General features: G+C 40.7%; 2 protein-coding genes across 4 annotated transcripts; one reads left to right on the forward strand and one right to left on the reverse strand.

The window, feature by feature from the left end:
- The first annotated feature begins 5,213 nt into the window (after positions 1-5,213).
- On the forward strand, positions 5,214-461,663 carry PCSK5 (proprotein convertase subtilisin/kexin type 5). Of its 2 annotated transcripts, XM_082614749.1 has the most exons (37): positions 5,732-5,931; positions 42,632-42,736; positions 87,034-87,147; positions 127,868-128,011; positions 132,069-132,145; positions 166,123-166,211; positions 169,531-169,703; positions 191,625-191,837; positions 202,973-203,073; positions 246,544-246,647; positions 276,250-276,367; positions 278,265-278,453; positions 291,330-291,466; positions 298,297-298,440; positions 302,411-302,513; positions 304,053-304,246; positions 315,812-315,896; positions 319,992-320,089; positions 320,521-320,650; positions 321,302-321,417; positions 360,743-360,845; positions 366,993-367,129; positions 373,501-373,707; positions 374,046-374,114; positions 412,166-412,208; positions 416,071-416,207; positions 417,045-417,245; positions 425,767-425,850; positions 427,078-427,273; positions 435,844-436,061; positions 437,126-437,362; positions 440,311-440,541; positions 444,243-444,420; positions 449,629-449,846; positions 455,919-456,019; positions 457,660-457,846; positions 461,104-461,663. In XM_082614749.1, exons 1-37 carry the CDS (start codon positions 5,740-5,742, stop codon positions 461,553-461,555), a joined length of 5,625 nt encoding a protein of 1,874 aa, XP_082470875.1. In that variant the 5' UTR covers positions 5,732-5,739; the 3' UTR covers positions 461,556-461,663. The 2 variants fall into 2 exon arrangements, with proteins under 2 accessions (XP_082470874.1, XP_082470875.1); XM_082614748.1 differs by lacking the exons at positions 360,743-360,845; positions 366,993-367,129; positions 373,501-373,707; ... (12 more) ...; positions 457,660-457,846; positions 461,104-461,663 and adding an exon at positions 324,606-327,241 and having other exon boundaries at positions 5,214-5,931.
- Positions 461,664-485,920: 24,257 nt separating this feature from the next.
- Positions 485,921-492,597, reverse strand: RFK (riboflavin kinase). 2 transcript variants are annotated; one of them, XM_082615593.1, is made up of 5 exons: positions 491,388-492,597; positions 490,307-490,458; positions 489,460-489,506; positions 488,089-488,191; positions 487,206-487,316 (listed from the first exon to the last, which is right to left on the reverse strand). In XM_082615593.1, the coding sequence occupies exons 1-4, from the start codon at positions 491,467-491,469 to the stop codon at positions 488,089-488,091; spliced, it is 384 nt and encodes a 127-aa protein (XP_082471719.1). In that variant the 5' UTR covers positions 491,470-492,597; the 3' UTR covers positions 487,206-487,316. The 2 variants fall into 2 exon arrangements, with proteins under 2 accessions (XP_082471718.1, XP_082471719.1); XM_082615592.1 differs by lacking the exon at positions 489,460-489,506 and having other exon boundaries at positions 485,921-487,316; positions 491,388-491,876.
- Positions 492,598-556,054: the final 63,457 nt, after the last annotated feature.

Below are 556,054 nucleotides of genomic sequence, written 5' to 3' on the forward strand. Positions count from 1 at the left end.
TTGTTGTGTAGTAACTACATCCAGAATACACCATGGGAAGAATGAAGTTATGTCATGCACATGACATAATGATGAATGATCTAGGTATACAGTTTCTGGAAATGGTGAAATGTAGTAAGTGTAAAGGATGTACTCATATAAGGTATTTGCGAAATAATTCTGTTAATTCAGATAAACACGTAAAAAGTCATAGCAGATATGTTTTGAATTCCAGTATATCATTTGGCATTATCGAATTAGAGCTACACAACCTGAACTCAAAAATGTTTTAATTCCAAGGGTCCATTCAACGTAATCCAAGCAAGATCAGTTGAGTCAGTAGTTATTAAACCCCTGATTCTCTGAGAGGTTTAAAAGTAAAAGAGCCAATAAAACGTCTTGGAGAAAAGGGTCCAGAGGCATTACAAAAAGAGCAAGTCTTGACTCTTGGGGGAGGGCTGCTGCCATTGTCATAGGGTTCATTCCTTTTGGTGGGTAAAGCTCCAAGACCCAAGCCTATTGCTTTGATTTTTTTTCTCACCCCTCTCAACCTGCTTTTCCCTGAATTAGAGTGTAATTTAGGGAGAGGGGGAACATCACATCCATCAACCATATCCATCCTGATGGGTATACTGCTCTGGGATGAGGGATAGAAGCTAGAAGGTGACAGAGTTGGTGTCACTTCTTTCATATGTATATCTGAAGGAAGTCACCCACAACCTTTACACCTTGCTTCCAACTGGAAAGCTTTCTGAGACCCTGCTTGTCTTTGTAGGATTTAAATGTCCACAGGTGAGGGCCAATTATGCCAATCTTAGACAACTTCAAGCAGGTCGAAGGAGCAAAAGCTTCCCGAAATCTGCAAGATGTTAGTCACCTATTAGTGTCCCATTATTTAAATATTATACAAAAAGGTAATATCAAGCCCTGAATTAACCTTTTTCCTGGGCTCATATGTGTCATGGGTCATATTTTTAGATGGTGGTAGTTAAACATCTAAAGAAACTGAAATGCTAAGTCAGGTGTCCATTCTCCTGATTGAATTTATTAACCCAAGTTTGCAAATTAGATTAATGTTAATCCTAGGTTCATAGCACACCCTATTATCTTTGGTCCATGTATCCCTTCCTTCATTTTTTTTGTTTTTTTCTAAAAAATCAAATTTATTGATGTATAATTTATGTAAAAGTAAATGCATTCATTTTATAATTTGACAAGTTTTGACAAATATAACCACCACTACAATCAAGATATAGATTACTTTCTTTGCCTTAAATGTATTCTCTTGCAGTTAATCCCCAGAACTGTCAATCATTGATCTACTTTCTTTCTGTATAGTTCCTTCCTTCATTTTATTTCTATTATTCATCCATTTCTTAACTTATTTTTTCCATGATAGGATTAATGTCTTCCAAATTAGTTTTTTTTTAAACATGAAAGCCAATGTAATTTTTTTTTTTTAATTTTATGTTGGAGTATAGCTGATTTACAATGTTGTATTAGTTTCAGGTGTACAGCAAAGTGATTTAGTTATACATATTCATATATCTATTCTTTTTCAGATTCTTTTCCCATATAGGTTATTACAGAGTATTGGCCTCCATTTTCTTTTCTATTAAATGAAGAAGTTAGAGTCTATGATACCTAAGGTCTCTTTCAGCTCTGATGTTCTGTGAATGAGATTAAGGCCTGAAATGTGTTTGGCTCAGTGCCTGGCATAGAACTAGTTCTTAATAAACAGTAGTAATAACTACCATTTATTATTATTATCATTATTAAATTTGACAAATTTCCACTGCCGATTCTGAATTTGATATACTAGAATGGTGATTAGAATCCCCATAAATTTACTGACTCCCCTACTGGGCAGTGAAGTTTCTAGGGGCACTTTTCCCCCTTGGCAGCTCCAAACTTTCCATTACCAATTTATTGTTGATTCACAGAACCTCAGGTTGGAAGAGATCTTAAAGGTCATTTTCCAGCAAAGGATATAGCAGAGGAAGAAATGAGGTGTCTCAGAAGGCAAACTCTTCCCAGAATAATTCCCATTTGCCAAGTTTCAAGATGAGGTCTATGGAGTTCTTATTCACTTCTTGTACTAAACCACCTGGATTTCTGTTCATCTCATTTCACTGGATTTTTCTGTTAGAGCTGTGAGGGACCTTGGCAGAGAGGCCAAACACTAGTGGGGCCTCATTATCAAGTAATATGTTGCTAAGTATAAGGCAGAGGAAAACTTAAAACTGCCTAGTTTCCTGCCATATGGCATGTTACAGAGGGAGAGAGGAGGGTCAAATCGTGGGTGCTACTCTTAGCATACAAAAAGGAAGCATTTGGGGAAGACTTAGATTTTAGCTTTTCAGCTTCTTTTCCAATGTTAGTGATGGTTGTGCACGAATCATTACTATTCTGTCAGTTCCTTGTTCTTTTGGCTACTGAGGCATTGATAATAGGGCTGAGTGTGATAACCAACAAAGCTGAAGGTCATGAAAGAAGGTTTGTTTTTTGGTTTTTTTTTTTTTTGCTTCAGCTATTGATCCTTATTTGGAAGCTTCATTCTGGCCAACTGGCTCTAATCAAGGAAACTAATGAGTTCATTAAGGTAAATCTCAAAGCAGGAAGCAGGGTGTGCTTGTGCACCAGTGGGAGTAGTATTATTTAGGTTTAAGAATCCCACTCTTTGAGAAAACACACATAATTGAAGTGGAAGAGAACCGTGAAAGCGATGGACAACAAGATGAATGAATCCTAGGTTCTACATTCATATGTTTGATTTGACAGATGAATGGGGGCTCCAAATCTTTTTTATTTTTTTGAACAGAGCTAGGTTTTTCCCTTCTGAATAAGTATTCATCCAAATGGAAGAATACACCCTTTGAGTAAGCTAAATGCTGGCCCAGGGATTGGTTTACAAAGCAGAAAAGTGGTTTGCCCATTTCCTACCTGACTTTCCAATTCTCTCTCATGCTCGATGCAGTGTATGCTGTGTGTGTGTTACAAGCAGGGCATGCTCACAGAAGGCAAAAGTGTTAGTGGAAAGAAAAAGAGAGAGACACTCTGGAGAAAAAATATCAATGGGTAATTTGCCACTCTTAGGAAACAACCTCCAGGCCTCAGGAGACCTGGTGTGGTGATGCCCCTTCATTTCATTCAGAAGTTGAAGCCCAGAGGCAACATAGCTTTCAAAGAGAAACATTTTTGTGCTGCCTTTGCTGTCCTAAACAATAATGGCCCCAGAGTCACAGAGAAACCCACAGGCCATGATGCAAACTCGACTCATGAAGTAGTTTGTGTAGTCCTCACAGTGGCCACCCTCCTGTGGATCATTGGCAGACAGGCTCTCCCTCCAATCTGACAGCAGATGCCTTCAATTCTTCAATACGGCTGACTGGCATATATTGAGAATTGGATCTTGGCAGAGGTCCTCCCATCCCATGTGAAATCCATCAGCTTCTAGAGGAATAATCCAGTGTCCCTGTGAATAGATGCAGGTAGTCTGGGTGGTAATCAACAGTGACCTAATAGGTTGTAAACTTTCTAGGCTCCAGGTTGAAGAGGGAATGTGCAAAGGGACTAGCCAGTAGCAAGGCTGTACCAAAACTCTAAAGCCCAAAGCATAAGCATAGTACTTATGCTTTAATATCTACAAATAACAACAATAACAATAAACCACATTTAGAGTTATTCAGAGAGTCTGAATTCCACTAGTCCTTGGCGCCTCCCCATCTTTCCCCTCCTCCTCTTTCTCCAGTATCTAGCACAATGCCTGGCACATTCTAGGTGCTCAAAAGATATGTGTCCAACCAGTCAAATAAGTAAATGAGTAAAATACATGTCTTTCTGCAGGTGATTTAGTTCTTCTGATCTTCCACTTCTTCGTCAATAGTGTGGGAATAAAGTGATTTGGTGGGTTTGTTTTCAAGATTAAATAATAGGGCATACATTATATGATGTGTAAAATGCCATAAAATGATCATTTTATGAATTTAACTATGAATTTTATAAAATTTACATGCTTTGAGTCTGCAGCTATGGTTCAGCTGAGGGGATAAGGGAGAAAAGTAAAGCCCTAGGCAGATAAAGGAATCATTACCCAAAGCTATAGGTGTGATGGGTTAATTACCCTCAAATATATTTAACCAATGCCTAGGAAGAAAGAGAATGGGGGATGGGAAAAGGAGAGGGAAAAGGGGGGCCTGGGTTAGGGATAGAGTGAATACTTTTAAGGTCAATTGAATTATTTCCTAAGGGGTACATTTTCTATTCACAAGAAATGGTCCTGTGCCAGAAAAGGCGGGGAGGTTGTTCAGCAGAAGCGGGTTAATCCGTGCTCCCTCCTGCCTGCTGCAGTCACAGTGCAAGATACAGTAATGAAGGCGGCGCAGTCACACATTTATTTCATTCGAAATTCCTCTGTGGTCCTTTTTCTATCAAAGTCTCTCACTGTTACAGGGCCGTGCTTGAAAAAGTTGCAAAACTTCTCCCTTGGTGGAGAAAAAGAAGCCCTCATCAGACTCAGTGGAACGAATGAATGAAGTTATTTCCTTGGCCCCAACCACTCCATCCACTTTCATACCAAATATACACAGAAACATCTTTCCCCAGTTGCGCGACTGGAATTTTACTCTTCCGTGGCGTTGCCTTCTATTGGAAGCACGGATTTCGAAAGTCAGCAGGCAGCAGACTCGGCTTTGGAACCGCGGTGGCTGGCTTTTGCAAGAGTCGATGCGCCTTACGGTCCTGTGTGGTAGCTTCTCCCGGGAGCAGAATGTGTAAAATAAACAGTTGCTCAAAAGCGTGAAGAATTAACGAAGTGAAAATCTCGGGTTATTTGTTCGGCAATTGACACGCAAGTGACCTCCTTAAATACTTCGTTGTCTGAGGACGTTCAGAGCTAGGATGAATGAATCTTCGGGGCACTTGACTAGAACCAGCTTGTAAATCTCTTTAGTCTTTCGGGAAGTGGCGGTAAATTAATACAAATCCAGGAGGGAGGGGAGAGAAGGGGGTAAAACCTCCACACCGGGGCTCTCTTCCCAGCCCTTTGGAAAGACTCGTTTTTGCTGCTCAGGACCCTGGAAGCTACGGCCTGAAGAACCCGGCGGCGCTAGGACCTGGTTGGCGCCTGGCCGTGGCCGCTTTCGGGCGGGCGGAGGAGGGAGAAGAGGAGGGAGATGTGGGAAAGGAGGGGTGTCGAGCGGGGCGGGGGGGAGTCATTTATGCAGAGCGGGTGCTGCTGCCATTGCCACTTACACTCCCGGCGCGCCGCTCGGAGCCGGAGGGAGCGCGGGGAGAGAGCTAGCGAGCGCTCGGAACCTGGGCCAGCAGAGGGGGCGCCCCGCCGCTGCCTGCACCGCAGCCTCCGCCGCGCTCGGGGGCCCCTGGAGGAGCGAGGGCGAGTCGGAGAGTCCGGGAGCCGAGCCCGGCGAGACCCAGCTGCGGGAGGGCGCCCGCCCCACTCAGCCGCCCCACTCAGCCGCCTCCTGCGCCCGATCCGGGGAGCGCCGGCCGACCGCCCCGCGGGCCGGAGAGCTGGGAGCACAGGTCCCCGGAGCCCCAGGGATGGTCTAGGAGTCGGCGCGAGGCTCGCTGCTCTGCTCCCTGCCGGGGCTCGCCGCCTCCTGCCGATCGCCCAGGGCTGCGAGCCGCGGCGGCCGGGGGCTGCGAGCCGGGGCGGCCCAGGCCGGAGAAGTTAGTTGTGCGCGCAGCTGAGTGCGCGGAGCAAGCGAGCGAGCGAAGGAGCAGCGAAGCGCCGGGGCCATGGGCTGGGGGAGCCGCTGCTGCTGCCCGGGACGGCTGGACTTGCTGTGCGTGCTGGCGCTGCTCGGGGGCTGCCTGCTCCCCGTGTGCCGGACGCGCGTCTACACCAACCACTGGGCAGTCAAAATCGCCGGCGGCTTCCCGGAGGCCAACCGCATAGCCAGCAAGTACGGATTCATCAACCTAGGACAGGTAAGCACTGGCTGGTCGGGCTCTCGGCCCTGAAGCTGAGAGGGCAGGGGTGGGGGCTGGGGGGAGTCGCGCTGGTCCCCTCCTCGTCAATCCTCCTCCCCCTCTTCCAGATGTGCTCTTGCAGCTGTTGCCCTAACTCTTGAGCGATGCTCTCGCTCTCTCACACACACGCACACACACTCATTCGCTCCCCGAAGTTGCTGGGGTTTGTGTTTTGTTTGCTTGTTTCTTGCAAGTCACGAGGCATAGGTAGGGTCTCTGGAAGAATCGCGAATGTACATACTCTCCTGGGGGTTTCAGATCCGACCGGAACTTTTGCAGTGGAAAGTCGGGGACCAGTGGGCTCTTTGGGGGGTAGAGGGTAAGCGCGCCCCTGGTGCCGGCTCCCTGCGGTTTCTGAGAGCTGGTGTAAGGGGGAGGCGGGGAAGGGAAAGCCTTTCCTGCTCGGACCTGAATTTAGTCCAGAAAGAAGTTTCCTCTTCTAGCGGGGAGAGAACCGCTGGGACTGGAGCTAGACTGGAGGAGGGAGAGAAGAGGGGACTGGACCCGGCGTGAGCAAAGGTTTGAGGGGAGACCTCCCAGCTTCTTCGCCTCGCGAGCTGGATCCGCGTGGGGCTCCCAACTGGGGAGTCGGAGGGGGAGGTGGGAGAACTTCCGAGACCACTGACGGGGTTCTGCTTTGGAAAACGGCGAGTCTGCCCTCGCGGAGGCTCGGTGGGGCGAGAGTTGGGCGGGCAACGGGGCTCGGGGCTTTGGTGGGGTGCCGCTCGCGGGCTTTGAGCAGAGCTGCCCGTCTGGGGGACCGTGAATTGAGTGGTGTTACGGGGATGATTGGAAGCGCAACAGATTTGGAGATACCTCCACACGGTCTTGGCTTCCTCGCTCTCTTTCCTGCAAGAAATGGGGTGACAAAGGCTGTATAAGCCGGTCCCAGAAAGTGCACCCCCATCCTTACACCCCTCCCACTCGCTTCTCCCGGCCTGGCCCGAGGAGGGGGCCCTGGCCTGACCCTGGTGAGACTTTGCTGGGGGAGGGAGGCGAGGGTGATGGGGGCGCCCTCACAGCAGACGCGCTTGTGGGACTGCTGCGGCTGCACGCGCCCTGCCTGCCCTGGCAGGATGAGGGGAGAGGAGGGTGCTGGCTGGGGCCACTGGAGCAGGAGAGCACAGACGGTTTCTGACGCTGTCGAGCTCCATGTCCAGGAACACAAGTGCTCTAGCCCGGGGACTCTCGGCTGCCTGGGGACGCGGCACCGAGAGCAGGCAGATCTGCTGTTGCCGCATCTAGAAAGAGCACTGGGGGCATCGGGGGAGCGGGAGGTCTTGCTGCTCTTTGCGGGTCCAGAGGGAGGGCGTGTTGCGGAGAAGCCAACCTTGTGCAGGGCTGAGACCAGGGCAAGGGGCATCGTCTGTATCTCCTGTCCCCGAGACCAACACACACCAGGAAGGAAGGAAGGGACAGCCAGCCAGATTTTCTTGCCTGAGTGCCTGTCATCTTCAGGAGAGTTTCATTCTACTGGCTTGGTAGGATTCTACCTGCTTCTTTTTTTCCTCTAGAAGAAAACATTGAGTCTGTTCAAGTGTTTTTACACGAGCTTGAAGTTGGGTGCTGCATGTGACTGGAGAATGTAACAGGGAAGGCTAACAATAAAAGTAGTCATGTTAATAATCTTTCCAGATGCATCACTCAGGTTCAGCTAACACTGAGCATCTCTCATAAAACAGGCATATTTGGAAGAATAGTTCACTTATTTCATAATCCACGAAACGACCGTTTTTGGTGGATATTACTTCACATACAGCAACAGGGAACCTAATACTCTGGAGAAGTTGACCCGCACAGGGTCACCCAGCTAGACAGTGGTAAGGGCATGATTCAGACCTAGGACTGTCTGGTCCAGGCCTACTCATGCTTGTGAGGATGGGGGGAAGGAGGAAGTAAGTAAAATCTCCATTTCCCTGAATTCTGATTTAGTGGCTCAGTAGACTGGAAGCGAACATCCAGTCTTAATTCACAGATACTTAGTTCAAGCCGACCTGGACTTCTTGAACCTGAGAGCTTCAGGAATTACGAAAGCAGAAAGATCTGTATCAAAATAAACTCGTTAAATAGAATTTACACATTTCGGAGCCTGGCAGAGTGGGGGAGAAGAAATTGTCACAGAACCCACTTGTGAAGAAGCAAACATTGCAGTATCCTGCAACCCGGCCTGACTTTTTACAAAGGGCCTTCTAGTGAAGATCCATGGATTTTCATATAAAAAGTAATACTAAGAAAGTTTACATACAAATAACACCAAACATGATTTGTTGTGGGTTTTTACAATGCCAGTGAGGAAACTGAGGGCTTACAGAGGTGACAGAGAACCCCTTGAACTCATGCCCTAGCCAGTGTGAAAAGATCAGCTATTCTTACTGTGTAAAGCATTTCCTCTGTAGATCAAAGGAGCATAACCCTAAGCTAAGTCTTGCAGGTGGTAAATTGAGTTCACACATGCAATATCATTGCACTGTAAGAGCCATCCTTTTGTTATTCTTTCTTTCCATCAGTAAACCAGCTGTGGTTCAGTTGAGGGCAGTAATTTATTTGCAAATGTCTCTGGAATGTTCTCCTATTTTTACCCTTTCGGGCTTGTGTGGGGGGGTCCCACCTTATATGTCACAGATTGGAACTGAGACCTGTTATTGTTTCTAAAGTCATTTAATATCCTGGTAGTATTTTTGATATCTTTCTATATAATATTTGAGGTGAATAAGGCAGTGACTTTCCACCACAGTAAAGGTACGGTTTTGACTATCTATTCAGAGTTTCAGTATCATGTTTCGTATAGCATCTTAGCATTTAAAAGCCACCAGAGGTAAAATTTCTGGCCTGGAGATTTCTACAGAAAAGAATAGGCATGCCTCTCATGTTCACGAAAGATAGGATATGGAGAGTAACACAAGAGCGAGTAAGCAAGCAACAGGGAAAAAAGACATACTTGACTTCCTGGAAGGGAATAATAATGTTTTCTTGTCTTTGGTTATAGAGATAGTGCTTGTTTTGGTAGGTTTTCACATAATGTTTATATTTTGTGAATGGTTATGCCTCGAAATTCTGAAATTCTAGAAAGCGCTTCCTTTCTTCCCCTACAAGCCCTGACTCCAAGCCCTCTTAATATTTAGTTCGACCTCCGTACCCCGGGTGGCTGAGGGTAGGTGCGTCTGCCTGTGGGCCTGCACAGGGATGGAAGAACAGGCTTAGTTCTTCCTTCATTGTGTGCTCGGACCCTTTGAACTAGCGGTATAGTGGTTAGAGGGTAGAAAAGACATAAAGGAATCAGACCTGACATAATGTTAATTGTGAACCTTTGTTTTTTGGACAAAATCTACCAACCAGTAGGAATTAACTTCTGGTTATTTGAACCCGGGGAGAAGGTCCTCTGTAAAGGTTGTTTGCAGTATGCAACAGCTGTATTTATCCTTCTGTGAGGTGCTTAGAATCCTTGATTCCAAATTGAGATCACCCGGAGCAAAAACCCCTCCCCAAACCTTGTAACTTATCTGGAACAAGACTCCAGAAAGATAAAGCCAGCTGCAAGCAATACTGGGAAAAATGTTTTACCTGGTGTTGCCATTGACAGCATAGACTGGGAAGCTCTGCAGATGCCACTTGCAAGGTCCGGGAAAGCAGGAAAGTCACTGAACTTATTGGAGCCCCTGTTCCTTCATCTGTAAAAGGATAAATCTCTAGATAATAGAGGGAGTCGATTCTGTGTTGCCCAGCATATAGTTAAGCTTGCTGTGGAAGGTTTGTTGAATCTGAATCTGAACTAAGTGAGATTCAGACTTTATTTAGATATGGAGAATGGAAGACGTTTTTTTAATGGAAGATGCAACTCATTGAAAATACATTTTGGATGACCAAGTCAAAAGAGCTAAATCAGAGCTTTGTAGACAGGGAAACTGGTTTTCCACTTCAACTAACAATTTAGAATAGTTTAAAAATAGTTTCCCATTGGGTTCTAAGCAATTCTGGCTGATTTCCCATGGTGGTGCTCCCCTCCCTGGTTCATCTTTGTTGTGGTCCATTAAATAGTATAGGATAAGCTCAATGGAGATGGAAGAAAGGGACAAAAAATATCTGAAGACTGAATATTTTATAAAGCACCTTGCCTTGGTATATTCGGATAGATCATATTTGAATTCATATTTCATTTAATTCTGAATGTGGTTTTCATGAGGAAGGTTAGAAGAAGCATTTTCCAAATCAGCAGGAAGAGATGCTTTAGCAGGAAGAACCTTGTTCAGCAGTGCCCTGAAGGCCTCCCACTCTGCTGGCTAGTTTTGACCCGTGAGTAATGTGGGATGCTTGAAGTGCTGGTAAACAGTGGAGAGTGAGTTCTGGGTGCTCATGGATGGCATTAGAAATAGGGGATGGGGCTAGTCTGGTAGGTTGTGTGGGAGTGGACTGTCCTCCCCTAGTTATATCCTTAGGCATTTGTAAATGGATGTGGGAGTCCCAGGTTGAGCCTTGTGTGATGCATCTGCCTTTGCACCAGGCAGGAACCTCAGCTCTGACCTCCATGCCCAAGAACTTTAGCTTTGACCTCTGCTAGCCACTCTGACATGCGTAGTTCTCATGAGTGGGGTAACCATTCATGAGAAAAAGCAGTTCAGAGTGCTTGGCCTGATGATGGTGGGTCTGTTGCTTTAACCTCATAGACTAGGAATGGCTTGTATGTGGCCATTGGGATTTTCGGGGTCTGTTTGAAATGAAACACTGCATTTTTGTGGGCCCCAAGGCAGCTGAATTTGCCTTATTGCTATCTTTCATGAGTTTATATCCAGAGGTCCTAACTGTAAAGGTCAGCCAGAGAAGCAGGGTAGTGTGCTGGGAAAATGTCCAGCAATGTCTGACTCTTTGGTTTAGGGAGGGAGTCCTGACCCAGAAACATCCCCTGGGCAGGGAGGGGAATTTGTGTTGTCGGTTCAAGTTATGTGAAGCAGTGTCTGGGTTTTCCCCAAGGCTAAAGTATCTCCCGGCATCACTCTGGCTTCTGACTTTATCACTTGGCTAATTCAAGTTGGATTAAATGACAAAGAAGCTGACTTTGTCTTCATGGGTGGTAAAAATGAATGCTTATACACACTCATGCATGCTATAAGATACATATGTATGTATCTATGAATTTCTATGTTTATCAAAGTTAAATTTGCACATAGTTTAAAGTGAAATTACTCATGCAACATTCTCACTAGTTCAACAGATTACATCTCTCCATCTAAGTGTACCAAGAAGGAACAATCCATGCCAATAAACTCTTCAGTTTGGGTTAACCCTGGGAGGAAAAAGAGACCAGAAAGAAAACCAGACTGAGTCAGAAGGTTTGAGTGAAACTTCAAACCTTTCATTTATTTACCAACCTGACCCTCAGTGCCTGATTTTTCACATTGGGGACCTTAACACCTGCTCCATTCACCTCACAGGGTTGCTGTGTTACCAAGTGCCCTAATAATGAACGTGAATATATAAATAAAACAAGACATAGGAAGCATTATATGATCTATAAGGACTCCACGGAGATGCAAAGGCTGCTCAAAGGAAAAATAAGAGAATGCCAGGGTTCCTGGGGGTTTCTGTAGTGGAGCACTGGTGATTTTGTAAAATTTATTTATTTATTTATATTTTTGGCTGCGCGTGGACTTTCTCTAGTTGCGGTGAGCAGGGGCTACTCTTCGTTGCGGTGCACGGGCTTCTCATTGTGGTGGCTTCTCTTGTTGCGGAGCACGGGCTCTAGGCGCGCGGACTGCAGCAGTTGAGCCTCATGGGCTCTAGGGGGCAGGCTCAGTAGTTGTGGCTCACGGGCTTAGTTGCTCCGTGGCATGTGGGATCTTCGCGGACCAGGGCTCAAACCCATGTCCCCTGCATTGGCAGGCGGATTCTTAACTGCTGCGCCACCGGGGAAGCCCAGGGACCTAGGACATTTTTATCCATAACTACTGTTAAGCAAGACAAGTACTAATGGAGCCACCGGCAGTGCGGTATGGTTCAGTCCCGCCTGGGAGGAGTTCTCTGGTAGCCGTGTGCATAATGACCTGGAAGAGGCAGAGAGTCTATTGTGTTGGGAAAAGTTATTGTTAACAAACACGGAACCTGTGACAATGGAAAGAGGATAGATTTAGAAGCTCTTATACAGGTGGATTCAACATGGCTTGGTAACCAAATGCAAGTGGAGGTTGAGGAGAAGGGAGAAGGTGAAGAGAACAAAGTTTATAGCCTGGGGACCCGGAGAATGGGGACTTGTCTGTAGAATGAGGGCAGTCTGCTGGGAACAACATGGTAGGTTCAGCCTTAGTGTTGTTGGCAGGTAGAGAGTCATGCAGATGCAAATGTCCAGTAGGAAGAAGAGAACTTAGGGAAGGAAAGAAGTAAAGACTGGCACTCACCACCTCAGTATAAGTGAAACTGTGGAAGGGCATAAGATGCTAAGAAGTGAAACACAAAGAGAGAGAAGGGCTGGGAATACAACCTGAAGCTGGGAGTGTTGGAGATGAATGGTTCTCGAACACAAAGGGATACTGTCTTTGAAATGATAGACCACAGTGTCCCGGCTTTGAGAAAGATGGTAGGGCTAAAATAGAGCTAAAATACAACCTCCATGGAGAAGGCAAGGGATAAAGGGAGTAGATGAAGGGGGCAGGGAGGCCCTGAAGACACAGAGTCAGAGAGCCACAGAGCGTCGCACTAAAGAGAAGTGCTGTAGAGAGAATCTAGGAGGTGAGAACTGAAACATAGCTTAAAGAATTGGAGACAAGGAGGTTACCTGTGCTCTTAGCACCAATGCTCGATTGAGCAGTGAGGGGGAGTTTCATTGCACATCTGCCTGCCCACCTACGTTGTCTCCCTTCATCTCATCAATGTCCTGGAGTATTTAGGATCATAGGTCTAGAACCAAAAGGGTTTGAATCCTAATACTGCCGCTTCCTAGCCGGGATACCCTAGGCAAACATCTTAAGCTCTCTGTGCCTGAGTTTCTTCATGTGTGGAAAAGATCTAATAGTATTTTCCTCCTAGGCACATACTGCATACTCAATACATGTCAGTTATTATGTCTTGTTTTTTTTTTTCGACCAAGTTATGCTCAGTTTCTGTATACTGTTTTTACTTAACATTGTATTATGAGCCTTTTCCAATGTTACTAAATAATTTTAGGCAAATTTTAATGGCTGCATAATCGAAGGTGCCATACTATCTTGTAATTAGTGTGACCATAATCATATTTTGCCAGGGACAGCACTGGTTTATGCCTACAGTAAATCAGTTCACCTCCATTAAGAATTTTGTATATCCCTTTCACTTTTCAGACATGTCTGAGTTTGGCAGAGAAATGATATGGTCACCCTGATTGAATGTGTATTTGTGCGTGTGTGTGTGTGTGAGTGTGTAATTGCATATCTGTTCTTCCACTATCTGGGAAAGCAGGGCTGTGCCTCATTCTTATTTGTGTCCCCAGCACCTAGCCCAGTGGGTGGCGTAGGAGAAGCACAGTGAGCACTTGGGACAGGAAGCATAAAGGGTGCACCTAGAGAGGAATAGGTTTGGAAAGGAAGAGGGACATTGGTGCCTTGAGCCTAAAGAAGAATGAAGGTGAATGGAGATTTAGGGAGTTCACACTGGGGAGGAAAGGAGGTGAACATGTGTGGACAATGGTCTGGATCTCACTATCGGTTCTGAGGTGAAGGTCACCTGCAGAGAGAGGGGGAACTGGGTGAAATTGGTGGCCTGGTGCTCCAGTGCTCCTACCAGAAAATTCTGATAGGAATTAATGACCAAAGCCTAATGAGAAGAGTTGCCAAACAGCAATGGCAATAGCTGCTTGTGCATAGTTATTGCTCAGTAAGTAGTGGTTAAGTGAATGAGTGAGAAAATGAACCAATCTATATTGTTTTGTGCTTTTGTCACTAATGCTCAGGAACCTGAGATTAGATAAAGACAAAACAGGGAGTTAGAAAGTATCAGAGTGAGAGAGAAGGGAACAAGAGACTGTGGGAAGCTGGGGGTGATGGAGATGAATGGTTCTCGAACACAAAGGGATACTGTCTTTGAAATGATAGACCACAGTGTCCCGGCTTTGAGAAAGATGGTAGGGCTAAAATAGGACTGGGGAGCCAAAGGAATAGGGCAGGTATAAAGGTTCACAATAAAAATGGAAAGCCAGTTTGATAAGAGTGGTAGAAATGGAAAGATGGGAGCCATCCCAGAGGGTAGTTTTCTTTGTAAGCTCTACGTTAGAACTATTCTGCATGATGATAAGGCCCAAGGTGGGCTGACCAGATAGAGAACAGGTGAAGGCCAGTGGACTGGATGGGATCAAGAAACTGTGAGGCTGTGATATTGGCAGCGTTATCAGCTTGGATAAGATAAGGATTCCAAGTATTTTGTGCTGGTATACCCACTAGGCAGATAAACATGAAGTCTGCCCCATACTTCAATGCTCCTTGGATAAATTTAGGTATTATCTCTACTTTACACATCTGTGCACTATTATTTGCCCTGCAGGTCCTGTATCAACTTAAGGGATAAAGATAGATTCATGGGGGATTGCTTTCCAAATGAGCCTTCCCATATTTGATTTAAAAACTGAAGATTGCATTGAGCACTGAATATAGAGGAAAGAATGTAAACAGAGAATGTGAAGCCAGAAATAATATTTAAGGATGATTTAAAAATGGTATATATGATGTCACATTTTATGTTTGCCTCTATCTTAAGTCGTCATGTAGCCTACTTTCCACTATAATAAATAATTATACCTATAATTGATTCACGTCATAGCCCTTCACATATATTTTTTTATAGTATAATGGAGCTATGTTCTGAACATGTCTTTTATGTATTCTTAGTCTAACTTTACTGCCTTGTAAGAATATGGATATATTTTTAAATGTGTTTTTTAAATTATTTATAAATTGCTCTCTGTATATAATATGTAATATTTTTAGGTTGCTGTCTACAATACTAGATTAATCTTGTTTGCATTTATATGTGAATCTGATTGTTAGGTTAGGGTTAGCATCACAAAAGAAGCATGAAGTTTCTAGTTGAATCTTCTGTGCATTATCTAAGGGGTTAATTCTGTCCTGGGAAAATTACATTGTGGATACCCTGCCAGCATTGAAGCTGGTTAAGATTTATTAAAAGCAAGTCCTTCCCTGCTGCCTTTCCCAGTGTGTGTGTGTGTGTGTGTGTGTGTACACACACACACACACATATATATATATCATATATATTTGTACTAAGTACTTAGGGCTGATATTTTTGTAATAAGTACTTAAGGTCTGGTATTTTTCTACTCTGAGAAGCTCTTACAGCTGTAAAAATATACCAGTTCTCTCCATATCGATGTTCCCAGGCTTGTACCTTGTTTTCACTAGTTGAAGTTTCTCAACCATAATAAAACTGGGCAGTGCTCATGAGTTTGAATGCAGTGCAGGGAGGGAAGACAATTTCAGAGCCTTTAATCTTGTAAGCATATATCCGTAACTACAAGTTTAGAAGTTTACTGCTTACTCATCCTGGACCTATTCTAGTTGCATTTAACTATTTTTTTTTTTATTTTCTGTGTGTGTGTGGGACCCATTCATCAATTTCAGAGTTTTTCAAGAGAAAACTAAATTGTAGGCCACTTAAGATTTATTATAGCCTAGCTTCCAGCAAAACCTTTTTTCTTTATTTTTTTAACCTTGGGGCATCTTTCCATTTGTTTAGTGCTCATGAGCCAATTTACCAAATGCCGCATTCTTTGACTCATTGTAGGATGATGTCATTGCTTCTGGGCTAGTTCGGCAATGCTGAGAACCAGTAAACAAAACTCAAGGCTGAAAACAGGTGACTTGAATTCTCCTGTAGGTCCTGCCCTGCCACTAATTTGCCACATACTTATGAACTGGTCTTAGTTTTCTGTCTTAAAGGATTAGTTTTATTCATTGTTTTATTTTAAAAATAGTTATTGAAGGATACCATCAAGAAAGTCAAAAGACAACCCACAGAATGGGAGAAAATATTTGCAAATCACATCTGATGAGAGGCTTGTATCCAGAATATGTAAAGAACTCCTACACTCAATAATAAAAAGACAAATAACCCAATTAAAAATGGGCACAAAGGATCTGAATAGACATGTCTCCAAAGAAGATATACAAATGGCCAATAAGCACATGAAAAGTTGCTCAACGTCATTAGTCATCAGGGAAATGCAAATCAAAACCACAATGAGATACTAATTCACATCATATTCACTTAGATTGCTATAATCAGAAAGACAGATAATCACAAGTGTTGACAAGAATGTGGAGAGGGCTTCCCTGGTGGTGCAGTGGTTGAGAATCTGCCTGCCAATGCAGGGGACATGGGTTCGAGCCCTGGTCTGGGAAGATCCCACATGCCGCGGAGCAACTAGGCCCGTGAGCCACAACTACTGAGCCTGCGTGTCTGGAGCTTGTGCTCTGCAACAAGAGAGGCTGCGACAGTGAGGGCCCATGCACCACGATGAAGAGTGGCCCCCGCTCGCTGCAACTAGAGAAAGCCCACGCACAGAAATGAAGACCCAACACAGCCATAAATGAATGAATGAATGAATAAGTAAATAAATAAATAAATAAAAAGAATGTGGAGAAATTGGAACCCTCATATACTATTAGTGGAAATGCAAAGTGGTGCAACCACTGTTGGAAAACAGTCTGGCAATTCCTCAAAACATTAAACAAACATAGAGTTACCATATGACCCAGCAGTTCCACACCTAAGTATACAGTCAAGGGAAATGAGACGTTTGTTCACACAAAAACTTGCAGACAAAAGTTGATGGCAGCATTATTCATAGGAGCCAGAAAATGGAAACAACACAAGTGTGTATCAACTGATGAATGGATGAACAAAATATAGTGTATCCTTACAATGGAATATTGTTCTGCAATAAAAATGAATGAAGTACTGATACAGGCTACAACATGGATGAACCTTGAAAACACTTCACTGGCTGAGTGAAAGGAACCAGTCACAAAAGGTCATGCATGTATGATTCTGTTTATATGAAATGTCCAGAGTAGACAAATCTACAGAGACAAAAAGTAAATTAGTGGTTGCCTAGGGCTGAAAGGATTGGGGGGTGGGGAGAGGGGGGACTACTCCTGGGTATGGGGTTTCTTTCGGGGGTGATGAAAATGTTCTAAAGTGGGTTGTGATTTTTGCACAACTGTGTAACTATACTAAAAACATTTGAATAGTATACTTTAAATAAATATATGGTATGTGAACTTTATCTCAATGAAGCTGCTAAAAAATAGTTATTGAGTACCTGTTGTTTATCAGCCATTCTGTTAGACCCAGCCCTACTGTATCTGTCTTTAAATAAGGTATCTGCTCACATGGGGCTTATAGTGAGAGGAGCCAACCTATGAGGCAGCCATGAAGTGAATAAAATAATTTCAAATTATGATAAGTTGCTATTGGAAAGCAAAATACATTAGTAGAGTAAAAAGTGCCTGAGGGTGGGAGGACTCCTTCAGATAGGCTGGTTAGGGAAGCTCATTGAGGAGGGAACACTCGAGCAGAAATCTGAATGAGAAGGAGCCAACCACATGGAGGCCTGGGGTAGGGTGAGTTCCCTGCAGAGGAGACAGCTGGTGCAAAGGCCCCAGGGGAACAGAAACCAGTGGGTGTAAATGAAGTCTAGTCAACAGGGAAGAAGTGGTTGAGCTTGAGATTGAAGAGGGTGATCTTAAAGCTTAATTTTGGTGATGCCATTTACCTGTACAGAAGTCACCAGTAGCCCCCATTTGCCTCCTGTGTTTTTTATTTTTATTTATTTATTTATTTATTTTTTGCGGTATGCGGGCCTCTCACTGCTGTGGCCTCTCCCGTTGTGGAGCACAGGCTCCAGACGCGCGGGCTCAGCGGCCATGGCTCACGGGCCCAGCCGCTCCGCGGCATGCGGGATCTTCCCGGACCGGGGCACGAACCCGTGTCCCCTGCATCGGCAGGCGGACTCTCAACCACTGCGCCACCAGGGAAGCCCTATCACCATTTTTTTTTTTTTTTTTTTTTTTTTGCAGTATGCGGGCTTCTCACTGTTGTGGCCTCTCCCGTTGCGGAGCACAGGCTCCGGACGCGCAGGCCCAGCGGCCATGGCTCATGGGCCCAGCCTCTCCACGGCATGTGGGATCTTCCCGGACCGGGGCACGAACCCGTGTCCCCTGCATCGGCAGGCGGACTCTCAACCACTGTGCCAGCAGGGAAGCCCTGGCTTCTGTGTTTAAACAAACAGATTCCTTCTCTGGGCTTTTACAGTCCTCTATCTACTAGTCCTGAAATACTTTTTCCATCAACTTTCTTGCTCCGTCCCTTAACAAAGCCAAACTGGACTTCCCATTGTTCCCCAGATACTATACTCAATCCTTTCCTGTTTCTGTGCCAGTCTTTCCACCTGGAATATTCATCTGACCCCTTGCCCTTCTGGAAATTCTCTTCTTAAAGGCACATCTCAAATGTCACCTCCACTATACCTCACTCTGGAAATACAGGTAAAATACAGGTACAATCACTCTGATTTTTCAGTGCTTTGACTCCAATAGTACTTTGCCCAAAATCTCCCCAGGGAATTTAGTAAAGTTTTGTTTTTTCTTTTTTTCTCCTTGTAAGGGGCTTAATTATTATTCCACAGCGTGTAGCATGGTGTTTGGCTCTGTAAAGGTAATCACTGAATATTGGTCAAATCCTAAAGTATATTATAGTCCTGCAGTGTATATAAAATGAGAAACAAATCTGAACATTGGAGAAAAATTACAAAAAACTCTATTACCCAGTCAATAAGGAAGGCTAACAGTGCATAGTATATTCTATAGGGGAGTGTGGTAAAAAGGAGTGATCTAGGATTGATGAGTCATGTGTGTATGGATTCTAAAGTCCAGGGCTTCCTGGGAAATAGCCTAATCCTTATCTTTGAATGTTTCAGAACTTGGCATCGTCAGCAGGGTCATTCTTTCTGGCTTTGACTTCATGAGAATTCTTAGTGGGAGAGTCAGAGTACACAGTGTGACATCGTCCACCCCAAGAGCCAAGTGCCAGATCATCCTAGGACTGCGATGGTTTCTCCAGGGATCCCAGGGAACCCTGGGGGCTCTGCTGGCTATGCTCATCTCCCTGGAGGGGACAGTGCAAGTCTTGTATCTACTGGAGCAGTGGGAAGAACAGCACAGAGGGGCCCCCCAATGATGGAATTGGTCAGTAGTAAGAGAAGGTTTCAGATCACAGGCTAATTTTACCATCTGTGTGGAATGCATGGGAGTAGCAAAAATAAGCAGATTTGGTGCACACAACAGGTCCTAAAGCTCTGTATAATATAAGCTGTAGAATCTTGTGATGGCCCATGGCTGACCTACCTTGATCGACCATGGAAGGACTTACCTGGATTGGCCAATTTGAGGGGCCAAAGCGCTGAAGTTAAATCTGCACGAGAGGAGGAATTACAGGCTCCAGGACAAACAGACATAAATTAAGCCCTGCAGTTTAGTCCTTAAGGAGTGGCTTTAGAGATATCCTTGGAGATAGGAAATAAACTCAGAACAAATAGAGGAACTATCCATTGGGAGTTAACTCCACTTAATTATGAAAGGAATGCCCTCTTGGTTGGGTGACATGGCCAGAAGCTAGTCTCTCAATCGAGATGGGTCCCCCCATCTGACCTCGTCACTTTGATCAGTTCTAAGACTCAAATGACCAGTCCCCTCAGGCTCAGGAAGATAGAGGGAAAGGTGAGTTATATTTTCTGGGTCAGATGAAAGGGAGATGGGAAAGCTGAGTATTCTCTTGCTGTATACGATTCTAGAGTAGAGCTATTCTCTTCTCTGCATTGAGGTGGGTCTACTGTAGCTAAGCCCTTTGTTACTTCTTGTTTGGACTATTGCACTGGTCCTATCCTGTCCCACTGTCTTTCCCTTCAAAACATGCCACATAAGGGCTTCCCTGGTGGTGCAGTGGTTGGGAGTCCGCCTGCCGATGCAAGGGACATGGGTTCGTGTCCCGGTCCGGGAGGATCCCACATGCCGCGGAGCGGCTGGGCCCGTGAGCCATGGCTGCTGAGCCTGCGCGTCCGGAGCCTGTGCTCCGCAACGGGAGAGGCCACAATAGTGAGAGGCCCGCGTACCACAAAAACAAAAACAAAAAAAACATGCCACATAAGGCAGTTTAATCTTTTCAGAACCCACTGTGGTCAAAGAGACTTCTTCCTCTTCCTCCTCTTCTCCTCCCCCCTCTTCCCACTTGCCCCTCCCCTCCCCCTTCTGCCCTCCCCTTCCCCCTCCTTCCCCCCACCCCCACCCCGTCTATTCTGAATATCATTCAGCCTAAACCTTTTGCCATTCTTTGCACATGCACTGCTATGCCCTACTTTTCTGCCCCTGCTCGAGTTGCTCCCACTGCCTGGACATCCTCCTGTCCAGTTCTCACTCATTCAGCAAAGCCCTTCTCAGATGTCATTTCCTCAGATGAAATTGCCTGTGCCTAAAACCTCTTTTGTTTAGACTCTGGTACTTTATGGTACCTGGAAGAGTGTGCTCTGCCATTCAGATGCCCTCGGAAAAATATTCTGAAATGGATAAATGGCTGTGAATACGTGGAGGCCGGGAGGGAATAGAGACGGCAGCGTCGTTAATACCGTCCCCTGAATATTTTCAGTTCTCCTCACCGTGTGATAGGATTGTATTTCCCTATTTTGGGGTGTATTTCCTATTTGGTCATGTAACTTCTGTTGGCCAATGAAATGTGAGCAGAAGTGACACACGTCCCCTCTTTAACAGTCAGTGCATGATTTACTGTGCTCCCCATCTGCCCTACTTTGATCTGCCAAGCTCCAGGTGGTGGGTGCCCCATTGGCCTGGGTCCTTGCGGCCCATGATGAGCGGCGCTCCCAGCCAATGCACAATGGATGTGTAACATGAGCTAGAAACAAGCTTTTCTTGTTTTCAGTCACTGAGATTCATGGGTTCATTTGTTCCTACTGTGGAACCTTGCCTGTTCCCACTAATACAAAAGTTCAAGAGCTTTCTCCTTAGCCTTGCACACAGTATAGATGGAGATTGGTAATGGAAGAGGGAGAAAGATTATGTGATACTCTAGATAAGAATCCTGTGACTTAATAGGAAGACCGCATGGATCTCCAGTATACATTTTGCTCGTTATGCAAGTGATAATTACATGTGTTTAAAAAAATCAGAAGCCAGATATTAGGTATTTGCAAATGTGTGTATGGGATTCTGTTGCTTAGAGATTTGCACTTCCTAAAAGAAATCCTGAAGATCCCAGAGCTTAACTGCTCCGAGTTGCTTCTCTCCAGCCTTGCCAGCTCTCCAGAGGAGACTTGTTCCATGAGTTTAGATATACCTGTCCATGACTGGTAAGACTAGAGAAAATTGAGGGTTTGTTTCCTTTTCCAAGAAGACAGAAACTTACTGTATTACAGTTTGTCTTTTATTTTTTCCCATCAAATGAAAATAACATGTTAGCTTTGTACCTCAGTTAATTGTTTAATATCGAACTTGCTTTTTGCTTGCCAATTGCACTTGTTTGTGCCATTGCTAAGGACCACACTGTACTCTCAGATTACGACACCCACTGCTGCAGAATCCACTTAAATTTGCCGCCGCATTCCACAGGCCATCATGCCTTAGTTGTTAGTGAACTGGCTTCCCAAACATGTGGGTGTCTGTGTGCTTATTGATTTATGTGAGGTGGACACAGTGGGGAACATCTGAGATTTAAAATGTTATGGCCTGAATTTCCAACTCTTGACATGAATCCAAAGCAGCAGATTTTTCTTCTTTGGCAAGACAGAATTGAAGCAACATGCAGTGATTTGGTTCGCCGATTTGCAAGCTGTTAAAAATCGGAATAATTTAAAATGAGGAGTGTAAGTGCTGCATAATGTGAAAACTATTCTAAAGGTCACATGGCAATGCAGCCTTAGACAAGTTAAGCACCGTGAAACTAGAACTATTTTGAATAAATTTGAAACACTGCATGTGAATGAACATGTGGATTTTTTTTTTTTTTTTGCTAAAATATTCTGTTACCAAAGTAGTTGAAATCTTATTTAGTTCACCCTGAATCTGAAGAGACAAGGTTCTAATGAACCTGGGAGGTCCTGCTCCTACCTTTTAGTCTCTCAGTGATGGAGGCCATTTCTGGCCTTTATTTCTTTCACTCGTGGGTTTTTTTTTTTTTTTTCCTTTGTGGTCATCATTCTGTCCTTCAACATTCACTGCAAATATTTTAGACTATCTCCCCTATGCTAAGTACACTACTAAACCCTGGAGATGCAGTGGGGCACAAAAATCTCTACCTTCTTGGAAATTACAAGGGTCCCAGCTTGCTTCAAAACATATCACCCAAAACCCAGTGGCTTAAAATGACAATCATTATTTCTGTGAGGCTGTGAGTTGAATGTTAGGTTCTTCAGGCAACTGGTGGGTCACCTAGGGCCTAGCTGGTCTGGGATGGCTTCACTCATGTTCTTGTGGTTTCTGCTGGCTGCTAGCTTAGATTATGAGGGTAACTGGTCATGGGTCTCCCATCCTCCAGCAGGCTGGTTTGTGTTTCTTCCCTTAGCGACAAGAAGGTATCCCAGTAACCAGAGAGAGAAATTCTCACGTGCAAGCTCTTTTCATATGTTTGCTCGTGTCCGTATCCTAACATCCCAGAAGTCAAAGTAAGTCACATTACCAAGCCCAGCTTCAAGAAGCAGAGACATCTCTTCCTCCATAGGAAGAGATGCCAAGAATTTGTGGCCATATTTTTCAGTCTATCACAGGGAGACTGTTAATAAACAATTGAATAGAAAACAAAAAAGTATGTCAACTGGTGGTAAGTTCTGTGGACAGGAAGCAGGGAAGGGGGAATGTCTGGAAAATTTTTTTCAGTTGTAAACAGCATGGTGAGGGAAGTTTTCATGGAGGAGGTGACATGAGAAAAGATCTGAAGAAGGTGAGGTAAATGAATGAGCCTTCCAGATATCTGGAGGAGGCACATTCTAGTAGAGGAAGCAGCCAGTGTAAAGGCCCTGAACAGGAGAGAGCCTGATAGATTGAAGGAATGGTAAGAAGATGCTGAGCGAGCAAGTCAAGTAGCAGAGAGGTAATAGGGGTGGGTGGGAGAGGTGAGGGAGACTCAGTAGCTCAGTGCTTGTCACAATTTTTTTAATTGAAGTATACTTGATTTACAATGTTTCAGGTGTACAGCAAAGTGATTCAGTTATACACATGTGTGTTCTTTTTTGGATTCCTTTCCATTATCAGTTATTACAAGGTGTTGAATAAAATTCTTCGTGCTATACAGTAGGACCTTGTTGTTTATCTGTTTTATAGCTTCTCACATTTTAATGTGCATAAAGTCACTTGGGGATCCTGTTTAAATGTAGATGCTGATTTAGTTGATCAATGAGGCCAGAGGTTCTGTGGTTTTGACAAGCTCTCGGGCGATACTGTTACTGCTGCTGGTCCTGGGACCACACTTCAGCACAAGTCTGTGTAGGCTGTGCATAGTAAGGACTGGATTTTCTCTGAGGGAAGAGGAAGGCCATTAGACAGTTTTGAGCAGAGATGTGACCCTACACTGGGTGGAAATGTTGGAGAGGAACATGGTCTCAATTTAGCCTGCTGTGGCTTTAATCATCTGGACGTCCTGTCCTCTATAGGGCCATTTTCTTCTACTCTGTTGGTGAACATGAGAGAGACCTATCTCTGGACACCCCCTACCCGACCCTGCTCCCATACCAGATTCGTTCTAGGAGGAACTGGCTCTGTTTCATTGCAGTCACTCAGGTCCTGATTACTGGAGCTGTGCTTACTCAGCCTTTTCTATCCCCCAGCCTCAGTGACCCTGACTCAGTGGCCGTCAATCCCTGGCTCACATTCCAGTCACCCGGGAGCCTTTAAAGGTATCTTCAGTGATTCTGATTAATTGACCTTGTGTGGGGTCTGGGCATCAGTTGTCTTAAATATGCAGCCCGGGTTGACAGCAGCCACTGTGCTCAGTTCTTCCTCAACACCTGATAGGCTGGCTGTTTCCCCAGAGCTCAGAGCCTCTCTCTCCCCAAGGAAGCCACTCTCCCTCCACTCTGGTCTCAGCTTCTCTCTTTTCATTAACATCAAAACACAGGAATCATTAGCTCATTTTCAACTCTATTGCGCTTTGATGATTCCAGCCTCAGTACACAGATTTTGCTAAAGTACAGTCTATTTTCTTTTAGACTGGGGGCTGGTCTTTGGATAGCTACACATATATGAGTATTTGTTGATGTTGAAGGTCACAGATTTGTGCTTTTTTGTGTAATTTCTATTTAAAGGCCCTGGCCACGTAATAAATCTTTAAATGAGCTCCAGGCTCTTACTCAGGGGATGGAATACGGGGAGCATGGGCTGAAGATCATTTGGCTCCAGGTTTCATGTTTATGAAATATCTTCCAATTTGCTTATAGATGTAGTTTCATACCCCAGCCATATTGAAATACAATGTCTGTTTACTTTCATCTCATTTCTCATTACTACATTTCACTAGTTATAGTAAGTACACTAGGAATGAATATACATTGTGCATTCTGAAACTCTGGTGGACAGCATAGTTATATTTTTGTATAACACATAAACATTTAAATAAATACGCTACATACTTAAGCATTTCTTTATTTTATAATCCACCAGTTAGCTCAAAATATAGAAATGGGCTGGGGTCTTTCTCAACCTTTGACAGGTCTTTCTGAAACCCTATGTAACTCCTTAGGAAAGTGCTTTTTTTCCCTTTTTATCCAGTCTGTACGTATATAGGTCTTATTTGAAGGTCTTATTTGTTCTTTAATGCCTTTTTGTTTTCTAATCAGAGTAGGAAATAAAGAAAAATGAAAGGCAGTGCAAAATATTATCTGTAACTTTTGTCACAAATTCGCTGCATCATCATGTACCTGGAATGACTTGTCTATGCATCATTAACTTGTAACAGATTTAAACTAATTATTAACTCAACCAGATGGATTTACTCAAGTGTTATCATAAAGGGCTTTGTGATGGGAGAGTATGATCAAGTTCCATAAAACTTATTGCTTAAATCTTGCTGGATCCAGCATTCCATTAAGGCACTGCCTTGTACGTTATCACATCAGATTTGGTTATGACTTATTGTTGGAAAGAAAGGGTGTGCATGTGTATGTTTTAATTAATGGTAATTTGTTTGTTTTGAAAGACAAATGCCACTTTCAACAATCTGTGGCTTTGGAGGAGTCCTATAATATTGTCTCCTAAAATGTAAATGCCCCCGTTAGGAAGTGAGACCTGTTGGGTTTCAGGTTTGCTAGCAATTGTACCAACTAGCCCCTCATAAAGATGAAGAATCTGAGGCCTCAAAAGAAGAGGTATGGCTAGAGCAATGAACGGGCATTTAGCAGACCTGAGTTCTAGTACCTTCCAGCTCTGATTTTAAAGGTGACTCCTGAGAATTGTCTTACTAATAATATAGAGAAGCTTTTCTAGTCATCTTGATCCTTTATAGGAAGAACATATATTTCTTTAGTAAGTATTGCTAATAATTTTTGTATTTATCAGGGCCTGTGTCTCTTTAGGAGATATATGAATGGGGAAAATTTGTCAAAGGTGTTTGCATATTTAGGTATGTGGTGTACGAAAAAAAATCTCGATTTTGGAGGCAATATTTTTTTCCCTACTTCTGTGAAAATCTCACTTTTATACCCTTTTCATTAAACTACCTTGAAAAGAAATGTTAGATGTTTTTTCCTGGTTTTGGTACATCAAAAGGTCATTTTTATTGTGGTGGCTGTGTAGTAATGAGGTAAATGATTGATCTGATGACTAAAGCATGAATACCTTGGTTGGTCTCTTGAACTTGAGAGCTCTTTCCTGGGGAAGGTCACAAGGCTCATTTTGGGAAAGGTGGGTGTAGTGGTCACTTTTGCAAATAGGAATATGACCATATTATAATGGGGGTGCCTTTAGCCATGACTGTAACCTAAACTCAGCTTTCCTTGGCAGGTTTATTAAACTGTGTGATGAGGGGTAGGAAGTTAGGCAGTAACTAAAGTAACAGTATAGAGACATTTCAGAATATCTACTGCAGTCACTGTAAGAACTCAAATTAATATGATGCATTTGAAATGGGACTTGTGACTGCCCAAACCATTCTCCACCCTGGGTCTTTATCACTTTAGTTTATTGGGGCTTTAAACCTATTTCACAATTTAGTTACAGAATGTCGCCATATTTGAGCTAAGAGGGAGGAAAACTTATGAAGCCTTTTTTCCTACTAAATTGCCTGCCTCTATTTGAGTGATAAAAATGTAGCAGTCAGGCAATATCCAGTGTTTGGAGTATCAAAATAATTCATGGATTAATTTTTAGTCCTGTGGACACCTCAGATAGAAGATTAATATATATTAAATTCACTTACTTTTTCTTCATTTATCCAGATATGAGGTATTTGTCCAGATAAGTATATGTCTTCAGTTACTGCAAAATACTGTAAACATTGCAATGATTCTTTTGGTAAAACACTGTATTTGGTTTATCTTTTATGTCAACAGTAAGTACTTAGGAATGATAGAAGAGAAATACTTATAACTCAGTCCTGAGTACATTTTCTTAAACATCACTTCTAACTTTCTATTTTATGGATACAAACATTTACTTGGTAGGCATAATGGTTATTTAAACTCTCCTTTTGGGTTATTTGACATATATTTAAGATCAAGCAAGCTGCTGAGATAAAGGTCAGGGACTTTTTATGTTAAGAAAAAAAATTAAAAACTTCAGACAAGCTCAGGAATTGTTGAGGTAAAGGTATTAATCCTACAGTTAATCATGTTGGAGTTGAAACTTTAATAAGAGTTGAAAATATCACTCTAAGCACAAATTATGATTTTTTAAAGTCTATTTAGGATTTGTATCAAATAGTGAAACTAGCACTGAGCTTAGTGTCAGAAAAATCTTGTTTCTATTACTAGCTCATAGTATAAAGTTGGGTAAATTGCTGAATTTAGCTGGGCTTCAGTTTTATTATTTGGAAAATTAGGGTAATAATTCTTCACTTATTTCACAGTGTTCATTCATTCATTTATTCATTGTATAAATGCTTATTGGGTAGCCACTCTGTGCCAGGCACTGTGGTGGGTGCAGCCAATATACGAATATTTTAAAACTTAGAAAATAAACAGCTTGATCAGTTGGAGAGGAACTAGAGAAGGTCAGAGAAGATTTTTTCTGAGGAAGTGATATTTGAGTTAAGATCTAAAAGAGGAGAAGGAATTAGGCAATGGGAGATTGGAGAAGAAGGAATGCCAGGACAAATGGGACAGCAAGTGAAAAGGTCCTGAGGCTAGAAAGGAGGACAATGGGGTTGGATTGAGTGAAGGGGAGAGGTGTTAGAAGATGACAATATAGAAAGGTAAAAAGGAGCCAGATCTGGTAGCCCTTCTTGGGCCAAATTAACCATATTTTATTTTATTATAAAAATAACAGGAAGTAAATGGCCAGTTTTACAAAGGGGTATAACATTATCTTAATTACTCATAAAAAACAGTGTAAGAGGGCTTCCCTGGTGGCGCAGTGGTTGAGAGTCCGCCTGCTGATGCAGGGGACACGGGTTCGTGCCCCGGTCCAGGAGGATCCCACATGCCGCGGAGCAGCTGGGCCCGTGAGCCATGGCTGCTGAGCCTGCGCGTCTGGAGGCTGTGCTCCGCAACGGGAGAGGTCACAGCAGTGAGAGGCCCGTGTACTGCAAAAAACAAAACAAAACAAAACAAAAACAAAAACAGTGTAAGGGAAAGTACTTTAAAGGTGGAAATTAATATTGCTGTTACCTAGGATAAAACAAGACAAAAACATGTGGCCTGATGAGTTATTGATCCTGTTTACGAAATTGTAAAATTCTTAAAGTGGGCAATGGTGCTAAAACATGCAGACCATCCAAAACGCTGGCATTAGTTTTACACGTGTTTTGGGCCAAGTGTATGCATGGAGGTGAGGGGTAACAGATCTACCTTGGTGGTGTTTTGCTTAAACTGATGTTCAGATGTTGTTGCCTGTGAGTATTCACCCACAGAAGAACTGAACGTCAGCTGGGAACTGGCATCAGATTAAATATCTGCCCCTAGATGATTGAAAGTTTAGATGGTCCATTTGTGCAGAATTACAAATTTATAGCCCTTGGGTATCATGGACAGATAGTATCAATAAAGCAGGACTCCAAGAGGAGACATTGATAATTTAATGCAAATAAAGCCTTGTTTTATAAATTGAGCATATCTGCTGGTACAATTATGATGATATTTGGGAATTCTTTATTCATCTTCCCTGTGCTTGATGAACTCTCATTCAGATGGATGAAAATAGCATTTTTCTACTAAGACATCTGTTGAAATATCAAAACATTTTACTTGAAAAGAGGAAGAAAAACATGTTCTGATCTTTACGGCTTGAGGTATTTATTGAAAAGTTAGAAATCATTATTCATCCTTTACATGGAAAGAAAAAGCTAAGAAGATATAGTCCGCATACAGTAGAATATGGCAGGACCCAATGGTTATTGGGAGATGAATTTTGATTTTTAATAGTTACAATTATTAGTATGTATATCACCTGTGAAATTTTAGTTCTGAAACTTTACTCGCTTGGTTATGGAATGAACTGATCTATCACAGATAGCGACATCTCTCCTAGTACTGTGAACATTATAAATGTATTTAATTATCTCTTAGAATTGAGTTTGCATAAAATTCTACTTGAAATCCAATTTCATTTTAAATATAGATTGGGCTCAGAGCGTTTTAAAAGGGTAAAGCCTGTAATTAAAACCTTTTCTTACTATGTAGATTGTATGGGCGTATGGCGGGGTAGGTTTGTACTTCATCTTGACTGCATGGGTGGAGATGGACAGCAATGTGCTTGTGTCCTTTTTTGGATGTTTTTTTCATCAGCCATTCATGATGTCACTTCCTCATCTCTTGAACTTAGAGTTTGCTGAGCAGGGGAATGACTGGATTCTGATTCACGTTGGGGTGGAGCACGTGAATGTGCATTTCTGCTCCTGATGCCACTACTGCTGGTCTGATGCCTCTAATCCTGGTGCCACATTTCAAGAACTACCAATTTATATAGAGTTTTACTTACTTTCAAGGCAGTTATATTAGGTGTAGAGTTAACAGCACTTAGGAGACTGAGCCATTTATGCTTTCTCATCTTTGTTTCAAAATTACCAGCCATGGGCTTCCCTGGTGGCGCAGTGGTTGAGAGTCCGCCTGCCGATGCAGGGGACACGGGTTCGTGCCCCGATCCCGGAAGATCCCACATGCCGCGGAGCGGCTGGGCCCGCGAGCCATGGCCGCGGAGCCTGTGTGTCCGGAGCCTGTGCTCCGCAACGGGAGAGGCCACAGCAGTGAGAGGCCCGCGTACAGCAAAAAAAAAAAAAAAAAAAAAAAAAAAAAAAAAATTACCAGCCATATTTTCAGAGTTTACAGTAGCTTCAGGGCTTCCCTGGTGGCGCAGTGGGTGAGAGTCCGCCTGCCGATGCAGGAGACGCGGGTTCGTGCCCCGGTCCGGGAAAATCCCCCATGCCGTGGAGCGGCGGGGCCCGTGAGCCATGGCTACTGAGCCTGCCTGTCCGGAGCCTGTGCTCCGCAACGGGAGAGGCCACAACAGTGAGAGGCCCGCGTACCGCAAAAAAAGAAAATACAGTAGCTTCAAATGACTCCATCATTTAGCGTAATCAGTCATATTTTGTTGTGACTAAGGTGGTCACGTTCCTGGAAAGCAGGTCTGTACTAAAAAATGTTGCAAGACTTCATTCCTTTGATAAAAGGAAAGCTTTACATATTGTGAATGGTTCTCAGTGTTGCTGTTTGCACTGTGTAATTCCAAATGTTGAAGTGGTTGCTATGGATTTAGGGAAGCTCCTTAATCAAATAAAGCCAATTTGATAATATATGTTAATCCAAACAGCTTTTTTAACTTTTTGCTTTTCCATTTGCATCACCTTTCCAACTAACTCACTTTGATGACAGGGCTTTCCCCTATGGACATATTTTTTGGGATCAGGTTTATTTGAGGTATCATTTGCATACAGTAACATTCCCTGTATTTTTCTACAGGCTTTGATGAATGCATATAGTCATGTAAACACCTCCATAATAAAGATACAGAGCAATTCTGTCACCTCAGAAAAACTCCCTAGTGCTCCTTTGTAATCAGCCTCTTGCTTCACCCCCAATTCTTGGCAACTGCTAATGTATTTTCTGGTCTACTTGCCTCTTCCAGAATGTCATATTAGTGGAATATGCATTTATATATAACATTTTGAACCTGGTTTCTTTCCCTTGTTACAATGCATTTGAGATTCATCCCTAATTAATCAATCAATAATGTGTTTCTTTTAATTGATGAGTGGTATTCCATTGTATGGATTCACCGGTTTGTTTATTCATTCACCAGCTATAGGCCACTGGGTTGTTTCCAGTTTTTGGTGATTATGACTAAAGCCACTATAAACATTCATGTACAAGTTTTTGTATGGACACAAGTTCTTATTTTTCTTGGAGAAAATATTTAGGAGTGGGATTTCTGGGTCATATAGTAAATGAATGTTTAATTTTGTAAGAAACTGCCAAACGGTTTTCCAGGTATTTCCAACAACACTGTATGACCTTCGATTTACCTACATCCTCACCATCACTTGGTGTTGCTGTTTTTTTTTTCTTTTGTTTGATCTATTCTAATAGTTGTGTGTCTGTGACATCTTTAATACAAATGACCAATAGCTGCCTACAGTGGAAGCACCTCAAGAGCTATAAAAGTAAGACCCAACTTCATGTCTGCCTAGATGGAGAAATTCACACCTGGCTGGATACCTCACCCACCTGTCATCTGCCATTGTGCTACAGATGCTGTTGCTTATCCCCTGCTCTGGACCCTGTTTTTAAGTTCACTACCCTGCAAGTGTTAACACTGCCAGTCCCCAGGAAGGACCAAGATAGGGACAAAGGAACAAGGCATCTCTGAACAGCCATTAGAAAAGACACGGAGCTTCTCCATCTAATAAGGTTTTTAACTGAGGGTAACAAGGCCATCAACTGTCTTGAGCACACATAGTTTCTATCACATGTTCTTTTTTTTTTTTTTTAACATCCTTATTGGAGTGTAATTGCTTTACAATGGTGTGTTAGTTTCTGCTTTATAACAAAGTGAATCAGCTATACATATATCCCCATATCCCCTCCCTCTTGCGTCTCCCTCCCACCCTCCCTATCCCACCCCTCTAGGTGGTCACAAAGCACTGAGCTGATCTCCCTGGGCTATGTGGCTGCTTCCACTAGCTATCTATTTTACATTTGGTAGCTATCACATGTTCTTAATGCTCACAGCTTCCTACTCTCAGAAACTTCCTTTTTAAGAATAAAACGTGTCATTTAAAATTCTGTAGAGCTCAGACTAGCCTCTGTTTACCAGTATGATAAAATATTGGAAATTACTAATCTGGTTATACTAAATATATTTTTCTAAAAACTTTTTTTGGGGGAGAGATGGCTTTTGAAATAATTAAGGGGATGAATAAAAGCACATACCAGTTACATTAGTGCTGAAATCAAATTAATTAGCTATTTTCTCATTTAAATGTACTTTAATTAATTAGATAGGAATAATTGAATGGAGATTGCAGAATTCAGAGTAAATTGTTCTGTTTCTGCAGAATGAGATGGATGGATTAGAATAGTGGTTGTTCACCTGTACAATCACTTAGAATGCTTTTTAAAAGAAAATACTCATGCCCTGGCTTTTAACTCAGATCCTTATGTCAGAATCTCTGGGGTGGACATGGGGGGAAATGAACACTTAGTATTTTTTTTAGCCTCCATATTATTCTAATGTTTAGCAAGGGTTGAGAATCATTGAATCTAAAGAGAAAATTTACTGTTCCTGGAGTAATTGTAGAAATGTTGCCACCTATCAAAATAGGTACTATTTTGTGTTTGTTTCCATATAGTACGTGGAAATGCTTTCAAGTTGCAAAAGTGATCAGTAATGAAAAGAGTAATACAGATCTAAATATAGGCTGTGTGTGCTCTTTCTCGCTCAGCCTTTCTTAGACTCTTACTTCATGTGTGAGTGTGTGTGTGAGATGTGTGTCTTATAAGCAGGTGGAATAGTTTAAATATTAAACAATAATTTCTTGTAGTTTCTCCAGAAATTACTTACAGATGAGTTTTTAAAAGCTCTTGGAAAGAATAACTGACTATAAATAGCAGTAATAAATGTTTTTATCTGAGGAATATAGTACACGGATTATATTACATTAAGGATATAATTATTCATTTTGGATGAAAATGGATCAAAGAAAATAAAATGCCATTTAAAGTTCATTCTTAAATAACTGTTCCAAACATGTTATACGTTGAATGTTAAACCCCATCCTTATCTATAATAGACTAATAAGAAAAATTATTTCAGTTCTCTTGGGAGAAATATTCTGATTCAATAGGGAAAATGTAAATTTCAAACTTGCAGTTGACACAGTGGGGTTGTCAGAATCAAGTCAGAATGTTATCTGCGTCGTAGCAGGGTCTGTGTCTTGTTCACTCTGTCTCCAGTGTCTTTGGATCAGTGCTTGACATAGAGTATGCTCTCAGTAAATAAGTGAATGTCTTGGCAGGCTGTAAATGTATAGAGTAGGATATAGAAAATGACATTCAATATTCAACAGAAATGTAAATTTCTATCATTTACATTTAAGAAATTAAACTATAGACTGGAGGAGAACCAAATTAAAAAGGGCATCTGAGGATCTTTCAGTTGGCCAAGTTCATTCAGCTAAAAATACTTCAATTCTAAGCTACTTCTAATAGAAATACATTGCCCAGGGAGGTCATGGGATCATGACTCCATCCTGGCTCCACCATACCTAGAGATGAGCTGTGTTATGTTCTGGGTTCCAAGTTTTCTGGGAAGGCCTTATGGATCTGGCACGTCTAGGGGAAGCAACCTTGTGAAGGCTTGTCACATGAGAAAAAAAATGGAAAAACTCAGATATTCAGCCAAGAACAGGGAAGACCCAGTAGGGACGTGTTGGCTGTCTGGCATGCAGAAGAGGGATGACCCTTTTGGGTTGGCCTCACATGCTAGAACCAGGAATGAGGAGTGGATTTAGACTAATTATCTGGAAGAACTTCCTAACAGATGGACTGTCCCAGAAAATGCAGTGCTCTATGTTTAAAGGTTGAAGAATGGATTCCTGCATTCAGTGAGGAAAGGCAGATCAAAGTCCTGTTAAGGTCTTTTCCAACTCTGATATTCTCTGATTTGCTTCAAGGGAAACTTCCTGTCCTGTGTGAATAGCTGGGTAGGCTGTAGGTTTCTCACTTGAACTTGGGAAAATCTGGTGCTCCCTCTGTTTTTTTCTGTCTTACATTTTCTTGGTGAAATTGCTGTATCCGTTTCTTGCTTGCTTGGGATTTATAGTCAGGATGTTTTTAATCACCTGCTTTTTTTTTTTTTTGTGGTATGTGGGCCTCGCGCTGTTGTGGCCTCTCCCGTTGCGGAGCACAGGCTCTGGACACGCAGGCTCAGCGGCCATGGCTCACGGGTCCAGCTGCTCTGCGGCATGTGGGATCTTCCCGGACCGGGGCACGAACCCGTGTCCCCTGCATCGGCAGGCGGGCTCTCAACCACTGCGCCACCAGGGAAGCCCAATCACCTGCTTTTAAGATGAACTATTGGGACCTAGATTCTGCTATACTCTGCTGATCAGGTAGCTTTAGAATAAAATAATGAGGGCTCAGCTTGGTGAGGGCAAAGGAGTGGGATGGGGTGGGGATATTTGAGTGTGCATACTGAATTAAATGTGGTGATAGAAAACCCTTTGAATAAATTTTAAATAAAAAACAAAGTGCTATGACTAGAAAAAGCTTAGATTTTTGAAATCAGACTCAGACATTTCCTCACTTGGGCATGTTACTTAGCCTCTCCCAGGTTTGGACCATTTCCTTCTCCATAAAATTAGAATAATTCTCCTTCCTTTGCAGGGTTGTTGGAGAGATTGGAGATAATGTAGGAAAGCATCAGTAAGTGGTACCTGTTGCTATTAGTAGTATTAATTATACGTTGGCTTTGAATAAACAAGCTGCTTACTGGTTCTCTTTTGCTTGGCCAGTTGCTTTATCTTGCTTTTCAGTTTGTTTTGAGGATTAAGCAAGAGAATGCTAACAAAGTGCTGAGCAGAGTACTGGGCTGATACTAATCACTATTATTATACTGGTATAGCTACTTAGAAGTTGATAACTGAATACCCAGAGAGTCCTGAAAATTATGAAGAATAAACAGGCTCCAAATACAAATAGTCTAGTTTCGTTTCCTTTGCTTCTCATGGATGTCTACTGAGATACCAGTTCTACCTAGTATTAGTTTCCTCTTGCTGCCGTATGTAACAAATGATCACAAACTTAATGGCTTAAAACAACACAAAATTATTATCTTTCAGTTCTGGGGCCAGAAGTCCTAACCTAAAATGAAGGTGTCATCAGAGTTGCATTCCTTCCAGAGATCCTAGAGGAGCCTCATCTCCTTGCCTTTTCCAGCTTCTAGAAGCCACCAGAATTCCTTGGCTTGTGACCCCTTCCTCCATCTTCAGAGCCAGCAACATAGCATCTTCAAATCTGTCCCTCTCTTTTCCTTCTTTTTCTTTCTCCCTCTCCCTCTCCCCATCTCTGATCTCTGTTTCCATCTCTCTCTGTGCTTCTGCCATCACATCTCTCTGACTTTGCTCTTATAAGGACTCTTGTGATCTCATTGGGCCCACCCAGATGATCCAGGATAATCTCTCCATCTCAAAACCCTGAATTTAATCACAGCTGCAAAGTCCGTTTTGCCATATAGGGTGACATAATTACATGTTCCGAGGATCAGGATATGAACATTTTTAGGGGGCCGTTATTCAGCTGTCACATTCCTGCATATCTGAGAAAGTTGCTCTAAAATCATAGAGATTATACATCTTTCCTTGAGCATCCTGATGAAAAAAAAATGATTGTAGTTCTTTTGCTCTGAATTCATGTATTCTAATGTCATTCTCTGAAGAGCTGAGTGATTGACTTGAAACTAAAGTCTAAGGAAGACATTTTTCATGTCATTTGTGATGTTTCATGAAGTAACATCCAAGATGCTTGGTGCCAGGTATTGTACTTGTTAAGCTTAGAATGCCCCTTGAACTTCAAGGTGAAGGTGTGCCTTAAAGATAATTTCTCACCTAAAGAAGACACTAATGTAAGTTCCTTGGGGTCAGTGGTAGAACAGGAAACAGAGACCAAGTTCCTTGCCCCCCACAGAGGACAGGAATGGGCTTTCTCTCACTCTCAAAGATGCTTGTCAACACTTTCTCTTTTGGATCTACTCATAGTAGATAGAAATATCTCTAGAAAACATCCCCTCTGTGTACAACTCTTAGGAGCACAGTCTTCTGGGTAATTGTTTTAAATTCATGCTTAGAACCCTTTTATTTTAAACATCTTTTAGAGTAGTTGAGAACATATGCTCTGGAGTTAGGCTGCCCAGAATCAACCTGAGCTTGGCCCTTTGCTGTGTGGCCCTAGGCAAGTTCTTAAACTTTGTGAGCTTCTGCTTCCATGCATATAAAACGGAAATCATGATACCTACTTCATATGGTTGTGAGGACACAGTGCAATGATGCTGGGCACTTAGTTTGTACTTCATAAATATTAGCAATTCATCAGATTTCTGCAGTTAGTTGCCTTCTAATTTAATATTTAATAAATTCAACAGCCTTGTTATAAATATCCCTTTTGTTCAGTGATTCCAGTAGGTCATTGATTATGATGAAATAAGAGAGGGAAATACAAAGGCAGACTTTGGTGATTAGGTGGTTGTGGGTAGTAAATTCTTAATTTTCAGATATGTTTACATGTAATAATGTCATGCATTCATTCAACATTTATTAAGTATAAAGTATATGTTATATGTTAATGTTGTGTCACAGAAAGGGTTATAAAGAGATCTGCAAGAAGCCTTCCCTAAGGTTTAGAGACATGCTCACTGCTGCTTTGATTTCCTGAAGTTCAGGGACCATTCATTCATTCATTCTAACATTTATTGGGTATGCCTGGCACTGTTAATAGGAGCTAAGTCTAATTCAGCAGTGAATAAAACAAAAATTCCTGACCTATGGAGCTAACATTCTAGTAGGGGAAGACCAGCAATAAATGGGACAAATAAAGAGAATTTTTTGTGTAAGATTGGATGAGTATTGACAAATGTACATACCTGGGGTTGTTCTGATAAATACTAAACAAGTGACTGATCAGGGAAAAAAGAAGCCCTAATTTGTAGCCTTTGCCAATTTTTCCTGATGTGTTAAAAACTTCCATCATTGTTGATGTCAAGTCAGCAATGTGATGTCCCTGCAGAGGGTGTTGGGAAAAGATGCAGTTGGATCTGGCAAGCCTGCAATGAGCTGGTTCCAACATGCCGGATCACTTACCACTGATGGAATTACCACCACAGTCATGATATAGAACATTTCCTGAGAAAACCATAACTCAAAAAGAGACGTGTACCAAAATGTTCATTGCAGCTCTATTTACAATAGCCGGGAGATGGAAACAACCTAAGTGTCCATCATTGGATGAATGGATAAAGAAGATGTGGCACATATATACAATGGAATATTACTCGGCCATAAAAAGAAACGAAATTGAGCTATTTGTAATGAGGTGGATAGACCTAGAGTCTGTCATACAGAGTGAAGTAAGTCAGAAAGAGAAAGACAAATACTGTATGCTAACACATATATGTGGAATCTAAGGGAAAAAAATGTCATGAAGAACCTAGGGGTAAGACAGGAATAAAGACACAGACCTACTTGAGAATGGACTTGAGGATATGGGGAGGGGGAAGGGTAAGTTGTGACAAAGCGAGAGAGTGGCATGGACATATATACACTACCAAACGTAAGGTAGATAGCCAGTGGGAAGCAGCCGAATAGCACAGGGAGATCAGCTCGGTGCTTTGTGACCACCTGGAGGGGTGGGATAGGGAGGGTGGGAGGGAGGGAGACACAAGAGGGAAGGGATATGGGAACAGATGTATATGTATAACTGATTCACTTTGTTATAAAGCAGAAACTAATAAAAAAAATAGAACATTTCCCAAACTCAAAAGTTTCTCCAGGCTTTCCCCAAGGTTATCACTGATCTGTTTGCTGTCATGATAGAGTAACTGTCCTAGAACTTCTTACCAATGGAATCATATAGTGTATCCTCTTTGTGTCAGCATGCTGTTTTGACCTTCATCCATGTAGCTGCATTCATCAGAGTTTTGTTCCTTTTTATTGCTGGGCATTCCATTCTATAAATATACCACAATTGATTTATCCATTCACTTGTTGATAGACATTTGCATTATTTCCAGTTTGGGGCTATTATTAAGAAAGCTGCTATAAGCATTTGTGTATGAGTTTTGTTTGGAAATAGGTTTTCATTTCTCTTGGGTAAATACTGTAAATGAAATGGCTGGGTCATGAGGAGGATGTATGTTTCATAAGAAATTACCAAATGATTTTCCAAAGATGTTGAACCATTTTCTACTCCCGCTAGCAATGTATGAGAGTTCCGATGCTCCATAATCTCATTAAAAATGGGTATTGTCTACCTTTTAAATTTTAGCCGTTTTGGTATGTGTATAGTGCTATAATGATTTTAATTTGCATTTGAGCATCTTTTTACATGCTTATTGGCCATTTGTATATCTTTTGTGAAATGTCTGTTCAAACTTATGCCCATTAAAAAAATTTTATTTGTAGGCTGATAGTAAATAACTTTCCGAAAAGGAGTACAGAATTTGGGGAAATCTGTAAGTTGGACAGGGCAGGAGGGAAAACAAGGCAAACAAGCAGCCTGAGAGAGCTGACAGGTTCATTGAGGTGGCCACAGTGCTTTTATTCAATGAGTTAGATAAAGCAAGTAGACTAGTTCCTGGCACAGAATCAGTGTTGATATTATTATTATTAACTTTAAAATTATATTATTAAATAATATTAAATATTACTATTTATTTTAACAGCAAAGGGAAGCCACTCAAGGATTTGAAGCTGGCGTATGAACTATGACAGTCAAATGTACATTTATAACCTTATCCTGGCTACTGTATAGAAAGACTTGAGAGAGGAGATTGGGGTGAATGGCTGTGAGAAGCCAAGAAGCCAGTGTAGTCATCTAACAGGATGTTAGAGCAGACACCGTGGGTCATCTGTAGCCTCTGGCTCAGTGGTGCCTGTAGCCCATGACTCAAAAGGTACATACATACCTTTGAGGATCCCTAAGTTGTGCAAGGTTGTATATATATAAAGCTACTTTTTCAGAAAATCTCATCTGTCCAGTTTGGAATATTCAGGGGAGCCAACTACTGAATCCACTGCTTGGTCTGCTTTGGAAGGCATTCAGTATTGACTATTAAATAGCTTGGAATATTAATCAGGAGGGCCAAGTTTTCAGAAAAGGCCCCCAAAGCCACCCCACAGCATGGGCCTCCACCAGAGCTGCTGCTTCTGCCTCAGTGAGGAAGCTGAGGAAGGAGGAAGCTACCCTATGATGCCCCTGTAGTTCTTCTAAAATCTCTTACCAACTGACTGACAAAACAGGATGTGCAAATGAATGCCCAGAAAGCTAGCAACCAGGTACTAAGACCTTTAGCCACAGCCACCACTAAACACGTAAAAGCCTCCAAGAATGCCTCGCGATGCCACAGTCTGCCTTTGATTGGTAGAACCTTAATCACATTCAGAACCCTGGCTGCATCGAATTTAGCTCTGCAGTATAAGAAAGCTCACTAGAAGGACGTCGGAATGCGTCTTGTGAGCCCATCGACGGGATGCACCATGAAACTTAACTAAATTCACCCCGATGCTAGGCATTCAACAAAGATTTACATTTTACCACCTCACAATACCAGCTGTGTACATTTGGGCACTACCAGAGCCTCAATAGCCTCCTTTATCAAGTTGGAGGTAATAATATTTGTCTTCAGAAGCTCTTGGGGAGATGAAGTTAAATATATTAACATGCGGAAGAGCAGCAAGATGCTTGGGATGTGGCAGGCATTAGCCAATCAGTGAACACCATTCCATAACCCTATAGAGGAAACAGAATCCCTGAAAGATGGAGATTAAATAGAGTGTACTGCTAAAGAGATTTAATGGCCCAAATAGAAGTGGCCCTTGTATCAGTCCCATGGAATTGGGGGAGCATATTTGCCCCTGGAAAAGTAATTGGGATTTGTGTGTGTGCTATTTCACATGTTCATTTGTATTATTTTTTCATTTTTGGTTAGTTTAATTTAAAAAAATAATGCAGCCACACAAATAATGAAAAGAAAATCCCTCTTTTCCAGTTTGTCAAGTTTCCTTCTTGAACTATCCTGTGCATATAAGCACACATGTCATCTAGAGTCTTCCTTTTTTCTCCTACAAAAATTGGGTCATATTATATGCCTCTTTTGCACCTGTATTTATTTATTTCTTTATTTATCCACTACCTTGGAGACAATCCGTTTCAGTTCATATAGAACCAATCACCTATTGATGGCAGCTAGGTGTTTGCATTCTTTTGCTATTACAAAATTTGCTCTAACTAACATCCATTCTTTTACGTAAATGACTATACCTGTAGAATCAAGTTTAAGAAGTGGAAAGGCTAGGTCAAAGGTTAAGTACTATGTATAATTTTATTGATGTTGCCAAATGGCTCTGCAAACACTTGTGCCGTGGTACGCTCTTTACTGATCCTGTATGAGCTGTATTTGTGCCAACATCCTTGCCAACAGTGTATCATCAACCCTTTTGACTTTTGCCAGTGAAATAAGGGAAGTGAAATAAGGGAGGTGATACCAGGGCAGATTAAGAGGAATCCTGCCAAGAGACAGAGGTAAGGGATTAATTAGAGGATAGGAGGCAAGGGAAGGTAGGATTTAAATATAAATTTGGAAGGGAAACTCATAACCTTCTGCCACTTACTATGTGGTAGACAGTGACTTGACTAGGCAGTGTACCTGCTATTACATTCAATCCTTATAACCACACTAACCCATAAACATTATTATCCCCCGTTAGACTCTGACGCCCAGTCTCTGTCCACTGTACCTCCTGTGTCCGTATTTCACAGTTGAGGAAACCAAGGCCCAAAGAGGTTAAGTGATGTATCCAAAATCCCAGAGCAAGTTAAGTCAGGACAAGGGTTCCACTTTCCAGCTCCATGTACACTGCATTCGGCCAGCATTTTGGTGTGTACCACTGAAGCCACAAAGGATCTGAATATTTCTTCAGGGTGTATTTCATCCACAGTTTGAGTTTAATAGTTGAGTTGAATTCAGTCATTTCCTATAGTCGAAGAGGTTCCATAATAGTTGAGTGGACATGATCTTAAACATGCTGGCACTTTTCACGTCGATAAAAAGTTCTTCCTCAGAGATTCTCTGTTCCTTTCCACAAAAAACTACTGTATTTACTCAAGGAGCATTCTTTTTTTTTTTTTTTTTTGGTGGTACGCGGGCCTCTCAGTGTTGTGGCCTCTCCCGTTGCTGAGCACAGGCTCCGGACGCGCAGGCTCAGTGGCCATGGCTCACGGGCCCAGCCGCTCCGCGGCACGTGGGATCCTCCCAGACTGGGGCACGAGCCCGCGCATCCCCTGCATCGGCAGGCGGACTCTCAACCACTGCGCCACCAGGGAAGCCCCCAAGGAGCATTCTTGACAGAAACTACAGGAGGTGAAAACTCTAAGCTTCTTGGGATTTTAAGATTTCTGATAGAGGATTATGCAGCCCCTCCTGAATTCTACCCCTACTCCTCTGGAATTTTAAAGTTGGCCTGTAAAACCCTCCTTGAAACACCCTTGGAGACTGGGACTGGCACCTGTGCCCTCTTCCTCATTGTTTTCTACTGCTTCAGAGTCCAGAATCATTGAGATTAGAGGTATCAGCTAGGATTGCCTCATTTCCTACTTGTTTTCAGAGTCCAGGATCTCTTCTGTGTACATCTGGGCAGTTCCACTTGAATCAGAAATGGGAGACTTCAGACATTCAAATTTAATGAAGATAAGAAACAATCAATTAGAGCATGAAGTCCCAGTGAGGAGATGACTCTTAAATGGCACAGAAATTTGGTTGATCATCCTTATTGGAAGGGCGGGACGATGATTGAGAATGTGATGAAAAGATGGGAATAAAAAGTAAACCTTTTATCTGAAAAAGTTAAGCTGGGGCAATGACTTTTTTTGCTTTTATTTTTTTATTAATTAAGAAGGCCTAACTTTTTTTTTTTAGAAAGATTTTTTTTATTAGTTTCTGCTTTATAACAAAGTGAATCAGTTATACATATACATCTGTTCCCCCGTCCCTTCCCTCTTGCGTCTCCCTCCCTCCCACCCTCCCTATCTCACCCCTCCAGGCGGTCACAAAGCACTGAGCTGATAGAAGGCCTAACTTTTGAATTGTCCTAATTGGAAAACATCCTGATGGTGGTCATTCTTTTAGGGTAGAGCAATGGTGTTCTGGAGCAATAGCCCTAACTGTATTTGCCCAAAGCGAGTAAAGTGTCAGTGGTAAAGAATGGAATTTGAGAGCTGTAGTGAACTGAGAAATGAACTGGCTTGAAGTCCAATTTTATAGATAATGAAACTGAGACATAGTAAGTATATGCGATTTAGCTAAGAAGACACATCTGGTGACCGTCAGCCGAAACTAGAACCAAGCTCTCCTGCCTTAGCTCATTGTATGGTTTAATTTCCATTATGTGATCCACATTTTATAATCTGTTGAAAGAATATGATTGTTTGGAATTGTGTTAGTTTGTTTTCTTAGAATGGACAGGGATTTATTTTTACAGCTATCCTAAACAGACCTGTTTTTAACTAAAGAAAGGGGTACATAAACGAGAAAACTAATTTGTTAAAGAAATCGTTAAGATAGAGTCGATTGAACTATTGTCACACGGGAAGCTTAGCTGATAGGTAGGACGTGTGACCTTTGTTTTGTTTTAGAAATTGCCATTCATTCCACTTTTAGTTTTGCAACACATGAATAAGAGCTATGTATTTATACTGTCTACTGAAGTCAGGAAACAAACTAAGTAGTCTTTTCTTTGGGAATGATCAATTGCTTAGGACTTGTTTCAAACTAATGATATAAATAATCTAACAAGGTCTTTCATTGTACATTTCTCGGAGCAAACAAAATGCGATGTGTTTTTATAACCAGATAGCTATTTGATATTTTTTTCTCTTTCATACATTTGGATATAGATTGATATAGAATTATTTAAAATGCTGCATATAAATTAAACATTAAGAGGGAGATATGGAGAGCCCAAGCTGCCCCATTATAATCTTTAGTTCTACGGTCACTGCCTCAAGGACACTCCATTTCATATCACATGTCCTTCTTTTGAAAAGTGATCACCAAGGTTCAAGTAACATTTAAGCATGGCCAGCAACTGCATAATTTATGGACCTTTTCTTTTTTTTTTTTGCTTTTGTGTTCTTATTTTAATGAAAAACCAGGAAAACAGAAGACTTTTCATACGTTAACTCTCTTATATTCTTTCCCTCCTGACTTTGCAGATCGGGGCCCTGAAGGATTACTACCACTTCTATCACAGCAGGACGATTAAAAGGTCAGTTCTCTCAAGCAGAGGAACACACAGTTTCATTTCAATGGAACCAAAGGTAAGAAGAACCAGTTGGGTGGGGACCAAGAGGCAGAGCTTCTGCATTTTTCATTGGTAACATCACACTAGGAACTGGTGACCAGCACGAAAGCTTACATTTCAAGAGCTGTCATACTATCCTTTGGTCCAATATCTTTGCTTCCTCTTGAGACCAAAAATAGGCAGTGGCTTGATTTTTTTATCGAAGTGCCCTTATCATCCCAGTTGTAGAACAGCCCAGGGGTATCAGAAGTAGGAGTTGTCGTGGAGAAATGAGAAGGAGTGTATGTGGGGACAGATAGGGATGGATTCAGAAGTATTGAAGTCTTAAGAAGACCATACCATCTGCCTATTTGCATACAAATCTGAGGTTCTATCTGAGCTCTGTAGAGGGGTCTCTTCCAGAACCCTTAGGTCAGGCCTCAGGTCACCACGAATCCTTGTAGTTTCAATGGGCATTAATAGAGCCATGCCACTGGTGGCCCAGGGACTAGACCATGGCCTAGACCATGTCTGAGACAGGAGGGATTCTGAGCACAGAAGGGACAGAAGCTGGCTGTGCTCCTCCTGGAAGCTCAACAGGGATCTTTCTTACGCATTGTCTTGACCCAATCCTTTTGGGTTGTACAGAAAGCATACTTCTAGGAGAACCTAGCAGGAGATGTGTCATGTCTAGATTCTCCCAATCCATTCTGGAGAGGCAGGACAGCTTTGAAATGGGAGATAGGAAGCTGGAGGGTGTTAGGGACACACAGGCTAATAACTGGCAACTAAAACTCTGAGGATGAGATAACCCTCTGTCCTTATTAAGTTGGAGGAAGGGATTGACTCTGACAGAGAACTGCTTGGCCTCCCAGATGTGACGAGTAAAGAGGGAGAGGGGGCAGCACTACCAGCCTGCCGTGGTTCCTCTGTGGGTTCACTGTTTGTTATTTACTGATCAGGAAGGGTTGTCTTTTCCTCATTATGGTTTGGGTTTATCACATGAGCTCATTTTCAAATAAATTGGTCAACAAGTCTCTACCAGTGAGCATGGCAATCTCACCTAGAGATTCCTCGAAAATGATATTCCTTATTAAAGCAAAAAGGTCCCTATTTGAATTAATATGCAAATCAGGTTGACCATTTGGAGTCCTGTCCTCGGATATGTGCCACAGGTCTCCTTGTTTAATTTTTGTCTGGAATATTATCACACAGTGTTCATGATTGTGAAATTGTATCTTGGTGGTTAGAAAAAGCACATTTGTTGTAGGGCCCAATTTTCTGTGGATTATAGGAACATCCCCTGATACTTAACACTCTGGCAGCCTGTGGATTATATATATATTTTCCCTTTATCTCTATTCAGAATTAAATTTTACTGGAAAAGCAATCTGTTAGGATGTTCTTGAATTAGCGAAGTTTTCGAAGCAAAGTCACGTTTTTCATCTGTTAACTTTTTCCAAGCTTTCTTGAACTTTGGTAATTTAAAAGATTTTAATTTCAGACCTCATGTGCATAGTCCATGTGAATTTGAAAAACCGAGTACTAAGTGGTTTGAGAGGTAAGAACAGAATTGAATACAGAGCTATTTCAAGCCTTAACGTTCTTTTGGGGAAGATTGGCCTTCCATTCTTCTTATCTCAGTGCATCAAATAGCTCATGCAGGACCCAATGGAGACCTCAGACGCTGGGACACATAGTGCCTGGCATGTATGTCCTCCCCCACCCCGCCCAGAGGAACAGAGCCAGTTCAGGCCAGCCCCAGGGTACCTGCTCAGTTCCTCTTCCTCCTCCATATAAAGAATACCCTAGGGTAGGATTGTACCTTGCTTCTCACTCCTCATTCTGATGCCACCTGCCCCTCATTGCCACCCAGCTGTTTATACAGAAGGGCCACTGTTCTTCCAACTTTGCAGATTGGGGATTGCCTGCAGTTTCTTTCAGATATTTCTTAAAGTCCGATCATTCCTTCCATTGGCCATTGCTTGAGCCTCTAATATATGCCAGACCCTGTGTTAGGCTCTGGGGATTTGGGGATAGGGTGATGCCCTCAGGGAGCTCTCTGCAGCCTCCCACAGTAGCTTTCGGGGAAACACAAGACGTTATAATGCTTCTCAGCGTTAGGGATGGAAGAGCAAAGGAGATGGGGGTCTACTACATTCCTCCTCCTTCTCCAGCTCCCTCCGCGAAAAGCTCAGGCCGCCACTTAGGTTAAGTTTCCTTTTTAATTAAAACAACAACGACAACAACAAATGTTATTTACAGAGAGGCTGCAAAAACGTTATGAGGAATTCCTGTATTCACTTCCCAGATTCCCCTAACATTTACATTTTACATCTCGTCAAACTTACTTGGTCATTTTCTCTCTCTTCTCTCTATACACATGCATGCACATGCACACATAGCTATGTATATAAGTTTCTTCTTGAAAATTTGGGTGTGAATTGCAGACATGATGCCCCTTTAACTCTAAATACTCCACTGTGTATTTACCAAAACCAGGGACGTTCTGTCATATAACTGGGAGTACAATGGTTAACATTTTGGTAAAATCTGGATATTAACATTGACTCAATATTATAATCTAATCTACAGATTTTATTCAAATATTGCCAGTTGTCTCTTTTCTGGGCCAGGATCACATCAGTTGTCATATTTCCCAAATCCCCTTGGTATACTCTGTCATACTTTCATTTGCTTCCCTCCCCTCCCCTCCCCTCCCCTTCCCCTTCCCCTTCCCCTCCCCTTCCCCTTCCCCTCCCCTTCCCCTCCCCTCCCCTTCCCCTTCCCCTCCCCTTCCCTTCCCCTCCCCTTCCCCTCCCCTCCCCTTCCCCTCCCTTCCCCTTCCCCTCCCCTTCCCCTTCCCCTCCCCTCCCCTTCCCCTCCCTTCCCCTTCCCCTTCCCCTCCCCTCCCCTCCCCTCCCCTCCCCTTTCCCTTCCCCTCCCCTCCCCTCCCCTCCCCTTCCCCTCCCCTTCCCTTCCCCCTCCCCCTCCCCTCCCCTTCCCCTTCCCCTCCCCTTCCCTTTCCCCTTCCCCTTCCCTTTCCTTTTCTTTTCTTTCATGATCTAGAATTTTTTTGCAGAGGACTGGCCACTTATTTTGTAGAATCTCTCAAGTTGCGTTTGTCTGTTTCTTCATGATTAGCTGCAGGTTTGGCGGGAACACCAGAGAAGTGCCATGTCCTTCCCAGTGTATCAGATCAGGAGGCACATGACGTTGACATGTTTCATTGCTGATGATTTTAACTTTGGTCACTTGATGAAACCTGGTGTCTGCCAGGTTTCTTTACTTTAAAATACGATTTTCCCCCACCTAATCAATAAGCGTTTTGTGGGGAAAGATGTTGAGACTATGTAAATTTCTACAGGCTGACTTTTTGTTTTTCGCTCCCAGCAGATCTCATGGGGAGTATAAAGTATCCGCACAACTTGCTTTCTTAGTCAGGTCTCCTTTTCTTTAATCTTGGGTGTGTGTGTGTGGTGGGTGATTTGTGTGCCAGAGTGGAGGCACATTTGTGATCAGGGGGGACGGGCCATGTGAAATGGCTTGGTAGGAAACATTGGTGATGTGTGAAGTTATTTTTGTTCCTCATCTTCTCCAGAAAGGGAAAACACACATGGGTGAATTGCAGGGAATACACACACTCCACAGATCCTGGCTTTTACTTGCTGGAGTAAATTGCATGGCTCCTTCTTCCCCCTGCTATTGTTTTTACTTAGAGGGTTCTAAAGAAGGAAATGCAAAAGTAGCAACATTGTAAGAACAACCCTCCTGGTGCTAAGAAAATGCTGTGGTCAGTTGGGGCACATGAGCCCGGAGAACAAGAATAAACCGGATTCCCATATGTTAACCGTATGTTATGATTAGCTTTTAAATGACAGGGATCCACAGACTTCTAAGATAGCATCACTATACAGTAATAACACAGTTTGGCAAAATGTGTTGGTACCATATTACAGCAGTTAGAAGGGTGAGTCTTACAATGTTCTTGACTCACCAACTTCTCTCCAAGAGACCTAGGTTAAATTTGAGAAACGGCAGTCTTGAATTAACATTTTCAGAAGCCTCTCATTCATCTGCTTAGAAATCTTTGCCAGCCCTGTGGCATTTTGGTCAAAAAGGGCGGTATCTACAGGAGCTCTTTGGAATAAAAGTTCTTTACAGCTCTTTAACTGCCCATGCAGACATGGGCGGGGGTGGAGGAGATACTTTTCTTTCATTCTTCTTACCCAGAACAGAAAAATCAGAATCCTACATTTTCCATTAGAGTAGGCTTTCAAAAATAAAGAACATAAACTGCCCTTCATTTAGCCCTTGTGTCCTGTTCATGTGTAGTTTGATATACGGGCCCAACTTGTACCCGTGCCCGTGAGGTTTTATCTTGAAGATTCTGGCCTTTTAATCTCTTATCTTTTCCAGTCGTTTTTTCTGTCTTCAAAGATATTTAAAGATCAGTGTTTATCTAAATCTAGGATAGAATTACCTTCTGCTCTGGGCTCAGGGATGAGCAACTCTCCTGCCATGTTTTTTCCTGAAGTTCAATTTATCAACCCGCCTCATTGCGTGGATGTGTATGGCTGTGTATCTCAAATACGGAAAAGCTATTGATATAGTATTATTCATTGCAGAATCATAGGCTCCTTAGAATGAGCCTTCTCTCCTTCCTATCCAATGCTAACATACCCTCTGTCATACTCCTAAAAATATTATTTTCAGATCTGTTAAACATGCCCGATGACAGAGAGCTCAGTACTGGACAAGGCAAACATTTCTATAATTAAAGAGATTTCACATGTTGAGCTAAAATTTGCTTGTCTGTAACTTCTATCCATTGATTGGATCTACATCCACCTTCCAGACTTAGACATAGCAGCTCTTTAAATATTTGGAGCCCCTCTCTTAATCTCCTGGAGCAGCAATTGTCCCTCTGTCAGTGTGGCCCAGAATTAAGTTCAAGGCTTTAGCTCACAGAGAGATTGCTCATTTGTTACATTTATATGTAAGCCATTTCCTCTAAAGAGAATTTTAGAGCAGAGCATGCAAGCACTGTACAGTGACAGCTAAAGGGCTGTAGGAAAAGGACAGCAAGGCGGAAATGAAGTAATTGGAGGTAATTAGCAAGATCAGATAGAATCAAACCTGTGAAACAAGAAAGGGAAGTTCAAGTTCTTGACTAATCCCTGCTGGTACCTATTGTGTCCAGAATTTGATTTTCAGGCGATTAGAGTTTCTCTTTTTGCCTCAAGGGTGAAGACGATGTGATGGAGTAAAGTAAGGGTGCAGGGGTACTTCACTGTACATAAAGGTCATGTTCCCGAAAAGTTGTACAAATCTACTTCCTATCAGTCAAACCTCATTTCTCCATGGGTTCACTGTATAATTTCAGAATCAGTTTATCTTCACTGAGGATTGATACGTCATTTTTCTGTGGAGACAACCAGCACATTGGTTAACTTTTTTTTTTTTTTTTTTTTTTAACTCTGAGACAAACCATTTATAAGTTGTTTCCATACACCTGATCTGCCAGGGGATCTTTGGAGGTAAAGAAACTTTATTCAGGTAGAAATAGATGCTCAGGAGTGTCTGAGCTCCATCTTGCCTGGCTCCCATGCATGAATCACAGCCATGCCTTTCACTGACAAGATTCCTGGTGTCCTGGTGCAGCTTCAAAATTCATTCCACCCCGAGTACAAGTGCTTCCTGTTCTGGCCGCTGCTCCACTTCCTCTCACCCCACCTGCCCTCATTCCAGCTGGTGCTCCCGTGGACTGTTTTCTCTGGCAGTTCAATTTTCTGCTCTTTGGTTTTAACTGTGATAATAACTTCATGGTTTGACTTTCTTCTGTGAAGTGCAGTTTTATAACAACATTCCTGGGCTTGTGCTCGGCAGCCACGTGCACAGATCCTGGGTGTGTTGAGGTCGAACGAGAGGGGCTGTGTTCTCTGGGGCAGGAACCCGAGGCTGTGTGTTCTTAGCCTGTGTCATAACCGTGATTCTTACACATTTGCTTCTCAGCATCTCACCATTGAATGAAAGCAGTTACCATATAGCTTGAGAATGCCCTGAATTCTTCTGGAAGCAGCGTGGGCTTGGGTGTGATGATGAGCGGAGAGAACATGGATGCGATGGTCAAGGGGCATGTTGGGGGGCTGTCTTGTTCCGGATGACCCTCTTTTTTTTTTTTGCGGTATGCGGGCCTCTTACTGTTGTGGCCTCTCCTGTCGCGGAGCACAGGCTCCGGACGCGCAGGCTCAACGGCCATGGCTCACGGGCCCAGCCGCTCCGCGGCATGTGGGATCCTCCCGGACCGGGGCACGAACCCGTGTCCCCTGCATCGGCAGGCGGACTCCCAACCACTGCGCCACCAGGGAAGCCCCCGGGTGACCCTCTTTAACTACCTTTCACCAGTTATGAAGTGCAACCGCTATGGCAGATTCCTGTCTTTGCCTTTTGATAGCATTCCTGTGCCTTTGAAAACCCCACTAGAACGTGTAGACTCCTGGGAGAAGCATTTCAGGCATAAGTTTGCAACCTGTGATACAGGTATAATGGCAGGATGGCTAGGAGTGTAGGAGAGACGGAAAGAGTATGTGGGTGCAGATGCCACCGAGTTCTCCACCTTCCCTTCTTTTCTGTCTTGTTTTCAGATCTCCCAGATGTCTGGATGATCAGAAACCAGAGTCGGATTGTACACTGCTGGGTTATCTGATGGGAAAGTTTGGGTCATAACCCCAATTTTTTTAGCTACTTAGGAAAAGGGGCCAAATCTTTATTAGAGAGCACTTCGCAGCATTTCATTCTGGAAGGTTATAAACGCACACGTCCACAGTGGAGTGCAGATAAGAAGAATGAGTAAGATGGGCCAGACAGAAAATCCCTGGGCATAGGATAGAGCGTAGAGCCCTTGCTGTGTGTAAGGGAGCATCGGCAGCCCTGCGGCATCATGTTTGCATGCTGGCTCGTGGTTGCCAGCTGAGAAGAGCCGGCAAGTCTGCACTTTTACAGGACGTTTCCCAATTTAAAATGTTGGCCAATAATTCAGAAGTTTAAACGTATTCGTGTGGGCCAAGGAAAATGCATCCGAGGGGCATCCCAGTTTGTGACCCCTGAGATGGGCTGCATCGGGAAAAAGCGGGGGAGGCGTGAAAGGTGGGTGTTAGCACCTTCATAGCTTGGCCTCGGTCTTGCCCTCACCTGAACACTGGTTTCAGTCTGTCAGTCATGCTCTGCTGAGTGGCTCTAGTATGATTTTTCTCTGTGTCTTAGTCTCCAAACTGAAATGCAAAAATCTTTTAGGTGTAAATAATTGGCTCAGAGCACTCATGTTCTGAAGCAGACGCTGCTGCCGGTGAGGACGGGGGGTTGGGGGGAGCTCATTTTAGCTCCTCTTGTGCTTTTACCCAGTTTTCCACTGACAACAGTCTCAACAGGAAATGAAGCCTGGAGGAAATAGGATAAGTCAAAGAAAAGAACAACAAAAAGAAGCAAATAAAGTGATGACCATGTAAAAATAGGAAGAGGAATTAGATAGGGTGGGGGAAGGGTAGATTATGGATTTTGCCACTTTAGCCACGTGAAGGAAAGGTACAAATGTAAAATCTTTATTATTTTCTTAATTTATGTAGTATTTCTAAGGTGTCAGATTCTAAAGCAGCCGGTGCTACATCTAGAAAATGTAGGGTCATGACAACATTCTGAATTTCTAGTTAGGTCTGGTCTTAGTTCAGGTTGCTTATGACAGAATATCATAGACGAGGTGGCTTATAAACAGCACAAATTTATTTTTTCTAGTCCTAGAGGCTGGGAAGTCCAAGATCAAGGTGCTGGCAGATTCGGTGTCTGGTGAGAGCCCACTTCCTGGTTCATAGACAGTCGTCTTCTCACTGTAATCTCACCTGGCGGAAGAGGCAAGGGAGCTCTCTGGGGTCTCTTTTATAATGGCACTAATCCCATTTATAGGTGACCATTAGGTCACTCCACCCTTAGGTGAGTGACCTAATCACCTCCCAAAGGCCCCACCACTAAATGCCACCACGTTGAGTATTAGGTTTCAACATGTGAATTTTGCGGGAACACAAACATTCAGTCTGTAACAGGTCTTAAGGGAACTTTAGAGCCACAGGTTCTGTTGAACTCTTGGGCAAGTTAGGATATAATAAGTAAGTAATCCTAGGGAATAAGCAAAAACAGCAAAAACAAACGAAAGCCAGCAACAACAACAAAACCCAAAGCCATTTTAATTGTTTGAAGAGAAATCATACTGATTTACGTATTTACTTTAATGAATGCAAGAGTCAATAAGAGATCCAATTAAAACATCACCATTGAAAAGGCATGATTTGTTAAAAAGTGCTTGTGAATTTTGTTTCTGTGCTCAGTTCTACCAAATGTCAATCAATTCTAACAACATAAAAAGAGGCAATATGGTACAACAGAAAGAACCTTTGGGTCTTTGTTCCTGCTCGGATCTCTGTGGGGGGAGCACTTAACTCCTCTGTCCATCGATTTTCTCTCCTCATTTGAAGACGAGAGAAAATCCTCATTTCTCTCCTCATCACTGTTCATGCACATACTCAGGGAAGTACATGGTCTAATACGGTATAATGATTTGTACATAAGAAAGGATCAAAAGCATAGGTTAAATTCTTATAACAAAATAGTAAGTTCACCATTAAAATGATGTTATAAATCTATACATACTGATAAGGAAAGATCTCCAAAATAATATGTAAAGTAACAAAAAGCAGTATGAAAAGAACATATAAGATGTGTTCCTATTTATGTTTTACATTTAAAAACAAACAAACAAAAAGACCTGTGTGTATTTTTGTGTAGTTATATGCAGCGTAGGTTTGGAAGGAAACACAAACACATAAAAATAACTCTTAATAGTTACCTTTCCACATTGTATGACTTTTAAAAAACTGTTTATACTGAAACTGCTTTTGTTGAGATCAAGAATGATATCTGACATTTCAAATCTGGTGAGCTCATCTCTGTTCTCATCTGACTCTATCTTTCACTTAATATAGTGGTTGATCATTTGCTCCTTCTTGAAAAATGACTCTTTCAGTTTCTTGAGACCACATCTCCCAGTTTTCTCCTTGCCTCTCCTGCACCTTCTGTCTCTGTGGATGGTACTCTTCCACCTCACCTATAAATTTTGGAAAGCCCAGGGCTCCCCTTTATGCTGGTGTCCTTGCTTCTAATTTATATCTTCTTCTCTCACGTACCTGACATCTCCAATTAGATGTCTAGTAAGCATCTAAGCCATAATATGACATATGCGATGCTTTTCGTTTCTATCCATCAACCATGGTGCTCAAACCTTTTCCTTCCCAGTAAACGGTACCATAATTTATCTAGTTGCCCAAGCCAAAAGTAAAGCAATCTATTCTTGATTCTCTCCCTTTTCCTCATTTCCCCTCATGGAACCATTAAGAGATCCTGCTGGCTCCCCTGCTAAAATTTATCTTAAGGCTGTGGACCTGTGGGCTTTCCTCTCCTGCACTGCCACCAGCCTGGTTAATCTCACCGTTGTCTTTGACTTGGACTGCAGCAGTTGCCTCTACTTCCACTCTTGTTCGTCTGTAGTCATTCTCCCCAGAGAGTAAGCTTCTTAAGACATACAAAGATCAGGTCTTTCAAAGACTTTCCATGGACTTTGGAATAAAATCCAAATTTTTCTTAATGATCTTTAAGGACCATCATGACCTGGCCCCTTCTTACCTCCCTGAGCTAGGCTTTGAAATGCCTCCTTTTTGCTTATCACTCTCAGCCACATTGACCTCTTTCTATAAACATCAAACTCTTTCCCTTTGCCTGGAACATATTTCCTTTGGTCTTTGCATGATGGATATCTTCTCACCCTTCACATATCAAAGCAAATGTCACCTCCTTTGAAGGACTTTCGACAGTCATCCTTGCTAAAGTACACCCTTAATCTCATCTACCCAGCTTCTGTCTAGCTTTAACATGTTAGTTTCCTCTTTGATAACGTATCTGAATCCAAAACCATATTGTTTCTTTATTTGATTGTTATTGGATTTTCCCTTCCAGGATAAAACTCAGTAGGGGCAGGGGCCCCATCTTATTAACTGTGGTATTCCCTCAATCTGGAATAATATCTGGTACATAAAGACCATCAATAGAAGAATAAATGAATGAATAAATATTTAAAATTAATTTGTACAGGAAAATAAATGATAGAGGAAGTAATAAATCTAGGGACTGAATTTCTCTTAACTGCCTTAGAACTCAAATCATTTTATGATGACATACACAGTACTATCTCATTTTAGTGCAGACGTGGGGGAAGCCAGTTGGAGAGACTGTTTCATAAACTAAAAGAGGTATTGGCTGGACGTTGGATATTTGGATTCCGGTCTCAGCTTTGCTACTAGCTCAACCTGCTATTAGCAGGTCACTCCTCACTGGGCTTATTTCACTTATAAAATCATAGAGCAGGTGAGCTATTTTCTGACATTCATTCTGATCCATTAATTACCATCTTGAACCAGTGTCACTTGTGATTTTACTGTTGGTCCACATTGCCCATCAAATGTGCCCTTTTCATGTTCCCTGTTCTAATGTCTTTCCAGACTTCCTCCTTCTCTCTTTCTCCCCAATACTTAGAGTATTTCTTAGCACTTCAGCTCTTCCCCTGGACTCTGTTCTACCTAAAAGAGTGAATTTTGCAATTAGACTTGAGAATAACCTGGTTAGTCTTGAGACAGATATAGACTTTACCTATTCAGCGATGCACATGATAAATGAGGAACAAGTAACATTGCTTTTTTGTTTTCAGAGTACATGTCTCTCACTGACACAAGAGTATGATAACGAGAATGGTAATTATTATTACTGATGCTCATGAATTCCAGAAGGCAGTTCTGAACAGCAAAACATACTTAATACAAGTTCTTCTAAGGAATTTAATACTTTATGTGGTTTTTGGAGAAATGGATTACCTTCTAAAATGACAACAACACTAGAACAAATTTTTAAAAGCTTACCATGGAAATTAGAAATTAGAAATATATTGGGAGGGTGGTGGGTAGGAAGTAGGAAATAGAAGAAGCCAAGAATCAAGGGTGGACACAATTCATGAAAATTGCTGGTGGAATATAGATTCTTCTTTAATCCACTGGCAAAGCTAAGCAAGTGTTTTCAGGTTTGAGTTTTCAAGCTTAGGCTGTGATTCCCCCCTGACCCACACCCCCACTGAAAAAAAGGGCAAAACATGAGCAGAGTGAGCGGGTGAGGAACAGGACTGTGTCTTAGGGCAAATTTGCTAGGCCCCAGCTCAAGGTCAACCTTCGCTCTAGACAGAATGTTCCAATAATGTCCCTCAAGATATGGACACGCTTTTCAGACTTACTCTTTGCACCAGCAGGAAGCCCTTTTCAAATTCATCTATGCACGGAGAGAAAATGACAAAGATGGAGACTACTTGGAGGATTGGGAAAGAAATGGGGTCATTCCTCCATACCGGGAAAACTGAAGTCTCCCAGGAATGAGGTAGCGTGAGAGGGCTCTCTGGAGTTCAACCATTCATTCATTTGCTTTCTCCAGGGATAACTTTGAGAGCTAATTGTGTACAAGATACTGGTAGACCCCAGATCTTTTTCCCAGTGGAGCTTACCACCTAGTAAGCCTAAAGTGTAGGCCTGAAGCCAAAAAACCCAGTTCTCAGCATCAGTTTCTATCCCCAAATGCAATTCTGACATCACTGGAAAGCTGAGACGTTTGAAGGCATCAATTAATACCGTTTTAATAGCTTTTCACTAACACATCTCAATTTTTTATTTCTATTTAGGGCTGCCAGATAAAAGAATATATTTTTAATAAGAGCTTGTCCCAAATATTGTACGGGCCATACTTTTATTAAAATAATTTGTTTTTCACCTGAAATGCAAATTTAGCTGAGTGTCCTGTGTTATTATTTGGTATGTCTGACAACCCTAACTTATACGGAAATCATTTTGAGATTACGGTTAGGAAAAACACACTGATAACGAGACATTAGTACATGTAAATGCCGTAAGGCGCAGCTGAGGGTAAAGACTAACCAAAACCCCAGTCTCCCATGACCACAGTAAATCAGGAGATTTCCCATGTTCCCTATGTCATGAAGTGTTTCTAGAAAACATTATCACTATATAAGAACCTGCTTGGAGTAACCACTATTTATTTTACCATACATGTATGATGGGACATTAAGATTGGTTCTTCAGCTTATAGTGATATCTGTAACCCAGCCAGTAAAGTCCCCCAGCCCCCACCATGATGATTACTTCTTTGTTGTTTGGTAGAAAGACAATCTCTTTCAGCCCCTAGTAAAACATTTCATAAACTGTTCTTCTTGATTCCAAGAGATAAAGCCAGTTTTCTCTGAGGCTGAGCTCTGTATACCTGACCCTTAAACCTCTGTAACAGAGGGTGTGTGTGTGTGTGTGTGTGTGTGTGTGTGTGTGTGTGTGTGTGTGTGTGTGTGTGTCTGGTGGGGTAGAGGTCGCTGTAGCTAACCTGAGACCTGCCACAACAAGGGCATTGAAATGAAAGCATCTATTTATCAGCCTTCTGATCAGCTCTCAGCTTTCAGATTGTATGATTATAGGAAAGCAACACAGTGTGCAGATTTGTAGATTTTGGAGATTTTAAAGCAGTGTCATTGTAAGAGTGCCCCGTCACAGGAGAAAGTTCCAACTCCATAGACATAAGTTCTAACCAGCAGTTGTTATTAACTGATAGGAACAGGGTCAGAAGTCCAGCCTGGCACAGAACCTGAGACTGCTGAATTACCCCGAGAGGGCAAAGACTCCTGTGTGGCCCTAAACGAAGATTACATGATGAATCACTAGTACAGAGAGCTGGCCTTTTCCAATTCCATGATTCTCCAACTCCAACCTTAGGGGCATTGGAACAACATCATTGGGAATAAAATTTAGAGCATTTCCCCCTTTTGCACCAGTTCCAGCATCCTGTGTATGAGTTAATACAATGGTAGGGACTTAGGAAGCCATTCTGTAAGGGTCAGTTTTCTCTTATCATCAGTGGTAAATAAAGCCTATGTTCAGCCTTGTGTGTCTAATTCAAGTTTATAGTTGAGCAAACCCTGTGAAGTGACAGGCACAGCTCTCTGCATTTGTGGCATAATTTACAATTTGAATCTGATATGTTACATGACTAGGATACAATAGTCATGGGAAAAATGATGCCTCACAGCTTTGTAAGAGTTAATGGGATATGTTTTTATTATATCCTTTAAAATGCTCATTGTGTTATGTATATATTTTAATTCATTAGAATTGTTTTTTCCCCATTTCATTATGATTTTCAACATACAGCAAAATTAAAGAATTTAAAGTGACCACCACTATACTTACTGTCTAGAATCCATCATTAACATTTATATACTTTCTTTATCACATATTTATATACCCATCCATCTTTATTCATCTATTAGTCCATTTAATTTACATATCTGTGCATCTATCATTATTCATCCATTTATCCGTCTAATTTTTGATGTATTTCAAAATAAGTTGCAGACATCAGTCCATTCCCCTCCAAATACTTCAGCATGCATGTCATTAATATTTTTCTGTTTTTTTATGTAAAGTTTACATACAATGAAACTCACAAATGTTAAATGTATAGTCTTTGAGATTTGACAAATGCATACACATGTGTAACCTAAACCCCTTTCAAGATATAGATTGTTTCCATCACCCCCTGAGCCCCTTCCCAGTCACCTGTCTCCCCACCCAGAGACAATCACGGTTTAATTTTTTCCTACCATAAATTAATTTTGAAGGGTTGATTTTTAAAAATTAAGGTCTAATTTATAGAGTAAAATTTGTCCTTTACAGTGTACAGTTCTGTTAGTTTTGATAAATGTAGACAGTTACGTAACCCCCGCCACAATCAAGACATAGATCAGTTCCATCACCACCAGCAATTCTCCTGGGTCCTTTATAGTCATCCCCTTCCTCCACACCTAGCTTCTGGCAACCACTGATCTGTTTTCTGTCCCTATAGTTTTGCCTTTTCTAGAATGTCATATAAATGGTATAATATAGTATGTAGCCTTTTTGAGTCTGGATTCTTTCACCTAGTATAATGCATTTGAGATTTCATGCATGAGGTTGTGTGTATCAGTGGTTTGTTCCTTTTTATTGCTGAGTAGTATTCTATTGTGTGGATAGACCACAGTTTATCCATTCACTGGTTGAAGGACATTTGGATCATATCAGGTTTTGGCAATTATGAGTAAAGCTGCTATACACTGAACGGAATACATTTTTAAGTGTATTATGAGGTGGATTTGCCTGACCCAGGTTTTGGTGTTTATTTGTAAATTCCCACTCCACTATCAGACACAGGACAAATGCACAATCAGTAGTTGCTAGAAGTGTGAATTATACGATTTGGTAGAGAATTGTTTAGTTATTTCACTCCTATGAAATTTGCAGCAGAAATCCAAGTTGTCAGTATGCATTACATGACATTTTGCATTTTGACTTTGGGAACCTGAAAAAATATCATTAACTGTTTGAATTTCATAGTTTAAAATGTCTCACGGGTGATTTTTTCCAAGTGGATTTGGAGCATTTTTATGTCCTCGGCAGAACAAATATTCTGATTTTCTAGTCTCATTTCAGAAGCCAGTATGTATAATCCACCCTGATGCTCTGAGCACCAAGGGGGAAGATTTGATGGTGAAGAAGCAAGAAAAGTGAGACTGGGACAAAAGGATATGGGCAAGGGGAGGGCTCCACGTAGCAGTAACAACCACCAATAAATATTTCATTGGGCTGCTATGTGGCAGCGGTTACACCAGGTCAAGTTGCCTAACAGTAAGTCGGCTTGATGCAGGGTTTAGTGAGCTGAGAGACTGATGAGGCGATAAATTTCACCGTAGGATTGTGCTTTTGTTTTGGTCAGAGATCCAGTGCCAAATGTGAGAAGCTTCTGCCAGGTGCCTACTGGGATGAAACCTGCTCGTCTCTTCTTGCTTCCTGCATTTTCTGTGAAAGCAGAAACAATTTGGTCATTTTATTTACATGCATGTATGTGTGTGTGTGTGTGTGTGTGTGTGTATGCATTTATAATATAGTTGGAGATAGCAAACCAAAGTACTTGCTTTTTTCATTTACTCAGTATTCCATAGAAATGTATTGAGCAGCTATCAAATCCCCACACTTTTGAAACTTTGTCAGAATAATCAGAACTTAGTAAAAGAAAAAAGATTGCTATGCAGTTTTGTCATTATTATAAGAGTTAAGAGTAGAGATGAAATTTGACTTATTTGCCTCAGTGAAGTCTTATTGGGATGATAATCTTCCCTCCCTTCTCTGAGCTAAGAATCAAGAAGGAAACAGTCTTATAGAAAGCTTTGGATTTAGCACTGCATCAAAAGGTGCTAAATGGGTAAACTTTAAATAGGAATAAAAGGACATGAGGCCATCTAAATAGGTTAATATTTGGTAATTATGTGGCTAAACAGTACGTGGAAACAGAGAAAACCAAGTGATTTTGCAACATACTTGGAATTTTGTTTCTAGAAACAGGCATATTTCCCCCCACCATGTAGAGTTTGTAGATGATTTCTGAGAATGTCATCAGGGATACATTTTTCTTTATAGGTACATCATTGTTCAGATTAGGTTCATCAGTCGCTTTAACACTCAAGGAACATCAATAATCTGTCTTTGTGTTTGTAGACCTGGATGCTGCTTATGAATTTACAAGCATACAAGTTGGTTAATGACCCTCCCGGGAGAGAGGGGAAGCACATCCTTGACTAGCTCTCTCCCCCACTTCTGTTCAAGGAAGCTGATGTAGCACCAGGAAAACACTGTGGTACTTTATCCTTATTATAACGATAGCTCTGTTACAACGTTATTGAGTTACAGTGCCTTGGCTTCTTTCAAGATCAAATTTACTCATAATTGCAGCTGTTACAATGGCAATTTGTTACACTTAAAATGCTTGGCTCTCGGGAATGCCACTATTAAGGAGAGTGAAGAGGGAGTTTGGCTGCCAGGATCAAATGGATTTAGACTTGAGGAAAACCAAAGGGAAATAAATACACGCATACCCCATGGAAGCCTCCAACCACCAAAGCCAGCCGACAGACGGGGAGCATGGCCTGAAAAACTCCCCTGCTTTTTCACTCTAGGGCTTTCTCAACAGGAGACTGGGTCTATGCAACGCTTGCCAGGGAAAAAGGAAAATTATCAGAAAGCATGCTAATCCTTACTAGTGGCTGCCTACAGGTCTCTGAAATGCTGAACTATGAAACATCTTTCTTTTCTTGAATACATATCTTTCTCAAAAAATGTTTTCAGTTTGACACTAAATATTGACTGCATCCTAATGAAAACCTCCATTTTGTGGTTCACACTCAAAAAGGATAATTTGAAAGAAAAGCTAGTAGTTATCAAGCCTCTACTATATGTGGAAGCCCTGTGCTATGCAATTCATGAACGCTGTCATCCAATGCTTTTGACAAACTTTAAAAGAAGGTGCATTTCTTTCCAGGAGAAAGACTCAGAGAAGTTAGGTGGTTTTGTCAAAGCATATACTGTTTTCACTCCACCATGCTTACTCCTGCCTTTGACAAAGATATAAAGCAGGAGGGTAAAAAGTAGCAATTAAGAAAGATTAACATTACTTAGGCAGGGACTCCAAGGCAGGCTGAAAGATCAGCTTTCCCTTCTCCCGATTTCTTCAAATCCCCTCTCACCAACACACGTACTTTTAAGTCATTTTCAGTGATTTAAGTAATTTTAAATAGCTTAAAACACTTAGTTTGAAACGGTAGCCTCCAATTAATTCAATTATTACATACTTAATTGGAGCCAGGATACTACTGTTACATCTAAAGATAAGAAAAAAGTCTTCATCATAAATACTGATTGCCTGCTTATTATGGGTCAGGCCCTGTTGTAGGTGCTTTATATATACTATCTCAGTGTTTTGCAACCTTTTTTCTCATTATTGTCCTCCTAAGGAGAAAAATTAAATTAAAATTAACTTTATTAATTTGAATTTGAATTTAATTTAATTCTCTATAACAAGAAACATCAAACAGTAACGAATATGTCTTTGCCAGGCAGGGTTGTGCTTGGGCGCACCACCACCATTGTAATGTCTCAGATCACCCTCCAGTGATAGCATTCTTGGTGAGAATACATTCATGCTCTTGACGACCCTAAGAGTGAGGTCCTGTGATTAGTCTACCTATTTTACAGATGAGAAAACAAAGACCCTGAGAGGCTTCATAACTTGCTCAAGAAGCTAGTTTCCAGGCTGTACTGTCTTCACCACTGTACTCTGTTGCCTCTGTTTAGTCATTGATACCAGTGGATGCCTTTCTGCAAATACATTTTATGCCTCAAACAGTACTCTTCATTAGCAACATGGTCGAGTCTGTCCAAGTCTGTGGTGTTTGTTACCCCCTGGTTAATACACATTTGAATTCTGGCCTTGGCATACTTTGTAGTTCTCAGCGTGAGCCCTTTACTCTGTCCCCTGTCTCAACCCTTTACTCTTTTATCTTCTTTAATCCTTTTGATAACCTATGGGGTGAGTAGGTGTTATTAACCTCATTTTACAGAGAAGTCAGGGAGGAGCTGGGAGATTAGGAAACCTGCCCAGGGCCACGGGGCTGGTAAACTACTGACCTAGGCAAGCAGTCCAGACGGGTTATATTCCAAAGCCCATGCATGTCCTGGGTCACTTCCCAGATAATCTCCCATGGCAGCATAAACTCTGGGTGGGCTTCCAACATCTCATCATGCATTTGAAAATCTATTAATATCATTTAAATGGTTCTTTGAAATAATTCTACATTCATGGACAAAACAGAGTGAGTTAAATGTATCTTCTACCAAACCTAAGAGATTAATAGAAAGATTTGTACATAATTTAAGGTACAACCTAGACAGAAATATTGGAGTGATAGCTAGAAGGCACTGCTGCCTGAAGATCAATTAGAAAGGAAGATAAAATATCTTGGAACTTGGGCAGGATTATGAAATGGATGCAGTTTTTCCTTGGTGGCTTGCCTCTCACTGGAGTCTTCTCTCTCCCCTGTATCTTTACATCTTTTTGTTCTCAGCATCCTCAATATTCTCTTCCTCAGCAATTCTGAGACTGACTCTCAAAGCCTTAATTCACAACAAGTTACAAAAGATCAATTATAGCTTAAAGTATTATTCCTCCCCAGAGGATTTGTAATTTGGCAGAAATTGAAGCTTAGGGGATAAATGTTAAGGGTGACAGTTTCGACTCAGGGTGGAGAAATTCATAGGAGGGCTTTACTGAGCTCCTGGCATCCTCCCAGATGGCTGTTGTGTACAGACTCACCCATAGGCCTGTTTCTCAGGTTCTAAATCAAATTGGGCGTTGGTTTCATGGGATTTCCTATATATGCACCTTTTCCAAGATGTGAACTCCGTGCCCAGCTTCTCCTGGTGATTGTGTCTTGTTAGGAAACCAGATCTTGACTCAGTCCTGGCAGAAGGCTATGGGCCCAGTGATGAGTGAGATGGCTTCTCCCGGTGGCCATGTGGGTGGTCTCGCGTGCCTTAGTTTCTCCATCTGTTTTAGTGGAAAGGATCCTAACATTCTTGGAGATCCCAGAACGGAATGTGCTGTGTAAACACTAGGCAGTGTTGTTACAATAAATAGCAAATTAGTGACTCTAGTTTAAATTTCCTACACTTGATGACTTGTGGGTGTACCAAAGAATCAGAAATTGTCACTAGGAAAAAAAATCTTCCTCCTATTTTCTGACAAAAACAGAATTTTAGGATTTTGGCTACCATCTGCTGAAAAGTGCAGTTCTGCCTCTCCCCGTGGAAGGCTGGAACGGGGGCTGCAGTAGAGTCTGGCATCCTCCTAATTAGCTGGGTTGTTGAGTTCTGTCTCAAGGGTTCTAACCTGTGTCGCTAGCTTTTTGGTTTTCTAATTTTTACAAATCTTGTTTTTTTTTTAATTTAAAATATTCTATTTAAATACATTGCCATATTAAGATTGACATTTCTGTTAAGCAAGAAGAGATGAGAATATCTCTGTTGTAATAGTCTAGCTTGTTATGGAGACAAGCATGTACATATAGAGAGTGATGGCTTGGTGGTGGTTGAGTGCCTTGACTGTCTCTTTTAGGTGATTCTATTTTGAGAGATTCTGTTTCCATCTCACGTCCCCCCAAGGATCCAGAAGTAGGCAAACAGATCCTCTTCTCTCACCTGACAGTGATAGTTTATGAAACAGAGAAAAGAATATCGACTTCGTGCCCTGAATCCCAGATCTTAGATTTGTCCTGTGCAGTATGCCATCATTTATTAGGAATAATAATATCTGCCTTGTCTATCTAACTGGGTTGCTTCGAAGCCCCGATGACATTTGAAACTGCTTCGTAAACTCAAAAAGATTCTGTAAAAGTAACACATTAGTGATAGTAAGTGTAAGGTCGAAATTGGGGTAAACCTAGTTAACTTTCTATGATGCCTGGGTGAGAACAGGCCCCTGCATCAGACCCAGAATAAACTCAGCCTTTGACCCAGTTCAGGCTCGACTGTGGTCAGGACTTGACCTCTCTGTGCTCCTGTCCCAGTTAGAATAGAGTGGAGTTCAGGAGTGGAGAATGAAGCCAAGTTTATTAGGACATTCTACTCTGTGTATTTCACAGTGGTTTGTCCAGCCTGACTGTAAACAGCAGCTGGAAGACATTTTGCTTTCTGAGTTCCCATGTGTATCCATGGAGCTTGGAGTTCAGAGGAAAGGCTTGAGCTTTAGAGGCTAAAGAACAACTATGTTCAGGAAGCAGGCCACTACCTCTGTAAGATTCATGAACTTGAGACACTCTGGGACTCAGTTTATTCTGTGTGGCAGGGTTGCTTTAGAGATTAATTAAGATAATGCACATGGAATTTTCTTTCCATGGAAGACCCTGGGTCCTTGATTTGGAGTCAGAAAAACTATTTCTGTTTTTATCTTTCATTGACAGTGAACATTTGGGCAAACGATCTTAGTTCTATGAACAAAAGTTTCCTTCTGTATAAAATGGAAATTATAAGTAAGAACTCATAATGATATAAAGGTTACAGAGGTTGATTTATGCAAAAGACATGTTGTAAACTTGAAAGCAGTGTATTCATTCATTTATTCATTCAATCAACACTACACATCTACTTTGAATTCTTGCCCACAAGGAGTTAGCAATCTAGAGGTAGACAGACAGAGAAGGTGACAGTTACATCACAGTAGGGTTAGGCCTCTGATGGAAGTGTGCCCACAACATGGAGGGACATTGAGAAAAAAAGTGTACTTATTTGAGGAATCTGGAATATCTTCCCAGAGGAGGGGAGACCCTTAAACCAGCCATTATGGAATAGAAGTTGGCCTGTGGGCAAGAAAATTGACGTGGTACAAGGAGGTTCTAAAAAGACTGGTGAGACTTTCAGGCGTGGGAACGATGGTCCCTTCATTTTGGCTGGAGCTTAGGGGTGTGTGGGGGGGGGCAGGTAAGGTGGGGAGGTACAGAGGAAGAGTCTGATAAGGAGGTACCCTAGGAACCACGTCTTGAGGCACTGCTTATTCCATACCCAAGCATGTAGGCTTCAGCTTGCACGTGTTAGGGTGTCATATCCTACATGTGAAACTACAGAATACCATGTCCTTATTAAATGATGATGCTACTGAGCTACCATGAGCTGCACATGCAGTCTGACACTCCTCACCACCCCCCCTCCAAGATTAGAGAAGGATTTGCACTAATCCAGTGAGCTTCTTCCCTAAGCAGTCCACCACATCCCAGGCTCTGGGGCTCTGGCACAAGCAGAGATATTTGCCAGGTGAAGCTTAAGAACCCTTCTGAGAGTCAGCTCACCTTCGTCTCATCTGCAGCAATAAACATTCAAGTTGAAAGCATTTATTGGGCACCGCTGTGTGCAGGGCACAGCACTGTGCTAAGTACAGGGGAGAAATAAGGATGTGTAATGACAGTAGCTGCCTGTTGTCGAGCCCTCAGTGTGGGTCTGGCATGGTTGTAGGTGCCCTACTTGTGTTAACTCATTTAAATACTCCAAAGCCCTCTGGGATGGGTGTTTTAATCCCTATTCTTCCTAGCTCAGAACAAGCAGTTTTGCGTACACACCTAGCTTGTAGAGGAGCTGGGCTTTCAGAGTCGGGTGCCCAGGACCCGAGTCCATGCTCCAATGCCTACTCGTGGCATATGATGGAGACAGATGTGTACATGACTAAACGAATAGAAGGTGGAGACTTGAGAGTGAAGGAGATTGTAGGAAATAACATAGACAAGAGTTAGGGTCCTTCTTCAACTGTAAAATAAAAATAAAAGGTTTATTACAGGGTAAAATAAAAAATATAATAAAAATAAAAGGGACAAATCTTTCTTTTGCTTACATTTCTTAAATCCTAAGTCAGAAGAATCAGTCAGGGCAATTGTCAGATTCTAACAGGCTCACAAATTGAAGGGGAAATGAAAGAGTGGGGAGGAATGAGATTAGTTGCAAACAACCGGAGTTAAGGGAAACTCAACAGGCTAGACTTTGGAAGGAGTGAGAAGTCTGAGAAAGCTTTGTGGGCAGCTCATCATTGAAAGGAAGTGGGGGTGAGGGAAGCAAAGCCATAGAGAGAAACTGTCAGAGAAAAAACGAATTTTAATATTCAGGGAAAACAGAGGGCATGTGATCAGGGGGAAAAGACATGATCAAGGAAAGAGCAAAAGGAAATTTAAAACACCGAAGATTACAAATTTGATCTTGTTAGTATAAAGTTCAGTTTATTCTTTTTATTTATCACAGGGTTGCATTTATTTATTACTCCCCAAATCGTAAGTATGGACGAGAAGGGCAGAGGGGAGCATCAGGCATCCTCAGGATTCCCGCCATGCTCTGCTCACTAACATCCAACAGCTGTTTGCCAAGTGCCTGCTAGGAGCTCAGTTCTCTGTGAGGTTCCACAATGAATTCTGATCTTCCAGAGTTTTGAGAGTGAAGAGGGGTGCAGATGACGCCAGGACAACAGGCTTGAACTGCAATGGTCCTGTCCAACAGGGACATCTAGTCACCCTGTTCATGACGAATAGGGCTCTCTCCAGGCTCAACTTATTGACTGTCTTGTAAGGCAAACTGCAGCCTGTATGTAATCAGAATGAAAAGTGGGGTGGTAGAGTGCTGAAGGACTGGGTCAGGCAGCAAGTGCTGGAAGAAGGACAGCTTCTTGCTAATCTAACAGAGGAGCTGTGTGGCTTAGTTGTGGCCCTGATTCCACCAGTTACTGTCTCCCCCAACTGGATTGAGTCTTTGTGATTGAGCTGAGCCTGAAGTTCAGGCTTCCTGATTGCATCTGGTGCCTCTATGTAGCCTTATCTCCCATGCCTGGCACAAGATGGTAGGGCTGGTGTACTCCTACAGGGAAATGATTCAGGATTGTGCTGACTTGATACAAAGTGATTTAGCCTCCAGAGAAAATCCAAGAGATTTAAAGCCTTTCAATTGACTAGTGCCAACATTTTCTTTACAGTTAATTTAGCAACCAATGGATATTTTAGAATTCATTCTCTCATTGAATCATTTAAATGAGTCTCCAGTATAGCAGCCACCAGCCACAGGGGGCCATTGTGTATTTGGCACGTAAATTTACTTAATTTAATTAACTTTAAATTTTAAAACTTATCCTTGACCCAGTTATTAGACATCGTTGGTGTCTGATACAGTTTGGGTATGTGAATCTACTGTTTCAACTGTCAATTTTATGGAAGCTAAGTACAGATAGAGTATGATTGATGAAAATTTGGTATCTTAATTGAGATCTGCTGTAAGTGTAAAATACATACCTGATTTTAAAGACTTAGAACCAAAAAACTGAACATATCTCATTAATATATTGAAATATCTCATTAATAATTTCTATATTGCTTACATGATGAAATAATAACATTTTGGAGTACTGGCTTAAAGACTTATGAAAATTTATTTCACCTGTTTCTTTTTGCTTCTTTAATGGGTGGGGTCCCTAACAAATTTAAAATGATACACGTGCTTGCTTTCTCCTTTTATTGGGTAACACTGCTTCAGGTGTTGATTACCTGCAGTGTTTCCAGCTCTGAGCTCACCACAAACAACAGTCGTGGAGGCGGTGAGGTTCCTGCCCTGGTAGAGCATGCGGTTACTGTGGGGAGGATGGAAAATAAACAGATACACACAAATAATCGGCATGAATTCAGGTTGTGGTAAGTGCTGGGAAGCAGTTATGCAGGGTGATGCTGGAGTAATTGGGGCAGGGAGGCCCCATTTAGAGAGTGTGGTGGGGGAAGCCCTCCCAGAATACATGATTGAACTGAGACCTTGGAGGATGAGGAGTTGTGGGAGGGATCATAGAAGGTTTCTTGGAAGAGAAGGTTTTTGATCTGAGTTCTGAAGGGTGGGTAAACTGTGCTTCCCTTAGCTCATTCAGAAAGACTTCTTGGGCTACTGGGTCAAAAGGAGGATATAGAGAAAGCTCCTGTGGCTTGAGACCTGGCTTGGCAACTCGGAAGGCTCAGCTCCAGCTGAGCCAGGGGCCAGGCAATCGGCCAGCACATGAGGAAAGAGTCTGTTGGCAGATTCACCCTCCTGGAGCCAGCTGGATGTTCAAGGCTAGGAATGTGACAGGGTGGCCCTTCCATTAGAATCCAGACACTTTCGGTTTTGACAACTGGGTATTCACAGCAGAATACACAGTAGGTTTTAAAACCGTGGTGTGTGTGCCTGGCTCCATCGTTCCGCCTAAACTTGGAAAGGGACAGAACGCACTGGGATTGATAGTCATTGTCATCTGCTCCTGGAGGTCTCAGCAGAGATTTGAGAGTGGACTGAGAACCAGCATAACATGCCCCATCTGTAGAGAGTGGCTCTGTCAGTGGGTGTCATGGAACCAGGAAGACATCACCCCTGACTGGCTAGCACAGATTGAAATGGGACCAGTAAAAAAGTGATGAGTGGTGACAGAGTCCCAAATGGGCAACTTCAGGGACCCAGCCCTGGTCCTGTCTTGCTTCATAAGAAACTGTGTGTGTAATGGTTGATCGAGTGGGTTCTGGAGGCAGGTCTTGTCTGAGTCCTGCTTTGCCAATTACTAGCTGTGGGAACATGGCAGAAAACTAAACCTATCTGAGTCCCAGCTTCCTCATCCATGATAATGTCCTTTACACGATGCCAGCTGACCTCCTAGGACTGTTAGGGGGATTACACGATAAGATATATACACAGAGTCTCGCTCATAGAAAGTGCCCGATAAATTGTAGCTATTCTTATTATTGGCATCATGTTCGTTATTCCCTTTTTTCTTTCTTTTATTCTTTTGAAATACCATAGAAAAGCAAAGTTAAAAGATCAGCTTGGGCTATAGCTCACTGGTTAGTATTTTGGTGATACTTGATCTGATGCAATCAAGAGAGAGATCACTGCTAACATCGTTCTGGGGGAAAATAACATAATCTTGGCTCTTCTGGGCTGCAGACTTTGGCAAACCATGGAAATCACAGCTTTCCTCTGAAATTGCTCTCACATTTCCAGTTCCAACAATTTACAGTGAAAATCTAAGGAGCTTTTGTGTTTAAAATAAGCAGCTTGGAAGAAGAAGAATTACGGGGGAGGCATCTTCACCTGAATCATTTTGTTGGCAACAACTGCCCTGCAGCGTCCTGACATTTAGTTTTCGTTTGGTTCTTAGCCAACTTAGAGAGGTGTGGACTCGTGCCAGGCAAGGAAGAGCAGGTAGTGTCGGAGCATTTGTTTGAGTTCATTTTTACTCTTGGTTAAAGAATAATTGAATGATGGCTTATAGTGTAGTGGAAAAGCATGGACTTAGCTGTGGGTTTACATCCCAGCTCTGCATAGTCTCATGGGTAACATTGGGCTTTGCTTAGCTTTTTGAATATCAGTTTCTTTAGCTGGGAAATGGAGATAACATCCAACCTTTTGTTGAGAGGATTAGAGACCGTATGGATAGAGTACCTGGGACTGACAGTGTGGTACTTGGTGAGCAGAGCTGATGACACTGGCAGCTGCATTGCTCTCCTGTCTCAAGAGAGCACATTGACCTGTAACAGGGTAAAAGTCCTTTGGCCAGAATACAGACAAGTCGGTGTTCTGAGAGCTCCTTGTGTCTTGGTTTTTCTTTTTTGTTTCTTCTTTTTTTTTTTTTTGATATTTTTACCTCAAGACAGTGAATATTTATATTGCTTGACTAATATGTTTTAAAACTTTGAGTGTTCTCAGAACACTCTTCCTGGCATTATCTCAGCGTTCTTGAATATTTTACACACATCTTGGGTTAAAAGCAATGAAATAAAACTTGTGTTTAGAACACGGTTGTAAAAAATGCCAACAGTGGAATGAGTTATGGGGCGGTCAGCACAAGCCCACCAAAGACCGGTGGCCTTCACCAAGCCGTGCCTCCTTTGCACCTGGGATGTTTGTCCATTGTATTTGATGGTTACTAGGTGTGCGCCTGGGCATGTTTTACGTATGACTGAGGGAATAAAGCCCACAAATGCCAATGCATGACTAACAACAGCATAATTTCGGTTTGATGAACACCATTGTTAATTCATGCTTCATCTCAACTTCACATATTAATTAGGTCCTCACTGCATATCTGCTGTATATGTTTACAAGGCTATTTCCTTGTAGGCTCACATTTTAAATCCGGCAGTTCATTGTCAAAATTTAGAAAGCCACGTTTGTTTTTAACAGCACTTTTGTCTCTTCCTGCCCATGTCGGGGGTCATTATCCACGTTGGTTCAATTTCGCTTAAAAGCCAAGCATCAAATGTTAGACTGTGTAATGGTGGTCAAAGGGCAGGCCTCAGAGGAGGAAGACCTTTCTTATCACAAATAAACTGTAACCTCCCTTGGATTCAAGTTCGTTATTTGTAAAATGAAAGGTTTGAGCTAGATAATCTCTAAGATCTCTGCCCAAAAGGCAAAGAATCTGCGGCAGGACATGAGAGGCTGCTAACTAAAGTGTACCGTAGGCCTTGATCCCATGTTTATTGGTGACTTTTTTGGTGAGGCTATGTCCCCCTTTCTTAGGTGTATGAAACAAAAACTAATAGATGCAGAAAGCTAGTTTTTTGCTTTTTTAGTCCCTGATTCCAGAATAGGAGGGAATTCTTGGGAAGAACAACATCCTGAACTCTGGACCTGCCACATGAGGGCCACAGATTGCCAACAGTGATGGGATTTGTAGTTAGGAAGTAGAATCCAGCCTGTGAGCTGTGGAGGGCACATTAGAGAGAGACAGCGGAGGGTGGATGACAAGCACGGTATGGTGTGCAAGTATACAGATAAGGTCCCTGCCTGCAAGGCGGTTTGCCCTGTGATGCCATCTTGGCTGCTCTGGGTGCTAAGCCCCTGTATCAGCCAGTGCATCTAGAAGTTAGTCCCGGGTTAATGCTTTGGGTGCATACCAGCTTGTACTGAGGCAGGGCTGGAAAGGGCCCTGGAGGTAGTTCAGAGAAAGGAGAAATCTCTCCAGAAGTCCTGATGGAAGTCAGTTTCAGCAGATTGTTTACCGTCTGGGAACTGGCCAAAATGCCTATCAGAGATGGTTAGACTAGCGATTGGGAAACCAAAACTCTTGACAGTTTCATCCTATTCTAGAGGATGTGGGGTAGCTAGAAAGTGAACAAGGACATCATGGTTGTCACCTGCAGTGCTTCTCTTGACAAAAGTTTTTTAATAGCTACTTATAAACAGGACATTTATTGGGTACTCCACCCAGAAAGAGAGCAGCTTACCATCCCAACCTTGGGGGAATGTGCTCTTGAAAAATCTCTCTTCTTGCTATAGAGATAGTCCTGTTTTTAGTGGTTTTACCGACTTCAATTAAATTCAATTAATCGCAGGTGGACCTACCCATGTTTGGACCCCCAGTGTGTCCTCTTAACCTGTCAATAAACATATTTGACAGTTTGGCCCCAAGAGTGGTAAGGGTACTGGAAAGGAACGATTTTCACCAAACACCTACTACGTGCCCATCACTTTGGCTCACCACACACCAAGGTAACTGATAATTAGATAGGTCAAATCACTTGGGCAAGGTTACATAGTAAGTGTTGCTTTCTAGAATTAATCTAGAGCCATCTAGTTTTGTCTCTCCAATTTCTACACGACATATACTGTGAAACCATTCAGCCCTGCACGTTATATCTTTACATAAAGGAAAACTAGTTCTGCCTCTGCATGGCTTTTTGTTCTCTCCATGCAGGGCACAATCAGCTTCAGTGAACAGAGAGCCTCCAAGGGGAAGGAGGTAACCCATTTCCACTTGACTCTCACTGCAAATACAAGGTGACAGGTTTTAGCCAGGGCCCAAAAGGAACTATGACGTGCTTCAGATGTTCAGCTTTCACATCACCCCTTTGGCTGAGGGTTCCTGTTTTCTCTATCGTTGGCCCACTTCACAAGACACAGTGTAGCAGGAGGAACATGCCAAAGCTTTCCAGAGGTTGCAAGATAGTACATTTTAGAGCAAGAAGGGACCAGGGAGAATCCTATGTTGCTAAGACATATGCCCCTTGGTGTTGTAATAACTCCACCTCCTGGGCTGTAAGTAAGCTCCTGGAGGGCAGAGACCTGCCTGATCTTAATTGCCAGCAATTAACTAAATTGTCTCCCCTGCTCCAGGAAGTCAGAGGCCTGTTGGTGGATTCACTGATAAAACGCCAGTGCCTGGCACCTGATTGGTGCTCAATAAAAGGGTCTCCAATCAGGTTGATTTGAAAGCTTAGCAAGGACCACCTATATCAAACAAGTGTGAGGTCAGTCTCAGGAGCTAGGCCAGTTGAGGCAAGGCCTTGAACGCCAGTCCAAGTCTGTTACAAAGTTCTGCTCTATTCTTCGTGCGTTTACAGGCAAATTAATTCATTCAGCAAATACTTACAGCACCTCCTTTGTCAGCCAGGTAATCTGCCAAATGCCAGGGTCAGCGATATGGGAAGTACAATCTCTTCCTTCTAGGAAGGTAAGCTTTCATGGGGAAGCCTGACAAACCAGTAGTTCAAAGGCTTTTATTGTTGGTTTTTTTTTTTTTTTTTTTTTTTTTTTTTTGCGGTACGCAGGCCTCTCGCTGTTGTGGCCTCTCCTGTTGCGGAGCACAGGCTCCGGATGCGCAGGCTCAGCGGCCATGGCTCACGGACCCAGCTGCTCCGCGGCATGTGGGATCTTCCCGGACCGGGGCTCGAACCTGTGTCCCCTGCATCAGCAGGCGGACTCTCAACCACTGCGCCACCAGGGAAGCCCTCAAAGCCTTTTAATAATGGTTGTGGTAGAGATAAGCATAGGTTGCTCAGAATGCACCAGAGGAGGAAAGCAGGTGCCTTCACCAAGAGGGTGCTAGGACAAAAGAATTTACCTACTGATCTGGAAGAGTTTGGAGGATGAAAGAAATGAGGGCCAAACTTTATAGAAATCCAACCAGGGAATTATTAGGGATTTCAGTGAGAAACATGAGAAAATCAGCGTCTCAGGGTGATGGCTGTGGAAATGCTGAAGAGTAGTCAGCTCTGATCCATCAGTGGTGGGGACCATTTCATATGGTTTGTGGAATCTTTTTGTGACCTTCTGTATTGTGAACTTATTTAATTATTTATATTATCATAGAAATCATTATGTGCATACCTACTTCCTTTTCTAAACACGGCTTTGGTAAACTCTAAGACATATGTGTTCATTAGAATTGTTCTATGGAAGGTCCAGAAACTCACTTTAATGGAGAAACATCATGACTGCCCTTAGTGGAATTCTGTCATCAGCATAGCTTTCACTGGTTCCAGTCTTCCACCCCAGGCTACTGCTTATTACTCCACAAGAAAAAAAGAGCTGGAAAGTTTATTTGCACAAAACAAACAAACAAACAATGAGAAATCTTAATTCTCAGAGGTTAATGTAGGTTGCCCTAATGCTAGACAAAAAGCAGGTCTAAAAATTTTAGAGGTTCAGTGGAATTTTACTCACCACGTGGGATCTCAGAACCTTTGAGATTGTCTTTTCTGGTATGAAGCAAAATACTTTATTCAAGAGATGGCCTGGGCTCCCCTGGTGGCGCAGTGGTTGAGAGTCCACCGATGCAGGGGATGCGGGTTCGTGCCCCGGTCCGAGAGGATCCCACATGCTGCAGAGCGGCTGGGCCCGTGAGCCATGGCCGCTGAGCCTGCGTGTCCGGAGCCTGTGCTCCGCAACAGGAGAGGCCACAACAGTGAGAGGCCCACGTACTGAAAAAAAAAAAAAAAAAAAAAAGAGATGGCCTACTTTGGAGGGTGGGGAGGAGGGGATATTGATTGGCCTTACTTTTATCCACACCTCCTTGACCTTGGAGCAACTCTCTGAACCCCTGGGCTCAGCTCACTGCTCTGGCCTAACACCTTGAGCTTGTAGAGAGGGACATTGAAACCAAAGATGTAACAGGGCTGGACTGTACAGATGTCCTGATTTCCAGTCCAGTGTGCCTTTGTAAAACTTTGACCTTCAGTGTCACATTCTGGTCAATTGGGACTGAGCTCAGGCTTGCAGCTCTTGGGCTAATGAAAGCAGTAAACTCCTTGGTGGGCATAGTTGGGCATACCAACACATCGCCATGGCTGCATGGTGGGTAGTCTTGTGTCAGGAACTGTGCTAAGGATCTGTCATGAATCAGCTCCTTTAGTCTTCATATCCAATTGTCTGCCCCATGTGACATTCAGAGGTTAAGTAACTTGTCTGAGGTCAGTGGACACTCCAGCATTCTCAAACACAGGTTGCATGGACTCCAGAAACCCTGCTTTTAATCAGTAACCATCATGTCTTCCTTTGTCTCATCTTGTCAATTCAGTCTAATTCAAAGCATCTGGGTAACTAAGGGTTTGGTTACAATGAGTTAGTGTTTTGTTTTGTTAATTTGGGAGAGTTTTAGGCCTTGAACTTCCTAGGCTCTTAAATTACAAGTCAGAAGGTATCCTTGAGGGAAAAAGGATTTCTGTCATCACTGCCAAGGCTGTGCTGAGAATTCTTTTCCTGATTCAGATTTTTATTTTTCATTCATCAGACAATTCTCCTGTCATTTTCAGACTTAACTGAGTGTCTTAACCCATTTTAAAATGCTTCCAGCTGAGTAATTGAGCACCTCTGCAAAATTCCTTACATTGATGATAAAAGCTCCGGTGTTATGCCATTGTGTCCTACTTTCTTCCCTCCTTCCCTCACCTTTCACCCACTAGAGCTTCTAGTTAAGTGATCCGCTTTGACTAATCTCCAGGCATAGAAATGTTATAATGACACAAAGGGGGAGGAAAAAGATGTGCTCCCTCAACCCACTCCATCAGCTGAAGAGAGATTTCAGTAAGAAGCCACTGTGTTCTATGGAAAGAAACCCGGGCGTGGATTTACTTGATAAGGATTCTTGTTTCAGGTCCTTTACTATCCTCTGACTTGATCAAGTCACTTAACCTCCCCGTGCCACAGGCTCCCCACTGGTGAAAGGATGATCTTTTCATGGGACAGTTTGGTGGTGTTAAAGAAACAATAGGTAGATTTTATTTGGCACAAAACATGAAAAAAATCAGTTTTACTTTCAAAGGCATTAACTAGTGATTTCTTTACCCATTGGAAATCAAAGTACTGGAAAAAAACCCACAAGTTCCACCACCTATATGATTTATTCCTTGGCCAAGCAACAATGACTTCATTGATCTCTTTTGAGCCTAAATCCAGAAGCTCCTATCTGAAAATGACAGATCATTTCCCCTCTCTTTCCAGAGACTGAGAACTCCTGTCCTACTAGAGCTTGTTTTTTTGGCTTTCCCTAACGCATCTGGGACTGAAAAACAACTGGACTACCAATTATTCCTTTACTGAAAGAGTAGTTAATACAGTCATTCATTCTGTAAATCCTTACAGGGTGCTTGCTCCAGGCAAGGCACGGCATGGCTGCTCTGAGGGCTAGAGAGATGCTGCATTCATCCTCCTGAACCTTCACAAATTCTAGACATCATCTTCAAGCCTGTCATTTCCATTTTTCTGCTCTGCCTTCCCTCCCCTAGATTCTGAGCTGCTAAGTGTTATACTGAACCAAGTCTAAGAAGTGGACTCAGCAGGTGCTACAATTTTTTTTTTTTTTTTTTTTTTTTGCGGTACGCGGGCCTCTCACCGTTGTGGCCTCTCCTGCTGCGGAGCACAGGCTCCGGACGCGCAGGCCCAGCGGCCATGGCTCACGGGCCCAGCCTCTCTGCGGCATGTGGGATCCTCCTGGACCGGGGCACGAACCCACACCCCCTGCATCGGCAGGCGGACTCCCAACCACTGCGCCACCAGGGAAGCCCAGGTGCTACAATTTTGACGGCCCTTTCTCAAGTAGCCAAGACTCAGTAGGGTTGCCGGGAACTGTGGTCCAGGCCAAGCTCTCACTCCACTGCCGAGAGCCCGAATGTGCCAGAGTGGAACTCACTGGAGGAGGGAAAGTGATGCATTAGAATTGCTGACAGCCCCTGGGTGCAGTAAAGTTCATCACAATCCCATGAACATTGACACAACAGACTCCAGGGTAAGGCATCCAAAAGACACAGCAGGAAAGAAGGAAGCTTGAAGGGGGAGAGCTGTGGCTTCTGGGTCTCCCCGCTGAAAATGTGTCAGATTTGATGACAGTGCTGAAAATGTGCTTTCTCTTTCCTTCCCTGAGCCTCAGCCCCAGGGCTCCTGTAATTGACTGTGGTGGGTATGAGTTATGAGTTCAGGGAGAGGGAGGCCCAGTGGAGTGAGTTGGCACTCCTCGGCTGTGACACGGAGGCCGCCAGGAAGCTGGGAGCCAGAGCGCTGCCTGGCCTTCGCAGAGGGCAGGCGGAAGCTCCATCGGGCACGCTCACTCATCAGGCCCCGCTCCAGACTTTTATGTGCTCTGACCTGCAAGTTTGGTCAAGTACCACCTTGCTGGAAGCCTTGTCAGTGGTTTCGAGGTGAAGGAACAGCAGTGAAATTGAGAAAACATTTGGTTTGCCTCAGGCAACTGGATTTAGGTGAGAAAATGCCAGTCCCTTTCCCATTGGCCCAGGGATTTTGGACAGTATTATTCCGGGAGGCTGAAGGCATGCTTCTCCCCCATCCTGACCAAAGTAGCTGTTTGCTAAATTTTTCAGAGGGTGATGATGGTGTTTAAGAGCTGCCACAGTTCCAGTGTTTTTTTTGCAAAACACCCCTGCCATCTCTGCCAAGTGTAAGGTTAGAGTTCAGGAAAAAAGGGAAAGGAGTGGAAACCCAAGTCAGAGACCCTCTCCAAAGGCCCACCTTTCTCATTTCTCTCTGCCTTTTGGGGACCCAACACGAGATCTTCATCTAGACTTCTCCCCCCTGGTGAGTTCGTACTGCTTATTTACTGACTTACACATTGTGAGCTCATTTTGGGTTTAAAAATGTCAGGTAGCCTCAAAAAAACATAGAACACTTGTGCAGACTTCCCCTAAAGTTGCACATTTATCTTATAGCAACAGGAGGAAGAGAAGACATTGATTTTTAGCCCAACCCCATTTGATTCATAGTGCTGGAGCTTACTCACACAACAATTGGTAGTTTCTTGATTTCCAAGATTTGAGATCTTGACAATAAAGAGATTTACAGATGCTGGAAAGATTAAAAAACAGAAGCTATCAGAGTACTGAGAATGCCTTACGTTGAAAAAAGAATAAAATGGATGAAATTAAAACTTCGGGCACCCAATTCTGAATTTATATACTCACACCTCCCCCCTCAAATTTTTCCACTGTGATCAAAGTCATAGCAGTAGGGTCCATGGAAATTAGAAACAAAAGCTATTGCCATTTATATTTAAATAGCTTGGAGAATAAGACAATGCGTGCAGTGGAGCTGAATTAGTCACTAGAGAAGAGTGTTTCTCCCCATATGAGTATAACTTTTACAATCATTGCGCATGAGCCATGGATTAAGTGGTACATTCTATTAAGAAGTAAGATGCTGATACACTTTTGGTATTTAGCAGATCACCCCATGTCCTCTGCTTAGAGAAATAATGAGAATGACTGCCCTTTCCTTTGCCAGCATTTGCCTCTTTTTATATTAATCTCAGCTGAATTGAACAATTTCTCCACTCTGTGCAAAATAATGCTCATCTTTGTATTCACTTGATATACAACTTGAGGGCATCCAGTTTTTGCAAGTACAGATCTGGGAATATCTTGAATGATTTATTCACAGAGTTGCAGAATTGGTCAAAGAGAACCAAAATCTATTAAGTGATTAACACTTTGTTTTAAGGTAAAATTGTCATTTTTGCAGATATCTAAAACTTAAGCTGTATTAAGGGCAGAATGGGGTGTAACTTTAAATGCTCGGTGGATTTTATTAATTACCTTGCCTTGGCTTTCAAATTGCTTAGAGGATGGTTGTTCAAAAGACAAATACATGTAGAATGAAGTCATGCCACTGTGTTTTTAATGCAGCGATAATCTTGGTCCTAGAGTGAAGCTGGAGGGAATTCTGTGCCTTCCCAATTTAATCCCTGCCTTAAGATTGCATTTAATCAAAAGTGTGAATTTAACTCCAGGTGGCATTCAGACAGTAGAATTAGTTTAGGTACTTTAGAATTCCATTTCCTTTTAATACTTTTAAGCAATCAAAACTGTTTTTCGAATTTCCTCTCATTGCTTACATTAATTGTCCTAAAGTTTAAAATAGAAAAACCTGAAATCCAACTTTAAAAATGCAACATTTTTTGCCATTCATGTATCTAATGAGTTCACATCACTGCCTTTTCCTTCTGCCACTTCTATTCCATGTGCTGGGTGCATCTGTGTGCTTGCCTACACACACACACACACACACACTTTTTTTTTTTTTTTTTTTTAACAAAAATCAAATTCTATTTTACCCACTGGAAAGCATTTTGGCATGACTAGGAATAGGGAACTATTTTTTCCCCTAGAGGACAAATTAAATTTGTCTCAAAAGACAAATATATTACATTTGAAACAAATATAAAATGTGTCATGCCTTCAAGGGATTTTAAGAAAGTTTAGGAAGTGACACATCAATGGGAAAATGAACCTAAAATCTTTTGAGATTATCTTTACTGGAAAGATAAAGGGAAAGCAAAATATAGATATAAATATATATAAATATATGTATTGTTATCAAACATAGGGGAAAAAAACTGTTGCTTATGGGTATTATTACTAGTGGCCAGGATGTGCGAAGTCTTAAGTTTAAATGTTTGAAAATAAGTGTTCCTTAAAGAAATATGCCCTAAGATGTTTTTTCTTATCAGCTTGGCACCTTTTCCTGTTTTGCTTTGAGTTGGTTTCCAGTCATTTTCTTGTTCTTATATTCTACCTCTGTAGCTGCTTTTAAAATCCTACTTCTTCTGCCATATCCTTTGCTTACGGACTAGTTGTTGACCGTTTAAATATTGGAGATGCTCTTTGTTAGTCTGGGAGAATGCACCATTTAGCACTGTGGGATTCATTGGCTTTATTTAACCCTGGGCCCTTGTAGTTTATGAAAGACTGCTGATTTCTGTGTGAATATGCCAGGTTCTTGACCTGTGTCAACCACCACTTCATCTATGTTTATCCATTTTAATTGTAGACACTGTCTTTTGTTGCTTCTCAGACTTAGTTTGGGAAAGTGGAGGAAGTGGTTCCATCTCATAAGATAATCTGTACAGCAGTAGGTTTCAAGTCGAGGATCAAACCGAGACGGGTTCCATGATACATTAAAAGTGTAGAATTACATATAGAAAGAACCCATCCTATTCATTGCTAGTAAAGTAATAACTTGTGATATCATCTTTCTGTTGTTGAAATATGAAATATCCTATTATATTTGGTAGAATTAAGTATACACCCTTTTTAGCACCCTCTCCTGTTTAAAATTTCCTGCTATTTTTTTAATAAGTAGAAGACTTAAACATGCCTAACAGAAAATGTATTAATTCTATGTAAAAATATTGTCTAGCCCTCTATACCTATTTATTGAGGGCCTGTTGTCAAGCATTGCCCTTGATACTAGGAATACTAAAACCTAGCTTCTTTCTTTCAAGGAAGTGCCAAGAAACATGCAATTAGAATACAAGGTACTAAGTCCTGTAAGAGCCTGCATTTGCATAGCACAACATATTTTGAGCCTCACACCAAAAATGTCATTTTACAGGTGAGAATATAGATCATTAAGGCTTATGTGATTTGCTCAAAGTGGACAGGCTAGTAATTGGTGGCATTCTACCAAGAGCTCAGGTAGCACACTTTCCCACTTCATTATTCTGTACTGCCTATCTGTGACATAGTCTAGTCCAGCTCTACCCATGTATGAAGAGCACATGCTAAATATTTTTACATATAGCCCTAGAAGCAAGCCCTCCTTGCTTTTTGAATAAACCTAATTTAATGTTAAATTGTTTTGTAAAATTTGTCCAACACAGATATTATATCCTTTTTTGTGGAGTTGCAGAGGTGGTAATTGATATGTCTGAGATGGAAGGATTAAGTAACTTTGTCTTCTGATTAGTAATACAATGTTCCATACCTGCTGATACACTAAATAGCATTTTATGCCTTATCCTTTCCTTAGGCTTGAATGCTTCATACTTGGAATCCTTTCTATCCTAGAAGTCATTTTATAATTTCTTTGCTGTTTAGATGACATTGAAACTGTGATTTTTACTACATAATTGAAAGGACAGAATCTGTATCAAAGCTCCTTACTGGACCAGTTTATAGCGGCTAGCATCACACAAGTACCATTCCTAGATCTGGGCAGGAGGGTCTTCTGCCCAGGGCCTCATGCTTTAGAGGGCCTTGTTGAGCCTTTTTTTCAGCTGAGTTTGTCCCTACCAGCTGAGGAGTTGGTGGGGCCTTGGGGACATGCCCACCTTGAACCTGTGTGGCCTTCCAGACCATTTTCCTGGTACTCAGAAGCCCAGAATTAGTTGACCAGATGGCTGGGAACCAGCTTCCATGACTTGTGCGAGTCTCTTTCCTCATCCCTCCACAGGAGGGCGAAATGTACTACTGGTATACCTACCCCTAGGCCTTGAGGGATTGCTGTAGGCATCTATGGCCCATGGATGAGCTGTAGACCAAATTACAGACACACATTGTTTTAGGGCTTTTGCATTAGCTATTCACATTGCCTGTAATATTTTCCTTGAGACATTTATATGGCTGGTTTCTTAATATTCAGGATTCTATTAAAATATCACATCTTTCAAAGAGGACTTTCTTGACCACCTTACCTAAAATAGCCGCCTCCTCCATAATCACTCTCAACCACCTTACGTTGTTTACTTTTTGCACCATTTAACACTATGAAAATCGATTATATAATCTTTTATTTATTTACATGCTTATGGTCTAACTCCCAGTGGAATGGAAACTGCCTGAAGGCAGGAAATAGGTTATTTTGCTCACTGCCATTTTGTAGCATTCAGAACAGTGCCTGCCACATAGTAGGTACTTAATATAATATTTTTGGAGTGAATAGAGAAATGAAAGAAAAGACCTTGAGGGTGGGGAATAAATTTTACTGCTTTAACTAGATGTAACCATTCATTTTTCCCTTTCATACATCATCTTACCAGAAATGGGGAGGAAAAAAACTAGACAACAAATTAGGAAATTAAATTAGAAGTGTGCAAGTAATAGTGGAATAGTTTAAGGGAATAAATATAACTTTAATTCTCTAAAAGTAAGTAATACAGTCAGAACCATAATGCCATGAGCTTTTCATGAAACAAAATAGAACATGATTAAATTGATGACACATTTAAAAATATAGGGTTCTCTTGGAGAAAGCCAGCTAATTATAAAATTTTAGGGCAGTTATTCACTGTGGGCTGCATTGTCTTCTATTACCCTCTTCTAAACATATGTGCAGTATTTATTTCACAACTTTCTTCTCAATGACCTTTCAAAATTGTATGATTCCTCATATTCCTGACTAGATGATTCTTTAACATAAGCCTCTGATGTCTGCAGTCATTAAATAGGATTCAGTGTGCCTATCTCAAGGAAGTTAAGTGAAAATTCTCCTTCAAATAAACAATAATGCTTATTTTGTTCACAAGTAGCCCTCTGAAATAAGCAGAATTCAAACAATTATGGTTTTTTTCTTCAAAAAGAGTGATCAAATCAAATAACAATGTCAGTATTTAGTAACTCACTGATTACCAGTTAGTGAGCAAGAGTTAAAGACTATTATACGCTGAACGCATACTTTTACTAGATTCTCTGATTCTCTCAATGATTACCTCTGATTTCTTGATCAGAATTTTAGAAAACTTTTGGGATATGTTGGCTTCAGATTTTAAGGTTTGGAAGTAGCTTGTCAGTGCCAAATCGTATCCATCAATCCCTTACTTCCAAAGGAAAAAATGACATGGCTGGTATGTACTTAACTAGTACTTTTTGTTTGTTTGTTTTCAAAGTCAGAGAAGAAAACAGAGGGGAGAAATCTTTTCATGCTCCTTTCCCCCATTTTGTCAAAAAAGAATATGAAAGATGGAATCCCACATATTTTATTTGCTGGCGTCTGCTTCATCAAATCACGAAAGTAGTAATATATTTACTATGTTCCTTTCTAAATATTAATCTTGCATCTGCACAGAATGACTTAAGATCATCTGTCCACAGGAGCACCTATCTCACCTCTGTATTGTGTTTAACTCAAACTTTTCATTCCCAGTCACATCAGAGAGTAGACCACATACATCGACAAAAATTTCAGAGTCAGAAGAAAGAGAGTAGAGAGCATATTTAGTCTGTCTTCTGTCATTTTACAGATGAAGGAGGCCCACGAAGATTTTGCAAGGTCACACAGGTGGCTGGTGGCACATCTGAGATTATAAACCAAGTTCCCCAAATTCAACCACTTCTCTTGTTTATTTACCCACCTTTTCTCAATATTGGCCATGTTATAATATACTATAAAACCATCTAAGGTACTTTTTATATACTAGTTTTCTCATTATTGCTTTTAAAATATGTTGTAATTTAGGCATTTGGTCACATTTGATACCATTGGATTACATAATAGTAACCAATGGAACATGTTAAATTAAAGGAAATTTAAAATTGTTTGTATAGGTGACATACTCACATAGTTCAAAAGGAACAAGGTATTAAAGGGCCTACAGTAAAAGTTTTCCCTTGTATTCCTGCATCTCAATCACATGGTTATTCCCCCAGAAAGCAACCAGTGTTATCAGGGTTTTTTGTGTACAGTAGTTACCTCAGAGAGGTGCAAAAATTGTAGTATCTTTTATAGACTGTTTGTACCTTCCTTTTTTTTTTTTTTTTCATTTTAGGCTATATCATGGAGACTATTCTCTGTGAATACATAAAGCCCACTTCATTATCTTTTATGGTTGCATTGTGCTCCACTATATTGATATGTCGTTGTTTATTTAATTCCTATCAGTGTATATTCAGGTTGTTTATTACTTTCAGTTATTACTAGAAGTGCTTCAATAAATAACGTTGTATATTTACATGTGTTAATAAAAATGTAGGGTAGCAGAAAGTAACACAACGTTGTAAATCAACTATACTTAAATAAAATATTTTTTGAAAATGTAGGGTAAATCTCTAAAAGTAGAATGACTTATTTTAGGAATTTTGTAGGTAATGTCCAGTTACTGTCCATAGAGTTGTATAGATTTACATTCCCATCCCCATTATATGAGGATGACTATTTTATCATTCCTCCCTAGTAGTATGGCATCAATATTTAGAATGTTTATATCTGAAAGGTGAGATGTGAAAAGCTGTATCTTGGTGTGGTTTTAATTTGCTTTTTTTTATTTATATGCATGAGGTTAGGCATGTTTTTATATGTTTAAGAAACTTGATTTACCTGTTTGGAGATTATTGTACTCTTTTGCCTGTTTTCCTATCGAATTTTTCTCTTACTGATTGTAGGAACTCTTTTTTTTTTTTAATTTTAATTATTTATTTTTTTGGCTGCATTGGGTCTTCGTTGCTGCATGTGGGCTTTCTCTAGTTGTGGCGAGCAGGGGCTACTCTTCATTGCTGTGTGTGGGCTTCTCATTGTGGTGGCTTCTCTTGTTGCTGAGCACGGGCTCTAGGCACGTGGGCTTCAGTAGTTGCGGCCCACGGGCTCAGTAGTTGTGGCTTGTGGGCTCTAGAGCTCAGGCTCAGTAGTTGTGGCTCACGGGCTTAGTTGCTCCATGGCATGTGGGATCTTCCCGGACCAGGGCTCAAACCCATATCCCCTTGCATTGGCAGGTGGATTCTTAACCACTGTGCCACCAGAGAAGTCCCAGGAACTCTTTATATTTGAGGGAAAGAGCCTTTGTCCATGGTAGCAGCTATAAATGTTTCTCTAGTTTGTCTTTCACCTTGTTTATGAAGTAATTTTTGCCACGCCAAATTTATGTTTTCTGTAGTTGAATGTATCCATTTTTCCAAATCACTTTTGTGGTTTTTATTATACTTAGACAAGCATCATCCACTCTAAGGTTATTTTTCAAAATTTCCTATGTTTCTCATGGGACTTATATGGGTTTATTTGTTTACTTTTACTTTTAAATATGATTCATTTGGAACTGATCCTGATTAAGATGTGGGAATGGTTTTAATTTTATTTTTTTCCTGAGTTGGTTCGTGTTTCAACATCATTTATAAAGTAATCTGTTTTCCCTCATTGCTTTAGGATAGCAGCCGTATCATATACTATATTCTTACATATTTTCGGTCGGTTTCTTGACTTTCCATCCCATTCCATTGATATATCAATACCTGTAGACATTTGCTATCAGTATGTGTTTCAGTCATTAGCTTTAATGTATTTTAATATCTAAAGGGCTGATTTCTCCTCACTGTAGAGATACTACATATTTTTTAAATTTCAGTTTTATTGAGGCATAATTGACATATAAAACTGTAAAATATTTGAAGTGTACCTCACTGTGATTTGATATATTTGATCTATTGGAAGTATCCCCCCATCTAGTTAACACATCCATCACTTCACATGTTTATCTTTTTTTTTTTTTTTTTGGTGAGAACATTTAAGTTCTACTCTCATAGCAAATTTCAATTATACAATATAGTGTTATCAGCTATTGTCACCATGTTATTCATTAGATCCTCAGACCTTATTCGTCTTACAGCTGTAAGTTTGTACCTTTTACCAACTTCTCCCTATTTCCCCCACCGGCAGCCCCTGGCAGCCACTTTTTTACCTTTTTTTTATGAGTTTGACTTTTTTTTTTAGATTCTACATATAAGTGATACCATGCAGTATTTGTCTTTCTTGTGATAGATACCATAATTGGTTTTCTGTTTATATTTATATGATAACTTATATAATGTAGATTCATAGGCTAACATCCTCTTTTCTCTGATTGCTGACAAATTTCCTTCCCTGTGTGTATAGTGTCAGAAAGTTGGTAAATTCCAAAATCATGATATATGAGTTCAACTGAGACTGTGGGTAGGCTTCCCATAATCATCAATTAACGTGCTTTGCTTGACAAGTGAAACTGATGAAAGAGAACATGTTTAGACAAAGATTCTGAAGTGGCAAATGCCCACTGGTCATGTGGACCATGCAGGCAGGTGAGCTCTGTGAGTAGAGGGAGGGGCTGTCCTTAACACCCCATACCACACATGTGGTTTAACTAATGGAGGCTAGATTGATTTCAGATGTCTAAAGGTTTTTATACTCTGGCTTAAATGTAGATCCATAATATATAGGAAATAGAACTTTTAGAAGTTAAACCAGTGAGGGAAAGCACGCAGTTTTCCTTTTTTCCTGGGCTGACCATAGTTTTATGAAAATGAATTTCTAACTGGTTTTTCTTTGCACTGGGCTTCTTGGCAAGAAGTGAAATCTGTATAATGCATTACCTCTGAGCTCTTTTTTTTAAGGTCTCAAGGATAGACATATGGATAATGGTTTAAAAATATAAATATGCTCTTTCCAGTCATAGAAATCTTCAGACCCAATGGGTGCTTTTCCTGCTTTCCCAAAAATGTAGGGCTATAGACTCATACTCGTAAAGCACCAAAACAAAATGCATGGTATCTGACACTAAAAAAAACCAACTGTACTTTTCTTGAGTATTGCAGCCCTGTGATCAGACAGAGTGACTTATAGTCAAATGTAGATGCCAACTTGCTGTGCTCCCTTCTAGCCCTGTAACTAAGCATTTTTGTTTGGTAAAATTACAGAAGAGATGGTGTTTGGTGAGGTATTTTGTTCTATTTTAGTACCTATAGTTCATCTGGGAAAATGGCTGTCACTTGGTTTTCTCACATACTTATCCCATTTGTCCATTTGTGTGTGTGTGTGTGTGTGCGTGCGTGTGCATGCACACATGTAGGGAGAAGTACATACTTACAGTGTCATTGTAGAGACAGTTATCCACCCTACCCTACTGTAGACTTGTTCTGAGCTTGAGCCATCTCTTTATTGAGTCCACAAGAGATTTGACACCTTCTGATTTGTGAACACATATATGTTGGCAGTTCAGGATTTATGGAGGCTCTCTTAGGAAAGACCACTGCCAATATATAATTAGTTTGAAAATCATTTGGTCTAAACAGATCTGCAGCCTTCTTTTACCAAGTGTGCAAATATGAACTAGTTCCATCTTATTGGGATAAGTCTTAAGAGACAGTACTATAAGGACTGTAAATGTAATTTGCATAGTCAAAATTTTCATAAGTGGTCTAATTAGTATAGTGATAGATCCTGCATCACATGTCATTCATGAAGATAATGACATTTTTATGAAGTGGAGAATTGTAGAATAATTGCTAAATATTCCTTGATAAAATTAAGTCCATCAAAGGCAAAGATTATTCTTAGTCATCTTTATATTCCCGGTACAGTATCTGGTATTGAATAAGCACTTACTGCGTATTGAATGAATAAATGACTTTATGAAACTCATTTCTTAGAAAGATTGTTTGAAATAAAGAGATTAAAATGTTTTCTGGAAATAGACAAAATACATGCACGCTCATGCTTGCTGCTCCACTTTGATTGAGAAGGAAATTGATTTTGTTCTGTATTTTTAGAAACATGGTCACTTTAAAAATTACTCTCTTCATTTAAAAAAATTACACACAATTTTAATGCCCCATTAGTTTCAGTGTGATTTCTAAATAGCAGTCTCTTGGAGTAAAGAAAAAACAAGATCCTTATTAGCTTGCCTGACAGCTATTGTCCAATAGTTTAAAGAAATAACATGTAATACCTTTTATCCAGTGTGCACACGTGTGTGCATGTGTGTGTGATGTAGAATGATTCAGTGCCACTGAGTCACTTGGTCTAGATTAATTAAAGCAGGAACAGAAAACTTTCATTTTCCAGTATATTATTTTTCATTTATTGACTTTTCTCTGTACTGATAATTTTAAGTTACCTAGCAGAAAATGCACATATATGATGCTTAGCTGTGATCCAAATCATAAATAGATCTTATTTAGGAGGCTGTGTGATTCTGTTTGCCTTGTTAGTGATGTAAATAAGAATTCACTATTTAAATTCATCTTGCATACCAATCTTCTTGTTGAATAATATTTCCCAATATGAGAATCATAGAAATTTATTAGTTGGGCTTTGGCCTTAGTACCTTGTTTATAGCTATGCATTTTGAGCTTCTTAATTGGTCCTTTAGTATCCCTTCTCTTCCAGTAATCTTTGAAGTAGGCAAGAGAGGTTCTGAAATCTTTATTGAATGGATGGGTATGGAATCATAGATCATAGTAGTGGACCACAAAGTCTTCCTTCCCCCACCAGTTTTTAATTCCTTTGTGGAGAGTAGAGATACATGGTGGAAGGGAACATTTTAGAGTATTACAACTGAATTAGCTATGGCCAGAAGAAATCAAAAAAAGAGAATTTAGGAACAAATGGTAGAACGCCACCGGGCTGATACTGTATCTGAGATGCTCCGTTCAAAACGAAGCATGCTTATTCTTATATTGCCATAATGATTAACTGTTTTTAAAAGTACCCCCATTCATACCCATACCATTTAGGTTACAATTCTGTATGAAACTCAAAGTTCCCAGTTGCTTTTTAAAATCTAATTGTGGCTAAATGTTAAGACTTTCTCAAATGTACAGGGTTTGAATTTTGGAGCTGGCAGGGAACCTATGGCTCAGACAGTTGAGTGACTTCTCCAATTTTGTACCAGAGACAAGTCTAGGGTTTTGGTTTTCTGATTACCTGAATAGTGCTTTTTCCACCACTCTGTTGTAGACAGCCATTTTTTTAAAAAAAATTTGTGATCCTAGAGCATTTGATCCGAGGATAATTCTTTTAATTTGATGTGTAATCCAAAACCATTTAAAATTTTTGATATAAACTGTGGCCTGTGGGCCAAATCCAGCCTCCCACCTGTTTTTGTTTTTTTTTTTTTTTTGACATTTAGCCTAAAAGTACCTGCCATTTATTTTATTTATTTATTTTATTTTATTTTTTAAAGAAGATGTTGGGGGTAGGAGTTTATTAATTTTATTTTTATTTATTTTTGCTGTGTTGGGTCTTCGTTTCTGTGCAAGGGCTTTCTCTAGTTGTGGCAAGCGGGGGCCACTCTTCATCGCGGTGCGCGGGCCTCTCACTATTGAGGCCTCTCGTTGCGGAGCACAGGCTCCAGACGTGCAGGCTCAGTAGTTGTGGCTCACGGGCCCAGTTGCTCCGTGGAATGTGGGATCCTCCCAGACCAGGGCTCGAACCCGCGTCCCCTGCATTAGCAGGCAGACTCTCAACCACTGCGCCACCAGGGAAGCCCCCACCTGTTTTTATACATCAAGTTTTATTGGAACATAGTCACACCCATTTGTTTATGTGCTGTCTGTGGTGTTACAATGGCAGAATGAGTAGTTACAACAGAGATTGTATGACCTGCAAAGCCAAAGATATTTATTATCTGGACATTTAGAGAAGTTTTCTAGCCCTTAGTGTAAGGTCAGGATGAATAAATTAGCTTTAAAAAATAACACTATCAATTTGCAATAAATTGGGAATAAAATATGCTCTCTGAAAAAGCTAAAGGGGTGAGCATGTTGTTGAGAAATATGAATGATCTGTCATAAAAGACTACAAAGCCTACCTGCATTAAAGATAAAATAGAACCAGGTTTCTGGGGAATCTCTATGCTCTGGAGATTCTGGTTGCCAGAATGAAACCTGTGACTTAAACAGAGCTGACTCAAGATGGAAATGTCCCAGACTGTCATTTATGTTGTGCTAACCCTGATGGAACTTGAACACTCACCAAATGTCCTTCTTGGCAGGTGGAGTGGATCCAACAACAAGTGGTAAAAAAACGGACCAAGAGGGATTATGACTTGAGCCGCGCCCAGTCCACTTACTTCAATGATCCCAAGTGGCCAAGCATGTGGTATATGGTGAGTTTGCCTGGCCTGGGGCCATGGCGTTCTGTTCTGTGTTGTGCGGTGATTGTCTGTTAGGACTGGGAGGACACAGGAACAGTGACCAGGGACTTTTTCCTGTTTCAAGATGGAGATTGATGGCCTGTGATGTTTTCTGGATCTTTTTTGAACTTAGCTCTCTGGTTCTAAGGAGGAAGAAGGGAGTTTTGATTCTGAAGCTATTTCTGTTTGAGATCTTACTCTGTGTAGTAGCTTGGTAAGTTTGGGCGAGAAGATAGAAAAATATACTAAGGGCAGACACCCTGAGACCTAGCAATAGTTGTGTTCAGCTCTGGTACTCAGCTACCCCACCCTGAAACCAGCCTGGTTAATGGTACTGGGTCTTGGAAATCACTGAAATGACTTTGCAAGTAGGTAACAGATTCCTGACTTTAGTTGTCTAAGTGCACCTTCTCACTTTGGGTAACAATTTTTAAAACTAGACTAGGAAAAAAGCAGTTGAAAAGTATTTGACTTGTAGCTAGTTCATTGGTTCAAGCAAAAACTTTCAGTGAGGGAAATTTAACATATTGGGAAGAGTGATCTAGAAATTTACTTGATGTTGCCTCCTTTGAAAATATATTGACACTTCTCTAGTCTTAGGGTTTTATATTCATGATACCTGAGAAATTGATTAGAATATGTTACTTATTCTTAATCATGAAATTCATATGTTACCAATTTGCTCTATAATCTGCAAAAGACCTTAACTTTTCTCTTTTTTGAAAATCTTTATTGCAAATTGTTGCCAGAGTTATCTCCTCCAGTCTATCTTGTGTTTTGCACTCCCTGACCCTGCTTCTCTACAAATCCATTGCATTCCACATACTTGTCTGATGCTTTTCTGCCTCCCTGCATTTCATTCCTTCTGCCCAGAGTGGTCTTTTGCCCTTCCCCACATCCTCGGTTCAGGATTGTCCGTCCCTCAGACCCCACACCCAAGGCTGACTATTTCATATCTCCCATGTCCTCACGTGTCCGTGTTTGTTCTTCCTCTGCTCTCCTGGGCCCTCTATCTCTGCCACTCCTGGCATCCTTCCCTTGGCACTTTGTTTCATAGTTGTTGTATTTTTAAATCTGCTCTGTTACTTTGGGCAGGGGGTCACTTATATCCTCCCATCTGAGAATCTAACCTAGCACCTAGCAACACTAGGAATTTGTGTTTATTTGGACATGGGCGAATGTAGCTGGTGTTTCTCCCAGTTTCCCTTTTCTTAGTCTTACCTGGAAGTGGAAGGTTGTGGAAAGATTTTGGACCCCAAACAGAATTTTACACAGAAAACTCTTTCATGCATAAGGGGAAAAAAAGGAGCCATAAAGCTAAGTTCAAAGGGAGGTGGGACTCTAAACAGCATTTGACTAGAAATCACCTGAGGGGACAGTAAGACATTTGACAGCTTATTAGCTCCAAGACCAAGAAAGAGTGAACCACAAGGGAAGGCATTAGAGGGAGTGTGGGCAGGAGCTAAGGAGCTTTGTCTGTGCTGACAAGATGATAAGGATGTAATGGGATTAAGAGATAGGATGCAAGTAAAATCCCTCTACACCCCTGCTTATAAGGCTGGGGTGAGTGAGACCCTCTTTGCCTTACGTTTCTTTTTGCAAGAAAGAACCAAATTGCCGTCTGCATATGTCCCACTGGACAGTGGAAGTGTACAGCAGCTTTCCCCTACCCTCTCACCACTCCAGCAGGGCAGGTTGGGCTGTCGTAGGAGCCATGGCCAAGGTGATGCCAAAGGTTTCAGTGCTTATAGAGTGAGATACCCTCACTCCCAGGAACCACTGCCATTTCTTTGGAAATTCTCTTTTGATGTAAGAAAAGGTTGAGAGGGAAGAGCTTTTGTTTGGCCATTTAAAATATTGGATATTTTTCAACACATATTTGATGGTAATAATTTAAATAGGTAACATTCATCGAGTATTTGGCACATGCCAGGCAATGTGCTCATACTTTATTTGTGCTAATATTTTTCTAATGTAGTGTGAACAAAAGTGTGCATTAATATTGGCCCCGTGTTATAAGAGTGAGAAATCTGAGGCTCATCAAATTGAGGCCATTTGCCTAAGATCATCCAGCCTGAGAATGGTGGAGCAGAGATGCCAAACCAGGCAGATTGATGGGAGTCCAGGGGATTAAAGTGGCATTCTATCCCCATCCTTCTACTATTTACAAGCACCGTCATAAGGAAGACACTACTCCAGCCCTCCAGGAACTTCTAATCTATCCATGGAGAAATAGCTGAAATACAAGGCAGAATGGTGGGTGCCCTGTAGGATGGGCAAAGTATCTTGGGGACAACCAAAATACTTCAAAACTTCCTATTACATACATACTGTTCCCTTAATGAAAGGGGTGGGAAATAGGTTACACACCATATGTTTATCTGTCAGGAATGGTGACAGAATAGGAGTCAGAACTTCAAATCTGCAAACATGGATTCAAATCCCCATTATTTCACTTACTATGCCCACGATTGCATCAGTTAAACTCTCGTCAGCTGTAAAATAAGAGTATCTAGCTCTTACGTATGAGTTAGCTATTGCTGCATAATAAATTACAGAGCTTAGTTTTTAAGACAGTGATCTTCTGGGTTCTGTGGGTCAGGCATTCAGACAGGGCCCAGTGGTGACGACTTCTCTGATCTGTGATGTCTGGGGCTTCAGCTGGAAGACTCAAAGGTATGACTAGAGCTGGAGGGTCCACTTCTAAGGTGGCCTAGTCACGTGGCTGGTTCCTCTCCATGTGGGCCTCACCGTGGGGCTGCTGGAGTGTCCACTTGGCTCCATGGCTCCGTCTTCCCCCAGCGCAAGTGATTCAAGAGGTTGTGTCAAGAAGCGGTGACGTCTTTTATGATCTAAGCTCAGAAGTCGCAGTTACTTCTGTAATCTTCTCTTGGCCACATGTATGAACTCTGATTCAGTGTGTGAGGGAACTACATAAGCATGTGTGTACTACTAGGAGGGAAGGATGGTTGGGAAGCTTGTTACCATAATGAAATGAAATACTGCACAGAAAGCCTTTAGCACACTGCCTGACACTAGAAAACTCTCAGTAAATTATAATTGTTATTCTTCTTCTCTTTTTAATTACAATACATGCTGTTTTCTTTTTATCTGTTTTAATTGCTACTAGTTGAAGGGGGGTGTGACCACATGTGCAGTGGGCATCCTTCAGAGCGCTCTGGTGACATGTCAGTGACACAGCTGGGGAAGGTGCTGATTTTCTTCTTCCTTTTTCTGAGCCCTTGGCCCTGCTGCAGTGTTTCTGAGGGCTGCTTGGTGAGCCTCCATAGGGTCCTACCCTCAGCTCGTTAGCCTAGGCCTGGTCCTGTCAGTCTATATTTATCACAGGAGAACAGAGATTAAAGAATGGCATGAAGTGTGCCTGAGTGTCTCTTTTAATTAATTTAAAAGCTTTGCCCCTGTCACTCCTCCCCTTGGAAACCGGTATGTGAAACCATTATGTCTAGCCTTGAGGCTTGGGCAGTATATTCAAGGAAAGGTATATATACAAGAGTTTGTTATGGAGATGACGGCTGTCTAATTACTCCTCTGACCTGAAACACTGTGCTCAGGCTTCCAGGAGTTGGGAGGGTCTAGGCGTAGAAACAGAGCTCGCTTCTCATTGCACTGACAGACGCCAGCATCTCCTCTTTGTCGGCATGGTGGCAAGCACTGAGGATTTAGGAAAACATGATTCGTGCTTCCTAAGATCAGTAATGCAGGAGAGGAATACATAAGCGCCAATGAAAGTTTGCTGGGCCAGCAACTCCTCCCTAAACGTTTCTCCGAGATCATGTGCATACACCCAGCTCCATGGGCTTTGGGTTGTAATTTTTGCTTGTAGATTTGCTTCTTCCATTAAAATGTCCTGAGTAGTTTTTTTTGGTTTTGTTTGGTTTTTACATCTTTATTGGAGTGTAATTGCTTTACAATGGTGTGTTAGTTTCTGCTTTATAACAAAGTGAATCAGCTATACATATACATATGTTCCCATATCTCTTCCCTCTTGCGTCTCCCTCCCTCCCACCCTCCCTATCCCACCCCTCTAGGTGGTCACAAAGCACCGAGCTGATCTCCCTGTGCTATGTGGCTGCTTCCCACTAGCTATCTATTTTACGTTTGGTAGTAGTTTTTAATGGATATCCAAGCTTGGGTCCCACTATCAGAGATTGTTATTTTTGGTATAGAGGAGGGCTCAGGCAGTAGGATTTCATCAGAATTCCCTGGTGATTCTAGTATGCAGCCAGGAGTCCTGAGTTATTCACTGCCCGTGTCTGTGGTAAATGCTCAATAAATGCTAATCAAATAATAGATGAGTAAACTGGACATCTATGATCATGTAGAGAAAATAATTGCTCACGTTTATTGAGTCTTTGTCAAACATTTTGCCAGACTTTCACATGTATATTTTCTTATTGCCAATGTTCCAGTGAGCTGGGAACTATTATGGTCTTCATTTTACACGGAGGAATAAAGCAGAGACAAGTTAAGTAACTTGCCCAAAGTCACACTCTTTACCAGGGGCAGATCCTGGTGTTCAAATCCAGTCACTCTGACTCCAGAGGCTAGACTTCCAACTTCTGAGTCCCTGGACCTCATGCTAGCTGGCATCAGAATCACCTGGAGGAATTGCTGCCCACCCCTCTCACGCCCCCCAGCGGAGATTTGGGAATTTGCATTTCTAACAAGTTCCCAGTTGAGCTGATGCTGTTTGACTCTCAGGACTACTTTGAGATCTCCGTGCTCTATCATATTTTCAACAGGAGGTTTATGTGAACACAGCTGGCCTCCATCTTCCCATTATCAGTTGGAGGAAGAAGAGCTTTTTAAAAACTTATGAGACACTTTAAAGTGCACTTGGTTGATTTAATTTGTTCCTCTTGATCTTATACCTTTTTCTTACAAAATTTTCTATTTGAGAAGCTGGCAGCTTTAATATAAGAAGATATTTTCACTTTACTTGCACTGATTGAAAAATATCCTTGGTTTATATAGTCTTTCAAGATGTTCCACAGACAAAGGATATCTGATAGGAAAGGTTGTGAAGATTTGGCCAAGTCTTTGGGAACTCAGTGTAATAGACATGGTTTTAATGTACCCAGCTGGTATAATGGACAAGTTTGACCCCCTGAAGAAAATTCAGTTTGACTCTAGAGATAGCAAGGCTAAGTAAGATACCTCCTCAAGGGTCTAGGAATGCCAATTGAGCAAATTCAGGGAGTTAAATTTTTTTTAGTTGTTACAAAATATTTAAGACATACAAAAATTTGAAAGAATACCACAAATGCAGGTCCACCCACCCCCAATCTAAGGAATAGAACGTTATGTACACAGTTGAAGCCGTGTGAATCCTGTCCTAATAGTGTCCCTTCATCCCTTACAGAGTTATGGCAGATGCTGCATTTGAAATAGAGGGGGGGAGGGAGTTCCCCTTTGTTGGCAGAATGTTTCTCTTTGTGGGAGGGATTATTCAATTTATAGTAGATTTTATATTTTCTGAAGTCATCCTGAAACACATTCATACATGAAATTTGTACTCAGGCTCTTGACAAAGAGTCCCAAGAAGGCAAACTGGAAATGAAACTTGGAGGAAAATATAAGTTTAATAGAACAGCTCTTTTATTCCTTTAGTCATGTAAATATTTTATTGCCTTAGGAACGTGTTTTAGCATTGTACAGTATTTCTTGTCCAACTGTTAAGAACTAATACTGATTTTGGAGAAGCCATAGTAAAGAACTTAAAAAAATTTTTTTTCCTGCCTTATGGAAGGCAAGCTCAATTCCAAAGAGAAAAGCAAACAAGGCCTTGTGCAGTCTTGCTATTTGATTCTCAGACTGTAGAAGTGAGTATGACTAGTGAGTATTCTTGCTATTTGATTCTCAGACTGTAGTAGTGAGTATGACTAGTGAGTATTCTTAACACAGAATTTTTTGCAATAAATATTGGGTGGCCTACTTAATATGCATTTTTTAAAGCCAGGTTTTAACAAATGGGCTCACTTTTTTTTTTTAATAATGTCATAGTAATCATGACAACAGAACTTATTTATTTATTTATTAATTTATTTATTTTTGCTGTATTGGATCTTCACCTCTGTGCAAGGGCTTTCTCCAGTTGTGGCAAGTGGGAGCCGCTCTTCATCGCGGTGCGCGGGCCTCTCACCGTCGCGGCCTCTCTTGTTGTGGAGCACAGGCTCCAGACGCGCAGGCTCAGTAGTTGTGGCTCACGGGCCCAGTTGCTCCGTGGCATATGGGATCCTCCCAGACCAGGGCTCGAACCCGTGTCCCTTGCATTAGCAGGCAGATTCTCAACCACTGCGCCACCAGGGAAGCCCTGGGCTCACTTTTTGATGCACTACCTCAAATTTCATGGAAGCTCTCTGGGTGGTTTCTTTGAGGAAAAAAAGTCATATTTGTCGATCAGCAGAGTGAAAATTAGCTGAGTTCGGCTATGCGTGTGAGGTATATCTGCCAAAAACTATGAACTAGCTAGGATAGTAATTGTGAAAAATGATTGTAAGCCACATGGTTCTTTCTCAGCCAACTGGATGGTATTCAGTTCTCCAAGAGTGTGAGGCATTGCTGTTTCTGTGGTTGGCACACATTTTCCTAATGACTTATACTGTCATTTGACTCTAATAAAATCTGGTGGAGTTTGGGGCATTATTGTCCTGGCAGCTTGGAAATCATCCTTTTACAACACCCCATTTAGCTGTTTTAATTGAAAATGCAACATGGTGTAAATCTGCAACCATGTGGCCCGTCTTGACATAAGTAGGAGGGCTTCTGAGAAAGGACGGACTCCAGCCAGGCAGCAAGTGATTTCCTGGTAGGAACTACTGGGGGTTGAGATGTGGTTTTGGTGGATGCAGTGTTTGCTTCAAACTAGCTCTGTCCTGTGGAAAGGTATTTTAGCGCTCTCAACCTTAGCTCATCTGAAAAAATGAGGAATCTGGACCAGATGCTTTCTTGAGTTCATTCCTGCTTGAACCTCCTCTAGGTCCACATGGCAAGTTGAACTGGAGAGTACCACCAGTAGCCCCAGGTCTTGATTTCCAGCTCAGACCCACCCCGTGAGTTCTTGACCATTGTATCCCATGCTTTTGTTTCATTGCTACTTCAATCTTAGTGTGTCCCCTTGTTGGGGTCCCCAAGGACACCCCCAGATTTGGTGATTCACTAGGGGGAGTCACATGATTCAGCATAGAGTCATACAGATATGTTTTATTTCAGTGAAAGGATACAGTGTGGATACAGCAAGGATACAGCAAAATGAAAAGCCACATGGGGTGAAGTCCAGGGGAAACCAAGCTGAAGCTTCCAAGAGACTTCTCTCAGTGGAGTCACACAGAAAGCACTTAATTCCTCCAGCATGAATTGTGACAACAGATGTGAAATGTTGTCTACCAGGGAGTTCGTGAGGGACTTGGTGCTCAGGGTTTTTACTGGGGGTTGGTCGTGTAGGTTCCCAGTGCCTTCCATGTACCCGAATTCCATACTCTCAGAGGCGTTCAGCACAAACCTTATTGTCTGGGTAACCAGTGTAGACACAGTGAGACATACTTATGAAGAAATGGTGAGAACCCTCCCCAAACCCAAGTTCCCAGATGCCCGCCAAGTGTATCTGGGGAGTGAAACGCATGAGTGCCTGAGATGGAATAATGCTCCTCCTTTTTTAAAACTTTGTGTTCACTGAATGAATAAATTAACACCAAAGAAAAATACTCATAAGTGATAATTCCAAGAAAAAGCAAACCTGAATCCTAAGTGTAAGTCCATATTTGTTTTACAGCCTGGAAAATCCCAACTGAATGAAAGTTCCTATGAGGCAAATGTTCATTCATGTATGCATTCATTCATTCATTCATATTTAGCAGAGATTTATTTTTTCCCAGTACTTACAATGTCTTTGACACCAAGGATAAAGTAGTAACAGGTGCTTTCTTTTTATTTTATTTTATTTTATTTTATTGTTTTACATCTTTATTGGAGTATAATTGCTTTACAATGGTATGTTAGTTTCTGCCTCATAACAAAGTGAATCAGTTATACATATACATATGTCCCCATATGTCTTCCCTCTTGCGTCTCCCTCCCTCCCACCCTCCCTATCCCACCCCTCTAGGTGGTCACAAAGTACCGAGCTGATCTCCCTGTGCTATGCAAGCTGATCTCCCTGTGCTATGCGACTGCTTCCCACTAACTATCTATTTTACGTTTGGTACTGTATATAAGTCCATGCCACTCTCTCACTTTGTTCCAGCTTACCCTTCCCCCTCCCCGTGTGCTCAAGTCCATTCTCTGCATCTGCGTCTTTACTCCTATCCTGCCCCTAGGTTCTTCAAAATCACTTTTTTGTTTTTTTAGATTCCATATATATGTGTTAGCATACGGTATTTGTTTTTCTTTTTCTGATTTACTTCACTCTGTATGACAGTCTCTAGGTCCATCCACCTCACTACAAATAACTCAATTTTGTTTCTTTTTATGGCTGAGTAATACGCCATTGTATATATGTGCCACATCTTCTTTATCCATTCATCTGTTGATGGACACTTAGGTTGCTTCCATGTCCTGGCTATTGTAAATAGAGCTGCAATGAACATTGTGGTACATGACTCTTTTTGAATTATGGTTTTCTCAGGGTATATGCCCAGTAGCAGGATTGCTGGGTCGTATGGTAGTTCTAGTTTTAGTTTTTTAAGGAACCTCCATACTGTTCTCCATAGTGGCTGTATCAATTGACATTCCCTAAATGGTGCTTTCTTTAATGAAGAATAAGTGGAGCATTTTATGGGCAGAGGTTAGGGTAGTTATAGTCAGTTTGTCTGCTCAGTTGGTGGTAGTCCACTGAGGGTACCAATAGTAGAACCCTAATTGGAACTTGCTGACCAACTCACGATGATTGTGATGATTTCATGTGATTTCATTACCCCATGTGAGGTTTGTGATGGAAGTCAGTATATTAGATGTATTAAGTTAACCTATAATTAACTAGTCAAAGTGCTTCTAAAAGAGGCCAGTAAAAAATCACTCCAGATAATATTCATTCTTGCCTGGTGCAAATTATTACGACCTTTATTAATTTCCTTGAGCAAGACATAACTTATTCCATACTTCTTCTCAGCTTTACTTTCAAAGAGTAAAAGTAAGTCTGTATTCTGGCTCTTTGGGCCTGACTCTAACATGATGAAGGGTCTGTTAACATAAAGTTGTTTTCATCAAGATTTTAGTGCTTTTTCTTTAATAAGTAACACATTTTCTGCTGGAGAGCAGATAGCATTGACCATTGAACTCACTTAATTTGTGGTTGTCTTCTTAACATGTTGATTCAAGTTCTTTTATCAAAGTTTCTCTGAATTCCTCATTTCTTATTTACTTTTCACCCAGTATTGGGATTAGTTCTAGTGATCAAGGCACATTTTTGGTTGATTTTAACATATTTCTCTGCCCATGAGTAAGGTTCTCTTAGTAAGTACTCCATAAATGTTTATGGATATGAAGTGAGGAGAGAGTTGGTCATTGAGACCAAATTCACAGAACGGAATTTGGCTTTTCCTGAAAGGTGATGGTGTCTTCAAGTGTCCTGTGTTGAGAATTCAATTCTAAAGTTATCTGAGAGGAAGGTGTCTGGAATGTTGTTTTTTTCCTTAATTTTGGTTGGCAGTGAACTTGGCTGGGAAGTTAATGGAGTAAGAGAAATAATTCTTAGCAATCCAGTGATGAGAAGAATCAGAAAGAAGAAAATGCCTAAATTGCCCAGGGAGGAGAAAGTAATAATCATTCTCAAATAGAATACACATGCACTTCAATGTGATTTTTCCAGTTTCTCAAATGTTAAAAAAAAAAGAAAAAAATCCTTGGTAGACTATCTCAACCTTGGGTATGGGGTTCTAGGCTAGCGATAGGTAATCTAATGTGCAAATGGTATGGGCACCAAGAGCTGCTCCAAACCAGATGAAATCAAATTATACTGAGGCAAGTAGAATAAAACTATAAATTCCAGAAGTAGGATTTGATTACTTAATTGCATAGGTCAGAATCAAATTGGGTTCATAATGCAAAGATGGTATTCTTTATGGCAGATGATGTGGACAAAGTACAAAATGCATTTACTGATTATTCTTTCCTTGATTAAAAGGAGGAGAACCCGATAAGAAGCCTAATTTCTTCCTTTATGCTAGGAAAAAAAAAAAACCTAGTCAGTTTAGATGGTGTCTATTCAAATATTTGGTACAAAACTTACAGAATAATCTTAAAGACTACTTGGAAGAAACGTAGCTTTGTGGGGCTTTCTTTTCTGTTTTAGTTTTCTGGTGAGGTGAATTGCGTCTCTTGTAAAAAGGCTACCAGGATAGAAGTTCTGATCCAGACATACCAAATTAGCATGTCTGAAGCAAAGAAAATTATGCCCAGGTAGCGTAGGACTGTGTTCTCCTAATGATCTCTTTGCATGGTTTCCTGAAATTTAAATTATTGTCTTAAAAACTTGATGTTTGGGTTTGTTACCTAGTGATAGAGAAATCATCCTTATCTTTTAGTGAACTTAAAGAAATTCAGCAGGACTCTTAGCAGTAGTAGGTTAAACATAGCAGGTATACATATTTTTTAAATGTCATTCCTGTTCTGTAGAAATGTTTTATATGCCCATTCTCATTTTGCTTTCATGCCTGTGCTCTATAGCCCAGGCCCTTCTGCTTCACATCCATGAACTATCCAGAAAAACATGCTGTGTATGTTTCTGCAGTTAGTACCTTGAATGTGGTCTTTAAGAAGATACTGAAAAAAAAGAAAACCCTCAAAGACCACCAGATGGGATGGGCCTGAAAAATAACTTAATCGAAGCCCTCAGCTCATGCTCAATACCCACCCTGTATATTTTCAGTCATCAGAAATATACGCTACTCAGACAGCCCTTTCTTTCCATAATGAACAATTCAGCCCCAAAACACTTCCATGCAGTTCATCAGAAACTTGTATCCCTGTCACTCCACACACACCTGATGGTCTAGTTTCCAGGCTGTGTATCACATCTGATCCCTATTTCACCAGCTTTCACTACAAATATTACAGAAAAGCAGGACTAGAAACATTTATAGTTGTGGAAGTTTGTCCAAGAAAATGAAAGATTAAGGAGATCCGTAATGATCAAACCTGATACACTCTGGACAAGTAAAAGAAATGTGCAGTGAGCAAATCATTTAAACTAGTCATACACACTAATGAACACTGAATTAGTTCTATCCTCCCAGGACTTAAGAACTAGGAGTTACCATAGAATGCTCAATAAAAGCATTAATTCAATGTGTAACAGGAGGGAAAATGTAGGAAAGCAACAGGGAATGTAATTCCCACAGAAAAAAGTAAATTGATAATCATTTTATTTATTCAGCAACATGTATTGAACTCCTCTTCCGTATCAGGCATAATTCAACCTGCTGGGGATACCTTTGGGACAAAGTGATTTCAAAGGAGAGTGAGTAAGAGGTAACTGAAGTGCACAGAGCATCATGAGGCTCAGGAAAGGAGGTCACCCCACCCCAACAGAAATCTTGGTGTGGGTGAGCATCTTTGTCATGCAGGTTCCTTGGCAGAGTGAGTGAAGGCAGCTGTTGAGAAGCCCTCACCAGGGAGCCTTAAAGAAGAGATAGCTGGCTTGCCGCCTTAGCAAGGACAACGTGCAGTGTCTATGGACAAGGTGGTGGGTGGTCTGTAGGCGCTGGCTTGGCTTCCTCTTGGGTCCTGGTGTGCCTAGATGGCAACTGCCTCTCCCTGGATCATCTTGAAATCTGTCATGTCATGAGCTCTATGCTTTGTGCCCTTTGGGGCCTAACATTTTGATTATTATTTTTTTAATTTTGCCTGTAATGTTTTACCCCTGTGTTTTGTTGTGATAAATATGAAATCTATAGACAAATGGAAAGAATAGCAGGAACATATACACATTCCATTCACCTGGATTTAACCAAAAATTAATATTCTCTCTCTCTTTGCACACACACACCTTTTCCCCCTGAATTTTGAAAAGAAGTTGCAGACATGGTAAAAATACACCCCTAAATATTTCAGGATGCCTCTCCTAAGAATGGTATTTTTCTATATAACCAAGGTACCATTCTCACTTCTAAGAAAGTTAACAGTGATCTTATCCAATTTACTGTCCATATTCACATTTCCCCAATGGTCACAAAAATATTTTTAATAGATCTATGCCTTTTGATCCAGAACCTAGAATCATACATTGACATTATTTGTTCTATCCTTTTATCTCCTTTAATTTGGAAGAGTTGCCCTACTGGGGGTGGGGAGTGACGAGGAGTGGTCTTTCATGTTGTTGATTTTGATGAGTCCAGGTTGGTAGTTTGTAAAATAACTCACACTTTGTTATTTGAATGTTTGTTTGATGGTTTTTCAGGACTTTAGAGGGATAAAACATTTTTGGTGTGGAAACTACCCAGATGAGATGATACCTTTTTCAGTGATTCATATTAGGAGGTAGAATGTTACAAGTTTCATTTTTGGTGATGTTAAATTTATTTCTTTGGTTGGTTGAGGTATCTGCTAGATTTTTCCATTGTAAAGGTACATTTTAGTTCTCTAATAGGAAATTTGAGGGGTAATAGCTTGAGACTTGTGAATTACCTTGTTTCCTGTCAACTTTTCCCCAAGATTTTAGCACCTATTGATGATGTCCGCCTAAATTAATCATTAGATCAGTGGTCACAAGATGATGATTTTCTAATTCTGTAATCCCTTCTTCACTCCGCTTTTAATATCATTATGAGTTCATGTACTCTTTTAAAATGGAATGATTCATTACTGACATTATTTGTTTTTTGGTTCTTAAATTGTCCCAAGTTTGGTGAGTGGGTAACTTTTCAAGTTGACTGAAGAGTCCTTTTGAGAAGACCCCAATCAGTTTTTTAGTGCTTAGTGCTTTCTCCTTTATGACACAACAAAATGTTCACCTTGTATTCTCTCTGCCTCAGACCTAGAAATAGCCATTTCTCCAAGTAGATGGTTTCTTTTGTTGAGGAATGATACTTAAAAGTCAAGATTCTGGTGGTAAGGGTGTCCTTGGTTGTAGGCTCTTTTTCAGTGGACAGAGCTGAGGGATGTATATCTAGAATTCCTAGTGTTACCTTCAATTCTAATTCTAGAGCATGGCTGCTTCTTCTTCTTAGCCCATTTCATATTCCTCTCCCCTCCCCACCTCGGTGAGAACCATGGTTCTCATCAATATCAACAAATGTACTACTGCACACACAAAAACATATTGGAATTACTACAACAATACCACCGACAACCACAAACCTACTTATGTAGAATTCAAGATTTCTTTTTATTCTTAGACTATATCCCACTGAGGCAATACAGTCACACTACTTGAGTCAAAAGTTGCTTTAATAAATGTTTTTTTCCTCTATGATTATGTCATTATTTATATACAGTTAGATAGTTCTGTTCAGTTTTAGAGCTCCCTCCCCCATCATTATATGTTTAATCTTATTACTTTTATTTTGGAATACTTAAAACATATATATCAAAGTGAGATACAGAGAATACTATAAATGCATTTTTCCATTTTGCTTTTACCACTTAATATACCTGAAAATCACTCCATGTTATTTCATAGAGATCCTTATTCTTTTTTTACAGCTGTGTTATGGTAGACTTACCATAATTTACTTCACTAGACATTGATGAATGTGCAGTTAGGTTGTTTTCAATATTTTGCTTTTACAAATAACTCCACACTGAGTAGCCTTGTGCATACGTTTTTGTGTTGTTGGAGGTGTATTTTCAGAGTGAATTCCTAGCTGTGGGATTGCTCAGTCAAAAGGTAGATGCAAATATAGTTTTAATATTAGATCTTGCCTGATCCCCCTCAGTGGGGTCTAGGACAGTTTACATTCCCATCAGCCATGTTTGAGAGGACCTGCTCCCTTCACCTTGCCCTGTGGTCAGTTGCTGCATTTTGGCCAGTTTGATAGGTGAGAAACGGTATTTCTGTGCATTTTAGCTGATGTCAGAATCACAATGCCTGCTTTTACATCATTTGCATTACCACCATAACCCTTTATTCTTGGACATTTGAATTACTCTGTTTTAGGAGTTAGAGTCTGCCTTGTGAGCCAGTTTTAATGCATTTTTCTTTTAGTGGAGACTTTTGAGCTTACGTACATTTATAGATATGACCAAAAAGTCTCAACTCTGTCATATTATTGTCATATTGTCCTATTATGATAGATATGATTCGTACTGTGTTATTTTTACTGTGTTTTATTACGTGGTCTGTTTTTGCTCTTTTAAAATAATTTCTTTTGGCTTTGGGGAAGGTTTATATTATAATATATAATATAAAATATAATAAAATAAATATAAATAAAAAATATAAAATATATAAAATAATATTTTAGTGATTGTTCAAAATAACTTACATCTCAGTTTCTCTTTTCTCACTTAGGCTTCTGTATTTGGTTTATCAAGTGTAAACCATATCCTTTAACGCTTAAGTCTCTGACTATTCATTAGCTTCTTCTATTTTAACATTTCTACTTTTACTGCCCCCCATTTTAAGTTCATTATTCCTACTTTGTCAGAACACATAGCACGTACTTACTCTTCTTCCATCCCCTTTGCTTTTATTCTTAGATTTACTTAGATTTACTGATTTTATTCTTAGGTATATATTTAACTATATTTCACGCATACCCTCAGTTATTTTGCAAGTCAGACCTTGATTGGATAAAGCGCATCCTCTGCTAGACTACCTAGGATGGGATTGCAAGAGCCGTATTCCCTGAGTTCTTAACTGTATAACTGTATAGGCTTGGAACTTGAAGGATACCTTGGTGGTTGATTTTTCTTTGCTTGCAAGTAACTTTTTCTTCTTTTTTTTTTTTTTTTTATTTTTGATCTAGAGGCCCAGGAGATATTTTCCTTTAAAGCGTACTATTAAAAATTAGACAGTTATAAGCATATTAGATCTTCTTTGCCTATTTATTAGTTATTTGCTCTCGGATCCTTTTGACTTCTGCTTTGTTTTTGTTCTTTTCATACATTTATGTCTTTCCTCAGTGCTCCTGATTATATCTCCAGTTGAATCACTTCTCTCTTGGACACTTTGTAATTTTGTTTTTATTTCTAATATAATTTGGTCTTTGATTTATTTCCAAGATTTAGTCAACTCTAGTTTCACATCTTTCTGTTTTTTTCTGTCCATATATGTTTTACAGTGTTTTATTTGCGCTATAGTTTCATATCTGCAGATTCTATTTTAGTGTATTTCATTTCGATTCAGGTGTGGTGCTACAGTTTTGTTCTGTTGCAGGTGTTTGAGCAGAATTTCTATAAACTGGAATATTTTGATTCACTTTGTATTTTCTACCTGTAGAAACAATGAATGGGTGTTTGTCTACTGGTTTCCATTCACTTTGAAGTGTTGTATTTTCTTACACTGTTAGTAGCAGTTGTTTGTAGAAAGCTGTGGGAGTTTGGATGACTTGCTCATAAGTTCCATAGTTCAACAGTGTGCTCGTATTTTGGTACAGTAAAGTTTATTTATTTATTTTTTTAAATTTATTTATTTATTTATGGCTGTGTTGGGTCTTCGTTTCTGTGCGAGGGCTTTCTCTAGTTGCGGCAAGCGGGGGCCACTCTTCATCACAGTGTGCGGGCCTCTCACTATCGCGGCCTCTCTTGTTGCGGAGCACAGGCTCCAGAAGCGCAGGCTCAGTAATTGTGGCTCATGGGCCCAGTTGCTCCGCGGCATGTGGGATCTTCCCAGATCAGGGCTCGAACCCGTGTCCCTTGCATTGGCAGGCAGATTCTCAACCACTGCACCAACAGGGAAGCCCAGTTTATTTGTTTTGATCAGTGTTTTTGGAGGGCGTTGAAGGAGGGTAGTTTGTCTTCTGATTTTGTGATTCTATTTTAATTTTTTTTCTTTATTTCTATTTTTCATCTCTTTCTTATCTCTCTCTCCATGACTTCGTCAAGGAGTGCTCCTTCCAAGTTGCCCCTTCTCACCCAGAATCTCTGCTCCTTTGCACTATGTAGTTATTTTATCTGTTCTATCGCCACTGGGATTCTGCTCCCTCTTTACTTCTGCTCAGTCTCCACCTGACTTCTTTCTCTGGCGTCATCTCCAGAGCTGATTCTGCGGGATTAGAGTGTTTTTCTCCTATTAATGTGTAATTTGAGGTTTATATTCTTTTTCTCCTAGTTATGTAGATATGTGTTATCAATATTTTAATATTTTTTTCTATTTTGAGCTATATGTGTTTTTTGAAGAAATTGAAATTTAGGTGGTTTTCGATACTGTATTGGAACCAGGATTAGATACTTGATAATTAGATAGGAAGGACCACAGATGCTTGGAAAACTGTGTTCTAAAATATGTATGTAGTCCTGGTGTGTCTGTGGAAAGCTGCAACATTAGTGTTGAATTTAATTGTGTTAACATTACTGCTTTCATTAGTGAATGGAAAAAAAAATGTAACTTGAGTTACAATAGCAGTGTTCCAGTTTACCCTGAATATGCCATTATAAGAGTTACTATAAAGAGAGTTCAGCGACCATACCCTATAAATGAAGATGTGCCACTGTGTTTGTATAACTACTTTTCTGGAATTATTATTTTTCTCTAGCAGAAGGAATTCTGTAGGATGCTTTTAAAGCAAGTTGTTTGGTTAGATTCTTTAAAGGATTCAACATTTTTTATTAATAAGAAAAACATTTGCAATTACGCTTGCTAGTGTAGGATACAAATGACTTGGTTTTCTTGCTCATTATACTTCAGGCTCTGGAGAGAATCTCACCAGGTCGAAGAGGCAGTCTTCGCTGTAGGTTCCTTTATTGAGTAGCTAGCTAATCACATGTATTATGGAATCCTTCATCTTTTTGGAAGCATCTACACTTGCCACAGGAGAAGAAGCACTAGACATAGCATTGGCCTGTCCAAGCAAAATGTTTCATTGTCCTTTCCATCCATTTTATAGATTTTATACTTGTTTACATCTTCAAGCGGACAATGAAAGCAAAGATATCAGGGAGATTCAGACAATTATTTTTACTCAGTCTAGAAGGAGCAATATTAAAGCAGGCTTTTTAGTAGCTATCTGAGATTGATTTGGCTGGTTGTCGGAGGTGAGATTGTTTTTGCTTTGCAATATAGATTTATTTTTCTGTGGATGCTTCACAGTAATAGCATATTTCACATTCTTTATTGTTATGGATTTTTTGTCTTAGAAAATGTTTTGGTTTAAAATTTTTATTTGAAATGCGAAAATATTTTTTTTTTTTACTTTTTAAATTTTAAATGGCAATAGGTCTGGAATCTCAATTTTGCCCTAAGTTGCTTTTCTGAGGCTGGGATTTATTGCCTTATACCTATAAACATCTTTTTTCACAATGAAGTTTCTATGTTCATTGAATAAAAGTCTGCTTAATAGTAGTAAAATTGTAAAGAACTCAAGGTATAAGTTTAATAACACATTTCCTTTGTCATTGTCCAAGGTCTCTTCTTTATTTCCTTTATAATTATTACCATAATCTCTACCTATATTGTTTGTCTCATTTGTCTATTTATTATTTATCTACTCCAACTTGAATGTAAACTTTGTGAAGGCCAGACTAAGTGTTTTCTCATTCCCTGAGGTAGGCTCAAAATCTAGAAAGCATATAATTAGCATTGGAAAATTAAAAACAAACTAATAAAACATAAGTGAATGAATGAAATGTTTTGACGGTTAACAGATGTAGAGAAATGGTAATGGAAGTGATATTCCTCTAGCTATTGTGGGATAGAAATCATTATATAACAGATATATATTGGTCAGAAGGACTTGCAGATAACTCAACTGGGGCAAGTATGCATTAATAACTGAATCTTACACAGAAGGGTGAAAATTCTCCAGCTGTTCATGTGAATGAAGAAGCCATCTTAAACTTCCGTGTCAGTCAAGGCTTCAGATGCATCTAGCCCCAGTGGACATCTGACTGCAACTGCATGGGGGGCCCCAAGGGAGAACCACCCAGCTGAGCCCTGCCAACCCATAGAACTATGAGCCATAATAATAATTTCTTTTCAGATATTAAGTTTTGGGGTTGTTCATTTGTACTATATAGGAAAAAGAAAAAGTTGATAGTATAAACCACATTTATTGATACTAAGGAATTTCTTTTTCTAAGAAGACACTTATTTTTTGGTCCATTATAAATATCAGACCTCATCTTTGATTACATAAAAACATAAAGACTAGATTATACCTGAAGAATTCATGTCACCAGGAAAAAGGAAAGATTCATGTGTGTCCAAGTGGGCTATTGTGTTGACAGGAAAGCAAAAGTGAACTCACATTTTGTCTGGGACCCATCATGACCATGTGAGCTTTGTCCACCCTATCTCTTCTGATATGATCACTTAATTTTAAGAATAGGAATTTTGACACACTGATAGTATTATTCCCTCTTCTCAGAGTTTCTGTACCTCAATTATTACAGGTTTCTTATAGAACTAATGTATTTGAGGTAATGATGTATTAGAGGACATGGTGAAAACCCTTCAGAACTTTCAGGAGGTTGAGTCAGTAATCTCATATATCCAGAGAGAAACAAAGTTAAAATCTGAAAAGACTGTTTGAAATTCCATATCTCATTAATTTTTATATATCATTCCAACAGACTAACACACCTTTTTTGTCCTTTTAAGCATATCTACTTCAGTGTCCTTTTTTGAAACAAAAATTAGGGGAACCACTGTTAATATTTAAACCAAATTTATGCTGCTCTCTATGTTAACATTAAATACATTAAGTATGTTCTATTAGGAAAGTTCAAGTAGTTCTTGTTCTGGAAAGGGATGAACTATCTAATAGCTCTGAACATAGCTTGAATATGCACAGCTTCACTGTCATGTGGATTTGACCCTCTCTTCCTCTTCCATCCCCCTGTATCCTCTTCCTCCTACATATGTTTCATTTTTTGACCTGGTCTTGATTGAAAATATCCTTTGGGAGCATCTAATCTATGGGCGTTTGAGGAGTTGACTCAGGGAAGAGGAAGTGGCTTTTACTGTTCAGAAGTTCTGCAGGGTCCTGGAAAGGACCACATCCTTCAATAGAAATTTGAAAATAAAACTGAAATATAATAGGACTTGGAAGAAACCTGCATGTATTGTCTGTTTGCTTCTCTGTCCATTCATTCTTTGTTCATCCATCTATCCTTCTGTCCATTTGTCCATTCGTCCATCCACCCATCCATCTATTTAAGAGAAAATGATTGTGTGGTCAAAACCTGAATTGAAGGTTTGGGAAGATCTTATATAGGTTTATTCCTAGTTCTTCATTATTTTTCTAACTGTAAAATGGATTTTTTTCTCACCTAAAAAATAGTTGCCTCTACTATTATGTTCCATAAGAATATTGCCATTTATGAAATAATGTAAATGAAGAAACATGACATATTAGTAAGGGTATATTCACATATCTTCAAATGATATTCAGATTCTTCCTCCTTGACCTTAAATGTCTCTAATATAACAAAAAATTGTTTTCTGTCATTTTTTTCTCAAAATTTCTTCTGTGACTTTGAAAAAATAAAAATAGTGGAGCAACTGAGTTCTGAAGTCAGTTGGTTAGGCTTATCCAAACCATACTGCATCCTACTTATTTTAAAGAAAAGGAAAAGTTCTCCAATCTGAGCTCTTCTTCCTGAGATCTTGATGAAAAAAGAAGAGACAGGAGTTTCTGAGTCAGATTTATGCCTAAAGGAGACAAGAGAGTGAAGAGTTCTATGCAAGCAGAATTTTGTAAACAATGTAAGCAAAGAAGTTACATTTTAGAAAGGAATGAAGTTTGCTTCTTGCTAATGTTTGCATAATTATTAAATAATGCAGCTCAGTTGCTTCTCAAATTCATGTTCATGAGCTCCAATGTAGGAATTATTTCTTGGCTTTATAGGCACTTAAGGAAAAATTTCAATTGAGATCATCCCTAAACAAACACAACTTACTAATTTACTAATTGCACAATTTGGGCAAAGAATAGTATATTAGGAATAATTGGTGCTCGATTCATAGTCAGGAAAAGTCATTTGGTAACACGGAGTTTCTCCTCAACTCATGGAAGAATTTACTGCATGACCTACAAGGAAAGACAGTATTAAACTTGAGCCATTGACCGGATACCAGAGAAGAGTCAAGAAGTGTTTACTTCCATCATGCCCTGTATTGTTCCAAAGGAAACAGACCTGTACCCCTGAATTCCTCTCCAGCCAGGAGACATTTCCCACCAGGCCTGTAAGGGGATAATAGTTCATGTGTCACCGTGTTGCATCTCTTTTCACATCTTCTGCCAGGAATGTTGAGCATTATTAGCGGGTCGTTAGCATAACCAATACCCCTAAATGAATGTTCTTTTTCCTTATGTAATTATTTGGCCCCTGCACATTTCCTATGTTACTTCTTGAATCTTTTTGTTGGTAAAGCAGGTTCCCTATTATGAGCCATGAGCAGAAGGCAAAGATTTATAGATCTTATTTGAACCTTTTCTATTACCTGCATTTATGTCTTAACTATGTAAATTATCTTCTTCTGCATTTTATCTCAGAATTTACTTCTGCCTTCTCTCTTGAATAAATATCAATTCATTAACTGTTGAGTATTTTTACTATGAACTCTAGAGGTTATAAAGATGCATAATACAGACTTCATTATTAAAAGTGGCTTATAATTTCATTGAGATGATATGAGGGCTGGATGGGATGAGCAGGAAAACACTGGGCTTCCCACGAAGCGAATGAATTACAGGGATCTTAGAATTTGCTTTAGAATTGTGTGTTTGATACATTAAGTGTCCTTACTGCTCTTCCTCCTCAACTATACAGCCAATTCTTCTCTTTTTTTTTTTTTTTTTTTATGGTACGGGGCGTCTCACCGCTGTGGCCTCTCCCGCTGTGGAGCACAGGCTCCGGACGCACAGGCTCAGTGGCCATGGCTCACAGGCCCAGCCGCTCCGCGGCATGTGGGATCCTCCCGGATCGGGGCACGAACCCGTGTCCCCTACATCGACAGGCGGACTCCCAACCACTGCGCCACCAGGGAAGCCCTCTTCTTCTCTTCTTGATAAGCTATTTCACCTTGATTCGCTGATTTTTTTTTCCTGTCTTTCTGGTTTGACTTACTTCCCTCAGGCTTATAACCTCATACATTAGTTAACTTTTGCTGTGTAAAGATCATCCCCAAAATTTTGTGGTTTAAGACAACAGCTCTTTATTAGATTTATGATTCTGCATGTCCGAAATTTGGGCTGAACTCAGCTGGACAGTTCTCTGGTATCATGTTGGTTTGCGAATGCATCTGTGAGCCATTCTAGGTCAGCTGGGAGCTAGCTAGTCTAGTGTGGGTTTAGCCAGGACAGTTTTATGTGTTCCATGTGATCTCCCATCTTCTAGCAGGTTACCTTGGCTTGTTCACATGGCAGCCAGGAAGGATTATAATCGAAAGGGTGTGGGAAGTGTGGAAACGGGTCACTGTTACTTCTGCTACACTGTTTTGGCCAAAGCAAGTCACCAGGTCTGCCCAGAATCAAAGGGTGAAGAAAAACCTCCTTGCTTCATGGGAAGGATTACACGTGCCATAAGCACAGGGAGCTGTGGAGAATTGTAGCCATTTTTGCTCTCAGCCGCACGTGGTCATGACCTTGAATTTGCTACAACCATCAAATTTATACACTGTATGCTACCCTTAGGGATTTTTGAACTTCGGGACAACAAGTGGCACTAGACAGTGTATGTTCATTGCCAGATTGTGGAGCAACTCAGAGGCGAAGACGTTAGTGCTTTATAGATGAGAAGAAGATTTGAGGTGGGAAATAACAGCACGATGCCAAAATTTTAGGAAGAATTCACTTGTGGGTCTGGGCAGAAAGAAACTTTAGATCCACGTATCCAGTCGCTACAGGCAACTCCTGCTTGGATGTTATTTAAATTCCCATGTTTCTAAAACTGAGCTCAATATTTTCATTCTCCAGGCAGATTTTCTCCTCTTCCCGTGTTTCTTTTCTCAGTAAGTGACCCTATCCTCTGCTCTATAGTCCAAGCCAGATATTTGATGATTCTTGATTCCTCTCTCTTCTCTCACCATACCCAATCACTGTCATTATCAACAAATACGAAGAATGCCTGCTGTATATCAAATACTGTAGTTTCCATGGTCCCACTAATCTTGACCACTGTCATTGCTCAATCACTAGAGCTCTCTCCCAATTAATTGGTCTCCATGCTTTCCTTTATGTTCTAGAGGACCCACAATGACTTTTTAAAACCTAGTCTGTTCATTTAATTGGTATATAATTATTGAACTTGTATGTGTTAGTGTGAATACAGAAATAAATAAGGCAAAGTGATGGCCTTCACGGAGCTTACAGTCCAGCGTGGGAGACAAACAATAAAGGGACAAATTGATAGATAATATAGTAGTTATGAGTGCTATGAAGAAAAGGCAATCAGAGTCAAGGGTGGAGAATGACATAGAATGCTATTTCAGATAGGTTTACTAGGAAGAGCCTCTCTTAGGAGGTGATATTTGAGCATAAGAGAGGCAGCCATGTGGATACCCGAGGAAGAACATCCTCGTGTGGGAGAATAGCAAGTGTCAAGGCCTTGAGATGACAGTGGGTTGGGATGGGACAGGATAACGTGGTGGAGTACAGTGAGTGAAAGACGAAAGGGGTGGGGCAAGAGGTCAGGGAGATGGCGCCAAATCAGGTCATGAGCCCTTTGTAGGCCATGTAATGGACATGGGGTATTATTGAAAGTGTGAGGGAAAGTCATTGGGAATTATTGGGAATATTTATTGAGAATAACTCGGACATAGTTTACAATGATCACTTTTACTATTGTATGGAAAATAGACTGTAGAGGAATAAGAGATGATAGTAGCTTGAATTGGTTTGGGGCCGTGAAGATGGTGGGAAGAGGTCAGGCTCAAGAGCTGTTTGGAAGGATTCGCTGATGGGTGTTTATAGAGAAGGAGAGCAGCTATAGAAGCTCTGGTGTGGGGGAGACTGAGAACCCTGGGCATGAGCGGCTTTGTAGGGGTCAGAGCAGGTGGAGATCAAGTGTTTTTCTTGGGAATTAAGTTTGAGATGCACTTTTAGGCATCTAAACCATGCCAGTCCCTATCTTAAAACCCTTACATGATTTTTCATCAAATTATGATAAAGTTCAAAAAAAATTTTTTGAAAACATGGCTTATAGGAACATTTACAGTCTGGCCCCTGCCTATCTCTCCAGTCTCATCTCTTTCCATTTTTCTCATCTCCCCCACCTCTTGCATCTGTGTCCTCCAGCTGTACTGGATTTCTTTCAGTTCTTTTAACACTCCAGTCTCCCTTTGATTATTCCATACCCTTATCGAAAATAAACACATCCTCTTTATCCCCTGCTTGCCCTCTGGCTAGTCAACTCATATTTAGGAGCTTAGATGTCGTTTTCTCTCGGAAGTGCTCTCAGCCTTCCCACGCTTCCCCCTGACTGGGTTCCATGTTCCCACAGTACCCTGAGAACCCCTGTTATAATACTTGTGTTTTTGTAAAAAAAAATTTAAATAAAAATTCCTTGTTTGTCTGTCACACAGACTGGACTTCAAGGACTTGAGCATAGTGACATTGCTCTGGCCAGGATAATACCCAGAATATAGTAAGTGCTTGATAAAACTGTTTTAATTCCAGGAGGATAGATTGAAAGCCTAAACTAGGTTAGAAAGACTAAAAATAGTGGAGCAGAGCCAATGGCCTGAACTGCAAGGTGCTGTGAAAATTGAAGGGAACAGCAGAGAAGGATATGTGGTTTCAGACCCAGATTTCCAGAACCGGACTCAGTTTTTGAATCTGAGTAATTTAAGAATGGTTAGAACTGTGGCGCATGCAATGGACCATACATGTAAAGGTAAGCTTGATCTTATGTCTCAGAAATACCCAGTAAGTTTCAGAGACGGATTACCCTTTAGCAACATGGCTGGGTAATATAGCTGAAACCAATTCTGCAAACACTAAGACAAGACATGTAGAGATTCCTTAAAGGAAACAAGACTTTTTTGTTGGCTTATTGGTTTTACTTTGTTAAATGTTTTAGGACTGAAAGTTTCTAATTCAAAATGTGTTAAGGTTGGAAAGATTCAAAGAGGATCACAACATTTACAAATGAGAGAAATGTGGTCCACTAAACTAAATTCATAGATCATCCAGTTACCCTTTGGCTGCTCTGTGAAATTCCTTTTCTTTTAAAAGACTAATTTTTTAAAGAGAAACTTTAACTTCACAGCAAAATGGAGGGGAAGGTACAAAGATTTCCCGTATACCACCTACTCCAACACAGACACAGCCTCCTTCAGTATCAATATCTACCTCCAGAGTGGTCCATTTGTCACAGTTGATGAACCTACATTGACACATCATACACCCTAGATGTATAGTTTACATTAGGGTTCACTCTTACTGTTGTACCTTCTGTGGGTTTGGACACATATACAATGACATGTATTCATCATTCTAGTTTCATACAGAGCATTTCCACTGCCCTAAAAATTCTTTGTGCTTTGCCTGTTTATCCCCGATCCTCAATCCCTGGCAACCACTTATCTTTTTACTTTCTCCATAGTTTTGCCTTTTCCAGAATGTCATATAGTTGGAATCATACAGTTCTTAGCCTTTTCAGATTGGCTTTTTTACTTAGTCATATGCATTTAAGGTTCCTCCATGTCTTTTCCTGGCTTGTTAGAGCATTGCTTTTTAGTACTGAATAATATTTCATTTTCTGTGGCACCACAGTTTATTTATCCACCTACTGAAGGGCATCTTGATTGCTTCCAAGTTTCGGCAGTTATGAATAAAGCTGCTATAGATATCCCTTTGCAGGATTTTGTGTGGACATAAATTTGCAGCTCCTTTGGGTAAATGCCAAGGAGCACAATTGATGGATTGTATGGTTAAGAGTATTGTTTAGTTTTGTAAGAAACTGCCAAGCAATCTTCCAAAGTGACTGTACCATTTTTTTTTATTCCCACCAGCAATGAATGAGAGTTCCTGTTGCTTCACATCCTCACCAACATTTGGTGGTGTCAGTGTTTTGGATTTTGGCCATTCTAGTAGGTGTTTAAATCTACATTTCTCTGCTGACACATGATTTGGAACATCTTTTCATATGCTTATTTACCTTCTGTATATCATCTTCTTCAGTGAGGTGTCTGTTAAGGTCACTGGCCCTTTTTTTTTTTTTTTTTTTTTTGCGGTACGCGGGCCTCTCACTGTTGTGGCCTCTCCCGTTGCAGAGCACAGGCTCCGGACGCGCAGGCTCAGCGGCCATGGCTCACGGTCCCAGCTGCTCCGCAGCACGTGGGATCCTCCCAGACTGGGGCACGAACCCGTGTCCCCTGCATCGGCAGGCGGACTCTCAACCACTGTGCCACCAGGGAAGCCCTGGCCCATTTTTTAATTGGGTTATTTTCTTATTGTTGAGTTTAAGAGTACTTTGTACATTTTGGATAACATTCCTTTATCTTTTGCAAATATTTTCTCCCATTCTGTGGCTTGTCCTCTCATTCTCTTGACATTGTCTTTCACAGAGCAGAAGTTTTAAATTTTAATGAAGTCTAGCTTTTCAGTTACTTCTTTCATGCATTATGTCTTCATTGTCGTATTTAAAAAGTCATCACCATATGCAAGATCATCTAGGTTTTCTCCTATGTTATCTTCTAGAAGTTTTTTTTAGTGTTGCATTTTATATTTAGGTCCATGAGCTATTTTGAGCTAATTCTTGTGGAAGGTGGAAGGTCTATGTCCAGATTCTTTTTTTTTTTGCATGTGGATGTCCACTTGCTACAGCACCATTTGTTGAAGGGACTATCTTAGGTCCATTATATTGCCTTTGCTTCTTTGTCAAAGATCTGTTGGCTTTACTGCCTCAATTTTTTGATGCTCAGCTATGAATAGAATTTTAGGAACTGGATTTATTTTCATTATCCTCTATTTGAGCATATTTTGTACAACAGCCTTTCTTCTAATATTTTCTATTTTCTGATGTTTATTTGGTATTAAGTGGGACATCCTTAAAGTTTTGTAAGTGAGAAATGATCTTCTGTCAAAATTATATTATGGTAGATGTGATCCATGATTCTAACAAAGTTGGAATGCTGGTATAAATACATAGGATTAAAACATGGTGATTCGGGCCTCCCTGGTGGCGCAGTGGTTGAGAGTCCGCCTGCCGATGCAAGGGATACGGGTTCGTGCCCCGGTCTGGGAGGATCCCATATGCCGCGGAGCGGCTGGGCCTGTGAGCCATGGCCGCTGAGCCTGTGCGTCCGGAGCCTGTGCTCCGCAACGGGAGAGGCCACAACAGTGAGAGGCCCGCGTACAGCAAAAAAAAAAAAAAAAAAAAAAAAAAAAAAAAACATGGTGATTCATAGGAGGTCATTTGACCGATGTGCCAGAAAATAATTGGACACTGTTCTCTTCTCCTACACCCCATCCCTGATCTCCAACCACCAGCTGAGTCCCCCAGCCACAAATGTAAAATATTCAAATCATCCTAGCTATCCTTACAAGGATGAATTGCCCTTTCAAGTTTGCCCAACCTATCTCTCCAGATAATGAAGAGAATCATCATCTCATTATTTTGTAGTAATCTATTTCTCCTTTTTTTTTTTTTTTGTAAACCAAGGTCATCTTCTGTAAACTATTAGGAACACTGATGCCTCCTATGAATGTGGAGGCATCCATTTGTTACATATTTTATCTTCTTCAACCTTCATAACAATTCTCTGCATTCAAACTACAAATCAGCTTTCAAGAATTTAGGTAACTAGACAAAGTCATACAACGGGGAGGTAGCAGAGGTGGAATTTAACCTTTCCTCTGCCTGATTCTCCTAGCTAGTATCCCTTACCTGCTATGCTGAGTTTGGTGGTGTTGAAACGTACTGGGCTTCCTTGGAAATTCTGGAAAGTTCATAAATTGAATAATCATTCTTGGATAAATGTACATTGGATCTATTTTGGCCAGAGATATCTTTTTTTTTTAATGTGTGTGATAACAAAGGTTTTGAAGTCCATCAAAGTGGTCCATAAATTTAGTAGTAAATGTCTGAACAAAAGTTTTGAAGTCCATCAAAGTGGCCCATAAATATAGTAGTAAATGTCTGAGAACTTCCCTAGCTTAATTTAGATTTTCTAAAATCTGTGAAGGCATCTTCAGTTTTGGGGTCACAAAATCTCTACTTCATAGATCCCAAGGAGATCAGCTTATGGGCTCACAAAAGCTCAAAGTCCAGTTGCTTCAGGTAGCCCTGAGAATGAAAGGTTAAAAAAGATCTTTTCCAAAGAATTGCAAGAGAGAGTAACACTATTGTCTGAAACTGCAAAGGAGAGAACTAATCCTAGGTACTTCCCAGTGGTTCCCAAGTGTGGTTGACCCTTGAATAGCACAGGTTTGAACTGCACCAGTTTACTTATATGTGGAATTTTTTTCAGTAGTAAATACTATAGTACTACACAATTCACGGTTGGTTGAATCTGTGGTGGGGAAAGGCAGATACAGAGGAACCATGCATACAGGTGGCCGGCTATCAGTTATACGTGGATTTTCAACTGTGTGGAGGGTCAGCGCCTCTAACCCCTGCATGGTTCAGCTGTACTGAGAAGCAGATGGCAGACCTATGGGAAGTGATGACTTCATCAGAAATGGAGCAGGACTAACAATGGAGTGAGCTGTTCCCAGTGGTGTGCTGGGTGACCTTCCAACAGCTCGTGAAAGCTTACTGTTACACATTCAGGAATTCTGCAAGCATGGTAGCTTAAAACTGGCCATGATGTGAGTATTTACACCGTGGAAATTGGCAAACACTAGAAATAAGAGATTTTCTTTTCAAAGAACTGATTTACCAGCACATCATTGGCTCTTCAGTGAAGAAGTGAGCTCCCTGTCATTGAAACTGTTCAAATAGAAACTGATGATTTGCTAAAAGATGTGTTGCAGTAAGTAGAATAAGGAAACATTAGAAGGCCTCTAAAGTCTTATCCAGCTAGGTTCCGCCTTGTCACTTGAATGCACTGATCCCAGTGCTAAGACCAGTGAGACTTCTATTATTTGAATTTCTTTACTGGAGCTATACTGTCCAACATCCACTCCTAATCTGCTCCTTATCTGAGTCTGCCATGTTTTGCCCTCCCCTGAGCCCTTTTTGTTTCAACTTTTAACAGAAGAGTTTCCATAGACCATAGGGCTGCTTGGTTTTGAATCCTAATTCTACTATTGACCAGCTGTTTGACCTTTGGAAGGTTACCTAGGCTAAGTCTCATGTTCTTTAGCTGTTAAAAGCAGATGATAAAAGTACCTCTCTCCAGTAGTTGTTCTGACTCTTAAATGAAGCTAGTTCATATAAAGGGATTAGTACAATGCTTGGCCATACTAAGAATCTAGTACATGTCAGTTCTGTGTCCACTTAAGAGGGTAATAATTCTATTTTTTTTCCATTTCTTAGAGCTTTTTGACTCCAAATTTTATAAAGAATTCCAAGCATATTTTTACACTTTACTCAGCTAACTAGATATGTTTCTGAATTTGTCTATAAAACAGATTTTTTTTTTTTTTTTGCGGTACGTGGGCCTCTCACCGTTGTGGCCTCTCCCGTTGCGGAGCATAGGCTCCGGATGGTCAGGGTCAGTGGCCATGGCTCACGGGCCCAGCCACTCCGCGGCATGTGGGATCTTCCCGGACCAGGACACGAACCCATGTCCCCTGCATCGGCAGGTAGACTCTCAACCACTGCGCCACCAGGGAAGCCCAAAACAGATTTTTAAATTTTTATTTATTTTTATTTTATTTATTTATTTTTATTGAAGTATAGTTGACTTACAATGTTGTGTTAGTTTCTGGTATACAGAATATATATAAATTATATTTCAGATTCTTTTCCATTATAGGTTATTACAAGATATTGCATATTGTTCCCTGTGCTATGCAGTAGGACCTTGTTGTTTAGTTTACATTAAGTAGTGTAGGGGGAAGCTTCAAGATGGCAGAGTGGTAAGACGTGGAGATCACCTTCCTCCCCACAAATACATCAAAAATACATCTACAAGTGGAACAACTCCTACAGAACACCTACTGAACGCTGGCAGAAGACCTCAGACTTCCCAAAAGGCAAGAAACTCCCCACATACCTGGGTAGGGCAAAAGAAAAAAAAAAAGAAACACAGACAAAAGAATAGGGACAGGACCTGCACCTCTGGGAGGGAGCTGTGAAGGGGGAAAAGCTTCCAAACACTAAGAAGCCCCTTCACTGGAGGAGACGGGGGGGGGGTGGCGTGAGGGAAGCTTCAGAGCCATGGAGGAGAGCGCAGCAACAGGGGTGCAGAGGGCAAAGCGGAGAGATTCCTGCACAGAGGATTGGTGCCGACCAGCACTCACCAGCCTGAGAGGCTTGGCTGCTCACCCACTGGCTGGAGCGGATGGGGGCTGGGAGCTGAGACTCTGGCTTCGGAGGTCAGATCCCAGGGAGAGGACTGGGGTTGGCTGTGGGAAGACTGCCTGAAGGGGACTAGTGTGCCACAGCTAGCCGGAAGAGAGTCCGGGAAAAAGCCTGGACCTTCCTAAGAGGCAAGAGACCATTGTTTGGGGGTGCACAAGGAGAAGAGATTCAGAGCACCGCCTAAGCAAGCTCCAGAGATGGGTGTGAGTCACGGCTATCAGCGTGGACACCAGAGATGTGCATGAAACACTAACGCTGCTGCTGCAGCCACCAAGAAGCCTGTGTGAGAGCACAGGTCACCATCCACTCCCCTCTGGGAGCCTGTGCAGCACGCCACTGCCAGGGTCCCGTTATCCAGAGAAAAGTTCCCTGGGAGAACACATGGTATGCCTCAGGCTATTGCAACATCACACCAACCTCTGCTCCTGCCGGCTCACCCTGCATTCCTTATCCCTCCCTCCCCATGGCCTGAGCTACAGCCCCCTCAGGCGACCTACATGCAGAGGCAGGGCCAAATCCAAAGGTGAACCACAGGAGCTGTGTGAACAAAGAAGAGAAAGGGAAATTTCTCCCAGCAGCCTCAGGAGCAGTGGATTAAATCTCCACAGTCAACTTTTTGTACCCTGCATCTGTGGATTACCTGAATAGACAATGAATCATCCCAAAATTGAGGTGGTGGATTTGGAAGCAACTGTAGACTTGGGGTTTGCTTTCTGCATCTAATTTGTTTCTAGCTTATGTTTATCTTAATTTAGTATTTAGAGCTTCTTTGTTGATTTGGTTGCTCTCTTCCTTTTTTTGTAGATATATATATATTTTTCTCTCTTTTTGTGAGTGTGTATGTGTATGCTTCTTTGTGTGATTTTTGTCTGTATAGCTTTGCTTTTACCATTTGTCCTAGGGTTCTGTCTGTCCCTTTTTTTTTCCTACTATAATTTTAGCACTTGCTATCATTGGTGGATTTGTGTATTGGTTTGGTTGCTCTCTTCTTTCTTTTTCTTTTTTTAATTACTTTTGTATTTTTAATAATTAAAAAATTTTTCTTTTAATAACTTTATTTTATTTATTTATTTATTTTTCTTTCTTTCCTTTTTTTTCCTCCCTTTTCTTCTGAGCTGTGTGGCTGACAGGGTCTTGGTGCTCTGGCCGGGTGTCAGGCCTGAGCCTCTTAGGTGGGAGAGCCAAGTTCAGGACATTGGTCCACCAGAGACCACCCAGCCCCACGTAATATCAAACGGCAAAAGCTCTCACAGAGATCTCCATCTCAACACTAAGACCCAGCTCCACTCAATGACCAGCACGCTACAATGCTGGACACACCATGCCAAACAACTAGCAAGACAGGAACACAACCCCACCCATTAGCAGAGAGGCTGCCTAAAATCATAATAAGTTCACAGACACCCCAAAACACACCACCGGACGCGGTCCTGCCCACCAAAAAGACAAGATCCAGCCTCATCCACCAGAACCACAGGCACCAGTCCCATCCACCAGGAAGCCTACACAACCCACTGAATAAAGCTTACCCACTGGCAGCAGACACCAAAAACAACAAGAACTACAAACCTACAGCCTGCAAAAAAGAGACCCCAAATGCAGTAAGTTAAGCAAAATGAGAAGACAGAGAAATATGCAGCAGATGAAGGAGCAAGGTAAAAACCCACCAGAACAAATAAATGAAGGGGAAATGGGCAGTCTACCTGAAAAAGAATTCAGAGTAATGATAGTAAAGAGGATCCAAGATCTTGGAAATAGGATGGAGAAAATACAAGAAACATTCAACAAGGACCTAGAAGAACTAAGGAGCAAACAACCAATGATGAACAGCACAATAAATGAAATTAAAAATTCTCTAGAAGGAATCAATAGCAGAATAACTGAGGAAGAAGAACGCATAAGTGACCTGGAAGATAAAATAGTAGAAATAACTACCGCAGAGCAGAATAAAGAAAAAAGAATGAAAAGAATTGAGGACAGTGTCAGAGACTTCTGGGACAGCATTAAATGCAGCAACATTCAAATTATAGGGGTCCCAGAAGAAGAAGAGAAAAAGAAAGGGACTGAGAAAATATTTGAAGAGATTATAGTTGAAAACTTCCCTAATATGGGAAAGGAAATAGTCAGTCAAGTCCAGGAAGTGCAGAGAGTAACACACAGGATAAATCTAAGGAGAAACATGCCAAGACACATATCAATCAAATTATCAAAAATTAAATGCAAAGAAAAAGTATTAAAAGCAGCAAGGGAAAAGCAACAACTAACATACAAGGGAATCCCCATAAGGTTAACAGCTGGTTTCTCAGCAGAAACTCTGCAAGCCCAAAGGGTGTAGCAGGACATATTTAAAGTGATGAAAGGGAAAAACCTACAACCAAGATTACTCTACCCAGCAAGGATCTCATTCAGATTCGACTGAGAAATTAAAACCTTTACCGACAAGCAAAAGCTAAGAGAATTCAGCAACACCAAACCATCTTTACAACAAATGCTAAAGGAACTTCTCTAGGCAGGAAACACAAGAGAAGGAAAAGACCTACAATACCAAACCCAAAACAATTAAGAAAATGGTAATAGGAACATACATATTGATAACTACCTTAAATGTAAATGGATTAAATGCTGCAACCAAAAGACATAGACTGGCTGAATGGATACAAAAGCAAGACCCACATAAATGCTGTCTACAAGAGACCCACTTCAGACCTAGGGACACATACAGACTGAAAGTGAGGGGATGGAAAAAGATATTCCATGCAAATGGAAATCAAAAGAAAGCTGGAGTAGCAATTCTCATATCAGACAAAATAGACTTTAAAATAAACACTATTACAAGAGACAAAAAAGGACACTGCATAATGATCAAGGGATCAAATCCAAGAAGATATAACAATTGTAAATATTTATGCACCCAACATAAGAGCACCTCAATACATAAGGCAAATGCTATCAGCAGTAAAAGGGGAAATCAGCAGTAACACAATACTAGATATCAATTACAGGAAAAAAACAGTAAAAAATACAAACACATGGAGGCTAAACAATACGCTACTAAATAACCAAGAAATCACTGAAGAAATCAAAGAGGAAATCAGAAAATACCTAGAAACAAATGACAATGGAAATATTACAACCCAAAACCTATGGGAGGCAGCAAAAGCAGTTCTAATAGGGAAGTTAATAGCAACACAATCCTACCTAAAGAAACAAGAAAAATCTCAAATAAACAACCTAACCTTAAACCTAAAGCAATTAGAGAAAGAAGAACAAAAAAACCCCCAAAGTTAGCAGAAGGAAAGAAATCATAAGGATCAGATCAGAAATAAGTAAAAAGAAATGAAGGAAACAGTAACAAAGATCAATAAAACTAAAAGCTGGTTCTTGAGAAGATAAACAAAATTGGTAAACTATTAGCCAGACTCATCAAGAAAAAAGGGAGAAGACTCAAATCAATAGAATTAAACATTTAAAAAGGAGAAGTAACAACTGACACTGCAGAAATACAAAGGATCATGGGTGTTACTACACACAACTATATGCCAATACAATGGACAACCTTGAAGAAATGGACAAATTCATAGAAAAGCACAACATTCTGAGACTGAACCAGGAAGAAGTAGAAAATATAAACAGACTAATCACAAGCACTGAAATTGTGACTGTGATTAAAAATCTTCTAACAAACAAAAGCCCAGGACCAGATGGCTTCACAGGCAAATTCTATCAAACATTTAGAGAAGAGCTAACACCTATCCTTCTCAAACTCTTCCAAAATATAGCAGAGGGAGGAACACTCCCAAACTCATTCTACGAGGCCACCATCACCATGATACCAAAACCAGACAAAGATGTCACAAAGAAAGAAAGCTACAGGCCAACATCACTGATGAACAAAGATGCAAAAATTCTCAACAAAATACTAGCAAACAGAATCCAACAGCAGACTAAAAGGATCATACACCATGATCAAGTGGGGTTTATCCCAGGAATGCAAGGATTCTTCAATATATGCAAATCAATCAATGTGATAAACCAAATTAACAAACTGAAGGAGAAAAACAATATGATCATCTCAAAAGGTGCAGGAAAAGCTTTTGACAAAATTCAACGTCCGTTTATAATAAAAACCTTCCAGAAAGTAGGCATAGAGGGAACTTACCTCAACATAATAAAGGCCGTATATGACAAATCCATAGCCAACATCATTCTCAGTGGTGAAAAACTGAAACCATTTCCTCTAACATCAGGAACAAGACAAGGTTGCCCACTCTCACCACTATTATTCAACATAGTGTTGGAAGTTTTAGCCACAGCAATCAGAGAAGAAAAAGAAATAAAAGGAATCCGAATCAGAAAAGAAGTAGTAAAGCTGTCACTGTTTGCAGATGACATGATACTCTACATAGAGAATCCTAAAGATGCTACTAGAAAACTACTAGAGCTAATAAATGAATCTGGTAAAGTAGCAGCATACAAAATTAATGCACAGAAATCTCTTGTATTCCTATACACTAATGATGAAAAATCTGAAAGAGAAAGTAAGGAAACACTCCCATTTACCACTGCAACAAAACGAATAAAATAACCTGGAATATACCTACTTAAGGAGACAAAAGACCTGTATGCAGAAAACTATTAGGCACTTATGAAAGAAATTAAAGATGATACAAACAGATGGAAAGATATACCATATTCTTGGATTGGAAGACTCAACATTGTGAAAATGACTATACTACCCAAAGCAATCTACATATTCAGTGCAATCCCTATCAAATTACCAATGGGCATTTTTCACAGAAGTAGAACAAAAATTTCACAATTTGTGTGGAAACTGAAACGATCCCAAATAGCCAAAGCGATCTTGAGAAAGAAAAACGGAGGTAGAGAAATCAGGCTCCCTGACTTCAGACTATACTACAGAGCGACAGTAACCAAGACAATATGGTACTGGCACAAAACCAGAAATATATATAAATGGAACACGATAGAAAGTCCAGAGATAAACCCACATATGGTTACCTTTGATAATGTAGGCAAGAATATACAATGGAGAAAAACAGCCTCTTCCATAAGTGGTGCTGGGAAAACTGGACAGCTACATTTAAAAGAATGAAATTAGGGACTTCCTTGGTGGCGCAGTGGTTAAGAATCCACCTGCCAATGCAGAGGACATGGGTTCGAGCCCTTGTCCAGGAAGATCCCACATGCTACAGAGCACCTAAGCCCTTGCACCACAGCTACTGAGCCAGTGCACCTAAGCCCATGCTCCGCAACAAGAGAGGCCACCACAATGAGAAGCCCATGCACCACAACAAAGAGTAGCCCCCACTCTCCACAACTAGAGAAAGCCTGCACGCATCAATGAACACATGCAAAAAATAAATAAATAAATGTATTTTTTTAAATGAATGAAATTAGAACACTCCCTAACACCATAGCCAAAAATGAACTTGAAATGGATTAAAGACCTAAATGTGAGGCAAGACACTATAAAACCCTTAGAGGAGAAAATAGGCAGAACACTGTGACATAAATCACAGCAAGATCCTTTCTGGCCCACCTCCTAGAGAAATGGAAATAAAAACAAAAATAAACAAATGGGACCTAATGAAACTTAAAAGCTTTTGCACAGAAAAGGAAACCATAAAAAAGATGAAAGGACAACCATCAGAATGGGAGAAAATATTTGCAGATGAAGCAACTGACAAAGGATTAATCTCCAAAGTATACAAGCAGCTCATGCAGCTCAGTATCAAAAAAACAAGCAATCCAAAAATGGGCAGAAGACCTAAATAGACATTCCTCCAAAGAAGATATACAGATTGCCAACAAACATAAGAAAGGATGCTCAACATCACTAATCATTAGAGAAATGCAAATCAAAACTACAATGAGGTATCATCTTACAGCAGTGTGAGTGGCCATCATCAAAAAATCTACAAACAATATATGATGGAGAGGGTGTGGAGAAAAGGGAACCCTCTTGCACTGTTGGTGGGAATGTAAATTGATACAGCCACTATGGAGAACAGTATGGAGGTTCCTTAAAAAACTAAAAGTAGGACTACCATACAACCCTGCAATCCCACTACTGGGCATATACCCTGAGAAAACCATAATTCAAAAAGAGTCATGTACCACCATGTACACTGCAGCTCTATTTACAGTGGCCAGGACCTGGAAGTGTCCATCAACAGATGAATGCTTAAAGAAGATGTGGCACATATATACAGTGGAATATCTCAGCCATAAAAAGAAATGAAATTGAGTTATTTGTAGTGAGTTGGATGGACCTAGAGACTGTCATACAGAGTGAAGTAAGTCAGAAAAAGAAATACCGTATGCTAACACATATGTATGGAATCTAAAACAAAACAAAAAATGGTTCTGAGGAACCTAGGGGCAGGACAGGAATAAAGACGCAGACGTAGAGAATGCACTTGAGGACACGGGGAGGGGGAAGGGTAAGCTGGGACAAAGTGAGAGAGTGGCATGGACATATATACACTACCAAATGTAAAATAGATAACTAGTGGGAAGCAGCAGCATAGCACAGGGAGATCACTTCCGTGCTTTGTGTCCAACTAGAGGGGTCTCATAGAGGAGGTGGAAGGAAGACGCAAGAGGGAGGAGATATGGGGATGTAGCTGTCTATATAGCTGATTCACTTTGTTATACAGCAGCAACTAACACACTATTGTAAAGCAATTATACTCCAATAAAGATGTTAAAAAAAAAAGAAAAAGAAGTGTGTATCTGTTAATCCCAAGCTCCTAATTTATCCCTCTCCTGCCTTCCCCCTTTAGTAACCATAAGTTTGTTTTCTTTTTTTTATATAAATTTATTTATTTTATTTATCTTTGGCTGCATTGGGTCTTCATTGCTGCATGCGGGCTTTCTGTAGTTGCGGCGAGCGGGGGCTACTCTTCATTGCGGTGCGTGGGCTTCTCATTGTGGCGGCTTCTCTTGTTGCGGAGCACAGGCTCTAGGCGCGCGGGCTTCAGTAGTTGTGGCATGCGGGCTCAGTAGTTGTGGTTCACGGGCTCTAGAGCACAGGCTCAGTAGTTGTGGCGCACGGGCTTAGTTGCTCCGCGGCATGTGGGATCTTCCCGGACCAGGGCTCAAACCCGTGTCCCCTGCATTGGCAGGTGGGTTCTTAACCACTGCACCACCAGGGAAGCCCCATAAGTTTGTTTTCTATGTCTTTGAGTCTGTTTCTTAAAACAGATTTTTTGTGTATTTAATTCTGCTCTCTTATTAACGTTGTAGAGTCAGAGATGCAGTCTTACGAAGCACTTTATCAATGGAAATGAACAACAGATGTTTTCAATGTTAGCAGACTATTGGCAGCATATAAATTGGCAGTTCATTGGAGACCTTAAGAACCTGGAAAAGTTTAAAAATAATGACACTGAGGGTTCCGACCCACCCCCCAGTCTGAAGAAAATGGTGGTGAGAGCATAACAAAGGTGTTTATTTTGGGTATAAACTGTTCTTTCATTTAGCAAACACTGTGATATGTTTATAAAGACACAAGAGAAGTAGACACACCCAGAGTGGTTTATAAGCAAAAGAGCTCATAACCGTGGTATGGAAGAGGCCTTTTCTAGAACTCACAGAATAATCTCTCTCAAATTTCATTCCTGAAAAGAATAAAAGTTTTTATTGATAAGGAAAGGAGAGACCTAGGTAGTAAACATTGTTTCTGTAGATATTTGCTATTTTGTGTCCTTTCTAAATTCTTTGTCATCTATGCATAGACCATTATTGAAATACAGGACATTATTCAGAGCTGAAGGTGCATATATTTACTCTAAATATTTGTCTTACATATACAGTGCACATATGTGGTTTTCATCAGCTTTAAATATACTGGAAATTTCTGACTGGCCCCTTTTGTGAATACCAGCCTCGGGACTATATGTGGTAACACAATTCCAGGAACTAGTCTTAAGAGATCTGTGCCAGAGCAGGAATTAACATGGCAGGCTGAGGATGAGAAAATCATGGCTAATATGTGTTCCTTTTGCCTTTGGGTAATGCTGTAACATAGATTGCTGTCAAGTAAATAGAGCCCAGTTTAAAGACCATTTTGATCAGGCAGTTAAGGAAATGACTAATTCCTTTTCATTTGGGCTGCATTGACTGGCATCAGTATTTTCTGTAGTTTTTGCTCTTTGGATACCTTGGGCTTATGAAACAATTACATTAGAAACATGTTTGGAAGTCTGGACTACTTGAAATGGGTGTTAAAAATCTAAAGGTCACATTCAGGATGTAGGGTCCTCATTTAAGGGTCCACTGATCTTATTGCTCATTTTCCAGAAACACCCCTGGCTCTGATCATCTTTTTTTTTTTCTTTGACATTTTAGCTACCTGATATATTAGATTATCCAAGTGAAAGTATCAATTGGATATTTCCCCTCCTTCCCCTTCTACCAATACCATGCTGGCAGATGAAAAGAAAAAAAGGGGTTCAAAAATATTTAATGGTGAAGTCAGATTCAATAGAAGCAGAGGTGGAAGAAAGAAACCTAACTGTTCCACTTTGAACACACATGTTTTCCATACACGGTGGGTTTTCTTCAATTTTCATAATTACAATTTCAGGCAGCATCGTTCCACTCCAGGACAGTTATCCATGTGTGGGTGACCCATTTCCTGTGCATTTCCTTCCTCCCACCCACCTCTTGGCCACATTAATGCTACTTTGTGTCACAAACGATACCACAGGTGGCCAGAGCAGGTTTTGAAAAAGAAAAAAATGAAATGGAAACCTGTCAGGGTTGCTTTGTGTTAAATTAAACTATTTGGCGAGAAGAGGCCCAAACTCTTGGCTAGAATGAGACTTCCGAAAAACATGGGTATTTTGTAAATCTACACTGTTTCTTTCATGATCTATTAACCAAGCGTCAGCTGGCTAGATATCTCTGACGAGGTCGGAGGAGCAAGCATTTGGCAGATGTGAACTTGGATATAATGTGGGGAATATGCCCTCATTTCTGGCGTGTAATCGATAAGCCAATATTGGCTGAAATCCTAGATTCGACTTGGTTTAATGCATAGTCTTCTCGAGGCTTACAAAGGAGACAAAATTCACACACAAGATTCAACACTCAGCCACAGTTCAGCAGAATTCAGTAAGTTGGGGTTGGACTGTGTAGAACAGAATGTGTGTTGTGTGTGTTTGTGTGTGTCTGTCTCTCTTCTTTCCTAAGTTCAGGGAAGGGGAAGAGCTAGCCGAGTGGGAGGCGGTAGGTCCTGAGCTGTGCTCCAAAAACTGGGGAGAGAGGGGAGAGTGGAATTGGATCAGTGTAGTACTAGATGGTGGTGCAGGGCCTCAAGTGCCAGAAAGGAGTCAAGAAAGTGACAGAAAGTTACAAATGTTCATAAAATATATAAGCCCCTATTTTCAGTGAAATTGATATTATCTGTGATGAAAAATGGGTACACCATTTGTTAGAATGAATCCATGAAACTACTCAAGTGTGTTTATGGTGTTTGACAAAGGTATTAGAGGTATCTGCCACTAGTTAGCATTTGATTTTGAAGGGTAAAGTTTGGAAAGAGGTGAGCTTCCATTTAGGTTGTACTTAAAATAAAAGTCAAGTCATGGCTACAGAGCTTGGGATGACCTGACCTCTGTTGCCCATTCTGATCTGCTACCTTTTATGCCATTTTCCTTCTCATCCACTAAGCTTCAGCTAGACCCCATCTTCTTTCTCTTTCTTCAATGCACTAATCTGTTTCTCACCTTATGGTCATTGCATTTGCTGTGTCCTCTACCACGACAAGGTCTAAGCTCTTGGGCAAGCCAGCTCATTCTCATCAGGCATATCTCAACTCACATTTCACTTTCTCAGAAACTGGGGTCCTTTCTGACCATTCCCCCCAGAGAGGTGTGTACTCAGACTTCTCAGCATTGACCGCCATATTACCCTCTTTAATTCCTTTAAAACATAAGGAGTGTTCTGAATGGTCTTCCTTGTTTTCTTTGTCATCTGTGTTTCCCCTTTAGAGAGGTCATGAGGACAGGGACCTCATCTTCCCTGTTCACTGCCATACCCCAGCATGTAGTAAGTGCTCAATAAAGTATGTGTTAGATGAGTCAGTGGCAGTGGGGTCTCCATTATGCTTAGAGCATACAGAGCTCATGTTCTCTTCCCCTCTTGAAGTGCTGAACTGTTACAAAGCAGGAGGAAGATAGTGAATGCTGTGGACCTGGGGTGGCTTGCGTTGCCATGGCAGTAGGCTACGGCACATCCCCTTTCCTTTCTTCCTCTGCTGAGCCTTAAGAACCTGGAAAACACCACTCAGAGGGATATTTCATAGAGATGGACTTTGAAGGGGTAATTGTGTGGGTTGGACGAATGCTAGTCAATTATATCGGGAAGAACTGCTGGTTTAATGTATTTATTGATGTGTTTGTATGTTGTAGCCATTGTGGAATGAAATCACTACACCTAATGAGCTAAGATTCGATGCCTCTTCAGCCTGCCCTTCCAAGCCCTCACACACATTTTCCTGTGCCTGTCCCCTGTCTGGACCCTGCACTCTTCTTCTCTCCCTTCTCAAAGTAGCCCTGAATAAGTCTATTGGCTTCCTACAAATTATGAGACAACACTCATTGTTAATTTGCTGAAAGAAATTTGAAGAAACTGTTATTTTTTCTCATTAATGGGTTTCTCACAGCAGTGGCACACCTCTGGCTGGCACCGTACAGAAGCTGCCGGGGTTTTTTTGCAGCCGGGCTTTTCTAGGTGCCTGCTTCAGAAATTATAAGGTATATGTTGTTCAGTTATCTAGTTTGGGTTTATAAATGAAATGCTACAATGCCTTTTGATGTGTCATTAATACATGCTAACAATAAAACGGTGCACCCATTATTCTGCTGTTGAGATATGCTTTATTTATCATGTTTTTCCGAACGTATTAGAACAGGGCAGAACTGGCAGGAGAGATTCCTGTCTTGCTTTCCTTCCCCACATCTATCCTTCCTCCCTTCCCCGCTTGTCATGTTGGAGATCTGCGCTTCTACTTGAACAGACAATCCACCCAATCCCTGTTAATTTAATGCGTTGTCTTAAGAAGTAGGTGATTTTCCAGCCTCCTCACTACTTGGTAATCTGCAACGTCCAGTTCTCCCTCTTACACCTTCAGCACTGCAGTGACACCACACATCCCTGCCAGTCAGACATGAATATCGAAGGAGCCTGGAAGAGAGGCTACACGGGAAAGAACATCGTGGTCACCATCCTGGATGATGGCATTGAGAGGACCCACCCAGACCTGATGCAGAACTACGTGAGTATTTGCTGTGGTCAGAGCAGCTTCCCTCCTGGGAAACAATGGAACTCACGTGAGGATGCTCCAAAAGGGGGAAAACCACAGAAAAATGCAGCCAACGGGTACAATAGGCTCTGCGTGTTGCTTCCACCTTATAAAGGATGCACTCTTGGAGGACCGGAAGCAGGAGATAAGGCTATCCCACTCTCCACTTTTGTGTGCCTTTGATGTTCTGATGACAAAATGCAGGTGATAAGGTAGCGGAAACCCCAGCACCCATCCCATGTGCTACTGACAACATCCACTCTTCTCAGCAATTCATCCATGCAGCCAGAGAGCACTCCTTGTTTCCTTTATGGAGAAAGCGTGCTTTGAACTCTTCTCAAGTTACTCTGCGAGTCTCTTTCTCTCTCTGCCTCTCCCTTTTTAAAGGACAATAATGAACAGCCTCCCAGAAGTCCTTAGGAATCAGTCAATTCCCTTGCTTAAGAAAGGACTGAGATTCCAGGACTCAGAACATAAGGTGAGCCCAAGGTCACAGAGCAAATGAAAGGGCTGAGACTCAGTACTTTCACTGAAAACCACAGTCTTGATACCCAGTGCCCACTGGACACTGGGGTCGGTTTGTGTCCCTGGGGTCCCCTTTACCACCATGATATTTCCTGCCTGGAAATAGGTCAATGACCCCTCCCTCTTCTACTCTCCAAACGCCGCCTTTCCATCAGCTTCTCCTCCCTAAGTTTGGTTAAAAATACCATAATTAAGGCTTCCCTGGTGGCGCAGTGGTTGAGAGTCCGCCTGCCGATGCAGGGGACACGGGTTCGTGCCCCGGTCCGGGAAGATCCCACATGCTGCGGAGCGGCTGGGCCCGTGAGCCATGGCCGCTGAGCCTGCGCGTCCGGAGCCTGTGCTCCGCAACGGGAGAGGCCACAACAGTGAGAGGCCTGCGTACCGCAATAAAAAAAAAAAAAAAAAACATAATTATCTCCCCATATGCCATTCTCTGCTCAAATTTGTTTCTCATGACACCTTGGCGTTCTCCCTAAAATATCTCTTTTGTTACTTAAGAGCCTGCAGTGACTCCCTCTTATCCACAGAAGCAGCTCTCTGATTCCTGTCAGGACTCAGCAGACACTCCTGGTGGATCCCACTCACACCAGTGCCTTCTAAGCTCTTTTCTGTTGACGACTACTTCCACTAGAACACCGGTATCACTGCATACCCACTAGGACTCCAGTCACTTTTACCTATGTCCCTCTCTGTCCCTTCATAACTCCTTTTAATCCCAAAACTTTGGTTGTATGAGTTTTCCTATATTGTATTTCATGTTGTTATTGAAAAAGATTTCAAAGTTGGTGGTTGTCTCTCAGCTTACACGTTTCCTCTCACAGCCTTGAAAATCCAAGCAGCTCTAAATCATGATGAAGTCAGGACTCATACTGATCCTTAAGAAGGAAAGTCAGGGGCCAGGGTGGGAAGCTTTGCTTCGTGTTTATGGAAGGTGCCCACAGAAAACCCTAGCTATAACTGGGAGGACCACATCCCCTCAGATTTTTCTCTTCTCTATTCTATATTCATCATCATTAAGGGAGCAACATCAGCAAGCCCAGCCCATCTCACGGTGCCCTGGGCTTGTGGAGAGTTCTGAGAGGGGCCTGGCCCATAGCTCCCCATTGCACATTAACGCAAAGGACTCACCATCCTCGCAGGCCTGCTGCCTTTCTCTCCTCTTTGCTCCCCAGTAACTGGTGGACACGGCAGTGGCCCATTGTCCTGGACTCACTCAGAATGGACATGGCCTTTTCCTTAAGACGGACATACTGTCCTCTTTAAATCTGCTATTTCTTCCCCGCCCCCCCACCCCTTCAGCATGGGAAGACATGGTTTCCCTGCACTGTGGGAATGACTCCCTGTATCTGTCTCTCTGACCATCTCTCCTCTGGCTTCTTTCTCATCTGCCGCTTCATTTTCTCATGAAACCATTTAGGTAGCGATTGCCATATATGCTCTCCAATGTTTATTTTTCATTTGCTCAGTCTCACTTATTGCATGACACTTACTTTCTCTTAGTTTTCCTTTTGTCACTCAAACCTGAAAAGATTCTCTTTTTATCAATTTGCAAATAAAATACTTCCAAGTCACTTCCTTGACACATCAGAAACTACCACTGGCTCACACAGCCACCCATATTTCTGACCTACGAAGACCTTCACTCAGGACCACCCAATATCACCTTATACTTTTATCAACTTTAACTGCTTTGTCTCTCAGTATCCTACCCTGCTGCCCATTTTGTTTCAAAGATTCAGTTAAGAAACTTCACAAATCAATTTTTACAATGAAATGTTGAAACAGTTTCTCCTAAATTAGATGATTTTCCCTAAGGTTGAAAAACAGAGAGAGAGAGAGAGAGAGAGAGAGAGAGAGAGAAGGAACTGCAAGTTCATTTAGTTCTCATTTGTACAAGACACTTGATTGGCTGCCCTTACCCTGCCTCCAAGCACACTCAGATAAACTTGTGTCTCTTCACAGAATAGAATTTTAGAGCTAAAAAGGAACTTCAGTTCAGCCTCCTCATTTGGCAGGGTAGACACTGAGGCCTGAAGACTAAAGTGAGTTAGCCCAGGTCATATAAAGAACAGAACTGTGGCTGTCCACTGCCTAGCAAAGAAGTCTTTCTTATCGTATGCAATGCAGTTTTTAACAGGGTGTTCCTACTCCCCACTGCATAGAAATGCATTTGATTAAACACAAAGAGCCTTAACCTAAATGTGATTGCATTCTTTACCTTTTTCACTTTTTTCTCCCTGGAAAGAAAATTCTCCAGAATTCACCTGTGTAATTAGCAGTACTGGTGCCCTTTTGATTCTCCTAATGTTAGAGCTGGTAAAGAGTAAGAGAAAAGCACATTGGATGGGGTGGCTGGGTTCCAGTCTTAATCCCATCGGCAGTTCGTTTCATGCCTTTGGCCAAGTCACGTAACCTGTCTCGGGCTTCTGTTTCCTTATAAGTGAAATTGCACAGTATTGTCCTTCATGCTCTAATGACTGCTGAGGTGGGCTGCTTTGTGTGTTCCTTTGTATGGGAAGCAGAGACTTATCACCTTTACATGTCATGTGTATTTTGCTTACTCCCCCCAAACATTTCAGACTCCATGTACTTTAAGTTATTTTCAGAAACAAGAGACTTTGATAAAGACAGAAAACAAAGATAACATTTACTTTCACTAAAACTGATAACAGAAATAAATCATCATAAAGCATCAGAAAATTCAAAACATCCTAAATTAGTTCTGTCTATGGTGATATAAATTTAGATGATGGAACAATCCATTAATTTTTTTTTTTTAGTAATTTGAAGATTTTTCACAATCATTTAAAACAAACAAATAAATTCAGCTTTGGTTTCAGAGAAACTTCTTCATTTTGAAACTTTGACATATAACAAAATTTTGATCATTATTTTGGTTGGGGCAAAAGACCATTTGGTGTTAGTATGAAGTCTTGAACTGTAGACCCTTTTATACTAGATAAAACATCTGAAACCAGACAAATATTGCCTAATAGAGGTCCCAAGATACCTGATATAAGAGATTTCTAATAGTGATTTTTAATTGGCTTGCCAATTTTTTGTGAATGATTTCTGTCTCCAAAAATCTTTGAACTGTGATAAGGAATGTGCACACTCAAGAAATGAAGTAAGGAATACAGAGAGAGTCGGCGAAGAATAAATCACTGTCTTCTACGTGTTCTAGCAGTACTTCGCAGAGAAGATGGTGGTCGAGGACCTCTTCAAAGCACTGGGGTGAGGGGTCAGTGCTAGGTATGAGGGAAAAGTGCTGGCAAGAGTGGACTGGGCACGTCTTTGGTCTGTAGAGAGTATTTCTTCACCTTCACAGGGAAAGATATGACACTGATTATTACAGAACAAGGCATCCTGACACCACCGGACCATGAGTGTATTATTTACTCTAATTACTCTCTTGCAGAAATGTGTTTAAGGAGGCATGAGCCTTCAGGTGCATGGCTAATTAATGAACGCCTGTCTCCTTTCTCTCTCTCCTCTGTGACCACAGGATGCTCTGGCAAGTTGTGACGTGAATGGGAACGACTTAGACCCCATGCCTCGTTATGACGCGAGCAACGAGAACAAGTAAGGCCCAAGTGGGGGTACCTGGCATGTGGCTGGCAGGGAGCTTTGTTTTCTGCTCTTGCGGAGGGAAGTATTTTTTTGAAAATCTTTGGTAACAGATGATCCCTAATTTGCTCCAAGATAAACAAGTGTCTTTCCGCTAAAGCTTCTGGATATAAAAAGGTGTGGTCCACATAGTAAGAATGGTTACAGAGAGAACTCTGGGGAATGACTTGAGGGTGTGGTTGGGGAATACTGTTCCTCAGGTGTTCATTGGCCTGTGACCCATTTGTTTAGGGATAGGGGTGCTAAAGGGAGAGGCAAAACAAAGTGCCCCCCGAGAGAGTTACTTTATTCTGTTAAGTTCAACGCATTTGATTGAATGCTGTGCTTGAGGTCTCTGCCAGTGCTTTCTGATTTGCTTCTTTTTCTTCTCTACTTTGTAGTGGTTGTGTTCTTTACTAATATACCTGAAATACCTATATGGTTTGCCACGTATGGAACACATTACCTTTCTTATCCTCACAGTCAAGAGCCTTAGAAACCCATGTAACCACGTTTACACTTTCCAGCTAGTACAGTAGTTTTTTTGAAAGCAAATGAAATACACATCCATTTCTTGCTTACGATGATCCAGGCATTTTTAAAAGATTAGTAGGTGTTTCTAATCTCTACATCACATTAACTTTTTTGCTTTTACTAGAGTTTCTCCAGGATATTGCTGTGATTTAGATACTATCATTTGAATTTTTATTTACATGTTTTTGTTTGGAATCACAGAAGTTATAAAGAGAGGTGTTTTACCCATTTATTATGTACTATTTCTAGCCTGCATTTTTCTGTAGGGAAAAGTTTCTCAGCTGGTATTATTCAAGTAAGTCAATAAGTTTAGATAAAACCAATGCGGCCTAGATAATTGTGATTGTACATGGGTTTTTCTTTTTTTTTTCCCCCTCTTCTTACCATTTACAAAGAAGCCTCAAAAAAGTTACCATGAAAAATATGCTGGTTTTTAACATTAATGAGTCAATATTATAAATCAAATTCAGTGGTGAAAGCATTAATATACAAATTGATGTAGATAGAATTTTCCAGAACTTTCCAAACAAAAAGAGAAAGAGACCTAAAGTAAACTGGATTATTTTCTTTCAAGCATGGTCATTACTGTCTAGATTACACTGTTTAAAGTTATGGTCAATTTCACACAAAGGGTTATAATTTGAGACATTGTGAGCTAATTTATTTAACCTAATTTGCAAACTAGCATGAAACACTGAAGAAGAAACTTGAAACTTCCATACTTAAAAGGTCACGGATAAATTTCACTCTCCAGTCCATTCTACTGTAGTGTGAGACATATACTCCTAAAAATACTTGTACTCTGCAAAGTCTAAAACCACGAGTAATAGGAAAAGCTTAGAAGCTTCATCAATGACACACAGAAAAATGATAGGGACCTATTAAAAATTATTCATGTTAACACTTTTTTCATGTTAAGTGGTTAAGAAATTTATAAAACTATAATGAATGTGGCACTTAATCATTTTTTAAATTTTTTAAATTTAAAAAAGTCCTTTTTTAAATTATCTTTTTTTAAATTCAGCCCTTAGATGTGAAGAAAAAAAAAGGCTCAGACAGGTCAAGTGGATAAGGGTTAAACAGGTAATAAGTGATGAAGAAGTTAGGAAACAAAGAATCAAACTCAAGTGGTTTGTTTACAAGCTTTGCTTTGCATATTATACACAAGGCCAGAGCCCTTATGGTAATGAAAAGGAAAGTGGTCCAAGTATCTGTCATTTAAATGAGTTGTAACTAGAGATAATTGGTTTCAATAACAGTAAATTTGAGAGGAAGAAAGGCTGAATTATTGACCAAAATATTTGGAGAATACAGAGCGCTGAGCTGACCTTTGACATCCTGTCATAAAGAAGGCTCGAGACTGGGTGCCAGTCTGATCCTTCAAAATAGTAAGGATATGATTCATAGCTAGGCTGGGTTCAAAGTCCGTTTCCATCAATTTTATACTTAATCTGTGTCTTATCATTATGAAATTAAATTCTAACTAGTATGTTTATAATATAATTCTCTTGTGACACTGACTTCTTAAGCTGCACTGTTCTTTTTTAATTTTTTATACAATTTATAAAGGCTACACTCCATTTACAGTTTTTACAAAATATTGACGATATTCCCTGTGTTGTACAATACATCCTTGTAGCCTATCTTACACCCAGTAGTTTGTATCTCCCACTCCCTGACACCTGTACTGCCCCTCCTGGCACTTCATCTTGAATAAGACCTGAAATTTGCTTATGGAAGTGTGTACCCATTGCATCTACTTCTACTCACATGCCTGCCACTCCGTGTGCAAGAAAAAAAAGAGGAAGAAAAAAGAGATAAAGATGAAAACTTTGAAGAAGAACAGAGAGTAGAGAGGAAAATAACAAAATAGGCTGGGAGGAAGGGGGAAAATAAGCAGAGTGGAGGATACCCTCCAGGATGGTTTTTGGAAGCACGGCAGCTTGCAAGTTATTCTGAATTGGAAGGAGGGTTATCTGAGGTCAAAGAGGAAGTAACAGCACCAGATGTAGACACATGTGGACCATTGTGCTCCTAAGGTGTGCAGTTCTGTGTGTTTTGTGCATTCCTACAGCGCTCGGTGCAACTAGGTATGTTTTCTACAGTCACCTAGAGTTTCTGGGACAAAATTGTGCATAAACAAATGCAAATTTCACATTATACTCAAATCACTCTCTAATATATCAATGTTATTAGAAGAAATTTGTGTTTTCAAGGCAAGCATGATAGTAGAACTGATTGTACCATATCTGTTGGCTAAAGTTATCCCATCAACATTTGTACGTGTAGAGAAAAGGTAAACAGGAAAGCTAGAGGAAAGTCGAGATCAAGTTAACACCCACAGTATCCTTGTACAGGGTATGAAGGGACAAGAGGGGCTGTAGGTGGAAACTGAAAATGTATTGTGCCCTGTAGCCAGTTCTGTCTGAATCTACATGTGGTGACTTTTGCATCGAAACTCAGTGGTAATGGTGGCTGTTCTCCAAGGGCCTATCTGTCCTGTGACTGACAGTGCTAACTGCAAAGGCTGTGTGTGAAGACAATTCTTTGAGTGTTGGCTTTGATGGCTTTTCACAGGCTGCCTTTTAAAAACTGTATCCTTTGTGAGGATTCCTTTCCAACTTGGCAGCTCCCCAAGACCTTTGTTCAGGAAGAGTCACTACCATCCCGCTTCCTCTGGGGTATTCTGGTGTGTCCTGCTTTGACTCATTCTAAGTACTGTTCATGGTTCGTTGAGTGCAGTGTGGGTTTGAGCATTGGAGGGCACAGGCATTGTTCTGGATGTGTGCTTACTTTATAGCCTTGACAGTGAAATAGGGCATTTTCAGAGGGGCAACACCACCACTCCAACCTCTGTTTTATGAAAATCAGCAGTCACCTGGGGCATCAGATGTCCCTTTATCTCCTATCAGTACTGCTGCCCAATTTTTTCTTGGCCAACCACAAGCATGTATTCAGACATTTAGGGTTAAAATATCCTCTCTGCTCATTAGACCATCATTATAAATATGAATGATGGATCTGTCTTTAAGTGTGGATCCACAGATAATTCTGTTTCAATAGAAGTCATTTGGCATCAGGAAATAAAGAGTGGTCTGTAGTTTAAGAGAGTTGACTTTTATCCTTGGTTCACCTTAATAGCTTTGTGGTCTTTAGGCCTAACTATTCTGAGCTTTAGTATTTTTAAAAATATCTAAAATGGGCATAATAATACCTCCAAAGATTAGCAATAAAATATGTAAAACACCAAGCATAGGGCTGACTATCTAATAGGCACTAGGTAATTATAGTTTTATTATAATTATGTTCAATTCCTATATCCAGTTCTCGATAAATAATCAGTTAAAAATTACAATTATTGGGCTTCCCTGGTGGCACAGTGGTTGAGAGTCCGCCTGCCGATGCAGGGGACACGGTTCGTGCCCCGGTCCGGGAGGATCCCACGTGCCGCGGAGCAGCTAGGCCTGTGAGCCATGGCCGCTGAGCCTGCGCGTCCAGAGCCTGTGCTCTGCAACGGGAGAGGCCACAACAGTGAGAGGCCCACATACCAAAAAAAAAAAAAAAAAAAAATACAATTTTCTCAAAATATATGTGCATATGAACATTTCACATTTCAATTAAGACTTGGAAGTCTTTGTTTATTTCCAAGGTTAGAGGTTTAGATGTGTTTTCTGCTTCTTCAGGGACTGGGAACTGTGGCTCATTTGGTCTACAATAAATCTGCTTTTCTTTAATTCTAATACTCTGTGTCCCTTTAGTGGACCATAAGTCCTTGAATTTGAAGTAAGTTATTGAGGGGGAGGAATTTCTAAATATTGCCTGAATGAAAAAGTTGAGGCATATGCTGTGCAAGTCCCTCCTCATTGTACAGTCTGACCAGTAGGCTTCAGAGCATATTGGAATTATTTACACCTGGGTGCGTTTGTTCATTCATTCAGCAGGTACTCATAAAGACGCTACTTTTGTGAATGGCTCTGTGCTAAATGCTTGGGGGATACAAAGATGCAGTAATATAGGCTACTAACTAATAGGTTGAATTAGGAGATGACTTAGTAAGAAGCTGTAACCTGAAGGGTTTGGGGTCCTCTAGTTGGCTCTTCCTAACCGTAGGTGTGGAACCTGAGAATATGGAGGGTTAACTGAACTGTGTCATTTTGTATAAGGGACTTGAGCTTCCACGGAGTTTGGTATCTGCAGGGGGGGCCTGGAACCAATGTCCCCTGGAAACTGAGGGATGACTATACTAAGAGACAATGCACCCTCAAAACTTTATGCAGATCATATCTCTCAGATTTACCTGATTACATTTCTAGCACTAAAGCTTTGGGGTGAAGAAAATCACCTCTGAAGTAAAAAAGTTATAAAAATCCTTTTCTTATTGCTTTTTCAAGTCCCCAGATGGTGGTGTGTCAAACCTAAATAACAGAAGCTAAAGAAATAGCATTATTAGGGGAGACCATAAAACCTGCTCTCCCATTCCGCTTTGCCTCCATTCGTATTAACTTGTAGAATAAAGCTGACTGCATTATTCTAGGCTTAAAATAGAAAATGCCTCCCTATAAATGAAAGTCTCCTGGCATTTCATACTACTACTCCCATTTCTGATAAATGAATTATTGATGTCGGAGTTAGATTTTTCCTTCCCTGGGTTGCTTCTTTTTAAATATTCCCTGTGCTTGAGTCATAGCAACATATTTAGTGGGAGATGAGACCACACTGTGTATCTTGAATGTGTGATATGTGGGCCCAGAATCTAATTTCCTTTCAAAACAAACCAACCTATAGGTTAAAGACTCATTTCCAAAAGGAATGGATTTTTCATTTTTGTTGCTTATCTCTGTTTCCCTGAGGATTTAACCAGGGTGGATGGAAATACACTTCTGCTCGTCTTTAGTGTCCTTTTCACACATCATTTCTGGTTTTTAGAATGTCGCCATGTTGTGTGGCCTTTTCTTTCTCATCCCTGCGGAGGAGGACTATTGTCAGGAGATAGCGTTGCAAAGCAAAGCCGATAAATGTAGGCAGTGTTATCTACCTATACAGGAACTATTTTAACTCAACACTAGAGAGAAAACCACACTTTAAATCTACCACCTTAACAGATAGAAGCATTATTTCTTCATACCCAGCATTTAGCCAAACATGTTCAGATAAAACTATCCTATAGCTAGGTAGCTCAGACAAAACCTACCAAAAAGAAGTGAGGCCATTATCAGAGGCTGATTTGTTTTTTTTCCTTTTTTTTTTTTTTTTTCGGTACACAGGCCTCTCACTGTTGTGGCCTCTCCTGTTGCGGAGCACAGGCTCCAGACGCGCAGGCTCAGCGGCCATGGCTCACGGGCCCAGCCACTCCATGGCATGTGGGATCCTCCCAGACCGGGGCACGAACCCATGTCCCCTGCATCGTCAGGCGGACTCTCAACCACTGAGCCACCAGGGAAGCCCTCCATATATTTTTGAAAAATTTCCCCTAATCCTTTCGCAAAATAACACTACAATGTACTATATAGTAGTTACTTGATCAAAGATTAACATGTGAATTTATATAATGCTGACTACAAATGTATGTACCAGAGGCCAAATGTGTACAAAAGAGACAATTGTGAAAAATACCTGATCCTTTTCATATACAGCTATAGATTTTATGTCCATGAAAGAACCTGCAACAAATATTGTAGAAATTTTGTTTCTATCCCATAGATTCATAATGTAATATGTTGAGATAAGTAACATTTTGGACCACCTTCTAGGTTCTGGGAAGTGGTCTTGGTCTGGGGCCTCACAGAAAGTTGAGTAACAGTAGGAAATGGCTTCTCTAGGACCAGAAGCCAGCCATCCCGTCCCTTCCCTCACCAGCTGGTAGTCATAAGTCCTGACCATCCTCACCATTTAAATCCTTCTCTTTAATAGCTCTCCAGAGACTCCCCCATTCCATCCATCCACACTAGCCTTCTGTTAGTCTAATCCCCTTCTCTCACCTTCCTCCTTGGAAAATCTCCTGTCTCCAGTCTCAACCCCATCCTGCTGCCCAAGTGATATTTTAGAACCAAAATAAGAATATTAAAATCTTGTAATATCTTGAAATTTTGTTAAAATGCAAAACCCTTCATGACCCCACTCTTCCCTCAAGTCTGCTCTGCTCTCTGTCCACCCCTTCCCCCCACTTTATTTATCTACCCTGCAGGACTTGTGGGGTTCCCCAAAGGTGCCACACTTGTTCAACCTTCCACCATCTGCACCTGCATAATTCCTTCTTTCTCTGCCACTCATGTCACTTCCCCTGTGAAGGCTTCTCTCACCTCTTGCATCCGAGTTGGATGCCCTCCAGTGAGTTTTCACAGCATCTGCGAACTTATTTCTTTTATAAAAACCTTCGCTATTGTAAATGGGGTTACATATACCAAGACAGGGAATAGAGAGGCAAGGAAAGATGCTGAGAAGATGTTTTCCAGTTTAGTTTGGGTTATGAAATGTCTGTCAGTCATACAAAAGTTACAAGAGTATCTACCTTGACTGGCTTGTCTAGATGAATTAGTGAAACGTGTCCCAAAGTAGTAACTATTAAGTGGTGTTATATATAATGGACTTTGTGCTGGATAGCTTTATTTTTTTACCCTCTACCCTGCTCTGTACCCCAGAAAGCTGACCTCTGAGGACTGCATTAAGGGACCCCCTTGCCCTCTGGCTTCCCGTTGGGTTTGGCCAATGGAACACTCAAGCTGGACATCAGTGGGATTTAGAAGGGTAAAGAAAAGGTATTTGTTCTCTGTTCCCTCCTTGCTGAGCCACTGGGGGTTAGCTGCGTCCCAAAAGATCATAACTCCCCTTAGGTGGCCCTAAGGCTGACCTCCTAAGGATTGCCATTTGTGGATTCAATGACCACTTCCTCCCCAGGGCTTCTTAGATCCAGGGGTTTCCCAGTGTTGCTAGTCCAGAATGCTGCATTCTTCCTTGCATCTTCCAAGCATCTTTCCTTGCCTCTCTATTCCCTATCTTGGTACACGTGACCCCATTTACAATAGCGAAGGTTTTTATAAAAGAAATAAGTTTGCAGATGCTGTGAAAACTCACTGGAGGACATCCAACTCGGGAGAGAAGGCTTCACAGGGGAAGTGACATGAGTGGCAGAGAAAGAAGGAATTATGCAGGTGCAGATGGTGGAAGGTTGAACAAGTGTGGCACCTTTTGGGGAACCCTGCAAGTCCTGCAGGGTTCCCCAAATCCTGTCTGCTTCTCTATGTAAGTTCCTTGAATACACTTTTTAATACTAAGATATAAGTCTCTGGAATAAGTTTTTATACCCAGTATAAAAGAGCACAGACACATCTAAGAAGCAAAATATCTATGTCCATAGGAGTTGTCTTAATGGCTGTTTATTTATTCTTTAATGAGAGCTGGGTAAATACAGAAAATGGTTATCTAACCTCAAATTCCTATATACCTGACACCTGAAGTGTAAATATTTATTTTTATAAAATACTGTATTAATTATTCCAGGGCTCATAATCATGATAATGCAGCCTTCAGGCCCTTTGTTGTTTCCTTTGTCAGTTTCAATGTGTTCTCCTCAAGGATTTGGGGACATAATCTCTTGGGGCTCACGGTACCAGTTTTGATAAAGGGTCTGATGCTATAGGTTACAGTAAGGTTTGGGTTTAATTTGTGCTAACCCACTGCACTATTGACATGAATAATTGATCGTTGCTTCAATTTAAATTTCTTATTTAAAAAACAAACTCACGAATTCCTGAGGTCTCTAAAGCAGATGGAAATTGCAGTAAGGGAAAGAGATAAGTATCCTTTTTAAATATGGATTAAGCATTTGAGCAGGGTTCCAGACAGGTATACTTATTTATCTTTCTCTTTTCACCTTCTCCTCTAACCTCCACCTTGGATCCTTCTATTTTCTCATGTTTCCTTATATCCAGAAATATGTAAAATCGAAAGCACGAATACCTTGAGAGGTCAGTGCTACCAGTGTGTTATTTATATTATTACAGAGCAGTAGAGAAGGCATCCAGGACCTTTCAAATGTGATCAGCCAGTGTCCACAGGCTGAACAGGAAGGCAGACTGAGGAGAAAAGAACCCTTGTTTTGTTTATCTCACTCGTTGTATAGATACCAGAAGAAGAACATGCTGAAAATGTAACCAAACTGCAAACTGGTTGATGGTTCATTTCAGTATTAAGATATTATTTAGATATTGGTTGCCTTCCTATTCAAATCAAATGCCCTCTTAGATAAAGGACTGAAGTTAGAATTTTGTTTTTACAAGCTAAAGGAGATGTCATAATTTTTACGTTTTAGCAGTACAGTTAATTACAGTAGAAGTCTGTTGTTCCAGTGTACTTAAGTATGTGTGTGTATAACATCTGTGGTAGCTGTGCATTTCAATTATAATCCTTAATAAAAGATGGAAAGGTAGAAAGTATGTCTTAGATCAGGACATATTTGCTCAGTTCTTATCTCATAAAATAGGTCACCAAAGAAGGCAAGGTGATAGAGGAAAAGAATGTCCTGATTTTGGGTGAGACCTGGGTACCAGTCCCAGCCTTGCTGTTCATTATATCTGTGGCCTTGGAGAAGCATTCTTATCAATGTCTCCTCCTGCCACATCAGTATCTCGATGACCCTGTTTGACTTAAACAACCAAAAAATCCATAAGTCTATGGGGTTGCTATTTGGCTGCATTTGAATGCAGTGCAAGCAGCTGCTAATACAGTGAGCATGTCAGTATGTTATCTCATTTACCGCTCACAACAACCCACAATTGGAGAGAGAGTCTGGAGGGGTGAAGTAAAGTGGCTAATGTCACCACGTGGCAGACTCACAATTTGAGCTCATTTGTTCTCATGCCATCTGTTCACCTGCATAGTTAATTAACCTGTGGTCAAGTAGATGAGAAATTAATTCCTGTGTTGAGCACATGCTTCAGTAAGTTTACTACCTGGGAAGAACTGCATTTACCAGAATGCCTTACTGCTGTATTCAGTAAATACCCAGCAGCCTGGCTTTACCAAGTGCTGGTGTTCAGAACCCTGTTTCTCCAGAGAGAGGGGATTGATCCACAAAGGTTGTCAACACCTTATGTACACATAACTTTGGCCAAGTAACAAAAATCCTTTATTACAGAAAATAATTGTGCAGATCTGACTTCATAGTGATATTTGTTCTACGGAAATGAATGAAGACCACCCAAATGACACTCTGGGCTAATTTTTCGGAGCTTGCTATAGCAAGGGAGTCAGATAGTGTCACTTTAAGAGACTCAAAGGCAGGCACATGGCCCAGAAAGCTTTAAAGTGTTAAAAAAAAAAATAGGAAGACTTCAGGTATGGTCTGATCAGAGGGTGCCATGTGGAAACTGGAGCTTGGGTCTCTGTTCTTAAACAATTCTACTAGTATATATTAACAGCTTTAAAAAAATTTGAATGAGTATCAGCTGGTCATCATGTTAATGTAGATAAATGTTTTGGTAAACTCTGTAAAATTGCCACAGGTATGGATGTTGTTAGTCTTATTAAGGGTGATAAAGAGTAATAAGATAAAGTTTTAGTCTGATCCTCAGATGGCAGATAGTTAATTTTCTCTCTATGGAGATATGGACTGTTTGAAGTTGGAATCACATAACCCAAGAGACACTGTCCCAATGGTTTTACACTTACATGACAGCCCTTGAGAGTGCTCTGGAAATGTAGGCTGGGAAAGGAAGAATCTCTATAGGAGGAAGAAACTGAGACCAAGGAGAGCCTGTGGGAATCAGAAACCTTTTCCTGCCCTCAGATGGGTGTAGAGTCTTGAAGATGTGTCCTGCTTTGGGAAATTGTGGTGAATTATCTTGCCTATAGAACACCTAAAATAACTTGAAGGAATTGGGAGCAGTTGACTACTGGTGATTTTCCAGCAGATTTCCCTGAATCCCTGCTTTCTCTGCCTCATGTTCTCATCACAAGCTGCCATCTCACGAATTTTAGAAAAGACTGACCTTTGCTAGAAGAGTTTACCTCTTCCTATTTTTAGAAATCCTTACGCCATCTGCATATAATTTACGTATGCTAGTAAATGCATTTGAATTTGCATGAATTGCAGATAAAGTACCTGTGGTGACATCCTGGGCTGAGAGTAGCTGACTGCTACAGATTTTGTATGACCTTTTTGCTCTTGGTTGGTTTTCCCTTTCTGAGATTCATTCTCACTGGATCACACCCCCTCCGACACCTGTCTGGATTGCCAAATACAGACTCTTATTTTCTCCACAACCCTCCAGCAGCCCCGCCCCCCACCCCTGTATCACAAATCTCTCTCTTTTTCCACTATCCTGATACCTTGATCTTCCCATAGGCTCTAGTATTTTGTTGCCATCGTGCAGAGGAAGAACACATTTGTCACCAGTAATCACCTGGTCTTGGCACCAGTGTATATAGTTTGTACTGGGTGATCTGACTAGAACTTGAATGGTTCAGCAGCTTTAACTGTGACTTGTGTTGTTAATTTTATTGACTGTCTGACTCTTTCATAGAATTTATTTCCTTCCTAAATGAATGACAGATCCCTTTAATGCTTTTCAGAGGAAAGAGAACTATTTGAAACAAAAACGCTTGTTTTCTTCTCTCTCTTATCCGCCCATCTCACGCAACACATAAGAAGTATTGTGGGAGGCTGGGTAATGGAGCATCTGAGAAAGAGCTGGGGTTTGAATGAAAAAGATCAAAGAATTAGAGGACTTGATTTGGTTGAAATTTAATTCAAATGGAGGCAAAAGGGGTCCCCAAAGGGTCCCCACATCTCAGAAGCCACTCCATTAACAGCCATACATTTGCCTTATCATCCACAGTTTGAAGCATTACCATTTATGGGACAGTAGAGGCCCCAGTTATTGTGACTATAGTTTTCCCCAATAGAGAGATGCCATAGCAACTGTGGCTTAATTTTCGATTGGTTGAATTTGTGTCAAATTGTTCAGCCTCTACAGGGAGTAATACTAGTGGCGTTATAATGGTGGAACCACGTTCTACAACATGGAAGTATGGGAACAAGACCTATTTTGTTGGTGTACTTGTAGGAGTGTTCATTCGTATTTGTTGAAATCTTTGTAGCTCAAATGCAAATATGAGCAGTTATTCAGGTATGCCATTGCAAATTATATGGATATTCTTTCTTGCAGATTTTATGATCATATGTACTATTTTTATTGATTATTATTATTATTTTTTATTGATTCCATTTATCATCATCCAGTTTTCTCATAGTGTCTCTATGAGCTTCTGTTAAAATCCACATTGTAAAACTTATTTCAACTATAAGGTATACTAACTCCGTTTAATTCATCTTGGTTGAAACAAAATGCACACGACAACTTCATATCTGTTACGTTTTTTCCTTGTCTCTTGTCAGGGAGATGTTGTTTTCTCTTATGCTCAGAAAGTCAACTTTGTTAACAGTGGTACTCATCTTAAATTCACGTGTTTTCTAATAAGATGTATAGGTTTCTGAAATCTATATGAATGTTATACACATAGATTTCCCACACGTGTACTTGGAGTAAACCAGGACAATGTGAATGGGGGAGGGAGGCCCAAGTAACTGTTAGATAAGTTGTTTAATAAAATTGAATGATCCTTTTCTAAACTGAGAGGATGTTTTGAGCCATACCAAAGTATAACTGTGCTGATACAGCGACCAACACTACATGTTGTTCATACTTGAAAAGTCATGGCTATGTCAGCCAATGTACATGAGCTGCTTGGTTGGTTTTCCTGTGAGCAGTTCTATAGCCTTGAGGAGCTTGGTACATAATTTGGGCAGGAGAGCGGAGAACAACTTTGTACCCCAAAGAAACCCTGGCTATTTTTGCCTTGGGCTATAAACTCAACAAAGTTTAAATAGAGTTCAGCAGGGTCAGTATATGTTTTCCATGAGAGATGAGAAAAAAGAGCAGGTTTTCTGGTCGCTCGACTGGCGTTAGTCCTTTCAAGCCATTTCAGATTTCACCTTCTCAAATACAGAGGAGCCATCTACCAAGGATAATAATTTATTTAGAACTTTACAGTTCACAAAGCATTTTTACATGTATTCTCACTTGACTTATAAAAATTCATATCAGATAGGTAGTAGGTAGTTGTTTTGGTCCCCCAGTGTCTGCATTCTTTTTTATGTATAAGGAATATTCTGTCTTTTGAGTCTTGGTGGAGAGTCAAGACTACTCTCCAGTATGGCGGCTGGAATTACCAGATCCAATAGTGATTTGCTCATCCTGCACTGCTCTAGTCTCGGACACGAACCATATGGTCTAGATTCTAAAAATCAGTAGCACATGTGCAGCCTGGTGACAGAAAAGGCCAAGTAAGCTCTCACTCGCTTGTGTTCTTTCTTCCCACCCCCTCCTTCTCCCAGCAGAGCCTCCCTCATAGAACAGCCAGGTGTTTTTCTTGATCCTTCACCTCCGTCTTGCTAATTCTGTGTTTTCTGTGTTCCCAACCGTTCTGAGCTTCCCAGTATCCTTTGAACAAAGTACTTTTCTGCTTAACTCAGTTGCAGGAAAGAACCTGAAATGAAATGTTATTGCTGTCCCCTTTTTTCCAGGGGAAGAAAATAAAATTCAAGGCAGGTTTACATAGCTCATGAAAGTGAATCTGGCTTCCAAATTCATGTTCTTTGTATCACATAATGCACTCTAATTTGGAACATGATACTAGGTGTTCTTTTTTTGAATATAATGTTCATAAGTAATAGATACTTTTAATTCATGGCAATAATTGTTATTTTTGAGAATTTAGTGATTATGTTATGGCATATAGTTTCATTCAGAAAAGATTTTTTGAATACCTACTAGGAGAATAGCACTTAAAAATCAAACTGGTGATATACTTAGAATATGTAGAAATTTAAGATTTGATCCATCACTTAACTAATACAGTTAAAACAAGCCATTAGGCAAGATGTGGTTTGGAGACCATTGTTTTTCCAAAAGTGTTTCATGGAACCTTGGAGTCTGTTGATGGATCTTACAGGCTTTCCAACTGTCACTCAAGAGGCTGTGTGAATGGGTCTAGCTTCCTCTTCCTCAACTAAACTTCCCCTTTTTAAAAACCTCATTAAAATCTATTTTAGATGGTGGTATTTCTCATAAAACAAGATTTGAATTAAAGAGTTCTGTTTATACAGAACCAAACAAATGATTGTACACCAGTGCTACAAACCAGAGAAATAAGGTTTAGATGAGCTGTCACTGGAGGTAGGTAGACATTTTAGGGAAGTCTTCTGTAGGTGGTGGCATTTGACCTGGGACTTGAAAAATGACTGATGGGAGGGAATAATCATTACTGAGAGAATGTCTGTAGTGGCTGGAAGTGTCTTAGTATTAGTGAGCTCCTTACAAGCTTTGGAATAAAAAGCACCTTTCTTTTTAGACATTTTGGTTTTTTCTTTTTTTTAAGGGGAGAAGCCAGAAATTTATTTTCCCTAGAACCTCTTCTTTATCTAAATTTCAAATCTGAACATGTTTTTACTCTATCTTCAAGCCCTTTATGACCAAGTCCAAACTCTTTAGATATATGCAAAGGATTCATAATATGTCCACTATTGTTTTAACTTATACTGCATCATACTCTAGTTTTAATCAATTTTTTTTACAGCTCTCTGAAAATAGCATGCTTCATTTGTGTTGGAGACTGGTGTATAATAGGCATTCAATAAGTGGTTATCATTCTACCATGCTTTGCAACTGTTAACTATAACATGTAATCTTGGTATGCATTATGCTTATTATTAATTTAACCCAATTGAAAGCTGAGTTTCAGTCTATCCCTGCTCTGTGGCAAGACCATTGCCCTTTTTTTCCTTGAGAAACCAGGGAAGGATAAAAGGCTAGGAAACGCAAAATACTCAGATTTTATTGGTGAAGAATTTAAAACCAGTGTCAGAAATAAAAGTTTTAAGTTAATTTTAATTTGTCCTTACTCTAATATTCCAAGTTATTGTGTAAAATTGCCCTAACTGCTATTTTTTTGTTTGTTTCCATTTGTCTTAAATGACTATAGATAACTAATAGTTTCAGTAACAGCAAGAAAACTTCCCTTTATACAGAATACTTGTTAGTATTTTCCTTAGCTAAAATTAAGGAGCTTCCATTTAGACTATGAAAAACAGAGTTCAGTTTGCATGGAAAGAAAATGTTGCAAGTTACGGTGGTCTGTGTTCATTAATATCAACTGATTGTTAATTCTTAGCCATCAGAGAAGAAATTATAAATTAATTAACCTTTAATTTAGGGATTTTTTTCTTTCAGGTATTATGTGCTGGCCTTTCTTTAAATAAGGAGGTAAATCAAGTAGTATAGCCTAAAAAAAAAAGTTTTCACTGAGTAATATTAGTATGAAAATGTGAAAATGGGCCATGCACAAATACTACTGATTAATGGAACTTTTGAGATAATTCCTTTAGATATCTGAAATCTAGTGAAAATCAGTCTCCCTCCTTCTCTGTCTCATTACACATAAATATCTTCTTATTGTATTCTCATTTATTAACTACAATGTTGATCTTAAAAATTAAGGTTAAACTTCTTAAGTATTTAGCATAACTTGGAAAGAAGCAAATCAAATAATTGGACCAACTTAAAGAACAACTTCAGATTTAGAATTTAGCTGAAAAATTAGAAATAATAATCATACATGAGTTCTTCATACTCAAAAAATAACAGTGCTTGAGGTCATACATTTCCATGTATATTTATCTTTTACCAATATGAGGAGATTAGAATTAATCTAGAGATGGGAAATAGACATAGTGATATTTTTGAACTAGGAATACAAGCTGGAATTAGAGAAGGGTGTCTGAGCAGAACGACTATGAATGTGAAAGTCTGACATGGGGAAACACACTAAATGGTTGTAGGAATAACTTAGGAGAAGTCTTTTTGCCACTGGGAGACTTAATTGTCTCTTATATATAAAATGGGGGCAAAAATAGCTTCTTGCAGTTTTCTGTGAGAATTACGGATAATGCATTCTGAATGTTCAGGGTACTATAGGCCCTACTAGCCTATGTAACAACGCAGGGCATTAGCGCTACTTTAGCAGTTTTGTCATCACGAATGCCTAGCTACATAGCTGCAAGTGAAATGTATCATTGACACTTTTCCTCCTGTTATTTCTCTGGGGGAAATGTTTCTACTCAATTGGAATATTTAAATTCTAAATGTGCAAACGGTGGAAGTGGTATCTGGATTTTGGTGGAGCCAGGGGAGGGTGCAAGTCTGAAATTCTCTTGGAAAAGCTAAATGGATCCCAGAGCTTAGGGAGGTCATCTCCACTCTAACAATTGGTTGTTTCAAGGGTCTTTTCAAAGTCAGATTTTCATAGTCGAGTTTCAAAAAATTGAATATTCCTTCTGAATTTCTTCAAGAAAACTGATCAGAGTCCACCCGTTCTCTGGAAATTACATTTCTTTCCTCACACGTTTGCTAGGAGGACATAGAAGAAGAGGAACATGATCATAAATTTTGAAAGGAGTTCTTAAGTTTACTTGATTGCTCTAAGGTTTTCTTGATTTTAAAATAGCCCTTAAAAACAAAAATAAACAAATGGGACCTAATGAAACTTCAAAGCTTTTGCACAGCAAAGGAAACCATAAACAAGACCAAAAGACAACCCTCAGAATGGGAGGAAATATTTGCAAATGAAGCAACTGACAAAGGATTAATCTCAAAAATTTATAAGCAGCTCATGCAACTCAGTAGCAAAAAACCAAACAACCCAATCCAAAAATGGGCAGAAGACCTAAATAGACATTTCTCCACAGAAGATACACAGACTGCCAACAAACACATGAAAGAATGCTCAACATCATTAATCATTAGAGAAATGCAAATCAAAACTACAATGAGATATCATCTCACACCAGTCAGAATGGCCATCATCAAAAAATCTAGAAACAATAAATGATGGAGAGGGTGTGGAGAAGAGGGAACACTCTTGCACTGCTGGTGGGAATGTGAATTGGTACAGCCTCTACGGAGAACAGTATGGAGGTTCCTTAAAAAACTACAAATAGAACTACCATATGACCCAGCAATCCCACTACTGGGCATATACTCTGAGAAAACCATAATTCAAAAAGAGTCATGTACCAAAATGTTCATTGCAGCTCTATTCACAATAGCCTGGAGATGGAAACAACCTAAGTGTCCATCATCGGATGAATGGATAAAGAAGATGTGGCACATATATACAATGGAATATTACTCAGCCATAAAAAGAAACGAAATTGAGCTATTTGTAATGAGGTGGATAGACCTAGAGTCTGTCATACAGAGTGAAGTAAGTCAGAAAGAGAAAGACAAATACCGTATGCTAACACATATATATGGAATTTAAGAAAAAAAATGTCATGAAGAACCTAGGGGTAAAACAGGAATAAAGACACAGACCTACTTGACAATGGACTTGAGGATATGGGGAGGGGGAAGGGTAAGCTGTGACAAAGCAAGAGAGAGGCATGGACATATACACAGTACCAAACGTAAGGTAGATAGCTAGTGGGAAGCAGCCGCATAGCACAGGGAGATCAGCTCGGTGCTTTGTGACCACCTAGAGGGGTGGGATAGGGAGGGTGGGAGGGAGGGAGACACAAGAGGGAAGGGATGTGGGAACAGATGTATATGTATCACTGATTCACTTTGTTATAAAGCAGAAACTAATAAAAAATAAATAAATAAAATAAAATAGCCCTTAAAAACTCAGTTAATTTTGCATTTTATTATATGATTTATTTATTGGATTTATAGCAATCTGTCCTTCAAAGAATGACCCAAAAAACTTAGGCGAATACAATAATTATTGTGATTATGAAAAGAATTACAACAGTAAAGCAGTGGTGAACACACATCTCCGTGTGTTCCTGAGATTACAATATGCTCTCCATCCCAATGCAAGAGAAAAGTTTTAAAACAGTGATCATTTCAACATTCTTGTTCAAAAATTTGATCTACCTTGTTTTCACCAGTTGGTGACTGGTTTCCATGGAAATGGAAATGAAATAAGCATTCCTCGTTTTAGATTCTCAGCTGCCCCATGCCAACTGAGAGCTGTAAATGCCATTTGGTTAACAGCAAGGATCCAGAATTCTTCCATTTTAAAGTGGCAGAGGGAGAGGAAAAGAAAATGTTTGCAAAGTCATTTTGCTTTTCTCCTTTAGAAAAGGACACAGTTTTATGATTGTCCGAGCTATTGACTGATGGTTATCAAATACCTACTATGTCCAACAGGCTATCAAACACATACTATGTCCAACAGTGCCTCTTCTCATTAATCAGTTTAAGTCTCTTTTCCACTCTTCACAAAGTTCGTTACCTCACTGAGATTTAACTAGCCTGTGATTGCCTTCCTGGTTGTCTACCTGCTGTCCCAATGATGGTCACTGAACAGGAGAGTGGTCAAAATGTTGGAAGGAGACAGTTTGGTGATCTCAATGATCTCAGACTTGAAGGGAAAAAAACAGTCTATTGAAAAAGGGAGTGCATGGGGGGCATGTTGGAAAATGATCACTCTTGAGAGAATGTTAGTTAATTTTGCCATAAAGATTTCAAATTTCTGAGATTGTCGCCTCTAACTACTACATTTTCTAGAACTGTTACATAGGGAAGATAATGAAGAATACTATAAATAAATGCTTTAACCAGAAATATTTGTCTCAATACAGTTGTCCTCTTTTATCCTGTTTTTTGGAGTCGGAAAAGTTGAATCAATCTGAATGCTAGAATAAAACGTTAGTAGCATTAACACATAATGTTTTCTTTTCTATTCTAAGATGTTTAGATACTAGGTCAACAAAGGATTAGACTCTTGTTCTTAAATATCACCCAGTGCGGTTCTATGAACACACTTCTCTTGGGACATAAAGAGTTTCTCTGTGTCCCAATGTCTAACTTTAATAAAGAAAACCAGGCATAATGACATCCAGCCACGGGCCTCCCCTGTGTCTATAAGTGTGGTCTCACACCTACCAAAGCAAGTAATGTGTCAACTAAGGAAAAAAGAGCCTTACACCAGTCTTAAGAAACTGCATGACTACTTCAAAGGAAATCTTACTGATGCTGATCATGCGATTTAGGCCCTGACATTTTCTGTTATCACATTGTATTCATGGGGGAATATCCTTCTCATGATTGTTTCAGTGTAAACAGCTTGTGCATTCCAGTGACTTGAGAAAAAAGCATTTAGGATATGGAAAGGGACTTGCATAGAATATACAGTGAAGGTCAAGATAACAAGCCAATTCTGGATGTGGCAGGGACTCAAACTCTGTGACTGCTTCTGCACTCTCAAGAGAGGGGAGCAAGTTTCTTATTCTCTCACTTAATCTACAACCTACTCAGTTTGGAGAAGCCGTGCATAAGGGACTCATTATTGGGATAAATAGGTGTTGGTAGGAGAAAACATTAGAAATGAATCCACTTAAATTGGGGCCAGAGTCTTATAATGAACGATGCAAATGGTGTTTTATTTTAAACAATAAAGCTAAAATGATGAAAATACATGTAGTTTATTATCTAACAGAACACGCAGCTATAGCCATTCTTACCTCAAACAAAAATGAATCATGTTTACAGTTGTCATTTTTATGTAATATTGTGAAATTTGAATTTTAGTAGAGTCATAAACAGACTCAGTTTATAAAAATCTTTATCGGTTTTTCTAAGGGCCATTTGGAATCATTTTATTGACAAATCATTCTCATTTAAAGCCACTGTCACGCCGCCAGAGTTGTTACATTTTCACTAAATCTCACTCTTCTGTATCCTCTTTCAACAAAAGCTTTCAGAAGGATTAAAGCTATTCTCAAATATTATTTTCATTGATTGTATGAAATCCTGTGTCTTTTGAAAGTTCATTAGGCAGTTGATTTGCTTGATTTGCCTTGTATTGTTTGCACTTTATGTTTACGCAGAGATTAAAAAGTTCTAACACTGAAAAGGACGGGGATGCTTGAGTCGGCAGTAATTTTATTAGTGGTAGGATCATTCGTGAATATCTTTCTTACTCTCTTAGTTAGGAAACCTAATCCTTATGGTACCCTGTTAAAAAGAACCTGTGGGCAGTGATCCAAATAGCTTCAAAGGTGCACTTCTGAGCATTCCTCTCAGGAAGGGTCTCAAGTCATCGTGACTTTATTTGGCCCTGCTGAGTATGTGTGTGCCTGAAGATGGATGCGTGTTCTTCTATAAATTGATTGTGCATTTGCTGTTGTGGAAACACTAGGACTTGGTGTCAGGAGATCTGGGTTCAAGTTCTTTTGCAGTAAACTGGCTGTATTTCCTTGGTGAAGTCACTTAACCCATAAGAATCTCCATTACCTTTCGTATAACACGGGGATGAAAGTACATGCAGTGCAAGATTATTGGAGACATCAAGTTAAATGAAATGTGAGACGCTAGATGAGATTATCTGGCAAATAATCAATAAGTGAACCTTATTACCTTCATTGATTTGATGTGTAAACTGCAAATTGTATTAAGCATTCCTTCAAATGGAAATGATACCAGTGGATATGAATGATACATAATAGTTGTTGGGATGATGAATTTACATTAAAAAATATTCAGTATTAATATCAAATCATAGGAAGTGGAGGTAGAAAAGGTAGAAGCATGTGTTTTTTGGTTCCCAAAAAGACATAAATGGTTATGACTGTATTTATCCTTCATGCCTAGAAACCAGAGATTAGCAAACTGTACAATATAGGTAAATCTGCCCAGTGACTCTCTAGCTAAGAACCATATTTACGTTTTCAAAAGGTTTTTTTAAAAAGAGGAATATGTGACAGAGACTGTATGTGGCCCTAGGAAGCCTGAAATATTTACTGTTTGGCCCATTACAGAAAATGTTTGCCAACCCCTGCTCATAAACTCATGCAAATACCATCATAATAAAGATCCATCCCTTATGTTACTTCTAAATGAAGTACGATTTCTGTGTTAAAATGCTGAGTTGATAATTAGGGATTACGGTAAATTATATGTTTTGGAGGAAGGCATTCCTTAATTGTTGGTTTCATACTTCCATAACGTTGAGAACCTTCCAGTGTGTGAGGAAATGGCTCTGATGAACTCTGCAGAGAGAACCAGAAATAGCTGTCAAGAAATGGAAAGGCTGGCAGTTGCTTGGTGGAGCTGAGCTGAAGTGATGATAGCCCAGTGAATATAAGGCGTTCAAGTTACTTATCTATACTTTAGGACCTCTTTCTCAGAGTGCAAAGGGACCCTGGGACCAAGCGCCACCCAACTTCTCAGACCCTGGAGCCACAGTTTACCTACTGTATTGCAGACAAATAGGATTAGGTAATAGTCACCGATTTTAGATCGTTATTCCCTGCAAAGTACAACTCAAGTCTTTAGAAGTGTTTTGACAGTTCATTTATGATATGGAAGCAGTCTCAAGCAAGGTGAAGTCAAACAGTTATAAGATCACTGTTCTCCATCAGTCAATTGTTAACAGATTTTGAGAAAAACAGATATTTTTAGGCCATTTCATGGTGTATAGGTACTGTATGGTATCTTTACCTGAATATTTTAGCAAAAGCAAATAGAAGCAGAACTTTAAATAGTTTACTGCCAAATGAACATAGGCTTGTGAATTACTGCTTATTATTCAGGATTTCCAGGCCAATGGAATTCATTGAAAATACATTATATCATGTCTATTTTTCTCATTATTTGAATCCTTAGTGACTAATACATTCCTCAGGATGTGTTAGGTACTCAATAAATGTTTGCTGAATGAATGACTCAGAAAAGTTAATTAATTATGGACCAGAACATGGGAGTAGTCTCATTACATACACTTAACTAGATCATTATAATGTTCATAAAATGAGAATTTACCTATGTACCAGGAGCACAGGTAAAATTGAAACATTGATTGTCTATGTAGGTTACATTCTAGCATCCTGGTCTCTTGTTTTTGCTACTTTAGAATTATTTCTATGAGGTGGTTTTCAGTATACATTTGGAGAAGAGAAGTATGTATGGAAAGAAATAGACCACAAAAATAAAAATTATAATTTGATACAGGTCATTATTTTTTTCATTATCTTTATAGATCTTTTTCTGGTCTCTTGGTATACACATTGAGTATATACCTCATATTTCATGCTTTTATGAGTTCTAATTATGAAGTTTTCTTTTAATTATGAGGATGAGAAATTACAGGAAAAATCAGCTCAGGTGTAAGGAGGAGAAAGTTGTTTAGGCTGCATACCAAGCATTTTCATAAACACCAACCCCAAGTCAGAACTCTTGGGGCAGAAATTCCTGGAACACTTTGTACATAAACCTTGATTAGTGTGTACTTCAATACTTGGTAATTATTTGCATAAATCTTACAACACCCCTGTCAGTGATCTTAGGTTCAATTGGTCAGTTGAACTCATAGAACTCATTAGGCCCCAAGTGGTAATTAGATGGATAGAAATATAATGTACTAGTAAGGCAATATCAGCTGTATTTCTTTAGGAGGAATGCTCACCAGTTCCAGGACTATTTTCTACTCTTCCCCTGTCTCCCACCACGACCCAAGTGACACCCAAGTGACACCTCCAGTGTGCTAGAAAGAAAGGTGTGAGAGTCCTTTTGCCCTAGAAACCCCATGCTCCTAGGAACAGTATTTCTTGCAAATGCCTATGAATAGAGCTTCCAGGGCCTCACAAGGAAGGGCACACTCAATTTCCAGGGTCCACTCTCAGAAGCCCAAAACCAAGACTCCTCTCCATGTGTTTATTGTTCTGGCCACAGACCTCCCTGTTCATGGTCACTCACCAGCCAACTTTCATTTTTTACCATGAGCAATGTTGCTTGGTAGCTGACATTCCACCTTTTTCAGATACCAAGGGAAACAGAGCTAGAAAGTCAAAATCAAAGTGATTTTTCCATAGGCAAGGAAGAAAGCTTTTATTATCCTTGACTCAGAATCTTCCCCACCAAGACTGTGAACACCACAACTTTGGAAAATTCAACTCTGTGTGCCCCTTGCTTAGAAGATGCCTAGGACATAGGATGTGAATTATCTGGACTTGAGAAAGTAAGGAGGGACGGATGGAAGGAGGGAGCAAAGAAGGGCTGGAAGGGATTAATATTGATAACTAAAACATTTCTTGGTAAGTACTTTAATAATTTTCAAAAAAATAACAGCATTCCTGACAGAGTTCATTGCTTGCTTAAAAACAAAGTGTATTTCTTTTAAAAAAAAATCTTTATTGGAGTATAATTGCTTTACAATGTTGTGTTAGTTTCTGCTGTACAACAAAGTGAATCAGCTATATGTATACATATATCCCTATATCCCCTCCCTCTTGCGTCTCCCTCCCACACTCCCTATCCCATCCCTCTAGGTGGTCACAAAGCACTGAGCTTATCTCCCGGTGCTATGCAGCTGCTTCCCACTAGCCATCCATTTTACATTTGGTAGTGTATATATGTCAGTGCTACTCTCTCACTTAATCCCAGCTTCCCCTTCCCTCTCCCCGTGTCCTCAAGTCCATTCTCTACATCTGCATCTTTATTCCTGCCCTGCCACTAGGTTCATCAGTACCATTTTTTTAGATTCCATATATGTGCGTTGGCATACGGTATTTGTTTTTCTCTTTCTGAGTTACTTCACTCTGTATGAGAGGCTCTAGGTCCATCCACCTCACTACAAATAACTCAATTTTGTTTCTTTTTATGGCTGACTAATATTCCATTGTATATATGTGCCACATCTTCTTTATCCATTCATCTGTCGATGGACACTTAGGTTGCTTCCATGTCCTGGCTATTGTAAATAGAGCTGCAGTGAACATTGTGGTACATGACTCTTTCTGAATTATGGTTTTCTCAGGGTATATGCCCAGTAGTGGGATTGCTGGGTCGTATGGTAGTTCTATTTTTAGTTTTTTAAGGAACTTCCATTCTGTTCTCCATAGTGGCTGTATCAATTTACATTCCCACCAACAGTGCAAGAGGGTTCCCTTTTCTCCACACCCTCTCCATCATATATTGTTTGTAGATTTTTTGATGATGGTCATTCTGACCAGTGTGAGGTGATACCTCATTGTAGCTCTAATTTGTATTTCTCTAATGATTAGTGATGTTGAGCATCCTTTCATGTGTTTGTTGGCAATCTGTATATCTTCTTTGGAGAAATGTCTATTTAGGTCTTCTGCCCATTTTTGGATTAGGTTGTTTGGGTTTTTTTAATTGAGCTGAATGAGCTGCTTGTATATTTTGGAGATTAATCCTCTGTCAGTTGCTTTGTTTGCAAATATTTTCTCCCATTCTGAGGATTGTCTTTTCATCTGTTTATGGTTTCCTTTGCTGTGCAAAAGCTTTTAAGTTTCATTAGGTCCCATTTGTTTATTTTTGGTTTTATTTCCATTATTCTAGGGGGTGGGTCAAAAAAGATCTTGCTGTGATTTATGTCCTAGAGTGTTCTGTCTATGTTTTCCTGTAAGAGTTTTATAGTGTCTGGCCTTGCATTTAGGTCTTAAATCCATTTAGAGTTTATTTTTGTGTATGGTGTTGGGAAGTGTTTTAATTTCATTCTTTTACATGTAGCTCTCCAGTTTTTCCCAGCACCACTTATTGAAGAGGCTGTCTTTTCTCCATTGTGTCTTCTTGCCTCCTTTGTCAAAGATAAGGTGACCATACATGCGTGGGTTTGTCTCTGGGCTTTCTATCCTGTTCCATTGATCTATATTTCTGTTTTTGTGCCAGTACAGAAAGTGTTATATTTCTATGTTCTGGAACTGTAGGTAGTAATTATCCTAACAAAGCAGACAGACGTCCAGTGGAAAAGGTGGGCATTATGTTGTCCCTCCAGTCCCAGGGAAGAGTTGGATCCTCCAGATCCACATTTAATGAACTTTTAAGAGAAAACACTTGACTCCCAGCTCACTAAAAACACACCTAAAAAGAATCAGCAGGAATGACTAATTTCTGAATATTCATAGTCAAGAGGTAAAGGAGACAATTTCTCAGGCCTACATTGGTGGTGGAATATGAGATCAGGCTGTTCCCAAAGCTCTGACTACATGGAGTAAAAACCAGTAGTTCTAAGTTTCAAAGACTGAAAAGAACACTCTGATAAGAGGTTAGGGAGTTGGAAGAGCAGGGTGGTGGGCTCTTAATAGACCCAGTGGGGAAGGAATAGCATCATGGAATCACTAGGGAATATAGACAGGCATGAGCGATCTGAATTCATATAAATAAGCTCAAGTAACACATAGAAAACTAATCATTAAAGCAAAAAGAGGAACTGAAAAGCATGGTGGGGTAAATTTAGAGTATTGACCAGGGAGCCAAGAAAAAGGGCCTCATTTCATCATCATGATTAATATATTTCATCAAAGGGATCTCTCATACCCTAGTGCCTTGACGTTGTTGATCTGTAAGACAAGGGTAGGAAGAGAGGTAGGCTGATAAAAAGCTGGTTACTGTCTTGGTCAGGACTATATACATAACACATGTACATAAATGCCTGCCGTGAGCTTCTTTTCTTTTTTAATTGAAGTATAGTTGATTTACAATGTTATGTTAGTTTCAGGTGTACAGCAAAGTGACTCAGATATATATACATACTAGTTTTTATTCCATGTAGTTAGAGCTTTGGGAACAGCCTGATCTCATTTTCCACCACAGTGGAGGCCTGAGAAATTGTCTCCCTTACACCTTGATTCTTCTCAGATTCTTTTTGTTTATAGGTTATTACAAAATATTGAGTATAGTTCCCTTTGCTATACAATAGGTCTTTGTTGGTTATCTCTTTTATATATATAGTAGTGTGTATATGTTAACCTGCTGTGCGTTTTACTGTACTTCATCATTCCATGCAACATTATATTTGGGAAAGCAACAGAGGTATAGAACTAGGTTTTCTGATAAATCAAGCTATTTATTCTTTCCTTTAATGGGCTAGCATAGTTAACAATGAATTCATTTAATGGTGAATAAGTCGTTTTACTAGGCTGGGAAGGTTAAGGAAGAGGGAAAATGGGAGAGGTGAGAAAACACTTCTAAAGCAGTTTGACCACTTGAGATTTATTTATTTTATTGTCAGTATTTTGTGTTCTGACTGAAATATTCTTTTTGAATTACAATGAACATTATAAATAACTATACAAATTCTTCAAACCTACAATAATTTTTAAACTTAAAAAAAATAATCATAAACTCACAGAGAGTTTCAGAAATAGTAGAGGTCCCCCATATCCTTCACCTAAATTCTCGCAGTGGTAACAACATATGTAATTATAGTAAAATATCAAAACTAGGAAATTGACATTAATGCAATTTACACACCTTATTCAGATTCCACCAGTTTTTACATGCACTCGTGTGTGTGGGTATATGTATATGTGTGTCAAACTAACAATACTTCTAACCCTCCAAAAGAAATATTCTTCAGCATTTTTTTAATACTAACTAGTCATTTACATATGATATTATCTGATGCTAATTCTTAGTAGTATTCTGTTACTACCTAATACTCTAATACTATAATATATTTTTTCATTTTCTTTCCTTGCCTGCAGTGTATCTGTTAGACTTCGGAGCAGTTGATGAATGCTAACTTTTATTAATTTCTTTAAATATTGTATATATTACTCCTGAGGGCCTTAAAGAGGATTCACAATGTGTATTGCTAAGTATAGACACTGTCATAGTTTAAGTTCATGTTTAAAATTCTTTCAGTATTAGGCTATCAAAAGGTCTGTGACTATAATCTTATTTTATGTAACTGTTTGTCATTGTCTTAGTTCAGATTACTCTAACAGAACACTATAGACTGGGTGGCTTAAACAACAAATATTTATTTTTCACAGTTCTGGAGGCTGGGAAGTCTAATATCAAGGTATTGGCAGATTTGGTTTTCGGCTTGTAGCTGGCTGCCTTCTTACATGGCAAAGAGAGAGAAGGGAAGCAAGCTCTCTTGTATCTCTTCTAATAAGGGCACCCATCCCATCATGATGGTACCCCTCTCATCACTTAATTACCTCCCCAAGGCCTCATCTCCAAATATCATCACATTGAGATTAGGGTTTCAACATGTGAATTAATTAGGGGTGGGGCAGACAGAAACATTCAGTCCATAGTAGTTATTTTGAATGAGTTTTCCTAGTATATTTTGAGTTTCTTGCTAGTGTAATTTTAAAAATAATATCATTGAAGCCTCAGAGACTATGTATAATTGTAGTCACATCAGAAGCTATTGTCTTAATTGTCTCACAAAAACTAATCACCAAAAAGTGGACCGTGTGATTTTTTTCTTCTTAAAATTTTTAATTTACCTTTTTAAAAAAATATATTTCTTAAGCTTTTTGCTGAAGACAGGGTGAAAATCCATTTTCAGCTATTTTCCATTCTTCTTAAGTTTTTTAAGATTACCAACATTTCCTCCTTATAACTCAAGTTGCATAAATTATCATGGGGATTTTATAAAAGATATTGTCAAATATGCTGTCATCAATAGTAATGAGGAAATAAAGATGCCTCTGCCTCACAAAATAAGTAGGGTAGCAGGCAAAGAAGTCAGGAAATCTTGGCAATCATTCAAAGACTTAGGAATGTGGGTCCTTGTGAGTCTTGCTGGAAGAGTGAAAAGGCTTTAGAAAAGGACCCAGGAGACCCAGATCTAGTCTTTGCCCTGTCACAGTTTATACCTTCCAATCACTGTCTTACTAACTGAATTTTCTCACTTGTAAAATAAAAGAAGTAATGTCTGTTTTGCTTACATCACAGGGTTGAAGTGAGAATCAGATGAGGTTAAAATACTTTGAGAAGTGGAGAGTGTGATATAAAGTGGTAGTATTATCAAGAACAACACAAGCAGTCAGAAACAGCCGCTCTGAGTGATATATCAGAGAACACCTCAAACACATCACTATTGCTTGCTCCCCTCTCCCCTTCTAAGGGGGCTTTTGAAGTAGACTCAGATGGAAGGTTTTCACTCAGATTCAAACAGAATCAAAACATGCCAAGGAGAATGGGCACATCAGATGTCAAAAGGGAATAGAAACAGTGAGAGGGCGAGCCAGAATCCACAAACAGCTGAAGATGTTTGTTCCAAGAAAGACATGAAATAGAAAGTAGTCTTTCGCCAACTTACCATTGCTTGATTCCATACAAGTATAAGTTTGACTTCCAAGCAATGTCGTGATAACTAACTGGAGACCTCTTGCATGTGTCCTGATGTCTCTGGTTCATTGCTGAGCTCATTCACATCTTGTTTTCAGATCCATGGTAAATCTCAAATGAGTTAATATTTCCATCCCCTCTAACTCATATGAAATAAAAAGAAGTTCACAAAGCAGTGTGACTAGAGGACTGGGGGAAAGCAAACGAAGGAACAAAGGCGGTATTTTACTACCTAGCAAGATTTAGTAGACCCCACAAATTTATACTCTAGACTAACTTCACCTAATTTGTATGTGTTCACAGTATTATAGAAATGAGTTAACAGGTATTCTCTGATCTCATTTTCCATCTTTTCAATCAGATAGCCAAAGTAAAACTTGTTGAGACCTGTAATTGCAGTGGTTTCTTGTTGGGTAATATAGCAGATGACCAAAAAAAAATTTTTTTTCTGAGTAAGAAAAAGCCATTGGACAAAGACAGACATGATTTTTAAATCAAAATGCTCTTTAAGCCAAATGGTTTATTCAAGTAAAAATTATATAATACAACGTTTACACTTACTAGGGGCCCTGGCAGCAATGCCCTTAAGAGATTCAGAGAAGTGATGCGTTTTTAAGTCCTAATTTGTCTACATGTGCTTTATTTTAGATGATGTCCAATTTAAGTCACTGGTTTACATATCCTTATAATTTACATACTTGGGTTATCTTCTAGAAGTCTCAGAAAATATGTCTTAGTAATATTGTGAACATATGCAAGAAAGCTAAACAGGTGACTCATTTCCAAGGGACATTACGTGGGACGTGGCTAGTAAAGTTTGCATTTAGGTGTGTGTGGGTCAGAACATAATCTAATGAGTATATTGTTTTCTGGACTAAAATCTACTAAAATTTTCTTCTTATGCTGAAAACTTTACATGCTCATAATCTGTCATCTCTGAAGAAAAATACAACTGAAAAACAGACTTTTGTCTGTTTTGTGACTTTCATATTTATTCACGTCATGAATATACTTTTTGCTAACCATCCTTTGTTCTTTGGGAGAAGGAAGAAATTGAATCATGTTCATGTACTTGAATAGGTCATGATGATATCCATTGTTCTATGATCTATTTAAAATCCATGTCAAGACAGAGTCCAACTAGGATATAAAAATAAAAATGATGACTAGTACTTTACTTGGAGTAATGATCATTGTCATCTGAAGAGTGGGCTGTTTAAATGTAGTTGAGCTGGCATTTTGGACCCTCAATTACAGTATGCTGCAATATATGATTTAACTGATACTTAAAATATATGTGTCAACAGTACAGTATAACTTACCTATCTCCCCAAAATAGCCCATATATTATGATGTAGAGCCCTGTACAGAAATCTTTACAAGAAATGTTTTTATAAACAAAATAGTCACTCTGTTCTTCACTTATAAACGTTCACTGTACATTAATGATGCACATAATATGTGCAAGGCTTTACCACATTTTAGAAATACAGAACCATGTTACTTCTGTTTTTTAGTAATATGGTAGAACAGATATTCAATTAAATCTCTCCTACCACAGTATATCTAAAACTCATGGGAAAATATTAAAGAACTTTTCAGTGCATGGTTGAGCTAATGGGCTACCAGAGTATTTCTCTGAGAAAGTGCAAATTTATCAACTACGTGGGCAACAGGTGGACACTAGGCATTCCCCAGGGTGAGCAACCAATCCCAGCCAGACTGGAGATGGATTTTTAAAAGTCCAGAGGTGGCAGGAGACAAGGCCTTGGTCCAAAGGGTGAGAGAAGCTTTCTGCATAAAATGGAACCCCTGAGGTACTATCTTCAGTGCAATAACCATAGAAAAAGAAAACCTACACAGAGAGACAGAGGATGTATTTGACTTTCTCTCCCTGGGTGATGGATAGGGCAAGATGATAAATAAATAACTACCTTGGAGAATAACTAAATTCTCTTGTGGAATTTTCACCTATAATCCATATTACTTGTATGGCCCACATTTTTAATTTGGTGGAACAGGTCCTGGTTGGTGTAGCCCAAAATATGCGTTAGAAGTGAATTTAAATCTTCTTTAAAACAATGAGTTTTCCATACCCATCCTCAAGGAATTCACAAAGATAAAAGCCTAAACAACATGATCTCCTAATTTGACAATTCACCAACTCCATGGGGGAAACGTCACCCTGAAAACAAGCCAATAGAAAAAATGAATAGCAGAATTAGATTCACCTATTTAGAATTATTATATATAATTCATATGCATCAAGAAATAAATATTGAAAAGCATTTTTAAGAAAAATTGACTATCCAAATTAACTGGGTGGACTTGACAAAAGATCTTTAAAAAGTAAAACGTATAAATAACTGAAAAGAAGAATGCAATGAATGGGCTAAATAACAGGTTGGTCATGGCCGAAGATAGGTAAGTGAAGTATAGGACTGAGAAGGTTACACAGAACACAGCCGAGAGAGAGAAGGATGGGGGAAGCCTGAAGCTGAGATTGAAGATTAAGATAGTGTGAAAAGGTCTAATGTATGCTTAACAGGGATTCTGATAGGAAGAACCATAGAATGATGTAAAGGCAGTGCATCAAGGTACTAGCTTACAAAGGTACTAGCTAAGACTTCTGAAGATTTAAATATTAAACTACAGTTTTAGGAATTCCAAGAAAGAATTTTTAAAAATACATACATATAACATCTTCATGAACCTGCAGAATAGAAAAGACAAAGATCTGAAAAGCATCCAGAGAGAACTAGATTGCCAGATGGCTGATTTCTCACCAGAAACAATGGAAGCTAAAAATTGGTGGAATGGCATCTTTGAAGTGCTGTTAGTCTAGGATTCTATATCCAGTGAAATTAGTTTTTAAGAACCACAGTAAAATAAAGTCATTTTCTGAGGCTACCAAAAGCCTCTCCGATGGGTACATTTATAGAATGTTCTTCAGAAAGAAATCAGTGATCCCAGAAGGAAATAAGAGCTACAAAAATAAACAGAGCAAAGAATGTAAATCTAAACAAACATTGATTGTTTAAAATAGAACAGTAGTGGGTGATTTCTAGAGTTAAAAAATCCAATGTATAACTATAATTATGGGGGGATCATGTCAAGGGGTGGATAATCAGTTAAAACATTCTAAAGTCTGCATTGTTTGGGAAAAGGTGAAAAAAGTATTAATAATTTTAGTGTTTGTGATCTTAGCTATCTATTATCAAATATCTAGGATAACCATTAAATAATAGAATATAACATCCAAACTAGTACAGGGGAAAAAATACAGAAATGAATATGAATATATGAATACATAGACACTGTAAATGGACTGACTCTTGAGTCAAAGACAAAGATAGCCTAGCTTCAAAAAAACATAATTATATTCTACTTATGAGGCATACTAATATGAACACAGAATATTTGAAACTAAAAGGATCAAGTGGTTTATAATTTAAATATTAACCAGATATCTTTAATTTTTATTGCAAGAACCACAGTGTTACTACATATTCCTAAACAGTTTGTTTCACTAGAAAGACTTGATAATTCCTTTCTAAATACAAAAAAAATTGATAGAACTGCAAAGAACATTAACAAATCCACAATATAATGAACAAGCTTGACATAATGGACTTATATGGAACAATTGGAGAATACACATCCTTTCAAAGCACATGGAACATTTATAAAAGTTGATCATATGCTTCGCCATTTTATGAGCTCACAAAATTCAAATGATTGCTTCATAAAAATTATATTCTTTTATCATAAGATAATCAAGTTATTGATCGATATAAAAAACATAACACCTGCATACATTTGAAAAATTTAAATCATACTTCTAAATAACCCATGGGCCAAAGAATAAACCAGAGCCACATTAAAAGCATAGGCCCTTATGATCCTGTAGAACTTGCATTAATTAATAATAGAGCCAATGAAGTATAAAAACAGTAGACTCATAAAGGGAATTTGACATTTGAATAAAAATAATCTACACCATGAAGTAATATGCAGTGAGAGGCTAATGAAGATTCATAGTAAATAATTACTATGCTCAGGGGAAAATTAGTTTAGCTTGGGGCTTACAAAAATATTTTTTTTAAAAAAGAGATCATTTTTTCTGATGATTAAATTGTATAACCAAATATCAGAGGGCAAGATAATTATGAGTACATCAAAATTAAATAACTATGTGTGACAACCTAAAAGTGCCATAAATAAGATTGTTACATTCCAAACAAAGCATTTGGAAATATATTTGCAACAGGTATGATAGAAAGGCAAGAAGTGATTTGGGCAAAAAGCATGAAGAGGTTATTCAGAAAGCAAGAAATAGAAATAGCTAATAAAGATTTGAAAAGATGTACAACATCAAATGTAATCAGAAGGGATAAAGAGGGAAGCAACAATGAGATAATATTTTTCAAGTCTGCTTGGTAAGCATGAAAAAGATTGAAAATTCATACATAGGGGTTTACGTACACAGGGGTTCGTCCATATATTTTCTCCATTCTTCATATTGTCATTCAACTTGGCTTATGGCCTGTCTTTTTTTGTCATGAATTAAAATTTGGTGTTTTGTAGTACTATTTGTCACTCTTGCAGTTTTTATGAGGTTCGGTTATACTACTTTTATCTTCTGTTGACAGTGTGACAGTATATTCTGTACTCTTTGATCCAGTAATTCCAATTCTAGAAATTTGTCCCAAGGTATATAAAATTTTGTATATACAAAACTGTTCTTTGTAGCTTCATTAATACTAGTGAAAAAATGGGTAAATTTCCAGAAATAAAGATTATGATGCGTGTGTGTGTGTGTGTGTGTATATATATATATATATACACACACACACACATATAGGTATATGTATATAGGTATATGCTATTTCTATATAAATATAAAAGATTATATAGAATAATAGTAGCCATTTAAATTATATATAGATTAATCTTTACATAAAAAGAGATGCATGATATTACTAAGTGGAAAAAGCAGGATATATCTCTTTTGTGTGAACTGGTGTATACCTATCAGTTATAAGCAGCTATTTGTTTACAGTTGCGTAGACAGTAGTTATATCCCATGATGAGTGTGTAGAATATGCTGTAAAATAAAAAGTACCAGAACAGAATCTGGGGTCCTGAGTTTTAGTCACTGTTGGGCTATTTTTGACAGATCTCTTTACATCTCAGGGCCTCCTTAAGTGCCCTCATCTCTAAAAATGTGGGAAGGGAGGTGAGCATTGACTTCATTAGCATAGAAATACACCACAGTGGTTGTCACGTCCCCCTCCTGCATCCAGGGCAAGCATTAGTCGTCAGTCCTCGCCTTCTTTCTCTGGGCTTAGCCATGCCTTAGAATTGTTCTCAGCACACACCGTATTAGGCCACCATTTCTAAACAGATTGTCCTTTGCACTTGACGCTTCTTTGCCATCCTTGGATAAGATCTTAGAAGTCCTTTCAGCTAAATGATTTTTCTGATTAAAGAACTAAGTTATTGTGGTGAGAAATAACAAGGAATATCTTTCAGAAAAATTTTGTACTTTTCTGGCAGCCACATCTTAAAAAAGGTGAACACAAACAGGTAAAATAGGTTTTGATAATATATTTTATTAAGTACAATATATCAACATGTAATTGATATAAAATAACTACTAATGCATTATTTTATGTTGTCTTTTCACATAAGATCTTTGAAATCCAGTGTGTATTTACAGCAATCCCATCTTAGATGATGAATTTTCTTTGGAAATCCTTGATGTATGTTTTAATTTCCTGTTTAAAAAGTAGTTTCTCATACCCACATTATTAAATTTTCTAATAAATGAATTGAGTACTAGTTTTTAAATTTAATTAAAATTAAAAATTAAGATGTGGTCACAGTAGCCATATTTCAAGTACCCATTAGCCATAGGTGGCTGGTGTTTACCATATTGGACATCGAAAGTTCAGAGAATACAAAGGAACATACAACTTGATTTTAGCCTTCAAGGAGATTTTCTGGTTGGGAAAGCAAGATATCAAAAATAAGCATACAGGAATGTAATCCAAAACAGAATGTAATTAAGTGTAAGTGTAAAAGTTTGCAATGGACAGACTTAATGCTACTTGGGTAAGAAATTCCAGAAACGCCTACAGCTTGCTACATTCTTCACCACGTTGAAGTCTGAGTGGTGTCGAGGATGTGTTGAGTTTGGAAGAATAAGGTGTCTTCCTTTAGAAAGTGTGTGTGTTCTCCCTGCAGGCACGGGACCCGCTGTGCTGGAGAAGTGGCCGCCGCAGCAAACAACTCTCACTGCACAGTTGGCATTGCTTTCAACGCCAGGATCGGAGGTATGGGAAACAGGCACGAGTGGATGTAGAAACAAGCCAAGAGCTCTCACCCTAACTGGTTTCCAGAACCCTTTTCTGAACTAAAGACAGGCGTATGTTTGCATAATAGAGTTCAACTACTGCTGACAGCAAAAAGACCTTGTTAACCTGCATTATTAAGCAGCCCCCCTAAAGCGTTGCAAACACAGACATTTCTTTCTTTAAATAGGAATAAGAAAAGGTTGTCCAATAACGAAGATGGGGTCATTACCATCTATACCAAATTGTACAATTGGTACCTGGGTCAGAAAGAACTAAGGATATAAACACCAGGCCCTAATATCTCTATGGAAAGAAGCATTTTGAAATTCTGTCAAAGCAGAAAATATGTTTTTTCTTTCCCATAGGCTTTACAAAATTTCCTTTAAATTGTAATTAAAAGGTAAAGAGTAAAATCTCCTTTTGTAGCCCCAGAGTATAGTAATACTATTACCATTAATAATTGCAGGTTATAGATATACATATATATACATACACAAGCTCAAATATACATATACTTACTACAAGGACCAACCAAAGCAGTGTATATTCAGATATTAATAAAACAAACTCTTACTTTCCCATTTGTAATCATCTTTTTTAGTATAGCCTGGTGACACAGCCATGCACAAATGGGAAGAAAACATTGTAAGAGATGGTATAGATCCTACTGGCTTTGAAGATGTTCCTCTAAGCATCTCCTGAAGCTTCATTTCATAAGATGAAGCTCCTGGAACCAGGCTGACATCCTTGTTTCCAATATACTATTTGTTTCCAAATGGTAAACAGAGTTGGATCTAAAAAATAGAAATGATAGTCCTTTCTAAGGTTAATGTAGATGTCTTATAACATGAAATAATTGGGGTATATAATGACGGTGCTAAGAAAAGGTTTTTTGAGACTGTCTTTTGCGTCATTCGTCAGTAAATTTGACCTCTTTCTTTCTTTCATTTCACCCGGGATTCCTAGAGTATGGCAGCTTATTAACCAGTAATTAGCAGTACTCTGAGAACATCTGCTGTATATCAAGGGCAAGGTTCATGGAGGTGTTATGGAAAGGAGACAGACATCCTCTGAAGAATTGTGAGGGTGCTGGAGGCCCCTGCTCTCCTCAGGATAGTTGGATGACTACAGTGGCTGTCCAGTCAACCCTACTTGCTGTCCAGCACACACACACTCACATACACAGACACACACCCAGGTCCCTATCATTACTATTCAGTACTAACCCAGCACTTCTGACCTTGAGGGAACGAAGGGATGAACTTGTGAAGTTCACAGATAAACTGCTGACCTAGCTAAACAAGACCTCTAAAACAATGAATGAATGGCAATGCCTGACAAATGTTCTTTCATCCTAAAAGCAAGAACATCCTAAATTATAAATTTAACCCCTCAGAGCCAAGGCATGAAGGCTTGCAGTTAGTTAAATGAAGAAAACGTAACCTTTCATTTTTAAACCTGAGAAAATAAAATTCTTATCAATTTTTGGTCAGAAAATTAATATTATGCTCTAGATATGATTTTATCAAGCATGTTTTCATGGACGTCACATAAATTTCATGGTGTAGAAACTGAATTCAGGTGCTGTGTAGACACTCCTGTGTTTAGACCTACTGATTGGATTATTTCAGGCCTCCCTGTAGTGGTAAAATAGTTCCATTTTATACCTTTAAATAGAAGTAAGAATATGAAATATTTCATCTTTATTTGGTAAAAACCATGCAGATGAGTTTTGAATATTCATGGCAAATCAAAACAAACCAATGGCTGCTGAGGAAACAGTATGTGCAGAGCATCCTGCTGGGTATTTTCCTCCCACAAAATAAACTGCTGAAAAGCTTTCTAAGTATGCTTTACATTCCATAATTTTTAAATGGACTTGTTCAAAACCTTTGTTCTCCACATCACCTGTTTCTATACATCTCCTTTAAAAATATGCAAGTCTAGAAGAAAAGATAGTCAAGAGATACAGCAGCCAAATGCAACGTCTTTAGGGATGCTTTGGGGAAATTTAAGGTAGAGTGGGTGTTTCCCCCTTTTTTTGGAAAAAATATTAAAGGATAGAGTGTCATATCTGTCATGTAATTTAAAATGGTTTAGCCTAATATTTATATTTTTAGATGAAGAAAATATGGCAAAATGTTAACAGTTGTTGAGTCCTGGCTGTATCCGGGTTCATTGTCATTTTTTTCTGTTTTTCTGTGTTTGCGATTTTATAGTTAAAAGTTAAACATTTTTTTAAAAGCACAAAGAAGATATGGTTCCTTCAAGAATATTTTTATATTCCACCAGAATTCCCACCTCAAACCACATAGCCTCTAAAGCTGCCTGATTTAGGGTTTTTTTTTTTTTTTTTTGATTTAGGGTTTTATTATTTAATCCTCATTTATTGGTAACCAAAGAAAGTTGAAATCCTACTAGATAACAAGGTTTTCCTAAGGAGTAAATTTGGTCTATAAGGACATAATTTTAAAGTAATACAATATCTCAGTGATGGTATTTAGCTTCAGCTGAAGGAAAGATATGTTTACTTATTAGGTGTTTTGTTGTTATTGCATGTCTGTAAAATAAAAAGAAAAAAAGAAAGCTTTGTATTTGACAATTTTTTTTAGTATCTTAGTGTCTATTTTTGCAAATTAAGGTAAATAATAAATTCCTATCTGTCTGGTGGGAATACTTACATGGAGATTAATGACTAAACATTGCCCAAACCCTTTGAGAATTATTTGATGTGTAACATGCACAGAGGGCATTCTCACTTATTATTTGACTTATAATAACTTGGCAAAGAAGTCATATATTAAGTTCACATCAGTATTTCAGATTAGGAGATAATATTAAATATGGAGGAAATTGGACCACTCTAACTTGGAGGCTTTCCAAATTTCTAAGACTGCTGGGGTTAGAATGTTTTATACCAATTATGAGCCCAAGGTACCTAATGAAGAGAAGTTTTGGGAAGATGGATTGCTTGAGGCTCCCTTTGTCAAGAGACAAAGATATCTCTTAAGACAGAGATAAAGAGAAGGGAAAGAATGTGGAAACTTAGAAAAAGAGAACAATGGCTAAAAAAAGTTTTTAAAGAAGTTTTGCTCTTCTACATGCAATGTAACTTCCTTTCCCCCCCAAGAAAGCTTCAGAAAAGTCTTGCACTATCCTTTTCTGAGGAACATACGCTGACTTAAGTGTTGATTTAAAGGTTATTCTTTCCTTAAAGAAAAAATGCTACAATTGAAATATATGTTGGTCTGTTTGGGTGAAGCTTCTGATAGAGTTACTTCCCCTTTCTGTCTTACAGGAGTTCGAATGCTGGATGGAGATGTCACGGATATGGTTGAAGCAAAATCAGTTAGCTTCAATCCTCAGCATGTGCACATTTACAGTGCGAGCTGGGGCCCGGATGATGATGGCAAGACTGTGGATGGACCAGCTCCACTCACCCGGCAAGCCTTTGAAAATGGTGTTAGAATGGTAGGTGGTTTTTTTTGTTTTTTTATTTTACTGGAGTATAGTTGATTCACAATATTGTGTTAGTTTCAGGTGTACAGCAAAGTGATTCAGTTATACATACACATATATTCATTCTTTTTTAGATTCTTTTCTCATATAGGTTATCCCAGAATATTGAGTAGAGTTCCCTGTGCTATACAGTAGGTCCTTGTTGGTTATCTATCTTGTATATAGTAGTGTGTATGTTTATCCCAAGCTCCTGATTTATCCCTCCCACCCACATTTCCCCTTTGGTAATCAGAAGTTTGTTTTCAGTATCTGTAAGTCTGTTTCTGTTTTGTAAATAAGTTCATTTGTTTCATTTTTTAAAAAATTAGATTCCCTTTTTTTCCATTTCCAATATCATTAGTGATATTTGTCTTTCTCTGTCTGACTTACTTCACTTACTATGATAATCTCTAGATCTATCCATGTTGCTGAAAATGGCATTTCATTCTTTCTGATGGCTGAGTAATATTCCATTGTATATATGTACCACATCTTCTTTATCCATTCCTTTGTTGGTGGACATTTAGGTTGCTTCCGTGTCTTGGCTATTGTGAATAGTGTTGCAATGAACATTGGGGTGCATGTATCCTTTTGGATTATGTTTTTCTCCGGATATATGCCCAGGAGTGGGATTGCTGGATCATATGATAACTATTTTAGTTTTCTGAGGAACCTCCATATTGTTTTCCATAGTGGCTGTATCAATTTATATTCCCACCAACAGTGTAGAAGGGTTCCCTTTTCTCCACACCCTCTCCAGCATTTATTATTTGTAGACTTTTTAATAATGGCCATTCTGACTGGTGTGAGGTGATACTTCATTGTAGTTTTGATTTGCATTTCTCTGATAATTAGTGATGTTCAGCATTTTTTCATGTGCTTTTTGGCAATCTGTATGTCTTCTTTGGAAAAATGTCTATTTAGATCTTCTGCCCGTTTTTTGATTGGGTTGTTTGTTTTTTCGACATAGAGCTGCATGAGCTATTTGTATATTTTAAAAGCACCTCAGCTCAAACTGTGTTGATTGGTGATGACTTTCATATGAAGCCACCTCTGAAACAGTGAGTTTCCAATCCTCCCGTCTAGAGGAATGCATGGAGCTCTAGGCTGAGTCAGTAGACAGGATTGTGTGTTGTATCTGTCCTGCAAATAAGCTAAGGGCTAGAGAGTTTCCTCTGATGAGAACAGAGGTATATTTTGATGCTTAGATTTGTTGAAAAGAAATATTTATTAATATGAATATTAACATCATTAATATTCATCAATATGTTAATTTTAGATTTGGAGATATAAATTCTTGAAACTGTGAGACTGAGAATTGGAGATATTGAAACTCTCCAATTGGTGTTGATAGGTCATCCAACAATGCCCTTCTGGGCATCTCCCTTGTGTAGTTCCTTCACTAGTTTCACCTCTGTCCCAGGACAATATTATTTTTCTGTTCCCACATTCCCTAACCAGGCAGCTTAATTCATCATCATTTTCCTTGATTTCACTAAAAAAATTCACTGACCACTCCTCTCCCCCAAATTGACCATATATTCTAATGTAATAAAATATCTGTTTCAAATTACAGATCTTGAGAAATCCTGTCTTATTTAAATTAAGTTAAAAAATAAGGGCTCTATAGTTGTAATACTCCACTGGAAGCAACTCCTTTCTCTTTCTTACTCGTGAATGCACCATTGGGTGATTTAAAGCATACATTTTTTAGATTTATTTAAAAAAAGTTTTTATTGAAGTATAGTTAATATATTATATAAATTACAGGTGTACAATATAGTGATTCACAATTTTTAAAGTTTATAATCATTTATAGTTATTACAAAATATTGGCTATATTCCTTGTGTTGTACAATATATCCTTGTAGCTTATTTTATAACTAAGTTTGTCCCTCTTAATCCCTACCCCTATATTGTCCCTCCCCCTTCCCTCTCCTGACTGGTAACCACTAGTTTGTTCTCTATATCTGTGAGTCTAAAACATACATTTTAATCATGTTCATGTTTGGCCATTGTTGATCTGGGCCTAACCTCTTTTTGTTTCCTCATCTCTTTTTTCTTTTTAGGAATTTAAGCATACTCCACTCTTTTTTTTTTTAATTGAAGTATAGTTGATTTACAATATTGTGTTGGTTTCAGGTGTACAGTAAAATGATCCAGCTAAGTATATATTTTTCAGATTTTCTATTATAGGTTATTACAAGATATTGAATGTAGCCCCCTGTGCTATGCAGTAAATCCTGTTGCTTATCTATTTTCTGTATAGTAGTTTGTATCTGTTAATCCTCTACTCCTAGTTTATCCCTACCTCCTCCCTTTCCCCTTTGGTAGCCACAGGTTTGTTTTCTGTGTCTGTGAGGCATACTCCACTCTTACTACCCATTGGCACATACTGCTTTCTCTACAGTATGTGGTCTTTGACTCTCTCCCATGACCTACTACTATACAGACAAATCCTATTTGACCATCAAACTTCAGTTAAACTGCTACCTCTTCCCAGAAACCTCATTGCCCAAGCTAGAATTTAGTGTATGTGATCCCTACCTTATTTTCCCTATACTTTGTATTCTTCCTGGTATGTATAGTCTTTATCATATTGTGCTCTCTGTCAGAGTTAGTTTTGCATGTATCTTCTTCACTAAATAGTAAGTTCTTGAAGAGCAGAGCTTGTACTCTATGCACCTTTATGGGCTTTGCAAAACCCATAAAGTACATTGAACTCTAGTGAGTACTCAGTGAATGTTTGTTGAATTTAATTTAATTTACTGTGAATTATGCTAACCATAGGGTTGTTATCAATTCAGCCCAGATTTGAAACAGTGGAATGCATGCAGTTGATTAACGTAACATTGCAGCTGGAGTACAAATAATTATGATTCTTCCACCTTTGTGGGATTGGGGTTAGGATTTTAATCAGAAGTCTGAGCTAAGCCGTCTCCTGATTATTCTGAAAGAGACTGGAGGGAAAGCTTCTGCGCTTGTTCTGTATGCACTTTCTAACTATAGTTAGGTTTGGTTCAGACTTTTCTAGCTCTGTCAATTTTCAGCTACATTAGAATCCTTTGAAACTAAGTTGTTGGGTAGAATTTTCCTTTAATCACCAGTAATCTGGTGATTTCATTACCAAAACCTTGGGCTGCACATTACTATTCTTCCTCTCTGTGTCATCAGTACAATGGTTATTCAAGTTAAGTCAGTCATGCTTAGTTCTTATTTAATTTTCAACTGTATGTGTATGACTCTTAACATAATAAAGAGCAATCTGAAATTTCTCATTAAAATGAATCTATTTATGTTAGTAGTACACATAGCCTCATGAGTATATATATAGAGAGAATGTCCTATATTCAGTAGCTATCATTAAATCAGGTGATATGGACCAATGGTTTTCAAATTTATTATTGCTAGTGAATCTTTCTTTCAATGGAAATCTTAACTGAAAGTCTAATATATAAAACAAATACAAATGTGGTATGTTGGTGGAAGGAAAAATGAGCTAAGATTAGAAACAAGAGGATCTGAGAAAGTTATTCAGACATATAGTAAGATTATATTCAGAAATAAATAATTTTAAAAAACTTATTCTATACTCATCATTAATTATAAAAGTAATCCATGCCTGTTACAGTAGATCATTACTATAGTGATGAAATTAAAATAGATTTTCCTGTCCAACTAGATAACCATTGCTAGGAGTATGGACTACATCTTCCCATACTCCTGTGCACATTCATATACCAAATGGGGATCATATGTCTTTGCATGTTGCTGTTTTCACCTAACAGTGTATCGTGCATATCCTTCTGGGGCAATCCATAGGATAGGACTCATTCATTTTACTCTTTCAAAAATTTTGGAGTATGGAGATCCCATAATTTATTCAACTTTCCATTGAGGATCTTTCAAGGTTTTAATCTGGGAAAACAAGGACTTTAGTTTTAAAACAGACCATTTACTTTTAGAGTTAAGGCAGTAAGAAAAGAAGTAACTCTTAAAAAGAACAAATTGGGCTTCCCTGGTGGTGCAGTGGTTGAGTCCGCCTGCCGATGCAGGGGACATGGGTTCGTGCCCCGGTCTGGGAAGATCCCACATACCGCGGAATGGCTGGGCCTGTGAGCCATGGCCACTGAGTCTGCGCGTCCGGAGCCTGTGCTCCACAACGGGAGAGGCCACAACAGTGAGAGGCCCGCGTACTGGAAAAAAAAAAAAAAAAAAGAACAAATTATTCTGACTCCTAGCATTGTACATCTAATTATGGAAAAGCAGCGGTGACTCATTTAAATGTGTTAAGATCAGCATGAGAGGGTTTTTATGTGTTTAATATACATGGGCTTGCGACTTAGTCTAGAATTGAGTCTAGGATTTGTCATTTTCTGCTCTCTGACCTGATTTAGATCAAATTACCTCTCTGCTTCCATTTCCTCATCTACAGTAGGGCAATAATAGTATTTACTTACAAAGATGTTATGAGTGCTAAGTGACATGATAATGCATATAAAGCAATTGACACAATACCTGGAACATAATAGGTGCTCAAGAAATACCATATATATGTTTTTCTTTCTTTGGAAAAGAGATCATGTTCTTCCAGAAAACTTTGTATTTATTCTCAGCCCCCCATCCTTCTCTCCTATACCATTCCACACTGTGGAGTTCTAGATGATTCCATTTAGTTATTTGTAGTGGTAGATTAAAAATAATATGATAAAAGTCAGCATAGACTTTCTGAGTTCTATAATGTCATTTATTTTGTTCTTCCTATGTCTATACTCACCTTCGATTTTACTTGCCTTATAAAAGCTCATCTTCAGTTTCATTGAGATAACCTCTCGGTATACAAATTCATTTCAGTTATCCATGTTTGTGATTTTTGAAGCAGTATATTAGATAGCCTTTTCCAGGAAAAAGAAATCTTTCATTCTTCCATTATCAGGCATCAAATGAGTTGGTAAATTTTATATTCTTTGAGATTATTTTAATTTGTGTTCTTTGTATAATATATACTGTCAAATATTTGGAAAATAATTGGAAATAATTGAAAATAATTGGATAATTACTTTATGCAAAGTTAGATTATAGAACACAATAATGAAATAAATAAGTGATTTATTAGCTGAGTGATTTAAGGAATGAGGGAATAAGTGACTAAAAATAATTCCTTCAAGAAACTAGCTGAAAAGTCACCATGACTTTAGACTGTTGCAGTTTTAACTACATCATCTAGAAACTACAGGAATTGGAATTTCTTCTTTTTATTAAGTTTAGCCAACTTCCGCACAGTAGATAAAAGAGGGAAGAAGACGTCTAAGTTTTGTACTTAATACATAAAAGTTTCCCCATTCTAGCAACAAGACAAAACAAACATAGAAACTATCAAGACTATTTGAGCTAAGGAGAAGTATTATGAATGAAATTAAACTGATGACTGGGGGGAAACAGAGCTGATTTAGTTAGGGAGGACAGGGAATCATCTTTGAGGAGGTGATATGTGAATGGAGACATAAGTGATAAGAAGCCAGTTAGGTGAAGACATGTGGAAGGAATGTTCTGTGCAGAAGGAACAGCAAGAGCTAAAAAGCCCCCTGAGTGGAGAATGATTAGGGTGTATCTCCAGAACAGTGTGCTAATTTGGGTGTTGGGAGCAACAAGAACAGAAAGCGGGCAGTAGTAGATGGCCACAGAAGTAGGCGGGGGGCTAGCTCAGCAGGGCGTCCTAAATCATGAACGGGGTCTGCCTTTTAATCTGCTACAGAAAGCCAGTGGAGGTTTTCAGCAGAGTAGTGGCCTGATGGAATACACAGGGGTTTGTTTGTTTGTTTTTTGGTACACGGGCCTCTCACTGCTGTGGCCTCTCCCGTTGTGGAGCACAGGCTCTGGACGCGCAGGCTCAGCAGCAATGGCTCACGGGCCCAGCCGCTCCGCGGCATGCGGGATACTCCCGGAACAGGGCACAAACCCATGTCCCCTGCATCGGCAGGCGGACTCTCAACCACTGCACCACCAGGGAAGCCCGTGGAATACACAGTTTTAAAAGATCACTGTTGTGTAGAGAAGGGACTGCATGTGGGGCGAGGGATGGGAAGGCAAGAGAGGAAGATTGAAATGGTCCAGGAAAGAGTTGATAACGAGTTGGACTTGGGTGACATCTGGAGAGATCGGTGGCAAGAGGGAGAAGCCTAAGGATCAAGAAAGATTTCACAAAGGAAATAAGTATATTTTGCTCAGGGAGTCCAAGTATTGATTGCATCCATGCCTTCTGCTTGCTAACCAAAAAATGTAGCAAATATTGAATTTCAAAATGCTCCCTATTTGTTTACTATAAGATAAGCATTTGGCCTAGTAAAATGGAACACTATTTTCAAAGACTTTATAACAAAATCAAAATTGATTCCATGTATAGCCCCTTTAGAATTAATGTGCCAAAATTGCATTAGAGAAACTATGTTAAACAAACCACGTCACAATTGACAACTTGCTCTTTCTCTCAAAGATAGCACTATATTTGCTGCTACAGAGCTATAAAATTAAATGCAAGAATTAGAAGTATATCATTTGGGCTGCATGAAAATAATAATAATAATAATAATAGTAATACATTTAACATTTGCCAGTCTACTATACTATAGTTACTCTCCTAAGCCCTAAAATAGATAACTTTTAATCTTCACAATAATTTCATAAGATATATACTCTTCTCCCCACTTTTGTAGAAAACAGATATTCAGCATAGCTAAAGAAGTCAGAATGTGGGCCTCAACGAAATCTAATAGATTTTTTTTCAAGTTGTCATTTCTGTTCTGTTTGGCACATCTGTCCTCCTCCCTCCATCTGTGACCACATACTCTAGCTTTTCTCCTGTTACCACGGTGAATTAGTTGCTCTTCTACCTAAGTCCACTGCCTCCAATTCTTCACTTGACCCCATTCCTTCTCACCTCATCAGTGACATGGCTCAATCAGTTGGCTTCTCTTTCATCTTTAAAATTTCCCCCTCAACTGTATTATTGCCATCCACAAACGCTCACACTGCTAATCCTCCTATCTCAAAAGAGAGAGAGGAGAAGCCATCCATGGGCTCCTATCTCCTTCCAATTACTGCCTCATTTTTTTTTCACTTTGAAACAAAACTCCTTGAAACTGTGGTCCATACTTGCCCTCTACAACCTCATTTGTCCTATCATCTGGGAAGCCACGGCATCAGGACTCTGCCCCATCATTCCACCGAAGCTGTTCTTATCAAGGTCACCGTGAAACCCAGTACTCTTCTCTGAGTTCTTATCTAATTTGTCCTGACAAGGACTCCTGCCTGGTTCTTTCTATCCGCAATATAACGTACATGCACTCCAACCCTTCAGAACCCCTTTTTGGCAATTTTTATCCCTTCTTCTATGTATTAGATTTACTTACCTTGTTAATTGATTGTCTCCTCCATGAAGGCCCTGAGTTTGACTGTTTTGTTCTCTACTGTATACCAAGTACCCAAAACAGTAGGTATTTAGTGAATGAATGTATGAATGACTTCCATGCCAATTTGCTGCATATACTGAGTTAATTTTCTTAACGGTCACACTTTCATTGTTTTTGTTTAATATTTTGGATATGAGTTATTAACATACATGGAATAGTCTGGTGATTAGTGTACCCAGACTCTGCATTCAGACTCTTCAGTGGGTTCTAATACCTTGCCTTTTTCAAGTTAATTAGCCTCTCTGAGGATCAGTTTGTTCCTCTATACAATGGAGCTAAATGCTAGTAATTAGTTTATAGGACTATTATGAGGATTATATGATTAATGCCTGTTAAATACTCAGCAGAGTTCCTGGAACATAAGAATCTCTCATTATGTTATGAATCTTAATCATTATCATCACTAAAAGGGCAAGAATAATAAAAGTGAAATACTGATTAATCATGTAAATATTATAAAAAGTTTTTATTCCAAATCTCTGGGTTAAATCAATTTCATATTGCTGAATGGTCCTTAGGGAAGGTAAGTATATAATCTTGAGATTATTATTAAGGAATGGCCAAAATAAATGGGAGAAAATACCCAAGGTTTTCTAAAGCTTTTCCATAAAACACTAATTAATAAAATGCTAAAAAAAGGGGGGGGGGGATGGAGGGATTTTACTATCAAATACACTTGAGAAACACCACTTATTATATGCTTCCTTTAGAAATTTAAAAGCATATTAAAGGCTCCGAGAAGTCCTGCAGTAGAGAGATGTGTTTAAGTTTATTTAATCAATGTTCTAAACTTTAACCACACCAAAGCTTTTATTTTCATGACTTTTTTGAATTGCTGTTAAATTTCACTTTAAGTTCTTTGGAATTGCTTAGTGAAAATTCAGCTAAACTTATTAGAGTCAGAATGTTAGAACTGGAAATAATTTTAGTGATTGGGTTGTTTTTACCAACACTAATGTATTTATTTACTTGATGTCACTGCCATTCACCCAATCTCCCTTCTTAAAACTCGTCATTTCCTCTTTTCTTCGATCTAGTCATCTAATAAGTCTTTCTTTCCTGTACTACTTCTGAAAAGTTTGTGGAATCTGCCCTCTTGTCCTCACAACTAGAACCAACATCTCTCGTATAGACTTTGGCAATAGCATAATTTCAAAACTTCCATCCTCCCAGCTTGAGCTTCAACTTTCAATTCAGCATGAACACCACAGCCAAAGAAGTATTTTTATATGTAAATCTTGTCCTTTGTCTTCTCTTTAAAACTCATCACTGCTCCCTGTGACCAACAAGGAACATTCTGAGCTTCTTAGGAGGGCACATAGGGTCTCTTACAATTTTGGCAGGAGTCTCAGAATCAAAATCTTGAGAAAGGATAGTTTAAAAAAAAGTTGCTCTCATTCAAACAGATACGATTTCACTTACCATGGGATCCTTTGGCTTCTTGGTGTGACTGGCAAAGACTTCCCTAGGGGAGACTCTTGGCTTCATCTGCCCACACAGTTCTAAATAAGAAATGATTTTGTAAAATGAGTGAGTTGATTGACAGTGTTTCAGAGATAGGTGACCCAAGGTTTGGTGTCAGAATAAGGAGCTAATTGCCTAAAATTGTCTTTGTTAGACTCCTTATTCATTCATTTATTTCTGATTGCATTCAGGAAACACTCACTGGTGGTTATAATATTCCAGGCACTTTTCTAGGTGCTAGTGAAAGGTGAATAATACTCAGGACTTGTCTTCAGGGAGCTCACCATATAACAATGAATAAAGGTTCTAAACAAAGTGCCAGCAGACTCCCAGATCTGGTAAACAATAAGGACAGACTAAACTACACACAATAACAAAACTTACTGTGTGCCGTCTAGTTGCCTTGCAGTCATCTTTTTTGCCCTAGTTGGGTTATTAAACTTTAATAATGCACTTGATATTCATCAGCAGGCATCTAATGCATTGACAGCATTTCACAGTTTCCTGACAAGTGTGCTTAATAATATCCTTTAGAAAACAAGCAAAAAACATAGAATTGAATCTTTTCTTTTTCCCATAATCAGAAAATCCTGTATTCGGGTTACCAGTACTTCCCTGATTATTTTACTCAAAAAATATTTCTTAAGTATTCACCATATACCAAGCACTGGCTTGACATTTAGCTTAATCTTTTATCTGGAGAAATCATGGGGCTCATTGTAGATATTGTATGATCATGGCTTATAGTGTTTGCCTTGCCATTTTATCTACAAGTATACTTTCAATTTCAGATTCTTTTTATTTGAGCATTTTAGGCTTTGGGGTTATCAATTAAGACATTCCAATGAATTCATGACAGAACTAGTGTCAAGGATGGGGAACAAAAGTAGGTGAAATCGGAATCATTGGTCTCTAACTCCCTGTTGGAACAGTGGCCTTCATCCCATCCTCACTCTGCTCTACAATTCAGGGGTCCAGATGGAAACTAGTCTCTTATGAAGCCTGATTAGGATATCTCCTTTCTATCATCAATTTCCTTTTCAATTCACCAGATTTTACAACTGATTGAATATTTAGAATATTTGCTGAAAGCACAAGCATGCTTTATTTTCACACATTGTCTCATTTACACACGTGCACACACACAATTTTTTCACCCTTAAATTAAAGGCACATGTTCACAAGAACAGGAGAGAAGAGGTATAATGAGCTTATATAATAAAGCAGTAGTAATAATCATAATAAAATGAACCAATTCCACTCGGGAAGGATATGTTTTTATCTGATATACACCCAGCTGTAGCAGGCTTGGCACCCGTTTGCATTTTAGTAAATGACAGATTGTTAAATTAGTTGGCAAATGTTGTAAAACTTTGAAATAATATATGGGTAGGCAAAGATAGACAAGGGAGCTTTTTTTATATCGGTTCCACTTCATGAAAATTCACTTTATTTATTTATTTAAATTTATTTATTTATTTATTTTTGACTGCATTGGGTCTTCGTTGCTACACGCAGGCTTTCTCTAGTTGAGGCGAGCGGGGGCTACTCTTCGTTGAGGTGCGTGGGCTTCTCATTGCAGTGGCTTCTCTTCTTTCAGAGCACAAGCTCCAGGCATGTGGGCTTCACTAGTTGTGGTTCGTGGGCTCAATAGTTGTGGCTCGTGGGCTCTAGAGCGCAGGCTCAGTAGTTGTGGCTCACGGTCTTAGCTGCTCTGCGGCATGTGGGATCTTCCTGGACCACGGCTTGAACCCATGTCCCCTGCATTGGCAGGCAGGTTCTTAACCACTGCGCCACCAGGGAGGTCCCCAAAATTAACTTAAACTGGAGTTTATTTTTAAAATCCTCCCTTAGAATTTAACTATGTACTCATGGAACTCTGTATTTTTAGAACTTTAACAAAGCTAAGAAGTGACTTGCCAAATGGACCCAGTAGAACATTATCCATTTTGGAAACAAAGAAATAGATGTTTTCATAAATACATAGGTGGTTTCACATTCTGTAATTGAAAATTATCTGATATCCAAGTATCAGATTTAGATTACTGTATTATTGTGAATTGTGATTCATTTATATGGAAAGAAGCACAAATTTATCCTAGCCTTGTATAATGCACGTCAAGTATTTATTGTCACCTTGTTTTTAGGTTAGAGATTTGTTATTAACACTGTAAGTGTTTTTTTTTTTTAACTTTTGCAAATTCCATTCTAATTCCCTTTGTTCTACTCATGGATTAACCAGATATCAGTAACAGTCCTCTTTTCTTTTAGTTTGTTTTGTTCTATTTTTAGTGACTCCTGGGCCACCTGGGGGATAAATGAAGTCCATATCACAGGAGTCATTCTAATATAGTCTGGATGTCCCTGTTATAGGGAAGATACAAAATCATACAGGGATTGGATTAGGTCAAGCTGAGGTTCATACCAATTCTGAGTGTCTGTGATTCTAAACATAGATTTGAAAAAGCTGATGGGGAGGACAGATACATAAATTTCCTTCAACAAAACATGGCAGCAACCAGAAAAGAAAGGCCACTGTGTAATAAACAAGGATAAATTGAACTGAGTTGATAGTATCCAATGATTTAAACGTATATATGGCTTTTATTGCAGACTTTTTTTTCACTTACCCTGAGCCTACATTCCTCATCTTTAAGAGGAAAACAATCAAATTTAACATTCAGGATTGTAAACATTATTATGATTTTTACCTCCGATAGCCTCTCGAGTTAGGCATAGGAATAATTTTCACAGGACATCCCCCAGTTTCAAGATTTGAAAAACCAAGTCTTGGCAAAGTAGGTAACCTGGTCATTAAGAAGCATGACTGTGGGTCAGACTCAGGTCTGCCTTCCAAGCCTGTGCTCTTGGCCCCCATGCTCCATGTGATATCTGCTCTGAAGAAGTGCGTCATACTGGCCTGTCTCTGCATACTCAGCTCTCAGCCACCAGTAGTTTTAATTCTGGTCATGAAAGTGAATACTGCATCAGGGACCTTGCTCTCCTCTGAACTCCTGGGAAATTTATCATCTAGGCAAACTGATTTGGCATATCCTGAACTTCACTAGCTTCTCTCTTTTTCTTCATCCCTGGATGCAGCCTGGGATGATGTAGAAAGTATCGGCTTTAAAGTCACAAAGACCAGAGTTGAAATCTCAGTTTGGTTTCTCTCTAGCATTTTGACCTGGAACAAGTTACTAAGTTATCAGAGCTTCCATTTCCCTGAGACAAGGCTATGATAATACTTTAAGGAGCCATCATGAAAACTGACTGAGGTCTCACATACACAGTGCTCAGACCAATTGCTGTTCTCCCCCCCGAGAGGAAGGCCAACGTTTGGTGCATCTTTAAGGACCCTAGAGTATCCGCCACAGTCTTGTAAATAATATAAGCGTAATATCAATTGTAATTTTTTCAGAAGTGTGATTTGCTTTAATTTGAATCAGGATTATGTTTATGGGAAGAAACTGTAAGGGGCTGATTTTCTGCCTTTCAGAAATGTTATGAGCTACTCCACAAAAGGTCAAAGTCATTGCTTCATGGAGTAGAGGCCTGGCCTGTGACATTCAAGCCCCAGGATGGGCTTCAGAGAGGGGCAGCTTTGCTCACCCCTTCGGAGCTGAGCTGGGAGTTGGAACCAGCCCACAGGAGGCATTCTCTACCCCAGAGCTAACTTAGAGACGAGTATTAACTTTTCATTATTGCTGGAGTATCCATTCTTCTTTCCAAGTGCCTTCCCAAACATTTACAATAAATTCCTTTCATACCCCTATTGATAATAAATGTTTTTATTCTCTGTGAAAGGAATTTTTCAAATTCTACTCCTTCAATATAATTTAAAGGTGATGGTATCTTTCTGGGCACTTTGAAAATAGGGAATTAATGTGAATATGGAAAATATCCTTCTCCATTTCATAAGTCTGGCTCTCCTGAAAGTCTGAGCATGACATTGCATTTGCTGTGCAATGATCCAACGTAGAGAAACCTTTGGGAGGTATGTCTCTTTTTCCCTCAAAATGGGAGTGCTGGGATAGTGAATGTCCAGAATAGCTGCGTTGGTGCTATTCATTCTTGTGATTATTTCAGAGGGCAGATGACATTCAAACATACTTTTTCAGTTGCTTGGAATGAGAAATTGACAAACCCAATCTGCATGCTTCTCCCCGCAACTGGTGTTAGCCTTCCCCAGGCCCTGGGAAAACTGCTGGAACAGGGCTCAGAGCTTGCAGGACTGTGGGAGTAACCAGAAGTAAATAATAACCTGAGTCTTTCTGAGGCTTCTTTGAGTCAGATGAGGAAGACAAGGGCTGAGAAAAAAAAGGGGGGGGGCATTGATCAATATGAATTAACCATAGATAAACATGAAAAGCAGACAGTTACTTGGGGATTGTTGATTTAGCAAATGAGATAAAGCAGGAAGGGAAGGGTTTGGGGGTTTGTTTCTGGTTTTTGTTTTTGTTTTTTCCTCTAATGCACTATTGCTAAACAATATTTCTCTAAACCATGTTGTCAAGCATTTTTAGGAATACCCAGTGTCAGTACTAGTCAGTGGGGATCAGCATTGGTTGAGGTGAGACTGGATTACCTGGTCCTAGCTTTTTTGCCACTGAATGGCTCTGCTCACTTTATTCCCTTAATTTCCTTATGTAGAAATGTAAAATTTTACTGTACGAACCTCTTATGTGTCCAGCTTTAAATAATATCCATAGCACATGCTTCGCCTCCACATTTTTATTATGTGGAGTTTCTAAATGTACAGCGAATCTGCAGGTTAACAGGAATAAAATTATTTGCTTGAAAGCATATTTTTTCCATTAGTAAACACACCTGGTTTTTATTTACTCCTAGATCTTCTACTATCCTTTCTCCATGAAAGACTGATTTTCTTCTTCTGATTATACTTTAAAAATAAACAAAGTAAACAAAATCTACCCTGATGTAATACTACTCCCAGGAGCCAAGGGTTACACCATCGAGCACTTGGTGATAAAGTGTAAGAAGCTGTATTTTGTGTCCAAGTCCTCTGTCAGCTCTTCTGAAGAAAGGGAAGCTCTGATAACAGGACTGATTCTACAAGCCTTCAGTGAGCTGATGCTCTATTGAATTTATATTCTGGCAAATGTGGTGAATAAGCAACTCAATTTGGGGTTTTTTCTTCTTTCTATTCACACAATAAATATAAAAGTAGCTTTTTATCAGGAACCTGAGTCTGGGGTAGTTCTGTATTTGCGGTGTTAATTGATTATTCTTTACACTAGTCTTTGGCCATATGACTCCAAGTGTCCTTTTAGAAAACTGAGCTAAAGTCACCTTTGGGTTCCCTGAATTCAGTGCATCATGCTGCTCCTTCACTAGAACACAAAGAATATCATGGAAAGACCCTAAATGTAGATATAAGTGGCATTTTTAAATGTGGCATTTTACCAGAAATGCTTACAAATGTTGTCACCAGCAGCTGATCCCACAATCATAAATCAGGCTCTCTATTCCTTTAAAAGGGAAGTCGACTGCATTTGGTATGCTCCGGAAACGTATAAAATGGATTTTCATTTGTGCCGGATAAAATTAATATCATCACGAATAACTGCATCTAATATTTTTAGTGTGTTATTAAAAAGTCAACAGAACATAAAAAATTGCTTAATATATATGTATAATATATATATTATACATATATATGTATGAGTATATATATAATATATATATATATATCTTTATATATATATATATAGCGACCTACTGTGTACACAGCAAATCAGAATACAGAAAACCTGACATGGGGCAGAAAAGGTGGGTGAGGTTGAGATGGAGAGGAAGAAAGAGGGGGGAATGAAGTCCTATCACTTGAGAAAAGGCAGGGAGACAAAAATGTGGAGAAACACGTTGCCATTCACAAAAGCCTTCTTTAACTGCATTTGTATTTTCAGTCTTTTTCTTTCATCAACCATCCTTTGATAGGTTAAGTAGCATAAAATGAGATTGGTGAAGACATTCCCACAGAGTGTTTTCTGTAAGTCACTGGACCACTAGGGAAGTCCGACAGTTTGGTTTTAAAATGGTTAGTCATTCCTCTGTTTACCTTAGTAATTCTGAGAGCACAATAACTAAACATTCTGAGAGCAGAGTGGAATCAAGTGAAACCTGTATACTCTGCACATCAGATATTCCGACTTGTAGAGTAGATCTTAAAAATGAGAGTCAGGTGTGCTTATTTTCCAGGTGAGGATACTTGTGTCTGGCAAAGTTAGCACTTCAGCATGGGATTGTTCCTGATAAAAGCAGCACTTAATCCCTGGATTCCTGACCCTCAGAGGCCACGTCTCCTTCTTTTACTCCTTTAAAAGCGTCTCATATCTGCCTCATTCGATTCCCTTGGGCTTTGGTGGGGAGTGACCCACTTTATTTCCTGGGTCCAATTCCGTCTCACACAATTAATTTCCCTACCCCCATCTCCATCTTGCCCAAATGCACTGGTTGAAGAAATAAGTCTTGGGCTTAAGTCTTTCCCAGAGACTTCTGATTACATCTGTCTCATGACTGCGTTCTCTTGGTGTCTTCCCAAAGAAGACTTTTTCCCACCAGGTTACACCAGTGTTGTCTCCAAGGCATCGGAAGCTGTGTGCTCCTGATTTGTTTTCAATTGTGGATTATATTTCTTTTCAGATTACTTTTCAGGTCACCTTTAAGGAGCCTTCATTTCCATATGAATCATCTGTCCTACTGATGATCATGATTCAAAGAGTTATTAAGTATTTTAAAAGCAATATGTATTTTTAAATTCTGAAACAAACATCTTGGGTGAGCACTACAAAAACCTTTCCAAAGTTTGTTGTTGCTGTTGTTTTCCCTTTACATCATGATTCTGGACCCAGGCCTATTTCTTTCAGTGAACCCTGCTCTGTTAAGGAACAGGATTTATTTTGGAAATGCTTGTCAGAATGTTTTTGAGCTTTAAAAGATGAACAATTCTCTCTTCATGTCTCAGCTACCGAATAGTTGTAGGTGTCCTTGTCTTTCTCCAACCTCTTCCAACCTGAAGCCCCTTTATCTGTGAACCACATATGGAAGAGCTTCCATAGAGGGCTGCGCTCTTCTCTCTCTTCTCTTCTGATATAAGATCAGAAAAAGGCAGGGAGCCGAGCAATGAGGAGCTTTGGCAAACTGGGTATCAGGCTATACTTGGAAGACATCACATTTAAAAGAGAGTTTCTCCTCCTACAGTTGTTTTACTGTGTCTCTTCATGTCGACACATACAGATATGTAGGTTCTGATCAGACTTACTGGTCTCCCTCTCCTGTCTCCACCCCACTCTCCTAACATGATAGTGTGCCCATTACTTAATGTTACTCAGTTTTTTTAATCTGTAAAAATGCATGTCTAATTTGCTTGAAGTTAATTAATAGATGTGAAAGCACCCAGCACAATGTCCCGTCTTTTGTATTGCAAGAAGCCTCTGGTCACTTAGTCATGTCCCTTTAAGAATACAGTTGACCCTTGAACAACACAGGTGTGAACTGCACAGGTCCACTTTGAGGCAGATTTTTTTTTTCAGTGGTAAGTACTATAGTACTACACAGTCTGCAGTTGGTTGAGTCCACAGATATGGAGGAACGGTATATACAGAGGGCTGACTCTAAGTTATACATAGATTTTCAACTGTGCGGAGGGTTGGCACCCCTGTCCCCCACCATTGTTTAAGGGTCAACTCTACTTTCTAAGCAATATGGAAAAGAAGTAGTATTAAAATATCAAATACAATCTAGCTGTATTGGCTGAAAATTTATCACACCGTTTTAAAGAAAGAAATTTAGTTCCATTAAAGTCTATACCTCTCTAAACCTGACTTGCAGTGTATGACTTAATTGATAACCCAGCATAAAGTAGCCTTTTCTGACCTGAACCACAAGAAAATCCAGTTTTTTTCTAGCCTTTAATAATAATGTTTATGGCATATATAAATTAACTTTTGTAGGGCATACATGAGAAGAAACACATACACAATTAGATACACAAAATCTTTAGAGTTTGGTCAAATTGGTCCTGTGTGGATTTCACAGTATATTTCGCTGTAAATTTGCTAACTTTTAACTTGGCACTCAGTTAAATTGGAGGATTCTTTTCCTTTCCTCATTCAAAGTTATATTAATATAACCAGTTGTAATCACAGTACTTTACCGAACTATACAATAATGTTATTTCCTACACTTCGGGAAAATACGTGTCTCAAAGTTTCTTTTCTCTTTATGATATTCTGCCCACCTTCCCTTCTCCCTACATCCCACATTAAGATTTAATTCTTAAATTACTCTGAGCTTTAGAGAAATGTCCAGATTTCTTTTTACCACATATGTTTTGGTTTTCTGAATATTGCACACTAATGAAAATTCCCTGTGCATCTGTAGTAAATAAACCTTTGAATTGCTAATTGTTTCAGATCAGCCCCCTAGATCTTTAGCAGCTGTCTTTATGGCATTTTCAGCCCACAGATTCAGTGTTTGTTTCTGGGATTTTAATCATTGGCCATACACACAGGCACAAAGGTCAGGTTGCCTTGTAGACAGAGTGGTGGCAACATCTGTATGTGCTGTAGCCTCCACGGGGGTGCGCCTCATCCTTTATCTCCTCCTCTAACCTTGTGTTAGTCAGCTCGGGCTGGCTGCCATCAGAGAATGCCACAGACTGGGTGGCTTAAACAACAACAGTGGATTTTCTCACTGTCTGGAGGCCAGAAGTCTGGAAGTCCATGATCAGGGTGCCGGCAGAGTTAGGTTCTGGTGATGCCTCTCTCCTCAGCTTGCACACAGCTGCCCTCTTACAGTGTTGTCACAAGGCCTTTCCTCTGTGCACACACTTTTGTTGTCTCATCTTCTTAAAAGGACAGTCCTGTCTGATTAGGGCCCCACCCATATGATCTCATTAACCTTAATTACCTCTTGAAGGGCCCTATCTTCAAACACAGTCACACTGGGGATGTGAAGCTACGTCTTCCATTCAACACTCCAGCTCCCCGTCTCCCCTTCTCCCCTTCTCTCCACAAGCCTCATGCTCTAGGATACTGATCTCTATGGGATCCAGGTCCTCTGGCTTCTGCTGGGGTTCAGCCTTGGGATACACTGGCAAAAAGTGGGAGAGAGGGAGGAAGAGACCGGGGTCTTGCTCAGCACACATTCCCCTGGCTCCTTCCCTGCAGGGCCGACATGGGTTGGCGAGTCCCCTGACCAGTTTTCAACTCCTGTTAGCCCCTCTGTCTCCCCTTTCAGTGACTCCTTTCTCCCTGGCTCCCTTTAGGCAGTTACTGACCCCATACCCTCCTTTGGATTTTGCCTTTGCCATGCCCAGTTGAATTTAAGCTTTGGCTCTGGCCTTAGTGAGCATTTCCGATTCCCAGTTTGCTCATCTGTAAAATAATGATATAGACTTGAATTGTGCAGAATAATGTTTGTACAGTGCTTGGTGCATAGTTTCTGTACATGTTAGCCTCTATGGTTTTTAGTGCACAGTGAACCTTCTATGTATAAAACTCCCCTTGATTATAAAACAAAAATTATCTCTTGGGCTTCCCTGGTGGCACAGTGGTTGAGAGTCCACCTGCCAATGCAGGGGACACGGGTTCGTGCCCCGGTCTGGGAAGATCCCACATGCCACGGAGCAGCTGGGCCCATGAGCCGTGGCCGCTGAGCCTGCGCGTCCAGAGCCTGTGCTCCGCAACGGGAGAGGCCACAACAGTGAAAGGCATGCGTACCGCAAAAAAAAAAAAAAAAAAAAAAAAGATGTTAAAATAAATAAATAAATAAATATCTCTTAAGAATTAGCCCTAGGTTTTCCCTCTCAATAGAGGAATAAATGTGTTTGTTTCTGTTTATAAAAATCATACATGGTCATGGAAGGAAGGTATAAAAAGAAAATAAAATTCTTTCCTAATCTTACCGAACAGGGTAAGTTCTACTGCAGCGTCACTTGATGGTAGCTTTAAGCGTAAAACTGTACTACACGTTAACTTCATTGCGCACACACGCACATACACTTTTTTCTAAACTGAGACTACACTGTATCATTTCGTATCCTACTTTTGTAATGAAAGTACAACATAAAAGTACCTTCCAAACATTGTCTTATTAAATATTCTTTTAAAATGAAACATGTTTTTAGAGATCTTTTCAGTCATAATTTTACATAGATATATAAATGTGATTGTGCCATATGTGCTTTTTCATCATTTTGTGGGTTTTAATCTATTATCTTGTTATGGTTCTGTTTAAACCAGGTAGGTTTTGTCATTATCTCATGTGTTCTGTTGACAGGTCAGGTAAAGCTCTGCTGTGACCGTGCTTTTTCCCAGTGACACAGCCCCTCGGTGTGTGATGGGGAGGGCACATTTTGGTGATGAAATGGAACCTTCTTATTCTTCCCTGGCTGCGGCGTTCTGTCTCTGATATATAGACATAAGTCAGTCACCAGAGTTGCTCAATCTGGCCGTCCACACCATAGTGAGGAGTAATTCCCTCTGGAGAATTGGAAGCATTGGACAAAATCCTTAGTTTATGATGGGTTGGTGATTTTTGCATCCTTCTCTATGTTTCGTGAATATTTGGATGGGAAACTGAAGGTAAACCAGGTCCAGCTGTCTAGTGGCAATAACATCCAGAAGTTTCTCCCCCTCTCTCTTCATGAATTTTTCCCATTCCTGTGTAATCATATTGCATTTTTCCACATTGAAGGGCAAAAAGAAATCCATGCTCAGGTCAAGTCAAATCCTGTCATAAATATTCTGTTCCCTGAGGATTCAAGGTCAGGGAGAGTTTATCAAAGATACTCCAGATTCTTTGTCATCTCTCTTTCCTTGGCTCTTTTTTCCAGAAATTCCAGGACAACACTCCAAATACTTTTTCCTCCACCTGACACCAGAAGAGTTGGGGCCTGGAAAGAAGAGGTTTAGTCATCACTAGCTTTGTGACTTTGGTTCTCACTTCCTAATTACAAAGTGATAGACTTGACCTACGTGTCCTCCAGCATGCCTTGCAGTTTTAAAATGGTAGAATTTCTGAAGGATTCAGCTATAACTGTTCTGAGAGATGCTCTTCACTTTGGTTTATTTTTCTCTTTTCTTCTGAAGATCTCATCTTACAGAGAAAAATAGTCCATATGCTTCAATACATCTGTGTGCTACTTTGCTTCTTCTCCTTAATTATTTTATGACCTTAGGAAAGTCTTTGAGTTTATGCCAAGTTTTCACATAAAGAATGTAAGAAAAACTTCTTGGATCTGGTTGAAGAAGGTATCCACAGTCAAATATGTTTGGAAATTACTTCAGATTGTGCCCCCCTCTTAGTTTTGCAAGGAACCGTCACTCACTGAAGACTCTTAGAAGTTCTGCAATAAGGGAACCTGTTTAATTTTGCTTAATTCAGAATTTCCCAAACATATTTGATCTTGAAAGCCTTTTATTTCTGGTAGCATCCATAACATCCCTCATGATTAATGTCCCTGCCATGCATAGAGGAAGCACAGCTCTGACAGGAAGGACATCATCCCAAATTCTGCCCTTTATTGATGATGTGATCTCAGAATAAATACATTACCTCTGTGCACCTCACATTGCTCGTATATCAAATGAGGGTACATAGTAGCCGCCACTTCATGTGGATGAAGATTTATAGGAATATAATATGACTATGGTCATTGTGACTAATAATATTCCAACTCTGAGGTCTGGCTGTCTGGGTTCAAATTTTGTCTTTCCACTTATTGGCTTGTGACCTTAAAAGCATTACTTCTGTACCTCAATTCTTTATCTGTGTGATGGGGACAAAAATTGTACCATTCTCACAGAGTTGTTGGAGGAATTCAGTCTGATTCATGTAAAACATTTAGAATTGTGCCTGGCCCACGGTAGGTACCTAGTAAAATGTTAGCCCTTATGATTGTCATTGTTTGTGCTCTTGTTACTTCTATGACTATATCCAGTGAAAGGTATTATTTTAGTTTCTTTTTTGACTCGGGATATAATTGACATATTAGTTTCAAGTATACAACATTAATGATTCAATATTTGTATATATTTGTGAAATGATCACCACTGTGAGTGTAGTTAACATCCATCACCATACATAGTTACAGTTTATTTTCTTGTGATGAGAAATTTTAAGATCTCTCTTAGCAACTTTCAAATGTACAATACAGTAGTATTAACCATAGTCGTCATGCTCTACATTGCATCCAGATTAGTTTTGTCTTTTTTTAAAATAAATTTATTTATTAATTTATTTTTTTGGGTGCGTTGGGTCTTCGTTGCTGCGCACGGGCTTTCTCTAGTTGCGGCGAGCGGGGGCTACTCTTCACGGTGGCTTCTCTTGTTGCGGAGCACGGGCTGCAGGTGCACGGGCTTCAGTAGTTGTGGCTCGTGGGCTCTAGAAAGCAGGCTCAGTATTTGTGGCATGGGGGCTTAGTTGCTCCGCAGCATGTGGGATCTTCCCGGACCAGCAATCAAACCCGTGTCCCCTGCATTGGCAGGTGGATTTTTTTTTTTTTTTTTTTTTTTTTTTTTTGCGGTACACGGGCCTCTCACCGTTGTGGCCTCTCCCGTTGTGGAGCACAGGCTCCGGATGCGCAGGCTCAGCGGCCATGGCTCACGGGCCCAGCCGCTCCACGGCCTGTGGGATCTTCCCGGACTGGGGCATGAACCCGTGTCCCCTGCATTGGCAGGTGGACTCTCAACACTGCGCCACCAGGGAAGCCCCGGCAGGTGGATTCTTAATCACTGTGCCACCAGGGAAGTCCTATTTTAGTTTTGAAAAGCAACTCCTCTTACTTCAGAAAGCAGCTTAGATCCAGCACATTATTAATGTAGCATCGTACTCCTTCTGCAAATGCTTCATTCTGCCATGTTGATATTGATCTTGTCTTCGTCTAGAGTCTGTGACCCATGTCTTCCATCATCTGAGTTTTTCTGTTTGTGTGCAGGGGCGGAGAGGCCTCGGCTCTGTTTTTGTCTGGGCATCGGGAAATGGTGGGAGGAGCAAAGACCACTGCTCCTGTGATGGCTACACCAACAGCATCTACACCATCTCCATCAGCAGCACAGCCGAAAGTGGAAAGAAGCCTTGGTACCTGGAAGAGTGTTCGTCCACGCTGGCCACAACCTACAGCAGCGGAGAGTCCTATGATAAGAAAATAGTATGTGACGTTTGCATGTCTGGCATGATTGGTTTATTTATCTTTCACTTTGAAACACAAAGGGAGACCATACGTTTATATGCACAAGTAATATATGGAAATAGAAAGATTAGCTGATTACTCAACACAGGTATTTGTAAATATTACCATTCCGTTACCAAGTCATTGAAAAAGCCTGTCTGGGTCATTACATTCCAGCATTGAATGTGGCCTTAGACATGATTAAGCTTCAGTTTTATTGAAGACAAATGAATGGACTACATTCACCTTTTGAGTTGGTGGCAGAGAAGAGACCGGGTGGGATTCTCAGCCCAGGTCCCTATCACTGTGTCCCTATACTGCCTTTGAACTTCAGCTTGAGTACTTTGGTTTCAAAGTGGGTACAACGAATTCAGTGTGACCTAAACCTATGTAAAAGGTGCTTCTCTAACACTGCAGCACAGAGTTTGTCTGAACGAGAAGCACAGTAGTCCTGTGTGATCTGCTTACCAACATGCTCTGCTCACTATGCAGGTGGTAAAATGGTTAAGAGTTCAGGTTTGCAGGACCAGCCTGCATGGGTTTCATTCACTCTGGAACTATTTACTAGCTGGGTAACTTTGGATACATTAATTTTTCTGTCTCAAGATCCTTACCTGTAAAATGAGGGCATTTAGTAATACCTAGTTCATGGAGTTATTTCAGTGATTATGAGGAAGTAGATAGAAAGTGCTTTGCACACTACCTGACCCATTGGTGCTCAAAAAAGGTCTTGACTTTTAGGATGCCCCACACTGTGCGACTGACTCTAAATTTCAGTCACCTTTGCACTTTGCTCTTTTCCTGATCATGGTTTTATAAAATGTCTCGGGGTTTCTTTCTAAAGTGGAGCTAAGCTGCTATACATGACGCTTTTTAGCATTTAGCCAACACCCTGCTTTCAGATCCTGTGATTCACGCAGGTTTGGTTCACTCTGCAATGCTCCCTCTGGCTTTATACAGCGGTGGAAATAGAGGTGACAAGATACTACCTCCTTCCTGTAATTCTTTTTTTTTTTTTTTTTTGCGGTACGCGGGCCTCTCACTGCTGTGGCCTCTCCCGTTGCGGAGCACAGGCTCCGGACGTGCAGGTTCAGCGGCCATGGCTCACGGGCCCAGCTGCTCCGCGGCATGTGGGATCTTCCTAGACCGGGGCACGAACCCGTGTCCTCTGCATCAGCAGGCGGACTCTCAACCACTGCACCACCAGGGAAGCCCCTTCCTGTAATTCTTCATTCATATCTATTTGGTTCCCCTTGATTCCTGATTACTATAGGATTTTCACGTTTGATTTCTCGGCTACCTTTTACTATCCTCTTTAGTTACATTTTTCAGATTGATTTAAATAAAAACTGCCTACCCCTATGCATATCCCATCTGTCCCCATCTTTCTCTAATCCCTTCATAATAATTGGGTTAAAAATATGCACATGAGTAACCCTGGAAGTACCTCCATCATACATCAGTAAACATATTCCACAATACAAAGTGAAATATAAAAGGAGAAAATACAGAGATGACAAGTTTTGAAGTTCCATGGCTTTCTTCATGGGAAAGTGATGCTCTATGATATTTTACCATCATTATGGAAATGTTTTAATCTAGGAATGTTCCCCTGGCTTTCAAATGTGCTCATCTATCAGAGCTCCTGGTCAAGGCCCACTAATTCTGAGTGGCATCCATCCGTTCTGCATCATGAATATCCTGATGAAAACTCTCTGGAATAAGAATTGTCTTCCCAAACTTCTAGAGTCTGAAGGCATGTTAATGAAAACTCACCATTGCTTCAAAGTAAATATGCCCATCTAGTGCTATTATTTCCTGTGGGGCAGTTGTTGTGAGAGAGGTGTTTTTAAGTTCCATAAGTGCCTTCCTTAAGAGAAGATTATAATCCAGTGGGCAAAATATCAAGGAAGAAGGAAGTGTTGCCGGGTCCCAGATGGAAGAGCACAGTGCAGATAGAGGGTCCTCAAAATCGCTACCCTGAGATTTACTCCTTACACTTGACCTTCCTGGGCTTTTCATCACTATTTACTGTCATGGTGTGGTAGCTGCTGTGACCTCCATTGACTGGGTGGTCATTTAGGATTCTTCCACGGACGGACAAATCAATCATTCTGTGGTGAGGGATAGGGCTTGAGAGGAAAGATGGACACCATGATTTAATGTCAATATCCTTGATTCAGGTCATATTTCACTTTTCCCTAGTTGCTGCTTCTGATACCAAAACCTTTACTGACTCACTCAATATATAAATTTATCTATTTAACTTTTACTTGGCTCTACCTTTTGTTTAACCTCTCCCATTTTCATGGCAGCATTTTATTACTAATTTTTCTCTAGCCAGTTCTCAGATTCTCTTATTTTGCCTGAATCTCCAGGTTACCCTCAGTTGGAGAGGAATGTGGTAGCTGTTTCAAATTATAATCTCTAGCTACAGACAGACCACTCAGTGGCTAAGTAACCTTTACCGAGTCTTGGTTTCCTCATCTGTAAAATGGAGGTAAAGCCAGAACCAACCTCATAAATTTTCATGAAGATAGCAATATACTGAGCATAGGTACTTACACAACGCCTGTGGCAACGAGCCACCTAGTAAGTGGCTGGTACCCTTGTTCCCTAAGTCAGTGTAGCTTTCTGTATCGTGGGAGCTTAGGCTGGTCATTTTTCCAGCTGTTGTTAACAGAGGTGCTTGTCGCACCTTCATTTTTCCAATCTGTAGAATCACGATCTGTTCCACCCACCCCGTAAAGAATGGCACTTTGATGGTAAACACGTTAACAGTTTGAACACGAGTAGAGTTGGCGGCAACATCAGGCTTTTATGGTCCAGCTGCCCCTTTTCCTTCTAGATGTCAGAATGACAAATAACCCTTCTCTGTGCTTAGGACCTTTTCTTCACCACGCTTTGAACCAGATGTCTGTGGTCCCTCAGAGATGCCCGCATCCTGTTAGTGCCATCCGTGATTGAGTGTTACAGGAACAGCAGTGTCTCCCTTTGTTCTGGGGCTCCACTCCCCAGTCCATCCATTTCCTTTTGTCATTTGCAACTTCTTCAGAAGAGCACAGTTGTCATTCTTCATTCATAGAGGACCTTTGTGAGTTGAACTGAGGCAGACGCTGAGGATCCAGGAGAGAGGAAAGATCTCACTGCTTCTGGGAAAGCACTTTGGTTAAATAATTTTTTCTTGTCCTTTTCATGGTGTGCAAATAGGAAAACCTTGCCCTGAGTTTCAGAACGTAGCCAAGTCTCCATCCCTTGGTTTCCTACCATCACTGTTGTACAGTTGTGGACCTTGGTATTCCACGCATGCTTTAATAGATTCGGATCAGTGATGGCCTTGAACCTTATTATAGCAAGTGAAGCAACCAAAATATCAAGATTACTATGATAAGAAGCTCCCCTGTAAGGTAAATAGAAATCAGTTGAAGTGACTGGTTATTATGAAATAATGTTTTTATTAACAACACCGTATACATTTTATTCCATGCCAGACATGTAGTACTTTTATAGTTATATTAACATGTCATAAATATAACATTTTTTGCCCTTCTAATGTGTGCCTGGCAGTGTGCTATGCACATTGAATGCATCCTCTCTGTGTATCACCAAAACATTATGCAGGAAGATCAAGTATTGTCCCCACTTTACAGATGAGAAAACTAAAGTTTGAAAGGTTAAAAGAAACACATGTAGTAAGTGGTAGAGTCTGGATTCCAACCAAAGTTGTGTTGAACCCCCAGCCCACCTTGTAACCAGTGTGCTGTCATGCCCCAGATCCTTTCCAGGGACATCCAGCATGGGGCTGTATAAAAGAATGGTGCTTTTCTTGCCTGTTTGGGGTTCTCTTCACAGTGATTAAAAAAAAAAAGAAAAGTATGTGGACTATATAGGCATCCACTGTTTTTCACTACTTGGCCCACTCGTTCTTTTTTAATATGGAAAGTAATTTTAATTTTTAAATGTATTACCTTTACTTTCATTTATATTCTTGATGACAGTGTATTCAAATTTTATACACTCCGAATACAATGAGCAATTTGCTTCATAGTCCTTTAGATCAGCGTTGTCCAGTAGAACTTTCTGCTAGGATGGAAAGGTTCTCCATCTGTACTGCCAAAATGGTAGTCACTAGACACACGTGGCTGTCGAGCATGTTAAATGTGGCCAGTGCAATGGAAGAACTTTTACTTTAATTTTCATTCCAATTAAATTTTAACTGATTTAAATTTAAATATCCACATGGGACTATTGGTGATTATATTGAACAGCACATTTTTATTTTTATGGCTCACTAATTTTGAATTTCATGCCGTTAGACCTCTTCCTAACCCCCTCAGATGATCGATCGGTCTTCTTGCAAAACACCTAAGCCCTTTGCCAGTCTAAGTGGCTAATTCTCGTGGCCTGGCGTTGAACTCCCCAAAGTTACCTTTTTGCCTTTTGTGTGATTTCAAACCAGGGCCCTTCTGTGCGACACGTGTCATCTGGCAGGAACACTCTTTTCCCAGAAACGACTTCATTTATGCCTCTTCTCAAATTTCCTATCAGGGAGGCTGTTCTTCTTCACCTTCCCCTGAAGGAGTAACACTCCCCTCCCCCCAAACTCTACTCTTTTATCCTGTTCAGTTTTCTTTCTAGCGTCCTTAGAGCTACTTAACATGATGTTATACATTTTTTTATTGACTGTTTTCCATGCTAGAATGGAAACCACTTGAGGTTGAAGACTTTGTTCTTTCCCAGAGCCCGAGCTTGATAAATGTTCAGGAGTCACTGACATTGAGAAAGATAGAAGCCTCACAGGCGTTTAATCAGTCACAGGAGGCAGGTCTTTCAGAAAATCTCTGTCTTTCAGAAAATCTTCCTCTACTTGTAGGCTGGAGAAAGGCAAAGGGTACTTGACAATACATTTCACATAGGAAATTGCCTGCAGGAATCCTGCTATATAAAGCTGTACATCCAACTATCCTTAGTGTCAAGGAGCCTTAAAGATCCTGTCTTTATGTAACCCTTCACTACCTCCTGAATTTCTCCCAAGTTCTTTGTTAGAGGTAAAGCTCCCCTCTCTCCCTAGTCACTCCCATCATCAAATTATCTGTTTCTTTTGGGACTTGTTCAGCCTTTGTCTTTTTTTCCTCTAGTAATTTGTCTCAGTGATTGGAATATGGGGGCCATCGTATTCCTCCTGGGTCTTGTGAGCCCAGGTTTAAATATATGCTCTGCTCAGCCCTCTTCTGATGTCATTTTATTTATTTGTGTTCAAAACAAACTTGCTGCCTGGGGTATCTCAGGGTTGGCCTGAAAGACCAGTTCCATTGGAGGAATTATCTTATTGCTTTTAATATTCCTAAGCAGCTACACATTTCCTTTTGCAGAAAGTACCCTCTCCTCTAACGAATTTGTTATTCAGATGCAGCCATTACTATCCTCTCTCTGTTTCTCCTTTTGATTTGGGAAATGTCATGATTTTTCATGAGTAAAAGACTGGCAAATCCAGATGTGTTTAGTTTGTATAGACGTCTGATCCATATTCTCTTGAGAATGTTAAAAAGAAGGAAGGAAAGTTTATGCCTAAAAACATTCTGATTTTGACTGTGGCCCGAAGGAGAATGGCGATACCCACTGGTTGACGGGGGCTGGCTCCCAAGGCCAGTTTCGCCATAATTGCTGGTGATGGTCTGGAACTGCCACCTTTGCTCTCATGGGTGACTATACTCTGTAGCTCAGCTTTTTCTTTTGCTGCCATTTCAGGATTTAATACTTCACCACTCACCAGCTCTTTAGTGGCTGCATGTCATTGGGCTCGTGAATCTCTCTGAGCTTCCATTTCCTTAGTTAATAAATAGTATTGATATATCTTCCTTGCAGAGTTCTTGTGGATCAAATATAATTTTATATACAGCTGTGTGCACACATACACACCTGTGGCTCATTGCCTTGCTCTTTGCACGTTGGTGGTGGTGGTTTTAGAAGCAGTGCAGCTAGTGTTAGCAATAGTAGTAGGAAGAGAAATGGCTATACTTTAGCCCCTGGACTGTATATATACACATACACACATAAGTTTTGTAGGCTGCTTATAAGTTTAGGTAAGTCTTATTTGGAGAATCGATAAAGAAGTAACCTTGAAGTCTTTCCTAATAAGTGGGAGAGTTTAAAATGTAGAACAAAGTGAGTATAAAGGAGCTTGACACTAGTAATTCAACTTAACACATAAATACTGTACCTCTGCTCTGTACCCAGCACTGAACTGAACATTATAGAGATTCAAAGAATGATGTAAGATGGGATCCTTCTTCAGTGATAGCAACCTCTCATTTATAAGCAAAACCTTACGTTTGCACTTTACAGTTACAGATTCTCTTTGCAACATGGGAGTGGAATTTTGTGTGGCCTTGTCAGTCATAATTGAATTTTACACCAGTCTTTGTGACTTTGGTGAACACAGAAAGCATTAGTTAGTCTTTGGTTCCTTTATATTTTGCTGTGCTTAATAAATCAGCTTCTCCTATTTTATTCATTAACACATTTAAGATGTAGTTTCTGCCCTTATCCTCCTCCAGAGCTGTGTCTGAAACAGGAGGGTTTTTTTTGTTTTTTGGGTTTTTTTTTTTTTGGCACCTTTCTCATCCAAATACAAATCAACACCAGAAACAAATTCAACCTAACAGACAGAATCATTTCATGTTTTAAAAATATCTGTTCAGTTGCTCTTTTAACAGATATGAGACAATATGGCACCTTCAACATAAAACAGATCACAAGATATCAGGGAGATAGAAACTCCTAACTGTGTAAAGACTTGTCATTTATGGCCAGCCTCAATCTGAACTGAGGTTCCCTGGAGAATTACATCAACAGGCTAGAATAAAAGATCCAATCAGCCCAAGGAATCGAAATGTGAAATACTCAGAAATAAGAGCTTAGGATGAGAAAAAGGGATGGTTCTTCGCAGCAGAAGCATGACTCGACCTGAATACCCACCCCATCTCACCAAATCAAGATGACATCCCAAACTTCGTGGAGTCCAAAAGCCCATCTGCTACCCATCCCGGGAGAGGCTGAAAATCTAATTTGCTGATCAAGACAGCTTTGATCTGGTGTGAGGCCTGGTGTCATCTCCTGTTTCCTTCACTCTAATGGGCAGAAATGATATTTTCTTGAGCAATCTGAGAAGTTCTGTGGAGAAAAATTCTGTTTCTGATTTGGGTAGTGAATTTGGGGAATTTAGAGCATGCAAGATGCGCCAGCGGGACCAAAACCAAATTCTGAGACATTCTAACATGGAATTGAAACTTAATGCGCTTTATTGTTCTGTTTTCACATATCAACTCTCTGAATTCCCAGCCTCATAATGTGGGCCAACCGTTGAATGCAACTTTTCCTTTAAATTACACTGTCAGTTCTTGTATGCATGCGTTGTGATTAATGGGGTTACCCCATGTGGTTCCAGTTTGGGGAGCATCATTTTTCTTTAAAATTGCATGCTCCTTGGTGGTCTTTGCTTTTTCTTTCTAAAGATGGACATAAAAATTTCCTGATGCTGTGTGTTCTCTCAATGATGAAAACCTGCCTTAGATCTTTCTGGTAATTTACACCTCAATATCTGGACCACTGACAGTAACTTCCCCTTGAAATGACCCAGCTGGAGTTTCCACTTAAAGCAGGATGAGAAGGGAGTGAGGATGTTTTTGTTTCTTTTCTCTCCATTCCTTTTAACCTCCCTCCTCTCCCGCACCTTCCTGTTCCACTCCCTTTCTACCCCTACTCACTACACAAGTTTCATTTAGTTAAAGTGACTGGAAAAAAAAATAAAAGCACAATGATGATGATGTGGAATTCCACAAACTTGCCTATATTCATAGCATTTAACAGTATATTGGTGTTTATATATAAAAGTACTAAGTGGCTGTTTACTTACGTATATATCATTTGTGTATATACCTGCGGACCCTATTTGGATGGAGCATATTCCTATGGCCAACCCAACATCATAACATTTTTATTGTTCACTGGAGGTGAGGCTGGAGGTAGCTATTTATTACACTCGCAAATGCTGCACACACTTGGCATCTCTATTCTGGATTTGTTTCTGTACATTGAAAGTGTCTGGTGCAGCTGAAGAATAAGCAAAATGAGCCAAGTGAGAAAACATCATGAAAAATCTTGAATTCAGGCACAAGTCATTGAAAAAAAAAAAAACTTGGCAAAAGAATGTGACCGTGAGGGTGAGGTAAAATGAGAAAAATGCAGGCAAGGCCACCTCTCAACAACAGTATATCTGGAGACCTGGAAACAGGCTGCTGCTGGGGTGTTTAAACATTGACTTAGGGACCAGGCCTTTGGAAAATAAGGCTTCAAATTCACCCATCATTTCAAATGAAATAGAAATCACTTTTTAACAATCCATCGATCCCACTTCTGAGTACATATCCAAAAGAACTGAAAACAGGATCTGAGGACTTCCCTGGTGGTGCAGTGGTTAAGAGTCCGCCTGCCAATGCAGGGGACACGAGTTTGAGCCCTGGTCCAGGAGGATCCCGCATGCCGCGGAGCGGCTAAGCCCAGTGCACCATGACTGCTGAGCCTGCGCTCTGGAGCCCGGGAACCATAACTACTGAAGCCCACGTTCCTAGAGCCCATGCTTCACAGCAAGAGAAGCCACCGCAATGAGAAGCCTGCGCACCACAATGAAGAGTAGCCACCACTCGCCACAACTAGAGAAGGCCCTAGCACAGCAACGAAGACCCAACGCTGCCATAAAGAAGGAAGGAAGGAAGGGAGGAAGGATAGAAAAGAAAAGAAACAAAGAATTACAAAAAGGCCAGCTGTGGGTCTAAAGGAGTTGGTCTTTAAAAAAAAAAAGAATTGAAAACAGGATCTGGAAGAGATATTTACACACCTATGTTTATTGCAGCATTTTTCACAATAGCCAAGAGGTAGAAGCATCCCAAGTGCCAGTTGACAGATGAATGAACAAAGAAAATATACTATATAATACAATGGAATATTATGCAGCCTAAAAAGGAAATCCTGCCACATGCTACAACACGGATGAGCCTTGAGGACATTATTCTAAGTGAAATAAGCCAATCACAAAAAAGACAAATGCTGCATAATTCCACTTACATGAGGTACCTAGAGCAGTGACAGTCACAGAAGCAAACAGTAGAATGGTGGTTGCCAGGGGCTGGGGAGGGAGCATGGGGAGTTGTTTAATGGGTAGAGTTTCAGTCAGGCAAGGTGAAAATGTAGAGCTCTAGGATTGCACAGCAAAGTGCATATAATTAGCAATACTGTACTGTACACTTAAACAGTTGTTAAAAGGGTAAATCTGTGTCATGTGTTTTTTTTTAACCTGGCCCCCTCCAAAAAGAAATACCTTTTTAACGTCAACAACTGAAAAATCTCAGAAGTTTCTTAATGTAGAAGTGGGTAGGGCTCTATTTACCCAGACATCTTGCGAGCATCCACTGTGGAGGCTCAGAGGATGGCTAGCTAATCACGTCTGTGAATCTAGAAACAACTTGCCCTGCTTGCCAAACACGTGGTTGGGCTCTTGCCCAGCTCTCAGTTATTCCAGAAAAGAGTGCAAGGCTCGTCTCCTCTCTCCCACCACCTATCTACATGGTTCTCTATATTTTTACCCTTTCTCCCATTTCTTTTGTATCAGTGCCTCTCTGGTATGGCTAATCTGGTAATATTAGTGGTGTCAAAAGGCATAAAGAACAGACAGTGAGCACTGATGGCCTCGTGTGAAACTAAATCCCGGGATGTCAATCTCGATTCATGACAGATAATTAAAGAGTCCCTTCAGACATCCTCACGTGACACTGAGGAAACTTTTAGGGGGGGACTCATTTCTAAAGAGTTATGCAGTGCTTTCTTTCGGTGATGAGCAAATTTCTTTCCAAATCAGCTAATCTGCGTTCTTCTCTTGAAGGATGCACCTTAGAAAAGCAAGGCTTTGTTTTCGCCACCTCTATCCCCCTACACCTTTCTGCTGACCTTTCACCTCAGTTTTCTTACCTGTAAAATATGGGCAATATACTTGTCTTGATGACTGAGAAAGCTTTACCAATGTCTTCCAATAACTACAATGAGACGCCTAAGTTCATCTCACAAGCCTTGTAGCTTCCCAGCAGGAGGGCTATTAGTCCCAAGGGGGCGAAAAAGGATTCTTATCAGGGAGGGAGGATCTTAGATATTACAGTGGTTTGCAAAATTATATACCATAGTGCTTTATTTCTCTTGTTATGAAGATTCTGCAATTAATTTTTCTTCTTTCATGAAATGATCATGGAACAAAGGTTGAGAAACACTGCCCTTGCTGGTGGGCATGTTATTCAGCCACAGCTGAAGTGAACTAGATTCAAACCAAGGGGAAAAAATGTTCTAGTTCTCACATTTTGATTTTTAAAAAATGGAAAATGGCTAATCTCCTATAATATACAAGCATGGACTTAGAGCTGTTCATTTCACATCAAGTACACTGGCTTCAACCTTGTTTTTAGTGTTTGTGTTAAATCTATCAGGAAGTCTTGGTTCATCCAAGTCACATTTCTGTGCATTCTAAAAATGAGTCTGTAAGCAAAGTTCCTTCTAGGGCAGAATAAATCTTTTGCTTGAAACCTGCAGCTTTTCCAATGTAATAGTTTTAGGAGGGCAGGAGCAAGACCCTGTGCTTTTATTCCTTATGCTGGGTGCTTGACTCAGTGTCTGGTTGTTGGCTCAACATGTTTGATTATTTAAAATGTTGGAGTAATGAAAGAACTTTCGTTTTAACTAAAGCTGGGACCAGAGAGAGGCAAGTGAGGTGCCTAGGGTGTAAAATTTAAGGATACACTTGCACAACCCATATGTTTCGGGCCAAAGGCTCACCTTAGTCCTCACCCTGGTTGTAGCACAAGTGGAATCCAATTTCCAAACCCTCCCCTTTTCTGAGTTGATTCACACAGGCGATCCTCTGGAAGTGATACGGTCACAGGAGTGCAGGAACAAGGAATTTAAAACAACTATTTCAACACCCCTCCATTCCAGTTTTATGAGTAAATTTCTTTTTACTTGCATGTGACTCACACTAACCCCAGAGCCCTAAATTTTCCACTTCTGTCTTCTAGATCACTACGGATCTGAGGCAGCGTTGCACGGACAACCACACTGGGACATCGGCCTCAGCCCCCATGGCTGCAGGCATCATTGCACTGGCCCTGGAAGCCAAGTAAGCCTTTATCTCCATATGTCTCCACTGGCGACAGCCCCTCAGCTCAAGGACAGTTTACCCCTTTGCTAGTATACAATCTCGAGCACAACAAGCCAGAATATAATCTTCCCAATTCCACCTTTAAAACTGCAAAGATTAGGCCTTAAGAAAAGCTTCCCCTCTGTTAAGGGAAAAGGCAACTTTTTTGGTTTTTATCTTCTTAAAAAATCAAACTGTGTAATTACTTTATTGTGGAGTCATAGTGCAAGCATGCCAGTTGGCTCTAACACTCTGCCTTGTTGAGTCGCGGAATGTTCTGTGAGTCTCAGAAAGCTTAGGTCTGCCCACTTCTGGTTCCTTTCCCTGCAGGACAGCGATGCAGCTCAGATTCCATGACAATAGAACCGTCACAGACTCACTCTGGGGGACAAAACACGTCAAGGTCATATGACAGGAGCCCAGGAAGAAAGACAACCCACTTAACTTAAATCCTTCTTAATGTAGTCAAATTTGGTGTTTAAAAGATCCCTTTGAAAGGCCCCCTCAGGTTATTTTAGGTTCTTAGGGTAGATTTATATGGTGGTAGGTCTCCTCTCTTCTTTCTCTAAGCACCAATAGATTAGTTTGTCTTAACTCTTTGAAAACCTAATAGAGATCTACACTCCCTTACCCTCAATTTCAAAAGCCAAAATGGCCTGAAAACTGAAAGTTGTTTTTTGCACATTTGATACCAAAACTCATTTGATGGCAAAGCTTGCCCAGAACTGATGTGAAACTATTTTCAGTCTTTATGTATTGTGAAAATTCATACATTTCACTGTAGAAGCATTAATATATTTGATTATGAGGCACTAGCTTGGACCCCACTGGAAGTTTTGTGTACCATATGCTAAGGACACCATATCTGAAAAAATTTTGAATTCCGAACACATCTGGTCCAAGGATTTTATAAAAGGGATTGTGGGCCTGAACTCTGAGGCCATCCCTACAAGAGGATCATAACAAAAAGGAATTGAAGTAATGACATAAGTGTTTTTCCAAAAATAGCCTTGCATCTCTGCCCTAGGAAGGAATGGAAAGATTCTTTCATATAAACCTGATGTAGAGCAATAGCAGGTGACAGGGAAAGAATACAAGGATCATGATGAGACTTGGGTATTAATAAGAACAGTACTGTTTCATTCCCCGTACATATTGGCTTCCCAACATTTACAGCTGACTCTCTATAAGGCACACAGCCTCTGTCAAGGCAGTTGGGCCTCAGTGTAATATGGATTCAGTAAATTGCTAAGTCATGTGTAATTCCTTGGACTGAGACAGGCAGAAAAACACAGGCTCTGGATATGGTGCTGTCTTAGTCTATTCAAGCTGCTATAACAAAATACCATAAACTGAGTAGCTTATAAACAACAAACACTTATTTCTCACAGCTCTCGAAGCTGGAAAGTCCAAGATCAAGGTGCCAGCAGACTTACTGTCTGGCAAGGACCCACTTCCTAGTTGGCTTTACATGGTAGAAGAAAGGGGCAAGGGAGATCTCTGGATAAATTTCTCTTATAAGGGCACTGATCCCATTAAAGAGGGCTCCAGCCTTGTGACCTAATCACCTCCCAAAGGCCCTACCTCCTAATACTCTCACATTGGGTGTTAAGTTTCAACATATGAATTTTAAGGGGACAGAGATATTCAGACCATAGCAGGTACCATATCTTTTGGTGACCTCCTGCCCCTAAGCACTGACATTGAGAGATGTTCAAGCTCCCATCAATGTTTGGATTTCTTTTGTTTTGGCAGGGTTAAATATTAAATCATTTCAACATATTTTATCTTTTAAAGTGTTAAAAGTTTAGCGAGGAGCTGGCACTTATCCTGTTCTCACTTTATAACTTTTCACTGGACTGTTCTGACAGCAGATTAAGTGTCTGTGTTTTTAATTTGGTGACTGTAAGTTGGATTTTGAAAAATATATCGTCCTCATTTTGAAATTCTGGGTTGTTTCTCTGGAATAGTCTCCTGTCCACAAACTACTAAAAAAAAAAAAATCAGGAATTCTTCCTGCACCTCCCCGTTTCCCAAAAAAACGATATAATCTCAAATTTGGCAACCAAGTACCGTAACTGTGGCTATACAGCACATGCTACTGAGTTCCTTGAAATACTACTATAACACTAATATTTTCAACAATAATTCTTTTAACCACTATTTAAGCTCAAATGAAAAATCTTTAATTTTATGCCTCATACAACACACTCAGTTGGATAAGGTTGCTTTGGGACTGGGGAACACACTGGAAAGCTGCCTGTTTTCTTTCCCTTTGCATTTTGAGCATTTTTTTAAGATTGATTTTTGCCAAAACTGTAATGGGTGGAAGGAAGGTCCTAGGCTAGAGTTTATGTAGAAAATCCACTGTATTTTAAGATTTTAAACAGTCTAGTCCGATCATGCGGCCAAAGTATATAGTAAACAACCAGATCAGGTGAGAAAGAATAAACCTTTCCTTGCATCTCTATGGTTTGTCCTACAGGCCAATCTTTGCCTGTAAGTGAAGCTGAAAGTTGGGAGGAAGAGGTCTGAGTACCTAAAGAGTGGGTCAGGCATGGATGTTAAACTAGCATCAATAAGCAATGGGCCTCCCACAGGAGACAAAAGTATCTACATAGCAAAGAGCTCAAGTAACAGTGTACCAAGGTTGCAGTTGTTCTAAACAAAGCTAAGTTTAACCCTTGGTAAGTGTACCTCACCCAGTTACCCAGCCTCCACCACTAGTACTTCTTAACAACACTTAAACCTTGGTATTTTGAGATTCAGCCTTTGCTATCACATGTTGAAGAGCCTGATAGTAGTTCCCTGTTACCCACGTTCCAAGACCCCCAGTGGATGCCTTTAACCACAGATAGTACCAAGCCCTATATGTACTATGATTTTTCCTATAAGTACATACCTATAACAAAGTTTAATTTATAAATTAGGCACAGTAAGAAATGAAGAACAATAACTAAAAATAGAACAATTATAACAATATACTATATTAAAAGTTATGTGAATGTGGTCTCTCTCAAAACATCTTATAGAACCATACTCACTCTTCTTGTGATGATGTGAGATGATAAAATGCCTCCGTGCTGAGATGAAGTGACGTGAATGGCGTAGGCATTGTGACGTAGTGTTAGGCTACTACTGACCTTCTGATGATACGTCAGAAGGAGGGTCATCTTTGGGTAATCTGGATCACCACGCCATGGTTGATGATCCCAGGTAGGACAGGGCTGGACAGTATGAGATTTCATCGCACTACTCAGAACGCTGTACAATTTAAACTTATGAATTGTTTGTTTCTGGAATTTTCCATGTAATATTTTTGGACCATGGTTAACCATGTATAAATGAAACCACAGAAAGAGAAGACAAGGATTGGGGTGGGGAGGTGGACCACTGTACTCCCTTATAAGGAGGGAAGAGAGAAAGCCAGAGCTGGGCAGAATTCTGGCCCAGGACTCTGTCCAGCACTTCAGATATTCACCCCCTGCTCAGGTCAGATGAGTCACTGGATGAGGCTGAGTGTTCAGATGAAAAGCTGCAGGCAAGGACTGCCAGTCCCTGTCCAGCTGCATAGCCCAGCTCTTTCTGCCCGACAAGGAGAAATGCATCGTTTCTCCTAATGTCACTAGGTTACAGTAGTATATACTCAGGGAAAACTGCCACCTCCTAGCTTCTTCACAGCCTGCTTCCCTTACGTCCCCACGTGCTTGCTTGCATCAGCATATTTGCCTGGATCAGTAGGACTGTGGGTCCTACTCTGGATGCTACTCCAACTTTTGACCCCTCTGCATTGTGAGTCTTCTTGCTCTGCTAAGGTTGGAGCTTTCCAAAAAATCTTCTTAGGAAACTAAGGGAAGAGAAAACAAAAACAAAACATAGAAACAGAGAAGCTTAAAGTGTTCAGATCTCTTATCTGAATGCAACAAAAGTTTGGCCATTAACTCTGCTGTGGTAACTAATAGGACTCCCAGGCCATCCTTATCCTATGGGGTATGTAACAACATGTGTTGTAAGAAACTCCACTGTAACACACCCCCAGATCCTTGGGTAAAAGTGTACCACTCCCAAGACTGGAAGGATTCTCAGTTCTAAAAACCTACCTCCTTTCCTTTTTTTCCTGAGTCTGAGCCTCTTTAAGCTCTATAGCCACCTCTGAAAGTCTGATCATAACTTTGCCTTTCTAATTACTAAACAATTTCCTCCTGCTCCTAAAAATGTTACCTGGGTGCAAGAAGCTCTAAATATTTTCCCTTCTAAAAATCAGGAACAATTTCAGAATAAGAGAAAACACTGGCATCTTAAAAGAGAGGCAAGAAAACTGTTTCTGTTTTGGGGTGCCCTCATCACATATGTATTGGTTCAGAGGTTTGTAATATTTCTGTTGTTTGGCTTTTGTGGATTTGGGGGGAATTTTCTGGTTTTTCAGTTGAGTGAATAGGGAATATGTAATCAGTGATTACAAGTAAACTAATTATCATTTGGTCCATTGCTACTTAAAATGACATCTTTTTATATAGTGTAACTGAAAAAGTTTAAGTAAAATAAGTGTCCTGGGAGCAGGTTTCTTTATTTATTTTTTATTGAAGTATAGTTGATTTACAATGTTGTGTTAATTTCTGCTGTACAACAAAGTGATTTAGTTATACATATATACACATTCTTTTTTTAATATTTTCCATTATGGTTTATCATAGGATACTGAATATAGTTCTCTGCTATACAGTAAGACCTTGTTGTTTATCCATTCCATGTATAACACCTTACATCTGCTAACCTCAACCTCCCACTCCACCCCTCCCCCAAACCCCTCCCCCTTGGCAACCTCTAGTCTGTTCTCTATGTCCGTGAATCTGTTTCTGTTTCGTAGATAAGTTCATTTATGCCATATTTTACATTCCACACATAAGTGATACCATATACTATTTGTCTTTCTTGTTCTGACTTACTTCACTTAGTATGATAATCTCTAGTTTTATCCATGTTGCTGCAAAAGACATTATTGTGTTCATTTTTATGGCTGAGTAGTATTCCACTGTATATATGTATATACCACATCTTTTTGATCCATTCATCTGTAGATGGACATTTAGGTTGTTTCCATGTCTTGGCTATTGTGAATAGTGCTGCTGTGGACATAGGGGTGCATGTATCTTTTTGAATTAGAGTTTTCTCTGCATATATGCCCAGGAGTGGGATTGCTGGATCATATGGTAATTCTATTTTCAGTTGTCTGAGGAACCTGGGAGCAGGTTTCTTAAATGAAGAAAGTAGTGAAACATAACTAATAGTGTTGAGTGAGCAACCTAGAAAAACATCAAGTCACATTGGTAAGGTGCTTTGTATCTCAATGCTGGCATATATTACCAGTACCCCAGACCTGTAGAAAGAAAAAAATATGTTGCTAGCAAATGATATTTCATATAAAATGGTTTATAAAATACAGTTGAAATAACTGACATTCATATAAACCTAGTATTCAGAATCATAAACTCTGTTTTACTGAAAGTTTTCCTGCCTTGAGTCTGCAACTATTAGCAAAGGAAAGCTATTTTAGTAGTGTTTTATATGTTAAATTATCAGCATTAGCTCAGGAAATTCAGAATTTAAGTTCACCAAAGAAACCTTTTTGCCTTGAATCGCAAATGGTTTTTCACTGGAAATTTGAACAGTATGTACTCAGCAAACAAGAAATGTTGCACAGTGAATGGTAAATAAAAGGGACTGAGTTGGGTAGAAACATCTGAAATTATTTAGCACTGATACAAGGAATCTGCCACAAATTCCTGTTTTAAGTGACCCAAAGCCTTTTCCTCAGATTTCATATCTCAGGGGCCACAAGGATACTATCCTTTGAGAACATTTAATATATCCAGATCTAAATTTAGAAAATAAATAAATTGGGGTGGCAGCTGTTATTCTGTTCTATTCTGTATATTCTATAATGTGTATTCCATTCTATACATATATCTATTCTATATATGCATATATGTATTCTATATATACTAGAAATAGACCTGGTACACATTAAACATTAGCTGCCCTTGGTGTTCTACACATATGCATGCATACATACACACACATTCCTAGGTAGGTTCATCTACTTTCTTCTTATTATCTATCTGTTCTCTTATTTCAATTGTCATATTACCACTGGTTTATAGAATATACCATATAGGTATATGTAGAACAAGATTGTAGAATATATATAGAGAGAATATAGTTCTAGATAGCTTAGACAACTTCTGTTCTTGTACTACAGATGTTTTTGTATGTATTATCTTCCAAACAAGGCTTAAACTCCTTGAGACTAAAGATTGTATCTTACAGTCTTTATTTATGTGTATGTAATCAATATCTATTGCATACTAAAAATAATTTTTTAACATCTTTATTGGAGTATATTTGCTTTACAATGTTGTGTTAATTGCTGCAGTATAACAAAGTGAATCAGCTATACGAATACGTATATCCCCATATCCCCTCCCTCTTGAGTCTCCCTCCCACCCTCCCTATCCCACCCCTCTAGGTGGTCACAAAGCACCAAGCTGATCTCCCTCTGCTTCGCGGGTGCTTCCCACTAGCTATCTGTTTTACATTTGGTAGTGTATATATGTCCATGCCACTCTCTCACTTCGTCCCAGCTTACCCTTCCCCCTCCCCCTCCCCGTGTCCTCAAGTCCATTCTCTACATCTGTGTCTTTATTCCTGTCCTGCCACTAGGTTCTTCAGAACCATTTTTTTTTAGATTCATATATATATGTGTGTGTGTGTGTGTATGTGTGTGTGTGTGTGTGTGTGTGTGTTAGCATATGGTATTTGTTTTTCTGTTGCTGACTTACTTCACTCTGTATCTAGGTCCATCCACCTCGCTACAAATAACTCAATTTTGTTTCTTATTATGGCTGAGTAATATTCCATTGTATATATGTGCCACACCTTCTTTATCCATTCATCTGTCGATGGACACTTAGGTGGCTTCCATGTCCTGGCTATTGTAAATAATGCTGCAATGAACATTGTGGTACATGACTCTTTTGAATTATGGTTTTCTCAGGGTATATACCCAGTAGTGAGATTGCTGTGTCATATGGTAGTTCTATTTTTAGTTTTTTAAGGAACCTCCATACTGTTCTCCATAGTGGCTGTATCAATTTGAATTCCCACCAACAGTGTAAGAGGGTTCCCTTTTCTCCACACCCTCTCCAGCATTTATTGTTGGTAGATTTTTTTATGATGGCCATTCTGACTGGTGTGAGGTGATACCTCATTGTAGTTTTGATTTGCATTTCTCTAATGATTAGTGATATTGAGCATTCTTTCATGTATTTGTTGGCAATCTGTATATCTTTGGAGAAATGTCCATTTAGGTCTTCTGCCCATTTTTGGATTGGGTTGTTTGTTTTTTTGATACTGAGCTGCATGAGCTGCTTGTATATTTTGGGATTAATCCTTTGTCAGGTGCTTCGTTTGCAAATATTTTCTCCCATTCTGAGGGTTGTCTTTTCGTCTTGTTTATGGTTTCATAATGATGTTTCATTAGGTCCCATTTGTTTATTTTTGATTTTATTTCCATTACTCAGGGAGGTGGGTCAAAAAAGATCTTGCTGTGATTTATGTCATAGAGTGTTCTGCCTATGTTTTCCTCTAAGAGTTTTATAGCATCTGGACTTCTATTTAGGTCTTAAATCCATTTTGAGTTTATTTTTATGTATGTTGTTAGGGACTGTTCTAATTTCATTCTTTTACATGTAGCTGTCCAGTTTTTCCCAGCACCACTTATTGAAGAGGCTGTCTTTTCTCCACTATATATTCTTGTCTCCTTTATAATAGATAAGGTGAACATATGTGTGTGGGTTTATCTCTGGGCTTTCTATCCTGTTCCACTGATCTATATTGCTGTTTGTGTGCCACTACCATACTGTCTTGATTACTGTAGCTTTGTAGTATAGTTTGAAGGCAAGGAGCCTAATACCTCCAGCTCCGTTTTTCTTTCTCAAGATTGCTTTTGCTTTTTGGGGTCATTTGTGTTTCCATACAAATTGTGAATTTTTTGTTCTAGTTTGGTGAAAAATGCCACTGGTAGTTAGATAGGGATTGCACTGAACCTGTAGATTGCTTTGGGTAGTATAGTCATTTTCACAATGTTGATTCTTCCAATCCAAGACCATGGTATATCTCTCTGTCTGTTTGCATCATCTTTAATTTCTTTCATCAGTGTCTTATAGTTTTCTGCATACAGGTCTTTTGTCTCGTTAGGTAGGTTTATTCCTAGGTATTTTATTCTTTTTGTTGCAGTGGTAAATGGGAGTGTTTCCTTAATTTCTCTTTCAGATTTTTCATCATTAGTGTATAGAAGTGCAAGAGATTGCTGTGCATTAATTTTGTATCCTGTGACTTTACCAAATTCATTGATTAGCTCTAGTAGTTTTCTGGTAGCATCTTTAGGATTCTCTCTATATAGTATCATGTTATCTGCAAAGAGTGGCAGCTTTACTTCTTCTTTAACGATTTGGATTCCTTTTATTTCTTTTTCTTCTCTGATTGCTGTGGCTAAAACTTCCAACATTATGTTGAATAATAGTGGTGAGAGCGGATAACCTTGTCTTGTTCCTGATGTTAGAGAAAATGGTTTCAGTTTTTCACCATTGAGAACGATGTTGGCTATGGGTTTGTCATATATGGCCTTTATTATGTTGAGGTAAGTTCCCTCTATGCCTACCTTCTGGGAGGTTTTATTATAAATCGGTGTTGAATTTTGTCGAAAGCTTTTTCTGCATCTATTGAGATGATCATATGGTTTTTCTCCTTCAGTTTGTTAATTTGGTTTATCACATTGATTGATTTGCATATATTGAAGAATCCTTGTGTTCCTGGGATAAACCCCACTGATCATGGTGTATGATCCCTTGAGTGTACTGTTGGATTCTCTTTGCTAGTATTTTGTTGAGGATTTTTGCATCTATGTTCATCACTGATATTGGCCTATAGTTTTCTTTCTTTGTGACATCCTTGCCTGGTTTTGGTATCAGTGTGATGGTGGCTTTGTTGAATGAGTTTGGGAGTGTTCTTCCCTCTGCTATATTTTGGAAGAGTTTGAGAAGGATAGGTGTTAGCTCTTCTCTAACTGTTTGATAGAATTCACCTGTGAAGCCATCTGGTCCTGGGCTTTTGTTTGTTGGAAGATTTTTAATCACAGTCTCAATTTCAGTGCTTGTGATATGTATGTTCATATTTTCCATTTCTTTCTGGTTCAGTCTTGGAAGGTTATACCCTTCTAAGAAATTGTCCATTTCTTCCAGGTTGTTCATTTTATTGGCATAGAGTTGCTTGTAGTAGTCTCTTAGGATGTTTTGTATTTCTGCAGTGTGTGTTGTAACTTCTTTTTCATTTCTAATTTTATTGATTTGAGTCCTCTCCCTCTTTTTCTTGATGAGTCTGGCTAATGGTTTATCAATTTTGTTTATCTTCTCAAAGAACCAGCTTTTAGTTTTATTGATCTTTTCTATCATTTCCTTCATTTCTTTTTCATTTATTTCTGATATAATCTTTATGATTTCTTTCCTTCTGCTAACTTTGGGGGTTATTTTTGTTCTTCTTTCTCTAATTGCTTTAGGTTTAAGGTTAGGTTGTTTATTTGAGATGTTTCTTGTTTCTTGAGGTAGGATTGTATTGCTATAAACTTCCCTCTTAGAACTGCTTTTGCTGCCTCCCATAGGTTTTGGGTTGTAGTATTTTCATTGTCATTTGTTTCTAGGTATTTTTTGATTTCCTCTTTGATTTCTTCAGTGATCTCTTGGTTATTTAGTAGCATATTGTTTATCCTCCATGTGTTTGTATTTTTTACAGATTTTTTTCATGTAATTGGTATCTAGTCTCATAGTGTTGTGGTCGGAAAAGATACTTGATATGATTTCAATTTTCTTAAATTTACCAAGGCTTAATTTGTGACCCAAGATATGATCTATCCTGGAGAATGTTCCATGAGCACTTGAGAAGAAAGTGTATTCTGTTGTTTTGGGATGGAATGTCCTATGAATATAAATTAAGTCCATCTTGCTTAATGTGTCATTTAATACTTGTGTTTCCTTATTTATTTTCATTTTAGATGATCTTTCCATTGGTGAAAGTGGGGTGTTAAAGTCCCCTACTATTATCGCGTTACATAGCATTTTCTATGTTCAGTGCATAAGTATTTACAATTGTTATATCTTCTTCTTGGATTGATCCCTTTATCATTATGTAGTGTCCTTCTTTGTCTTTTGTAATAGTCTTTATTTTAAAGTCTATTTTGTCTGATATGAGAATTGCTACTCCAGCTTTCTTTTGATTTCCATTTGCATGGAATATCTTTTTCCATCCCCTCACTTTCAGTCTGTATGTGTCCCTAGGTCTGAAGTGGATCTCTTGTAGACAGCATATATATGGGTCTTGTTTTTGTATCCATTCAGCCAGTCTACATCTTTTGGCTGGAGCATTTAATCCATTTACATTTAAGGTAATTATCGATATGTATGTTCCTATTACCATTTTTCTTAATTGTTTTGGGTTTGGTATTGTAGGTCTTTTCCTTCTCTTGTGTTTCCTGCCTAGAGATAAAAATAATTTTTAAAGCATCATGCTAAGAGCTAAGTGAATTAGGCAGGACATCATTCAAGTATATGTAAACTATGTCACTTGCCTTCAAAGGATCTTAAAATATCATTAGGGGGCATATGGACACCTGCATTCATGCACAAATAATTTAAGAAAATCTGTGAAATAGTTTTGGTGGAAAGGTGGTGGGACGTGCAGGATTTGGATGAAAATTGAAACAGTCAGACTCAATGATGATCCAAATTGGAACCTTGGTGCCATAGCATTTGTATAATCTCTATGACACCTTAAACACCATGTTTTGAACAAGTTCAGTTCTAAACAAACATTAAATTAATCCATCTATTCCAACCTTCTTATTTTTGGTACAAGGGAAATGAGGTTAACGGAATTGCTCAATATTATATATTATTTTTACCTCTCAGTTCCTCTCATTGCTGTTGCATAGTGACTCCTCTCACACACTGCCACAGCCCATCTCTTACCCAGTTTACTTATCATTCCTTAGAACTGGGCTTAACCTGGGTAAAATAAAGACATGATGGTATTCCCTCTTTTAGCTTCCAGAAGAAGCTAAAATTCCACTGAATTCTTCAGTGGAAGGGTTAACGTGAGACATGGAAAGATCAACGTGTGAAGAATTAAAGACACGTTGGGCCACAGGAAGATTCACCTCATATGCTTTTCAGAAAACTATCCCGAAAATTCTTTCTTAGGAAATTAAACTTATCATCTGCATTTCTGTAAGACCTAAAAAGTCCATCTATATAAATGTTATGCAGTTCCCCTTCATCAAGTACTTTATATCTTTGTTTTACCTTTCATTATAGTCTCTCTCTTACCTATGTATATTTCCAGTGCAAGAAAAAATGGGCCACTGCCCCAAATCTTTGGGATGCAATTATTGTGAGAAGTTAATACCTAAGACAGTTGAAAGGAAGTCTGGAGTTTTTAACAAACTGAGTTAAAGTAACTAATTGAGGGGCTTCAAAGTTCTAGAACTGACCATCTTGAAGGGAGGCCACATATGAAAGATATGATAGGCATAAACATTTCTAAATATTGGAGTTAGCATCTTAAGCCTGATATCTTGTAAACTGTTCTTATCTTCTTTGTTTTGTTTTAATTAAAAACACATTTCAGTATAAAATTTTCCATTAAAAATTCTCCCAAGGGCCACATTCAACTGTATGAAATGTTGCAGTGGGCGGGGAGCACAAATGCATTTGGTGATTAAGGTAAAATAACAGAGGATATACCAACTCTCCTTTTAGGAGAGTTTTATTTATTTCAATTAGAACTTAGCACGTGCACAGATAGTGAGAATACAGGCATAAATGCTCAGGTTCTGTATAATTACAGGTTAAAGAAGGAGTTATTACACATGTCCTTCCTTTCACATACTCTTAGAGTTTCTCCTGTATTGTAATGTTGTAGTTCTGGCTTAGAATTTAGCTGAGATTTCTGGCATAAATGGCTGCCATATACTGTAAGGAGGGTGAAGAAAATTAAAATGTAGTCAGGCAGGAGAGCTGAAAAAGGGGTTTGTGAGGTAGAAACAGCACACATTTCCATGTGAGGCTGAGTGGACAGAGAAAGGATGTACTGTCCTGGATTGTTCCCTATAGTGACATAATTGTAACCAGACTCACAGAGCAGTTACCACGGGCCTTCTGCCAGGACTGTGCATGAAAATAGCTTTGTTATGTCTACACACACATAGACAATACACTGTGTCCTCTAGCACTTTGCAAGTTCAAGTTATGTAGAAGCCAATTCTCACTGGACTCAACTTTGTACCTTAACTGATGGTCCATGGCTTAAAACAATGCAGCTTCCAAAGGTATCCTTTATTTCTAGAAAAGCCCTGGTCAACAGGCTTATTCACCTTGTATTATCTGGAGATTTAGCCAGTGTTTTCCATCCCCTTCCTGAGTTGAGGAAACTAAGAAACTTGATGGATGGTTGAGTTGCCCAGAGACTGAACTGAGAACAGAGAATGAGTCTATTAGGTGATTATTCACTGAATGTATTTTGCTCTTATTACTGTAGTAATAAAGATTATTTCTTAAGAAGAGTAATTCTCAGTCTTGTTGCAGTCCCCAGAGTTTTTCCTTGTAGAGCTGGTCAGATATCATTTTCAAGTGTCATATGTCATATATTAGAAATGTCTCATGTTCTAAATATTCAAATTGTGATTTAACCTAAGCAGTAATGCTGAAAGATTGGGGGTGGGAAAGGTCTTTACAGTGTCCTCTGGGATTTGACTGATTTCATAGCAATTATATCATTATCTATGATATGCCATCCTCTCCACCACCTTGACAAGAATCCCATCTGAAAGGACACTATGCCTAGAATTCTATAAAAATGACACCACTCGGAGAAAACACAAAGTAGGAAGCTTCTCCCAGTTTAAGTCCACCAAAAAAAGAGTCGGTGTAGAAGAGGGATGTTTGGAAGGAAACTTCTAATCTCATTTTTCTCATCTCTGAAAGGTATATAAAGAGATATATAGGTATATAAAGGTTGTTGGTAACATAGACCTTAGATGGAATCATTCATTCATGCAACAGACATGTATTAATGGTCCACTGATTGTCAGTTCCTATGCTAGGTATTGTGAATTGATTGTTGGATTGACAGAGGTGGAACTTTCATCCTATTTGGTGAGGCAGTCTGTAAAAAAGCAAACAATAAGTACTAAGAAAAACAGTAGAATAATGGGGAGTAACGGAGATATTTTTACATACAGTGGTTAAGGAGAGACCTCTGGGAGGAAGTGATATTTTAGCTGAGACCTGAAACATAAGAAGAAGCCTGCCTTGTAAAGAGCTGGCCTGTGCATTCCAGGGAGAGGGAGGAGCCAGCTCGGAAGACCCTGTGGTTGGAACAAGGTTACTGGCTTTGAGGAGTAGGAAGATCTGTATGGCTAAAGTGAGGAGAGGGTTGGAAAAGTCCAGTATACATATGGCGTCATAGTAGGTAAGCATGATAAGAGACCTATGGAGTCTTTTAAGGAGGGAGATATGACTTGATGAAAATTTTTAAAGATCATTCCAGATTCTCCTTGGAGAAGTCCTGGTGTGGGAGCAAGGCAGGTAAACCATTTTGGAAGTTAGTTCTGTAGATCAGGAGAGGTTGGGATAGCCTGGTCAAGATGATGGTGATAGGGATAGAGAGAAATGGATAGATCTGCTATACATTTTGCATGTACAGCAAACAGGGAGAGAATTAGATCATGGGCTTTGGGGTAAAGGAAAAACTCAAGGCTGAGTTCTAGTTCCTCAGCTGAGCTCTTGGGTGGATTGCATACCATTTATTGAAATAGATACCCTTTTCTTCCCATGGGATTCTGAGAATTAGAAGAAGCATAAATACCCAATGGAACAAGGTCCCTGGGCTTACAGGTCTTGTGACAAGACCTATAGCAAATTTCTCCTACAATTACTGACTGGGCTTTGGTGCATCAGCTTCCTAAATATTTATGAATTACTCCTTAGAAAAGGCTTTTCACTAAGATCATGATTGCTATAAATGTCTGAGACAATTTACATTTTTAAAAAGAGAAAGAAAATAAAGAGAATAGATTTATTTACATTATAAATTGCTCATCTACTGCCACATCCTTTAATTTAAATAAGGTGTTAATAGCAAATTAATTTTTATGCAGTTATCCCATAAAATTGCTTAGACAATCTACTAGTGTATTAGTGAGTTTATAAGAAGTATGTAAAACCTAGTATTTAAATTTAGTCTCTTGAGGATTTGTGGATTATATTCATTGCCAAGAAATTTTTGTTCTTGATAGTGTCTATGGTAACACCCCAAATACTATCAAATATAATTTTTCTTGCTAGGGATAGGAGAAGCTGACTTTTTTTTTCCAGGGTTCATTATAGTTTCACATCATAATCTGCTGCTTAATCACTTTAATCAAAGCATATTTCAGTACATTTTGCAAAATGACTTATTGTATGGCTTCCTGGAATATCACTATATTTGTATTTGAAGATTCTCAAATATATTCCTCAGCTCTATATTGAAATGCAGTTAAAATTCAAATCTATTTTTACACCAAGTGTTCTTGGGCTGAGTTTTGAATCAATCTTGCCTGTGCCCACATTTTCTTGACCTATAATTTTTTGCTTCTAGGAGATTTTTGTGTCATTTGTTCAGAAGAGCATAATTGTTCCCAGTGACACTAGCATCTAGTTTTTTGTATTTAGCTGATTCCAGCATTCTTTCTGTCCCTCTTTTTAAAGAATTTTAATCATAATACACTTTACCATTATCAATATGAGAGAAAAATAAATAAGATAAATATACTTGACAGATTGAAAGGCATGTCATTTCACTAGCATATAAGATTTATTCATCCTGACGTCAACAAGTTGTTTATGGCATTTGATGTGTCAAGCTCAAAGCAACAAATTTCTAGTAAAATAAACTATGATACCTGAAATAGAACATGCAAGACAAAAAGAAAGACATTTTGTGCTTAGAAGATGGGCTTATTTCTTACCATCTAGGATTAAGTTTTCATTTCTCTATTCATTCTGATTCTAAATCTTATTGAGTAACCATATGTGCGACTGAGATGAAGTAAAGTTTTATGTTCTTTGCATATGCCAGAAAAACAAGATGCCTGCAAAGCCTGGTAGTGTCATCCTACCCAATAAAAATCATAACACATCTGACTGTGACATACTGTGTATGAGGCAAAAGATTCTTCTTGTCGTCAGCCCCAACTCAGTGTGGAAATAGTGTGTAAGAGTGCAAGAAGGTAAAATGAAAAGTAAAATGATGAAAAATAAAAGCAGCTGCCAACTTTTATTGAATTCTTACTCTATGCCAAATACTGAACTTAATGTTGTCATTGGTCATCTCATTTAATCCTCAACGCAGCGCTTATAAAGTAGGCAACATCACCATATTTCGATGTGGAACCGGAGGCTTAGAACTTACATAGGCAAGAGGTGATAGATCTGGAAATTGAACTCAAGGCAGTGTGACACCGGAGCCCACCATCACACTACATCATGTGTTTTAAGAGCTATAACGAGACATGGTTAATTATAAATGGCTGCTGTGAAGTATAAGGGCCATGAGTATGGAGAAGGGTGATGAAATTTTGAACAGAGATGATTTAGGAAGACTTTACAAAAGAAGAGGGATTCGAGCTATACTTTGAAGATTCTTTGTTTTTTAATTGAAGTATAGTTGATTTACAATGTTGTGTTAATTTCTGCTGTACAGCAAACTGATTCATTTATACATATATGTGCCTTCTTTTTCTTTTCCATTATGGTTTATCAAAGGATATTGGATATTGTTCCCTGTGCTATACAGTGTGACCTTGTTGTTTATCTGAAGATTCTCTTTTCAGCTTTAATGTGCATATGAGTCTTACTGAATCTTGTTTAAAGATGCAGATTTCAGAGTCCTCAGGATAGTTTGGGTGATTCATTTGCAAGTGGCCCATAGATCAAAAGAACACCCCCATCCCAACTGTAAGCTGTCTTGAAAGTGGGTATGCAGCAGTAGCCCCAGCAATAATAACAATGTTTAGCACATAGTAGGCAATCAAATACTTGTATAATGAAGGAAGGAAAGGAGGGAAGGAACTCTCCCTTTGGTTTTTCAAAAGTATGGATAGAAAAATATTTGCAAATGAAGCAACTGACAAAAGATTAATCTCCAAAATTTACAAGCAGCTCATGCAGCTCAATATCAAAAAAAAAAAAACCCAATCCAAAAATGGGCAGAAGACCTAAATAGACATTTCTCCAAAGAAGATATACAGATTGCCAACAAACACGTGAAAGGATGCTCAACATCACTAATCATTAGAGAAATGCAAATCAAAACTACAATGAGGTATCACCTCACACCGGTCAGAATGGCCACCATCAAAAAGTCTACAAACAATAAATGCTGGAGAGGGTGTGGAGAAAAGGGAACCCTCTTACACTGCTGGTGGGAATGTAAATTGATACAGCCACTATGGAGAACAGTATGGAGGTTCCTTAAAAAACTAAAACTAGGGGCTTCCCTGGTGGCGCAGTGGTTGAGAGTCCACCTGCCGATGCAGGGGACACGGGTTCGTGCCCTGGTCCGGGAAGATCCCACATGCCGCGGAGCGGCTGGGCCCGTGAGCCATGGCCGCTGAGCCTGCGCGTCCGGATCCTGTGCTCCGCAACGGGAGAGGCCACAACAGTGAGAGGCCCACGTACCGCAAAAAAAAAAAAAAACCCAAAAAACTAAAACTAGAACTACCATATGACCCAGCAATCCCACTACTGGGCATATACCCTGAGAAAACCATAATTCAAAAAGAGTTATGTACCACAGTGTTCATTGAAGCTCTATTTACAGTAGACAGGACGTGGAAACAACCTAAGTGTCCATCGACAGATGAATGGATGAAGAAGATGTGGTACATATATACAATGGAATATTACTCAGCCATAAAAAGAAATGGAATTGATTTATTTGTAGTGAGGTGGATGGACTTAGAGTCTGTCATACAGAGTGAAGTAAGAAATAGAAAAACACATACCGTATACTAACACATATATATGGAATCTAAAAAAAGAAAAAATGGTTCTGAAGAGCCTAGGGGCAGGACAGAAATAAAGATGTAGACGTAGAGAATGGACTTGAGGACACAGGGAGGGGGAAGGATAAGCTGGGACGAAGTGAGAGAGTGGCATGGACATATATACACTACCAAATGTAAAATAGATAGCTAGTGGGAAGCAGCTGCATAGCACAGGGAGATCAGCTCAGTGCTTTGTGACCACATAGAGGGGTGGGAGGGAGACTCAAGAAGGAGGGAATATGGGGATATATGTATACGTATAGCTGATTCACTTTGTTATAAAGCAGAAACTAACACACCACTGTAAAGCAATTATACTCCAAAAAAGATGTTAAAAAAAAAAGTATGGATAGATATCTCTTCAAGTAACTGGAGTTAGTGGGGTATAATGCCAACAAGTTTAGTCTTAACTCTAAATATTGATTAATTCATTCAAGAAATATTTATTGAGTCATGCTTCTTACCATCATTTCTTTATTTTGAAATAAACATTTTTTTCACATCTCTGAAACTGTATTACATCTTACAGTCATGGTTGTAATCTTTAGCACCATAGTTGTGATGTGATTCAGTATGTCCCTGGCAGTATGCTTGGAACTAAAATACATCTGAGCAAGACATGCATGTTCCATGCCAGAGATGCCAGGAATGGTAGAGCAGAATGAGTACAAATGTATGTGATGCTTTGGACCTGGCTCTAGTAGAGCATACATTCCATAGATTAAAGATAATAATACTAACATTAATTGCTATGAAAGAGAAAAAAATAAAACAAAGGATAATATTGTGACAGAAAGTGGAGTAAGAGTAGAAAAGAGTGAAGAATAGCAAATAAGGATAAGGCAAGGCCATCAATGAGATGATACATTTTGACAGGAGTCTTTAAAGTGATCCAACTTATGCCTGGGTTTTGTGAGTTTTTACGGAGTTATTGTTTGATTACAACATGAACCAAGTTTCTCCTTTTTTCATGCATTGGTGATTCAGTCATGGCCAAGTAGGTAACAGAAGGTCAAATGAAAAGGAGAAAACCCTGAATGATCCATAATTTTTAAAAATTCCTACAACAAATTTAGAAACATGCCTGTATATGAAACTCATTGGACATCACTTCAGAGATTAAAATTGTTCATCCAGTCAGAAAGAATACAGCAAAAACCTTAATTTTCTGTCTTCGGTGGGCACCCCCAGTACATCTGAAAAACTTGGTACACAACCGAGGAATGTTGGGAGGAAGAAAGAGAATTTGAGTGATATTTAAGGTAGGCTCTCAGAGGAGTCTGCTTGGTATTTAGCTGTTGGAAACCTTTACAACCTACTTGAAAGAATGTTGTAGAGAGCTTCCTGGAGTGATCATGATATGGAAGTGATTGTATTAGTCATGCTGAATTCTTATTCATTGCTCTGAGTTTAGGTGCCATTGGAGTTGACATGTAATAGCCTTGTTTTCCATAGCAGATGTGTTCAATTTTATAATTTTCATTGTGCTAAAACTCTCAATTACATGTGATACCATACCTGGAACATAAAATAATTGTTATCAGTTTGTCTGAGACATCATAACATTGGAAGGTTGCCCAGAAACCATCTGGTCTGTAGAGATGCTATTTAGTGAGAGTGTTCGAGGATCACCAGGCAGAGAAGAATAATAGTAATGCAGTATAGCTTAGTTTAAAAGTAAAGGTATTTTTTAATTTAAAAAATTTTAAGTGACTTATTTGGAAATTATATACTATTTTGATATAAAATTTTCTTAATTATGTGAAATGATGTTGTCCTTATTTGGCAAAATTAAAAGTTACCAATCTTCCACTGATGCCCTTTGTCACTAACTTCTTAGAAGCAAATAAATATTTAACACTGAAAGATCCTAGGAAGAGCAATCCCATAGCCACCGATATCATTAGCAGGAGGACCTTTTTTTTTTTTTTTAACATCTTTATTGGAGTATAATTGCTTTACAATGGTGTGTTAGTTCCTGCTTTATAACAAAGTGAATTAGCTATACATATACATACAATCCCCATATCTCCTCCCTCTTGAGTCTCCCTCCCACCCTCCCTATCCCACCCCTCTAGGTGGTCACAAAGCACCGAGCTGATCTCCCTGTGCTATGCGGCTGCTTCCCACTAGCTATCTATTTTACATTTGGCAGTGTATATATGTCCATGCCACTCTCTCACTTCGCCCCAGCTTACCCTTACCCTTCCCTGTGTCCTCAAGTCCATTTTCTACAAGGAGGACTATTTTTATAACTAGATTATTATCACTAAAGTAATACATGCTCTTTGAAAAGAAGAATATAAATCATGAAGTATATAAACAAAAATCGAAAGTCTCCCCAAAAAATCAACTTTAAGTGACTTTTATGCTTGAATAGTGCAGTAACTCCCAATACTATAATTCTGGGTCCAAATGTTCTTAATATATACAATATTTATTGTAAAAATATTTCCTACTCTACTATCTTCAATCTGCATGTCGCTTTCCCTTCAGATTTTGTTGTGCATTTTGTCATTTCTTCCCCGTTAACTTTTTTATTATACTTTTTAACCAAAAAATGCTTCATCTAACCTGCAACCAAGGAAAATTAGGTTAAAGAAGGTTTCAGGTTTTTGTGGGTGCTGTCTCTGTTCACTTGTTGGAAATTTGGTATTAGAAATTCCCAAACTGTAAGAATTAATATTAAAATTGAATTTCAGAAATGTGTTTCAGAGTCACTCAAGGGTACTAATGCTATGAATTCTTTACAAATCATCTACTAATCTTTCACATTGGTAATATTTTTCTCATCAGTATATAGTCAATATATTACCTCCTGGCCATAGTTATTACAAATATTTTATCAATTTGTCATTTGCTTTCAAGTTTTCTTCATACTGTTTTGACATAGACAGCTAATATCTATTTTTTAGTTATTATTTAGTCAAATATATGTGTCCTCTATAAGTTCTTCAATTAGTCATACCTCATCTTTTGTATATCCTGGAGAATCTTCTGTATGCTGATGAAAGTTATGTATGCTTTCTCCTAAAATAAGCCCAAACATACATAGCAAGGGATTTGCTGTCCCATAGGTTCATCCCTATACCCCAGGTTAAGAACTCTTAGGTTAGAAAGTCCTTTCCTATCTCAAAATCTATTAACTTCCAACTTCCATTTCCATCTAGTGTTTTCTTGTTTCATTTTTCAATATTAATATCTAACCAAATAGAATTTATTTTGGTGTTCAGTATGAGGATCTAAATTGAATTTTTATAGAGGTCCCATTTGCGCAATGTCATTTGTTAAGTATCCACCCCTTGCCAAAACAATGTTTTTCATTCAAATTGTTGCATTTATGAAGGCCTCTTTTAGAGTTTCCTGTTCTATTATTCTATTAATTCTTTTGACACTATAGTATCACCCCACTTTTTAAACATTTTCTTAAACATTCTTACCTGTTCATTTTTCCAGATAAAATTAAGCACCATATTACTGTGTTCCAAAAACAATCCCAGTGACAATTTATGACAATTATATGAATCTTGGCCTCTTTATAACAGTTGGTTTTCCAAAGTTTTAGGCGTGTCTTTAGTCCCATACTTTTGGGATTAGATATATTTTTAGAGTAGTAAATATTTGTTTGTTTTGCTATTACCATTATGCCTTTAACTGATTATTGCTTGTTTATAACAGAGCTGTTGTTTTTGTATATTTTTCTTATCTCTTGCCCCTTTAATTCACATGTAACTGATTATCTTGAGGGTTGTTTTTTTTTTTTTTGAAGAATACATAGTATCTGACAATAGTAATACTTATCTCTGTTCATTTGAGTATTTTTCATGTTTGTTCTTATTGTACAAATTAGTCATTATACGTTTAGCTCTTGGAATCAGGTTGACTTCAGTTCCAAACCTGTCTGTACACCAGTGCTACCTGCGTAGCCTTGAACAAGTGAAAATTAAGTTTCTTAACCTTCAGTTTCAGTTTCTTCATCTGAAATTAGGGGTAGTAACCCAGAATCACAAGATTGTTGCTAGGATTAAATAAATTTAGGCATATGGAGAGTATTAAAACTATGGAAGCTGATATCACAATTAATATTTCTATTATATTAGCTAACCATTTAAAATGTTAAATGTCAAGAATGACAGTAGGCTTTCATGTATAGGTCTTGATTTTCCCTGGATTTTTTTTACCTTTTTTTTTCACTTTTTGTGGATGTTTGCTTTTGTTTATTGTGTCTATGCAGCATTTTTGGTTTTATAAAGGTTTTGTTAGGAATGGGATTTGGGTGTTTTCTCAGTGTCTGTTGAGATTAATATATAGTGCTCATACTAAAATTGTTGATGTGATTTATTAGAATAACAGATTTCTTAATATATTTTCTGCTTATATTCACAAATTAAATTTAGTTCTTTAATATGCTATTGGTTTGGCTTTAGAATATTTTATTTGTGCTTCTTTTTCTTAGTAGAAATTTTTAGTTTCTTTTACTGAATAATGTGTGTGTGTGTGTGTGTTCTATATTATTGCTACAGCAGCTTGGCAATACTACTTGTGTACTTATGGCAGATAAACAGAATCTTTTAAAGTATTCTTTATGGTTTTTTCATTTGTTCCTCATGTAGAAGGTAGTGCAGGTAATAAATGAAGAGCCAGGCTTCCTAACCCAGATTTGTTTGACCTTGAAACTGGCCTCTCTCTCTGCCAGTTTTTGATATCAAGAGATGTAAAAATTGTGAAATTTTGCAACTTTTTCTTTCTCTGGAGACACTTGGGATTGCTGTCCTTATAAGTTTGAAGGAAACCATCTGGCCTTAAAGCCTTTTTGAAAGGTAATTCTTTGGTAACTTTTCTCGATTTTAATTTTTTTAATTTATATTCTCCAGAACCATGTCCATTTTATAAGATTTTTAAAAAAATGTTTAGCCAATTATATATATAGTTATATATATATATATCTAACTGTAATATAACTGTATGTAATACCATTATGTATACTTTTTTTTTTTAAGGTGTCACATTTTATTTATTTATTTATTATCTTTGGCTGTGTTGGGTCTTTGTTTCTGTGTGAGGGCTTTCTCTAGTTGTGGCGAGTGGGGTCCACTCTTCATTGTGGTGCGCAGGCCTCTCACTGTTGTGGCCTCTCCTGTTGCAGAGCACAGGCTCCAGACGCGCAGGCTCAGTAGTTGTGGCTCACGGGTCCAGTTGCTCCGTGGCATGTGGGATCTTCCCAGACCAGGGCTCAAACCCACGTCCCCTGCATTAGCAGGCAGACTCTCAACCACTGTGCCGCCAGGGAAGCCCCCCATTATGTATACTTATATATAGATTATATATTGTCAGTTGAAAACAGATGCACAACCTAAAAGTTGAGAGTTAATGTTTTCTTCAGTGGATAAAACTGGGGACTTCAGCGTGGAACATAGCATCTCAGATAACTCTGAAAGATGTTCCAAAGAGGCAAGGTGGGGAGCCAGTATATATAGGAGTTTTTGCAACAAAAACCAGGTAGTTGGAACATCAAAAGATTACTATTAATTAAAGAAAACCAGATATCTCAAGTTAAGGAATTTAGTGCCTTTCTGTATATGGGAAGATACAAGAGTCTGGGCTGACTGAAATCATTCCTTTGATATGCACCTCAGCTATCTGGGGCCAGTGGGGGGGGTGTGGTACAGTGTCTGATGATGATGGGCATTATGTTTCTATCCTGAGTTCCCTCAGGGCTCACCACAGGGATGGCTGTAATGTGATGGCTTGATGGCTGCAACATCCTTTGTTTGGTGATATAGCAGGCAATATTTTTCATTAACAACATTATTATTTAGATTATATATTGTATTACATATAATGTCATTATATTAATGTTATGTGTATAATATATATATTATTTTCTTAGATGTTTTTGTTCTTGTTGTTTTTCAAAAGGCCAGTTCTTTGATTTATTATTTAGTAATGCTGTTTTTCCTTTGTCCTTTTTTACTTTGTTACTCTTTCTTATTTTCCTTAGGATCACTCTGTTCTTTTATGACTCTTACTGGTTGAATCATGGTTCATTTATTTTTCCTTTTACATTAATACAATTTTTAAATGTGGACATTTACCTCGGAACATACTTTTGGCTACATATCATTATTTCCTAATGATGTTTTGGCTTCCTCTTTGATAGAATGACAGTTGAAAATAGTACCATTAAGTGTTTAAGGAACTGTTTCTATTGAGATTTACTATTTGACTTTTTTTTCACTGTATTGTGGTCAGATAATAAGGTCAGATAATTAACCGCACTAGTGGTTTGAGAGGTATTGTTTTTCCTTAGGGCAATTATTGAGATTTCCTTTTGGCCTAGTATACCTTCAGTTTTTCTTCCAAAAACTTTTTAGGTGATCCATGAATACTTAAGTGAAAAAGTTGCTCTTTGTAGGACATATATTTTAATATTATTAAATTATATCTATTATGTAAACAAATCCTTTGTATTTTTTCTCCTGAAATAAATTGATTAAATTATCTGAACAATAGTGTGGTTCCATCAGTTACTTCTTTTATCTTAAAGTCTTTGATCCATATATTTTGATGCACAACTTTTATACTGTTAGATATTCATGGTAAGTAGAGCTAAATTATACTTTCTTGTCCTTTTCAGTGTTTCTGTCTAAAATGCTATATTGTTTGCAACTAATTTTGCCATCCATTCGTGTGTGTATGTGTGTGTAATGGAAAAATCTCTGCCCATTCTTTAATGTTTAGTTTTTATATCTTATTTTTTAGGTAGAAATTTCACTTTTTAATAATTTTAAAATGTCATTTTTCAAGTATACAGTAGTGGTATTTTAAAATAAATATTTATCTTATAAGAAAGAAGTTATCTCTTGACTCCTTGCTATATGAACTTGATTTACATTTGCTTTACTTCTCCCATCTATACTCACTTCTCCATCTTTAATCTCATAATTTGGATTTACACAACAGACTATTTTAGTTAATTTACTTCTTATCATTATTTTTCTTTTCTTTTCAGAAGAATTGTGTGAAAACAATGATCAACTCTATGTTTAATTTATCTTAGAGCCATCAGTAAGTCTTACTAACAACAACCCATTCTAGGGTTTTTAATTTGGATGTTTTTATTCATCAGCTGAAATAGCTCTTTAAATTATTTGTTTTATTTTGATTTTCAGAGTGTGTGTTTGTAGAAAGGTGGGTTAGTATACTTTCTCAGCCCTGCAGATGTGTGTCTTCTGCATTTACTCACGATGGACAAGGAGCTCAGTATAAAATTCTTGGGTTCATTTCAATAGCTTTTTCTGACCTTTCAATGTCTCCTGAAATGAGGTTTGCCGACAAAGTCTTAAGAGATAAATCCTATTTTGTTTTGTTTTTTAAATCCTCGAATGGCTTTCTTTTCATTTGTGTTTGTAATGAATATGTGTGTGTGTGTGTGTGTGTGTGTGTGTATACCTATTTATATATTTTAGGATGAGTCTATGGGATGCAGCTCTTAATATTTCCTGAAATATATTGTGTCCTTTCAGCCTCCCTTGGACATCTTAAATCACGCGTGATTTTGATTGTTGATAAAGTCTGCCATGGGGTTTCAGAGCTTGGGCTTTGTAGTCTAAGAGACCTGGCTTCAAAGTCCCATTCTAGTTCTCACTGTTATATGACTTTGGGAAAGATGTTCAACCTTTTGAAGCCTTAGATTCTACATCTGTAAAAAGGGAGTAATGATGTTGTCTACCTCATGGGATTGTTCTATATACATTAAGTGAAGTAAGGTATACAAAGCACCAAATAGAACATCTGGTGAGTAAAGACTCAGTACGTATCAGTCCTCAGAGGAAGACAAAGCTAGTATCCTGAAGTAGGTTTCTGTTTTCTGTCTTCCAAATCTATCATTTTGTCTTTCCTTGTCATCTCTTCATTATTTTCCTAAAAAAAAAATTGTGGAAAGTTCTTACATTTGTATTCCACATCATTATTTCAATTCTCTACATCCACTCAATATATCCATTATTTCAATTCTCTACATCCACTCAATATATCCATATCTGTATCACTTTACTCCCTGCAGTGCAAACTCTGCTTTTGCTAATACCACTTTATACTCCTTGTAACCTTGCTTTCTCTAGGCTTCTATTTTGATATCTCAACTTGCTTTATTGATTGATTGATTGATTCCTTCTGCACTATCTTTTCCATGGACTCCATATTATTGTTGTTTTTCTTCTACTGCTTTCTTCTCTCTTTTCCTTTGTTTTTCCTGTCCTTTGCACTCTTCTCTTCCCCCCCCCTTTTAAACGTCTTTATTGAGTATGATTGCTTTACATTGTTGTGTTAGTTGATGCTGTATAACAAAGTGAATCTGCTATACGTATACAAATATCCCCATATCCCCTCCCTCTTGTGTCTCCCTCCCACCCTCCCTATCTTACACCTCTCGGTGGACACAAAGCACCAAACTGATCTCCCTGTGCTTTGTGGCTACTTCCCACTAGCTTTCTGCTTTACACTTGGTAATGTATATATGTCCATACTACTCTTTCACTTTGTCTCAACTTACCCTTCCCCCTCCCCATGTCATCAAGTCCATTCTCTATGTCTGTGTCTTTATTCTTTATTCCTGTTCTACCCCTAGGTTCTTCAGAAACCTTTTTTTTTTTAGATTCCATATATGTGTGTTAACATACAGTATTTGTTTTTTGCTTTCTGACTTATTTCACTCTATATGACAGACTCTAGGTCCATCCACCTCACTACAAATAACTCAATTTCGTTTCTTTTTAGGGTTGAGTGATATTCCATTGTATATACGTGCCACGTCTTTTTTATCGATTCATGTGTCAGTGGACACTTAGGTTGCTTCCATGTCCTGGCTGTTGTAAATAGTGCTGCAGTGAACACTGTGGTACATGACTCCTTTTGAATTATTGTTTTCTCAGGATATGTGCCCAGTAGTGGGATTGCTGGGTCATATGGTAGTTATATTCTTAGTTTTTTGAGGAACCTCCATACTGTCCTCCATAGTGGCTGTATCAGTTTACATTCCCACCAACAGTGCAAGAGGATTCCCTTTTCTCCACACCCTCTCCAGCATTTATTGTTGGTAGATTTTTTGTTGATGGACATACTGACTGGTGTGAGGTGATACCTCATTGTAGTTTTGACTTCCATTTCTCTAATGATTAATGATGTTGAGCATTCTTTCATGTGTTTGTTGCAATCTGTATATATTCTTTGGAGAAATGTCCATTTAGGTCTTCTGCCCATTTTTGGATTGGGTTGTTTGTTTTTTGATATTGAGCTGCATGAGCTGCTTGTATATTTTGGAGATTAATCCTTTGTCAGTTGCTTCATTGCAAATATTTTCTGCCATTCTGAGGGTTGTCTATTCGTCTTGTTTATGGTTTCCTTTGCTATGCAAAAGCTTTGAAGTGGTCCCATTTGTTTAATTTTGATTTTATTTCCATTACTCAGGGAGATGGGTCAAAAAACATCTTGCCATGATTTGTGTCATAGAATGTTCTGCCTATGTTTTCCTCTAAGAGTTTTATAGTGTCTGGCCTTGCATTTAGTTCTGAAATCCATTTAGAGTTTATTTTTGTGTATGTTGTTAGGGACTGTTCTAATTTCATTCTTTTACATGTAGCTGTCCAGTTTTCCCAGCACCACGTATTGAAGAGGCTGTCTGTTCTCCATTGTATACTCTTGCCTCCTTTGTCAAAAATAAGGTGACCATATGAGCATGGGTTTATCTCTGAGCTTTCTGTCCTGTCCCATTTATCTATATTGCTGTTTTTGTGCCAGTACCATGCTGTGCCATTACTGTAGCTTTGTGGTATAGATTAAAGTCAGGGAGCCTGATCCTGTACCTCTGTTTTTCTTTCTCAAGATTGCTTTGGCTATTCAGGGTCTTTTGTGTTACCATACAAATTCTTTAATTCTTTGTTCTTGTTCTGTGAAAAATGCCATTGGTAGTTTGATAGGGATTGCACTGAATCTGTAGCTTGCTTTGGGTAATATAGTCATTTTCACAATGTTGATTCTGCCAATCCAAGATGATATATCTCTCCATCTATTTGTATCATCTTTAATTTCTTTCATCAGTGTCTTATAGTTTTCTGCATATGGGTATCTTGTCTCCTTAGGTAGGTTTTTGTTGTTGTTGTTGTTTTATATAAATTGATTTATTTTAATTTTTTTGGCTGCATTGGGTCTTCATCGCTGCGCACAGTCTTTCTGTAGTTGCAGTGAGTGATAGTTACTCTTCATTGCAGTGCCCAGGCTTCTCACTGTGGTGGTTTCTCTTGTTGTGGAGCACAGGCTCTAGGTGCACAGGCTTCAGTAGTTGTAGCACGCAGGCCAGTAGTTGTGGCTCGCAGGCTCTAGAGCTCAGGCTCAGTAGTTGTGGCATACAGGCCTACTTGCTCCACGGCATGTGTGATCTTCCCGGACCAGGGCTCAAACCTTGTCCCCTGCATTGTCAGGTAGATTCTCAAACACTGCACCACCAGGGAAGCCCTTTTAGGTAGGTTTATTCCTAGGTATTTTATTCTTTTTCTTGCAATGGTAAATGGGAATGTTTCCTTAATTTCTCTTCCAGATTTTTCATCATTAGTGTATAGGAATGCAAGAGATTTCTGTGCATTAATTTTCTATCCTGCTACTTTACCAAATTCATTGATTAGCTCTAGTAGTTTTCTGGCAGCATCTTTAGGATTCTCTATGTATAGTATCATGTCATCTGCAAACAGTGACTGTTTTACTTCTTCTTTTCTGATGTGGATTCCTTTTATTTCTTTTTCTTCTCTGATTGCTGTGGCTAAAACTTCCAAAACTATGTTGAATAATAGTGGTGAGAGTAGGCAACCTTGTCTTGTTCCTAATCTTGGTGGAAATGGTTTCAGTTTTTTACCATTGAGAATGATGTTTGCTGTGGGTTTGTCGTGTATGGCCTTTATTATGTTGAGGTAGGTTCCCTCTATGCCTTTCTGGACAGTTGTTGTGATAAATGGGTGTTGAATTTTTTGAAAGCTTTTTCTGCATCTATTGAGAATATCATATAGTTTTTATTTTTCAGTTTGTTAATATGGTGTATCGCAATGATTGATTTCTGTATGTTGAAGAATCTTTGCATTCTTCAAGGTAAATCCCACTTGTTCATGGTGTATATGATCCTTTTAATTTGTTCTGGATTCTCCTTGCTAGTATTTTCTTGAGGATTTTTGCACCTATGTTCATCACTGATATTGGCCTGTAGTTTTCTTTTTTGTGACCTCTCTGTCTGGTTTTGGTATCAGGGTGATGGTGGCCTTGTAGAATGACTGTGGGAGTGTTCTTCCCTCTGCTATATTTTGGAAGAGTTTGAGAAGGATAGGTGTTAGCTCTTTTCTAAATGTTTGATAGAATTCTCCTGTGAAGCCTTCTGGTCCTGGACTTTTGTTTGTTGGAAGATTTTTAATTACAGTTTCAATTTCACTGCTTGTGATTGGTATGTTTATATTTTCTATTTCTTCCTGGTTCAGTCTCGGAAGGTTGTGCTTTTGTGAGAATTTGTTCATTTCTTCCAGGTTGTCCATTTTATTGGCATAGAGTTGCTTGTAGTAATCTCTCTTGATCCTTTGTATTTCTGCAGTGCCAGTTGTTACTTCTCCTTTTTTCATTTCTAATTCTATTGATTTGAGTCTTCTCCCTTTTTTTCTTGATGAGACTGGCTAATAGTTTATCAATTTTGTTTATCTTCTGAAAGAACCAGCTTTTAGTTTTATTGATCTTTGCTATCATTTCCTTCATTTCTTTTTCATTTATTTCTGATCTTGTCTTTATGATTTATTTCCTTATGCTAACTTTGGAGATTTTTTTGTTCTTCTTTCTCTAATTGCTTTAGGTGTAAGGTTAGGTTGTTTATTTGAGATTTTTCTTGTTTCTTGAGGAAGGATTGTATTGCTATAAACTTCTGTCTTAGAACTGCTTTTGCTGCATCACATAGGTTTGGGGCCATCATGTTTTCATTGTCATTTGTTTCTAGGTTTTGTTTTGTTCTGTTTTGTTTTTGTGGTACGTGGGCCTCTCACTGTTGTGGCCTCTCCCGTTGTGGAGCACAGGCTCCAGACGTGCAGGCTCAGCGGCCATGGCTCACGGGCCTAGCCGCTCCGCAACATGTGGGATCTTCCCGGACCAGGGCACAAACCCGGGTCCCCTGCATCGGCAGGCAGACTCTCAACCAGTGCGCCACCAAGGAAGCCCTCTAGGTGTTTTTTGATTTCCTCTTTGATTTCTTCAAGGATCTCGGTTATTTAGTAGCATTTTGTTTAGCCTCCATATGTTTGTGTTTTTTACAGTTTTTTTCCTGTAATTGATATCTACTCTCATTGCGTTGTGGTCGGAAAAGATACCTGATATGATTTCAATTTTCTTAAATTTACAGAAGGTTGATTTGTGACTCAAGATATGATCTATCCTGGAGAATGTTCCATGAGCACTTGAGAAGAAGGTGTGTTCTGTTGTTTTTGGATGGAATGTCCTATAAATATCCATTAAGTCCATCTTGTTTAATGTATCATTTAAAGCTTGTGTTTCCTTATTTATTTGCATTTTGATTGTTCTGTCCATTCGTGAAAGTGGCGTGTTAAAGTCCCCTACTATTATTGTGTTACTGTCGATTTCCCCTTTTATGGCTGTTAGCATTTCCCTTATGTATTGAGGTGCTCCTATGTAGGGTGCGTAAAATTTTACAATTGTTATATCTTCTTCTTGGAATGATCCCTTGATTATTATGTAGTGTCCTTCTTTGTCTCTTGTAAGAGTCTTTATTTTAAATTCTATTTTTTCTGGTATGAGTAATGCTACTCCAGCTTTCTTTTGAATTCCATTTGCATGGAATATCTTTTTCCATCCCCTCACTTTCGGTCTCTATGTATCCCTAGGTCTGAAGTGGGTCTCTTGTAGACAGCGTATATACGGGTCTTGTTTTTGTATCCATTCAGCCAGTCTATGTCTTTTGGTTGGAGCATTTAATCCATTTACATTTAAGGTTAATTATCGATGTGCATGTTTGTATTACCATTTTCTTAATTGTTTTGGGTTTGGTATTGTAGGTCTTTTCCTTCTCTTGTGTTTCCTGCCTAGAGAAGTTCCTTTAGCATTTGTTGTAAAGTTGGTTTGATGGTGCTGAATTCTCTTAGCTTTTGCTTGTCTATAAATGTTTTAATTTCCTCGTCAAATCTGAATGAGGTCCTTGCTGAGTACAGTAATCTTTGTTGTAGGTTTTTCCTTTTCATCACTTTCAATATGTCCTGCCACACCCTTCTGGCTTGCAGAGTGTCTGCTGAGAAACCAGCTCTTAACCTTATGGGATTCCTTTGTGTGTTATTTGTTGCTTTTCCCTTGCTGCTTTTAATATTTTTTCTTTGTATTTAATTTTTGATAGTTTGATTAATATGTGTCTTGGTGTGTTTCTCCTTGGATTTATCCTGTATGGGACTCTCTGTACTTCCTGGACTTCATTATTTCCTTTCCCATATTGGGGAAGTTTTCAACTATAATCTCTTCAAATATATTCTCAATCCCTTTCTTTTTCCCTTCTTCTTCTGGGACCCCTGTAATTCGAATGTTGGTGTGTTTAATGTTTTCCCAGAGGTCTCTGAGACTGTCCTTAATTCTTTTCATTCTTTTTTCTTTATTCTGCTCTGCAGTACTTATTTCCACTATTTTAACTTCCAGGTCACTTATCCGTTCTTCTGCCTCAGTTATTCTGCTATTGATTCCTTCTAGAGAATTTTTAATTTCATTTATTGTGTTGTTCATCATTGTTTGTTTGCTCTTTAGTTCTTCTAGGTCCTTGTTAAACGTTTCTTGTATTTTCTCCATTCTATTTCCCAGTTTTTGGATCCTCTTTACTATCATTACTCTGAATTCTTTTTCAGGTAGACTGCCTATTTCCTCTTCATTTGTTTGGTCTGATGGGTTTTTACCTTGCTCCTTCATCTGTGCATATTTCTCTGTCTTCTCATTTTGCTTAACTTATGGTGTTTGGGGTCTCCTTTTTGCAGGCTGCAGGTTCATAGTTCCCATTGTCTTTGGTGTCTGCCCCCAGTGGGTAAGGTTGGTTCAGTGGGTTGTGTAGGCTTGCTGGTGGAGGGGACTGGTGCCTGTGTTCTGGTGGATGAGGCTGGATCTTGTCTTTCTGGTGGGCAGGACCATGTCCAGTGGTGTGTTTTGGGGTGTCTGTGACCTTATTATGATTTTAGGCAGCCTCTCTGCTAATGGGTGGGGGTGGGTTCCTGTCTTGCTAGTTGTTTGACATGGGGTGTCTAGCACTGCAGCTTGCTGGTCGTTGAGTGGTGCTGGGTCTTAGCGTTGAGATGGATGTCTCTGGGAGAGCTCTCGCCAATTGATATGACATGGGGCCAGGAGGTCTCTGGTGGTCCAGTGTCCTGGACTTGGCTCTCCCACCTCAGAGGCTCAGTCCTGACACCCAGCTGGAGCCCCAAGGCCCTGTCAGCCACATGGCTCAGAAGAACAGGGTGAGAAAAAAGAAAGAAAGAAAGGGAAAAATAAATAAAATAAATAAAGTTATTAAAAAAGTTTTAATATTAATAAAAAAATTTTTAATAAAAAAAAAGAGGAGAGCACCGAACCAATAAACAAATCCAACAATGATAATAAGTAGTAAAAACATTGTCCATTCAGGTATTCCACAGATGCAGGGAATATCAAGTTGATTGTGGAGATTTAATCCACTGTTCCTGAGGCTGCTGGGAGAGATTTCCCTTTCTCTTCTTTGTTCACACAGCTCCTGGGGTTCAGCTTTCGATTTGGCCCTGCCTCTGCATGTAGGTCACCCTCTGGCATCTGTTCTTCACCCAGACAGAAGGAAGTTAAAGGAGCAGCTGATTAGGGGGCTCTGGCTCACTCAGGCTGAGGGGAGGGAGGGGTACAGAATGCGGGGCAAGCCTGCAACGGCAGAGGCCAGTGTGACATTGCAACAGCCTGAGGTTCGCCATGTGTTCTCCCAGGGATGGTGTCCCTGGATCACGGGACCCTGGCAGTGGCAGGCTGCACAGGCTCCCGGGAGAGGAGGTATGGATAGTGACCTGTGCTTGCACACAGGCTTCTTGGTGCTGCAGCAGCAGCCGCCTTAGCGTTTCATGCCCGTCTCTGGGGTCCACACTGATAGCTGCAGCTCACGCCCATCTCTGGGCTCGTTTAGGTGACCCTCTGAATTCCCTCTTCTTGCGCACCCCGAAACAATGGTCTCTTGCCTCTTAGGCAGTTCCAGACTTTTTCCCAGGGTCCCTCCCTGCTAGCTGTGGCGCACAAGTCCCCTTCAGGCTGTGTTCAGGCAGCCAACCCCAGTCCTTTCCCTGGGATCTGACCTCCGAAGCCTGAGCCTCAGCTCCCAGCCCCCACCCGCCCTGGCGGGTGAGCAAACAAGCCTCTCAGGCTGGTGAGTGCTGGTCCACACCAATTCTTTGTGCAGGAATCTCTCTGCTTTGTCCTCTGCACCCCTGTTGCTGTGCTCTCCCTCTGGGCTCCGAAGCTTCCCCTCACCACCCCACCCCCCCGTCTCTGCCCCTGAAGGGGTTTCCTAGTGTGTGGAAACTTTTCCTCCTTCACAGCTCCCTCCCACTGGTGCAGGTACCGTCCCTATTCTTTTGTCTCTGTTTTTCTTTTTTCTTTTGCCCTGCCCAGGTATGGGGGGTAGTTTCTTGCCTTTTGGGAAGTCTGAGGTCTTCTGCCAGCGTTCAGTAGGTGTTCTGTAGGAGTTGTTCTGCATGTAGAAGTATTTCTGATGTATTTGTGGGGAGGAAGGCGATCTCCACCTCTTCTCCGCCATCTTGAAGGACCATCCTGCACTCTTCTCTTATGCTTCTTTTACCTTAAAAATTGTTTTCCTTCCTTTCTTTTTCTTTGTTTCTATTCTGTGTTTTTTTTTTTAATTCTCAGTGAGAAACTCTGGCTTCAAAAAGAGTGTGATGATGAACTGCTCTAACTAGCATCCAGGCACAGACCTACTCAAATCTGCCATTGAATTGTGGGATGAGGGACAAAACCCCAGTCAACTCTGAGATGCTGGTAGAGATCCATCCAAAGTGAGGATGCTGAGTGAGGACAGGATCATTTCCTACTCCTACTATAAAAATTGGAGGTTTGCTGGCCAGTCCCTACAATGATTGTTACCCTAACTTTTCCCCTTTTGGCGCCTTCTCTAGTACAGGACAACATGGTGATGGAATAGGTCAGACCTAGGGCTCTGACGTCAGACTGCCTATAGCCAATTTCAGCTTTTGCTAATCATGTGACCCTAACAGGGTCATTAAACTTTCCCTGCTTTGATTTCCTTATTTTAGTAATAAAAAAAATAATAGTACCTGTCTCATAGGATTGTTGTGAGAAATAAATGAAATATTGAGTACTTTTCACAAGGTGCCTGGCACACAGTGAGTACTCAAGAAATGCTATCTAATACTCTGTACTTTTGGAGATACATATTTTAGGAATTGTATTTAATAGCTAAGTGTGGCTGGTACAACAGGAAATCCGCAAGTGAAGATGTTGGTTCAGAAGCTCAAGGCTACCAAGGCCAAAGTCTGTGTTATCTCTTGACTTTTTCTTAATGGCTGCTGCGGTGCCAGCCATCACATCCACATTCAGGTAAAAAGAGGAAGGCAAGAGTGAAGGAGGATTAGGCAGTGCCTGCGGTAGGAAAGCAGAGACTTTCTCAGAAATGCTCAGTAGACTCCCACTTATGTTGGTTTTTTTTTGTTTTTTTTTTTTTTGCGGTACTAGGGCCTCTCACTATTGTGGCCTCTCCCATTGCGGAGCACAGGCTCCGGATGTGCAGGCTCAGCAGCTATGGCTTACGGGCCCAGCCGCTCCGCGGCATGTGGGATCCTCCCAGACTGGGGCACGAACCCGTATCCCCTGCATCGGCAGGCGGACTCTCAACCACTGCGCCACCAGGGAAGCCCCCACTTATGTTTTATTAGTCACAACTCTGTCTCTTGTGCACCCCTCACTGGAAAGACATGATTTTGGCATCCCAACATATAGAGTAGGGGAGGCAATAGAAAAGAAAGTTGGAATTTATCCTCTATTTTCTGCCACAGTTTCTGGGAATTGAGACACTGATAATAGGGACAGGAGAGATATCGGAGTTAATACGTGGGCTGCCTTGAAAATGAAAAAGGAGTTCTTGTCCGGTAGGGAATTATGTACCTGCATTTTTAGCCCGTTAATGTCTTGGGTCTTTAATTTGGGAGACAGGGAAACAGGGCTGAGGTTTGAGGGGTTTTGTTACTTTTATTCCCTCTACTTTCCTTTAGGTGACAAGCCAGCTTTGTTTTCTTAATGTGAAGTATGAGAAAGTTAAACATTATTTTTTTCAGTCCAGTCACATCAGCCATAGGGTGATTTAAAATACCTCCAAAATTGTTGTAATAGATTTCTATTCATCTCAGTTGATCTTTTCCTCGGAGTGTGTGTGTGTGTGTGTGTGTGTGTGTAGCATGAAATTTTTGAAAAATATTTTTCGTTATTATTGAAGTCTAATAATTAAAAAGATTGCTAGGAGTTTACATAATGAACCAGGAGTGTCTAAAATAGAATAACATTTACTTAAAATTCTAGAATCCAAAATGCTTAGACATTTTCATTTAAGTTTAAAATTAAAGCTGAACTTTGAAAACGTTTGTTTAAAAACATAAGCATGTAGAAAAGGATCATTTTAATTCTTTGTACTTAATAGGAAAAAAATAATGAGAGAAAAATGCTGTAAAGTAATTTAAAATAATAGTGATAACAGAGATGCAACCAAATATTTTTTGTTGCCTGTCCAAGGGTTCACCTGCTGGCTTTTGAGGTGAGAACTCTGCAGATCCTCGAACTATGTAGAAAAAGTTTCAAAACACTTCAGTCTGGTATTTCAGTTAAGCAAATAAGTACATTCAAAGTCTTCATCCTAACATTTGGTACTTGAAAAGCACTAGGATATCAAACCAAGGAACAATTCACCATCCTTTGCAACATCACATCAATGGCCAACCATCAAAAGGGAAGATCTTCCCACAAATAGAGAGGGTTTGTTACAATCTCAGCGGGTGCAAACAGTTCTTTCCCAACCAGTTGCTGCCTCCACCATCAGGTTTTAAAACCAGAGCTTTTGACACATCTTAGTAGCATTATTATTTCACTAAGCAGAAATATACCAAGGTGTTGAAGATGCTATTATGTTCATCTATTACAGAAACTAAAAAACATACTATTAAAATTTAGGAGCATAGAGGAAAACTTAGCTTAATTAAATGACAATTCATCAGATGCTAGTATAAATTCAGAAAGTGGTTCTTCTGAACTTTTCTGGGATGATAGGTTGTTCATCTCAAGTAATCATAATGACTGCTGTCTTTGAGAGCCTTTCATGTGCCAGGCACTTTATATTCATTACCTCAAATTCTTGCAACCAAGAATTTGTGCTAATGAATTTGTCTCCACATTTCAGGTGAGAAACTGAGTCCAGAGAATTTTAGTAAATAGTCTACTAGGGCGACAGACCTATTAAGTAGCAGGTCATAATTTACCCCAAGTCTTCCTGACTCTAAAGCCCAATCTATACCATTCTCATGTGATTAGAAACTATGTTTATTATTATTTTGAGAACAAATTTAAATTAGAAGGCTTCCTTGGTGGCGCAGTTGTTAAGAATCCGCCTGCCAATGCAGGGGACAAGGTTCAAGCCCTGGTCCAGGAAGATCCCACATGCTGTGGAGCATCTAAGCCCATGAGCCACAACTAGTCAGCCCACGTGCTGCATCTGCTGAAGCCTGTGCGCTCTACAGCCTGTGCTCCACAACAAGAGAAGCCACCACAATGTGAAGCCCATGCACTGCAACGAAGAGTAGCCCCCTGCTCACTGCAACTAGAGAAAGCCCGTGCACAGCAACAAAGACCCAACACAGCCAAAAATAATAAATAATTTTTTTTAATTTAATTAGAAATAAATAATGGGGGCCACAGTGTCCTTCTGCGGGACAAGGTCAGTTAGCTTAGAATTATGTATTTATTCATGCCCAGTGTTAGGTAGCCTACAAAATTAGCAGAAAAGGGGGAGTGAGCTGTGTCCTCCAGTTTCTTTCCCAGACTTGAGTTTCTCCCAGCTTGACCAGGATAAACTTAGGGAGGAAGCTCTCATACCAACACATTTGGTCTGCTTCAAACAATTTCAAAGATTTGGGACAAAAATAAGAGTCGGATTTAGATTCCAGGTTATGGTTGCATAAAGACAGAGGCCTATTTTTTAATTAATTTTTATTTTGTATTGAAATATAGTTGATTTACACTGTTGTGTTAGTTTCAGGTGTACAGCAAAGTGATTCAGTTATATATACATATATATATATGTGTGTGTGTGTGCGTATATATATGCATTTCAGATTCTTTTCCCTTATAGGTTATTACAAAATATTGAGTATAGTTCCCTGTGCTATATAGTAGGTCCTTGTTGGTTATCTATTTTATATATGTGTGTATATGTTAATCCCAAACTCCTAATTTATCCCTCCCCCACCCCAACCTTTCCCCTTTGGTAACCATAAGTTTGTTTTCTATGTCTGTGGATCTATTTCTGTTTTGTAATTAAGTTTATTTGTATCATTTTTCTAGATTCCACATATAAGTGATATCATATGATATTTGTCTTTCTCTGTCTGTCTTCACTTAGTATGATAATCTCTAGGTCCATCCATGTTGTTGCAAATAGCATTATTTCATTCTTTTTTATGGCTGTGTAACAACATTCCGTTGTATATATATATATACCACATCTTCTTTGGTCGATGGACACTTAGGTGCTTCCATGTCTTGGCTATTGTAAATAGTGCTGCTATGAACATTGGGGTGCATGTATCTTTTCGAATTTGAGTTTTCTCCAGATATATGCCCAGGAGTGGGATTGCTGGATCATATGGCAACTCTATTTCTAGTTTTTTGAGGAACGTCCATACTGTTTTCCATAGTAAATTGGCTGCACACCAATTTACATTCCCACCAACAGTGTAAGAGGGTTCCTTTTAGGAGAGAGGGCTTTAGAATGGCCAGAATTTATAGTCTCAGGATAGTATTCTCAGAGGGAATTGCGTGTACCATAAGAGCAGGTGGAAAGAAAGTTCCATGATCATGAATTGATTTCAATGCTTGTGATCTCAACTTAGTGTACCTCTGGCTGACCACTCATCAGGTTTTATTTCATAAGCATTTACATAACGAAGTATTTCAAGGAAATGATTATTGAGCTTACAAACCAAATAATCATTTTTAAGGCTGCAGAAAACTTAATTGATGTCTTTCAGGTATAATGACAAATCCTACAGATAAGCTGGGATTTATAATGGAAAGAAAGCACTTCAGTTTAAATGACAGAATTTTTCTTTGTAAATTGGGGCCTATCTTAAGTGTGTTTATAAACCAAATTTCCACACCTTTGGTTTAGACTAAATTCAGGGAATCAGTGAGTGGTTTCACAAAAGAGTAAAATAAAAATTTGACTTAGGTGATCTCAAACCAGTTTTTTCTTTTATCTTTTCTGCTTTCATTCAGGTGTGGATGGATCATAAGCAGGGATCCTGGTGACACCAATACAAATCATATTTCTAAATCTGGAGGTATTATTAACTGTGTTTTCTGTTACTGCAACCCAGCTTTAGACCCAGGACTTTTGAATTAATATAGAACACAGAACAAACGCACTCCCATTAGGGATACACTCCTGCTCGTAGTGGGACTCACCACCTGGCGATCCCTTTGGGCTCTTCATTACCTGACAAAAGAAGATTGGTTTCCTTTGTTGAAAGGTCTGTATTTTATTCTTGAATCATTGTTGGCACACACTGGCTGCAGTCAGAGTAATGTTTTTCCTCAATCTCTACAGGCTTTAAACACTTCTGCCTCATCTTGGTTCGTCCAGCTCACAATGAATCCTTTCCCATAATTGCTGACTTATTTAGCATCTGTACAATAGCATTCATTTTCTGGCTACTGATTCCCATTTTTCTTTTACACAATCTTAAGAAACATAAAAGGAGACTGCTTTGGCCTTGAATTTTTGGTTGACTAGTAAGTTGGATATTTGATGACTGCTGATTGCTCATGCTGTTTCCCTATAGGTCTGGTTCACATAATCGCTCATCCTTGCTTTAGATGGAATCACTCTTGTATTTAAAGATGATTGTCCTGTTTAGGAAACGGTTTTCATTATCAGGATTCGCTATTGCTCCTCTTATTGATCTATTCTTTTTCTATAATAAGATGTGTATTCGTTTTTCCTTTTATCAGTTGTCCTTAAACTGCCTATGATGATAGATCCATCTGGGGGCTTGGGGGGGAAGGTGAGTTCTTTTTTCTCTTTAATAAATGCAGGTGAATCAGTCACTCAGGATTTAAAATTGGTCTTTGTTTTTAAGGACCACCAAGTACAGGTTTATTCACAAGTGTGCAGAATTATCTGGGAAAACTCTTTGGGAGGGATTTTTTTTTTTAAGTGCTAGCAGTTGCACTTAGACGTCCAACAAGAAGCACTAGACAGAATGTCTCCCCTGGGATATGTCCTGCTTCTTCTAAAACCTGTTGTTGGGCCCATGGATACTTTGAACTGCTCAGAACAAAAATGTAATACAAACACCAGGTCGTGATTGTGTCGTTCATGATCCTATTTTTGCAGCTGGAGACTAGAAGTATTTGAGATGAGGTTCAGCTGAGGTTCCCTTACTGGAGAAGAGTTACCTAATCAGGCTTTAAACCACATCCAAGTGTGAGCGTGTCAGGCAAGTTCATAGCAAATGTTAAGAAAAGATACAATGTTATGACATCTAGTATAAAATATTATTTTATAAAAAGAGTATGGGGCTTCCCTGGTGGCACAGTGGTTGGGAGTCCACCTGCCGATGCAGGGGACACGGATTCGTACCCCAGTCTGGGAAGATCCCACATGCCGCGGAGCGGCTGGGCCCGTGAGCCATGGCTGCTGATCCTGCGCGTCTGGAGCCTGTGCTCCGCGATGGGAGAGGCCACAACAGTGAGAGGCCCGCGTACTGCCAAAAAAAAAAAAAAAAAAGAGTATGATTTTTCCTAGTTCAGTATCTTTCTGTTTACCTTCTTGATAGAATGTGCCAAAGTTAGGCCTTTGGAACCTGAAAATCAAATTAGGACTCAAGAATCTCCTGAATTCTGTGGCAAACAAAACTCAGCCAACTGAGTTGAGAGAGAGTATGGGCACAAAAATTGTATGACCATGAGGACAGAACATGCCACACTTGGCTTCCTGATCCAGCTGTTAGAGAACCACCTGACAAGCCACTGTGTGTACATTCATTTCACCTTTATGGGTCCATGTGGAGATGGTATTAAACAGTGATTGATAGCATACCATCATAGCCAAGTGCAGCTGGTTTGAATTGTAGCTCTACCACGACCTACCTATAGGTCCCTGAGTTACTGTGTGGAACTCAAAGCCTCACTTTTGTCATCTATGAAATGGGAATAAAAATTTTACCTCTATCATGTGATTTTTTTAGATTACACAATCATAGTACATATACAACCTACAGTACCTCTCCCTGACCAAGTGTTCACTAAATGTTGGTTATTATTTTGTGGTCATCAAAGGATGCAAAACTTCTTTACGAGAAAAGATGATATATACAGGAGTCCCCAGAAAATCATGTATGTTGTATTGCCTTGAAAGGTCATTGTTAACTAGCCACATTTTGCAGGCATTTGTAAATGTGACCTTTTAGTGTGTATTGTTATTCAGGGGTAACTGTCAATAATTCCAGGAAGAAACCTGAGGGGTATGTGGCATGACTCCTGGTGGCTTATTATGAGACTGGTGGTCACCAGGCTCAGAGTTGAGAGAAACTGCTCTTTTTTTCTAGGTTGGTTAGACTTTTGGCCTTTTTCATTATTATTTGCCCCAAATCTTTTGGTGCTTTGGCGGTGAAAGGGGTATTGGTTTTCAGAGGCCACTGGAGTGTGGGTCCAGGGTAACTGGCAGGAGGGGGTAAGTTTTAGGAGGTCCTATGTTACCATCGTGGACTGTGGCGTTCACGGCACAGGGCACTCTTCTTTCACTCTGTATGTGGTTTACCCCACGTTCGATGACTTCTTCATTCCTACATCATCCCTGTGAGCATAAATACAAATAGGTCATAAAGTGTGAATCAGACTTTCCCATAAATAAAAGTCCTCTCAGGATACTAGCCACTTAACCTATGGCTGTTTCCTGAGCTATAATTAATTACCCTCCCACAGGTAGGAACACCACTGATTCAAAAATCCATTGGTTTCCCATATTATCTTTCTCCCTTTATTTTGGTGAAATTCAGGAAATTTTGAAATTAACTCATTTCTGAAGTTGTACATTATCAAATGTCACAGTAAAATTATCTGAATGCCCCCTTTCCATGTGTAGTTTCAATTTCCTGAAGGTAATTTCTCCCTTCTAATTACAAGCACTCCAAGAAGAATTAGTTTGTGCAACTCAGCATGAGAGCAAGTAACTCTCATTTCTTCAGACTGAGTTGAATGCAGGAGGCTTCCTGAATCTGCCTGAATACAACTGCTTAAGCTACAAGATAAGTGTTTCCTGTTCTGTTATTATTATTCTATTTTTAGAGCTAAGGGTCACTAGGGAAATGGTTTCCCAATGGTCAGAACCTTGTGCTTGATATTTCTAAAGGAATTTTGCCCTGGTGATAGGCAACAGGGAAACTTGTGTTGTTTCTTTTCTTTCTTTTTTTTTTTTTTCCCTGAAGGATAACATTTAAAATGTGAAAGTTTTAACTGTGTGTTAAATGTTATTTTAAAATTACAAGGTTGAGTTAGACATATTTATCACATCCAAGTGTACTTTTAGGGGTCTTGCTGTTTGCTCATGAAAAAATAAAAACATACATGTTCACTTGAGAGGATTTTGCTTTCCCATAAATAAGGGGCTGGAATGTCTTTCCAGACTGAGCTTTTCTGTTGTTGTTTTCACCCCTCACCCAAGTAACTACACTGGAAAAGGGAATGGAGATTAGCATCACATTTCAGGCAGAGCTAGAATGTCTTATGTTGAGAGTAGCATTCAGAATTTTCCCTGGACTCATTCTCCTAATTTTCCTGACTGTAGTGCATGGACTCTGTTAAATTTTGTTGTGGATTCATTATTAGCCAGCTAAGGGCCAAATCATGCCAACTGTTTTAGAAGCAAAACTTCTGTGCCTCCTGGGATCCATCACACAACCTCCCTCCCTTTATTCAGAGTTTTGTGCCTTGTCAGGTCCTAAAGTTGGCTCCTAACAAGTGTTGTATCAAAACAAAAATAATTCTGCTTCCATTGTTCTCATATCTTTCAAACTCATGTGGATGGGTTTTAATCCCTTCGTATAAGTTCTTCTATTAATGCAACCTTACAAAACAGTCGAGATCCTATCTTGTCCCTTATGGAAACTTTGAAAATGGCAGTAATATTTCTCTTTTATTTGGAATCTGAGAACGTAACAAAAAGGTATAAGAACTCTGTAGTACTTTTCTCTCCCCATCTCCTTCATTTTCAAACCACTAAATAGGAGCTGTGGCTCTTACTTTAGCAAAATGATGTACTGTCTACCACTTACAATGGTTTATTATGCACCAGGAACAAGGTTAAGTACTTGGCATGGCAGTTGACTCTTGAACAACATAGGTTTGAACAGGTCCGCTTATATGCAGATTATTTTCACTAAATACATAGTACATGATCCACTGTTGGTTGAATATATGGATGCAGAACCGTGGCTACGGAGGGCCAACTATAAATTATACTCAGACTTTTGACTGCTCAGGGGTTGGTGCCCCTAACCTCCGCGTTGTTCAAGGGACAACTATACTTTGATTCAGTTGGTTCAACGAAGAAAAGTAGATATTAACATCCAGGTTCTAAGTGGGGAAACTGACACTTTGGGAAGTCAATTTCACATACCTAGAAAATGAAGGAACCATAATCTGATCACTGGGCCCCCTCTCATTAGGAGGCCACCCTCAAAAACACGTATATGCTGAGTGTGATAGGAAAATGTAGTATCAAGTGAAGCAGTGTGCAGCTTCATCATTGAAAATTAGCTATAAAGATACCACGTTCTCCCTCTGCCTGGGAGATACCAGTGTGCATACATGCCCATACGAGGGGGTACAGAGATTACCACATGCCCCTGTCACACTTCTAGGAAGGTAGCATGTCATTGTCTCTCCTCCTCCAAATGTTCCGACCCATCATTTGCAAATATCCTTCTAAAATGAAGGTGGCAGATGAGAAGCAAAGAAAATAACTACACAAGATGCATGATAAGTTGCCGTATTTCCTAGTTAAGTAAAAAAATTGTCACACCTCACATTCAAGACTGAATTGAATAAGTATCCTGATTAGAGAATTTCATGCATGCACCCAGTCAAATGCCTTTAGTAAATAACATGTTCTTTGAAAGAGAACAAAAAACTGTGTATATGTACTTGGATTTGTTTTCTGTGTGTTTATTAGTATTGCAGTTCCTTGATGAAAGTATCTCCCATTCAGTAGTGTCTTTGTGATCTTCAGTGCCAACAGCCATAAGAAATAGGTATCCAATAATTTAATAACTATTTATTGCAAATTAAGACACTCCCATAGTTTTCTGTGCCTGGGTACCCAGTTTTGGGCTCTGTACCACATCCTCTTCCTTTGAGAACACTGAAAATGAAGACTTGGTTTCAGTTGAGACTTTTTCTGTATCCCACACATCCATCCAAAATGGTTAACATTGCTAAGTTCTTTGTTAAATTAAAATCAAGTGCCTGGCTAAACAACTGAACAAGGAATGTTCAAGAGCCCTTCAGTTTTGATTTTAGCTTGTTGTAATTTTCTTATGATGATGCAAGAGTCTACACGAAGGATGACAGGGCCAGAATTGGGAGCCATTTTGCTGAGGAAACTGGAAATCTTCACCCTTTTAAAAACTTACACTGACTAATATCACATTATTTCTCAAATTAAAGGTTACATTTTCTGCCTCCCTGAGACTAATGTCACTTCTCCAAGTTGAGAACAAGAGCGGCATTTGGCATTTGTTTATCCCAAACCCAAATCGCTGACCCTTTGTTTTTAGTACTTTGCCCTTCTGCTTTTGCTTTTTTAATTTGCTTGTGACTCTCTGCTTCCCCCATCTTTTTTTTTTTTTTGGTACAATGATTCTTACCTTGTCTTTCCCCAGTCCGTTTCTGACCTGGAGAGACGTGCAGCATGTTATTGTAAGGACTTCCCGTGCAGGACATTTGAACGCTAATGACTGGAAAACCAATGCTGCTGGTTTTAAGGGTGAGAACTTCTTTCATATTTTGTCACAGGCAAAATATTTTTATTTTTCCCCCATTTTAAATGGAGAGCAGGAAATAGAACCCATCCAAAGAAACTTTAAATTTTGTACTGACACAGGAAGAGCTTGACCTCTTCATAGGAAAAAAAAAGGCAGGTTCCTTTTCTTTTTTCTTTTTAAATTAAAACAACACATTTAAGGCAGATTTCCTTGGCTTCCCACATCATAGGTCAGTTTCTTTAAAGGTAACCAACTTCCAAGTATTGTCGACCTATGGGGCTCCTCATTAGTTTATTCTTTGCTGTCATTGATTATCTGAGTGGTATTTGTAACAATGTATTTAAAACTTCCTTACCTTCTGGAGTGATTACTTCCAGTTAATAATAGCTGGTATCTTTTGTTCGTTTGAGGGTAGCACTGTTAGTTGCTAGGCTATGCTTTTCTACATATTTTGTTTTTGTTGTTTTTTTTTCAAACCTTCCACAAACAGAAAAACAGGCATAATTCTAAGACATTACTTTACATAAACTAAAAGTTCTTATGAAGCTTTATAATGCGCAGTCTTAGGCAAGTGTGCACAGGATATAATAAGTGCTGACTATTTTTCCCATGGCTGATAGGGATTCTAGTTCCCTCAAACTATCTTACTAATGGTAGCCATTTTGTTTATTGTCATCCATAACATATGCTATAGTCAAAAGAAAATAATTATATAAAGCAGATGTCCTATAGTGTAGTATCTTTACTCAGGTTTCAGATAATCTAAATTTTAATCCATTAATTTAAGTTACAACAAAGATTACTTTTTGTTGTACTTGCAGACTTAAATTTACTCCCAAATAATCTTTGTATATATCCCTATGGATGAAAAACAGTATTCTGTAACATAAGGAATATCTACTTAAAAATTATGGTTCTGGTCCTCAGATCATTGGTAATAAGCTGAATAATCCTGGGCAAGTCATTTAATTTTTCTGGGCCCTAACTTCCCCAACTGAAACAATTTAGAAGCTGAATAATATTATCTACATAGGCTATCTTACATATGATTTTAATATATCCTTAGTGTATTATACCCAATGTATATAAATATTCATGCTGAAAATGTAAAGTGTAATTTTAAAAATTATTTGCAAGCAGCTTACTAATCATGCTTTGCCAAAACCTGTCAATATGCCAGGGAACCAGCGCCATATAAAAGAGTTCTTTGATTAACATCTTCACTGAAGACTTCACTTTTAGAAAAAAAGAATGTCCCTCTGCTTTTGAGTATTATCAAATACCTTTCTGTGCTTGTAAACTATATAATGCAGCAGTGTTCAAAGAGCTTTTAATCTAAAGCATTGTAAATACCTATTGGGATCACATTTTCTGAAGCCCAAATCAAGACACTTAGTTCCAGAATAGCAAATGTTATGTACAGCATAAAAAATATTTGAAATTTCAATTGTTCTAGAAAATCCAGGATGTAATTTGCCATATGTATGTTTCCTTTTGATTAGCTTCCCCATGCTTCCAGCCCCGACTATATAAATCCAGGCAGCCAAGGGGTTGGGTTTGGGGAGGGGGGAAGAAGGGATCAAAACACTGGCTGGTTCAACACTGCAATGAACTTCTTAGTAGAAGGTTCACAGACTAAGTACATTGACCTCAATGAAGCTGAGGAATCAACTTTAACCCAAATAAAAGTCTTAGTTTTACTTACTCCTTTTTGGCAGCTTAAAAAGAGCAAATGGTTCTAATAAAAAATGCAACTCTTTTGAAAACCTCTGTTGGTTTTGGAGAGGGGGAAGCCGAGGATTTAAACTAAATCACCAGATCCAAACCTGAGTCTGAAGGGGGCCATACACTGCTTCTGGCAGGGAGGAAAGAGCATTTTACTATTGCACGTGGCAATATTTAGTATAATATTTCACTCTTCTCTTAGATTGCTGCCAAGAGTAACAATTAAAGTTCACTTTTTCATAGATGAATTACCCTGAACCGTCTGGACTCCCAGTGGAATTGTTCTGTAATTTTGTTGATGGCAAGCCCCATATTTCATCTAAACATGATCATAATAAGAAGGATTTTTTAAGAGTTATTTTCTTCCCTACTCGAAGCATTCCCATCCCCTCCCTAGCGTCCCACAAATAAAAGTGATTAAGGCAGAGGCTAGCAGGAGAAGTGACATGCTTCCGGGAAGGAGAGAATGCAGGTCACTAGGACTGGAAAAAGATGGGCTGACTTTTTATGGAATAAGATCTGAACGAACAAAAAATAGTGAAGGCTTGGAACAGGTTCATGCAATGAGAGCTCATATTTTAAATTAGGTCAGCCAGCTTTTGCAGGCCTTGCTTAGCGGGAACACATGGCCAAATGTTTCTCCTTAGGAGAAAACGGAAGTTGCCTGCAAGCAGAAGCCTGCAGCCCTGGGTGCACTCCCTCTTACCACTTGGTTTAGGCCTAACGCTGAGTGAGATGTAGGTATGAAACAAATCTGAAAACACCTGTGCTTCCCTGGGCTTGCTGTTGTGACCTCATGTTGAGCGATTTAACTTGTCTGAAGAGTGGGTTTTTGTTTTTTTTTTGAAACCACCAGAATTTCATAAATTGCTTGGCAGGTACTCTTCTGCAGTGGGGCCATCAGTATGAACATGTGAATTTCCTTCTCATCAGGTAAAGCAGAAGCAGCTCAGAGTAGCAACCAGTTAGGTTTTGGGGTCTTGCCATCAATAGACTTGGTAGTCTTAGTTCTCACTGATAACTTTGGAGAAGCCAACACCCTACAGATCAGTCTTTCCCCAAACCCTGCCAAGTGCATTTCACACAATGTCCTTACATTTCTTCAGACCTACCCATGTGTGGTCCATCCGAAGCAGAGGACAGAGCCAGATGTTATAGGAACTAGACTGGTGTGGGTCTCCTCTCAAGACAGACTTGAACCACTCTTACCCACATGTGTTATGGGCCTGGATTCCTGGCTCCTGGAAGGGGATTCCCTCCAGAAGCAGCTGCTGGCTTCTCGTTGACTGCATGGACAGATTGCATTCAGGCGAGGAAGTTGCCCTTGAAGGACTGGCTCCTCTGTGTGTTTCTCTGAGAGCAGAGTTGCATACTGATGAGCTGGGTGCAGAGAACTTTCTTCCCCTTTCTCTGTGCTCTCCTTATGGTCACACTCTATAAACGATCCTATATTGAGATCAGTTCACAGTAAAGCCAGCCCCAAAGCTGGAAGCCACTCATCAACATTTTTATGCTAATGGTACCTTCATTTTTAACAATGTTAATTGAACTAAGATGATTCTGTCTTGATGCTTCTTCAATAATAATAATAATCTCTTAGAGTTAAAATATCTTGCAGAAGATTTGTTTTTCAAAATAAACATAATCCAACGAATGCACACCTATGGAAACGAACTAGATGTTATTTAGATTTGTTCATCCTGTGAATAATCCTAGCTAAATTTCAGACACCTTTTGACTTTAAACCTCCTCCAGAGATAGTTTCTTTAATAATAAATATCATGCATCTAGCAAAGAATCTGAGATTATGCATGAGAATAGGAAAGTATTTGTATGAGACCACATGAACAGATGTGGTATTTGCCACTACAGAACTAAAATCCAAATTCCAGTATTTTGCTACTGAGCAACATTTGCAGTGCCTGGAGACGACTTTGGCATTAAATTGTTTGTTTGGGGGTTTCTTCAATATTACTTCTTTCTCCTTTTTTTTCCCTTTGCTCTTACGATAAGTCTTTCCTATTTTTTTCTTTTCTACTGTTTTTAATACCCCCCTCGTGCTCCTTAAAATGTACAAATCAGCTGTAGAATTGAGGGTTTTCCCCATCAGGGTGGTTCTCTTCAAGGAATTTAAGTTATGCAGTCTCTTCATTCATTTATTCACAAATATTTCCTGCGCACCTTCAGCAGGCCAGCCCAACACATGCTGAATGAAGTGCAACCAAAGAGGAGAATTAGAAGGAAACGTCTGGACCCCATGACTTTGCCTGATCTGATCTGACTGTGCTATGATTTACCCACAGAACAGAAATTTACACTGCAGTTTTTTATCCCTTCACTCAAGCCCAGCCCATCTGCCAGGTTCATGTTTATAAAAGTATCAATGATCCTTCTCTCATCATCTAAAATGCAGCCCAGCCTGAGCAGCATAAGGCATCTAATGAGAGAATCTCTCTTGTGGAGTGCCATTTACATTTTGACCAGCTCTGTTTGTACCTATAGAGTATATGGATCCTAGAGCCATGCAGAGGACTTGAATTCTGCATTCTTCTAGAATCCATGGCTCACAGCCTTTCAGGAAGAACGTGACTCTTTGTTACGAGCCCCTCCCTCCTACTGCTTTAATCTGAAGACCCTGCAGATTTCCCCTTTCTCCCCCAGCCTCCTGGGCTGTGCTCGCTGAATCTTTCCCCCATGTCCTTATCTCTGGTTTGCGGATGCAGTTATGAGAAGTATAATTGAATGCATGCAACATCGGTGCTGTAGTTTTTTCAAAGTGTCTGTATTTGGATATGATGACTTGATATTTTACAGTTAAACTCTCTTAAATCTAGGAACAGGAATAGACGTCAGATAATAAATTAGGAACTTCTGTCATCTTTACTAGGCGAAAGAATGAAAAAAATGTCATTGAAAATCAAAAATGACAACTAAGTGAGCGAGGTTACCACGCCTTCCATTTCACTGCCCTCCCAGACTATGTAAGTCTCTTTTTTTCTACCAGCATGTTGCTGAAACCTCCCCATCCTCCACTGACTCTTTCTTTGACCACAACTAAACTACTAGATTTTTTTTTAATTTCTAACTGATTTCCCACCATGGGGAAAACAATTGACAGTCTAACATGACTTCTTAGCCTCAAAGGCCCTTAACTTTTAATAACCTTTATTACTTTTAATCGCCGTCATTTTATTTCCACTGTTAGGGCTGGTAATTTTAAGATGTTCCAATATATTTTTAATACCTACCTGTCTTGCTTTCAGTTTTAACACTTATTAAAAAGCATTAGATGTGCTGAAACCATTAAGCATGCCATGTGTTGAACTGAAACTAAAGGTTTTGAAATGTGGTGTTTTTATTTTTTATTTTTGAGTATATAAAGTGATATCTGATGTGTTACCATTTAAAAGGGTAAAGCTATATTGTATTTTATTATGTCACTGTACAAATAATATCTTATCTTTGCCACCTAGCATGCTGATGTGATGTTGGTAGCTATGATTAAAGCTACATAATGTACCTTAATTGGAAATCTGCACATCATGTTTTCAAAGAAAGGTCAAAGTGAAACATTATTCATCTGGTCAGTGTCAGAGGGGGTATTTGAATCAGATGCCTGACTTCAGTCCTGATCCTATTTTCAGAAATAAGGCATTTAGTTCTTCTCTTAAAATGCAGAGAGGGATGTAAGTACATTTGATCCTACCTAATAAAATTTGCTCCCTAGAAACACCACCTGATTTTCTTTCAAGATTCTATGTTTATTCCATTGTATTCTATGAACTCCTATTCATTTATTAACTTAAAATCTTTCATTTTTGCATTCATTGATCACTGAATATATGAGCTTACCTTCTTGCTCATTTATAAAAAAAAGATATGAATCACACTTAATTTAGGGACTTTACGTTTATTCTTTTGTCTGGTGGATGATTTACCTAAATATCTACCTGGGAACAGCAATATAGAAGCCCTGACAGCAGTCTGCTTGGTCATTGCTTAATCTGGAGTCTTGTATCCAAAATGTCTAATTGCCCCATAAGAGTGTTCTATTCATACCTACTAAATATGTGAGATTTTAAAATATTTTCTGCAAATGAAAAATGTTATTTTCTCTGCACTGGTCTTTGAATGGTAGTGTTAGGTTTGTTAGACTTTGGGGGTGTTTTGTTCTGTTTTTTCATCCCTAAATACAAAAGTTTTAAATGCATGTGGTTTCACACTTAAAATCCATCTTCAAAATAGAATTAAAACAATGGTTGTACTGTACGACTATTATCTCTTTACAAAACATAATTAGTTAATGGAGGGAATTATGTTTGGAGTAGTTTTGTGGCTTTGCCACAATCTTAAGAACTTTATTCTAGTAGAATCTGTTATTGATATTTTCTTTGGCCTTTGAGGAAACCAATTAAAATTTTTGTATCTTGGGTTTTTAGAATGTGGGTAACAAATACCAAACATAATGAGAAGTCTGAGTTGAAAGAAAAGTGCTTTGAAATTGCAAAATACCAAACTTAAAAAGAGCCTTGACAAAGAAAAGAGTCTTTTTTTTTTTTTAGCGGTATGTGGGCCTCTCACTGTTGTGACCTCTCCCGTTGCGGAGCACAGACTCCAGATGCGCAGGCTCAGTGGCCATGGCTCACGGGCCCAGCCGCTCTGCGGCATGTGGAATCTTCCTGGACCAGGGCACGAACCCATGTCCCCTGCTTTGGCAGGCAGACTCTCAACCACTGCGCCACCAGGAAAGCCCAGAAAAGAGTCTTAAAAGTGTATTTTCATATGTCACAGCTTTCTACTGTGAAATGAGGATAAAGATATGAAACTATGTTGTGAATTAGAGTGCTATTTTGCGATTGAACTTAATTAAATTACCTGAGTGGGCAAGAGAAAATGTATTACTTTGTAATGAAGTTATCACAATATGTCTTCATACCTTTTATCCCATAATCGCATATCAATGACTATACTATAATCATATATAAACCAACTAAAATTCTGTTTTGCAAATTAATATTAATGTTTAAATATCAACTTGACTTCAACCTGCTAAATTTTGAAAATTGTAATTAATTATTTCAACATAGAACTAATGACAAAAATCTGAACTGACTGCAGCTATCAATGTCCTATCAACTCTTTAATCATTCATATACAGTATAAAAGCTATAAGCTTAAAATATGATTTTTAACAATATGCAAAATTTGTATACTTAAGAGACAGTTGATGTCTCTGTGTAATCACCTGATGAAACTCGATTTTGCTAATTCTAATGAGGCTGGACTTCCTTAGGTATTTTTTAAACTCTTCTTTCAGCAAATGAGTTTGGCTATCCTTCGTGATAGCAAAGCTTGATACTTTGTGGTTACAATTGATATTTCAGGCAAAGATAAAAATCATCAAGCCCTAAACCCCATAATTACAAAGGGTGGTCAACAAGGCCAATGTTGTTTGTTTTCAGGCCAAAAGTGTATTGGAACTATAAATAACGAAATGGAGTTCTTTGAGTCACTAATAATTGGATTCTGAATGCAGTTCCAAAATAAGATGCCCCCAAAAGATTTAAGACAAGACAGTCTTATCAAAATATACATACAAGGAGATTGGTTCAAGATGGCAGAGTAGAAGGACGTGTGCTCACTCCCTCTTGTGAGAGCACCAGAATCACAACTAACTGCTGAACAATCATCGACAGGAAGATACTGGAACTCACCAAAAAAGATATCCCACATCTAATGACAAAGGAGAAGCCAAAGTGAGATGGTAGGAGGGGCTTAATCACAATAAAATCAAATCCCATAACCACTGGGTGGGTGACTCACAAACTGGAGAACAATTATTCCACAGAAGTCCACCCACTGGAGTGACGGTTCTGAGCCCCATGTCAGGCTCCCCAACCTGGGGGACCAGCAACGGGAGGAGGAATTCCCAGAGAATCAAACTTTGAAGGCTAGTTGGGTTTGATTGCAGGACTTCGACAGGATTGGGGGAAACAGAGACTGAACTCTTGGAGGGCACACACAAAGTAGGTGCATCAGGACCCAGGGGAAGGAACAGTGACCCCATAGGAGACTGAACCAGACCTACCTGCTAATGTTGGTGGGTCTCCTGCAGAGATGGGGGGTGGTTGTGGCTCACCGTGGGGACAAGGACACTGGCAGCACAAGTTCTGGGAAGTACTCCTTGGCATCAGCCCTCCCAGAGCCCGCCATCAGCCCCACCTAAGAGCCTGTAGCCTCCAGTGCAGGGTTGCCTCAGGCCAAACAACCAACAGGGAGGGAACTCAGCCCCACCCATAAGCAGACAAGTGGATTAAAGTTTTACTGAGCTCTGCCCACAGGAGCAACACCCAGCTCTACCCACCACTGGTGCCTCCCATCAGGAAGCTTGCACAAGCCTCTTAGATAGCCTCATCCACCAGAGGTCAGACAGCAGAAGCAAGAAGAGCTATAATCCTGCAGCCTGTGGAACGAAAACCACATTCACAGAAAGATAGACAAGATGAAAAGGCAGAGGACTATGTACCAGATGAAGGAACAATATAAAACCCCAGAAAAACAACTAAATAAAGTGGAGAGGCAACCTTCCAGAAAAAGAATTCAGAATAATGATAGTGAAGATGATCCAGGACCTTGGAAAAAGATTGGAGGCAAAGATCAAGAAGATGCAAGAAATGTTTAACAAAGACCTAGAAGAATTAAAGAACAAACACCTAGATGAATTAAAGAACAGACAGAGATGAGCAATACAATAAATTAAATGAAAAATACACTAGAAGGAATCAATAACAGAATGACTGAGGCAGAAGCACGAATAAGTGACCTGGAAGACAGAATGGTGGAATTCACTGCCGTGGAACAGAATAAAGAAAAAAGAATGAAAAGAAATGAAGACAGCCTAAGAGTTCTGGGACAACATTAAACACACCAACATTCGCATTACACGGGTCCCAGAAGGAGAAGAGAGAGAGAAAGGACTGAAGAAAATATTTGAAGAGATTATAGTTGAAAACTTCCCTATCATAGGAAACGAAATAGCTACCCAAGTCCAGGAAGCATAGAGAGTCCTAGGCAGGATAAACCCAAGGAGAAACATGCTGAGACATATACTAATCAAACTGACAAAAATTACAGATAGGGAAAAATTATTACAAGCAACAAAGGAAAAACAACAAATAACATACAAGGGAATGCCCCTAAGGTTAACAGCTGATTTCTCAGCAGAAACTCTACAAGCCAGAAGGGAGTGGCATGACATATTTGAAGTGGTGGAAGGGAAGAACCTACAACCAAGATTACTCTACCTGGCAAGGATCTCATTCAGATTTGATGGAGAAATCAAAAAGCATTACAGACAAGCAAAAGCTAAGAGGATTCAGCACCACCAAACCAGTTTTACAGCAAATGCTACAGGAACTTCCCTAAGTGGGAAACACAAGAGAAGAAAAGGACCTACAAAAACAAACTCAGAATAATTAAAAATGGTCATAGGAACATACATATCAATAATTACCTTAAATGTGAATGGATTAAATGCTCCAACCAAAAGACACAGGCTCGCTGAATGAATACAAAACAAGACACGGATATATGCTGTCTACAAGTGACCCACTTCAGACCTGAGGACACATACAGACTGAAAGTGAGGGGATGGAAAAAGATAGTCCATGCAAATGGAAATCAAAAGAAAGCTGGAGTAGCAATACTCATGTCAGATAAAATAGACTTTAAAATAAAGAATGTTACAAGAGACAAGGAAGGGGCTTCCCTGGTGGCGCAGTGGTTGAGAGTCCGCCTGCCGATGCAGGGGACACGGGTTCGTGCCCCGATCCCGGAAGATCCCACGTGCCGCGGAGCGGCTGGGCCCGCGAGCCATGGCCGCGGAGCCTGTGTGTCCGGAGCCTGTGCTCCGCAACGGGAGAGGCCACAGCAGTGAGAGGCCCGCGTACAGCAAAAAAAAAAAAAAAAAAAAGAGACAAGGAAGGACACTGCATAATGATCAAGGGATCAATCCAAGAAGAAGCTATAACAATTATAAATATATATGCACCCAACATAGGAGCACCTCAATACATAAGGCAACTGCTAACAGCTATAAAAGAGGAAATCGACAGTAACATAATAATAGTGGGGGACTTTAACACCTCACTTACACCAATGGACAGATCATCCAAACAGAAAATTAATAAGGAAACACAAGCTTTAAATGACACAATAGACCAGATAGATTTAATTGATATTTATAGGACATTCCATGTAAAAACAGCAAATTACACTATCTTCTCAAGGGCACATGGAACATTCTCCAGGATAGATCACATCTTGGTTCACAAATCAAGCCTCGGTAAATTTAAGAAAATTGAAATCATATCAAGCATCTTTTCCTACCACAACACTATGAGACTAGATATCAATTACAGGGAAAAAATGTAAAAACACAAACACATGGAGGCTAAACAATATGTTACTAAATAACCAAGAGATCACTGAAGAAATCAAAGAGGAAATCAAAAAATACCTAGAGACAAATGACAATGAAAACACGACGATGCACAACCTATGGGATGCAGCAAAAGCAGTTCTAAGAGGGTAGTTTATAGCAATACAATCCTACCTCAAGAAACAAGAAAAATCTCAAACAATCTAGCCTTACACCTAAAAGAACTAGAGAAAGAAAAACAAACAAACCCAAAGTTAGTAGAAGGAAAGAAATCATAAAGATGAGCAGAAATAAATGAAATAGAAACAAAGAAAACTGTAGCAAAGATCAATAAAACTAAAAGCTAGTTCTTTGAGAATATAAACAAAATTGATAAACCTTTAGCCAGACAGAAAAAGAGGGAGAGGACTCAAATCAATAAAATTAGAAATGAAAAAGGAGCAGATAAAACAGACACTGCAGAAATACAAAGCATCATAAGAGACTACTACAAGCAACACTATACCAATAAAATAGACAACCTGGAAGAAGTGGACAAATTCTTAGAATTTGGTTATTCTTACGAAGGTATAACCTTCCAAGACTGAACCACGAAGAAATAGAAAATATCAACAGACCAATCACAAGTAATGAAATTGAAACTGTGATTAAAAATCTTTCAACAAACAAAAGTCCAGGAACAGATGGCTTCACAGGTGAATTCTATCAAACATTTAGAGAAGAGATAACACCCATCCTTCTGAAACTCTTCCAAAAAACTGCAGAGGAAGGAGCACTCCCAAACTCATTCTACGAGGCCACCATCACCCTGATGCCAAAACCAGACAAAGACACTACAAAAAAAAAATTACAGACCAATATCACTGCTGAATATAGATGCAAAAATCCTCAACAAAATACTAGGAAACAGAATCCAACAGCACAGTAAAAGGATCATACACCATGATCAAGTGGGATTTATCCCAGGAATGCAAGGATTCTTCAATATATGCAAATCCATCAATGTGATATACTATATTAACAAATTGATGAATAAAAACCATATGATCATCTCATTAGATTCAGAAGAAGCTTTTGACAAAATTCAACACCCATTTATGATAAAAACTCTCCAGAAAGTGGGCATAGAGGGAACCTACCTCAACATAATAAAGGCCATACACGACAAACCCACAGCAAACATCATTCTCAATGGTGAAAAACTGAAAGCATTTCCTCTAAGATCAGGAAAAAGACAAGGATGTCCACTCCTGCCACTGTCATTCAACATAGTTTTGGAAGTCCTAGCCACGACACTCAGAGAAAAAAAGAAATAAAAGGAATACAAATTGGAAAAGAAGAAGTAAAACTGTCACTATTTGCAGATGACATGATACGATATATAGAGAATCCTGAAGATGCTACCAGAAAACTACCAGAGCTAATCAATGAATTTGGTAAAGTTGCAGGATACAAAATTAATGCACAGAAATCTCTTGCATTCCTATATACTAAGAATGAAAAATCAGAGAAATTAAGGAAACAATCACATTCACCATTGCAACAAAAAGAATAAAATACCTAGGAATAAACCTACCTAAGGAGGTAAAAGCCCTGTACTCAGAAAACTATAAGACACTGATGAAAGAAATCAAAGGTGACACAAACAGATGGAGAGATATACCATGTTCACGGATTGGAAGAATCAGTATTGTGAAAATGACTATACTACCTAAAGCAATCTACAGATTCAATGCAATCCCTATCAAATTACTAACGACATTTTTTTTTACAGATCTAGAAGAAAAAATCTTAAAATTTGTGTGGAGACACAAAAGACCCTGAATAGTCAAAGCAATTTTGAGGGAAAAAAACAGAGCTGGAGGAATCAGACTCCCTCACCTCAGACTATACTGCAAAGTATAGTAATCAAGATAGTATGGTACTGGCACAAAAACAAATATAGATCAATGGAACAGGATAGAAAGCCCAGAGATAAACCCATGCACCTATGGTCAACTCATCTATGACAAAGGAGGGAAGGATATACAATGGAGAAAAGACAGTCTCTTCAATAAGTGGTGCTTGGAAAACTGGACAGCTACATGTAAAAGAATGGAATTAGAACACTTCCTAACACCATACACAAAAATAAACTCAAAATGGATTAAAGACCTAAATGTAAGAATGGACACTATAACACTCTTAGAGGAAAACATAGTAAGAACACTCTGTGACTTAAATCACAGCAAGACCTTTTTTGACCCACCTGCTAGAGTAATGGAAATAAAAACAAAAATAAACAAATGGGACCTAATGATACTTAAAAGCTTTTGCACAGCAAAGGAAACTACAAACAAGCTGAAAAGACAACCCTCAGAATGGGCGAAAATATTTGCAAGTGAATCAACAGACAAAGGATAATCTCCAAAATATATAAACAGCTCATGCAGCTCAATATTAAAAAAAAAACCCAATCAAAAAATGGGCAGAAGACCTAAACAGACATTTCTCCAAAGAAGACATACAGATGGCCAAGAGGCACATGAAAAGATGCTCAACATCACTAATTATTAGAGAAATGCGAATCAAAACCACAGTGAGGTATCACCTCACACCACTCAGAATGGCCATAATTAAAAAGTCTACAAGTAACAAATGCTGGAGCGGGTGTGGAGAAAAGGGAACCCTGCTACACTGTTGGTGGGAATGTAAATTGATACAGCCACTATGGAGAACAGTATGGAGGTTCCTTAAAAAACTAAAATAGAATTTCTGTATGAATCAGCAATCCCACTACTGGGCATATACCCAGACAAAACCATAATTCAAAGACATATGCACCCCAATATTCATTGCAGCACTATTTACAATAGCCAGGTCAGGAAGCAACCTAAATGCCCATCAGCAAACGAATGGTTAAAGAAGTTGTGGTACATATATACAATGGAATATTACTCAACCACAAAAAGGCACAAAATTGGGTCATCTGTAGAGAAGTGGATGGATTTAGATACTGTCATACAGAATGAAGTAAGTCAGAAAGAGAAAAACAGTTATCGTATATTAATGCATATATGTGGAATCTAGGAAAATGGTACAGATGAACTGGTTTGCAAGGCAGAAATAGAGACACAGATGTAGAGAACAAACGTATGGACACCAAGGGGGAAAAGCCAGGGGAAGAGTGGGGTGGGGATGAATTAGGAGATTGGGATTGATATATATACATTAATATGTATAAAAGAGATAACTAATAAGAACCTGCTGTATAAAAAGACAAAATTAAATTAAATTTTAAAAAAGAAAAAACATGCAGAATCTAGCAGAGAACCTAAAAAAAAAAAAAAATATATATATATATATATATACACATACATACACATACAGACACATTTTCTTACAGAAGCCTTTTTGTTTTTTGTTTTAAATAAACAAAACCTCTTGTTTGAGGTTTTGTTTATTTAAAACAAAAATCTCACTCTGCCTAGTGGTTTGGGGCATGGACCCCAAAGTCAAATAACTTGGGATTGAATCCCAGCTTTGTAAACAAATAAATAGTACATCTGGGAATCCACATACATTCTTAACTTCATTGGACTGAGTTTACATATAATAAAAAGCACCATTTTAAGTGTACAAATGTATACGTCTGTGTAAACATCACCGCAATCAAGGTACAGAACATTTCCATCACCCCACAAAGTTCTTTTGTGCTCTTTTTCATCCCTTATCCCACCCCGCAACCCCGCCCTTTGCAACCAGTTGATTTTCTGTCACTATAGATTAGGTTGTCTTTTGTAGACTTTCATGTAAATAGAATTATTTGAAACTGGCTTCTTTCCCTCCATATATTTTTTGAGGTTCATCCATGTCACTAAGTATATGAGGAGTTTATTCCATTTTATTACTAAGTAGTATTCCACTATATATATAGGAATGTACCACAATTTGTATCATCATTCACTTTTTCATGGATAATTTTATTTTTATTTTTTATTGAGGTATAGTTGATGTACAATATTATATAAGTTACAGGTGTATAACATACTGATTCACGATTTTTAAAAGCTATACTCCATTTATAATTATTATAAAATATTGGCTACATTCCGTGTTGTACAATACATCCTTGTAGCTTATTTATTTCATACATAGTAGTTTGTACCTCTTAATTCCCTACCCCTATCTTACCTCTCCCTCTTTCTCTCCTCCCACTGGTAACTTCTACTTTGTTCTCTGTATCTGTGAAACTGTTCTTTTTTGTTATATCCACTAGTTTGTTTTAATTTTTAGGTTCCACATGTAAGTTATACAGTATTTGTCTTTTCTCTGACTTATTTCACTTAGCGTAATACCCTCCTGGTCTGTCCATGTTGTTGCAAATGACAAAATTTTATTCTTTTTATGGCTGAGTAGTATTCTACTGTATATATGTACCACATATTCTTAATCCATTCATCTATTGCTGGACACTTAGGTTACTTCCATATCTTGACAATTGTAATACTGCTGCTATGAACATTAGGGTGCATATATCTTTTTGAATTAGTGGTTTGGTTTTTTTGGATATGTACTCAAGAGTGGAATTACTCATATGATAGTTCTATTTTTAGTGTTTTGAGGAACCTCCATACTGTTTTCCACAGTGGCTGCACCAATTTACATTCCCACCAACAGTGTACGAAGGTTCCCCTTCCCCTGGACTATTTTATTGTTTCCAGTTTGGTTGTTATGAGTAAAGCTGGTATGAATATTCATGGATAAGTCTCTGTGTGGACAAATTACAACTTTTTAAACATTACACAGTCCGAAAGACCTAATTTAAACAGAGGCTTTGAGGAGTAAGGGAATGGTCCAAATGCTAGCCAGATATAGAGCATTTCAGGCCAGGCATACAGCAGATACAAAGACTCAGTCAAGGAAAAGCTAGGAGGCCATCCATCCTAGCTGGAGTGTGTGGCAAAGGGAAGAATGAGGAAAACAGTATCATATACAGAATTGAGCACAGTTCTTCCTTCATAGCAGACGCTCAGGGATCACAATCATCTACATGTTATGCATCATTCTCATACAACATTTAATGTTGAGTTAATAAACAGTTAATATTCTGTTAGAATTTTTGTATGATAAAAATGAAGCACATATATGTATATATATATACATATATATATATATATATGCATAGATTTGTGGCCATTAAAATGCTGTGTGTAGCTTAGGAATGAAATGAGCTCCACTCTCCCTTGCAAATATGACTCTCCTTTGTATTCACGTATTTCTTGTAATACTTCTGTCCCCCTCTCTGTAGTTTACTTTATCTAATTTGGGTTCTTATTTCCATTTGCCAGTGATTTTAGTTGATGATTCTGGATAAAGGGTTAACTTCCTTATTTGTTATTTCTCTGCTTTTCTAGAAGACTACTTGGATTTCAAGAAACAATAGATGGGCTGGAATGTTTTGAAAAAAGCATAATCTGCTGATCATGAATGATTTGTTAATGTCATGTACATAACATAGATGAGAAGCATAGATAAATATAATGAGGGTGGAAGGTGTTTGAGAACCTTAGAGTTACTCCTGGGAACCAAAACTTGCCTGAAATAGTTTTTAGAGTAGTTAGTCTAAACAGATGTATCATTTTTTCTTTGCATCTCTTGGAGGATTGGGGATTAAAACTGGATGAGACAGCTGTGGTGAAAGCAATGGTCAGGGTAAGGGAGAAGACAGAGGGCCCAGTGTGCAAAAAGGATGGGTATGATGTGATGAGGGAAGTAATTCAGAAGAAACTGAGAGTAATGCTACCTGATTCCTAGAGTTAAGAGTTCTTATTTGATCTGAAAAACATGTTGGGGCTACTGCACTGATTTGAGAAAGTGAGTTGGAAAATAGTAATGACTATCAAGCAAGTCGATTCCAGTTGCTTTGATGTTAGAGTTTTCTTTTTTAAGCTGATGATATAAGTCCATGGGTCCTGTGATATGTGCTACAAAATGACACGCACAGTAGAAACTGACTTGCTAAAATGGATGAAAATGCTCTTGCAGTGATCATTTTCTATCATCTTAGCATGCAGTTGTATATTCCTGACCTCAAGGGCTGTGACATTCAGTGAAATTTTTTATCATCTCTTGGTCGCCTTCTAAATGAGGAGAGTTATAGCGCTGGTGTTCTATAATCATCTCTGCTAAATTCTTTTTCTTAAAAAAAGAAGACAAAGAAATGCTTTTTGAAATGGGTCTTTAATAAATCCAGGACAAAGGGTGTGGTGATGAGATCGCTTCTTGAAAAGTGTCAAGCCAGAAATTGTACTTTGAGAAGACTTCACAAATTTCCTTTGACCCAAGTCTTTTTGTTGCTTATTATTGTTCACCATGACCTTCAGAAAGCCACTTAACTTCCAATATTTGAATTATTTTCATGTATAGGTGTGGTCTTTGTATTTGCCGTGTCAATTTTCAGAGACTTAAAGAAAGCGAGTGACATAATTCTGGTTAGCTTCTTGAGTCGCTGTGAGACTCTTGCAGGTAGAGTGACAGAGGCACTTACAGTTTACAAATGCCTTTTTCCCTTTCTTAAGTTTTATGTTAATATTCTTTTTCTTGGCTGTGAAGCAAACTTAGAATCATCTGTCGTCCTAGGAAGCTTCATGACTTTTTTGAACCTGCCAGAGGCTGCAGCGTCTATGTTTTCTTAATATACTGTGTGGGATGGTTTTGTCTGGAAATTTTTTGCTTTTCTTTATATGTTTTGCCTTCAGAAGTGCCTTTAGAGCCAAGGTAAAAGATACATGTCCAGCTTTGTTCCAGAGTTCAATATTGTGCATCTTAGAATCCTAAAACTCGCACTAAATTCCGGCCATATATGACCAAAGAATCAGAGGAGATACCTGAAAATGCAAGAAATGTCTATGATTGTATGCTAGGGCTGCCACGGTTCGTTGCACAGGTTATTAACTGCACAGGGGAATCAAACGAGAATTGCATGGAGACTGAAATCTGGCCTTTGATTTATTCACCAAGCCAAGTGCCCCAGAGTGGGATGATGTCCACCTAAAGAAAGAGGCAGCTGTCTCTAATACACATAATTCTCACATAGACAGCCCTGTTGCTTAGAATTCTGTTGTAATTTCTCCCACAATTGTCAAAGGCACAGGTATCTTTTAAAAGGCATCTCTCCAGAGACGGTTTTGGTCATTTTAACCTTCCTCTATTGCTTCAACCTTGACATTCACAGAACCTTCATTAGCAAAGTTACTGCAGTCAAATAGAGTTTTCCAATATCTTTTTCATCACTATCTTTATCACCAACTCTCTAGACACAGTTTGACATAAAATCTTAGAATTTTGAGTGAGTGTGTAAAGCACAAATCTGTTTCTCTCTTCATATTCTTTCTACATTCTGCCTTATTTTGTGACCAAAAATGATTGAAGCTTCATTAGTTCAAATGTATAATTATTTCATGTCGAGCCAGTAGGAGAAGATTCTTATTTGGGGTGATGAGTCCTTATAAACATTGATATATGCAGGATACATGAACACAGGCAAGAGGCAGTGGTGAAAAGGACTTTATGTGATGTTTCTGTGATTATCATCAAGCTGGCTTGTGAAGGTGCTCCCAACAGACCATCTTTTCTACCGAGGAATAGAGCTTTAAATGTGAAAGGGGGAAATGTGATTGAGGTGCATAGGAGGAATTCTGTCATTGAAATCAGTACATGCCTATCAGTTTGGACTCTGGCATCAGCATTCTGAGCACAGAGACTGCAGCACTAATTCCCTGTCATCATCCATCAGGGACAGGGGGCTCTAAGTTGCTGTGACCATAGTGAGACCATGCCAAATGGGCACTGTTCCAGCTGTGAAAACTGGTTCAGGATCAATAAGATAACCCAAATGAACAAGAGAAAAAAGGAGCCTTATTACATCTTTTTAAATTTTCATAAAGATGGCTTAGCCCATCCTTTGTTTCTATCCAGAGAGATCTTTATATTCATACCAGTGTCTACAAGAAAAACCAGACCCAAAGATTCAGAAAGAAATCCTGAAAATTAATCCCACCCTAGTTCTACACGTAACTTCCTAAGGCCACTGTGTCTAGGAAGGTACAGTTATACACACCAGGTGATCACTTTGCAGAATCCATCTGGATACATCTTCTGTGACATAAATAGATCCAGGCTTTTTTTTTTCTTAGAATCTCAATTCAAGCTCTTTACACATGTTCACATCTTGCTAGCCTTAGGTATTTCAAAGCAATTAAATATCTATCACATCCCAGTAATAGTTTCAACAGGCTTCATTTTATGGTGTTCTACCAGAAGACACGGTACACCCTGAAGTTTCCAGAGTCATCTTTGAAAGAGCCCAAAAGGAGGGTATTGTGATCACTGCTGGATGTTAACAAATGGGAAGCTGCTCTTTGCCACTCAATGCCGTTCTTCCATCTGTGCATGACTGGTTAGCTGTAATAAAACAATGGCCTCAGCATGAATATAAAATAAAGTATCTTTACCATATTAACAATAACTTCTCACTCAGGGAAAACCCCTGATAGAAATGACTGAAGAAGGTCATTTCTCAGCAAGAATAGGGGAAAGGGTTATGGGCCAGATGTTGACTTTCCTTCCAAACTCCACATATTTCTTTCTCTGCACATGATATTTTAATGAGTTTTGAAGAAGAGAGCAGTTTTTAATGCAGCTGATTTGCAAAAGGAAGAGAGGATAAAAATGTTCCAGTGTTCATTTGTGATATGTAGACAAATTCCCAAAATGTTCCCCCTGCACCTTTACTACCTTGTTATTCCAAGGATTTATGATTGATTTGAGTACCGTAGTTGAAAGAAATACTGTGTGTCTTACAGACAGTGGTAATCACTGAGTACATATATGATACATCAAGATTTTGAACACTTGGGCTCAAGTCCCAGTGACTTTAGAGTTGTTGTTGTTTTTTTAATATTCATGAGACAGTTTTTTCAGCTGTAAAATGTGAATAATACTATCTTGCTAGCATTGTTCTACAGATTTCATTAGCTAATATGTAAAAAAATGCATATGTAAAATATTTTTACCTCCCATACAAATTTTCTTCTAGGCATCTTATTTTGGGAAGCATGTTTGATAAATGCACTTCAATTGTAGACGCGGTAAGATTAGGAAATACATATCTCAGTGCATTTACTTTTTTCAGCATTGTAATTGAGCATGATTTTGTATCTCAATCAAACACTGATTCTATCCTAACAATGCATAGAATTTAACTCTTTAAGTGATGTGTATCCAAAGAAGGAAATACCTAGACCAACCTGTGCTTGAAAAATGAGGGATGTGCATTTATAGATTAATTGGGAGAACTTTATCATCTTAAAATATTTTTTAAGAGAAGCAAAAATGTCTTTGGTAGCCCACATGAAAAGATATTGGCATGATCTTCTGAATAACCAACTTACTTCTTGCGCTTCTGGCATGAGGGACAGGTATTTGTGAATCATGCCTACAGAAACTCAGGCCCTATGTTGGAGATACTAGCCTAATTAACCAGGCTTTACCAACTGGGCTTCCAGGAAAGATGCTAGCCTGTATACCCTTAGGAAGTGGTTCTCAAAGTGGTGTCCCTGGACCCACAATATTGGCATCACCTGGGAACTTGTTAGAAATGCAAATTCTGGGCCTTACCTCAAAACTACTAATCAGTGGGGCTACACAATGTGTGCCCTAACAGGTCCCGTGGGTGATGCACATGCAAGTTTGGGAACCACCGACCCAAGTTATCCACTGTATGCAATGAATTAACTTCTCTTCCAGTGAAATTTGAATGTTGCTAATTGAAATACCATCCTTAGAAGAAATGAAAAACTTGTCTCTCAAATGATTTTTTTTTTTTTTTGTAGTTTGGATAAGGAATCCCATGTGTGAAAGGTGCTCTTAAAGAATCTCATCTCTTGTCTCTTAGCCATTTGCTCCCAGCTTCATGCATTTGCGTTTCTGTTAATTGGACCATACCCTGTGTTTTCGAACTTTGTATCCTCCATTTTGGAGGGAAAAAACCTTTTCCATTGTCCTCCTGCCTTAGTCCTGTCCTTCCAAACACAACTAAAAATTCCCAACAAGTAGTCTGTTTTAGCTGCTTCCGTTTCCTTACTGTTTAATCCCTCTGTAATTTTCTTCAATCTAGTTTCCACTTCCACCTTTGAAGTGCAATTACTCTTTGAGATTTTCAACCATTTTCTGCTTGCCAAACCAGAAGCCTCCTTGTTTTTCTCTAGGATGTCATGCTTTTGATCTATCCAGTCCAGATCTGTCTTTCCTTGCCTTTTGTGATGCAAAGATATAGCCCCATTCTTTTTTTTTTTTTTTTTTTTTTGGCAGTACGTGGGCCTCTCACTGTTGTGGCCTCTCCTGCCGCGGAGCACAGACTCTGGACGCGCAGGCTCAGCGGCCATGGCTCACGGGCCCAGCCGCTCTGCAGCATGCGGGATCCTCCCGGACCAGGGCACGAACCCGCGTCCCCTGCATCGGCAGGTGGACTCCCAACCACTGCGCCACCAGGGAAGCCCGCCCCATTCTTCATTGACACTCTCCTGAGTCCTTTCTCTCCCTTCCTTTCACCTGGGCCATTCCTTAAGTTCTGTTGTTTAGAGCGCTCTGGCTCTCTCTCCTTCTCCCCTCCTCTCTCCCCATCGCCACCCTCCCTTCCTCCCTCCCTCCCTCTTACATTCTCTTAATTCCACCTTCACATCCCCACCTTCCTTTAAATGACAAGTACCACCTCCTGACTAATGATTTTCAGTTCTACCATCTTCAGCATTGACTTCATCCATTACCCACCTAGAATCTCTGCCCAAGGCTCATCTGTGTCATTTAAAACTCAAAACTGCCAAACGGAACTGTCAGTTGTCTTTTACAAAACAACTTCTCCCCCAAAGTTACCTCTATCATCAGGGCGTATCCTTCTCTAGATCACCCCGTTTACTCTGACTCAGTATGTATCCTACGTAGTGCGAGATGTGAAATTGCATTGCTCCTTTTCTTATCTGATCTCATATTTCATTTCACCCCTTCCATAACCTTCTTTATGGTCTTCCATGCCTGCACCATTGAAGGAACTAGTTCCCTGCCTCAATCCGTCTGCCATTTCATATCCCATACACCACTGCCAGATCAGTCTTTCTAAAATATTACTTAAATGATGTCATTTCCTTGAATGTTGGCTACTCCATTACCTCCAGATTAAATCTATCCATGGGATTCCAGGCCCACACAGGTTTCTTGAGGAAGCCACCATTCCAAATATCTCATTCCTTTCCACATGAATTATACCTCCATGAATCCAAATCTTAGTCCAGGATATAAGAACCATCTCAAGTATTATTTCTTCTAAGAGAATATGCAGCCTTCATTAGTGGCCTATTTTTCTGAGATTTTACAGAAATTTCCTTATTATTGTCCCTTATTTGAGTTTTATGTAAATGAAAAGGAATGTTCATGAGAAGCCTTATATAATACTTGAAACTTAGAAAGATAAGTGTTAGCTTTCTTCCCAATCAGAAGATGACATTCCCAGCTGCAAGGAATAATTTCTTCTATGTGTCACTCTTTGTAGTTTGCTAACCATCATATCAGCAGTGGGTGATGGCTTCATATCAGGTGAGCCATGGATGTTTGGTGTAGTTAGATGAAATAACCATATCTTTGCAACCTCTGTTAACTACAGAGTATGAAAATACACTCACTCAAAATATATATCAACCAGATTTTCTGTTCTATTCTTTTATGAGAATTTAAGGAAAAAAGCAAAAGTAAACAAAAATTAAATGAAGAGTTATCTAAAAATAATATGAATAATTCACAAATAAGAATTTTTGACTGCTGGCTCATCAAGATCCCAGTCTGGTAATTGTCTATCCAAGTTATATACCAAGAAGATCTAGGCTGGGGAGCTATATGGTCAGGCTAATCTTCAATTAGCTTTTACCCAAAGGCCCTTGTAGTACATTTTTTATTTTGTTCTCATCTCTGTCCTAACAATTTTAGTTTCCTAAAAGCAAGCACAGTATCTACACTTTTATGCCCAGGAATACATGGCTAAGTTTCCCCAAGGTGGTAAAATAGTTTTCCTACCTCCATTCAAGAAATACTAGTCAATTACCTTAAGCAAATTACTTGCCTATTATGACCACCACGTTGGAAGCAAACAAAAGAATGGCCAGAGAAAAGGAGAAAATAATGTGACATGTTTATCTTTTCTTAAATGCCCTTAAGAGAAAGCAGGCATATCTCCTTATCTTAGCTCTGTAAATTTTAAAAGAGTAGAATAAATATGTATTTTATATATGCATATATAATAAATTGTGTACATATAAATCATGTATAATGAAGTACATTGTACATGGAGGAGAAGAACTCAGCAGTGGTTTCCTAAACTCTTTTTACTTCGTCTCTGTAATGATGAGCCTGTCTTGACTACCCATAGCTGCTAACCAAACACATCCTGAGGGGCGCTTTGAAGTGCAGACCCCGCAGACAGCCAAGTATCAGTGTCTGGAAACTTTCCACATGCAAGCCCCCGGTAGTGCTGGTGATGGCTGGCATCTTTGGATCTGGCTGGAGTTGTTAGTAGAGCCTGTGATTTTAAGAAAAACAAAGGAAAACTGGAAACAAACCATGCAAAGTAAGGCAATAAGGGGTGCTGGCTGCAGGGTTTTCCTGCCCCCAGCGAGTCTGCATTTTGTAGGAAGAGGCAGAAGAAGGCACTGCAACTAGAGTTCTGATTCTCTAGGAAGCTTATGTGCCTTTCACACTGAAATTTAAAGGGTATGTCATGAAGAGATAGATGTCTGAGTAAGGAAAGAGAAGAAAAGGCTAATTCTGCAAGCATCCTGGCTTTCATCTATCGAGATGTTTAAGTGTAGAAGTGCTGACATAGAAGACGGAAGAGTATTACTTTCCGCTTCTTCATGTTTATAAATCTTACATTTTATGTTTTCGCATTTAGCTGTTTATTTCTACTTTAAAAGAAGCAGTACTGAAGCACTTACATTATGCATGTGCAATGGGGTGCGTTGCACACCCTCTGCTTATTCTGCACGTTTGGTCTGGCTTGATTAGTAGGTGCAGGAGGCACAGGGTCCCTGGTGGGAGCAGTTATTTCAGAATAGGTGGTTCAGCACATTGAGCATCAAAGAACCCAAAGCTGCGAGGACTCTGACGGCTGCATGAGCCCTCTGATCTCAGTCGGAGTCTCAACCCCACCCTGCAGATGTCCTCCCTGCATCTCCACCTCACTGAATCCAACATGGGCACCAAAGCCCAGTCCAAATATCACCTTCCTTTCTTGGGTCATCTTACCTGACTCCAAATTTCAGCTAACATTTATTGAGTACTTTGTGTAGAGCAGGCTCTAGTAGTTGCTTTACATCCATTGTCTTTTTTTTACTGATTTCTTACTCTTTTTTTTTTTGGCGGTACGCGGGCCTCTCACTGTTGTGGCCTCTCCCGTTGTGGAGCACAGGCTCTGGGCGTGCAGGCTCAGTGGCCATGGCTCACGGGCCCAGCCGCTCCGTGGCATGTGGGATCTTCCCGGACCGGGACACGAACCCACGTCCCCTGCATTGGCAGGCAGACTCTTAACCACTGCGCCACCAGGGAAGCCCTGATTTCTTACTCTTTTGAAGTCTTTTTACACTTACACAGTGACTACACAGTTATCGCTTTTAATTGTCTCTTAGTGAAATCATAGAGTTATTCTTGTCTCATCTCCTGCTGGCCTGAGAACACACAGCAGTTTCTGTTTCTTTTGGAAGCTCATTGTGTTGAATCCATAGTAGGTGCTCCAAACCCCATGAGTGATATCATAATTAATGGTATAAATTCTTAGCTTATATTGATGAAGTGTATTGAAATTGACCCTTTCTAAGAACTGAATGATTAAACCTAATTTATCAACCATGTTTTATATTTTGATGATCACGTGCATCTCAACAAATACAAATATAAGTTCAGGATGCCCATACTGGATTCTAGTTACTGGATTATTGATATTAAAACATGTGAGACGGGCTTCCCTGGTGGTGCAGTGGTTGAGAGTCCGCCTGCCGATGCAGGGGACGCGGGTTCGTACCCCGGTCCGGGAAGATCCCACATGCCACGGAGCGGCTGGGCCTGTGAGCCATGGCCACTGAGCCTGCGCATCCGGAGCCTGTGCTCCGCAGTGGGAGAGGCCACAACAGTGAGAGGCCCACGTACCGCAAAAAAAAAAAAGATGTGAGAGCTCTGTGCCACTCCATAAGAGCATCATCTTACTCCCTTGGTTCCCCGTGGGGTAGCCACTCTCCTGGTTTGTCCATGAATGAAGGCCTTCCCCGGGACACAGGATTTCAGTGCTAAAACCAGAACACCTCTGGGTAAACCTAGGCATTTAGTTGTGTTAGTCATAAGAAATGATTTCCCCAATGGAAGAAATTGGCTGTACTTTTATATTAAATGCTCAGGAATGGATAGCTGTCACTTAGTTGTATTTTTTTCAGTCACAGGCAAAATTTTTAATCTCTCATAGGCAACTTGGATGGCTTTTGTTGTTGTTTGCCCTACTTTACCCTGGATGCTACATAGCATTGTCTGTACATCTGATAGCTGGTAGCAGAAAGTCTTACTTCAGGAAGCTCAAAAACTTAAAAAAAAATCACACACACAACTTTTTCCAACCAATTACATTAGTATATAGAGAGTGCTTTACTAATAGCCATTTTAGAGTTATGAAATGTCTATTCAGTATGGTATTTTTCTAAAAAAGATTTAAAATAGCTGGCATCAGCAAGGATAGTCCACTAAGAGATATAGAAGTACACCAAATTTCCCTGGTTATAGCTTCCTGTGCCCGAAACTTCTAATTTTTCTTTTCCTACTGAGCTTTCTAACTTTTCTTTAGAACTGACTTTTTTAGGTCTCATAGCTAGCACTGTTGTCTAAATTAACTGTATCTGCTTTTGAACTATGCAATTGTTTACTTGTATATTTAATGATTAGCTCCTCCTGGCACTTCTGGTCTCATCCGAAAATGGAAATATACCTGCTGGAGAACATTATCTATTTTCCTGCCTTCTCTCGGCCATCTGACTAGTCCAAGCAGGGAAGCTTTTGGATTACTTGGCATAAAAGCCAGTTCCACTTTTCGGAACTTATCTGCATAAACAGTCATGCAGCCTAATGGAACAAATATAATGCTAAGCAAGATTTTCAGATTCCCTTTATTAAGCTTGTTCAGCATCATTCTACCAAGAGATAAATGTACTTTCTGAAATACATTTCTTAACTGCTTCGAGATCTTTAGTTAATCTGTATACATGCTTTGTTCCCTCAATGTCTTTCTAAATATTGAATTCAAAGAATTTTGCATTTGGCACAGTGCTTGCACAGAGAGGTCCCACTTGATCATCATGAAGTTACTTCCAGGCTCAGGATTTGCTCTGATCTTGGCATGAGAAACGTGCATAGGTAAAACTATTTTAGTTATGGAATGGCCATATCACAACCAGTTGTTTGCATGGTGTATTTGCTATACAGGTAATCATAAATTTTTAAAATAGGAGTATTGGCTCTATACTTGAATACATTTTGAGTATGAATGATGACTTTATAGTAGTCAGTAACAAAAAGAACAGAGCTCCTAATTCCACCTTACAATTTTCCTAAAAGCACTTTATGCCCCTTGGTGAATTAAAGAAAATTTCTCTAATCAGTTACATTCATTCACTTCACAAATACATATGGAACCTCATCTCTAAGCCAGGTGTTCTGCAGCCACTGTATGAAATCATACTCCATGGGGCATGGTAACAATGGTAACAGTGTGATGGGCAAGACTTGACTCAAATGGTTGACTCAAACAAAACAGTGTTTCTGAATTTATAGCTAATTTTAGAATGTGAAACTTTATATTATATAAAAAATTATTACATGTCAGTTATATCTCAGAAAAATTACTAGTGCTCCCATACCATTTAATGGCTTGTTTCCCTGCTGACACCATGTTTTGAAGGAGTTTATCTGCCCGACACATTCATTGTGTAATTATCTTCTCATTAGTATTTGCCAAAAACCAAACAAATAACTGCCAATCAGAATACACAGAGTTGATATATTGTCAGCACCACCCCCTCCACCCAAAAAAAGAAGAAATAAATTTATTTCATTTTTTTCTTAGACTGTGTATCATGATTGTGGGCAGATACACAATTTCAAGTATCTTAAAATCTAAAATACTGAAAATCTCCGTTACTGATTCAATGGACTTCAGTGATCTATTCTGATTCCCTCATTTATTAATATTTTATTAATATACACTTTTTTTTCTGTTGACCTGCCAGTCTGTAGTTTTACTGCAGCTACTCAGCCTCTGTTCTGAACACCTCCTTTGAGTGTTGCATGAACAGACCTTGTCTCTGGAGGGTGGGAACTGAATGGGAAACCAAAACAAATTTACGGCCTTCATAAAGACTCAAGGTGCTTTTCTACTTAACTCGAGTGGTTGTTTAACAGTCATGAAGTGTTTGTTGTATTTGATGACTCTGTGTGTTAATTTATGTCCTGAAGGTTGTTAAGTTGACAGTTATTGGGGGTGGGGGGTGGGGAGGTGGGGAACAGCAGCGTGCACAGCTGACCTGGGGCCCAGGCACCCATTTTGTAGACTATTCAAAGCCCTTACCCTCCCCCTCTTCCCTACTCTCCTCATATCAATCAAATCTCTTATCTCATTTCCCTAAACTGAGACTAAATGATAAATTGTATGGGTTTAAAACCGCTTGACACTAGTATGGGGATATTTGTGCACCATGCAGAGTTAGCCTAGTATTGTATCTTTGGCAATAATTTCAATTCCTCCAGGGAAAGAAAATACCTTAGAGTATTCATGATGAAATGATATAGCCTATGGTTAAGTGATAAGTGACAACATAGGATTTATATGAACTTTAACAAAAGATCTCCACAATTTCGTTTCCTTAAGCCCAAATTTGACATTTCTCCTCTATTATGTGGGTTACTCTGTATCTTTTTAAAATTAAGGTGGCAAGCTTACCTCACATAATACTATATAAATAAAACTAAATAGAATTGTTAGTAGCATTTACCGATTTGTGATGAGGTTATTGATGAGTTTTATTTTATTCTTTTCTGGATGTATTTACAAGTTTTTACAATGAACATACATTACTTTTTAATCAAGAAAAAAATCACTTATAATAAAAGTTACAAAAGTACATGTATAAAAATCCTAAATATATCCTTGCCATAGCAAAGTACTTTTATTCTGTTTTATTAGTATGTCCTGTCTGGCTGAGTATCTGATATAATAATGAGCCCTTTCATTTGTATAGTTCTTTACACAGATTTTCTCATGTAGGATATATAATAATAATCAATTTAGTAATGGTGATGGGATAGATAATAATATCCCCAAACAAGGAAATTGTGGGTTAGATATTTTATCTTGTTTGCCAGAAGTTATATGATTAGCAAATAGCAGAAATGGAGCAGTATTTCTGAATCCTAGCACAATTTTCCTTTTTATATGCTATAATTTCCTCCCATGTGTATAAAGTTCTGCTAACTTCCATGAAACATATAAAGAAATGTAAGTCCTAGGTCCCACCATCAAGCAGTTTATAATACATTTGGGGTAAAAAGACATGCTGACAGAGAGTTAGTTAGCAATTCAATAGATGACACAGGTAAAAATTGCAGTGCATAATACAGTGCCTGGCACATAGAAGGCACTCAAGCAATGTTGGATAGGTGGATGGATGCACGATAAATAGATGGATGCATGGACGGATGGATGAATGGATCGCTGGCTAGATGGGCAGAAGGGCAGATGGATTGACAAATTAATTAAAGTTATAGGTCTAGAAAGGAGAAAATTCACTCATCACAGATGGTTGAAATTCAGTAAATGTCTATTGACTTTTATTGGTCAGAGACTACTTCAAGAAGGAGAAGATAGACTAGCTAGGCCTTCAGGAACTTGGAAGAGTAGAGTGTGACTCTGCAGAGAGGATGAGTGAGGGAACTGCAGGCCGAGGGCTCAGCATGAGCAGAGGCAGTGAGGCAGAAAGAGCAAGATATGACTGGGACTGCAGAGGAGTGACTGACCTTGCTAACGCAAAAGGTTTGGTGAGGAGGTTGTTTTTTTTTTTTTTTTTTTTTTTCCGTACGCGGGCCTCTCACTGTTGTGGCCTCTCCCGTTGCGGAGCACAGGCTCCGGATGCGCAGGCTCAGCGGCCATGGCTCACGGGCCCAGCCGCTCCGCGGCATATGGGATCCTCCCAGACCGGGGCACGAACCCGTATCCCCTGCATCGGCAGGCGGACTCTCAACCACTGCGCCACCAGGGAGGCCCCGAGGAGGTTGTTTTGATAGCAGAATGGGACTGTATCATAGAATATCTTGAATTTCAAGCTGAAGTATTTAAATAATCCATAAGCATGGGCATCTCTAGACATTTTTGCATAAAGTAATTCATGTCATAAGGAAATGTTTTAGGCAATAAATCTGGTCGATGACTTTGTGTTAAATATAAAGATATGAGAGAGTTTAATGCAAGGTGGAGATTTTAAGCATTCAACTGGGATTTTAAAGTATTTTTAGAAAGAGCTGCAAATGTAGATCTCACTGTATCATCATTAAAATATTCCTATATGTAACTGAAACTTCTGAGGCAGTTATGTCAAATTTAGCTTTAGATCAATAGGTATTTCTCATTGAGAACTAAAAGTTTATAACATTCGAGGATAAGAAGCTGGCATAAAAGTCTAGAGGCCTCCAAATATTTCATGCATGAAGTTTAATAAATTTTTCATATGCCAGAGGAAAGATAATAATTTATGTCTTCCAGGATTTTCAACCAAACTACTAGATAGGTCAGAAAATTTGTATTTTTGAAGTTGTATACACTTCTCTTTAAACATACTGATTATTTTATCTTACAAAATTGGTGATGTTATCACTTGAATACAAGTGGTTAACAGTGAGGCCTGGGAGCAAATCTATGTGGGTTAGAATTTGGCTCAACCACTGAATTGCTGGTCAATCTTAGCCAAGTTTCTCTCTTTCCTCAGTTTTCTCATCCATGAATGATAATAATAATAGCACTAACATCTTAAGGTTGTTGGGAGGATTAAACGTAAAAATATGGACTAGTGCCTGCCATGTAGTAACAATTCATAAATGGTAGTCATGTTACTAGTTATAGAACATACTCAATGAATAATATGCATTCATCTTATTTTCTTATGATTGTTTACTTCTTTTATTTGGTTTTTTAATCATTGCTAGAAAGAAAGCTTGGCTCCCGTTAGGGTTGTGTCTGGGTTTTCTACTGTGTGAGAGTATAACTCAACATATAAGGCATAGGTTGCTGCTAACTACGGTAAAGCTGACCAACTTCTTGCCTTCTGTAGTGAGCCATCTCTATGGATTTGGACTGATGGATGCGGAAGCCATGGTGATGGAGGCGGAAAAGTGGACCACTGTTCCCCAGCAGCACGTGTGTGTGGAGAGCACAGACCGACAAATCAAGTAATGTTTGCTGCAAGCAGACAGCATGACAGTGCCCTAAAAGAGATTAGCCCAGTGCAGATATCTTGAGACAGCCCTGTGTTGCACATGGAAACTAGAAATTTGTGTAGTCTTTTTCTAATGTAATTATAAAATTCTAATAGAATGTCTAAGACCCTAAGCCATTAAATACACACTAGGATAACCCAAGGATCCTTAAAAGAAAAATGTATCTTACAAGGGGGTGGGGGGACCCTTACAGATGGGCATTCTTCAAGTTTCTACTCTGTCAATATTTCTATTTGATGGTAGAAGTATTCCCCATATTTTATGGTAGGAGTATTCCCCATAAGTTGGTATACTCCCAAAACTAAACCTTATGTTCTGGAAACTTAACTACATACCATGTAGTTCTCTGAAGAGTGATGCAGGATGCACAGGAAAAGAGATTGCAGTTTACTCAGATTCCAGGGCCTAGTCCCCTGTTTCAGCCTCACAAACTTGGAGGCTGTGCTGATTGGATTCATCAAGTGATAGTGAAGTCTCTCCTAGGCGCTGAATCCAAAGAATAGGATTTATTTTCGTGATTTTATTAGTAATTTGCTTTCAGATTTCTTTTTAGAGAGTTAGCTTGGAAAAATACGTAAGAACTTTGGTTTTTAATAAAACTAGAGCCATTATAATTCTTGAGGAAATTGTTAGGAAGCAGAAATAAGTGGACTAAGTTTTTTTTCCCCATTCTACCCATTTGTGGCAAAGAATAAGAGAAAAAAAAAATAAAGAAGTAAAAAGTTAACCAGTATTTATTGAGCTCTTACTATAGGTCAAGCCAAGTGCTAGGAACAATGTGTGTTTTCTTCTTAAAACTTTATAACAACTTGGGTATTATTCCCTTTTGACAAAGGAGGAAATGGGATCAAATGGAATAATTGTTTATTCATTCACAAATTCATTTACCAATTCAGCAACAATTTTTCTTGCTATCAAGCATTTACTGGCTATCAAGCACTGGGCTAGATAATTAGGGATAGAAACAGGAATAAGAAATGCTTCCTGCCCTTGCGGAGCTTACAGTCTAGCGGGGGAGTCAAACCAAAATAATATAATAAGTAGATCATTACAAATGACAGTGAGTGAATGCTGGAAATAAAAAGGGTAGAAAATAAAAGGTGGGGAACATGTTTTTCCTATGGTTCAGTGACCATCTTAGAGAGTGAAATTTAAGCTTTGATTATGAAAGAAGAGTCAGCCATAGGAACAGCAGCAAAAAAGCACTAGAGGCAGAGTAGTGTACGCAAAGTAGCTGAGGTCAACTTGAATTATCCCAGAACTTGAACCAATGCTAGTGTGGCTGGAACCCAGTGTTCAAGGGGTACAGTGGCACAGGAGGAAGCTAGTGAAGAAGACAGGAGCCTGTAGGCAAGTGGAAGAGTGTGCGCTTGGCTTATAGAGAAAGGAAATGGTAAACCAGGGATTTGAATCAAGGTCATAGTCATCCCCAAGCCTCCACTGTACCACAGTACCCTATACTGGTGGTTCACAAAGTGGATTCCTCAGATCAGCAACATCCCTATCGCCCAGGAACTTGTTGGAAAGGCACATTCTTGTGACCCACCTCAGCCTTACTGAATCAGACACTCCAGCACCAGGGACCAGCGATCTATCTGAACAAGATTGATATCCACTACCTGCATGAAGATAAAAGAACCTTCATTCCTCCTTTCCTCTCACTTGCACCTTTCCCACCCTAACCGGGGTTACTCCCTTAAATGACCTAATCATTTGGGTAATGACACTGTGTCCCTTAGTCTCCAGCGACCACGGCTTGCATTGCATCATGCGGTCCTTCCAGGCCTGCAGGCTCACGCAGTCGAGCTCTGCCTCGTGCTCTGCTCAAACCCCCTTCTCTCTGTTGCAGGACAGTTCGGCCCAACAGTGCGGTGCGCTCCGTCTACAAAGCATCAGGCTGCTCTGACAATCCCAACCACCACGTCAGCTACCTGGAGCACGTAGTTGTGCGCATCACCATCACCCACCCCAGGAGGGGAGACCTGGCCATCTACCTGACCTCGCCCTCAGGAACCAGGTCCCAGCTTTTGGCCAACAGGTACAGTCATGGCCCCTGACCGCCAGTGTGCGGGGGTCACAATGATGCCCAGCGACTCTTTCAGCTCGAAAAAGTCTGCTGTGCTTTATTTTTTATTTTTTCAGAAGTCGAGGATTGTGCATGTACATATATTGTAGGATCATGATTTTCTATACAATTTTTTTAAATTAATGAATTAATTTATTTTTGGCTGTGTTGGGTCTTTGTTTCTGTGTGAGGATTTTCTCTAGTTGCGGCGAGCGGGGGCCACTCTTCATCGCGGTGTGCAGGCCTCTCACTATTGCGGCCTCTCTTGTTGCAGAGCACAGGCTCCAGACACGCAGGCTCAGTAGTTGTGGCGCACGGGCTCTAGTTGCTCCGCGGCATGTGGGATCTTCCCAGACCAGGGCTCGAACCCGTGTCTCCTGCATTGGCAGGCAGATTCTCAACCACTGTGCCATCAGGGAAGCCCACTCTATACAATTTTTAAAGGTTCCATTTACAGTTAGTACAAAATATTGGCTATAGTCCCTGTGTTGTACGGATAATCCGTGAGCCTATCATATGCCCAATAATTTGTACCTCCCACCCCCCAACCCATATATTACCTCTCCCCACCCCATCCACTAGTTTGTTCTCTAAATCTGTGAGTCTGTTTCTTTTTTTGTTATATTCACTAGTTTATTGTGGTTTTAGATTCCACATGTAAGTTATATCATACAGTATTTGTCTTTCTCTGACTTATTTCACTTAGTGTAATGCTCTCCAAGTTCAACCATGTTGCTGCAAATGGCAAAAATTTCATTCTTTTTTATGGCTGAGTAGTAGTCCATTGTGTGTGTGTGTGTGTGTGTGTGTCTGTCTGTCTGTCTGTGTGTGTATACCACAGCTTCTTTATCCATTCATCTGTTGATGGACACTTAAGTTGCTTCCATATCTTGGCTATTGTGAATAGTGCTACTATGAACATTGGGGTGCATATATCTTTTCAAATAACAACCTGATTAAAAGATAGGCAGGTGGGCTTCCCTGGTGGCGCGGTGGTTGAGAGTCCGCCTGCCGATGCGGAGGACGCGGGTTCATGCCCCGGTCTGGGAGGATCCCGCATGCCGCGGAGTGGCTGGGCCCGTGAGCCATGGCCGCTGAGCCTGCGCGTCCGGAGCCTGTGCTCCTCAACGGGAGAGGCCACAACAGTGAGAGGCCCACGTACTAAAAAAAAAAAAAGATAGGCAGAAGAACTGAGCAGACATTTTTCAGGCAGAAGAACTGAATAGACATTTTTCCAAAAAGGAAATGCAGATGGCCAACAGGTACATGAAAAGGTGCTCAACACTGCTAATCATCAGAGGAAATGCAAATCAAAAGCACAATGAGATATCTCCTCACACCTGTCAAAATGGCCACCATCAAAAAGAACATAAGTAACAGATGTTGGTGAGGGTGTGGAGAAAAGGGAATCCTTGTATACTGTTGGTGGGAATGTCAATTGGTGCAGCCACTGTGGAAAACAGTATGTAGATTTCTCAAAAAAACTAAAAACAGAACTACCGTATGACCCAGCAATTCCACTCCTGGGTATAAATCAAAAACAACCCAAAAATATTAATTCAAAAATGTACAGCTGTTCTTTAATTTCTTACTACCCTAAAAACTGAGTGGGGCCGGGGGGAATGCCACTTACACATCATGATGGGATGGTCATAGCTCTCACTGCCCACACATAAACAGAGAGTGCAAAGCCGCCTAGAATCTGTAGGCACGGAACAGTATAACATTTAAGAGTTGGGTAATATTAAAAGGATGCTGCAGAAAAATTGAGGGCCACCTGTTGTTCTTTATCCTATAGAAGAAGTGCAGAACACTAATTCCTTAGGCCTCTGAGATGCCCTCCCCTGCCCTTAAGTGTCTGCTGGCATTTGTTACAGATTAACTGAATGCTCCTGCTGGAGCACTTTCCAAAGTTAAAGGAAATTCTATTTGTTTTAAAACAGGTTTTGGCAGATTTTTTTCTACAAAGATTCAAAGTAAATGTTTTGAGCTTTGCAGGCCATGTGTTTATTGCCACTACTCAAGTCTGCCGTTAGAGTGCAAAAGCCACTGTAAACAATATAAATGAATGTGTATGGCTGTGTTCCAATAAGAACTTTATTTATACAAACAGCCCAAGGGCTGGATTTGGTTTGAGGACTGACTGTAGTTTGCTAACCACTGTTTTAAAGGTTGGCCCTTTATTCTTTATGGGCCAAGAGGGCACTTACTTTTTCTTAGTAGCCTCTTCCTTTCTCCATACTTCCTCCAAACATTTCTCCAGCAGGTAATTGTATTGCCAGGATCCTGCTGAAAGGCCAGAATGTTCTAGCACAAGTTTTCTTTTGCTCCACTGGCTTTTCAGGTGGTTGAGAGCATGGGTGGGGGATACTTGTCAGCAGGTGGGACCAGATGGGGAAATGTCAGATTGCCTTATACACCCCATTCCCATTATGGTTCTAAAATACAAGCCACAGCCAAAAGCCTGTAAGTTTCTTTCATTTGATGTTTCTCTCCAAGAGGAACATTTAATAGGGGCAAAAACCTTATTGTCAAAGGCCTATGCAGTCCAAATGAAAGCCAACCTCTTACGTTGACACAGCCGCCTGTCCACAGGCCAGGTGTCCACAGCAGTGGTGACCTCTGTTAGGACAATGACAACATACCAGATGAGTTGAGAGGCCAAGGCCAGTGCAAGCCTGCAGAGCTGAAAGTGAGACTGAGGAATTACCAGTTGCTTTTCAAAATCTCCAACTTCATCTGCTGTAGGAGAGTGAGAAAAACAGAGAGCAGTAGCACTTCTTGGTGATAGTGACTAGGAGTACAGATTCCAGAGTCTTTCACTGCATTGTATTTCTGTGTTCAGAAGTCTTCTTGTGTTTGTCTTTAAAACCTAATGTCTTCCGTTAGGGCATAAGGAAACCTGGGCTTCGTACTTTATGAAGCGCAGTTTGCCAGGTTAAGGGTATGCAGGTGCAAGGAACTGAAGGATGCTTTGGTATCTCAGTCGCTGGGCACGCCCTCCTCCCTCCACAGACAGGGGTCTCAGCTGCCGCCAGGTCATTGCTGCTACCTCCCTGAGGCTTCTCTCCAGTGAGCAAGGCCTGCAGATGCCCAATTCTATGATTAATGGAGGTCACACCAGCTGTTGTTACCAAAACCAGGGAAGACCTTTTTCTTGATGTTTTTCTTTTTTTCTTTACTGCTGTGCATTTGCATTGAACTTGAAGTGTCCAGGTGATCCCTGGTGAAGTACAAAAGTTGGCTTCACACATGTGCAGCTCTTCTCCCTGGAGCCCACTCCATTGTAGAAAAACAGTCCCTCCACAGTTGCTGTTTGCTTGGAAAACTCAGTCCCTTCAGCCTTTCTGGGCTCTTCCTGCATATTTCAGTATTTCTTGTTGGCTTCCCTGGAAATGACTTCAGTGAGGAAACTTGTGAGCTGGGGAGCTGTGGGTTGCATCACAGGCATTTGGTGGATTACAGTGTTGCTGGCTTCAGTCTTGCATGCATTCTTCAACAGCAGACATCCGCTTCGCTCTTTGCAAAGTGCTGATACCCAAAGTGCTGCATGACTTGTGTCAGAGAAAAGAAACAGGCATTTTAGATGCTCGGTGACCGATCTTGATGGTTTACTTTAGCCTCTCCCATCATTACCTCCTGGGAATAAGATCTGCACTCAGAGTGCATCTTCTTGGTCTGGAGCATTTCTTAAGGTGCTCTTCTTTTGTCTGTCTTCCATCTCAGTGCTGAAAATAAGTAGCCACCCCAGAGAAGGTAGACATATTTGAGTGGAGGGAGGGGACTGGAGGCACCGAGAGATGTAAACAGATGTTATGAATTCATTTGTCCATAGCTCCCCAAAAACACTGCTTTCAGCATCTGACCCTTTAATTATAAAACAGCTACACCTGGTCCCAAAACCACGTCTGCCCACCTTCCAGGGCCTGGCTCCCCTGTCCTTGTTGTACTTGAAGCTAGTAGCATCCCTCCTACTGAGGCAGCTAAGGGAAGACCGTTTCCTTTGGCATTTTTCTCCTTCTGGCATATTCCAAAGCTTTAATTTTATGAGAGGAAATCTCTACTCAGAACTTCCCAGTCTCTGACCTCATGGCAAGGAATCCTCATGTCCTCTCACCTTGGCCCTGTTTCAAAGCACATTCCTAGGATTGGGAACTGAAGGCAAGAAGCATCGACAAGGGGGTGGGCAGGCTGTGAAGGGAAGGTCTGCTTTGCTCCTGGTGGCCTTCATGTTGACCTGCAGGGCAGTAATACCTTTCCTCAAGGAAAAGGTGATGAAGTCAGGGTTTAGAAGGGATTTATATGGCAGAGATTTTTTTTTAATTTTTTTTTATTGAAGTATAGTTGATTCACAGTGTGCTAATTTCTACTGTACAGCAAAGTGATTCATTTATACATATATTCTTTTTCATATTCTTTTCTATTATGTTTTATCACAGGATATTGAATGTAGTTCCCTGTGCTATTACAGTAGGAACTCGTTGTTTATCAGTTCTATATGTAATAGTTTGCATCTGCTAACCCCAAACTCCCAGTCCTAATCCATCCCTCCCCCACCCCCCTCCCCCCTTGGCAATCAAAAGTCTGCTCTCTATGTCTGTGAGTCTGTTTCTGTTTCATAGGTAGGTTCATTTGTGTCATATTTTAGATTCCACATGTAAGTGATATCATATGGTATTTGTCTTTCTCTTTCTGACTTACTTCACTTAGTATGATATTCTCTAGTTGCATCCGTGTTGCTGCAAATGGCACAATTTTGTTCTTTTTTATGGCTGAGTAGTATTCCGTTGTATACATGTACCACATCTTTCTTGATCCATTCATCTGTGGATGGACATTTAGGTTGCTTCCTTGACTTGGCTATTGTGAATAGTGCTGCTTTGAACATAGGGGTGCATGTATCTTTTCGAATTATAGTATTGTCCAGATATATGCCCAGGAGTGGGATTGCTGGATCATGTGGTAGCTCTGTTTTTAGTTTTTTGAGGAAGCTCCCTATTGTTTTCCATAGTGGCTGCACCAATTTACATTCCCACCAACAGTGTAGCAGGGTTCCCTTTTCTCCACACCCTCTCCAGCATTTGTTACTTGTAGACTTTTTAATTATGGCCATTCTGAGTTGTGTGAGGTGGTACCTCCTTGTAGTTTTGATTTGCATTTCTCTAATAATTTGCTATGTTGAGCATCTTTGCACGTGCCTATTGGCCATCTGTATGTCTTCTTTGGAGAAATGTGTATTTAAGGTCTTCTGCCCATTTTTCGATTGGGTTATTTATTATTTGTTATTGAGTTGTATGAGCTGTTTGTATATTTTGGAAATTAAGCCCTTGTCGGTCACATCATTTGCAAATATTTTCTCCCATTCCATATGCTGTCTTTTCATTTTGTTTATGGTTTCCTTTACTATGCAAAAGCTTGTAAGTTTGATTAGGTCCCATTTGTGTTTTTTTGTTTGTTTTTATTTCTACTGCCTTGGGAGACTGACCTAAGAAAACACTGGTATTATGATTTATGTCGGAGAATGTTTTGCCTATGATCTCTTCTGGGAGTTTTATGGTTTCATGTCTTATGTTTAAGTCTTTAAGCCATTTTGAGTTTATTTTTGAGTATGGTGTGAGGGTGTGTTGTAACTTCATTGATTTACATGCAGCTGTCTGACTTTCCCAACACCACTTACTGAAGAGATTCTTTTTCCCATCATATATCCTTGCCTCTTTTGTCGAAGATTAATTGACCGTAGATGTGTGGGTTTATTTCTGGGCTCTCTGTTCTGTTCCATTGATCTATATGTCTGTTTTTGTGCCTGTACCACACTGTGTTGATTACTGTAGCTTTGTAGTATTGTCTGAAGTCTGGGAGGGTTATACCTCCAGCTTTGTTCTTTTTCCTCAGGATTGCTTTGGCAATTCTGGGTCTTTTATGGTTCCATATAAATTTTAGGATTATTCTAGTTCTGTGAAAAATGTCATGGGTAATTTGACACTGTATTAAATCAGTAATGTATTTAATACAGGTGTATTAAATCTGTAGATTGCTTTGGATAGCATGGCCATTTTAACAATATTAATTCTTCCAATCCAAAAGCATGGGATATCTTTACATTTCTTTGAATCTTTAATTTCCTTTATTAATGTTTTATAGTTCTCAGCATATCTTTCACCTCCTTGGTCAACTTTATTCCTAAGTATTTTATTTGTGTGTCAGAGATTATTAATGAGGGCAATAAATAGTTCCCCTGTTGGACACTTATCTTTCTTTCAAAGAAGTCAAGATTTCTGAGGAGGACCACGTAAAGCAAAGAACACTGTGCAGTTAAAAGATAGGAATTCTGAAAGGTTTAAAACACACAGTTTTCCTAGTGGGGTCATTTGAGATGAAGAGGTAGAGCTGTGGTGGCAAAGAGTTGTCCCCATTTGATCTCTCCTGTTTCTCCATGAGGCAGAACTCTTCACAGTGGCCTGTGCACTGGCTGCTGTGAGAAGGAAGGATGCTGAGATTCAGCTCAGACTCAGAATCCGAGGCTCACTCGGCATCATCTCCCCTTAATGATGCAAAAACTAGACATACAGACAAGGAGAATAAACTAGGAAGGAAGCTGAGAGGACAGCAACTCCCCTCCATTATTATCTTCATTTCAGTATTGACAAAATCTGTGTCCTGGTCTTGGGACCAGAAAATGCTATCCATAACAGTAAATTCCCAAAAGAAAGGGGTCATGGTCAGCTTTTCAGAAGTCCTCATTTTCCTAGACATTTCAGTAAGGAGTGTCTTCAACATTGCTTACGCCCTCACCATGACAATTCCTAGGGAACTGGTTTTCAGCGAGGTCGCTGAAGACGTTGTCAGTGTGGGCCGTCTGGAGCCCCTCAGTGCTTCCCTGTCCTGGCTGCCGGGCACTGGCTGGAACTCCTGTGGAGAACAGCTGTTCCAGGAAGCATGGTTCACCCGAGCATCTGCAGGTGCTGAGCCCTGGAAGGCACTCAGCAGCGTTCACAGCTAGTCGAGCTCGAGCTGCATGCCCCGTTAGCCCAGCAGGCAACTCCCCCCCGCCGCCCCCGTTGCAGACCAGGTTGATGGTTTAGTGGGTGGGAGCCCCGAGTAAACAGAGGCATCCTGGAATGGACAGTTAGTGCTTTCTCTTCCCTTTGTTTTCTCCTGTCTTCCCACCCTTCCGCTCCTCCTTCTGGCCTGTCCACCCTACCTAACAAAAAACCAAACTGAATAATCAGCACAAATGTTTTCCTTCTAGGGGGACTGTGGGGATCTGGCATGGGTAGGGGGAATCAGGTGGGCTTGGGTCCCTTTAAAACAGATACAAGAGCAACTCTAGATGTAAGCCTTTATACGACCACATGTTCACATTCTGCCTGCCTACATATTTTCCAACAAAAAGCTTATCCCATCAGATTCTTCCTTCAACTGCATTTGGTAGAATTATGAAAACCTGGCTTGTTTTTTTCTTCCCCTAAATACACCCCCTTTCCCCAATTCACTGAGTTGTAGATTTAGTTTAGCTGTATTGGCTCTCTGTTCCAAATTTTGGCCTCGGACTGAAAGCTGAAACTTTGCCTCCCTTTCTAAATTTGATTACAGATGAGTATCTCTGCTTCTAATTATGGTCTTAAGTAGAAAGAAGGTACACTTTCTCGTCTGCACAACCTATAGGGTTCTATAATTAACTGTGTTTAACTGGTGTTGCTATTTGAATATTTTTGTCCCTGCCCAAATGTTCAATGACAGACTACTGACATTTTGTAAAGTGTCCTGCTGTATAAATGTATGTGTGACTTGCAGAATTACACTTTTGCTGTGGAAGTTTTACATTCCAGTAAGGCCTCACCATAAGAATAATCCTCTTCCTTTATTCAAAAGAAGGTACAGCCTTTGGAGCTTAGAGCTGGGATTGTCTTGATTTCACCCATTTTTACGTTCGACTTTGGAAAAGTGATTCTTTCATCTAGAAAACAGACGTAGTAGTATCTGCCTCACAAGCTTGTTACAAGTAGTGATTAACATAACATACAGCAAGCTCCTAGCATAGTAAGCACTTATAAGTGCTAACCCTTCTTTATGCAGTGCTTTTCAAAGCACCTGGTGAATGACTATCACACACAGATGGCCAGGTCTCTCCCAGAGAGGCTGATTCTAAAGGTCTGGGTGAGGCCCATGAATTTGCATTTCTAATAAGCTCCCAGGTGATGCTGAAGCTGCCCATCCACAGACCAGACTTTTAAATGGCACCGATTTAAAAGATCACCCAGCTTTTTCAAACACATTCTTCTTCTTTTCATGTCATCAAAAAACTTGTGAGCAGTATGCTGCTGGGTGCTGTGAAAGTCATTTTACAAAGGAGTTTATAATGTAAAATAGATATTTAGATAAAAGCCATCTACTATTAAAGAATATATCTTCAAGACGATTAAGCACTTACCTCATGTACCCACAAGAAGGGATGCATGTCGGGGTTGGTAAGTTAGTAATAATGTGCACGTTGAAAGTTTTTTAGAAAACTCACCTTTTTAGGTATTCCAAACCTCTAGAACCAGTACCTTTCTCTCAACCTTTCTTAAAGCAGCAGTTTAGATTAGAAGAGAGAGAAAAACTTAATAGCGTGTTTTAAGTACCGTTTCAGAAGCAGATTATGTAAAACTTACAAAAGCCAAACATCTAAAGAAAATCAGAAGCTCAGTTACAACTGAGCCAAATGAGTGCTTTAAGCATTCTATCAGCTTTATGTTAAATTGTGGTGAAGCACTAAAAATATTAAAAATCAAAAAAGAGAACCAAAAGAAAAAAGACAACTTCCAAAATATTGGTTTAATGTCTAATTCTGTAGTGAACACAAATACTGTCTGGGTAGTCGTGGAGGATTCTGAAATTAAGATCCATTTACAATTTGAGAAATAATTATATGATAACACATAGCTGTCAGTACTTACAAAACGTCTTGTTATTTAGTTGCCATAACATCAGAGATGCATGTTGTAGCCTTGACACATTGTCTAGACTCTTTAAGTGAAAGGGGGAAGAAGGCTTACAGTAATTATATGAGTTATTTCCTGAGTTAATTCCTCAAAAGGACGTATTACACTTAATGGCAGTCCTTCCTACCAAGCTTCATCCAAAGTAATTTATTTGAAAACCGCTCACAGGGGTAGGGCTGTGGGCACCGTTTTAATAAGTGGATACATGATTTGTGCCACTGCATGCATATATCATTTCACTGAGCACATGATTATGAAGTCAAGTTGACAGAACAGGGTTTCACTGCAATAGGAGATGTGGACACGGGCATGGAGTTAATCTGCTCCAGCTTTCAGCACACTGGCCCTGCTTTATTGACATTTGATCCACACTAATAACATTGGCATGTGTCTCTTTTCTTCGCTGTTGGCACAGCACAGACGTTCAGACAGGGCACTGGACTTTTTAGTTGATAAACGAAGACCACACAATTAGAATCTCTTTAGCGGTGTCCAGTGGTTTGACACTTGGTTTGAGCAACTATGTTCTTTGCAACACAAATCTCGTCTACTACCTACATTACCTTTTGTTATATGCAGATGATGCAGGGTTTTTAAATAGTACAATATGAAAAAGAGCGAATAGTTTTAAGTACTGAATCAGAGTAAAAATAAAAGGGTGGGGATTAGAAAAGTCAATGCCCAGCTAGTTGAAACAACAATAACAATCAGTGTCTATTTCTCTCCCTGTCAACTCTTTTAGCAAAATGCAGTGATCGTGTTTGGCTGCATTTTAATTCCTCTCCTCAACTTTTATGTCCACATGAAACTAATGAGCGTTCCAGCTCTGCATAAAGTGAAGAGACCAGGCTGGGAACCACTCAGCCAGATAGACAAAACCTGTTTACATTCGGGCTTTGAAACACTTATTTGAATGGTGATTATGCATAGTTCTTCTGGGTACCTAGTTTATATTTAATTTTTGTTCCAAATGTGATTTTAAAATGATTGATAGCAATGGAGTGATTTTCAAAGGTGGAGAGGAAAGGGTGTAAGGGAAGAAACATAGGGTCTGCTAATCCAGCACTCAAATAACTGACCCATGAGTAATTAAAAGTTGGCTGAGGTTGTGGAAACAAGACTGCCCCTCATGTGATGGCAGCCTCAAGTCTCCTTTGTAGTTTTTGGACATGAGGCCATGAGCCAAATGTTCTGTCTAAACTGTTTGGGAATTGCTTTTAAGTTCGACACTCTTGGAAAGGTATTACGTGACAAGTTGTTGCTTCAGTGCCCTCAAATGGCACAATAGCCTCAACGAATTAGAACTGAAATTAGAACTGTTGGGCTAAGGAGTGGTTGTAGACCAATTTTCTGCCTCCATCCATTTCTATGTCACAATATTCACTTCAGTAACATCTCTCTGGCAGGAAGTGCCATTTGAAAAGGTTCCTCCTTCCCTACCTCTGTGTCTCGTTTTCACCCAACACACACTTTCTGGGTTTTACATGAAGGTAGGTAAGTCAATTGTGTTTATAATGACCCAACAATTTCTTCCTGGCCAAGTCCAGTTTCAAGCCACAGACTTGTGAAACAAGCCCTATTGTGGTAGTGCGTGGATTGTAAGATCTCCTGGATGTATGTGCCATCCATAATCTATCGAAGATCATTTTCAGTGGGAAGACATTCATGTAAGGAGCCACTGTTTCCATCCCCGTTATCATGAGGGAAAGTTGCCAGATCCAATATGGTCCTCGTTGAAATGTCGCACCCTTTGGTTCAGAAGTAAACTGTTACAGGTATTCTAAAAAATATACAGATATTCTAAAAAAAGAAAAAGGCCTTCCTGTCCATATAAGGTTTGAAAATCACTGCCTCTCATTAACCCCATATGGAGATTAACAAAACATATTTGAATATTCCAAAGATCTGCAGTGTTCTCCAGTAAAGAGATCTGTTCAACTTTGACTCAGCCTTTTCTCAATTTTCTGACCATGGGACACTTTGAGAATGTTGCTAAATACTTTTTATTTTTCTTCTTTCAAGACCTCAGGCGTATGCAACAGGTGATTTTCCTGTTTATTGCTTTTCTCCAGGGAAAGCTGCCTAGTGTCAGCCATTTACCTAACACAGTCCCTAGTTACGCCACCTAACCCTCCAGCTTTAGAATCCAGCTGGCGTTTTAGAGGGAGCCTCAAACACATTGATAGAACACTTTAAAAAATCAGAATTGTAATGTATTAAGTTATAATGAGATTAAACTGGTTATTTTTGGTTTTAGAGGGGTGCATTTTCTCCCAATGGGAAGATCCACATGGAAGTTCAAATGATAACCACCAGTTTCCTTGGTGAACATGAAAGTAAAGCAAGGAGAGGTGACTGTATGTCTTAAGTAGCTGTCAACATCCACTTGTCATGACCTTAGTATTTGTCTGCACTGAAGGACAGATATGTCCCAGTAACTGGACATGGTTGTTCCTATGACAATGCTAGAGATGCTTTTCCCTCTCTGTTTGCCCCAACAAAAATAATAGATGTACATAATTTTTTTAAAGTACTTAAAATTTTTTTTTCTCTTGCCCCATCTTTCATTTTCTACTTTCTGGGTCCCACCTCTATAGAAATCTTTTGGATATTTCTTCAGATAGTCAAATCTACATCACATGCCTATGTAAATAATATGCCTGTTTCTTCATATGCTAGCCTTATACATATCTATTTTATACATATCTATTATACATATCTATTGACATCTCTTGATTCTTGATGAGGATTCTTTTTATTTTCCTTTATATTTTGTATCCCTCAGGATTACTTCACAGAAAACAGAAGTAATTCCAGTGATTTCAAGCAGGAAGAGATTTCATATAGGGAGTTAGGAACTTAGAAAATTATTAGAAGGGCTGGAAGGGCAGAATTTAGGCTGCAGTTCCAGGCATGACTCCCTGAACTGGTTAAGATTAATGGGCATGGTTTTTCATTGAGGAGTAATTTACATACAATTCACTTTTTAATGTGAATAATAAGTTGTGACAGATATATATAGTTGCATAACCATCCATTATTTTCAAGGTATAAAACAGTTCCTTCATTCCCAAAACTTCCACCATGCCCCTGCCTCCTACCTCCTAGCCCCTGACAGCCACTAATCTGTTTCTGTTTAAGTAGTATTTTCTAGAATGTCATATAAATTGAATCAGATAGTGCCTGATCTTTTGTGTCTGACTTTCCACTTAGCTTAATGCCTTCAAAATTCATTCATGTTGTTTCAGTTATTAGCAGTTCAACAGTTTTTATTACTAGGTAGTATTTCATTCTGTGAATATACCATAATTTGTTTACCCATTCACCAGTTGATGGACATCTGAATTGCTAACAGTTTTTGATGATTATGAATAAAGCTGCTGTGAGCCTTCATGTGGAGTTCTTTGTGTGGACGTATGTCTTCACTTCTCTTGGGTAAATATCTGGCGGGGCGGGGGGGTATTGTTTAGTCATATGGTAAGAATTGTCAAACTGTTGTTCAGAGCAGCTGCACCATTTTGCATTTCCATCAGCAGTGTAAGAGAGCTTCAGTTGCTCCACATCTTCAACTCTTGGTACTACCAGGCTTGTGAGTAGAGTCTTAGCCTTGGTTCCCTGATACCCACATCATTATCCCTCCCAGATTTGTTACTGTACAGCCAGCCCCATGTCTGTTTCCCTCTGGTAGAACAATGATATACATACATTTGGATCTACTAATCGGTGATGCCCAGGATGAAGACAACCTCCAGTGTTGAGCTGAACATGCTGATAGATATAGAGAGATCACTGATCATGGTCTTGACTTGACACTCACTAGATTTTAAATAACATACAAAAACAATGTTTTATGGTTCTCTCTCAGGCTTTTCGATCATTCCATGGAAGGATTTAAAAATTGGGAGTTCATGACCATTCACTGCTGGGGAGAACGAGCTGCTGGTGACTGGATCCTGGAAGTGTATGATACTCCCTCTCAGCTGAGGAACTTCAAGACTCCAGGTAGAAACTCCCTTTCTATAATTTGATACATTGTACAGAAAAATGATGGAGTATATTCTGGCCAAGGAATGTGTTTCACATTCATATACCAATTTTATCCTTTATCATATGATCCTGTGCTTTGAGTTGTCTCCCTGTACTCCAATTCTCAAGATCACCATTAGAAAAGTAGGAATTGGGGCTTCCCTGGTGGTGCAGTGGTTGAGAATCTGCCTGCTAATGCAGGGGACACGGGTTCGAGCCCTGGTCTGGGAGAATCCCACATGCCGCGGAGCAACTAGGCCCGTGAGCCACAACTACTGAGCCTGCGCGTCTGAAGCCTGTGCTCCGCAACGAGAGAGGCCGCGATAGTGAGAGGCCCGCGCACTGCGATGAAGAGTGGCCCCCTTGCCACAACTAGAGAAAGCCCTGGCACAGAAACGAAGACCCAACACAGAAAAAATAAATAAATAAGTTAATAAACTCCTACCCCCAACATCTTCTAAAAAAATAAAATAAAATAAAAATAAATTAATTAATTAAAAAAAGAAAAGTAGGAATTTAAGGATACGAATTCAAGTATAAATAAATAAATAAATAAATAAATAAATAAATAAATTCAAGTATTTAGATATAAGTACAAGATGAAACATGACAGCTATTCATTGATATTTAAGAATATATGGTCCATATCTCTAACCAGCTTCCCTTACTTTCTTTGTCAATAAACAAGACAGCCTTGTCCACCTACAATGGGTAAATTGCATGGTCATAAGAGGAGACAAGTTCCCTTGACTATCTTTTTTCTGAGTTTACTTTAAATTTAATTTTCAGTGCAGACAAGACATTGAGCCTGGCCTTTCAGTTCGGAATTAGACACAACTTTGAAAAGGGACTTTTACTTTTCTCTGTGTGTTTGTGTGTTTCTCTTATTGTTCCTATGGTGTACAGTCCTCTAATTAAATAAGGGGTTTCTTTAGTAAGCTACTCGAAATTCAGTTGGAGACACAGAATCTTCTAGCCCAATTAAATGGTAGAATCATTCCCAAGTATGGAGGTTCTTGGCTCTAAACTGAGTTTATATTTGTATATTATTTCTTCCCATTTGCTTATTATTAAAACACATAGTAAGGATTTTTGGAGGCCTTTTTGTTGTTGTTTTTGTTTCATTGCATATTAAATCTATCTTGGGTTTTCTGTCTTGGGCAGATTGCATCTAAGTGTTAGCCAGTAGAATGGATTTTTTCTCATTCTGCATTTACACTGCTATTTTTCACAAGATGTTGCAGTATCTATTGCAAAGTCTGCTGTAGAATTTAGCAAATGGAAAAGTGATAGGGGAGGGAAAAACTGACGGCCCAAATATGGCAGCATTTGATGTGAATTGTGGCAGAGATCCTAAGGAAATAAAATTACATAATAAGTGAAAAATAAAGAGAGAAACTGCCCAGCGGGCTTATGATGTACTTCAGAAACGGCACCAAGGGAAATAATAAGTTATGAGTCAGCACTCTTTAAACATCTACAAGGGTAAACTTTTAGATAAAATCATCTTACGTTAAATGGACCAGGTTTTAGAGTAACTGACATAGTGTCCTTGTATTAAGTGTTCCATTTGTGCGCTTGAGAGATGCCATAAGGAAAATAGGTTCTCTTTTGCATTGCTACCTAAAGGCAGTCAGATTGGTCATTAATTTCAGGTAGTCATTCATTTCTTGACACTACTTGAAATTCTGAGACCGAACAACACCCTAATTATGAATAGGATAGTCATTAACAAGTGAGTCCAAAGAAAACCTGGCAGAGGGCAAACCAAATATAAACCAGCGTGCTGGCCCAACGCAGATGTCAGAAAACAATGAATGTGGCCCAGAATATGTTCAGTTTTAAACTTCAAGTTCCTAAACTCCTAGACATGACAAGGAAGGCAGAATTATATAATAGTTTAAGAATGCAAGATTTGGATACATAATTTTTTTTAATTGAAGGAAAATTGAAATATTAGTTTCAGGTGTACAAACTGTATGATTTGATATTTGTATATATTGTGAAATGATCACCACACTAAGTCTAGTTAACATCCATCACCTCACATAGTTACAAAATTTTTTTCTTGTGATGAGAATTTTTAAGATACACTGTTTTAACAACTTTGAAATATACAATACACTACTATTAACTATACTCACCATGCTGTACATTACATCCCCAGGACTTATATGTTTTTTAACTGGAACTTTGTATCTTTCGACCCCCTTCACCTATTTCACCCACCCCTACCTACCCCCTGCCTTTGGCAACCACGAATCTGTTCTGTGTATCTATGATTTCTTTTACTTTTTGTATTTTATTTTTTTTAAGACTTCACATGTAAGTGAGATCATACAGTATTTGTCTTTTTCTGTCTGACTGACTTCACTTAGGAAGGTCCATCCATGTTTTCACACAAGGCAAGATTCCCCCTTTTTGTGGCCCAGTAATATTGTGTGTGTATGTGTGTATATATACACATATATACACACATATATTTTCTTTACCCATTCATCCATCAGTCGACATTTGGGTTGCTTCCTTGTTTTGGCTATTGTAAATAATGCTGCAGTGAACATGTGGGTACATGTAACTTTAAGAGTTAGTGTTTTTCTTCTGTTTTTCACATAGATACCCAGAAGTGGAATTGCTGGATCATATGGTAGTTCTATTTTTAATTTTTTGAGGAAACTCCATAATGTTTTCCAGAGAGGCTGTACCAATTTACATTCCCACCAACAGTGCACAAGTGTTCCCTTTTCTCCACATCCTCACCAATATTTGTTTTTTTGATAATAGTCATTCTAACAGGTGTAAGGTAATAGCTCATTGTGGTTTTGATTTGCATTTCCCTGATGATTAGTGATGCTGAGTGCCTTTTCATGTTAGCCATCTGTATGTATTCTTTTGAAAAATGTTTATTTAGATCCTCTGCCCATGTTTTAATCAGATTATTTTTCTGCTATTGAGTTGTATGAGATCTTTACATATTTTGGATATTAACCCCTTACCAGATATATGATTTGCAAACAGTTTCCATAGGTTACCTTTTCATTTAGTTGATGGCTTCCTTTGCTGTGCAGAAGCTCTATAGTTTGATGTAGTCCCACTTATTTATTTTTGCATTTGTTCCCTTTGCTTTTGTTGTCAAATACAAAAAATCATTCCTAAGATCAGTGTCAAGGAGTTTACCACCTAGGTTTTCTTCTAGAAGTTTTATGGTTTCAGGTCTTATATTCAAATCTTTAAGCCATTACAAGTTAGTTTTTGTGCATGGTGTTAGATAGTGGTCCAGTTTTTCTAACACCATTTATTGAAGACTGCCTTTTCCCCATTGTATATTCTTGGCTCCTTTGTCATAAATCAATTGACCCTATATGTGTGGGTTTATTTCTGGGTTTGCTATTCTGTTTAATTCATTTATGTGTCTGTTTTTATGTCAATACCATACTGTTTTGATTTGTAGTATCGTTTGAAATCACGGCGTGTGATACCTCCAGCTTTGTTCTTCTTCCTCAATATTGCTTTGGCTATTTGGGGTGTTTTGCGGGCCCATAAAAATTTTAGGTTTGTTCTATTTCTGTGAAAAATGCCTTTGGAATTTTCCTACGGATTACATTGAATCTGTAGATTGCTTTGGGTAGAATGGACATCTTTACAATATTCTTCTAATTTATAAGCATGGAATATCTTTCCATTTATTTGTGTCTTCAATTTATTTCATCAATTTCTTATAGTTTTCAGTGCACAGATCTCTCACTTTCTTGGTTAAATTTATTCCTAGGTATTTTATTCTTTTGATGCAGTTGTAAATAGGATTGCTTTCTTAATTTCTCTGATAGTTCATCATTAGTGTAAAGAAATGCAACAGATTTTTGTATACTGATTTTGCATCTTGAAACTTTTCTGAATTTGTTGCTTAGTTCTAAGTTTTTTGGTGGAGTCTATATATAATAGTGACAGTTTTACCTCTTCCTTTCTAACTTGGATGCCTTTTCTTTCTTTTTCCTGCCTACATCCTTGTTCCTGATTTATTATGTTGATATATGTTCCCTCTATAACCACTTTGTTGAGAGTCTTTATCATAAATGGACATTGGATTTTGTCAATGCGTTTTTGCATCTATTGAGATAATTATATGAGTTTTATCCTTCATTTTGTTACTGTGTCAAATCACATTGATTTACAGATGTTGAAACATCCTTTCATCCCTGGAATAAATCCCATTTGATCATGATGTATGATCCTTTTAATGTATTGTTGTATTCGGTTTGCTAGTATTTTGTCAAGGATTTCTGCATCTATATTTATCAGGGATTTTCTTTTCTTGTGGCATCCTTGTCTGGTTTTGATATCAGGGTAATACTGGCCTCATAAAATGAGTTTGGAAGTATTCCTTCCTATTCTATTTTTTGGAAGAGCTTGAGAAGGATTGGTATTAATTCTTCTTTAACTGTTTGGTAGAATTCACCAGTGAAGGTGTCTAATCCTGGACATTCCTTTGTTGGGAAGTTTTTGATTATTGATCCTTATAGTAATTGGTCTGTTCAAATCTTCAATTTCTTCATGATTCAGTCTTGGTAGAGTGTATGTTTCTAGGAATTTATCCATTTCTTATAGGTCCTCCAATTTGTTGGGTATAATTGCTGATAGTAGTCTTTTATGATCCTTTGTAATTCTCTGGTATCAGTTAAAATGTCTCCTCTTTCATTTCTGATTTTGAGTCTTCTTGGTGAGGCTACCTAAAGGTTTGTCAATTTTGTTCAGAGTCCTAGGGGACCCGTGAGCCTAAGCCACACCGGCCACCAGAGCCAGCAACCTAGAGGTGTCCCCTAGGTGCCAGCTGAGAGTACAAGCTCCTTTCTTGTTGGTACCAGCAAGCTGGAGCAGGCCAAGGGAGAACATACAGATGGCTCCAGTGAGCCTCCATGTTTGGACAGTATTCAGTAGGCCCTTTTCTATATGTTAAATTAGATGCCTGACCCTCGGCCAGTGCTTTAAGTAAGATAAGCAAATAAGCCTTTTTCACGGAAAGTCTGGGTGCTTTTCAGCCGACTGCCTCTGCACAGCACCCTGGAGTGAGAGTCCACGCAGGTGAGCTCTTTAAGAGCTGCTCAGTTCACTATGGTCTTATAGGTCTTGTGGACCCAAGCCCCTTTGGGTTTCAAAGCTACATGGTTTGGGGGCTCATCTCTCAGGTGCAGGTCTTAAAAGTTGTGGTACCCAATGTGGTGCTCAAACCTTTCACTCCTCGGGGAGAAGCTGGGGGGGTTTGAGTCCCCTCTCGATTGTGGGTTGCAGCACTGGGGGGTGGGGTTTATGGTAAGATGCAGCTAAGCCTCTCCTACCCATTTTGATCTGGGGTTTTCTTGTTTGCCTGATGTGTAGGAGCCACTCAGTTAGTTTGGGGTTTTTTTTCCCAGAGGAAATTGTTCCATATGTGGCTATAGATTCAGCAAGTTTATGGAAAGCAGTGAATTCAGGATCTTCCTATATTACCATCTTAAATCAGAACCCCCAAATAGATTTTGATATCAGTCTGTCCTTTTACTGCCCTTGGGAAAGTTACCAACCTCTGTGCCTCAGTTTCCTCATCTATATATAGGGAATACAAGTACCTATCTCCCAGTTGTTGAGACCACTGAATGGAATAAAACTTATTTAGCGTATAGTAAGCACTTATAGAAAATAAGCATCAATTTGATGGTGATTATAGTTGCTAATAGATGAATTAGCAGACACCTGAAATTCATCACTCTGGGCTGTGACAGAGCCCAACCCTAACCTTGCCTGGATTCTCTGTATTAGGCCAAGGCGAGGAGGAGATCTAAGGTCGGGGGAGGGATGTCCTACCTTCCTGCCAGCATATTTCCACGTTTTTAATGGTTTTGTCTTAATAACTTTTATTTAAGATTCATATAAAAAAAAGAACCAAATTAAGCTTAATGGCCAGGAGACAGCTGTTTTCTGTTTGTTTACTTTTTGCATTAAAGACTTTAGTTTTATAAAGCTAAGAAATAAATGTATAAATAAGGACTAAACTAAAGCAAATGTTCCTTGAAAGCCTACCGTCCAAAGGAGATAAAACACTTCCCTCACATCTCCAAGCACCCTTGACCAGAAAATGCTCTATGACAGCACTGCCTAGTAGAACATTCTGCCAGTGGTAGAAATGTTTCCTGTAACTGTGCTGTTCATCGTAGTGGCCATTAGCCACATATGGCTACTGAGCACTTGAAATGTGGTCTAACTGAGGAACTGAAGTTTTAAATTTTAGTTAATTTAAACGGAAATATCCAAATGGATCTAGTGGCTATCACTGGACAGCACGTGTCTACAGGATAATGTAGTGATGTATTTTTAACATTTCAGGTGGAACAAAGTAGTTGTTTTCATCTTTTTTTGATAAACAAGCCAGATAATGCCAACAGTTTTTTAAAATTTATGTAAGACCTTTATACCTAGAAAAAGAAGGCCTTCTGTAAAATTCTGGGATTCTCTGAAATACCCATAATTTGAAACTCAGCCCTTGATCCAGAAATCTGAGATGTGTCTGTTTCTCTCACACACACAAAATGCTGATTCAGTTAAGGTGTATCCTACGTTTGGTGCTCAGTAAATATGTGGTATGTGAATTATTAAATAGTTAACTCTGCAAGCATTGGAAAATGCATTTCTAGCCCTGTATCTGATGCAACGATTCATATGAAGCTGTTTTCCACAATTCTACTCTTGCTTTTTCCTCAGTGAAAAGGAATTAAAGAAATTATAAAGCTAAAGAGGGAATGTTTGGTCATGATATGCTTTCATTATTTCCCAAGGTAAATTGAAAGAATGGTCTTTGGTCCTCTATGGCACCTCCGTGCAGCCATACTCACCCACCAATGAGTTTCCTAAAGTGGAACGTGTCCGGTACAGCCGCGTTGAAGACCCCACTGATGACTATGGGACAGAGGATTATGCAGGTGAGCTGGCTTCCAATGGGGAGGCAGGCTAAGGAAGGAAAGCTCATGCATCATTCCCCCAAAGAGATAAACTTCTACTCATATTCTGATATGTTTTATTCTATCTTCCTTTCTATCCCTTAAATATTGGTATGTGTACATTCAAGTATTCAAATATTCATGGTTTTTTTCTTCAAAGCTAAAATCACACTGTATATAGTTCATATTCTTTTTTTTCCATTAAAGGTATCATTAAGAGCATATTTCCCTGTTGTCAAGTATCCGTAGAACACATATTTAAAAGGCAGCATAGTAGTCCATCCTGTGATTGTACTGTAATATATTTAATCTATAACCTGGGATGTGTAGTTTGCTTAGAGTTTTATACTATTTTAAATAAGGTTTCAATGAATACCATTATCAGTTTTTGACTATATCTTTGACTATGTCTTTAAAATAGAGTTCTAAGAATTACTGCATCAAAGGGAATCATCAGTTTTAGGGCTTCGATATGGTTTGTCATGTTGCTTTCCAGACAAGATATACCAGTCTGCACTGTGACCACTGTGTGAGTGTTTACTACACTCATTCCTGCCAGTGTTAAGTGGAAAGAAAAAAAGTAAAAAAAGAAAGAAAAGAAAATGTTTAAATTTTTATAGCTTTGATTGCTAGTAACTCTAAACATTTTTTCCTTTGTGTTCTCTGAATGAAATATGTCTTTTACTCACTTTTCTATTCAAAGTGGCAATTTTTCTGATTTATAAAAACTCCTTGTATGTTATTGACTCTCACATTGTCTCATATTTGCTGAAAACATTTTCTCTGTTATCACTTGCTTCTGAAATGTACTTTTTGTTTTGTGTTGTTTTGAGAGAAAAAGAAAATTGGAGAGCAGAGTTTATAGTTTCAGATAACATTTGTAGTTTCCTTTTTACAGAATGTTTATTCTTTAAAATCTGCTAAATATTCACATGGATTAATTTTTTGTAATCTTTGATTTTTAATATATATTGTGAAGTGAAGTTCTTATTTTCCAAACAGACTAACATCAATAAGTGAGTTGCCATCCTTTCTTTTATTAGTTTAGGATGTTTCCTTTATAACAGTATGGTAAGTTCTTATACCAGGTCTCTTCTGGTGCCATCTTTTCCGATTTACCAATCTAATAATTTTTGATCCAGTAGCACCCACACTGTATTTTAATATCTGTTGAATGTCTACTTCTTGTTCTCATAGCAATTCTTAAATCCCCCTTTAAGTTTGAATTTACATGCAATCTCATGGGAAGAACTGTTTTTACAATATACAGTCTTTCCATCCAAAACATAGACTGTGTTCCATTTTACTGAAATCTTTTAATTTTATGTAGTGTTATTCTTGTTAGTGTTATTTCTAAGTATTTTGGGTCTTGTTGCTACTGTAGTGGAAAATATTCCATATTTTCTAATTATTATATGCTGATATCAGGGATATCTGTTGGCTATTGTGTGTTTATCTTACATCTGGCCATTTTGCTTAACTTTATTAATTTGTATGTTTTAGAGTTGATTTTCTGGGGCAGTTAGGTACTGTAGCCATATCATCTGAAAATTATTTTTTCTCTTTCCCAGTGTATTTCTGATTCCTGTCTTGTTGCATTGGCTACCACTTCCAGCAGCATTCAGTCCTTCTGGAATATCATATATAACACTTAATGCACAAAGCTTCTCCTAAAGGAGAACTGTTTGTAAATAGCAGTTTAACATACCTTTAGACAGGAACTATTTTTTTTCTTGCAGCTCAGCTCTCTAAGATTCTTTTTCATTAATCGCTTTAACAGAGTATTTTAAATAAATATGCATTTGGTTCCTTTTATTCTAAATAGGTGGTACCCCTGTGTCAATAATAAGCTTAGAGAATTCAGACCAAATGAGCTAACCAGAACTAGACTGTGTTCAATTTTTGTCTTATTTTGCTTTGAGCTTATAACATTACTACTGATGTTATAACCGCAAACCATTTTGTCTTCTCTGATAGGAGAAAGTATATCTAAAAACATAAATAGAGTATAATGGTAATATATTACTATGTGCCTTACAGTATGTTTCCAATTCAAATTTTGGTAATGTTAAAATTCTGAACAGTTATACATCTTTGTGGTTTTTCTCACTACATCTCCAAAATGTCCACATTGGCGCTTGTAAGAGAACAAAGAATTATTTCATTATTACCCAGCAACCTAAAATGCTAAATTGCATCTGGGACAGTTTAAGATTATGAAAGAAACAGCACAGCATGTGAACTTGCCATACAGAGCTCTTTGGCACATAGCAAGAATAAGTGGTTTGGGTTGTTTTAATTGTAGAAATCATCCAGTGAAAATTTAGGGCCACCCATGATTCCTTTTCTTTGGAGCTGTGATTTTCACCTTCATTAAGAAGTCAGCCCCTCTAGAGGCACAGATGGCATTATCATAACCAGATCCCTGTACTGTTTCATCGAGTTCCAGGGACTGTGGGACCCACAGCCGGGTGCACTTCAACCCTTACACAGCAGAGACACTCTCTCCTCCTGTACCACAGCAGTCAGCTAAAATGTTCCAAGTTGCACTAGCTGTGAAATTTAAAGATCAATTTTAAGGCTTTTGGGAAAATAGAGATAAACAGTGCTGTCAAATGACTCATGATTAATCAGAAATATACTTCAAGTCTGCAGCATTTTGAAATAACTCATTTCCATTCAGATCCAAAGGTCATGATTTACTACCCGTAAGTAGGAGACCCGGACTAAGAATAAGAAGCAGGACCTCTGTTGATCCCAACTCTCCTAGCCATATGATACTGGACAAGCCACTGTAACTCTTGGAAAATCGTTTTTATCTGACTACTAGATTTTTCTCTAAGTCATTCCTCCCCACTTCTACCATTTTATGTTTCAATTCAGTAACTGTAGAACATAGTCCTACAATGACTAAAGGAGACCAAGTTTCAACAAAAAGTAAGTCCTTTTTATTAAAGTAAGTATGGCTCAAGACATTTCTGGTACCCTTGACTTACTTTTTGTGCATTTCATGCACCATGTTTATTGCTAGTTAAAATCATATGAGTTTTCAATGGGAAAGAGCTTCAAGATTATATGAGACCAAATCTCTCAAAATATGGAAAACAAGAAAAAAGGGAGTCAAGCAGGCAAAATATCTATAACTAGCCCATGTCATTAGAAAACTTTTCATCAGTCACAAAATAGCTCCATCTTTCTGGCATTTTTTCTTTTTTTTTCTGCCTATACAAAGAATACACAGCAAGAGAGATTAGGAACCTTCATCCCAGGTTTGGAATTCTTTAAGCTTGCCTGCATCTTTAAAATGTGTGTGTAGTTTTCTTTTGTTGAGCTGCCCATTGGCCTATGGGTAGGATGCAATTTTAAATCTATTATCTGTGCCTGAAGTACCTGCTTTGTAATCCAAAATGAGATGCGGATAAAATTGTGCCAGATGCCATAATGATGTTTCTTGCTGGGTCCAGTATCTCAGAGGTACTCAGTGGCTTTAATGACCTTGGATGAGAGAGACAATCTGGTCAGGGCATTGAATAATAACCCTTTTTTCCTTTCTGTCAACAGCTTAAATTCTCATTTTTCTATCTGACATTTTTATCGTTATGCATATTTAATTGCAATCAGTTTTTTTTTCTAGTTGCTGCAATGGCATTGTTCTTTTGAATTTGAATTCATTGTCTTCTCCCACAAGGCAACCATATGTGTGCTTCGAAGATCAGGCCCTGACTAGGATTTACATGCTTGATACTTAGGTAATTCAGGTTTTCCCCAAAAAAGTCAAGAGTTCACTCTGGGCTTACAGCCACATTGAACATTACTCCACCTCACTGCATTAGAAACTCTTAAAGAAAATTCTCACTGCCTAAGGGAGAAAAACACCTATTTATAATTCAAGGTAAAGCTTACCTGCTTGAAAATCATTTTTTCCAAGTGTTGTTCTGATTTCTTTTGGAAGGTCCCTGTGACCCTGAGTGCAGTGAGGTAGGCTGTGATGGGCCAGGACCGGACCACTGCAATGACTGCTTGCACTACTACTACAAGCTGAAAAACAACACCAGGTAAAAGAGAAGCCACATCAGACCCCCTGAAGCACGCCCCCTGGTGTTCCTGGGAGCTCCCACAGGGTCACCACAGGCAGTGTGTTCCATGTTCTCCCACCAGGACCAAAGCCCAGAAGAGATGCTCCTGCCCCCCGACCCCGTCCCATCATTCAGAACGGTGAAACTGATACTGAATTACAAAACATCAAATGGACCTGTAGGCTAGGAAACTGCAAACGTCTTTTCTCACATTTCAAAGGATGATGGAGAGGGACTAGCTATGCACATGCCTGGTCTTCCCCTCTAGACCTTTCTATCCCGTTGATGTTTGATGCCACAGCTGCATTTGCCCTTCATGAAAATGCCAGTACAAAGCAAAATGGATGCTTTCCTGAATTCCCCAAAGTGTAAGCCCTCCATGTGGCAAAGCTGCTGGACCCTGCACGTTCTCACTACTCTACTCTGGGCACTGAGGTGGGCCTGCTTGGACCCTGTGCTTCTGAGCCCCTGGCTTCTGACTCAAGCAGATAGGTACCCACCGGGAGGGCCACAGAACAGTGACTGACCATCAGAGGCCGTGCTCTCCCAGGCGTGTCTCTCACATCCCTACCACCTGCCCCTCCTCTTTCAGGAGGAAACTCATAGGAAGCCAAGTTGCAGTGCATCCACACTCCAGTCACCCAGGCGTGGTCCTGTTCCTCTCACATCCATGCTGGAATTTCAATTCCTTAAAGAGAATATAAAATTAAATTTTTTAAATGTCTAAAAAAATTTTTTTTAATTAAAAAGAATAAATTCCTTAAAGGGAAAGCCCCTTGGCTACCTCAGCCCCTCTCATTAGCTCCTAGACTTAGCAAATGACTGATGTTTAAATGGTACTAAGTACTTGTTAAATGAATACATAAAGCCCAGACCTTCAGTTATGGGCAAGCAAGGTAGTCATTTTTTTGTTTATCATAAACAACATAAATTTAATTTTTTTTTTTGCCACACCACACAGCTTGCAGGATCTCAGTTCCCCCACCAGGGACTGAACCCAGGCCACAGCAGTGAAAGCCCGGAATCCTAACCACTAGGGAACTCCCTAAATATATTCATATTAATTTAGACAGTAGCATACAACCACCATCACCCTCACCACCCATACACACAGGATTCATATGACAAACACAACAATAGAAGTAACCCCTTATTAGGGCCTTTTTGCATAAAATCATGGTTTGCACATGTTTTCCCTTCAACCCAACAGCACAGCCTTCTCGCTGAGACTCAGTTTCTAACCATCATCCCCTTTAAAGAGCTAGACCTGAACTGGAAGATGGTTTGGATCAAGACATGCCTTACTTGGTGGACTTGGTATTATGTAACTGCAGTGCTACGTCAGCACCCTACATAGGAGAAGGCTTTAACCAACAGAATTTGGCCCTTTGGATGTGGTGTTACCATCATGGTTAAAAGGATTTTGAGAGTGAGGACAGCCATGTGCTCAGCACCTCACTCACTCAGGACTGAATCTCTGGTGACACTGCCCTTCTTTCTTATCTTTCCACAACGCAGGATCTGTGTCTCCAGCTGCCCCTTTGGCCACTACCACGCTGACAAGAAGCGATGCAGAAAGTGTGCCCCCAACTGCGAGTCCTGCTTTGGGAGCCACGGGGACCAGTGCCTGTCCTGTAAATACGGATACTTCCTGAATGAGGAAACGAACAGTTGTGTCACTCACTGCCCTGATGGATCGTATCAGGACACCAGTGAGTTGATTCCAAAATTTGGTTTTTTGAGAGGAAATGTAAGGTTTTCACTTGATTGACCTTGGGAGGGATAGTCCTCCTCCATGAAATCTGGGCCTTGCTTAACATCAAACAGGATCTAGCCAGTTTTTAAGAGAACACTTTACAATTGTTTTGTGAAAATGAATTTGTAGAAGACTTTGCAAAAACATAATTTATGTAAAAATGCCTATAACTAACTGAATCTGGGGATGAGCCCGAGGACCCCTTGAAGCAGTGACTTGCTAGGAGGACCCACAAGACTCAGTATACCATTGTACTCATGAACTCACAATTATGACTTATTACAGTAAAAGGATACAGAGTAAAATCAGCAAAGGGAAAAGGCACATGGGGCAAAGTCTGGAGGAAACCAGGTGCAAGTTTTCAAGAGTTTTCATCCAATGGAGTGACACAGGATACATTTCATTCCCCCAGCAACAATTTGTGACAACATGTATGAAATGTCATCTACCAGGGAACCTCCCTAGAGTCTCAGGACCCAGGGATGAGACCCAGAGTCTGGTTATGAAGGCACCCTGTGCCTGGCACATACTAAAATTCCAGACTCCTAGAAGGAAAGCTGGTATTCAATGCAAACCACATAGTTTGTACAAACTGTTTAGGCTCCATAAGCCACTCTTATCAGGGCGGCGGGAAACTTCATAAAATCCAACTTCCCAGATGTCAGCCATGGGCCAACCTTATAAGGATAGCAGCCAGGCCTGCTCTTTTCTGTGCACTAAGCAAAGGAAGCAGGCCTCTATATGATATCAACAAGGTTAAAAACAAGACTTTCATGTAAATAGAGAATGGAAATATGTCAATGACTTACCTAACCCATTAATGAGGAAAACTACGAGCTGATAAGTGGGTTCAAAGACTATCAGGTATCTTAGTCCACCAGGAAAGGCAAAATGAAGTCCATTTGCTGAGTTAGAGACAAAACTGAATAATATCTTGCATTAAAATACAATTAGAATTTTGGGGGGTTATTTTTTCAAATGGACAGAAATCATTTGGAACTTTATCAAACAAAAATCTGTAAATTAACATGTGGCTTCACAGAATGTGGGCCCTAATCAAATGTCATTAGTGAACAGACAAAGGTACATTGCCTAGAGAATTCCATAATCCTTGGGTACACCTCTTTTTGACAGTGTTCTGGTATGGCCCTGAAAAGGGCTGCAGGTATCTTTTGCTGTATTTCTGAGCTCTGGATAATTTGTCTGAACAAGAGTTTTTTTTTAAAAAAAAAAAAACAGGAAAGAATTTTGAAGTGGATATTTTGCTACTTAACAAGTCAAATTCCCTCTTGATTCAAAGGCAGGCTTTTCTCTATGAGGGAGATGGGGCTCTTGGCTTACCCTTTAGAGCAATGGGGACGGGTTCCCCAGTAGTTTTTATTTTCCCCAAAATTTGGAACATAAGCTGCAATGTGACGAAGAAAGGGAAAAATGAGAATGGGGAGGGGACATAAGGGATCAGAAATAAGTAGTATTCCTTGAAGAAAAAATTCAAAATTCAATCAGGAAGGCTGAGCCTTGGAAAAGATGCCAGGAGAGGTCACAAGCCACCACCACCGCTGCCCTCCCGGACCCCAGGAGTGGTCATGAGCTGCCTAAGCCACCATGATGTACTCCAGGGGCGTACCTGAGCTGTCACCGCCACCAAGAACCCCAGGAATGGCACCAGCCATCACATCTGCACACCCCATAGTAAGGGGCTAATGATCAGCACATGCTGAGGAAAGAGGCAACAGGCATCTCTACTAAAAACAGCCCTCGCGCCAAATATATTAAACCCACACAAGCTACACAGGGATGCCCCCACATATAAATAGCCCTCCAAGACCAGAGTAGATAATTGTTTCTCCTAAACTCACAGAGTAAGAGAAATATAAATAAAGTAGGGGAGGAACCATTCCCAGTTAAAAGACCAAGAGAATTCCCCTGAAAGAACAAACAATGAAACAGACCTCTTCAGTCTAATAGACACCAATTTCAAAAAGGAGATAATGAAAATACTGAAGGAATTAAGAAAGGCTATCAGCAGGAATGCAGAGTACTGTAAAAAATGAATTAGAAACTATAAATAGGAACAAAGAAAAATTAGAAAACTCGTTTGAAGAGACAAAACTGAGCCAAAGGCATGAATAGCAGAATGAATAATGCAGAAGAATGAGTAAGTGACCTGGAAGATAGAATAATGGAAATCACCCAATCAGGACAGCAGACAGAAAGCCAAATGAAGAAAAAAAAAATGAAAGCAATATAAGAGACCTATGGGATAATATACAGCATGCCAATCTATGCATAATAGGGATTCCAGAAGGGGAAGAAAGAGAAAAGGGGATCAAAAATGTAATTGAAGGAATTATGGCTGAAAACTTCCCAAAACTAAAACAGGAAACAGATATCCAGGTACAGGAAGCACAGAGGGTCCAAAACAAGATAAGCCCAAACAGACCTACACCAAGACATATTATAATAAAAATGGCAAAAGTTAAAGAGAGGATTGTAAAGGCAGCAAGAGAAAAACAAGGAGTTAATTACAAGGGAACCCCCATAAGGCTATCAGCTGATTTCTCTAAAGAAACATTGCAGGCCAGAAGGGAGTGGCAAGATACATTCAAAGTCCTGAAAGGGAAAAATCTGCAACCTAGGATACTCTACCCAGCAAGATTATCATTTAGAAAAGAAGGAGAGAGAATTTCTCAGACAAGCAAAAACTAAGGAATACAGCAGTACTAAACTGATCCCAAAAGAAATATTGAAAGGTCTTCTCTAAATAGAAAAGAACTAAAACTCTATAGGAAAGAGAAAATCACAACTGGAAAGTAAATCACTTAAATAAGCCAGACACAGATTTTTTTAAAAATCAAAAAATTTCTGTGAAAGTGATGATAATAACTATAATGAACAGCAAAAGGATGAAGATGTAAAATAAGACATCAAAATCATAAAATGAGGGGAAGGAGAGTAAAAAATGTAGATTTTCCCTCCTATAATGTGTTTCAGCCTATATGACTCCCAGTCTAAGGCAAGTAGATATAGGAAGGGGTTAACATACTTGAAAAACAGGCTAAGCACAAATTTAAAATGTACAGTAGATTCACAAAAGCCAAAAAGAAGAGAACATAAATATAATACAAAAGAAAGTTATCAAACCACAAAAGGAAAAACAAAAAGAAAGGGACAAAAAAGAAATATAAAGTCAATGGGAAAACAAGGTTTAAAATGGCAATGAATACATATCTATCAGTAATTACCTTAAACGTCAATGGACTAAATGCTCCAATCAAAAGACAGAGTGGCAGATTGGATAAAAAAACAAGAGCCTACAATATGCCACCTACAAGAGATCCACTTTAGGGCAAAGGACACACATAAATTGAAAGTGAGGAGATAGGAAAAGATATTTAATGCAAATGGAAATGACAAGAAAACAGGGGTCACAACACTTATATCAGACAAAATAGACTTTAAAACAAAGGCCATAAAGAAAGATAAAGAAGCACACTATAATGATAAAAGGACCAATACAAGTAGAGGATGGAACACTTGTCAACATATATGCATCTAATATAGGAGTACACAAATACATAAAACAAATACTAACACACATAAAAGGAGAAACTGACAGGAATACAATAATAGTAGGAGACTTTAACATCCCACTCACATCAATGGACAGATCTGCTAGACAGAGAATCAATAAGGCAACCGATTTCCTAACTGATACAATAGAACAGTTAGACTTAATTGATATTTTCAGGACATTACATTCAAAAAAACCAGAATACACATTATTTTCAAGTACACATAGAACAGTCTCTAGGATTGACTACACCCTAGGGCACAAAACAAGCCTCAACAAATTTAACAGTATAGAAATTATCTAAAGCATCTTTTCTGACCACAATGGCATGAAATTAACCACAGGAAAAGAAATTAGAGAAAAATGATGAAATGGAGACTAAACAACATGCTACTAAAAAACTAATGGGTCGGGACTTCCCTGGTGGTGCAGTGGTTAAGAATCCGCCTGCCAATGCAGGGGACATGGGTTCGAGCCCTGGTCCAGGAAGATCCGACATGCTGCAGAGCGACTGAGCCCATACACCACAACTACTGAGCCTGCGCTCTAGAACCCGTGAGCCACAACTACTGAGCAAGTGTGCTACACCTACTAAAGCCTGCACGCCTAGAGCCTGGGCTCCACAACAAGAGAAACCACCGCAATGAGAAACCTGCACACTGCAATGAAGAGTAGCCTCCACTCGCAGCAACTAGAGAAAGCCCACATGCAGTAATGAAGACCCAACGCAGCCAAAAATAAATAATTAAAAAAAAAACCAACTAATGGGTCAACAATGAAATCAAAGAGGAAATTTAAAAATACCTTGAAACAAATGACAATAAAAACAACCATACAAAATCTATGGGATGCAACAAAAGCAGTTCTTAAAATTCATAATGACACAGACCTTCCTCAAAAAACAAGAAAAATCTCAAATAAACAACCTAACCTACCACTTAAAAGAATCAGGAAAAGAAGAACAAATAAAACCTAAAGTCAGCAGAAGGAAGTAAATAACAAAGATCAGAGAGGAAATAAATAAAATAGAAATTAAAAAATAATAGAAAAAAATCAATAAAACCAAGAGCTGGTTCTTTGAAAGGATAAACAAGACAGACAGGGCTTCCCTGGTGGTGCAGTGGTTGGGGGTCCGCCTGCCAATGCAGGGGACACGGGTTCGTGTCCCGGTCTGGGAGGATCCCACATGCCGCGGAGCGGCTGGGCCCGTGAGCCATGGCCACTGAGCCTGGGTGTCCAGAGCCTGTGCTCTGCAGCGGGAGAGGCCACAGCAGTGAGAGGCCCGCGTACTGCAAAAAAAAAAAAAAAAAAAGACTGACAAACTTCTGGCCAGGCTCATGAAGGACAAAAGAGAGAGAACCCAAATAAACAAAATAAGAAATGAAAAACGAAACACAACAACTGATGTTGCAAAAATACAAAAAATCATAAGGCAATACTATGAACAATTGTATGCCAACAAGTTCTACAACCTAGAAGAAATGGACAACTTTCTAGAAACACAGAGCTCACCAAAATTGAATCAAGAAGTAGATAATTTAAACAGACTGATCACCAGAAGTGCAATAGAATCTGTAATCTAAAAACTGCCTACAAACAAAAGTCCAGGACAGATGGCTTCACAGCTGAATTCTACCAGACATACAAAGAAGAATTCAATACGGATCCTTCTCAAACTCTTCCAAAAAAATTGAAGAGGAGGGAACACTCCCAGAGATATTCTATGAAGTCATCATTACCATGATACCAATAAAAGACAAAGTCACGGCCAAAAAAGAAAATTACAGGCCGATATCTTTGATTAATATGGATGCAAAAAATTTCAACAAAATATTAGCAAAACAAATCCAGTAACACATAAAAAAGATCATACACCATGACCAAGTGGGATTCATCCCAAGTTCACAAGAATGGTTCAACATACACAAATCAATGTGATGCACCACATAAACAAAAGAAAAGACAAAAAACACAAGATCATCTCAGTAGATGCAGAAAAGGCTTTTGACAAAATTCAACACCCATTTCTGATAAAAACTCTCCAGAGAGTAGGCACAAAGGGAACCTACCTCAACGTAATAAAGCCCATGTACGACAAATGTACAGCTAACATCATACTCAATGGTGAAAAGCTGAAAGCATTTCCTCTAAAATCAGGAACAATTCAAGGATGACCACTCTCACCACTTTTATTCAACCCAGTTTTGGAAGTCCTAGCCATGGCAATCATAGAAGAAAAAAATAAATAAAAGGAATCCAAATTGGAGAAGTAAAACTGTCACTGTTTGCAGATGACATGATACCATACCTAGAAAATCCTAAAGATGCTACCAGAAAACTACTAGAGCTCATCAGTGAATTCGGTAAAGTTGCAGGATACAAAATTAATACACAGAAATCTGTTGCATTTCTATACACTAACAATGAAAGATAAGAAAAATAAAGGAACAATCCCATTTACCATCACATCAAAAAGAATAAAATATTTAGGAATAAAACTACCTAAGGAGGCAAAAGACCCTGTACTCACAAAACTATAAGACACTGATGAAAGAAATCGAAGATGACCCAAACAGATGGAAAGATATACCGTGTTCTTGGATTGGAAGAATCAATATTGCCAAAATGACTACACTACCCAAGGCAATCTACAGATTCAATGCAATCCCTATCAAACAACCACTGGCATTTTTCACAGAACTAGAACAGAAAATTTTACAATTTGTATTGAAACACAAAAGACCCCAAATAGCCAAAGCAATCTTGTGAAAGAAAAACGGAGCAGGAGGAATCAGAATTTCTGACTTCAGACTACAGCAAGGCTACAGTAATCAAGACAGTATGGTACTGGCACAAAAACAGAAATATAGACCAATGGAACAGGATAGAAAGCCCAGAGATAAACCCATGCACCTATGGTCACCTTATCTTTGACAAAGGAGGCAAGAATATACAACGGAGAAAAGACAGGCTTTTCAATAAGTGGTGCTGGGAAAACTGGACAGCTACATGTAAAAGAATGAAATTAGAACACTTGCTAACACTGTACACGAAAATAAACTCCAAATGGACTAAAGACCTGAATGTAAGGCCAGACACTATAAAACACTTAGAGGAAAATAAAGGCAGAACACTCTTTGACATAAATCTCAGCAATGTCTTTTTGGATCCATCTCCTAGAGTAACAGAAATAAAAACAAACACAAACAAATTGGACCTAATTAAACTCAAAAGCTTTTGTGCAGCAAAGGAAACCGTAAACAAAATGAAAAGACAACCCATAGAATGGGAGAAATATCCGTAAATGATGTGACCAATAAGGGAATGGTCTCCAAAATTTACAGTTCATGGAGCTCAATATCAAAAAAACAAACAACCCAATCAAAAAATGGGCAGAAGACCTAAATAGACATTTCTCCAAAGAAGACATACAGATGGCCAAGAGGCACATGAAAAGATGCTCAACATCATTAGTAATTAGAAAAATGCAAATCAAAACCACCATGAGATATCACCCCACACCCGTCAGAATGGCCATCATCAAAAAGTCTACAAACAATAAATGCTGGAGAGAGGGTGTGGAGAAAAGGGAACCCTCCTGCACTATTGGTAGGAATGTAACTTGGTACAGCCACTATGGAGAACAGTATGGAAGTTCCTTAAGAAACTAGAAATAGAGCTACCATATGATACAGCAATCCCACTCCTGCATACATACCGAGAAAACCATACTTGGAAAAGATACATGCACCCCAATGTTCACTGCAGCACTATTTACAATAGCCAAGTCATGGATGCAACCTAAATGTCCGTCAGCAGATGAATGGATAAAGAAGATGTGGTACATACATACAATAGATTATTATTCAGACATAAAAAAGAATGAAATAATGCCATTTTCAGCAACATGGATGGACCTGGAGATTGTCATACTGAGTGAAGTAAGTCAGACAGAGAAAGACAAATATCATATGATATCACTTACATGCAGAATCTTTAAAAAAAAATGATACAAATGAACCTTTTTACAGAACAGAAACAGACTCACAGACTTAGAGAACGAACTTATGGTTACCGGGGGAAGGGTAGGTGGGGGGAGGGATAGAGTGTGAGTTTGGGATTGACATGCACACAGTGCTATATTTAAGATAGATAACCAGCAAAGACCTACCGTACAGCACAGGGAACTCTGCTCAATATTCTGTAATAACCTAAATGGGAAAAGAATTTGAAAAAGAATAGATACATGTATATGTATAACTGAATCACTTTGCTGTACACCGGAGACTAACACAACATTGTTAATCAACTATACTCTGATATAAAATAAAAAATTTAAGGGGGGGGAATATAATAAAAGGTATTTATGACAAACCCAAAGCCAAGATAATACTCAGTTTTGAAAAGCTGAAAGCCTCCCCACTAAAATCTGGAGAAGGACATGGATGCCCACTCTCACCTCTTCTATTCAGCATAGTACTGGAAGTCCTAGCCACAGCAATCATACAAGAAAAAGAAATAAAAGTAATTCAAATTGGAAGGGAAGAGGTAAAGTTGTCATTATATGCTGATGACATGATTACATATATAGAAAGCCCTAAAGACTCCACAAAAAACTACTAGAACTGATAAACGAATTCAGCAAGGTAGCAGGATACAAGATTAACATACAGAAACCAGTTGCATTTCTTTACACCAACAATGAATATCAGAAGGGGAGTGTAAAAAAACAATACCTTTCCAAATGGCACCCCCAAAAATAAAAGTCTTAGGAATAAACCTGACCAAGGAGGTGAAAAACTTATATGCTGAGAACTATAAAACATGTAATAAAGGAAAGTGAAGGTGATTCAAAGAAATGTAAAGATATTCCATGCTCTTGGATTGGAAGAATTAGTATTGTTAAAATGGCCATACTATCCAAAGCAATCTACAGATTTAATGTGATCCCTATCAAATTACCCATGAATTTTTTCACAGAACTAAAACAAATAATCCTAAAATTCATAAGAAACCATAAAAGACCCAGAATTGCCAAAGCAATCCTGAAGAAAAGAACAAAGCAGGAGTCATAACCCTCCCAGACTTCAGACAATACTACAAAGCTACAGTAATCAAAACAGCATGATATTGGCACAAAACAGACATATGGATCAATGGAACAGAATAGAGAGCCCAGAAATAAAGCCACACATCTACAGTAAATTAATCTTCGACAAAGGAGACACAAATATACAATGGGAAAAAGGTGGTCTCTTTAGTAAGTGGTGTTGGGAGTGTTAGACAGCTGCATGTAAATCAATGAAGTTAGAACACACTCTCACACCATACACAAAGATACTCAAAATGGCTTAAAAACTTAAACATAAGACATGACACCATAAAACTCCTAGAAGACATCATAAGCAAAACATTCTCTAACATATATCATATCACTGTTTTCTTTGGTCAGTCTCAAGGCAGTAGAAATAAAAACAAAAATAAACAAATGAGACCTATCAAACTTACAACCTTTTGCACAGCAAAGGAAACCATAAACAAAATGAAAAGACAACATACAGAATGAGAAAAAATATTTGCAAATCATGCAATGGACAAGGGCTTAATTTCCAAAATATAAGAACAGCTTATATAACTCAACAACAAGAAAAACAGATAACCCAATCGAAAAGTGTGCAGAAGACCTAAATAGACATTTCTCCAAGGAAGACATACAGATGGCCAATAGGAAAATGAAAAGATGCTCAACCATTGCTAGTTACTAGAGAAATGCAAATCAAAACTACAATGAGGTACCACCTCACATCGATCAGAATGGCCATCATTAAAAAAGTCTACAAATAACAAATGCTGGAGAGGGTGTGGAGAAAAGGGAACCCTCTTACACTGTTAATGGGAATATAAGTTGGTGCAGCCACTGTGGAAGACAGTATGGTGGTTCCTCAGAAAACTGAAAATAAAACAACTATATGATCCAGCAGTCTCACTCCTGTGCACATATCCAGACAAAACTATAATTCAAAAAGATACAGGCACCCCTATGTTCATAGCAGCCCTATTCACAATAGCCAAGAAGACATAATGTTCATAAATAGATGAATGGATCAAGAAGATGTGTGTGTGTATATATATATATACGTATACACACACACACACATAATGGAATACTACTCAGAGCCATAAAAAAGAATAATGCCATTTGCAGCAACATGGATGCAAGCAGAGAACATCATGCTAACTGAAGTAAGTCAGAAAGAGAAAGACAAATACCATATGATATCACTTATATGTGGAATCTAAAATAAGGCACAAATGAACCTGAACCTATCTATGAAACAGAAACAGAAATCGGGAACATAGAGAACAGACTGGTGCTTGCCAAGGGGGAGTGATGGAGTGGGAGGTTGGGGTTAGCAGATTTAAGCTTTTCTACATAGAATGGATAAACAACAAGGTCCTACTGTATAGCACAGGGAACTATATTCAATATCCTATGATAAATCATATGGAAAAGAATATATAAAAAAGAATGTGTATTGGAAAAGAATATATAAAACAGAATGTGTATATATGTATAACTGAATCACTTTGCTATACAGCAGTAATTAACACAACATTGTAAATCAACTATACTTCAATAAAAATTTTTAGAAAAGGGATCAGAAATAAGTAGGATTCCCTGAAGAAAAAATTCAAAATTCTTTCAAGAAGGCTGAGCCTTGGAAAAGGAATTTGGTTCTAGATGGTAATATGATAGGATAAAAATAATTGAGAGAACCAGTTCTTTTGCCAGAGCCTGGAAGGTAGATAATTAAAGAAGGCTATTTAAACAATTACTTTGCTGATACAAGTGGTCTGTGTATCTTTCTCCTTCTATGAATTGCCTTTTGTTTTAATTTCCTCCTTCAATGAATCCATTTACATATAACATAGTGATTATGTATGATCATGACTAGCAGTAATTACCACCAACATATTTACAGTTCCCTTGAATAATGTCATTAACTCCTCACGACAAGCTGAGAGGTAGGCATTATTGTAATATTTAGTTAACAAATGGGAGAACAGAGACTGTGAACTTGCCCACTGGAAATGCTAAAAGCATAACACAAATCTAGGTCCTCTGGCTTCAGAGCCTATGCCATGTCCAGTAGTCTCAATGACACTATGAGGGGGAGATCATAGATTGTAAAGGACTTCATATTTCAGGCCAAGGGGCTCAGAATTGAGAAAGGAAATGGACTTCCAGGAGGTTCTTAGAGGGATCCATTAAAGCAGTGCTTCTCTGTGGAACCCTGAGGAACACCAGCTAAATAAAGAGCAGATAGAGAAGCCTATAGACAAAGCTTCATTCAAGTCTACATACGCATGAGGTTTGAATCCACTTGCATCAAAGGTATCAAGTCTCCAGCTGCTATAAAGTTTAAGACACTAAACAACCCAAGAAATAATCAACCCTTACCTTGCAGTCTTAAAAGCAAGTTCTCTTTTCTAGTGTAGTTCGTCCGAGTAGTCCTTAAAGCTGTGAGCACGGGGTCTACCACTCCATCCCTCAGCTGCTAGTGTTGCTTCTCAACACTTGCTAGTGACATTGCCCCAGCTTCATGAGTGAGATTTTCATCGTAGGAAGTTAGGAAACCCTGCTTTGGAAAGAGAATGGGAAGAAGAAAAAAACCAATAAACTATTTAAGAATTAAGTGGGCTGTAGTTCTCTTGTCTATAAAATGGTAGATATCACTAAGGTGTTACCCCATGCTATATAGTTCCTACCTGTATTTGGTTTGCTGAGAAGTGGTAGCAAATGCTAAGTCTGGGGCTTTTCCTACAGTTTCCAACTCAAGGCCATGTGTACTATAGCATACATTAGCAAACATCAGAACATATGCTTTGATGGAATCCAGTTGACCAAAATTGATTTATAACCTGTTACTTTTTCTTTTTTAACAGAGAAAAATCTTTGCCGGAAATGCAGTGAAAACTGCAAGACATGTACTGAATCCGACAACTGTACAGAATGTAGGGAGGGGTCAAGGTAAGAGAGTGAAGGATTTCATCAAGTAACACAGCCCAAGGACTTCTCAGTATAAATTAAAAAAAAAAAAAGTAAATAGATAACCCTTTTATAAGTCACCCTTGGTTTGACTCCCATTCAAATACTTGATTGCTATTTGCATTATCTCTACCATTTTATGTGAAAAAATGGATACCATCTTGGCTAAGGAAGGTTTATAAACCAAATAAAATTCCCTTTAGAAAAGATGGCTCAAATACAAGTAAATAAATGGCCATTTGAGAGGCCTGCTTCAGGCTTTTTGACCGGTAGTACATCAGTCAAGGATTACTGTGTAGGTAACACCAATGAATTATATTTAATCCCCATGATTCATTCCTCTGATGGTCGAAACTATTCCCTTATCTTTATTATTTCTCTCCGTATAGCCAATCATTCTCTTATCTTCAGCACCTCAGGCTGATTCCATTATGCTATGGTATGCACATAGATTTAATACCAAGGGATATTTTCCTTGAATGGATGAGACTTGCACATTGCTAAAGCCAGATAGTTGATAGATTCTTTGAGAGAATAACATGCAGCTCAAACGAACTAGGTATTCTCTTGATATCCTTAGAGAAGGTCAGATCATCCCACACTGAGTGAGGAGTTGGACTCTGGGTTTATTACATAGAGCTAGAATTGTGCTCCATTGCTTCCCTTTCAAGAATCAACAGTACCTCTATTTTCACCTTTGACCAGAGGTGAAATATGCAGGGTCCAGGCAGTTTTTAGGCAGGTAATTCTTTGCATTAATTAATAGTGGAACATCATTTTTATTTAGATTAATTGATTATCCATGGCTTTCTTTTTTTCCCCATAAATGCATTCAGTGTCAGTTTGCTTAGCACCTTTTACCTCAGGACTTCAGTTTTGTTAAATATCAGTCTGGTCGGCCTCCTACTGCTTTTTGTAGAAGGAGCAGATTGGCATAATGAAAAGAAGGAAGATAAATGTGAGCTCAAATCTTTCTCTGCCATTTATCAGCTGTGTGATTTTGGCCAAGTCACTTTGCCCCTCTTGAGCTCCGGTTTTCTCATCTATAAAATGGTGATAGGGGGGCTTCCCGGGTGGCGCAGTGGTTGAGAGTCCGCTTGCCGATGCAGGGGACACGGGTTCGTGCTCCAGTCCAGGAAGATCCCACATACCGCGGAGCGGCTGGGCCCGTGAGCCATGGCCTCTGAGCCTGCGTGTCAGGAGCCTGTGCTCCGCAACGGGAGAGGCCACAACAGTGAGAGGCCCGTGTACCACACACACACACAAAAAAGCGATAATAACCCCGATGTTGCTGGATTATAATAAGGATTAACTGTTAACATTTACAAAGCACTTATTCCAATATCTGATACTGAATTGGTCCATGAGAAATAAAAGATTAAGATTATTCTCTATATTTCTTAGGGAACATTTGATAGAGTAAGTTAACCAGTGCTCTCCAACAGAAGTATGAGAACCATATGTTATTTTAAATATGTCAGTAGCCACATTAAAAGGAGTAAAAAGATACGGGTGAAATTTATTTTAATAAAATATTTAATCAAATATATCCAAAATATTTCAACATGTAATCAATGTAAGACAATATAAAAGATAATTAGTGAGATCTTTTATATTTTCTTTGTTTGTAGTACCTAGCCTTCGAAATCTGCTATGTATTTCACCCCTAAAGCACATCTCAATTCAGACAATAATTTTTTATGAGAAATACTTGATCTGTATTTAGATTTTATAAAATTTAGTTGAAGTAGATCTTTATATAGCCAAGTTGCTCCACACTTACTCAACAGTTTGCCAATAACCGAATCAAGTGCCAATTTGTAAAATTTTAGAATGAAATTAACAAAAATAAAATAAAATGTTAAATTCTGTTCCTTGGCCACACTAGCCACATTTCAAGTGCTCCCGAACCATGGGTGCTAGAGCGTGTGGGACGGCACAGGTCTAACCTGGCTGGCTTATCCCAGAAAGAACCCAGGAGTTCACGGTACCAGGTTCGTTAGCCTTGCCACCCCTGTATTTTGGAACCAGCAGAAAGCATCATGGTTCACAGAGACTGCTCTGCTGCACGTCCCACTTAGTGCATTCCCTCCTCACACAGTGCAGCCTCTGTCTCCTGCTGAATAAGTGCCAACCTCAGAAGTAATGTCCTTTATTAGAAAAACGAGGCAGCTTTTTTAAAAGTTTGATAAGTTTTTTGGTAGTCCTGTTTCCTCCCACAAAAGGATTCATTTGATGCACTGTCGCCTTTTTACAGCTCTACAAAAAGGAAAGGGATTTTCTTTTACTGGCTTTTTAAATGACAGCTCTCTGGCCAGTAGAAGATCTATGAATGAAATACAGTTTCTGTCTCCTTGAGGCTCCCTGCGTTTTCCTTAGGGGTTTCTAGGGTTGGCCATTTGGCCTCAAGAGACCTGTAAAATTTTAAATACTGGCTAAAAACAAACAAAAATATCTATGCATAAAATACTAGAAGGAAATGGATTAAAATGCGAACAGGACTGTTTGGGATTCTTTTTCAACTACTTTGGTTTTTGGCCTTTCCAAATTTCTTTAAAGAGCATAGGGAAAAATAAATGTTACTTTTTTTAATAGTATGATCCATATTCAAAACAGTCAAGTAAGATGTGAATTGGAACAATATAGAGAAATATATTTTTTATAAGAAAATAGAAAGCATTTGACCCTGTTGCTTAGATACCCATTTTCTAGTATTGTCTATTGGGTGACATAGGATTATGGTAACAGTCTCACTATTGAGTTATTCCATGAGTAAAATTTGTATATTAAATATTGTAAATTTTATGGTTTTTTTTTTTTTTTGCGGTATGCGGGCCTCTCACTGTTGTGGCCTCTCCTGCTGCGGAGCATAGGCTCCGGACACACAGGCTCAGCGGCCATGGCTCACGGGCCCAGCCGCTCCACGGCATGTGGGATCTTCCCAGACCGGGGCACGAACCCGTGTCCCCTGCATCGGCAGGCGGACTCTCAACCACTGCGCCACCAGGGAAGCCCTGTTTTTAATTTTAAGCATCAGTCTGTAGACTATGAAAAAGCTCATAGCTGATAAAAATTAGAAGAAAAAAATACACATTCCTCATTTGACATTCTAGCAACTCATTAGGTAATGCCTAAGAGTGCTATTTAGAGAAAATATGACACAGATAACACCTAAAAAGACTAAATAATAGTATAACTAAGGAAAATCGAGATGTTTGGAGAAGCAGTAGTATAAGTAGATAATTTTGCCAAATTTTTCATTAGAGTTTAAAATTAATAAATCAAGCAATAAAGGCAAAAGTATATTAGAATTCTGTTGTTTTGACAGGAACCAATAGAAGAACTAAAATCAGAAACACTTAAAATCAAAAAAAGGCTCTTCCTGGGAGTTTGAGCTGGGGGTTGGGCAAGGATAGTTGTGCGCTTTTATTCAGCTGTAATTCATTTTACCATGTGTTCCTACTACATTTATAGTTACAAAACTACTTTTAAGTTTATTGTGTAGTACAGGGGTCCCCAAACCCCGGGCTGCAGACCACAGTTCCTGTTAGGAACTGGGCCGCACAGCAGGAGGTGAGCGGCAGGCAAACGAGCGAAGCTTCATCTGCCGCTCCCCATTGCTCGCATTACTGCCCCCCCTCCCCCATCTCATGGAAAAATTGCCTTCCACGAAACTGGTCCCTGGTGCCAAAAAGGTTGGGGACTGCTGGCATAGTAGGTCTAGGAGGTCTGGATATCAGGGAATTGGTAGGCATATTGTTAGCTAAGGTGATTGTTCGAGTCAATGAAATACTTTTTAAAACCTCCATGTTGTAAAATGTTAAGAAGAAATGTGTCAGCCAGTCTAATAATTAAGAGGAATGTCCCCAAAGCTTGCAGCTACAGACATAATTTTAGGCACAGAGAAGCATTATAGGCATTGGGATGAGGAAAAATAAAGACTACAGGGGCTATTTCCTATGCTTTGAAGCTTTGCCAAAGCCACTGGTCTCTGGGGGGAACTATATTTGTTACATATGGCATTGGGGAGTCATGACTTCTTTGCCTGATCACAGCAGTCTGTGTCTGTGTCTTCAGCCTGCAGGGATCCCGGTGTGCTGTTGCCTGTGAGGATGGACGGTACTTCAACGGCCATGACTGCCAACCCTGCCACCGCTTCTGTGCCACCTGTGCTGGTACCTTCTCTCCCAGTCCTCTTGTTTATTCTTCTGGCTCTGGTTTAGCTTTTGTTTACCTGTCTTTATCCATCACTCCTGCAAACCCATATGATATTTTTAAAATAAATGCTGGAGAAGCATGGGTCTCTTCTGATAACCATGCATGTATTCTCAGAAGTCAGTCATCAGTAGCCCATGCTCATTGAAAACTTAAATTTCCCAGTGATACCTCCTTTGCTTTCCAAAGAGATTTGATGTTGTTGGCAAATGGGTTCAAGGTAAAACTGGAGCATTATTTTTTCCAAAGAACATAAGGAAAAGCACAAATGTCATAATTATTAAAATTACAACCTATTAATGCCATTTTAACCAACTATGCAAGAAGCAGCCCATCATGCAACCTCTTCTGAGGTTTTGTTTCTGTCTTTGGCATCTGTTTTGCTTTTAAGGAGCAGGTGCTGGTGGGTGTATTAACTGCACAGAGGGCTACTTCATGGAGGATGGGAGGTGCGTGCAGAGCTGTAGTATCAGCCATTACTTCGACCACTCTTCAGAAAATGGATACAAATCCTGCAAAAAGTAAGTGGATCCACCCCTTAAGCCCTAGTGTTTGGCTACCGGGTTCCTTATTTGACTGCCTTCATAAATAATATGAAACAGAATTATTAATGAAAAATAAGGTTCAAACATTTACCTGTGGACACTGCTGAACCTTTAACCCAACTGATTTTTTTTTTTTTTTTTGCACCTCGGAAGAACTTTAAAACCTCTAAAGTAATATTTCTGTTTCAAGTGCATGCTCTCTCCCCTTTAAAATCATAGTCTAGGGCTTCCCTGGTGGCACAGTGGTTGAGAGTCCGCCTGCCGATGCAGGGGACGTGGGTTCGTGCTCCGGTCCGGGAAGATCCCACATGCCGTGGAGCGGCTGGGCCTGTGAGCCATGGCCACTGAGCCTGTGCTCCGCAACGGGAGAGGCCACAACAGTGAGAGGCCCGCGTACTGCAAAAATAAATAAATAAATAAATAAATAAATAAATAAAAATAAAATCATAGTCTACCTGCTAGGCTTTCTTTAATGTTGTCAAACCTAGCAGTTATTGTAAGAAAAGATTTTTGTGGCATCTTCAAAGGGAGAAGATTAAGTTTAAGACATTAAGAGGTTGGTAGCAAACACATCTTCTTCTGTGCCTGACGTGCAAAAGGATGATAAATTGTACATTCTCCCCTTAGATGTGACACCAGCTGTTTGACATGCAACGGTCCAGGGTTCAAGAACTGTACGAGCTGCCCCAGTGGGTATCTCTTAGACTTAGGAATGTGTCAACTGGGAGCCATCTGCAAGGATGGTGAGTACAACTGCTCGTTTTGATCTTCTGAGCAAAGTGTGATCTTTCTACGTTAAGGTCTAATATATTTCCACTTGAAAAAGAAACTATCAAGCGTGCCCCAGATAGGACACACCCAATATCTTGTTGGCGTTCATTCATCTCGAACTCCTACCCTCAATGGGTTTGGTTTTTTGGTTGTTTTAATTGCAGGAAGAACTAAAGCATCCACTAACCAAGTTGGCACTAGTCAATTTTTTTTTACGTAGTAAACTTGGTTCTTTACAACTTTAGAGTTTTGGGTTCACAGCAAAATTGAGCAGAAAATGCAGAGAGTTCTCATATAGCCCCTGACTACCCTACGCACATACACAAACACACACACAAACACTCCCATTATCCGTGTCCCTCACCAGAATGATATGGATACCTACATTGACACATCATTATCACCGAAGTCTATAGTTTACATTAGGGTCCACTCTTGGTGTTCTATGAGTTTGGACAAATGTATAAAGATAAGTATCCACCATTGTACTATCATACAGAACACCTTCACTGCCCTGAAAATCCTCTGTGCTCTGCCTGTTCCTCCCTCCTTCCCTCCCCCTGCCCAACCCCTGGAAACCACTAATTTTTTTACTGTCTTCATAGATTGGCCTTTTCCAGAATGTCATATAGTTGGAATCATACATCAAACACTAACTAGAAAAGGCTACCTACTGTATTTTTTCCAGTCTTTTGGCATATGTACTTTTCATCAGATTTTTAAAATACCCTCTACATGGAGTTTTGTATCTTACTTTCTGCACTAAGCATTAGATAAACATTATCCTATGTTTTCACGAAGTCTTCAGAAACTTCATTTTTAATAACAGCTTAATATTCTATCATGTGGAGATGCCACAGTTTATTGCCACTCTCCTCGTATTTGGATTGTTTATAATTTTGATATGTAAATAACAATCAAATGGTATCTGAATCTTTCATTAAGGTGTGATAGACAGGCATCTATCTAATGACAGAACCAACTACAGATTGGTTCTAATGTTAATGTTGGTCTATTTTTCTTTGCATTGCACCAGTGGTTCTCAATCAAAATGCCAGGACCCCAGACCTTCCCCAAAGGTTCATTTAAATTGGTCTTGGGGTACAGTTTGAGCACTGATAGCTTTAGAATCTTCTCAGGTATTTGTAATGTGCCGCCATGCCCCCTGACAATTTGGGAAATACCAAGTTCTATCACTTTTCTAGCCTCAGTTTCCTCATCTATAAAATGAATGAATTTAAATTATTCCAACTCCAGCCTTTTGTGAACTTTGACTCTCGATATAATTCATGCAGAGAGGGCCCTAAAATGTGTGCCTAAATTTTATGCAGACGTGCATCTCAATGATGTAGAAAGAAATTGTTTTGAACCGTCGTTGTTCTAAACATCTTTGGACTGTTAGGAAAATAAAAAACTATGCATTTGGAACAGTTTTCCCCGATAAAATCATTTCCCTGGGTTTAATCTTTGTCTTCTTTTGAATGGTTCCTCTTCTGGAAATTTCACAAGAGGCAGAAGAGTGCTGTGGTTGGGAGAATGTGGATTCAGGAGTCAGAATACTGTCATTCATATCTAGCCTCCAGACCTTGGGCAGGTTATGAGCTTTTCTGGGCCTCACTTCCCTCATCTGTAAAAATGAGAAGGATAATGCCGTCGACCTCATATGGTTATTCTACAACTTCCCGTTAGGAATCTGAAACATCAAAAAGATCTGAGCGTGCAATGGCATGCATAGGAACATTATTTATGGTCTCATATCCACAGAGCATCACAGATGACTTTGCATCTTCATAGCTTTTCTAATGTATGATTGATCTGGCAGGGACAGGCAGACCTGCTCAGGCTCTGTGTTCAAACTTTTCATGGCCAGGGCTAATTCTCACCACACAACATGGAGGTGAGAAGATTGAGGGATGGCACCCCAGGTACTATGTAAGTATCACCTTTTAGTTACCAGCCAGTGCTCCTTACCCTTACTTGAAAAGATGGTTCCCCTATATCTGAATATGATCAGAAGTTTTGTAAGTTAGTAACGGAAAAACTAAGGAAGATTTTTAAGTGATTGACACAAAAGATCCACTATGACTTGAAATTTTCACCCATAGCACTTGGTACCAGGCATTTCAAGGTTTGTGATGCTTTAACGGCTTTCCCTAAACCACAGTAAGCATGGAATAATTTATGCCAATGGCACTTTGGTAAAAGTGGAGTGTCAGGATTGCAGGCAAAAGTGGAAAATGAAGAACCATGATTTGTGATGAGTCCATTTTCAGGTCGGTTAAAGAATGAGATCATTGATGGCTCACCAGGCTTTTCAAATCACGTGGCAGTTGCATTCAGGGATGTGCTATTTATTTTCTTTCAACTGTCATATTTCAGTGATTCTAAGACATACTTTTTTAATATATTTTAACAGCTCTGGAATCAGATGCATCTTATAATTCATGGCAGCTTACAACTGCTTTTGATCCACAGGTTGATGTGACATAGTTGTCATCGCCTGTGACTTAGTCACAGATATGTCTAGTCAACTGAGTTAGGCACATGATCACTCCTACTTGTGTTGCATTTAATTGCACTTCATAATAGCTTGAAAAAGTTAAACTATTTCTCAATATTCAAAGGAAGAATTATTACATAAGCCCAGAAACAAAACAGCATGTTATATAAATTTAACTAATACTTTCAATAAGCATAAAACTAATATTCTGATAAGAGGCTATTGTGTCACCATTTAATATGAATTTTTTTCTTGGTAGTACTTAAAGTAGTGGTGCATCTGAAATTCAGTGTCTTGGATTCAGTGAAATATAGTATAAATGACTGTATACACTCTGCTCTAGGTAACTCCGAAAAGAAAAATTCCTTGCCTATATTATTATTGATTTCTAATTTATTCTTTTTCTAATCTTTTTTTTTCCTTTCATAAATGGATACCAATCACATTTACCATTGGACTGCAATATCTCTCCTTGAAAACAATGCTGTTGACTGAAATCACTTCGGGTGGACCAAATTTCTTCCTGTTGACTGCTCCTGAATGATCTCTTCCAATCCCCTCAATCTGCCTCTCTGGCCAATCACAACCTTCTTCCGCGTGTGTCCATCATGCTGCTCTCGTCCTCAACTTCCCCTCTCTCTTGCTGACTTCCTGGAAAAGCAACGGAAGAGTCCTGGGCGGAAGGAGGCTTCTGTATGCTAGTGAAAAAGAACAATCTGTGCCAACGGAAGGTTCTTCAACAACTTTGCTGCAAAACCTGTACATTCCAAGGCTGAGCTGCCATCCTAGATTTCTCTGTTCCTGTAGACTTATAGATTACTCCATATTATTATTAAAAAGAAAAAAGCAAGCAAAAAAAAAAAAAAAAGCAAGCCACCTCTCTCTTTCTTGCTGTCTTTTTCTCTCTCTCTCAAATTTGTGCAGGGAGATGGTGAACTGTTTTGTCAGAACTTAAATGGAAAAAAAAAAATAAACCTACAACAAGCCTACCTTTTATAACTGGGTGTTTAGTGCTAAACAGCCAGAACCACAGAGACAGTATTGTATGACCAAAGCATTTGATGCCAAAATTTGACGTTAAAGTAATGATTTGATTTCCTGCCCTGTTTTTGAAGGTCCATTTTTTTTCCTTTTGCATTTACTTGCTTGTTTCCCCTTTGAGATGCCTAAAAATATACCTTTCAAAAACATCACAAGAGCAGACATAGATCAAAATGAAACAGAAAGCTCCTGCATCCATCATTTTTCATGCTTGAGTCCACTGTTGGGGGAAATGGCAGAAAACTGGACCTAAGGGCATTAAGAACATCCCGCAGAGTTGTGTTCAGTGTCATTTGTCTTGGTTTTTCACAGTTGACCATTGATACTTTCCACACATAATTTACTTCATGCATTATGTGCTGGTTTTGGCATTATGCCCACTTGATAAGTCTGCTCCACTGGTTTCATCAGATAGACTTGCTGCTACTGGCTTTTCCATGGTAGATTCGGTTATTTCACATACAGCTGGTCAAATGGGATTGCTCTGCATAGTCAAAGTGGTGATGGACAGAACGCAAAGATTCACAAAATAGCTGAGACTGATCCAGCTCCCCCCAAATCCAGAGTGTTCACTTGTAAACCCTGCACAATCTCTCGGTGCTATTCAGCCATTATCCCCATAGCATTTTTTTTTTTTTAAGGCCATCAGAAATTCCATGTGTTGTAGTGGGAAGCATTTTGGATATGATGAAGAAAATTTCTTCCTGGAGTCAAAAGTTTCTAAAAGGTCCTGTATTTTTAAGAAATGGAATTTATTTAAATAATATTTAAGCTCGTGCCCAAGTTGGCCGGGCAACATTTTTCAATGGTGCTTATTAGAAGTTTTTTTCATCTTGTCATTTTAAGAAAATAAAACTGGAAATGGAATATGGGCAGCATGATTGTACCCTCCTGGTTCTGTTCTTTTCCCACTCTGTCCCTCTATAACCATGCTATGATACACCTGTCCACTGAATGTCACTGAGATCATCTGTTTTCTTGGAAATATCTTCACTGGTTTTCTATGACTCCCCAAACACATCCTGGAATCTAGCAGACTGAATTATGTGAAGACTGTTTGGATCAGTGGTCAAAAATGAGGAAACCTGATAGACCTTTTTATAACTCTGAGTTTCTCTGTTTAGGAGAGGATAGACTGATACCAAGTTTCTTCATGTTTCATATCAAAGCTCCATTGGTGACCTCATTTACTTTGAGAATGACCAGCCATCTTGCAAGCTTTAGGCTTCTGACAGCCTCACTTCCAAGATGTCACTGGCCTCACAGATGAGAAGAGGAATGATATCAATATAGGTTATCCTGGGAAGTGGATGCTAACTAAGGTCCCCATCCAAGCAGCAAGGTAGTAAAAAGCCTACCTTGAAAATATGCATTCCTAGACATCAAAGTTAACATTGAACCCTAGGTAAATAATGAGTATAAAGTCTAATGACCCTCTTAAGAGCACTGTAGTGATACTGAGTCACGTAATGACTCATATGTAACTAGGGAATCAACTGATTTTGTTGAGTAATTTTCCTCTTCATAACACTTCAGGCCCTTCTGACCCGAAGAAAGCAAGTTAGTCCCAGGTATGGCATGTAAAGTCTTACATTTAAAGGCACAGTCTCTAAGTGGACAAAAGCAAGTGAGAGCCTAAAGCAAGGTCAAGCAGATGGTGAAACCAGATTTGCCTGCAAAGAAATCCATTTAACTGAACCCACCCATAATATATGAGGCACAAAGTTACTATGAAGGGAAAAATAAAATGATGTCTGTGTTCTTAGACAAATAACTATCAATCTGACAGTCAAAATCATTGGGGTCTACGAACACATGTTCCATTTCTCACTGACCATGCAGGCACACATTGTGGAAATACTGGTTTAACTACTAGTGGTTATTGCCTCGTTTATCTACAGAATATTATTAACTAGAACATAATGCTTTCAAAGTTTAAGTTAATGTTATATATTATGTATAAATATATATATTCATAATGAGATATATGTAATGGATAGTACAAAGTTTGGAGACTTAACAAATGCTCTAACCTCTAGAGACAAAAGTCCTATCTTCTGTTTTCTTTTGTCTTTTGATTTTTCATTAGTGATCCATTGTTAAATCCAAATCCACTTTTACTGAAAAATACTGTACATGTGTAAAATGTTCAGTTGTTTTTTTGTAAAATATAGTAGAATGGTTGTAATTGATACTGGCCAAAATCAATGTTATTCCATATTTTATTTTTTCTATTAAATTAACCTAAGTTCCTGTTTATTTGATCTGTTCGTACCCATGTGCAAACATCTCTGAAAGGGTGAGGTCATGAGAAATTTCTCTGTTTCCACATAGATGCTGAATATGGAGGAAAGGGTGAGGTGAATGAACGATCTAAATAAAGTTGGGAAAAAGGGTGAGCAGAGGTGGGAACTGAAAAAAAAAAGAAAGTAACAGCAATAGAAGAAAGGATCAGTTTAGGTTTGGTCATGAATGTATGTTAAATCCCATTTTTAGTAAGCAGATTGTGAAAAAAATCTACAAAAGTTTGGTGCAGTTGCTATTGCATTGTACAGATGCCATGTACAGTGAAAGGGCCACCTGGACCTGCTCTTTCCCTGGTTTCCCCCAGGGCATGGACTACTGCATACCTGCCAGTGGGTGTATGGAAGGGTGGGGACCAAGGGGTTGGGCACAAAGAGGTCGGGTAGCAGGGGCAGGTGTGAAAGCTGTTATAGAAGATGACCTTGTTCAATTGGCTAATATCCTGTGTATCATTGTTAGTTGGCTGTATCCCTGGATGCCTAGAAGATGACTTTTCTAAAATCAATGTCCAGTACATGCCACAGGGTAGGACTGTATAATTAGCAAAAAACAACCATGGATTATAGATCTTTGTGAACCCTGCTTGAGATGGTCACTAGCCTTGAGAGTTCAATGCCCTGTCTTTTGCAAAAAGAAATGAGAAATCAACAGAAGTGACACACATATTGCGCTCCAATTAGGTTTAAAGATCTGGGGATACAAAAAGGTATAAGAGAGAGCTGCTGCCATGAAGTCCCACTACAGAAATGGAGAGACACTAATTTTATTGACCACTTACTATGTGCTGTACAATATGGGAATATAGAGTATATATATACTGATATAAATATATCCTCTTTTAAGTTTCACACAAACTCTAGAGCAGAGACATGTATTATCCTCTGTTTATACATGAGAAAGCTGAGGCGTATGGACTGAAATAAATTGATTGGGATTACATAACCAGACTCAGAATAATAAAAATAAAATTCAGTATTAAGACCATTAATACTAAGTAGTGAATTCTAAATCTCAGATGAATGAGACACTAAGTTGTTAAGTTCAGACAGGCAGAAATTCCTTTGAATTGGATTGGTCAGGCCGAGTTTCCTAGAGCTGTCTGGACTAGCATTGGTTCTTGGAGGATGGCTAAGGCTTAACTAAGCAGATGGGACTAAAGCAGGAGGAGCGTTACCAGTGAACTTGCTGCACAAGAGGTGTTCAGGGAAGCAAGTCAATTGTTTTAATGCTTTTTAATCTAATTAGCCTATTGCTACAAAGGATAGTGATTCAACATTTGATGGATCAGTCAAGAAGAATAGACATTTTTACACTTTCCAGAAGATGGATAGTGTGCCCATTCTTTTCAATTCCCACACCCATGGAAGACCTTGCTAATCAATATCCATCTGTGGACTAATCAGCGTTTTCTCACCTTTCACCCCAGTATTAGGGCCTTATCATCATGCTAGTGACCTGTCAGACGCATGGTTTTCCACCCAACAGTCTACTCTTCATTTTGAGGAACTTGCACACTGAGTGCTTCGTAGAGAAGGGCAGGTAGTTGTTGTAGTAACTACTAAACTAAAATTTCTCCATCGAGTGATCAACACTGGAGGCACGTCTGAGTATGGAAACAGTAAACACCCCATCCCCCTCACGTAGAAAGACTATCATGCAGCTAAAATGTAAGTGGACATGCATTCTCAACTGCTTTCATATGGTCATTCAGATTCACACAAAGGGCAATGACAGACAGCAGCTTGACGATTATGGAGAAAACTGGAGGCAACTTCTGCTGTGGCCTGGCCAGCTCAACACTGCCGCCTTCCATCTGCTGATACAAAATGGCAGCGGGAGCACAAAGGCCAGCTGCAGCCCGACCTCACCTGGCCCAGGCTGGGCCCTGGGCCCCGGGCCCCAAACTCAGTATGTGTCAATGACAAAGTATGAACCTGCTTCTCCTCCCTGGTTGACAACCATTTCCAAAGTTATTTTTGTTGCAAACCTATAAAATCTGAAATTCTCAGCAGAATACTTTGGAGCCATTGACAAATTTAGCAGGGCATAGCCAAGATGGACTTAATTTCACTGTGGCTCATTGGAGCAGCTTGGCAGTAGAGATGGGGCTGTAATCCATACAATCATGTCTCCTCTTCATCGTGAGAGGTGAAGATCTGGCCCAGAGTCAATTCCTGGGCAAGAAGGATGCAGTTGTGCAGCATCACTGAGTCTCAGAGGGCAAGTCTTGGACCTGGGAATGCCAGCAGTTCCTTCCTACCTTCTACCTGCAAGGGACTTAGAAGGATGTTTGACTGTCTTATTACTGAAAGATTTTCTTGCAAGATTTCTTCTCTAAAGGGCCACTGTTGGGTCCCCTGCCCCCAATAATTGCTGCAACTGTTGCTTTTTCAGGGCCAGGCATCAGGCAACAAAAGACATTTTGCATCCCCACTGCTAGAAGTTTCCAGAAACATTCCCTGAGGGATTGTAACACCCTTTTTCATTTTATAAAAGAATACATTATTTTAAGAATAGAGTGTTTTGAAGCTGGCAGAGTTCTACTAAAATGGCTTTACTTAATTTTGCACCCACAAAAGTCAGAGCGACCTATAGAAACTAACTTTCTGTTGCAAGATTCACAACAAGTCAAGGGTGTGGCTGAAACTCAAGCCCACAGCATCAACCTTCTACACAACACTGCCTCCTTTTTATGAGTACCATAGAGAAAACAAGTCCATATGTGTTGCAAGGCAGGGGGTAAGAGCCTTTTCCCAAGTGCGGATAGAAAGCACACTGTACCCCTGGACTTGGCTTTTTCTCCTTATGAGCCCAAATGAATTGCTTCCGTAAATAAACTTTGAGTCCCTGTCACATACCAAGCTCTGAGGTCCTTCATGCCCTCTTCAGGCTAATGGTCTAGTGGGAAACACAGATACAAAAATGCATGGTTATAATATGAAGCTATCCAATAGAGGGCTAAAAGTCCCTTGCCGTGCACGATAAGCTTTCCAAGGGCATCCAAAAATAACGTGAAACATTCAAAATAGAGTTGCCTTTAAAATGTGCAAAATCAAATGATATTTTAATTAAATATCTACAAAATGCAAAATGTCAAACTAGTCAACTGCAGCTCAAAACTTAAGGAATCACATATAATTAAACTTAATGTGGGATAAAGCTGAATTTTAATATGTTTGATATGATGTGGGACCCACAGAGGTAGGAGAACTTAGGATCTGCTGGGTTCCTAATTTAACCCTGCAAAGGAGGGAGAAATTCACTATTCATGGGGGGGAGGAATGTATTTATATATATTTCTGATCTCTTCCCTCAAGATTCCCACCTGTAGATCCAAATAGCTACTTGCTATTTCCCTTCAGATATCTAATAGACATCTCAAAATTAACACGTCCAAAATAGACTTCAGACTCACCAATCCCCTAAACATTATTATCACCAAGTGCCTCCCATCTCAGCAAATGGCATTAAAATACATCCACCTAAAAACCCATCCATCCACCATTTGCTCAAACCTGAAACCTAGAATTTCTCTTTTTTTTTCTTTTTTTTTTTTTTTTTGTGGTACGCGGGCCTCTCACTGTTGCGGCCTCTCCCGTTGCGGAGCACAGGCTCTGGACGCGCAGGGTCAGCGGCCATGGCTCACAGGCCCAGCCGCTCCGCGGCCTGTGGGATCTTCCCGGACCGGGGCATGAACCCGTGTCCCCTGCATCGGCAGGCGGACTCTCAACCACTGCGCCACCAGGGAAGCCCTAGAATTCCTCTTTTTCCGCCCCCAAATCCAATCCATGAGCGAGGTCCCATTAACCATACCTCCATGATATATCTCGAAGTGGTCTACTTCTCCCCATTCCATAGCTATAATCCTAGATCACACCACCATCCTCTCCACCCTAAACTACTGCCAGAATCTCCTAACCAGGCTCCCCACTTCTCTCCACCTCCTTTCCTCTTTTTTCTCTCCTCCCCCATCATTCTCCACACAGATAGCAGAGTTATTCTCCACACAGATAGCAGAGATAGCTATTACAACTACAAAATCTGATTTCACCTCTCCTCATTCACTCAGAATAAAATCTGAACTCCTTACCTGAGATCTGTCTGATCTCTTCTCATGCTTCCCTGCTCATCATATTCTAGTCATACTAACTTTCTTTTTGTTCTTCAAACAAAACTAGCTTATTTGTGCATCCAGACCCCTGCTCTTCACATGGCTGGTTTTTTCTCATCCTACAGGTCTTAGTTCAAAAATAGCTTCCTCGGGAAGCAGCTCCACACCTGCCCACTTTTTTGGTCTTTTCACAGCACGTACCACAAACATGACATTCTATCGTTCATTGACTTGTTTATTGTCAGTCTCTCCCTCAGCACTGCGACAGCTGGGGTTTTGCCCACCTTGTTCACAGCTGTATCTTACAGGTCTAGCACAGTGCCTTGCTTAGTAAATATTTGTGGAATGAATGCATAAAAAGGCGTCAGAGAGAAATGGCATGAGACATAAGCCTTGAAGGATAAGTAGGAATTTGTCAGTCAAAGAAGGTGAGGATGTTGGAGTAGGACTTGAGAGAGAGAGAGAGAACCGGTACAAAGGCACAAAACCATCAAAGGGCTTGTGGACTGAGAGGCAGGGAGTGGGTAGGGTGGGCAACTGAAGGGAGGGAATGGGAAGACCCCGGAGGTCAAGTTGCAAAGGGCTAGGAGGGGCTATTGCCCTTCCTCCACCTCCTTGTCCTCGAAGTCATCAACCCTCTTTTCAGAGAGGCTAATTGACTTGCTCAAGGACCACATCAAGTCAACTAGTGACTTCCTGCCAACAAATTCGGGAGGCATTCAGTGAGACAGAATGCTGAGGAGGCTGTAATTTGCTTCAGTCCCCAGGGGACTGATGGCTGCACTGAGCCAGCTAAATGAAAGGACAGGGTACTAAGCAGAGCTCAGCTGTCAGATTAGCTCACATGAGAGAAGGCAGCCCATGGCTTCTCTTCCCTGGGATGTCCATGGCCAGAGCAACAAATTTGGTAAGGCCTGTTTGCAAGGCCTGTTTGGGGACAAGGGCTGGCTCAGAATCTTCTTTTCCTTCTAAGAGAAAACCCCTTGCCCTCTAAACTGTCATTACCAGAGATGAGTAAAAGGAAAGAAAGTAATATGTGAGCAACTCCCTTTCATAACAACAGAAACAGTAACTCCCATATATGGAGTACTTTCCTATGTGCTAAGCACTGTGCTCAATTCTTTATATGAGTTATTTCATTCGATATTCCCAATAGCCTGACTTTATTGTCTTTTCACAAATGAGAAAGGAGATGAGGTAAATGCCTAAGGCACCCCAGTGGTTAAACGGAAGATCTGGGATTAATTTAAATCCATACGATCTGATATCAGAGTCTCCAAGGGAAATATAAGAGCCAAGGAAGATGTCAAAACAAACTTCAGGCCGTGACCGTGGAGCTTGCATCAGAATTGTATATGTTACCTGACAACGTCAGGTCCAGGGTCCACACTGTCTCTTGTGAATTGAGCAACATCCACCCAGGACTACTCAGCACACTATGGCCACATAGTGCTTTGTGTGACCAAGCTAGGAGTGAGTGAATTTCAATATCATCGTGAGAATTAGTAGCAACCAATGGGCCATCTGGGCAAAAGAAATCAGAAAGGACCTAAAGGAAATGAGGCAGTGGCTATTAAGAAATGAGGATGTGATGTTCCCTTTCATGCTAATTTTTCTTTGTCTTGGAAGCCATCATTTGCATACTCTAGCCTCAGATGAAATGAAGATGAAATAGAATGGAGATATGGGGAACACACAGAAACATTACAATACTCAAAATCATAACATAATACAAATTCCATGAGCTCCTTTGACTAATCTAGTAAAACATAAATTCTTCTCAGGTGATATTAAACAGGATTTTCTTGACACTCATATCCATAACTGTTACAATATAATAAAAGCTAAACTATCAAGAAAATGTAAGGCTTTTAATCATGTATAGGAATGTGATTTTTAATTGACTTGTATCATGAGAAGAGCCACAGATATGACAGGAACCATGAGTCATCTTGACCATCTTCCCATGATCATTCCCATATCTGATCCATCAGCAAATCAAGACAGTTCTACCTCCAACATATGTCTTTGATCCAGTTTCTGTCCTTCACCTGTACTGCCACCATCCTTGTCTACACCAACTTGGGTCAAGCTACTTCCCACCTGGGCTGTTGCAACACCTCCTAACTAGCCTCACTGAATGCACCCCTTGTGTCCACACTCCAACATGTCCTCATCTACTTCCTAGAATCTATTCTACATAACAGCCAGAGTGCTCTTTCTAAAAAGTCAAAGCTCACATGAGACTCTGCTGTTTAAATCCCTCCCATGGCTTCCCATTTCACCCAGGAAAAAGTTGAAATTCCTTTCCCTGGTCATGAAGGCCATGGTCAGTCTGACCACCCACCTCTCGAAAACTCATCTCGTGCCATTCTCTCCCTTCCTTTATATTTTCTAGCAACACTGACTTTTCCTGATTCCTCTATTCTGCTTTGTAGGCTAGAACTTTCCCACATGCCATTCTCTGTACTTTAATGCTATTCCATCCCTAATCATCTATATCTGGCTAGCACATTTATTATCTGGGTCTCAGTTTAAATGTCATTCTTCATTTCCTGATCCTTCTAGACAAGGTTAGATCTCCTTATTATAAGCTCTCATCCATGCCTCTACTTTACTTTCATATCAATTATATTACAAACATCTAGTTAGTTGTAGGAGTATCTGTTTGCTGTATGTGATTCTCAGTACAAGGTTTGTTCCATGGGGACAAAGTCTGTAAATGTCTTACATCTCATGAATCTAGCAAAATGTCTTTCATAGAGTAGGTACTTGATAACTCTTTGATCAGTAGTAGATGAATAAGTCAATAAATGAATAATTGAGTAAATAACCATTTACTCAGGAAATTGCCCTGGACCAGTTATTGGTATAACTAAGTTCTAATCTTGATTCTGTGTAACTTCAGTATAGCCCTCTATGTGTCCACCTCAGTTTCCCCATCTTCAGCATCATCCCTATAAACCATTCCAGCCCTTCTGCTCAATGAAAAGGGAAAATCCCAGGAGATTTCATGGAGATTCTATCACCAGCCCTAAAACACATACAAAGCCTTTGTCACACACTCAGTAAAGCTAAAGCTAGGACCTTGGCACTAAAAGCGTGCAGCTGGGAGTTGGTTGGTGTGGTGACAGAGTTCTAAAGTGTACCGCCCAGATTCCCATCCATTCATTGCTGTGAAGGGACTTTGCAGATGGAATGAAAGGTTACTATCAACTGACTTTAAAATAAGGAGATTATTCCTGAATTATCCATGTGAGCCCAAAGTAGGTCAGAGGGACGTAGTAGAAGGAGACAGAGAAGGCATGAGTCAGAGGAGGGGATCAGAGAGATTCGAGATGAGAAAAGGATTTGACTCAGAGTTGCTGGCTTTGAAGAGGCAAGAAGGAAGCCATGAGCCAAGAAATGCATGCAGTCTCTAGAAACTGAGAACAATCCCCAGCCAACAGGTGACAAGGAAACAGGGACCTCAGTCCTGAACTCTGCCATCAATTTGACTGAACGTGGGGCAGATTCATGCCCAGAGCCTCCAGAAAGGATGCAGCCTGAGACACATTAATTCCAACCTTTTAAAACCAGGAGCAGAGAAGCAGCTGAGCCACACTGAGCCCAGACGACTGACCTACAGAATGGCGAGAAAATAAATGGGTGTTTTGGTAAGCCATAAAAGTTGTGGTTACTTGTTGCAGCAGCAATAGAAAACTAACACATATTAGCTTATTTTCATAGCTGCGACCTAAAGGGCAGGCTTCTAATTAAACACATATGTAAGGGCCCCCTCTAATCTTCTCCAGATATCTTAGAGGGTAGGTGCTATCTTTTTACTCTCCCTTTGCCATGCTACAGAGCACACGTACCTCCCCAGGGGAGCTTTTACACATGGCTAGTGCCCCAGTTTTTGTGGCTCAAGTCCAGGGGCCAGGAGGGCTTGCATTCCTGGGTCCCACAGGACTATAACAAACAGTTCGTGGCTGGCTACCATCCTCAGGGCACCTGTGCATAGAGAAGACTGAAATATACCCCCAATCTCTTTGTGAAAGAAGCCTATATGCTTGCTTGGAGCTTTGGCCTGAGAGCAGACTTCTGATTTGGCACACGGTAGGGTCCTATGAAAATGTGCTCCTGGGACAGAAGCCAGTGGATGCCGTCTTTGCACTCTCCCTCTGCCTCACTTCAGGTGGCTGGTATCTCCCAGAAAGGAACTTGTACAATTTTTCTGGCACCCTGATTTTGTGACTACCACACAGGGGATACATCTACATCACCTGGTTCTGGTGGCCAGTGGGGCTTACCCTTGCAGTCCCATAGCACTCCATGTGTTTGCATACTTTAAAAGCTACTGCCCGAGGGTCTGGTTTCCAATCAGCCTGAATATAGGTGCTGACTGAGATCCTCCCATTTGGGACACTGACAGCTCTTGGCACTCTCCAGCTACTGGGACCCACCAAAAATAAAAATAGGCTGCTTGGACAATCACAGAGATTTGAGAAACAACCAAGATCTAGGGCAGGACTGAATGACAAGCTTCATACCCTACACAAGGTCACTCCTTCAAGACTGGGAGAAGTGGCTGTTTTATTTTATGCATAGAAACCAACACAGAGAGTCAAGAAAAAATGAAAAAAAAAGAGGAATATGTTCCAAATGGAAGAACAAGATAAAACCTCAGGAAAAGTCCTTAGTGAAATAGCGGTAAATGATTTACCTGATAAAGAGTCCAAAGTAATGGTCATAAATATGCTCACTGAACTTGAGAGGAGAACGGATGAACACAGTGAAAACTATTAGACATGGAAAAGAAACTGAGGGGAAAAAAAGAAATTGAGGAAGACTCTAGTAAATGGAAAGATATTCAGTGCTCATGGAAGAATTAATATTGTAAAAATGCCATACTACCCAAAGCAGTCTGAAGATTCAGTGCAATCCCTAGCAAAAGCCCAATGGCAATTTTCACAGAAATAGAACAATCCTAAAATTTGTATGGAACCACAAAAGACACCAAATAGCCAAAGTAATCTTCAGAAAGAACAACAAAACTAGCAGCATATTGCTTCCTCATTTCAAATTATATTACAAAACTATAATGATCAAAACAGTATGGTGGTATTGGCATAAAAACAGACACATAGATCAATGGAACAGGATAGAGAACGCAGACATAAACCCACGCGTGTACGGTCATTTATATTCTGACAAAGGAGCCAAGAATATACAATATATAAAGGATAGTCTTTTCAATAAATGGCTTTGGGAAAGCTGGGTAGCACAAAAGAATGAAACTGGACCACTATGTAACACAATACACAATACTAACTTAACACGTATAAAGGATTTGAACATAAGACATAAAACTACTAGAAGAAAACATAGGTGGTAAGCTCCTTGTCATCTGTCTTGGCAATAATTTTTTCAATCAGACAACAAATGCAAAACATAAGTGGAATTACATCAAACTAAAAAGGTCTGCATAGCAAAGAAAACCATTAGTAAAATAAAAAGGCAACGTTTTGCAAATCATATATCTGAAAAGGGGTTAATATCCAAAATACATAAAGATCTCAACAGCAATAAAAACACACAATCTGATTAAAAATGGGAAGAATATCTGAAAAGACATTTTCCCAAAGAAGACATCCAGATAGCCAACAGGTCCATGAAAAGGTGCTTAATATCACTAGTCGTCAGGGAAATGCAAATCAAAACCACAATGAGATATCACTTCACCCATTAGAAAGGCCATTACCAAAAAGACAAGAAATTACAAGTCTTGGCAAGAATATGGGTAAAGGGAACACTTGTGCACTGTTGGTGAGAATGTAAATGAATGCAGCCACTATGAAAAGAAGTTTTTTCAAAAAATTAAAAACAGAATTACCGTATGATCCAGCAATTCCACTTCTGGGCATATAACTGAAGGAAATGAAATCATTATCTCAAAAAGATATCTGCATGCCCATATTCATTGCAGTATTATTTATAAGAGCAAAGATGTGGAAACAACCTAAGTGTCCACTGATGGACTAATGGATAGAAGAAATATGATACACACACACACACACACACAACTGAATATTATTCAGCCATAAAAAAGAAAGAAATCTTGCCATTTGCAACAACATGAATGGACCCTGTGGGCATTATGCTAAGTGAAATAAGTCAGACAGAGAAAGACAAAACTGTATGATCCCACTTATATGTGGAATCTTAAAAAAAAAAAAAGTATCTCATAGATACAGAGAACTGATTGGTGGTTGCCAGAGGCGGGGGTGGGACGGTGGGTGAAATGGGTAAATGGGGTCAAAAGGTACAAACTTCCAGTCATAAGATATACGTCATGGCGATGTAATGTACAGCATGGTGACTACCGTTAATAATATTGTATTGCACATTTGAAAGTTGCTAAAAAAAATACTTCTTAAAAGTTCTCACCACAAGAAAAAAATTTTTGTAACTATGTATCATGACAGATGTTAACTAGATTTATTGTGGTCACCATTTTGCAATATATATAAATATCAAATTATTATGCTGTATACCTGAAATTAATATGTTATATGTCAATTATACCTCAAAAAATAGAATTTTAATTAGAAAAAAAGGAAAACTAGTACAATTAGAACAGACCCATTCAATCAGAATATGTATTTTTGCAATATCTCAAGATGATCTGTGAACACATGAAAGTTTGAGATGCACTGCCATGGATGAGCACTTCTTTCCAGAGTGTGAGAAGCCTACCCTTGATTTATTGAGAGCCACTGCTGCAAACTTCATGTTGCTGAAGGATGCACACTGAGGAATTAGGCAAGCTGGTCCTTGGCTGGCTATTAACCAGGCAGAACCGATGCAAGTTAGCAGCACTTTGGGTCAAAGAAACAACTAGTGAACAGCTAGAGTGTTCTGATCCCCAGCCTGATCAGGGAGCCTGACAGACCCAGCTATTTGACTGAAGGTGTGAATTGGGAATTTGTTTACAGGCTCCCAACACTGGCTCTCAGCAGTTAATGGGGCAAAACATTCTGCCTGTAGCTACTTTAACAACCCAGCCAGCTCAGCAGTAAGCTCTGCCTTGACACCATTTGTACTCATTGAGATTAAGGGCTCTGTCCTTGTGACAATTTTCCATGTCTGCTCTTTTCAATGAGCTGCATGATCAGCCACATTTTTGACAGATGGACAAGTGTGAGCCTTATCCTTCTCTACTTCCCTTAGTACAGATTCAAATTTATCATTGGCTTACTGATGACCTACTTTAGGTCAGGCACAGCACTAGTGCCTTCTGTGTTCATTATTTGGCAACTCAGTGTGGCTGTCCCCATTTCAAAGTGAGGAATCAGAGGATTCAAGTGGTTAATTGCTCTCTCAAGGCCCTGTAATTAGCCAGGTTTCCCACTCCCAGTTTAGTTGTTTCCCTCCAACAGCAAAGCTGGCCCTGTCTGTTACGCTTCTATCCACATTCCAGCCTTCCAAAGTCCTCCTAGCCAGGTGGCATATCTTCCACCATCCCTACCCATTTATGTAGTTTTGAGCAGAGACCAAGTTGAACCCTAGTATATTATACTAAATAAGTCTCCATCCATCTCTATCTAAATGAGTCTCAACCCATCCATTCCAGAAGATCGTTCAATGTCACAGTTACGTTCACAGAATATGAAGGGAAATTGCTGGATTCATGCCTTGGCTCTGTCACTTACTAGCTGTGAGATCTTAGGAAGTATGCTTATCCTCTCTGCGTCTCTGCTTCCCCATTTGTAAACTAACGATGATAATCATCTCTCCCTCCTAGGGATGCCGTGAGGATTAAATGACTTAAAATGATTAAAGCACTTAGGACAGCGCTTATACGTATTAGACACAATATATGTTGGTTATTATTATTCCTAAGCCAAAAACTTTGGATTTATCCTTGATGCCTCTTGCCCTACATCTGACCTATCACTAAATCGAGTTAACTTACCTCTTGAGTGGGTCCTCTTTCCTCCATGCCACCGCTGCCACATGAGGTTAGCTACCAATATCACTTGCCAAAAGAAATCTGCAAACTATTCTCCTGGACCCTCTCCAGTTGCTGCTTTACAAAGAAGCCAAAGTGGCATCTTAAAAATGCAAATCTGATCACATACTCTCGCTGAAACCTGCTGCTTTTTAGGTATATCTGGGAACTTTTAAGATCTGCAAGACCCTGCAAGTTCTGCCTCCCCCACCCCAATTTCTTCTCTCTCTCCCTGTCTTCCCTCCATCCAGTCTGGCCTCCTTTCAGTCCCTCACACTGGCCAAGCCTCCTCCTGTGTGGAACCTTTGCAGACGTGTCTCCCACTCCCACCCCCTGTGTCCGATTATCTCCTCCCTCAGCACTGCTGGAGTGACAATTTCACATTTGCTTTTGTGATTATTTGACTGATAGCTGTCTACCATTCCAGACTGTAAGCTGTATGAGGGCAGGAATTGCATTTGCTTTTTCTCACCATTGTATCCACCATACTTAGCACAGTTACTGGCATATAATATTTGCTCAGTAATTTGTGTTTTAATGACTAAAAGAATGAATGAATGAATGAAAATACTGTGGCACAATTTTAGAGGCAGGACAAGTAAGGACTGGTGCTTCCGATGGTTTGAGTCCTGCTTGGGGGGAGGGAGGGTGAGGATTAAGTTATGTTAGATCCAAAACTTCAAGTCATTGGCTGGATAACTGTTGATCTGATGCAAACTTTGCCCGCGTGTCGCAAACTATTTGGAAGCAGCTGAGCCACACAAGAGGAACAACCGGAAGTTGGTTCGGTAAAGGTATCATCTCAAAATACAGAGGTCTTAAGGGTTATATAAAAACCAGAAGCTGAAAAATAGACTTTACACATTCTCACTACTTGACATCTATTATTTCTTTAGGGAATACTGCCTAGAAAGACCTTATCCCCACCAAAATATATACCCCTTAGTTTGCTACTACCCCACTACTAGGTTAGATCTTATTCCCTCCTCCAGCTCTGTGGCAGTAAAACTCCATGATCCAGACCTCGAGAATGAAGACCCACCTATGCTGTTCCTACAGAATACAGTGTGAGGAAGTGGCCAGACATTTGAAGACAGTGGAGGGCTTCTTAGGGTTGACTGGCGCAACTTCACCTTTGATATCTATGCTAGAAAGGAAGCCGACTAACAGATATATCATCTGGGAATATTCAAGCTCACTAAATCCTTCATGAGACTGGGAGAACATGAGGTCAGGCCTCCTCCAGAATTGATTTCAGGCCCTGCCCCATCCTGTGATATGTGCTCTCTGGGCTTCTGTTCATTGTAGTTCGGGCTCTCTGTCTTGTAAGCTCCAAGAACACAGGGGTCACATCTAGTGCTGAGAATTCCAGATACACGTAGGTGCTTTAAAAATGTTGATAATGATGTCAACAGAAACTACATCAGTCTCCTTTTGTTGTCTCAGGCTAATTATCAGATAACTAAAATAGAATAGAGATGATGTTTATCCGTATCTAAGGGTTTCATAGCAAATACTCTCCAGACAGCAAGCAGGATTTCTGACTCTGTGTTGGATTCCTCCTCTTCTCTCCTATATCCACCACTGAAAGACCTTATACCATAGTCACCAATCACTACGGAAAATCTGGAATATCCTTGCACCATGCACATTGGCCACTTCCTACTGCCTGTGCTAAACACTAACTCAGAGTAGCAAGCAGCCTGAGCCTGGGCCAAGATGGTGACTGTCCTTCCCAAAGACTCTAAGAAGAATAGCATACAGCAGTGGTTCTCAAACTTAAGCAGAGAGCAGAATCTGGAAAGCTTGTTCAAACACAGATTCCTGCCACCCCACCCCAGAGTCTCTGATTCAGTACGTTCAAGGTGGAAGCTGAGAATTAACATTTCTAATAATGTAATAATTACATTTCTAGTAATGTAATAACCAGGTGATGCTGACGCTGCTGGTCCCACCTTGAGACCCAGCTTGGCCATTTACCATGTAACCTTGGATAAATTACTTAATCCCTCTAATCCCTGCTTTCTTCATCTATAAAAAAGCAGTAATAAAAGCACCATGGCTGAGAATTAACCAAGATGATGCATGGTGATGTACATGGGTGCATACAAACTACCCCCTCCCTCGGCAAGAGAAGGAACCCCTTTCCCAGTCCCATGCTCTGCCCTGACTCTCTCAGGGCTGCAGGATGCTTTTTGTGACTCTCCCTGGCAGGGCTGCTGTGGAACATTTGGGTGGCGGGCAGGGCACAGTGAATTCAGTCTCTGGCTGCCTCTCTCCAGAAGTGTCCTGCCTACAAGGGCTCCTCAGCCCACCTCACAGAGAGAGAACAAGGCTATTGCATGACACTTCTGCAAGAACAGTATTCCACGTGGCTTGCTGCCCTGAGACTGAGAGATTAAATGACTCATCCCAATTGCATAGCTCTTAATGGGGAGCTCCAGAGTTAGGACAACATATCATCTGACTCTTATACTATGACTTGCCCTTAGAATCTTGGTCTATCAGTTTCCCACAGCTGTTGTAACAAATGACCACAACTTGGTGGCTTAAAACAATACACATTCATTCTCTTACTGTTCTGAGGTCAGAAGTAGGTAGTGGGTCCCACAGGGTAGAAATCAAGGTGTTGGTAGGACCACCCTCCCCTCTTCTCTCTAGGGGAGGATATGTTTTCTGGTTTTCCTGTGTCTAGCACTGTATACCTTGCACTCCTTGGCTTGTGGCCCCTTCCTCCATCTTCAGAGTCAGCAGTAACATCTTTAAATCTCTCTCTCTGCTGAGGTCATGATGTCATGAGGTCACCTTCTTCTATTAGTAAAATCTCCCTCTACCTCCTGCTTATAAGGATACTTGGGCCCACTCTGATAATCAAGATAATCTCCCAAATCAAGATCTTTAATCACACCTGCAAAATCCCTTTTACCATATAATGTAACATGCACAGGTTCCAGGGATGAGGACCTGAATGCCTCTGGGAGCCAGCACTCAGCCTACCACACTTGGAGAGATCATCTAACTCTCTGAGCCACCACTTTTTCATCAGTAAAACAGAAATAATAATATAGCCTCATGAGAATGTTGCTGTGAGACACATTTCAAATCACTAAAGATACGTTTACTGGGTTGTTAAACACAAAAGAGAAGCAGGCAGCATTTATCTAACATTAATTCATTAACTCTATTCATTTATGCACCTTTTACTAAACACTATGTGTCAAGTACCGTGCTGGACACAGGAGATGTAACAGAATGAGGAACCCTGCCTTTATGGGTTTTATACTGTAATAGAAACAGATGAATGCTAGAGAGAAAGTGACCTGATGTGTCAACAGGGGCTATGAAAAGAAATCAGAGAGGAAATGCTCTACAGGGATATAATAGTAGCTGTTGTCAGTCCTCTGGGCAGGAAAAAGGAGTGGAAGGATAGAGTTGGAGAAAGGGGCCGGGAAGTGCCAGGAGTTTCTCCCACTTGGAGTCTTGGGTTGGAGACACTGGGGTGCAGTGTGAGAGATGAGCTCACAGTGCAGACCGGGGTCCAGTTGTGAATGGTCCTACCTGCCCTATAAGTGATCTGGATTGCATCACGTGCTCCAGGGAGCCACTGAAAGGTTTAAGCAGCACTTCCTCAATATCCCATCCCCTACAGTGATGCAGGGCTCCAAGCAGGAAATCCTGAAAGCTCTGGCCTCCTTATTCATATTTAAACATCAAACTTGGCAGAGTTCTCTGTGAAGTGGTACTGGTTTCTTATTTTTTTTTAACTTTTTAAAATAGTTTTCTTGACATATAACTGATATACAAAAAACCTACACATATTTAATGTACACAATTTGATGAGTTTGGGCATATACATACACCCATGACACCGTCACCACATGCAAGGTAATAAACATATCCATCACCTCCAAGGTACTGGTTTCTTTAAGTGCCTCCTGCCTTTCATTGAGGCCCTTTGTGATTTATACTTTCAGAATTTTACTTGTAGAGCCTCCTGATATAGTGAGCCATCATCTCCCTTAGACTCCCTGTCAATCTCATTTTTAAAGCACTTGCTCTTAAAAATATTCGTATACCCCCTGGATCCCATTTAACCCCCTACTTTTTTTTTTTTTTTTTTTTTTTTTTTTTGTGGTACGCGGGCCTCTCACTGTTGTGGCCTCTCCCGTTGCGGAGCACAGGCTCCAGACGCGCAGGCTCAGCAGCCATGGCTCATGAGCCCAGCCGCTCCGCGGCATGTGGGATCTTCCCGGACCGGGGCACGAACCTGTGTCCCCTGCATCGGCAGGCGGACTCTCAACCACTGCGCCACCAGGGAAGCCCATAACCCCCTACTCTTTATGGTTCTTTTTATGAGAATGTCCAAAAGGTAGATTTTCTATATTAACTATTAGTACCTTAGGTAGACCACAGTAATTCTGATTGCTCATGCAATTTTTTTTTTCTAACCTGGGTGGTTTTTCTGAAAAGTGAGTTGATAAAAATTGTGACGTGAATTTAGTTGAGAACGCCTGCTCTCCTGGATGCGTGGTCCCCAGTCTGCTCCATCCCTCCACTTTACTGCCTGAAACGCCTGAAACGTAACACCCCTCCCTAATATGCTTTTGTCAACCACTATCATTCTCTCTGTGAACTTCAATAAACTGGCAGTACATTTCTGTGCTGGAAAGACATTTTGCATTAAAAAATTGGACGCACAGCGGGCATTCTGCCTGGGGACCACATGTCTAGGAAAGCAGTCATTTTTAACTAAGGATATTACAAGCCTAGATAGAATAGGGCTGGGGTACTCTGAAGCACAAATGTCTAGCCTACTGGAAGCAAAATTACCGTACTGCATGTTGGTAATTAACCTTGTCAACTAGCTTTCAGAACAACTCCAGCCTAATGCACACACTCACTTCTCGGGTTCTATAGCTGTTGTTTCTGGATCTCATTACATTCTATTTGCAACCTGCATCTCTACCACTGCCTCTCGCCAGCATGCTCTGATTTGTTTGCCCTCTTTGCCTTGTTTTTCCCATAGAGTTGATTAGCTCCTTTTTTTAAATTAATTTTTATTGGAGTATAGTTGCTTTACAATGTTGTTAGTTTCTACTGTACAGCAAAGTGAATCAACCATACGTATATCAATACATATATCCCCTCCCTTTTGGACTTCCTTCCCAGTCAGGTCACCACAGTGCATCAAGTAGAGTTCCCTGTGCTATACCGTATGTTCTCATTAGTTATCTATTTTATACACAGTAGCAATAGTGTATACGTGTCAATCACAATCTCCCAATTCCTCCCCCCCCACCCTTTCCCCCTTGGTATCCATACATTTGTTCTCTACGTCTGTGTCTCTATTTCTGCTTTGCAAATAGGGTCATCTATACCATTTTTTCCAGATTCCACATACACGCGTTAATATACGATATTTGTTTTTCTCTTTCTGACTTACTTCACTCTGTATGACAGTCTCTAGGTCCATCCACGTGTCTACAAATGACCCAATTTCATTCCTTTTTATGGCCCATAGCATTGATTAGCTTCTAACCATACAAAATTTACTAGTTTGTTGTATTTGTGATGTACACTCTACCTCCTGTGCTTCACCAGGGAAGAGACTTGTGTTTTGCCTACCGTTGTACCCCAAATTCCTGGAAGTGCACCTGGCGCGTAGCAGTTGCTTAATAATTATTTTAAATGAATGAATGCATACATTTCCGTGGAGCTATCAGCTACCAGGTGACTCTTTTTTGCATTCCTAATTCCAAACATGTCAATTTATTTACCAAAATGTTTTGACCACTTTATCACTTGGCAAATAGCGATCCAGGAGAGAGGCTGAAGCTCAGTCCTGTGGGAAAACTCTGGAAAATGGTATAGATCACAGGCCTCAGAGTTATCTCACTGGAGGGACAATGGAGTCATGATCTTTATGCACCAAATCCCTGGCATTGGTTGAGGAAAACTCCGGGGTCAGTTCCCTGGTTCTCCTGGCCTGCCATGTGCACTGGACAGAGCAGCCTTCCTGCACTGGAGAAAGCCTCACACTGATACAAGCAGATACTCTCCCCTGGAAGTTGGTTTCCACACATTGATATGGCCACAGGATGTGTGCAGGGCACCAAAAAAAGTCTGCTACAGTTCACAGGGAAAGTATCAGGGGATGAGGCCAGCAGTGGAGGCAAGGGCCAAAATTTGAAGGCTCATGGTTTTCCTTCTTTGGAGCTTTATTCTGTATTGAGGGAACAGCACTGGAAGACTTCAGGCAGAAGAGCAAGTGTCAAATTCACATCTGAGGAAGACCATTCTGGTTAGAGTAGACAGAACAGGCGTGAGGTGGGTAGAGCAGATCATGAGTCCCAGAGACCAATGAGGAAGTTAAATCTATTACATGGGATAGGAAAGACTGGGTGAGAAGTCCTGTGGTGGTGCTGGAGAAGGAGCTGAGAGATTGTGAGAGATCAAATGTGGGGAAGGGTCGGGTTGAGCTTCAGTTCCCCATACTGGCTTTCCCAATCGGATGGTGGCGGCGCTCACCTACATAGTGCATATAGGAAGGATGTAGGTACGGGGGTGAGATGCTAAGTCTTGTTGGACATTTTGGGTTGGAAATACCTGTGAAGTGTCCAGGTGTAGAGTCTGTGGGCAAATGGATATAGGATTATTGAACTTAGGAGACAGATCTAGACTAGGAAAAGCTATTTAGGAATCTCCAATTTATAGAAGATGTTTGAAGACAAGGAAGCAGAAGAAATCCCAAGATAAATAATTAGAAGTTTACCACGTGAGATAAGTTGAATGTTACCGTCAACAACCTTCTGGTATCAAGTCCTTTGCCAACCTAGAGAAAGCATGGCTTCTATCATCTCTGAGTGTTGCTTTGCCTTTATTTCTCTCTACAATTTCCCTAAATGATTATCTTTCCCCCTCCACATAGTTGAATATGGAGAGGGGACAAACTGTGTGATTTGGGGAGAGCTGGGTAAACTCTCACTGTCAGCTTTTTCCTCTGTAAAAAAGGCATCTCCTGGGTGGACATCAGCTTTCCTGACAGTCAACTGAAGAAACTTTCTTGAGATGTAGGCTTTACGAAGTGCTCTCTCTCCTGAACGCAAATAATATCAAACTCATGTTCTTACCTTACCAGGCACTTAGCCTGGTTGGTACAAGGACACTCCTCACTGCACCTTCCACAAGCATTGCCTCTGCTATAATGATGAGCCTTTAACCTGCTAATGCTAGTTCATCATTTACCTGAGACTTGTTACTCATTGAAAAGCATCTTTTCGGATGGGCACAAAATCCAAGTAAGCAGCTGCAATCATTGTGATCGGAGCCCTTGTAACAAATGACCTTCCTTCTGCGTGGGTTTGTACATTAGAGTGTCTACAGATGCTTGACTTTTCTGCCAAACAGCCATCCTGGCCAAGAACAGGACAGCCCCTCCACTGGAATGTGTAGGTGATGACATTTCTTTCACCACCCTGGCATCTAAACCTGACACTCTATCTGGTAACAATGCACTGAACTCCTGATTGTTTATGGCATGGAACTCGGCAGAATGGGCTGTGAACTCCTGCACTATATTTTACTCCATCAACTCTTGTTATACTTGTGTCAGAGAGAGAACACAGCCGCTCGATGTTGAACAGACCCAAAAAACAGCCACTGTCAAAATCCTGCCCGAGGCATCTGTATAAACACACAGAGCCATGCCAGGAGTCATGCATTTTCAAAACATCTGCCAGTTCATCCCAACGAGCTTCCCTCACATTCTCAGGCCTTGTCAATGCTACCCATCATTTCTTTAATCCCTCAAGTTCAAGTCCATGGATTTGACTCCTTGTTCTCGACCCATCTCCTGTATGCAGGAGTCATCATTTATCAATAATAACAGTAACTGTATTTATTTGTTGCTTATTATATGTCAAGCAGACTCTGTGCTAAGTCCTTTATCAAATTTAGTTGTTACCACAACTTTCTAAAGTTGACTATTTTTATTCCATTTTGTGGCTATGGAAATGAGGGTTAGAGATGGAGCCCCAAATCACACAGCTAGAAAGTGGTAGAGTTAGAATTTGGATCCAGCTTTCTCTGTCACTAAACTGTACTATATTCCCTCCTGTGGAGCATTAATCATCTTATCTTCCCCTCCTTTATAAGGCATTTTGAAGTTTCCAAAACATTGTCACAAGACATATCATTTGGTCCTCCAAATAGACCAGAGAACCAGGCAGGATGCGTTTCATCCCCACTGTCACAGAAGTAAATAAAACTCAGCATTTACCCGACTTGCTCAAAGCCACGCATGCCTGAGCCTTGGACTCAAATCTTGACTCTTTTCACTATTCTCATAAATATCATGCTTTTCTTTTTTTCATAACAGCTATTTCTTCATTCGAAATGACCAATGTATAAAATTTACTCGGAGGTCATTTTGGCCTACTAACTACAAAGACATTTCTACAGGGCTTTCCAAAATTGGAAGAGGAGATAATGAGTTCTCCATCCCTTTTAGTATTTACTCAAATACTGGGCAGTCACTGAGCTAGAAACCATTGAGACAATTAAGCCTGATCCCTAGATAAGTTCCAAAATCCCCCTCTCCCTGAGATCCTGTGACTCTGTTTTCTCGATGATTTGGTTTGCAATAGCTCCAGTTCCCTCACTCCTGGCTTTCTGAAGCCATCTGCTAGCTGACTTTTTCAGACTGTCCTCCCAATTCAGCCAGTCTCCCCTGACCAGGGTGATCATCCACCAAAGTTGTTCTCATCAGCGACATTGTTCCTAAATCTTCCTTGGCTCGCTTTAGCCAACCACACCCATTCGATACACCTCTTCCTGATGTTCCATGATCTATATCCTCTATCCAAACTCAGTTTCTGCTTCAGTCAATCCAAACATTTGCCTGAGTCACAGAGACATCATGCTTAGTCCAGCTCCCCAGTCCTTTGCTTTCTGTGTTCCCCTCCTGAAATATGCTCCACTTTCCCCCCAACCCTACCCACCTAGCCACATCCATTTTTTTTGAGGCCCAAGTGAAGCTTATTTCAGTACACCAAACAAATATTTAATGAATATCTCCCCCAAAAACACAAAACAAGTCTAGGAACAATCTTCTACTCATGCAGTGAAGCCATGAGGACCTCAAACTGAACAAGAAATGGTCCTGTCCTCAGAGAGGGGTACAACAGGAACAAGCTGCACTGGGCAACCATTAGGTTTTGAACACTTATTCTACATTGGCTGATGTTCTTGGTATTTTATGTGAGCTGATTCTGCCTGTCTCATGAAGGGTAGACATTAAGCCTTCTTCCCAAATAGCCTCCAGAAAATGTTAGGCAAGCAGTAGTACAGGTTGCATGATTGAGATGTCTACAGCTGCATATTTTGAACTCATCCCCATATACATTCACACGCACACACAGCTCACCAATTATTTGAATTTCCAGTGTAGTAGAAGGGGCACACGACATCTGAAGTCAACCAGGCCTGGGATCAATCCCATCTCCAGTATCTTCTGGGAAAATTAGTGCTACAAAACCAGGGTTAAAGCAGCAGAGTTCGGAATCTGACCTCCTGGGTTTAAGTCCCAGCTGGGTGACTGTAATAGGCCGCTTCATATCTCACTGCCTCAACTTTCTCAACAGAAAAACGAGGATGATTTAAAAAAAAAAAAAAAAACAGCTGTACACAGAGCCCTCTTTCCCCATGGGGTTATTACTGTAAGGATTGACCTAATACACACAAAGCACTCAGGACAATTCCTAGCACACGCCATCAGTGAATAAGTGTTAGCTATTTGGATTATCACTAAGTCAGTGAAATTGGACAGATTACTTAAATTTCCTGAGCCTCAGTTTCCTCTTTAAAATGAGAGCAGCGCTCACCTCCATAAGCTGGCTCTGAGAATTAAATGTGGAAGCATTGCAAAAGCACCCAGCTATCCCAGTAAAGGTCCCCTTATCTCCAGTCCAGGGCCCGGACTTCTAATCCCCAAACTACACACAACATTTTGCTCCTGCCTCTGCTCGTTTTAGCAGTTTTGCCTGCCCATCATTTGTGCTACTGTAGTTAAGTGCTTGTTTTTATCCCACAGAAAATGTTGGCTTCTTACAAATTCATCTTCAGGAAATTACAACCTAAATCAAGCTCAACGACTGCATAAGCAAAAAACCATTCAAGTTCCCCGAGCCCACGGGCAGCTTTTCCACAGCCCATCCCTGCCCATTTTGGCAAACTGTGAACAGCAGAGAGAGGAACCAGCCCTCTCCCTCTTCAGGAGGGCTTGGGGCCTCAGGCACATCACACCGTGTAAAATCTGCTTAAGACGAATATCAAGAGCAGCCTTGAAAGCAAAAAGGAGTCAAAGCAGGTCAGACAGCCGCCAGAGGGAGTTTGGGAAGGGTGAGAGGGGGAAGAGCCTGACTCACCAGCTCTGCCTGTTGGCATCACAGCGAGTTTCCAGGGAGCGTCAGGCTTCCCGAGTCCTGGACACCGAGCCCTACCTCACCGCCTGGTGGCTGCAAGCTTAAGCTGTAGGCTAGTCTCTAAAGGTCCAGGACCCCCGAACGTGGGGTCTGTTCCCTAGAAATGATGCTGGAGGGCCCCTCCCCTCCTCCAGGACAGTGATGTAACTAGAGCAGGAAGATGCAGTGGCCCCTGGGGAGACCCTGAGGGTCGGCCTGAGGTGGGCTCAGCTATGAAGGGTGGAGGTCAGGCCCAGGGGAGGAGAGGTTACATCACGTGTGCAAGTTTACACAGGTAGCCCAAGAGAACCCTGGGATTCACATCTAGGACAGCCAGTTCCAGACACAAGCACCTCACCTGTTCCTGCCTCTCCCCTCTCTGAGAGGGGAGAGGACAACACAAGCTCATCCAACGGCTCAGTGGGAAAGAGAGGAATCCTGAAGGCGGGGTGGGAGGCGCAGGCACTGTATGGTGGGGCCAGATGAGGTCCTAGTCCCGGATCTCACGCTCTGGACAGAGTCTTAAAGGTCTTATCGGACACAAACCACGCGGAAGGAGGCTGGTAGGCAGGGAAACACTTGGGACTCCCCGTCTCCGACGCCCAGGGCTTCTGAGGCCTCTCCCCTCTCAACACAAACTCCCCCGACCGTACACAGAACACACCCACACTCACGACATACAGCCCTGCACCCACTTCCACTGTCATCTGCTTACGTGTGCCACCGTCACTGAGACAGAGAGGAAACTCTGCAATTTATCCTGATACCAGCCAAGGAAGGAAGCTAAGCCCGTTCGGGGCCACTCACCTAAAGGAGAAGCCGGTCGTCCAAGCGTAGCGCCTACGCCGCCGCGGCGCCCAGAATCCCATGCTCTGCACCTGAGCGGGTGAAACGCTGCTTCTCGGGAGAAGCCTGTGTGCCTTCCCAAACTTCTACCTCAGCAGCCTGAGAAGGGCACAGCCATAGCTCTGGAATTTTCCGCAGCTACGCGCAGGGAAAGCTGCCTTTGCTCTGGTAAAGGGAGGCTGGCTCCCAGGGGCTGCTAATTACGTATGGAAATGACCTCGTGTGCGTGGGTTGCGTCTCGCAGCTGAATTGCTTTGAGAGGTCATAGTTCTCCATCTCCAGGGTCATTAATTTCAGTTGCCTCATTGCCACCGACCTGTGCAGCCAGTACATTCTTCGAGTCCCCTCGGCGGGGGGGGGGGGGGGGGTTGTGGAAAAGGCACAATTTGGGATCCAATGAGCCCAGGGTTTGGGTGATGTTCAGAGAGATTTTGACGCTTGACTTCCTTATGTGGTCAAATGAAGATGATAGCCCCTACCCTACCTTATTAACCTGAGGTTTAATGAGATAACATATTCAAAGCACCTGATAATTACAACTATCATTCTGTCATCCACTGTGAGAGGTGCTTTCAGGTCTGTTTTCTCACTTGATCCCCACCACATTCTGTGGGAAAGAAACTATTATCCACAGTACACAGAAGAGGAATGTCAGGGAAATATGTGACTTGATTAATGTCAAGCATCTGGAGAAGGAAGCCAAAATCAAACCCAGGTGGGGATGACTCCAAAATTTGTGCATTTATCCAAAACAATGCTTCCTACCACGCTGGCACTCCACTGTAGGCACACAGCAAACTTTGGTTCCCTGCTTTATTATACTTGAGTCTTTCCAAAAGCACAATTTGGTCACTCTCAACAAAACATATGGCAGCCTAGCCCTATGAATTGGGAGATTGGGATTGATGTATATACACTGATATGTATAAAACAGATAATAAGAACCTTCTGTATAAAAAATAAAATTCAAAACAAAAAAACACACAAAAAACATATGGCAGCCTGACTCATCAATGCTTCCCCAGTCACTAAGGGACTGAGGTGTTCTGGGTGCCATGCTCCATTCAAACTTGTCACTAGACAAACCAAACCACCTCTTAGAAGGCAGCATCCCCTGCCCGAGGATGGGGAGCATTAATGATGACCCAATGAAAGACTAAATTGCCAGTTACCAGCTCAGGTGCAGGTGGAGCCCTAGGCCTTGGAAGGCAACTTCTTTCTCTTTCCAGGAGATTCTCTTTCTCTTAATTAGCAGTTAGGCTGCAACTTAGCACCAGCAGGCAGGGTTTGAGGAAAGACTAAGGAAGGGCGAGGAAAGGCAAAGACAGCACTTTGGATGGGTTGATGCAGAGCAAGAGAAGGAGGGTAATTTGAGGATGTTCCCTCCCATGGGCACTGGAGTTGGGGAAGGGACAGCAGTGGTGCCTTGAAGGGTTTAAGAGCAAGAGTTGTTTTTGTTTTGTTTCACATTTGTTAACTTAATTTTTTAATTTTAATTTTTTAAAATTTTTATACAATTTTTGAAGGTTACTTTCCATTTACAGTTACTACAAAATATTGGCTATATTCCCCATGTTGTGCAATACATCCTGGAGCCTATCTTACACCCAACAGTTTGTACCTCCCACTCCCCCACCCCTATATTGCCCCTCCTCCCACCACTGGTAACCACTAGTTTGTTCTCTATATCTGTGAGTCTGTTTCTTTTTTTGTTATATTCACTAGTTTGTTATATTTTTTTAGATTCCACATATAAGAGATATCACACAGTATGTGTCTTTCTTTGTCCGACTTATTTCACTTAGCATAATGCCCTCCAAGTCCATCCATGTTACTGCAAATGGCAAAATTTCATTCTTTTTTATGCTGAGTAGTATTCCATTGTATATATTGGTGTGTGTGAGTGTGTGTGTGTGTGTGTGTGTGTGTATATGTATATATATCTCACACCTTCTTCATCCATTGATCTGTTGATAGACACTTAGGCTACTTCCATATCTTGGCAATTGTAAATAACACTGCTATGAACATTGGGGTGCATATATCTATTTGTATCAGTGTTTGGGGTTTTTTTTGGATATGTACCTAGGAGTGGAATTGCTGGGTCATATGGTAGCTCTAGTTTTAGTTTTTTGAGAAACTTCCATGATGTTTTCCACAGCAGCTGCACCAATTTACATTAAAAAAAAAAAAAAGAGCAAGTTTTAAAAGCGGTTATTTAGGGAGGCTCTTTGGGTAACCATAGCAATGAAAGTACATGACAACAAGTCTTATCTCTGTGCCTGTGTTCAGGACTTCCACCATCACAGAAAACATTTAGATCATATTAAGCTCCTTGAGAAGGACTTTGGGTTTTAACCAATTCACATGCTAGGACCCTTGTTTAGTTCAAAAGTGTCAGGAAGGCTCAGTGGGCCACACCCCTGACAGTTTCCCCTGCCATCTTCATCACCCCCAAAGTGAAGGGGAAGGACGCAACCCTCACGGCCTGATAGCTCCCCTGCTCACTCACTGGCTTACGGGAAGCTCTAGTCAACAACCTGTTCTTTCAAGTCACTTACTTTCTCAGTAATTGTCTCCCAAGCATGACCTGCCTCAGGTAATGAGCCATGTTTTCCAAAAGGTAAACAAGTTACTTTCTCAAATTATGATCACTTACTTCCAGCACTGGGTATTGAACCCCACATATCCCCCCACCATGAACACATCACATTCTGTACAGTTTCCCCATGAGTAGCGCCTCTGCAGGCACAAATGGTGGGAACACTGGGGGATAAAATCTTACCTCTGAGGAGGAGAGGGATGGAGTGCCCAAAAGAACCTGGAGTGAGTCTAGGCTCACTTACAGGGAGAGCAGACAGCCCACTAATTAGAGAGACCGTCAAGACACTTTGCACACCTCCGATGGGCAAGAAATGAATTCCTACCCACTGTACACTGCTTACGGGAAAGTGCTCATGGCTTCCCTCATCCACACATTCAACAATAGGCTTTGTAAATTTATTTTGTTTAAATGCAGATAATAATCACTCTCATGCCTCTTGTCTTCTCTTGTGTCTGATCTTGGAACCAACTGTTCAGTGCCTTTTTAATTTTAGCATCCCTAACTAGGAAAAGAGTGACTTTTCACTAACATAAAGACAGTGCAGGGCTTCCCTGGTGGTGCAGTGGTTGGGGGTCCACCTGCTGATGCAGGGGACACGGGTTTGTGCCCTGGTCCGGGAGGATCCCACGTGCCGCAGAGCGGCTGGGCCCGTGAGCCATGGCCACTGAGCCTGCACGTCTGGAGCCTGTGTTCTGCAACGGGAGAGGCCACAACAGTGAGAGGCCCGCGTACCACAAAAAAAAAAAAAAAAAAAAAAAAAAAAAAAAAAGACAGTGCAAAATTCTCTTAATTGAGGAGAAGATATACAGAAAACAATCCATCTATACTAGATTTTCATATAAATTGAGGGACCAGAGAGAGGCTACTATAATTCTGGTTGTAAGCTATTTCTGAGGAGGCAGTTTATTTTGGTTGTGGACAGCAGTTAAGAAGTGTAGGAAATCCCTTTGCAGAGTTCCAACCAATTATTTTATTCATTCAGAAAAAATTGGGGGATTCCTCTTAAAAGCTTCTAGCCTAGTGGACAAAATAAGCTGCTTGTAAAATATCAATTCGATAAGCAGAATTGCCTTTTAATAAATGGTGGCCATTTTATCTGAGAAAACAAATTTGGAAGGTATATTCAATCATTGAGTAAATCTGCTTAGTGCAGTATGCCAGCTCAAAGTTCATTTGTTTACACAGTGAATTCCTTTTTGATACCCTTACCTCAGCAAGTGGTTTAGAGGAGGCATGTACTCAGTTCTTTCTTTTTATAAATAGCAAAGCTACTTGGAACTCCAAAAGGGGAAATGAATTGGTACCAGGGAAATATTGCAGAAAGAGCATGGCTCAGATTCAGACAAACCTGGGTCACAACCCAACTCTGTCACTCACCTAGTTGAGTGAATTTATGCAACATTTTTCATCTCTCTGAGCCTTGGTTTCTCATTCACAAAAGGGGCTGTTGTCTGGCTTAAACATTACATATTACAAATACATACAGTATTTGTAACATGGTAGGTGTCAGTGAATGGGAGCTTGTGTGATTGCTACATCACTACTCTACTCAGGTGTGTTGGCCAAGATTTCACTTTGGATACATTTTTTTTAGCAGCCTGACTATGGTCAGGGCCCAAACAGCAGGGAAAAACTAATAGGATCAACTCTTAATTCCTTGCTCTTCGGACAGCATGCAGGCTGAGGGAAACTAAACATTTGCGAGTGTGTTGGATCCACATTTTACAATCCATCTTTTTGCAGGAGTGCCAGCCTATGGGGGTGCCAGAGTAGTAGCATTTCAGAGCATCTGCACAAACCACACAGAAGAACACTAGCACCTGAGAATGAAAAAGCAATGGGATCAGGAAGGATAAGTCTCGTCAATCAGAAAAGCCTGTGGGGGAGGAAAAGTGGAAATCACTAAGAGGACGAGATAGAGAAGCAGTAGCCCCAAACACCTCCAGGCTGTGGAAACAGAACTCTGCTTTGAGCTGCGTGATGTTCACTCTGCCTTTGTAACTTCTAATGGAAAGGAAAAACAGTGTTCCATCTGCCAGATGTCTCCATTTTCACAAGCTTTATCCACTTACTCATTTATTTCCACTATCACAGGAGGTCTCCCAAGACTCATTTTAACAAACTGGCTCCCCAAGACGGTTGGTGCTCTTTGGACCCATCCCCAAAGGCAGATAATCCTGAGGTTTTTAGTTAAAATCAAGTATTGCCCTTCTAAGGAATAAACTCATTGTGTAGACGTGTGTGTGTGTGTGTGTGTGTGTGTGTGTGGCAAAATGTATTGTATATAACATAAAATTTACTATTTTAACCATTATTAGTGTACAGTTTTACAGCATTAATTACATTCACATCGTAGTGCAACCCTTATCACCATCCATCAGCAGAGCTTTTTCATCTTCCCCAGCTGAAACCCTGTACCCATTAAGCAATAACTCCCCACTTCTCCGCTTCCCCCAGCTCCTGGCAACCTCCATTTTACTTTCTGTCCCTTTGAAGTTGACTACTCTAGGTATGGCGTATAAATGGAATCATGCAATATTTGTCATTTTGTGACTGGTTTATTTCACTTAGTATATGTCTTCAAGTTTCATCATTGTTGTGGCATGTGTCAGAATTTCCTTCCTTTTTAAGGCTAAATAATTGTGTAGACTTTTAAGTGAAGATATTGCAGTCTCAGTTGATGGCCTCATATTCTGAACTTTGCTATAAAACTTCACACTTCATGAGGCCTTAAAAACTGAATTATTTCATTAGTATATAACTGGTTGAAAGTGTTACTGTGCATTTATTGTAGCTGGTGGAAAGTAATAAATATATGGATTTCTTTTCATGAAAACTGTCTGCACACAGTAGTATCTTAAGTTGGAAACTAGTTGTTGGCATCCTTGAAAAGAGATAGTATTATTTGATTAACACTTCTGGTTGTAGAAACATTCAGGAAAGTCACATTCTATGATACCTGGCATCTGAGTGATAAGAGGCCTACATAAACAGAGGTCTACAGATAATTCAGTAACACAAGGTTGCTCACTGAAATAACCAGATCAAAAACCAAATGGCTGATTTCTCATCCAATGTCCCTCTTATTTTCTCTTACTAATCACCCTTGCTAAAAAGTTGTTTTAAACTCACATCATAATCTACTTATGTGTTTATTAGTTTACTTGGCTTATATATTTATTTGCTTAAATATTACTGACTCTAATCAGTAAAGAAATAGTACAAGGTACCAAAGAAAGCAAAGCATTTTAGCCGGAGGCATGAAGCTCTTCTAGCCATGTAAGCCTAAAAACTATTGCTATGTGAGTCTCAACCATGTTTGGTAGCTGCGGAGGATATAATCAATGTTTACCTATTCTGGATTATTTCATAAAGTTTATTTATAACTTAGACTTGTTAACACAAACACATTCTGCAATGTCATCAAGAGGTGGAACAGGCGGACTGAGGCACTTACTTGTACTTGTACACTTTTAAATTTACAAGTATTACTTCTGAAGATGTGTCTTCAACTGCTGAGACATCATTCCTCCCCATGAGACGCTACTGCCTCAGTGTGCTTCGAACTATTATCAGATGAGATGAGCAAGAAACTAAAAGGGGAATGAAAAAATGTTGATGACAGGAGAAAGATGATTTGGACATGATAATAATGGATGAAGACACCAGAAGGGGGAGCTTGGAGGCTGAGGTGGAGGACAAAAATATTGACCCCGAAGTCTGTGCTAAAGAGATTTTTCCTAAGAATTTTGTATATCACGCCTGTCATAAACATTCAGTTTCATTGTGCAATGAAAACAGATGACAAGAATTTACTGCTCCAACAACCAAAAAAAAAAAAAAAAAAGCAACTTGACTACGTCCTTGGAATCTGGTTTCTTTGCTTTCAAATGTGCAGTGGAACTCTCTCGTGCCTGCAAGGGCTGGGGGCAGTTGTTTATGTAACTCATTGGACATCTACATAAATATGAAACACGGGACAGGTTTCTCTATTCTCATCTGTTCTAAAGCCAGAGTTGGCTCTCAAGAGGCATGCAGACTGGAGAGAGATGCACAGTTTAGCTGTCTTATGCTGATTCTCTTACATAAGCTTCTAGGTTATGAGATTTTCTCCATTTTGTTTCCAAATGGTAGGAGGAAAAGACATGTTTTAAGAGTCACTTATCAGGGAAGAAAAATGCTTCCGAAGATTTTAGGTTGGGGAGAACTTTTATAGATCCGAGGATGGTGGGAGATGTGAAGAAAGGACTAAAGACAGACTGGTGGAGAAATATCCTAAGGAAAGATTAAGAGCATTAGATGAAGAGAATGGCCAAGAAAAAAGACTAACTTCCTCAGAGACAGAAGACAGGTGAACATTCAAGAAGATAGGAATTTTGACATTGAAAAAAAGGATGCTGGGGAAACAGTATCTTATCAGAAAATTAGGTAGTGAGGTCATATTCTGAGAAAGAATGGGGAAAGAATGGTGGGACTGAGTCTTGGGAAGGCTGGACTAGCCCAACTGAGGAATGCAAGAGGGAACTAAACAGATGAATGAAGGGATGATCAAGCAGCCTAGGGCACCACCTGGGTAAGCTAGACTCATAATGGGGCATAAGAAGGTTGTGTCTGGAGTGGGTACTTGAAATCTCAGAGATGGGGCAATTCCAAGTGATGATTATATCTAAGGTGGCACTTTGTCAGTACCAACAGAAGCCATATAGTTGAGCAGATCAAGGAACTACAAGGCCAAGCTGTCAGTGCCACCTACTGGCTTATGGAAGCCAATGAGGAGCAAATCAGATACAGAGGAGAGTTTAAAATTTTCACAGTAATAACGGAATAACCCTTGCTTGACCTAGCCATGCATCATCTGTAATTACAAAGGAGACTTTGGGTGCAGATGTGGGATAACTCACAGAACCATCTAAATAGCAGTTGATTTAGCAGACCAAGGTATATTTAGTCTAAAATCCTACCCTAGCCCTGACTCTAATATATCATGAAGATTAAGGTGGACGGCTATCAGGAGTTGGGAGACCCAAACCACTGTCTCAGTTCCTATAGGCATGGCCGCCAAGGCAAAGGAATGGTCTTTGCCTCTAGGTCTTTGTTTCAGACATTAACCTAGACTGTCCAAGAGGTCAAAGACATGTGGCCAGCATTTGGATTATAACTCTCTCTTAAAAGTCGTTCTACTCAAAAATCTTTGAGAAGCCAAGAACAGGGCCTATTTAATTTCTGTATCTCTAAATTTCACCTAGTACCTGGCATATAGATGTTCAGAAAATATCATGGAATGAATGAGTGAATGAATGAGTGAGTGAGCTGTGCTCTCTATGATCCTACCTTTCTCTAGAACACACTTTCTTTGGGTTTAGGAGCCTCTGTAACCCTCCCCCATTCCTGTTCCACTCAGCACACATCTTGTGAAAGACACATAGCTGTCGTCTAACTCTGTGAACACAAATTGTTCTCATCAGCCATGTAGACATGATCTACTTCTTCCTACTTGGTCCACCCTGGATCCCCTGCTCTTTATCTGGCTGATGCCTGGACTGATGACTGCTCCGTGGGTTGTGCCTTGCACAACAAAAGTGGAAGAGATTTCAGCAAGGGCAACAATTAAGAGGGGAATGGGGGAGCCTGAAAAAATAAAAAAGAAGGATGCAGAACTATAATGCCTGTGTTGAGTGAGACAGTCATATCTTGAAGTCACCACTCCTACTAGACAGAAGCCCCAGCTTTTTTCTGGCTCAGGACTGCTGATTACCAAGAGTACACCTAGTCCATTCTAACACGTTTGTGTGATTCGTAAAAGGCGCCCCTTACAGAGGCAGAGGCTGTCCAGCTTTGTGGGATGAACCTGGTGGGGTGGGGGGGATTTCCACCTCCACTTGACCATTTGAGAAGGCACCTTGCACAGTGAACAACCTGCGCATTTACATTCTTTGCCCCCTCTTGTTCTTCACTCTTTAGGGGCTAGGACTTCTGGGAGTCACTCCTGGGTTAAGAACCACTGTCCCATTCTGAAGGTTATGTATCAGATTTCTGGTCCACACTGTACCTTGGCAACTATTAGAAGGCACAGAAGAACAGAGTCCAAGATGTGCAGCATGTGCCACTGTTAGATGCTTGCATTGCTCTGAGCATGTACTTTTCCCCATTAGTTAACAAAACCAATAGAATAACTCTCTGTGAAAGGCTTTTTCTGCCATGTAAGGGCAAATTCTGGTCGCCTCTTCATTTTCACTTTTGTGGTTTAGTGCTAGCAAGTGGAAGATTTATGTAGGTAAGGTTTACCTTACCCAACTCTGCTAGTTCAGTAAAGCTATGGAAAAAGGCAGAGGGGTAGACTTCCCTCTACTCCTCACCAGTCAGGTCCAAGTTTCCAGGGCTTTTTGCAAGGCAACTACAATAAACCAGGCAGTGAATCTTGGAGTCTGCATAAGATCCCTCGATCAAACCGAGGGTGAGTCTTGCTCCCTCACTCTTCTGGCTGGATCTCAGATGAACAATGTTCAGACAGGCTTAGGGGCTGTGAAAGTTGGGGCTGATGTGGGAGACAAGTGAAGGTTGTGACTCTACTGAAATCTGAACCTATATTTTCTGGGCACAATCAGTTTCCAAATCACACAAAGTGGCTCTTTGGATCAGACTGAAGACAATTTTGACTTTTATTTTTTTTTAAGACAAAGTCAGAAGAGGATGAGTGTAGTGTGAATAGAGGGCTGAATTCAATGAATAGACACCCATCAAGAGGTTATCACCTGCAATGAGGTTGGTCTCTCTCCACCACCTTTGCCATGGGAGAAATTTTTTAAATGTCCACAAGTTTGTGAGGCTGAACTTGCTTCATGGAAAGTTCATGTGGAAAGGCCTCATTTGGGTCTTTCCTTGGGAGAGATCAACTTTCTAAGTCAATGAAGAATTCTCTGGCTATCTCTTTATTGTTACTCTTTCAGGGTGAGATGCAGCTCACATCTGTCCAATGTCAGCCAAGATTCAATTCCCATTTTTGACTAGTAACCACAATCCCCCCCAGAGCAGTGGGACAAGATCTGGGTGGGTCCTGCCTGTGGCTTGACTTCAACCAAGATTATAACTGGGCTCTTCGTGGGCCAGGAGCCCTCAGAAATTTAACAGGAACATCAGTAGGAGCTCAGTAAAGGGGCGCCCAGTCCCCCACCCCGGCCTCTCCCTAATTATAAAATCTGTAACACATGTTGACTAGATCCAAAATTATGTCATTGCCTCACAACTTTTTGAGGTTCCAACTTCCGGGGCCCTTGGGAGAAGAGCAGACTGGCTGCTGAAGCCATTCAAGGTCTCTTCTCTCTGTGTTGTCTCCATCGCTTTTGGGCAGCCACAGAGGGATCTGGCTGCTCTCATACTGACAGCCCAGACAGCACTGCCATGCAGAAATGAGATAAACAACTAGATTTTGTTCCCCAGGAGAATACATCGACGAGTACGGCCTCTGCCAGATCTGTGAAGCCTCGTGTGCCAAGTGTCGGGGGCCAACCCAGGAAGACTGCACTAGCTGCCCTGGCACAAGGTGAGTGACCTTTCTTGTATCTCCTGGGGTTGGGAGTTCATGAGATGCAGGAGGGAGAGAGGAGGTGCTTACCACCTAGAAGCACCCCTTGGGCCTACAGGAAAAAGAATCAAACTCCTTCCCCTGACACAGAAACCTGCTGTGGTCTGGCCCAAGGTCAGAGGTCTATAGTGTCCTCCTCCTATGATGCCCCGTAACCACTGTGAGAATCAGTTCCCTGGACACTACAGGAGCTTCCTCATCAGTGAAGGTGGTGGTGGCTTTGATGCCTAGAATCTCATCCCTTTCTGCACACCCATCCCTCAACCATAATCTCCATCTGCTAATAAAATATCTACTCCTATTTCTAGAGGTAGTTCAAGGGTGAACCGTTCTATGAAAGCATTTTTTACCTCTTTCCAATAGAATTAACCTCACCCTCTTTATGTTCCCCTGTGCTCTGTACAAACTTCCATAAGTACACCTGTGACATTTTCAGACACTGACTTACAAATCTACTTGTTAGACTGTAAGCCCCTTGAAATACTCATCTTTGTACTTCCATTACCTATCACAGTGCTAAGAAAACAGTAGGCACTCAATCAGTGTTTGATAACTGAATGAATGAGGAAATAGCAAGTATCCGAATGGGATACTTGCTCACATCTTTGCTAATATATTGAGAATTTATAATGAAGAGAGTTGGGAGCCTGTTGCATTTTTAATCAACACTCCTCTAATTCTAGCACTTAATATTTGTTGGCCTCATCTGCTCTGATAAATGCGTAGAAAGCAAGGTTTCTCCCAAGACCAGTATAATGAGACTGCTCCAGTGGCAGGTGAGTCTCTAGGATGGATGTTCCCTCTGCCTTGAACAACAGTCATTTCATCTAATTCTTTATCAGGACTGTAATACCCTGAGTAGGAACTGTGGTGTATTTGTCTCCTTATTCCCCTACAGTGATCAACACATATTAGTAGTTCAATAAATATATGTGTTATTGAACTTGATGAAGTGTGTAATGAATATCATGAGCTTGGTTCTCCAAATAGCTCCCTCAGAAAGAAAAAGAGAGAGACGAGGGAAGGAGGAAAGGAAGGAAACACAAAAGAACAGTCTTATTAAGAATTCTTAATGCTGTGATAACATTTTCTAAGTGTCTCTTTAGGATACCTATGCCTCTTGAGTTTGCTTTAAGCCAGCCTCAAGGCATGCTATTAGATACAGACAACATTTTGAAAATAGGTCCTTTTTCTCCTCTAACTCCTCACCACATCAACAATCAAATCCCATCGCATGTTCGGACATCTTTGAACCAAGGAAACCTTTTAGCATTTGTTTATAAGGCAGCTACCATCATCCAGTGTACATTGTGGAAGTCATGATTGTCCCAGGCTCACCAGAAGTGAGAAAAAAAATTCAACTACCATCAGTGGCCATTTTTTTTTAAATCGAAGCTCATTGGTACAAGAAGATCAGAGGTACACCTCCTGTGCCATTTGAATAGTTTGGCTTCAGCAGCCTATTCTTTAGCTTTTGAAGATAGAAAAGCATGTATATAGATCTCAAACCAGGTGTCCTCCTGGAAATCCTATTGCTCAGGAACAATTTTCTTCTCATCTCCCTGAGCGCTCCATTTCTTTCCCCATTTCTCTTCCTTGATGTCAGTTACTTGCAAATACATCCAAGAAAGGGCACCGCATCATGGCACTGAACTAGCTGACTTTTTCTTATCTGCATTTTCCAGAAAGGGGTTAGAAGATGAGGAGAAAGAAACTATTTTGAAAGATGGTGTCATTGACTTATTTGTCCTCAAAGTGCAGCCACGTATTTTCCTTAAGTATTTTCCGAAGTATTTCCTTGAGTGGAATCAGGTCTACTCAAGACGGTCTTGAGCACCTGCTTTATGTCCAGCTCAGAGTTAGGTGCAAATCCATGGATTTTTATAGGTAGTTCAGGAGGTCAAAGTCAAGAGCTGGTGAAGCACTCAGGGACCAGAACCCTGGGGGAGCTTTAACACCCTAGGCCTGAAGCAAACCCTGTAGCCATAGAAGAAGGGATGCCTGATAGAAACTGGAGCTGGAGGGAACATAGCCACTCCAGAATCATGTGAGGAGGAAGCCAGGTTGTGGCTCCAGAGGAATAAATACCCCAATCTCTCTCTCCCCCCACCCTCAGATCTCCTGCTGGTGTTTCCCTGTCTGAAACACCTGGATGCCAGTGGGGAACACCATTTACAAGTGAGGGAAGTGAGCTTGGGGACACAGTCTCTAGTGGGCACTTCCAGGGCATAGCAGGTCAGAGAATGGCAGAAAATGGAGCTGGGGTGGGGGTAAGGGGTAAGGTGAGGCAAACAGAATAAACTATTGGTCACTCTGAGTTTCGTCCTATTCTTAAGCTTTTGGGGTATCTCCAGTCCTGGCACAATAAAGGTCATCCCTAAAGGAGTTTTTATCTGGGAAAGGAACGTTAACCTTTAACTTAGAGGTTTTCTTTAAAACAATATTAGAGGGAAGTAAATCACTGGGAATGTAGATGAAATAATATTGGCCATGTGTTGACAATTATTGAAGCTGAGTGATGAGTACATAGTGGGGGTTCTGTTATGTCTTGTTTATTTTATATATGTTTAAATTTTTCCATAATAAAATTTGAAAAAATAATTTAACTCTGAAGTTGTTTTAAAGGAAATTGAAACTTGAAAAGCTCTCTCTTCATCTTCTAGCTTTCCCTCTACATTTCTATAAACCTTTGGGTTTATCTACCTCCTTCAAGATGATTAAAAACTTGGGGGGAAGCAAGTACTATCTTTGCCACCGCTATTTAACACGTCTAGCTCTGTAATGCCATGGTCCTCACTGCGTGAGCTAATTTCCCAACCCAGTCCTGAAGGAACTGCAGAGTCTATGAACTAATTAAAAGCATGTAAAAGTTTTCTGACCCACCCTCAAATGTTTTATTTGATCTGTTTCAAGAATTCAAGAAAAAAAAATCCTTTGCGGGATTTCATTCTGTTACAACGTTAACGTGCCAAGAAATTACAGTAAATGTCCTTGTGATGGCTTTAGTTAGACCAAACCAATGATCAGCACAGAGGACCAGCTAACTCTGACTTGCAACTCTTCTGTTCCAGTTCACCTCTCTCTCTCTCTCTCTCTCTCTCTCTCACACACACACACACACACACACACACACACACACACACACACACACACCCTGGGGCTTCTGGAAAATTTAGTGCCAATGTTGAGAACTTCACCTCTGCCCAGCTCTTCAGCACTTGGTTTCGCCACCTTCTTCCTTTCCATGAGCCTGTTGGACCTGGAATGGTTCACAGCTTATGAAAAGGCCAAGAGCGTACGTGACTTGGGAAGAGAAGGGCTTCCCCTGCAGAGATGAGCTTGCCTGAGTGTCCTAGAAATCCACAAACTGGATGATTGGTGGTCCCAGAGATGGCTTGAGTTCGCTTTAAAGAAAATTTTCATCAGCCCCATGGAGCCCAGAACAACATATCTCTTTCTCCTCCACTAGGGGAGATTTGGTGGTGGTGGTAGAAATCTGTGTCACTTGAAATGGGACTTTTCTTCAAGTTCCTTAGCACTTGTTCTTGAGCGGGATGGGGAGGTGGCAAGAGATGATGTAATTCAGTGCCTTCACTCAAGCACGACTGTTGTCCTTATCATTCGATCTTTATAAAGAATCACGTTCTTACAAAAACTGGGTATGTCACCTGTGCTTTCTTCAGGGTAGAGACAGAGGGAGGTGGTTTGAAGCACAATTATTTGCTTGGTACTTTCTTAAAATAAGCTCTCCAGTAAGAAAGACAGCCCCTTCCCTACGTAAACATGGCAGCGCTACACCATCTGCTTCACCTCCATACCCACCCAAGTTCCTGAAGGGTTTTAAATGGTTCCAAACATTGACAGTATTAGATCACCTCTCCCAAGAGAAACAACTGTCCCAAACAAATCTGTCATCTCTTCCTATAAAGAACAAAATGATGATGTACTTTCCATCCCTTTTTCAACTTAATTTAGCATGAAAATGAACCTTCACAAATAAACACGCCCCATTCTCCTTTTCAGTGGAGAACGGAGTAGTTCACTTGTTTAAAAACCTCAGAAAGCTCTTACATAGTTTTTTCTTAAAGGGAGGTTTTTGTTTTGTTTCCATTTTTTTAACTAGCCACAACCAAATTATTCCTTGACAAATCTTCTAGCTAAGAAACCAGAGCAAGGGTGGGACCAGGATATTCCCAGCTGGCATTAGTGCCATCAGCTAAAAGTCTGGAGCACAGTCTTCTCATTACGGGTCATGGTGCAGGAGATCTGTTTTGACATGGACAACCAGCTGTGTGTGCATGTCTGTTTAGGGCTGGGATTCCACACTCTGCAGCAGGCCAAAAGAATTGTTGACTCCAGTGATGCTGGGTATGGTGACCAGAGCCTGAGGGGCTGAGGATCCAAGAACGATGTGTCCTTCTTGTATGCTTGGCCTTAATCCCATTCTGTTTCCAAACAGATGCAAATGACACAGACTTTCAGGGAAGAGATGGACGACTGCAGCAACACATATTCAAGATGCCTTGTCCCCACCCAATTTCCTCCAAACCTGGTATTGAAATGCCAATCCTCCATTTAGGGCTGATTCTAGCTATAGAAACAGAGGGATTTAGACAACTTAAATATCACCCCAGGAATGAGTTGCTCAAGACCTACACCTGGCCTTCTGTGTGACATCCAGACAGGGGAGAAAGAGAGAAAAAAACCCTAGCTTTGTTTGCAGGCCCTCAGTTCTCCCAGATATGGATGCCACCATCACACCCTTCGAGGCATCACACCTTCACGACTGACACAGTAACTACTGCTCTAAGGGAGCTCTCTGAGATGCCAGTTTGGCACCACCTGTATTACTTAGGTAGGAATCATTTAGCAAATTCCATAGTAACCCAGACCATCACTGAGAAGTTCTCCAAGTACGCTCTCTAGACCAGCACCATGACCATCATCTAGGAACTTGTGAAAAATACAGAATCTCGGTTCTCTCCCCACAGAAACTCTGGGGGTGGAGCTCCCCATCTCACTTCATCCATTCACATGACCCATCTGACTCCTGCACTTAGACATTGTGGATTTTCTTCTGAGGAAAATTCTTGGACACAATTTACTTCATCACATTTGCTCTTGGGATTACTTCCAAGGGAAAGAAGAAGCAAAACTTTGAAAACATTAACCATGACATTATTTTATATATATATATATATATATATATATATATATATATATATAGTATGTGTATAAAACCAAAGGTTTTAGAAGCCCACATGCTAACTTATCTGCAGTGTCCTTGTAGGTGATTGCAAACATGGTCAGAAAATAGAGGCTGTGGTACCCTATACATCAGGAAATACTTGCAAAAATGACAGAGTTCAACTATATATAGAATAGATAACTAATAAGAACCTACTGAATAGCACAGAGAACTCTATTCAATACTCTGTAATCACCTGTATGGGAATAGAATTTTAAAAAGAGTGGATATGTGTGTATGTATAACTGACTCACTTTGCTGTACAGCAGAAACTAATACAACATTGTAAATCAACTATACTCCAATAAAAAAATTAATTTAAAAAAAGGAATCAGAATTCATGGATTACTTGCCATATGTGTAGGTCAAGTTTATAAGTAGCACCTAAACTACAGGATGGTGCTTCTTTAGGAGCCCTTGGACTTGACATTTCCATTGCAAAGTGTGGGCATGCTGATAACTAAAGAAAGAATATTTACTCCAAGGCCTCTGGATTCAAAAACCCATTTAGTGTCTTCAAAGTTCAAAGACCTCCATCTGAGTGTTGGCCGGGTTTGGCTGGAGCCTACAGTGTGGGTTTAATCCCCGGGGTACTGGTTAATTTGTTTGAAACCAGAATCAAGTTACATCCCCAGCCAGTTCCTGGCATGCCTGCTGTTGGGTCCAAATCTCTGGCCAAGGATGGGTACATGACTAATATTCCCCATGTTCTAAGATGATCAGTCCCAGGCATCACCCTTGTTTCTCGAACAATGAAACCAAGAATGTGCAGCGAAACACAAACACCACATGTTCTAGTACTTAACACCATTCCATAAAGTCACCTTTACAAACTCTAAAAGTCTGATTTCTTCTAGGATTTTTGATGATGGTCGCTGCGTTTTGGACTGTCCCTCGGGCAAATTTGAATTTAAGAACCAATGCCATCCATGCGACTCCACCTGCCAAGAATGCCAAGGAGATGAGCCCTCCAACTGCACCTCCTGTGGAGTAGGTGAGGGAGTCTTGTTGCTTGCTTCTTCTTCCTGCTGCAAACCTGCTCGCCCACTGGACATTATTTGGTTTGACTAAAAAGCTTCATCTCTGGGGACAAGGGGGTGAGATTAGACAGCTGTCTGTTCATTAAAGAGTATGTACAACCTGGAAGTTTCTGCTTGTTGTCAGGACACAAGTTCAAATTGTTGGAGACACAGACACGCTGTGCCTGAGTAGATGAGAGAGAAACTAAGAGTTGTCTTTCCAGAGAAGAGGAAAGAAAGGGCATGCAAACACGATGACAGACATGAACTAGACAAAACTAAGACTCATTGAGGTGAAAGTGAAAAGCTAGGAAATTAAGGCAGACATATTTGGTCTTTAAGAGAAATAGCGTAATAGAGGTTGGGTCAGGGTCTCCTCAGCCCTGAGCTATGCCATTTAGAAGTTGTCAGAGCCCTGTGGGTACAGAGTAATCTTTTCCAAACACAAATATGACCTTTTCTGTCCCAGCCTTAGCAATGCTAAAGTTTCTGCTGTCATTCAGTTATACTCCATGATCTCTCAAGTCCTCTGTAGTTTGACCCTTGACTCCACTCCAGTCTCCCTACATATGCTGGCCCCCACTTTGACTTCATGGGGGACTAATTCATATCTTATTTGACCTACAGAACACTTTAAAATTTGAGCCAAATTGGGAAATTTCAAATAAAAACCTGGGTTTTCGGTTTCTCTTGAAAACTTGGAAGATCTGGCAACACTGCTCCATATGGTCCCCAAATGGTTGACTGGAGACCATCGGGGCTGCTCTCCATTTCATCACAGTCCCCATCCCTCCCAGCTGTCTCACTAATATTGAGGCTCTCAGTTACCACCACCATGACATTTACATGGTTTTTCTAATAGGAGAGAATTATTTAGCTTCATTCTCGCTTGTAATAAAACCAAGAAACATGAAGAATAAATGAAGAGCATCGTGCCTTTGCAGAAGGACGAGAGATAACACATTTCTTTGTATAAATTAAAATGATTTCTTTGTGTTTCATATGTAAACAAAGTATATCTGTCAAATTTTACCTCTAGCCTGCTTATTCTGTTCCCTTTCTCATCTGTAAGATGGTGATCATGGCTGCCTTCTTGTAGGATTATTATGAAAATGAAATGAGATAAAATAATAAAGCACTTAGAATGGGGTGGGGTGCATAGGAAGTACTCAATAAATATTAGCAATTATTATTATTATCACTACTATTACGACTGTTACTGTTTGTACCTGCTTGCTCCTGCAGGCATTTCAGTCTCTCTAGCTGTTCAGACTTCACTTGAGGCGTTCCCCAGCCACTGTCTACCTGGTCTCTTTCTATTCATCCTTTAGGCCTCCATTTCAATTTCATTTCCTCAGTGAGGGCTTCCCTAACCTTCTTGTCTAGGTTAAGCCCCCTTCATGTGAGCACCCTTGGAGCCCAGCACTTCCCATTCACAGGCCTCCTCACCCTTGCTATCTACCTTGTCCATCAGACTCTGTGCCCTGTAAGAGCAGTCAATAGTTTCTACCTGTTTTCTGCCGTATTTCAAGCATGGCACAGAGTCTGGCATATAGAAGGCACACAATAAATAAATGGATGAATGTATGGTTCAGTAGAAACAATATCAATCAGAAAACCTGGATTCTAGTCTCGGCTTTGTCACTAATAAAATAGAAGACACTAACCCAATCACCTCACCTCTTTAAATCTCTCCATGTTTGTAAAAAGGAGGAGAATGGACAAGATGGCATCTAAATTCCCTTTCACACTTAAAACACACTAAATCTTCATATATATACACAACTAAGGAGTAGCTTAAACGCTAAACAAGTATCTAAAACGTTCTAAGCATCCTATGGCTACTTGGACCAATCCACACGTAAAATGCCCTGACATTTCTTCTGTGTTTTCTGTTTCAAAGTCTGTGTTTAACCTGTTCTCTTAACAAAATATATTGTGGTGCCAAGGGGGAGAGGAGGTAGGGGAGGGAAGGACTGGGAGTTTGGGATTAGCAGACGCAAACTATTATATGGGACGGATGAACAACAGGGTCCTACTACATAGCCCAGGGAACCATATTCAATATCCTGTGATGAACCATAATGGAAAAGAATATGAAATATACATATATATGTATAGCTGAGTTACTTCTCTGTATAGCAGAAAAAAAGCACAACTATTTTTTTTACATTTGTTAATATCACCACTGATCTCCTCAGAAAAGTCTCTGAGGATTGGGGAGCTGTCAAGCTCACAAGCACATGCGATAAACACATTTAAATCAACTATACATCAATAATTTTTTAAAATGTATTGTGCTCCTCCCACGTATAAGTTACTCTACATAGGTACCATGGAAAATGCAGTAAATAATAGCATGATACTCGCTTTCAAGGAGTTTTACAATCTAACAGAGGGGTTTGTCCTCATGTATTATAAAACAGGAAGATATTAGATAAATGAATGAATGGTAGCAACTCTACTACAGGTCACTACTTTCAGCTGTAGCGAGAACAGGAGGCTTCCTGAAGAGGGAAATGTTGAGCGGGTTCTGATTGGCAGGGTTTTCTGCCTGTTAAGACTGTACTATCCCAAGTCCACATATTAGTGCAGCTAATCCATGAGGCAGTGCTGCAGAAGGTAGATGACGGAATGGATGCAGTTCTATATCAATAAGCTTTCTTCAAAGGCTGAAATTCCTCTGGCTAGGGAGTCCCACCTACACACATAAGCCTGTCCCATCTCTTTGTAGAAATTTCATCCCTTGCTTAATTGTAACTTTGTTAATGTTAGGTCTGAATCCTTTTAGAAAGGCAGATCTGCAGCTCTATTGGTGAAAATTCACTCTAAACTCTCTTCCAGGTTTATCCTCTACCAAACTGAGCCCGAAGCTAACTTCTACCAATCATACAACAGCTTCAGTAAGCAAAATGTTGGAGTAAACGTCATAAAGTTTGTTTTCAGAGTCCCTCAGCCTTTCTTTCATCCTTTCCAGCAATCCTGTTCCCTTCCTGCCTTTCAACCCTCAACCTTCCTTTCCTCCGGCAGACATCCAATGCCTTCACGTTGGTCCACCTTCTCTTCTAACAAAATTGGTTGCCAAGAAATACTCTGGAACCAGTTAATTACTCTTCAGTATAGATGAAAGCCAATCTGAACCTCTTTTGGAGTTCCTTGATTTTTAACTCTTGTCTCCTATTACTGCATGAACGGTTTTGTCACATAACAAAAATATCAGCACTTCTACTACAAGAAGCGGCCTCTCCCCCCATATCATTACACGAACTTAAATTCTGAGACTCTGGGCAAGTAGCCAAAAATTTATGCATGATATTCGAATCACTGAGGTGTCCAAATAATCATCCAAAGCTAAGTGAGCTGCCATGCTATCAAGCTAGTAGAAATATCAAATCTCGGCATAATCCTGAACCAATCACGTGGGGAAAGCTGGCCATTGTTAAGGCACCTAAGTGACTTCCTTTTGCATGGTCCATGTATTTTTAACAAGACCCTTTAAATCTCTGTCCTTTAAACCCAAATTATAATACCCAGAGGGGTCCAAATAGCAAAGCCATATCTGAACAATCAAAATGGAATTGGAGGGACTTCCCTGGTAGCGCAGTGGTTAAGACTCCACACTCCCAATGCAGGGGGCCTGGGTTTGATCCCTGTCCAGGGAACTAGATCCCACATGCATCTGCAACTAAGAGTTCGCATGCCACAACTAAGGAGGCCCCGTGCCACAACTAAAGAGCCGGCAAGCTGCAACTAAGACCTGGTGCAACCAAATAAATAAATAAATAAATAATAAATAAAATGGAATTGGAGAACATTTCCTCTAATATCTGAACCCATCATCACTCATTTTTAAGATTGTTGATCCAGGGACTTCCCTGGTGGCACAGTGGTTAAGGATCCACCTGCCAATGCGGGGGACACTGGTTCGATCCCAGGTCTGGGAAGATCTCACATGCCATGGAGCAACTAAGCTCATGTGCCACAACTATTGAGCCTGTGCTCTAGAGCCCGTGAGCCACAACTACTGAAGCCCGCGTGCCACAACTACTGAAGCCCGCGCATCTAGAGCCCGTGCTCCGCAACAAGAGAAGCCACTGCAATGAGAAGCCTGCGCACCGCAACGAAGAGTAGACCCCACTCGCCGCAACTACAGAAAGCCTGCGTGCAGCAGCGAAGACCCAACGCAGCCAAAAATAAATAAATTTAAATAAATAAATTAAAAAAAAACGATTGTTGATCCAGTTGGATATGTTGGAAAAATAGGAATATTGACAAATATGAATTCAATCACTCATTCAGTCAGTCATTCAACAAATATATATTTAGAACTCACCATATGCTAAGCTGCCCTTAAGCCTCTGGATCTTGAGTTGACATCATGTAAAGGTGTAGGGAATGTACAGCAACAGCTGGATGGAGGAGAGGGTGAGCTTTTCACTGCTCTCCCTAACATCTTCCTACCTACATGTGAGAAGCTTGGCACTTTGTAAAACAGAATCTTTTCTCAATGAGTCATGGTAAAATGAGAAGAACAAAACTTGGAAAGTTGACCTTTTTGTGGTCTCTTGAGATTCGAGGTCCCACCAGATTGAGGTTTTGTGCTCCACAACCTTGATCTATAGCTGTAGAATCACCAAATGCACATTACATCCTCCCAAACACTCTCCCTCCCTTAGAGGATAATGTTCTTCCAGGTCTAACTTGGAGACTGCAAACACTTTTTTCTACCAACTCTTTGGATACTCTCTTTATTTTCTTTGTCCCATGGGGACCAGCAGACTTCTGGCACGAAATCACCATCAGAAAAAAGGGAGCTTCAGAGTCCATAATCCAAGGGTGTGATTTTTAAATTGTATTTGAAATAGGGCTTTAATCAAATAAGAACATTAGGTTAAAACCTTTGCAAGTGCCTAGTTTACAGGTAAAAAAACTGTCGAATGTGAGCAATTTCATGTGGTTCAATCTAATATTCAATATTATACTGACTTTCGGATTTTGCACTTGTAACATGGGGTTAGTGCTATCTTTACAAATTCAGCAGCCTTGCAATTTTTTTAAAAAAAGATTTATTTATTATTTTTAAATTTTATTTATTTTTGGCTGCATTGGGTCTTAGTTGTGGCACCCAGGCTCTTCGTTGTGGCGCACGGGCTTCTCTCTAGTTGTGGCCTGCAGGTTTTCTCTCCTTTAGTTGTGGCATGAGAGCTCCAGGGTTTGTGGGCTCTGTAGTTGTGGCGCACGGGTTTCAGAGCGGATGGGCTCTGTAGCTTGCAGCACTCAGGCTCTCTAGTTGAGGCGTGCAAGCTCAGTAGTTGTGGCACGTGGGCTTAGTTGCCCCGTGGCATGTGGTATCTTAGTTCCCTGACCAGGGATCGAACCCGTGTCCCCTGCATTGGAAGGCAGACTGTTTACCACTGGACTACCAGGGAAGTCCCAACAGCCTTGCATCTTGAAGGTCAATGGTTCTGGGTCTTCGTGTGGTAGATCACATTATGAGTGAGATCTAGACCCAGTTATGAGACCCAGTTACTAGATCTAGACCTAGATCTAGTTATTTCAGGTAATGCAGATATTTTCAGAGCCAGGGGCATGTGGGAGACCTGATTCAGAGACGATGGATGCCCTGGGCACACTTAGCACAAGCAAAAACTCCAGGGGGTGGGAGGTAGGAGGCCTCTAGGTGCATCTACATTAATCTTGTGTGTATAAGTGTATGATTAGAACTGATGAGAATCCTTTTGCATTGATTATGATAGTTAGGAATTGATTAGAATTTTCCATTCCCTCCAGGGGAAACATTGGGTCTTCTGCAGGAGCAGATACCCACAGTCTCATACTGGGAGTACTGCTGATTCTTTCCTTGTAGAGTCCAATGTTGACAGCCACTCAGAACTTCCAGGAATTCATATAAAGGAGTCAAAGAGGCATGTTTAGTTGAGTGCTTCAAGAGGCTGTCAATACAGGAATTGGTAGCTGTGCAAAAAGTCAGTCCTTATACAGTTAACACAAGTGTGTGATTTTGATAACAGAATTCAAAATCATTCTAAAAGACTGTACTATCATAGAAATGCATCTATCATCAAGCATTTGTTTATTCTCATGGGATCTCTATAGTCCCCAACTCTGTGACCTTCTACAGACACCAAAAGGAGCCCAAGGAAGTCTTTTCAACTACAAGTTCAAAGATACTGAATTTTCTATTCAACAATTCTTATCTTTCTGGTCTACCAGGAGCAAAAGCAGTTGGTCATATATCTTTTTAATAAAATGACTTCAGTTATATTACCTTCATGGTTAATTTTGTACATTTTCCTTCTTTTAATTTTGCTCATTTCTATCTGTTTAGATGAGCATGGCCGAGAGCGGTTCCTGTACTGGGGAGAGTGCCGGGAGAGCTGCCCCACAGGCCACTACCCTGACGAGGGCCACACCTGCCGGCCTTGCCCAGACAACTGTGAGCTTTGCCACAGAGCACACATCTGCACACAATGCGGGCGTGGCTACTTCCTGGTGCCCTCCAACCGCACCTGCCGGAAGTTAGAGTGTGGACAAGGTAAGACTGCTTCATCACTTATATACCCAACTACGTTCCCAGAAACTGAACTTACTTCTTTAATAAATAAAACCTACCAACTTGATTTCAAAACTAGTTGCATGGCATACAGTCCAACTTTGTGCTATTTGTACCCAATCAAACTAATCTAATCTATTAAATTAATAGAAGGAGATAAAATGTGGGTGACACATATATCCTCAATCATGGTTGTGGGTTTCATAATTGCTCTATGATTTGCTTGAAAATAAGCTACACGCCAACATATTTTTATAGCAACTAATGCGTCTCCATTCAGTGAAAATGAAATTGTGCTTTTTACTCCTCTTATTGTATAGGTGAAGTCCAAGACCCAGACTACGAAGAATGCATGCCTTGTGAAGAAGGGTGTCTGGGATGCAGTTTAGGTATGTCATCTCCCTTTTTCCTTAGAGTTGAAATAACTGAGTCCTTCTTCACACATATGCATCCTGTCATTCCTTCAACAGGGACTCTTGTCATTGTTGTCATCATCACTGTTACCATCAGTATCCATTAAGTAGGCTCACCTCCACGTAAACAGGGTCACAGTGAGAGATGCTCCCTTTTGAGGCAATGGATAGGTCACCAGTCTTCATGAAACTCAAGTTTAGGAAAGGACAGGTATCTTTTCCTCTGGTTGTTAGCTAGTTGGCAGGTGATACTTACAGCAACCACATTTCAGGGTGCCTGGGACTCGGCCTCTGCTTAGCCTCTCAAGGTGACAATTTTGAAATGAGTAATGGTGGGAGAGAAATAAACTCAAGCAAAGAAATACATAATTACTCTAACTCACTCTGTATATGAAACACAAAAGCCTTTCAGAAGTTTGGGAATTTTCCTTTGCAAAAATGATTCTACTGCTTGGAGCCCAAGACAATCTTTTGAGAGGAAAGCAACATGGAGTCAGTAGAGTTTAAAATCCCCATCATACAATGAAAATCACTAGCCAGTCTTCCGTATAATTCTCTAGGTCAAATTATTGCCTTCTCCTTTCTCCCCATGCACACCTGGCTCTCCTGTGGAACAGTGTGTATCACACAGCACCATTGGATTGGACGTAAAATGAAAAATCGGGAGGCCACTAAACTCTAAGAATGTATCTTAATGTAAATTTAGGCAACATATTGACATAATTGGCACTTGGTTTTATGGATCTTTGAAAGGAAACCCAACCTAAATTAAAGATGGATGGGATAATCTCTCTTCATAGAGTTTCCATGAAACCCTGTGACTGGTTGACTCATGCTTCTAAAGCTTTAATGTGCACACACATCAAAGGGGGATTTGTTAAAATGCAGATTCTGATTCAGGGGTCTAGAGTGGGGCCTAAGAATTTGCATTTCTAACAAGTTGCCAGTGAAGCCCATGTTTCATAAAGTACTCATGAAGTTGCAGGGGGTTAGACTGTGCCAGGATTAAGTAGACTTTTCATTGGCCTTACCTAATAGATTCCCTTAATTCTTAAATATTATACATGAGTGATAATTTATCTGATGACCATCACCATCTCTGTCTGCCTTCAGTGGAAAGACGTATTATCTATAATATATGTAACTACAAAACAGAGTTTTGAGGAACTGAAATACCATTCCCCCATTACCTTCCACTCTACAATGGAGCATATATTATTGGAAAATAAAATATAATAATAAGTCCCACTTAAGAAGGGGGTAGCACTTAGAGTCAGAGATTTAAGGATAAAATACTCATTTTCTGGGAAACAAAAATAGATCTAAACTAAGTAATAAAATTATTAAAATCTAAAAGATGAGAAAATTCCAGTGTTTCTTGTGAAGAGATGGGATGTAGTCTTTCTTGCAGGGAGCAATGATAAATGTTTTTGACTACCTTGATTTCAATTTTTTGTCCATTTCAGACCATATTTGCCCATTGGTTTGCCCATTTTACCTGCTAAATTTTGTGGTCTCTTTTTATACCTTTGCTGTCGTGTGTTATGTGTCCATGCCAACATCTTTATGCATCATGGAGGGGGGGTGTGTGTATGTATGTGTGTGTGTATGTGTCTGTCTGTCTGTAAAATCTCAAACCTATGATTTTGGCTCTCAGGTTTAAGGAGGTGGATGAATGTGTGTGGACTCATTTAGGATCAGTGAGAATCTTGGCATGGGGGTGGAACAGTAACAACCATGATCTGTACTGCACCCACCCTTCTCTTAGGTGATTCAGCTAAAGATGAGACTGAGATGACTCCCCTGGATGATGAATTCCATAGCAGACCCCAGAAATCTGGGGACTCAAAATCCAAAAGAATCAGTTTTCAAAAAAAGAGATAAATTCGAAAGTTTGATTCACTTTACAAAGTGCTACTAAAATACTTCATTCCCTCCTTTAAGAGACTTCAGTTATCTACTATGTGCAGAGTGCTGGCCTTGGCAGTGGGAATTCAAAGGTGATATGACTGTGATTCTGCTGTGAGGCCCTCTCTGGCTGCCATAAGTGACACACCTGGAACCAAATCTTTTACAAGTCAAGCTGCCAGAGTAGAGAGATGTATACAGTGTAGTAGGATTGCAGGAGAGGGTGACATAGAACATTCTGCTAATTTCTAATTTGAAATTTGAAAATTTCTCTTAATTTATTAACTCTCTATATGTTGAACCTTGTTTATTTTTGTATTGTCTTAGCTGAAATCAATTATCATCTTATCTCTGAAGCTTTTGTTAATCTTCCAATAGAATTAACTCTTTTTTCTTGTTTCCCCTGGTTTGTAGGCCAATGATAATACTTTTTACTGCTGACTTATGTAATATTTGGTGTGTACACATCTTTCTGCCTAGAGAGTAAACTACTTCAGAACAAACTCTGTGACATATACACTGCTCCCACAAGAACTAGCAGCATGTCTAGGGTATAATAAAAGCACAATAAATGTGTAAACATTTGTTGAATTGAATTTGAGGGTTGCCCAAATTCAAAGCAGGGATGCATGTCTCAGGATACACATGGATTTAGATACGTTTTCTCTAGTCAGACTGTGTCTATGGGCCTTTTATCAGGCTGAAAACACACAGATAGCATTTTACATAATATCATTTTATTCTAAGAGGATTTGATGCCAAATTCTTTGTCTTTGTAACCAATATCTTAAATGGAAATTTCAACTAAGATAAATCTAAGTGTTCTAAATTACATTTCTTCATTAATTGAGAGGATAAGCAAATAGAGTCATTTTGACACTTGACACTTGACTATAACCTAAGATTTGGGGCCCATACCTACGTCAGCATTGACTTGACTTAATGACTGATTTTAATCAAATTGAGTAAGATCTCTTTACTTCCTTACCATATCGATAAAATAGAGAGATTAATGTGCCTTTATCTTGGCTCAGAAATGGGTGATGAAAACTGATTAATATTTGCATACTTACTAAAACAGCAATAGTCCCTACTCTTGGGGGAAAATATACACAAATTTGAAAATTTTTAAGTTACTGAAAGAAAAAAAAAGCCATTTGAATTAAGTGCCACACCGGTCAGAATGGCCATCATCAAAAAATCTACAAACAATAAACGCTGGAGAGGGTGTGGAGAAAAGGGAACCCTCTTGCACTGTTGGTGGGAATGTAAATTGATACAGCCACCATGGAGAACAGTATGCAGGTTCCTTAAAAAACTAAAAATAGAACTATCATATGACCCAGCAATCCCACTACTGGGCATATACCCTGAGAAAACCATCATTCAAAATGAGTCATGTACCACAATGTTCATTGCAGCTCTATTTACAATAGCCAGAACATGGAAGCAACCTAAATGTCCATCGACAGATGAATGGATAAAGAGGATGTGGCACATGTATACAATGGAATATTACTCAACCATAAAAAGAAACGAAATTGAGTTATTTGTAGTGAGGTGGATGGACCTAGAGTCTGTCATACAGACTGAAGTAAGTCAGAAAGAGAAAAACAAATACCGTATGCTAACACATATATATGGAATCTAAAACAAACAAACAAACAAACAAACAAAGGTCATGAAGAACCTAGGGGTAAGACAGGAATAAAGACACAGACCTCCTAGCAAATGGACTTGAGGATATGGGGAGGGGGAAGGGTAGGCTGAGACAAAGTGAGAGAGTGGCATGGACATATATATACTACCAAACGTAAAATAGCTAGTGGGAAGCAGCTGCATAGCACAGGGAGATCAGCTCGATGCTTTGTGACCACCTAGAGGGGTGGGATAGGGAGGGTGGGAGGGAAGGAGACGCAAGAGGGAAGAGATATGGGGACATATGTATATGTATAACTGATTCACTTTGTTATAAAGCAGAAACTAACACACCATTGTAAAGCAATTATACTCCAATAAAGATGTTAAAAAATAAATAAATATAAATTAATTAATTAATTAAGTGACAGTTAAGGGGATAAATATATGTACCAAGTGAATTTAGCAAAGGGAGGAAGCCCTGGACACTGAAGTGATTAAGGAAGGCTTCCAAGAAAATGGGACTTGAGATGAGCCTTAGAGTTTCCATGGAATTTAGACAGATAAGAGAGCAGGGCTGCACTATGGAGGGGCTTTTGTCCTGGACAATCGCAGAAAAAAAGGTTTGGAGGGAAGGATTTCTGCCATGGATTTTAGGACACTAATTTTGCAGAAGGAATATAATACTGCAAATACAAGGGAATAGGCAATCACTTTAGAGTGACTGACCATCATACCTTGAATTCTGGACTCATGAGTTTGTGCCTAAAAGGGAATAACTGAAGGTTCTTATAGGAAAAAAAAAGAGAATTTTTTGAAGAGGTGTTTTAAAAAGATTAATTTTGTAACGCCAATAACTGTGTTGAGGGTAGTTGAAAGGGAGTGAGGTTGCAGGCAGAGAAACCAGCTAGATGACTATTTCAGAATTCTGGGTATGAAGGAACAGGAGCCTGATCTAAGGTAAGAGCCAGGAAATTATGAAGAAAGAGATAGGTTTTAAAAATCACATGAAACGGACTTCCCTGGTGGCTCAGTGGTTAAGAATCCGCCTGCCAATGCAAGGAACACGGGTTCAAGCCCTGGTCTGGGAAGATTCCACAGGCCGCGGAGCAACTAAGCCCATGCACCACAACTACTGAGCCTGCGCTCTAGAGTCACAACTCCTAAAGCCCTCACGCCTAGAGCCCGTGCTCCGCAACAAGAGAAGCCCCTGCAATGAGAAGCCCGCACACCACAACGAAGAGTAGCCCCCACTCGCCGCAACTAGAGAAAGCCCGCACGCAGCAATGAAGACCCAATGCAGCCAAAAATAAATTAATTAATTAATTTTTAAAAAAAAAGAATTTAAAAAATCACATGAAACAAATGACCCTATGCATAAGAAAAGATGCTTAGCTTTGTTCGTTATATGGGAAATGCAAATTAAAACAACCGTAACATACCATGTCTCACCTATTAGACTGGCAATATTTCAAAAGCTTACAAACACTGTACAGGCAAGGCTGTAAGAAAGCCCTCTTAACCGTAATTGATGGAAGACAAAATGGTATGACCACTGCTGAAAGAAAGTTGGCGATATACAACACAATTGCATACGCATCTATGCTTCGACCCTGCAATACCCCTTCTAGGAATTTACCCTGAGGATGTGCACCCACAAACTCAAAACAGCATATTCACAATGTTATTCATTGTGGCATTATTTGTGGTGTAAACTATTTTAAACAGCCTAAATGCCTTCTCGTGGAAGAAACTCATTGAATCAACTGAAGGACACATACATAATGGAGTACTATGCAGCCATAAAAGAGCAAAGGTCTATATGAACTGATGGTGGTTTTACAATACACTGTTAAGTAGAAGGCAAGGTGCCAAAAAATGTACATAGTATGCTACCTTTTTGGTAAGAATAGATGGTGAAATAAAACATATGTGTATATATATATATTATACACACACACATATACATTTTTTACTTATTTTTAAATAAGAAACACAGAAAAGATACATCAGAAACTAATGAAAATGCTTACCTACAGGGAAAAGTGTAAAAGGAATGGGAGTGAGCCTTCTCTAGGTATACCTTTTTACACAGTTTTGATTTGAACCATGTAAGTGGGTTCATAACATATTCATAACAAATGACATAGTAATTAGTGTGAATGGGCTCCCACTGGCCAATCTGGGACAATTTGAGTGTCAAAAAAAAAGATGATAAAGATTACAATTCAATTAATAAAAATAATCTATGCATCAAAAATGATATTTAAAGAAGAGAGGAAGGAAGCATGGGAAAATAGAATAAGGGAGAAAGCTCTTTACAGTAAGATTTCACCTGTTATATATGCAAGGGAATAATTAGAGTATCATCATTTTACATACCCTAGTTTATTGATTCAAGGCAGAACTATGAGTGGATGCTAAAATCTTTAGGTGGAAAATTGTTCAGGAACACGATAATCACACAGACTCAAAGTACTTCCATAATTACTAGTTAACTACAATAGAGGGATGTGCTGCTTACCAACTTAACCAAGTTATTACACTTAACATTACCACCATTAGTTCCATACAACATAACATCATGTGTTTCCTGATGCGATATATTAACAATGTCACCTAGGAACGTCAACGAAAGTGTCTAGACCAATGACTTTCAACTGGAGGTGACTGTGACTCCAGGGGACATTTGTCAATGTTTTGAGACATTTTTGATTGTCATGGCTGGGGAGTTTAGGGATGAAATGTCATGATGTCCACAACTTATTTTCAAATGGTTCAGAGGAATAAAAGGATTGAGGTAAAGCATATAAAGTTGTTCACTGTGCTATTTCAGGCTTTCTGTAGATTTGAAAAAAAAAACTCTTTAAATTGGAGAGAAAAAAGCACTTCATGCTGGGTCAGCTGAGAGGTCCTAGAAGCAACACCCCAGTAGCAATAACCACACCTAGTGCCCAGATCTAGATTCTTAACACCATCCTCCAATAAAAGATACCAAGGCTCCTTGGAAAATTGGCTGATTCTAGGACTGGGGCAGGAAATATACCAGATGAGCTGTAGCATTGTGTAGTGACAGAAGGCAAGAGAGCACTCAAAGGAAAAAACCCCACAATGATGGGGGTACAGCAAAGGGACATAGGAGACAACTGAAAGAGCTCCCAATAGCCAAAACAGGAACAATTTGAGCAATAATATAAATAAAATAGTATTAGCTTATAACTCAAAGTATAAAATAAGAATCTATGAGTTCATAAGATAAAAATAAATAAATGGTTGAGTAAATAAGTAAATCGGGCAGAGGAGACAAATCTTCAGTGCAAAACATTGCAAATAACTTATCTAGCACTCCTCCCTCCAGAAAGTGAGCATAGCTCCCTACTCCTCAAGTGTAGGTTGCACGTAGTGACTTCCTTCCAAGAGGACAGTATGAAAGGGGGGAAGGGGAAGAGCCTCACAGTGGAGAAACCTGAGAAGCACTAGCTCATCCAAGTGATCAAGGTCAACGTCAGCTGCTCCATATCAGATTTTTTTAAAATAAATTTATTTCTTTTATTTATTTATTTTTGGCTGTGTTGGGTCTTCGTTGCTTCAAGGCGGCTTTCTCTAGTTGTGGCGAGCGGAAGCTACTCTTCATTGTGGTGCACGGGCTTCTCACTGTTGTGGCTTCTCTTGTTGCGGAGCACAGGCTCTAGGCGTGCGGGCTTCAGTAGTTGTGGCACATGTGTTCAGTAGTTGTGGCTCGCAGGCTCTAGAGCGCAGGCTCAGTAGTTGTGGCGCACGGGCTTAGTTGCTCCGCGGCATGTGGGATCTTCCCAGACCAGGGCTCGAACCCGCGTCCCCTGCATTGGCAGGTGGATTCTTAACCACTGCACTACAGGGAAGTCTGCTATATCAGATGAATGGGCAGGTACACTTGATGTAAAAGGAGCAGAATGGCATTTTGCCTCTGCAGTCTTCCACTCCAAAACCCATAACCCCAGTCTAATCATGAGAAAAACATCTACATTTCAATAGAGGGCTATTTCATAAAATACCTGATTAGTACTCCTCAACACCGTTAAGGCTGTCAAAAAAGTAAAGCCTGAGAAACTGTCATAGTCAAGGGGAACCTAAGGAAACCTGACTGCTAAATGTAGTATGGTAACCTAGGTGGGATCCTGGGTCAGAAAAAAAGACAATAGGTAAAAACTAGGGAAATCTGAGGACATTATGGAGTTCAGTTAATAATAATTTCATCATCATTATCATCAAGGGCATGAGGGAACTATCTGGGGTGTTGGGAGTGTCCTGTATCTTGATTGTCAGGGGTGATTACATGACTGCATGTTTATTTGTCAAAATTCATAGAACTGTACACCTAAAAAGGGTAAATGTTACACTATGAAAATTATATTTCAATAAGTCTGATTTAAAAAGTAAAGTATAGGGCTTCCCTGGTGGCACAGTGGTTGAGAGTCCGCCTGCCGATGCAGGGGACACGGGTTCATGCCCCGGGTCTGGGAAGATCCCACATGCCGCGGAGCAGCTGGGCCCGTGAGCCTGCGAGTCCGGAGCCTGTGCTCCACAACCGGAGAGGCCACAACAGTGAGAGGCCCGCGTACCACAGAAAAAAAAAAAAAGTAAAGTATAACGTTATCAGTGCCCCTCTTTCCTATCTCTACATAGTAAAACCATAACAGTAACCTAATTGCCAGCATTTGTTCAACACTTACTCATGTTCTATATGTGTATTACCTCACTTAACTCTAAGAAGTAAATGTAATATTGCTCTCATTTTTCGGATGAAGAAATTAAGCTCAAAACAGTTAAGCAACTTACATAAGATAACAGGGCTGGTAACCATTAGGACTTGGACTTGATTCTAGATAGCTCAAGATCAAAACCCATGTGTTTTACAACCATTCTATCCATACCACCTAGTGTTCTTCCCTTCTGATTCTACAGAAAAGATTATTATGCTTTATGGAATAATAAAAAGATAAAAGAAAAATTTATATCTGCCCCTTTCCTCAGTTCTACACACAATAGCTATTACACTTTGTTTAGCTACAACTGTAAGCCCAGATGCCATAACTAAATTTACCAAATAGTGAAAGTGTTCATAATAGTCATGCAAATTGACTTGGGATCACAGCTCACCTGAAACTGTCAGCCTTTAGGACCTGCATCTGGAATGTTCTGAGATGGAGCAAAGCAGATAGGAGAATCCTTGCAGCAGAAGGACTAAGGGAAGGTGGGCTTCTTTTCATTTAGCCCTGGATTCCTCTCTGCCACTTTACCTGCCTTCAGTTTCATTCACTTTCACAGGAACTCTTTTACTTTCTGGAAAGTGGGTTCCATCATAAGGGTATGATTGGCAAGAGACACCCCTCTCTTCTTGTGAATATGAAGTGAGCTCTCTCCACCCTGACCCATGTTAGATTCAAGCTTCAGATCCAGGAATTAGAGAACCAACTTCACTTCCTTCTGCTCCTCTATTTTCTATTAAGGAGTGAGACCTCGGTCATAGAGGAAACGATATCAAGACATGTGAGACATGAATTTCATGGTTTAGTTTTCCAATGGAGCAGACATACAGGGTTTTTCAAATGAAATATGGTAGCCACAGATCACTACTTTACTTTTACCTAGATCTTCCTTTGGATCTTTTCCATAAAATTTCTGGGGGAACAAGAACAGTGTCAAACAGTTTTGGTGCCTTCCAAATCAAAGGCATTGCAGAATAAAATGTATACTAGCGGGCTTCCCTGGTGGCGCAGTGGTTGAGAGTCCGCCTGCCGATGCAGGGGACACGGGTTCGTGCCCCGGTCTGGGAGGATCCCACATGCCGCAGAGCAGCTGGGCCCGTGAGCCATGGCCGCTGAGCCTGAGTGTCCGGAGCAGCAACGGGAGAGGCCACAACAGTGAGAGGCCTGCATACAGCAAAAAAAAAAAAAAAAAAAAAAAAAAATGTATACTAGCCTGGTGTCTCCTTTAAATTGGAAAGAAGTTGCTGATTGTAAAAATGAAACTCAACGTTCATAAAGGACCTTGCAGTGACTGATTGCATTACTCACTGTCCAGCCAACCTTAGGACAGGACCCAGGTGGCTCGCTACCATCATTTCCATGGACAGATGAGGAAGGACAGTTCGAGAGGACTCTTTTCTTTAAAAGGCCAAACACAAGCCATGTTCAGAGGAAGGGTTGGAATCTAAATGCACTGTCACCAGTTTGCTGAAGAAAAGAGAAACGAGCAAGCTCTATTAGACAGTGGGGACAGTGCTGTCTTGAAAACAAAAACATATTTTTCATTTATTAGAGCCTCCCTCTCCCCTCATTTTCTAAGTGATATCTCATTTCAAAGGTGGTGGGTTAGAAGAAAAGAAACCTTAAGAAAAGAGTACCCACAGTTAGAAGAATTTGCAGAAGTTTTGCACTTTCATGGTTCCTTATTCATCCTGGCTTTCTTGATTAATTTATTTAGCAAATATTTATTGCACACTTTTGTGCTTTCTGCTTTCCCATTATTATTCCACAAATACCAGGACTGTGTAACCTAATATTTATTGAGCATCATCATTCACCAGGCACTGTGCTAAGCACTTACATAGATGATGTATTTTCACGTCTATAATCCAGTGATTTTTACAGCTGGAGAAACTGAGGATTAAAGAAGTGTTGAAACTTGATCAATTTTATGCATATGAGAAGTGACAGAGGAATTCAGCTGAAAGTTTCAAGCAATCCTGTGCATTAACTTTGTTTACTTTTCTCACAGAGGAAGTAGTTTGTCCCAAGTATGCACTATGATGGGCAAGGTTGTGCTATGATAACAGATTATCCCCAAATCTCAAGAACTTAAGACAACAAAGGTTTATTTTACATCTCCATCATGGGCCAGCTGAGAACTCTGCTCTGCATGGTCCTCAGTCCAGGACCCAGGTTGATGGAGCAGCCATTAATTACCTTGTCATGGCAGAAGCAAAGTACACTGGCTTTTAAAGCTTCCCCCAGGATTGACACTTGTAACTCCCGCTCTCATATTTTTTGGCCAAAGCAAATCATATGGTTCTGCCTAAGACTGCAGACTGGGGAGATGCAATCTTGTCACGTGCTCGCAAAAGGGAAAGAAACTAATATTGTGAACATCCTAAAGACATTCTCACGTGATGACTAAGACTGTTACATGCTGAGGTCTCACCTCATATGTTTGCACGTGAAATAGCCCCAAACACGTGCCCAGTCTGTGTCACTGATTTCTCTCTTCTACCACTCTGAATCTTACCCAAGATAATTGCCCGCTATCTACCTTGGCAGTGTCTGACTTTCTCCTTCTCTCAAAAAAACTCTTCTGAAGAAGCTGCTATATTTTTTCAACTGATGGAGTTTCCCAAAGTATCCTGCTATCTCACTTCTCTGATCCCTTAGCAACAGAAGAGTCAAAGAGGACCAGTGATAAATGACATGATAGGTAAACTGTCAACTGAAAGGACCTTGCTCTTTCTTTACCCTGTTCTTTCAAACCCCTATTATGAGAATAATAACATGCTGGTATCTCTTGCCTTTATCTGCTGCTCAAGAAATGTGCCCATATGAGACCAGTCTTAGGAATTTGGACAACTTTCTCTCCATTTCTTAGAGTTTAGTTCAAGAAATATTTATTGGGCATCCATATCAGGCTAAGCACGGGGATACACAGGTGAACAAACATGCTCTTTGCTCTCAAAGGGAGAGAGAAATGGAAAGCTTGGTAATTCTCGGCCCTGGGTACACCTGAAAATCACCTGGGGAGATAGAAAAATGCAGTGCTGAGACCCACTTCCAAGGTTTTTGATTTAATTGGTCTGGGGTAAGGCTCAGGCATCAGTATTTTTTCAAAACTCTTGGACTGATTCTAATGTGCAATCAGAGTTGATTTAAGATGGGTATATAAACAGATAACTTCAACATCGTATTTAAAACACTGTTGAGGATGAAGCTGAAGCAGAAGCAGATACATTATATCATAATAACTACAACTTACTGTCCATTCCATATGAGGTGATCACCTAGGTAGGCACTTTACAAACACGATCTCTACTCCCCAATACAATCCTCTCTGTTCAAAATCCTTATCCCCATTTCATAGATGAGAAAACCAAGGCCCAGAGAGTTTGCAACTTGCCCAAAGTCATATAACTAGCAAGTTTCCGAGCTAAATTTAAACTTAGGACTCTCTGGCTCCAAAACAACAGAACATCCAAATATTTGGTCTTTTTCCAGAGTAGACTGCACTCAGTCACCATTTTCCTAGAGAATGTAAATGAAAGTCGTGTAAGTCAACCTGCCATATTTGTTTCCCTCTTGGTTATATTCTTATGCTACTTAGTTGTGTTTCCTGAAGTTTCCCTCTGCTCCTCCTACATTCAAGTTCACATTCTTATGGTGATGGGGGAGAAGAAATAGTGGGAAGGTAGCCTAAGTTCAATGCTAAAGCAACTAGCTCATCATCTTGGCTCTTCATGCTATTTTCCCCCAGAGCCAGGTATCATGAAAGTTCCTCTACTAGCTGTGTAAATGACCTGCGAAGTCGAGCTGAAAGCCAAGGCTGTCTGAATCACGTGTGCTTGCAGAAAGAGAGCTGAGCCAATTACTTCCAAAACAAACCTAGTTAAACAAAAGCGCAGAGTGTAGTTGAGCCCAATGCACAGGGTGGAGGGGTTCAGAAGACCAGCTGCCATTCCTGAAAGCATCACGGTGCCTGCAACATTAAACTGCCAGTGATTAGGGGCAAGGGACACTTAGGCTGGTGGGATGGATTTCACCTCTACAGAACTCTCTACAAACCAACAAGAATATCTCTTTTGCATTTTGAGGAGTAACAAGCTGGAAAAAATGTTGCCAAATTACTTTTTTTTTCAGTGAAATATTGGTGATATTTCTGAAATCCTTCAGCTTATGTCTGTCCATTCATTTGAAAACAAAAATAAAAGTGAGACCAGTGGTAGTAACTGGAACCCTGGATGGTTAGGTCTCAGCTTCATTTTGTGGGATTGTGGAAAATGGAGTCTGAAATCTTAGTATCTATCTCCATCCATCCCCTACCACAATGAAAATCTTTGGGCAAGTCCCATATACTTTTCATTTCTTACTTGCATCCTGTTTTGTAAAGGAAAACATCATAAGTTACCTTCTTTTTACCTCCTAATATGGCCCTAGAGATTATAATGAAAACTAGAAAAATGATCATATCTTGGGCTCCCTGAGGGAGTGAAACCAAGAGCCTCTATTATTAATATCAAAATAAAATATAATTTGCTTTCTCTCCATTTCCACCCTTTTTCTTTCCTGTCCTATCTGCCATCATCAAGAGGCCTGCTGATATACCTGAGGCCACACTTCTAAATTGGGTGCCATTGTGTCATAAGCACTTAGCGTAGTACTTGTCACCCGGTAGGCGCTCAGTAAATATCTGTGACTTTTGTGCCTTCTCTGAGCCGTCCTTATCTCACCCCCAGAGCTCCATCTCCCTGCACCACTGCCACATTGCCTTTTCACAGTCCTTTACCAGATGGTAGGAAGAGCTTCAAGCTCCACTGGCAGATGAGAAAAAAAATTGATTTAAGTCACACAGCAGACACCAGAATTGAGAGCAGACACCAGAATCGAGAGAAGCTGAGTGTGGGTGAGGCGGGAGCATCTGCATGTTGATACCCAGCTGCTCAACAGGCAGATCTCCAGCTAAGACTCAGGCCAACAATGAGTGTCAGTAAATTGCCTCTGTACCTCTTGAGTCTGAAATTCCAGCCTTCCAACAGTCAACAGGAGGGTAATTTGGTAGCAGTCCAGACTCGTCCTTTCCATGAAGTCTCCCTGCAACTCCCACCAGAAAACCTTGGCTGCAGGCCGACCCACAGCCTCAGTTCAGCTTCCAGCACAGTGGGCCAGTCCAGGGCACAAGAAGCAAAATGGGGACCAAATGGCACAGCAAGCTGGAGACAGCTGAGGGCACAGGGACAGGGTCCCTCATTTCCCACCCCTTGGCCAAGTACCCAAAGTTGAAGTACTGGAAGGCAGGGGATGGCCATGCCAACAACTCTCAACATTAGTCATGCCCTCACTGGTGATGTTACTGGGTCAGTCGAAACTTTTTTCCTTCCAACGGTGCCTATGGCCATCTGTAGCTGCCTTTTCTTTTTTTTTTTTTTTCCAGATCTTTTCCATAAAAACAGTGTGTTCTGACTGTCTATAAAACTATCCACCCCTAGGTGAGACAAGTAGATAAATGTTTTGTGTGAGCCAGGCAAGCAACCCAGGGGTGTCTACCTCCCAGCCCCTTGTTCCACGTCCACCAGGGAGCGGGAGGCCCATGATAGCACTGAGAGAGGAGCATTTATGCCTGAGAAATTCCCATTTAATCAGCTCACCAGGATCAGAGCAAAGCCGAGGACAAACATGGCATTAACTCCAGAGGGCTAACATGTGTAATCTAATCTGGAGATGCAAAGGGTGGGATCCTAAAGTAGAAAAGTTTCTCAATCTCTCCAACCTCTAATTTGGACCAGAAAGAGCTGACAACTTGATTTATCATCACAAAGGAACTTTATGCCCTAAAATAATTGCTAGAAACCTGGATGTTCCACTAGAAAAATAAATCAACCTAAAATTGTAGTCTCCATATTACTGTGTCCCCAGCATTTCAGGGATGACATCGAGCCTTTGGGTGAGGTCTGGAGGTGAGTGTGGAAAGAGAAAGGAGGTTGTTTTGCAGGGGTGTTTATTGGAAAGCCTACTACAATCATGCTAGCTGCCCAAACCGATTGTAAAACTGCAGATTTATTATGTTTAGCAGAAATGCAGTCTGTACATCTGAAATATTATCCAAATGACCCGGCTTCAACTTAGAAATCTTCTATGAATTGAAACAAGTGAATTAGAAAGGCTCTTGCCTTTAGCACTGAAGGGTCTGTGAGAGGGGAGACAACATTTATAGTAGTGATAAAATACTATATTTAAGGCTATAAAAATTTGACATACAAGGTCTCAGTTCAGAAGTAAATTTGTTTTATGTGCTCGGCAAAAGAGCAACCGAAAAGTTTTACAAATGGGAAGTTTGACCTACTGAGACTTCAAAACATAAAATATGTCAATTATTCCTGGGGACTGGGTATAGTAATTACCCCTTTGAATGTTAAAAAATGCAATATCAGAAGCATGAAGTCAGTAACTGCTTACCTTGACCATGGCACGCATGGCTAATGACAGTTACCCAGAGCCACTGTCCAACTGTCACATTATGTGCCCAAGTGTGCATTAATGGGATGGACCACTTGGGAACTTAGCAAGAAACTGGGGGAAAGCAATGGAACCCTGTCCAATGAACAGATACCTCATCTGGCAGGGCATTATGCTTTGGTCTGCCTAGAAGCCAGCAATCCTGTACTTGGGATTCTATGCCTGGTTCAAGCTAGAACTAGTAGAAAATGCTGGACAACTGACAGATGTGCATTGTAATCCAAAGAGCCTTACTAATTTTAGCCTTCTCCATGTCTCTGACCTCATCACCTACCCCTCTCTCTTCATCCTTACTCTCAGCTACACTTGGGGATCCTTGTCAAGATTGCTTCTAGCCCATTCTTGCTCCCAGGCCCTACCCTAGCTGTTGTTTCCTCCACCTGGAGTACTCTTCTCGAGATATGAACCCAGCTGGCTCCTTCCTGCCATCACATCTTAGTTTAAACATCACCTCTAAGAGGCTTCCCTGCAGCACCCAATCTAAAGAAGTCAGCCCGTCTCTGTTTCTGTCTCTGTCCCTACCTCTCTCTCTCTAACTTTCTCCTCCCCCGACCCCTCACCTCCACTGTCACTCCACACTAACACAAACACACAGCAATCGCCTATTTTAATGCTGCCAGATCTCGTGCAATTATCTGATATTTTAATATTTTTTTCCTTATTTTTTTTTGGCTGCATCGGGTCTTAGTTGTGGCACGTGGGATCTTTGTTGAGGCATGCAGGATCTTTTCATTACGGCTCGGGCTTCTCTCTAGTTGTGGCATGCAGGTTTTCTCGCTCTAGTTGTGACGCGTGGGATCTGTAATCTGTGGCACGTGGGCTTTCTCGTTGAGGCGCTCAAGCTCAGTAGTTGTGGCACGCAGGCTTACCTGCCCCACGGCATGTGGGATCCTAGTTCCCCGACCAGGGATGGAACCCGCGTGCCCTGCACTGGAAGGTGGATTCTTTACCACTGGACCACCAGGGAAGTCCCTGATATTTTAATTTTGTATTTAGTTTTAAAACTTGTTTGCTGTGCTTCTTCCTTCATTAAAACGTAACTGCCAGGCAGGCAGGGACTTTGTTCTCTTTGCTGTTGTCTCCTCAGTACCTGAATCCTGCCTACCACGTGTAGATGCTCAATACACAATTTTACAACAAATAAACAGGCAGACTCCTGACAGGTAAACCTATGGGGCAGGTTTGAAAGAGCCCTTGTGGGGAGTGAAGGAGCCAGACTCCAGCCCCAGAGCTCACTTCAGACAAGTCATTGCACACTCTTCTCTGGGCCTCACATGCTTATCTGGAAACAGAGCCTGGATGATCGGTGGCCTGCCCTCTGTTCTGTGAAGCCCTTCCCTCCCCCCACTGTCACTTCTCTCAATCTAGCCAGAGCAGCTTTGCTTTGACCTTTTTTTATGTATTTGATTTTTCATAAGTTCCCGTTTGATAAAGGATTCTGCTGCTAAAATAAACATTTTAATCCTCCAGATTAGATAAACCCTTCTGCTTGAAGTTAATCCTGGCTCAGCCTCGTTACTAGTTGTGTGATTCTGGGAAATTCATTTAACTTCTTTAAACTTCGGCATCATCATACATACTAGAGACAATTTCAGGACCTACCTCTCAGCATCGCTGGGAGTTACTCCATCCATGGTAGGCAGAATAACAGCTCCCCAAAAACGTCCATGCCCTAATCCCCGGATCCTATGAATATGTTGCCTTCCGCAGCAAAAGGGACTTCGAAGACATAATTAATGTTAAAGATTTTCAGACGGGGATGTTGTCCTAGATTATCCAGATGGGCCGAACCTAAGCACATGAGTCCTTAAAAGCAGAGAACCTTGCTAGCTACAGTCAGGAGGAGATGAAAGAGAAAGAGAAATCCCTCACTGCTGGCTTTGAAGCTAGCTGAAGGGGTCCCCGGAGCTGAGGAATATGGGTGGCCTCTACAAGCTGGATACAACCTTCCGTGATAGCCAGTAAGGAAATGGATCTCAGTCTTACACCTGCCAAAAAAGACCTGAATTCTGTCAACCACCTGAATGAGTAAGGAAACAGATTCCCCCCAAGAGCCTCCAGAAAGGCACCAGCCTTGCCACGACTCTGATTTTAGCCCAGTGAGACCCATACCGACTTCTGACCACAAAACTGTAAACTAATAAGTCTGTAATGTTTTAAGCTGCTAAATTTATGATAATTTTTTACGACATCAATAGAAAACTAACACACCATTTAAAGTACGTAATGAAGTACTCGGCACACGGTAAGAGCTCAATAAATGTTGGCATTTCTTATAAATATTATTAACAGCATAATTATTAATATTGCTTTATTATCTCAAAAATCTCTTCCTGCCTTGGTGTTGAGCTCTGAATTCTGAAACCTCTCTTCCTGCCTGTCCTGGAATAGCGTCCTTTTAGTTGTTTTAAAGGAATTGTTCACCAGCTTCAGGGGCTGAGTGTTGTGCTGGATTGAAGAGCAAGGAATTTCTTGAGATGCAAAAACAAGAGTGCAACTTAACATCACTAAAGAGGGACAGATGGTTAGATGTTGCATATTTCTGGATACGATAGCTTGAGAAGAACACCACATGACCTATGCAGTAGTTTGGCTGGGAACAATTAACCTGAATCTAACCAACAGGAAATAGCAGGCAAATGCCAAATGAGAAACATGCTATTAAAAAGGAACTTCTGCCTTTCAAAAATGTCAGTGTCACAAAAGACAAAGAAGAACCAAGGAGTTGTTCCAGATTATAGGAGACTAAAGAGACAAGATAACTAAATGCAATATGTAATTCTAGAACAGATCACCACTGGACATGATTGAGTCAACTGAAAAAAACTGGAGTATAGATTGTAGATAAATAAGTGTATTTATTAATGTTAAATTTCCTGAAGTTGATGTATATACTGTAGTTATATAAGAGAATGTACTTATTCTTAAGAAATACACACTGAAATATTTAGAGATAAGGGCCACGATGTGTGCATCTTATTTTCAATGGCTCAGGGGAGGGGAAAAAAAGAAATATATATATATATATATATATATATATATATATATACACACACACACACAAACACATGTATGTAATATATGTGTGTATTTGTAAGGTATGTATGTGTGTGTGTATTTTATACAGAGTTAAAGCAAGTGAGCAAATTATACATCAAGTGGGGCAGAATGTTAACAACAGGTAAATCTGGGTAAAGTATAAATGGTTTTATTCTTGCAACTTTTCTGCAAGTTTGAAATTACAGACATACCTTGGAGATACTGTGGGTTCAGTTCCAGACCACCACAATAAAGCAAATACCATAAAAAAGTAAATCACACAACATTTTTGGTTTCCCGATGCATGTTATGTTTACACTCTACTGTAGTCTATTAAGTGTACAATGGTATTATGTCAAAAGAAACCATGCATGTACCTTAATTTAAAAACGCATTATTACTAAAAAAGAAAATGCTCACCATCATCTGAGCTTCCAGCAAGTCATAATCATTTTGCTGGTGGAGGGTCTTGCCTCCATGCTGATGGCTGCCGACAGGTCAGGGTGATGGCTGCTGAAGGTGGGGGTGCTGAGGCAATTTTAGACAACAGTGAAGTCTGCCGCATCGAATGACTCTTCCTTTCACAAATGATTTCTCTGTAGCATGCAGTGCCGTTTGACAGCATTTTAACACAGAACTTTTTGCAAAATTGGAGTCAATCCTCCCAAACCCTGCCACTGCTTTATCAACTAAGTTTACATAATATTCTAAATCCTTTGTTGTCATTTCAACAATCTTCACAGCATCTTTACCAGGAGTAGATTCCATCTCAGGAAACCACTTTCTTTGCTCATCATTATCATTTGTCATGTTCGTTTCATCATGAGATTGCAGCAATTCAGCCACATCTTCAGGCTCTACTTCTAGTTCTAGTTTTGCTATTTACATCATACCTGCAGTTCCTTCCCCCACCGAAGTCTTGAACCCCTCAAAGTCATTCATGAGGGTTGGAATCAACTTCCAAACTCCTGTTAATGTTGATATTTTGCCCTCTTTGCATGAATCACATGTGTTCTTAATGGCATTTAGAAAGGTGACTCCTTTCCAGAATGTTTTCAATTGACTTTGCCCAGATCCATCAGGGGAATCACTATCTATAGCAGCTGTAGCCTTATGAAATGTATTAAATAATAAGACCTGAAAGTCAAAATGACTTCTTGACTGCAGTATGAATATTGTGTTAGCAGGCATGAAAATAACATTAATCTCATTGAACATCTCCATCAGAGCTCTTGGGTGACCAGGTACATTGTCTGTGAGCAGTAATAATTTGAAAGGAATCTTTTTTCTGATCAGATCTCAACAGTGGGCTTAAATTATTCAGTAAACCATGCTATAAATAGATGTGCTGTCATCCAGGCTTTGTTGTTCCATTTATAGAGCACAAGCAGAGTAGAGTTAGCAAAATTCTTAAGGGCCTTAGGATTTTCAAAGCGGTAAATGAGTATTGGCTTCAACTTTTAGTCACCAGCTGCATTAGCCCCTAACAAGAGAGTCACCCTGTCCTTTGAAGCTTTGAAGCCAGGCATTGACTTCTCCCCTCTAGCAATGAAAGTCCTAGATGGCATCTTCTTCCAATAGAAGTCTGTTTTGTCTACACTGAAAATCTCTTGTTTAGTGTAGCCACCTTCATTAGTTATCTTAATTAAAGATCTTCTGGATAACTTGCTGAAGCTTCTACATCAATCCTTGCTGCTTCACCTTGCACTTTTATGTTATGGAGGTAGCTTCTTTCCTTAAACCTAATGAACCAGCCTCTGCCAGCTTCAGACTGTTTTTCTGCAGCTTCCCCACCTCTCTTAGCCTTCCTAGAATTGAAGAGAGTTAGGGCCTTGCTCTGGATTAAGCTTTGGCTGAAGGGAATGCTGTGGCTGGTTTGCTCTTCTATTCCAACCACTCAAACTTTCTCCATATCAGCAACTAGCCTGTCTTGGTCTCTCATCATTCGTGTGTTCACTGGAGTAGCACTTTTAATTTCCTGCAAGAACTTTTCCTTTGCCTTCACAACTTCTCTAACTGTCTGGCATGAGAGGCCTAGCTTTCAGCCTATTTCAACCTTTGACCTGCCTTCCTCACTAAGCTTAATCATTTCTAGCTTTTGCCATTGTAGGAGTATTAATTGGCCTAATTTTGATATTGTATCTCAGGAAATAGGGAAGCTCAAGGAGAGGGAGAGAGAACAGGGAATGGCCAGTCAGCAGAGCAGTCAAAACACACACATTTAGCGAGTAAGTTTGCCATCTCATATGGATGTGGTTTGTGGCTCCCCAAAACAAATACAATAGTAACATCAAAGATCACCGATCACAGATCACCATAACCAAAATAATAATCGTGAAAAAGTTCAAAATAGTGTGAGAATTACCAAAATGTGACACAGAGACATGAAGTAAGTAAATGTTGTTGGAAAAATGGTACCAATAGACTTGCTCGATGCAGGGTTGTCACAACCCTTTTTTTTTTGTCACAAGCTTTTTTTTTTTTTAAACTTGATATTATTTAATAAATAATATTACATTATTTATTATTTAGAGGTGGCATTATTTAATAAATAATACTGAAATAACTACTCATATGGATTCGTACTTTAAATGGTTCACAAAAATAATTTCCAGACTATTTCCAGATATTAAACATCTAAAAGTAAAAAGCAAACTTTAAAAAAAAATTTCAAAAGAAAATAAGAACATATTTAATAACCAGAATATTGAGAATGTATTAGAAAGATAGACACAGTATGAACTGTAAGAGCAGAGTGATGCATTAAAGATTGTAAATTGTAATTTACAATTTGTAAAATGTGCAATATCTGTGAAGTGCCATAAAATGAGTGCCTGTAAAACGTTAAAAGAAAAACCACCCAAGTTTGCAGTCCTGTAAAGAGAAGGAATTGGTAGCACTTGGTTCCATTCAAGCCACATGTTTTCTTCTGATTTATAATTTCATTCGATACCTATCTTATCATGCCTGTCCATTTTCTAGGCGCTTAGAATGTATAGCTTCCAAAACTAGCATAAAGACAGAAAATTTCCTCAAACTTTTCTTAGGGTGTATTAAATGTAAGTCCTGGTCAAAGAAAACACAATTTTCAAATAATCCACTAATTTTAGATTTCAAAGTTTTTAGACCCTGAAGTGCTAGCCTAGTGCTTAGAAATATCCATACAACAGGCTAAGTAAATAAATATACGGCCTCACAAAGGTGGCACAGCTGTCAGCCAAAATGTTAGATGAATGAAGTAATTAGTCCATTGTAAAAAAGAATTACATGTGTTTACTGCAAGTAGACAGAATTATTGATAATAATGGGCCTACAGGAGTGATCATGATGGGTTGGATAAATCACAGGTGTCTCCAAATGATTCCAAATGTTTGCCTATTTAATTCTCATCACAAAATAAGCCCTTTCATCTCTGATAATGTTGGTATAGAACACTGGTGTTTGGGGAGGTGTGCTTATGGAAACTGAATGCTGTTCCCTTCTATTCACATATGAGGTTTTGAGCCTTCTGTGGTCAAGCCAGCCCCTCTTCCATCAGTGCCAAGTTTTTTTAGAAAATACTGGAGATTCCTAAAATGTATTAATGCTTTGGAAAATTGCTTTCATCACCAATAAGAAACACTCATGCACTCAGGCACCCACGTGTGCATCCATCATTTGACAGTGTCTCATTCAACAGTGTCTCAAGAACCAGGAATGAAAATAACAATGGCTCTCCTACCAGGTCGGTGGCTTCTCTCAAAGTGAAGAAAGAAACGCTGAGCATCTCATCCATGTAATTTGTGACCCTTAGAAAGACTGGTAGATGCGCTTTCGTTTAATCCCTTTGGACTGACAACATAGCCCATCTGGAGCACAAAAGCTCTAAGCCTAGAGAAAAGAGACAGCACAGATGAGCAGTTTCCATGCAGTTTCTCCATTCAGAGGTGTTAATAAGGAAAAATGCCGAATTACTATGATTACCCGTGACTTGAACATAGCTTATCACCTGCCAATATGAATGAAGGCCCCTGGAAGGCTGGGAAATGGCTGGAACAACAATGGCCTTGGAGACAGAATCTCTGTGGTGTCTGGAAGAGGAATCTCAGCTGACTGCAAGACGGTCTGCCTTATAAAATGGAGCTCTTTTCTATGTGAACCCTGCAAACTAGTCCTGGGGTGTTCCCATGCCATGGAGAAAGAAAACAGAAGAGCTTTCACGGAACAATCAGGCCCATAAAACATGAAATGAAGGGAAGACAGAGCCAGCAATTATCCCAAAGAATCATACGAGATAACCAATCGAAGATACTTCACAGTGAGGCCAAGCTCTGCTCAGATTTGGCAGATAATTGTCAGCCTGCTTTCTACTTTATGTGTTATTGTGTAGACTTAATTACACTGTGAAATCCCTCTTGTTTTCAGACCTAAGTGCCACTGGAATGCTGTTACAGCCGTCACATGAGATTCATTAGGAAGAAGAGTTTGGCTTTGTAGGGACTGGGCATTTGGCTGTTCCATGGAATCTTTTCTCTGTCATCACAAAGCTCCTGTGTTAAGGCCATTGTAGGCTCTACAGCACAGCACCTCCAGCCCTGCAAGGCCCCACAAGCCATTATGTCTCAGGGGTGGCTTGCCTCATTGGCAGGTGCTAAGCTTTTATTTTTATTATGATAATGGGCTCATTTCCCCATGAACTGTTTAGATTAAGTATTGCCACAGCCTGAGTTCTCTTTCATGGTCAACTTTTCACTTTATTTACTGCAGCACCAAAACAACTAGGATTTGTTTATTAATCTTTGTTCTCTTTGGGGATGGCTACAAGGAGAAAGGGCTCTCAGAAATTTGAAGAGTATTACCTTTTTGTTTAGTCATTCATTGTCCATCCTCACAAAACCTGCATACATGCTTGTGGGTGCATTCACACACACACGCACTCGCTTGGGGAGCCCCTACTCTCACACCATAGACCCGGAAGCATTCTAACATGTGACGGGGGGTGGAGAGACTAACTGTATACTGGAGACCAGGACATGTGCCCTTCATTAATAGGTGGAGGAGCAAATAACACAGAAACGTTTCTCATCTTCCACTACCTTCTCTAGATAAATCAGTGTTGTGCTCATAGCGCTGCTTCTAACATTTTTTCAGCTTTTTCCTAATTCCTAGTCCTCACCTCAGTCTAGTACATTTAAGATGTCTTGAAAAACTACCACTTTTGGAGAATGTGCTCAGAGGGTCTCTCCCTTCTTCTCGCCTAGCCCATCCCACACACGTACACATGCACATGCTCAGCTCCAGGTACTGTGTTCCTCTACACCTGAGAACTAATTCCCTTCTTGTTCTAAATAACATGCACAGTATTATTGGAAAAGCTCACGCTGACAAGAGTTGCTGCAATATCACCGGTTGCAGGGGATCATGTGTGTGGATTTTTATAGTTCTTAGTCAGAGCCATAGTTTCAAGTGTACCTCCTGTGAACTCCATTCTATTGGAGAAACACCATAATATGTAGTTTTTGTTTGTTTGTTTGTTTTTTGCGGTACGCGGGCCTCTCACAGTTGTGGCCTCTCCCGTTGCGGAGCACAGGCTCCAGACGCGCAGGCTCAGCGGCCATGGCTCACGGGCCCAGCTTCTTCGCAGCATGTGGGATCTTCCCAGACCGGGGCACGAACCCGTGTCCCCTGCATCAGCAGGCGGACTCTCAACCACTGCGCCACCAGGGAAGCCCCCAAACGTAGTTTTGTTGTTCAAAGAACTTGAAGCCCTGGACTAGTGGTCAGTAAATCTAGATTTAGTTCTCAAGCTACCACTAATTAGCTTCTGGCTTTGGTCAAGTGCTGAAAAGTCTAGGTTTCAGTATTTTTATCTGTACAAATGGAGGAGGGGGTGGAAACTGAACAAGATCAAGGGGGCCTAAATTCAAGTCCCTGCAGGTGCCAGGCAGGAACCACGATTGGGTGGGCCAGCTGGGGACTTGGGCCCCCGGGGTCCACCCATCTAGAAGAGTCATCTGCTGCTCAGCCCCTGTCCATTGTTGCAGGCAGAACTTGAGGTAATCCAGACTGTTATGAGAAATCTTTTGATTTCTTTAGACAGAGTAGGGGTCAGCCCTGTGCTAGCCAACCAAAATTTCGGCAAACCAGATTCCAGTTAAGCAGCTTCTGAACTACTTGCCCTCCAAGGTCCTCCAGCCCTATTTTGTATGACGTTTAGAGCCATCCAGCAACTGGCATGAAAACCAAGTATTCAGAAGAGTGTGTGGACCCTGGAGAAGACGGTCACTGAATCACTCAGGTCATCGAACAATTATGAGCTGTGGTCATCACTCACTCTACACTGTTTCAGCAGGTCCAAGTAGTTTGTGATGAAAATTGAGATGGGATTGCTGGCTTTTGAGAAGGAGGAGGGGCTTAGGAGGAACATTAAAGGAAACAAAACTCCATTTTTAACTGTACATGATACTTCTGGCTGACGGTATCTATAAGGAAGAGGAAGTAGGTTTCTGTATAATCTACCACACGACTCTGGAGACTCAGCAAAACCTCTCAGGGCTGTAAGAAATAAAAGCACAGAAGTACAGAAAAAGAAGCAATCAAGACGTACCCAGTAGTCCACAGAAGCCATCAAATAACACAGGAGAGAAAATGGGTAGCAATGAATAAGGCACTGAACACAGCAAAATTCTCAGACCAAGTGAAACATTTTTGAAGAAAACTTTCCAAATTCTGTGAAGTTTTCTAAAGGTAGAGTAAGAGGCAAAGGCTCCAAACCTAGGGGGAAGGACAGAATCTCTGGCTGGTGTCTCCTGATTAACAAGTAGAAGGTGATCCAGTTGTTACAGCTACTTGAAGATACACAAAAGAAAACATCACTTCTTTAAAATATTCCTGACAATGAATAGGCAGAGTCTTTCAAAATATCTTCTTAAAAATGTAAGAGGCTCTTTTTTTTTTTTTTTTTTTCTTTAAGAGCCTATCACACAGAATGCTTCTTAGATTTTTTTTCCCCCCAGATAGCAGGACTTGTTTACACAAGCTCTAGTTTGCTTACACAGGTGAGCAATTTGGGCAAAAAGTAATGACCAGAAAATATGTCTTTTAGAGAATAAATTTTGCTTTTCAGCAGTTTGTTTCTGTTTAGGGAGCAAAGGGAGATCAACGTATGTTGTCTTTGTTTTCCCTTTTTCCTAACGATGTATTTAGCTGGAGAGTTTCCCTGGATGCTGAGGTTGTGAAATGCACCTCAGCAGAGTCAGGAAATGAAAGGAAAGGATTTTCAAAATCCTAAAGCATAGGATTTTGGTGGGACTGCCTGCCTAGTCCCTCTGCCTCCTCCAGCTTGGCTCCTGCAGCCCCAGAAAATTACTTCAGAATCCAAAGGATCAGGCTTCCCTGGTGGCACAGTGGTTAAGAATCCACCTGCCAACGCAGGGGACATGGGTTCGAGCCCTGGTCGGAGAAGATCCCACATGCCGTGGAGCAACTAAGCCCATGTGCCACAACTACTGAGCCTGTGCACCACAACTACTGAGCCCACGAGCCACAACTACTGAAGCCCATGCTCCTAGAGCCCGCGCACCGCAATGAAGAGCAGCCCCTGCTCGCCGCAACTAGAGAAAGCCTGTGCACAGCAACGAAGACCCAAGGCAGCCAAAAATAAAAAATTAAATTTAAAAAAAGGATCCAAAGGATGGCTCTGTTTTGCTCCAGGCAGTTTAACTTTGGCAGAGTATCCTGACTGGAGATTCCAAGCAAAGTCTTGAAATGAAAACTGCAATGATGAAATATCCTGGGGAGCCCTTCTGTACGGGGTGGAGGGCTCTTACTTAAATGATTTGGGTAAACTGTTGGTGCAAAGTCCAGATGAAGTGTCCCAAGGCTATGGCCTGGACAGACAATCTTTTTTTTTTTTTTTTTTTGTAGTACGCAGGCCTCTTACTGTTGCGGCCTCTCCCGTTGCGGAGCGCAGGCTCAGCGGCCGTAGCTCACGGGTCCAGCCGCTCCGTGGCATGTGGGATCTTCCCGGACCGGGGCACGAACCTGTGTCCCCTGCCTCGGCAGGCGGACTCTTAACCACTGCGCCACCAGGGAAGCCCTGGACAGACATTCTTTAGCTGACAATGTCATGTGGGTTTTTGCTAACTAGTAGAGGGATCGGTGGTCTTTTTTATATATATTTATTTATTTATTTATTTATTTATGTTTGGCTGCATTGGGTCTTCCGTGTTGCACGCGGACTTTCTCTAGTTGCTGCGAGCAGAGGCTACTCTTCATTGCGTTCTCGTGGGCTTCTCATTGCAGTGGCTTCTCTTGCTGCGGAACACGGGCTCTAGGCGTGCAGCCTCGGTATTTGTGGCACACGGGCTTAGTTGCTCCACAGTATGTGGGATCTTCCCAGGCCAGGGATCGAACCCGTGTCCCCTGCACTGGCAGGTGGATTCTTAACCACTGCGCCACCAGGGAAGTCAGGGATCAGTGGTCTTAAATAGCATAGTAAGGCTGCATATTATGGTCTTTTAGAATGAGTGTGGGAATAGTTTGAAGCAAGGATGTGTAATCTTAAAGAGAGGTGGAGTGGAGAAAATAGAAAAATCACTTGGAATTCACAGAAACAGAAGTTTCCAAATCTGCATTTGTTCTCTGTGATCTTGGACAAGACTTAGGGCTCAGTTTACTCATCCTTAAAACGAGGGGTTTGGACCACCTTCAGTTCAGCCAATATATCAAGCATCTTCTACATGCTGTCACCTCCCACCTGTGTCCTCAACAACCGCTACTCCTCAGTGTATGGCTCCAAATACAGTACCACTCAGCTGCTCAAGCCAAAATTCCTAGAAACCGTTATTTCTCCCTCTCTCTCTGGGATTTGTAAGGAATACCTCTCTCCACAGTTCAGAAACAAGTGAGCATTAAGTTTTGGCAGGGGTGTTATACAGAAAAAAGATAAAAATATCAACTTGATTGTTTATAAGGCTAAAGTGGAGAATGTGTATTAGATCTACAAAAAAAATGAGCATCCTAACACTCCGCCTGCCTGCATGAAATTTCCCATCTCAAGCATGCTGCGTCCCTTCTCCCAAACTCACCAATCACACAGGACAGAGCATTCCTCTTCCCCTTAAAAAGAAGTAGGCGAACTAGACAGAAGGACTAGTAGCTAGCTTTCCAATATTTTAAAGAGCAAGGCAGAAACACAGAGAAAAATGGTGGCCCCTAAACACTCACTATATCACTGCATTAGTTTCCGAGGGCTGCCGTAACGAAGAACCACAAACTGAGCTGGCTTGAAACAACAGAAATGTGTATTTCTCATAGTTCTGGAAGCCAGAAGTCCAAAATCAAGTCATCAGCACAAGTGACTCACTTCTGGTGGCTCTAAGGGAGGCTCGTTCCTCACCTCCCTTGCTTCTGGTAGTTGCTAGCCATCCTTGCCTTCCTTGGCTTACACCTTCATGACTCTAATCTCTGCCTCAGTGGCCTCATTACCATGTTCCTTCTGTGTCTGTGTGTCTGTCTTCATGTGCCTTCTTATATGGACATCAGTCATTGGATTTAGGGCCCACCCTAATCAAGTAGGACCTCATCTTAACTTCGTTATTTCCAAGTAAGGTCCCATTCACAGGCACCAAGGGTTAGGACTTGAATAAATTGTTTTGGGGGGACATAATTCAATCCAGTCACCCAGTCATTTCTACCTCCTAAACATTTTTCACTCTGCCCACTTCGACCCACATCCATGACTATACTTTAGTTCAGGTCACGAACACAGTTCACTTGGATACTGCAATAGTTTTCTAACTGGTCTCCCTAATTCCAGTCTTTTTCTACTCTTTCACTATCAAAATCCAGTCTCTGTACTGCAAAAATGACTGTCTAAAATGTAAACCTGGTTGTGACAACTGCCTATGAATCTAAAATGATTTCCCACAGCTCTGGGTAAAGTCTGTATCCCTGAGCGTGATGTAAAAGCTTCTTCATAATCCAGCCACTGGTCTCTTCTGTCTTCCCTCTCCTGTCTTTTCCTGCTTCCTCGAGCCCTAACATCTACTCTTCACTCTAACTACCTCAAATTCTTTGCAATCCACTTTTGTACTTTTCGCATTCTTTTTTTTTTTTTTTTTTTTTTGCAGTACGCAGGCCTCTCACTGCTGTGGCCTCTCCCATTGCGGAGCACAGGCTCCGGATGTGCAGGCTCAGCAGCCATGGCTCACGGGCCCAGCCGCTCCGCGGCATGTGGGATCTTCCCGGACCAGGGCACGAACCCGTGTCCCCTGCCTCGGCAGGCAGACTCTCAACCACTGTGCCACCAAGGAAGCCCTTCTCTTTCTTTTATTTAAAAACCTGTATGTTTTTAAGGCGAGGGCATCTATGCTGTATTCTAACAAGATTTTGCCACTCCCTCTACGGTTTCTTCAAGGAGAATCTCATGAGTCCTTTTACTTAAGGAATTATTGCCATATATTTAACTCTTTCTACCTCCAGGCCTTTCCACATAAAAAGGTCCTTTCTTTCTCTCTCTCTCTCTCCTTCTCCCTCCCTCCCTCAAACTCATTTTTCAGGTCTCAGCTAAGCTGTCACTTCCTCAAGGAACACCCCCCAAAACACACCCTATTTTCTTCTTCGTAAATCATTCACAATTCCATTAGTAACACTGATCACACAGCACTCATTACAATACCTTTTTACTTGCTGCATGGCCCCCTAGACACTGAGCTCCATATTGTACAGGAATTAGTCATCATTGTAGCCCTAGCATATAGTAGAACTCAAAATATATTTGTAGAAGGAATGAATTAATGCTGGGCATATCGCTAGGCACTAGGGTTGCAGAGATAAGTAAGATATATTCCCTGACTATGGCAGGTCATTAATAATTCACAATATCCCAACTGAACAAGAGTGGCAGCATCAATATAAATTTAACTGGAAGCTCAGGAAAAAAGACTCATTCTTTTGGAAGAACTAGAGGACTCAAAAGAAATGAACAAAAATGCTTCATACTCTTAGGACATATAAGCTGGGCCTTGAGCTTAAGTTCCCTTCTGGCTCTTATATTTTATGAGTCCAAGTCTTTCATCAAAATTTCAAAGAACTTTCTGCCACTGTTTCAGTGACTGATGCCCTTTCATCCACCAAATTTTCATATCCTCTTCTCAAGGTATTTTCTTTCTTCTTCTTTACTGTCTCTTTATTTTTCTTCACAGTCTAAGAGCTGTTCATTTTCTTGTTTATTCTGCAATTTTAGTGTGATGGGTCTTCTTGTAGATTAAAAACGTAATTATATGTTTATGCTGTTTCTTGGGACTAATGCTTAGTATCTTTTAACAATTCTGTAAAATTCCCGGGTATTCTATTATCTTTGAATATTGTCTCTTTCCCATTCTGTTGTGTTGGCCAAAAACTTCTTTCAGGTTTTTCCATAACATCCTACGGAAAAACCTGAACGAATTTTTTGGCCAACCCAATATTATCTCTTTTTGGAACTTTGATATATGTTAGACCTTGTTGTTTTAACCTCCATTATCTCTCATCACTCTTTCCTGTTTTTTATCTTTTTGTCTCTCTGGACTGAATTTTCAGTCTTTTCTTTGAATCTATCTTTGAGTTTACTAGTTTTCTTCCTCTTATGCCTTATTTCCTTAACCTGTCAAGTTTTAAATTCAAATTTTTATGTCTCTGTCTCTCACTTATAGAGGTTATATTTGGTTCTTTTCAAACTGTTTGGTTACTTTTCTGTGTTCAAGATGCTCTTTTATTTCTTTAAAAATATTAAATATTTATTATTTTTATATTCCATGTCAGGTAATTTCAAGATCTGTAGTCTCTGTGAGTCTGATTCTGCTGTCTGTTATTTCTGCTGACTTTCACTCAGAGCACCTGATTTCCTTATGGTTTATGTTTTTAAACTGTGACCACTCTCCTTGAATGTGATAATATTTTGAGATCTGGATTAAGATTACATTTCTCTAGAGAGGATTTGCATTTGCTTCTTCCAATTGCCTATGGATACTACCTACCTGGAACTAGTTTAAACTGAGTTTGCCTTTTGAGGTGTTTTAGAACACACAGATAACATGAATTCTGATTAAATACTCTATGTAAGATCCAGTGTGTGGTTACAAATTCCAGAGGAGGTTTGCTGTTGATATTTTAATCTATCCAAGGCTAAGACCAGGATGATTTTTTTCTGTCCTCTTCTCCTGGCAAGTTTATTTTTAATTCATCCTTACACTGAAACTGTAGTCCTTGGGTTCCCATTTCAGTCTTGTATTTTATCTGGCAACCCTAACTATAATAAGAATGCTCTGAATTTCTCCATTTAAAAAGAGAGATAAAAGCCTAATTAAGGGGGAAGAGAGAAGAATCATAACTGGGTTTCTCTCTGGCCCTAAACAAATATTTCTGCAGTGCTCTAGATTAAAGGTTTCTTCATCTATTTTACATTTTGCCACATCATGATGTCTTCTTTAATTAGCTTTGTTCATTGCTGTCCCCTTACCAGATTGCAAACTCCTTGAGAGCAAGGATTGCCTTTCTTTTCTGCATCTACTCCTTACAATACAAAAAGCAGTGTATGGACTGCTTTCCATTAAGTATGTGTTTATTGCTCCTAAGTCATTTCACTGCCAAGTTCTCCTCCTTTTCCACCCACCCAGGTGCTCAAGCCAGAGTCAGGGAATCATCCTGCCTCCCTACCTCTCACATTTTATCATCTATTCTTCTATCTTTTTAATTTCTCTCAAATCTGATTTTTTTGGCCATGCTGCACAGCAAGCAGGATCTTAGTTCCCCCACCAGGGATCAAACTCGTGCCCCCTGCAGTGGAAGTGCGGAGTCCTAACCACTGGACCACCAGGGAAGTCCCCAAATCTATTTTCCTTCATGACTGCAGCCACAGTCTTAGTTTATCTCTAATCATTCTCCCTCTAGTATATTACTTAAAGGGGTGTTTCTCAAATGTGTTACATGGAATCATGGTTTTGCATGATTTAATAAAGGTAACCATGTTTACAGTAAAATAAGTTATTTTCTAATACAGCTTCTCATGGCTTCCCATTACTCTTAGATTAGAATGTAAATCTCTTACCTTGGCCTAGAAGACCATATTTGATCTGATCCTGCCCTTGAACCCGGCCTCATATCCTGACCCTCTCCCTTTCTCCTTATTCCCTTTAGCCCCACTGACCTTCTTGACATTCCCTGAACAGATCAAGCTTTCTTAGCCTCTGTCTGGAACACTCTGCCCTCAGAACTTCACATGACTAACACCTTGTACCATTCCAATCTCTATTCAAATGTCAATTCTTGAAAGGCTCTCTCCCAACTAGCCAATCTAACACTTCCCTTCTCCACTCTAGTCTCATCACTTCTAACCCTTTATCTGAATGTGTATACTTATTTATGTCTTCCTTCTTCATTCAATGCCTATTTCTGGAGCATCTGCTATGTGCCAGGCAATACTGTTGGTATTAAGGTACAGAAAAATAAAACAAAACACGCTGTCTTCATGGAGTCTGCATTTTAGACTTCCATGAATGTATGAACCAGCCATGTTCATACATTCATTGAAGATTTATATTTACATTCTAATAATCATCTGCTTTTGCTCTTATTGTCTGTTTTCCCCCTAAAATGTAAGCTCCAGAACGAATGAATAAGTGAATGAACATACAGCTGTAGTGAGCAATCCTTATAGGAACTCAGCTGTGTATATTCAGCCATCACTTCAACTGGCTAGTTGATTTAGAGAAGGATGAAAATCCATAAACAGCTTGCCTATTATGCTATTCCATTGTTGGAATCAGGAGACTTGGTAAAGACTGAAGTCGAACAGAGAACTGAGCCTTCTTTAGCCAACATTTGTAGACAATGATTTAGATTATTTATTCATGTCTCTTCTACTACTGTGTCCCTCCAGTGTGTTGTGCCCCATTGTCAGCTGCACTATTTGCATTACTGCCAATTCAAATATTTATTCATTGTCCTTGGACACCATTGAGGACAAAATGACTGAAAACCATCAACAGTCCCCCTAACCAAATACTTTGTATCCCAGCACCATCGAACCTTCCAGAAAAATCTTCTGCTTTGGCAAAGCTGTCAGAGGGTCCATTTCATATTTGAGTGTTCCCTATTTGAAGCAATTTTAAGTGCAAAGCATGTTTGGATTGTGTACTTTCTAGTGCTAGGCTTATAATTAGTTGCATTCTTTGGGCATATAAATCTCTTAACCCAGTTCATTTTCCTTGGGTAGATTGAAGAATTTCCGTGACTCGCCTACAAATTTGTACAGCACTGTGCAGTAACTAAGTACATATTTACTCTGGGATAATATGCCTTATTGACAACGTGCTTAAGTATCTCCCTAAACAATTTAAGTACTGGCTGCTTGTAATGCTGTCTCTCTCCTCAAAGGGAGCAGTAGTGCATCTCAGTAGGGGGTGGACATTCTGCTAATGCTCCAACAAGGCTGCAGGTGCTCATAAAGGGTGGTTGAAGAATAGTTGGCCCAAGTGACAGCCCTAGCCCACTTAGGGGGTCTGAGGCAGAGCCAAGAACAACCCCATTTCCTAGTCATCTGCCTCCTTTACAGAATCCTAACAGAAAAACAATTCATATTAAAAGTGAATTTTTTAAAAGGAGTTTATACAAACATCTGCCACTGTTTTAACCACACCCCATGGAAGAACGTCAGTCTTGTCCCAGTGATGTAGAATTAGGGAATGCTGAGAAACAAAATGGAAAGCTGAGAAAACAGAAGTAGGCAGGAAAGGGACAGAAAATGAAGAGCAGAACCAAAAGGCCAGCTCCCTTGGGGGAGATCTGTGGGAGGAGAGTGTTTCCAAACACGTGGCCCAAATGAGCCCTAGAACTCATAACCTGAGCACTTTCTTTCTTCCCTTAATAGCATTTTTGATTCTAATTAATTCCATAACACACATTTATTAGGAAAATATGGAAACATACACAGACACAAATGAAATTAATCACACATAACTACTATTAACATTTTAGCTTTTTCTTCTGATTTTTGATGAAGTTGTATCTATACAGATAGATAGATAGATAGATAGATAGGTTATACATGTATCTAGATATGGATTATCATCCTTTTTTCCCTAGCCTATCTTGAAAATGTTTTCATATCTTTAAACACTCCTGAGAAGCAAAATTTTAATGGCTGTGTACTAGCCCATCTTGTACAAATGTACCAGACTTTTTTTAACTTATTCCCAATAGATGAACTTTTAGGCTGTCTTTTGCAGGGACATAAGTATTGGTTATTTTCATCTAGAGAGTTTGTTCTGGGAATAAATTTATGTACTAAAGCTATAGTGGGTGGTGGAAAGGTGGAGAAAGTAGAATCTAGCCCTATCACTCAAGCACGTTCATTCATGTCTATATTTTCAACTTTTCCTCCACCCCAAAAGTGCTAGGTGAACAAGCTGATTAGAATTATATAGTCTGTCTGTAAATAAGGGCCAGAAGCCAAGTGTAGAGAGTCCTTATATATAAATATATGCATATGAGTGAACCCATCAGAGAGTCACTCCTTTCAATTATAACTTTAAGGAACCAAACGTAAGACATATTCTTGGAAGTTTAACATATGAATTCATTAGCTCAGATGTGGCTTTTGGTTAGGTGTGGCCTGAGTCAGTGGCCTTCAAAGAGAAGTGTGCAAGACAATCCATTGGGCTGCAGAAAAATATAGAACTTATTTTTAGGTTATTCTCTTAAATGTTCTACTTTAGCATGCGTTTTTTTTTTTTTTTTTTTTTTTTTGGCTGCATTGGGTCTTCATTGCTGTGTGCGGGCTTTCTCTAGTTGGGGTGAGGGGGGGCTACTCTTCATTGCGGTGTGCAGGCTTCTCATTGTGGTGGCTTCTCTTGTTGTGGAGCACGGGCTCTAGGTGCGTGGGCTTCAGTAGTTGTGGCACACGGGCTCAGTAGTTGTGGCTCACGGGCTTAGTTGCTCTGCACCATGTGGGATCTTCCTGGACCAGGGCTCAAACACATGTCCCCTGCATTGGCAGGCAGATTCTTAACCACTGCGCCACCAGGGAAGCCCTAGCATGCCTTTTTAATGTATGTAAAATATACATGCAACAATACATATAAATAATTTACACACACATATAGGCATTGCAGGCACCTGCTAATTTTTTTAAAACCATATTTCAAAAAAATATGGGGATTACTGCTTTTGATTTGTGGTATTATGGAGCTCAGAGAGTTATTGGGGCCAGAAACCTATAAAGTATGGCTGGAGCATCAGTTTGGTCTAATGCTTTGCCTGAGTGTGGGAGGCACTGGGAAGGCAAGTAAAGCCCCAAGTTTGGTCAAGCCTAGGGTATAAGTGATTGGGCCTGGAAAGGTGACTGAGCCAAAAAGTCAAGATCACCTGAGAAAAGCAAGCCTCCAAGGTATGCTGATTTACAATGAGGTGGGTGCTGTTTTATGGCACAGATGTGGCCTAAGAGGCCAAGGTAGAAGGACCCTAATGAGTCTAGGACAGCTGAGAAGAGACTGAGGTAGGTGAGAGCTTAGGAGCCTCCCAAGACTGCAAGTTTAACATGCCCATTGGTATAGCATTCTAGGCAGTAACCTAGTAGGTCTTTGCAGTCATGGGACATGGGACAGATAGGTTTCAATAAGCAGTAGTAGAGGGAAGCCTGGCTAGCACGGGGTATGGACAAAGTCCTAAGAAGCCTAAAAATGTATTTTGAGAGAAATAGCCCAAGGCAAGTTAGGAGCACCTTGACATTAACTTTTCCCCACAGTTTTACAGAGACGCAATTCTGCCTAAACAATATATCTAAGCCCTGGTTAATTCTGGCATATCTAGATATTATACAATAAAAGGCTAGTCTGGAGACACCGAGTTTCTTCTGTCTCCCTCAAACGAAAAAGAAACATACAATAAGAAACAAAAATTTAGAGAGGGCTTCCGTGGTGGCGCAGTGGTTGAGAGTCCGCCTGCTGATGCAGGGGACACGGGTTCGTGCCCTGGTCCGGGAAGATCCCACATGCCGCAGAGCGGCTGGGCCCGTGAGCCATGGCCACTGAGCCTGCGCGTCCGGAGCCTGTGCTCCGCAACGGAAGAGGCCACAACAGTGAGGGGCCCGCGTACCACAAAAAAAAAAAAAAGAAAGAAAAAGAAATGAAGGCTGTATCCCCATCTTGACAAGGCATCTGCTTGCACATTCTCCTTAGCTGGGAGGTGAGCAGCTGAAAGCCAGTGGCTGTTTCTGAAGGCTTTTTTCTAAAAGTGGAAGTCTCTCTCTCTCTCTGAATTCTGTCTGAACTTGCCCCATCCCTCCTCAAAATATGCTCTCTCAGCTCAAAGTTTGACAAGATCAAATAACCAGAGCTATTTAAATACCCTGTTTTGGGTAAAGCTTCCAAGACAGTTAACAATTCTAGCTTGTTTACACTCTTCAAACACCCTCCCCCCCACTCCTCACCCCGACACACACACACACACGTATTAGAAGTCAGGAAAATTCACCTTCCTCCTTAAGCCCTCCTTACCAACCAAATGCCAACTTGACTTAGAGTCAATTTCTAGGTTTGGAATTGTTACCTTTCCTTAATCCCACAGCAGCTGCCTCTCAGTGGTCAAGCTAAATCCATTTAGCTTATGTTTGACTTGTGGGTCTTCTGCGGTAGAAAAATTTTTCTAAATAACTCTTAATGCCTTAGAACTGTTAATAATGGGAAAGACTAGTGGGCATTCATGAGCTGTTATAAGACAGAGTTCCTGTTCTATGCCTTATTCATTTATGCAAACTGCTGTAAAGGTACCAAATTCACTGTGCAACTGGGCTGGAAAAGTCCCTGGACTGGAGATTACATTGGTATGCACATTTCTGAGGCTTGGTTCTGTTTCACATTTTCATCACTGACCTGCTTAAGGGAGCAGAGAGCAAACTCATTAAGTTCCTAGATAGGAGGGATGGCCAGAACATTAGAGAACAGGATTAGAATTTCCCCAGCCCCTGCCAAATTAGCGAAACTGTCAAGTATGTTCATTGGGGACAGGCAGGGAACAGGAAAGCTGCCCAAATGCAAGCTGAGTAGTTGCAACTTATTTAGAAGCAGAACTGAAAAGACTATAGATGCAGAAGCACAGACTAGTAGTGGGAAAAGAACTTACCCAGTATAACCGCTAGCGTTCATTGGGACCTTTGCACCCCCTTAAGATAGATTCAGATCCCCAGTCAATGGATTGTAGAAGCATAAAGCCCTCCCCCAAGAATTCTAAGAATTCCAGTGAGTTTTCCTTCTCATGGCACCTCTAAATTCAGATTCCTGATTCCATTTAATTTCCCTGGTTTATGATTCGTTTCACTGTCCTGCTCTAGTCACCCTATAGCAAACCACACTGACCCAGACATAAAAACCATTTCCCTCCCATGAGTAGACCATGGCCTCCTGCAGAAGGGCCTGGCTATCTCCTTGGTTGTCCTGGCTCTTGTTGAATCCTTCTGATTAAACTTCTATCCCAAGTAGCTTAGCAAGATATTTTCCTAAATACAGACAGTTCTCTCCTTTAGAGGAACTCTGGGACCAGCTATTAAGTTAAGAACATTTACACCTGCATTATCTAATAGACGCGAACATGACAAAGTCACGAGCCAACAGGGCTTCAGCCAAGGGCCGGCACATATCTTCTGTAAAGTAAATAAATACTAGATAGTAAATACTTTCTAAATTTATTGCAACCACTCCCATGCTATAACGTGAAAGCATTCCTACACAATATGCAAACAAAAGGGGCCTGACTGGATTTGGCCCCCGAGTGGGCCATAGTTTGCCAACTCCTCCAAGACTCGGCTTCAGAATCTTAGACTTTCGGGGAGCTTAGCAACCGTATTATCCAACCTGCAGAAATCAGCACCCGAAAGTAGCTTGACACTTACGCAAGTTCACAAGACAGGTAAGCCAGGGTTAAAACTTCAAATTAGAAACAGGTAGTCCAGTTCCCAGGCCAGCCTATATCATCACTAGGCTATTTCCAGAAGGTTCTAAGGATCCCTGCTTACATGGCAGAACCTCTTCTAGAAATTCTCCACTGTAACTCTGGCACATGCTTTAGTCATAGTACGTGTGAGACACAGTAGTATCATCTTGCAGCACCTCGAGGAGGAGGACCCAAGATGAAAGTCCGACTAAAGATGCGGTGAGGCTGACTCTACCACCAAGGGGCTGACTTCTTAAAAACCAGAGTAAAGCCTAGAATAGATTAGGAAGGAAAACTAGGCACAAAGTTCAAAGGACATAATTTTATTTAGTTTAAATAAAGTGAAAGGTGACATAAATCCTCATATACCAAGAGGAATGTTTCCAAAAGGAGCAATTGTTTTCCATCTCCTTTTAGAATGAAAAGAGCAGAACTGGAGTATAGGTTAGATCACAGAAAGAACTTAATGGAGGTAACCCTGTTACTCACGAGAATTGCAGGCCGGAGGAAGTCACAGAATTGTCTTAATAATTGGATCTGGGAGTTGGCATCTTTCAGGGAGGGACAGGAGGGAGGGAAATAGACTGAGTCAGTGATTCTCAATGTCCTTTCTGTCTCATTAAATCCCCTGAAAGCTGTAGGAAAGAGTCCTTCTCTGAGCCAACAGGGACACATTGAATCATTGTATTTAATGAGAGCAGGACAGTTTCTTTAAGAGGGTGGTGAAGTGCAGAAGACAAAGTGGATACTGTATTGGAAAAAGATAATTGTCCAGATTTCAAAGGAGCTTCCCAAACGACACTCCCTCACATTGGCAGGCATTTGGGGTAACTCATGAAAAACCCACCACTCGTGGTTGGAAGCTTACAGCCCCTTCCAAATGTGTGTGTGGACGTGCTTGATGCCTTTACCTAGGCAGTGGCCAGGAGTTTCTTCCTGTAGGTCATTCTTGATCAGCAATTTGAAGACCCAGTAGCTTGGGCCTATTCCTCCTTGAAAAGCAGGGCCAAGTTTTTATGAGAACTCTTATTTTACTAGCTTTGATAAAGATAAAACCTAGCGTACATCTTGTTACTAATTAAAAATGGTACAATCTATTCAAATATCATTTCTAGACAGTATATTTCATGAAACTATCCCACAAGTATTTGTCTCAAGCCACAACTTTTCCAAAGCTTGGTTTTTCAAATGATGAACTCTTGATGATGATTATTTTTTATTATTATAATTTTTTTCCAGATGATCCAGGAACCTGCACATCATGCGCTATGGGGTATTACATGTAAGTCTGGCGTGTTTGTTTTTTTTTTTTTTTCATGGCACTAACTTTTTCTGCAGTTTAAGCATTACTGACTTAATCCTAAATCCAGTGATTAAAGCAAAGAGGCCCTGCAGCCTGAAGCAACTCTCCCCTGTCAGGCTATTAATGAACAATTCTTGCATTTAGCAATAAGAGTGCAGCTGTTTTCTTGCCTTGAAAGGAGGTCCTCTCTTTCTTGGTCCTGGAAGTCACCCAGCCTGACACTGGTGTCTAGGAATCTTGCCATGGGTTACCAAGATTCAGACCTTGATGTTTATGCACAGACTTTAATAATATACCTGACCCCAAGCAAGCTGTTTCCAAATATCTGCATGGAGGCCTCGTCCTTAAAGGGAGTCAGACAGTCCAGGATGAAGCCAGGTGTTTCGTTAGTTCTCTCTCTTTTTTTTTTAATTTATTTATTTATTTTTGGCTGCATTGGGTCTTTGTTCCTGTGTGCGGGCTTTCTCTAGTTGTGGCGAGTGGGGGCTACTCTTCGTTGCAGTGTGCGGGCTTCTCATAGCAGTGGCTTCTCTTGTTGCAGAGCACAGGCTCTAAGCTCTCGGGCTCAGTAGTTGTGGCACATGGGCTCAGTAGTTGTGGCTTGTGGGCTCTAGAGCGCAGGCTCAGTAGTTGTGGCTCATGGGGTTAGTTGCTCTGCGGCATGTGGGATCTTCCCGGACCAGGGCTCAAGCCCGTGTCCCCTGCATTGTCAGGTGGATTCTTAACCACTGCACCACCAGGGAAGTCCGTTTCATTAGTTCTTAATCCTCCCGTGAGTCATGAGAGACACGGACCACTAGGTTAAACGAAATGCAGATAACCATCACCCGCAAAGTTCTCTGTTAAAAATCTACAAATCAAAGATGGTATGTCTCAACGTCACCTCCCCCTCCTATTCTTGTCTCCCTTCCAGGGTACGTTGGTCCCTATCTTGGAAGAAAAACTAAGAAAAGAAGGGAGACACAAGCTAGTGGGGGATCTACATTTGGGTCACCTCCACTTCGGTGGGCTGATTCCTCCTGTCACCACATGGCCTTTCTCCTCCATCAGATTCCAAGGACTCAAAATGTGGTGGGAAGAGGTTAAAAGGGGTGAGGAGGATGGGAAGGAAAGGTAAACCCAACAAGCTGAAATATACATCAAGTGATCCGTTAACCTTAGCATTACTTAACCTTACGGATTTAATTCAACTTTTCCAGAATTGCCTAATATTCTCTACATTGACTATGTCTCTACATCCTCCTGATGGGATGATTTAAATTACTCTTTCATTTAAACAGGGGAGGAGGGTGGGTAAGAGGCCCCTAGACTTGATCATTTTAAGGCAGACCAGATGACATTCAATGAGCAGCTGGTCATTCGTCAGCACATTCATGGTTGGTGTGTGGCCTGCCACACGAGCCCCCAGCAGACACGAACAGCAGAAACGCAAGCATTTCTTGGTAAGGTCACATGGTTGGAGGGACAAAATGTTCCTCTAGGAGCCAAGACAGGAGGACTTAGACTCAAATAAAAAAATAGTGACCATGCAGAAGCAGGTGAGGAATTCTCCTCTTTGTCTCTGTTACAGCTCTGCATCCCTCCAGTCTAGCTCTGCCCTGGCTGTCTTCTTCATTTTGATGCCAGAACACACCCCTTCACCTGCACCTACTGCCTCTGCCACCTGAGAGCTGCTTCCTCTGTTAAACTTTGGAGCCAACCTCTCCATTTCACCACTGCTTGCTAATGAGCATGTTTCATAAAACCCCGTGAAACACAAATACACTGAAAGAACATGCCCAACATCACTAAGGGTAAAACATTAGATATTTGTTCCCAGAAACACATCTTTATAACCCTTTAGAATACGCAGTAACTTTGAATACACATACACTAATAAAACACTGCACATAGATGTTGTTAAGGAAGAAATGCAAAGCTTCCCTCTGATATCTTTTTGAGGCTGTGAAATTCATCAGAGGGCAAAGGTCAACTTCATTCCACTCCCCTTTCAAATGAACCTCAGTGGAGGCTGAATTACAATGTTTTACTGTAGAATGAGAATAACAGATGCTATATGTAAAACTATATATACAGAAAAGCTAAGGTACTTCACTGTCACTATCAATAATCTGGTTACAGACATCATGGTAAGCTACTTGAACTCAATACTGAATTGTTTCAGACCTGGCAGGTGCCATGTGGCAAAAGCACACAAGTTGTTCAAACAGATCTTGGGTAAAATCCCAGTCCCACCCTTACCTATGTGACTTTGAGCACTTAACCCTGAAGCTCAGTTCCCTTATCTGGAAATTAAAGATAAGTAACAGCTACCATATGGGGATTGTGCAGAGGTTTAAGTGAGCTAATACCTGACACATAATCAATACTCCCTAAGTAAATATCAGTATCCCTTTCCTTCTTCCTAGCCTCCTCCCTGCTGTCCCAATAAAGGGTCCTTGGAGTCCAGAGGGAGATGGTTAATGACTTGGCTTAGAGGGCACACAACAGACCAAGAGGAAGTTTTCTCCCTTGAAACCCAAATATCTATATCTGTTAAAAATGATGCATTGGGAACTTCCCTGGCAGTCCAGTGGTTAAGATCTACACTCCCAATGCAGGGGGCCCAGGTTCGATCCCTGGTCAGGGAACTAGATTCCTCATGAGCCCACATGCCTCAACTAAAGATTTCACATGCCACAACTGAAGATCCTGCACGTGGCAACAAAGATCCCTCATGCCGCAACTAAGACCCAGTGCAGCCAAATAAATAGATAAATTTTTTTTAAATGATGTGTAATCGGGGGGTGAGATAAATTAGGAGTTTGGGATTAACATATACACACACTACTATATAAAATAGGAAACAGCAAAGACCTACTGTATAGCACCGGGAACTCTACTCAATATCTTACAATTACCTATAATGGAAAAGAATCTGAAAAAGCATTTATATATATATATATATATATATATATATATGAATCACTTTGTTGTACAGTTAAAACTAACACAACATAGTAACTTAACTAGACCTCAATTTAAAAAATGATGTATAATATATGTATAAAATAAATAAGCTACAAGGATATATTGTACAGCACAGGGAATATAGCCAGTATTTTATAACTATAAATGGAACACAACCTTTAAAAATTGTGAATCACTAAGTTGTACACCTGAAACTTATATAATATTATACATCAACTATACCTCAATAAAAAAATTAATGATGCATAGTATTTGAAAGTTGTTAAGAGAATAGATCTTAAAAGTTCCCATCACAAGAAAAAAAATTCTGTAACTATGTATGATAACGGATGTTACTGTGGTGGTCATTTTGCAATATATACAAATATTAAATTATTATGTTGTATACCAGAAACCAATGTAATGTTATATGTCAGTTATACTTCAAAATATTAAGGGGAAAAAAGACTATAACCTTGGAGCTTCCCTGGTGGCACAGTGGTTGAGAGTCTGCCTACCAATGCAGGGGACACGGGTTCGAGCCCTGGTCTGGGAGAATCCCACATGCCGCGGAGCAACTGGGCCCGTGAGCCACAGCTACTGAGCCTGCGCGTCTGGAGCCTGTGCTCCTCAACAAGAGAGGCCGCAACAGTGAGAGGCCCGCATACCGCAATGAAGAGTGGCCCCCACTCGCCGCAACTAGAGAAAGCCCTCGCACAGAAACGAAGGCCCAACATAGCCAAAAATTAATTAATTAATTTTTTTTAAAAAAAAGACTATCTATAACTTCAAAAGAAATGATGTGTAGACACATACAAGGAGATTAAATTATGGTGGTAAAGAGAAATATGTCAACACAGCTCATGGAAGAAACCCTATCTTCTCCCCCCAGGTTCAAACACCAGTGTTATAAAACCTGTCCTGAGAAGACCTACAGGGAAGAATCTGAATGCAAAGCATGTGATACCAACTGTGGCAACTGCGACCAGAATGAATGCTACTGGTGTGAAGAGGGCTTCTTCCTCTTGGGTAAGCTCAAAAATGGCATTGTACAAAGGGACAGCAAGGCTCCGGGGCTCCACCCAGAAATGGGAGAGCTCCTCTGATCACTTTTAAAGTCTTCCTGTGCCTCTTGTCCAAGGAGGAATTTTAATTTGGTTTGAAAATAAAATAGCCAGGACTACTTCTTTCTGCTTTTATTATTGAAGCATAGCTCCTATTCAGTCATTAATCTCAAGTGTCTCTAAGCTGACGGAAAGAAGCGTGAATGGAGGGGAGGGAGAGGTGCTGAAGAGAAGTGCTTTGGAATTGAAGTCACCTGGAATATTCAGAACATAACTCTTTCCTTGAGACTTCATCCGTGTTATATATTCCTTGCACTGTATAAGTTAAATAAGATCTTTTGTCTTAGATTTTGGTCAATGCATTGACTTTGATGTAAATGAATAGTTAGGAAAGATAAATACTGTGAGCCTTCCAACTGAAGAGAATAGTCCAGGTTCTTGAATGTTTGTGGGAGAGAGAGTGGGGCAGAGAGCCCACAGTGACCTTCAGAGATTCTATATGTAGAGATCATTTTATCTGCAGTTTTTCAAGGCCTTGAGGACATGAAAGCTTTTATTCTATGCTCCTAACCCTTTGAGCTGATAGCCAACTTAAATTTTCAGTTGAAAGAGGACTTAAAGCGTTGGATTTATTAAGACATGATTCTTGGTTGAAATAAGCAAATGCCATCATGGTTTCTTAAAAAACTAAAACATGTTCCTCAGCCTCCCTTCGGTCTGTTTAAAACTTGGCCCTGCGTAGAGCGCCAGGCACAGCCAGCCAGGGTTGCGCTTCACGCCTCCATTCTGTGTTCTCACGTAGGCGGCAGTTGCGTGACAAACTGTGGCCCTGGCTTCTACGGTGACCCAGAGATGGGAGAATGTGAGCCCTGCCACCGAGCCTGTGAAACCTGCACTGGTGTTGGCCACAACCAGTGTAGCAGCTGCGGAGAAGGGTTGCAGCTGCTGCATGGGATGTGCGTGCATCTGGCCCAGACCCACGTGGAAGGCAGATTCTGGAATGGTATGGACCTCCCAAGAGAGATCACAGGTGTCTAGCTGCCTCCTCTGGCTCCTCCCAACCCCCAAACCCTTGCTTTCGGGATACCCAAGAGATGAAGGTTGCCAGTAAAAGAAAAGCCTGGAGTCCCAGAGCCTCTGTGATGCTCACTGAGGGAGAGGATAAGAGGCTATGGCTGGCATTTGGTGAGGAGGGAAAACCCAAAGGGCCACTGATGACTGATCTGACCACTTGAGTTTCCACCTGGGTGGAGTAGACCGCGGAGCATGTAAAGAGCATCAGAGAGAGAAATGACTACCATTTTCTCAAAGATTTCAGAATAGCTTCTATCACATTCACTTATCTCTTTATTAAAAAAGAGATAAAAGAAAACTACCAGTGGGATAGCTTGTCCAGTTAGACAAGGAAGAATCACTCTAAATTATGGGAACTTCAGCTGAAATGACTGATCTTTCCAGCTGGATTATTAGAACTTGGCATCATTCAAGCTAACCTTTTAAAAGTTGCCCCTCTAGTTGCAGATGGGGAAAGTGGGGGGGCTTGAGAAGGGGCGGGAGGGAGGAAAAGTGTGGAAGCTTGGAATCTAACAGTAAATGCCTGTGTGTATTCATTCCCACCTGAGTGTTCAGAATTGGCCTCCAGACCCTGAAGCCTTGGTCACAGGCTTCCTGGCAAGGTATTACAATCTTGCAGTGACCTTTCCATGTCTGAGGTGGTTAAAAAACAAAATCCTCCCCCTGCTGGAAAAATCTGACTCACATTCTATGCAGAGACGCTCATGAAAACAAGAGATGCTCTCCGTTTTGATTTCGAGGAGAGGATTTGTTTAAAAAGGTCATTCCAGTGCAGAAGCAACAGCAGCTGAAAGCAGGTCTGCTTGGGATGATTCTTCTAAGAGCTGGAGGGAAGGAGAGATCTGGGGCAAGAGAAAAGCCTCTTGCTGGGTTTCAGAGGAAGGATGTCCACAGCTGCTGTCTACTTCGACAGTGTCGCATATGTGACTTAAAGGAAGAGCAGCTCGGAGGCCATCACAAACCCAGCAGCCAAAGGCCACGGAGAACACTGGCCGATTTCAGAGACACAGCTAGGAAGAAAATCATTCACTCCAGACTGGGATATCTTCCGTGAATTAAAGCTGAACCAAAATGCTGAAAACGAGTTTGTCTGGCATTCAGGCATTTAAGAGGCGGTGCAAGCCAAGAGGAAAATAGTCTGGTGGTGTGTTTCTAGCTCAGAACATCTGTATTTTATCTGGCGTCCAGATGATGAAAAAGTTCAAGGAGCCAAGAGTCAGAGCAGATTGATTCCCCAAACGATTACACGTCCCTTTCAACTGGACTACGCACTTCGCAAGCAAAAATCAGGTCTCGATTGCTCCCCCCTTTGTCGAAGCATCACACCTACCCCTCTGCATTTCCTACTATCAAAACATAATGTTTTTGAAGAGAGGAAGGAATTAGTCCATTTGGGGATTTAGTACTAAGGGATTCAGGAAGCAGATGAGAATGTTTCTCACGGCTGGACAAAAGCAATAAAGTCAATGACATGGCTGCACTTTCCCACATCTGTGATCTGGGAAATAAGACATGCAGACTATGAACAATGAGAAAAACTTAACTGAGCAAGGTAAGACCAGAGCTCAGCTTCCCCAGCATAGTTTAGGTACCACTGAAATGGACAGTAAACGAGAAATGTACTCCACAAGGCCCTGAGAGTATTTGAGCCAACGCCTACATTTTTCTCCTGACTTCGTTTCCTTAAAAAACAGGGTTGAGGTTGTAACAGGAGAGCAGAGGGTTCCAGAGAACAAGCACTAATTAACCGCACCTCTAAGATGATGGAAAGCAGATTGCAGTCATCCTGGGTCAACTCAGAGGGAGCCCAGACAAATCAGAGTGTTTATGAGAGAATGGAGCTACCTAGGTGGTACCAGCGAAGTGTTGTGTTGTTCTTGTTGTTTAAACACAGATTCAGATCCAGGTAGGACAGAGCAGATGGGACAAACTTTAGCCCATTTCTTCACCCACGCTACTACCTGTGGAAACAATAAGCTCATGCTTGCATCGGAAGACTATGACCACCCCCACTGTCTATGTCAGCATGTGTTGGGGAAATGCCCTTGAAATAAAAATCCAACTAGAGTCCACTGAACTCCTCTTTTAAGAAGGTGGCTACTCACAATGAGAGTGGTGAGGATGACAGGTCATCACCCGTTGTCAATTACCAGCTGAGCCTGGGAATGCCTCCTATCCTGGTCCAAGGATGGGGATTTTCCTACGCCTCAGACCATAGCTGACAAATCCTCCAGCCAAGACTAAGTAATCTCCAGAGATTCTTCTGCCACCTAAAAGTCACTGCACAAAAGTATAGATCATCCCCAGATTCCCTGTCCCAGTTCACTAACTAATATATTGTGAAGATTACTTAGGCCAACGTCCCTGCGTGGCAATAATAGAACCAATGTTAAACAGGCTGCTGCCAATGGCATCAACAGTGACTCAGGCATCGGTGAAAATGTTCAGGGGTGGCAAGCCACGGGCTTTGAAAGAAGATGATGGCTTCAGCTGGTTTCCTGAAACCATTGTTGGGAATGGAAACAGTGTACCCTACTACTGTTCAATCATTTGGGTTTTCTTAAGTGGTTTTCTCCCTGGTAGTGCTGGAAAGTCTTCGGAATAATTCCTGCACATTTCCCCTACCCACCTATTTCCCTCATTAAAACCATGTTTGTAGCAGGCTCTCATTACATATTCTGATGGGTAGTCTAATCTACAAAGCACAGACATGGTAAATTAACTTTTTATCTGTGACCACATCCTAACAATTTATCACTAGCCTGTCTTTTGATCTTAATTCCTATGCTCTGAGAAAGACTGAAATCCCAGAGTCAGTTACAGACACTGGAAGCCACTCATGTGCGAAAAGAAATTCTCAATAGTGGGGAGATACGTTGTTTCATAGTAACTGAACTTTAGAGAAGTTTAAAGAAACCATGAGAATCTGTTTTTTTAGAAGGACTTTGTAGATGTGTACAGTTGCCTCACTTAACTTACAAATGAGAACATGATTTTTACTTAATTAACCAATCACAACTCAGAGTGCAGAAAATACATGTTTCTGGGTAGCTAAGTAAACTTTTGGCCTAGTGGTATGAAGGAGCTACATGTATCTCCTTACACTGAGTATTAATTATCCAGGAATTTTATGAGTGGACCATTAAACCACTGCAATTTAAAATCAGCTATGGTGGGAATATTTACACCACAGAAATTGGCAAACAGGATGACTCAAGTTTTTGTTGTTGTTTCGTGTTCCAAAGAGCCATTTTACCAGTACATCACTGCTTTGACCTCTACCAAACTATTTTAAATCAAAGTGAATTACTAAAACATCTCTCTAGTGAACGTAGGCTTTAGAATTCGGCGTACCTGAATTCAAATCCTGGCTCTGTTCTTTACTACCTCCATAACCTTGAGCAAGATATGCATCCTCTCCGAGCCTCAGTTTCCTCACCTGTAAAATGAGAACATGAAACTGCCTCATACAAGGTCCTTTTGAGAATTGAATGAAAGAATACATATAAAGCCCCCAGCACATATGATGCAATAAAAGTTAATCTCTAACCCTTTAACCTAATCCAGTTTTAACCCATGAAACACTAGTTCACTTTCAAAACTGCCTCCTTGAGTTCATGAAAGAAAGCAATTTGGGGGCCTAAAGAGTAATACAGGTCTGGGAAAAATAGTCCCAGAAAGAAGGGCACTTAATGGTCTGTTGGGATGCCTAATAGCCAAGTTGAGTCCTGACTTAACCAAGAATGTGTACAAAGATGATAACAGCAGTTTTACTTATAATAACAAAAAAAGGGGAGAGCAATCTAAAAATGTAACAAGAGAAAAAAATTAAGTAAATTATGGTTCATACAAATACACAAACCATTAAAAATAATGTTTACAAAGAATTTTCGCGGCAAGAGAAAATGCCTATAAGATGTATAATATTAAATGAAAAATGTAGGGTTGGTATTATATATGCAGAAGATGTAAATGATTACATATATATGCACATATGTAATTATACTCACACATTCACTATAAAGATGGGAAATCTATATGCCAAAGTACACACAGTAGACATTTCTGGGTGGTAAGATTATGGGCAAACTTTATGTTCTTCTTTATCTCGTTTGCATTAAAAAAATAAAACACTTTATTTTTTTTAATAAATAAGAACCTGTGCCCACTGCAAGCCCATCTTTGGTGAAGAGCCCGCTGCAGGAGCGACGAAGGTGGAAGTTTCAAATCAAAAGAGGTAACAGGGAAATAGGGAGGAGAAGATAATCAAGTATGAGGAGAGTCTCTGTGATGTAGAAACCAACCCAAGAAGCCGGGCGGTGAGGAACAAGCAGGGATGCAGAAGTCATGAGAGAAACAGAGAGAGGAGGAAAACACAACACAAAATATAAGTGGGCGCCCAAAGGGAAAGACTGGGAGGAATTTCATCAGTGGAGACTTCTAGAACATACAAGGACATTCCTGAGGTGCTAAGTGGTTATGCTTGAGAGAGGCTATCAAGAAAAGCCTCTGTCCTTGCAAATCTTTAAGGAAAGCACCATTTGCCTTCCCAGTCACTGCAGCCTTGTTTGAAATAGCAAAGATTGGAAAAAACTAAATGGCTACCAATAAGAGTAGAAAAATGAAGTATGACACATCCACACAATGGAATACTATGGAGCCATCAAAAAGAATGAGGAGGTTCTTTAGGTACTGATAAAGAATGGTCTCCAGAATACTGTGTTACAAAAAAAAAAAAAAAAAAGGCAACATGATAAACATTGTGAACACATAAAGTTTGTACAAAAAGGTTGGAGGGGGATGGGGAGAGAGGAGAGAGACTTCACGGTATGTGCCTTTTCTGCATTTTGAACCATGTGAGTATTGCTTATTTGATTTTTAAAAATTTAAATAAGAAGAACCCCTGTTTTATAGGATTGAGTTATAGTTATTTTTGAAGGATGGACACTACATTTTCTTGGTCAAGGTGATCTTTTTTTTTGAGGTGGGGAGGTCTTGTTCAGTCTAGAATTTCTGGAGTAGCAAAAAGAGAAACTATGATTAAGGTCAAATTTTACTTGTTGACATTAAGTCTCTAATCTTTCATGATCAAAGAGCTCTGGCTGGAGAGGACTTTATCCTTTTGCCGAAGCCTGATTGCTAACTGCGTGTGCAGAGTACCCTCTAGTGGAGGAATGAGGACATTACAGAATTTTATACCAAGTATATTGGAGTAAAGTATCAAACTGCCAGAATTTGAGATATGTATGTGTAATTACAAATGCATGTATATGTGTAAATATGTACATTATATATTTTTAAATATGATAAAATTAATGAAAACTTATCTTTTTAAATATAACATTTTAGCATAAAAATGATAAAAGTCAAAACAAAATCAACCCATGGCCTTGATATATAATAACGATTTTCAAGGCGCTCAATAGCTAATGAATATTATTTTGTTATTATTCTTTGAATAACTGCTCTCAGAAAGTAAGCATCCTTTTTCCCCCAGCTTAAATGAGATATAATTGACATACAATATTGTGTAAGTTTACCGTGTATAACATGATGATTTGATATATGTGTATACTGCAAAGTGATTACCACAGTAAGGTCAGTGAACACATTCATCATCATCACTTTCGTGAAAATCTTGGGACTAGCATTGCTCTGCATTGGCTAACTGAATTTTTTTTTTTTTTTTCGGTACGCGGGCCTCTCACTGTTGTGGCCTCTCCCGTTGCGGAGCACAGTCTCCGGACGCGCAGTCTCAGTGGCCACGGCTCACAGGTCCAGCCGCTCCGCGGCATGTGGGATCTTCCCAGACCGGGGCACGAACCCACGTGCCCTGCATTGGCAGGCGGACTCTCAACCATGGCGCCACCAGGGAAGCCCCCTGAACTCTTAACAAATCCCCCAGGGACAGTACATCAGTCAGTGTCTACTGGAAAACCAGTACAAAATTTTCTCTCCAAACTAGGAAACAACTGCCACATAGCATGGCAGGACGGACAGTCATTTATATCCATGTATCTATAGCTATCTATCTTCCTACCTACCTACCTAGTTTTCTCTGTAGCAAGGCTCAGCAGTTTAGTAACCATGAGTGCCATCAGAGAAACCAAGCAATGCCTCCTGGTGCCACTCCAAGTATGGAACGAAAGAGAACGGGAAATAAAACAGAAGCCTGAGAAATGGGGTGGAATGGTAACAAATGAGGAAATCGGGAGAGAGGAGAAAGGAAGGAGGAGGATCCACCATTTACTGAGCCACTCTGTGCATGCTTTACACGTTAACTCACTCTGGCTTCACAAGAGTCCTGTAAGGGAAGAATCACTTGCTCTCATTTTAGAGACGTGGAAATTAGGACTCTGAGAGTTTAATTACTGTATCCATGGTTACCCTACTGGAAGCGGCACAGCTGGGATCTGAAGGCAGGTGTGACTAGAGACTGACTCTTGGGAGGAGAAGGAAGGAAATGAAAGGCAAGAGAATAGGAAGGAAGGAAGGAAGGAAGGAAGGAAGGAAGGGAGGGAGGGAGGGAGGAAGGGAGGAAGGGAGGGAGAAAGGAGGCAGGGAGGGAGGGAGGAAGGAAGTAGGGAAGGGAGGAAGGGAGAAAGGAAGGGAGGGAGGGAGGAAGGGAGGAAGGAAGGAAGTAGGGGAGGGAGGGAAAGGAGGAAGGGAGGGAGGAAGGAAGGGAGGGAGGAAGGGAGGAAGGGAGGAAGTAGGGGAGGGAGGGAAGGGAGGAAGGTGGGAGGGAGGGAGGAAGGAAGTAGGGGAGGGAGGGAAAGGAGGGAGGGAGGAAGGAAGGGAGGGAGGGAGGGAGGAAGGGAGGAAGGAAGGAAGTAGGGGAGGGAGAGAAAGGAGGAAGGGAGGGAGGAAGGAAGGGAGGGAGGGAGGGAGGAAGGGAGGAAGTAGGGGAGGGAGGGAAGGGAGGAAGGTGGGAGGGAGGGAGGGAGGTGGGAGGGAGGGAGAAAGGAGGGAGGAAGGGAGGAAGGAAGGAAGGGAGGGAGGAAGGAAGGAGGGGAGGGAGGGAGGGAAGGGAGGAAGGAAGGAAGTAGGGGAGGGAGGGAAGGGAGGGAGGGAGGGAAGGAAGGAAGGGAGGAAGGAAGGAAGGAAGGAGGAAAGGGAGGAAGGTGGGAGGGAGGGAAGGAGGTGGGAGGGAGGGAGGAAGGGAGGGAGGGAGTAGGGGAGGGAGGGAAGGGAGGAAGGTGGGAGGGAGGGAAGGGAGGAAGGTGGGAGGGTGGGAGGAAGGAAGGAAGTAGGGGAGGGAGGGAAGGGAGGAAGGTGGGAGGGAGGGAGGGAGAAAGGAGGGAGGAAGGGAGGAAGGGAGGAAGTAGGGGAGGGAGGGAAGGGAGGAAGGTGGGAGGGAGGGAGGGAGAAAGGAGGGAGGAAGGGATGAAGGGAGGAAGGAAGGGAGGGAGGGAGGAAGGAAGGAAGGAGGGGAGGGAGGGAGGGAGGAAGGAAGGAAGGAGGGGAGGGAGGGAGGAAGGAAGGAAGGAAGGAAGGAAGGGGAATGGTAAGATGCCAACAATAACAACTAACTGAACTTCAGGGTCATTTATATGACACATTCTGAGCTAGAACTTCTTTTTCTAATTTTCCCCCATGTGAGTCATGCTGATTCCTAGGCAATTACTGAAATTTAGTCAAGATCTCTATGTATATTGATTGAGTGATGTTATTGAGGCTGTTATGTATGTCTGCACAACTGCCCAGTGGAGTTGCTGCCTTCCTGGAAAAGCCTGTCCAGCAAATGGTCATGCAGGAAGAGAGGGGAAACAGCTCGCATGTTTCCCAGCTTAATGGCATATTAACATGGAATGGCCTGCCCACCACCTGACCAGCCAGAAAGCTCTCGGGTGCCTCTGCTATATTGATGTTTAACAATGACTGGGGACAAATTTAAGAGGAGATCAATTTAGGCTGCATCCCACAGTGACTACTCTGAAGAACACAGAGACCCAAACATTGACCAACTGTGAAATCTGGTTCCAAAGAACAACAACAAAAAAGCCACAGTGAATTCTCAGTTATCATCTTGGAGTGAACAGAAGTGGTCATCTAAGAATCCTGGGGAAATAAGTGATTACTTTTGACACAAAAACTCCTGCATGCATACACACAGCCACACACTCCTTTACCCCACACGTTTTTTTAAATATGAAAGAAGTAAAATTTGTTAGTTCAAATATCCCCTTAGTATTTAAGGCTATCCTGTCTTAATAGGATAGTCTGCAAAGGAAGGCTTGATAATCAATTGTCAATGACAGTAAGAAAAAAATAAAATAAATGAAGTCCACATGGTAGGCAGTGGGTGGTGCAAAGATTTAGCCAATGTCAACCTGAAGGGATTCTATTTGGGGTGAAAAGGGAAATGAGATTACCTATGAGATCATTTCCAACACTGCAGTGCTCTGAGCCTGTTCAAAAGAGACCGACTTCTTGTTTCTTTCCCTACACAGACCTCTTAGGAAGATACCAGCCTTGTCATTCTTCTTGCAAAACCTGCCATGAATCTGCAACCCTGTGCACTTCATGTCCAAAAGGTGAGTGTGGCGTGCAACAGAAGGAAGCAGTGGCAAAGCCAATTTGCTGTAACTCATGTACATCAGCATCTCTGTGTAAGGGGTTTGCAGGACTTGACCTAGTCCCATCACATGTTGCTATCACAGTAGCTACTCTGGAGAAACACATGGACCTAAACACTGACCTATAATAAAAACTGGCTTTCAAGGGACCAGAACAAAAAAGAAAATGTTTCTTTTCCAAAAGCACGATGAAGTTAGTGATTGATTTGGCCACAGAGTTTGTTAGGGTCTCTGGGTGTCTGACATTTCTAGAGGTTCCATTGTTCTTTTTAAGTGCATTAGCTGAAACAAGAGAATTAAGGTGGGGATAGAGAGTCTACCTGCTATTTTTCTTCATTTTTGGTACTGAATTTAGGGGAGAAAAAAAAAGCACAACATAACAGCTCAACAAATTAATTTGTTTCATCAAATATAAAAACACATCAGAAATAAGTTTCCTGAATTAGGGGGACAGTTTATTAACATGGTACATTAGGAATTAAGAATTTAAGAATCACTATTAAAGTGATCATTATGTTGAAATGTGCAATGTTAATAGTGAGATAAGATGCAAAAACAACAGAACTTAAAATGACAGGTGTGCCATGATCCTACTCCTACAGTATATAGAAGTCAACACACAAAAATTGATGGAGTTTTCTTGAAATTTTGGAGTTCAGGGTGATTTTTAAATTGCTTTCTTTAAAAATAATATTATCTTATTTTTTTTCCATTAAAACTAAATAGATGGACTGTCTGTTAAATGTGGAGTTGGGTGGAAGGGTTGCTACTATGTTAGTGTCCTAACAGGATAGGCTTTGGGAAACAGAATAGACTCCATCAAGCTGTGCGTGTATAACTGCCTCACACCAGGAAGGTCTTAATAGACAAAGTTCTTAAGACAAAGGTCTCAATAGATGGACCACCTGGGCAATGGGAAGTCCCATGGTGACCCGTAGCAATATCAATAGGAAAGGCAAAGAAACAAGCCTGTTGTCAATTTCCTTTCTAGAGCTTTAACTCATCTTGGAAGACTTAGCATCACTAATAGATATTTTGGTAATCCTGATATAAGTGTTCCCGATACTCAGGTCTTTGGAGCAGTTAAAAAAGCTGTCAGGAACATCAGTTCTCTGCGTGGATGTGTGTGCTGTTAGATTAGACACACGATGACCGTCTGACCTGCCTTCTTCCCTGGGTTTCTAGGCACATATCTGTTGGCTCAGACCTGCATCCCATCCTGTCCCCAAGGCATGTGGCCCTCAGGGAGGAGCGGCAGCTGTGAGAACTGTACGGAGGACTGTGCCTCTTGTTCTGGAGCCAATCTTTGCAAAAAGTGCCAAACGCAGCCAGACCACCCCCTCTTCCTCCATCAAGGCAGGTGCTTCACCAGATGCCCTGAGTAAGTTTTCCTCTTCCTTTCACTTGCTACTTGTGTTCGTTCTCCTGCAGTACTTTGGGGGCAATTCCTCCCCATTCACCAAAGACCTCTTCTCTCCCTTGGTTAGAGCACCTACATCCGCCTCCCTTCTCGACTGTCTGACATCACTGTCCGCCACAACAGCCAAAGCTTACATAAGGCCAGATGCACGCTTCTACCTTGTGACCATGAGATGTATACATTTTTACCTTTATGAAATATGTTTATTTTTTACCTTGTATTTATGATCAAACAGTTGTCAGGGTTTTTTTTTTTTTTTTCCATCACAAAAGTGAGGCTGTGATAGGCTGTGGAACACACGGACCTCTTCTACACGTTGAAAGTGAGGTATGAATCACAGATAATAAATAAAGAGTAATACCTGCCTAGTTATTTATTGGTTCCTCATGGCTTCCTTGGTCCCCTGGTTTATAATTCCTTTACTCTTCCTATCAATGGTCCTGCCTCCAGGTTTTACTTAAATGGGAAGTGGGAATAGCAAATGGAAAAGTTCATCAGGAAAATTTCGGTGACAAGCAGCAGAAATGTCAAAGAGCATGACAGAAAATAGGGGGTGTATTAATGCATACAGTAAAATGTTTGGAAATCTAGTATTGGTTATTTCAGTGGCCAATGCTTCATTAGAAACCCACAGTCTTTCATTTTGCTCTTGTACCTTCCTCAGCTTGTCCTCCCCCGAGCCCACATTGTCTGTCCATCCCCAACTGCACCACCCCATACTGCAACAACCTGAGACAGAAAAGGGTGCGTTTCTCCTTGTTTATCTCTTTTTAAGAGGAAAGAAAACATCCTCAGACTTCCCTTCACATCTCATCACCAGAATGCATCACTAATATCTTCCTAAACTGATCGCTGGCAAGGAGAATGGAAATGTAAGGATTGATGTAGGTTGAACAAGATCTGCCCCTGAACACCCACAAAAATCACAACACCAACAGCCAGGAAGAGTGGAGAGAGGGAGGCAAGAAATGAGTTTGGGGAAGCAGCCTACAACATCTGAAGGAACTAGACATTTTATTTGCCCACTGCTTAAAAGAACTTCATGATAAAAACAACATCTATTTTCTAGTGACCTGTTGGTATCTGTTACTGAGATTGATCCTGTTGGGTACAAATATAAGTCATGGTACTGATGCTCAAAAAGCATCCAATCTGGACTTCCCTGGTGGCGCAGTGGTTGAGAATCTGCCTGTTAATGCAGGGGACATGGGTTCGAGCCCTGGTCTGGGAGGATCCCACATGCCGCGGAGCAACTAGGCCCGTGAGCTACAACTACTAAGCCTGTGCGTCTGGAGCCTGTGCTCCGCAACGGGAGAGGCCACGACAGTGAGAGGCCTGCACACCGCGATGATGAGTGGCCTCTGCTCGCCGCAACTAGAGAAAGCCCTCGCACAGAAACGAAGACCCAACACAGCCAAAATAAATTAATTAATTAATAAACTCCAACCCCCAACATCTTCTAAAAAAAAAAAAAACCGAAAGAAACCATCAAAATGTTTAAAAAAAAAAAAAAAAAAGAGAGGCCGTGACAGTGAGAGACCCGCGCACCACGATGAAGAGTGGCCCCCACTTGCCACAACTAGAGAAAGCCCTTGCACAGAAACGAAGACCCAACACAGCCATAAATAAATAAATAAATACTTTTTTTTAAAAAAAGCATCCAATCTAGTGTAGAAGCCAAATGTATCCAATTCAATTCTACAGATACATGTTTAGTACCTACTGGATATAAGAATTGATATTGGAAGCTAAGATCAAGTGAAGGAAGTCTGAGCTTACAACAGGCTTACAATCCAGTAGGGAAGGTTACATCGATCAATGTCATACTTTTCAGGTCCTTAATACACAAAGGGCTAAAAGATTCCAAGGAAGAAGAAACCATTTAAAAACAGCTACTTACTGAGAGCTTGCAATATCTAGGCACTGCACTAAGGGTTTCAAATGCACCATCCTATTAATCCTAACAAGAATCTTCTTATCCAGATACAGTTGACCCTTGAACAACACAGGTTTGAACTGTGAGGTTCCACTTACACGCAGATGTTTTTTTTTTTCCAGTAAATACAGTACTATACAATCCATGGTTGATTGAATCCACAGATGCAGAACCATGGATACAAAGGGCCAACTATGGGAACTGAGCATCCATGGATTTTGGTATTCCTGTCTGGTCCTGAAACCAATTTCCTGCAGATACTGAGGACACTATATCATTATTTCCCCCCATTTTATGGGTGAGGAAAGGGGTAGCATGCCCAACATCACACTGCTAACACATGGCATGGTCAGGATTTCAACCCAAATCTCTCTAGCACTGAAGTTGATGTGCTTAACCATTGCACTATGCCACATTTTCATCCAACTGGGGTTTCTTTTTTCTTTCTTTATAACAGCTTTATTGAGATATAATTCACATACCACACCATTCACCCTCATAAAGTGTACAATGCAATGGTTTTTAGTATAGTCAAAGGGTTGTACAACCATCACCACAATTGATTTTAAAATACTTCCATCACCCCCCAAAGAAAACTCTATACCCTTTTAGCAGTTACTCTCAATTTCCCACAGCCCTAAGCAACCACTAATTTACTTTCTGTCTCTATAGATTTGCCTATTCTTGAACATTTTAGATAAATAATACAGAATGGAACCTTTTGTGACCGACTTCTTTTATTCAGCATAATATTTTCAAGGTTCCTCCCCAGTTGGGTATTTGAGAAGAGGCTTAATGGTGAAAGGGTCAGGGTAAGAGAACCCAGCACAGCAGGGAGAAAGGAGTATGAGGGAAGACTGAGTCAGGAAACACCCAGCTCTCCTTCCCCAGCCACCACGCTTCAGCCTCAGCAAAGTTAGCAAAGATATTCTACAACAAAGGTGAAGGTCAGAAATCTACTTACCAAAGTCAATCATTGCTTCCTTATTAACCCTTGTCATGGTGGGACTGAACTGGTTGTCATTATCATCACCTTACTTATCTAATCATTATCACCATTTTCCTACTATCTCTTGGATTCTTCAAATGTTCCAGGAACTGAAAATGCATTAAAGTGAGGCAGAAAGAGATGCATTTTGCTTTCATCCAATTAGTTGACCATTCCACACTTTTCTTCTCCAAATCTGGGTTGAGCCACTCAGATTTGGAGGAATAAAAAGAAGCAATGGGACCCTATGCAGATACATGGCAGCCAAGATATTTTCTTTTCTTTTCTTTTTAAGCAATAGGGAAGCTACTAACATGCCCTGAAAATCCTGCAGACTATGGAATCACAAGAATGTGCTTTCCTGTCTTGAATAGGGTGGTCTTATTACTGTGGAGTCCTTGTCTTTATGTTTACAAAACAACAGGGGAGATAAAGTCTGAGGAACATATAATACCCAGCTTGGCTTGGCAGCTTTGTTTCTCTTTCTGCAAAATTGCCCTTTGGGGTGCAATCCATCCTAAAATAGCAATGAGATTTATAACAGAAACACAACCTGCAAAGAAATGATATCCAGGTATTCAGAATTATTTATAAATCGGCATTAGTGGCCACTGCTTTTTCAAATATGGTATATGTTCATCAAATTAAAAAGTTCGAGCAGTAACATACATCATTACAGTAATTGTTTAAAAGGTAATGCAAAACTTAAAGTGTGCTCGAATTCACCACATATGAACAGATTTGAAGCTCTGGTAGAAGAAAAAATGGTCTTCCTTTAAGCGTTGGCTGTCACTGTCTTATGTGTTTGTAAAATATAGATAAAGTTCCAGAACCATACAGCTTTTGCATTACATATATTTATCTGGACCGAAAGACTTCAACGTAAAGTACTTTGAATTTAACAATTTAATACATGTGGCCATTTCTTCTCAAAAAAAAATGTGTCTTCTTAAATAAAAATAACAGTGAAATAAAGCATTAACTAAAAAGTCTTGTAAGTGCAGGGAGAAGACAGGAAGACTAATTACTGGCCAGATCTATGTGGAGAAGGCTGCTTTCAGCAAAGTGGCTCTCTGAAAAACACCTTCTCATGTTGCCTTCTGGCTGCCTCCCATCTGACAAGTTTCTGAGATGCCTGTATTTTTGAATTAGTAGTCATCTTCAACAGCTTTGTTTTCTTTTTTTGCTTGAATCTATTCCTTTCATTTCAGCATCTCCTCTGACATCCACTGACTCCTTTATGAGAAGAATCTGAGAAAGCTTTCTTCATGCTGCATTTCTTCAAATTCTGTACTAGAATTGCTCACCTTAAGCACCCAGCAACTATTCTTCAGAGACCTTGACCAGGCCTAGCACTGAAATTTCCCCAGAAGCCAGGTGATATCACATAGCCCAAAACCCCCAGCCACTAAACACAGGTTGGTCTTTCCTGCATGGCCAATCCCCACCCTAAAACTACAGACTATGACTGGTCCCACCCTGCGTTATTTTGTTAGCATAAATTCTAAGGTGGTCAGAGGAGCATATAACATTCCTAGCACTTGGTAAATTCCAAGAATTTAGAAGTTAGCTAGGGAGAAAGGCTAGACCTCTCTTTGGAGGAGGCCAAATCCCTTGCTACACACAAAGAAATAAGGAATCTACCAAATTCTCATTCAGGTAGATGTGATATGTTTAAGAATGCACTAAATTTCCTTAACTTCAAATTTCTCAAATTCAGTCAAACTCTTGATGAGCATATAATACATTTCTATCCACTGTCTTGTTAAATGCAATTTTAAGAGATTGACTTGTTGGACAAAGTAGTAGTACTGTCTTTGTTCTTCAAGTGTTCTCCATCATGGTCCAAAAACAAACTAAGGATACTAATGAGTAGGGAAGCCTGGCCTTACTTTTCATCTGGATACTATTTAGTTATCCCTCTTCTATCTAGACTTCTTTCTTCTCCGATTTTTCTACTTAAAACTACATTAGAAATGTGACTTTTGTTCACCCCTGTCCTAATTCTTCCTGACACATTCAGTACATTTTTGTTTACTGAATTAATATAAGAAATTAGTGACTGAATGATTAAATGGATGTGAATGAGTTAGCTAATTAATTAAAACATCAACTAAAGATGCTATATAAGAAGGTTCTTTTATTGGCTTGAGGATTCAAAGAGGATTGTAGTAAATTGAGTTACTTGCTGCAATTCTTCACCCTTCCTTGTATCTATGCCTTCCACCTGTAATGTTGCAGCACTTCCCATGAGTAGCAGAGTGGACTTCCCTGACCCTTGACTTTGGTCTGGGTAATTTGATTTGCTTTAGCCAATGGCATGTTAGAAGAAGAGAATCAGAGGCTTAAAATGAAATGTGCTTGCCTGTGTTGACCTGATGAACAGACTGTCAGGTATTTCTCCAGCAATGATGGGTTTATTTGGGATCAGCAGAGAACTGCAACTCAAGGTCTGTAAACATGGTGAGCTACATGCAAGTTCCTGCACAGCAAAGGAAGGAGAACAATTTTATAGAGAGGAAAAGAAGTTGGGAGGGCTTAGTAAACAAAGAGTTTGTGGCTTTTCATTGGCTGAGTCCTTGTCAGGAAAGAAAAGGAGACTTTCTTCTTCCTCTTCGACTTTGCTATTGTCACAGGGTGTGAGAACTCCCCTTCTGGTCTCCCAACTCATTTAATTGAGGCTTCTCATTTTTTTTTTTTTTTTACATTTCCCCCTTTTGATCAAGATCACTGATCAAGAATCAGGTTTTCTAATTTCAGCAGCTTTTTGTCCCTCAACGTCAGGAAGGACTTTTCCTGGGTGTAATGTCTCATGTCAGAGGGAAACTGTACAGATTGGAAACTTAGTAAGGTCACATTCAAGTAACAAGGAGTGGCAGGAGGGAGAAATCTCCAGCACTTTTTATCTACAGTCCATATGTTATGAAGATCATAGATATTGAAGTTCATTTAAAGATGTCATCATCAAAGGTTTGGCAACAACTTCCAACAGGTCTAGTCCAGATATCTTGGGAAAGTCATCTCATCAGATGTCATCTTCTTCAATTCTGGGAAATCTTTACTTTCAGGTCACCAGATGATGTGCAGGTCAAATCAGGGTTCAGTGCTTTCTTTATGTGTGTCCAGTGAACCCAAGAGTCTGTTCCTTGGAGTGTGGCAGCACAAGAGTTGGTTAGCAGTATGTAATAGGGACCTTCCCAGCAAGGTTAAGAGAGTTCTTCTGGAGGTATCTTTTCCAAGAGATGAAATCTCCAGTTTGCAAGGTATGATGCTTAAGGTCTTCATCTCCCATGGCCATACTGTGAAAAGATTGCTCTAATAAAGCATGTTTACTTTTAATAGAAGCAATTAGGCCGTTGCAATATTGGTGTATCTCTCCTTTTATCGGTTGAGGGTCGAAATAACTAGGAACCAAGTTCATTGGGCATCCTGTGACTATCTCAAATGGTGAGAGTTTATGAATTCCAAAAGGAGTGGATATGAGATTTAGAAGTACCAATGGCAATGCTTGTGGCCAAGGTATTTGGAGGGCCTCTACAGACTTTTCCTACTGAGTCTTAATAATGCCATTAGTGTGTTTTACTAAACCAGAGGGTTGAGGGTGGTAAGCACAGTGAAAGTGTTGTAAAACTGGCCAAACAGTACAGACTTGTCTAAGTACCTGATCAATAAAATAGGTTCCTCAATCACAATGAAGTTCAAGAGGAGTTCCAGGCAGGGAAAATGCTTTCCAAAGGATTTAGCCACAGAAAAGGCAGTAGCCTGTCTACAAGGGAAAGCTTCAGTCCAGAGTGAAAACATACAGACCATGACTAAAACATATTTACATCCATTAGACAGAGGAAGTTTATGTAATCCATTTACCAGACATCAAGTGGTCCATCAGGCAGTTTAAAATGTCAGGAAACAGTATGAAGAGGCTTCCCTGGGTTGTGGTTTGGACAAGCGGGAGAAGTGAGGTAAATACCTTTTGTTGCCTTGTTAATGTTTCCCCACCAGTACTGATTCATGAAGGCTATCATTTTGTCATAGACTGAAGGTTTAATGCATGTACAATGGTGGGGAGTGGGAATTTCAGAGTCTCCAGTAGGACTGGCTTGTTATATGGTCCAAACTAGAGCTTTCTCTTTTTAATCAAACCAACAACTACTGAATTTCCAAATTTGTTTTTCCTTTTCTGAGGCCAACTGTTGGGCCTCTCTAGCCATTTTTTCTAAATTATCACTTGGGGAAATGATATTATAAAATATCACTTGGGGAAATAATATTATAAAATATCATTTGGCTGCTATTTGACCCTTTAAGGGCATCATTCCTTGCAAAAGTATCAACAGGATGGTTTCCCCTAGCTTGTAGTTTTGACTTCCGGAGTCAAACTACAAGCCCCAGAATCTTAATAGCTAAAGTGACAGGTAAAAGTACTGTATCCACTGATTCCTGAACATAGGGGCCATTTAAAATGTTATTTCCCCCGGGAGTAAGGAAGCTACCTTGCTTCTACAACATTCCAAAATCATGCATTATTCCGAAAGCATATCTCCTATCAGTATAAATATTGGCAGTTTTGTCCTTAGCTAAAGTACAAGCCTGTGTAAGAGCATATTATTCAGCCTGCTGGGGTGAAGTAGCCATAGGTAAAGATGCTGCTTCAACAACATCAAAAAGAGTTGTAATAACATACCCAGCACAATATTTACTATTGTCACCTTGTTAAATAAGACCATCAGTGAACAAGATGTCAGTGTTATCCAATGGAATTTCCTATAGATCATTATAAGGAATCAGGAGGTGGTCCGTCAGCATTAACCAGTGGTGGGGTATTTCATCTGCGATGGAAGGAAGAAAAGTAGCTGGGTTAAGGTTATGATAACATAAAAGAGTTATGTGAGGAGCAGTTAACAAAAAGACTTCATAGGAAGTGTCTGGCTGAGAAATGTTGAATGTGATGAGAATTCAGGAGAGCTTCTACTTCATGAGGAGCAAAAATGGTTAAAGGGGATTCCACAACAATTTTCTCAGTGGCCTTAACAAGAAGGGTAGCGGCTTTAATGGCTCTAAGGCAAGAGGGGTATCCCTATGCCACAGGGTCCAGTTGCTGGCTATAATACTCTATGGGTCACAGGTGGTCCCCGTGTTTTAAATGATTACTCCAAGGGCATTCCCTTCCTTTTCATATACAAAAATTGTATAGGTCATTAAACCTTTTGATCCTCTTAAAAATATTTTTATCTGTTAAATTTTAAGCTGTTTTTAAATTAAAAACATACTAAATTGAATAAAAAGCATTTTCTATTCTAACATAAGTCTCTAACAAAAAAGGAAAAATGAATGGAGATTAGGAGATAAAACAAAATCAGAAGATAACTAAACTATATACAAATTAAAAGTTGTGTTCAAACACACCAAATTCACAAGAATAATACCTATGCCTTTCCTTTTATTTTTCCAAACTTGATTTTTACCACACTTCCCCAGGAATTCTGATGGATTCATTGTGGTCAACAATAGCCATAGTCCTTCCATTTTCAGTCCTAATTCTCAGCTGCCAGGTGTGAATCACTGCCCTAGTTGGAAAGCTTCTCCAGTGGCTCCCTCTTCTCCCCACAGGGGCTTCTATGCAGAAGATGGCACTTGTGAACGCTGTAGCCCTTCCTGCAGAACATGTGAAGGGAATGCCACCAACTGCCACTCGTGTGACAGAGGCCTCGTCCTGGACCATGGGGTGTGCCGGGAAACCTGCCCCGAGAGGCACGTGGCCGTAGAGGGGGTGTGCAAACACTGTCCAGAGATGTGTCAGGACTGCATCCATGAGAAAACATGCAAAGGTACCTGGGAGCCTCACAGGGGAAAGTGTGGGGACCCACTCTCTGAGGGTGGGGTGTCCAAGTAGAACTGGAGGAGCCAGTCTCCCTGCCTTTACTGAAATTGACCTCCATGGGTGTCGTTGAGGAAACTAAGGGTGACATAAAGCCTTTCCATGATGGAGTCTGCAAATTAAGACAGACAAGAGCCCCTTTTTTGCACGATTTCTCCCACTCATGCACTGGGCAGTTAGAGTGTGGTAAGCACCATCCCAGTTGCTAGAGATACAGAAAAGAACCCAAAGTCTCTGCCTCTTTGAACACAAAATCTCATAGGAGAGACTGATATTAATAAAATACAGAGGTGGCTGGAGAATTTCAACTGTTATAAAAGATACAAAAGAAAATTTCAGGCCACTGTAAGACTCCGAGAGTAGCACTCTGGCTAGGATTTATTTTTCCCTGAAATTATCTCCTAAGAAAGGCTAATTTCCTCTCCAGGACAAGACAGACTCATTTAACTGGCTCTGTCTAATCCAAAGGACTCTCTTGGTGTAACCTAAGATTTTTCTGGAATTCCTCCCCAAATAAGAGAATAGGCACAAATAAAATAAATACACAATGCATTCTTCATACTGATTAACCATGTATATTTCATTGGTTTACCCTATCAGTGAATGAAAAATTAACTGATCCACGAATTCCTAAACTGCATTTTGTATTAAATAGAGCCTGAGGTGCTCAATACAATTTTAAGAATCTGTTAATACTTTCTGGTTTTTCAAACAACACGTCCAGCATCTCCATGACTCATCTGCCGTAGCACTACAGGTTTTGCAATAGAAGGGGCAGATCATTTCAGGATGTGAACCCAGCACCATCTAATTGGGCCACCATATGTGGTCTCCTCACCCTAGGCAGGGCTTGTGAGACAAGGAGGACAGGCCCTGGGAAGGTGGGAGTGGGGCAAAGGTACACTGGGGTCAAATGAGTCAAAGAGGTGGGCGATGGGCTAGCCCACTGCAGAAGGAATAAATTCCTTTCTGTTGCTCCCCTGGGGGTAACTTGCTGCTTCCCTCTGCCCACAGAGTGCATGCCTGAGTCCTTCCTGTACAAGGATACGTGCCACCAGTCCTGTCCCAGCCACTTCTATGCAGATGCGCGCCACTGTGTTCCCTGCCATGAAGACTGTCTGGAGTGCAGTGGCCCCTCAATGGATGACTGTGATCTCTGTGCTGAGGTGTCCTTGTTTCTCTACGATGGGCAGTGTTTGGAGGAGTGTCCAGAAGGAACTTACTTTGAAAAAGAGACGAAGGTTTGCAAAGGTAAAGACTTCCGGGTACATGGCCGAGCACCACATCCCAGGGAACCTACTTGGGATGATGAGTTTCTTCTAAGTAGGTTCTGGGGTTTGCGCAGTTCCATCCCAGTCCCAGAGCTGTGGTGTCAGCTCTTTCCCTCCTCCTTAAGGAAGCATATTTTGAATCTGCTCTAGTGTATGATTTATTTTAAATGAATCATTCCTTAGCTTTGATGATGTAACTTATTAACAATGAATCACGTTAACCCTCCTCACAACGGTAGCTGATCAAAAAGGATTCTCATGTGAAGATTTACAACAGAGATGATGAGCCTTTAAAAGTCACCCAAAATGGAAAATTTTTCTTAAACTTTTAATCCATTATAGGTTTATAGCAGCATAAGGAAAGCTGTGCCATAGAGGGTTTTCTCCATGCCTCTTGTCTCCCTAAAGCCACCCTCCTCCTCATCACCTGCAGCCTCTCCTGCCCGGGGTCTCCTATTCCATGTCCCATTTGGCATTTCAATCTCTACACGTTCAAGAAAGGATCTGTTATTATTTATGCTTCCTTATGTTTTAAGTGGGCATGAATTCTTTGCTTCTTATCAGTTGTCAGGGAAAAGAAAAATTAATTAAATATAAATTGCCCATCACTAGAGGAATTCTCAAGCAAGTGAGAGAAGCATTCTTAGGGAAAGGACTTTCCTTTTTCCCCCCAGTTTTATTGAGATATAATTGACATATAGCATTGTATAAATTTAGAACGTACACTGTGATGATTTAATATATGTATATATTTTGAAATGATGACCACAGTAAGGTCAGTTGACACTGACCTTAGTTACCTCTTTTTTTTTTTTCTTCTTTGGTAAGAACATTTAAGCTCTATTCCCTCAGCAACTTTCAAGTATACAACACAATATTGTTAACTACAATCACAGGATTCACTCCAACAAGGCAGCCAGTGGTAGTTTAGCCCCTTATGTTGCCACCAAGCAAACACGAGATAGATATCCAGAGGCAGCCCCCAACCACTGTGAGAGCTTGAGCGTGAACTCACATGGCAGGAGAAACCCTGGGCCACCCACATCCTAGTACGTACTCAGGGAACTGTTTTTAGTCAAACGTGAAGATGCAGTGTGCTCCTACAGCCTTTCTGCTCTAGCCTTACAATCTGCGTATAACTTTTTGTGTCTTATGTAAAGCACTACTTAGTGTCAATGTCCCACTTGACTGTATGGAAGAACGTGGACTTGAAGATGGGCAGCTGTGCCTGTGTAGCGGAGGGGGCGGGAGTGAACGTGTGAGGAGGCTGCAAACCTGTGGTTCAGTTTCCATGAGAAGTTTAAAGACTCAGCCAAAGGCCTGCAGGGCCATCTTGCCTGTACTAGGGCAGGAGCCGAGGATCCACTTTTGGCCTTTCTCTGGTGTTCCATGATAAAAGTAATCTGCCATATAGAGAACTTTACAAGTTCACAGTACATTTACTTAGTTTACCTGGTTTAATTTTCTCATTGAGAAAGGCCTCTGGTCCTCATCCCTGGTTGCCCATGAGAACCACCCAGGGAGCTTTAAAAAACACAGATGCCCAAGCTCAGGCCAGCTCAGCTATTGGGAACTAACCTGAGGTCTCTCCCTGCAATGCTGTTTCTCCTTCCATCAGTCCCAAGGGAGGCAGAGGGAAGCTGGTACTGGAAGAAACAGGGCAACAAGCTGACTTGCCAGAGAAGAAACAAAGGACCTGACCTGAAAATTAAGATTTGGGTTGGTGTAGAGAAGCTTCCAGAACCAAGCCATGTCCAAGCAAGATCTCCTCTAAGAAACACAAAGAATGGGATCCATTCTGATCACCCTGAATTTCTCCCTACGAGATAACATAGACAGGTCTAAGAACACCTCACCTTTCCCAAGGCGCTGGGGCAGAAATGGCCAAGAGCTCTTGTTAAGGTCCTGGGTTCATCTCCTCACCCTGCCCTTTCCCAGCCTAGTGACTTAGCACCTCCAGCCTCAATGTCCTGATCCAGATACACTGAGAAGATAACAATCACATAACAATCACAATAATAATACCATGCATCTATTCATCCAGGCAGTGCTTACTGGGGGCCTACTATGTGCTGGGTGCTCTTCCAGGCCTCGGGCACAGCAGGGAACAATACAGACAGAATCCTGCCCTCATGGAGTTGACATTCAACTGGGGAAGACAGACTCTGAAGAAGCCAAGTCAAAAGGAAAAATGAGGCAGGAAAGAGGGGCCGGAAGTTGGGCAGGAGGGAGTTGACATTAGAGAGAAGGCGGCCTGGAAAAGATCATTGAAAAAGGGAGGGAAAAAAAACTACTCACACAGGGAACAAACTACTCACATAGAGGATTCCCGGCAGAGGGAACGGCAACTGCTAAACCCCCGAGGTTGGAGTGACTTGTTCTCATTTCGTTTGTCTAACAAATATTTACTGAGTGCCAGTGTTATGTGCCAGCCCCTCTCATAGGCACTGTGCATTCCTAAATGCCTATAAAAGAGGTCTTTTGTATCAAGAGGTACTTACAACGCATATTAACAGTTGTTATGTTAGTAATAAGCTCAAATTACTGGGCGGTCAGTGGAGAACCACAACAGAGGAATTACAGTGGTGAGAAGCCCACAGACTAGTGCGTGGCTGTGCTGCGACAGGGTTGCTTCTTCTTATCACGTTGCACTTTGGGTAACTATGGGGGCTCTTAGCACTATCTCTGAGGTGGCTGCTGCAGGAAGGGGCTCTCTGGGGATCCCAGGGAAAGTGAAGCAGCCATGTTTTCCTCATCTTGTAACAAGAATGCTCCAGCCTAGAGCCCATCTCCTGGCCACACCCTTGGCCCAGAGCCTAGAAATCTCCGAGGAAGGAAGGTGAGCACACTTTCCAGGGGAACTGATTCCCTCAGGGGGCACCCTGACCCTCTCTCACTCTCTGTCTGCTGTCCCCACCCTGCCCGCAGACTGCCACAAGTCCTGCAGGACCTGCTCGTCCTCGGGGACCTGCACCACGTGTCAAGAAGGCCTGAGGGTGAACAACCACGGGGGCTGTGTGCCTCACACTGAATGCGCCGCCATGGAGTACTGGGATGAGGTGGCCCTGACCTGCAACGCCTGTCATGCCAAGTGCTTCCACTGCACGGGACCCTCGGAGGACCAGTGTCACACCTGCCTGCGGGACAGCCTTCTTCTCAGTGAGTTACCTTTCCTCTGAGGACGGGTTTGTCTTTCCCTCCATCTGGGAAACTATCTTGCACAATGCGGGGCACCCAGTAGAAACTGGCGTCTTTCTTTTTAATTTTTCACTTTTGTATTTGGAAAATTTTCAAGCCTACAGAACAGACGCAAGTGGAAAAACAGTACAAAGAGCCCCACACACGTGCCCTTTACCCATCTGCCCCGTTGGCCTTATCGTTGGCTTGCTCCCACTCTCTCGCTCTCGATGTATACGCATACGTAATTCTCAATATATATTTTTTAACCACTTGAGGATATGTTACGTACATCATGGCCTCTTTCCCACAAATACTTTAACACAAGCATACCTTGGAAATATTGTGGGTTCGGTTCCAGACCACTGCAATGAAATGAACATGGCAATAAAGCAAGACACACAAACTTTTTGGTTTCCCAGTGCGTATAAACATTATGTTTACATTATACTGTAGCCTGTTAAGTGTGCAATGGCATTATGTCAAAGAAAAAATCAATGTACATACCTTAATTCAAAAATACTTTTTTGCTAAAAAATGCTAACCATCATCTAACAACGCAAGCTTGCCACAGACCCTCACTTCATAAAAAAAACTCAGTATCTGTGAAGCACAATAAAACAAGGCCTGCCTGTATGTATTTCCTAGGAATAGGGATGCTCTCTTATGTAACGACGGTACAGTTGTCAAGTCTAGTAACTTTAACATTAATACAATCCTTTAATGAACCGTCCATATTAGAATTTTGTGAATTCCCCTTTCGATCAGGGCCCAGTCTAGAGTCAGGTATTGCATTTAGTTGCCATGTCTCTTTAGACTCCTTTAATCTGAACATTTCCACAGACTCTGTCTTTGATGATATTGACATTTGAGAAGAACACAGTCCCTATCCCTCCACTGGGGTTCATGTGAACGTTTCCATGATTAGACGGAGATCATGCATCCTCAGCCAGAATACTTCATATGTGATGCTGTGTCCTTTGGAGGCACCCAGTGGTCACCTGCCTCTCGCAGGTGATGTTAATTTTGGTCCTCTCTTCAGGGTGCTGTCCAATTTCTCCACTGCAGAGTTACTATTTTCCCTTGTGATTAATGAGCAGTCTGTGGAGAGATACTTTCTGAACACGCAGGTATTCAGCTTTTCATGAAAATTTCCCCTTGATTTAGCACCCATTGATTAACACATCTTGAACAAAATATGGGACAATCTGAGGTTGTCCAGCAGATGAGATGTGAAGGTTATTGTTAGTGTGAAGCAACACCCTCAGGTTGCCAGGGATACCACGATTAGGCTTAACACGGGTATGGGAGAAAGAAAATGAAACAGAACTCAGCTGAAAGAAGGAAGAGTGAAGAGGTATAGGAGAGAGAGAAGAGACGAATATGTGAAGACCTGGAGAGTGTGAGCATTCATCTCCCCAACCCGGCAGAGTAGACCTGAGAAGCAAGACACTCAAATAGAAATGTGTGGCAATTTTTTCCTCTTCTTGTTGAGGTACCATTAGCAAGGGCACCAATTCCCTGCAGAGACACAGGGACAACTATCCTCAATACCATTCCTGGTTGCCTCCCAGTAGAAAACACTTGAGGATACCTATCCATCTGTCTTAGCTCCTCTTCCACAAATCTCAGTGAACCTTCTTCCCAGCAGTTGCTGCTTCATGAGACCATTCCAGATCTCCTGTATCACCCCAACCCCCAGGACCTTCTTTTCTAATTATCTCCAATATAGAGTGTTACCAGTGATCACCTCAGGTGCCTTCATACAGACAGGAATACATCTTACCACTACAAGGTGGTCTTCCCTTTAACTAGGGATATGAATTAGACTAGAACTGAGACTTCGGTGCTGGTGGTCCCCCAGGGGCTGCATGCAGGTTGTGCTAGGACCTGGTCTTCTCATATTCTCCCACCCTGCCCCTCACCACCACCCCACGAGGGTCAGGCTACTTATAAACTAGATAATTCCTCTGGAGGCTGTGGTAGTTTGAATAATGCTCTCCCTAAAAATGTCCACAACCTAATCCCCAGACCCCATGAATATGTTACCTTACATGACCAAAAAAAAAAACAAAAAAACAAAAAACCACGGAATTGCAGATGTGATTAAATTAATTGTGTTGATTTGGGAGGATTATCCTGGATTATTGCAAGGTCCTTATAAGAGGGAGGGAAGATAACCAGAGTTAGTGGTTGAAGTCTACGTGACATCAGAACAGAGAGAAGATGCTCCAGCTTTGAAGATGGATGAAGAGCTGCAAGCCAAGGCAAGTGGGTGACCTCTAGAAGCTGGACAAGGCAAAGAAACAGATTCTCCCTCCAGAACTTCTAAAAGCTTCTACCTAGCCCTGTAGACCCATGTTAGACTTCTGATCTATAGAATTATAAGATTTATTAAGTTGTATTGCTTTAAGCCACTACGTGGTAATTTCTTACAACAATAGGAAACTAATAAAGGTGTTTCATATTTAGGGGATTCAGGCTTCCCCCTAGTTAGCTAGATACATCAGCTGGACAATAAACCACTGTCAACATCCATCTTTAACAGAATAGCCACTGGAGGACCTGGCACTGAGCCAGGTGCTGGAAAAGCAGAGATGAACGACATGGCCCCTGCCCTCGAGCAGCTCAGAGGGTCTCCCAGCACAGAGCTGGGAGACCACAGTACTTACAGAGCTCTCATATTATTTAGTTTTGGGGTTCTTTTTTCCTTTTCCCCCAGTGCCTGTGCTAATGCTGACTGAAATTATGGAGACAAACCTACTGGTCTAGAGCTGACCAGTGGCTTACATTAATAAGGCAGGAGAGTCTGGCTTCTGGTCTATGAGGTTAAGCAGATTTGGGGAAGAAGTTGCCTCTAAGACTGTATGTTCAACTGCGAAGCCAGCAAATCTCATGTTTTAACTTTATCATGAATCCACCCTCACCGCCCACCCTAAAGGCTGTTAAAGAAGTTGAAAGGGCAAGAATCAGTGACTCCACTGGGGTGGGTGGAGGAAGGCATGGGGTTATGTGTGGCTGAACTCCCCTGCAACTCATCTTGCTGGACAGAGCAGAGGATTCACGGTTAGAGTCTAATTTTTTAAATACTGGGCAAAACAAAGTCTCACAGTCCATAGCACTTTCTGTCCCAATGGAAATATTCTATATCTGTGCTTGTACAACTGAGGGACTGAAGTTTTCATTTTATTTCATTTTCATTCACTTAAATGTCAAGAGTCACACTGTGTGGACAGCACAGCAAAACTGAGGGTAAAATCTTACATTTTAGGCTAGAAATAGTTGAAACTGTAGGAACTCGTCATTGCATTGGCCCTGTACTTTCTGTTTTCTTCAGTGGAGGCTTGACTCTTGCTACCCTAGCCCCTGCCTTGAATGTTCTCCCCATCCTGCAAGACCCTGTACATCCTCTTGCTCACTTTAACAGGCGGTGGTTTCTGTCCTGCCCAACAGAGTCCATCCACGCTGACCTCTGTTTTTTCTCAACTCCTAATGTCCTTAGGGTTGATTCTATTTCTTGGACATTCATCTTAGCTCCTGGGATGCCCATCAGCCCCCAGGGACACTGTCTCATTCCTCCTGCATCCCCCCACCCCCCATGGTATACAGTGGGGAGCATATAGAGGTTTGGAAGACACGTGTCATACTTGATACCAAGACAGATTCTTTTCATCCCTTGGCAGACACGACCTGCGTGCAAGACTGCCCCGAGGGCTACTATGCTGATGAGGACGGCCACCGGTGTGCCCCCTGCCACAGCTCTTGTAGGACATGTGAAGGGAGACACAGCATGCAATGCCTCTCCTGCCAGCCAGGGTGGTTCCAGCTGGGAAAGGAGTGTCTGCCCCAGTGCAGAGAAGGGTAAGGCGCTCAACACACTTTCCCCTCACTTAATCCCATAACCACTCCAGATATCACTATGAGCAAACCCATTTTGCAGATGAGGAAGTTAAGTCTCAGAACACTTAAATAACCAGATTGAAGTCTCACTGCTAGTAAGAAACAAAGATGAGAGTCCAACACAACTATAATGGTCTCCAGAGAATTTCGGCAAGTTCACAGTAATGGAAGAGTCAACAGGAAGGGCAGAGGGACCCAATGAGATAACACAAAGAGTCAGATGGTCAAGTCAGACCCACATCACTAATTCAAAGGATACAAGCAATTACAAGGCAGAGGTGATTCTTCTCTTAGAGAAGTCCAGATCCATGAATGTAGGTTCTTTCCCTTCTGCATTACGAGTTGTTCGGACCAGATTTAATATGTGAGGTCTAAGCACTGCATGTGGTGCATTGATTTTACAAAGGGAACAATTTCACTTAAATATCTCCATTTATACCCCACTAATTCTCCAACCTGCTATGCCCCCGCAAATCCACAAATTACAGGCTTAGTTACCATAAACAACCCAGATACACAGATGTATCCTTCTAAAAGCATTTCACAGATAAGAGCCCTCCATCACGTGTTTTTCTGCAAGGAAAAACTGAGTGTGTTTATCAGAAGGTCTGGTTACCAGCACATTTGGAAGAGGATTTGACTGGGTCATCTTTCCCCCCACCCCAGGCATTCCCAGTAAAGAGGAAGACTGATTACACGCCTATTGCTAACTCTTCTTTCCCAATCAGTAACTCAAAGCACTGAGAGTTTCCAGACCCAAACTGAAGGGCTGTAACTTTGGACTTTCCCCAAATGCTTTTGCTGAAATTAGCACATCTCTTATCTTCAGTTCTATAGCAATTACTGCTTGTATCACTGCCTTGTGTTTTGATTCACCTCATTCATTCAACACATGCTTAATAAAGAGCACTTGTATGTACTGATATAAGATGAGTAATATAAAGACTTCGTAAGAGCTTATTCTTCTTATATATCTCTTTCCCAGAAAATTATAGGCTCCTGGAAGAGAAACACATCTTATTTTTCACACAGGTTACAACAACACTCAGCACAGAGCCACACACATTAGCAGCCCTGAAAAAACACCAGTCATATAGATCAATAAAGACAGGGGCTTCCCTGGTGGCACAGTGGTTGAGAGTCCACCTGCCGATGCAGGGGACACGGGTTCGTGCCCCACTCTGGGAAGATCCCACATGCCATGGAGCGGCTGGGCCCGTGAGCCATGGCCGCTGAGCCTGCGTGTCCGGACCCTGTGCTCCGCAACGGGAGAGGCCACAACAGTGAGAGGCCGCGTACCGCAAGCAAACAAACAAACAAACAAATAAATAAAGGTTCCTGCCAGACAAGAGGGGGACGGGACTACCTGGGTCAGCCCTTCATCTTCATCTTAATAAGTGCTTGAAAAATCTGGATCCCATCTTTCTCAAATCAAGTCATTAGATACTTCTATGCACACACACACAAAATTTAAATAGATTGCAGACCATGAAATTAAGAAAGCAAGTGCTCCATAATATGTGAAGTTACCCATTGGGAGGTGAGGCACAGGTTGCCATAAATCCCTTAAAGGCGAGTAAATGGGGTATAAATGAGTTATAAGCGGTGATATTTTACTGAACTAGTTCCTTTTGTAAAATCAATGATCCACATGTATAAACTTCATATGTTAAATCTCATCGCCTTGGGAAGGCAGGTGTGTAATCCTCTGCACGCTGACCCCATGCACATCATTACTTTGGTTTTTAACCTCAGAGCAGGTTTTTAAGGCCCCAGTTATTGTTTGTACTTAGGCACAAGATCCTCTTCCAGGCTATGAGGCTCAGGTGATTTCATAGTCGCCTCATGCAAGAGTTATCAAGGTAAGCAGTGGCACTGTGCTCTTCTTTTAATCAGAAACAGCCAATGGACAACTCTCCATTGTCTTCCTTTAGAATCACTTTAATAATTTTTACAACCTACTTGGGGGCTTCCCTGGTGGAACAGTGGTTAAGAATCCACCTGCCAATGCAGGGGACATGGGTTCAAGCCCTGGTCCGGGAAGATCCCACATGCCGTGGAGCAACTAAGCCCACGTGCCACAACTAGTGAGCCTGTGCTCTAGAGCCTGCGAGCCACAACTACTGAAGCCCGCACACCTAGAGCCTGTGCTCCGCAACAAGAGAAGCCACCGCAATGAGAAGTCTGTGCACTGCAAGGGAGAGTAGCCCTGGCTTGCAGCAACTAGAGAAAGCCCGCACACAGCAAAAAAGACCCAACGCAGCCAAAAATAAATAAATAAATTTATTTTAAAAAAACCCTATTCGGTATTGATAAGCTTTCTTCCCCAGGGTTCCTACTGATGTTTTTCATCTTAATAACAATTTATAATAACAAGATTTGTAACCAATGTTTATGCTGCTTTAGAGTTTACAAAGTATCTCCACTCACAATGTGTCTTTTTTTTTTTTTAATTTTATTTATTTATTTATTTATGGCTGTGCTGGGTCTTCGTTTCTGTGTGAGGGCTTTCTCTAGTTGTGGCAAGTGGGGGCCACTCCTCATCGCGGTGCGTGGGCCTCTCACTATCGCGGCCTCTCGTTGTGGAGCACAGGCTCCAGACGCGCAGGCTCAGTATTTGTGGCCTCACAATACGGGGCTAGTTGCTCCGCAGCATGTGGGATCTTCCCAGACCAGGACTCGAACCCGTGTCCCCTGCATTGGCAGGCAGACTCTCAACCACTGCACCACCAGGGAAGCCCACAATGTGTCTTTATATTATGATTTGATTCAACAACGATCCTATGAGATTGATATTATTCCCCCCATTTTGCAGATGAGGAAACTGAGGTTCAGAGAGGTTAAGTGACTTGCCCAAGGTCACATGGCTACTAATACTTGGTGGAGCCAGGACCAAAAATCAGATCTTGTGACTTCAATATCGTGTATTCCCTCTGAGGAAAATTGTGGATTTTCACTTTTTCCTCTGGTTTTCTCTTTTGAGTCGTAGGTGATCTTTATCAACTATTCAGTTCATGATTGATGTTTTCATTGGATAGGGTCAGTGTGCCAACGTCCAGACAGGTTTATCTTTGACAATGGTTCCTTTTCTCTCTTCAGTGTTACTTGAAAATCTTGTGTTTACCTTCAAATAATGCATTGCTTGTTATCGTGGCATTTAATGGATATGTTCAAATTGCGTTGCCCCACTTCATTAGCCCTCTGACCTTAAGCAAGTTGACTAAATTCTCTGAGCCTCAGTTTTTACATATGTAAAATACAGATAATATCTAAATCGTAAGGTTTGCTGTGAGGATTAATCATAAAACTCATAATTATCAATGATATACATTAATTAGAGTGGACCTTGAATAATGTGGTTCCACTTGATCTGTGTGGTTTGCACTGCATGGCTCCATTTATATGTGGATTTTTTTCACTAAGTATGTACTACACAGTCTGCAGTAGATTGAATCCAAGGATGCAGAACCACAGATATGGAGGGCCAACTATCACTATATTTTTTAAAAACAGTATTACATGAAAAAAGCTATATATTATGGGCTTCCCTGGTGGCGCAGCGGTTGAGAGTCCACCTGCCGATGCAGGGGACACGGGTTCGTGCCCTGGTCCGGGAGGATCCCATATGCCGCGGAGCGGCTGGGCCCGTGAGCCATGGCTGCTGAGCCTGCGCGTCCGGAGCCTGTGCTCCACAACGGGAGAGGCCACAACAGTGAGAGGCCCGCATACCGCAAAAAAAAACAACAACTATATATTATTATATGCAAATTTTCGACTACATGGAAGGTTGAAGCCCCTAACCCCTGAGCTGTTCAAGGATCAACTGTATTTATAATGTTCCTGGCACTGTTCTAACAAGCTTCTCAGTAATAACTTATTTAATTTTAGCTACTAATATTAGCCCAATATTACAGACCTGAGACGCAGAGATGTTGTGTGACTTGCCTGAGGTCACACAGCACATGAGGGTTGACTCCATGCACTCCTGTTCCAAAGGGCAAACTCCTAACTGCCATGTCCTAATGTCTCATTTTTAGACTCAATGAGGTGAAATAATGTTTATGATGTCTCCAGTGTACTGTCAGGCATATAGGAGAAACTTAACAACTGGTAGTTATTGTTATTATATTTAGCCTCTGAAAATCATTTCAAAAGAGGTCACATCTATGTAGAGGTCAATATCACTCATGTCACCTCCTATTTCAAGATTTTTTTAAACTGAGAAATTAGAAAAAACCCTCAGGAGTACATTTAAAATACCTCGCATTCCCATTCAATATGACTTAACACCTGAATTTTTTTAAATAAATTTATTTATTTATCTGTTTTTATTTTTGGCTGTGTTGGGTCTTCGTTGCCGTGCCTGGGCTTTCTCTATTTGCAGCAAGGGGTACTACTCTTCCTTGTGGTGCACGGGCTTCTCATTGTCGTGGCTTCTCTTGTTGCAGAGCACAGGCTCTAGAGTGCAGGCTCAGTAGCTGTGGCGCACAGGCCCACCTGCTCCGCGGCACGTGGGATCTTCCTGGACCAGGGCACAAACCCATGTCCCCTGCATTGGCAGGTGGATTCTTAACCACTGCATCACCAGGGAAGCCTCAACACCTGAATTTTAAAGTGGCAGAGCATATAGGTATATAAAAGGCAGGCGTGGGCTTCCCTGGGGGTACAGTGGTTGAGAGTCCGCCTGCTGATGCAGGGGACACGGGTTCGTGCCCTGGTCCGGGAAGATCCCACATGCCGCAGAGCGGCTGGGCCCGTGAGCCATAGCCACTGAGCCTGCGTGTCCGGAGCCTGTGCTCCGCAACGGGATAGGCGACAACAGTGAGAGGCCCGCGTACCGCAAAAAAATAAATAAATAAAATAAAATAAAATAAATAATAATAAAAGGCAGGGGTAGTGAACAATTATCGTGGCACTACTACATGTGATCTATGCTAGGTCCTTTCATATGTGTCATCTAACTTAATCCCCACAAATAGCAGAGGAGGGATTGTAATGTCCAATTTACAGATAAGAAACTGAGACTCATTAGATGTGTTAGTATAATTAGTAATGAATCTAATAAGTAAAGAGTCTAAAGGCACACGGCTTGTAACCATGATTTTTTCCACCACACCCAACTTTGGAGCAAAGCTGAATATTGAGTCTCTGCTTCCCTCCTTGGCTCAGGTATTACACAGAAAACTCCACGGGGCAGTGTGAGAGGTGCAGCAGGAGCTGCAAGGCCTGCAGTGGCCCGCGGCCCACAGACTGCCTGTCCTGCGATCCATTCTTCTTTCTGCTGCACTCCAAGGGACAGTGTCATCGTACCTGCCCAGAGCATTACTACGCAGAGCAAAGCACACAGACCTGTGAGAGATGCCACCCAACTTGCGACAAATGCAAAGGTGAGGGCCATCTATCATTTCGCATGTGTGAATGGAAAAATGCAAAGTGTTTTTTCCTGCTTTGTCCCTCTCTCCTTTCATCACCTTTGGAGGGTCTTCTTGCTTGCCAACCTCAGAGCCAATCCTCTCCAGCATCAGCACCCTTTGTTCTCTTTCAGCTTCTGCACATCTGCCCTCTAACCCTAATTGATCCTGCACCACACTTCTGCTTCTTCAGATCCTTCCCATCCTTCAGGGCCCAGATACAGGCATCGTCCCCTACAGCAAGTGTTTTCCACCTACTGTCTTCTTTCTCTACCTGTTGAACTTGGAATATGCCAAGCAAAATTTATTTTCATTATTTCAACAACTCCTTAAGATTTTGGCCTAAAACTGTCCCAAGCTCCATTCTTATTTTCCAGAGACCTACTTGTCTGTCCCAGAGATTCTTAAAATCAACATGTCCCAGAGTAAACACAATCTGAGTTTCCTCTGATATTCCCTCTTTCTGTTAATAGACCCACTGTCCAACCAACTGCCCAGATATGATACCTTGAAGTTATCTTCCCTTTGCCTCCTGTCCAATGCACCTACCCTCTAACAAAGGTAAACTTCAAGGTCTGTTGATCCTCTCTTCTAAACGTTTCTCTGCTCAGATCTCTTTCTCCATTCTCACTATTCTCCTTCTTCATTCTCAGCATCTCTTAGCTGACTTTCTGAAATAGCATGTCACCCCAACTCTGGTCTTGCTACCCCACCCCCAGGTCATCATGTACAGCAATGCCATAGCAATCTTTCTAAAATTCAAATTTGCTCATTTTTCTCCACAGCTTGACATAGAATGGTAATTATGGTGAATCCCTCTCACCATTTAAGAAAGAAATACCTCCTATAATGTTTTTATTCTTAAAACTTATTAGATTAATATTGATACCTGGTAGGGTACATTCCTATTATCCTTTTCAAAATTGTCTTGGCTATTCCTAGCTCTTTTTCCAAATAAATTTTATCATTTTCCAAGTAAATTTTATCACATTTCATTAAAAAAAATCCCTTGGATATTAATTGACATTACATTAAAACTCATCTTTACGATCCTGAGTCATCACATTTATGAACATGGTATATCTCTCCAACCTATGCATTCATTTTTTTTCCTTGATAAACTTTCAATAAATGTTTTCTGTTTTTGAAAAGTGATTAAATTCTTTCCCTGGTCAGTCCTTTTAGCTTATGGTCTCAACTTTCCTTCCATGTACTTCAGAACCTAGAACCACCCAGAACCATTCAGCAGCCACCAAATAGGTGATGCTCTTTCATGCCTCCATGACTACTGTCCATGCATTTCCTCTTCCTGGAGAACAACACTCTATTAACTCTCAACTTAAAGACCCAGTTTGAATATCATCTTCTCTGTGAAGCTTTTCTTAGTCTTCCCAGAAATCTTCTTCCTTCTTCTTGATTCTGTAATACACTGTTTTATCATACCTATTTTTATTCAATACATTACATTTTTTTTTTTTTTGGCGGTATGCGGGCCTCTCCCGTTGCGGAGCACAGGCTCCAGATGCGCAGGCTCAGCAGCCATGGCTCACGGGCCCAGCCGCTCCACGGCATGTGGGATCCTTCCGCACCAGGGCACGAACCCGTGTCCCCTGCATCGGCAGGCAGACTCTCTACCAGTGTGCCACCAGGGAAGTCCAATACATTACATTTTAATTAAATGTCCAGCTCTCTTGCTGATTGTGAGACTCTCAAGGCAAGAATTGGACCACATTCATTTTGTCAATAAAGACTTTAAAAAATGGTCCACACCAAAAAAATCTTAAAAAAAATAAAAATTCAGTTCACCTATTATTTTAGCTTTTGAACTTAAATGACTTATTTTTAAGATTTCTAATGGTTTGTTTTTCATATCCATCTATTTTTGTTTCATATCTTCCTATTTGTGCTTCAATTTTTTTTTGGAGAGGATATTTTTGTCTTCATTTACTTTTTAAGCACCTTAAATATGCTAATTTTTAAGTCTGTCCAACTTTTCTATGAAATTAATATTATCTGAAGTAAATTCATGTTAATTCTTGATTGTGTTTATCTTCTTTTTTAGCATTCTTTTTTCTACATGCTTTGAAATTTTGGTCTTGAGCTCATTTTGAATGGAAGGCTTTGCTTTTGGTTTTCACTCCCTTTCTCTCTCCCTTCATCCTTATTCCTCACAGTCTGGTACTTTTTCAGCTCATGCCATCCCATGTCCCACCCTGAAACTGAGTGTAGAAACATGATGTTCCAATATTCCTGGAGGTGATACTGATGTCACTGCAGATCTCATCAGCAATCCAGCTGGCAGCCCAGGAGAGTTCCTGGTCAAGAGGTGATGTCTATGAGGGCAGAGAGTCCCACCCTGACTCCTGTTTTAAGCTCTAAACCTGGATTTTGGTGCAGGTCTTATATGAAACACTTTTAGTTCCTATTATGGTAGAAAAGTTGAACTCACAGCCACGATTGCGTACATTTAGGCCCAGAGCCAAGCAGGTGGGTGGCTTGAATCTGATTGCTATTTTGCATTTATATTCCCTTTCTGGTCCAGAGAGATTCCATCTTACTTTTGAGCCGACCTATCTCTTTTTTTGGTTCTCTCTGTTTATATTTATTCTCTCATTTCAGTGTGTTTGGAATGAAGGGGTTATGTCAGAACCTGAATTCATATGATTTTTCTATGTATACAGGAAATCTCTGTACCTCTCTCTCTCTTTCTCTCTCTCTTTCAATTTTGTTGCAAACCAAAGAAAGCTCCAAAAATAAATAAAATCTTAAAAAAAAATAAAGCTCATCAACACAGTCTCCCTGAGATTGTATTCCAGGGATGATTGGGCATATCTGAGTGAATCTTAAAGCCATCCTGAGTGTTTGTGCCTCCCCCTCCTGTATTTGACTTGAACCCCAAATGTTCCTGGTTAATGATTTCTATCTTTGTTGTTCATTTCTTCTGTCATCCTTTCTTCACCTACCACACATGTCCTTTGCTGGTTAGTGAATCTTTGTGCTGCCTTCTGATTTTGCAATATATAGATTACAAAATTTGGGGACAGGTTTTCTCCTGGATTGTAAACTGGGTGAAAAAATAAAGGATGAGTTCCTTCCTTCTTAAAATATTAGCTGTCATACTAAGAAATGAGGACGCATGAAGGATACAGGGAAAATTTCCCAACCTAGATAAGTAATTTACCAACTAGATTGTATTTCCTTCACATTTGACTGCCCAATAATATTAGGGTGTTAAAAAATACTTAAAAGGGCTTCCCTGGTGGCGCAGCAGTTGAGAGTCTGTCTGCCGATGCAGGGGACACGGGTTCGTGCCCCGGTCCAGGAAGATCGCACATGCCGCAGAGCGGCTGGGCCCGTGAGCCATGGCCGCTGAGCCTGCGCGTCCGGAGCCTGTGATCCGCAACGGGAGAGGCCACAACAGTGAGAGGCCCGCGTACCGCAAAAAAAAAAAAAAAAAAAACTTAAAAGAACTAAGGGGGTTGGGGGAGGGCAGCATACTAATGACCAACATGTATCTTTTATTCATCTGGTTCCTTCATAATTAGCTCATTACTTGCCTTCACACATTTAACTTTTTATTTATCGTCCACACAAAATTGCTTTACATAAAAATCCAGGCTGGTTAACCAAAGCCTCCTAACTCTCCTGAGCTGCCTCTCTATTTCGGTGTGGAATGACACCATGGACAGACCCCAGGGGTGGCTCTGCATGACTGAATTCATCCCGTGGGGGTCATTCTAAGGGAGAGCAGATGGTGAGCTCTTCCGAATTTTATGGAAAAGCCAAAGCTGTCTTTATAGGTGCCAAGTTTCCTGCAGATCCTTGGAAGCAATGATAAATGTAAGATGTTAAACTTGAAAAAAGAAATAGAAAACATTCTGGAAATTAGCCAACTACCTTTTGCAAAAGACACAGAGTACCCTAAGTATGCAGATTTTGCAATAAATCGATGTAGGCGATGTAAATGGAGTCCTGATTTTCACCCAGAGGTGGCTTGTAGTGCCTTGGGGATTGCCCAGGATCTAGGCCAAACTGCTGCTGGCCTTCTGGAAAATGTAACCAAACTTAAGACACAAATTTTGTGACCTAACCTTTTCACTCCCTTTCATTTCTCTCTTTTAATTTTTCCTACCTTTAATTTCTCTTCATAAAGAAAAAAAAATCCCACACTTCTATATTTTAAAATCGGAGTAAGACATTTAAGCTGTATTTCAGAAAACTGCAGGGAGAAAAGGAAAAAAGTAGGGGAAGATCAATTCTTTCTTCAGAGACCAAAATTGTGTTCTAGAACATGTAGGAAATTCTGTATGAAGTTGGATGTAAGATAAAAATAGAATGGCTTTGAATTTATACCACTATAGGCAGCCCCCAATCTAAGAGGAAGTTGGGTAATAAAGGTTTATTATCTGAGCTGTTGTTCAGAACTCAGAATTCATTCTTCCATAGAAACATAAATGATTGAGCTTACAGATCAAACATGAAAAGTGGATTTAAATCCAGAGTGAATGTAAGAACAGGACTCACGGTTCTAGTTCAACTTCAACTAACCACACTTTACAATATTTTTCTGATGAAAAGGCCTATATATCAAGTTCCAACTCACAATATCAGGCACATTCCATGCCCCCTCTATCTCCCAGCTCCTGCCTCTCTAACTCAATGAACTAGCGCTCAGGTCTCCTGTCCCCAAACTCTCTCCAGAAGTTATCCCTTGATATCTGCATAGAAAGAAATACTTGGGTCAGTCATTCTTGGGGTCTCTGAATTAGGAGAGAAGGGTATTACCTCCACATGAAACAGTCTGTTCAGACCTCCTCTACTTGGTTCATGTATGAAGGCAGATAGTATGATCAAAGAGCACTACACAATCAGTCAACAAACCTGAATTTGACTCTTGAGTCAACCATTCCCTATGAAGGAATATCATCTTCACAGAGAAGATGATATTCAAACTGGGTCTTTAAGTTGAGAGTTAATAGAGTGTTGTTCTCCAGGAAGAGGAAATGCATGGACAAAGCTCACTGCACAGTCAGTCAACAAACCTGAATTTGACTCTTGAGTCAACCATTCCCTATGAAACCTTGAATGAGTGACTTCACATGTCTGGGCATTTGTTTACATTTATTTAAAAATTAAATAAATAGGATGTCAAACTTCTGAGAAGAGAGTTTACAGCTTTCAAGAGAATTTCAAAGGAATCTATCAGGACAATCCCCAAAATTAAGAACTACTGGACAGGGCTTCCCTGGTGGCACAGTGGTTAAGAATACGCCTGCCAATGCAGGGGACACGGGTTCGAGCCCTGCTCCAGGAAGATCCCACATGCCACGGAGCAACTAAGCCTGTGCGCCACAACTACTGAGCCTGCACTCTATAGCCCGCAAACCACAACTACTGAAGCCCACGCACTAGAGCCCATGCTCCGCAACAAGAGAAGCCACCGCAATGAGGAGCCCGCGCACCACAACAAAGAGTAGCCCCCTCTTGCCGCAACTAGAGAAAGCCTGCACACAGCAAAGAAGACCCAACACAGCCAATAAATAAATAAATAAATAAATAAATAGGAACTACTGGACAAAATGATCTGGTAAATTCTTTTAGCCCTAGCATTTTAAAATTCCAAGTCTGGTGTTGTTTCTCAACTAGGAACTGCCCATTCATGATTTACTCATCGAGTTTTGGGACCCTCCAAATCATCCTCATCCTCTCTACTAGTTAAACAATAAGCAGAATGATAAATAAAGCTTTTACAAACTTTCTACATGATTTCTCATTCTCTGAAAATCTTTCCTTTTGCTGTAATAAAAGATTTGTCATCTCCAAACCCTTATTTCCAAATTGAGAGTTTACACTGATTAGACTAATTGGATAATTTCTAGGTCTTTACTTGATATCTCATAGACTTTTTTTTTTTTCCACATCCTCAATCAATTCACCCTTCTACTTCAATTTACTTGACATGTTCCTTGCTCCTAAGTGTTTTGGATCCAAGACAGAGATTGAAATCTAAGGTCAGTTTCATAACTTAGAATCATTTTTTCCTTTCAGGAAAAGGAGCATTGACTTGCTTATCCTGTGTGTGGAGTTACCACCTGGTGGGAGGAATCTGCGCCTCTGACTGTCTCGTGGGAGAGTACAGAGTGGGAGAGGTACAGAGCTGGGCGTGGTGTGTCTTCCACCATCTCTAGAGGGACATGAGCTAGTTTCTGCATGTCATTTTGGGCAAAGTGAAAAAAGTCATAAAATCCCTACATTCACTATAGTTCAGGTTTAATATTTTAAAATCTACCATTGCACTGTGGAATAATGGTGCTACCCACCTGTAGCCTTAAGTTCAATCAAAAGAACTGAGAAGACCTGAGATAAATCATGGGGAAGTTATTTAATGAGGACCGCAATATATTGCTCATGACCTTAGAAGTTTCAGGTCTACATAGGAATATTTTGGCAGAAATAAGAAACATCTTCTCTCCTCCCCCTCTGCTGGCTAACCTGAAACATCTGAATAATGTCAGAACTACATAACCAATGCTGGTCCTTCATCTCCTCCACCCCTTCGAATATATTAAGAGAGGTATATTTCATTTCCTGGCCTAGAAACCATGGATTTTCTGAGTCCACTAACTTCTTGATTGTGTTTCCAAACTTTAGAAATTAAGTAAATCTCTCCATGGTAAAACTCACAAGTCTCAGCATATTCACATATGCCATTCTCTTTAAATTCTGACAAGAGCCCTCATTACACTTTGGAGAAACTGAGAATCCAAGAGGTTAAATACAGTAATTTGATAAAGATCATGCAAATAGTAAGGAACAAAGTTGGGATTAAACACAGAGGTTCTGACTCCTAATCCAGGATTTGATGAGATCTCAGCTGAGAAAACACCTTATCAGCATCTGAAACTTGCCAAGGTGCTCAACAACAGCAATTTCCATTCCTTCTTTTTCTATTGTACCAGCCTTCCAAAGTGCAGAAGTGAAATAGGAAGGTATCTTCCCTCATCTACGTTTTCAGTACCAGTGAAATGGAGCAACTTGTTGGGAGGGAAGCCACTTTCTCGCCTCTCAACAATCTTCCCACTGAGATTTCACTGCTTTAGCTAACAGCCACAATTTATATTATTCTGGGCCAGAGACATGAGGATCTAATAATCACAGAGGCAGAGCAGGTCGTGTAAATGACTGAAGAGTGTTGGGTCAAAGAAAACCCCAGTGCAAACTTGACCATAGGTGGAATTTGACGCTTCACCTGTGTGTTGGTGACCTCAGAGCAAGGGCTGGGGATTGTATCATATAGGAGAGCACAGAAAGGGGGCCACCGCCACTCAGCTCTGTCTGTGATGTGGGAGTGGTGAATTCAATGTTGATCAATCTTCCAGTTTTTAAAGAGAAACTCAGCACTGATTTACATGTGAAATAGCCCAATTTTGAGATGTAGGCAATGAATTCAAATTTTTTGCCAGTTGAGTACGGACCAGACAAATCTTGTCCTTGACCAGGTACAGCACATGGCTGTCAGTCTGTAACCTGAGCTATCCTAGAAGCTTGTTCTCTCACTATGATTACCAGCAGATCTCAGAGGAAAGGCTCAGCAATGGTTCCATCCAAGTGCAAACAGCTGGTTCTGTCTTTCACCCAGAACAGTAAAAATGGACCCAGAACAAATCACCTTTGTGCTATCCCCAACCTGCCTCCTTCCCTTATCCATAGGAGAGGGAATCCCCATTTGGGAACTCCGGTGCCTTGTTAATTTCTCCACACTCCAAAGGAATCTGATTGTTCTTAACAGGGGGAGAAATTTAACTGTGAAAAATGCCATGAGAGCTGCATAGAATGCAAAGGACCTGGCGCCAAGAACTGTACTGTGTGTCCTGCCAACCTGGTGCTGCACATGGATGACAGCCGCTGCCTGCGCTGCTGCAACACCTCCGATCCCACCGATGCCCAGGAGTGCTGTGACTGCCATGACACCACAGGTGAGGGGAGAGGGAGAGCAGCCTGCAGGGCCAGAGGAAGCGCATGTCCTCAGGATGCTGATGGAACCATGGGGGAGAGAGGGATGGGAAGTTTCAGAGGATCAAGAGAGCAACCTTTATTTAATGATTCCTTTTTTAATTTATTTTTTAATTGAAATATAGTTGATTTACAATGTTGTGTTACTTTCTGGTGTACAGCAAAGTGACTCAGTTATGCATATTTATACATATTCTTTTTCATTATGGTTTATTACAGGATAGAGCAACCTTTTTATTGAGTGCCTGCTATGTGCCCACTGTACCTGAAACATTCTGTCCGTCATCTCATATAAGTTGATATTATTAATCCCATTTTACAGATGAGGAGAGTCTGGCTCAAAGGGTTTGATTAGCATGCCCAAGTCCATACCAATGTTAACAGACTCATCTGGAATCAGAATATGGGTCATTTGGACTCAAAGCCAGCATTCTCTCCAATGCTGTCCTGCCTCCCAGATTCAAGCTCAAGCAGGTCTAGAGTTTCATCTTTATAAATTTACTTTATTCCTTTTTAAAAAAATCTTCCCTCCTGGGAGAAAAGAAAAAGAGTTGCCTATCAAGGAAGCTGATGCCAATATTATCTTGATTCCATCGAAAAGTCATCCTGTGGAAGGCAGCCCAAATCCAGGGCTCCCATTAGAGACTTAAGGCATTTTAGAAATGAACTTTCATTGAAGGCTAGGAGGAAACAAAACCGCTTTTACCAATTCCAAGTCCCCCAACTGTCTCCCACCCCCAATCCATTCATACGGGTACTTGGTTCTCATTGGCCACAAGCTTAGAAAGATCCCAAATGGAGTGATTTCTTCTAAAAAGAAAAAGATAAATTCTTATAACCTATTCTCTAGTGTAAAAGCAGATCATTTCCTTGGAGTTCAGCTACATCATGGCCTGACAAAAAGAGACATTACATTTATGGGAGCCTGTCCATTTTTAAGAAAAGTTTATCCCAGACCCATAACTGCTACTAGTCTTTTCTGTTTTATTTTTGATCAGCCTTTTCAACTAACTTTTAAATACCATCTTTCTAAAAACTAATTGTTTCCTTCTTTCAGCTTTCCCACCCCCATTAGCAACTGGTTTCCCCAGCTCTTCATACACATCCACCTTCAGGGTCTGATTGCCTAAAATCCATGCCGTGTCAGCTAAGAATAACAACCTTCATTACATTGATGGCTTTAAATGAAACCAGAAGTGTGTACATGTTGGGTGCAGAGTTTCTGCAAGCCTTTTCCAACTAAGAACTATTTAGTCAGCTCTCCTGGGCTTTCTGTGGCTCTTGAAGATCTACCTGGGGCAACTCTGCTGAAGACCAAATACTCTTGATTACTTGTTCATTCATTACTAAGACACTCTGATCCTTCAAAGAACCCATATCACAGAGGCTGACTCTGACTCTGCGGACCTAAGACTGGAGAGCAGTAAGACATGATTGCATATGGCACCCTGGTAATTGAAACAACCTCGAAAAGTCTTCTATTGATTCTCCTGCCTCAGGCAGTATTTATCACAAAGTACCACACATGGGTTGCTTATCCTCCCCTCTGGTGCTTTAATATTTCCTCCAGGGAAAAATTCTGTGCTGATATGTTAATGACAAAACTAGTAATGATGGTGCTGTTACTTTAGGAGATGAAATTCTGCTTGATGGGCAAAATCCCATGAGGATGAAAGTTAGGATAAAATAGAAACCTTGTTTATCACTAACAAAAAGAGAAAGAAAGCACATAGTGGTGATGGAGCAGACCTAATTGGCCAATATATTATAAAAGAAAATAATTAACCCTAAAATAATTGGCAACAGTATTATATCCATTAAGCTAGTGTATATCATGCACCTAGAATCTCATAAAACATCCTGGGGGCAGACCTAGGTGGTTCAAAAATGTTTATGGAAAACATACTGTGTATTTCAACTTGTACATCCAACAAGGCCTGCTAGTTTTTTCTCTGGTTCTTCCATACTCTCTTTCACACTCCCATTTGGTGGGTTAAAGAATAGAAAAAAAAAAAAATTAGGTAACTTACCCAAATTGTACCACCTGAATAAATGAGTAAAAAGTACAAAAAATGGGGGCTTCCCTGGTAGTGCAGTGGTTGAGAGTCCGCCTGCCGATGCAGGGGATACGGGTTCGTGCCCCGGTCTGGGAAGATCCCACATGCCGCGGAGCGGCTGGACCCGTGAGCCATGGCCGCTGAGCCTGCGCGTCTGGAGCCTGTGCTCTGCAATGGGAGAGGCCACCACAGTGAGAGGCCCATGCACCACAAGAAAAAAAAAAAGTACAAAAAATGAGCTCATCACTGAATTATGACACTGTTTAGTTACTCCATATTTTCAATTAAGGCATCAAAACAAATGTTGGTGAATGGCAGGGGGGCAGAGCTCTCAACTTCAGAAATCAGTTATGATAGAAGAAATCCCCTATCACTCAATTTGGTAGTCAGAATTTAAAGATGGTACTTTTCATGCTGCCAAATTAGGTCCACAGAATGACAAGAAGTCAAAAAACCTTTGTCAGTGTTTTGCCCTAATGTCTCCAGACTGTAGCATGAAGCAAGTATTCCTGGGTTCGAGTTCTGATTGCTCCATAAACAAGTTCTTACCTGTGACAATGTGACAATTCACTTTCTCTCTGTGGGTCTCAGTTTCCTCAACTATCAAACAACAGATTGACCTGTGATTTCTATGGCCCCACGCAGCGATGAATCAATGGCTTTATAAATAATCTGTTCCTATCTTTGAATTGTGGGATAATCCTGTTGAATCAGGTTTAAAGGTAGCTGGGGAAAAGACTCAGTCTTAGAAAAAGTCAGAGTTGAAACAGAAATAGAGCATTTAGCAATAACTGAAGCTGGCCCAAGACGGAACATTTTTCTCAGGAAGGAAGTAGAAGAATCGGTTTGGTAAGGTTGGACACTTGGTGACTCACCCATGAGGTATGGGTATGAGGGGGCTCCCTTTGGATCTCAAACTGACTTCCTCCTTAGAAGAGTTTGTTGGTATCATCTGGGATAGACTGAAACTCTCATGGGAGTAGACACGGAGCAATTCTGTAGAGGGGTGTGCTCTCTAAAAAAATCGAAGACAGTGGTTCTACCATTTTAGATTCAAAAGATAAAGGTGAAGCTCTTTACCTCAGAAACTAATTTTCTCCATTCCATTTCTTCTCTGCCACCCTTCCCCTCTGCCCTCTTCCTTTGGGGTCAAATTCCAACAGATGAGTGTATCCTTCGAGCAAGTGAGGTTGAACCTGCCAGTGAGCGTTCCAAGACAGCCCTGTTCATCACCTCCTCCGTTACGCTGGTGTTTCTGCTCGGGGCAGCTGTGATCGTCTGGAGGAAATCTCGGGGCAGAGTCAGGCCCACAGAAAAGGCCGGCTATGCAAAGCTGGCTGACCCTAGCAAGCCTTACTCCTCCTATAAGAGCAGTCATCGCGAGAGCACCAAGTTTGAAGAGGATCAGGTGATTGAGTACAGGGACCGGGACTATGATGAGGATGATGAGGATGACATTGTCTACATGGGCCAAGATGGCACTGTCTACCGGAAATTTAAGTATGGGCTGCTGGATGACGATGATGAAGATGAACTGGAATACGATGATGAGAGCTACGCCTACCAGCAAACAGAGGTCACCTCCGCCCCCAGCCCATTCTACTCACAGGCATGAGTGTGAGCATTAGAGTGTTGGATTTTATCCCGACACACCAGGGTGACGTGAGGGTGTTTGTGTTTATCTTTTTAACCACGAGTCCAACTAGAGTATATAAGAATGCTGAAATATTTGTTCTTCTTTTGGATGGCTAAACTCAATTAACCATAATAGTTCAACCATAATTGAGGAACAACGATAAAATACAGGATGATTTTCCTCAAAACAATATGTCAAGACACAAAACACAGGATGTAAAAAAGTGAGATCTGTGCAAACTGTTTTATGTGATTTTAAAAAAATGGAAATGAACCTATAGAAATTCTGTTTCTCAGCTGTGTTGTGGAGATATCTGCTGCCTTCTCAATTTCTGATATTTCTGTAAATGATTTTGGGGGATGGGGAGACAAAGGAATTGTTTGTCTTAGGGGATTTTTCTCCCCTTTTAGTTTTCTTCGGGTGGAGATTTGTTCTATAAGGGGCAACTAAAGAAGGTTCTCCTCCTCATGTCATTTATATCAATTATTCCAGATCACCCCTAAGCAGAAGAGGCCACCTGTCTTGAGGCTGGTCATGACCTATTTATAGACATGAGGAAAGACACGGGAAGTAGAGTCATAGGCAAGGAATCAGGCCATGATTCCTTTGCAGTAATCCATAGTCATGATGAGTCTAGAGCAAGCTCAGCCAGGAGATAGGCAGGAACATCCCAGGAGGAAAGAAATCACTGTTTCCAAGAATGTCAGCCTTACACCCTCATGATTTTTCTAAGAGCATTTCTGGTTGGAAACATCAGCTAAAACATCAGGTAATAAAAGAAAAATGTCAATGTTAACCTAACATAAAAAGAGATAAAATGACAAACACTCTTTAAAAAAGACTTTAGCTACTAAATTAAAGAGCTTTTATCAACAGCCCATCGCAGAACTGTGGACTCTCCATAGAAAAAGTTAGGATGAAATTCCCAACATCCTGCTCACCAGCTTAATCTGGCTGCTGACCAGCCTTCCAACACTCTTCATCTCTGTGATCTTTGTTTCTAGACATCCTAGGCATCCCTTTTTCCACCCTCCTGTCAAGTACACTCTTGGATTTGTGCACCCTGGACAATTTTTCTGCGGGCAATACAAAGAAGGGCTCTTGCTAAGTGAAATTATATAAGCAGGGTTTTGTGGATTTCCTTGTAAAAACAAAAGTGATAGGCAGTCCTGGCAGTGGACCACTGGAAAGTGACATTTTCAGATAATGATGATAATCACACACACACACACACAAAAATGTACTGCACACTATGTACCAGGTACTGAGCTAAATAATTCCTTTAAAAAACTGACCCCACTTAATACCACTGTAACTTCATGAGGTTGGTACCATTATTACTCGTTTTTTTTTTTTATAGGAAACCCAAGATTTACAAGATGTTAAATAACTAGCCTAAGGTCACAGAAAGCTAATCAAGATTCAAGAAAAAAGGATGACTCTAAAGTGTGTGTTCTTAATAACTATTCTCCACTGACACAAAGTGGAAAGAGAAGCATCCTAAATCTAATAAAGGCATGTCTATTATTTTATGATATGGCAACTCTATTATCTTTCCTGAATGTATGCATTTTCTTGTCTTTTTTTAAAACACATATCACTTACACAGGAAATCTTTGTAAAGAAGTCTTCAGTTTACTGAAGTCCTCAGTGTTTCTTTAGGGGAGAGCTCTTAAAACAAAGTTGGCGAACTTTCTCTGGAAAGAGCCAGATAGTAAATACTTTTAGGCTTTGCACAACTATCAACTCTGCCATTGTGGCCTGAATGCAGCCAATCCACAACAAATGGGTGGGCTGTGCTCCAAGAAAACTTTATTTATGGACACTGAAATTTGGATTTAAGATAATTTTCACATATCATAAAATATTATTCTTCTTTTGATTTTTTTCCTTCAATCACTTAAAAATGTAAAAACCATTCTTGGCTCAAGGCAGTACAGAAACAGGTGATGGGTCACATTTGGCCAAGAGACGGTAATTTGCTGACCTTGTCTTAAAAAAAAAAAATTCTTAAGAGACCATGTGTATCACACATACATATGATATGCTTCCAAAATTTTTGATCATTTAAAATCACCTCTTCAAAATCTATTTGAATCCTTTATGGTTCCCTTTTCAATTCTTAGAAACAAATAAAAATACATGTAAGATACCCATCTTATCAATGGAAGAATTCCTCATCTTTTGTTGTGTAATTGGAGTGTAGCCTATGGAAATAAGTAATTTTGTTTATACTGTGTTGTTCATCGTCCCTGATAATTCTAAAGCTCTGATAGACTGAGTTTGACATTTCTTTGTGTAGCCTGGAAATTGTTTTCCAAGAAAAATCTGTGTTTATGATACACAGTTAAAGATTAAATGAGGTCAGGATGACCTTGAAAACTAAGAAAAATTGTGTTGTTACTCTATGCAATCCTGAAAAGAAGGCTCATGCTGTATATGGGTAGTTTGACATCTTTCCCTTTGTTCTTAGTTAGGCTACTTTATTCACAGACTTCTGAATATTCTGCTAACAACTGCCTAAATAGATAAATGTGTGGTTGGAAAATGAAGTCACTTTTTGGTTTTCTGTTTGTGAACAACTTGGAAATATTGAGAATCCTTGCAGACTGAAAATACACCAAGAGGCTGGGCAGGAGCTTGGAAGGCTCTAGTTCATCGAAAGTAATTTTAAAATTGAAAACTGGGACTTCCCTGGCAGTCCAGTGGTTAAGACTTCGCCTTCCAATGTAGGGGGTGCAGGTTCAATCCCTGGTCAGGGAGCTAAGATCCCATATGCCTCGGGGCCAAAAAAACAAAACGTAAAGCAGAAGCAATATCGTAACAAATTCAATAAAGACTTTAAAAATAGTCCACATCAAAAAAAATTGAAAATAAAATTAAATCAAGACCAGATAATGCCATAGGGACTTGCTTATTGATGAATTACTCCTGAGCACATTTTATGTGATTAGTATTATGCTTTATCAAGAATACAAAGCAATAAAAGAACGCTTTTTTCCCCCCTCCTTTTTATCTTTCTACCTCCAATGACTAAGCTAGTCATATCAATTACAAACTTTCTTCTTAAAAATCAATCCAATAGTTTATCAGCCCCATCATCACTTGCTCAACTGAGCCATTAGTCTCTCTCATCTGGATCTTTACTACTTCCTCCTGACTCACTGCTAAGCTTCAGCCTCTTTCTCCCAATTTATTTACCCTGCTATCATAGGTCATTTCTAAGGTCTATCGGATCATCACATTCAGGGCTCCCCATCACCTACGTTGATTACAACATTCAAAATTTTGCAAGATATGGCCACTGCCTTTGTCTCCAATCTTACTATGCACCAATTCCTGACCCCTCCTCATTTCCCAGCTTCTCCACTTATACTCAACAGTACTGAATTGCTTCTAAGTTCTCCAGGATAATATCTTGTTATCTCATGTCCTTGGGCACACAGTGTTCACTCTCCTTGGAATATTTTCCCCTACCCCCAACTTGACCTGGAAAATTTCTTACCATTCTTTAAAATCATGTTCCCTCATAACCTCTCCTGGGAGGTCTTCCCTGACCTTGAAGAAGGTTAATCACTTTCTCACCTCTCTGCTACCTAGATACTATGTGCGTATAGCTTTTCACATCACACTGTTGTCACTGTTTGATTATACATCTATTTCCACTAAGAGACTGGGTACTTCTTGAGGCAGCTACCATTTCCTTTCCAGAACCTACCACCGTGCCCAGCACTAGGTAAATAATCAAGAAATATTGATGGAATTGAATGTTAAGAAGACAGGACTCACAAATATGAAGTAATTAGACAATGATACAGACCATATGTTGTATTATGCAGTCCATTCCTATTTGGTCTTGAATATAAATGATTAGGGGGTGGGGTGCAGGTGATGGTGTCAGTTAAATATGAGAAGTATGAGATAATCACAAATTAGAGCATGTTAGGGGTGGCTTCATGGGAAAAGGACTCGTGTTTGGACTTGATTTGAAAAAGAAAAGAGGACGTAGAAGGTATCCCTCAAGGAAGGTGCTGGAGTTAACAAGTTGTTAACTTGATCATTGTAATAATATTAACTCACTAAGTGTGTATTAAGAATTTTCCACATTCCAAGCACTGTTTTGGAAACAACAGTGAGTGGAATCAATCAGATCTTGGGCCTTAAGGAACTTGCAGTCTCGTTGGGGAGAAAAAAAATAATGACAACACAACTACCATTTTTGACGCCTTCTACGTGCCAGCCACAGTCTTAGGCCCTTTTCTCATATGATGTCATTTAATCCTTACTACACAAATGCAGTAGAATAGGACTGTGATCTCGGGGAGGACACTCAAAGGGCCATCAGTCAGGGTATGAGTGGTCCAACTGGGATGTGAATCTAGGACGTTAGTCCATCTTCCTTCTGCTCTACCACCCTGCTTCTAAGCTAAAAAAAAGAACCTGGCCTTTGTCAGTAATCCCTGGATCTCATTTGGGGATTCGTTTTAGCTGTATGGAATTTGCTATAATGAATCATCAGAAGGTGATGCCAAGGAAGCACCTATGGGATCCTGCAGTTTGGGTGCATAATCTCACCTAGCGGCATGGTGTTGAGGGGCAGTGAGGAAAGAAAGAATTTTAGGTAATTGTGCACATTAACTGTAGATAAGCCAACCTATTAAAAAATATTCATGAGACAATAAAGTTTAAAAAGATAAAAAGTATTCATGAGATTCTACCATATAAAAGAAAAAAATTTTAAGAAGTTAAGAATTTCCAAATATGGAATCAGAAGTAGCATCAAATGGGGATAGAAGACTGCTATTCAGAAAAACTGAAGATACAGACTTTAGGTGCTTAATACATACATTAACATTGGAATAGAGCTTTCAAGATCTGTTCAGAGTTAAGGAGGTCTACTTCAGAGCTCGTGAAAAAAGAAACTGCTCAATGTACTACCCAACGGAAGAATTAAGTTCAGATGCCATCAGAGTAATGAAAGAACTGAAATGTAAGAACTGCAAATAGATCGTGTTTCAAAAAGAAATATATAAATTCTATCAATGCATGCTTGGCACAGACTTTAGATGTAACTGATCACCACACATCAATATCTGATAATGAATAAATGAGATCAGAATTTGAAGATGTCTTTAGGGTTTCACTTTTAAAACCACCTATGTCTACCTTGCACTGCTCTCAATCATAGGCCAAAAAAAAAAGTCATAAAGTGAAGAAAGATATGAGGAATGAAGTCTGTTTATTCACTTCTGTGGCCCTAGTGACGAACACACTACATGGTACAAAGGCCATTCATTTATTTACAGGAACGAAAATCATTGCATGTGGGTGTCTTCTGAGGTAAAAGTAGAAGTCAGAACTAGGTCCCGTGGTCACATTTAGCTGTAAGGAAGGCTTGAAAACAAGTATTTGGTAAAAGGATATGAGATTATCATGAAGGGTTTAGCACAATCATGACTAATCTTCTGGGGCTTTGCCACCCAGAATAAAAGGTTTCCCTCATCCAGAAAGAGGAGGGTAGGACAGGATAGCTGTCAGATAGCCTGACAGAAAGGCCTCTCACTCTAGCAAAGTGTTCATTGATAAGAACTGATCCTAGACTTCAAGGGAAGTGATATAAGCTTTATTAAACTATTAAATGAAAAAAATATATGTTTGTAAATCAGAGAATTATAACTAATACAGCAGCAGAACCAGACTGAAGTCAGGAGGATTATCATCCCTCTAAGTTATTGTTTTCAGTGAAGGCACTTTGGTGGCTAGGAGTGTGATTCTGGACCTGATAAGCTGACCCTTGAACAATATGGGTTTGAATTGCACAGGTCCACTTACAAGCAGGTATTTTTCAATAGTAAATACTACACTACTACCTGATTGGTTGAATCCCTGGATGCGGAGGAACCACAGATCCGGAGGGCCGACTATAAACTGTATCCAGATTAACCCTCAGTGTTATTTAGGGGTCAACTATAAATTCTGCTGTATCCTTTAGGCTGCTTTTAGTTATAAATGATAGAAAAGTCAACCCAAACTGGCTTAAATACAAAAGGAATTTATCGGCTCACCTAATCAAAAAGTCTAGGGCTAGGGGATGAAATCAGGTATTGCTGGAAATGGGCCTCAAACCATGGCATCACGTATGGGTTTCTCTCCATCTCTTGCCTGTCTTTTGCTATATTGGCTCCATCATCCCTGGAGGTCTCCCTCACATTGACAGGATGATGGCCTGCAGTGCCAGACTTAGAATTCTCATGGGTCCACGTCCAATAGGAAAAAGGCCCTACCTCCGACCCACATCTCAGAAAACACTTGTGTGGTATCTCAACGGCTCAGAAAACACATTTGCCAGTTTCCAGGTGTAAATATTCCCACTGTGGCCAATTTCAAGCTTCAAATGTGATGTCAATTAATGTGCAGTTGGAAGAACTGTAAAGGGAACCATTACATGGTATTTCTATCACACAGATACATTAGACATCAATAACCTCAAGAACACAGTTAATATTAAAACGTAAAATGCAAAATCAGTTTTGCTTGTTACCTGTGTTTTTAATATAACCTCTTCAGTAGAAAGTCTTATAACCTAATTTTTAAATAACAGCTGTGTCTAACAACTGCTTCACAAGATTCCTGACAAATTAACAGCTGGGTTTCATAAGCTGGGACAAGCCAACTTCAACATACCACCCCTCCACTCTTTTTTAGGTAGAAGCTTTTCCTCTGTGATTGTTTTCTTTCTCTCAATAACAAATATCCAGAATTTCCTGTCTTTTATTTTCCACAAGTTCCCCCACTCCAATGCTCTCAGAAGACAACAAAATAATAATAATAAAACTATTATTATTATGCTCATTTCCACCAGCAATCAAAGAAAAACAAATTTAATCAATAATGTCTTAACGGGCTTCCCTGGTGGCGCAGTGGTTAAGAATTCGCCTGCCAATGCAGGAGACATGGGTTCGAGCCCTGGTCCAGGAAGATCCCACATGCCGTGGAACAACTAAGCCCACGTGCCACAACTACTGAGCCTGCACTCTAGAGCCCGCGAACCACAACTACTGAGGCCCGCGTGCCTGGAGCCCGTGCTCCGCAACAAGAGAAGCCACGGCAACGAGAAGCCCTCGCACCGCAATGAAGAGCAGCCCCCACTCACCGCAACTAGAGAAAGCCCGCGTGCAACAACAAAGTCCCAGTGCAACCAAAAATAAATAAATAATACTAATACTAATAATGTCTTAGGATGCCCTCCCCCAGCGCCCTCCTTCAAAGTCAACATCCCTGCATTGAATCCTTCTCATGCTCTGAATCTTTCTGATGGTCCCTCTTTCTACCAGCTGGAGAAAACTTTGCATTTAAAAGGCTCCTGTGATTTGTGTGATTCCATTAGGCCCACCTGGAGAATCTCCCTTTGGCTATAGTGTAACAATCACAGGCATGATATCTCATCTTATTCAAGGTCCTGGGGATTAGACTGAGAAATCTTGAGGGGTTATTTTAGGATACTATAACCAATAAAACTCTTTTGGAAATCCGTTTAGACAAAATATGTCGAGCCGTTTCAATGTGTGTTCTAGCTGAATTCACCAGTTCCTTGCTAGGAAATATTATAAACAGACCCAAAGCATTAAAAAAAAAATCATTGTTGTTTATAATTTAAAACTACAACACTCTAAAAGTAAGTTTACAAAGACTATACAAAATATGCTACAATAGTTACATATAATAATATATAAAAGTTTATGTATACTACCATTTCGTGTGTACTTCTGAAATTAAAAATCTATGTGGATTATGCAAGCCAAACTGTAAAAAGCAAAGATAAACAACATTATCTGCCCCCGAAGAGCTTAATACTGAGGTGGAAAAACAAATATGTGTACAAATAACTACAAAATGAGGGAGAATGCAAGCAGTGCACTAATTCAGGGGGAAAAAAAACCAGTAGAACCATTGGAACACAGAGACCGTTAGACAAAACAAATCGATGCATCTACATACCTTTGGGGGAGAATGTTGAGGGAAATATTTAGGAGAATAAAAGGATCTGCAGAGCTCCGTAACAGTGGCCAGTAAGCCTCTATCTCGACTTTCCTATGGCCTGTAAAACAACAAGCACTTTTCACATCAACTTGAAATCACAGGTCAATTTCAGCTGTAAGTAATAAAGAATATTAGTCCTCCAGCCAACCTGGGCCCCCTGAAGTTAGTAGAGGGAAGGCAAACATAGCAAGCAGCCAATGTCTTGGGTGGACCCTACATTCTCTCCCTGCATCATTTCCCCCTTCTTGTGTTCTCGTTTCTCAAGTCACCAATGAACCTAAGAAATGGGAAAGCTCCACAAACGTCAGAAGACATTGGCTCAAGTGCCAGCTTGACAAACTATGGCCTCACTTCAGTTTCAATAGTTACATCTCATTCTGTCCATTCACAAACTATCCCTAAGTATAAAGCTCTTTTTTAAAAAAAAATCTTGGGGCTTCCCTGGTGGCGCAGTGGTTGAGAGTCCGCCTGCCGATGCAAGGGACACGGGTTCTTGCCCCGGTCCGGGAAGATCCCACATGCCGCGGAGCGGCTGGGCCCATGAGCCATGGCCGCTGAGCCTGCGTGCCCGGAGCCTGTGCTCCGCAATGGGAGAGGCCACAACAGTGAGAGGTCCGCATACCGGGGGAAAAAAAAAAAAAAAAAAAAGATGGTTTGGCATGACAGAAATAGCATGAATTTAAGGGTTAAAGATTCCTGAGATGAAATTTCAGTGCTGACCCTTTCTTGTGTGGAATCTTCGGCAACTTCTCTGATTCTCTACTATGTGTAGGAAACTTGAACTCCAGACCTCCCAAGGTTGCTATGAGAACAAAAGAGATCACACACGCAATATGCTGGGTATAAAGAAGGGGCTCTAAAGGCGCTAGCTACCCATCCCCCCACCCCCTCCCACCACTTCCTCCCATGTTTCAGCACCAGTGAAAGCTTCTTAAGAGTCTTCCCTCCCATGAACCTGTATCTTGAAAGGATCTGTGAAGTAAGACTGTGTTGGAGAGAAAAGTAGACTTAACTCACCCTTTACGCTTAATCTGGAAGCAAAGACACACCCACTCAGCACTTGTTAACAAGGCTGCTTCTCATCAAAGCAAATACGCTTGAATGAGTAGCTTTAAGTAACTAGATCATTAAACTGGCTTGTCTTACTTGATTTCTCAACAGATAGAGAAAAACAGAAGACGGTTTTTTCAGAAACCTGAACAGTGATTTCCTCCAAAACCAGGAGAAAATAACACTCATTCTTCACTGAAGTGATATGTTTTGGTTAAAGGGCCATATGTTCCATAACTGACCAAGTGCTTGACCTCTAAGGAAAACTGTTTCTCTCCCCACAGCTTTCCCCTCTCTAAAAAGCAACTACCCCCCACCCCCAAGCAGAAGTTTCTTAATAGAAATCCTATTTATACCTTGACTGTCCAAAAGAATCCATGCTTCTACAGTAAAGCCCCCCTCTCTTCCCAAGTCTTGAAAAACTCAAATGTTAAGGCTTTGGCTCCGAAGCTATGGGGGATCTTAGCAGTGTGATGAGAACATTGGAAAAGGAAGGATGACAGCAACCCAGTCCTTCTCTAGGTCCCTTTCACTTTGAAGCCATATACAAAAACCCTTAGGATAGGGGCTTCCCTGGTGGCGCAGTGGTTGAGAGCCCGCCTGCCAATGCAGGGGACACGGGTTCGTGCCCCGGTCCGGGAAGATCACACATGCCGCAGAGCGGCTGGGCCCGTGAGCCATGGCCGCTGAGCCTGCGCGCCTGGAGCCTGTGCTCCGCAACGGGAGAGGCCACAACAGTGGGAGGCCCGCGTACCGCAAAAAAAAAACAAAACAAACAAAAAAAACCCCTTAGGATACAGGATTGAAACATGGCCTGAGAAGAGAGTCAGGAAAGCGGGCACATCTGAACTGTCGAGGTGAAAACTCAGGGAGGGCCCTTTTGCCTCCTTTGCCCTTAAATGGCTGAGCTGAGGACCATGATACAGGTGTCGTGCTTCTCCCCTCAGCCAAGCAGCAGCAGCCTGGATTTCAGGCGTCAGATTGGAAAGGGAGCTGTGAAACAGGACAGGCAGAGGCAGGAAATCAGCAAGTCAGACAACTAGGTGGAAGCAAGTAAAAACCACAGTCTGGGTGCTGCAAGATTGCCAAAAGATGGTACTTGGTCTGGGTTCCAGACAGTCTCAGGCTGGCAGCCTTATAAAGGTGGCTTGAACAGTATTTTCAGTATTGATCTGTTCCTGGAACAAAGGAACACAGAAGCCTAATCAAATTGCTAATCAAGAAGTGACTGGGCAAAGATAGAATCCTCAACAAAGGAGTTTTCAGCCGGACTTTGTGATACTTAGCCCTGGGCTATAAAGGGATCCTGAGGGATCTTTGTGACTCTTGCTCCAGGATTATCCAAGAACAATGTCTCTTCTCTCTCCCTCTCTCTTGGCCTGGGATTGGAATTTTTATTCCCCATGATCCCTTTGGCCAAACTCCATGCTGAGTCCTTTACTGCCTTTGTAACTTCCTTTGCAGCACAGCTGTATAACATCTGGATAATTTCTCTGTCCTGTTTTTCTGTTGATTTTCACTTTTAAAGAGCTGTTTGCTGTTTGCCTGTCAAATCAATTTCATCCCTTGTAGGTGGATTTCTGTTGGCCTTAAATAGACTTGCCTCCTCACATTTGCTTGTGAGGATTAAAGGAGATAATGCATGTGAAAGTCTGTGGTAAACCCTAAGGTGTTACACCAATGTTATTTCCCCATTCACCTGTAGTCCATCCTAAGAAGGCATGCCACTTATACTGTGGAAAGTGGGAGAAAGCAAACCATATTCTCAGGCCAACCATCTGGGTGTGGTTTCTCAGAAAACTAATTGGGTCAGTCAGAGGCAGCTACATAATTTGTGGAGCCCAGCATAAAAATTACAAAAGAATTTCAAGATGGTGGCAGCAGAGCATTGAAACTAAGCCTGGGGCCCTTCTAAGCATCAGGCCCTGTGGGACTGCCCAGAGAACACAGCCATGAAGCTAAACATGACTTCAGTATACTCAGAACAACGTGAGGCTTGCAAAATGCATCCACTACTGCATCTACCTCCACCCGCAAATGGGTCAAAGAATTTAGATACAAAAGGTGGTAGGAAGCTTTGGGGAAAAGGGATAAGAAGCACTTTAACATCTACAAAACATGCGGATATAAGGAAAACACTGAAGAAGATGTCAAGATATGGAAAAGGAAGAATTTCTTTTCAGAATAAAAAGCTTAGGGACTTCCCTGGTAGTCCAGTGGTTAAGACTCCGCCCTTCTAATGCAGGGGGTGTGAGTTTGACCCCTGGTCGGGGAATTAAGATCCCACAAGCCACAGGTGGCGTATCCAAAAAAAAAAAAAAAAGAAGAAAAGATAAGAAGCTTAACTGAAAGACCACTGGTCTTCAAGTCAGGATATCTTCGTTTCCATCTAAGCTCTCTGAGACACTGGCCAAGTCACTGGAGATGATGTCAGGGGCTGTGCTTTGTATGTTGTAAACTTGTAAATTGCACAACAATTAAAGCATAAACTTTACTGTTGCCATTTTTAAGGGTAGTTCTTTACCTTTGTAGAAAACACACACACACATTCTGATTGGGTCCCCACTTATGTGCAGCTGTATACGCCCTCCAAGGCAACAGGTGGGGAGGGCTTTATGTTCTCCCAAATCAGCCTCTCTTTTTTTTTCCTTCTCTAGTTTCTGCTGCCTCTGGGCTAAAAAGGAAAACAAACCACCCTGTCAATTTGTTAATTTTATGTGTAATCTGCTCAGATGTCTTTGCCCTGCTCTAAAGGGCAGAAGGGGTGGGGAGAAGGGCTGGACATATTCACCCAGCCTGACCTTCCTTGGGTTGTGACATCAGAGCTCTGTTTACATGGCTGAAGGACTGGGAGTCCTGGAATGGAGGGAGGGGACCACGTGGATGATTCAGGAGGCTACACCACCTCCCTGCTCTTATTTTCCTGCTGGCTTGTCAGCTGCTCTGAGCAGCAAAGAGAGATGAAATCGGTAAAGTTCTTCTCTGTCATTTGGCGCCATCTGTTTCCCTTCTTATTCCTTTCCTGAAAACTTTTTTTCAACAAACACAATAAAATAGACAACAGAGGATATCTACAAGAACAAATTCATCTTTCCTCAAGTGTAGATTTGCGGCATCTGCAGAAAAGTCTCCTGTGCTGCTGTTCTTTGCCCCACATCTTGAAGGTACTGGAAAAAAATGAAGGGACGTGATCCTCCCTTATTTACTGCATCTGGGTGAGGTAGACAGTTCATGATTCCTGACATAGAAATGTGTTCAACACATATTTACTGTGGACCGAAAATATACCAGGTACCTCATGGGGCTGATGGAGATCAAGTCAAATAAATTGGAAGTTCTTTGGGAGACTGTTTGTTCCTCAAATGTTCTCTTATTCTACTTTGTATCCTTAACGCACTACAGAGGGCTAAAACACAGTAATTGCTCCATAAATATCTGTGGAACGCCTCTTTGCCCATAGAAATGGTTGTCTTCAGCTGAACAGCACTAGACTCTCTGCATCTGGGAAAGTTTGCTGTGTCCTTACAGTTACAGTGTTATCTTTGGTCAGGGGATGAAATAACCACTTTATAGCAATAATTAGCATTATCAAGTATCAATACATACCATTTTTCAAATACTATGAGAACCACTTCGCATGGATCAACTTATTTAATCCTTTTAACAACCCGATAACTATTATGATCCTTGTTTTACGGGTAAGACTCTAAGCCACAGAAAAGTATAAAATAATTTGCCCAAATGTGCACAGAAACTGACTCCACAGACCTTGTTTCTAATCTCCCAAACTACAGCTGCCTAATCCTTCCAGAACCAAGCACAAGAAGAGCAAATTAAAACAGGGGCTTTAGGGCTTCCCTGGTGGCGCAGTGGTTGAGAGTCCACCTGCCGATGCAGGGGACAGGGGTTCCTGCCCTGGTCCTGGAAGATCCCACATGCCGCGGAGCAGCTGGGCCCATGAGCCATGGCCGCTGAGTCTGCGCGTCCGGAGCCTGTGCTCCGCAACGGGAGAGGCCACAACAGTGGGAGGCCCAAGTACCGCCAAAAGAAAAAAGAAACAGGGGCTTTCGAACTTCTTTTGACTGTGATCCACAATTTAAAAATTTATACCAACACCTCTATAAAACTAAAGGAAAACTTTCATTACATTTTTTCCATTATATTCTAATTTAGTATTTCTTTTTTTTTTTTTTTTTGCGGTACACGGGCCTCTCACTGTTGTGGCCTCTCCCGTTGCGGAGCACAGGCTCCGGACGTGCAGGCTCAGCGGCCATGGCTCACGGGCCTAGCTGCTCCGCGGCATGTGGGATCTTCCCAGACTGGAGCTCGAACCCGTGTCCCTTGCATCGGCAGGCGGACTCTCAACCACTGTGCCACCAGGGAAGCCCTAATTTAGTATTTTTTTTTTGAAGCTTACTATCATCCATTAATTCGATTTCATAATGCATAGCTTAAAAAACTCTGGGTTAGGGGAAAAAAAATCAGGCTTACCTGGCTGACCCTGGGCTTGCTGTGCTTAAAGCTGATTCTCTGAATTTTCTCTACTGGGGCAATTAAATTGCAATGACTCTGGTGCATCCAAGCCCCCTTTAGGCCCCTCAGACCCTGAACTTCTGGAAACCCTTCCTCTGCCCATCTTCTGTGTTACGTCACCGCTCCAGCCTGCCATCTTGGGTGGAGTCTCTTTCAGATTTGGCTCTGGCCATATCTGCATTTCTGGTCCATGGGAAGCATGCACCTTTGCCCCTTTCCCTCTCCCCTCCGAGGACAACAGTGCCACCTTCTCTCTGCTCTGTTGTCTAAGGCCAATCCAGCTACAGCTTCTCATACAATTCTTAGGTCCCACCTCCCAACTAAGGGCACACAAGCTCTCTGTTGGATACACTTGAAGGGGATACAGACAGAGTACACGGCTATTTATCTCCAAAGGATCTCTCCGTCCTCCACTCCCCTATAAGCAGAAGGGGTGTGGTGGGCAGAACTGTTTCACATTCTCTTAGCATGACCTGGATTTCCTAGGATTTAATATTGGAATATGGTGGATTTTGCATCATCTTTTACAGAGATTTTTCCCCTTGGCAGGCTCTTCCAAAAGTATGAAGAAAAGAAAGGCCTCATGTTCACATCATTGTACAGATGGATGGGCTCCAGGTAAGTGGAGGGAAAGGGAAGAGAATAAGCAAAGGCTTGGAGTCTGGAATAAGCAATCAGCGTTTAGGGATTACTAGGGAACGTGAGCTTGCTGTGGAGGGTCCATGTATGATGGGACTTTACAGGGAGCAAGAGATGGATGTCAATGGAATCACAACAAGTGGCCCAAGGAGCTTGCCAGGGCCTTAGGCCCTAATCCTAGGCACCCTCCCCTCACATGAGTTGACTCTCCTGGTCCAGTCTGTGAACTGGATCCTCGGCACTTCTCAGTTCCTCCAGACTCAGAGACCTTGTTCCTGTCCACAGCATGCCAAGTTGATGAAGACTTAGACGTTTGTGAAATTTCTGCCTTTTTACTACCTCAACTAAAAGTTTGATCTCAGCTTTGCTAACTCTATCCTGTGCCTAAAACACTCCAGCTAGTAGAGGCAAGAGCCAAGCAAAGGGTAAGCTGCCATGTCCTGCAAAAGCTGCTAATCGGTGGGCCTGGGGATTGTCCTCACTCACTACGCCACCATCCATAGCTCCCAGGGTCCCAAATACACAACTCCTCCAGGGCTGGGAGGCTAAGCCTGAGTCTACTAAGATTGTTTCCCTCCTGTAATGGGTGTTTCCCTCCTGTAATGGGTGAAGACCTGGATTCCATACTCAGCTCTGAAATTTTCTGCCAACACAGTTCAAGTCGGTCTGAGTTTACCTTTGACTTTCAGTTTCTTCACCTAAAGCGTAGTTACAATAACATCTAGCAGGATGTCTCAGACTTCTTGGGAGGAGCAATGAAGTGATGTGAATAAAGGCAAATTGAATCTCCTACTGGTAGGACCACTAACATTTACCACTGGGAAGTATTCAATAGATGAAATGGAGAGAATGTAATCACTCCCATCTTGAATCTCTATAGTGAAACACGGGGACATACTCTTCTTTTTTTTTTTTGCGGTATGCGGGCCTCTCACTGTTGTGGCCTCTCCCGCTGTGGAGCACAGGCTCCGGACACGCAGGCTCAGGGGGCCATGGCTCACGGGCCCAGCCGCTCCGCAGCATGTGGGATTCTCCCGGACCGGGGCACGAACCCGTGTCCCCTGCATCGGCAGGCGGACTCTCAACCACTGCGCCACCAGGGAAGCCCATACTCTTCTTTTGAATGTGTTCAACGTGTACCTAGTTATCTGTACTTGACTTTTAATATTGTATTCTTACAAAGAACATGATCTCCTTCGTGTAGTTAAGCTGTTTTGGTGATATTTCCTATTAGCTATTCCTTTGCAAGACTGTCTAAAAAGGAATGAAGAAAATAAACTTTCAAAAGGGGCAGAGAATCCAAGATAACCCTTTCTTCAGAAAAGTACTCAAACTAAATCAGTAGGAAACAGCAGAGAACAGGTCTAGCTGGTCAGGCGAAGAGCCAGCGAAAATCCTGCTTTTGAAATATGGTGGAAATCTCAGAATATTATAGTATTACGGTTTGTCAGGTTCAGGAGATAGATTTGCAAACAAAACAAAACTCTTCATTTGACAGAAATACAGTCATGGATGGGGAGCCTTTAATTCATTTGAAATACAAGCAAATCTGTAAGCAAAACAACTCCCTGGGCAACAGGAGAAAATATTTTGAAGGCTCAGAGAGGCCTAAAAGGACCCTGAGATTAACCTGGAATTCCTATCAGTGACTCATAAATAGTTAGAAACAGGTATTTGTTTACATGGAGCCAAGCAGAACCCACACCCCAGAATCCTCTTGAAGCCCCAGAGAGAGTGACTCTTCTAGGATTTATATCCATCTGCTTCCAGAAAAGTGCTTGCAGTGAGTCTTTTACGTATACAAATGAAATTGTTGACATGGAAATAGAGGACGTGAACCCTGAGGGAGGAGGATGTAAGTAGTTTAATCAATCCAAGCAGAAGTTTAAGTATTTCTTAGCAATGGAGGCCTTTAATCAAACGTAGTCTTCACCAGACAGTTAAGAGTGCTGCCTTAAAGTAAGGAGGGTGGGAAGCGGCAGAGGTCCCCTTGCCTGCCCATTGCTCGTGGCACTTCTATGAGGCTCTACAGCAGTTTGGAGAACATTTTGAAAATCAGGGTTCTAGATGATTATAGCTACTGTGATTGAACATTAGCCCTGAGCTTCCAGCAAATCAAGATAAAAAAGGAGATACTATGGATCACTTTTTCTTCCTTCAGTAAAAGAAAACCAAAGGTTCTATCAGTCTCTCTGGAACATTCTAACTTAATATAAGGAATGCTTTTTGGAGTGGCTGAAGGAGTGGATGGATACCATATACTCAGAAGATCATAATTTCCTTCAGAATTAGGTGATGGTAGTGGATATTTGTCTTCTTCTTCTTTTTTTTTTTTTTTTTAATTTAATGCCCAGTTTTGGAACCCTTTCCTTATGTTTAGGGAATTTATTTCCCACTGCATGAACTTTGATAGAAAAGCTTCTCTCAGAGAAACTGAAATAGGGGCTTCCCTGGTGGCACAGTGGTTGAGAGTCCGCCTGCCGATGCAGGGGACACGGGTTCGTGCCCCGGTCCGGGAGGATCCCACATGCCGCGGAGCGGCTGGGCCCGTGAGCCATGGCCGCTGAGCCTGCGCGTCCGGAGCTTGTGCTCCGCAACGGGAGAGGCCACAGCAGTGAGAGGCCCGCGTACCGCAAAAAAAAAAAAAAAAAAAAAGAAGCTGAAATAGCCAGGTACTCAGTATTCCAGCCCCTCTTGCAGGTAACACAGGGGCATGTGACTGAAGCTTGGCCAATCAGATGCTAATCATATAAAGATTCATTTCCAGGGCAACAGGGCCAGCCAGCAGTGTGGAGGACATGGTTCTGCTGGCGTTTGATGGGAATTTGGGGCCTCCCTACTCAGCAGCAGTGCCCTTGATGAACTAGCTCTGTACAGTCATTCTGGCTCTGGTTCGAGGTCCCCTTTGCTCAGAGTTCCCCTTTTCTCACCCAGTTTCCAGCTTTCCCATCTATCCCCTGAGCAACCCATCATTCTTCCAGTAAATTCCTTTCTAGCCTAAATCAGCCAGAATCCATTTGTTACTTGCAAACAGATTCCCAGCTGAAATGGTAACTATGAGGCTTAGGTCTGCTGTGGGAAATACAAAAGGTGATACAGTGCAGTTGTGTTCAACTTAAGAAAATTCAGCTACATAGGTTCGTTGGACAAGAGCATGAGAGAGAAAAGTAAGATTCTTTTATTTGCTCAGTTATCCTTGCTTGTTCAAACTCAACCAAGGCCCCTACTATCCCAGAATAAGGAGACCATGGCCAAAATGTAAAGAGACACAGGAGAATTCAATCTTAGGCTTGAGTTACAAAAGACCCAGGTTTTAGCAATTTAAAGATAAGAAGTTTTCTGGGATTTCCCTGGCGGTCCAGTGGTTAAGACCTTGCGCTTCCACTGCAGGGGGCATGGGTTGGATCCCCGGTCCGGGAACTAAGATCCCACATGGCACACAGGCAAAAAAAAAAAAAAAAAAAAAAAAGTTTCATGGGTCTTTTTGACTTCTGTATCTGCCTTTTGGCCATGCTTGCTGACTTTACAACCTAACCCCTTCCTAAGATGAGGCTCCGCTATACACAGCAGTAGTGAGCACTCAAGACTCTCAACTATACAGGCACTGGCAACCACTCCTTTCCTACATACCCCTCAGCAGTTCTGCTCACCCCATTGTCCAGGGTAACCCAGGGAACTAGTGTTGGTTTACAGCATTGACCTTAAGAAATTCTATTAAGACCAATACCCTGGAGACATTTCATATCTAGTTCCAAAGAGAAATATTACAAACATTTTATAGATGATGCCTTTGTATCTTCTTCACTCCCAGTTCAACTGCTCACACCTGTTTCCATTAGAGAGTGAGAAAAGAGGAGAAGAGAAGGGGAAGATGGGGGGTGGGGGGGAGCATGAAAAAGAGGGAAAGGGAGAAGCGGAGAGGGAAGGAAGAGGTCACCTACTTTATTTCACATCAGGGTTCCTGTCTTAGTCTGTTCAGGCTGCTATAAAAGAAATACCATAGATTGCATGACTTAGAAACAACAGAAATGTATTTCTCACCAGTTCTGGAGGCTGCAAGTCTGAGATCACGGAGTCAGCATGGTCCAGTTCTGTTGGGAGTCCTCTTCCAGGTTGCAAGACTGCCAACTTCTCATTACACCCTCAAGTAGTGGAAAGAAAGCGAGAGAGCTCGCTGGCGGTCCTTTTATAAGGGGACTAATCCCATTGATGAGGGCTCCACCCTCATGACCTAATTACCTCCCAAAGGCTCCACCTGCTAATATATTGGGTGTTAGGACTTCAACATATCAATCTGGGGGGGACAAAACATTAAGTTCTTATCCAGTGTTGGCATCTTGTGATCACCTACTCCTCACAACTAGAAGAGTAAACATTTAAAATTTCACCTGGGCACTCCAGATTTGAAGATACCAATACCACTTTAAACCCATAACGATCTTCCTTCAGTGTTAACACCTGTGCTTCAAAAGTGTGTGCACATGAATTACATAAAACCTGCATAGTAATTGGGAAAAAGGTTACTATTTCTCTATGTGCTAATAAAGATTGAAAAAAAAGAGCTCTTTTCACTCAGGAGTTGGCAAACTGTGGGTCTATGGGCCAAATCCAACCTCCTGCCTTACTAAATAAAAATTTGAAACATAGCCATGCCCATTCATTTACATATTGTCCATGGTGGCTTTTTCGATATGGCAAAGCCTTAAGAATTTTCTGTCTGGCCCTTTACAAAAGTTTGTCAATCTGCTCTGGCTAACAGGGAAAGCCCAAAGTGTGGTCTGTGACTGCTACTGGCCTATGAACTGTCTCTTACTGAAATTGAAAGTATTTAGAATCCCTTACAGCATTTTGACGTTGTCAAGACATCCAAGTATGTGACTATTTTTCTAGTAATTTTTATTGTATTTTTGAGGGGGGGGATTTTTTTTTTATTCAAACAGAAAGTCACAAAAATTATAGTCATCCTCATCAGTTTGTATTTTTTTAAGTATCAGTTCATGAAGGATTAGAAATAAAATATTCAGGAAGTCACAATTTTTCTATGAGAAAAATATGTTAATATCTATCATAATGACTGTAACGAGCCCTTAATAGATAACAAAACTCAGCCCTTGAGGCTTCATCCATGGCATAGATTTTGCTTTGGAGAATAAAATGGAGCTAAGGAAGGCAGAGCCAGGTTTAAAAACTATTTGGCCCACAAGCCGGGTCCCCAGTGAAGCTTTCTCTAATTCTGTTGCTGTATTAAGGCCCCAATATCCAAGATATATTTATTTCTAATTAATGCACAATTATAGACAGAGCACTTTCTATACATAAGTGCTGGAGGAATTAAAATACAGTTCAAGGCTTCCAGAAGTTTACACTCTAGGTGAAAGAGCTTAAGGCAATTATAAACATATGAGACACTGGAGTTTGTGGGAGGCTGCTATAAAGAGACTATTGTGGGGACTTCCCTTGTGGTCCAGTGGGTGAGACTCACCGCTGCCAATGCAGGGAGCCCGGGTTCGATACCTGGTCGGGGAGCTCGATCCTGCGTGCACGCCACAACTAAGAAGTCCACATGCCGAGGGCTTCCCTGGTGGCGCAGTGGTTGAGAGTCCGCCTGCCGATGCAGGGGACACGGGTTCGTGCCCCGGTCTGGGAAGATCCCACATGCAGCAGAGCGGCTGGGCCCGTGAGCCGTGGCCGCTGAGCCTGCGCGTCCAAAGCCCGCGCTCCGCAGCGGGAGAGGCCACAACAGTGAGAGGCCTGCGTACCGCAAAAAAAAAAAAAAAAGTCCACATGCCGAAACTAAGACCCAATGCAGCCAAAATAAATAAATAAATTTTTTTTTTAGAAAAAGAGAGACGCTATTGTCGGTTGGTATATGAATTCATATATTCATGAATGCCATTCAAATATATCCATCTCCCTTCTGTTAAATGCCCTTCAACCTAACTTAATAATGTTAATCCATTGAGACCTCTAGGGGAAGGTGACTGTGTACAGGACTGTGATCAGGAGAGCTGAACAGAGATGCCAAATGCCAGACAGCTCACTCCCTTTCTGAGGGGCTGGCTTCCACATGCTGGCAGGTAAAACTGTAGTGGGGGTGGGGGGGTGAGCTTTAGACTTAAAATGCTTATGAAGGAAATAATGGCTGAAAATAAATGAGAAATTAGAAAAAGAGCAAACTAAGTAGAAGAAAAGAGTACTATATACATAGTATCCACGAAGCTGAGAAACAATTTAAACTACGTTAGTTCTTTTTTCATGAAATGTGGCCCATGCATTTTCAGATAAAGTACCTCAAAATTAAAGTAATTGGTCCAATTGTTAATCTGAAAAAAGCACAGTAAATATATTATTTCCTTTGTATTTCCTTTTTTTTTTTTGGATCTTCTATAGTTGTATTGTCTAATACAATAGTCACTAGGCATATGTGGCTATTTAAAGTAATTACTGGAGAGTGAAGAAATGGAACATTATCACGATAGCAGAAAGTTCTATTGAACAGCATGCTTTATAATGTGTGCATTACTTTTTCCAGATTACTAGTTGAACTCACTGAATTTAGAGGTACTTTATTCAAAAAGGTGTTTGTAAATTGAAGAAAAACATACTGAGCATGTAATTTGAAAATATAATACATTGTTTAAAAATGTTTATCCTGGGACTTCCCTGGTGGCACAGTGGTTAAGAATCTGCCTGCCAATACAGGGGACATAGGTTCAAGCCCTGGTCTGGGAAGATCCCACATGCCACGGAGCAACTAAGCCCGTGTGCCACAACTACTGAGCCCGTGAGCCACAACTACTGAAGCTTGCATGTCTACAGCCCATGCTACGTAACATGAGAAGCCACTGCAATAAGAAGCCCTCGCACCACCACAAAGAGTAGCCCCTGCTCACCGCAACTAGAGAAAAGCCCGTGCACAGCAATGAAGACCCAACGCAGCCATAAATAAATAAATTTATTTTTTAAAAAAGTTTCACAACTTTTTACACCCTCCAAATACATAATTAACTTCCTAAAGGCTAATTTTTATTTTTATCAGGATATACCTGCACATAGTTTAAGGAATCAAATTATTTAACAAGACATAGTAAGAAAAAGAAATATTAATTTGTTTGCTCCCATCACATCCCATTTCCCACTCCTTAGAAGCAAGCAATTTCAACCCTTTCAGTTATTTAATGTTTTCTCCCTATCTCTAAGGGAGATGCTTATACTGCGGCTTCCTGTGTTTTCAGGTTAGGTATCTACCTACTCATTTCCCACTAACGGAAGATGAGCATTTCTTTCCCAAACTTCCCATCACGGCCCCTGCACACTTCCCTCCTCCTCATCCTCCCAATAAACGTATTTTGCTTCATAAAAATTCAGTGCTGTAATTCTTGACTGTGTAAATGATATTCACAGCCAAGCTATACAGAACATCATTTGCCTTACTTGAATGTGTACAAGTAGGTATAAAGCTTGATGAATTTTCACAAGCGAGCACATTATGCAACCATCACCCAGATCTAGAAACAGGACAGGGAGACGGAAGCACCCAACAGCCTTCATAATCCTCCTGTCACCCGTCCTCTAGAACCACTCTGACCATTTTTGCTATAGTTTTGTCTGTTCTTACAATTTATATAGAACCACAGTGTGTACTCATTTTTAAAAATTTTATTTTTGGCTGCGTTGGGTCTTCATTGCTGTGCATGGGCTTTTCTCTGGTTCCAGTGAGCGGGGGCTACTCTTCGTTGTGGTGCACGGGTTTCTCATTGTGGTGGCTTCTCTTGTTGCGGAGCATGGGTTCTAGGAGCGCAGGCTTCAGTAGTTGTGGCTCACAGGCTCAGTAGTTATGATGCCTGGGTTTAGCTGCTCCGTGGCATGTGGGATCTTCCCAGACCAGGGTTCAAACCCGTGTCCCCTGCACTGGCAGGCGGATTCTTAACCACCGTGCTACCAGGGAAGCCCAGTGTGTACTCATTTTTGTCTGGCTTCTTTTGCTATGCTTTTTCTAGCTTGAGATCAAAGCTTAGATTATTGATCTTTCTTTTCTATGTATTTAAAGCTATAATTCTGATAGCATTAGTTATATCCTATAAATTTTTACACGTTGCATATTATCATTCATTTCAACATAGCTTTCCATTGTGGTATTTTTGTATTTTAAAAATACTGATTTTTCTCCATCATGTTGTGATATGTTCCTTACACCAATCTTTAGAAATCTGAGGAGACATTTTATATATCCTGGACAACAGCTACAGTTGAGGTCATCACCTGATTAGTTGATAATACAGTCATTTCCCAAGATCCATTGTTTCTGTACAGTCTGAACAGATGTTAGGAGCCTTTACCCTGAATCTTTCTGTATTTATTTATTTTTTTGCTTTTCTTTCTGTATTTTTAATGATGGCACTTGGCAATTTCCCCAGAGATGTAGCACTGACTTGCTTTACTATTCTGGCTTCTACTTGGCCCTTGTTTCAGTCAGGGAACCAAAGTGGGGATTCTGTCAGTTGTCAGGTTATGTCTATCCCAAATACACACTCAGGAACAGGGAAAGTAAGCACAGGGGTAAGTCCAAGAACTGAGCTGCCTGTGACACAAGCTAGGGCTCAACGTCCATGCGTGACCTGACCCAAAAGGAAGCCAACTGTCAAAGAAATGTTAAGTCACAGCCACATTACAAAAAGCATGGGAAGCGAATTTGGAGTGACTAGACAATAGGTGTATGAGAGCAGTCACAGACTGTCAGATCTCACAGCTCAGCAACTGTGCCTAACCTGTACTTATCCTCTCCACTGAGCTTTAAATTTGAATTATTTTTTTCATCAATATAAATTCTATTTTGACAATTCCTAAATCTGCCTCATTTTTTATAGAACCTTATTTCCCCATTTTTGACACTCTTATTTCTTTACACATATTATACAGTGATTTCAAGTTCTGTATCTGATAATCCCCGTATCTGTCACCTTTGTAGAGCTTATTCTGTAATTTGTTTCTGCTAACTCTTGCTTACGATGGCATTTCTTTCTATGGGGTAGATTTATTTCCTACCTCAGTCCCAGAAGGTCAGATTGGCTCTCCTCTATCAGCCTCCATCCATTTTCCAGGTAAGAGAACAGGAAAAGGCTAGCACTTTCACCAGGGAAGCAGAACTGTCCTCATAAACTCCAAGTAGACTTCTGCTTACATCTCCCTGATCAGAACCGTGTTACAGCCCTTAACTGCAAGGCTTTAAGCCTCCATAACTGAGCGCACTGGTGATGAAGTGTCGAAAGAGCCACTGTGAGTTTCTCCATGTAGTGGAGACAGGCAAGAGTCCCAAGTCACTGCGAGGGGGTTGGTGGCACAAGTAATGAGGGTTACAAAACGCTGTATTGGAGCAGGGGTTATGGAAGGGTACTCAGACCTAATCTACAAGGGCCGTTAAAGGCAAGGCCTCTGTTTGTAGAACCACTGCTGCTGGCCAGGTTCTCCCTGTAGCTGCTGCCTGTAACTCACTATTCAGGGCCTCTAACACACCTTACAGTAACCAGTAACCATCAACCAACAAATCAGGAATTTATATAGACAAAGCAAAAGACTCAAACTGACACAAAAAAAGAAGAAACATCCTTTGGTCAAGATTTATTTCAAGGCCTGAAAACACTGACTAATTGAAAATGGCCCTACTGCAATTTCTTATAATACATAAATACTTTATATATAAAACTTAAAAAAATGTAGACACTATTAACTAACTCCTAAACCACACACTATACGCTTTTCAAAAGCAATAGTTATTTAACAAAATGTAAGGTGACAATATCAAAGAATTTTCACACTTAATGAGGACACAATCAGTCGCAAGCTACTCAAACACAAATCTTTTTTACACTTTCCATGTTTGTTTTTAACTTTGTTTCATAGAACCACCGACAATTGAGGCTTCTTTCAAGTATAGGATTTCTAACATTAAATTACATTTTCTAAGTATTTCTTTAAAGAAGAAATGAAAAATACACATACTACACTGTTTGCCATAAATTCATACACCAAAGTCAAAACAATCCAACTGAATTTATTCCTGCTTCCCCCTTCTCCAACATTAGTTTTAGATGTTCTTCTAAATGTTATATAAACAGTTTTGTTAAAATCAGTTCTCATTTATGCAGATTAGGGGAAAATGGTTTTATAATGAGTTATCTTTAAAATTATCTTCCAGATAGCACTCTTTAGCCTTAAATTACATTGTTCACACACAACTACAACAGTCTGCATTTGCTCAGGAACATACAGTCACATTAAAAACAAATAACTCTGTATTTCATAGTTTAGTTGGCTCTTAAATAGTTTCCCTAGGGGGGAGAACAAGTATTTTGTGTTGTTTAAGAAACTGGTATATATAAATGAAATGCTAGGTGTTCATTTAAACTTTGAGGAAACCTACAGGTGAACATTTGGGTGTTTTTTCTAAAATGCTAGAGATATGCACTTAATCACTGTTCATATAGTGAAGCGATGGGATGGCAGATACAGACACAGATGAAACTCTACATTTTGTAAATGTAAAGTTGGATATTCTAAATGCAAGAACTGACACTGACAATTGTTTACAGGAAACAAAGGTTAAGAAAAATGTTGAAGAGTATCTACTCTTAAAAAGAGAGAAGTGTTATACAACACAAAAATGAGAGCTAGAGATTCGAAAAACACTCATTTTACTGTTTTAAAAGAAAAACAAAAAAATAACAGGGAGAGAGTCTAGACCAATTAGAACTGAGGCAGCTGTAACAAAAATGGAACCCAGTACAGTGATTTGAGCCCTTAAAGGAAATGACTAACTAAAATGAAATTTCATAAGTCTTCATGTCTGTAATAATATATAAATGCACAAAATATCAAAATTATGAAGTCTGGATTTTTCCCCTTAGGTTTGTAATAAACTGTCAAACCTCTGCTTAATATAGTTATTTTTATGAGCCTTCTGATTAGCAGAGCATGCTATACAGGTACATGCATGCTAGAATTTTACCATGAGAATTAATAGCTGTCATCTCAAACCAGTGACTTGCCTGTTACCCATATTTATATATATTTCATTTCCATTATAAAACACTTAAGACCTTTCTATGGTACATTTTAATCAACATATTACATAAAAAAGAATCTTGATTTTTAAAATGAACCTTTTTAGTACTGTAACATGATGGGTTTAATTGAACAGTTGGAACATAATATGGTAACTACATTGTACTGTTTAATTCACAGCTGTAGGAAAATGTTTGATTTTTAAAGTACAACCAAGATGAGACTGTAGAGTTGTGAGCAGTAAAATATTAGAAAACAGTGAATGAATAAATAAGATGCTTTTCCTTCAGTGGCCATTCATTATTTTGCTTTTAGGAACCTGGAAGAAATTGTCTTCTTTGAGTTTCAAATGTTCTGGTAAATCTAGTCGTTTCTTAGCTTCCTCAATATCACCTTGAATGGCTGAAATAAGTGACTCTGTGGAGAGAATACACCAGGTAGAGAACGAAAAACTGCTGCTGTGCTTTTTTACTACTCCTTTGCTCAGCTTCGCCTAAAATCTCATAGGCTGGCAGTGTTCCTGGCACAGGGTAGATGGCCAATAATGTTTGCTTCATCCTTTCTTCTAGACTTAAGTAAAAGTCAATAGTACACAAAAATGTCCCTAATCTTCTTGCAATTACCTAGAGAAAGGCATTAGCAGAAAGGTACATGGCATATACTAAATGGAAGAAACAAATACTATCAATTCTCTTCAGTATTTACATTTGTAAAAGAAACTCTACATTAGAATTAAAACTATCACACTACACTAAGATACTTGACATTTGTCTTAAATGTTCCGATTTACTGCTTCTTACACTTCAACTACCGCTAAGCATCATTATTCATCACAGTATTAACTCTTACTTGTTCCTTAAAATATGAAAAGGAAATAAAGGTTTCATTAACTTCATACTGTTGGAGAGAGAGCCAGCCTGCTGGGTTTGAACCTAGGCTCCATCACGTACTATGCTACCCCGGGCAAATTACTTAACCTCTCTGGGCCAATTTCCTCATCTGCAAAATCGGCAAAATAATTCCTCATGTGGGTGTTGTGGGGATAAAGTGAGTTGATTCATGTAAGGCACTTAAAGCAGTGCCTAGCATATTAAATGCTCAAATATTATCTGTCTAGCCATGATTACTATTAGGAGAAGCAGCAGAAGTAGCTGCAGTAATATTTAAGAAGATCTAAATAAGAACTTACCTAAAGAATCAAAGTTCTTTTCTGGTCTGAGGTAGCCGACAATGGCCACGTTGAGAATTTCCCCATAGAAGTCCTCTTTGAAAGTATGCATGATATGAGTTTCCTACAGTCAAGAGATGTTAAAATTGAATTTAGCTTTATGGTGAGGTAATTTAAATGAAACAATCAACCCTCCTTAAAATTTTAAAGACAGGTTAAAATCTAAGAACAGTATTTCCTGAATTCTTCCATTGCTCCTGTTCTTGACCTTGTACCATTATAACTGAGTAAGGTAGATGCTATCCCACAAATCTGGTGTGATTTGCTGTTTTTATTTATTTATTTATTTATATTTTTATTTTATTTTTTTTGCGGTACGCGGGCCTCTCACTGTTGTGGCCTCTCCCATTGCGGAGCACAGGCTCCGGACGCGCAGGCTCAGTGGCCATGGCTCACGGGCCCAGCCGCTCCACGGCATGTGGGATCTTCCCGGACCGGGGCACGAACCCGTGTCCCCTGCATCGGCAGGCGGACTCTCAACCACTGCGCCACCAGGGAAGCCCGATTTGCTGTTTTTAGAAAAAGCTAACATGCACCAAAGTAATTAAGGGTCTTATTAAAGTGAAAAAACTGAGCAAATACAGCAGAGGGAACGAGCAAAGAAACTCTTCTTCAAAAGATACCATTCCATTAAGCGAATTAAAAAAAAAAAAAAAGGCAACACAGTGGAAGAAGGCATTTGTCATACATAGTTCCAACAAAAGAATTGGATCCAGAATATATTAAGAACTTCTTTAAGTCAGTAAGACAGACAATCCAATTTTTTTAAAAGGGATAAAGACTTGATCAGGCACATCATGTATGTCTGTTATCAGCAAAGAAAAGGAAAAAGAAAAACTGTAAAAAGTATGAACCTCCTACCAATGGAAAACTGAGTTTCTCCTAACTATGGAAGGACCTCCAAGGCACTCCTTAACTGGCTCTACAGTAAGAGTTCTGTTATCTGAGTAGCTGATAAGGAAAAATTAGTCATGGGATAGCCTCCCCTCCCCTTCATTTCCTCTCATTCCAGAGAAAAATATTTTGCCTTCTTTCATTTTCTTTATCTATTCCAACACACCCTTAATCCTGAAAAATAAGAGGAACACTGAGCACAATGTTAAGTAGTTCTGGGCCACTTCTATTGCTTATACCAGCACTTTTCTATAAACTCTTCAAAGAGGATGAAACTTAGATCAACTATAACTGTTTGTGCCACATACTTGAGCTGACCCAAAGATTCAGCCACATCTAGCAGATTAAGCACTTAAGCTGTGTAGGTTTTCTGTTCATAAGAACAGAAGAATTATGTATACCCTCAAAGGTGTTTAAAAAGAGGAAAAAAAGCATCACCTTGCAATTTTATCAGAAAGCACCATCCACGGCGTAAGCAGTTCTACCTTAACAGGGTGACCAAATAATTAAAGAGTAAATGACCTATATTAACTGGTGAACTCAACTTTATTTCACTTTTATTTCTAATAAAGGTAAACACATGGGCAGTTATAAAAATTAATTACTGTAGTTTTGGTTTGTGATTCCACTTTCTATTTTCTCCATGATTTAAAAGATAAACGCATAAAAATTTATTAATCTATGTTATTGGGTACACAATGATGTAATTTGTGAGTTCTGGTATACTATTAAGTTCATATAAATTCAAAATAGATTTTTATAACTTTAGGATGTTAAATGCAGTCCCCATGGTAACCACAAAGAAAATATTTATAGAAAATACACAAAAGGAAATAAGAAAGGGATCAAAATGTGTCACTACAAAAAAAAAGTCAACTAAACAAAAAAGGCAGTAATGGAGGAACTGACAAAAAAGCTATAAAGCATACAAAAAACAAATAGCAAAACATCAGACATCTCTCCTTATCAGTAATTACTTCAAATGTAAATGGATTACTCTCCAATCAAAAGGCAGAGATTAGCAGAATGGTTCAAAAACACAAGATCCAACTATACCCCCTTCATAAGAGACTCACTTTAGATCCAAAGACACAATCTTGAAAGTGAAAAGGATGGAAAAGTTATTCCATTCAAATAGTAACTAAACTCTTCACTTTTAAATCTGTCAAGTAAATTCTCGTATTTGGATTATGTTGGGATCACCACTGATGAGTTCTATCTGTGTATTACTCTAAATCATCATCCCATTCTCTGTTTACAGTGAAATACAATTCTTAATTCTTACCATGGACTTTTTTGTATTCTTGTAGTATGGGTTCCATCCTATGCTCACCACCATCTTATGGACGTCTCCACTTCCAACACTGGCCCAACCATAATATATGCCAGTGGATACATCAGCTGGAAGATTATCTACTACTTGTTCAGGAAAGTTAGCTAAACAACAGAAGAAAATATGCTAATATTTAGAGTTTCATAGTCAATATTTAGAAAATTCACATGTAAGGCTAGTCTAAATCATTACCCTCACAAGATTCCTAGGACTCTAACTACAATTATTAATCCCATCATTTCATACTCTGGCTAGGATTTCTTTCTCCTCTTCATACGTATTGGTTAGGAAAAAAGGTACCAGATTATATATGTATAAGTTACCAGGTTATAGTAAGTGTACCAAAAATCGTAAACTCTCACAGTAGAAGAAAACAGGTACATGAACAGCTGGGGTTTTTTTTTTAGCCCTGGTCCTTCTTAAGGAGGTTCAGCATCTCTTGAAAAGATCTCTATTTTCGAAATATACATGCCTAGGTCCCAAGCTCAAAGACTGCTTTAATAGGTCTAGGTGCAGCCCTGGAATGTATTTTTAAGGAAAAATTAAGCATACCTTCAGGACCTGACAACTAAAACTAATGCAGACCAAAAAAAATACCTGGTTCTCATTCATCTGCCTGTGTCATCACTTGAACACAACCTACTAACGTATTTAAAGAACGAAAACCTTACAGCTGGCTTAAGAATTTAGCCTATCGGGCCCACATTACATTTTCTAAAGAGAAAGACGCGCGCCACGCTTGGCGGATTTATCACGGCTGGATAGCGAGGCGGGAAAGAGGGCTCCCGAAACTCAGCTCCGGCTTCCTGCCCTCACCACCCCCCAAGCCGGTGAGATCGGAGCCACGGGCAAGGACGCACTCCATCAGTCCGACCAAAGGTCCTCAGCCTCAACAAAGAGGGAGCGGGAAGGACGGGAACGTCATCTCTGCCCGTTGCCCCACCACCCGGCCCGGAGCCCCCCGGCTGACGTCCCCGCCCTCAGGTGACCCGGCCCAGCGTGGGTGGGGGACTCCGCGCCCTCCCGCGCTCACCTGTAGGGATGCCCAGCTGCTTGGAGCCGCGACCGAAGCCCCGCACCACCTGGCCGCGGCAGAAGTACGGCAGGTGCCTCATGACGCCGTCCGCTCGGGGTGCGGGCTGCGGTCCAGTATGCGCGTCCGGCGGAGCCGCCGTCGAGGCGGTGCCCGGACGCCCCGGACCAGCCGGGGGACGCGGGCGGGAGCTCCGCAGGCCGGCCGGCCGGGCGAGTGCACGGGCGTATAACTGGCCGAACGGCGCGGACGACACACCACGGCGAGACGCTCACGCCACTGACCGAACAGACGGCGCCGGGCAACTCAGACGCTGGGTCTGGGCTCCTGAACGCCGGCGACCGCGGAAGTGCGGCTGTGGGCGGGGAGCGGAGCGGGGGCGGGCCGGCTTGGGACGGCCCCCTAGCCCACCGAGCGCCACGGGCCTACGCACTCTGCCCAGGCCTAGCGCCCCGGCGCTCGTACGGCTTCCGTAGCCCCACCCCCAACGTAGCCCCGCCTCCAACGTAGCCTGGGCGGTGTCGGTTTTTTCCTTGGTATCTCTCTTTTCCCGGGCGGTGGGAACCGAAGGGGGGAGACGTGTTTCAGCCTGGTGCCTGTGAAAGCACTGTCCTCATTCTCAGACACTCCGAAGTGTTTCTTTCCCCCTTTTCCTTTTCATTATGATCCTGATGCCGAGAAGAGACGTTCTTTAGCTCCTTGACAACTGCTAGGTTGCTCGTCATTCATCACTCATTCGCTTTTTAAAGATTTATTAAACCTCCAAAATTCCACCTCTTCATAGAAGCTTTTCACGACTAGCTACGGGAAGTGGACCTCCTCTCCCCCAGACCACTTGACCATGGTCCGAAGTTGTATCAGTATGTAAGCGGGTATGTATGTAAGGGGAGCGGGTCCTGGTCTGTAACGCTGCAATCCCAGTGACTAGTGGAAGGTTACAGTGATGCAATTTTTTTGAGCAGGGAAGCGGCTGCCGACCCTCCCTCTATCTTCCGGTCTGCCTTAGAACTTAATAAACTTGATGTAAGACTTGATCTCTACTGCAGTGCAAATTTGTGGGCTTTCTGACCGTTGGAACTGTGAACATTACCTCGGGAAATAGTTCCAGGGTCACTCACAAGGTATATCCTCTTGTCTTGTTCTTGAGAAAGAAGTTCTAATTCTTCTCTTTTGCCTTTCTCTACAAATGTGTGAAACTCTGTCCAGCCTTTGCAGTCATTATCCTTTTACTTTAACTCTGATAGTGCTTACCCAGTGTTCAAATTGTTCTCTCTCTATCGGTACCAAAGGGGTTGAGAAATGGAATATTTCCAGTCATACCGGTAAGCTAAGGATGTCACAGTCATTAGCGATGTAGCCCTCCAGTATGACCTGGTGAGCCCTGAGGAAACTCAGGATGTGAAAACACAGGATACTGGCCCCAGATAAGTGAGGTGCACATCAAAGGAATGATTTCAATGAGCCCAGACGCTTGCATCCTCCCATACATAGAAAGATACTAAATTCCTTAACTTGGGATACCTGGTTTTCTTTAATTAACAATAATCTTTTGACGTTTGGACTACCTGCCCTTTGTTGTAAAACTTCTATATAATCTGGCTTCCCCCATTGCCTCCTTGGAGCTGTTCGCTCAGGGTTACTTGAGATGCTGCCTCCTGGGCTTGAATTCCTAAAAATTCCTGCTGAATAAAACATAACTCTCAACTTTTAGGTTATGGGTAATTTTTTAGTTGGCAGGGTCTTTGTTGGTAAGACTGTGTTATTTCCCCAATACTAGTATAGCGCCTGGCTTATAGCAAACTCTCTGAAAGTATCTGCAGAAAGAATGAATTAACAAGCCCAGCATGTGCCAAGCATAATGCAAGGTGCCGGGGGAACAAAGGTGTCTGAGACAAGGTCTTGGCCTTCAGGAGACTCAGCTTAGTGGGGGAGACCTATTGGGAAGCCTGATAACATAGCATTCTATGCTATAAATAGGCCAATGAAGTCCTGACAAAGTGCTTGGAAAGCTGCTAGAGGGAGCAGTGCTCAATAAAAGGCATTTTGTATAGTTAATGGTTAAGTGCACAGGTGCTAGAGCTAGATAAGCCAGGGTTTGATTTCAGGCCTTGCCTCATTTAATTGCTGGGTGATCTTGGGCAAAGTACCCTGTGAACTAAATGGGCATATCAATAATTTTGTGGGGTTTGTGTGAGATACTGTATCTACTGCACTTAACAAATTTCTTGGCCTGTTGTAAAAAATTCAATAGCAGCAACAGCAGGAGCATCCTTATCCATGATACACCAAATAAAACCCTGGAGATGAGAGCCTGGGAAAGCATTAAGTGTTGGGTCTACTCCTCCAACATTACAAGGAGGTGTGACAATTAAATGAGGTAAAATAATTAAATGGGTCATGGGGGACAAATGAGGAGTGGTTTTAAGAATTAAATGAGACGATAGTAAGTACTTCACACACTCTTTCATGTAATCCTCATTATCAGCTTTGGAGGAAAGCATTAAACCCAATTTATAAAGAGGGAAAGGGAGACTTGGAGAATTTCTAAGATGAAGCATTTGGGCTCCAGTTTTTTTTAACTGCGTTGACATGTCAATTATTATGCATAAACACTGTGTAATCAGTGCAGGATATGAAAGGCAGAAGGCTGACTCTTTTCCATTGCTGCTCAATAGCCCTCAATGGCTCCCTTGGTACTACAGAATAAAATAGCCCTCCAAGGGTCCCCTTCAATTTGCCATTCTGGGTTTTATCTCTAAGGACTCCCCTCAAGTACTTTATATACTAATCTAATCAGACCCCCACCACCCTACCCTGATCTCAGAGAGGCAGCAGTGGGTGGTAGCGTGAAGCGAGTTCTTAATTCCCTGCCCAGGAATTGAACCTGGGTAGCCTGGATGAAAACCAGGAATCCTGGCCACCACACCCCCTGGCTCTTGCCCCCAGTGAAAAAATGCATTTCTCACAGAGGCAAAAACTGTAAAAACCGGTACAAGTTTATTATCAGAGACATAGCACAACAACAAGTGGGAGAGCACACAGAGAAACAGTTTGTTTAGTTAAGACAGAAGCAAGGCAGAGATGCACACCCGGAGAGAAAGGGTGTGGGCGTCCCCCTAATGAGAAGGAGAGCAGTAAAGAGGCGGTTAAATCATTTATATTGGGCAGTTCTTCCCGGTCTTTGTTTGTCTTTGGCCAATTATCTGGTTTCTGTTTCCACACCTGACCTGCCCTAGGACCCTCCCAAACATGCGTGCACAACTTTTTTCCACGATGGATTCCAGCCCAGAGGTCTATGGGATGGCCTTAGCATCACATATTATGGGCTGGTGCCCCCTCCCTTTTGACCCCTAAGGAGCCTTTCTGCGCATGTGCAATGTTTCCCTTGCCCCAAGGATAGGAAATGTATGACCTCTCGATCTTTTAACAGAGTTTAGCCCCTCTCTGTCCCTGCCATAAAAGTGTCCAAATGTCCAGTTATCTACACTATTCCTGTTGTTGTTTCTTACATTGAAGTGCAGATCTTGAAATATAGACAGGAGTCTGGTCATAAACATGTAGTCCAGAGCCCGATTGTCTCTTGCCTCAGGCAATGTAAACGGGGCTGGTAATGAATGTCCGGCCTGGAGCCCACCTTCTTCTCACCTCAGGAAGCGTGAACAGGAGGCTGTTGTAAATGTCTAGCCTGGAGCCCGTCTATCTCCTGCCTCACCACCATAAGTAAACAATAATAAAAAAAATGAATCTAAAGAACTCTTAACACTCAACAATAAGAAAATAAACAACCCAATTTAAAAATGGGTAAATGGTCTGGATAGACACCTCACCAAAGAATATATAAAGATGGCAAGTACATGAATGAAAAGACATTCAACATCATCAGGGAATTACAAATTAAAACACCAAGGAGGGGCTTCCCCAGTGGTGCAGTGGTTGAGAATCCGCCTGCCAATGCAGGGGTCACAGGTTCGATCCCTGATCCGGGAAGATCCCACATGCCGTGGAGCAACTAAGCTCGTGTGCCATAAGCCTGTGCTCTAGAGCCCGTGAGCCACAACTACTGAGCCCACGTGCCGCAACTACTGAAGCCTGCACGCCTAGAGCCCGTGCTCCACAATGAGAGAAGCCACTGCAATGAGAAGCCGCAATGAAGAGTAGCCCCCGCTCGCCGCTGTAAGGCCAACTGGCCCGAGGCAGGGGAACGCAATCAGATTCACAGGTTGCATCAGACTGAAACTCTCCGGACCACCCAGTTCCAGGAACTGACCTGGGGACTTTCCACCCGGCCCAGCCTTCCCGCCTTTCGAGGGGCGGGACTAACGGTCCCAAGACTGATGCAACCGGCACCAGATATTGCCACGATACTTGAAGAGACCACCAAATAAGGAATACCCTGCGCCCCCCAGATTCACCACACCCCTTTCCCTTCTTCCCCTATAAAATCTTGCCCAACCCTCGCCCGGGTGCGACTTCTCTGGCCCCTTTCTCTCGGACCAGTGAACCTCGCCCGGGAGTGCCCCCTAATAAAGCTCACTTGAAGCTTTCCTCTCTTTCGCGGTGCCGTTTGTTAAGATCCGACCTTACAGCCGCAACTAGAGAAAGCCCGCGCGCAGCAACGAAGACCCAACACAGCCAAAAATTAAAAATAAATAAATAAATAAATAAAATAAAAACGAAACACCAAGGGGATCCACTTTGTTATAGAGTCCAAGCTTGCTCTGCTCGCCCCGTGACAGGCCAATGAATCGGAGACGAGGTGCTGAGGCAAGAAGTATGCCTTTGGGCTTCCCTGGTGGCGCAATGGTTGAGAGTCCGCCTGCCGATGCAGGGGACAGGGGTTCGTGCCCCGGTCTGGGAAGATCCCACATGCCGCGGAGCGGTTGGGCCCGTGAGCCATGGCCGCTGAGCCTGCGCGCCTGGAGCCTGTGCTTCGCAACGGAAGAGGCCACAACAATGAGAGGTCCGCGTACCGCAAAAAAAAAAAAAAAAAAAAAAAAAGAAGTATGACTTTATTCGGAAAGCCGGCAGACCGGAAAGATGGCAGACTAGTGTCTCCATAAGATAAACCATCTTATGGGGGTTTGGATGCCAGGTTTTTTTTTATAGCACAGAGAGGGGGAGGAGATGAGGAAGTAAAGTAAAAGCAAGCATCATAAGTTTTGCAAATATGCCCTGGAATGGCCAGCCTTGGGGAGGGGATGTGTTCATTTCTTCTTTTCTGCAGTCATCCACGGGTAGCCGGGGTCAGATTGTCTCCCTGTGAGCTGAACAAAGGCACTTTAACATTCGGGCAGAGGGGCAGGGTTCCCTGAGGCAGTCCATTATGTATGATTATAACAACAAAAGCAAAGGTTAAAGTCAAAGAAACAGTCCAATTTAGCTCTTCCCTGTTACAATTCCCCACTGTCAGTGTCCATTCCACAATCTTGTGGAAAAAGGGGTGACAACGTTTTAACTGCTCTGTCAGATGGATCTTTCCGGGAGTGTCCGCCATCGGGGTCAGTGTTCCAAGTGCTGAGATTTGTCTTTTGTTCCACTTTGGAAGTGTCTACTTTACACCTGTAGACTTAAAAATATTTACAACCTAAAAGCTGAGAGTTATCAGGAATTTTGAAGGCTTCAAGCCCAGGAGGCCACATCTCAAGTTAAGGAATTCAGCATTTTTCTTTGTATGGGAAGATGCAAGAGTCTGGGCTCACTGAAATCATTTCTTTGATATGCACCTCAGCTATCTGGGGCCTGTATCCTGTATTTTCTTTTTATTTATTTATTTGTTTGTTTGTTTGTTTTTGGCCGTGTTGGGTCTTCGTTGCTGCGCACGGGCTTTCTCTGGTTGCGGCGAGTGGGGGCTACTCTTTGCTGCTGTGCGCGGGCTTCTCATTGCAGTGGCTTCTCTTGTTGCAGAGCACGGGCTCTAGGTGCACGGGCTTCAGTAGTTGTGGCTCACAGGCTTCAGTAGTTGTGGCGCACGGGCTTAGTTGCTCCGCGGCACGTGGGATCTTCCTGGACCAGGGCTCGAACCAGTGTCCCCTGCATTGGTAGGTGGATTCTTAACCACTGAGCTACCAGGGAAATCCCTGTATCCTGTATTTTCACATCCCGAGTTTCCTCAGGGCTCACCATAGGGAGTGGCTGCAGCCTGATGGCTGGTAGATGGCAGGTATTCTTCTCCTTCCTGAGTTTCCTCAGGGTTCACTGGCTCAATTTGGAGGGCTGCAATAGCCGATGATTGATCCTCTCCTCTTGGTCAGGAATTTGACCAATATTTGGGAGACATTTTATGATCAAATATTGCCCCATGGTGCTGGGATGCTCATGCCAGGTCAGGCGAAAATTCTTGATATGCCACTCCAGGTGCTAATTTTCAGATTAGGCCCTATTGATAATTAAAGATTCTCTGGATCCTCTGTCTAATTATCATCCAGGAGACATTTTCCCTTGTTGCTTCTTCCCATAACTAGAATCACATTATTACAATTATTTTGTGTTATAAATGTGATCTATTACCTTAAGATGTTTAGCCATAGAAGTTTTGTTGGAGGCTTGATTACACACTGGGTACTGCAAGAGACAACAATCTTATAAAATAGACAGGATATAAGTAATGTGGCTAGTAACATTGACAAAGACATAGTGCAGCAGGGAGACACAAAGCACAAACAACCTGGAAACAGAGCAAATTAAAACAATGATTAGCATAATATCAAGTCCACAAGAGAGCCAGCTGGAGACAACAAATTCTGGCAAGATCAGGTAGAGAGAAAAAGATAAATGTTTCATCTTCGTTTACAAAGGCATACTTTATCAACTTGTTGTAGGTCATAACATAAGAGAAAATGTTTTTCTGAAAAACAAAGATTAAAGCCAGTATATTTCCCAAAGTCATAAAGTTATAAATCATATTTACCAGTTCATTCAGTCCCATGTAATTAATTCCCATGGATCTGGATGAAATAATTAGGTTTCCCATTAGTTTTGTCATTTGTTGCCCAGTCCAGTGATATTATCTAAAGGCTATCAGAAACTTATATTTGTTAAAAAGTTCCTTTTTATCAGTCTTCTTGGAAATCTTCATTTTGTAAAAGCATCAGGACAAAACTTAAAATAGCATTGTTAAAGATTTGAGTACAATGCAATTAGCAGGAAACTTGGATATACCATTTTAGAATAACTAGTATTATGATTGATAACACATCAGGACATATTAGATGTTAGGGATTCCATATAAATTTTGGAATATCTATATAAATGACATTTATCCATACACTATAACCTAAAGTTCATCTCCAATCACTTGACCATGTTTTTGAAGTAATTTAACATTTCTCTCTGAGATGTCTCAGAGGTGTTGTTTCAAAGTATCCCAGAGTCAGCTGGAGGCTAAAAAGCTTTAGTCAGATTTTGATATTTGGGAAGTTTGTTAAAAATATCAAAAAGGTTTTAAAACACAACAGGATCGTAGTCCGCTGTGAAACAATATTTATTCATTTAACCAAAGTCACAAAACAGTTAAAAGAAAACACATACGGATCACCTAAGGGCACGGAAACTTATATAATCTGTTATCAAAAGGAGCACTTGTAACAGAGAGATCAAATTCCAGTCTTGTATTTTTTGTTAAGCTTGCTTAACAAAATCCGTTTACTTAGTTAACTTCAATCTAAATTTAGTTAATCCTGACCATGTATAAAACTTTCTCAGTAAAATGTAGTTCCATTCCTCATACCACCTTAACTGAAAACACACATTCTACCATACTGAAATGTTTTATTATTTTCAGTAGCTTTAATTATATATTTAAATTAGAATCCCTGACTCTTAAAAACCTTAATTTCTAGTGACAACCAAGAGGCGAGTAATAGTTACCAAAATCTGGAGAGACTATCTTAGATAATTTTCTGAACATAATTATTCCTATAGAGTTTACCTAAAAGCTCTTATTTCATTTATATTTAAAGTTTCATCATATCAAGTTATTTTTCTTGCTGACAAATTTACAACAGATATAACAAGATTTCATTTAAGTTTTATTAAACTTAGGTGCAGTGAAAGTACTATACTTAATGTTGATGGCTCTAAAGACGTGTCTATATTAATTAGATCAACAAACTTAAACATTAATACCAGGTATTAATTTAATACTGAATATTTCCCAGTTCACGTGAACCTGAAACTCATGGAACTTAATTTCTCTTGTATTTAGAATTGTTTGGTTTGTAAGCGCTTCCTTTTCTTTAGCCAATTAAATACAGCTCATTTACAGATTAACCTCAGCAATGTTATCCAAAGACAAAAACACATACAAACACACAAACAGAGAGACATCATAGTTCTCATTTCAAAATTTCAGCCCTGAGTCAAGTACAGCAATGTAAAACCCATCAGTTTACTAAAGAGTTTGGATTAAAGTTGAGTTTCTGGCAGATGGAACAAATCAAGCTCACTTGTCTAGATGGCTAAACCCTTTCTACTAATATTTATGGAAAACAAGTCAAGTTCTAAATTACTGTACCCTCTTTTTCAAAATTTGCATTTTAAAAAGATGGCAGAGATAAGGGTTTTTGAGAAGACCAGATAGGACACTTGTATCTCAGAGATACAGGCAAGGGCTTCCCTGGTGGCACAGTGGTTCAGAGTCCGCCTGCTGATGCAGAGGACGCGGGTTCGTGCCCCGGTCCGGGAAGATCCCACATGCCGCGGAATGGCTGGGCCCGTGAGCCATGGCCGCTGAGCCTGCGCGTCCGCGGCGGGAGGTGCCACAACAGTGAGAGCCCGCGTACCGCAAAAAAAAAAAAAAAAAAAAAAAAGATACAGGCAAGTTTCTCCTAGGATGACTGTTTCTCCTTTGTTTACTATTTACAAGCCTCTTAAGATCACCCGTATTTATTAGAAAATCAATCAACTTGTTCCCCACTGTCAATGTTACCAGGGCTCCTGTGGGGAAATCAGAATTAGACGCCTGAAGTCCAAGAGAGTTCCCCTGGCCTCTTACAGGATATTGGGGCAAGAGGAATTGCCCTGCTGCAGAAGTGGCTCCCGGTCCAAACTGGATGCCCTGTCGGGTCTTAGATGGTGATACTAAACCAGGTCCCTGTGCCCCGGGGGTTACCATAGAAACTTTTATTTGATCCCCATGGGTAGGAGAAACAGGAAGCGTTGAATATGGTGGAGGCATGGACGGGGGGCCAGTTGGAATAACTGCCGGTGCAGCCTGCTCGGCCACTGGGGGAGCTGGATAGGCTGGAGGGGGGTTAAGTTTTGAAATAACATGTCCCCACTCTCATTGTTTTTTTCTCTTCCCTTGTAGAGCAGGTTTCCTCTTGGGTTTCCTTTCAGACCGCAGCACCATAAGGTGGCAGCCCTCTGACTCCTTTTCCTCCTGATGCAATAACATAGATGCTCCTACATATGGAATCTCATCTCTTTTCCCTGCTCTTTTGCAGAACATTTCTAACTGCAAGACTGTATAATAATTGAGTAAGCCATTCAGGGGCCATCGTTCTTCTGATCCTAAAAAATATTGGGTCCACACCCTATTACAATAGTATATCATGTCTTTCTTATTCATAGGCTCACACCTATGTTTTGCCCAATTATCTAATATATTCCCCAAAGGGCTCTCCTTTGGGATAGATGTAGTATTTTCCACTTTTAAAAGTTTGATAACACCAAGACACAAAAGACACAAATTCCAACACAAAAGGAACTAATTCTAGCATCAATATGCACAAAACCAAGACCAAGACCAATGAACGAGTTCCCAGATCGGGTAGACTTACCCTACAAGACCAATGAACGAGTTCCCAGATCGGGTAGACTTACCCTACAAGACCAATGAACGAGTTCCCAGATCGGGTAGACTTACCCTACAAGACCAATGAACGAGTTCCCAGATCGGGTAGACTTACCCTACAAGACCAGTGAACGAGTTCCCAGATCGGGTAGACTTACCCTACAAGACCAGTGAACGAGTTCCCAGATCGGGTAGACTTACCCTACAAGACCAGTGAACGAGTTCCCAGATCGGGTAGACTTACCCTACAAGACCAATGAACGAGTTCCCAGATCGGGTAGACTTACCCTACAAGACCAGTGAACGAGTTCCCAGATCGGGTAGACTTACCCTACAAGACCAGTGAACGAGTTCCCAGATCGGGTAGACTTACCCTACAAGACCAGTGAACGAGTTCCCAGATCGGGTAGACTTACCCTACAAGACCAGTGAACGAGTTCCCAGATCGGGTAGACTTACCCTACAAGACCAGTGAACGAGTTCCCAGATCGGGTAGACTTACCCTACAAGACCAGTGAACGAGTTCCCAGATCGGGTAGACTTACCCTACAAGACCAGTGAACGAGTTCCCAGATCGGGTAGACTTACCCTACAAGACCAGTGAACGAGTTCCCAGATCGGGTAGACTTACCCTACAAGACCAGTGAACGAGTTCCCAGATCGGGTAGACTTACCCTACAAGACCAGTGAACGAGTTCCCAGATCGGGTAGACTTACCCTACAAGACCAGTGAACGAGTTCCCAGATCGGGTAGACTTACCCTACAAGACCAATGAACGAGTTCCCAGATCGGGTAGACTTACCCTACAAGACCAATGAACGAGTTCCCAGATCGGGTAGACTTACCCTACAAGACCAATGAACGAGTTCCCAGATCGGGTAGACTTACTTACCCTACAAGACCAGTGAACGAGTTCCCAGATCGGGTAGACTTACCCTACAAGACCAATGAACGAGTTCCCAGATCGGGTAGACTTACCCTACAAAACCAATGAACGAGTTCCCAGATCGGGTAGACTTACTTACCCTACAAAACCAATGAACGAGTTCCCAGATCGGGTAGACTTACCCTACAAAACCAATGAACGAGTTCCCAGATCGGGTAGACTTACCCTACAAAACCAATGAACTAGTTCCCAGATCGGGTAGACTTACTTACCCTACAAAACCAATGAACTAGTTCCCAGTGAACCAGTTCCCAGAATCAGGGAGAGTCCAACAACAATACCCCCCTCCAACAGGGTACCCCAACCAGATTGACTTGTCCCATAAAGAAAAAGCCCAGATTGAGGGGGGGATATGTTCCCGGCATGCAGGCCGGTGACTTACCCTCCAGAATTGAATCCAGTCCATTGACTCACAGCCCCAAATGGAACCGAAGTTCCCCAAATTGGAACCGAAGTTCCAGAATCAAATCGAGTCTGTCGACTAGTAGCTCCAAATGGAAGTTTGTCGGTTCCTTGCTTCAACTGCCAAGCGCTGGGGTAGCCCGTGCCGCTTCAGGGAACTTGGAAGGGAAGATCCTCAGGACAAATGGTCCTGGCAGCTGCTAGGGCCCTGCCCCAATATTCCCTGACAGGGGCCGACTAGCCACAAGCAGCAAGGATCCTGGCTGGCTAAGCCAAATTTGTTACCGAGTCCAAGCTCTCTCTGTCTGCCGCAAAACAGGCCAATGAATCGGAGACGAGGTGCTGAGGCAAGGTGTATGACTTTATTCGGAAAGCTGGCTGACTGAGAAGATGGCAGACTAGTATCTCCGATAAACCATCTTATCGGGGTTTGGATGCCAGTTTCTTTTATAGCACAGAGAGGGGGAGGAGATGAGGAAGTAAAGTAAAAGCACCATAAGTTTTGCAAATATCCCCTGGAATGGCCAGCCCTGGGGAGGGGATGTGTTCATTTCTTCTTTTCTGCAGTCATCCACAGGTGGGCAGGGTCAGATTGTCTCCCTGTGAGCTGAACAGAGGCACTTTAACATTCAGGCAGAGGGGCAGGGTTCCCTGAGGCAGGCCATTATGTATGATTATAATAACAAAAGCAACAAAAAGCAAAGGTTAAAGTCAAAGAAACAGATGGAACATGGAGTACAATTTAACTCTTCCCTGTTACAGCTACAGACCTATTAGAATGGCTAAAATCCAAAACATAGACAATACTAAATGCTGACAAGGATGTGGAGCTCCAGGAACTCTCATTCATTGCTCTTGGGAACGCAAAATGGTACAGCCACTTTGGAAGACAGTTTGGCAGTTTCTTACAGAGGTGGACATACTCTTACTATATGATGCAGCAATTTTGGTATTTAGCCAAATAATTTGAAAACATTTCCACACAAACCCTGCTCGTATATATTTATATGTTTATAGTAGCTTCGTTCAGCATAGCCAAAACTCAGAAGCATAAACAATTAAACAGAAAACTCAAATACAGTAAGTCCCCTACGTACGAACCTTCAAGTTGCAAACTTTCAAAGATGTGAACGTGCATTCACATGTCCAATCACGCAGGTTAGTCCACGTGTCTGGCATACATTGTCATGTGTGTGCATCCTCTACAAGTGGTTTTGCTTTTGTGTACTTTACTGTACAGTACTGTATAGAGTGCAGTAGTACAGTATCTCTATTTCAAGCCCAGAATGTCTGGAAGCAGGTGTAAAATCAGCGGCGATGTAGCTGGTACTACTGTACTTTTCAAGGTACTGTACTGTGTAAGATTAAAAATGTTTTCTTTATTTTTTGTGTTTTCTAATGTATTATTTGTGTGAAAAGTATTAAAAAACCTATTAAGGTACAGTACTATATAGCCAATTGTGTTAGTTGGGTACCTAGGCTAACTTTGTTGGACTTAAAGAATAAATTGGACTTACAAACACACACTCAGAATGGAACTTGTTCGTATGTAGGGGGCTTACTGTAGAGTTGGGAGACCAGAACAGGGAGCTCTCATGCACAGGGCCAGTAGCAGAGCCAAACAGGAAGAAGAAAGACTTCTTCCCTGGCAAAGACTCAGCCAAAAAAACCACAGACTCTTTATTTACTATAGCCCTCCAAACTTCCTTTTCCTCTCTATAAAAACATTCTCCTTCCCTTTCTATGCCAAGCACTTGTACATGACTTACCATGGTTGCAAACTCCAATTGCAATTCTCTTCTGAGCCCAAATAAACCCATCTTTGCTGGAAAAATATCTGGTAGTCTATTTGTTTCAAGTCAACATTTTTGTGACCAGTAGGAGACCATAAAATGCTCCTGATGGCTCCGGGGCTGGTGAGCATTCAGTTGTGGTACCCACAATTGAGCCACTGTCACTCACAGCTTTTTCATAGACCCTGGAGTTTGAAGTTTTTCTCATGGATCTGAGCTTGGGCCCTCTTTGCATTTGAAGCTCTCCAGGCTTTACTTGGGATCTATTCAAAGGTTTCTTCTTTCTGGTTAAGGCATTATTCTATACTAGAGTATTCATTTGGCACTTTGCTCTGATTTTGAGATCAGACTGATTCACTGAAACTGTCTAGTTCTGGCCATTCTTCAGGATCAGGGACTGTTTCTCTGAAACTGTTCCTGAAGAATGGCCAGGATTTTTCAGCTCTTGGCCTATTCCCTTGGAAAGGCTGTCTTCTGGAGACTGCCTAAAAAAAGTCTTTGCCCTGGCTTGTGTGGGACCAACCTGCCTTCTTAGGACTGGCTGGAATTGGCTTGCCAGCTGTTTGAACTGAGCCATATATACTGTAAGTTGTTTAAGCTGTTTGAGAATTGTCCTTTGCTCTAGAGGAAAAACCTCTGGGGGTGGGGATCCCAGTTATCTAAGTATTTTGAGGGCACCCACACACAAGAACTCAGGCCAATTTTATGTTTAACATCTATGGTCCTTCTTCATGCATATTTCTAACTAAATGGATCTACCTGACCAAAGGCAATTTAGAGTATCAATGGCCACTGTGGGGAACTTTTGAAATCTCCAAACTCAATTTTCTTAAAATTGAATTGGACTTCAATAACTCAAAAATTTCCAGAGCTGAGTGGAACATTTATTTCAAAGCATCCCAGCATTATCAGTAGACACAGTAATTTTAGTCTGCAAAATAAGATTTTAAGATTAACTGAGGCAAACAAATGATTAAAGAAAGATAAAATGGCTCCCAAAGCCTTGGGCTCTTCTTCCTTGTCTTCTTTGTCTCAGATTCCAACTCTGTCACCATCTTCCGCCTTCACTTCTATACCAACTATCCCTCTATACCCTAAAATCCCCTATACTGATTCTCTTGCCAAACTTCTCCTTTTCCCTGAAACACTCCCACTCCCTTTTCCTCTGGACTTGTCAGAACCTGTTCTTTAAAAATTTAAGCCCTCTGAGGACCCAGGGGCTAAACGTTTAATTTCTTATACTCCCTGGGCTAAAGCTGAACTGTGAGCCATAGTCAGAGATTTTCAAAGTGACCAAAGATCCTCACAGATTTCCTGAGGCATTTAAGATAGTCACTTGAAAATTTCAACCTGGTTTCTCTGACTTACATAAGCTAGTTATGCTTGTCAGAGAAGACCAGGCCCAGCATTGGATGAAAACTGCTAATTGGGAAAGTCCTGAAGGGTCTCTAGAATTGAAACTGAGCAATCCCTGCACAGGCTTCCTTGGTAGCAGACTCCTTCATGTTCCCCATCTCTCGTTTAGAGAAAAAACTATGGTCTCCTGAAGCTTCCCTGAGTTTCAAAAACTCTGGCTCAAAAATTTCAAAAAATAATCTGGCTCAAAAGTTAATGATTGGGAGCTTCCCTGGTGGTCCAGTGGTTAAGACTTTACCTTCCAGTGCAGGGGGTGTGGGTTCGATCCCTGGTTGGGGAGCTAAGATCCCACATGCCTCACGGCCAAAAAACCAAAACATAAAATAGAAGCAGTATGGTAACAAATTCAATAAAGACTTTAAAAATGGTCCACATCAAAAAAATCTTAAAGGACTTCCCTGGTGGTGCAGTGGTTAAGAATCAGCCTGCCAGTTCAGGGAACATGTGTTCAAGCCCTGGTCCGGGAAGATCCCACATGCCATGGAGCAACTACGCCCATGTGTCACAACTACTGAGCCTCCGCTCTAGAGCCCACGAGCCACAACTACTGAAGTCTCTGCACCTAGAGCCTGTGCTCTGCAACAGAGAAGCCACTGCAATGAGAAGCCCATGCACCGCAACGAAGAGTAGCCCCCGCTCGCTGCAACTAGAGAAAGCCCACGCACAGCAACGAAGACCCAACATGGCCAAAAATAAATAAAAAATAAATTTATTATTATTTTTTTAATCTTAAAAAAAAGTTAATGATTAGAGGAATGAGAACAGAGGAATGGGAACATACAGAAACAAGGAACAGCAGTCAGGCAGAACTGGTAACAATTTAAACAATAAATCAGCCATATAGCAGAGTCACAGGACTTTTAGTTCCCCGCTGAAGGACATAGATAACAATGTCTGACACACACTCTTAAGTTGTTTTTACAGAAATCAGATCCCCACTAGATGGAAACTGCTGACCACAAGCACATAGACCTCAGACCAGATGGAACCAGAAGATTGATGATGTTGTTTCCTGAAACTTCACTTTGTTACCTCACCATCAACCAATCAGAGAATTTTGCATGAGCTGATCACGCACCCTGTGAAGCGTTCCCTCATACTGTCTTTAAAAATCCTTCCCTGAAAGCCATGGAGATGTTCTAGTCTTTTGAGCACTGGTTGCCTTTCTCCTTGCTTGGCACCTTGCAATAAGCGCTGTATTTTCCTTCACCACAACCCAGTGTCAGTAGATTGGCTTTGATGCGCATCAGGCAAGTGGACTCAAGTTCAGTTTGGTAATACAGTTACCACTGGAAGACCAGCCCACTAATTTATTGCATGATCAGGCTTAGGCAATCACTAGGTGACTTCACTGAGCAAATCCTAGGACTTATCCTAAGTCTGTTGATTGGAATAAAATTCAGCCTTGCACACAAGAATCAGATGAATCTGTTCATGAATATTACAACTGAGTTCAGATTATTTTTAAAGAAAATTCTGGTCTTCCTTCAGATGCTGGTTCCACCTGAGTAGCTTTTGTTTATTAATTGGCTGAACCAATTCCCTTCTGGTAAAAAGGACCAGGATGGAATGGGAAATTATGACTACTCCAGATTTAGTTAATCTGGCAAACCAGCTCTTTTGCAGTCTAGATGAGTTACCTCAAAGGAAAACCACCAAAATTCTTAATCTTCAACTCCAGACAATGAAGGCTCCTAAATGAAACTAAAACACTCTAGGTTCTGCTATTACAAAGAGCCAGGATTTGGGGAAAAAACATTGTTACACACTTAAGTGCTTTAGGAAGCTTCAGCCCTATAACCAGCCTTTCCAACATCCTCCCAATTCTCAATGATGGGGCTCCTAGGAACTATAGGAACCCTTTCCAATCCTCCCTCTTAATCAGCATAAAGAAACATTCTCCAGATTGGGAATGAATTGGTTCCAGTACTAATTGACCATACAGCCACCCTCCTGGTGCTCAACCCTACTAATATAAATTAGCCCCTGCCTCTGACCACTAAAACTGTTCAAATAGTGGGGATCTCTAATGAACCTCAAGAGGTTTCTGTCTCTGAATCTATTCCCTTTTGTTTAGACACTTTGAGAGATACCCACCCTTTTCTCCTTAGTTCCTCCATACTTATCCATTTATTAGGCTGAGACTTCTTAGAGAAGTATCATGCCTTAATTTCATTCTTTCAGAAGGGGGAAGTAATTCTACAAATTGATAGTAGTCATCAAAGTAACCTACCACGTGGATTACACAACCCTCTGACCTCTTTTATTTGTTCTGTCTCTGACGGTACTACAGCAGATTCTGGAAACACTGGAACACACCTCCCATCAAGATTCAAACAGACCCCTCAATGGAATATAACTTTTAAAAATTGTGAATCACTATAGTGTACACCTGTAACTTATATAACACTGTACATCAACTATACTTCAATTAAAAAAAACAACAACAAAAACAAATAGACCCCTCAAAACCTCTTCCCAGAATGAATCAATACCCTATAAATAAAGAAGCCCTTCAAGGCACAAAACCCATAAAAGAAGCTTACAAGACTCAAGACCTTATTATGCCTTGTACTAGCATTTATAACACTCCTATTTCACTGGTGAGAAAACCTAAGTGCTGACGGTGGAGGTGTGTCCAGGACCTCCAAGCAATGAACAACACTGTTATTCCTCAACACTCTGCTGTTCTTAACCCATATACATTACTAACATCTGTCCCCACAGGAAGTGAATTCTTTACTGTAATTGATTTTTGCAGTTCATTCTTTAGTATTCCAGTTGATGAAGCTGGTCAAATACCTTTTTCCCTTCACTGGGGAAGAAAAACAATTCACCTGGACACTAATGCCTCGGAGCTTTATTGAGTCCTTCCTGAAGCCTGATCTGGATGACAGAATGTTCCCTAGAAGTTCTACTTTGTTGCCATAATGTGAATGATTTGCTGCTTTCCTCTCCTTCTCGAGCCTCCTAACTGGAAAACCACTTACTAAAGAATCACTTGCTAAATCTTTTAGCCTTAAAGGGACATAAGGTTGCCAAAGAAAAATTGCAGTTTACCCAAACCCAGGTTCAATATTTAGGGCATCTGATATCAGAACAAGGGCTACACCTAGATCCAGATAGACTTTGTGGTGTCCTAAATTTCCCCAAACCGAAAACTAAGCACCAACTGCAAGATTTTCTCGAGTTAGTTGGTTATGGCCAAAATTGGAGTTGAAATTTCTCTCTTATGGCCAAACCTCTATATGTTTTTCTCAACGATAATAGCTCTGACCCAATTATATGGGAAGAACCAGATGACATAGACTTCAAGGCCTTAAAGGAGAGTTTGATGAACCTACCTGCCCTTGGACATCCCAATTATCAGATTCCCTTTTTACTTTTTGTATATGAGAAGGAAGGGAATGCCTTTGGGGTGCTCAGTCAGAAACATGGGGACCACCATCAACCCATAGGGTATTATAGCCAGCAACGGGATGCTGTGGGACACGGATACACTCCTTGTCTTAGGGCCATTACAGTTACTGCCCTTTTGGTTAAGGCCATTGAGAAAATCACTGTAGAATCCCCTTTACCCATTTTTGTACCTCATGCAGTAGAAGCTCTCCTGAATTCTCATCACACTCGACATTTCTCGGCTAGTCACCTCACCTCCTATGAAGTGCTTTGGTTAACTGTTCTTTACTCTTTTATTTTAGAATAACCTTAATAATAATAATAATAATAATAATAATAATAATAACCTTAACCTGGCTACACTTCTCCCCTGCTTAACGCTGACAGACCAGCTCCTGATACCTCGTAATGAGCTATAAGAAATTCCATAGGGTAATGTTGACTTTTTTTTTTTTTTTTTTTGGTACGCGGGCCTCTCACCGTTGTGGCCTCTCCCGTTGCGGAGCACAGGCTCCGGACGCTCAGGCTCAGCGGCCATGGCTCACGGGCCCAGCCGCTCCACGGCATGTGGGATCTTCCCGGACCGGGGCACGAACCTGTGTCCCCGGCATCGGCAGGCGGACTCTCAACCACTGCGCCACCAGGGAAGCCCCCGAACTGGTTTTTTTTTTTTTTTTTTTTTTTCTTTTTGCGGTACGCGGGCCTCTCACTGCTGTGGCCTCTCTCGTTGCGGAGCACAGGCTCCGGATGCGCAGGCCCAGCGGCCATGGCTCACGGGCCCAGCCGCTCCGCGGCATATGGGATCCTCCCAGACCGGGGCACGAACCCGTATCCCCTGCATCGGCAGGCGGACTCTCAACCACTGCGCCACCAGGGAGGCCCCCGAACTGGTTATTTTTAAGAAGCTCTGAAAACAGAATAGAAGTTACCCTTTTGTAAGAGACATCTACATTTGTAAGGGTGTTTCCCTCTCTGTATCCAAGAGGAGGAGGACCAAATCTCTAGAAACTCTTATCAATGGAGAAGGTAAGGACTTTAATGTGTGTGATAACCTTGCCCTTGTTTACTGTGCTTTTCCTGGTGACCTCCCATAACTGGCTCTCCCCCACTTCCCCCAATTTTTTTTTTTTGTCTTTAGCTGGAGATGATATTTGAGGTGGTGGCTTGGGCCACTCCTTAAAGCTACTTGTTTTCCTGGTTCTCTCCCATATATACAGGAGTTATACATGTTATTAAACTTCTGGGTTTTTTTAAATTTTATTTTTGTTTTTCATTTTAATCTGAGTTTTATTACAGAGGCGTTTCTGCCAAGAACCTAAAGGGGTAAACAGAAAATTATTATTCCTCCCCTACACCTGTTGATGTGTTATAGAGAATTTATTATAACCAGGTTTGGGGCTGCATCCTGCAGGCCTGCAAGCCCTGTACTTGCCTGGCTTCAAGACAGACGAAAGAGCCCAGAATCAGCCACAGAGACTCAATGGTTTAATGGATGGGGGGAGCTTACATGGATGAAGCAAGGTCCTGGAACGACACCCCACTGTGTGCAGCAGAGGCGACAGTCTTCACTCCAGGGGGAGAGGGAGGTTACCAGTTATAGGGGAAATTGACGACAGGTGGCTAGTTGGTTACCAGGGAAACCAGCAGCCGGGCATGCCCCTTACTGCCCCTGTGATAAGCTGTCCTAGTGGAGATGTTCTGATCTAAAGCTAAAAACAGTCGTTAGCTGGAGCCTGGCCACAGGAAAGTCAGTCATGTGAGTAGGGTGTAGGTGAAGCAGACATTGGTTGAGCAGGGAATGAACAGAGAGCAAGAGAACAGCCATCCTGAGTGGCCTGACCATACACCAGGCTATAACACAAAGGGGCTGGCTGAGGTGTAAAGGTCTTCAGAATGCCATTCTTGAAAACAGACATGTGAGATCTCACATAAAACCTCAATATAAAAGAGAAACAAAGAAAAATAATTTGTTACCACAAGTGTATTTTGTTGTTTAAATGTAGAAAATTTACTTTGTATATTATGTTTATTCAATGAAGACACATTAATATGTTGACTCTAATACCTCCAAATTTGGTTCATATTACTGTATATACTTTTATAACATACTACCTTCAGGAAATATATATTATAAAATAGTAGTGTATGAAATAAATTCAAAAAAATATATTTATAATAACATTTGGATCAAATATTTTTGGAACCTCTTAAAACACACAGTTTGAAAATTACTAATCTGTTCTAACACTATTATTTTGCAGAAAATGAAACAGAGCTAGAGACTGGGACTTGTTAAATCCAGGAGAACATGGAGAACCTATGGAATTCTTGAGGAGCCATCCAGCTCTGAATTCTGTCTTCAACAGTGGGCCTAAGATCACCCTTTCTGGAAGAGTCCACTGATCTGAAGGTCTTCTGTATTCAACTATCCCATAATAACCCATAGTGAAATGTGTATTTTGGTTGATGGTGATACACCCCACACAGGGAAATGGAGAGTTGCCAATAGTACTAACAGGTCATTTTTAATACCTATATGGAATGTAAATAAAGTTTTATCACTTTCTCCCCAAATGGAACATTAATAATATTTCTGGAAGATAAGATCCTAATGTAAGGCCAGGCCTGGAGGCAATAACTGACCTGAAAAATCAGACTTTTAAAAATTCATTTATTCATTTATTCATTGTGCTGCTTCAATAGGGCACACCCCAAATCAAGACTGGGATGATTACTGTTTTCTTCATATACTCAACTAATATTTGAGTATCCACTTTCTTTACTTTTTTTTTACGCTGGACAATTATTGCTTGTATAATTGGAAAAAACATAAAAATACAACGTTAAATTCTCATCATGGGAAAAAAAATCCTACAATAGTTCTATTCCTCGTGCTTCCACAAGGTGGCACATTACTACTTTGTTTTTTATTTCACTGATACTTGGAATTAGAAATGCAAACGGAAAATCAAAGTTAAGTAATGATGTTCACTTCAGGCACTACTAGGCACAGGAGAATTCTCTTCTCAGTTGAAGAGTTTGACTTACTCACTGCCTCATGCACTTGGATTTGGTAAAGGACCATTGTACACTACCTCTTCCCTCAATCACGAGAGTGTTTGAAAATTGATTGTTCTAATTTCAATGAAAATTGATTGTTCTAATTTCAAAAGTTTATGTTTTGAAGCTTCTTTTGTATTTTTTATATATTTTTTTAATTAATTGATTTTATTTTGTTTGTTGGTTTTTTGCAGTACGCGGGCCTCTTACTGTTGTGGCCTCTCCCATTGCGGAGCACAGGCTCCAGACGCACAGGCTCAGCGGCCATGGCTCACGGGTCCAGCCGCTCCACGTCATGTGGGATCTTCCCGGACCAGGGCACGAACCCGTGTCCCCTGCATCGGCAGGCGGACTCTCAACCACTGCGCCACCAGGGAAGCCCTGATTTTATTTTTATTTTTATTTTTGGCTGCATTGGGTCTTCGTTGCTGCACGGGCTTTCTCTAGTTGCAGCACACCGGGGCTACTCTTCGTTGTGGTGCGCAGACTTCTCATTGTGATGGCTTCCCTTGTTGTGGAACATGGGCTCTAGGTGTGTGGGCTTCAGCAGTTGCAGCATGCAGCTCAGTAGTTGTGACTCGTGGGCTCTAGAGCTCAGGCTCAATAGTTGCGGCACATGAGCTTAGTTGCTCTGCAGCATGTGGGGTCTTCCCGGACCAGGGCTCTCTGCACCTCCAGGGAAGTCCCAAGCTTCTTGTGAATATATGTTTCATTAAAAAGGGTAAGGCAGAGGAGAATTGAAGCCAGAATTATACAATGGAAGAATAGTCTTCTTTCCCATTTAAAAAAATGTTTTAAATTATATAAATATTTGGTGTGATTATAGTATAGGAGAAAAAATATGGTAAAATTTCTGCAAAGAAAGGTAAGAAAAAATTTCTGGGGCACTGGAATATTTTCATAATAATTAGTAAATACTTCTCCGATTAAACTTCCACTTCTTTTCAGAAAACCTTTTTTTTTCTTTCTTTTTTTTTTTTAAGCTGCACCACTTGTGGGGTCTTACTTCCCTGAGCCCCTGCAGTGGAAGCACAGAGTTCTAACCACTGGACCGCCAGGGAATTCCCAGAAAACTTCCTTTTTTAAGGCGGGATTTACTCATAATAAAAATGGCCATTCTAGCTTCAGTAAGAGCCTCCTATCCTGATTTCTCTCAGCTTCATGATAGCTTTGCCATGTGACAACCATGGTAAAAATATCAATGTTACCAAAACTAATTACATATTTAATTATTTCTGTTTGTCTCCAGAATTACTGGTGTTTCCTTTCTCCTTTTTCACAGTTAAGATATGAAATTCCTAAATCTGCCATTTTTTCTTCCCAATATGTAAAATCACCTCACAGAAAATTTCCCTAATCCACCAAATTGTTTTCAGCATGAACTATAGCTATACTTTGAAGAGGAAAAAAAATTACAGGCAGGGTGATTCAGTATAGATAACCAAACCAGCCAGCGAGCTCTGTTTTGCCAATATTGTTTTTTCTTTTAAATAGACTTCATTTTTAAGATTTTAAGTTTTATTTATTTATTTAGGCCACACAGCCTGGCGTGCAGGATCTGAGTTCCCCGCCCAGGGATCAAACCCGTGCCCACTGCAGTGGAAGCCGGGAGTCTTAATCACTGGACCGCCAGGGAAGTCCCGGTTTCTTAGTTTTAGTTTCATAGCAAAAATGAGCAGGAAATAGCAAGTTCCCATGTATCCCTTGCTTCCCTACATGCACAGCTTCCCCGCACTATCAATATCCCTCACCAGAGGGCTTCCCTGGTGGCGCAGTGGTTGAGAGTCCGCCTGCCGATGCAGGGGACACGGGTTCGTGCCCCGGTCTGGGAAGATCCCACATGCCACAAAACAGCTGGGCCAGTGAGCCATGGCCGCTGGGCCTGTGCGTCCAGAGCCTGTGCTCCGCAACGGGAGAGGCCACAACAGCGAGAGGCCCGTGTACCACAAAAAAAAAAAAAAAAAAAAAAAAAAAAAATCCTTCACCAGAGTGGTACATTTCTTACAATGGATGAACCTGCACTGACATCATTTTCACCCAAAGTCCATGTTACCTTCGGGTTCACTCTTGGTATTTTACATTCTGTGCTTTCTGACAAATGTGTAATAATATCTTATCCACCATTTTATTATCATACAGACTAGTTTCACTGCCCTAAAAATTCCCTGTGCTCTGCCTATCATTCTTCCCTATCCCCTGCTTCCTGGCAACAGATCTTTTTTACAGTCTCCATAGCTTGCCTTTTCCAGATGTCATATAGTTGCAATTATATTGGAGGCCGTCTTTTTTTTTTTAAGTAAATTTACTTTATTTATTTTTGGCTGCACTGGGTCTGTTGCTGCGAGCGGGTTTTCTCTAGCTGCGGCGAGAGGGGGCTACTCTTCGTTGCAGTGTGTGGCTTTCTCATTGCGGTAGCTTCTCTTGTTGCAGAGCACGGGGTCTAGGTGCACGGACTTCAGTAGTTGTGGCTCGTGGGCTCTAGAGCGCAGGCTCAGTAGTTGTGGCGCACGGGCTTAGTTGTTCTGCGGCATGTGGGATCTTCCCAGACCAGGGATCGAACCCATGTCCCCTGCATTGGCAGGGGGATTCTTAACCAGTGTGCCACCAGGGAAGCCCTGTATGCAGTCTTTTTAGATTAGCTTCTTTCTTTTAGTAATATGCATTTAAGTCTCCTCCATGTCTTCTCATGGGTTGATAGCTTTTTTTTTTTTTAAACGCTGAACAATATTCCTTGTCTGGAAGTACAATGGTTAATTTATCCATTTACACACTGAAGGACGTCTTGGTTGCTACTAAATTTTGGCAATTATGAATAAAGCTGCTGTGAACATCCATGTGCTGGCTTTTGTGTGGAAACAAGTTTTCAACTCCTTTGGAGGAAATACCAAGGAGTGTGATTGCTGAATCACATGGGAGGAGTATATTTAGTTTTGTAGGATACTGCCAAACTGTCTCTCAAAGTGGCTATACCATTTTGCATTCCCACCAGCGATGAATGAGAAGTCCTACTGCTCCCCATCCTTAGCAGCATTTGATGTTGTCAGTGTTTTGGAGTTTGGCCATACTAATAGGTGTGTGGTGGTATCTTATTTTTATTTTAATTTGCATTTCCCTGATGACATATGATGTGGAGCATCTTTTCATATGCTTATTTGCCACGTGTATATATCTTTTTTTATATTAAAAATTTATTTATTTATTTTATTTTTGGCTGCATTGGATCTTCCTTGCTGCGTGCAGGCTTTCTCTAGTTGCCGTGAGCGGGGACTACTCTTTGTTGTGGTGCGCGGGCTTCTCATTGCGGAGGCTTCTCTTGCTGCAGAGCCCAGGCTCTAGGCGTGTGAACTTCAGCAGTTGTGGCATGCGGGCTCAGTAGTTGTGTCTCCCGGGCTCCAGAGCACAGGCTCAGTAGTTGTGGTGCACGGGCTTAGTTGCTCCGGCCACGTATATATATCTTTGATAAGGTGTCTATTTAGGTCTTTTGCCCATTTTTAATGACGATGTTCATTTTCTTACTGTTGAGCTTGAATTCTTTGTATATTTTAGATAACAGTCCTTTATCAGTTATGTCTTTAGCAAATGTTTTCTTTAGAAAATATTTCTCCACAAGTCTGTGGCTTGTCTTCTCTTTCTCTTGACAATGTCTTTCACAGAAGTTTTTAATTTTAATGAAGTCCAGCTTATCAATTATATCTTCCATGAATCATGCCTTTGGTGCTGTGTTAAAGTCATCACCATACCCAAGGTCATCTAGATTTTCTCCTATGTTATCTTATAGGAATTTTATAGTTTTGCTTTGTTACATTTAGGTCTATAATTCATTTTGAGTTAACATATTTTGTTATTTATACCTAAGTCTTTTATTTTTGGTGATGCTAATATAAATGGTAATGTGTTTTTAATTTCAAATTCCATTTGTTTTTGCTGGTGATAGGAAAGTGATTAATGTTTGTACGCTCACCATGTATCCTGCAACCTCGTTTTAATCGCTTATTAGTTTCTAGGTTGGTGGGGTTTTTTTCTCTGAACACTTTAAATATTTCACTTCACTCCCTTCAAGTTTGTTTGCTTCTGAGGAGAAGTTGGATGTAATTTTTATTTTTTCTCCTCTATAGGTAAGGTGTTTCTCCCTCTGGCTTCTTTTAAAATTTTTTTGTCTTTGATTTTCTGCAACTTGAACATGACCTAGTTCTTTTGATATTTATCTTACCTGATGTTCTCTGAACTTCCTGGATCTGTGGTTTGGTGTCTAACCTTAATTTGGGGGAAATTCTCAATCATTATTGCTTCAAATATTTCTTCTGTTCCTTTCTTTCTTCTCCTGGTAGCCTCATTAGGTGTAAGTTACACCTTTTTAGTTGTCTCACTTCTCTTGGATGTTCTGTTCCAATTTTTTTCAGGCTTTTTTCTTTTTGCTTTTCAGTTTTGGAAGCTTCTACATACCCTCAAGCACAGAGATTCTTTCCTCAGCCCATCAAAGGCATTCTCTATTTCTGTTACGGTTTTGTTGAACACTAGCATTTCTTTTTATTCTCAGAATTTCCATCCATCTGCTTACATTGCCCACCTATTCTTGCATGCTGTCTACTTTTTCTATTAGAGCCCTTAGCATATTAAAGATAGTTGTTTAAGATTCACAATCTGAGAATTCCAACATCCCTGTCTTATCTGGGTCTGGTTCTGATGCTTGTTCTAGTTCTTCAAACTGTGTGTTTTGCCTTTTAGTATGCCTTGCAATTTTTTGTTGAAAGTCAAGCATGATACACTGAATTTAAAAAACTACTATACATGGGCCTTTAATAATATGATGGTAAAATGTGGGGAGGGGAAGCATTCTGTAGTCCTATGATTAGGTCTCTTGTCTTTTGGTGAGCCTGTACCCATGGGATGTGACCTTCACAGGTGCCTCTTAGATTTTTCCCCACCTAGGTGGGACAGGTTGGCTGGAGGGGGATGGAGCTGGGTATTTCCCTTCACCCAGGTCAGTTAGGCTCTGATAAAATCTCAATAGGTTAGGCCTTTGGTAAAATAGTTGCTCTGAAGGACAGACTTTCTTAAGAAGAACAAAATGCTCTGCTGTATTTGAAATGGATACTTTTCCCTTTACCCTGCTGAAAGCCCAAGGGGATTTTTCTCTGATATTTGCTGTGAGCACCTTCCTGGTAGAGCTCCAGGAAGTAAAACTCACAGAAGTGCAGGGCTCCCACTAGAGATTTTATCTGTCAGACTTCTCCACAATGAGCCTCCAGCAATTCATCATTTACGGCTCAGGTTTTCCTATCCCGGTAATGGTTCCATGGAGGTTTCTGCTCCACTAAGCTGTGATTACCTGTATCCACCTAATTTGTCTTTCCAGATTCAGGAGCAGTCATTTGCCCTGTGACCTCACTTCCCTGATAGACCTAAGAAGACTTGTTTATTTTTCAGTTTGTTCACATTTTTACTTGTCAGTAAGATGTAGTGGTGACTTCTAATCTGTTTGCATGCCAGACCAGAAACTAAATTCTCTTTGATGATCCAATATTTCTTTAAACAGAGGGAAATCTGATTTCAAACTGCAGAACATGTCTCACGACTCAGTAGAGCATAGGTTCTTCTGTCTCAGCACAAAAAGCATTCAATGAGAGGCAGAGTGACAGGCATGGGAAGAGTCTATTAGGTTTGGATGCTTGTGAGAGATGCAAGCAGACAGGCAAGGGAGTGCCACGCTGAGAACTAGTGGGCTACATTTTTATAATCAAAGGAAAAGTGGGGAGGAAGATGACCACCTTCCTCCTCGTTCTTGAGTAGACATCAAGCTTCCATCATCAGTTCCTCCTCCACACTGGGCGAAGGAGTTTTTGACCCTATATGGCCCAACCAGGACTGTCATGGCACTATGGAAATGAGCAAAAAGGCAGTAACATATATTAAAATATGGTCAATCATCTCAGGTTTCAGTATAATGTCACCTTTCCCCTATATTTCTGCTTAGTACATGCAGAAAAAGCCCCTTCTCAAGGATCATTCATGTGCTAACTTCAATGGGCAGGATGTAGGTCTCATTCCACCATCTTTTTATTGTTTGGGGGAGTGTCTTGTGTTTCTGTTGCATGGATTTGTTAAGCAAGCCTGCTTGGTTTTGTTGCTAAGCAAGCCTACGTTCTTGAGTGATCATTAACTTAAAAGATCTCTCATACTTTATTTATGATCCCCTAGTGGTATTAAGTATCTAATCACCCGCTTTGTCCCTTTACTCTGTTCCTATCACTTTGATGGCTAAAGTAGTGTTAGTCAGATAATAAGATTTTGCTGAGTGCTAACATCACTGTGCAAGGGCAGTGCAGGAGAGTACTAAATATATATTATAGAATGTATCTCTTAAAGATCTCATCATCTAGTTTTCTTCCAACTCTACCAGTATAATTGTGACGCTGAAAAAAATTGTGACGTGAAAAAAAAATTGTTTACCGATGTATTGTCTAGTTCTCCTCGCCCCATCTTTCACTCCAAAACACAAAGCAGTCTACCGTAGGAGATAGAACCAAAGATGATCAGGTAAGAAAAATGCCCCTGCATGGGCCTGTGAATGACAACACATGTGTGTAAAATGTAGCATTCTGACCATAGACATATAAACTCAGTACTTTAAAAGGACCAAATTTGGGGGATATAGGGAAGAGGGCATATGGGGATTTTCTCCACAGTGTGCCATATAAAAATTTGCTATGGCTTTTAAGAGTTTACAGATGTTGACTTAAAAAAATGCACAACTGGGCCTCCCTGGTGGCGCAGTGGTTGAGAGTCCGCCTGCCGATGCAGGGGATACGGGTTCGTGCCCCGGTCTGGGAGGATCCCATATGCCGCGGAGCGGCTGGGCCCGTGAGCCATGGCCGCTGGGCCTGCGCATCCGGAGCCTGTGCTCCGCAACGGGAGAGGCCACAACAGTGAGAGGCCCGCATACCGCAAAAAGAAAAAAAAAAAAAAAAAAAAAAAAATGCACAACTTATTGAAATGATCATGTGATTCTTAACCCCTGCTCTGTTAATATGATACATCACACTAATTGATATTGTGTATTGAATTGTCTTTGCATCCCTGGAATAAATCTCACTTCATCATGGTGTATGATTCTTCCAATAAAAAAAAAAAAAAAGCACAACGTGAGAGTTCTGAGTTAAGTTTTATTTGGAGCAAAATGAGGATGGCAGCCCAGGAGACAGCATCCCACATAGCTCTGAGAAACTCCTCCAAAGAGGCAGGGGAGAAGGTCAGTATATACATGATTTTGGTGAAGAGGGAATACATGCAATCAAGCACATTTGTTTTGTAGAAGGTTTCTGCTAGTCACGAGGAGCAGACGTCACCATGAAGGATTTTAGTGTTTTTCTAGATATGAGGAGATATAAGAATTGGGCTCATAAAATTGGCTCCTGAAAATATCTAACTATCTGAAGACCTGTTCTGCCAGTTTTTCCCAGAGCACAGAGTGCCTCATTCCTGATCTCCACCTGAACTCCTTTCAGGGGGTGTTGACAGTCAGCAGCTGCAGCAGCTCACGATTTAATCCTTGTAGAGGTAGATGGCAAGTGCCAGCGGAAAATGCCGATTTGTAGTTCACAGAGAAGAGATGTAGTATTTAATGCTTAGAACTAAGATACCCTAAGTGTTCCTAACCTCCAAATAATTTTAAATGCTTTATCATTAAGTGAACAAAGTAAGATACAGGACAATATGTGCAGTTTTCTATACATGTAACACTATTTAAATATGGACTTTTTTCTCTGTTTTAATGAAGCACCAATAAACTATTCAGTACCAAAGCACATGTGAAATAGACATTCCATGTTGTAGGGATGGAAGAAAAATCTTTTCCTCTGTCCATCTCACGTTCTCCATCTCGGGCCCTGTCAATGAGACTAGCCAAAGACACAAATCAACAAGAGAAAATAAACAGAAGTTTATGCACAGGTACATGTGGGAGTAGCCAGCAATGAATAACTCAAAGTGTGGTTAGAACTCCAGCTTATATACCATCTTAGGCTAAAACAAAGGAAAAGGAGTTTGGGGTTTATGGCTGGAGGTGGGGGGGGGGGAGGCAGTTTATGGGAAAGTGACCAAACAAGGGTTCTTTAGAAAGATTTGTTATTCAGATGCCTTCTGTGCTGATGAGAGTTATTCAGACTTCTCTTCTTCCTCCTAAGGGAGAGGGAGACCTCTTTGCAAATGGAAATACCCTTTATACATGTAAATTTCCTCTGTAAAAGGAAAACTTGTTCCTTTTAAAGCTTTTCCTATATCTGCTGGTTCTCATTGGCCATTAGCTCAAAATATGGCATATGTCAAAGAGGGTGGCATATCCTGGTATCCCACCACTATGTAGAATTAACAAAGGAAACTGTTGACAATTTCACAACCCTTGATCCCTTATCCAAACCCAGGTTTAAAAATAGTGTATGGGGCTTCCCTGGTGGCGCAGTGGTTGAGAGTCCGCCTGCCGATGCAGGGGACACGGGTTCGTGTCCCGGTCTGGGAAGATCCCACATGCCGCAGAGCGGCTGGGCCCGTGAGCCGTGGCCGCTGAGCCTGCGCGTCCGGAGCCTGTGCTCCGCAACGGGAGAGGCCACAACAGTGAGAGGCCCGTGTACCGGGAAAAAAAAGAAAAAAAAAATAGTGTATGGAAAGGAGAGAGGATTTAGGAAGAGAAAAATGGCGGGTGGTTGTAAGAAGCCTTAAATTAGTTTTGGAGTTCGGTTAATGCATGTGACTGAACAATCAAATTACTGAACTAACAATGTGTCCTGTGTTAACTGTACATGAGCTGAGTATTCATCCTGGAGCAGGAAAGTGAACCCTGTGGAATAAACTTTAAAGGGGCAAGAGGAGGCAAATATAAAGTTTAATCACAGCCTCAGAATCCCGTGTACCCAAGGTGTCACATACATATATAATGCTTAGATGTGTGTAGAACTTCTTACACAAGAAGCTGATTGTACTGAGAGCCTGAGTGGGGGTCGTGGAGGGGAGGAGTCAACAGAGGTGGAAAAGAGAATTTTCACTATGCGTGTGTTTCTTATCAAAGCTAATTTTAGGGCTTCCCTGGTGGCACAGTGGTTAAGAATCCACCTGCCAATGCAGGGGACATGGGTTCGAGCCCTGGTCCAGGAAGATCCCACATGTTGCGGAGCAACTAAGCCCGCAAGCCACAACTACTGAGCCCGTGTGCCTAGAGCCTGTGCTCCGCAACAAGAGAAGCCCTCGCACCGCAACAGAGTAGCCCCAGCTCGCCACAACTAGAGAAAACCCGCATGCAGCAGCGAAGACCCCATGCAGCCAAAAGTTAAATAAATGAATAAATAAATTTATTTTAAAAAAAGCTAATTTAAAAAACCGATTATTTTTCAAAATATATCCTTGCAAATAAGTGATATTAAAAATGGATTTAAATATGTAATACAGGAAAGTAAACATTCTATAATATAAAGTTGTAGCCACTGTCATGGAGTTTTATGTGAGTTCCCAAAATTGCTCTTTATGTTACAGCTAATACCACAAGGTAAATTGTTAACAGGTAAGCAGCGAACTGACAGTGAATTCGTACATCAGGACCCACAAAATGGAGGCCGCCCCAGTGGCCTGGCCCACATCACAAATCTAAACCTAAGTCAGCCTGCACTTTATGGGAAACTCCAGTCAAGGACACCTGACACACACCAGTCACAATCCTCCAGCTCAGCTTATTCTAGAAAATAAGGAGACTTCCCTGGTGGCACAGTGGTTAAGAATCCGCCTGCCAATGCAGGAGACACGGGTTCAAGCCCTGGTCCGGGAAGATCCCACATGCCACAGAGCAACTAAGCCCGTGCACCACAACTACTGAGCCTGCGCTCTAGAGCCCGTGAGCCACAACTACTGAGTCCACGTGCCACAACTACTGAAGCCTGCGTGCCTAGAGCCCGTGCTCCGCAACAAGAGAAGCCACTGCGATGAGAAGCCTGCGCACCGAAACGAAGAGTAGCCCCTGCTCACTGCAACTAGAGAAAGCCTGTGCGCAGCCAAAAATATAAATAAATTTTACAAAAAAAATAAATTAAATTAAAAAAATAAGACCTGCTCTCCTTACAAGGAAATCCCAGACCTCCCAGCCATTCATGCCCCATTGTTGCGTTGCCTCTACTAATGCTCTATAAAACTCGCTCTTGCCCCAAATCCCTCCAGAAGAGTGTTCCACTGCTTATGAGGTACTGCACCCTTCACCCAACCCCCGCAAGCCATAGATTATTTTCCCTTGAATAAAAGACATCAAGCTCATGACTAAATTGTGTTTTTTTGTCATTTGACAGAAGCAAGCTAACCTTCTTTTTTTTTTTTTTTTTCTGTACGTGGGCCTCTCACTGTTGTGGCCTCTCCCGTTGCGGAGCACAGGCTCCGGACGCGCAGGCTCAGTGGCCATGGCTCACGGGCCTAGCCGCTCTGCGGCATGTGGGATCTTCCCGGTCCGGGGCACGAACCCGTGTGCCCTGCATCGGCAGGCGGACTCTCAACCACTGCGCCACCAGGGAAGCCCTAAGCTTCTTTTTGAATGAAATTGGAATACCTACTATATTTAGCAAAACAATACTGTGCAAATCAATGTACCAATTCCGATGTTTTTCTTCTTCATAGTTAGAAAGGCTCTGACTTGAAAATACTCATTACATTAATATTAGATGCTTAGTTGAGAACTTGATCCTTCTTATCTTGTTTGGTTCCTATAGTTCACCAAGCTGTTCTGATTCCTCTTTTGGCAATATAATGTGACTCATCGGTTCCAAAATATAAACTCTAATCCATAAGGAAATCACATTAGCTTCCTTGTATTAGTGGGATGAATAAGAGCTCCCTATTAAATCTGTTACCTTAAAAAATATGTTATATCATGATATCAAAAAATCCTTTTGTTGTAAAATTTACTTACATTCTAAAAAGTTTACTTAACTTCTCTGAATTTATGAAGTTTATTATGAATGTGAGAAGAAAGTGGTTAAATTTCAGTCATAGCCTTTGAGCTTTGCTTAGGAGATTGAGCAGTTTTTAATGAAATAGAAATACGTCTTGGTTTTGAAAAGAAATAGTAGAAGATAACTCTAACAGTTTTTGAGTAGGGAAAACAGATATAGAATGACAATTTAATAATTGTGCTTTAGAAAAGTATTTTTCTCCATCCTCCTCAAGAGAAAAGACAAACAGAAAAAAAAAAAAAACCCTAAGATTTCATGTTTGTGTTTTCATTGTGATTTCCTATGTTCTGCCCTCAAGTCAATGTTATTCAGTGTTTTGAGCTCCACTGCCAAGCTTACCCTCTGCATCCTGGTAATAACAGGGATTGGAGCAATAGCAACTACCTCAAATTTAATTGAAGGAAGTCTTTCTTTCTTTTTTTTTTTTCAGTATGCGGGCCTCTCACTGTTGTGGCCTCTCCCGCTGCGGAGCACAGGCTCCGGATGCGCAGGCCCAGCAGCCATGGCTCATGGACCCAGCCGCTCCGCGGCATGTGGGATCTTCCCGGACCGGGGCACAAACCCGTGTCCCCTGCATCGGCAGGTGGACTCTCAACCCCTGCGCCACCAGGGAAGCCCATTGAAAGAAGCCTTACAGGACTTGCTTTCTGTCTGCTTGCATTGGAAGGTAGAACTTCTTTTTAAGCGTTGAAGACAATGAGAATGCTTCCTTTATGATACTTAACAATTTAGAAGCTATGAACCACGTATGGTCATGAATTTATCCCTTATCTGCCTTAAATCTAAACAATGGAATAAGAAACAATTTTCTTTGGAATCATTTATAAGTTATTTATGAAGTTCATGAAATTAACTGCCTCAATAAATACTAGTAAAATAAAAGGAATCCTCCCTTGGCTCCCCCTTCAAACTCTAAGACAAGGATTATGATTTAGGAAGACAGCACAAGAAGCATATGGATGAAAAATGTCATCTCGGCAGCAGAAAAAGAAGCGTGACAGATATTCGATAAAATGTCATCATATTTTTTACCCATTTCAGTGTTTATCAGAGTGTACTTTTCCATCAAATAATCACATCCCATCAAGATTATGGCAAATCTCGGGCCTCCCTGGTGGCGCAAGTGGTTGAGAGTCCGCCTGCCGATGCAGGGGATGCGGGTTCGTGCCCCGGTCTGGGAGGATCCCATATGCCGCGGAGCGGCTGGGCCCGTGAGCCACGGCCGCTGAGCCTGCGCATCCGGAGCCTGTGCTCCGCAACGGGGGAGGCCACAACAGTGAGAGGCCCGCATACCGCAAAAAGGAAAAAAAAAAAAAAAAAAAAAAAAGATTATGGCAAATCTCACTCATTATTCACCTGTATGATTGCTTTATGAATTGCTGCACAATCTGTATAATCTCAATAATCCCCCTCTCCATTCTCCGTGCATAAGTCCTTATAGCCCCACCACGATCTTCACCATCTTATGTACATGATTATTGGCACAGAGTTGTTACCTAGATATTTGTTGAATGAATGAATGAAAGAAAGAAAAAAGAAATTGTTTAAAATGTAAATCAATTGTTTCTACCTGGAGCAGTGGTACAGAGCCTACTGTTATACTCTGACTTGCATTTATTCCAAATGTAACTGGGCCCTAGTGTAAAAATTACTGTTTAAAAATAACTTTAGGACTTCCCTGGTGGCACAGTGGCTAAGAATCCGCCTGCCAATGCAGGGGACATGGGTTTGAGCCCTGGTCCGGGAAGATCCCACATGCTGCGGAGCAACTAAGCCCATGAGCCACAACTACTAAGCCTGAGTGCCACGACTACTGAAGCCTGCGCACCTAGAGCCCGTGCTCCACAACAAGAGAAGCCACAACAATGAGAAGACTGCACACTGCAAAGAAGAGTAGGCCCTGCTCGCTGCAACTAGAGAAAGCCCACGTGCAGCAACGAAGACCCAACACAGCCAAAAATAAAATAAATAAATTTATAAAAAATAAATACAATAAAAATAACTTTGAAGAGAACTAGTTTGAACATATTATACATGCACTTGGTATAGAATTGAAAAGGTACAAATAATATAAAATGAAAAGTAAGTTCCCACTACTGCCACCCCTCCCCGTCTTGCCTCTAGCTACAAAGTTTTCCCCTTTCCAGGTCATCACAGTAACCAGTTTCAAAAGACCTTAATGGATAAAAGAATTACTAGATTTGTTCCCCCAAATGACACGTCCCTTGCAGTTCTGCAACCAGAAAGGAATGGATAGAATCACTGATTTTTTTCATGCCTCCATGAGGTGAGGATTCTACAACTCAGAATTCTAAGAATAACATATACTATAACATAGTTGAATGAAATCTGTAGAAGTGAGTCAATGTGATGCTATTGTTAAGCTTTCCAGTGTGGAATGGCAAGGAGTTTATTGAGATAGAATATTTTTTTGATTTCTGAAACAATTTGATCAAAGTTTTGCTTTTGCTCAAATTGGGCAGAGTTATTTCATAGTGAAATTTACCTTATTAAACTATGTGTTGACATTTTCTACCTTACGTAAATTCAGCACTAGGTGGTAGAGATTCCAAAGAGTGGTTTACCTTTGAATGAAAGGAGATAGCAGTTGACTGTTTAAATATTTTCTGAACTGTGATGGTTTCTAAGGAGCCACCAGGGCTGGGGGAAGAACTGAAGAGGATGTTTTCCCCTCCTAGTGAAATGGGTATTCAGCCTCATTGACAGAAAAAAATTGGCCTTTATTCTCTTGTTGAGTGTTATGAAAAGTATTCATTAATTCAATACTTAAAAGTCCTTCTTTTTTTCAAAAGCTAAACAGAACCTATAAAAGGAAGCCTTTGTATGCTGCTCTGAGTAACACAGAACTGGGTGATGAGCAGTAGCTAAATCTCTTTTTGTACCCTGTTCAGAATGAAAAGGTCAGAAGTTACATACTGACATTAAGGCAAACATGATTCATTTACCCCACCTCAGACAACAGTAAAAATGAAATCAAGTAACCTACAACTAAAATCAACAGATATACTTTTCCCAGAACTTACAGTAAAAAAAAGGATATTGAACCGTCACAAAAGTTTACATGTAAACACTACCAAAAGGCCAATAAGGGACAGTAGTTTTATTTTTATTTTATTTTTAAAATACTTAATATTTACCCAAAATATAGGCTACCAAGTTCAGGCAAATGGCTAAATATTTTAGGAAAACATTGTTAGTTCTATACTTCATTACATAAATTAGATGAATGAATTCCATCTGGATTAACTACTTAAATGTAAAGAATGCTTAAATAGGACTTCTCTGGTGGTGCAGTTGTTAAGAATTCACCTGCCAGTGCAGGGGAACATGGCTAGATCCCTGGCCCGGGGAAGATCCCACATGTTGTGGAGCAACAAAGCCCGTGTGCCACAACTACTGAGCCGGCGTGCATAGAGCCCGTGCTCTGCAACAAGAGAAGCCACCGCAATGAGAAGTCTGCACACCACAACGAAGACCCAAAGCTGCCAAAAATAAATAAATAAATAATAAAGTTTAAAAAGAAAAAAAGAATGCTTGAGTGTTTACATGTAAAAAACAAACCGTGGGGCCTCCCTGGTGGCGCAGTGGTTGAGAGTCCGCCTGCCGATGCAGGGGATACGGGTTCGTGCCCCGGTCTGGGAGGATCCCATATGCCGCGGAGCGGCTGGGCCCGTGAGCCATGGCCGCTGAGCCTGCGCATCCGGAGCCTGTGCTCCGCAACGGGAGAGGCCACAACAGTGAGAGGCCCGCGTACGAGAAAAAAAAAAAAAAAAAAAAAAAAAAAAAAACCGTGAAAGTAATGTAAATTATAGGTAAAATTTATCTGTAAATTATAAGTAATGGGACTTCCCTGGTGGTCCAGTGGGTAAGACTCCATGCTCCCAATGCAGGGGGCCCAGGGTCGATCCCTGGTTGGGGAACTAGATCCCATATGCATGCTGCAGCTAAGAAGTCCGCATGCCTCAACGAAGATCCCCCGTGCCACAGCTAAGACCCAGTGCAGCCAAAATAAATAAATAAATAATAAATATTTTTAAAAAAATTATAAGTAAAACTTTTTAGTGTACTAAATATACAGTTGTCTCTTCATAGTTGCAGTTTCTGCATCCAAAGAGTTAACCAATCGCGGATTGAAAATATTCAGGAAAAAAATAATTCCAGGAAGTTCTAAAAAACAAAACTTGAGTTACCCTTTGCTGGAAGCTGTATGCATTTACATTGTATTTACAACTATTTACATAGAATTTACATTTTATTAGATATTATAAGTAATCTAGAGATGACTTAAAATATATGGGAGGATGTGCACAGGTTATATGCAAATATTATGGTATTTTATGTAAGAGCTTTGGGCGTCCTTGGATTCTGAGGTCTCCTCCACCACAACTGTTCTAAAGGATGGTATTCCAAGTGAATACCAAGGGACAACTGTATAGATAAATATGAAGATTCTGGGATTCTCAATGCAGAAAACTATAAAGGAAAAGACTTTCTTTCTATTTTTTTTTTTTTTTTTTTTTTTTTTGCGGTACGCAGGCCTTTCACTGTTGTGGCCTCTCCTATTGCAGAGCACAGGCTCTGGACGAGCAGGCCCAGAGGCCATGGCCCACGGGCCCAGCCGCTCCACGGCATGTGGGATCTTCCCGGACCAGGGCACGAACCCATGTCCCCTGCATCGACAGGTGGCCTCCCAACCACTGCGCAACCAGGGAAGCCCAAGACTTTCATTTGACTACATAAAACTCCGGAATGGGAACAAAATTCTTCTACATGGAAACAAAATCCTATCAAATAACCGACAACAAACTGGGAAAAAATATATATTGTTGAAAAAACTTTCTAGGCCCAAGATGGAGCTGCTCCTGCCTGGGGTGCCATGTCAGCAAACTGAAACCTAAATAACTTTTCTGTCCTTGTAAATGCTCTGCTTGAAATGCAGTATATCTTGTCAGCCTACACTGACAAGTATACTAATATGCTAATAGCCTAATACTAAGGCTCTACACTAATTTCCTTGTTCCTTCTCACTCCAAACAAGATTGACTATGTGGCCACGGCCAACCAGATATCTTCTATTTTTCTCTTCCTTGTTCTTTTTTTTTTTTTTTTTTTTTTTTTGCAGTACGCGGGCCTCTCACTGTTGTGGCCTCTCCCGTTGCGGAGCACAGGCTCCGGACGCACAGGCTTAGCGGCCATGGCTCACGGGCCCAGCCGCTCCGCGGCATATGGGATCCTCCCAGACCGGGGCACGAACCCGTATCCCCTGCATCGGCAGGCGGACTCTCAACCACTGCGCCACCAGGGAGGCCCTCTTCCTTGTTCTTAATTCTTTATCCCATAAAAGCCTTCTGAAAAAAGAGTAAGTATTACCCCAGTCTAGGTGATGTGATCTCAAATCATGAAAAAAAAAAAAAGCCTCCTGCCTTCTGCCTCATCTTGCAGCTCTCGAAATGGAGACCACCCACTTCAAGAAGTATTAGATAAAGTTTGTTTGTATCACCTAAGTGGGCTTCTCTAATCATCTTTTTAACACCATGCAACTTTTGTGACAAGTAGTTTAATATATAATAAAATCTTATAAATCAATAAGCAAAATTTCCAATAAGAGGATGCAATAAAATGGCAAAGGACACAAGCATAAAAATTTACAGTAGAACAATTCCATTGGATAATAAATTTATGAAAAAATGTTCATTATCTATTATGGACTGAATTGTGTTACTCCCAAATTCATGTGTTGATGACCTAATCCTCAATACCTCAGAATGTGACTCTTTGGTGATAAGATCTTTAAAGAGATAATTAAGTGAAAATGATATCGTTAGAGTAGGCCCTCATCCAATAAGACCATATCCTAATGTGACAAAATTTGAACACTGACACACACAGAAGGAAGACCACGTGAAGACACAGGGAGAAGACAGCCATCTATAAGGCGAGGAGGGAGGCCTCAGAAGAAACCAAGTCTGCAACACTGCCGTCTCAGACTTCCAGCCTCCAGAATTCTGAGAAAATACATTTCTGTTGTGTGAGCCACCCAGTCTGTGGTACTTTGTTGTGGCAGCCCTAGCAAATTAATACACCATACCATAATCAAAAGGATGCAAACTAAAATGGCAATTATAACTCTCAACGTGGCAAAGAGAAAATGAATAGCTGTATTATTCAGTGTTGATAAAGTGGTCATACACGGCTAGCAGTAGTATAAGTTATTACCTTCTGAAGGACAAGTTGAAAATAAACATTAGAAATCTTAAAAACTGAATACACTGACCCACCAATGATACTTCTGAGAATGAGTCATATGGAAACAATCAGTGTCATATAGAGATGTTCATCACAGCCTAATGTATGCATGTGAAAAATTGCAAATCACCTACATAACAAAAATTAAAGGATTAATTTAAGAAATATTAGCTCCTTAACTAGAATATTAAGCAGTCATTACAAATGCTATTTTTGCAAATGAATTAGGTACTTGTAAAGTTATTTTTTGTTGTTTAATGAGCCAATTCAAATATACAAACAATAAAGAGAATAATGTATGTGGTTACTGCCCTGATTTTGAAATTTTTAATATTTTGCCACACTTGCTTCTGTTTTTTTTTTTTTTTTTTTTTAAGGAAAGAACTTTTATTAATTAATTTATTTTTGCTGGGTTGGGTCTTCGTTTCTGCGCGAGGGTCCCTCTCCAGCCGTGGCAAGCAGGGGCCACTCCTCATCGCAGCATGCAGGCCTCTCCCGTTGCGGAGCACAGGCCCTAGACGCGCAAGCTCAGTAGCCGTGGCTCACGGGCCCAGTCGCTCCGCGGCATGTGGGATCCTCCCAGACCAGGGCTCGAACCCATATCCCCTGCATTAGCAGGCAGACTCCCAACCACTGCGCCACCAGGGAAGCCCGCTTCTGTTTTTTTTTTAACATTTTATTTTCTATTGGAGTATAGTTGATTAACAATGCTGTGTTTCACGTGTACAGCAAAGTGATTCAGTTATACATGTACATGTATCTATTCTTTTTCAAATTCTTTTCCCATTGAGGTTGTTACATAATACTGAGCAGAGTTCCCTGTGCTATACAGTAGGTCCTTGTTGGTTATTTATTTTAAATATAACAGTGTGTCCATGTCAATCCCAAACTCCCTAACTATCCCTTTCTTAATATATATATATATATATATATATATATATATTTTTTTTTTTTTTTTTTTTTTTTTTTTTTTTGCGGTACGCGGGCCTCTCACTGTTGTGGCCTCTCCCATTGTGGAGCACAGGCTCTGGACGTGCAGGCTCAACGGCCATGGCTCACAGGCCCTGCCACTCCACAGCATGTGGGATCCTCCCAGACCGGGGCACGAACCCGTGTCCCCTGCATCGGCAGGCAGACTCTCAACCACTGCGCCACCAGGGAAGCCCTCTTAATATATTTTTTGAAGAACTAAAATGTTACAGATCCAGTTGAAGAATCTTTGTGCCCCTCTTCAACAGTATTTTCCTCCCACCATCACCCTCATCTCCTGAAAGGTAACCATTCCCTCAAAATTAGTTTCACTCAACATTTTCAAGATTCATTCATTTTGAATCATGTAGTTCTAGCTTAGTCCTTCCAATTGTGACATATATTCCATTATGTGAATACGTTATAAATAATAAATTTGTCTTCTTTTGATGAGTCACTTGGGTTTTTCCAATATTTTTCCTGTGACATGTACAAGGATGCAATGAACATTCTTGTACATATTTCCTTGGACATATTTGTGAGGTTTTCTCCTAGGTGCATACTTAAGATTTGAATTGCAGGGTCACTGAGTATATGCATCTTTAACTTCATTATATATTGCCTCAGTATTTTCCAAAGTGATGGTATCTAAGTTACACTCCCATTGTGTATCAGTTAGTTTTTGCTGTGTAATAAACCATTCTTTAACTCATTGGCTTATAAGTTTATTATTTATTATTTCTCGTAATTCTTTGGATAGACAGCCAATTCTTCTAGGCTGGTGAGCTTGGCTGGGGCTGGATTTTCTAGGATGGCTTTACTCAGATGTCCAGCTTCTCAGCTGTGATAATTGGACAGCTGGAAAAGCTGGAGCCTTTCTCTGCATGGCCTCGCATCATTCAGTAGGCTAGCTCCAGCTTCTTCACATGGAGGCAGAAAGGACAAATCTTGGCAATAAGAAAGGACAAATTCTAATGAACAGAAAAATTTCAAGCCTTTGCTTTCATCATGTTTATAAAAGTGCCATTGGCCAAAACAAGTCATATGACTAAGCCCAGATTCAAAGACTGGAGAAATACACTCCACCACTTGACAGTGGAGGGGCAAAGTTACATGGCAGAGGGTCAAGCATACAGAAATGAGAGAAATAAATATGTGCCTATCTTTTTGCAATCTACTATACACTGGCAGTTGATGAAAGTTCTCATTTCCCTGCATTCTTGACAACGCTTGGTGTTTTATGACTTTTTAATTTTTTGCCAATCTGAGAAGTATAAAGCAACATCTTATTATTGTTTCCACTTTAATTTGTATTTCTCTAATTGTTAGTAAGGTTGTACATCTTTTCATATAATTATCGGCATAACACTGTTTTAAAATAACATGCACACACATACACAGAAAAAAGAGTGGAAGAATATATATTGGAATAGTTCAATTGGGGTAGTGGAATTATAGATTATTTTTATTTATCCATATTTTCCAAAAGGAACAGCTATTACTATTGGAAAGAAGTTAGGAAAGTAATTTTGCATGTTCAAATATTTTGGTAAAACCCCAAACTGGACTAACACCAACTGGCTGTACTACAATTTAGTACTGACACTAACCACCCCAAGTAGCATCAGACTCCACAAGTTAAAGGCTTTGTGGTTCACAAGACTGCCCTCCATTTCAGGTGCCAGCCCAAAGTAGGGTTCCAAGGCCACCTACATGTCTGACCTACTGTCTGTACATTTAGAAGTTCCCATGACCCACCTAGGTTCAATAATTCACTAGATTGACTCATAAACTCAGGAAAGTGCTATACTTATTTTTACATTTTTATTAAAAAGGATACACATAGGGCTTCCCTGGTGACGCAGTGGTTGAGAGTCCGCCCGCCGATGCAGGGGACACAGGTTCATGACCCGGTCCGGGAAGATCCCATATGCCGCGGAGCGGCTGGGGCTGTGAGCCATGGCCGCTGAGCCTGCACGTCCGGAGCCTGTGCTCCGCAACGGGAGAGGCCACAACAGTGAGAGGCCCGCGTACTGCAAAAAAAAAAAAAAAAGATACACATAGAGTGAGGTCTGGAAGAGAACACAGAGTTCCTTGTCCTCTCCTTGTAGAATCAGGGCATGTCACCCTTTCTGCCCATCAATGTGTTCACCAAACAGAAAGCTCCAATCAACTTTCATGTCCAGAGTTTTTATTGGGATTTCACTATGGAGGCCTGACTGGTTTAATCATGGGCCACATAAGTGAACTAAATCTGTAGTCCCTCTCCAGATTTCAGAAGGTTGCGCTGATAGCAATGAGTCATCTCATTAGCATAACAAAGACACTTCTCTCACTCAGAAAATTTCAAAGTTTTTAGAAGTTCTGTGCCAGAAACCTGGGATGAAGACCAGACAAATTCTTTATTATACAACATAAAACATATTACATCAGTCCAAAACATATGTGGACAATCAAAATTAAAATGGTCTAGTGAAAACACCAGCAATTGAATTTAGAAATATTTAGTATCTAGTTTAATTTTACCAGATAGGATGATGTGTGATAAATTTGGAACAACACAGGGTTCTAGGGACTTCCCTGGTGGTCCAGTGGCTACGACTCCGCGCTCCCAATGCAGGGGGCCTGGGTTCGATCCCTGGTCAGGGAACTAGATCCCACATGCCACAACTAAAAGATCCCGCATACCGTGACAAAGACCCTGCACATGGCAACAAAGATCCCACGTGCTGTGACTAAGACCCAATGCAGCCAAATAAAAAAAATATATTAAAAACAAAAAACCCCCCACAGGTTTCTGGCCCTTCCATTTTCTAGTGGCTGTGACTCTTAAGTAAGTCTTCAGTTTCCAACCCTTCAGTAAAACTCCTTACATCCCTCAACCGCTGTTTAGGGCCACTGAGCTCATGCCTATGAAAGAACTCTGCAAAATGCAAAGTACATAATATAAAAGTAATAATATGATTATCATCACGTATGGTCCAGTGGTTAAGACTCCACGCTTCCAATGCAGGGGGCATGCGTTCAATCCCTGGTTGAGGAAGTTCCACATGCAGCAAATAAATAAATAAAACAACTATAATGTCAGGGGATAAGCTGGGCAAGAAGGAGTTTTCTGAGTCACAGGTCAGGGGTCATGGCTGTGACTCATTGGTTCAGAGTCCAGCCTTAAGAAAACTATATTAGCTTTGGCTGCCACAGCAAAATACTACCAACTAGGTGACTTCACAGAAATTTATAACCTCACAGTTCTGGAGGCTAGGTGTCCAAGATCAAGGTAATGGCAGGGCTCGTTTCTGGTGAGATCTCTTTTTCTGGCTTGTAGTCAGCTATTTTCTTGCTGTGTTCTCACGTGGTATTTCCTCAGTGTATATACCTTCCTGGGAAAATATATTTACTTTAATGACGGTAAAGTGAATAGTCTAGAGTTCAGATTAATGGATTTTTCAGGAAGTTCCTAGAACAAACAATAAAATTATTTGCCATTTCATCTTTCTGGGTAAGAATTTCCTGGAACAGGATGTCAAATAAAGGTAGACAGCTGCGTATGTGTAGACAGGAAGTTATTTTGATTTTCAAAAGAAAACTCTTTTAACTTTTTTCAATCCAGTGTTTTCCCAACTGATGTGACCATAACACTCTTCTCTCATAAAATCCGTTAAAATTTCAAAGAACAAACCATAATAAACACAAGACGAGGAAATAATTTCTACGAGAGCATGAGGAACCAGAGGTTCTCAAAGGGTGGCCCCCAGACCCGTGGTGTTAGTATCACTTGGGAACTTGTTAGAAATGTTCCCATCTACTAAATCAGAAACTCCAGGCGTGGGGTCAGCAATCTGTTTTAATCCACCCTCCTGGTGACTCTGATGCATTGCCAGAGTTTGAGAACCAGTGCTGTAAGCCTCCTCGTAACTCTTCTTATTATTTTTCTGCGTGGTGCAGGACAGAGACATGTGGCTGCCTCAGGGGACTAATACCTGGTAGTCCTTCAAGGAGACAGGCTATAAATATTTGTCTGCGTGTCCTTGGTGGAGATGGGAGCAAACCAATTTTTGTGATGGCTGAGAGCCTCTTTCTTTATACTGTGACTCATACTCTGATATTCTCTCTTTTCTGAGCTCTTTGAAAACTATACTGTCTTTGTACTAGAATTAGTACATTAGTGAGGAATATAAAATTTACTCAAGATGTTAGAGGGGAGCCCCAGGAGAGGGGCTGGATAGTGTGATCTCAGGGTTTTGCTTTTTTTTTTTTTTTTTTTTTTGTGATAACGCGGGCCTCTCACTGCTGGGGCCCCTCCCATTGTGGAGCACAGGCTCCGGACGCAGGCTCAGCGGCCACGGCTCATGGGCCCAGCCCCTCCGCGGCATGTGGGATCTTCCCAGACTGGGGCACGAACCTGCCCCTGGAAGAGAAAGCTCTTCCAGCTCCTGATTCCATGCCTTCTCTTTGAACTTTTCCAAGAGCAGTTCAGTTCAATGCCCATAAAAGCTTCAAAAGTCTTCATCCCACTCCCACCTACAAGTTAATACAATCTTCAAGGAAACTGGATGAATTCTATTAAGGCTGAAGACTTTGTTTGCCTTGTGAACAAAAGTTTCCCCAGCTCCCAGGCTTCACCAAAGCTGTGCTGAGCGAGGGTGACATCAATTTACATTTCCCCACCGTGGCAGAGAAAACCTGGATTACAAACAGTAACGTGTTTCCAGTTTGTTCCGGTCAGAGTCCAGAGTCTCTTTCACATGGGTGTTCCAAGCTGGGTGAGCCCCACTTAGTGTGGCTTGGGTCCTGCCCCCCGCTGTTCCGCCTCCTTCCTGGTTACGGGGAGCCAAGCCCAGTGGGCAGAATGAAGGGCAGGGCGCACCTACAGGGTGTCATTGAGGGACTCTAATAAGTGGCACATCTGAAAGAGACCTGTTTATAGCTTCCAAGGTGCAGTGTTCCCTGGTTTCAGACTTTATTGCACATTAGAATCATCTGGGAGCTTTTACAAATATTGACATCCAGGCCATACTCTACACTAGTTAAATCCTAATCCTTGGTACAGACTTAGGTACCAGTATTTTTTTTTTTTTTTTTTTTTTTTTTTTTTTTTTTCGGTACGCGGGCCTCTCACCGTTGTGGCCTCTCCCGTTGCGGAGCACAGGCTCCGGACCCGCAGGCTCAGCGGCCATGGCTCACGGGCCCAGCCACTCCGCGGCATGTGGGATCTTCCCGGACCGGGGCACGAACCTGCGTCCCCCGCATTGGCAGGCGGACTCTCAACCACTGCGCCACCAGGGAATCCCAGGTACCAGGATTTTTTAAAGCTCCCTGAGTAATTCCAAAATGCAGCAAGTTCGAGAGCCGCTGGACTAGACTGTGTACACCATCATACACTGTGCTAAGACGTTATGACCATTTTGTTCAAAGCACTTCACATAACTAAATTAGTTATATTGTCATCACTTTCTGTTTCACAAGTGGGAAATTTGATACACAAATGGAAAATGTTACTCATATGAGGAAGGCCACAGGTAAATTGTTAAAGGGGTTATAGAGGGTGTCTGCTCTCAGCAAGGCCTGAGATGTGGTAAATGCTGTATTACTGTTTGAGGTTTCCTGGGACCAAAAACAGTTTGGAGACTCTACATGGGGCACACAGGCAATGTGAATGGAATCATCATGCATTAATTTCTGAATCAATGTCTTCTGTCTGAGAACCCTGAAACCTGAAGAAGTAAAGTGATCATGAATTTTTAAAATTAATAATATGGTTTTGGTTTTAATATTAAACCTGACTAAGAGCTCTGGGAAATGCTCACATGTGGTCAGAATCAACATCAAAATATTCAATACTTTAATCGTGTTCCATAGCAACTCACACCTTGTGATTCTGGAGATACTGCTGTTCGCCAGCTCTGGCTCAAAACAAATGTCAGAAAACTCAAACCGAAGGCCCTGGCAGGCCACAGAACCCATATCTTGGGTAGTTACAGAATATTTAAATTACAGTGGGAAAAAAAAAATAAGAGGGAAGGAGTTGATAAGGGACAGAGCTTTTATTCTAAAAATCAGTGTTTTAAATTTAATTTCATACTTTTAATTAATCTTATCTCTGAGTGCTGAAGTTGTAAATTACTAACCCCATCATCACCAGTAGTTGAATCAGTCAAAAGAAGGGCATAGATTAATTTCAGCAGAATTTTATTTTGGCTGCTTCTGTCACTTTCCAGTTTTGCTTTCCAGAATCAAGCAATTTCTGTACTGGGATGAGCAGATCAGAAGACACTGCTACAAAGGAGAAGCCATTCTCCTTTATCATTAAGCTTATCAGAGTGGAAAACTCCATCAACTCCCCTGAAGACTTATCTCACCTGGAGATCACATAGAATATCCTACAACTATGTGAATGGAAGGTCAACGTGCCCTAAAGACTTCCTCACAGAAGAGTTCCCCCACCAGCCTGTGGATAAGACCTGAAATTCTTCCATCATAGATTCGAATTTTAGAATAAAATGCCATCCCTCTCATGGCAGGTCTTGAGAGTTCCCAAGTGAACACTAACATCCCCTTTTCCTTGCCAGATAAAGCAGAGGATGCCTAGTTAAATTTGAATTTCAAATAAATGCCTAGTTAAATTTGAATTGCAAATAAACAGTGGATGATGTTTAGTATAAATTTGTCCCAAATATTACATACTTATGCTTAAAAAAAAGTGGTATTTTTTTTTTGTCAGAAAATCTAATTTAACAAGGCATCCTGTATATTTATTTATTAAGCCTGGCACCCCTCTGCTAACCAAATGGAAATTCTGTTTGTGGCAGCAATATGCCCATCAGCAGACATTAGATCACGACTGGTCTAAATCAATCATGATAATACAGTCCCTCATTTTCCCAGACTTGCTTGCATCTGGGAGTATAGTGTCCTGGCCATTGAGATTAAGGGAAGTCTATGCATATGTGTGGGATGCGGTTTGAAAAGATCTTTTTTTTCTGGCAAAAGAGATATGACTAGTGGATATGGTGCTGGGATGCAGCAGCCCCCTCTTGATTATGAGGACAAGCAAAGACACCAGGAGAGATACTGGTGCTGATGTTGTTAAGTCCTCCAGCCAATGCCAGCAGCTGCTACCTCCAGAGGTCTTGTTTGTAAGAAAGACAAACCATTAATTGTACAAACTACATGGGTTTTCTGTGGCTTACAGCTAAAAAACTCCTCTTAAAAAAATGCAGATGCCCTGGGAGAGGAAACCTTATTATTCATAGCTTGGTGTGAAGTCACTTACTGGTATCTTATCCATTGAGAACTAGCCAAGAGGGGGTTTTGATCGACTAACCGCTGAGAGGTGCCATAGGTCTAAGCTAGAGGCACTGCCCAGAGAAGGCAGTGGCGGAGAGTCTGCCCTGACAGGAGAGCCTCCTTCACAGAGCTGCTGCCTCTTAGTAACATGGACCTCTGGCGTTCTTGGATGATTTGACTAGAGCTGTAGCTCCTGAGGAATTCCCATAGACCCCTGCCTGTAGTGAGCGGAATAATGCCCTGCCCCCAAAGATGCCCGTATCCTAGCCCCTGGAACCTGTTTATATGTTGTATTACATGGCCAAGGAGAATTAAGGTAGCAGATGGAATTAAGGTTGTTAATCAGCTGACTTTAAGGTTATTCTCAATTACCTGTCTAAGCCCAGTGATATCATAGGGTCCTTAAAAGTAGAAGTTGGAAGCAGGAGAGGGAGACAGAGAATCGGAAAGAGACGTGAAGACAGAAGCAGAGGGGAAAGTGGTTTGATGTGAGCAGGACTCGACTGATCATGGCTGGCTTTGAAGATGGAGAAAGGGGTCACAAGCCAAGGAATGTGGGTGACCTCTAGAAGCTGAAAAAGGCAAGAAAACAAATTCTTTCCCAGAGCCTCTAGAAAAGAACACAGCCCTGCCGACGGCTTGATTTTAGGCCAGTCTCACCCATTTCAGACTTCAGACCTGGAGAATGGTAAAGTAATACATTTGTGTTGTTTAAAGTCATTACACATGATAAATAGAAATCATTCATTCATTTGTTCCTTTATTCATTCTTCAGATATGATTGAGCTCCTACTTTGAGTCAAGCACTTTTGTAAATGTTGGGGACATACCAAGAACAAAACAGAACAACAGATTTTTGCTCTCATAAAAATCTTTCTATTTATTGGAGAGGGACTAGATTTTTAACATATTAAGTGAAACATAATATTATTATTATTTTTTTTTTGCGGTACATGGGCCTCTCACTGTTGTGGCCTCTCCCGTTGCAGAGCACAGGCTCCGGACACGCAGGCTCAGCGGCCATGGCTCACGGGCCCAGCTGCTCCACGGCATGTGGGATCTTCCTGGACCGGGGCACGAACCCGTGTCCCCTGCATTGGCCGGTGGACTCCCAACCACTGCGCCACCAGGGAAACCCTATTATGTATTTTAGATGGTAAACATGCTATTGTGGAAGAACAAAGTGGTGAAAGAGGACAGGAAGAGTTGGGGAGGGGGGGTTGCCATTTTAAATGGGGTGATCAGTGAAGGTGACATTGCAAAATCATATTTGAGCCCAGTCTGGTACCTGGGGGAGGAATCTTCCAGAGGGGCAAGTGCAAAACCCCAGAGATGAGAATATGCCTGGTGTAGTTCAGAGGGAGCAAGGAAGAATTGGGGGAGGAAAAACTTTCCTTCTATCCTTCTTTAGGTTCTTCTGGCTGATCTAAGAATTAAATTGACATGAGACAAATTAACAGGTGAAAATCAATTTGAATTACGTACCTATGGGGGGCCCATAAGAAAAATAAGATTCAAGGACAAGTTAGGCAATTGAGGTTTATCTGCCATCTGAGAGAGGAAGGGGGGTAGGGATTTGGGACTTCAAAGGGGAAGAAGGCAACTTACAGGAAAATGGGGAAAAACAAATGTTTGGTAAACAAATGTTTGCTGGGTCGTGCAGAGCCAATGGGGCACAGAGAGGAAGAGCCTCAGAGATAGTGCTTTTCCTGGACCAGGCCCTCTATCTAAACTCTTTTAGGCAGTTAAAGGGGAGGTAAAAAGAAAGACTTCCTGAATCTTCTGTTTCTTAAAGTAATTAGGGGCTTCCCTGGTGGCGCAGTGATTAAGAATCCACCTGCCGCCTGGAGGGGTGGGATAGGGAGGGTGAGAGGGAGGGAGACGCAAGAGGGAAGGGATATGGGAACAGATGTATATGTATAACTGATTCACTTTGTTATAAAGCAGAAACTAAAAAAAAAAAAAAAAAAGAATCCACCTGCCAACGCAGGGGACATGGGTTCGAGCCCTGGTCTGCGAAGATCCCACATGCCACGGAGCAGCTAAGCCCGTGTGCCACAACTACTGAGTCTGCGCTCTAGAGCCCGTGAGCCACAACTACTGAGCCTGCACGTCACAAATACTGAAGCCTGTGCTCCTAGAGCCCATGCTCAGCAACAAGAGAAGCCACCGCAATGAGAAGCCCGCGCACCGCAACGAAGAGTAGCCCCCACTTGTTGCAACTACAGAAAGCCCCCGTGCAGCAATGAAGACCCAACACAGCCAAAAATAAATAAATAAATTTATTAAAAATAAAAAAGTAATTAGCCTAAAATAATCCTTATGCCATAAAGGAAGGACAGCGTGATTATTTGTCTGAAATGCTGCCAAGATCGCGAGTGAGAGGAGTTCTGATAAATGCCTGCTGGATTTAGTAATGTGTAGTTGAATTTGACAAGAGCAATGTCCCTAGGGGCACAGAAGGAAGCAATGGATTAGAGAGGGTTTAACAGACACAAGCAATCAGGTTCTTTCATAAGCTCCCTTTGCCATCTTCAAGGGAAGGTTTATGCCCCCAGACCCTCTGCTCTGTTCTAGAGATCCCAGCTAGAAGCCTGCACGGGGAAAGGTACAGAATAATTGCAGCTCCTTCCTGAGTGATCACTGTGAGGGCAAACTGATGGTCAGCTTTCCGTAAGGCAGGGTGGGTAAACTAAGGCAAATGATGCCACATGCATTCATTTATGTGTTGTCTGGGGTTGCTGCCTCCCTCCAGGGGCAGAGATAAGTAATTGTGACAGAGACAGTATAGCCCACAGTGCTTAAATATTTACAAACTCCCTGGCCCTTTCCAGAAAAGTTTGCCAAGCTTTGCTGTAAATAGAGAGGGAGAGAGAGAGAATGAATTAGGGCAGTGGTAAAGGATGAAAGCGTTCAAGAAAAGGCTTTTAAAGAAGAATGAAATAACATTTGTGTATGCTGAAAAGATTCAGGAGAAAGAATAAAAATTGAAATTGCAGAAATGAAAATTGCTGGGTGGTGTTCTCGAGTATAACAGAAGGGTGGGCATCAATTGCCCAAGTAGAAGAGTTGGTCATGCTAGCATTAGAGACATATGTCTTTCATTGTTATTCTGTGAAAAGATGTGCAACCTCACACAGGTGAGGAAACATTCTCCAGGGCAATCATACAGCTCACCTGACTTGTTTCCTGTTTTGGAGGGAATCACTGCCCTGTGCTGCCTGATGTTCAATTTCTGAAAACCATTATTTCAAAAATAATTTTCATATATTTTGTACAACTTCTCGTTTCAGGTGGATAGTGTTAAAACACAAAATTCAACTGAATAAGTTTTTTTTTTCAACTGAATAAGTTTTAAAACTTTTTATTGGCTTTATTCAATGATCCAGGAATAGAATTCCAATCTATCAGATAAGAAACATGCTCCAAGGAGCTGTACAAAATGAAAGACTTTTATAGGAGACAGGAAAAAGGAAGTTATATGAGGCAAAAAAGCAGATTGGTTACTGCAGGGTCACTTTCCCGACAGGGGATGGCAGGGGTCGATCAGGCAGATTACCTACCTAACGCTGATCAGGTGATTCCTGTTTGGTTGAAAGTTCTGTTTCTGGGAGAGTCAAAGTTTTAATTAAGTCTTGGTTTGGTGACAGGGGGCTTAGTAAAAGTGACTCCATTTTGGGCCTGTTGTCTTGTTTTTAACAGCAGGTAAATCTGATCCCTGTTACTTCCTCTTGACTAGAAATGGAAGTCTATTGAGCCATTTATTTTAGATAAAACTAGCTAAGTGTAGTGGATTTTCCAAGTTTATTATATTTACTCCTAACATTCAATGTACATAAAAACTAGAGCTGATTTTCCTCACACTTCTCAACTATTTTATGTTTATACATTTGGTTCTGGATACTACCAGCAGAGGGCACCTCAGCCACATTTCAACCACTTGCAAGTCAGAATTAAACAATTTCATATCTGGAATGTTCTTGCTCATTTAGAAAGAAAATTCTAGTGCTCAGCTTAAAATACTCCGCGAGGGACTTCCCTGGTGGCACAGTGGCTAAGAATCCGCCTGCCAACGCAGGGGACACGGGTTCGAGCCCTGGTCTGGGAAGATCCTGCATGCCTCGGAGCAGCGAAGCCCATGCACTACAATTACTGAGCCTGCGCTCTAGAGCCCGCGAGCCACAGCTACTGAGCCCGTGAACCACAACTACTGAAGCCCGCGCACCTAGAGCCTGTGCTCCACAACAAGAGAAGCCACCGCAATGAGAAGCCCGCACATCGCAACTAAAGCCCGCACACAGCAACAAAGACCCAATGTAGCCCAAAATAATTAATTAATTTTTAAAAGTAAATAAATAAAATAAAATACTCTGTGAGCCCAACTGACTCTTCTGTTTCCTTTAACATGTCAGCCCACCCTCCCTGGTGTCCAGGACACAGCGTTCAGTTTATTTTTCCTCCACTGCTTCCAACCCTTTCCCCTTCCTTTGCTATGCTCGTGCCTCATAATCATAAAACTTCCTCGGGCTTCCCTGGTGGCGCAGTGGTTGAGAGTCTGCCTGCCGATGCAGGGGACACGGGTTCGTGCCCCGGTCCGGGAAGATCCCACATGCCGCGGAGCGGCTGGGCCCGTGAGCCATGGCCGCTGAGCCTGCGGGTCCGGAGCCTGTGCTCCGCAACAGGAGAGGCCACAACAGTGAGAGGCCCAAGATGGAGTTTGGGGGCATATTTGCCTGTTATCAATGGTCTAGAGTAATTTATAATTTTTAAACGTCCCTTTTTTTTTTTTTTTTTACATGAAAGACAATTCTGTTTCCAACATCTAGATCTTTTATAATATCTACAAGCATTTAGAGATGAATAGGGCAGGTTTGGGGATTGATAAAGATAAGCAGGATTTGAACTGATTTTAGAGCCACACTTCTGGTTTGTAGAGATTTGCAAGATGAAGACAGTTGTTTCCAATTCCCTGCAAAGAGCTGATTACAGTCTGAGTATCAAGGAACTGACCTACCCATCCAAATAAACTTGCTTCTTTATATGAGGGAGATTTCCAACTAAGATGGAAATCAAAAGATTTCTACATTCTAGAACTTCAGGGTTTAATGCAGTATGCCTTGAAAAAAAATCTGTATAAAGTGTTCACCGAAGGCCTTCAAATATTCTTTTTTTCCCCGAGTTTACAATTCAACATTAGACCAATTCACTTTAATAGGTAAAGGTTCTACTCTTGCTCCTATCTGTCCATGAATATCAGCCTTCAGCTGAGCCATTTCTTGGTCATTTGTAGGAGGGCCTGGAAGAAATTCTGGCCAGTTGTTTCCTCTGTGAGCCACCCTCACATACACACACACACCCTGGGGCTGCTTAGCCTGATAACTATATTATAATCAAGAATGAGAAGCATACCCCTTCCCAGCCAATTTAGGTCCCTGTGAGTGAGGCTGTAAATGGTCACTAATCTTTCCATTCTTCTCTAAATTTAGTAGGATCTTCTGAAAGTGGAGATAAGTGGGCTTTATAAATTAGAAGATCTGTTGCTGGTCAGGGGACATGAATTCATTGCATTGGAGGTCCAGGATACTTCAGCAAAGGACATTGCATAGGAAGGCCTGAAGTTGGCAGAGCCTCATAGAGACCTGGAGAGTAGGAGGAATTTCAAGAGACAGCAAAGGGAGTCCTACTGCCTGTACCAGGTTCTTCTGCTAAATTCACTTCCTGGCTTTCAGCATTTTTATGAGTAACCCGTATACTTTGGGCCTAGAGATTAGGCTGGAGGGATCTCTGTGAATCTTGTAGGAGAAGAGAAGCTAAAACATGCAGATGGGGCCGGATTTTGAGAAGGGGAATTTACATTGGATGTGGACATTAATTTTAAGTTTAATTTCTGTTCTTCATCTTGTTATGGGAGTCCCTGTGGCTAGCTGTTATACTTCTCTGTCTTTTCAATTTGATCTTTCCATAGGTACCAATAAGACAATTGTGTAGGTTGATGCTCTAAAAACTTTTTTCTCTCTCAAATACAGCCAATTCAAAGGATCCATCATGTGGCCAAGGACAAATTGCACCTAATATTAGCCTCAATAGTGACTCAAACCAACAAGCCTTTATATGGTTTAACCAAGGCTGCAAGACGTGTTCCACAAGAGAATACAAAAGATGCAGCCCTCAAAAGATCTAGAAAGTTAACTCCCAAAGTTAGCCTAAGAAAGATCTATCTGCAGATGTGGGTGCAACCCACATTTCAGTCTGGCTAAATTAGTAAAAACAGTGTTTCCTGACGTGATAAGAATTCTTATCTTCTGTAGGCTTTTCTCGGAGGTCCCAGGATCTCTCTCAGCTGCAGCAGCCCTGAAGTGAGCAGTGTCCAGCCAATGAAAATCCCATCTGCATTGCCACCTCTAGAGGTAGAAAAATTGTCCCTTCATCCTTTCTAGGTTCTTTGGCTAGTCTAACAATTAAATTAATGTTAGCCAGATTAATAGGAGAAAATTAAAAAAAAGTTTAATAATATGTATACCTCCTGTATACATGGGAGAGACCGAAAACTGAGTAACTCTCTGAAATGTGTAGAGCTATCATCTTTTAAAAATTTTTTTATTTATTTTCTTTTTTTTTTTTTTTTTTTTCGGTATGCGGGCCTCTCACTGTTGTGGCCTCTCCCGTTGCGGAGCACAGGCTCCGGATGCGCAGGCCCAGCGGCCATGGCTCACGGGCCCAGCCGCTCCGCGGCATATGGGATCCTCCCAGACCGGGGCACGAACCCGTATCCCCTGCATCGGCAGGCGGACTCTCAACCACTGCGCCACCAGGGAGGCCCCTATTTTCTTTATTTTATTTTTGGCTGTATTGGGTCTTCGTTGTTCCACGCAGGGTTTCTCTAGTTGCGGCGAGCGGGGGCTACTACTCTTCGTTGAGGTGCACAGGCTTCTCATTGTGGTGGCTTCTCTTGCTGCAGAGCACGGGCTCTAGGCACGCAGGCTTCGGTAGTTGCAAAGTGCGGGCTCAGTAGTTGTGGTGCACGGGCTCCGTAGACGTGGCTCGCAAGCTCTAGAGCGCAGGCTCAGTAGCTGTGGCTAACAGGCTTAGTTGCTCCGCGGCATGTGGGATCTTCCGGGATCAGGGCTCGAACCGGTGTCCCCTGCATTGGCAGGCGGATTCTCAACCATTGCGCCACCAGGGAAGCCCTAAAGCTATCATCTTAAATGTCATATTCATCTAAGACAAAAAATGGTGGTGGTGGGGAGTCAGTTGCGGGAGGTTACCAGGAAAAGCACAGTAAACAAGTGTCAGGTTGTTATGCAGATTTAAGCCCTCAGCTTCTCATTGACAAGAGTTTCTGGAAATTTAGATATCCTTCTCTTCCTGGTACAGAGAGGGAGACATCCTTACAAATGGAGATTTCCCTTATAAATGTTAATATTTCTTACAAAAGGGCAACTGCTACTCGGTTTTCAGAGCTTCACCTGTGTCTGCTCTTTCTTAAAAATAACCAGCTTAAAATAATCAATATGCCAACAAGGCATATGTTGGGGTGGTATATTTTGCTCCCCTGCAGATTTAAGATGAGTGAATATTATTCACTGCTGAGCAACCCAGAGGCAATCATAAACCCTCTGAGCAGGGCAAGTCAGGGATTAAGAAATAGTCTCGAGGACTCTTATTGGCTTTGTTTCTGCCAAATCAGTTCAACCATCTGTGGAGAGATGGTAACATAGGTCAGGGTCTTAAAAGAGATATGCCTACAATGAAGAAAAAAAAAAAAGAAACATTAATATTAAAGGTCTAAGAGATCTTTGGATTATGCAAGCACTGCTCGTTGTTTCTGAAAGCTAAAATGTCAGTGCCCTTGGCAATGCTGTCCATGGTTTTACTCCCTCTCATATAATGGCATGTATGACCTGAACATTTTGCCAGACTTCCTGGTGGCCCAGGCAGTGGTTTATGTGGGAAGAATCCAGTGCATGTATGTGTGGTCTGTGGTGATGATGAGTTCTTCAGGGGTGTATCAAGTTGTTGGGCTTCAGTTGCCAGTGTTTCCTCAGATCCTGGAGAAAAAGTCCAGCTACAAGGCAACCTATAGCCCTGATAACAATCTGGGCAGTCAGGTTTTAGTTCTTGGTCAAGAGGGAGGGAGAAAAAAAGGAAGCATTACTTTGGAAGTTGTAGCCAGATGTTGCAGGAAACTGGAAAAATTGAAAACTTGCAAGGGTTGACAATTTGTGCAAGGTGATAGGATCTAGTCCAAGTTATAGGTAGGTAATGAAACTGGCTTTTCCATAGTGATAAAGAAACCAATTAAATCCCTACCTGACAAATGAGTTTGCACATCCATTTGTGACCTGCAATTTACAAAGATGTACAAAATAGCTCAAAAACAATGAATAGAACCAGAATCTGATCACCCCAGAGGATGTGCTGTTATTTTCTATGAAACACAAAATTTCTCTCTACATTCACACCTCTTTTGATGAAAGATAGCTTTAAAGAAAGATTATTCTTGATCACAAAATAAGGATGACCTCATTAAGGTTGACCTAATAATTTACACAGTTGCAGCAAGAATGCTAATCTAGCATATAAACCTTTTAAAGTTTGCTTTATTGGAATTTTTTCATAGGGAATCTCAGCTTGGACTTGTACAAACCTCTTAAGGCTAGGAAGCCAAACCATGAACTTGCCATCACATTTCACCTGCAGTATCCATGGAATTGGATAAATCCCTCTCTTCTCTATGTCCCAAAATTATTCTAAGGCTCCTGGACCTGTCAGGAAGTGACCCTTCTTGCTCACCTGTAAGGCTGGAACCCTGTAAGCCAAGTACCAGGCCAGTTTTCCTAAAAGGGCTTTGTAAGCATTAGCTCTAGAATAAAGTCAACATTAGCTTCTTAAAAGTGTCTAGTAAGTGAGCATTATTCTCAAATATGACATTCCAGTCAAGGCCTTGGTTTTATCATATCCTATCAACAAGGAGGATAGAGTCTTACTGAACCTATGCAAATAATTGTATTGTCATGAATATAAGAATGTTCAATAAGAGATTCTTAATTCTGAAGGGGAAAGCAGGGAGAAGAAAGGTAAATTTCATTTCTCTTTACAAAAGTATAGTCTACTAAATCGTTATGAGTTACAGATAGCTTAAGGGAAAAGAGAAAGAAAGGGGTTCTGTATGTCCAGGAAAAAATAGAACATTAAGGAATCAATATTCCAAACAAAACTCAAAATCATCTTCATCAGATCTTCATTCTGTCCTAAGTAATTAATGTTCTGATTGATCTTGATTTGCAATCTCATGAATGCATCTGCTTCTCTACTAGAGGTCTGGAAATATTGACTCATTCCACTGGTATATCCTCAAAGTTATTTAAGTGATACCATCAGAAGTCTGTGTCCAAGAGTACTTGGTTGGCAGAGTTCTTTTCCACGGGTCTCCGAGATAGTCCTTCTTTGTTGAAGACAAAACACTCTGGCCTGATTTGCAAGCACTTTCAGGGAAGCATCAGAGAAAAACAAAAAAACTATCTGTAGATGATGAAACACTTAGAATGACCAGGGTTAACTTATTACTGATAATTTTCAAAAAGTGAAAGTTCTGATGAGAATTCATTACAAAAATAATGCAAGTAGCAAGAAAATTTGCTTATGTAGCATGCAAAGATGAAGTCAATCCAAAATCAAAGTGGTTTTACCCGGAAATTGGTTTTGCCTCTTGGCGGGTGTGGAGCCAAAAGACACAATCAAGCCAAAGAGCAGGAGAAGGAAGGATTTATTACTTGCAACAAGTAAGGAGAAAACCGGGTATGTTTCCCAAAGCAATGTCTCCCCAAGCAGTAAAACTGGGAAAGTCTTAAGCTAAGGGTGCATGCATATTCATGAAGGGGCTTGAGCAGAGGAGAATTCAGCATAGAATTGGGGAAAAGGTTGACAGAGCCCAGGCTCCAGTTTACTGAGGTCTACAAGGGTCAGCAAGGTCAGCATCATCATTTCCTAGGTTCCAGTTTGTCTGGTGGTTGAGCGCTCAAGGGGGGTTAGACCTCGCAGAACAGCTCAAGAATGTGCTTCAGACTAATCTTTACCTTCAAAGAAGAACTGGGAGTCTTTACACCTGATACATTATCTCCCTGGCCTGGTAATACCTGTTTGTTCTTACATTGTTTTGTTCCCTTAAAATCAATAACTACTGAGATCTATTCTTCTGCAAGGTTAAGCATTGTGATCAGGCTTAGATTACAAAATGGCTTATGCCTAAAATGGCTTCTCTTATGTCAAGAAAGCTATGTCTGGTTCTCTTCCTCCGGGGGACCTCTACCCTATCTGCCTACAGTGGCAGTAGAAGATTTTAAAAGTAAACATAGGAAGTGACATGGTTGTAAAGAACCACAGCTCTTTCGAAAGTGAGAGAACTTTGCTTTTTTTAAAAATAATCAAGAACATGATAAAGTCAACATAAGGCACAGGAAGTTATTATGATAAGGTACAAAATCTTTGCCTTCTAGGTATATTACTCAGAATTAAAACCTCTTTACAACTTCTTATTAAGAACAGACCATAAGAAAATTTTGTCATTGTTAACAGAGAGAACTCCAAGTTCTGGTTTTGTATCAGCATTATATTTTTGATACTAAAGCTTTAAAAAAATTCTTATAAATGAAGCTGTCAAACCTTAGCCAGCTTTGACAATGACAAACAAAATTCTCTCTCTGAGAATCTTCTACAACTTTTTACAGCCCTTCTGGTTTTCCCTACATTTTCCTCTTTCTCATCCTGAAACAACCAGTCATTTACCTTTAGGACAAAATTAGTCTTCCTTTCTTCAAAAAATACATCCTGAATACCTTGCATACACAGCTGTTCCTTTCTGGCATCATTTCTCCAAGCAGAGTCTCACTCTCTGTTATGGGCTGAATTGTGGTTTTTTTTTTTTTTTTTTTGCGGTACGAGGGCCTCTCACTGTTGTGGCCTCTCCCGTGGCGGAGCACAGGCTCCAGATGCGCAGGCTCCAGATGCGCAGGCTCAGCGGCCATGGCTCACGGGCCTAGCCGCTCCGGGGCATGTGGGATCTTCCCGGACCGGGGCACGAACCCATGTCCCCTGCATCGGCAGGCGGACTCTCAACCACTGCACCACCAGGGAAGCCCTGTTTTTTTTAATTCATATGTTTTAGTTCTAACCCCTAGTGCCTCTGAATGTGACTGTATTTGGAGATAGGGTCTTTTAATAGTAATTAAGTTAAATGAGGTCATTAGGGTGGATCCTAATCCAATGTGACCAGTGTCCTTATAAGAAGAGGAGATTAGGACACAGATACACCCAAAAGGAAAACTGCATGAAGACATAGGGAGAAGATAATCATCTTTGAGCCAAGGAGAGAGGTCTCAGAAGAAAGCAATCCTGTGGACACCTTGCCTTGTGTCAAGTTTAGGGGCCTCTAGCCTCCAGAATTGTGAGAAAATAAAATTCTGTTGTTTAAGCCATCCAGTCTCTGATACTTTGTTAGAGTAGCCCTAGCAAATTAATACACTTACAGAGAGAACTATGACATAGATAATTGTGAGCTATTATACACTGGCATATTGTAGCAGACTAGCCAAGCTAAAGAATATACATTTCATAACTTTTTTTACAGTCATACATTTCCTTATACAATTAGTGTGGCAAAAATGAATGTGTTCATTAATAGACTGAAATATATTTAAGCTTCTCTGTCATAAAAATAAGAGGCAAAAACGTTTAAGTTTATAGAAACTTAAAATTATGTTTCAGTATTCTATCTTACTTAGAAATGATCTAGACATTTAATGAATATCTGTTAATTTAATTTAGCATTAAGTTTAAGATTTTAAGATACCTAAAAGAGATTGGAAACTATCTTCAAGCTGACATTTTATAAAACATAATTATTGTTGAAATTATTGTCAGAATAATGATTCAATTTGTTTAAATACAAATTTACCTCTTTTATAATGTTAAACATGTAGTAGATGTAACAGTAGCTTATTAATAAGCAAATCTGTATAAGTTTAGGAAGAACATGTCTAAATAGAATAAAAATGTATGCTTATTTTATACTTAATGCTGATAACTCAGAAGACAGAGCTGTTTTTATTAAACCAACAATATCACACTAGTGTCATTTGCCAAAGATTTACCTAAATTATGTGGACATGAATTCTTTAAATATTTGGATAGTTTCTGCAAAAGTACTGTTGAAAGTACTCTTATTGAGTATTAGATGTTCGTATTAGAAGTATTAGGACTTAAAATATTAGGAGTTCAATTTCCTTAATTTCTGGGAATTTTAGGAGTATTTAATTTACATAGGCTCTAACTTATTTTCTAAGTTGATCAGAATTGAGGACGTTTAAGGGATTTTATCATCTAATCTGGTAATACCATCTGGATTTAGGAAAATAGTATGTGTATAATACATATATACATATAGATATGTAAACATATATACGTAAACATGAGACAGGCTCAAACAGAGAGTTTATAGCTTTAACGTTAAAATTTTAACTCACTAGTTCGTATAAAAGCGCGGCTCTCATCCTTTACCAGGATTGTGTTTCTAGCAAATCATTACTTGCTCAATATGAGGCTTAAGCATTTCCACAAACATTGGTAGAGCAGACCTTTAAGATTTCCTCTGCCCTGATGGGTAATCTTATAGAGTCTGTGGACTAAATTTTGGGCAAGGGACTGAGAAGAGACCAAGCAGCCATCTGTGTGCCTCCAAAGCCTATCTGAGTGGATAAAATATCCAGTCTGTTTCCAGTGACGTTTTTCACACAAGTGGTTGCTCTTGGAGTCCCTGAGCCCCTCAAGAGCCCCTGATGGGAGAAGGGTGCATTGTAAGGCCTCAAGTTTCATGTGCTGCCTTGACGCCTTTGATCCTCACAGGGCCCCAAAGCCCTAACCATGTGTTCTGCTTCTCTACTCTTGCTCTGCTCTTGCCCCCGCACAACGCAAATGCTCCCCACTCAGCTAGTACCCCCATCAGCCAGACCAGATGCACGCCTCTTGATTCTCAGTAAGGAGTCTTACCTCCCTGCCAGCCCACACAATTATTTAAATAAGCCATCACATATTCCCACGGATACCCAGGGTCACCCATCCCTGTGCCTCTACCACAGAGCCTGCCTTCCACAGTTCCCGCTCATTCACTCTGATGTTGAATGTAACCCCCATGCGGCCCTGAGTGACAGGGAGCGCTCTCCTCCCCCAGGCTGAGCCTATGTGACTATAATAAACTGCTATCAGTCTCATCTGTCTAGTATCAGGTGTTGTGTCTTTGACTATCTCATTCTCTTTAGAGCACGAGATCCTTTCTTCACCAATGGAGTGAAGAGGAGGTAAGCAGAACAGAAGGGACCCAAATCTCAAGGGACTAGGAGCTAGGGTGCACAGGGAGGGGTCTGACAGGGTGGGTGGGGTGCGACAAGATAAGGGAGTTGAAGGGGGACAGATCAAAGGATTCAGGGCAGCGGAAGAGAAGGTTCAGATGATAAAAAGGAGTGGGGGATGATGGGAAGGGAGAGGTCCTACATGAGCCAGTGTGGGGAGATCCCAAGCTTCCCAAAGAAGCCTCTGAAGTTCTAAATTGCTTTGGGTAAAGTTTGCCATTTTTTGAAGATATTAAACTGAATTCGTGCCACAATGACATGCAAAGATTCTCTCTTTGTTGGAAAGAATAAAAGTAACTCTTTACTGTGATTCTTCAACAAACAAGACGTTGGGAACACTGGTTCAAGACCTGAACTCACCAAAGTTTCCTCAGAGCGCTGAACTGTTACCAGTGTAGGGATGGTAGAGGTCCGTAGGTGAGGTCCAGTCTTCAGCCAAGTCACAGCACCAGAAAAACTGTCAAACAAAAATCAAATCCAGATTTGGTAAGAAGAGACTTCATTCAAAAGGATTATTGCAATTCGGGGAACGGGCTTATTGCACTAGGGGGAGGGGCGATCGAAATGGAGACTGCTCCATTTGTAAGATCCGCAAGCTTTTGAAAGATCAGGCAGAAAAGGGCTAGAAAGAATGGGTATCAGGGAGTGAGATGAGCAGCTGGCTTGACCGGACAATTGATCAGGAAAGGTTTTCCTTAAGATCAGCCGAGAAGGGGCTTTTCCAGCTCCCTCCTCGCCCCGCCCACCCGCCCCCACAGCCAGACAGCATGAGGGATCTTAGTTCCCCAACAGGGTGGAACCTGTCTCCTGCAGTGGAAGTGCGGAGTCCTAACCACTGGACCACCAGGGAATTCCCAGAAAGGGGCTTCTTGGTAGGGAAAATTAGGGGTTTATTCTCCCAATGCTAGCCTCCCAATGCTAGCTTAGGCTGAGGGCAAATGAACGATAAAAGTCCTGGGGAAGGAAGAATGCCTAAATAAAGTCAAGTGAGCAGGCGTTTTGTACAGATAGGTCAGCATGGACAAACAGTTCAGCTAATCATTTATGAGACAAAGAAGGGAATTTGGAGGGTCTGTGTGTGGCCTTGTCATAGGTAATCAAGGGAGTTCTCTGTGACTTTTATTTAAGTCACTTGAGGAAAGGTGGTGGTTCTTTGCAGTGAGCTGTTTCCTGGAACACAAAAGGGTGTGGGGATGGGTTTTTCTTTCTTTTTTTTTTTTTTTTTAAACCACCACTGTCTTTAGAGACCACAGGATTTGGGTCGAGTTCAACATTGTCTCCTTATTTGAGTTGTACTTTTAACCACAGTTTTATTATATTTAAAAAAATGTATTACAAGTGTCATCACTATAAAAGCTGTGTTTATCAGCACTTCCCTGAATTTATAATATTAGATTAGTTGATACTCGTAATTATGAGTTTACTCCTCATGCTGGTTATTCAGGTGTATCTTGTGGCTCAAGCCCATTCTTCTGTGCTCTGTTCTGTGATGCTGCAGGTGTGGCACAGCCAACCAGGTTTCCGGTAAGGTTTTGCCAATAGGGGGCTTGAGGAGAGCTGAGAGCTGGTGGAGGGAGAAGGGATTTGCTCCTTGAGATTCGGTCTGTGGGGACAAACAGTTCAGATAATCATTCCCATCAGTGTCACCAAGCAGTGGCTCTTTCCCCTGGCTGAAGCAGTTGGTTCCAATTTCCAGTTGTTTTTTTTTTTGCGGTACGCGGGCCTCTCACTGCTGTGGCCTCTCCCATTGCAGAGCACAGGCTCCGGACACGCAGGCCCAGCGGCCATGGCTCACGGGCCCAGCCGCTCCGCGGCATGTGGGATCTTCCCAGATCGGGGCATGAACCCGTGTCCCCTGCATCGGCAGGCGGACTCCCAACCACTGCACCACCAGGGAAGCCCCCAATTTCCAGTTTTTAATCTACCCTCTTTTCGAGCCTCAACACTTACCTTCAGAAATAACACCACCAGCTGGGTGCTCGCCTTCTCCAACCTCCGAGGTCCGAGTCCCAGCTGCCCAGGGGCCTCCTCCCAGCTCTTAGCTTCTGATAACCCCACACTTGTCTCTCCAGCTCTACCAGTGGCACCTGCTTCCCACACTGGGCATCTCTTTGCTACTGCAATGTTTCTCTTTGTGCCTTTTCAATCCTCCTTACCTGGTCAACCAATTCCTTAAATTCTCTATAAAAATAACTGCTATGATCTTTGCTTTCTGCCCGGACTCTGACAGATACACCCCTAAGACATCCAGAAATACCTTCTGAACCACTCTTGTGTAAATTTATGATGGATTATATGTTATTGTGGTAATTAAAAATAGGTGGATTGGGCTTCCCTGGTGGCACAGTGGTTAAGAATCCACCTGCCAATGCGGGGGACGCAGGTTTGATCCCTGATCCGGGAAGATCCCACATGGATCCCACATGCCGCCGAGCAACTAAGCCCGTGCACCACAACTACTGAAGCCCGCGCGCCTAGAGCCTGTGCTCCGCAAGAAGAGAAGCCACCGCAATGAGAAGCCTGGGCACCACAACGAAGAGTAGACCTCACCCGCTGCAACTAGAGAAAGTCCGTGCACAGCAACGAAGACCCAACGCAGCCAAAAATAAATAAACAAATAAGTAAATCAATTTATAAAAAAAAAAAATAAGTGGATTATATTCATGGGATACATGCCACACACAACTGACAAAAAAGATATATTCTAAAGGTTAATTTACAAATTCATTGTCTGGATCTTGAAATTAATTTCCCTATCAAAATAATATTACACATTAAAGTCAGATGATCAGATAAATCCAGCAATGTTTATAATATAACTGAACAAGCTATACAAATTGTGTTAGGGAACAGAATTAGCATCGCTTTGCCACATATATTCAAAATTCCAATTATTATGCTAGTGAAACCGAGCCACGTAAAAGTGAGCTCCTTTTGCCAAGTTTATGATTAACCTCTCTATCCAAAACTTTGTTCTCTTTATTGTCCTGCCCCTGTTCCCCTCAAGATTTAGGCGTATCAAAGAAAAGGGGAGATTGAAACCGAGCAGGACCCTGCGGGGCCTTCCCAGGTACAAAAGCCTCTCTGTGGCCCGTTTCTGTAACTGAGCAGGACCCTATGGGGCCTTCCCGGGACAGGCCTTCCCCCATATCCTCTGCTTTAGCTCCACTCTGAAGTACCTAGATAATAGTATTTGATGCAAATTTCCTGAGTTGTTTTGCAGATGTGAGCCCAGCCGCCTGCAAATGTAAGAACTACTTGCTGACCATGAGCACACAGCCCAGGCCTCCTGGACCCTAAGGACTGAGGTTAACCCCTGTGGCGCTACCCTGCTGCCTTACCATCAGCCAATCAGAGAACTGTGCACAAGCGGATCACGTACCCTGCGATCCCCCTTCTCCTGGCCTTTAAAAATGCTTTGCCAAAACTCTTCGGGGGGCTCAAAATTTTTCAGGGTGTGAGCCACCTCGTCTCTTTGCATGGCCTTGCAATAAACCTTTCTCTGCTCCAAACTCTGACGTTTCAGTTTGTTTAGCTTCACTGTGTGTAGGGCTCACGACTTGCGTTAACATTTCTTGTTTGTAGAAAAATGCTCCTAGGCCTCCTGAGTTCCAAAGAGCAGACTCAAGCAGTTACCAATTAGGGGAGTGAGGGAATGCAGAAACAAAGGAAAAGCAGCCAAGAAACAATAGTTCAGTAAGAAAACAGAGCGCTAGTTCCTCTTTGAGGGGTATACATAACAATCTGGCATATATCTTTGAATTGTTCTGCAGAAACTAAGAACCCCACCCACCCAGGTGGAGAATGGTGACTACATGCTGACCACAAACAGTAGACCCCAGACTGGTTGGAGCCAGGTTGATTAAGATGCTGGAAACATCACCACCAACCAATCAGAAAAAAGTCCAGGATCTGCAGCCCTCACCCCAAATGTTGCCTTTAAAAACCCTTTCCTGAAAGCCATCAGGGATTTCAGGTCTTTCAAGCATGAGCTGCCAGTTCTCCTTGCTTAGCACACTGCAATAAATGCTGTACTTTCCTTCACCACAACCGGCTGTCAGGAGACTGGCTTTGCTGGGTGGAGGGTGAGTGAACCCAAGTTCCGTTAGGTAATACTAGTGACAAATTTTATTCACCTTTCATTTTTTCCTAATTAAAATTTTAAAAAATATTTAAAATAATATAGCCAAAATATTATCATTTCGACATATAATCAATATTTTAAAATAAATTTAGATATTAACATTTTTTTCCATATTAAGTCTTCAAAATTGATTGTGTATTTTACGCTTACCACGTTTCAACGCAGTCCAGACACATTTCATGGGCTCAGTAGCCACGTGTGGCTAGTGGCTACCACATTAGACAATACAACTGTTGAGTTTATGCCAAAGAGTAGAATTGCTGGGTTAAAAGATCTGCTCATTTTATTTCTCTTTTTTTTAAGATATAAATGTTTAATGATATGAGTAGATAACTCAAGGGCAAGCAAATTTGATCAGGCCTTTAGAAATTAAAGAGTAGTCTTGTAAGCATATGGGAGGACAATTTTTCCTTCTCCCCTTCTAGGTTCTTTGGCTGGTATAATAATTTAATTGACACAAGACATTAACAGGAGAAAAACAAACAAAAGTTTATAACACGTATACATGGGAAAGGCCCAGTAAAATTGAGTCATTTTCCCAACTGGTGCAAGTCCTCACCTTAAATAGCTTAAATATCTTTAGCTAAAGACAAAAGAATATGGGTGGAGTAGGGGGACAGTCACTTTGAGCAGTTATCAAAAAACAACAACAAGAACACAAAAACACACAGTAAACAAAAGGAACATTGTGCTGCATTGGTAAGAGTTTTAGAGGTTTGGTCTTCCCCCCTCTTCCTGGTAGAGGGAGGGAGATACCCTCACAAAGGGTGATTTCCCTTATATATAAAAATATCTTTACAAAAGGGTA

The sequence above is a fragment of the Mesoplodon mirus genome (genome assembly GCF_964341445.2).
Source record: "Mesoplodon mirus genome assembly, chromosome: 1".
NCBI lineage: Eukaryota > Metazoa > Chordata > Mammalia > Artiodactyla > Ziphiidae > Mesoplodon > Mesoplodon mirus.

What these genes read in the sequence shown, in the direction of transcription:
- PCSK5 (XM_082614749.1), top strand. Translation starts at nt 5,740, where the DNA reads ATGGGCTGGGGGAGCCGCTGCTGCTGCCCGGGACGGCTGGACTTGCTG. An exon ending in TCCCAGCTTTTGGCCAACAG is followed by an intron (nt 278,454 to 291,329) that starts GTACAGTCATGG and finishes GTTCTCTCTCAG; the next exon opens with GCTTTTCGATCATTCCATGG. An exon ending in CCATGAGAAAACATGCAAAG is followed by an intron (nt 436,062 to 437,125) that starts GTACCTGGGAGC and finishes CTCTGCCCACAG; the next exon opens with AGTGCATGCCTGAGTCCTTC.
- RFK (XM_082615592.1), bottom strand. Translation starts at nt 491,469, where the DNA reads ATGAGGCACCTGCCGTACTTCTGCCGCGGCCAGGTGGTGCGGGGCTTC. An exon ending in AGAATACAAAAAAGTCCATG is followed by an intron (nt 488,192 to 490,306) that starts GTAAGAATTAAG and finishes TCTTGACTGTAG; the next exon opens with GAAACTCATATCATGCATAC. An exon ending in AAAGAACTTTGATTCTTTAG is followed by an intron (nt 487,317 to 488,088) that starts GTAAGTTCTTAT and finishes TTCTCTCCACAG; the next exon opens with AGTCACTTATTTCAGCCATT.